The sequence below is a fragment of the Monomorium pharaonis genome, chromosome 3 (assembly GCF_013373865.1).
Source record: "Monomorium pharaonis isolate MP-MQ-018 chromosome 3, ASM1337386v2, whole genome shotgun sequence".
NCBI lineage: Eukaryota > Metazoa > Arthropoda > Insecta > Hymenoptera > Formicidae > Monomorium > Monomorium pharaonis.
The window spans coordinates 6,483,697-7,060,412 of NC_050469.1; the positions used below are offsets into that span (position 1 = coordinate 6,483,697).

At 40.1% G+C, this 576,716-nt stretch overlaps 20 protein-coding genes and 2 long non-coding RNA genes across 48 annotated transcripts; 7 read left to right on the forward strand and 15 right to left on the reverse strand.

The window, feature by feature from the left end:
- Positions 1–6,398: 6,398 nt before the first annotated feature.
- Positions 6,399–54,024, forward strand: LOC105840134 (chondroitin sulfate proteoglycan 4). Of its 7 annotated transcripts, XM_036283669.1 has the most exons (15): positions 6,399–9,873; positions 10,015–10,225; positions 13,017–13,114; positions 13,209–13,360; positions 13,415–14,148; positions 21,374–21,537; positions 28,346–28,577; positions 39,520–39,736; positions 43,793–44,387; positions 44,776–45,030; positions 46,204–46,401; positions 47,344–47,545; positions 47,752–50,466; positions 50,758–51,164; positions 51,364–54,024. In XM_036283669.1, exons 5-15 carry the CDS (start codon positions 14,049–14,051, stop codon positions 53,320–53,322), a joined length of 7,044 nt encoding a protein of 2,347 aa, XP_036139562.1. In that variant the 5' UTR covers positions 6,399–9,873; positions 10,015–10,225; positions 13,017–13,114; positions 13,209–13,360; positions 13,415–14,048; the 3' UTR covers positions 53,323–54,024. The 7 variants fall into 7 exon arrangements, with proteins under 7 accessions (XP_036139562.1, XP_036139561.1, XP_036139564.1 ...); XM_036283668.1 differs by having other exon boundaries at positions 13,017–13,360; XM_036283671.1 differs by lacking the exons at positions 13,017–13,114; positions 13,209–13,360.
- A 1,546-nt stretch (positions 54,025–55,570) lies between these two features.
- On the reverse strand, positions 55,571–58,995 carry LOC118644665. Its single transcript, XR_004962412.1, has 2 exons — positions 57,465–58,995; positions 55,571–57,274 (listed from the first exon to the last, which is right to left on the reverse strand). It is a non-coding gene; the product is annotated as an uncharacterized LOC118644665 (long non-coding RNA).
- A 98-nt stretch (positions 58,996–59,093) lies between these two features.
- On the forward strand, positions 59,094–63,228 carry LOC105840135 (neutral alpha-glucosidase AB). 3 transcript variants are annotated; one of them, XM_012686931.3, is made up of 7 exons: positions 59,094–59,190; positions 59,723–59,818; positions 59,890–60,300; positions 60,377–60,709; positions 60,789–61,038; positions 61,107–62,664; positions 62,745–63,228. In XM_012686931.3, exons 1-7 carry the CDS (start codon positions 59,174–59,176, stop codon positions 62,855–62,857), a joined length of 2,778 nt encoding a protein of 925 aa, XP_012542385.2. In that variant the 5' UTR covers positions 59,094–59,173; the 3' UTR covers positions 62,858–63,228. The 3 variants fall into 3 exon arrangements, with proteins under 3 accessions (XP_012542385.2, XP_012542384.2, XP_012542386.2); XM_012686930.3 differs by lacking the exon at positions 59,094–59,190 and adding an exon at positions 59,220–59,628; XM_012686932.3 differs by lacking the exon at positions 59,094–59,190 and adding an exon at positions 59,221–59,602.
- A 2,242-nt stretch (positions 63,229–65,470) lies between these two features.
- On the forward strand, positions 65,471–81,703 carry LOC105830323 (E3 ubiquitin-protein ligase Nedd-4). 6 transcript variants are annotated; one of them, XR_004962404.1, is made up of 17 exons: positions 71,030–71,356; positions 71,723–71,917; positions 74,788–74,985; positions 75,154–75,314; positions 75,713–75,878; positions 76,049–76,164; positions 76,252–76,378; positions 77,424–77,573; positions 78,327–78,377; positions 78,577–78,853; positions 78,947–79,005; positions 79,179–79,244; positions 79,318–79,547; positions 79,624–79,745; positions 79,884–80,523; positions 80,663–80,835; positions 81,096–81,703. XR_004962404.1 is itself a non-coding variant. In XM_036283596.1 (16 exons), exons 2-16 carry the CDS (start codon positions 71,765–71,767, stop codon positions 80,763–80,765), a joined length of 2,619 nt encoding a protein of 872 aa, XP_036139489.1. In that variant the 5' UTR covers positions 65,471–65,618; positions 71,723–71,764; the 3' UTR covers positions 80,766–81,703. The 6 variants fall into 6 exon arrangements, 5 of the variants coding, with proteins under 5 accessions (XP_036139489.1, XP_036139490.1, XP_036139488.1 ...); XM_036283596.1 differs by lacking the exon at positions 71,030–71,356 and adding an exon at positions 65,471–65,618 and having other exon boundaries at positions 80,663–81,703; XM_036283597.1 differs by having other exon boundaries at positions 71,029–71,356; positions 75,725–75,878; positions 80,663–81,703.
- LOC105837831 (Golgi pH regulator) lies at positions 65,996–68,785 on the reverse strand. Of its 2 annotated transcripts, XM_036283602.1 has the most exons (9): positions 68,462–68,785; positions 68,164–68,277; positions 67,804–67,967; positions 67,635–67,741; positions 67,123–67,533; positions 66,866–67,047; positions 66,610–66,795; positions 66,329–66,394; positions 65,996–66,223 (listed from the first exon to the last, which is right to left on the reverse strand). In XM_036283602.1, exons 3-9 carry the CDS (start codon positions 67,848–67,850, stop codon positions 66,026–66,028), a joined length of 1,197 nt encoding a protein of 398 aa, XP_036139495.1. In that variant the 5' UTR covers positions 67,851–67,967; positions 68,164–68,277; positions 68,462–68,785; the 3' UTR covers positions 65,996–66,025. The 2 variants fall into 2 exon arrangements, with proteins under 2 accessions (XP_036139495.1, XP_036139493.1); XM_036283600.1 differs by lacking the exon at positions 68,164–68,277 and having other exon boundaries at positions 68,462–68,503.
- A 2,947-nt stretch (positions 81,704–84,650) lies between the features above and the next one.
- On the forward strand, positions 84,651–339,220 carry LOC105834612 (semaphorin-1A). Of its 4 annotated transcripts, XR_004962405.1 has the most exons (11): positions 84,651–85,356; positions 136,297–137,762; positions 309,841–309,937; positions 312,049–312,458; positions 316,134–316,222; positions 320,797–320,938; positions 322,323–322,671; positions 322,992–323,605; positions 323,692–323,902; positions 323,974–324,398; positions 339,028–339,220. XR_004962405.1 is itself a non-coding variant. In XM_036283603.1 (10 exons), exons 2-10 carry the CDS (start codon positions 137,636–137,638, stop codon positions 324,275–324,277), a joined length of 2,343 nt encoding a protein of 780 aa, XP_036139496.1. In that variant the 5' UTR covers positions 84,651–85,356; positions 136,297–137,635; the 3' UTR covers positions 324,278–331,296. The 4 variants fall into 4 exon arrangements, 3 of the variants coding, with proteins under 3 accessions (XP_036139496.1, XP_036139498.1, XP_036139497.1); XM_036283603.1 differs by lacking the exon at positions 339,028–339,220 and having other exon boundaries at positions 323,974–331,296; XM_036283605.1 differs by lacking the exon at positions 339,028–339,220 and having other exon boundaries at positions 324,001–331,296.
- On the reverse strand, positions 331,245–381,792 carry LOC105834611 (tyrosine-protein kinase-like otk). The gene is made up of 9 exons (XM_012677237.3): positions 381,486–381,792; positions 371,328–371,630; positions 342,181–342,304; positions 341,032–341,465; positions 340,409–340,705; positions 339,695–340,261; positions 339,317–339,592; positions 339,009–339,194; positions 331,245–338,912 (listed from the first exon to the last, which is right to left on the reverse strand). The coding sequence occupies exons 1-9, from the start codon at positions 381,526–381,528 to the stop codon at positions 337,861–337,863; spliced, it is 3,282 nt and encodes a 1,093-aa protein (XP_012532691.1). The 5' UTR covers positions 381,529–381,792; the 3' UTR covers positions 331,245–337,860.
- Positions 381,793–387,202: 5,410 nt separating this feature from the next.
- Positions 387,203–403,065, reverse strand: LOC105833968 (homeobox protein otx5-B). Of its 5 annotated transcripts, none has more exons than XM_012676116.3 (7): positions 402,101–403,065; positions 393,030–393,351; positions 392,153–392,304; positions 388,406–388,590; positions 387,952–388,069; positions 387,569–387,772; positions 387,203–387,438 (listed from the first exon to the last, which is right to left on the reverse strand). In XM_012676116.3, exons 2-7 carry the CDS (start codon positions 393,262–393,264, stop codon positions 387,337–387,339), a joined length of 996 nt encoding a protein of 331 aa, XP_012531570.1. In that variant the 5' UTR covers positions 393,265–393,351; positions 402,101–403,065; the 3' UTR covers positions 387,203–387,336. The 5 variants fall into 5 exon arrangements, with proteins under 5 accessions (XP_012531570.1, XP_012531569.1, XP_036139499.1 ...); XM_012676115.3 differs by having other exon boundaries at positions 393,015–393,351; positions 402,101–403,058; XM_036283606.1 differs by lacking the exon at positions 402,101–403,065 and adding an exon at positions 398,194–398,819 and having other exon boundaries at positions 393,015–393,351.
- LOC118644634 lies at positions 393,399–439,274 on the forward strand. Its single transcript, XM_036283609.1, has 2 exons — positions 393,399–394,308; positions 435,534–439,274. Exon 2 carries the CDS (start codon positions 437,752–437,754, stop codon positions 438,661–438,663), a length of 912 nt encoding a protein of 303 aa, XP_036139502.1. The 5' UTR covers positions 393,399–394,308; positions 435,534–437,751; the 3' UTR covers positions 438,664–439,274.
- Positions 422,178–480,096, reverse strand: LOC105833969 (homeotic protein ocelliless). Its single transcript, XM_012676117.3, has 4 exons — positions 478,903–480,096; positions 440,512–440,956; positions 428,868–429,022; positions 422,178–423,678 (listed from the first exon to the last, which is right to left on the reverse strand). Exons 2-4 carry the CDS (start codon positions 440,732–440,734, stop codon positions 422,887–422,889), a joined length of 1,170 nt encoding a protein of 389 aa, XP_012531571.2. The 5' UTR covers positions 440,735–440,956; positions 478,903–480,096; the 3' UTR covers positions 422,178–422,886.
- A 7,155-nt stretch (positions 480,097–487,251) lies between these two features.
- LOC105833972 (sodium-coupled monocarboxylate transporter 1) lies at positions 487,252–494,598 on the reverse strand. The gene is made up of 9 exons (XM_012676123.3): positions 494,084–494,598; positions 493,414–493,650; positions 492,452–492,797; positions 490,599–490,753; positions 489,961–490,101; positions 489,577–489,685; positions 488,645–488,866; positions 487,941–488,440; positions 487,252–487,547 (listed from the first exon to the last, which is right to left on the reverse strand). Exons 2-9 carry the CDS (start codon positions 493,638–493,640, stop codon positions 487,454–487,456), a joined length of 1,794 nt encoding a protein of 597 aa, XP_012531577.1. The 5' UTR covers positions 493,641–493,650; positions 494,084–494,598; the 3' UTR covers positions 487,252–487,453.
- A 102-nt stretch (positions 494,599–494,700) lies between these two features.
- Positions 494,701–497,304, reverse strand: LOC105833970 (KICSTOR complex protein ITFG2). Its single transcript, XM_012676118.3, has 7 exons — positions 497,162–497,304; positions 497,011–497,098; positions 496,711–496,936; positions 496,352–496,638; positions 495,483–496,237; positions 495,173–495,407; positions 494,701–495,103 (listed from the first exon to the last, which is right to left on the reverse strand). Exons 1-7 carry the CDS (start codon positions 497,218–497,220, stop codon positions 494,924–494,926), a joined length of 1,830 nt encoding a protein of 609 aa, XP_012531572.1. The 5' UTR covers positions 497,221–497,304; the 3' UTR covers positions 494,701–494,923.
- Positions 497,194–498,500, reverse strand: LOC118644051 (mitochondrial inner membrane protease subunit 2). 3 transcript variants are annotated; one of them, XM_036283611.1, is made up of 3 exons: positions 498,199–498,500; positions 497,495–497,830; positions 497,194–497,380 (listed from the first exon to the last, which is right to left on the reverse strand). In XM_036283611.1, the coding sequence occupies exons 2-3, from the start codon at positions 497,819–497,821 to the stop codon at positions 497,207–497,209; spliced, it is 501 nt and encodes a 166-aa protein (XP_036139504.1). In that variant the 5' UTR covers positions 497,822–497,830; positions 498,199–498,500; the 3' UTR covers positions 497,194–497,206. The 3 variants fall into 3 exon arrangements, with proteins under 3 accessions (XP_036139504.1, XP_036139503.1, XP_036139505.1); XM_036283610.1 differs by lacking the exon at positions 498,199–498,500 and adding an exon at positions 497,970–498,147; XM_036283612.1 differs by lacking the exon at positions 498,199–498,500 and having other exon boundaries at positions 497,516–498,145.
- A 1,881-nt stretch (positions 498,501–500,381) lies between these two features.
- Positions 500,382–507,240, reverse strand: LOC105833964 (transport and Golgi organization protein 1). Its single transcript, XM_028195051.2, has 8 exons — positions 506,899–507,240; positions 506,243–506,596; positions 504,910–505,175; positions 504,650–504,836; positions 504,196–504,335; positions 502,894–503,054; positions 502,631–502,817; positions 500,382–500,870 (listed from the first exon to the last, which is right to left on the reverse strand). Exons 1-8 carry the CDS (start codon positions 507,038–507,040, stop codon positions 500,382–500,384), a joined length of 1,926 nt encoding a protein of 641 aa, XP_028050852.1. The 5' UTR covers positions 507,041–507,240.
- A 1,179-nt stretch (positions 507,241–508,419) lies between these two features.
- On the reverse strand, positions 508,420–509,384 carry LOC105833967 (28S ribosomal protein S36, mitochondrial). Of its 2 annotated transcripts, none has more exons than XM_012676109.3 (4): positions 509,232–509,384; positions 509,037–509,094; positions 508,748–508,923; positions 508,420–508,555 (listed from the first exon to the last, which is right to left on the reverse strand). In XM_012676109.3, the coding sequence occupies exons 1-4, from the start codon at positions 509,253–509,255 to the stop codon at positions 508,538–508,540; spliced, it is 276 nt and encodes a 91-aa protein (XP_012531563.1). In that variant the 5' UTR covers positions 509,256–509,384; the 3' UTR covers positions 508,420–508,537. The 2 variants fall into 2 exon arrangements, with proteins under 2 accessions (XP_012531563.1, XP_012531564.1); XM_012676110.3 differs by having other exon boundaries at positions 508,748–508,920; positions 509,232–509,383.
- A 2,793-nt stretch (positions 509,385–512,177) lies between these two features.
- On the reverse strand, positions 512,178–516,982 carry LOC118644827. The gene is made up of 3 exons (XR_004962614.1): positions 515,364–516,982; positions 513,343–515,207; positions 512,178–513,137 (listed from the first exon to the last, which is right to left on the reverse strand). It is a non-coding gene; the product is annotated as an uncharacterized LOC118644827 (long non-coding RNA).
- A 43,424-nt stretch (positions 516,983–560,406) lies between these two features.
- Positions 560,407–562,231, reverse strand: LOC105835237 (calcium and integrin-binding family member 3). The gene is made up of 4 exons (XM_012678320.2): positions 562,146–562,231; positions 561,965–562,085; positions 561,187–561,358; positions 560,407–560,732 (listed from the first exon to the last, which is right to left on the reverse strand). The coding sequence occupies exons 1-4, from the start codon at positions 562,229–562,231 to the stop codon at positions 560,515–560,517; spliced, it is 597 nt and encodes a 198-aa protein (XP_012533774.1). The 3' UTR covers positions 560,407–560,514.
- A 479-nt stretch (positions 562,232–562,710) lies between these two features.
- On the reverse strand, positions 562,711–565,973 carry LOC105835242 (protein misato). Of its 2 annotated transcripts, none has more exons than XM_012678328.3 (6): positions 565,756–565,973; positions 565,531–565,610; positions 565,362–565,442; positions 564,100–564,540; positions 563,217–564,021; positions 562,711–563,148 (listed from the first exon to the last, which is right to left on the reverse strand). In XM_012678328.3, the coding sequence occupies exons 2-6, from the start codon at positions 565,606–565,608 to the stop codon at positions 562,940–562,942; spliced, it is 1,614 nt and encodes a 537-aa protein (XP_012533782.1). In that variant the 5' UTR covers positions 565,609–565,610; positions 565,756–565,973; the 3' UTR covers positions 562,711–562,939. The 2 variants fall into 2 exon arrangements, with proteins under 2 accessions (XP_012533782.1, XP_012533781.1); XM_012678327.3 differs by having other exon boundaries at positions 565,531–565,677; positions 565,756–565,972.
- A 1,062-nt stretch (positions 565,974–567,035) lies between these two features.
- Positions 567,036–572,017, forward strand: LOC105835244 (decapping and exoribonuclease protein). 2 transcript variants are annotated; one of them, XM_012678331.3, is made up of 4 exons: positions 567,036–567,472; positions 568,802–569,025; positions 569,177–569,553; positions 569,633–572,017. In XM_012678331.3, the coding sequence occupies exons 1-4, from the start codon at positions 567,162–567,164 to the stop codon at positions 569,858–569,860; spliced, it is 1,140 nt and encodes a 379-aa protein (XP_012533785.1). In that variant the 5' UTR covers positions 567,036–567,161; the 3' UTR covers positions 569,861–572,017. The 2 variants fall into 2 exon arrangements, with proteins under 2 accessions (XP_012533785.1, XP_028046754.1); XM_028190953.2 differs by lacking the exon at positions 567,036–567,472 and adding an exon at positions 567,541–568,230.
- A 70-nt stretch (positions 572,018–572,087) lies between these two features.
- On the reverse strand, positions 572,088–572,573 carry LOC105835240 (p53 and DNA damage-regulated protein 1). The gene is made up of 2 exons (XM_028195055.1): positions 572,345–572,573; positions 572,088–572,257 (listed from the first exon to the last, which is right to left on the reverse strand). Exons 1-2 carry the CDS (start codon positions 572,571–572,573, stop codon positions 572,088–572,090), a joined length of 399 nt encoding a protein of 132 aa, XP_028050856.1.
- On the reverse strand, positions 572,444–574,672 carry LOC105835239 (G patch domain and ankyrin repeat-containing protein 1 homolog). The gene is made up of 2 exons (XM_028190948.2): positions 572,784–574,672; positions 572,444–572,573 (listed from the first exon to the last, which is right to left on the reverse strand). The coding sequence occupies exon 1, from the start codon at positions 574,030–574,032 to the stop codon at positions 572,875–572,877; it is 1,158 nt and encodes a 385-aa protein (XP_028046749.1). The 5' UTR covers positions 574,033–574,672; the 3' UTR covers positions 572,444–572,573; positions 572,784–572,874.
- A 351-nt stretch (positions 574,673–575,023) lies between these two features.
- LOC105835241 (mitochondrial import inner membrane translocase subunit Tim10) lies at positions 575,024–575,629 on the forward strand. Its single transcript, XM_012678326.2, has one exon. The coding sequence runs from the start codon at positions 575,172–575,174 to the stop codon at positions 575,445–575,447; it is 276 nt and encodes a 91-aa protein (XP_012533780.1). The 5' UTR covers positions 575,024–575,171; the 3' UTR covers positions 575,448–575,629.
- The last annotated feature ends 1,087 nt before the right edge of the window (positions 575,630–576,716 follow it).

Here is a 576,716-nt window from a genome sequence, read left to right on the forward strand (position 1 = left end):
AAAAGAAAAGAGAGGAGAGGAGAAAAAAGAACTTGGAATTATGCGTAAATTCATAATAGTCGATCTCTATAGCCCCGATTCTTTTACAGAAACTTTGTGAAACGTGATCGATCTTCTTCGACAGATTTCCTTCGAAAATTATTTTTTTAAATTATATATACGTTATCTCAAATCCGACCAAAGCGTTCTCAAGAAGATAGTGAATTCCGCACGTGTATTCTGTCACTCAGGCATTCTCAGCTCGATATAAGCCTTCGTCTGTCGATTTTAATTGTGTTTCAAAAGTTCAAAAGTTCGGAGCATTGAGAAATGACATAAGAATACGATACGATAACGTCATCCGAATACTGTCAGAACACGGCAGGTGATACGTACGCCTGGCGTACTTTGAAAAATAAGTCTAAAAAAAAAGAGGGATTTAGACGAGAAAGCAATTACGGCGTCCTCGGATTTAAAGAATCTCTCGCGCGCGCGTCACCGGTTTTTCTCCATTAATCCGATATCGCAACGTCAAGCCGCTGCTCTGCGGAAACGTCATTTAATGGCGCAGATTTCGAGCAAACAAACAGATTCTCGTCTCAATATCGTCCCTCCTGTCACCGCGCTTTTGCGCGTCACTCGCATCCGCACGTTCGTCGGTGCCTTTTCCGCTCTCTCGTACACCCGAGAGCCGACTCTGCCCGCGGCCCCATTCGCTTCCCTGCCCCCTCCCCTGTCCGCAACCCTCGCGATTGTATCGATCATCGATGGAGAGGGTGGACGCGGGTCGAAAACGGCTAGTTTACTCGAGCGAATCGCGTCGTAACATCAATGGCGAGTCACGTTCGCGATGAGATCACACCTGCATCCGCGGTCCTCGCGTGCATTTCCGCACGTGGTTACGACTGTTCGGAACTACCCCTCTACGCTCGCCGCCCCTCTGCATTCGCGAAACAGTTCGCTGCCGTCGAGAGTTGGAGCGTTCGCTTCCGTCCTTTCTACCTATTTTCCCCAATGTCGGCGCGAGTATTAAGCGCTTAATAAGTGGCGCGTAATAAGTCGCTCGAGCGGAACGATAATGGGGTGTACCTCTCTGCATACGATCGTGTTAACCCTTATCCGAACGATCGGGCTTAAGAATGCTTCCGTTTGCTTTATTTACTTCTCTAATCTTCACGAAATCTCTTCTTTTCCTCGGAGAAAGCAGCTTCTCTCGAGGATAAGAACTGGCGTTTAGTGTACAAGGAGATTAAGGAGACTTATTGACGATTACCTCTTCCTCCACTGAAAGAACGTAATGATGTATGCCGCGCGTACATTCTCCCATTAAACTATACTACCGAATTAAAAGAGTGTCTCTCTTTCTCTATTTAATGTAATATTAACGTTGGAAAAGTAATCTCGGTTACCTTTACGCGTGAGCGTTTGAATTCTTGATCGTGGAGATTATTTCCCCCCCTTTTTTTTTTGGCGTCTTCTAAGCGAACCGAGTTAAATTATTAAAACGGCATATTAACGGTAGAAATTATGCGGCTCTGATTTATTCGGAGATAAAGGACGTGCTTAAATTTTACGCGCTGCCACGGTAATATTCTTAAGAATATTAGGCGCTATTAAGAGCGCCGTGCCATGAATTACCGACATGGCATGTTAACGATGCGAATTATGTGATGTTGACTTGTCGGACAGTGAAGGGGGGGAGGAGGGGGCAAGGAGGGATAATATTTTTAAAGCTCCGTCATTTTATAATTTCCTTCAAACATACACAAATACGAGTTTTCATGCGAAGAAAGTGGAATAATTCACATACTTGCGCTATACTGTTTCAAATTGTTATTTTCCAAATTTCCTCGTAAGGAAACATTATTTCAATGGCTAATAGCTAAATGCAAATCTTGGTATTACCCCCCTTTTTATCCTCAATTAAAATGAATAGTAATAGATTCGGCGACTCATTCAAATCACCGACGTGGCATTGTATAGTGCTACTGCATTTTTTAACGTACGTAGAGAGAACTGCGCGAAGCGGAAGGACAAACTGTGTCGTTTCTCCTAGAAAAATACATCGCTCTCCGAGCTGCTTTCACTGAAAAGGGGTTCCGGCTGCGCGGCAGTGCCGTTCTCGTGTGTCGATTCGACCGAATGCGCCCGAATGGAACGCGCATTCGTGAAAAGTAATTATGCGCCGCGTGAGCGCGATTTCTTAAAACGAAATCGGATGAGCTCGCGCCCGCCGGCGCGCGGAATCGAAGCGATTTCGGGTCGTGTGCGCAAGAGAGGACCGTGTATTTACACACGACGGCACAAAGAGCCTTCCCGCGGCGCGAAACACTCGCGCGACACACAGAGGCGCGCAATATCGCGTAATTAAAGGAGCGACCGTCGCGGAATTTTTTCAAGCAGATTTCACGGTATAAAAAAAAAAAAACTTCCCGTTCCAATTTCAGGTCCAGTTATATCGCCCTTGTGCCCGCGCGCTCGCGTTTCGCAGCCGCGCCTTGCAAAAACTGTCGATTCGTTGTCGTGTCTGCCTGTGTGCGAACGTATACGTGTACGTTCCTCCGGTCGAAATTCTCTATCGACCCCTCGTGTATGGAGAGAAGAGCCTTTTAACGTGTTCCAGTATACCGCCCGGGTCGGACCGGGCGGAGCCCTTCAAACATCACTTCTAGCGCGCCAGCACGACGACGACGGCGAGGGTGAGCACGTCGGCGAAACCGCGAAATATTTATAAACTTCGTCTTTCTTCTGTTGGGAGGTCAATGTACACGACTGAGGGCGCCTGTGGGTGAAAGTGTAGAACGGGAACGTACAACGACAATGGGGATGAGATCGCCGACGGGCGAAGCTCCTTCGCGTTCACGTTAATCTTTTTTTTCCACCCAATGTAACCGCGTGTAGCTCGGAAAAAAAAGGAGATTTTTCACCGTGGACGTTTTCACGAGGGACACGTTTTTTTTTTTCGAGTCTGAAAATAGCCGGCATGAAATGAGGCAATGAAAATTTGCGGGATACTGAAATCCGAATATCGAAAATATCTCAGTTTCCTGGAAATATCATCAGTATATATTTTAATTTGAATATATTACTGCTTTTTGCATAAGATATTCAGACATCTCTCGGGAGATATGTGGAATTATAAAGAAAATCTCCCGCGTGCGATATCCTTAGAATATCTTGGCCCCACTGTGGTAAAAATATACATGTATATACTAGTAGAGATATAGGGGTGAGTGATTACATTATATGTAAGTATTCTAAAAATATATTCCACATATTCCGTGCTCCTTTATGTAGGACGTAAGATATTGTGATTTCCCAGCAAGGTATTTTGAAATGATTCTGTATATATTTTCTTTTGTAGGAGTTTATAATGTGATGCGTAACGTGTTTGGCTTCTTTGTCACAAGTGTTGCTCGATTAATGCGGATTTTATGATAATCGCAATACGCTGTAATGTACGTTGTATATTATTAATATTATTATTCAAAAATAATTTACCGTAATACAGGCATTGTTACATTCGTAGTGTCAAATTATATTCAATTTGAGTCATTTTTAACTATTTTATCGATCGCCGCTGCTCTCCTAACCAATATGTCAATTAATTTTGACAAAAACATAAAGGTTAAATTTAATAAATTAACGATATATCGAGTAGGTACTTATCCAATATTAATAGACTTTACTCAATACAAAATATCGTTAATTATCCTTGATTTAGTTAAATTAATTAAATATTAAATAAGAGCAATGGAATTAACAGTGTAGGCCACTTGTTGAAGAAATAATGAGATTAAAATGTACTTTTTATACACTAAGAAAAGTGTGTAACATTTGCAACTATAATTCCAGAGTAAAATAATTATAGACAGAAGAATATCGCTTTTACAGTAATTATTACTATAATATTGATAATAATAACCACTTGCTTATGATTATTTTATAGTACAAACTTTACTATATTAAAATCTTCATTTTGATTATGGCAATCATATCACAACTTGCACAGATCAATATTATAATTATGAGATCTTTAATACAGTTTAAACAAATAATCTATATTGAATAACTATAAAAAAATGACTGTGAATTATAGTGACGTTATGATAACGGCAATTATTTTTCTTCTCTCGGTGTGAAAAGGCGAAATATTCCACGAATGACGAAAATGAAACTAATACAATATGGCACATACCTCTCTTAAAGGTATCGATTCAGCATGTCACGAAGAACGAAGGACACTACATTTGCACCCAGTGGCGCATCAATTCGCGGTCTAACTTTATTGCGCGCACATATCCTCCGTGTCGTTACGCCCCGATTTATACGGCCGCGACGTATCCCCGGGGTGAAGTAAATATTCGCTCAAGGAAGGAAATATTGTTCGCAGATTCGATAGATTTAAGTCGGCGGAGGGTTTATAAAGGTACTTCGGCGTATGCAATCCGAGAGTTAAGGATCTCGAGCTGGGCGAGCTGTCGGTAATTTTCCAGCGTAACGAACGTATCCCTTCAGCATAACGTTTGATATCACCTTGTTCATATCGCGCCAACGTTTCCCCGAGGTAAAGTAAATTTCTAGGTGAAGTCAGGTGGTGGGAAACATCTCTCACGTCTTTTCGGAGGTGGAAAATCGCATGAAGGGTTGGCGGAAACGAGCCGTCGCATAGCCTTCGTCAAAATCGCGTTAGGCTCGCCGCGTGGATTTTGTATTAATTCTCGCGTGAAACAGCCGATTAGCCGATGCGGGCGTGCAACTGTTGGCCATTTGCGAGAAATTGCATGGAAAATTGAGTCGTGCGGGGGGGCAGGTCGATGCGGCGCGCGGGCGACGAGAGCGGCACCGTGTGAAAGTCGTATAAATAATTTTTATGTGACTTCGACTTCGCGCGCAGTTCCACTCCTACCGGTGTACCGTTTTATCTTGCCGTGCTCCTTCGACATTTCCCCGAGGACATGTAAATTTGTACGGAAAAGAGAGGACGGTCGCGTCGCGCCAATAACGCCGAACTGGCGAATAATTGGCTCGTACTTATATAAGGATGAAATCGAAAACTTGGACGACGGGAAACGTCGTAAGGAGGAAAGTTCGAGACGGGCGGTCTCTGAAAGTCGCAGGCAAGAACAATTGCTAAAGCCGTTTTCGTCATAATTCCATATTCTTTCTGGTAGGTGCGTCGCGTTATTTCGCTCTAGTTATGTTTCTGCAACATTTCCCCGGGGTGGAGTAAATTTTAGACCAAGAGAAAGAAAGTATTGTCCGCTCCGTCGACGAGGCGGCAGAGAAGCAGTTTCGGGGCGCGCAAAGGGCCCACAAAATAGATCACCCTCTGTCGTGAGCCCCCGCGGCAGGATATCGCAAACGCTCCGCTTTAAAATCCACACGCTTGTGTAACCTCTCGCCAATTTTGATCAAAACGCACGAATTATTGTTATTGATCTACTATTATCCGCCTGACTTTACTCCGCCTCCCGTCTCCCCCCCCCCCCCCCGCCATTCGGACGCCCACGGAGAATGATTAATTTCGCACGTGTGGCCCGTGAATTTAACGAAGTCCGAAGTGGGACTCGCAAACTAACAAATATTTACGATAAGTTTATTCTATGAACGAGGTGTTAATTATGCATGCTGACAAATACCGCTGACGTTTAATGGATTTCATTAACATATCGGAAAAACATATCGGTATGTAAACGCGCGTGTAAGTTCGAAACGCGATCTACTGGACTGTAAAAAGAAAGAAGTGCAATAGTAACAAATAGTCTGAATCCGGCACTTTGCCGGAAGCGGCGAATTTAATCGATTGTGACAATATACGTTTGTGCGTGCGGCACCGTCATAGCAAATTTCTAATCGCTTTGATGTCAGCGGCAGGTCACTGCAAACTGAAGCAGATAAACTTCCTTCGCACGCGCAGGCTAATACGCTCGTTTTCCGCGGTTCGCGGAAGCTTCGCTACAAACAATTTGCCTGAAATTGCCGCGTACGTGCCGCGATAACCGCCCGGGAAAACGGAAATGGCCCCCTCGAGGACGCGGGTAAGCGTCATCCTCCTCGCGGCTCACGTCTTACAAAAATTCGCCACTTGTGCCGCACGGCGCGCACTCACTCCGGGAAACTATGCAGGCGGTCGGTAAACCGTGCCCACCAGCTCACTCCCGAGATGCTTAAATTGCCATTACGTTAGCAAAACGCTCCGGGGACTGCGCCGCTTGACTTCGGCGAATTTTGCCGTTAAACTTTATGGAAGATAAAAACATGGCGCGCAAAAACCCGTGCGCCGGTTAAACTGCAAATGTTGTATCCAACTTCATTAAACTTATCGCGATCATAATTGAAGATTACAATTGAAATACTGCAGCGCTGCGGAGCACTATTAACAGTTGGAAACACCAACACCGTGTTTAACTAATGATTTGCAAAATCACTTTTATTATGCGCCCGATGTTTAAAGAGAAAGTTTCGTGCGTAACATGTAATATATGTTTAAGCTTATAGAGTAAACATGTTGTGAACATATTTTAGTTATTCCCTTTACAATTTTGTAATCTCAACGGACATAGAGAATAGTAGACATACAACCTATTGCGTCGTTGTCAAATCTTATCTTAATCTATTGTGTCTTAAATATCTACGTTCTATATTTAGTTTTTTTATTCTTGATAATCGGAATTAAACGAAAGGTCATCAAGTTTTAATAAAAAAATCTTATATATGCTACTATTTTCTTCAGTGATTTGCAGTTTCACATCTAGTGACGTTGCTGAAATATGCAAATCCGAGAAATTTTTAGATCCTAAAAATTCGTATAAATAACAGAAGCTATAATTTTATCATTTAAATAGCAAAATCGATATCTAAACGAATTATTGAAGTGGAGGAAACTTTTGTAATATTAAGCAATAGAAATGTAGATTCTTGTTGTTTCCAACGGAGATGCATAGCTACGTTTATATCTCTACTTGAAACAATTAGCAAGGCTATCGCGGCAGCTGTTTAACAGTAGCTTTTCTTCCCTTTCGATTCGTATATGTAATTATTCGATAATGACAAAAGTCATATCGATAACATTTTATTCATTAATGTCATTATCCTTCAGCAGGCACGTCTATAATTAATAAAGCTGAAAGGTAACAATATCTGTATATATCACGCAGGCTCGGCCAACAGTTATTATTACTCCTGGAACAAACAAGCTGCTTGCCTACGCTAAATGCAGAAGAGCTAATTTTATCCGGGGTAATGTTATATTACGTTATATCTCTACAAAGTTTGTATCTAATAATATTTATGTCGCGGTTGCGTATCAATGAAATTTCGACATTGATATAATCATATAATATTTGTTAAATATTATGTTCGTTTATTGTGTAACTCAAATCTTATATACTTAAATATATTTTCTATTATGTTCCACATGTTGTTTACTCTCTTACTTATTTATAACATGGAGTCACATATGTCATCGTATACTAAAGTTCATTAAATGACTTAGCACTTCCAGAATAAAAGGTTAAACATTTTCGGTCGAGCACATCGCGCTCTATCGTCAAATTTTTATCTCAGTTGGACATTTTTTGGTGAAAGATTAAATATAATAATTTATGTAATATTAAATAAATAAATAAAAATTTTTATAATTGTAATTATATATATTTAGATAACATATATTTGACCGAAAAAAATGGTTATATTAAATTAACATTTAAGTTCTTCGGCATCGATAAATCTCAATATAAAGAAACTGTAATTTCGAACGTTAATGTTCAAACGCAATGTGCAACTTGTTTTGTTCTATGTCCGTTATGCTACTCACCATAAACATATCAATCATTCTAATTACATTCACTATATTTACAAAAATTAAAGCTTTTATAAGCTTTTACAAATGACAATTGACGATAAGTATAAACACTTTTATAAATTCAAAAAATTCTTTTTTGTTATTTTAACACAAGCTATAACTTTACACATATGTACACATTTACGTAATATCAATTGTAAATGGTATTCTATCTTACTTGTTATAACAATAAAAAAATAATTAATATAATAGAACACATGCCTGTATTTTAACAACATTCTATCTCGACTTTCTATTTTAATCTTTCAATTTGCTTGGAAAGTAAAACTCGACATGTGATCAAAGAGAACTGCTAACAGTCAATAAAAGTTCTACCCGGTTTTCATTTCGCACTGGCGCAATTTTTGTTTGACGAACAAATACATGGTTCAATGTGGTTCACATAAAAAAGATTCAACTAAGTAAAATAAAGTTTCTCTTTCCTAAATGTTAATTTCGCGATCGCTGTTTAAATATACGTTTATATTCTATCGGTACGTACGGTGTATCACGATTAATTATCTAGATTAAAAAGGTTTAGATTAATTGTTCAATGAGTCGAATTAACTTATTAGCAAGGAATAACATGGTGAAATATAATCTTGATCATTTAATAATCAAGACAGTTAATTATTTACAACAAAATGCTTAATTAATCGCGATGGAGCGAGCGAACAAACAATACGACGCTTCCACGTTTAAGCGTCCCCATATCCTTGCACCATTAATATTTATAACAGCGTTATCATCAAACTTCATCATCGTTTGCCCATCAAGGGTCTAAATGCGTGGCCGTCACAAAGAGAAATCCTAAAACAACGTCCCTGTCCACCCCATAGTTCGTGTCGCCGCCACCACTGGCCGGCAAGCAAGCACAGGCAGGCTGGCAGGCTGGCAGGCAGACAGGCCAGGGGTGCAGGAACGAGCGGGGTCGACCCTGCGCGCAGCCTCCCCAGTCCACCCCGAAGATTCAGTCGTCGTGCGGCAGAGGAGGGCCGAGGAGCGCCCGGTCGAAGCGCCGAGGTCCTCTCTCCACTCTCGTCGTCTTCTATCTCCACACGCGTGTCTCTTTTTATCCGCCTCGCGTTCTCTCTTCGTCTGGACCAGACTGAAAACGACCGGCTCCCTCTATCGCTCTCACTCGCCCTTCCCCCCTCCTCTCTCCCTCTCTCTTTGTCTCCCTTTCTCTCTTTATCTCCCTCCGCGAGTCGCGAGTGAAAACGAGCCGGGCAGCGCCGCGCCGACCTTCACCATTTTGGTACACGCAGCACGCGACGTACGGCCGTAAAGCCGCACGTCCACACCACCGATCCTGACGAAGGGAATCCGCGAGAGGAGCCCTCGCCGAATTTTGCCGGAATGCGCGCGGGGCGGCCGGTCCGCTGCGTGAATTCCGTGACGAAACGACGGCGACGCCGGTCTGGGGGTTGCTAGCCTCCCTCAACTCCGCCTCTCATTCCTGTCACTCTATTCGTTTCTCGCTCGCGCTCTCTCGCTCCCTCTCTCTACTACGAAGGGTGGGTGGTGATACGCCGGTGGCAGTGGCGGCAGTACTGTGTGGATGCTTGTACCGGTGGGTGCTCTCTCTAGTGTGGTAGTAATAGTAGTGGTCCCTGGTGTTGGTGACGATGCTGATGCTGCTGCTGTTGGTGGTGGTGGTGGTGGTTTAAATTTCAGCCGCGTGCACGGGTTCACCTACGTGAGCCATTACACGGGTCCTCGGCTTTCTCGCCGACTGGGAAGGCTATATGAGCGGTCACGGTCCACGGACGCAAATTCTGACCGCCTTCGTCTACGTATTCCTTTCCTCTCATCGCAGTCGTCGTCCTCGTCTCCTCGCATACCATCCGGTGTGCTGACGTGTGTCCGACGTGTGCTCGCGCTACACGCCGAGGCTTTGCTCGCTCATCTCCGACCGAAATTTCCGGTGCGTTCGATCCCTACGTGACAGCACGGCCAACCATAATATCGTGTATGCGCGTGCTTTGTTGAAAGGATGCATCGTACCGCCGCTGCGCTGCCCTCGTCGTCTCGTACTGATTGCTGAGGTAACGTAGCAGCCAGAAAGAGAGAGAGAGAGAGAGAGAGAGAGAGAGAGAGAGAGAGAGAGAGAGAGAGAGAGAGAGAGAGAGAGAGAGAGAGAGAGAGAGAGAGAAAGATGCGATAAAAATATTATCGGCCACTCGCAGCTGCGAAATGCGAAAAGATGTCAGGATGTATCGTTGCACTTCGCAAATGCCGGATGAAAATCCCGCCGTTCTCAGCGAGATCACAGCGGATAACTGGGGGAGGAAAATGCGATAGTCGAGATAGAGGGCTATTTTTCAGGATTATTCGAACAATTTAAGAGATGGCTCGAGTATCAATGACAAGCATATAGTATCTCTATTTTAAACACAAGTTCGTATCTTTTTCAAAAATTTAAAAGTAACTTTTTTTTTTCGTCAATTCAGTCGGTCGATATCGATCGCCTAGCGTATCAAAGTACTTATCATGTCTCATCGTCAGACAAATCTCACCGATCGCAAGGGAGTCCAAGGGTTGCAGCGTGTCCGTGTTTTTAATCGCAGAACATTATTGGTTTTTACAATCTCGCACCTTCAGCGAAAGAAAAAAAGCGTCTCTTTCTTCTCCATTATGCACACCTTTCCGTATATGCGGGCGGCTCGATTTTTCTCTCACGAAACTCCGCGTGTGCAAATACGGCCGGGTGTGCGCGAAATGCCCCCCCCCCCCACACGTACACATATGCTCAAAAAAACGCGTTGGGTACGCATGTGTGTGCGTGTGTGTGTGTGTGTGTGTGCACGAGTGTTTCCATCGGACGGGAAGTATCGTATCATTGCGACAGGTCTCTCGACCAGTCGTCGTGACCCTCTTCAACGCCGTGTAAAAACAGGAAGTATGGTAAAAACATCATCCGTTCTACCGTGATAGCCGGGGAGCCCGATTAATCGGACGCCGAAGCGGAGAGTGGGAGCCGCTGGAAATTACCGAGATGTATCTCTCTCTCCCGATTATTTCATGTGAATCCGCCGCGAGATTAAGCGGCTTTCTACAAGCCCGATATATGTCCGCGTGTGCATATATCCACTCCGTGTGCACGGGTGTATGTACATACGTATGTATACGTATCTACGTATCGCGCGGGTGGTGTGGCACACCGTTTCCGTAAATTTCGCCCGACGCCCCTTCTTCCCGGCGACAATTAGACGCGGTAAAACCGTTACCGATTCCACGCGCGGCCAACCGTGGGTGAGAAAAAGAGGAGCGATATTGCACAGATATGGAAAATTCACACACACACACACACACACACACACACACACACACACACACACACACACACACACACACACACACACACACACACACACACACACACACACACACACACACACACACACACACACATACACGTACACAACAGATTCGACAAAACGACGGATCATTCCGAGCGTGTATCTTTCGAACAAAAGCGTGCAGCTTGCTACTTTGACGCGTTTCGCAAGAACGAGTTACACGGGTTGTGTTATGGATGAGCGTTCGAAGTCTCGTTCAGCGTGACGGCTGGAAATAGGGGTTGCAGTCGGGGGTGGTTTGTTTTGCCCTCGTCCGTTGAATAGGAACAATCGGCTCTCGCACCGGTGTGCGCTTTTTCCCGCGATGTAGGGTGTTGCGTCGAGACGATCGACGATGTAGAGGACGAGCGTGTGCACGGGGAGGAAGAGGCGAGGAGAGGAGAACGAGGAGGAGGAGGCGGCGGCTGCGAGAGGACGAAAAATATGGTCCGTGTGCATGTCGAGCGTGTCGACTGCCTCTTTTTGCTCGTCTTGTGCTCTCTTTTGCCTCTTCTTCTTCTTTTTTTCTTTCTCTATTTCGTCGTCGCCCGCTGCTCGAGGATCGTTGACCGTGTCGAATGTCGGTCACTGTAAATGAGATTCGCAGAGACGCTAGAGAAGTCCTCTCGAAGCTGTTTCTCTCCCTCTCTTTCTGATTTTCCATCCTTCTCTTTTTCTTTTTCACTTCTCTCTCTGTCTCTCTCTCTCTCTTTCTTTTTCTATTTCTCATGAGAAACTCCCGAAGTATACCAATGGCAGAGCGAGAGGATGGAGAGTGCCAAGTTGCGGGCTGGCGCAGGGTCGTTTAAATGTTTAGATTCGCGGTGTTAAAGTCCCTCTTTTACCCCTAAACGGGAAAAACTTCTTATCGCGCGTGGAAGCTAGCGTTCTCGCACATTTGGAATGCAGGGGGAGGCTTTCGCACCGCGGAAAAATACCGCCTTCCGGGAACGTAGCGCACGAGCGCGGCGTTTCAAGTGGTTTTAATTTCAACCACGATAATTTTCGTGGTTGCGAGAAAGAGTGCCGGCATCTCTCTCTCTCTCTCTTTCTCTCTCTCTAACGGGAAATAATTATTTTAGATGACAGCCGACGCAATGTGCGCGAAAGTCGTTCTCGCGTATGATTCGCGCGCACGCACACACACGCACGCACACACACGCACGCACACACACACGATCGACTGCAATGGAGCCTCTCTTGCTACGATTATATCGGCAGGATTATCAAGAACACGTTACTACGAAATCTCGCTCTGCCTTCCGCATTATGAGTATTCCCGAAACGAGCTGCGGTATTCCAGTGTAGCGACGGTGGGATTTATTTGTCGCGTATCGCCGGGAATAATTTTTGTTAATTATTTGAGACATTGTTTATATCCTTAGACAGCTATGCTTATCGATATTTCCGCAGATATTTTTAAAAGCCCTCTCCGCGAGTGTATTAATTCCGCCGTTAATAACAGGCTCGCAAATATTTTCGTCGAAAAATATTAGCTTTACGTTTATTGCTTTTTGCGCTAGACTCACTGAGATTATGGTGCTTTCGAACAATAGAGTCACGCGGCACGCTGATGCTTTTTCATCCTGAAAATAATTCTTCGGAAAAACTTTGGCAAGAACTCTCATAACCGTCTACATATTTACATCGTTAAAACAAATATAAATCGATGATCGCTATCTACAACCGACAGAAAATTTCGAAAAAAAAAAAGATTTTTAGACATTCCATTTAGTAGAGAAAATTTTGATGATAATATATACAGAACAAATTCTCCCGACTATTCAAAGCTCATGTCGACAGTTATCGCTAAAAATTTTATAATAAATAAATTTTTTATGAATTTAAAGTTTCAGCTTATCAGGATTACGTTGCTCGCTTTAAAGATGCAAGAAAAGTATAATTAACTGCTAATATCACTTCGGAATGTATTACAAGTTAATCGTAGGTACTAAAATTATATCTTGGTGACAAATAATCTGTCGCACTTTCGGACACTTGTGATGATATTTTTTAATAAAAGCTTTTTCCCTCTGCTGGAGAATTCCCAGAGGTGCGAGCCGCACCTGGGCTTCGCGCTCGGTGTTCAATGCTTTGACTCGAGTTTTCGCGAGAGTGCGAGAGCTTTCTGCAGCAACAAGCGTGTACGTGCCCGTAAGCTCAAAGCGGCGTGGCACGATCTCGCGAGAAATCTGTACGTTGCGCGTCGTTTTGCAGCTGCATGTGTGCACCGCTGTGTTCTTTCCAGATTCGAGCGAATCGGCGGCGGCGTCGGCGGCGGCGGCGGCAGCAGCGGTGCGGCACGAGAGACTTCCGAGGGGAATACGTGCAACGCGAGAGATGCCAGCCTTCGTACCGTTCGCGCCGCATCCTGGGAGATACGTCACGCCGCGGGAACTACGACGACTACTACGTTCGTGGGAGCACTCGGCGGTTTTACACTTTTCCACTAAATCAGCCGTTAACGTCCCTACGGATGCCCCGATCTACGATCGATAAGCGCCCGCGAGAAGCGTCTCAATTCGACCGTCGTGATTCTTTCGTTGACGTCGAACGCCTCCTCCGCGGCGGAGGAGAGCGAGAGAGAGAGAGGAAGATTCCTCGCGATGCGCGTGACGGGGAAGACATACGAGCAAGAAATGGATGGGAAAAGTACGTTCGAATCTTAGCCCGCTCTGCCCCGTAAATAGCGTTTTGTAACCCCCGTCACGTGAAATCGATATCCCTTAAGAGCCGGTCCGTGAGGTCGTTCGTCAGACCTCGGTGCTGCCTGTTTCATCCCCCCGTGCAAGTGGAAGAGAAAGAAAGAGGGGGCGCGCGCCGAGTCTGCGGGGAGTCTGCGGGTGGAGGTCTGCGACAGGAACGGGGCTGAATAAAAGAAGATGCACAGGAAAAGGCCAACCTTCCTCACCGACATGGGACTGCTAATGTTCTTAGCGGTAACGGCCTCTCTGTTGGGTTATTGCCAAACGGACGAAAAAGGTAAGACACACAGCGTCGCGACTCGCGACCTCCCTTTCGCTTATCCCTTTCTTTTCTTATCTCCCTTGCCGTCTCTTCATCTCCCTCTCCCCCCCCGGGGGGAGAGCGGCGGCGTCGAAAGAAATACGGATTTCGCTTTCCGCGTCGTCCAGAACTCGGGGGGACGCGAGGGCGAAGGGACGGCGCGCGAGTGGCGCGCCGCGTGCGCGCGAGAAAGAGCGGCGAAGATTAACTTTTATGGCCGCCGGCATGAGTAGTTCCCGCGAATTTACTTATAGCGGGAGCGGTTTAATGGTCGCCGCGCGCATACATCGCCAAGCGCTTTTAATAGTGCGCGAGACTATAGCGCGTTGCACCCGGCGCGGCGCCGCGTCCCTTCGTAAACACCCCCGCACAAACGATTATATCGCGGGAGCGCCGCGCGCGCGCGCGCAAGTCTCTTAACCCTTGATCCGCGAATAGTCGAATAGTCGAAAGTCACCGACACGCTTGACAATACTTGGGCAAGCTTGTAGAATAAAGGAAAACATTTCTCGATTTGAAACTACGATATAGCGAGAAAAGTATAAGGTAATATCTAAGGTAATATAGGTATTAATATAATAAGGCATAAAAAAAATATCTTCCGAGTTTACACCTAATTTACTTATTTTGAATATTCTCCATAGCTGAATAAATCAAGTTCCATTTTCTTTAGTAAAAATTTCAAAATTTATATTTTCAACACTAAATTTTATTTACTATTTTTTTTAAAGACAAAGAGACCTTTGGTTTTATATTCTCTTATGATTCTGGCGTTAGTATTAATTGCACGCTTCCAATTGGCTTTTCAGCTCTTACTGTTAAAAAGAGATTTACCGATATTCAATTTTTCATATTACAGCGTATCATCAAACTTGACTTTTTTGATGTTTTATAATCACTTTAAGATTAACTCGAAATATGCTGTTTCTATGCTCTTCCTCTCTTTATTATCCCGAAGTTTCGCGCATATTATTAAATATTTGCATTATGTCCTTCGTTATACCGGAGCGTGAGACATTTTGTGCGAGGAATAGTCGGTTATATGCTGGAGGCGGGGAAATATTATTTTGTAATTTTGAGAACTAAATCATTAAATTTCTTCGGCATTAACTACGTATACTTCATAAGTACTTATTAATACTTATTAATAGCGTAGATTATATGTCCATGACGCAATCAAAGTTAATAAAAGTTAAAAATTCAAGAGTTAGTAGCATAACGAAGAGTACCGCTTTTTATCGATTTTGAAGCACTAAAAATATAATTATAAGGTCAAAATTGAAAATACATTTTTTATCATTTCACAATACAATACGCTCGATGGGAAAACCGGGCAAGCGAGAAGAATGGAAGTGAAACGTTTTCAGACTCGCTAATTAAATTTGCCCAATTTGCAATAATCGAACGCGGAAATCACGTTGAAGTAATAACTTGCTACTAAATCATACGCCGTTACAATACATATCGAAGTGCACTCGTGTACGTATTACCGGCGTATTCGTTTATCGTTGCGCAATGCTCGATGTACGTGGCTTAGCCGTTTCATCCGAATAAACTGGATAATCGAAACGTGTAATCCATGCGCCATTAGTTTTTACCGGAACCGTCCTTTCCGGCAATGTACTTTAGCAGATTGAGCTGAATTTAACAAGCGGTTAGATCGCGATGCTCATGCGTACGATGCAAGTTCAAACAGAAAATTGTTCATGCTCCTATCGGGGCAAATCTAAAAAAAAAAAAAACAAAAAAAACAAAGTTTGCCGGTGTGCTTGTAACAATCGATACATACGTCGCGTCGCGTATTTCCGTGCCAATAAAATCTGTGTGCACTCGGTGCACACTCGCGTATTAATGCATATTGCAAACTTTCCAGAATTTTTGTCAGTTGTCATTACTTATATGTACGTATGTGTGCATAGTTGCGTAACCATTTAAACGAATGTTTGTTTGTATATAGTTAGACGCTAAATTCCGGTCAAACAACTCCCACGAAATGTAACAGCAAATAAACCATAATAACCATAACGGCCAAGAAGCATAATCGGCTGCATAAACCGTACGTTTATTCAACGATTAATCCAACGCGAAATTATATTTTTTTCGCGGAACGTATGCCGGAATATCCCGAAACAAAATGAGTTCGCGATACCTGCTGCTCACTAATCAGTTTCCCGTTTGCCGGATTAATCTGCGCGGCGCGTGCGAGACATCGTATCGCGCCGTGTCGCGCGTGGCATATCGCGCATTTGTTTTTACACGTTCCGACGGTTCCGACTGGATAGTGGATACATATTTTCGCGAAAAACACGCACATCGAGAAAGAAAGAGAAAGAGAGAAAGAGAGATTTACCGTTGTTACGCGGCCACGTTGCATCGACCGTGTATTTTTTGCGTGCCGGTTCATGCGGTTTATATCCCGCGAAAGTGTGTTAAAAGAGTGTGCACTATAACGCAAAATATTTTTGCAATAATAAGATAAAGACCAATAAAAATTCAAGTGCTCAATTAATACAGTATCGTGCTACGTAGTATTAAAGATATAAAAAAAAACCGTACAGTTTAATTCACTTAGGACTTGCTTCAATGACATAATAAATAATTTCGAATGGAGTGAATTTATTCTCAAATGCGCTTGCACAGAAAAAAAAGAACATTTCTATTTCCAAAATGTTAAATACTGAAGTGAGATTACGTAGCGTTTGACGGACATAATTATATTCTTGAATATATATGAAACAATGATTATCTTTCTTATATGTAATTTAATCTTTTTTAAAAAATTTTAAAAGCCAGCAAAATATTATATTTTTATCTTAATATTATAACAGTCAACTCCTATATGGGGATAATATGTGCACGGTTGAAAAATTTGTGTTAAATATAACATATCGCATGTCCCAAACGATTTACAGAAATTTTTCAGTTAATTTATTATAACATATTAAGCATATGTTAAATACAACATAAATATTATGTTATATTTTAACATAAAAATAAATTTAAATTTTATACTTTGATATAATTTTTATGTAACAATTTAATAAGAAAATTATTGTTTAACACATAACATGTTACTTTAACACTATCATAATATTAGTGTAATATATATAACGAGATCACGTCGAGAAATGATAGTTAATCTTATAAAATAAGCTCAACATTTTTTTCTGTCAATTTTAACAGATAAATTCTATCACTGATAACAAGAAACATATTTATCGTGTAGAATTAAAAATACGTACACATTGTGTCACTTTTACACTTTTTCCAGTGTTATTTTAATAATTTAACATTTCACTTGAATTAACAGCAATATGTTAAAATAACAAGCAAATGTGTCAAATTTTGTTGTGTTGATTATGTGTTAATGTGTTAAATATCTTTTTCTTAATAAAATTGTACAAAATTCTTCATGTAAGCAAGTTACGTAATCTCATTTCAATATTTAACATTTCAAAAATAAAGATAATAAAAAATTTTTTGTATAAATAAAGTCATACATGCAGTCTCGTTCATTTTATTTCGCAATTATTTTCACAATATAAGCGGATGCAATTGAGTATTGATAGCTAATTGAGATTGATCAAAATCGCTTCGCAAATTGCTAATTTTTATTTTTGCGTGCAACACTCGATATCCATTGAACGGAATCAGCAGGGAGCAGAGTATCCGATGGTTTCCATGAAACCTTACGAGGTCGTTTCCATTTGCTAGTTAGATCGTGATGTACCGCAACCACCATCACGCGTTAATGCACTGTATACTTTTTCTCGAAAGCCGCAGGCTAATTATAGTTACGGATGTAGAAAAATCTGTACGGCTCGTAAAGAAAAATACAATTACAAAAGCTGCAAAAAGTTCGTTTAAAGTGGTTGTACTTCATAATATAGCTCGAGTTTATATCCTATGCAATTATTCTATAATATGGTTTATACTGAATGCAGGTCAGTTGACGTATTTAGTGCAATTCGATGCAATTACAATACAATCAATGGGAAAACGTGGAAAATTCAATCTGAGATATATTCGTAAAATTATGGAAAATCCACTTAATTTCCAATTAATAGTACAATCATGAATGCATTAGTCTGGTACTGCAAATTACCTATTAGCTATGTCACGGATTAAAAAAAGTTTTGACAATAACAAGTTTCACTTACGCTAAAAAAATGTGCAACGCACAATTTTTCATTTCGGCTAATCCGTGTCAAATGTGCAAATGATATTTCGATGTTACGCCAGAGATAAACTATTTGTGAGATAACTACATAATACACTCTACATACGAGTTAGCAAGTTTCAATTTATTATTTAATTTTGCACTATAAAATAAATTCCTCTTTGTGACCAAAATTCATGGAAGACCGCTAGTGAATGTATTCGCATGATTAACTCGATCTCTTTTACGTAACGATCCTGCTGTTTTATACTGGAACAAAGCGGATCTCGATTTTTAGTAATTCTATAAAATAAATAACTCATCGAATAACAATCGAATGCGTATTGTCGATCCATATACAGCCACCGAGAATCGTAATTACCATGGCGAACGTATGGATGGATATGTATCGAGTGTACAATTTGAATAACAATCTACATATGGATAGTTACATCAAGTACATATCTCAAATATATTGCGCTATATACAATCGCGCGGATGTATGAAACATGTGGTCATCTTAAAGCATGAAATTTATTATACAAAGTTTATTTATTATTATGCAAAAATTACACGTCTAACGAATTGTTATAAGCACAGAATGTATATTTTTTGCTCAAAATTGTACAATTTTCTCTTTGCCTAACGCTAAATTATAATTTTTTAAAGTTAATTTAATCTGTTTAGTATATATTTAAAAGGTGGCAATTTTTGCAACATGATTATTCTGGAAAATTAAATGGAATTTATTAGAGTCAAACTTTAAAAAAATAATCTTAATTTCCGTGAGAAATTCAGTTGTGAAATTATTATTATTTAATGCCCATGTTAACATTTTTGCAAATATTAACTTGTTTTTGACCGAGAAACGCTTTTAAGGCTTTAAGTACACACTTGGTGGGCCGTGCGAGAGGATTGATGAGCGTCGACATTCCTACATCAGACCGTCCCTTTGAGCATACGCAAATATTACGATTCGTGGGTAATGCGAATTGAGTAAGCCGTGGTGCAATGAACTGCAAAACACCGAGGGCAATACCTAGGATCGATTCGCGGTCGACGTTAATGTTTCTATGCACCGAGAAAGAGACGACTGGGAGAAGAGGAAGAGATACACAGATAGAGAGAAAGGGGTGATTCTCCGTACTTAATGGTCCGTGCAGTTATTCCACGTACTTGAACGCGTTTTTAGATCATTTACGGAGGTGGGAGGGAGGAAGGGTGGGAAATAAACCCTTGGCAACTTCGTTCGTTCCTTTATATGTTTATAGACGACGCGCCGCGAGATACGGGATTTTCTTATTGCTCATTCGAGGCGTCTGAAGCCGGTCATTCATCGGCTCAATCGAAGCATCGACGCGCTTCTTTTTACGTTCGTGTGCACGTCTCAGAAACGTGCTCTTGCTAATCGAGAATATTTTACGGCCGTAATAGCCTGAGTGTCCCCCGGGAGATCTACGGGAACTTTGTGCGGACTCAACCGCGGATTGCCTATTTATCACTTTTTATTTGGTCCGCAAAAGCGATATTTGTACCGTTGTAAAACGATGTCTAAATTCGCAGGAACACCCGGGGGACTCGGGAGAACTTTGACGATCCATTCATCAACCTGCCGCCAGGTCCACTTCCACCGCTTTTGTTAATGAAGTAGCTCGAGCGAGTACTCGCTATAATAGACTTGGAAAACTTAGAATCCCGGGATAAATTTCGAAGTATTGCGATTAATAATCGCCATGTGCGTGTCTCTATAATCCCTCTGCGCTTTTAGATTGTCATCCATTTTCATTCGCTACCCGGTTACTAAACATGTCAATCTAAAGTGACACTTTTCATCTCTGCCTCGCGGTTTAAATATACCAATAAATAAAAAAGGCTTTGAACTATCCAAGAGCGCGTTTATTTGGAAATATCGTTCTTTTGTTTCGACACGATGACTGTTTTGACATATGCGAACGACAGTTGATATGAATACAGAAAAACGATTTCACGCGGAAATAAAACTTTTATTACGTCTATTAATGTCGTGAAAAAATATAATATATTATTCACATTATGAATAATATATATTTTTTACGACATACGGATTATGTGAATTTATGAAAACAAAATAATTTTCCAAGTGAAAAAAATGAAATACATTTCCCAGTTATAGAAAAATTTAAGTCCATTTTGTGCATTTGTTTTTTTTAATGTTGGCGTGTTATTTATTAAATTATTATAAATTGTCACATCCAAAGCTCTCTAATTAACTTAAATTCTCGTTAACTTCTCTCACTATGACGGGAATCGAATATAGTTGAAAAACTAACATTTGTCTTTATGAATTATTAAATGGAGTTAGAAGACTACCGCGAACTTTATAAGATTTGCAAAATCGCACTAGTTTGTTGTTTTATCTTCGTAGTCTCGTCACAGCTTATTTACTTATTTACCGCTGCTTACGGCGCGGTACGATAAATATATGAAATTTCCTGAAGAAAGCCACTTCAGCTCGCAATTCAAAAGTTATCGGAGAAACAGATGAACGAAATAAAACTTCCCGAGTGACACTTAATTTCTCTTCCTCGGTTCCCGAAGAAAAATGAGGTCTTGCCGACTTTAACGTATTCACCCTCGCTTTTTGCGTAGAAATAAAACGTTCCCGATGCTTAATCTTTTTTTTTTTCGTAAACTCATAGTTTAATTATTACTATATTAGTCGCTGAAATGCAAAAATGCAAATCGGCCGTAATAGCGACACCAGCTTCGTCGCTTATGAGAAAACTGTACAATTTTCAGAGCCGGCCTGGGATTGTCGAGAAAGAGAAAGGGAAAGAAAGAGAGAGAGAGAGAGAGAGAGAGAGAGAGAGAGAGAGAGAGAACATTTACAACGTTACGTAAATTAAAATGAAGAATTGCGCAACGTTAATAGCGCATTTTCCTATCTCTCTTTCCGCTTCTTTCCCGCTTCTCACCGGCAAACTGTCCGCCATATAATAATACGCGCATCATCGGTCTTCCACTTTGTACTACCTAAACGCATTAAATTTGTTAAACTTGCAGTGTCGTTTTACGGGGCGAGCTACATCCATCTTCCGGTTCAAGAGGCCAAGAATGCTACTGACATTAGTTTCCGGTTCCGAACTCATCTCGCCGATACTATGCTGCTATTGGCTGCTGGCAAGACGGATTACTGCCTGATCAAACTTGAGGCCGGTAGATTGAAGGTTCGTTTGCCCCTGGCGCTTACTTCTATTAATAGGCTTTCTGTTTGGTGCCGGTCGCTTTTCGTCGTCGTTTAACGGGCCGCACGTGCTACGATACGCCTGTCAGACGTTCTCTCCTCTCTTTCTCTCTCTCGTCCTCACGGAGAAATTAGACGCGCCGCGTTGTGACACGCTGAAAAAAGTCTCGCGTACGTTAAAATATTCCCCTCGCGAGGCATCGAGAAGAGAGGAGGGATTCATCGCGCAGATGTAACATTTGCGCTCGTGTCCGCGGCTCTTATTACTTTGGGATCTTTCTTATTTCTTGGCGAAAGAGATGGCACGTTTCCAACGAACACGGCGGAGAGGTCCTATTACATCCAGGAAAAGATCCTAATCATCACAACGTGGCGAATTTTGCGGTCCGCGAATTCGACGTGACACCAAATGAGAATCTCGATCCTCAATCCGTAATATTAAATATGATTTCTGTGACCGTTTATTTACATTCAATTTAAGTTGTAATACTGCGCTTTTACTCGCGAATATATGCATTTTTTGTGCGAAGAATATAAATTGACATTTGGTCAACACGCCCTCTTATTTTTCCTTTTTTTCCCCACTGACGTCAGATTTTACACTCATTCAGATTATCATGGTACTTGTCACTTGTGAAATAGAAATATGGCGAGGAGAATACTTATGTTGTTATTAAGAGAAAAATAGAAAGGCAGAAGAGCAGGTCTAAGCCGAGAAGGACAAGGAAAATGAAGGGATAGAACGAAGGCAGTGATCTGTGAAATCGTTACATATTAAGGGTTAATAAAAGAAGGCAGTAACAACGTTAAGCGTGGTTAAAGGTGAGATAAGAGTTAAGAATAGGATAATGTACTTTTATAGTACTGAAATCGATAAAGCTACAAAGCAATATTTCTTCGATCAAAGTTCTAATCCATCTCAGAGGGAGAGGAATTGTTTTCCCACATTATTTAAGAATATATAGAGAAAAGGTTTCTATTTAAAAAAACGCTATTAAAAACGCTAATTGTAAAACTGATAATATCGACAGTATCAATATACAAGAATATGCAAGCAACGCTATTTGCTGTTTTTTGTTTTTTTTTATGCCAACGCCGAAGCCGAGAGTTTCACAATACTTTACTACAATATAAATACCTTGTCACGCGCGTATACACGGGTAGAAAACCTTATGTAGAAAGGAGGCAGACACATGTACCGCAGCGGAAGAATCCAATAAATTGATTCGCCATGGGCGAGACACAAACAAACCAGCCGCCAAATTCAATTCGCCTGTAGATTTCGATATCGCGGAATATCGCATTTCGGCCGGTGGCAATTGCGTCCCGATCGCGGAGAGTTTAACCCACGCTTCTGCCACTATTCGTATTCAACTAGCCGGACAAAGTCGGCGCATCGCGGTCGAGCGAGTCACGATAAATCCGTACGTGTTTTTGCCGCCGCCGTCGCGAAAGATTTCACGACGGTTGACAAGCGGGAGTTCGACGGGGCACGCCCTTGTTATTTCGTTACAGAATCGACTACCCTTCTTTTTTAATGGCTCGATGACACAGCGCCGCGGTCGCTCCGCGCGACAAACACGCCCGACAAACAACGGGGGGAGCAAAACCGCATAATGTCTTTTCCATCGACGTTTCGCGAAATGAAATTGCGGTATGATACGCGGCGGACGGAGTCGATTCTCTCTCTCTCTCTCTCTCTTTTTTTTTTACACCCGATTTTATTGCACGTCGATACGGCGCAGATGATGTTTCGGCTCGAGGGGGTTGCTCGCGAATGTCGCATTCGTTTTTCGCTTATCGGTCAAAATTTCACGCGATCGGTCAGAACCTGTCCGCCGCGGAAGTCGGATTTTACGGTATAATGAACCTCGCGGTCCGAATGATAGAACGAATCTTTTTTTTTCGCCCCGGCGAAAAAAAAAGGAGGGTTGCGCGCAAGAATTACGCGCGAACGCAGCACAGCAATGGTAAACTCGCTCTCGTTTCCCCGGAGACGAATGGCTCCCGTTTGAATTCCCCTCTAAAGAAATAATTTATTGTTGGAGGCGGGAGTCTCGCGCGCTCTCACATTTACGCGCGATAATTAAACGCGATGTCATCCCCTCCGCGCGTTCGGTAAACAGAAAAATCGTTGCCCGCGAAGTTGCGAGATAAAACGAAGAGGAACTTTTATTAGTCCCCTTCGATCGTTCGAGGAAAAGGAGGAGGAGGAGGAGGAGAGACACACGTACACGGTTTCCACACAACGTTCGATTACGGTGGCGCAAAGATACGTCAAATACGTATCGCATTATAACAAAATTTCAATTTCATATCTGTTCGTTAGCGTCAGAAATTGAAATTCCGATTGAATACGAACGCGGAATACGAACTTTCGTGATCGATATCTATGTTATTATGACAAGCGTCAAGATTGCCACGAGCGGTGGTGAGATGAATATGGCCGCCCGCGTATATATACATATATGAGACACGTACGTAACGGAGTGTGGTACAGCGGCGGCGCGCGCGCCTATAAACAAGTTTCACGGGCCATAATGAGAAGGAGGCTGACAGAGCGATAGAGCTCGTAGCAGTAGCCATCCTGTCTCTTGATAATAACCGCTGATGAGAGCCGCGCCGCTTCTAATTATGTACAAAGAACGTCGCGCGTCGGAACGAAGTTATAACTTTCCCGCAGATTATTAATTTTCCAACGATTAATATTCTCGTGCGCACTCTCATATTTTACATGACTCATTATCGCCCTCTTTCCCCCGCCCTTTCGAACGAAACGTGCCCAGCACCCTAAACTCCCTCGCAATTGCGACAAGTGTAAGCGCGCCGGCCCGAATATTATTTTGCTGACGGGAGCAATTAGAATAATCGGTTTTCCCAGGTACAACGATTATCCGAAAGTGTTCGATACACGGTCTCTCGCAATTTCAATCGCGAAATTCCCGAGCAGCAGCATCAGCTATTGTTTTCCGCCGTTCCTTCCTTCGTCAAGAGTTTGTTTTAACCTTGAGATAATGCCGCGTAGTACAACCCCTACCTCCCAATGTAGTATTAAAATACTCTCTACTTTGAGTAGAGCATTAGCCGCGCGGAGGTGCGGTATCCTGATTACGCGCATGAATCCCGGCATGAAAACCGCGCGAATCTAATTTCGCGAAGGGTTAAGTCCGCGCGGCGGTAAAGAAGCTGCTCGCCGTCGGGGCTTAATTAAATTTGTTAAGAAGATCGTTAAGAAGGATGAAGGCAGGATAAACGGCCGGGGCAAAAAAGTGTAGCGGCAGTTCTGGGATCTCGTGTGCCTCCTCGACTGTCGCCTCCGAAGGCTTAAAAGCCCCTCTATCCCGGGGGCGATAATCCGATGATTCAAAACTTAATTGCGGCGATATATCGTGATATCGCTTGCTTTCCGGCTGGCGACGTAGTCGAGTCCCCATTCTCGTGCACAGTGCATTCAGGATTTGAAAGGCTTTCCCTTTGCCTAGCTCGTGCGAAGTTCTTAATTAGATCTGTTCCATATGCTTATAATAAGTTTTTATTTATCCTTTAAACTTCTCGCGATTCTCCCATTGCAATTATTGCATGTGAGATTAAAAAATTTCTTCAATTACGCAAACAAAAGTTGGGGGATTCCTCGTTAAAATAAAATATTTTTAATAAGCTGAGAGCGCCGAAATCGCCGTAATGAGTCTGAGATGTTAAGAACTTGATAGTAGAAAGTTAATATAATGGGCCACAATGCTTCGTAATTAGAGAAAGAGTCGTCGCATTGTACCTTTCCTCCTTCGTTAAAAGAAACCGTAATCCTAGTAATTATGAAACATCGTTACTAACAGTGCGCGACATTTTTTTCCTGACCCAAATAAATATCTTCCCGATATTATACTTGCAATTATAAGACAACGAGGAAACGAACGCCTATTACAACTAAGTGGTAAACGAGCGTTTTGTTCAATCGACGGGGGCGCATTTTGAGTGTGTGAAATGACAGTTAATCTTGAGTCTCTCGGTAATCCGGTTGATTCAAATTTTAATTACCGTGGCGTGTCGCGATATCGAAACTTTTCGCGACATTTATTGGCGGCTAACGCGAGAGGAAAATTTTCCGCGACACTCCCGCTGCGGTAAACGAACCGTCAATGGGGATGCTCTTACGCCCCAGCGTGCGTTCCTTCCTCTATTACTTTGCACCATCGCAATCTACGTTCGCGGTAAACTTGCTATATCGCAATATCTCGGCCGCAACCGCGCCACTGGATAATCCGACGATTCGGTCGCGCTGGAATGCATCGGTGGCTTCCGATATTGTTCACTTTCCTATCGTCGATGCATTCGTAATGCGACCACTCTGCGAGCTCTCTTCGGCAAACTTTATCTCTCTCTCTCTCTCTCTGTGTGTGTGTGTGTGTGTGTGTGTGTGTGTGTGTGTGTGTGTGTGTGTACAAAGGCGCGTTTACACTCTGCAAAGTGTCTCGTCTCGCGCGCTTATACATATTAATGGGTGCTGCATAGTCATCCGGCATTGCTGCATCCGCCTACTATCGTCGGCCGTGCTCGCAACTCGCGAAAGCTCCGTGCGCCTTTATTACCCCGAGGTCGATCATAAAACCGGGGAGATGCGCGCCGCTGTGCCAACCGAAAGGGTCGCCCTGTGAAGGCGACGCTGCGCCGCCACTGCGCTTTTAGTCTCGGACGATCGACTTTTCATTAAGAGGAGAACCTCAGCGGACGTTCCTCTTACACAGACGTTCGCCTCGTATATAGGATCAACCAAGTCCGCCCGAAGAATACCGTGGCGACGTCGTACCGGAATGCTATAAGTCTCGGCCGCTCGATCCGAGTCGCGATTAAACCCTCTTTATCAAGACTCTGCTACTTCACCTCTGACTAAAGCGCATCGTGTACTATCCGGTAACTCGATAATGCATTACACCGCGTTGAAACATAGGGCGCGTTTAAGCGAAGCCGCAGAAAGTAGGTACCTCGAAAAAGGCATTTATCTATACAGCGCAGCCATCCTATATTACACTTGCCGTTCTAAATTCTCGAGAAAGTTTAGTGACATTGTAAATATTTTTTATTCTGTATTTCTCTCGCATATGAATTATTTTATATTTAGGTTTTTAAATAAAATATTGGGAAAATAATAAATTAATAAAAAACACAAGATAATACGGTATAAGATTAGTGAACATAGCGGCACAACTTGGTCAAATAAATTATTTTTATACGTATAAGTTTCTGTCTATTGTTTTACGCTTTTCCCCGGAACCTTGTATATTATTGATTCCACATCAAATCATAAATATCTTAGACAATATCCATCCGGCCATAAGAAAATTTATCATCAAACAGGGCTGTGATACATAACTATTTGAGAATCCACAATGCCGAGCGACAGCGTAGCAGGCAGCGGTTGATTTAGGTGACTTCCGCGAGTCTAAATATGCACAGGGAGTTTCGAATTTATACCCCAGTGGATGTATTGTAAATCTACCACGCGTAACTAGGAATCCCCGGTGGCGCGATTACAAAGTAGCTGCAGTAACCGACGTCGACGTACGACGCGTTTTAAGGGAATAACGATGCCACGCTTCTGCCTTATGTGTTGCAATTCTCACGTGCAGATATAGAAAAAAAAAAAAATGATACGATAAAAAATGAATGAACGTCTCATCAGTGATGTCGCTAAACTGCAATCGCGGCACCCCTTTTCACATTTCTTTTATTAATCGGAGACTGGTAAAATATGGAAACGGAGCTATCGGAGGGATTCGACATTTATTTTCTGCACGAGACCGAAAGCCGTTTTCACTGTCTGTCTAGCTGTCTGCCTTCTTCATTCTCTCGGTGCGCAAACTCATTGTGCGAGTGCCTCAAGTGCAGACGGAATACACGAAACCTCGAGCTGTCGGATTCCTGTCAGCTCACGCTGTCGGAGGATTTGCAGGGCATGACTGGCGCCAGGAAACCTCGTACATCGAGTTTGGTACTCCTACTTTGGCAACCTAGACTTTTTTCAATATATTTATATCTGTTTCTCGAAAAACAACGAAGAATTGAACACATGAAATGCATTTTCGAATTTCCAGCGAATCAAATGTTTTTTTTTCTATAAAGAGAACAAAAAATTAAATCTCGTGTTGACTCGCCTGCTCGTAACGATGCCAGCATTAAAAAGCACCTATCGTTTCTGTTTCACAAGCGGCTAGAACTGTTATTTAAAATTGTTTTTACCATTCGTAGACTTCATCGGATTTTGACCTACTTTTTTTTTTCGCTCCCTCGTGCGGTTGCGATATAATTATTTCACGGCAAGTGCGGAACTTTTTGATCACACCGTCAAGACCGCAAAGAAGGTAAGCTACCTTACAGCGTTGATGTGACGGAGGTCGTTTCTCGCGGCTTTTGCGCGCAGCCGTCGGTTAGGTTCATTAAATCTCTTAAAAGTGTACGCGCATCTCTCCCCCTCCCTCCCCCGCTGTTCATCAGTGAAAATTCTTTACGCGTTTCCATAACATTTTTTTTTTTACGCGCTGGTACACGGCGCTGGGGCCGGCTGACGCGGAAGGGCATAAAGCGCACCGGTCTACGGCCGGAAACCGAAGCTCTATTTCGAGGAGGAACAACCCCGGCCTCGGGGGGAAAAAAACCGAGAAAAAATAAAACAAGAATTGCATTTGCACCGCGCGTACGTATAAAACCCATTTGCGGTGGCGGCGCGTTCACAATAACTCCGGTAAAAATGAGACTGACTTTTACGAGCGCTGCTTCCCTACTGCTTTTTGTCGCAGGTACACATTAATCTGGGCGCTGGTGAGAATGAGATGGCAAGCATCCGCGGGCTGACACTGAACGACCTTAGCTGGCACGAGGTCAATTTGACAAGACGCGAGGCCAACATCAGCCTGCAGATCGATGTGATATACACAACGCGGTCCCAGCTGCCGGGTCGCTTTTTCGAGCTGAACATACACTATGGCGTTTTCATCGGCGGGCAGGGCGACTTCAGCGAGCTATTTCTAGGTAAGACGGCAAGGCAAGCAAGGAAAAGGCAGGCAAGCTTTGGTTGTTGGTTCATACGGATAAATTGTCTCGCCACGTGACTGAACTAGATTCGATACATGGGCACAACGGCAAACGCTATATCCGTTGACGTTGCATTCGCGCCGCGGTCACGCCTGCCTCTTTTTTCTTCCGTTTCATTTTGTTAAATGGCAATCCAACCAAACTGCAGCGGAGAAGCTGGAGAGATTAAGTAATCAAGAGCTTAAGGGTCCTCGCTTAATAAATAATTAGTGTCGTGTTCGCGCGCGCTCGAGTATGCCATTTTTTATAACTGCCGTTAGAGATTTTGATGGTAAACTATTTTCAGCGAGTTACATCACATCGTATATATGCCCGAGGAATATTGATAAAATAAAAGTACGCAAATGCAAATAAATTTACAGTGAACGACGGAAATATTATATAGGATTTTTCTGGATGTTATTTTGTTACTATTACATGTAAACGAAATAGAAATGAGACGATATAACAGATCACAATAGCAATTTTTACTTTTGTTTATTAAATTTTGGCGAAAAATTGAACTAAAAATTGAACATTTTAATACTTTCTTTTCTATATCATAGAAAATAAACCGAAAAAATTATGACAAAAGAGAATTACAGTAAAAGTTTAATTTTACGAACAGTACATATGAGAATAGCACACATAAGAGAATATAAAATTAATAAATTAATAATTGTTTGTTTGGTGAAATTAATCTGCCAGATAAATTAAATTACATAAACAGTTCATCAAAAGCATTAATAATATATTAGGATAGTTACATATAAATTCTTATATTATATACATATACTTTTATTTAAAGAATCAATCAAATTGTTATAAGAATTGTAAAATTAATATGCATGTCAAGAAGTTTTCAAAAAATAATCGTAATAATCAAATTAAATAAAACTTATGCGCCGATATATTTTTACTCTGATAATTCGAAAGAGCATTTTTATTTATCAAATATTGAATATTTTACGCAAAGTATTCTATAATTGTTAATGTGTAATATTTCAATAACGAGAATATTCTAGGGATTAATTAGAATTAATTATTTCAACATGAAAATGTCAAAGTTATGATATTTTATAAGAACAAAATGGATCGGTGACATACAATTCATACGTTTTTTGATTCCACGCAATTTGTCGTCTATTGATTTTCATTTGTTTTTTACACATCAAATGCAATTTATTTTACAATTTATTACTGATTTAATTTTTCTATTCCTTATGGACAGATATACTTCATTTAATTTTAGGTACTATAAAATTACATATGTGATAAACATAGATAGAATAGACTGTGATAGATTGATCTTTTAGTGTCTTTTTATTAAACAAATTAATTGGAAATGTATGTAATCGTAAAAAGTATTTCTTTTCTCTTATCTGTACTTGTGTGCACATTACAACAAATTATTTTTGTAGTCATGTATATAATATTTATTTCTGGAAAAAGAGGCAAAACTAAAATTCTAATAAAGGTATATTTGGGAATGCAAAGAGAAGAAAAAATAAAAATAGACCTAGATTTTTAATTTTTTATAAATTTTTCATACTTTCTTTTTTTATAAAAATTTTATTCTATAAAAATTAATTTTTATTTCATGTAAATATATAAATATATAAGATATATAAACACACAATATATAACTTTTATTTTTTTTTTGTTTTAACTTTGATTTTCATTTTCCATGAGATATGAAACATGAAAGGATTTAAATATTTATTTTGCAAATGTTTGTATTTCAACGGATACAATTTTATCTTGTTACTTTCTCTTTTTTCTAATTATTCATTATTTATCTAAGCAGCAAGTTTTAAAATACTAATAATTATAATATAGTTAATACTTAGATGTTGTTCAGGAATAGTAATAATAATACCTAACAGATAATACGTCAGAGAATATTGTCCCTTTCCTGAAATTTTAATTTGAATATAGAGTGTTTTTGCAAAAAAGTGTAGTAAATAATATCTTTTTTAAATTTTGAGACAATTTTTTTTTATCAAAATCATTGTGTATCGAATTTATTTTACTCACAAAATCTTTTCTATTTTTTTTTATTTATGTCTACGAGATATAAGATATTTTCAATTAAAGTTATACAACAATTACTTTTTATTATGTAATAAAATCATATATTACATGATGTAAGCGCTACAAATTTTTTTGCATTTGCGAGTACTTTTTCGTATGCACAATAAATTAATGAATACTTTTTTCCAAGATTAAATGATTATTAAGGCCACTCTATCATAGTTCATTTAGAACAATAAATTTATGAAACGTTATATTTATATGTATTATTTATAGTTTTTTATATAATCCTCGATACAATTTTCACAAATTAATAAATGTCAAAAATTAAATAATAATTTGATATGCTACTCATAGATATGCAGCGGAGTTGTACACTACGTTGCAAACTTCATTGAACTGTGAAATATTCAAATTATTACAGCGCTCAAAATAATTAACATTTCATAAAACAATTATCGTGCACATAAAATAATTATAAATAATTAATTCTACAAACAATAAATAGTAAATAATAAATCCCATGATTACTCTGCCATTGTCCGATACTCACGCTTCTTTTTCCCCTTTTTTATTTTTCTTGGCTTCTTCATGGTAAATATTGGTCACTCATTTGTAAAAACATAATTACATATTTGCACTAATCATCAGAAATCAGTCGTGCGAAAATTTGCACTCCCGATGCGACTGATAATTAAATGCTCACGGAAAATAATTCAACATCTGTTGTCGCAATCACGTTTCAAAGAATAATACGACACAATGCGATTCACGATGTTGTTTGCTTACTCGAGTCTCGAAGGGTAGCAATCGCTTTGTGTAGAGTGTGAACAACAACAAGCTAAACGCATTGCAAAAATAAGTTATGAGTATTCTGTTGTCTCAATTCATTGTTTCCATAAATTATTTAACGCTAAATATTCAATTTTGGATTTTTTATGTTTGAATATAATTTGGATCTTTTATTCCCAAAAATATCTGTTATGATAAATAGATAACATCTCGATAATCTTACAAATCGTTAACCGTTGATATTAACTATTCGTTAATAATCTAAATATTTGTAGGAGAGGATTGTTTTGAGGGAAAATAATGCGACAATAAACGGAGCGCATAGTCTGTCAATCCGATTCTCATCGTTTGAATGTTAAGACAATTTTACAATAGCGTAAACATAATCGTAAATAGTTGTAACGTATCGTAAATGCAATTGTGTTGTCCTATCAATGTAAATAAATTTCAATCTCGGTTTTTTTATTCTTAGAGAAAGATTTAAAAAAAGTTAAACCGAGAAAGCTAATCTACATTGGTAGAAATGAACATCTCTTTCTTGACGTTTATTTGGCGCCCGTCCTCGTCTCCAAGTCGTCTCGGTTAGGCAAATGGACATACAACTGTGCCTTACGACCACTTGTGACTACATCTTGTAGAAGCCTTTAGGCGCGGCGACCTCGCGTAAACAAACAACTATGTCGTGTAGTCGCAAGAAACGAACGACTGTGTCGGTGTCGTTACGAAATATGTACCAGGAAGTTCAATAACGGTATATCACTTTGCTTTTGGATAGTACTTTCTAAACTTCTTTAACAAAAACTAAAAATAAAACTTTGGAAACATAAATGTAAACTAGAAGGTGTCTTCCATCAATGGTATAATAGTTTTTATAATATAATATAATATATTGTTTCATATTTTGTAATAATATTTTTGCAACATAATCAAAATAAAGCGTCTAAGAAATTGAGTCCCAAAACAGACATAGTAGACTATATTTTTCTTTAACATGAATTACTTGTATATACAAAATATTTTCAAGTTAATATATATGAGGATTCCTAATCTTTGTCATCGAAGTAAAAACATTTTGTCGATTATACAAATATCTTGGTTTTCCACAAAACATAACGTAGTACGATTATATATAAAAAATTAAATTAGTTGGATTCGGTTTTACTAGATTGTATATAGAAAAAAAATCCATGAATGAATGAATTATATAGGTTTTTATTTCTTTAATTATCTAAAATCATGTTTCCCAGCATTAATATAGCGCAATATTTTATTTCTGAAATAAAGGACTGTCGCTTTAAAAGTCCTATGCCAGTATTGGTGACTTTATCTATATCATAATATAAAATCTTTCTTTCTTTTTGGGTTTTAAATTAATTGTATATATCATAGCTCTTCGTTATTCGAATCATTAGTGTCAAATTACATATTATATTGCAATTGTGATATGGAAATGGTAGTTTATTTAAATCAGTGAGAGTTAAAACGCGAGACATATTTCTATCCTGTCATCATTTAACAAAACGTAGAGGATCAATGTTTGCAAATATTCCAATATTGATTTATACTTCTTCTATCTTCTCTTTTTGTATCGCTTCGATGTTTTCTTTAGTCGATATAATCAATTACAATTTCTTTCTATTGCTATTGTGAATTAACGCTTAGTTCAATAACTTATTGTATGCAAGAAATGATTTCGTACTTTTAAGTTTTGTATCTCCATCGCGTTTCTTGAGACATTAGGTATGCTTCGATACGCAGAGCGACGTCCCTTGCTATTTATTCGTTCAAGCTTTGCTTCGTGAAAGATAATGCGGCGACTTTGCGCTAGACAACAGCACGTTGTTCGCCGTAAAAACAAATACGATGGCTGTGTCAACCGACCTGCCGCTGCGAATTCACGTAATGATAACATAACTAAATATCTTATTCTTAGTATTACACATTCATTTTGACAAATTATCCCGTATTATTTTTCACATAATTTTCTATCCACTTAGAAAAGAAAATTTATCTTTATTTTAATTGAAAAAATATATTGCATAAATTAATACCATTATTAGTTTTTATCTTAGTTTTATACTTTTATTAAATTTTTATGGTCCGAGAAGAGTAAAATCAAACGAATTTAGGAATTATAATTTTAAGAGAAAATTAAATATTCGATTTATCTTTTTACTTAATTTATTATTACATATTGATAAAAACATAAAGATCAATTTTCTCTGAATGTAAAAATTTATAGAAAATAATAATTTTGCTATTTTTGTATCTTAAAATAATATGAGCTTTATTTTTTTGTACATATTAGTGTATATTTTGTATATATTAGACCTTTATATATTAGTATTATTAATTTCAATTTATATTAAGTTAAATTTATATTAGTATTAAATTTAATAATATGTTTTAGTTAAAGTAATCAATTACAATTATTCAAATTTTCATTAAAAAACATTAAATAACCGTGTAATAATTAAAATTTATAATTACTGAATGGTGTATATAGCAGTTAACCGCTACATTTATCAATCAACGTACATAATACATTAAAAATTATACATATGAAAAATCAAGAAAATTAGTTAAATTGTGAAAATTACTTTCATTTGTGGTACAAAAATCAGTAATAGACAACAAGTTGACATATGTGAATGCAATTATATAGATGTGAATGTGTAAACTTATATTTTTTATATTAAGATTTTTTATTCTAATTAATTTGAAGAATATATTATTAAAATAATACAAATGTTACGTAATTATATGATATTCCTATTCCTTGTTCATATTATATATAATAATTTAATAAGCTTAATAATTTAATAAACACTGAGAGAAAATAAAAAAATTAAGAGATAATTATTGTATAAAATATATAAAATATAAACAATGATTGCAATTTAATAATTAGAGAGCAAATTCCGTGCATTATTCATATAATATTATTAATTTCCGTTTCATGATTAATTTATTAAATTAACAGAAATGACGTAATTATTAAAACCTGGGGTATGATAATGTATATTGTGTGAATATTTGTATATATATTGTATATATTAAAATATTAAAATTACACTTATACAGATAAAACTCATAGGTGAAAATGATGCGTATACTTTGTTACGAGAGATAAGTTTAACGTAATCATGAAATCTTGATGAATTATCTCCCGGAATCGCTTATACTCAAGTCCACTTGCGGGCAACGAAATTACAACGAGAACTATGTCAACCTACATAGAACAACGACGTGTCGAGACGATATTGTTTCGGCAGATACAACTTCCGTAATGACAATTCCACGAAATAGAATAAAGACACAGTGGAAATACAAAAGATTAAACGTTGTATTGTATAAAACTTGATTGTAGTTTTTAAGAATTAAAAGTATTGGAGTATAAAAAATCAAGAGAGAAGAATCTGATGTCTGAGAAAAAATTACGATTTTAAAATAAAGTATTTCTTAAAACAATTATATAATAATGTCCGAAAATATGGAAATATTTTTTAATATCTACTTTAATGTTATTTATTTTATATTTTATGGAAATCTGTGGCGTATATTCCATAGTGTATTAGATTCAAAAGAAATTTTTAATATCTCCAAGATGACAATTTTTTAAGCAGAAACTTGATATATTTCATATATATATTTTCTAGACATATTAAAAAACTTCTCTTGCGGACTTTTCCTCCGGAATGAAAGTTATTGGTGTTTCTCTTCAGTGCAATCATATTAATGGAAACTCGACTAACTTAGAAAATGTGAAATTTAATGTGAAACACTATTAAAATGTACAGATAGAACAAATTACGTTATATACATTGAAAAAAATTTCCAAAGAATAATGATCGGATTAGCGTATCAAAAAGTAACAAACGGATATTTAGAGTAGATAGAAATCCGACTAAGTTCAATGAGAATAAAATAATCGGAATGTCCGAAAAAATGAACGGAAAATAAATACCTATCTATCACTTTTTAATCATCCGATAATTTTCTTATTAAAACGTAGTCGGATTTTTATCCAATCTAAATATCCATTTGTTATTTTACGAAAGGATAATTCGATCGGACAGTTTTCTCAGCGCAGAAACTATAAATCGGTATTAATTGAAAAGCGATAAATAGGTTTTAGAATTACAAGAAAATTATATTATATATTTTAATTATGATAATTTCCTTGACTTATATAAAATTAAATTTGTCTATATCGATCATTAAAAAGATGCCGTTAGTGCACCTTCTAGATGGTTGCCGGATAATGGGTTCTGCTATAGTAGTGAATCAATTGTTTGTCATCGTGCTGAATCGTGACAACGAGTGAAAGCAGGTGATTACAACATAGTGGCCGATATTATTATATCGAAAGTATGACATACGCGCTGTCTCGTGTTTCCGCGATAGTAGAGGGCTCAAATAATGGCGCATAGGGAGCACGCGTTGCACAAAATCGCACGGACGGGGGATGTAATTCAAACATTTGCTTTTGTTTTCGTTGTGTGAACGGCAACATAGAGCGAGACTCGTCTCGTGCATTAGAAACGGGTGTAATTACTGTTCGATGTACCGCTCGAGCAGCACTTCATCAATGCCAGTGTAACTTCGTTCAATCGTAAAATATATTCGCGAAGTCGATCGCATTTATAATCTCGTTGTCGATCCTAATTTCATTACTCCACTCGCGATTCTATTTGCACCACGAATAAATTGGAAGTCGCGATACGTCTCCCGTGAGAAACGGCGATTGGAAAATTCTCCTTCCACCTCTCGTGGCTACAACGCTCGGGTGTATTACGCCTTTGCGGCGAAATTCCGGATTATACGTTCTTCTGCTTGACAGTACACCCACTGCTACCGGGCATAGAACACTACGAGTCGGACGATCAAGAAAAGGCGGGGATATCCTTTCTATTCTCAATCTGTCGCAAAATGCGCCGAAAGCTTTATAAGAAAAAAAATTATTACTATTATTTTTCAAGTATTTTCAGTAATACGAAGATATACTGGAACATAGTGCTACGCAATTAAAATATGTTAAAAGCCAGTAATTTCGCTGGTGTTTTTCTCAAGGAAATATGAAAATGTAAAAATGTAAGGAAGCAAAATTTAAAAATTTGCGAAAGAAGATATAAAAAATTCAAGATGGTCCAGTGGTATAATTCACAGAAGTAATAATTTTCGCGTCGTGCTTAAAATTTCCTGTCATATAACTTATTGCTAGTTAGAGTAACTGGACCCTTTTATGTCGGAGTGACTGCACTCTTTGCGTTTTATACATGCCACAAGCAGCTTGATAACGACCGAGCTCTTTAATGCAGGCCCAGCGCATCAGCCGCAGCGACTGGAAATCATTTCGCCATAGTAAGACAAAAAATTCAACTCATAGGTCATTCCATTCGAATTGACGCGCACGAAATTGAATATGATCAGCACAAACAGCACACTTCTCTCTTTCTCTCTCTCTCTCTCTCTTCTGCCCTCTCTCTCTCTTTGACGCGCCCCCATCGTTATCCTGTCGGCCGTCACGCATAATACTCAGCGACCAGCTCGAAATTCAATTTACATATTCATGACAATTCATTTGTACCCCATGGCACGGTGTGGCCCACCCCTTGGAGAGAGTCTTATTAATTCCCTGGCATGTGCCTCGCTAAATTCCCGAGGAATAAAGAAAAAAAAAAAAAAAAAACCAAGCCAATTCGAAGGCGCGAGACCTATTTTCGATATATACGGATTCGTATAAAGTTTTACAGAGTGCCCGGGAAATAGCATCAACTAGTTGCGTAATTACAAAATTCTTGAGGGAATTTGCAATCGATCTCTCTACAGACAATTTAAGATCTTCTCCCTTTGCTCTCTTCAATTTTCAGTTTTCATTTTCGAGATACCAGCGATTAAACATCTAGATAATTTCTTATTGAAACATAATCCACTTTATATTAATAGAAAGATAACATTTTCAATTTCTTAACTGTAATATTTTGAAGTTTAATTTATATCCTTATTTTTTTTCAGTGTGAACGCAAAATACAAATTGTGAAAGAAGATCTTATTTGCGCTACACCGTATATAGCACACACGTACATGTTGTACCTGTGTAAGTGAGCATGCACATACGAAAGCGTACAATGCAAGGCGTACACCTATATGGTCGATTGCAAGATTCTCGGCGTGGATTTCGCTTATCGGCCGCTATTTCCTCAGCTCCGTGAAAATATATAGAGGATATTCTCACCACACGACGTATATTTGATAACCATGAGAAATCAATAAAAAATATATACATTTCGATGTGTCAATATCATAATCCTAATATCAAATCCTAATATCTATTTGCGAGAAACTCTTGCGATCTTAAAAATTATTTTATTGGCGTTCTCTCGTTCTCTCTCTCTCACACACACACACACACACACTTCTTTACGGCATCTTTCAAGATATGTAGTTCTTTTTATACGAAATATTTATTGTATTAAAATAACTTCTCCACCATTCTATATAAATAATTTTCTTATATGAATTTCAATTTTGTTGATTTATAATTCAAATCTTATTATTAGGCTTGTACTTAATCTGTATAAAATGTTAAAGTTAAAAACATGTGTAAAAATTAAGAAAGAAGAAATTCAAGAGAAAGATCTGTTACACGTTAATGAGAGAAAGAAGAGAAAGAGGTAGGTAGGTAGGGAGAGAGAGAAAGGGAGGAAGAGAGAGAGGGAGAGAGAGAGAGAGAGATCTAGCAAAAGCAATGCTTGTTGAAACCATTGCTGTCAACTCATAAGACCGCTGAAATATTATTGCCGTTACCCATGCAAATCTATCTTCCGAAAATCGTTATTTTACCCCGACATATGGCGGCAACCACGCCGGGCGAATTCACGGCGGTGTTTAGAGACGCGTAAACCACCGTGGCCGCTATCCTGCGGGCCCGATTGGCCGTGCGCCAAAACATCTTATTATACAATCAATAAAATTTTGCATTATGTAAAAAAGGTTAAAGGCTGATAATGACGTTGTTTGCGGAGCTGCCACCGCGGGCGGTATGCCGCAACGACGCTGTAAGGCAGGGCCGGCTGGTTTAACCGGCGTAGCCGCCGGTATTCCACTGCAAACTGTATTCGCGATTCCGCGGCGTGCCAATAAACGCCCATTTCGGACCGCTTATATACACATATCCCGCGGGCTATCTGCCCATGTAGCGCCGTCTCAGGGCTTCCATCGACACGCGGCAACTCGAGGGTAATCCGCGGCAGCCCGTCCGCCCGTGAGAGGGATGCGTTTGTCACACACGAAGACAATTAACTTTGCGTCGCAACAAGCCCGCCCGCGGCGTGAAACCGCCGGTTTCCCCCGAATCCGTTGCATCTGTCGCAAATATCAGGTACACGTCGCGCGCATATTATATACATGTTATTCGCGTGACAGCGTTACATCGTGGGAAAGTTTTGAATACCCGGCGAAATTGAATTTCAGAAGGAACACTTCGGCTATGTGCCGCAATTAAGCGAGATCAGACACGGGAGTCAAGCGAGCGCTGCATCGTTCGATCGTTTCTCGCTTTTCGTTGCGAAAGAATTATTGAAGTTGAAACATTTTTTAAATGGGAAAAACGCTCGGAGAAGAAAACGTATCGACTGTATTCTCTGACAGTGCGGCGATTAATAACAGATGCGCAACGATTCATCTTCTAATTAGTTTTTCTTTCGACTCGCTAATGATGTATCCATCCACCAATCGGAGAAATAAAAAGTAATAACGCTTGCCGCCGTTAAAAGCTCCCATTCGTTTCGGAATCGCAATCGCTCGCGGTTTATATTTCTACGTAGCAGTTTCAAACGCGAATCAATAACGACCTCATTAATGTAATGTTTAATGGATACCACCTGCAAAGCTCGTCGCGCTCTGTAAAACGTACATGTGTGTTTTCCAGATTTGTTGAATGCGAGCGCATCGAAAAGCCTGTATCGCCATTACGCGCATTGATCCCTTTTCAAAGTTTTACCATCCCCCGTTAATATTACGTATTGAGACTAATTCGTGAGGAATAATGTTTCGCCCATCCGATTCGCAGGTCACACGGATTATATGAGAGGATGCATGGCTGACATAATTTACAACGGCGCCAAAGTTATAGAGCACGCCAGGTCGAGGAAGGGCCAGTCGGAGGCAACAGCCGTAACGTGGGGCTGCTCGCCGGAATTCGACGCCACGAGGAGCACGGAAGTCAGCTTTGTCGAGGACGGCGCCTTCGTCGCCATTCCGCGCCCCATTCCGCGCTCCGGTTCAAGGTATATACCAAAAAGTACCGCGTTGTATAACGTATACGTCTCCGTTTATCATCGTCGCACCTACGACGCGATCGTAGAGAAACGTAATTAAATTATCGCGACGCAACTACATATCAACCACATCATCGATAACGGTTATACCGATGCAAGAAAGAATTAACGCGATGCTTTATCTCGTTAAGTTATTATTGCACCGAATCCAGCAGTATTTATTCAATCCATTATTTTAATCCATTTAATTATCTTTATCGTTGTTTACACACTACTCTACATTCAGTCGACAATTACGTAGCTTAAAAAAAAAAAAAAAAACTTCAGACACGTTGTAAAATTTACAGTTTGCAGAAATTCGAGCGAGTTTTTTTATTTTTAATTTTTTTTTTGCCAGGCGTATGACGCAACGTTTCAGTTTTAACGGCGGCTCTATCGCGTGCCATCACGTAAAAATAAATACGTTGGTTCATGAATTCAATATCTTATGGTAATATCGCGGGAAATCCGTTTCTCTGAGGTCGACGGTGGGCGGCGGGGGTTGCATAACTCGCATACTCCCGAGCATAGCTATATGTCTACATCCAGGCCGCATTCAAGTCATCGGTCAGGGAAGGCCTTTCATGTTACGCGAATCCTACCACTTTCATCCCTCGCGTAGCTTTTAACGATTAAACCCATGAGAACGTTGTTACATCCCCGAAGAGCTCGGGAACAACTGTGTTTCAATCGCGGGAGTTACGTCACTGTTAACTCTCGCAACGAGGCAGACGGACGATACCTTCGTCAACGGGACACATTTTGATCCCTCTTTTCAGTGTGGCGCGAGGACTTCGACGAGCCGGGACGGACGATTGGTTCGAAAACTTATAACGATAAAGCTACTTATTGTTAGCGTGCCAGAATTCGTTTGTGGAATTAGTACCGTTTGCGATGCAGAGTCGCGGGTCATAATTTGCACTAATGAACAAATATCGTAATATACATAATATACCATTACGTAGTAGTGCAACATAGCGTACGCGCAGGTAGAGCGTAATTTTATTGGACGATAAATTCCGTACAGTAACGATAACTTCGATATAAAATATAAATGATTATTAATAAATTTATAAAAGCATACAACTTAATTCGCGGAACATACGAATTTTTTAAAAATATAATCCTAACATTGAGATCTTAAAAGAGATATATGTATGTTACTGCAGTGGAAAGCTGGCTGACAGAATGTAACTAAAAATATACACACAGACATAATATTTTTTTTAATAAATTGGAGAGTTTTTGAGACATATAAACGTGCGTCGTTTTTTATCTTGGCGAAGTGGACATGTGCAAGCATATTGCAAGTCTCCCAGGAGCAGATTGTGTACATTGTGGTTTCGTGAATTCCCGGTATATATCTCGAAGTATCTCGGAATAGAAACGCGACCTCGAAAGCTTTTGTTTCTATAAATTAAAAGCTCAGCGGGGGACCAGGCGATGTTCACATTGAAAAATGTCCATCCATTGTGGGATTGTACATACATAATTTCCAATAATGGCTGAGATATTTCGTACTATGATTTATATTTTCATCTTTATTTCTTTTGATTATTAATCTCCCGCAAGAAGAATACGAACCCTCTCCGTTTGCGTGACTAGTGTACGAAAATGCTAAGCACGTCCGAGGAGAGTAAAAAGTTCGGTGAGCCAGATGTGTCCTCGCTGTGCTATCCAGGGAAAATTATTCGGGAGTACACTAAGAGGCGGAAAAACGCTTCATTTTCACACGAATGCGGTGTACACCGAGTAAGCGCGGTTAATACCGACCTTCACATGCAGATAGTTAAGTCCTGGTTGCACGCATGGTTCCCTGTGTCTTGTATGTCCGTAGAGAAGCTCTGGCCGTGGATATCCCCGATTCTTTTGTTGTCCCAAATTAAAACCACACTAGTTCCGAGTAGTACCTTAATTCAACACTTATCTGAGAAAATAAATGTTGGAACCTGTTGCGTTAACGCGGCGTAAAAGCGAGACAAAAGGTTGCAGTCCGTTTTTTCGCATAAATATTTGAGGGAAACCGACCTCTTTTCCCGCATCGAACTGCAGGTACATAGTGCGCACCAGCAGATCTTGTCGATAAACGGATAAGTAGATAGTCAAGAGGATTCGAATGGATGACTGGACAGTCGTAACTGTCTTCCTTCCGCGACGTTCTACGTGAAGTCGATGAACCGTGAAGATTTCGACGTGCGCTTTCTGAGTTCAATTGATCTGGAAGATTCAAGTGTCACGTGTATGCATGGCTCGTACAGACGTTCCGTATCGTCTCTATTTGAACTTGAAGTGTACTTTTCATTCACCATTTAATCGTTATTTAATTCATTGGTTTTCTCCCGACACGTATAAAACGAGGAATTGGCGTATTTAACGTAGATCATTTTTATATATCTCGTGGTTTTACTTGATTTAAACCGATGAATATTGAAGAAACTATATAGAAACGGGAGCCAAATATCCTTTAGTAATTTCGATCGCAGAAATTTTTCGAACGGATTTAATTCTAGCAAATATCGGTTGTTAGCATAAAGGACAAACTGGTTATACTGCGCTTTCAAAAGCAAAGCATTGACTGATGAGAAACGTAGAGACACAAGCGGACCGTATTAGAATCCTTAGTGCACCCCAACAGGGTAAACAACTAATTGCGTTTACAATTCGCACAGGTACATGTTTGCTTACAACCGTTGCGAATTGTATTGCACAGTAAGACATTGACTAACATATCGGGCGTTTTCATTAACTTCTGAGGTTCAGTAGAGAGAGTTAAATGATGAGCTAATCATGATTTACGTAATTAAACTTGGCTTGGAGCTTAATTACATAGATGCATTTTAGCATTACATCAAATTTTTTAAACTGCCATTAGCAAAAAATAATGAAAGTGCAGAAAATAAAAGACTATCGTGACAATTGTAACATCAATAACAAATTAACAAATATATTTAAAATATTCAATATAATAACGTGTGAGTTTTTTATGTGATATTAGTATATTGTAATACGCGCGTAATAGTATTTTCAATTCTCCAGTATACGTTGCCATCGCGTTATTGTGTATTATTGCATCCGTCTGTTATGATGATGAAAGTCTACTCCGCTTTGGTAACCACCATTGTAGCACTTCGCTGTGATGTTACTTCAAAAGCAAAGTAATGAATCCACCCGCTGAAGTAAATAATCGGCTTTCGTGTTCGCAGCAGTCGTGCTTTCCCGCACAAGACGCGAAAATCACTCGCCCCGAAGTTTCTCCGGGTAGAAGTCGACTGAGCGAAATTTGATTTGATTACAATTATAAATTCACGGAGAACAAATCTTCTTTCCTCCCGCCCTGTGCATCGTTTGCATTGCCCCGCTCGTTTAACTCGTGTTGTACGTTGTACGAATAACGTTTCACTTGTTTAATCGTGTTTTGTAGTGAACACCGTCTGAACGGTCTGAACACCGTACTGTTTCAAGAACGATGATTAAACGAAGAGCAAACTATATAATTATCTTGTAGAAGCAATATTCTCGAAAATTTAAATTATCACATCTTTAAATTATCAGGATTTTTATCGTTATTCTTCAAATCTCAATTATTCTTACAGAATTTTGCATACTTTGTAGAGACTCAGTAGACTTTGTAGAAACTCGATTTGTTTTTCTTAATAATTTTAGCTTCTCAACAAAATACAAATTCGTTCAGTGTTACGCTCGATCAGTCGATGCATTCATAAAAGTTTCTCGTACATAGTATACATATTACTTTGCTGTATTAGTACAGGGTTTATGAATCGTGCGGAGAAATCAACCATGAAATTCTAACCCAATTGCCAAAATGCATGGTAATATTAGAGTTTTTCGTTATTTCGTCGTCAACGGCTTAGGTATCAGCGGCATTATCTAGAAGAGTATTCTCTACGGTCTCATGAAGTCGTTGTGTAACGGTCGTAACATCAGACGAGTCCGATTCGGTTGCGCGGTCCTTTCTTAAGGGGCAGTAACGAAGTTTCCTGCCAATTCCGTCTTACGACTTTGCAGATGGGAATTCGAGCTGAAGACCGGCGCCGACAGTGGCCTGTTGCTCTATAACACGGGACAATCATCTTACGCCGATTATCTCGGTATCGAGCTGTTCGAGGGTAAAATTCGACTATTGATGAACAAAGGGAACGGTCCGACTGAGTTGACGCACGGTACCGTGGTGGCTGACGGTAAATGGCATAGTGTAATTGTGGATTTCAATCCGAGCGGTCTCGGCATCGCCGTCGATCATCACGAGAAAACAATGGCTCTGCCGTCCGGCGGCAATCGGTTCCTCGACCTGGCGGACACATTGTACATCGGCGGCACGGAATTGAATAAGCGCGCCCGGGCCTTAGGCAAGGGTCTTAGATCCGGCGACCTGAGTTACAAGGGATGCATACGGAACATGGTTCTCGATAACAAAGACCTCGGTTTACCGGACGTCAAGGTCAGCCAGGGTGTCGTCGTGGGCTGCGTCTGGGGATATCCCTGTATCGAGGCCGATCCTTGCGTATCCGGTGCATCGTGTATGCAACTAGGTGTCAACTCGTTCAGGTGCAACTGCGAGCAGTCACTGTGCATCAAGCCGAATTACGCCGAGGACTACAAGGTAAATCAGTTTTAATTGAGTTTCAATGATGCTCCACCCACTTGGCGAGGGTTATGTTGCGGTTGCAAGCTAATTATGTCACCGATAACTAGCGTATGGATTTACGGAGATGCATAACTAACTTAGTCAAGTTATTGCATACATATAATAGATTACTCTTTAATCAATCATCGTGATATTATGATATATAATAATGATTATGTTATGATAATTGTAACGTAAAATATTTAACTTTAACCGTATTTCTGTTGCATCGATATTTAATCAATTTTATTTATGTGCATATACGTTACACATATATAATATGCCTAGATCTATGTCGCTATATTAAAACTCTTTAAAAATCTTTTCATCCAAGGAATAACGAACTGATATAACGTCTTTGCAGATTTACTCGAATACCACCCTCCCTGTAAATTTGGAAATTCTCTCTCTGAGTCCTCTACTAGTCTCCGAGGGAGAGCACGTGTTGGTAACGAGCGAAAATATCGCAATGGTGTTGGACATCGCTAAATACGGCGTGGAAGAAACTGGTGTCACGTTTACCCTGGTGACACCGCCAACTTATGGAACGCTGGGATTAGATCTCCTAACATCTCGAAATGATCATTCTTTCACGTTGCAAGACATCAATCAGGATAAGGTAATCGCTTGATCGGCCAGTCATCAATTTACTAAATCCTCTAATTAAACGATTTCGAATCCGTTTCAAACTCGCTGCTCGATCGTAAGTCTGTGGTCGCGACGATTGCTATTAGTGTCCACCTGTCGGTTACACGCGTGACGATAAAACTCGAGATCGCCGAGGAATTTGCGGGAGCACGTGTAAGAGGCGAAACCCGGTCGGCGTGCATTTGACGTTAATTAATATCAGGTGACTAAATGCCACCCGAGCCGGCCGGCTGGCCGGCTGGGTATAGGCCGTAGAAGGCACGAAGAGTCGTGGAAAATCATGTGTTCTTCCAGTTCGTCATAGGACCATGCGCTGCTATACATAGTACGCGCCATAAGGACTAACTTTAGAATCGTTAGTGGCGGGAACACGGAGGGTCGGCCGTGCTCGGTCGTGCTCTCACTCGCTCGCTCGCTCGCCTACTCCTCCTCTGCTACCCACACTCAATTTATCTAGCGACGGTGCTCTATTTATAAACCGCTCCGCCGCCGCTCATTAATGGTTTTTCGTTAAAGATCGCGTTATCAACCGCTTTTTATCCACCCCGCGATCGTCTGTCGTTTATTGCCAATTGGTTTCTAATAGTTAAAAGAAAAAGATCGGACGAGAAAAACCCCTTGCGTCTTTCTTTCGTCTCGGCTCGGATAAGCCAGGTACGACACCTACCCGATATGTTAATCGACGACTTAACTCCTGTCGCTCTAATTAATTTTGAACCGCGGTCGATCTCGAGTGTTAGATCAAACGCTAGAAAGGATAACACGGAGCCGGGTACTCCGGCGTACTCTGCCATGATTAATTCTGATTCTGTAGCACGATGTAGTGTGTGTTTGCCGATCGAGATTCTCGTGAAACAGCGAGCTATCCCGCAAGTTAAAGTTCATACATTCCTCGTTATACAGTTGCCTTCAACCGATATTGCGATCATTGATACTCTTGCGTTTTTTGTTTTTTTTTCGTATGCAAATTTGCTCTACGAGATAGCGCGAGCATGAAAAACGTGTAGCAACAAAAGTCTTTCTGTAAATCACACCATATGTATCCAATAACTATCCAATTTTACTATACATGTAATGTTGCTATATATTACGTTAGATAGATAATGTACAGCATCGTCCTTATGATAATTGACTTCGCCAACAGATACAGTATATGCATGACGGTAGCGAAACCACAGAGGACAGCATGATTCTGGAATTGACGTTGGTGGCTGGGGCAGGCTATACGCTTCCAGGATACCTCCAAGGACGTCTAAGATTCCCTCTTCACGTTAATGTCACTCCTGTCAATGACCCGCCGTTACTCGAGATACCGACCGCAAAAGTGCTGCGTCTGGCCCAAGTAAGAGACACAAAAATAAACCGTAAGCTCGTCTTTTCTTTCATCTAATCTCCCACCGACGAGTTTATCACGATACAAGTTTTTACGTCAAGTCACCGGCGACAATGCGATAATTCGAAGCACGTTGCGTACCGGCTTGACCGAAACAACCGGCAGTTCACGCCACTCAACTAAATCAATTAAGGGAGGTCAGATAAAATAGTAGCTTATTTGTGGCTCGTGCATCTTCGGAGAACGTGGCAATTTAGCCGCAACGAAATCGATTTAACTCGCTCGCGCGCCGGTCATCGCTCTTAATTAACCGCGCCTGTAAGCTCGAGGGTATGCGCGCGCGCGTGTGTATGTGTATCATGCGTATAACTCATATTTTTTCCAATTCGGATGCAAATTCTTGGAAGAGCAATAATCTCGGAATATGAAGACGGAAATCATAATTACGATCTTTATGTTCGTTTAACCTCATGCATGCCGAGGTGAACCTAATATATCGAGTTAAGTATGTTACAGTCATTTTAATAAATATAAAAATAGGAACTAAGTTATCAGTCAATTATAGTCGATTTTATATTAACCACGATTATAACTTTAACGTTAATTATCTTTAGAGTCCTGTAAAAATATATAGACAAAAATAATTATCACGTTGACCAGTGCAAAATAATATTAAAATTTAAAAAAAGATCTTATACCTATTTTTTTCGATCTATCTTCTCCAATTATTTTTCAATAAAAAAAAAGATTGCTAAACGAATATATTGATATAAAATATTCGGTGTGTGTGTGTGTGTGTGTGTTCGCTATACCTCGCTTGATGCGTTTTACGTCAGCGAGAAAATAACAGCGCAATTTTTCGCTGAATCCTTTCATCCAAATCCCTGTGCAGCATTCGCCGAGTGATTTTAGGCAAATATTAAATGTACGAAAAAACGCTGATATTCCCAGGGTACAAGAAAAACACTGACCAAGGAGTTAATATGGGCTATAGACGCCGACACCCCGTCGGAAATGCTGATTTATACGGTTTTACGAGCAGATACTGACGCCGGGCATATCGAGAGAGTTACTCATCCGTTTCGACCTATCGACACGTTCACGCAATCCGAATTAATGCAAGGTCTCATCGCCTACGTACATCGTGGAAACGGTAACGATTAATTTATTATTTTTAATTGCAGAAAACATTTGAAGCATCTTAAATTATAGCACATTTGTTTATCTTTTTATTATGTTGCTATAATACTTTTGATTTTTAATGTACATACATATATATTACACGCGACAATAAAGAATGTATAAAGCATTATATTTTCATCGAAAGCTTTCATGTACGAAACGTATTTAATTTTTCAGCTAAACCGAACGCAATGTTGGGTTTGCAAGTGAGCGATGGCATCGAGAGTAGTCAGCCCGCGTATCTACGTGTATCAGCTTACCCGTTGCAAATCAAGCTGACACACAATACCGGCCTCATTGTGGTGCATCGTTCGTTCTCTTACTTGACACCAGCGAATCTCTCATTTGCTACAAATTCGGACGACAACACCATTGAAATTCGTTACGATGTCGTCTCGCCGCCACAATTTGGTGTTTTGCAGAAATTAAAGGACTCGAATAGCTGGATGAACGTAGACCATTTCACCAGTCGGGACGTAGAATTGCACACAGTTCGTTACCTTCATAACGTCGGCAGTCCTAATCAAGACGAATTCAAATTCCAAGCGAGCGTGCGCGAAGTGAAAACACAGCAGACCTACGACTTCCGGATTACTTTCATCGATCTCGAGTTAAAGGAGACCAGAAGAGTACCTATTAATCTCACCAATACGTCGAACATCACCATCACGAGTAACCACTTGAGGTACCAGACGAATCCGCTAGTTACGTCACCAAGTAAGATCATCTTCACTCTTATAACGGGACCAAGATACGGCAATTTATTTATATTCGAACATAAACTCGTGACGGGTCATGCCTTCACGCAGGAAGATATCGATACCGATAGACTGAGCTACCGTCTGTTCAGACGATCCTATTCCAATATCCTCGATGAAATAACGTTTAAAGTTAACGCACCTCAATGCGTCGATATATACGCCAATTTGAAAGTTCGATATTATCTTGGTAAGAACAGCAAATCGCTGGAGGGCGTGGAGAATTTGAAAGTTGACGAGGGCTCGAAGGTACCTCTGAGAATCACACATGTGAATCCAAAAGAATATGGCGTATTCTCTCTGATGTACAATCTTACCGTGGAACCGAGTCACGGCTGGCTATCTATTGCGAATAGTTCGATATCGCAGGATCAAAAAAATGTCTCATTTTTTACCTTAGAAGACGCATTGAGACAGACAGTTTATTATGTGCACGATGATTCCGAGACAAAAGAGGATTCTTTCGAGTTTGTCGCAATCTCCATGGATTCCACGGATTTTATGTATGTCGGGAAATTTCGAATCGAGATCATCATGAAAAACGATAATCCGCCAGAACGAACGGTCGCCAAAATTTTTCATGTCGTATCGAAGGGCGAAAAACTGATAACAAACAAGGATCTGGCATACGTGGACAAGGACATTGGCACTAAAGTAAGCGAGCTTATTTATACCAGAAGGGATGCTCGGAAAAGTGGATTGTACAGGATAACTAATCCCTCGGTACAAATACGTGAATTTTCGCAACAAGATATCAACGATGGCGTGATACTCTTCCGGCATCAGGGGGATGAACACGAGAAAATTGAATTCGGCATCACAGACGGTCACTTTTACAGAACTGGTGTTCTTGAAATTGAAGCCAGCCCACCGTACATCAGATTACGCGAGAGTAATGACTCGGTTGTTCAATTTAACAAGTCCGTGGTGCTCCGATCGAAAGAATTGGAGATAGAAACGAACGTGTATGTCACTGAGAAGGACATAAAGTGCAGCGTGTGGGAGAAACCGAAGTATGGTATACTGATAAAACACGGTAGAGAGACAAACAGTTTTACGGAGGATGATCTGAAGCACGGTAATGTGCTGTATAAGCATCTGGGTGGTTCCTCAACAAAAGATACTTTTAGATTTAAAGTGTTCGTTAAGGGCGCGGATACCGATGGTTTGTTCACAATCAAAATTTATCCAGAGAGCTATTGGGAATCACTGATTATTCAAAACAACAAGACGATATTTGTCGAGGAAGCCACTAGCATTCTCTTGAATCGAAAGAGCCTCGAAGTAATGCATCCTAAAATATCGCCAACCGAAATTGTCTATTTCGTACGAGAATGGCCGCAGAATGGTTATCTGGATTTGCAAATTCACGACGAGCACAGCGAGGAGACGAGGGAAGAGTACAGCGGTACCGCAGTGAAGCATTTCGAGCAGAGTCTGATAAACGATAATCGCGTCTTCTACGTTCAGTCGGTGATGAATCAGACGAACGATCGTTTCATCGTAGATATTACCAACGGTATTACGTGGTTACGCGGTCTAAGTGTGAACTTTGTAATAGTGCCGGAGAAACTCTATGTTGAAGCGAAGAGCTTCACTGTGGTGGAGGGTAAGAGCGTGATATTGAGCGAGACGAACTTCTTGGTTGTGACGCCATATTATGCCGGCAAGGTATCGGATTATAGAGTGGTAGAGAAGCCGAGGCACGGCACAATTCTCGACTCCACGAAGAACGTTCAAGTAAAGAAGTTTTCGCAGAAACATCTGAACGCTGGGGTCATATTGTACAAGCACAACGGGGACGAATTTTTGAACGATTCCTTCAAGATGATAGTCACCGCCGGTGATAAGATGAGCGAGCCCTTTAACGTACCAATTATCGTTCAGCCTGTTAATGACGAGATTCCTGTGCTAGTGAATAGAACTCAGCTAAATGTATGGCAAGGCGGATCCGTTATTTTGACGTCGACAAACTTAGCAGCTGTAGATAATGACACTGCCCCATACGATATAACATTCAACGTCACTGGAGTGAGAAATGGATACATCTCATTAATCACTTCACCTGACATGGATATTTATAATTTTACACAGAGCCAAATCAATGAATTACAAGTGGTATTTACGCATACGAGTAAGTATATTGCAATATTCAAAAATGTTAATTTAAACAGACTGGCTATCTTATAGAATTTTTAACATTTACTTACATACAAATATAATGTTATTAAATAATAAATTGTACGTAAAATATGATCGTATAACAAATTATGTATAAAATAAATAAATACGTAATAATTTTCGTTAGAATTTTTAATACAAGGTTTTTTTAGACAATTGATTTTATGCAATTGCAATATCTTTTAATTAAATAAAATTATTAATACAATTTAAGATAAAAAACTTGAAACGTACATTTTTTCAGATGGATCTGACGGCGAGTTTGTTTTCGTTTTAAGCGATGGCGTACACGCGACAAAGTCTTACACGATTTTTGTCGCCACAAAGCCAATTCAACTGAACATCGAACGCAATATGCCCCTTAATGTCTTCCCCCTTACTAGGAAATTAATATCAGACAAACTCTTATTAACGACATGTTCTGACGAAGCGAGGGAGATTAGGTATATTGTGCGAAATGGGCCCCATTTAGGCAAAGTTATAATGGAGACAAGTGAAGGGGTATGGCTTGAGGTCGAGCGATTTACTCAGAGAGATATAAACAATAGCAAAGTGATTTACGAGCACACCAAGCAGTTCATGGACCTTACGGCCAACGACTCTTTCACATTTGACGTCGAAACACACTTCACTGGAGCTTTAACAAATCAGGTATTAAATATGATTTTGAATATTTAACATCTATTATAATGTATTATCTTTTATTACACACGTCGTGTATTTTACAACATATAAAAAAACGTTACATTTTCAGTAAGTTCTAAAAGCCAACATCTTTAATATTTAAAACTAAGAATTTTTTGAAAAGCAATGTTACTTTATCTCTAACAGTCTACTTTGTGTATTGCAGATTTTCCAAATAGATATATCAGTTTCGAGCGGCGGCTTAGATAGATATATTTCCACGAGAAACGTGAGAGTCATAGAGGGTGGCTCGGCGGAGGTAATTATGAATATAAGTGGAATCGTATCGTTTTTACAAATTAACGCCGGAATCCCGAATCCTGCGGTATTGTCGAGATTGGTTCACCAACCCAGTCACGGACACGTGATGCTCCTACCGGATTTAAACGTGACCACTTTTACGCAACCGCAAATCGAGGGCGGAAAAATCGCGTATTTCCACGACCACTCGGACACTTTGGAAGACCGCATTCAATTCTCGCTGTACTTGACACCCGGCCACGTGTTACTTTGCAACACCAGTATTCCCGTCGTCATCGAGCCGATCAACGATCAGCCTTTCAAACTTATCACCAGCAATCCGTCCATCACGGTCGTGCAAAATCAAAATCAGACCATCACCCGGGAGAATCTTTTGACCATCGATCCCGACACTCCACCGGAAGAAATTATATACGACGTGATTTCAGGACCGACATTCGGCAGATTACTGCTTTTGCCGTTCGACCAAAATACTTCGGAGGTGCGACCTGTTGAAAGATTTACGCAATACGACGTGGACTCTAATCGAGTGGTATACGAACACAATGGAACACTGCAGACCGCTTCTTTCTACTTTAGGGTCTGGGACGGTGCCTACACTCCGATCTATACTGTCTTTAATGTCATTATTTCAGCTATACGATTGAACGTGACGGTACCCGGTCCGATAAATTTGCAGCAAGGCTCGAACGTGGCACTTATCTCGGAGAACGACGTTAAGCTTGACACAAATGCGCGTCAAGATCTGGTTACCTACGAGATTACAACGCATCCGAAACACGGAGTAGTATACGTACGGGATGACGCCGCGGTGACGTTCAAGCAGACCGATCTGCTGTCGAAAAGCGTGATGTTCATGCAAACCGACATGACAGTGTCGAACGATAGCTTGGAATTGTCGGCGCGATTGAGCGGCTTCGAGCAGAAGCATATACGGATAGAGATCAAGGTCGTGCCTCTCATGATCATGAACTCGATGACGGCGTTGGCGGGTGAGAGGAATCGAATAACTCTACAATATCTGGACGCGACCCCCCTAGCGAAGTTAACAACCAGCAATCCCCTTTACACCATCGTGAAAAAGCCAAAATACGCGAAGATCAAGAGGATTATCAGGAGCTCCTCGTCGTCCGGCGAGAAAAGGGGCATGCGCGAGCGGGAGGTGACGCGTTTCTCACATCAGGAAATTATTTCTGGGGTGATACATTTGGTATGCCGAAAAATACCGTCGCTAGACGGTGTCGCGGACAGTTTCAGCTTCATCCTCGCGGCGTCCATTTTTCAGCCGGCCGTGGGCGATTTCGAATTCAACATTAAGCTCGACATAGACGATGACAATATCACTTTGGGCGGTCCAATGGATCCGGTCGGCCACGAGGGCGAGATGGCGATCGCGCCGAATATGAGCAACGATTATCTGCTGATTCTCGGAATGTTGCTCGGTGTGTTCCTTCTCGGAGTGGTCGTGATTATCACGATTAGATGTCGGCACAACAAGTACAAGCACGCCGAGGAGGAGAAAGCGGAAGCTACACCCGCCATCGGGGTGATGCCGCTTCCTAGACCTCCGGATCACTTGATGCCTGCCACCCCACATCTAAAGCCCTTCGATAATGATCACAACAGCGTGACGGCCAGCACGCCTTTGCCGATGCTGCCCTCGACATTACCCCAGTGTAAAGTGATACCCTTGAGCCCTCTGGAAAGCAGCTCGGAGGTCGACATGTCCGCAAGATATCCCTACGGCGTGGCGGACGGCGATGAATGGAGTAGCTTCGACACTTCCGATCTACCCTGCCAGTCGGCTACGACTCAAAGGACCAAGAAAAACCCGTTGCTAAGGAGGGATCAATACTGGGTCTAGCAAGAGAGAAACACGTTGCGGCTCACGCGAAGAAAGCCGTAGCGTCTCTCGGCGTATTTCGTGCGTGAAATTGAAACTATCGTGGATATCATGGACTTAATGTGCCTAGGGAAAGTGAAATCTGCGATGAAGTTTGTGGAAGTCGTTTGATCGAAGCCCGAGATCGTCGCGCCGCACGTGTATCGAACAAATAGTGAAGTGACATTCGATGTTTTGGTGGAAAACTCAGCGATCGTTGGCATCCGTTCTCGATGCGCGTTCGATTTTAATTAGGAAAAGCGAAAGAACTTTTATATTACGAGGGGAAGAAATTGAATAGGATCGATGATCGATAATTCGCGATCCGAGATCGATAGTTCGCAGTGTCTCGTGTATTATTAGCTCAAAATGATATAAACAGGAAACCTAGATCTTCTTGAATGTCACGACTATCGCCGCTATCACGAGCTCAATGTGCCTAAGAAATGTCTGACTCTGCTGACATTCTTTTCATTAATCACAACGCGTCGATTTTTTCTTATGCCCACACTACGTCTCTTCCTTCCGGCGGATTAATGAAATAAACTCGATTGTTAAAAGGCAGACCGATTGTTCACTAAAGAAAGACTTTTTCATGACAAATTCAATCCTGGTCTAAGCGAAAAATCCGTCGGTTTACTGGCTCGTTTTAGAGTGCAGATTTTCAAAAAAAAAAAAAAAAAATTTATGTTCCTTTACCTCCTTCCATTTTTACACCTTTTGTAAATCTAGGATAGTAAGATCGTTATATATAAAAGTGGCATTTATCGATTTATATGATCCCTAATATCCCAATTGTCGTAAGTTCCAGAATAAAAATCGAAGCATTAAGATTTAAAAAAGGCGGAACTTTCGCATTTAAACTATAAGCAAAGGAAACATCGAGTAATCGGGATAATACAGGAACTGTGAACACTGTATTGTAAAATGATCAAATATACGCAATGTAATCGAGAATATGTATGTTCCTGTTACTTGTTACTTGCCACCAAAGAACGCAAACAAAATGCATTTATATTAACAGCTATACTCGAGTTTCGACATATCTTTTTATATCGCCGTACTGTACAAGTCAAATCTTTATTTGTCTCTGATAATAGATCTCGCATGTGATCATTTCATTGTATCGTTATTCCGACTGTATTGTTCATATTGTGAAAATAAACTGTAAATTAATAATTATCCGACAAAACGCGGAAAGAATGAGTCGCTCTGTTTACAGCAATACAATATGTATTTTAGCTTTACGTTGCGATAGGTATTGAATTATTGAAAGCTTTTATTTAAAAATATGCTACAAACAACTCCTTTTGATTATGTTATCATCTATAGAATTTATAGTAAAAGCGATTGATTGTTTTCAACAATCATTTCTTTCTTATGTTTCTTTCATGATAAATCATTACGACGTTATTTTAAACGGAATTACATAAAATCGTTTACGAAATACACAATTCTTGTTCGCTTTGTTTCTGTGCAAGCTTCAGCGAACGATAGACACTAGGCGATGCCAAATAAGATTATTTATCTGACATATTTTAAATGCGAATTAGTGGTAACAGTTAAAGTCTATAAGCTGTTTTTTACACGAGTGAGAGTAGATCTTTTCTACTACGAATCGTTGACGCGCAGCAAGTTCGTAATTCATAAGCGATGAACGGGGTTATGCGTGCGCGATTTCAGTATTATCTGAGAAAAATTTATTAATAGAGGCGTGTTAACGAGTTCGTTGATTCTTAAGAAAAATTTTACGTTATGTTACCCTTGAATTCACGGTAATCTCAGTGAATCCACTTTCGGCCAACATCGAATAAGAACAATAGTCCAAAATTTGCTTCAGTTTACAACAATAATTAATTATACAATTGTATAATTAAATCAAATTAATATTATAGACACAATTATCAAATAAAGGTTGAAATATTAATATCAACGATAAAAAAAGTGTCAATTTTAAATTTAAATATAAATTAAAATTACACCAAATAGACAATAAAAATTTATATAAATAAATAGAATTGTTCGTGTGACACGGGGGAAATATTAAAATATCTTTATACGTTAATAAAATATTATTAATAATACGTTAATAAAATAGTATTAATAATGATAATATTTGAAAAGATATTTTGTGAACTCTTATCAAAGATTTACTGGTATTCTTATACAGTAATACCTTTCTATTTTACTGCTGCTAGTTATTCAAGAGCTTCTCTTTTTCAGAAGAGAAAAAACAATTTTTTTAGACAACAGTTCAAATTACCTAAGATATAAAACTACAATGTATTAATAAAAATGAAAATCTCGTACATTTTCGCAGAAATTCAAATAAATGTCTGGCCAAAAGTGGATTAATTAATTTTCCTAAAATCTTAGAAGTGTATCTAATAAAACAGTTTAATGTGAATGTTGATTATAGCAATCATAATATATTGCATATATTATAATGCGTACAACACTTCTATGTAGAATGTACTGTTCCATGAATTCATTGCATACGCATTGATAGATTCTAATTAAAGACATTTTATCCAGAGAGTCAGAGAAAGAGAGAGAGAGAGAGAGAGAGAGAGAGAGAGAGAGAGAGAGAGAGAGAGAGAGAGAGAGAGAAAGAGAGAGAACCCGTTCGTTGATTCATGAACATATTAGAGGCGAACTGTTAGGCTTTTTTACATCCACCAAAAGTGAACTGATTCGAGTGCCAAACTTCTATAATATTATAATTACCATAGGACTTGTATTTTCCCTGCTGACTGAATGCATTACTCTTCTAATTCTAATAAATTGAATGTGCGATGTTAAGTAAATACGGTCTGATTTATTATTTACTTTACTGTATTGCGATGGTTTATTAAGTTATTATTCCATGTTATTACCTGTGTATAACTCACCTTCTGAACAAATATTCTCTAAACAAACATATTAATTTTACTTACCTTTTCTAATTTTAATTTCATTTTTATTACTGCAAACATAATCAAAAATACAACAATTTGTTTTTTAAATATTGATGCATATATTATACGCAATTAAGATTTATGGAAATGTTTTCCTTGAATTTAATGCTTTCAAATAGTGGAAAACTAATACCAATAAAATCAATATTCCTAATCATTTTTGTGACACGAATAGCTTCTATCTGTAGTTAGTTTATCTAAATAAATAAATAAAAAATAAAAATAATTGCGTGCATACATCCTACTCGTTTTTAGAAATTATTTAGAAAAGATTGAAAGAGAGAACAACGCGGAAGGTTTGTAAACAAAATAATTATTTACCTCGATATGCATTTCGTAATTTTTTTTGATGTAACGATACAATAAACTTTTAATGTCGATAAAATATAATAAATATAACTCCCAGTTTTATTCTCCAAATAATATAAACATGTATATAAACCATTGTTACATTCCCCGTCTTCGTGAATTTATTGATCGTTGTGTTTTAACATGTTCATTTCCAAACAGAGAAAAAGTCATCCATGACGATGACATTAAAATTGCGTCAAAATAGCACCAAAATTGTTAAAAGTCTTTTTTCTATCAATCATGATTTTAATATAATTTTGATACGATTTATCGAGATCTTGTTCTGCTTACCAACATAATTGCATGGTGCTCGTCGTAAATCAACACTGCATGCAACAATATTTTCTCGCAACTGATTTTTTCGTACATAATTAAAAGTAGATATGCACTGTGCTAACTGGAGCCGCTGTACCGCGGCGTAGTTTACCCGAGCGCTGCGGTTTATTTTCAAAACACACAACGAGATGAACGTATTGCACATCCGACAAATCGAGATAAAACATCTCCATGCAATGCATACAAAAAATTTATGATAAACTCACCGAACGACGGCGTCGCTCCCCAAGCTCCATCCCTATCCTTGGAATCCCCAAGCTCCATCCGATCCTCTTCGGTAACCATGAGATCTATTAAACAAAAAATATATAAATTATATATGAATTACATTGCGTATTGCGATATGATAGAGATTGCCTTGAGAAAGTGCCGGCGATTGCCGCTGCTCGTGCATTTGCCAACAAGTACAAAGTCAAATACGATTAATAATTCAAACGCAGAGTTGAGATGGACGATAATTATCCAACAACGTATACGTACTGGGCGGCGATCCTGCGCCTTCAGCTCAATTAAGGACTTCGATTCTGCACCTTCAGCTGAATTAAGGACTTCGAAGAACATCGACGACGTCGAGATCGCGGCACCGGTGGACGGCACACGTAATTAATAGACGAGGACTACTCGCGAGATCGGCACTCCTCGCCCGGGAATTTTTTACCCGTGATAAACTCCGCGAAAGACGCGGAGAGGATTCGAACCCGGCACGGTCCGGCACTTGTTAATCGTGATTCGACATGCAACATGGCGATTCTTTGAAAATAGCATTGTCACATCAACGAAGCTGCAACTTCAAGCAAGTGACTGGACCCCGCTGTTTCGCGGCACTTCACGACACTCGATGTCCGATCACACGTACACGGATACGCATACATGCCCACGCAAAAATAAATTCAAAATTATGTATTGGACTGTAATCTGCTAAAGAATGTTATTGAGAAATAAATAATACACGCCTGTAGTTTTTAAGGATATTAATGTGAGATACGAACTCGTTAATAATCATGCATTTGTCCTACTTAACCTCTAATGAAAGAGTATAGCTCTTAGAATACGCGAAGACGATTTCGATTGTCGTCGGATGTGCAGAGACGAATCGTCGATACCGAAATTTCGACATCAGCTCGTAATAGCGATCCCGTAACGAAGATCATTTCATATAGCATTCCGATTATCTTTCACGCGTGAAATCTTTAGACAACAACAATCGTGAAGAAGAAACGCGAAACGAAAGAACACAACGCGTTCGTTGACCGATCTGAAATCTGTCACGAAGTGAGTCGCGGTTTTTGAAATGTCGATATAGTAGATTGAACAGCGGCAATTCAAAATATTTTAGCGAATAAAAAAAAAAGGTGCAACCACTCGAGATTTAATAAAGAATTATTAAATATTTTAAAAAGATTTTATATGTAACTATTTATATTATATTTTTATTATTAGGCATATTGTGTTGTTTTTTATGTTTATAAATATTTTGTCCGAATATATTTGAAATACTTGAGTATAACGTAATAGAATAAGTAAACATAAAAGTAAAAAATGTGTATAACGTATTTCATATACTTTATCTTATCTTATTTCTATTACATCATACACGAGATATTTCATATAGGTCAACAATTTTAATCGTTTCAATAAATGATTTTACTATATTTATTTATATCGTTATACTATTATTTATACTATTTATACTATTATTTATACTATAACTGATAAAATTAATGTTTATCAATATTATCGAACGATAATACTGAATGACAGTTCTCATTATACACTAATAAGTGTACAAACAGATTAAAATTGTAAAAAATAATATTTTTTTAATGATAAGATAGTAGAAATTAGATATATATTATCTTTCAAATAGTGGAAAAAATATGTATATATATAAATACTTTTTATTTTGATTAATAGTGCAAAGTTCCCCTAAAAAATTTTTTTTTAATAAAAACATTTATTATATATTATGCACACTTAAAACAAAGGATTATACTTGGTAAACCTCAATGAACTTTTTTTATGAAATAAGATATAAAAATAGGCATTGGATATTTTTAAGCTCGTCCTGCCAGAAATTAAAACCGAATTATAAAATATCACGTCGCGCCATCTACAAAATCAATCGCGTACGATGCCGCGCGAATTGGCGAGAAGGCGATACGGCAGACGGCAGTAGTTCCTTGCTCAACATGGCTACGCGGGCTCGGTGAGTTTATTTTCAGCTTTTTTAATCCTCAGACGGCGAATGTACGGATCTGTCGCGGGCGTATACGAGATCGTTCGCTGACGGCGGTTGCGGCGATCCCCGGTCGACTTTCTGGCGTAAATTCTCGGCGTAGATTTTGCAGATCATTGATACGCCGCTGACGTGTCGCCTCCGCATGATGTTTTCCAATATGAACTTTTTTTTTCTCAATTAACTCGTCGCGCCGCCGGTCGCCAATCTAATCTAATCTGTCGCCGAATAACTGCGACACCGGCTGCCATACGCTCTACTACAGTGAAGTTGTACAAGTTTTTATTAGACGAACGTCTTTATATAAGTTGTTGTGCTCCCGCATTTTCCAGCAGTATTCTCTCTCGAAGTCATTACCCAATTGGATCTAGAAAAGCACGATGTAATGCTCGCCGATAAACGCGATTTGTAGATATTTTTTAAATCTACGATTTATGTAGAATGTGGCTCGTCCTATCTCAGTAAATGTTCAGTTTTTATTTTGTTCTCTCATACGTTTCAGGTTGGCTCTATTTTTAATACTACTGTGTTCCCCGTTCATTACCGATGCAGTCAACAGAGACAACTTCAAAAGATGCGATCAGAGCAGCTTCTGCCGGTAAAATTTAATTGTTACTGTAAACACTACCGTTTGAAAGGTGGTTATAATCTGTGCTTTGCTTCTTACAGACGGTGCAGAGGAGTCGAAGCTGAAAAAACGCCATATCGGCTGTTGCCGGATAAACTTGTACAGAATGAATCGATGATTATCGTAGACTTATTTAATAAAGATACGGGTATTACCTATGTGGTACAACTCACTACATTAAAAGAAAACACATTTCGATTGCACATCAATGAAAAGAATCCGCTACATGTCAGATATGAGAACGAATACGCCCTTTATGATCAACCACAAACAGTAGAGATGGATTTTGTGGAGAGCACTGCTGAAACTATAACTGTAACTAAAGGCGAAAACAAAGCCGTTTTATATATTAATCCATTTAAAGTAGAATTATATTCCCAAGGTATTTTGACAATATCGACAAATGCCCGTGGTCTTATGAGATTTGAACATTTACGTACGAAACCGGTCAAGTAAGTACACACTGCTATAATATGCTGTTACAGATAAAATTATAATTTGTATGAAATAACATTATTTGTTGTATAGACCAGAAGATGAAAATGCTGAAACAAATGTAGATGTAGTAACAAGTAATACTACATATCCTGGGGATGGTGCTGACAATGATTCTGGTGCATGGGAAGAAAACTTTAAAGAGCACCATGATTCAAAACCGTATGGACCTGAAGCTGTTGCCATGGATTTCAGTTTTCCTGGATCAGAACATGTCTATGGTATTCCAGAACATGCTGATTCGCTTGCATTGCAATCGACTAAATCTACTGATCCATACAGACTATACAATCTAGATGTATTTGAGTATGAAACGAATGAACGTATGGCTTTATATGGTTCAATTCCGGTTCTTTATGCTCACGGGTGAGAAAATAAATAAGTTGACGAATTTTACTATTCTCTTGAAAATATTCAAGCAAAATTTGTTGGTATAATATTTTAGAAGGGAAAGATCATCTGCTGTTTTCTGGCATAATACAGCAGAAACGTGGATCGACATTCTATCGAGTGCAGACAATAACGTTGTAGAGAGTATTGTTAATTTTGTATCTGGATCAACTAAGAAATCTCAGGTGGACGCTCACTTTATGTCAGAATCCGGAGTGATTGACATATTCTTTATGATGGGTCCGAAACCACTTGATGTTTTCAGACAGTACACAGTTTTAACTGGCACAGCTCCTTTGCCACAGGTATGTCTCGAATTAATATTGTAAAAAATTAAAATCTTAAGTTATGATTATATTAAAATTTGTTTTAGATGTTTGCACTTGGATATCATCAATCTCGTTGGAATTATAATGATCAGGACGATGTCGCAACCATTGCCGAAACTTTTGATACACATGATATACCATTGGAAACTATGTGGCTTGACATTGAATATACTGACAGCAAGAAATATTTTACATGGGATTCACGCAAATTTCCAAATCCTCTTGAAATGATACATAATCTCACTGCCAAAGGCAGAAAATTGGTCGTTATCATAGATCCTCATATTAAACGTGACAGTAATTATTTCTTACATAACGATGCCACTAGCCTTGGTTATTACATCAAGAACAGGGATGGAAAAGATTACGAGGGTTGGTGCTGGCCGGGAGCCTCGTCCTATTTAGACTTTTTCGATCCAAAAGTTATGGAATATTATATTGGATTGTATAGTTTAGATAAATTCCATGGTACAACTAACGACGTTTATATTTGGAATGATATGAATGAACCAAGTGTCTTTAATGGACCTGAAATAACAGCACTAAAGGATCTTATCCATCATGGAGGCTGGGAACATAGAGATGTTCACAATATTAATGGACATATGTATATTCGTTCGACATACGAAGCTTTATTCCGTCGATCGGGTGGCTCCTTGAGACCTTTCATCTTAACGAGAGCCTTTTTCGCCGGATCACAACGTTACGCGACAATGTGGACTGGGGATAATATGGCTGACTGGAATCATCTTCGAGTAAGCTATCCCATGTGTCTCTCGGTAGCTATATCTGGAATGTCATTCTGTGGTGCAGACGTTGGAGGTTTCTTCAAGAATCCAGATTCGGAATTATTCATCAGATGGTATCAAGCCGCGACATGGCTGCCTTTCTTCCGTCAGCACTCTCACATTGAGACAAAGAGGCGCGAGCCATGGACATTCAATGAAGAGACTACTCAAATAGTTCGCGAAACACTCAGACTGCGATATTCTTATCTGCCATTGTGGTATACGCTTTTTAGAGAACACGAAATAAGCGGTTATCCCGTTATACGTCCTTTATGGGCGCATTATCCAACTGAATCAGAAGCATTTACTATTGACGATCATTTGCTACTTGGTGATTCGATACTTGTACGTCCGGTATTCCAGTCCAGTGCTACCGAAGTAGCAGTTTATTTTCCAGGGGAAGGAAAAATAACTTGGTATGATATCGATACAATGCAAGCCTACCAAAAAGGAGGATATGTTAAAATACCAGTAACAATCCACAAAATTCCTGTATTCCAAAGAAGTGGTTCTATCGTCCCACGAAAAATGCGAATACGACGTAGTACAGTTGCTATGAGAAATGATCCTTACACGCTGATATTAATTGCTGATAATAATGGCAAAGCTAACGGCAATCTGTACATTGATGATGAAGTCAGCTTTGAATATCGTCACGGAAAATATTTATATTTAAGAATAACGTTGGACAGCAATAAGATAGTTTCAACTCTAATAGATAAATTAGCTTCATATGAAACACAAAGCTGGCTGGAAAGAATAGATATAGCCAATCCACCACAAGGAATTAAATCTGCCCAACTGGAATCTCACAGTAAGTAAACAGATTCGAATATGACATCTCTGGTACAATCTCTTGTACAATAAATTTATATTAATATATATTTCTTATAGGTATGGGCAAAGTAACATTGGAAACTACATATAATCCACATAACAATGTATTAACGATACGTAAACCAGCTGTAAATATGGGCGAAGAATGGACCATTGAATTATTACGCTAGGATTATGAATTTACTCATAATCAATTTACAGTATCCATAATACTATAATGCCAATTTTCTATTACTCTTCAGTTATCTGTGATCTGGGCGATTGTTTCTTAGAATAAATATGAATACAGTTTAGTTATTATAAACATGATTGCTAATTGCTTCGAGATTAATTAAGAACGCGTTCTACTTAATACTCGCGAGCGTCATTAATCTTTTTTTAACATTTGATAAATAAAAATGAAACAATTTGAAAAGCGTTGCGAGCGCTAAGTACAATGCATCCCAATAGCAGCATAATAAGCAACATAATATCAAACGAGAGATCTCTGTAATTTACAGTTCTTTACTTTGATTTAATAAAAAAAAGTATTTCAAACTAATTATATGTTTTGGTACATCACAAAAATATACGTGAAAAATATTTATGTACATCTTTAAAAAAAGTTATTACCAATGCTATATATAAAATATACATTTAAGATTTTATTTTCTGCCAAGATGAACATATTTTAACTTATCTATCGGAGAGGAACCTGAGAACGGTCATCGCGTCGTTTTAAGGTGTTTTCATCTATCAGCGCCTCTATGTGCACGTGAACTATGTAGTCAAATATCTACACAGAAAAAAATGTAATATAGCCAATAACATATATGATTGCGGGCTGCCAACTACATAATATACTCAATACAATAATATTCGCTATTAATGCAAGTACAATTGATACTGCAATAGCATATATTATTGTATTGAGTATATCTGTAATTGGCAGTCCGCAATAACATATCTTAGTGAATATATTACATTTTTCTTTCAGTGTATGAATCCCGTAGGTAATGTGCATGATTTTTTGGGTCTCTGCTATGTCCACGTTTATTTTGTTCTGTTTCATGCTATACCCGTAAATTTTACAATTATATGCATTCATATTTTAAATCTGTTTCATGCAAATGTGCATAATCGTGTTCTATAAGTGTGTAATACCACATATACATGATATAAATTCAATTAATTAAATTGATAAAAATTCACTCACTGATTGCTGTTGCTGCTCCTGCTGTTGATGCTGCTGCTGCTACTGCTACATTCCTTTTCCAGTTTTGATTCTGAAAATATGATAAATATTATTCCTAAACTCGAACACAAAAGCAGGTAAAGAAATGTATCACTTGAAAAAATAGTATATTTAATACCGAGTCACTCCATGCATGCCGCTTTTTGCTGACATCATCCTGCTATTCTCGAACCGCACATTAATAACGATCGCCCGATACTTTATTCGGCACTCCCGATATCACGGATAATATATCATACACGAGTAAAATGTAAACCGCGCGCGAGAATTTTACTTGGCGCGACCGTTACATTTGAAAAAATACGTGAAAAGTACGACTCGTCTGATTCGTACTCGCAGATAAGTGATATGATGCGTGACGTCACGAAACGAAACCCGAAAAAAGTGCCAAGAATCGTTTGAATGCGCAAGTCGAGGCACACTGAACAAAGGTAATTAAAGCAAAATTCGACGACTAGTGAAGTTTATTGGCACGACATTCTACCGCTTGAACGTGCACACGACACTTTACTTGAAACCGAAGGCAAACGCCGCGCTTTACACATGAATACCTCTGCTACGTACGATCTCACGTCCCGCGACGGCACTCTCGACAGTCTCAACATCGTAGTTGGGCACAATTCGAATTCTGAATACGCGAGACACACGCGAAACACGCACGGAGTCAACGGAACGTTCGACTACGTATGACCAGCGCTGGAGCACGAAGAAACATGGCTGCCGGCACGGCAGCGGCGGACGTGACTGTTGGTAGGTACACTCGGCGGTACTCGGCGCTAGTCGGCGCGACTCGGCGGCCGACTTGCCGAGTCGCGCCGACTAGCGCCGAGTACCGCCGAGTGTACCTACCAACGGTCACGTTCGCCGCTGCCGTGCCGGTAGTCGTGCTCCAGTGCCGGTCGGACGTGGTCGGACGTTCCGTTGACTCTGTGCGTGTCTCGCGTGTGTCTCGCGTATTCAGAATTCGAATTGTACGCAGCTACGATGTTGAGACTGTCGAGAGTGCCGTCGCGAATCAGTGAGAACCGGCATCGTGCGTTTGCCTTCGGTTTCGAGTGAAGTGTCGCGTGTGCGTTCGAGCAGTGTTTCGAAAGGGTTATGTTCGATAAAATATCGCGAATACTAATTAAGTGAAGTGCGAGAGTAGAAAATTCTCGAAACGAATTTGTCTCCGTTGTATCTCGGCGCGTATAATTTTTGTTCGAACGGTTTTCTCACCGCTTTCGTCGGCCTGCGTTTCCACGAAGTTACGTGACTTGATTTTCGTTCCGGGCAAAGTTTTCGTGTGTGCGTATTCGCTCGAGGAGGGTACGCAATCCGTTCGGTAGAATGTCGATCGTGCCAATAATAAAATTTTACTAGTCGTCGCGCAATCACACAGAAATACAAAACTCGGGGAGCGAATTGCTTTACTTCTGTTCAGTGTATCTTGACGTGCCGTACTTTTAACATATTTTTCCAAATGTAACGGTCGTGCCAAGTGAAATTCTCGCGCGCGGTTTGCGTTTTACTCGTGTGTGTGATATATTATCCGCAATATCGGGAGTGCCGAATAAAGTATCGGGCGATCGTTATTAATGTGTGGTTCGAGAATAGCAGGATGATGTCAGCAGAAAGCGGCATCCATGAAGTGACTCGAAAAAGGAATGTAGCTGTAGCAGTAGCAGCATCAGCAGCAGGAGCAGCGACAGCAATTGGTGAGTGAATTTTTATCAAATTAATTGAATTTATATCATGTATATGTGGTATTGCACATTTATAGAACACGATTATGCACATTTGCATGAAACAGATTTAAAATATGAATGCATATAATTGTAAAATTTACGGGTATAGCATGAAACAGAATCAAATAAACGTGGACATAGCAGAGACCCAAAAAGTCATGCACATTACCTACGGGATTCATAGATATTTGATTACATAGTTCAATGTGCACATTTTGTGCACATAGAGGCACTGATGAAAAAACACCTTAAAACGACGCAATGACCGCTCTCAGATTCTTCTCTGTATCTATCAAAATATCAAATGTAGGTTTTAAATAAACTATTTCATACAAATAAGGCTGAGATTTTTCTCAATAAAAAGTATTTTTATTTCGTTATATGCGTTCTGGTGCATGTTTATGGGCTAAATATAAAAACACTATTGATGATAACGCTGATACCAAGAAAATAACATCAAACCATCTATGATAAAAATTGAACTGTAATTCTCCTAACACTTGCGTTATTATAATACGATACTCTGCCGGCATATTCATCCGCATAAGAAGTACAGAAGATACAAAATACATTCCCTGAAAACAAAAGTAACAATGCAGAATTTAGAATGTGAATAAATTCTATAAAAATTGTTCGTTTTACATTATATAGATATAATTTTATATAGATTAGTCTCTTACCATTATTTGTGCAAGTATAAGTACAATAATATTTGACGACTTACTGCTCGATATGGCATAGAAAAACTACAATAAAGAATAGTGAATAATTGTTAAAATAATTGACAATGAGGCAACGAAAAATTAATATTCACGTCCTTACATATGTGTCTTGTTTTATTTACAATATTAGAAATATATATTATACAAGATCAACATATATATGTATATAGAAATTTTTATAGAAATTTAAAAAATGTATAAAATCGCTTTATAACATGTTAAATAACTATTTTACATACCTTTGTCAAAGTTAACAATAATCCACGTATGGATGTTACAACAATGCAGCCAACGAGGTAAAAAGAAATGTGTTGTGACCAAAATGTAACATCGATATTGAAACCAATCCAATGCACTGCAATCTCGATGCCTCTAGTTACAGGATCCTTTTTCCCGACTCGATCAAACACTATGTTGACTGTAGACTATAAATATGATACAATTATATATATTAATCAAAAGAAGTTATTTAAATCATTAATTAAATACACTTACAATGAATATCTTCCAAGTACAATATAAAGAGAAAAAATAACCTAGGAAATTAAAATATTTTCCTTGCCAAGTGGCAGCCCATTCCAAACGTTCTCTTGCATTTTGTATGTCGTGTGCTTCTAAAAATAATTGTCGCGATAACTCCTCTAGCGCAGTAACTTCAATTTGTAATTGCTTGATACCTGTAAAGCGATATATACTGTCATTAGGATAGATCAGCTTTATAGCTTCTATGCAATATTAAAGAGAATATATACTTTCTTGGTTTCCTTTCGTACCACCTAATGGACCCAACATTCCCCATAATCGAGATCGAGTTTCGGTTTGTCCATCAGCTTCTCCTTTTTTAGCCAATGTAATTCTTTTCTTTTTTGCGGTAATCATGTCCATAGTTTGCAGCAATCGTTTCTCTATAGATTGTACGTCCGCGTAAGAAACTGGACGCATAAAATAAGCCATCGAGGTATATGGATAATTTACAGCACCAAAACCTGACAGAAGGGCCATTACTGTGACACCTATAACACCTATTCGACTAACACCTTGCTCTATAGACAGCAATCCTTTCTTAGGACTTAGTATGGGGAAAGGATCACCCACTTTCCAGAACAAGTAAAGATAGAAAAAATATATAACAACTGTCAATGGCCGTATTAGATTCAGTCTCACTGCACAAATCAAAAGAATCGATTTAGATTTCTCATTGAAAAAAATGCTCAAAAAAGATAAACAGTAGGAATAAAATTTATAAAAGATAACAAATACATACCAAATCTGATATTACTGATAATAAAATATGCTATATAAAATGGGATCAGCACTATCACCATAAATAGAAGCATATAAAGACCAGCATTCCAATGGAAATATCTAGAACTGAGAAAAAAACAGTATGTCATATCTTGAAAAATAAAATATAATAAAGTTTATTCTTTTACCTTGAGTCGAGCACTCCTACTATTTCAAAAATAATTAATTCAAACATGGTGCATGATAACGAGAACGTTGTTGAAAAAATTAGTTGTACTAGTCTATGATGGACTTCATAATCCCTGAATAATTTTTTCACAAAGAACACCCATCCTCCTAAGAAGAAAATTACCTGAAATATATAGAAGGTAAATAAATAGTTACTATTAAACCAGATTTTATCTGTAAATCATCAAAAATATAAACATTTTTCTTTTAAAAAATATAACATTAAATCATACACATAGTTAAAAGATTCGATAATTTACTGAATAAATTGTAAGGCTTTACAATACGGAGTTTGTTGTAATATTTTAAAAAATACATACATTTTATAGTTCAGTTAGTTTCATAATTATATGTAGAAAAATCCACAGATATTAATAATCCACAAGAAATCAATGCTTATTGAGAGTATAACAAGAAACTTTTCCAAAATATAACTAAAAGATTTACATAGAGTTTATATTATGCTTTACATGAAACATTGTTAATAAAGAAACAATCATTCACATCATTCCGAGATATGTTCACGATTACGAAGCATCGTACTCTATAACCTTAATTAAACCAGAAAGTATTGATAAATCTGAATCTATTATTTTTGTAATGGAAACGAATTTCCACCTGTGTTACGAGAATCACGATAGTGTCCTCGATGAAACCCATTTTCCACTATCGCGGTTTTCACTTCGCATCGCGAAGTCTTGACCGGCGATGTCCAGCACTTGACAGGACGCAGGTGGTTCCAAACACAAAGAAAACACGACGAATATGACAATAGGGCTGTTCTTTTTAGTTGTACTGCTACACTGGTGCAACAAGTTAAAGTAAGATAAATATATTTTTTCTCATTCTAACTTACTGCACCAATGCAGCAGTGCGCCGAAAAAGAACAGACCAAATGTAAAGGCTCATAAAAATTCATTGGTCTATTCTTTCTAGCTGCACTGTTGCACTGATGCAATAAGTTAGAATGAGAAAAAATATACTTGTCTTACTTTAACTTATTGCACCAGTGTAATAGTGCAGCTAAAAAGAACAGGCCACATATGATCGCGTCGCGCCAATCGCATTGAAAAGGCGTTCCTAAAGACAACCAGAAACGTAACGCTAAACTGGACAAAGCATTAAACATGTTATTGGCCATTGGACGTATCACTCAACTCTTTTAGGCGTAGTCTACAATGAAGATTTAAGCTTTAAACCATTAGAAATTGACCAATCACAGTCAATTTTTATAAGAATACTCAATTGTAATTAGTCAATTTCTTATGATTTAAAGCTTAAGTCTTCATTGTAGACTATGCCTTAGGCCGGATCTACAATTAGGTGTAGTAAGCCTTAAGTCATAAGGAATTAACCAATTATATTCGATTATTCGTCTCATATTCGATTATAATTTCTTATGGCATAAGGCTTACTACACCTATTGTAGATCCGGCCTTAGTCTGTATTTAAGAACGCTTGTGAAGATGTTAGCGCACTTTTTTATCATTCTCCTTTTAAAGCCCATTTCTGCCAACGTAGATTAACTTTAATCTCGGATTAACTTACTCTTTATCTCTTTCTAATTTTTGAAACTAGAATGAGATAAAAGGTAAATTAAACCGAGATTAAAGTTAATCTACGTTGGTAGAAATATGCCTAAGTCTAATAAACGATAAAAATGGAATGATAAAAAAACGCGCTAATATATATTATATAAGAGCATTCTAATCTGAATACGCGCTTTTTCGAATATAGAGAGTGACTTCATTTTTGCGACGAACGTTTATTTACATCTTATCGCAAGGAATGAGACTGTTATTGCGAAAATTACCAAGTCATTGTTATTCGTCACAAATACATATGGTCATATGGTTTATGAATAAAACGAGAAGGCCAAGTATATTATTTTAAGAACTATGAGCACATTCTTTATTATCTTATTAAGATGTAGCTTGTTTGGATAAATAATTAGGGTTGCCGAGAATAAATTTTGCAAAATGTTTATTTTGTTTGCTCGTCTGCAAGACAATTAAACTTGCTGTTTGACGTACAGATCGAATTTGCCAAGCTGTCGATAGAATACTGGCAAAAATGTAGTTTGTTAATAAGATATAACGGCAGATTGATGGCAGAAACCAATGGGATCCATTAAATGGTACTTAAATAAGACAAATTGATGATAGAAACTAAACGGAAAACCTGCTTTCGACAGATCGATATGCTGTCAAGTTACATTTGCAAACTTCCACCTAGCTGTCAACAGAACATGACGATCAGCTTTATTCTTGACAAAAATAAAAATAGAATTCTATAAAACTTCTAATTAATCTTAATTGTTTTATACATAGAAAAATAAATCAGGTAGAAATAGTAAATTATAACTTAGTAATTTTGATGCAACTCTGCCGATTGAATTAATTTGAATTGTTGAAATTAATAATGAATCTGATCTGAACTAAACTGATCGAGTTAATCGGAGTTTGTATATTTATATTTGCTTCTACCAATATAAATTAATTTTAATCTGAGTTTATAATTTACTCCTTATCTTTCTTAATTCTTAGAATTAGAGTTAATCTGTATTGGCGGAAATAACATTAATAAAATATCAAACATCTTAACATATTATTACATATCAATAAATTAATGATTGCTGTATCAGTGACATTAAAGAGAAACAGACAGAAATTTAAAATATATATATGTGAGAAGCGATCACACTTGCGTTATTAATCTTCCAATATCATTTCCGTTAAATTCTACACGGAAGTCAATTGATTTTGAGTGAATTGATAAAAGACGGAAAAGAGTAAGAATAATATGTATGTGAATTGCGCGAAAACGGACGTACGAAATACGTGAAATATATATAGAAATGCGTTAAAAAGATTTGAATATATAGTAAAGCACGCGTATTTAAATAATGCATTGGCGATCGTTTGGTACATGTACCAAACAATTGCCAAAAATTGTCTAATAGCTTCAATTTTAGATGGCGCCAAAATTTGCATAAATTTGATATTGCAAAGTAAGCAAGTTGTAGCCTGAGGTACGTAGAAACGGCGACGATTACTTTGTCCACCTGTACGTAAACGCGACGCGTACATGCACACGTATGAAATTATCGCCGTACGATCGCGCGTGGTGGTGCATGTTATCTCGACGATAATTAACGATACGGCCTTATCTAAAATTTTAGCATTTACCTCGCGTTAGCGATCAAGTTAGTCTGAATACCAAAACGTTCACGCTCGTTTTCTTTTCTGTGGAGATCTGCAGTATCGAGTGCACACAGATCTGTGCCGCAATGTGACTTTATGAGTGAACTGATTGTTAAGTGGATTAGAAAATTAGACCGCATCCATATGAATGTTTCAACTTCGTTGGAGTTTCATTCAACATATAGCTATTCCTGTTTCTATAATTTCATTTCATTGATTATATAAAATTTATATATAAAATATAGACAAGACTTTACTAAAAAATTATATTTTGTGTGTTCGGCTTGTATAAGAAACTTCGTGTAATTGTGTAGGTACAATACATTAGATCTTGTGTAAATTACATTATTACATAATGAATATATATAATATACATACGTGAAAAAAAAAACGAACCACTATCTGGTTCGTTAAATAAATACAAGTTTCTTATAAAATTCTCTTGTATTGTCTTAAATTGTTACGTGCATCAATAAACATAACTGCCTTAAGATTTATGAACAATAACAAAACAATTGATGACAATTGGTAAAGATGCACTTTTTGAAGAGTCTTGACGTGCGTGCATACAAATTACATCGTAAAATATAAATATAATAGATTTTTTTCAATATAATTCGAAATTCGAGATTAATTAAAAATACGAATGTCTAAATAAGAAAACTGTAATGCACAGATTCGATGAGTTCGAGAGCAGTGAAGTTGGAAAGAACAAAAGATGCCTGGCACTCTAACGTATCCGATTTATGCTGGCGTTGATTCATTCCCGTCCAGAAGACGTGCGAATACATGGACCGCACAGCATCATTCCGCATCACGTGTAGCAGAAGTCAATGCGCAACTTAGTCGATTGTCTTTAACTGAATCAACGGTGAGATATTAATACGTATAATGGAAATAGAAAGGGAAAAAACTAAGACAATAGGAAGACATTTTTTGTTACATTGGCGATTTTTGGCGATTGTTTGATACATGATACATTCATTTTTAGTACAATTTCAAGAGTTTGTATGATCATTTTAATGGCTGGAGACCCAGATAGCACAGAGAGTTTAAAAAGATTTATAATCTGATGTAATTGCTGGCGACATGTCTTGTGCAATATAGTGCAATAAAATTCTTATGAAAATAATTCTTTTTGCATCTTAAAAAGAATTCATAATTGATGACATATAATTGTGAGTTCTTTTTGAACTCTCTGTGCTATGTGGAGATAATTTTAAAATTAATTAAGATCAAATTTAAGATATTCATAGTTTGATCTTACAGTTTGAGATTTCATCCAGCTAATAAAATGGTTATATAGCACTTTGAATTTGTCTACATGTAGTACATGGCCTATTCTTTTTAGCTGCGCTGCTGCATTGATGCAACAAGTTAAAGTAAGACAAATATATTTTTTCTCATTCTAACTTATTGGGCCAGTGAAAGCGAAAAAGAACAAGCCAGTAAGCTCGCCTTATGAATATCGTTTCTGTACGAACATTCTGTATGAACACAAGTTTGTTTTTTATTCCTGCACTGCTGCACTAGTCCAATAAGTTAGAATGAGAAAAAAATATATTTGTCATATTCTAACTTATTGCACCAGTGCAGCAGTGCAGGAATAAAAAACAAACCTTATCGTTGTTGGTACTCCTGATGAATGAATCTTCATTCATGTTTTAAGTTCATACATATTGGTAATGTATTATGACTGAAGAGGACTAAGTATAGTCGAAACGTTTCTTTAACACAGTGTTATTAATCGCGTTTATAATTATATAATGTTTATCTAATTAATTATAATGAATTAAGAAAATTTGTCTTGGCTCGATACATTGACCTGTTTATCATATTATTTTTGCTTAGCATTAACGAGCCCTTTATAATTGTTTGTATTGTTGTTAAATTACAAATATTTTGAATGTTTTTACGAAATACATGATCTATTTCATTCAAAACTTACGATAGTATCATCATAAGATTGAGTATATTAAAACATATATTTCATGCTTGAGATTTCTTTTTAAAGTTTTTATCTTTAGGTTTTTAATTCATTTTAATTTCTTTGTTATGAAAGTTCTCAAGATAAACTTTTCTTAAATTTAAATAAACGAGGATATGACATTTAAACGTTCTTAAATTCACGAAATAGTAAAAAATTATATAAAGATAAGTTATATAAAGATAAAGATATCTTTCGTCATGATTTTCGTAGTTTAATTCATGATTCATGCTATCTTCAAGATTGAATTGTGTCATAATCCTAAGATAAGAATAAATGCAATAATTTCTTTGTCTAGCGTAACGATTTTTCAGGAAATGAGTTGACAATAATGTTTAAAACGATATCTATTTTGATTTTGGTGAATTAAAAAATTTTTTTATTTAAATACACAAATATTTTTTATTCAAAATTTATATATATATATAACTATGCAATAATATTAAATTAATAATTTCAGACTATAATATAATATATATAACAAAATATATTTAATATTAAAAATATATTTAAACAATTTAAATGTGCATTTCGAGGAATTCACATCTTGTGCGTATATCCTGTCATTTTCTCACAAAATTCTTTCTAGTATATTACGCTTCTTCGCAAATAAATAATATTTTTATCGTAAAAAAGGGATTGTATATAGTAAGGATTTTAAATAAATAAATAGTAGCTTTTAAGAGATTTTGCAAATTTTCGTTGCGAAGCACCGCGATACGCGTTTGTTACTTTTTGAATATTTAAGAGGCAGCTGGCCATCTTTAAACCCGGAAGCGGGCATGTCATATCCGTCTTGGTCGCGCATAGTCGCGCGGAGGGGAGTTAGCACAAAATAGGTTTCTTGATGGCACACGAGAAACTGTGAGGCCCGTTAAATAGCAAGAGAGAGCGGTCGGCGATTAGGTACCAATCGAGCACACGTAACGTTAATGGCAGAGGAACATGTTTACGGTTACAATCCGACGGTCGGAGTCGATGGCGATTCCGTACGTAATATCACTTTGACAGTTTGACAAGTACAGGTTGGGTTTCTGGGCGACTGATAAAGGCGCAACCGATGGGACGAGTGTTACTTTCGGGCACGGCTTTATTATACACATCACAGCGTTTTTTTTTCTTCCACGAAGCGGATTTGTCATCGTCGTCGTCGTCGTTGTCGTCATCGTCGTCGTCGTCATCGTCGTTGACATACGTGGTGCACCTGCGGCGTGTATCATGATGACGATTACGGCAATTATAATTGCAACAGATAAATATTAGTTCCCGATATTAATTCCAAATTATGCTTGCAACGTTAACAGTATTTTAATGACGTCGCTAGCACGTGTCTCCGAAATGGCGCGTTAATTATCGACTATCCGTTATTCCTGTAATGAACACTTTTGGAGTAACTTTAATGTAATTGCTAGCGACATGTCTTGTGCAATATAGTGCAATATTCAAGGAAGGCCATTACGATAACAATCGGTCGAAGAATATTGTTTGATAATTTTTTTGTAGTGTCTTTACAAAAGTTATATTTTTACAATTTAGTGCTTGAAACTTAGCTGTGGAAATATTTAGTGGAAAACCATTGTAAATCTCATTTAGGTTTCAATATTTGTTACACACATACACACACACACACATTACATATATACTTACTACATTAATTATATATATTAATGCTATATTATAGTAAGAACGTACTTGTCAATAATGAAGCATAATTTCAAAATTTGATTATTTTACTTTTCAATTTGTTTATTTAGAGAGACGAAACGAGCAAGTTGAGGTTAAAAGTAATCGCTGGACACCATTTAGCGAAGAAAGACATTTTTGGTGCTAGCGATCCCTATGTACGTGTGGACTTGAATACAATAAATGGCGATCAGACAGTGGATTCTGCACTTACAAGAACTAAGAAGAAGACATTAAATCCTGTCTGGGAGGAGGAATTTATATTTAGGGTAAGTGGGGTTTAAAGAAACAAAAAGAGAATTTATGAAAAATGCAATATGCTTTTTCTTAAGATATGTTTTTGTGATCTTAAGATACAGTTTTGCTTGTTCTTTAGATACTATTTCTAACTTATGTATGTATATATTATTAACATGAATTTTTTAAATTCTTTACAGGTTAAACCAGTAGAACACAAATTGGTCTTACAAGTTTTTGATGAAAATAGATTGACAAGGGATGATTTTCTTGGTATGGTTGAGTTAACATTGATTAATTTACCAAAGGAACAAGAAGGTCGTGCTATTCCTGCCAGGAATTATGTACTTCGTCCACGTAGGTAAGTATTTTTGACGATTTTGCTTCAGGCTACATGTTTTTCAATTTAATTTTGTAAATATACATCTTGATCTAATTTATATGATTTATATCTAATTGCGATATATAAGTTTGGTATAATAAGATGTTATGACTATAATATAAAGATTATAACTTTTAACTATTTAGCACAGTGGATAAATCATGAATTATCAATTATAATTTTAGTCATTTTGATTTCAATTTTCAATAATGTTTATTATACATGTATATAAACATATCCAATTATATATACACTTACATTAAAAAATATCCAATTGTATATACACTTTACATTAATATTGTTTTGTTGAAATTTGTTTGCTTTGTACTTTTTTATTTGCAAATGCAAAATTGAATAACTTATGAGGATATGGCTAGTAATCATTCCAGTCAGCGATCACGAGTTAAGGGAACTTTGGAACTGTATCATGCATACATTTCCGACTCATCTAGTAATGAAAATGACAATGGAGACGTATCTGATTCAGGCGGATGGGAATTAGTACAGCCAGAAAATAACAGTCCAGTAGAGCAAAGTGCTGATGTATGTATAAAAATGTGCAATGGGGTTATACCAACTTTTTGTTATATTAAATTATACATTTTTTAATTCAACAAGATAATTGAATGCATTATTTTTGTGTGATAAAATAAGAATTATGTAATTTTATATTAATTTTATGAATTTTTAGAATGTTTAAAATATTTTTGCAGATTACAATGGTGAGTAGGCCATTACCACCAGGATGGGAAGAACGACAGGACGCAAATGGTCGTACATACTATGTTAATCATATAGCGCGTTTCACACAATGGGAACGACCAGAACCGTATGTAACAGCATTTGTTTGATAACATTCAAAGTTAATTTAAAATACTATTTGTATTTTTTAAAATGTATTATCTTATCATAACAGAGACACAATAGCGACAAGTGGAGTTGTTGAACAACGTAATTTGGATACAGCAGCTACTGAATTTCAACGACGATTTCACATTAGTGCTGATGATGAAGGTAGACATAGGAATTCTGTAGTAAATCAGGTAAGTTTAGCAGTGTTTTTTATTTAAATTGTAAGTTGTTACCTTTTTGTATAAATTCAATATACATATCTTACAGAAACAACATACGTTATATAAGAAATTAGATTACAAATTATACTTCTATACTAATTTTTTAAACATACGTAGGAAAACGTTAAAATATTACAATTAAATTTGCTTTATAATTACGCTTCGTTTTGAATAGTTAAGGCTATTTATATTATTGTTCCGTGTTATCAACATTTTATACTATATTTATTTATGTTTTAGAAAATTTTTCAAATTAGATTTCTTTATCTTCTCTATAGAATAAATATAAAATAATTTTAATTGTATATTCTTAAGTATATAATTACATATTTTTGCATTTTTAAAACTACATTTGCGTAATAGATAATATTCTCTGCTTTCAAATCTCCATGGTGGCAGACATTACGTTCTTTTTATTTATTCATATTCCATATAAGATACATATATTCATACGCACACACGCACAAAAATCTTAATATGTAATGAAAAATCATTATCTGTAAATATGTTGTATATGGGTTTAATGGTGCATTTGTAAAAAAAATACAAGCACTTTATTAATTTCATATTAACACTTAAATTTTATAAAATTATTTTATTATATATGATGTTTCTTTATAATATTAATAACATTTTCTTTAGACTTTTCCTAATATTTCTTTCAATAACGAGTTCGAATGTATGCAACTGTGCATAGACATGTTTGTTATTGCATATTTTTCTTAATGTAAGAATGTGTTTAGTAAATTATGTAGTGAAATAGAAAACTCCAGATCAAATTTATAGATGTATGTAATATTAGCAGTTTAGCGCAATATTAAGATTAAAGATTTAACGTAAGACTCAACTGTCAAGATGCACAGATAGCTTTTATTGACATATTCTTAAACAACATTTTTAAGCGTGTACACATTCAAAAATTTCGTAATTTAGTGTATCTATTCATACAATGTTAACGAAATCTATTCATATAATAAGCATGCAGTATGTAGAAATTTGTGCATGTGTGTGTAAGGATGGTGAAGTTCTACGCGAGGACGATGAAGATTCGGAAGCAAGAGATTGTGAGGGTGGGGATCATAGGGGAGGGGGTATTGGGGATACTTCTTCAGACTCTGGACGTTCTGTCGATCAACGTGGCTACCTTAGCGAATCTGAAGAACAGGTATTATATACATAAAGTTGTTATGTTCACTTTTAGTTGAATGTAACGCTTAATATGCATACATTTGTGTGCTTGCTGTAAAGTGAATAATAGCATATGTAAGTTTTATTTCATGCATCGATTCCATCTGATATACCCAACTTTAATACAGCTAAGTCATATGCATTAAATAAAGACATGTATATTTTAGTTTCTTTATAGTTGCTTAGTAGTAAATTTCCAAAAAACGAATATATTATTGAAAAGAATATACAAAAGCGTACAGAAATATAAATTTATATGTCTAAGAAAGTTTCAGTTGTAGCATTAGGTAGAACTTACAAACTTAGATTTTCTCTTTTTTTGTAATATTGATATCAATCTGTTGGCATTAATGATTTTTACAAAATTGTTATAAAATTTTAACTTTTTAATTTATCTTATTTATGTATTACTGCTTTACAACTTAGTAATAAATTATAGCATGCTGTTTAGAATTTTTTATTTAAAAAATTTCTTTGTAATTTTTAATTTGGCATGAATATTTCTTGTTGTATATTTGTTATAAATTATAATAAATAAAAAAATGCTGAATATCATAAAATATGATAAAGTAATAAAATTCTGTAAAAAAATTTAAAAATATGTTTTCTTAAAATTGTAATGTAATGCACTAGCTTATTATATATATTAAATACATAAAATATCATTCTCATTTTATTTTTATATATTTTATATTTTGTATTGTAATATATTAATATGTTATATTTACAGACTGATGATAATATCGACAGTCCAGCTGGTTCGAGACGTTCATCAGAGCATGTATGTTTAATTTTATTATATTAAATCTGTCTAAAATTTGGTTTGCAAGCTCTAGCATTATTTATCTTTTTTTTTGTTTACTCTGTATCTCTATATCAAGGCGACAAAGATGGAAGCGCTTGCAAATCGCGGGCTTTGGATAGGTCCATATTATATATCATTTATCTAATATTCAATTTTTTCTTTTTAAAAACTTTAGATTGAGAGTCCCAAACCTACCCTTCCTGTGTCGAATGATGAAGGATTGCCTCCTGGTTGGGGCATGCAAGTAGCACCTAATGGTAGAATATTTTTTATTGATCATAATGAGAGGGCAACAACCTGGATTGATCCCCGAACTGGAAGACCAAGTTCTATACCTAATCATATTGCACCATCAACGACATCAAGAGGTGATTTAGATCAATTAGGACCGCTCCCAGAAGGATGGGAAGAAAGAGTACACACCGATGGACGAATCTTTTTTATAGATCATAGTAAGTATATATTTTTTTGATTTTTTAAAATTTTATATATTTACTATAATATTATAATATTATAATATATCTGGAACATCTTTTTTGTTATAGATACAAGAACAACACAATGGGAAGATCCACGTATGTCGAACCCTCAAATTGCTGGCCCGGTATGATTACAAATAATTTTATATAAATTATTTTTATAGCGAAATATTATTTTGTTATATTACAGTATATGCTATATTACAATATTTTTAATATTTCCAAACAATTTCATATAAATTTTTATATGTACGTATATATATGAATTTGAAATATTGTGAACTGTTATTTTTTTCAGGCTGTACCATATTCAAGAGATTACAAGCGAAAATATGAATATTTGAAGTCACAACTGAGAAAGCCTGTATGTAGATAAGTTTTTTATTTATTCACTTTTGACATAGATATGATTGTTTTAACTATATACCTTATTACAGAATAATGTTCCTAATAAGTTTGAAATAAAGGTTGGACGGAACAATATTTTGGAAGATTCGTACCGTATTATAAGCTCTGTTAACAGAGTCGATATTCTAAAAACGAAATTATGGGTAGAATTCGAAGGAGAGGTAGGCTTAGATTATGGTGGCCTTGCAAGGGAATGGTTCTTCTTATTGTCTAAAGAAATGTTTAATCCGTATTATGGACTTTTTGAGTATTCTGCAACGTGAGTATGAAAACTGTTTTAGTGCTCAATGTATAATTACAGAAAAACAAAAATGGTACGATTTTTTATTTTATAGTGATAATTATACACTGCAAATAAATCCTTGTTCTGGTGTATGTAATGAGGAACATTTGAATTACTTTAAATTTATTGGACGTATAGCAGGAATGGCTGTTTATCACGGCAAACTTTTAGATGGTAAGTTTTAAAATGTAATAAAGTGTATAATAATGTAATAATAATAATAATAATAATAATAATAATAATAATAATAATAATAATAATAATAATAATAATAATAATAATCATATAACTATATTTGAAATATTTATTTAGCTTTCTTTATTCGACCATTTTACAAAATGATGTTGGGTAAACCAATTGATCTGAAGGATATGGAGAGCGTCGATTCTGAATATTACAACTCTCTTTTATGGATTAAAGAAAATGATCCCAGTGAATTAGAACTCACTTTCAGCCTTGACGAAGAAAACTTTGGTCATACTTCTCAAAGAGACTTAAAGCCAGATGGTGCTAATATTCCTTTGACCGATGAAAATAAGGACGAGTATATAAGTTTAGTTATACAATGGCGATTTGTATCTCGCGTACAGGAACAAATGAATGCCTTTTTGGAAGGTTTCAATGCTCTTATACCACCGACATTGGTAAAAATATTCGATGAACATGAACTGGAATTGTTAATGTGTGGTATACAGCATATTGATGTAAAAGACTGGAAACAAAATACTTTATATAAAGGAGACTATCACGCAAATCACATCGTTGTGCAATGGTTCTGGAGAGTTGTTTTGTCATTCAGTAATGAAATGCGTTCTAGATTATTACAGTTTGTAACTGGCACATCACGTGTTCCAATGAATGGATTCAAAGAACTTTATGGCAGTAATGGACCGCAATTATTTACAATTGAGAGGTGGGGCACACCAGAGAATTATCCAAGAGCTCATACTTGGTGAGTATTTTATGAAAGTAATTTTTTAATTAAAATTTTAAACAAAAATGATAAAACATGATTATTTATCAGTTTTGCTTATTAATGAAATAATTTCTTACATAAATGTGTTATACAATAATATAAATTATTATTTCAGTTTTAATCGTATCGACCTTCCTCCATATAAAAGTTATCAACAACTCAGGGATAAGCTAGTTAAAGCAATTGAAGGTTCTCAAGGCTTTGCCGGAGTCGACTAGCACGAAATACCTTTGTTCATGATGATATCTGTAATATAATGTATATATTACATATACCTACATAATAGAGGTACACAGAAAAGTTCTTATCTTAATATGATTAACTATTTAATAACTTTCTGCACTTTAATGATTTTGTTGTCTCTTAATTATGAGCGACAAAATTAAAATATATTGAAATTAATATGTTTAAAAAATTAAATTGCTTAATTTTTCTAAATAACTTTCAATAAGTTTTTCAACATATATTACGCTTTTGAAAATACTTATTATACTGAAAAATATTCGCATAATCTCTAAACTGCATAATTTAACTATTAAAATTTACAGTCGGACCTTAATTAATTCACTTTTAAAAACATGCCATATTTTTACTATTGCAACTATGGGATTTCCTGAGAGAAGTGATTTGGCTGCTATAACAATGTGATATTGATTTATTAATTGATTCTCTTCTTTGTTAATAATGTTAGAATATTGTTACAAAATGCAATTTATATAAATGTCTATATATGATTAACAAATTGTTTTAAAATGACATTGTAATCATGTAAAAATGAGATTCACTGTCATTCTATGACTTAAAAATTCTTTGCACGTAGATATCCCTTCTTTTTCCACTTTAAAATAAAAATTAATATAATTGATATAATATTCTTTGTTAATAAATTTAATTTTTGAAATTTGCACTTATATAAAATTACATTTTGTCAAAAAGATTACTTAATATTCTTTTTTTCATTAAAAGATCTTTCCTAATTTTATATAACGCATATTAGAGATAATCAAAAACGTAATTGTTGTTTTATGAAAAAGTACTTTGCTTTTTTTAATAAATCAAACTTTTCTAATGTTATAAATATAATGAATTATGTACGTTATAATTTTAATTATATTTTTATGGCACACCAAAATATACTTCTCTTTTTCAACTTTAATACTATGCAAATTTTTAATTTGTTTTTTTTACTCTTTAATATATAATGCTGTTTATGTTTTTTGTTAAAAAGCAAAGATGAAACGCTTCTTATATATATATATATATATATATTACATGCATTTTATACATACATACATATACATACATACATACATACATACATACATATATTTTATATATATATATATATATATATATATATATATATATATATGTACATGTATGTATATATGTATGTACGTATGTATGTGTGTGTGTGTATGTGTGTATAAATTAACTTATACATTTCCTTTATATATGTTGTTCCTTTTACAATCTTTTTACCATTATTAAGAGATAAAAGGTCATAGAAATTGTATTGTTCAAGAACATATACTTCTATAATGTATAGAAGAATGTAAACAATTTCATAAACAGTTATTATGTTATTAGAAGAAAGAGCAAGAAACTATAAAAACCAAAGCTAATAAAATAACCATTTTACATCAAAATTCTTATTTCGTTTTGTGCTAAATTGTACAAAATGAAATTATGTAGTTTAGAATAAATTATTGGAAGAAATTTCATATTTTATCATATTAATCTATAAAATAAGATACACAAAATTTTAAGCAAACTAATAAACTTATCTGTAAAAAGATATATTGAGTAACGAATTAACAAATTGAATTAATTTACGGCAAGTTGTATCATTAATGTTACCTTGCTTGTTCTTCTGAGTTAATATAAATGACTGAAGAATATATGTTGTATTCAGGAATTATAATTGTGTATACAATATATTAAATGAAGAAAGAAATTGATTACAACATAATTTGTCAGAAATCTAAATCATTGTGTATATTTGTCAATATCCTGGTATAACAAAACAATAGTCTCGAAAATAATTTAAGTATTACTCCTTGTTAATAATTGAAGGTCAAAAAAGAAATCAGTGTCAGATACGAATGCCTATCTTGTATTATAAAACATTTATTCACAGAATTAATATACATTCTGAAGGATACGGAGTTAATATAACATTCCATCCTATTTGTACAGCTTATTTTATTATAAAAAACTACGTCACGTTAGATAATAAATATTGTCATGACAGAAATTTTGTGGCCTTAAATTCTGGTTATGGAATTTCTTATTTAAATAAGTCTCTTATTCGTAAAATTTAGATTTGTATAATACTGACGTGCGCTAATTCGTTGAGAAATGAAAATCTTCTGATATTCCTTCATCTTCATATTAGATTTACTGAGCGGTATATAAACTTACATTTGATATGTTAGTATTTCCTAGTTTGGAGATGACAAGCTGTATTCAGTGTAATTTAATATGTTATGAAGTGCGTATAAGACCGTAAGCCCATTAATGAACAATCAGCGCGCAATATACTCTTCATAAATTACAGTTGAAATTGGATAAAGAAGAAGAATGTCATAATGTACAGAATGCAGTGTTCTTTGAGTCTGTCTTTCAACTAATATCTTTAAATTAATATTTTAAATCTATTCCTTCTGCTACAATCGACTTGTACCTTAAAACAAAGTTGGTTCATTTAATTTATTTCATATATGACAAAACATGCGCATGTGCATATACACATCGATTAATATGTATTAAATTTATGATTTGCAAATAGTATGGTGAAACAATAAACTACAAGTAATTAACGTTAGATGGACTTGTAGAACATTGTCATAATATAATGCAGATGCGATGTGAGAGACTTGTAAATTTTTGTAATCTAGTTTGAGTATGTTCTATTGCTGCTTCTTGTATTATATTCCTATATAAAAAGATCATAAATACGAAAATGTATATGAACGATAGAAGATATCTAATGAATTTAATAATCGCGTTTGTGGTATCCTATGTATCGTATAAACATTTTTACAGACAGCGTGTTAAAATTGTATTTACTTGTAAATCGACGCGATATCAAAAAGATTAAAATGTAGGTATCAGATAGATATTCTGTTTGAAAAGGATCGCAATTTATGCTTGATCTATATGGAATAGTCCTTGAAATTAAAACTTAATGCCTTACGATAATTATATCACGCATTAGAATATATCTACTTAACATTTGTATTATTATTTACTGATGAAACGATACGTTGACTCTATTATTGCGTCATATGATTATTGTTTGACAGTATACGTTTTATGTGTCTTTATCTATATATGTCTAATATTTTCACTACCAATATTTTATTTAATTTAGGACGGAAGGAGACTTAATTGTTTTAAGCTAGCTCAATGTGGTACACAACACGTTTTATTTACATATACTTACGTGCACGAACTGAAAGAAATGCGTGACTTAATTACGTTATATTCGTGTAAATATAAAAAATATATATATACGTTGTAATATATTAATAAAAAAAGAGCGCTTCTATATCGCAGTTGCAACAAGGAGTACATAAAAGATATGCTTACCGTGCTACGCTTTTGCGTTATGACCATTAATTACTAACGAAATACGGTGGAGTTTTCACAATTATGAAAAAAAAATTTAAGTATTAATATTAAATTTAATGAAATTAATATTACAAAGCAAATTATGTTCTTATATAATATATATTGTAGAAAACCATACTATATATGCAAATAAATTATATTAAAAAGTTGCACATTACGTGAGTCTCGATATTCACCATAGACAAGATGTAATAGACTTTTATATCTTTTTAGATTTTTTTACAGATTTGTCATTTGTTTTTATGAACATTATTGATATATTTTTTGAAGCATTAAAAAATAACCGATGCAGAAAGTCAAAGTTTTACTTTGTACCTTATAAGTTATTTATCTACAGTTAAATTTAAAAGAGTAACTAAAAAATTATTGTTTATGAGTTTACAAAATTACAATTACTTTATTAAATAATTAATAAAATCAATTCACGGATATTTCTTCAAGAAAATAATTTATTCGCAAATTAGAATGAAATTGAGATTAAGAAAAAATTGGATTCATAGAATATTTTATTGGCTCTGATGTATTTCTATTATAATTGTTTCGTAACTTTACATTCTTCAGAAGAAATTTAGATTCAAGGCAGTGAATCGTTGCATAATTCACTGATTAGCGCAGATTTCAAGTAAAGCCTTCGAACAATTCCAATTCTTTGTTGTCGATCGGCGGGTTCAAATTTCCCGCCGGACGCCGCGCCACCGAGTACGCCCACGTGCCACGGGATGGCGCTAGTCGCGGGCACATCCGCAGAATCAAAAAAGACAGTTGGGAAGTGTAACATCACACATCGATTCGGCGGCCTCGCGCGCGTCGAGCCCGAAATAAAAAGAAAACTTTCCTCTTCCGCGTTCCTTGGGACCTGGCCGTGTGCGGTCGCGACGAGGTCGCGCAGCCCCGACGTCTAAACGTTGACACGCGTGTGGTGCGGTGAGTACAAAGTGTCGACTCCGGAGGACGAGCGGTATAGCGCGCTGCGCCGATGGAAACGTGACTGTTCCCTCACGGGTAGTGTGCAGTGGTTCCTGTCATCACGGGTAGCGGCGACGGCGGCAGCAGCAGCAGCAGCAGCCCTCTCGGTCTCAACCCCCGTTCTTCCGAGAGCCACGTCGCCGACACCGCCGAGGGAGGGAAACTCGGCGCGCCGATAACGACCACGGCGGAGGTCACTGCATTGCGGTGAGTACGTCGAACCCTGCGTCGAACACTCTTCGGCTTTCTCGCGACGCTTTCCTTCGCGTGCGGCACGCCTCGTCGCCACGGCCGCGGTTGGCCGTGCCGTCGCTTTTTCGTCGCCCTCGGCGCGCCGGAGCGACCGGCCGTCGTCGGGGGGTTCATTTACCCCTTGCGACGACGAGTGCGTACACGGTGCGTCGTGCGGCGTCGGTCGGTGGCCGCGGCGAGCTTTCCGCCCGCCCCTGTAACGTCATATTCCGCGATCGTTCCGTGTGGTCGGGCGATTCCGCGGAGGAAAAAATCTCCGCGAAATTTTCGAATACTCCCACGACGTGAAGTTAGCTAGGGGAGAGATTACGTCACGTCGCCGCGTCTCGCGAGTGATGCCGCACACCGGTTTACACCGGGGTGCTCCTGACATTCGCCGCCGCAATCTCTCGCGATCGATTGACATTTGGAGTTTCGTCAGGGAGCAATGAGAGCAGGGAGCATGTTAAAGAGATCTTTTCGTGCGTCTCTTCGTTGTAGCAAATGTTGTAGGCGAATGCATTGTCTTGCGTAAATAATCCTTAAGCCGCAGCCATGATGTTTATACGATATTACAATGAAGCTATGTAGAAGCTGAGTAGAATATTTTAGAAAAGTAGAAGGAGAATTAATTCTTTACTTATATATATATATATATATATATATATAATCAAGTTAAGGTAATATTTATGCATTATAATTTATACATGCTAATTATAATAAATATATATTTTTTAAAGTAAATTTTTTTTAATAGTCAACTAAACACAAATAAGGTATATATATATATATATATATATATATATATATATATATATATATATTTATTTATTATAATTAGCATGTATATACATACCTTATTTGTGCAATAGCTACACGGAAAAAAGTAATATAGCCAATAACATGTAATTGCAGGCTACCAACTACATAAAATATTCAATACAATAATATTTACCGTTAATGCAAGTACAATGTTGATACTGCAATAGCATATATTATTGTATTGAGTATATCTGTAGTTGATAGCCCGCAACTACATATCTTATTGAATATATTACTTTTTTTTAGTGTATATATAATTCAAAAAATATAAAATTTTCAATTTAAATGTTTTGAATCATTCAATTTGTGTAATAGCGATATATAACTAAAAAAAATAAGTGAATAAAAATTTTTTAATCTGAATGTTTTGAATAATTCAAATTATGTAGTTTTTAAATTTGCAATTTTGTAATAACTAAGATGTTTTACAGGAATAAAAGGAAGATTTCTTTTTTCTTTGCACAACTAAACAATGACATTTTTTGAACTATGTTGTTGTTGTGAAATTAAGTAATATATATATATATATATATTTGGGTATAGGTGGATATATCTGTTTGAGTAATTAGCTGTTTAAAAATTTACCTGTATTTGCCTGACGCATTAAAGTGCTTCTCGTATTTCGTTAATAACCCGCATTAAAATTTACTCAAAAATATTACCCTCCCATATAAACTCCATGCAAAATGCTCCGTCGCATATAATTTAATTATCTGTGAATATTTTTCATGCAAATTAAAACATTGCCTGTTAAAATGGAAATATATAATATGTCGAGTGTTTTATTCTATTAACAGCAATTAATATCTTTTGCACCATTCGCGGGTGATATATAATCATTTAGGATTTGGGACGCCAAATGACATTCTATATCATATTAAAAGGGTTTAAAATTATTTTATACAACGTATCTAAAACTATAATTGTGTTACGCTATTAATGTATCATTGTTTTGTTCAACTTTTGAAATATTTATTATATTTTTAATCCACGTTGTATCACATATGATTATTATCAAAGATACGCCAATTACCCGTAGAAATAATTTTAAACAGATTAATTGTTATCACAATTAGCCGTTTCCATTACGCCGTACTCTCTCTCTCTCTCTCTCTCTCTCTCTCTCTCTCTCTCTCTCTCTCTCTCTCTCTCTCTCTCTCTCTCTCTCTCTTTCTCTCTCTCTCTATATATATATATATATATAAAGCCACATCTAACATTTTACCGCGTTTCTTAATTTGGAACGGCCCTTGTCGGCGTTTCGTCACTATGCGATATAATATCTAAGAGAAATTTGTTTTTCTTTTTTTACGTCGCCATTATGTATCACAAACGCGTCGCGCGTTGGCGTATTTATATCGCATCACTACTATACTGTCCGATACACAATGGTATCGTTTAGCAATGAACAACACCAGATACAACTCCTCGGCATTAGGCTAACACGTATTACGTAAAACCATGGAATGGTCTAATCAATTCACGGTTCTTCTCTCTATGAAGCAATAACTCTAAAACAAGAGGAACGTTAAACCTAACATCCAGCGAAGAGAGAGAGAGAGAGGAGGAGGAGGAGGGGCTCGAGTATGCCGCAGTAGTAACGGTTTTATTTGATATCGACTCGTCGCCGGCCGACGTGTATATCTGTTTTTGTTTAACTCACGTAGCCACCTTGCGAACGCACGCCGGTATATCTCTCTGGATTTCTCCTCTCCCTCTCCTCCCCCTCCTTGTTTTTTATCTCGAGGACGAAATCCCGCACGCACGCGAGCAAATATCAAGGCGTGGAGTGACGTAGAGAGCCGAGCGTTAATTAACACTCGATTAATAGCATCCTTTTACGTTTGCGAGCGGCGTGTGTCGCTTTGTCTCGCGCCATTAAAGCGCGTCAATTTGCATTATCTTCCTGTATTCCGCGCGCAGCTTAGGAGTGTCAAGTGAGCTTTTCACATTAATTAAGATATTTAATAATAATCAACCGTTCCTCGGTTGGCTGCCGGAGTACTCAAGCTTGCGATATAGACACGACTTTGTGCATCAAAGGAAAATTGCCATTATTATAGACGAAAACTAAGACCACTAGCATAAATATGTATTCCAATAGTACCAATATGCTACAATTTGTTTCGTTATTATAATTATAAGTACAGTCTTATTTTGTATTTTATTGTGCACACGTGAAAGGTTTTTGTCGACATCAATCTACAAAAATAGGCAATTGTAAAATTAAAAAAGAATGTTGCAATTGTTGCAATTCTCTTCTAGCGTCCGAGAAAATTTGTCGACGCTTGATTCACTCAAGAAAGAAGAATAAAATTTATCTGTCAAAATTTATTTGACATATATTATTTGACATAATGAGCAAGTCAAAGCTACCGGGTATGAGAGCGGACAACCGGTGCGTATTTCATTAATTACCGCGCGATTGTAATTAGCCCTTTTTTTTTCGATCGATTCGCGTTTACTCGTTCGAGTGAATGTTCAGAGCGATACGGCAGCCAACGAAAAGATGGCGTCGATGAATCGACCGGTGGGTAAATTCTCCTCCCTTTTTTTTTTGTTACATTCGAATGACTAATTGTTGCATTCATTCTGCTCTTCGCGACGACTCGGTTTTATTGCAGTCGCTTGACGATCGCACGTTTCGCACGCGTCTCTCGCGCCTGTCCCCGGCGTATTAATTAATTAATCAATGGGGGAGCCACGTTGTTTAAATACCCCCGCGAAGCTGCGCGTGTACTGGGTGCGATAAACATCACGGTATGGGTATGATACTGGAATAACGATGTTTTGGAACGCTGGCTTGCGTTTCCGACGTTCGAGTTTGCAAACTTATCTGCTCGGAGCATCTTCTCGCGGAAGGGACTATCTCTCTCGTCACACGGAGTTCCTACGAGTTTAGTTGCGGGTAATCCTTAATGGGTAAAACGTGACAATCACAACCGTGTGCTGCTGCTGCTGCTGCTGCTGCACCGTACTTGCTTCTCAAAGAAAGACAGAGACAGAGAGAGAGAGAAAGACGCACGCGCAAAAGGCGATCCTTTGATCGCGATAAAACGCGAGGAGAACGCGTTGCTCGTAAATATCCGGTGCGGTGCACATCGCAAAATTATGTCGTCGAGCGAATCACGTTCCGCAGCGCGGATGCCATCGGATGCGTCGTCGTTGTGTACGTTAGCACGACGACGGTTATACAATACACCTGGAAGAGGAGCATCCATTCATTCCCCCGTGTTCGCACCCTCGGACGCACGTTTCTGAATTTTAATCTAAATTCTTGTTTAGTTCGGCGTTTTTTTCTCTCTCTCTCTCTTTCTTTTCTTTCTTTTTTTTCTTCCTTTTATCTTCCTCTCTTCTTCCCCCACGGCGACTCGACGTCGACTTTCTCTCCTGAGGAATCTCTCGTTCTCTCTGTCATTTTCTCCCGGGGATGTTGCCCATCGAGCATTTAAGTTTCGCGGATGGTCGACACGTGTTGCAATTACGGAAATTCTCGGGGTAACCGAGACGAGACGGCGCGCATCGCACTTTGTTTTCAATCGACATCTCGAGCAATTTATTTATACGCGGGGGAGGGGGCTGGCGGCGCTAGGCGGTACATCCGCGGCAGCGCAGCTCTGACAGGTAAAAAATTTGGCTTTTTCTCGCGTAAAATGCTTTTAACGTTTTGAAAGGTGTCCTAACCGCAGAGAAATAGAGAAAAAAAAATTTTTCGGGACAAAAATTATTTGACGCCGAATATGACGACGTATACCGCTGTAAAATCGTGGTTTGACTTCTGCGGCGTTGGCGTCACCCTGTCAACTTAACAGTTCGTAGTTTTCCAAGTTTCGCATTTTTTTTTTACGCACGCATATCTTTTACGTTGGCTGATGTTTTTTTTTTTTTTGGAATATTGGAAACTAAATATCATAAATTGAAATATCGGAAATAAGCGTACGTAGGACTTCATTCTGATGCCATTATTATTAGTTTCGCTGCACCAGCGGTTCTTCAACTCTCCAATCCGTTTTGCACCCGTGACAATGCTACATACATTCGCTCTGGTCTTGATATAACGCGACACCATTAACGCGAGTAAAGTGTCTTCATTTCGTATCGCGATACCGCAATGAATGAGCGTTAAGAATGCGGCCGAATGGCCTGAGAGGACCCGGATGAAAAGGGACGAATTAACAGGCAGCTGGAGGACGTAACTGCAATGAAATGGCACGATAAACGCGTTAATATCGTCGACTCGCGCGCGCGCGCGCATTGTGGAAACCGCGGAAACTGGGAAAACCGATAGACAGAACGGACGCCACCGCCAACAAAGCCGAAAGTTATCCTAGATTACAATTTAGGTACACAAAGCGCTGACATCTCTGATCAAATGAGTTATTACGCGGCGACGTGACGATCATTCGCAAGACGGTGGCGACGACGGTGGACGACGACGCACACGCTTTTGACAATCCCCATTGTGTGCCTCGCTGTTTGTGTAATAAAGTCGCCGCCGGGAGAAGCCACCTCTCGCTTGCTTTTATCGGAAAATTAGTTTGCCACCTTATACTCGCAGCCTCATAATCGGGATTCGAACTCGAAAGTCCATTACTTACCGAAAAGTTCTTCCGCTTTGTTTTCGTTGATCTCGGGACGCGTGGAATGACGCGTGAAATTATTAAACGAACGTCGCAGATGTTGCGAACGGTTATGAAAGATAGCGAGGTAAGAAGAGAGAGGTCGATAAGAGGGAAAATATGTAGAAAAAGCGCCGTAATACGATAGGCTTGGATTTCTCATAAATTTAATTGAAAACTCGCGAGGTGCCCTCGGGTCAATAATGTTTAGGAAATTTCGCAACAGAGTAATCCACACAATTAACGGAGTTGTTATGTACAATCATTATTATTAATATAAACAGGCAGAGTATTAAAACAATTATTATAAACGAATCTCGGCATATGCAGCACGCGGTCGATTTTGCCATGGTTGACGACAAATGGATCTACTGAACCGAATTAGTTGCTATTACTTAATTCATTAATTGTTGTCTATTATATGTAACTGTTATTGTTGTTTAATCTAGTCTCACGTTGTCTGCATTAAGTATAATTTTGCAATAATTTTGCAGAAGTCTGAAAATTAATTTTCTTTAATAAACGCGAACTTCTTGTAAAATAACCAAAAAGAGAACAATATTGACGCTGAATTCCTACAAGTGCATAACTACTTTTTTATCAAGACATTCATGTTGAACATATATGAAGTATTCATGGTGTTGCCGTTAACTTTTAAGTGGGCAAATAGAGTGGTCATAGTATCCCGGGCATTTTTCTTAAATATTTCATACTTTTAAGTTAGCGACCGAGACGATTTATTATTTTCCCATTGCTGGAGTTTTTGGGTTTGTTATTTTTATATTCATTTATCTTGCAAGGGTACACCTAATGTAAGTTTAACTACGTAACATAATATACTATACTAGACCACCTACCTACTTGACGGTTAAGGGAATAACCCTGATGCCTTTGACTAAAGTTTCGCGTGTAGGGTACAATCACGGCAAGAATTTCCACCCTAAATTGGACGACAGCGGCTCGCACGGCGGTTTGGCTTATAAGAGCATTCCTAGAAACGAGCGCCGCGGCTTTCCCCGATTTTCCTCCCGGTCATTGCGAGTCTTTTCAGTGTGTAACACTAATACACGGTACGTGCTCGGGCCGAACAAAAGCGTCGTCTCATCGGGGGCGCCGACGCGACTCCTCCGTTACCCTACGATTGTCCCGGGCGCATCCACGGAATATTTATCAACGCGCCATCCACGCGTACCCTCTTGCCTCCACCCTCCTCCCCCGCCCTCCTTTTCTCCTCCCCCGTCCGATCCCAGGCCGCAGAGCGTCTTTAATAACGGGCGCCGTGCGATGCAGGGCCGTATTGATTTTGAGGCCAAGGTGCGCCGCAAGGCAGCTTCCAACTCGCCAATGTACATGTGTATACGCGCGCCCGTATGTGTGTGTGTGTGTGTGTGTGTGTGTGTGCCAATGGATATTAACCCTCGGACGTGGTTCTGTCCTAGAACGTACTCGGACTAGGTATGCTGGCGTACCGAGCTTGAAATTTGTATCGCTGTATGGAAAATGAAATTCCGGATGAGTAACAGCGTGATAGGAATCGACGCACCGCGGCGATAATTGTCCGGTTTGTCTGTGTGAATCGCCACTCTCGGTCTCTCCATCTCAGATCGTACTCTTATTAGGAAGAAAATTCACTTGATTAAACTTGGCCAACGGAACAACACGGCGGGGTACAACGTACATACACCGAGGGAAATGTTTAGCAGGCAAAGCGTTGGTTGATATGTGGAACCAACGGAACAGTATCCTTGTGTTAATTACAAAGTTTTGCCATTCTGGTAATAAAATATTTTAATTAGGCAATCACATTTTTTAATTAACGCAACGACGTTACTTCACGAATCACATATTAACCAATTTTTCTTTCGGTGTAGTCTCCTTAGAAGAACGTATTCACTTTTTTTTTCACCCTTTCGTTTTTTTGTCGCGCGCGAAACCGTCGAACTGAAGAACGGCTGATCGTTCGCGTCACGCGGGGATATTAACCACCAGTCGGCAGTATGTATTTCGCGCGCGCTTTAGAGGATTATGATGGAAACGGAATCCGCCGTGACATTCACGGAAGCCGCGATGAAAGCGCGTGTACGACACGCGGTGCGCATACGAGGGGGTATCCGCCGCGAGCGTTCGTCGTCGCGCTGAAAATTGCATAATGCAAGCGCGCCGCCGCGCGTCGCGCCGGTGAAAATGTAGCCAGGGCGCGTTTTTTTTCCCCTCTCTTTCTCGTCGCCGGCGACGGCATGTAAGTTTCACGAGCCGCGCGCGTCGGATTTGTAAGGACCGTCGTCGCGTACGCGCGTAGCTTTCGCACGATTCTGCCGCGACGCGACTTTTTCCCCATTCTCCTCCTCCTCCTCCTCCTCCTCCTGTCGTTCCATTCCGTATATTTCGCACGCCTCGCAAATATCGCATCACGTCGGCGCGGAACTTACGTATGTATACGCCGAAAATTGGAAATATCGCGCTGTTTATTATCGGGAGGATGATGTATCAGTCGTCTCTACCTTACGGAAACAGCGCTTTACCGATTTTTCAGGGGAAAATTGGATACCGTTGCTGACGCGCGACATAAATAAAATCAGATAAAATATCGCCCGCTGCCTTTCGCTCGTTCGTTTCATTTCCATCGTCCCCGCCTTGGCCCGACGACGACGACGACGACGATGACGACGAGGAGGAGGAATGGCACTCGACATTTCCGTTTCGTGATTTCTGAATAGCCCTAGTCGCACTTCGTCCGTGCTCAAACACCGCGCGCGATTCCTTTGCCTTCTTCTCCCCCCCCCCGCACACGGCGTCGATCGTATATCACAGAGAGATCTAAAAAGGACGATTATTTCATTGCCTTCGATGGTTCGATCATCCGCAACTTTCCACGTTGTAAGATAACTGAAAATTTTACAACAAATCCGGACGGATTAACGGGAGCAAATGGGACGCGGGAAAACTTTATCCTCTACACTCTTTAATCCAAAGTGAACTTGATATGTATCAGAATTTTAATCCAAGTTCTGGTTTGCAAGATATGTAATATTGAAAATTAAAAAGTTTAACGAAACGAGATGGCGGCCAATCAAACTTTCGTCGGGGAAAAATCGACTCGAAATTCGCCAACTTTTCAAGTACACTCAGTACCTACATCCGCATCCGCCGGCTCCGGGTATAAGTTTCCGGAACGACGACGACGACGACTAGCGCGAGGGTGTATCGTTGCGAATTTCCCGTGGAGCTACCCCGTGGACGTAGGCGCCGCTCGCTTTTCCATTCGCGGGGGGTGCAACTTCGGTTAAAGCGCGTAGCAAACTTTGAAACGGCCATTCACGTCGTAATCCCATGATGCATCCTTCGCATGCAGTCAGACGTTCGTCGCTGCACTCGGTCTCTCCTTCTTTGTCTCGTTCTCCCCCTCCCCCTACCCTGCCTGTCGCGTCAATACCTCTAGTCTCGATACGTTTTGCCGGTCGGTCAATCGTTATCGGTCCCTCCTTTCGCTCGGCGGGCAGGCGGGCCCTTTGTGCTCTCGCATCGGTGATTCACCGTCGCGCGCGCTGCGATAACAATATTTTGCCGGCCGATAACGCGATCTTGGCGAACAAAGAGGAGGAACGTGGGCGTTCTTTAAACCGTCCCGTCCCGTCCGTTCGTTCGTTCGCCCGTACATCCGTTTCCTCGCTCCCTTTCCGTCCGTCGCGGACCGACGACGGACCGACCTTTTTTTGATACGCAGACGGACACGTGGCTGAACCCGTCCGGCTACGTTTTTGTCGGGATTTGTAACCCCGTGTAAGTTTTGGCATCGTTGCTCGCGTTCCTCCCTCCTTCCCTCCCTTCCTCCCTCTCTCTCTCGCGCGGAAAAATATTATTATCCGTGTCCACGGAAACGGGCTCGCGAAAAATAGGTACGCGGCACTCGACTCGCTTTCTTCACTTTTTCTTAAGAAAAATTATCGGACGAGTCTTAAAGTTCAACGTCTAATTTTTCCATCTTGGATAATGAAATTTCACGTAACTTTCAAATGTTACGACGAACGCGACGCCGATCGATTTTCATCTATTAACCCGTACACGCGGGGGCGCTTAAATGGTTGAATGTATCTAGACTGGATGTTTAAAGCGTCGATTTCTGCAAAGTTTTTGTAGACGGCGGCGCGAAAGGACAGCTCAAATAATTTGTAGTTGGAAAGAAAGTAATCAGACCCGCATTCTTAAGATCTCGCGATATCCCAAGTTCGTCAGGACGCGCCTCGCTCTGTAAGTTTGTTTCTCAGTTGTGTCGCGCCGCTTCTCTCTCTCTCTCTCTCTCTCTCTCTCTCTCTCTCTCTCTCTTTCTCTCTAACGCCGTTATTGAGCTACCGTTGGAAGTTAAGGAAAACGCGCAAAGTTAGAAATTGGTATACCAGGGTCGGGGCTATCGACAGGGTTTAAATGTTGCGGCGTCTACGGCACGAACTTTCGCCGCGGCTATCGCTACCATGTTAAGGTAGAAATGGATGCTCGTCGCGCGCGGAAACGGCCGGCGATGTAGCACGTTAAGAAAAAAAAAAATAATTAGGAAAAACGACTTTATCGCGGAAATAACCCTTTTTCTACGGCCGCCATTTACGAGCGCAGTCATTTGCTTCGTTCGTAAAAACTGATTCTAGTATCTCTCTCTCTTTCTCTCTCTCTCTCTCTCTCTCTCTCTCTCTTTTTTCTTCCTTTTGCGTCTCCTCTTCCTCCCTCTTACACCGGATCATCTGGTTCATCTGTGGAAATGCCAGAGACGTTAACCAACTCTCAGAAAATTTTCTGCTATTGGAGGTGGAACTTTGTTAGCTGTAGGACTCGAGTTGTCACATCTTTAACATCGTAATCGGAGAACCGCGGAAACTTATGGAGTGTGCAAATTAGAAGTTGATGAAACGGAAAACGTCCCTGGCGTGCATAGTTTTTGAAGACTATACATACATTTATATGTATAATCAACGTCTCTCGGTATATTCTCTTTAAATTTTATCATTTTGAGCGAGTTACATTTAAAAAAACTGCTTCCAATAGTCTAAAAAAAACTGTATGTATAAATTGTTTTGTATTAAATATTTTTCAAAAACACACATAGATGTATGAACAGAGCAAACAGATAGCAATTAAAAGTGGTCGAATCAAAACTATGAATTTGTCATTTTATGAGCACCTTTTATAGCATGTTCAAAGTTCAACGGCCCTGCGAGTCTCTCTATCGTCACGCTATAGAGTTGAAAAAAAGCACACAAATGCAGCGATGTATTGCGCCCGCCGGCAAAAAAAAAACGATAGAAAAAAAACCTTATCGCAGGGGCGAACTTTTTTTCGCACCACCGCCATTTACGAGCGGAGTCATTTGCGTCGTTCATAAAAAGCGATTTGAGTTTCTCGCATTGGGTCACCTCGAACCGTCCGTGAAAATACGCGAGACGTTATCCGACTCCCAGGGAAAATACTTCTCGTCGGGAGAAAAACTTTGTTCGCCACAAAGAGTGGGAAGGGTGCAGAGGAAAAAAGAGGAGAGGAATAAGAAAGGAGAGGAAGAGAGAAAAGAGGAACGTAACGAAAATACAATCATATCGTTAAAGATGTACAAAAGCTCGCCACCTTTTTTTTTAAATCAAAATCGCGTTTATTGAATCGCAATCAAATCGATTTAATCTTGAGCTGCATAACTTATCACGTAATATTGAACGTATATATTTTTGGCGTTCATCTTTAAATTTATACTATCGAATTTTACTTTGAGTTACATAGTTTTTAACCATTTCTATAAATCGTCATTGTGTTTTTACTTATAGATTATTAATTTAACTGAGACAAAAGAGAGTTGAATAATTTAATTCAAGTGCTGTTAAATTTTACATAAGTTTAAATTGAGTTTATTATTAGGTTATTATACGTTAATATACGTTAATGGATATTTCTTACTTTGGAATTAAGCAATTCAACCGCAGAAATGAGTCGATTAGACAAAGTCAGTTTTTAACTACATGTTTTGTGTTACAATAATAAATTTTTAGACATATGGAAATTAAAAATAACAAAACATTATTTAACTCAAGGAACTAGCTTAAATTTCATTCTTTAATATTTAATAGTGTTTATTATTTATTATATATTACAAATATCGATTCTAAAAATTAATATTGTTAGTTGTCAGTTGTAATAATAGCAAATTTTTGTTGCTATGAGTTATTTTTATTTGATATCTTTGATTTATACACATTTGAAATTGTCGGACTTTAATTGCCCTTGACCGTTTAACGATCGGTTCTCAGATGCACGCCATTTCTTCCGGCCACGAACTGCATCCTCTTGCACGATTCTATTTTCGGATCACGAGTTGCGTGGGTGTTGAGCTTGAAATCGCAATGTAGAACCGCATAAGAATTTAAAGCACGAAATCACGTTTATTACAACATTGATGAGATTAAAATAATATTATTTATACGTAACTCTATTTTCTGCTAATGTATTACAAACGCGATTGATGTAAAGATGTATTTCTTATATACGAGAATAAATTAGAAATTGTTTTATGAAACATGCACATGCAGAATACGAATACCCTTATATCTCTTTACGAAAGCTACTATTTTTATTCTTATCTGACAGGTAAATGAAATATTTTTGTATATTATACATGAGATATTTAAGCCGAGTGCAATTTAAGTTGATTTTCGTATATCTATAGTCTATATTCAGATTTTCCCAGAAATTTAATACTTCGCAGAAAAGGGCTTACTCCGCTTTCAAAATAAACGGTTAACGTATCAGTCAAGATTTTACGGAACGAGATTTCAGCTTGTCGATACTGCAACGGAGAGATCTGATAATGTCGCGAAATGTCGGACGTCAAGAGAAAGGGGAGAAAGATAGAGAGAGAGAGAGAGAGAGAGAGAGAGGGGAGGGGGTGACGTCAGTTAAAGTTACTTATCCTTGAGTTTATTGATTTATCGTATCGCGGAATGAAGATCCTTACGAATTCTTGCGCTCCAGTAAGCCGCCTCGACCTGCGGCTTTGATTTTCACGGTCGCCCACTCATCCCGATAACTCGGCGCGCATACATACACACATCGTATATAACTTCGTAGCAACGTAGGCGCGGTGGTGTATATTGCTTATCTGGGAGAGGAGAGGCTGAGGTTCTCTCCCGAAAATGGATGCAATTCCAGGGACGTACCGAGCGTTCCGCTCGCGTTTATCGCCATGGTCTTCCATCGTGTATACACGTGTGCATGCATGAATCAGATCCGAATCTAATATCGTGTTTTGCCTCCTCTCGGCCACCGTTTGCTTCCTTCTCTCTCTCTCTCTCTCTCTCTCTCTTTCTCTGTCTCTTTCTCTTCATCTTCCGTTTTGTCTCAGTCACGCTATGTACATAGAACAACACGCGCTAGTAGTTATAAGCACACAAGCTTGATGTTTACCGGTTGCGGTGTAGCGGACTGCACACCAGTGTGTCAGCACGTGCCGTCGCGCGAGAATTAAAAAGCGCGTCTGACCGCAACGCGTGTACTCCACTTTGCGTGACTAATAACGTGGTTACGAACGTGGGCGATCGCGCTCTCGTAAAAACAGCTGCGTCACGTTGCTCACGAGAGGAGACGGAAGTTGCTCTTGCGTGGCGAAATTTGCGAAATGAAGTGCCCACACGGCAAAAGAATACGCATCTGATTGTGTCTTCTTTCGCGAGCGTAACTGATGGAATTGGAATGCAACGGACGCGACGTTAAATGTTTTAATTAACGTATCGCTAGTTTGCCAGCAATTTTCCGTTCGGAAATTATTTTTGCGAGATATGGCGTTTTTCGCGCCCGCCACGGACGCCGGTCACTTTCAATCAAACTAAAAGCTCGGTATAAACTCCGCGAGACTCGGACTCCCCCATTCAGATCGATGTATAGAGCATTGAGATTTAAAGGGTTCACTTTTTGCGCCGCGCGACTTTAGTAGGTGCCGGATGGTGAAAAAGCGCTGGAAAAGCCAACCGCAATGCGGACGTTTCACGGGCCTACGAGCCGTTGAAGTTCGATAAAGAGGAGAACGCCGACACACACACACACACACACACACACACACACACACACACACACACACACATACACAGCAGCGTTGCAATAAAACTCACTGATTTAAAGAACCCGGAATTTTACTTCCAGATACAACCACCGCCGATCGATCGATCGCGTCCGCGGACAGCGTGATTCGATTACGCACGAATGCGCGACGCGCGAAAACACGACGGCGCGGCGACGCGTGGCTCTGTCTCGCGACTCTCTCGCACCGTCGGTCGGTCGGTTGGTTGGCGTCGCGACGCGCGGCGTTTCGATTTTATTCCCCAACAATATTTATTACCGCACGTGAATAAACTAATTCTCGCTACCGCCCGCCGAAAACTCGCGCTAACTTTTCCCAGTTTACGTTGGACGGAAAAACATTTCCTCTCGAACGTTCCTCGGTTTCTCGAGTTCATCACTCACCCTGCGACACGTTGATGTCTCACAGCTTTTAAAAAAGCAGGATTTTTCATCCCTCTCCCTCGGCCGCGCAATTCAGAGAGGAAGAGAAAGAGAGAAAGATATATATATATATATATATATGTATATATAGTATATAAAAAGTCGGTCAGAACTTTCGGCCATAACGTCGTATCGTTTCGACTTGAAAAAGCAAATCGCATCGCAAGAGAGAAAAAGAGAGAGAGAGAGAGAGAGTGAAAGAGAAAAAAAACATTGCACGACAGTCGCGCCGTTTCCGTCCTCGTCCATTAGCTCGCTCAATTCTCCGATTCATTCTCTTTTCGCGTCTCACCCCGCTTCCATTATCGTCGCATGCCAAGAGCCCCCGCGGAAAATAGGAGTTTGATTGGAACAGAGGGAATTGCAATCGGAATCCTACGGAGGCCGCGTCTTTACAACGCGACGACGACGACGACGACGACGACGACGACGACGGCGAGGACAACGACTGGGGATGACGACGACGACGACGACGACGACGACGACGACGACGACTTTGCTCGTAAATAACATTTGCTTCCTCGCGTACGAACGAAGTTACGACCGCGGAACTTTGCACAGAGAGAAAGGGAACGGAGCTGCACGGCGCGGCGGGCGCGGAACCGAGGCCGAAGACAAGGGAAAATGCAAAGGATTGGCGCGACGCGAGGGCGGGACGGAGTGGCGGAAGAGCGACGCGCTGCAAACAGACGACGATTTACAAAGCATCGGAGGCGCTGCACCATCACCGCGGGTTTTCCTTCCCCCTTGAGAGAGTGAGAGAGATAGAGAGAGAGAGAGAGAGAGAGAGTGATGGGGGGAACGCACTCGACAGAGACAAAAAGTACGCGGCGCGGCGCGACGATTTATCGCGCCGCCACATCGTGGATCACGATGCGTATGGATTCCCAGCGTGGCGAGTAAATACTCGGACGGATAAAGGATCTCGCGTGATCTATGAAGGGACGTCGTTCTAGGTCGGATGACGAAAAACCCACGGTGTAAAGGGGGAGTGCGGGCTGGAAATGGCACGATCCAATCGGGTATTGCTCGGTAATGCAAATGACGAGTATAAAGGGAAAGAGAGAGGACCTTTTTTCTAAATTATACCTCTGCTTATAAAGCTTTGTTTTTAAAAGTTTTGCAGAAATGAAGAGCATTATTTGATGGAATTCGATAGGATTCAAAGAGAGAGAGGAGGGGGGGATAAAAAATAACAAGTATTAAAAATGAAATTAAGTAACGGAATTATAGGTCGAGTCCTTTAATCTTTGCAAAATATTTTACAGACATGTATTAATAAAATTGTAGAAATTTTTTTTAATTTTCAAATTTTTGTATAGTCATTGTAACATAGAATTAAGATTATGTAATTGACAGAATTCGACAATTTCCAAATTTGTTAATTTTTAAAGCATGACTGAAGATAATTAAATACAATTGAACTGTTTCGGTATAAATTGTAATTTAATAAACTTATTCATTTTTTATCTAATGACAATTTTGCTTTTTATGTTTATCTATTGCTTAGCAAATTCGAGCCGATACAATTTATTTATTAATATAGAATTATTTTTTCAATTATTACTGAAATTTAACAAAAAACAATAAATGACTATTAATAACCTCTCTAATAAGCTCTCTAAATATCTCTAACAATTTCTTGAAATTATATGATGCTTTTAATAGATTATATTTCATACGTTAAACATATATTAACATACATTAAAAATATACATTAACGTATATTTAATTATGCTGATTTATAATTGGGACTTATACATAAACATTTTTTAATATTTTTCGATTTATTGAATATATAATAATTTCTCTTTAAAATTATAATATTTATAACTTACGTTGACGTTAACAGCTTTTTAAATATTTATTAATTAAATTTACACAAATTAAACATGAAAATTATTTTAACTTTAAATGACTCATAAATTGAGACTGTCAATGATAAAAAGTGGGTAATTAGAAAAGATGCAAAAATGTATCATAATTAATGTAAAAGTAAGATAGATGATGAAATAAATAGAAAATGAGGAAATAAAATAAAAGTAAATAACAAAAATTCTTTGCAATTAACAAATCGTAAAAATAGTCTTGTTATAAAAATATATAATGAACAATGCTCTAATAACGAACATATATCTTGTTAATAAGGCTTGAAATTAAATTAGTTTGAGAAGATTTATGGTTTGATCGATGTTTCATATAACGGTACTTAATGGGGGAGAAAAGAGATATCGGAATAAGAACGAGTCCGAATACGGATAGGTGCGCGCAAACCAAATGATGATTTACAAAGCAACGGCGGGTGCACGAGGAATTGGCACGCGATAAAGATAGAAATAAAAAATTGGATTGCATGTAGTACGATTTATCGCGCAGTGCCATGTTGAATCGCGGATGAATTTACAGCAGTCTAAATGTTAAAATCGATAAAGTCATGGGGAAAAATACCGTCAGGATCCGGAAATATCATCGTCATCCGGAAAGATTAATCGCAGGATAAAAATGAATAGAACGAATTAAAAAAAGTGTTATGTTACATAAAGGGGGAAATATTAGTTTTATTTTAATTTTGATAAAAGTATCTTTACATTTTTTTCATACGTATATATCTTAAAGTGTAAAATTATCAAGAAATGAAAGAATTTTAATGATAATCAGACTCCTATTATTTTCATATATTTATAGGACATAATCGTAATCTCTTAAAGAAAGAGATTTCCACGTTTATTAAATGTACTACGAGAATATAGAGTTTAAAAATCGCAGTTTCGAAACTGCTTCGATATTTGGTGAAGTGGCGATTGCAAAGATGAAGAAGAAAATGGGAAAATAAAAGGAGCGCGATACGATCTTCTCACACAACAATGATACACAAAAGCATTCTTGGATGGGCCAGGCCCTCGACGCGAGGCAGGAAGTGCACGCTACTACGGGCACGATAAAAGACAGAAACGAAGTCCCGGAACACGTAATAAGATTTATCGTGTTCTTAGATCGTGGATCATGATACACGCGGATTTACAGTTCGCGGCGCGTCGCGTACGTAAACACGAAAATCGATAAAGCGAGCGGTAGGGAAGATAGAGCGAGGCAGCCGCTCGAAAATCGATAAAGGGCGCTGGGAATATCGGAAGGCACACTCGAGCGAAATATTGGGAGCGAGGTAAGGAAGCAAACGAGAAATAAAGGATATCGTAGCGGAAGGAAAGTAGCGCATTTGCTACATGCCAGAGGACGATTTTCGAAACAGTGAAAATCGGTTTTTCGTTTGTTCCTTCGCAGACCTCGAGGAAAATCTTTTTCAGCGTATAGTAAGATCACAAGTCCGATTTTTGAACGAATCGATTAAGTTTTTAGTTTAACATTTGATGCACTTTAGATCTCTTGCAAAGAAAAATATATATAATTTAATAATTATTTGAAAGTATTATATAATCAGTTGGGATTTTTCCATTTAGAAAAATAGAACTCAATAGTCTTAATACCACGTATTTTCGCGGAATTTCGTCGCGAAAGGTTAAATGGATATTAGAAGTAGATTATAAATTTTTTTTCGTTTACGAAGGAGATCGCGAAATTGGATTGCAACGGTTTGGCTATTTTCATGTAACGATTCCAACATGCACCTTATATGAGATCGTAAAAGACATTTTCGAACATGCTCCACGGAAGACGTTCGAGCATTAAGATATTATTCACAGTGTTTGAGCCCGGGTCGTGGATTACCATGTTCCCGTTTATAGGATATTCCGTGCGGGTGAATTCAAAAATCGATAAAGAGCGCCTGTAACATTGGAAGGGTGATAGCCGGCGAGATCGTGTCTTTCACGTGAAAGGGAGAAGATCTTTCTGAGGATCGCCGCGCGAAGGGAGCCGCCGTATTCGTATTTCCACAATTTGCGCACGTCGATGCAATACCAAGTTTCTACGATAGCCAATATCATTTAAATAACCTGCCCGGTGCTTCTTCCTCATCATAAACTACCGATGTGTTAGCAGGTAACAATAAGTGGGGAAGGTAAAATGTAGAAACGAAATTAATGCAATTACCAATGATTTCTTCCAGTTGCGTTAAACTAGCGTGATAACAAACGAAACGCGGGTAGAATGAGGTACATGTGAAACCGAAATTAACGCAATTATCAATAATTTCTTCTGTCCGTGTTAAGTCAGCGTGAAAATAAGACAGCCTCAATTTGGAAATTACAAGATTCGATATTAGCGCATTTACGTATCGAGAAAACGAAGCACGAATATTGACAGCAGCGCGGCAGGGACCATCGAGTGAGAATATGGAAACGTGCTGGTGGAAATGGCCGTGTCTTTCTGAGAGAATGGCAGCAGGGGTGAAGAGAAATGTAGATGAAGCGAAGAGAGAGAGAGAAAGAAAGAGAAAGAGAGGACACAGAAAAGAAAAGAGAGAAAGAGGGAAGAATGGCCAGGGGCAAGAGAATGGTGCGGAAGGGCCGAGGGAGTGGAGTGGGAGGGAGGGAGGGGGGGAAGGTAGCACGCATTTCCACCATTTATACACACGTCGGGGGAACGGTGGCGGCGGCTATCTCGTCGATATTTCGGTTTTCCCCATTCCCGGGGTCTCTACCCTCTTCCACCGATTCTCCTCTCCCCCCTCCCCCTTCCTCCCCGCTCCCTCGTCTGCCTCTGCCTGCCACCCCTGACGAAACAGCTCGACGGGCTCTCGCCGTTGTACTTTCGGACAGGGCTTAATCACCGTAGAGGGTTCCCCGCCGTATTTGCTGCTGACGAGAAAGGATCCGGTCTTTATCTCGCACGGCGCACGTTGCCGCCATTGCCGAGATTATTCCGTTCTTCCCTTCCGGCGATTCCGTTAATTCCGTTGTGGAATTACGACGACGGCGATGTGCGCGCGCGGTTGCGGAATTGGCCGAGAGAGCGACCTGCTTGACCGCTCTTGGACGTTCGGTAATTAACCCTTCGCACTTATCTGCATCTCCCTCACTTTCTATTCGCAGCGAAGGTGAAGAAGGTCGCTGTAATCATGTGCAGTTTCTAATCCGTCGCGCTTATAACCGGATAAACTCGAATACAGTCAAAATCGAGGTCTTTGCACGCCGTCCATTCGTGTTACTCCGAAGCCGAGGGATTATTTACTAAGGATAACACTCCTCTCCTCCCTCTAAGATCAACTTTTATAATTCGTTTACGTTAATTTTAAATAAAGTAACGCGCCTTCCGATTTTCGATTTTTTGAATCTACCCGAAGATTAAAAAATGTACACAACATATGTAAATGGCACGGGGCATTTGAATCTTCTTTAATCCGGCCACTGTCAGAAATCCTATATGCACGCTAATCCCATCCTATTGTAAAATTCGTTCGTGTCGGAAATTCTCGCGGTTCTTCGCAGTCTCGCGCGCAGTCTCCTCGCCGTCGAGAGTCCTGACATCCGGCGATTCGCGAGAGACGAACGTTGTGCAGCAGTGGCATGCGCATTTCCAATAGAGTCGTCCTTTTCCCCCCTCGCATGCGCGTATATATATTCTCTTCTTCCGCGGGGAGTTCCCCCTCGCGCCGTAATTATCTCTGCCCTGCCCTGCCCTGCCCTGCCCTTTATGCGAGAGAGGAGCAACGTCACGTCGACCGCCGCGACCAAAGAAGTGCACGCGTGTACGCATGTGTGTGCCCGGCGTATTTATCGCTTCCGGATGCATGCTGCCTGTGACGTTTATACACGAACACACATCGAACCCTCTACTGTCTGTAGACCCCGATCTCGCAACTCGTGTCGCTTCTTTCATCCCGTCTCCGCCGTGAGAATCTGGGGTAAAAAGTTACACCAGGCTTGATACGCGCAACGACGGGCAGTCGAGTGCAATTAGGAGGGAATATCATCAAAAGGAAACGTTACGGAGGGGAGGGGGAAATTTCACCCGTGATCTGATCGGTTTTACTGAAATTATCTGCGAGCGTATTTATGTAGATCAATATTTTACCAGTCGAATATCTCGGAGATTAATTGGGAAAAGTAAAATAGATAACAAATTTAAATGTAATATCACGAAATTTCATGAATAATGAAAATTGTAATCACTGCGAATTGAAATGATATTTACCGTGCCGCCGGTGTGCTTTTTTTCTTACGCTAGAGTTCGTGCTTTCTATTTGATTCGCTTTCGTTTGGTTTCTCTTTCATTCGCCCGGCTCTCTCGCGGTGATTTCAAACGCGATGTGCAATTCCAGCCTCGCGCTCTCACACGAATGCCGCCTTCCATTCTCTTTGTATATGGCTTAGTATTCCGCGGCTACACCAATGATTCGCTATGTGCAGAAACCTCCAGGCGGAGTCTGCTTCCTGGAATATTGCATGTGTCTCCGTTAAATTACATACTAAATGCTCCAATAGAAAGAAATTTCATTCTGCTCTCTTTCTCTCTCTCTCTCTTATGTCGCAGTACCTCGTAAAAGTAAATCGGCCTCGGAGCAACGGTATAAACCTTACGTCACATAAATAGCATAAGATAATGATGGAAAAAAAAAAAAAAGGTTTGACATGAAAAAGCCTATGCCAAAGGGAATCACGAAGCTCCATTTCGCGCGAATGAATAAAAATTTATTTGAGATCATCACACGGGTTTTAAAAGATCCAAGAGAGGGATTGCATAAAAGGGGAAGAAGAAAAAAAAAAGAAAGAGGAGCGCGAATATCTCTCGACAGACACACTCGGTCTCTGATGCATCAATCATTTCGGCTTTTTGCTCTCTCGCGAGCAATCTCCCCGCGATTTAAGCATTCCGCCGACGTGTCTGCTCTCCCTCCCCTTTCGCCTCCACCCCTCCTTCTTTCTGCTATTCGATACGTGCACGCCCGCGCGCCATTGTCGACTACTGCACATCGCCGTTTCTGTCCGATATCCGTTTCCCGAATATTTCGCTCCTTCTACGCCCACACCCCACGCTCTCTCTCTCTCTCGGGGGGTGTACGTTGTACGGGGTATCCTTCCCCGCCGATGTATTCGGTATGTACAGAAGTGCTTAGCCAGCGCCTAGGCCAGCATGGAATAGCTCGGCTGCCGCGTCGCTATGCGTTATAAGCATAAGCACACTGCGGGACCGACCGCTGAATGAGAACGTGGGTGCATAGAGCCCGCCGTTAAGGCGAATTTACGCGGCTCGCTTATGGCGATTACCATACCGGAGGTGAAGCGACCCGAATGTATTCGCTAAATAAATTTTTTTAAACGTTATCGCAACAAATGGCGCTGCTCGATGGCGACGAGAAGACATCTTGGGAAATCTGAGACACGCACGCGTCTTTTGTTCGATCAGCTAATCTATAAAATTATATTTGATTACATATTTACGGCACATGTTGTACGGATCTAGCTCTCTCTCTCTCGCCTCGTTGTTTCGCACGCATACGTGATATAAAAGAGTTACGAGTGTATAATTTTATATTTCCTTCTCATCGACTTCGGATCGGACGGTAAAAGAAGACATCATGTCCGCGTCGTATCGCATAAAATGACCCTAATAGCCGACGCATAGCGGCGTGTGCACTTGGCAGATACGTCCCGCTTATTATGTTAGCATCGATGCATCCAAGTATGCGCCGCATTCAGTGTTATTGCTCTCTCCAGACGCGTCCATATTTGCACGCTGAACGGACGATACACCTCTTAAGCGCCACGTGCATATATATATATATATATATATATATATATATATATGCGCGCGTATTGCGTTGTCGCGTGGGCACGACGTCGTCGAGACGTCTCATCCTTCACGGGATATATTAGACGGAAAGCCGTATATCGCTCACCCAGGGACTCTTAAATTTGACCTAGTCTTGGTACTTTTACTCATACGATATTCAACACAAAGTAAACACTGTATTGCTCTTAATATTATTTTATTACGCTGAAAATTGAAATACAAAGCGGTGATAATTAGAATAATTGTTTTTAATTTATTTTAAATTATATTTACATAATCTTCAAGATTACGTAAAGATAATTTAAAATAAATTAAAAACAATTATTCTAATTATCGGGGTTATTACATAATCTTGAAGATTATGTACAAATTTTCCGTAATATGTGTATGGATTCTTACTGATATCTTGAGAATTAGTACGTGAATTAAGACACGAACATCAAAGCACATCTTACTAGATAAAATTGTTCTTTTTTTTCGGGGTTAAAATTCATCAAAACGCGGATTCATAGCGCGTCGTACTTTTCTTTTTAATCATACACACACCCGGCAACTTGTAAACGATTGAAACGAGAAGGCGTAACGAGAACGAGCCTTTGATCCCGGCGGTTCCACGGCGCAGCGTAGTCGTTATCCTTAACTCGGATGTAAATGTAGGCAAATAAGGCCAGTGTTACAAGTTCCGAGGATGCACATCTTTACGAGACCGCGAGCGACCGCCCGGCGTTACGTGAGGGATCTCTTATCAGGATGGAAAAACATCGAAATGCACTTTTCTGAGGTACCATGGCAAAATTTTCTTCAATACCAAGCGACGAACGGTGAGTTATTTTAGCCTGTCATATCGTAAAAGCTACATGTATATGTATCGTGCATAAATTGTAAATATTAATCGAATTCACGTCGATATACTGCGTAGGAAAGTGCATATCTGCGTATTGCAGTTGGCAGATTGAAGTTTTAAGGGAAATATCGAAACACAATATAGAAGCTATTAGCGTGCGAATTTAAATTCGCTTCCAATTTTCGACGGGAGAGAATTTTGTGAAAAAACACGTCGTTTCTCTTTATCCTTACGGGATTTTTCCACGAGTAAAGGAAAAAAAAAAAAGAAAGAAACGTGACGAATCTGAGGCGATTTTGCATGTTTATTCCCGTCGAATTTTCCCTTTTCTGGTGTCGACGTTGATAGTATTAACCGTTTACACGAACCTCATTATGAGGCTTGATAAAACGAGCCGTGATAACGCGCTGTTAGCCGCTGATGTACGGATAAATGATAACAGATAAACAGCGACCGGCGCAGGCTCGCATGCCATGATGTAGATAAATGAAAGAGGGTAAAAACTAAATAACAATACTATTTCCATATAGATTGAGATGTCCACGGAAGCTGAAAAATCGCGGAGGGTTATTTCCGAGTTGGGTGCAATGCACAGCATTGCGGCGGCGGGCTCGGTTAGGATGCGACACGTCGAATCTGTAACTCTGTGCAAATGCGCTGCCGCATTCCTCTTTACCTATCGTTGCATATCTCTCTCTTTCTCTCTCTCTCCCTCACACACACACACACACATACATACACACACGCACATTCTCCGTCTCGCTCTTCTCTCGTCGTGAGGAAGGCGCTCGAATTTTCATCGCCGACACGCCGCTGAAAACCGAAACGACTATGCGACGCCATTATTCCTTTCCCTCTTCCGCCGACCGCGCCGAGCGCGCGTTAATCGATACTGGAAACACGGGAAGATACGCGCGCGCCTTCCTGATTAGAATTTTTAAATATTCAACGTTGCAACGTTGGCCGCGTGTCGCGAGGAAAATATGAAGCGCGCGAACACGAACCGTACCGTGCGCCGCCCGGTATTCTAATATCGGGCTATCTTTGACAATAGATTAGATTTCGACGGGCCGTTTTGCGATTAAGCCGGGGCTTTACGCGAGCCCACGCTACGACGGCAATTCTTTTTGCAACGAGCTCTCTCACGGAAAATGCGCTCTCTGGGCGGGGCAAGCCGGTGCCATTTTATAGCGTCATTGCGGCACAGTGATAAAATGCTTTATAAATAATACGTGCTCAGTTACCGCATCTATAGATTGCGGTACGCTTATAGGAATTTTATTGAGAGACATAAATCATCGTGCGATTAGACGCCAGCAATATGACAATGTTACCGAGCGCTAATCATTCGGAATTTATCGTCTCATTTCGATCTTGACGATTAACAAGTATGAACATTGAAAGCATTAAAAACGAGGAGTCTCCAAATTAATGACTTTTAAAAATATGCTGTTCTGACGTATTGGACGTCATAAGATTTAACTTCTAAAATGAAAGCTTTAGCGACAAGGATGACATTCGCTGTAGAAAAAGTATGTAAAATTACATAAATGACATGTGTAAAACTTGCACAATTGATAGTGAAATGTACAATGTTTTTTTTATATTTTTGTCTTTAATTTTGCAATTATATCTTCATATTGAAAATTATATTTGCACAGTTAGAAATAAAACTAGTACAATCTTTTTATATATTTTCACTATAAATTGCATAACTTTACAAATATTATTTTATATAACTGCATAAATTTTTTTTTGACAGTCTTTGTTACTAGTTGCTTTTGAAATATAATTTGTCATTAAGATTATAAAAGATGTATATAGTTCTTTTTGATATATATATCTCTAGAAGACAAATTACTAGCGGGACAAAGCGTTTTCGATGAGAACGCATTACGCTTTAATTATTCTCACTTTAAGGTGACTTTTAACGATAAATTAATTTTCATTAGGGATCTTTCCTCTTGCGAAGCATTCGCGCTTGATGTGACACGATATGCATTTCCTTCGATTAATGTTCTTAGCCATTCATCGTTAAGCCGTGAATGTGACGCGCGTCTCGGTATTCACACATTACTATAAATATTTTGTCGGAAAAATAATCCAGACAGCCGTGTATACAAATGTGTCTCCGGTTGTAGACTAATGCGGGGATTAAGAGCTTAACGACAGACGTTTTGAGCGCAGGGCGTTTTGCGCCGCAGAATTACAACGCGTGTCGGCTGCACTGCGCGATGTTAAAGCAAAATATACATTCGCATGTGCGATCGACAATGGTCAAGATGTCGCAATACTTAAAATCAGAGACGCGGATAAACATCAGTCTTTATCGGATAGAGCTTTGAAGCTTGTGGCGATAAATAGACGAGTTGCGCTCGCCAGCACGCAGCTTTACAATCTGTATGTAATGCGCCGAGTAAACATAAAGTTCGCGTTGCTCTTCATATTCCATATAATTTCCGTATGTTTTATCTCTCACGCTTGCACATTAACTGAAATGTGTTGCGAAATGTGTGTTTAATGAGACTAATGCATTATACGGTATTACATTTTTCTTTAAGGCCGTGTTCTATTATGTAGAATCGGATTTCGCAAATGCCTGAGACTGGCTTATTTAAATTTTAAAACTTTTTTTTTTTAAACAGTACGATCTTACCAAAAACTCAGTAACATTGACTGCTGTTATCAAAAAGATTGGCGCACACATAACATGCATTATTATAACAGTAGAATTATTTTTGAAAATATAAATTTATCTTTTAACTTAAAATCTATTTAAATTGAAGATCTAATTCAAATTTATTTAAATTATAAACATTTGTCGCTCACAATGTAACTGGTAACTGTACTGAATGTAAATGAATATTTCCATATCTAATAATTTAGATTAGCTTAATGTAAATCAAATTAAATAATTTTTGTAATAGGAGTGATTGGCAATTTTATTGTTTAAATATCTTTTTAAATCACAAGTTAAAGAATACAAATTTAAAGACTTGCATCCATGTTTAACAATCTATAATTAATATTTCTCACAAAAAATAACAACTGACTTTTAATTTACAACAAAAAAATATTAGAGTTTTGACAGAATATTATATGAAAAATTGAAACTTTAGGATTTTTGTTTGACGACTACTTCAATAGCTGAAAGAATTTTGTAATTCTCGTATCAATGGAGGTACGTATTTAATATAATTAATTAACGACTGTGTACATCGAAATTAATCTATTAATATCGATTCTTCACGAAAATCACGATGGTTTCTCACATTGTCGCCACGACGTCATCAAAAGCGCCGCCTTCTCGCCAGACGTCGAGTCGCGAGTTTTCGTTCGCGCCTATTGGAAACGCAGGTGCCGCTCGCGGGACTTCCGCCGTGTGCCAGGATTAAATCTTTAAATATTCAGCGTGGCCGCGCCGTTGTTTGAGAAACCGCACACGACGCGACGCCGCTCGTTCTCTCGCGCCGGAGTCACGCGCCGCGTTCCGCCGTGAATACTGGCGGAATACGAAATCACGCTCGCCCTGTTCGCACCGGCGACGCGGCGATCTGTTCCATCGAGCTTTTCCGCGCCGTTTCCGGAAAAAAAAAAAAGAGAAATATTTCCCGGCGAGAAAAGGACGTCTCCGCGCGAGAAGTGATCGCAGCTCGTTATGCGCGGAACGGTCCGTTTCTCCGATGGCGAAGTTTTGATGGCGGTGAGGCGCGGCGGGTGTCAAGTAACTTTATTGAAAAGTATCTAGATAAGTCCCGAAGAACAAAGGTAATACTCTGTCTGTGCCGCCTTGTCTCTCTCTTTCTCTTTCATCCCCGCCGCCGTCGTCGTCGTCTCGTTCGCATCGCAACCCTGCGATTTTCTATCTATCCATCTACTCGGCGTAACTTGCCCGCCTCTCAGCCCCCCGACGCGATCGCACGGTCCTAAAGCGGAATATTGCCTTTTCGTCGTCGCGCAAGCAAAATCCCTTCCCCGCCGCTCTGGAACACTCGCTGGAAATTGACTCTGCTTATATCGGCTTACCGGCGGCTTCTTCGCAGACTGTCGGTCGCCGCTCTCGTCCCCGTCGACGAACGCGGTTGGCGTTTTCCTTCGGTCGCGGTCCGTATGCCGGCTGTTACCTTCTTACACGAATGCTTTTGCTTTAGCGCGAGACGTCAACCGGCAAACCGTACGTACGCGTTGTTGATACTGATGATGCGGTTGGACACTGCTCTTTGCGGAAATCAAAGCGACCGTGACGAATGGAAATTCTTTGCTTCCCGGAGAACGCTCGTGCGAGATTTACCGTCTGTACGCGTGCTCCGACGGTTACGTAAAAAAACTTTTATATAATATTCGATGTTGAATGAACTCAATTTTCTTTATATCTATGTGCACTAGTACTGTGTCGCAAATTCTATTTTTAATCCTCTTCGCACAGATTACCTTGTTTTTTATTTTTTAATCAGATTAAGGGAAGTCTTTTGAGAGTACTATATATTTTTCAAAGGGTATTTGGATTCTAAAAAGTCTGAAACAATTCTGATATATGCTTTTTCAACATTTAGGAATACAGTTTGTACAGTTGTACGACCCGAAACTTTTATTACTTTATTTATATTATATATGTTTGAATTTCAGGCAAAATGCATTGTTGCCATAAAAAAATCGATAACTTTTTTATACATGCATAAAGAAAAAAGTTCTTTTAGCTTTAAAGGTCTAAGTTTAGTACTTGCAAGACAAAATAATGTAAGTAAAATATAGTGTCTGCTTTAAAAAGATATAATTATTTGGTAACCTGGTATTTAATTCTGGTTTATAGAAAAACAGAAAAAAGTTTTTATTTTTTGATATATTAGAATGCACTCGCAAGAACTTTTTTTTATAAAATCTCGGTGTATTAAATACGGATTACTTTGACGCAAAATATATAAAATTGTTGCATTTACATCTGATCTAGCAGAAAAGTAGTTTTTTTCTGTACAGAGTCTTAAATATAAATCTAAATTTTTATATCTTTATTACGATAAGAATAATAAATTTTTTACTTACTACAAGATTAGATATCGAAATAGAGGCTAAAAAGAATAAAAAATATGATGCACTTTGGGAAGAAATAATGTTGCCCGACTCGAGTCGTTGATGGCACATCAGCTCGACTTTTATTACTAAACGAAACATAATTGACAAAATACGACGTCCTTTGGCCGATAAGTTCACCGTCAACAATTTTTTAGGATAGGGAGTCGATTCCCATTTCATTTAACATTCATCAACTAATGCAAAACCAAAAAGTCATTGAGATCTTCAACACCCTTCTTCTCTTAGTTCGCGAAGGGTTACAATTTATTTTTTAAAAAGAATTTAAAAAAAGTAATAAGAGTTTCATCTCTTGTAGCATTAATAAATATAATTCTTAAATCTTTTTCTAGAATAAATAATATTTAAAGGAATTTTTCTTATATTAAAGAGAAATCGGAGCAACTTTATTTCTAGATATGAAAGCAGGATGATTACTTAAATAATTTATTCGGCGATTGATAAAGATTTTGGCGCTAAGAATAAAATTGGCTCACAACTTGTTAATTTTATAGATGTCTATGACATTGACGAAATATTAATCTAAATAAATTTAGAAAAGTCATATAAGTCATTTTTGTTCTAAATTTTAGTTTATTTTGGATCATAACTTTCCGACACGGATACTTTAATAAACGTGTGACATTACCATTTCGGAGAGTGTAAGAGTCTTTTTTTTTAAGCGAGGCGCATCTACCATATGTCGTATCCTTCTGCGCCAGTTGCCTTCCGGTGTTTCTCGACCATGAAAGCCACACGTGTTGAATTCTTCCGAAAGCTGAGACGAGACGGACATATATATATACACACATGCGTCTATCTTTACGTGGCTTATCTTCAGAGATACATACGTAAAAGACGCAGGCACCGGGAGTTCTATCGTGCAAATGTGTTTTCGCTGTAAAATATATCTGCCGCGACTTTTAAAGAGATTGAGAGCAACAAGCTTACGCGACACGGTTCACGTACCACGGAGAAATAATTATTTCCGATGCGCCCGCATGCGACCGGTCGTTAGAAATTCGGGATTTATTCGCACGAGAATATTATAATGAACGCAATAAATATCGCGCGGTGTCGTATTCGATGAACAGGTACGAATCGCGTACGCGATTACGCTCATTCCCGTGCATTAATAAACGGTACGTTGCGCCGTTGTAAATATATAACGCAACGTTAACGTATCTAGCATAGATTAGGTATACTGAAACTATGTATCGGTTTAATAATGGACGTATGCGCGTCGGTATGTTGATAGCCTTCCGTATGTTCACCGGAGCACAGTTTATCTTTGGCCAAGGAAGTTATGTGCCGGTGCAGACACCCGCGCTCGCACGTTCTAACGATATATATCGGTATAATATATAAGTATCGATATATCACCGGCGTATGTGTAAATATGTAGTATGGTGGTGCGCGTACATGCGTGGCTTGCGTATTAAGCGTGCGACTTATGTTTGAACATGACGTTCACATGCGCGAGCGCAAACCCATAAACACGTAGTCTGCATAATGCAGGTGACATACGTATGGATCCTCCACTCGTGCAGCGCGCAAGAGAAAGTCTCGGCTGATTGCCGATAGAAGACGAATATCGGAAAATTAGTCTCGCGACACGGCTTTATTATACGCGAGTTTTCGATTAACCGTAAAAAGCTTGTCAGCAATCGCGAATCACCGACTTACCGTCGAAAGTAAGAGACAACGTGATTGTTTTCAAGTTTCAAGAAACTGATGTTTTACGCCGTAATTATTTTGTCCCGCAGCGATTGAGAAAAATACGAAGCCGTCCAAATAAACCGGCGGCGATTTTATCGCTTCTTAAAACTTGTGGCGGACATTTCAGGGTATCTCCTTATGCCGGCACACGTGCTCCCTCGATGATTCACGGTCCCGTGCATGCCGCATGCACTTTTCTTATCCATGCCGAATATCTATGTCTACGTCCTTTTTTCTTCGTCGTGACTGGCTCGGCGAGCATTACTGATCGCCCATAAGAAAATCCGTGGTGTATTTTCCCCGGACGATTTGCTGTTTTCCTTGGTGCCGGCTGTCCTTTACTGCCTCACCCTTTCTCGGAGATGAAATGTAGAGATAGGATCCCGTGTAGAAACCTCTTCTCATCATTTATGTTATCCATTATTATTACCACTATGGAACCATTTCAGCTCTAAGAATTGCTAATTATCTCATTAACAGTAATATGGAATGATAGTTTCATACATTAAAATTTTATAATTTTTGTGTGTTGCGTGTAGCATGAGAAAACGTTTATGCTTTAATATCGATGCGTTTTTATATCGCAAATTCTGTTTTTGCATGAGAAATATTTTCAAACGTAAATACATCGTTTTTTTTTTTCTGGCTATCTCTCATGTTTGTTCTTTCAATATGCTTTGAGGTTCGCTTCGTTCGTTTATGTTTTCTCATGTTCTCATGTCCAGATTGTATTGATTAATTTTTCTTTTAAAACTTTTGAACGATAAAAGAATTCTACCATATTTAAAAAACGAATTAATTCTATCGTAGACTAATTAATAATCAAAATGTGAAGTGGTAATAGTAATGTGCAATAAGAATAATAATAAACTATACGTTTAATTAATTTAATTGATTTTAATCTTCTTAAATTGCAAATATTATCACTCAGGATTGCTCGAGATACCAGTGGAAATAAAATCTAATTATTCTCTCTTGCCGGAACATACCAAAATCATATGTAAACGTTAACCATCATTCCGGTCGATTTGAATTGCGACCCTTTGAATACACGGCTCCGTGTTCACATCATACATATTAGCGACAAACATAGCTATTTGATCTCGACTCTCGCTAGTGCGATTGTAAACATAAGCCAGTAAGCAAATGCTACGATGATCAGGTGATCTTGTTGTACGCTAAATAGCTGGAAATAGTCATTGCAACCGGCATGAGCTTTGAACGCTTGAGGATTTAAGCGTACAACCGTGCGCTCTTTCTGTGTTGCAAAATATTACATTTGCATTTGAATGTTTAAAAAAATTCTTGAAAAGTTGGACGTTACAATTTTTTTTTTATTTTAATAACACGAAAGACTGTGATAATCGAAAAATGTATTCTTTTACATGTGATTTTGGAATATGAGAGAGAATAATTACATTTTATTTTTGGTATTATTTCGGATAATCCCGGATGATAATATTTGCAGTTTAAGAAGATTGAAATTAATTAAATTAATTAGGTATATACAATATTTATCATCCCATTGTACGAGCTTTCAGCTTAATTAATTTTATTCTGGCGAATATAGTAGACAATCGAAAAATGCATTTGCTAGGTGGAACAGTTTTTAAAAATTCTTTAAAAATAATTTTACTTGAATTTCGAAATATACGTGTAGTTTTCGAGGAATATATTTTTTTCGAGTCGCGTTTCATGGATATTCGAGCTCTCTCTAGTTTTATGCAAACAGTATATTTTTACGAAAGTCTACTCTTTTCTCTGTTCATTAATTTACAAGACGCGACTTGAATCTCCTTTTAATTTCCTAACCGCCATGATAGCAACTAAATATTAATGACAGTCGGACGTGGAAACTTGAGGTGCGTTTTCAGGATGGAAACAGCACTATCATTGGATTGAACTACATTTCCGAGTCGTGGAATTCTTTGGGGGTATACCGAGAAAGAGAGAAGAAGAAAGGCGAAGGAGAGGGGAGTGAGAGAGAGAGAGAGAGAAGACAGAACGCGGTCGGGATTTCCTTTGCAAGTTTTTCTCTCGACTCTCGCAACATGTTTCGTTAATTCGAACGGAGTGCTCCGAAGTTTCGTAAGAGGATGTACAAGCGCAGCAAATGCGGGAAAGCGCAGTAAGAGAGCCGTTGCGCCTAACTTCTCGTACGTTTAAGTAACTTCTCGACGTGGCTTTCCTGCCGCAACGGAATGAGCTTTTTCGCATTATTGTCTTTGTTGTCCCACGGTTAGTCGGACCTTTTTTTTTTTCATCTTCAGGCGGTGCCAGTGAGAAACCGAGAGGGGGGGTGGGATCGATTATTCTAAACTGTTGTCCCGCGGCATTGTTGCTCCATCTGTTTTACATTCCGATTGAGTTATCCGCCGAGATGTTGCTGCTCCAAGATAAACCGTGGCAATTTCTCCTGCTCTTATAAACGCGCTGTTTATCCTATTCTTACTGCTTCCCTCCACAAATATGATGTTTCTACTGAATGCTTTTAATGTCAAAAGAAGACAGACTTTACCGCGCGAGAACCTTTATGCTAGAGAATGGAGGTCTTCAAGAATAAATTCCGGATATCCAATTCTTACATTTGCGTTTTTGTAATGGTTGACTCTCGTGAGGTATAAACAACAGCTGGCGTCAGAATCTGTATTCGAGTTTCTATTTTGCTACTCTCTGTCGCTGACAGTTGTTATCTTTGCAAAATTTATCAATCGAGTGTCATTTCCGAATCTCCTTATTGTCTTATCGTTGCTTGGTTGTCCTTATTATTTTTTTCGCTCTTGAGTTATTTATGAGTTCAATCGAAATTCGACACCTCGTCCAGCCATTTTTATTTTATGCTGCCAGCTCGATATAAATCTCCCACGCATTCATCAGCCCCGCGACATCTATTCGCGTAATGCATCGCGTGCATGTCGCGATTTCGTGAACGGTTTGCAAGGGTGCACGAACGCGTGTAAACCATTGCCTATGACCCACGGTTAACGCGCCCGTTCATTTAACCCCATCCCCTCTCCCCTCATGTCGGGATACACGTGTTCGACGAGTTATTCGTAATCGTCGGCGCGCGTTCAGATCATTTTTTTGTTTGTTTGAACATAGTAATATTATACTCTCTGTGAATGAATCAATTACAAATCTCTACGCTCTGATTCTACCATAGTTTTGTTTATAATGGCAGTTTTGTTACAAAGTTGTTCCGTTATTTAATTTATTTTTTGCTACATATAGCCTTTTGTGGAAATTTCTTCAGAGTTAACATTTTCCTGTTTTGCTCAATAAAAAAACTTTTTATTATCAATTATTATCATCAAAAGCTTTTTTTTACTCTTTCTGGCACTTTTTTCCCTTTTTTAAAAATTGTATTTCCTTAGAGAAAAGACTATTACAGGCTATTCTAATGAAGCACGTTCTTACCGCGGGTAGGAAGAGATTAGCTCATCTGTCACACACATGACCTAAATATCACGCAAGAAAATCGATCTACGAGCCACATGTTACTCGATGGACGGACGGGGTTAAATCAGCGAAATTCTAGTTGCCTGATGTCTGTCTTTTCTTTTTGCGTAACTCTATTTTTACACTCTGCACACGATTCGGAAACAGTTTTCTCCTTTTTCTTTCGCGGCTTTACGGGAGAGGAAAACGGTGAATCCGAGGCGTGAGTAGGAAACGAGGAACTTCGGATTCGCCGCGGGATGCCCGTAAGAATCCTCAGTGTTTATTACGTGTAAAATCCTCGCTCGTAAACAACCGCCGCACTAATCAAATATCGCGCTTCTCGGAAATCAACTCGGTAGCAATTTGCAGCATCCATTTCCTCCAGATTAACCATCCATTGTTTAACACGGCGATAAATAGAGCGACCTTCTTTTTGATGAAAACATTTTTTAGGCGGGCAACGTGTCACTGTTTCGCGACTAGTTATATTAATATCTAGTAGTCGACTTAGCTTTTTTCACGCTTTTAATCCGTTTAATCCGCGCAAGCTGTGATATTTACATCTGTTTACATTTATAAATCGTTATTGCTCCGCGTAACTCTGGTGCCTCTGAGAATTTTATTTTTATTTTTACCGGTATATGACAATGAAAAAGTCTTTCCTCCGTCTTTCGCACGAAAGTGCAAGGGGGGAGGGGGTGGAATTCAGTCGCGCAGCCGAATGTGCGACGATAAAGAAACTTCAGTGACGTAAAGTGTCGACTGGTATTTTTCGATCGCGCGTTATGCGGTTGAAAGCTTCAGAACGTTCTAGACTCATCACGGAGCGATTTTCGGGCACGTTTTTATTCGTATCGGAAAGAAATCACTCGAGAGTTATTGCGAATAAAAAAACTTACATTTCTTATTTGCAAATTTATATATCCATGTTTTTATTTTTTACGATTTACACACACACACACTGTATTTAATTTATAAATGTGAGTAAAAAGAGTCAAATATATTTTATTTTTTATATTTTAAAGCGATTTTGCGAAATATACAGTGTGGAATTAATAATCGTAAAATAATCGTTAATTATTGGATGCAAGAGTAAATTGTGCCGTAATTGAATGTTATATATTTGCGCGTGGACGTTGAAATGCGTTTAAATGTCAAACTTGAATCGAGCAAACGGTACGTTGTCAGTGCTCATTACAAGTTAGCGAAATACGCTCTGTGTGTTCGCCTTTTCTATATTCGATCGAGCACAAAGACCGAACGCGCTACTTTTTTTCACGCTAGCGAGCGACCGCGCATTCGCTACACGTAACAACGTAACATTTTTCCATATTTCCCGTTCTCGTGGAACGGATTTTTCCCTCCGGGCGGGCGTTTTATTCTCCGCTGCGCAGCACGCAACGTAATTACCGCCGAATGAAATGCAGCGCGCGCCGGTAACGTCATTTCAAGAAGCGAGTACGGAAAGCTGCGCCGTCATTGAGAAACATCGCGGATTTTTTCCGGAGAAAGTCCGTGTGCCCGCGCGCCGCCTGTTGCACTTCTTTGGCGAATCAGCTTTTCCTTTTTCTCTCCCGTCTATTTTTTTTTCACTTTTCAACGTGTTCCCTTGCTTTTGTTCTCGGACCGGTTACCCGTCCCGCCATTGTGCCCCCCGCCATAAAAGGGTTTACGCGTACAAATCGTCCTTGTTCACCCCGCGGATCGAGTTGAAACTCAATTTTTTTTCTCTACCTCCCGCGAGGGAGAGGCGAAGGAGGAGGGAGGCGTGCGGATAGGGGCAGTTTGCGCTCCCTTCCGTTCCCTCCCTCCTCCCTTCTCACCTCGGATGGAAAGTCGATCGGATACCGGAGGAAATCGAGTGGAAATCCAGGAGAGCGCGTCGTTGCAACTCGGAAGCGACGTAACGAAGTTTCGAGTCGCTGCAGCGGAAGTCGGCCGACACTTCGTTTCTTCGAGCGAGTACCGCGCGACTCGTGTGCGAGAATATCGCATATCGCGCATACAGGACGATATATTTCAGCAGCAGCGGTTCTCTTTTCAGCATTCTTTTTTCACCCTGGTCTTTCCGCCTTTCCTCCCCTCCCCTCCTCCCTCCTCCCTCCTCTCTTCTCTTGACCGGCGAAATTTTACATCGCGATTGGTACGTACCATTGTGAATTTGGTATTATCGCCAAACTCATTTTGTTGCTCGGGGCAAATTGAAATTTCTAGCCTCACTATTCTATCGTGACGTGGCTGTGCAGTTGAGAGGTATTTGGAAGTTAGTGGTACAAATCGATAACCGAAACTTGCCGACGTTGTACAGAAATACGGATTAAAAATTTAGATAACAGGTTTTTTTTTTAGGTTTCTAATTGGCACTTGCCGTGCGATTAGCACTTTAGATTAAAACTCGTACACTTTATCGTTATTTCAAAATTCTGACATGTATAATTGAGTCTCATTGATCGATAGATTTATTTATATTAACTTGTAATATAATGAATTGTGCAAAATGTATAATGCAGCACAGCATAATGAAATGTACAATTACAAATTAATTTACTTAGAAGGGAACCTCGCAAACCCGAAAATTCTGATTTTAATGAAACTTGGCATGAATTTAGAATTTTTTCGTTCTTATAAACGGTTTAAAAGATTGAAATCACCCTTTATAAATATCTCTATTTAACTACGCTATTTATTTAAAAAAAAAGTTGTTAAAAAAATTGTTTTTTAAAAATAAATAACTTAATTAGAGGTATTTATGCTGTAAAACTTTTGTATAAAACATTTTTCGATATTTTGTTTAATTTATGAGATATATCGAGAAAAGGCAAAAATGTCTTTATCTTTGAAGGGTGGTTTCATCCCTTCAAACCGTTTATAAGCCCAACCGAAGAATTTCTGGGTTCGCGGGGTTTTTTTGTTAGTATTTGAAAACGTAGCTGCGAATAATTTAATACTTTCTAAATAGATATCTTAATTTTTATTATTACATTACTCGAGAAAAATCTTCCAGTTTTATTGAATATTTTTTGCCGCTTGTACAATTCCACATGCGAAGCTTTTAGAATTATAAAAAAATCAGAAGAAGCGCAAGCTGTCGATATAACAAACCTTTCGTGGAACGTCATAAATCATTCGGCAAGACGACAGTTTGACACGCTACGTTGGAAGCTTAGCCGTAAAAATACGACTTCTTAGAAGTTGCACACGTGAAGCTACGGGCAATTGAATCTATTTTTGCTTCGTTATAATCTAGAACATCTAGAACTCTCGTAACATAAGAGGATCGTGTAAAATATACGCTGCCTCACGGAAATGAAGCCGTCATTAGTAGTAAAAGTAAGTTAAAGGACGTTCAGTCACAATTCTTTTGTGCCCCTTTCTCCCTCTCCCCCTATAATGCATTCTTGAATAATCTGAGGACGAATTGTTTGCAACTTATTCGGCTCGTGCTGCGCGTTTCTTTTCCGAAACGACGATTATCGCGTAATTCCGTAGTTCGGCGAATTCAAGTCGTCATTCTAAATGATCCCTCCTTCCCCCCGTCATTTCGTCTTATAAATCAGGAGAATCTGCCTTCGTTAACTGGTGGCGGCCTTGCGCCTTACCGACAACGAGATGGATGCGGACTGAATGGCGTAACTCCGTTCGATCCTCTCCTCGCAATAAGACAAAAAAGGGGCGGCGAAGTACCCCCGGAGGATCCTCCTCCGAAGACTCGCGAGAATCGAATTACTGCCGTCGGAAATGATTTATATTCCGCGGATTCTAGGAGCTTCCTTAACCCATTTCTTAGAATCTCAAGGTGTGTGCTTTTTTCCACCACCTCCCTCGGTAGCACCCCTATCCATCGAACCGTTTCCCCGTCCATCTCCTCTTCTTCCCGGTTGCCGACCTCCTCTCTCTCTCTCTCTCTCTCTCTCTCTCTCTCTCTCTCTCTCTCTCTCTCTTTCCTTTCCTTCCCCCTTCCTCCGTCTCGCCTCCCGTGAAACTTGCGTAGAAGTTACGCGCGCGTTACACGTTTCCGCGAAACGGAAATTGTTCTGTCTCGCAAATCATGCCCCGGCTCTCCTCTCGCGCCGCGAATCATCGCCTGCGTTACGCACACTTTCACACGTACACTTTTCCACACGACGTATGTTCAGCCGGAAACATCGATATCCGATACTCTTACTTAAGCAGTAAACAAAGAACGAGCAATCATGCTATCCGATGCAGTCCAAAAAGATCGATAGTTTATAATATCGGGGTCCTGTCGAAACTTTCTGCAAGAGTAGCCGAGCATACTCGGCGGTATAGGCGTCAATATTTTTGAAGAATGGTATCGTGTAGCGTCTTTATTCTTCATTTACCGACCAAGTCGAAGTATCGGATAAAACACCGGGTACTTACGCGTAAACAACAATAGGCGGTATCCGGTAAGCTATTCTTTCACCTGTAAGACAGCGCAGAATCTACGCGAGTCGCTTATCGGTCGTTAGAAACTCTGTCCGCCTTCCTCTTGCGTTTTTTCAGATAAAATTTTAATTTCAATCGAAATCGCTGGGAGTAGCGCACGATATTTCCAGCATCGCGATATATTTTCACATCGAAAACGTTCATATCGGCGTTAATACTGATTGCTTTTTTCTTTTTCAAAGGCTGTTAAATTTAGTGTACTTGAATTTAATAGAAAAAAAGAGAGGGAAAAGGGAGAGCATTTTAATTAAATATTATATTGAAATCATTTTGACACACATACATGATTAATGCAGTTTATAGCGGACCAAGAGCGTAATACAAGCGTCAAATGGGTAATATGTACGGAGAGACCATGTAATGATGCTGCTTTAGAGTATTCGCAATGTACACGTACACACGCGAATACGCTCTTTACGTGTTCCGTTTGCAGGAGCGTGTCGAGGATGTCGCGTATCCCGAGGCGTCGTGTCGTTTCAGATCCCTTCGCAATACACATCCGTCCGTATAGGAAATGCATCGAATTTCGGCATTCGAGGATTAATTATCTGACTGAGTAATTATTGTAAAGCGCGCGTCCACCGCGCATCATGTAGGACGGCGAGGGGAGGGGGGGAGGAGGGGTTTGCGAGGCTATTTAATTAGCGCATGTTGTATTACTAATGAATTTCCTTCGTCATCGATTTTCATCAACTAGTACCAGTGGCCGTGACGAAAATTCAATATGTCGGCTTAAACGCTAAACCTTAATCATTTTTAGTGACAGAACTATAATTATTATTATTACAATCACGAGGGGAAAATGTCATTTCTCGATCAGAGCGGATCTTGGTGCTTAATAAAATTTCAGTATCAATTATTAAATGTACAGCTATATAGTTATACAGAATTGCAAATATATATTTAATAATAATTGAGAAATGTCTCATTTTCTTCTCATGATTGTATTAATTACCTATGGAACTAATTATCGCTCAACTTATTATTATTTATAATTATTACGTTGCACTGTTACGTCAATGATTATCAAGGAAAATTTAGTAAAGCGTTGTTTGCGTTTATCAAAAAAAACGGAAACCGCTCTTATGACGCCCTTTCAAAGTAAGTAATAAATAAAGTAATATTACATAAATTTTTTATCCCCGAATCCCTTTGTCAATGATTTAAAGGAAGTGTGCGACTCTGAAGACGGTCTCACACTGGTTTACGGAAGAAAAATTTACGTGAGGTGTATTCACGATTTTTCCGAGATCGTCTCTGAGAAACGTGCGCTTACCAGCGGCAGCTCTTTTGCCGTCGACACCGAAGTGCCAGGTCGATCGATAGGCGCTGCTATCAGCGTCGTATCTCCGGCGTGTGTAATGTCTCGTCTAATTAGCGCCCGTGCTAATCTCAAGGGTCTAGGCAGGCAGACGGATTATCCTTGGGGGCCATCATTGAGCCGCGCGCATTCCTTGCAAATGCATAATCGCTACCGCCGCTGTATGTCGTGTGCCGCGCCGCACCACGCCGCCTGTGTGCTTCCATCAGTATCAAATGGAGTGGCGGATATAAATGACGGGTCTCTTGCTCGACGAATAACTACTACGGCTATTCTGAATCGCGACGCTAATATTATCTCGTCGCGTATGACGCGCATAAAGCACACCGGGGCGCGCGGTGACGACGAAATCGCGATTCGCCTGTGACAGATGAGACACACCACACCGGGATGGTTCGTTATTGAATTTCATCAAAACGCGATTTCATCCTGCCAGACGGTAGCGCACTTCTGGCGCAGCGGCACAAATATTCCCCGCCTCACCCCTTTTTTTTGCAGAAAGAATCCAAGACTTTCAGAAATTGCCAGTTACAACCGTCTTATATGAGACTACGTCCAATTACGTACGGCGGATGGTATCTTCATTGCGTTCTGCTCGCTCTTCTCCTGTATGCACGTGAACGTGATCCGACCATCGAGAAGTCGTTTAATGGGCCTGCCTTAACTCCGCGAAGAAATTTTCTTACTTTATGCAGCTATCAAAGTGCCAATCTAATTAATGAGCCTGAATAGTGAAGTGGGTTAAGTCGTTTTAATAAAAGATTCTAGTGGAAGCAGATTTCGGTTTCTACATAATATTTTATGCAAGAAATCCTTAGGTAAAACTTATTGCCCGAGCAAACAACATATTCATTATCTAATTATCATTTGCTCGTTAGAGCTTACGTATTCTAGAATTGTGTAAATTGTGTAAATTTGCACGACATGTCTAATAAGAGAAAACCCGTGTATTTTGGAAAGTTCGATAATTAAGATACACAGTTTGAGGTCATAAAACTGCATAAAAGTAATATGTAACATTTAGGAGACAATGTTTATTGGAGCTATAAGATTTTAAAGTTTGAAATGACCGCACGTGTGACAGATATTACTGCAAATGGTCGAAACTTTGAGTCAGTTTAATCGTAGTGCTATTTCTCTCACGTTTCGTTTTGCATGTTCGAGACTAATATAATATTTTTTTCCGTAATATTTTCTTTGTTCTTATGTTGTACAAGAAATTGCAGTTTATTTATCGGATACATGTATAAGAAATAATCTAACGTGTTTTCATCTCTTTAAATATTTTAATTTGTTATTAAATAATTTTAAATAAAAACAATATGTTTATGGGAAACAAAAAACAAATTAATAATAAAAAATTAAAAAAAAATTTTCTTGAAAAAAAAACCATTAATCGGTTTCAAACATCCCCAATGGAGCTCGATAGAGCACTTCGGTATTACGGTTGACTTTGTGAAGATTCGGCCATTTGCATCTGCAATCCGTGTGCAGTCACGTATTTTAAACTTTAAAGTTCTGTAACTTCAATCCAATACCCATTGGTAGCTGAATTACTTTTATTTTAATATTCAACTTTCCCAAATCTAGAATATATATATATATATTTAAATCATTGTAAGATTTGCGACGTTGTACTTTTTAGAATTCTAGACAATTTTCTTCTTGCTTTACGGAATCTGTGGATATGAGTTTCGCTTTTGAATTAATTTCTCATTGGAAGCGCGTCTGCGAAATTTGTGGACGAAACGGGCGACACATTAATGGGTGGGCGCGTCAATGAAATCGGACGATCGATCGATCGACGAGGCGAGCTCCTCGTATTATAACATCCGTTCGCTAATTAGAGCTCGCTAATCTCGGGAGAGTAGGCGGACTGGTAGTAGCATTACTCCAACACGACTATGGAGGCTTTGTCAGCGTATAATCACTCCGGTTTCCCGTGCGCGTATCCTTTTACTTCCTCCACCGGCGGCTGTAAATACGACGCGGAAATGGATTTTACTTGAAACAAAACGTACCTCTGGTTTAAAGAGATCTTATTTTTGCTATGTAACAACCGAGTTAAATGAAGCTGATTTCATTTAATAATATGTCACTTATTTACGTTAACGATAACAATTTAAAGAGCTCTTTTGTAGATTACTTTATATTCTTCCAACAATTTTTTGCCATAATTATATACGAGCTAAACTCATCTTGTTTATAAATATTGATAAACACTATTATCTTATTTCATTTCAACATGGTAAATACATTATTTGTGTGATTCGTACAACATTTGAAATTTAAAATAATATACATCCTCGCTGTAAATGTATATCTCGAAATCAGAGAATCATAACTATAATCGATTAATTGTGCTTATTAATATTGAATGATTAATCATATTATGCGGTTTAATAATCCACGAGTAATCATACAATATGTAGTGGGATGATTTAATTCCACATACAATGCGTGTGTTTATAATATATTATTGTAAATGCAGATTACTTTTACGAAGGTAAAATGTGAAATGGATCAAGGATCCGTTTAAATGTAGTAGAGGAAAGCAAAACATCGATCGAACATGCGTTCGAATTTATGAAGAAGTGTTTAAGATTAGCCTCGAACGATTAATCTATCAAATGGTAAAACGCGTTTGTATACGAGGTTAGCTTTACGTCAACGAAACTCGCGGCCGGTGGCGTGTTTACTATCTTTGTCGGTGGAACACAAGATGGAATCGTATATCCTGAACGCGTAACGTTTTGGCTAATTAGCAAACGCGCTTATCGCGAGTAACATAACTGCGGACGGATGGATTATCCGGGGTCGATCTTCTAGACCCGCGCGTTCGCGAAACGATGAGTTGAAATCAGCGTTGCATATACCTTCGCTACGCGACACGGCATTACGGCTTTACGGTCGTTTCGTATAACGTTCGTGGCGATAAGTTGCCTCGCGATACGCTAAGATCGATCGCGGCCGTGCCTGCATTAGATCGTAGGTACACGTGGAGCTTCGCAAACGTAACGTGGCATTACGGCGAAACATTGACAGAGAGACTCAATAAACCGCGGCTTCAATCCTGTTCCTTTGAGGCAAATTGTCGTTTATTGAAAATAGAGTTATTTGATTTTTATGGAAACGCATTCACAGTACAACCGGGACTTCTCATTCCGCCGCTTTTTCTCCATGAGGAAGTCGGTAGGAATCTCTCCGGCGAAATGAAAGAGGAGATTAATGCTGTTACTCTGGTTCTAAATGGATAGAAAAAGTTCACCGGAGAAGGAATAGAAAATGTATCACGGACCGAGAGGAAGAGAGAAAGAGAATGGAAACTGTGAGAATATATTCCGCGTGAAATGCTCGTGCAATCTTTCGAATTTGAGATCTTTGAACAACAGATAACATTCCTATTTAAATTACAGAAATTTAATAACAATAGAAACAAAAAGCAGAAACGTGATTTAGAAGTAAATAGAAACTGGATTGATATTAATGGTTCTGACAGATATGCAGTTCAGCTGTTGGCTGTTATTAAAACATATGCAAAATATAGTACGAAACTATTTTATTGACTTCAATTTTATATTGTTGAGCTGTTGCACATTAAAAAAAGAATTTGATAATAGTAATAAAGTCTAGATAATAATAGTTACTAAGTTTTAGTGAAATAAATTAAATATCATTAAATATTAAATTATATAATCGAATATGTAGTAATACTTACTAATCGTTCAGTAACCGACTGGTTACAATTTTTATGTTTGATTAATGTAATCACTATATATTACTAAATATTTAATTACATTAATCACACATTTAATTGAAATTATTTCATCGGAGCTTTTTTCGAGGCATCAAAAAATACAATTCTTGCACGAGCGTTGTGGACTCTCTAGAGCTATTTCGGAGCTCAACACGTTAAAGAATAAACCGAATTAACTAACTCTTTAATGCATTAAATGTCGAAGTATAAAAGTAGCAGGCGATAGTGCGCGAAGTAGCTAAGTGCTACGAGACGTACCTTTATCGCTCTTTAATAAACTGTTAATGCGAAAGATCGATCATGCTCGCGTTCGCTTGAGGAGGGAACTTTCAGTGCGCCACTAAAATTATAGATTATGATTAGCCTCTTTCAAGTTTCCTTTTCATGCATTAAAAAATATATAACACGCGGAGGGTTGTGGCAGTGATACGAGGTAACGGAAAGACGCTTCGCTGCTTGATATTTTATAACTTCATCGATCGATTGTTTGCAAGTTTGGATGTGTATACTTTGGGATTAGCGCAGCATTTCGGTGAACTGTTATATTAAAAAACAAACTTTTTTAATCCGTGCATGAATGAATGACTTAAGAGAACGAAATTTTATTCTTGATAATAATGTTTGATACTGCGTATTTATAGAAGAAATGTAGTGATATACATTTATCCGAATCTCATTGCTGTTTTCTGTAACGAAAACTTTTCTCTCACATTTTCTTATGACGTCAACTTTTTGAGCGAAGTAAAAATTGAATAGAAATCTACGAAAATTGTAATTATAATGATTTGTCGTGAAGGTTGAATTCTTCGTTACGCGTTAAACGAGTAAATAAATGGATTTATCGTTAATGCGCGTAAAATGCATCTCATGGCTACTTGGAATTAAATGAGCTTTACGGGAATTTTGGAACGTGTTTTATTTGTATCTAATCAACGCGAAGGCAGCTCTCTCGCTGGACGAACCGCTGTAAAGATATACTAATTAAGCCGTTTTAGATTAATGGCATCGTAACGATGCAATTTCTTTCTAGGTCAAAGTTGTTAGAGTTTTTAATCGTGCGCGTTTGAACGTTTCCTATTAAAACTCTGGCAGAGGAGACGTACGGAATACCCCTAGTTTCATCAGAGATGATGATACTCTACTTAATTATTATTATCGTTATTATGTTGTTTTCACTCGACGCGCTTAAACATGAAACGCGTCAGCTGCAGTTAGGCGACTGGCGGAATAGACCATTAACATAATATGATCAATCACATTTTTATCTTATTATTTCATTTTGCATCGTCAAAGATTTATTGGAATATCAATTTTGTGCTTCTGGCCACATTTTTACCTCTGCCGGACTAAAATTTTGTTATTTTATTGCGAAGCGAGCCCTGCGTGTACCGCTCACTCTAAAATCTGATATTCGTTGGTAAATTTGTCGCGCAGCAAATTTAAATGTATGAAATTGTACTGTCAGAACATGTTATTTTTCAAATGTATAATAACGCAATCCGTTCCTCTCTGTCAGTAGGTTAAAAATATTGTGCTCATGTTTCTAAATAAATTTGAAAAGGACAAACCCCGGGAATAATGCATTTGCTTGTTTCCCTACCCCTAAGGTTTCGCGGCAACTATTTAACAAAAATATACGTCAGTAATAATTGCGCTCGCATATTCCGTATTTAAACCGTTCTTTTTTTGCACGGCTAATTCCGCTTACAATTAGCCGTCGTCGCCACCTTCTCTCCTCCCCTTGGTAAAGCCGTATGTGAACAATATGCTTATAACCACGATTAATCTCAAGCGGGGGTGTGTTTGCGCGCAGAATAGCGGAGGACATAGCGGCTCGGAATTAATTAAATGTCACATAGAAAAGAATGTCTCGCGGCATTTGTCGCGATCGATCTGACATTTTTCATTTGCGGAAGAATGGCGCGAGTTCCGCTCGCGCTATCACGGACAAAAGTGGGCTATCACGTTTCTCTCTCACGGGCACTCTCGAATTTCGAGGACGATCCACCGATACCGTGCGGTTCTCTCGTCTTCGCGGCGCGTCCTTTATGTGCTTTTTGGGTCGCAGTCTCTCTCGCGTGGACCTCTGTTATCTCGCTCTTCTCCCCCCCTCTATTTTTTTATTATACTTCTTGCTTTATCTCGATACTTTTGTAGCGCGAACGTTTCAAATGGCTTTTAATCGAAGGTCGGAACCTTCGAGAGGGCGAGGGGGATGCGGGAGGCAATGGCAGCAGGGATGTCGTTGAAAAAAGCGGCGGACGGAAGGGCTCGACGCGCTCTCTCCCGGGATAACGTCGATAAAAACGCCTCCACGGGGCGAGGATTCATCAAGTATTTTACCGAAGAGCGACAGGTGACAGGAGAGATTACTTTTGCGTTTGAGCACGTACAGCCCGAGAGGGTATAGCTATTTTCCCTCTCCGCACAGTGCTGTGTATGCGAAAGGGGGAGGAGTCTCTCTCTCTCTCTCTCTCTCTTTCTCTTTCACGCTCTCAGCCTTCTCTTTCCACTCTCCTTTCATCGAGCAAATATCTTTCTTGTAGGTCAGTTATATATCACGGGCCGTGCCCGCTAAAGGATTTCAATTCCGGCCGACGTCCGCCGTTTGGCGAACGATTTTCGATAAGCGTGACACATTGAGACTCGCAAAAAGCAGATCGCGCCGTTCGCCGCCGATTGATTTCTGAATTTTTACCCGGAGTACCCGTGAGTGTGCCCTTTCAAGACGCGAACAACACTCTCGCCCCGTGACCGTGGAAGAAAAGTCGCGCGACTCGCACTTTTCCAGCGGCGACTATTTAATTCGGGTTTGAAACGGGGCTAAAGCGGCTTAAAAGGATTGGCGAGCAACTCTTTCTCTCTTGCGCGTCGGTTACGTTTCTTTCTTTTAAGGGGTGCTGGAAATATGCGAGCTTCGACATCCGTTTGTCTCGCGCGAAAATCGCTCCCTCTCCCTCCGTATTTTTGTCGCGTAAACCTTTTTAACTCCCCCTCCCTTCCTCTTCTTTTTTCGGCTTTCTTCATTTTTTTTTTTATCCGACGCCTGACGGCGGTACGCCGACGGGCATGTGTGCGATCCGCGCTCGAATGGCCTAACTCGTTTTATCCAGAAAATGTTTTTCGTGTAACGCTACCGCGAAAGTCGAAGTTCGGCGGACTTAATTGAGTTTTGTTCCACGCCCTTCGATCGCTCGACTGCCCGCGACTTTCGCTGCAACCCTCCATCGTACCGACCATCCTCCCATCCTCCCACCCTCTCTCTCTCTCTCTCTCTCCCTCGCTACGTACTCGCGTTTTCCAGCAGGATCTCTTCCCTTGTTCGACCAGCCGCTTTTTATTCTCTTTCCGTAGCCTTTCCTCCTCTCTCCTTTCCTTTTAATAAAAATCGCCGGCCGTTACGGTCCACGTCGCGTAATGCAATGAGAAGTTCGCGTCTGTAAGCGCCGAAGTTCTATAATAGCCGTGTTTATGGTGGTGTATTGGCGCAATATTTACGGCATTTTTTTTTTCACAGAATATTTCGTTTTGCTCGATTGCGTATAATCAGATTTATCGAAGGGAAGAAACACCGCACCGTTGCGGCGAGGGCCGGCCCCGATTGGTTTCCATTATTATTTCGCGAGACGGAATTGAAAGACTGCGAGAGAAACTTAAATATTGGGTGCTAATGGCTTTAATTGGTTTTAATCAGAGCTCAGCTGTCGAGCTGTCTCGGTCGTATCGGAAGAAAGAGACAGAGAAAGAGACAGAGAGAGGGAGTTTCGTATCGAATATCTTTTTCTTCTTCTATCGGAAACTTCGTCGGGAGGAAAGTTGCCGCTCTTCTCTTCCCGACACTTCGAAAACTAAAATAGGGCGATCTGGGATATCTATTATCCTTAACGCCCCTGCGCGCCACTCGTCTTCCCTTTTTTTTCCTCCTCCCTCCCGCTTCTGAGAGATCTGTCCCATGCGTACCCGGCGCAAAAATACTCTGACTTAAGTGGGCTAATTAACTTTACTCGGAAAATTCTTTTTATTTAAGATTTGACGGAAGTTGAACTTCGGCCGCACTTAATTGAGTTTTATTCCGAGCCCTTTGCCCACGTAGAGCTCGCCACAGGCACGAGCCGGTCCCGTCCGTCCCCTCGCTCCTTCCTCAGGCTCTCACTCGTTCTATCCGCAGGAATTTTCCTCGTTGCTCGTCGGTAGTTAACCATGTTTTTTTTTCTACCGACCTTACCGCGTTCCTACCGCCCGCCCTTACGAGAGATTAGTCAGACTCCGGATACCTTTATCTACGCTAATTTTTGCGCTGCCCGAGAAAGATTCCTCGCGAGATTCCACGTGTCTCCGGCCGTGAATGGAAGAGAAAGGAGGGTCGCATTGCGGCGACGACGGCGCGCAATGGCGCCCAAGAATCCGTCTTAAGCGATATAACTCATTTCATCCCGAAACACCATGTCCCCCTTCTCCGTCACGACGCACTCCGGAAGCCGAACTTGGAACTTAATCGAGTTTGGTTTCGTGTCCGCCAATAGACGCGAATTTTGTTCTCTCTTTCTCTCTCTCCCTCTTTCTCCGTCTTCCTTTCTTTCTCTCTCTCTCTCTCTTACCCTCTCTATCTCTATCTATCTTTCCCCTTCGGCAACATCAGTATCCCGCGCTTCCCGCGCGTTTTCCACCGGGATTTTCCCCGTTGTTCGGTTATCGATCCCTACTGCCCCCTCGTCCCTCTCCTCGCCTCTCCCAGCGCCCCTCAGATAACACTGCCTGCCGGCACTTTTCCGTCGTCGTTCGTGCGATGTTAAACGCGTGCGAAATCGACTCGGACGAAGTCACTCCCGCGGGACAATTTCGCGAGAGTATATTTTGCAGAGCTCTATCCCCCTCCCCCTGCCGAATCTTCTCGAGTTTTTACGCCTTTTCTCGCGCCGAAACTGCCGCGCCCATCCTCCCGCGCTTGCCCGATGAACGTCTTCACAAATCCCTTTCGATCGCTCTTGCATACTGTAGTAGTAGTAGAAGATGTCTCCAGAAAAGAGGCAAAACGTGGAATCCACTTTTCCCCGGCGAGCGCGTAATCCGAGAATCTCGTGATTTATTACGTTTCCATTCTTAATTAGTATCAAATATCTTGATTTTATTAATGAAGTCGCAAATTAAATTTTCAGAACGAAAATTTATGGGCTGCAGGTTAAATTACGTTTAAACGTCGTTAATCTTTCAACTTTGAAGATCGGATTCTAACAACAAGTTTAATATATCTTCTCCCGGTATATATGAGTGTGTATAGCTGTGCGCATCTCTTTTCCTTAGATCTGCGTGAATATCTCTTTTAAATAGAAACAGGAACACAGAGGAGGTGCCTCGCGATTACACGCCAGAGACGACGGTTCTTTTCAAGTGCTCGAATAATTCAGCGACACGTTGATCTACTGAGTTGTAATAGTGAATTTCGTAAAGCAAAACGCATTTATGCAGTACCGTTTTGAGCTCGCGACGCCTTCACATCGTGGCGCATTCAATCTCCGTTTCTTCATTTTCATTAGCAACGCTGTGTCTACAGCGTCGCTTACAGCGTTATCTCGAGGACCGGTTGAAACAGCCTTTTGACTAATCCTCTTCGGTAGTGCACGCAAAGAGCTTACGACAAGTTTAGCTACGATCGCGTTTCTCGGGATGCCAATAATATCAAGAGTATCGATAGAATTAAAAGGAGAAAAATTCAAAACGCGTTACACGTTACATTGATATTGATTACTGTCGTCATTACAATAGATTTCAACTCGATTTCAAATTGATTTTTTGAGTATGGAAAAATTACATTTCAAGTACAATAAAAACAATTGTGCCACGGATGCTCTGCAACTGCACAGAGAGAAAGATTTATTTAAATTTAATAAACCGTTTTTTGTTCGACTATTCCAAAGCATATATATTTGTTTCTAATAAATTTTATTAAATCTAAAGAAATCTGTTTTAAAATTTTTTTAAATCAAGGCCGAACAAAACTATTTATTAAATCTAAAGAAATCTTTCTCTCCGTGTGTTATACTTTAAATTGCAAGTAAACGCAAAGTCATATTATTGTTGTTACATAATATTGTTGTAACACAGCGTTATTCGATTAAAGCAGGTGTTAGATACGATGATATAAGTTACTGGTTTAAATCACTCTATAAGCGAAACGCAGTGCATGCGCTACGATTGACGGTGATATTGCGGCGCGCGTATCTTTTATGTGTCGTTTCTTCTCTCGTTATGGCCACTTATCGCTTTAGATGGCTCATACACTGTATATTCCATTATATTTCATTTGGTATGGACGCGAATGTCGAATGAACTGTACGGCCGAAACTTGAAATCATTGTTTACGAAAGAGAAATTTTTTTTTCTCATCGAAATTGAAACTAACCGTAACCATATATGTTTCAGAAAAGAATCTACGAAATACCGATAGAGAGAGATTATTTTTGCAATTGGAAGCGCGCATCGGTTCGTATCGCAAAATTGAGATATCGCCATAGTAACGTTCGTGTCGGTCGGATTCTTTTTTTATTAATATTTTACTGGCAGTTCACATCCCACGTTATTCTTCCACGTCGCTGCTCGTTCCAAGCGAATGAAACAACGTATGGTCGAATAACTCCATTTGCTCTCGGAGGTTGTACTAATTATGAAATAAACGACCGCCGTGAATATTGCGCCATGAAAATTCATATGAGGATTTAACATACGTTATATGAGTACTTCATCCCCTATCTTAATGTAGCTTTAAAGTAACAAGTCATATATTTGCATTTTATCTTTTTCCATGTTATCTTACTTATTAGCTTTGCAATTAATAAGATAAGCCAAAGATATTAGTTTTCGTTATTAATCTTAATTTCAAGAAATTTTAGAATAATCAGATTAAAGATACATATATTATTGTAACATATATTAATTACATATAAAATGATAAAGATTGCGACATGGAAAAGTCGAAAATACGTGAAACGTTGAAAGATTTCTTTGGAAGAGAAAAAGTGGATCGTTCCTTTTAATTTTCTCAAAAATTGCAAAAAGCGAGCTCGTACCGCGTGATATCGCAAATGTATCACGCCTGTTTTAGCGTATCGGGGATTAAAGGAGCGAGAATAGCGGACGCGATGCGTGTGTACGCGCGAATACGCATATCCACGCGAAATTGCGTGTACACGTCGCGGACACCCGGCGAATTCCCTCGTGCAGGCATGTCCAATCATTGGTGTAGGAATTAGAGTCTCGGTGCACACATACCTACCCCACCTTCCCCGTGGAGCTCGTCCACTCCTCCCTCGGCACACTCCCTCCCCCCCCCCACACTTGGCTCGCCAAATTAATGAACAGTGTCAACGTCGGCGGCGTCGCTACGCACCGCGCATACAGGATACGTTCATAAAATTCGCTGACGAATCAGTCGCATTTGGATAATTTCGTTATCCCGCCGCAGCCAGGACTTTCTGCGTGATGAAACCTTATTTGGGCGGCGGATCCCGCGGGACTCGCAGGCGCGTGCGTTTACGCGAAATCGAATCGTAATCGGATTTCTTCGTTCACTCTGACTCTTTGCGGTTTTCGAGCTTCCAGAAATTTCGGGGCTATGAAATCCGATTTGTTTAGGGCGCAAATAAAATTTTATGCAATAAGTTCCATCGCCGGAAGAATTTAAAGTTGATCTCTTTAATCACGATTCAGGTCTCTCGTCTCTCGAAATGTCAACTAGCTTGGTAATTAAATTTTAAGTAAAATCTTTTATTAAATTTATCTCTTTCTCTTGCTCTCTCTCTCTCTCTCTTTCTAATAAAAGTGTAATTGAAAGACAAGAACGTGAAAATTTCGATAAAGAATTGCATATTTTATTATTATATTTTATTATTGATAATTATTCAACTTGTGATTTTTTTGAAAATTTAACATGCGCTATATCTTGTCTCGAATTAAATAAAAAATGTCTAAGACAATGCGAGTATCCCAAGAAAATGCGAATTTGGCATAAAGGAAAAGAAAACAAAAAATATAATGAAAATATTGTATTATAATCTAATTAATATTTAACAATAAAGTAAGCCAAAATGTACATATATGTAAATTATAAAATACATGTAAATTAAATAAAAATATATAAAGCATTTCATCAAATATTGTCTGAAATATTGCAAAAACTGCAAATTTGAAAAATCTATTACAGGAGATATTAAAGTATTGTATAAGAAGAGGGATTAGGTGAATATTTCAGGAGTATTCTTAATTTTAAGTCTTCTTAAAGCCTCTTTAAGTATTCTCAATGCTTAAAGCTAAGTATACCTTTGAAATGAGTTTCAAGTTACATTTCATCTTTTTACACAATATTTTAATATCTCCTTTCTAATGTGAATTTTTCAAATTTTACGGCTTTTTGTGGTCAAACAATATTTGAACACATATTTAATTTTAATTTCATCGTTAGTGATGTTGGTTCTTTTCAAGTTTTTGTTGGTACTTGTAATAACGGTTTATTTATTACATCAATTACACATTTTAAATATTAATTGGTAGTACATTGCAGTGACAGTTTCGACTACGTTTCTCTTGTATTTTTCCCCACCGTGCCTCGCCGGGTTAAGGTATCCCCGACCGACCTAAATAACGATCCCCCTTTTTCTCGTTCCAGACTAGCAACTACGCTGTGGCGACTACGGTGAGATACCGACGACGAGGACACCGACGTGGAAGACGAAAACGGCGCGGTCGCGGCGGGGGGTAGTGGGAGTTGGAAAAAAAAAAAATCGGCGCTTGCTCGGTGTCTCACCCCACGGAGAGAGAGATCCACTACCCCTATATCTCTACCCCCGTTCTCTATACGCGTACCGTGCCCCGTGGAGAGAGTCTCACCGCCACATCCACGTGCGTGCACGTACGTCGCGCGTGTATCGTCGCCGGTCACGCGTAATCACGCATACGGAAACGCAGGCTCCACCGAGGAGGGTAGTGACAGAGAGTGAGGAACGCTACGCGCCTGCGCCCGCGGTAGTGCGGAGAGCAGCGCGGTGGCGCGCGCCGCTTGATGGGGGAGATCAGTGAGGAGGGCGCCACTTGGTGGGGAGCGCGCGTCACCTGCCGCGACATCAGTGTGACGGCGAGCGTCAGTGGACGCGGACGGTTGGTACGACGCGCGCGCGCGAGATCGTAGGTATAGTTTCTCTCCGAGATCTAGAGAAAGCGGGAGAAAGGGAGAGCGCGAGAGAGAGAGAGAGGAAAAGGTGTAAAAGTACACACACGTTCGCGCGTGGACGCTTGACCGCGTGAATCACCGCGCGCGAGTGTTGGCTCCTCGTTTTTTTTTTTTTTTTGGTGGTGGTTTTGTTGACACTCCAGACGGGCCGTGCGCCGCGCGCTACGTGCCCCCACCCTCGCACGCGTCCAGGGTGAATGTGCCGCTACTTGGCCGCCGCTACGTCGGGGCGGCCGACCGTCCTCCTCGGTGAGACATGCGTGCGGCGGGCCGCCGGTGGACGACCGCGGATGCAACGACCGCAACGACGACGGGGAACGACGTGGTCGTGTCGCACGTGACTGCCGCCGTCGCGGCATCGGCATCGTCCTCCTCCCGGCATCACCCGGGTGCGCAGTGAGTGTATATTCGACAGGAGAAAGTAACGCGTGTGTGCGCGCGCGCGCGCGCGCGCCTCTCGCGAGTTAACCTCGGCGCCGGGCGTTGTCGTCGCCGCCGCCGCCGCCGCCGTCGTCGTCGTCGTCGTCGTCGTCGCTGCTCCAACGCGCGCGTGGAGCGCAGCAAGTGTGACCGGTGATCGCGCGTAGTACGTACGCGCAGCGCATTTCCTTCCGTTCCGTTCCGTTCCGTTCCGTTCCGTTTTGTTCTCGCGTGGTGTGCCACCGCGGTTTTCCACGGTAGTTTTTGGTGCTCTCTCTCTCTCTCGGAGGAGACTGCGAGCCCTGGCACGTCGTCGTCGTCGTCGTCGTCGTCGTCGCTGCGACATCATCGTGAGAAGATGAGGCTCCGCGTCGCCTCCAGGATGCAACCTGGTGGATTGCTGTTCTGCTGGTGCGTCATGACGGTCACCCTCGCCCTGGCCGCTTGGCAGGAGAACGTCAGGCCGAAGATGTACGTCCAGCTAGGTGAGTGATTTGTGCATTCAGTTAAACGCGTGGTAGTGTAGTTTTATTTTTCGACTCCTCTCTGTCTTCCCCCTCCCCCCCGTTCGTTTTTCTCTCTTGTGCTTGTGATATGGCTGAACGGAGGAACCAAGCGCGAGTGCAGCACTCTCGATAGTCTCGATTGCCGTCGAATCGAGATTTCGAATTTCGAATGGTGAGATGGTGGGCTACTCGAATCTTCCGATGACCGTTGTGACTCCGATCTGACAAGTGGATTATTTATGGTAGAATTAATATTCCCGTGGGAAAGAAAGCGAAATTGGCCCGAAATTTACGCCGACCGTTGCGTCGAGCACGTTGCCGTCCATTCGCGGCCAACTTCTGCTCGGTCGACGTCGATATTGAGCACTTTGTTGATTGCATTGTAACAACAGCCGTGCCGCAGGGGTTAAAGGTCTCCCTCCGTGAAGTTCAAAGTCGCGTATTCTCGAAGGCTGAGGGATTTGCAGATCCGGACTCTGAAACAACGGGATGACCTTTCGTTGATCTGTACGGCGTGGAAGACAGAAAAATTGGAGAAAAATATCGCCGGTTCAATTATGTTAAGGCCGCGTCCATCTCTTTCACTTTCTATTTCGCGTTGACCGTATCACAAGCACACAACGCGACTTTGGAGTGGGAGATAGAGGGGAAGGGGGGAGGGGAGTGAGAGGAAACACGAGGCGAGGCAGCAGAAATTTTAACACGGTGCCGCGCGACTTTTGTTTTATTCAAATTCTCACAGCTGATTTGGAATCTAGTAATTCATCTGCCTCTCAAATAAAGGCGGAGCGGGGGAGAGGGTGGAAAGAGAGGGGGAGGGGGAAAGAGTCTCGCTCGCTCGCCGCGTTATTCATGTAGCTCGCGGCAATTTTTCACATATCCGTGATGTTCTACACCTGGAGTCGGGCGAACGTTTTCACATCGAATACATGAATATTGAATATTTGAATACTGGGCGTTTTTGCGGAATAAAATTATTATTGCGGCGAAACGAGAAAATTTTTTTTTCCCCGGAGTTATCCCGAGTTTGATTTTTCACGGGTGTGCGTTGTAGCTCTGCTCCGTTTCGACATACATAGTATTCCGATGTACTGGAATAATTACGGTACATCCTGCATCCCAAATGCAACGCTAATAATAGATTACCAGACCGAACGTTGCTAATGTAAAATAATAAGTCGGGGATGTATAATCGGAGAGGTCATATATTGTATAGTTTTACGTAATATGAAACAATGGCTAAAACGGTGGCTGTTTAAACATACGTAACAGAATATTGATTGTACCCTACATATAGCTTAAAAAAAAAGTTATTCTTATTTTAAACCGCTCAATCTCCCGCCTCACGTCTCGCTCTCCGCAAAAGTGGTTCGAACTCGTTTCTTCACAGTCAGAATTCTGTGCATGTGCTTTCATTAACTTTCAATAAGACGTTCGCTTCAGCTGAGATCATAACAGAGATTGTTATTAATATCAGTTTCTTGTGGAAGATAAACACGAGTACAACTTTACACACACACACACACACACACACACACACACACACACACACACACACACACACACACACACACACACACACACACACACACACACACACACACACACACACACACACACACACATATATATATATATGTAATATATACGCGTTGCGTTACAAACTTCTTCCTGTTTACCTCCCCCGAAATTACAAGGCTCGATAACAAGACTTGCGAATGAAATTGAAGCCAGTTTCCCCGTTAATTTCACGTGTAGCCGCGCAGTCTCTAAAAGGCCCTTTCGCGCCGTCCCCTCGGGATCTCGCTTCGTCGTTTCTTCTCGCGGCGTTTCTTCTCGCAACTTTAGAGTGGCAACGACATCGACGACGACGTTGACGATGACGCTTTTGTTGACTCTCGCGTTACCCCTCGGTAACGCAGTAACCAATTCAAATGGACACGACGACGCCGCGCCGATGGTAAATTGGTGTGCGCGTTATTGAGAGCGGTCCGGATCCAAGGGTGGCGGGGGCGGTGAGGAGGGAGGGAGCGTCGAGGGGCGAGGGGGAGGTCGCGGCGTATAAAGTGTCCTACATCCGAGGCACTCGACCTTAACGGCGCTCCGCGTGTTTCGGTACGTTTCGCGTAGAAGCGACGTACCCCAACCATCCATCACTCTTTCCGCGACGGTACGCGATATCTCGACGCGTCGGGGAAGGGAGGGGGGGGGTGGGAACGAAATAAATTGCTCCGAAGTGGCTGCCGCGCCGCTGCTGCTACCGCTCTTCAGCATCACATGCTTCCCGCCGCTGGTGTATATCCCGACGTTACGCCGCGAGCGGGCCGAAACGGGTTTGAATGATAGTCGCGGGAACCCCCGAATGTTTAAAGCTCGCTCGCTCTCGCTCTCTCTCTCTCTCTCTCTCTCTCTCTCTCTCTCTCTCTCTCTCTGTCTTTTGCTCTCCGTTTGCTCCGTTGCTGCTGCTGCTGCTGTTGTTGTTCGCCCGCCTCGCGGAGATGTGCGTTTAGGGCGCGCCTGCATTAACGCCTCCTCACACAAATAAGCGTCTCCTTTGAAGTTGACGCCCTGGGTCAACGTTTTCTTCCCGATTAAACCCGAAAGAGGAGATAAAAGGAGCGATATTCGAAAAAAAAAAAAAAAATAGAGAAGGGAAGAGTCGATTTAAATTTTATTGAAAATGGGGTCTCATTAATGAATAAATTTCACTCTAACCGCGCGCAGTTAGAAACTTAGACGTAAATAGGGTTTTATTCATGGCATTCAATAGCGATAGCGAATTTTCAACTCTCAACTCTGGAAAAGCGACGGAACTTTGTACCCAGATGGCCGAAGTTGGAGGAAACCTGCATATCTATTCCCGCTGGGCTTTGAAGATAAACATTTTTCTTTCTAAAGTGTTTGGAACATGAGCAACGGCGGCGTGTTTCTCTAACGTACCTAATGTATTAATAGATTTTTCTATGCGAACGCTCATAATTTATTTTGCGAGTTGCAACGTACGACATATTTTTTTCTTCTTTTTACAATTTTTGTTCGACGAATTTGGGTAGCGTGGGCAGCGCTGTGCTCTTGTCTCGGAAGAGCCTGCGGGGTTTCGATAGTCGGAAAAAAGACGCATTCGCCTCTCGCAGAATGCGACACAGTTTCGACGTGGTATAACGCGCGCATTATTCAACGTGCACCGGTTACGACGTGGCGTGTACAACGGGAATGGTGTTTTTCCTCGAGATTACGTGGCGCGAATTAGTTATCATTCTCAACATCGCCCGGATCTCTAATACCACGCCGGGTGCGTGCCCCGCGGCAAATTAAACGTTTATACGTTTCACGCGCCGTCATTATCACGCGCCGCGGTCGTCACGTTGTCGTTTCTCTGAAAATTTCTTAAACCGTTTCCGAATGTACCGCGTGAAATGCGGATTAATCGCGGGGGATTAAGAACCGCGCGCGCTTTACCGCCGTAATTACTTGAACCGCGAAAACAGATGGCCATTACTCTGAGGTTCTACGAATTATGTTCTCTCGTTGATCACGTTTTTGGTACAAGCCGTATTGCTCGAAACGTTTTCCCCCGTGTGTGTCGTTAGGTTGCTCTCCGTTGGCAATCCATTCTGTTAATGTCTCATTCGTAAATGAACCATTTTTCCGCGCGGTGCTACGAATTATTTCGTAATCCGTGATGAATTATCGACGCTTTGAGTTTTGACAATTTTTTTTTACGATGCAAATACTTTTAAACGACATTTAAAAATTTTCAACTTTAAAACTCTTCGAGGTTTTTTTTAACAATATATATATATATATATATATATATATATATACACATTTTTTCATTATGTACATGAGGGAATTTTATCTCGATATCGTTGTTTAAATATTTTTTTTTGCCTTAGCTTTATACATCGAGTAAAGCTCAAACGTATTTCGAAAATGATGAACTATCAACGCTTGAAATTTCCGAGACGAAAACTTTCTGTATAGGAAAGCGTGTATTAAAGAAGAAAATTTAATTTTTTTCCCTCCATTTTCTTGTCGGACTGACGATCCGTGTAAACATTATGTATATCCCTCTGCCCGCGGTTACAGGGGAACTTTATCTCGGTCGACGTCGAATAAACATCCCGGGCTCTTTGTCTATCCGCATCGACATCGGGCAGCGCAAGCTCATTACGTCGTGACGGATTTCGTTCGCTGGCGCGATGCATTAGCCGTCGAGTCTCCCGTACGTGCAATGTGCATCGGGGATATAGAGTGGCGTCGCGCCGCCGGTCGCGCGATGCACCCGGCTATTGAAGTTACGCGAAGCACGTGTCATTAATGCGCCGCCGCTGCAGCCGACGCGACGCGCCGCGCGACGGGGCGATATCGTTTTACTCGCTGAGCCAGCATTTCTGCTAATTCTACAACGAGCGAAATCATACCGTGGAACCGGAAACTGCAATCAACAGTGCTGTTATAGGACATCGTGAAGCCCGGCACGATAACGCAGCATTTTCCGCCGCGCGCGAGTGTTTGTTACACTTAGCCGCGGCCGATTTCGCGTGCTACCTTGCCTGTTATCAACATTGTTATGTGACGTTTAAAAAGGCGTCGCGGTTAACCAATTACGCCTCGATTAAATCCCCTTTATATCGTTGCGCTTTGCGAATATGATGAGGCCCTCCTGCCCCCTTCGTGTTAATGCGCGTTATCCGCGATACGCGATCTATAAATATTTACGTGACGCTCAGTTGTAATTTCCTACTGACAGCCGGCAAATCGAGACGGGACCCTCCGTTAATGATGGAGACTGCATTGCGGATCAATACGCCTGCTGGTTGATTCTCTGGCGTGTGTCATTCATTGCGGTTTTGCGTTCGCGTGATCACATATACGCGATCCCATTAAATCTCTTTCTTCTCTCTCTCTCCTCCCCCCCCTCTCTCCCTCTCTTCGACTATTTGCGATTTTATAGGGCATGTATTTCCGCACCTATGTTTCGAATGATCACCTAGCTACTGACTCGATAGAGACCGAGGAAGTTTCAAAGGAAATGACGTAACACTCGACCAGTCCTTTTTTTTCGTATTTGCTTTAATTCGATGTACAACGCGATACAGCGTTTGTTATACAACGCGAATGACGCACGCTTCTATCGTGACGTTCAAAGAGAGCTGATAACCAGTTAGCCAACTGCGTGCTGATGAAATCCTCTTTATGATTATGATTCCGCCGCGTCCATTGTCGCCAAATGTAAATTATTGTCGAGCCGTTAGCCAGGATTCAACGCGACAAAACTGCCGGGATCGACCGACGTTCTCCCCCCTCCCCCCTCTTCCCCTACAAAAGCGCCTGTACACAGGACGAGTTCCTGTAGAGGTACTTGTTGCATTTTTTTTTCCACCGCGGCGATTGATAAGTCACGTCGGTCACCAGATCCGGAATCGCGCGCGCCTCACGATCAATGCCGTCGCGCGTCCGTTAAAATATAAAAATATCCGGCCGTTTTTTTTCGATCGCCGTAAATCAACCCCCGGGGGGGGAAACGTGCCCGCCGGCTGTACATACACGCAATTTTCGCGGAGAATAATTCGCTAGTTGGCGAGCCGTGCGAGTTAAAAATTCGAAACCGTACGCCATGCAGTAGTAGCAGCAGCGGCAGCGGCGACGGCGGCGACGGCAGCAGCAGCCGAAAGCAGCGACCTCGGCGCGCCGGTGTATTACGGATAAAGGGAGATCACTGGGCTGGAACCGCGCGCACACCCCCTTTAGCATTCCGAAAGTCGCGCGCCGATCGATAACGCGGCGAGACATCGGAACCGAACACTCGCCGTAAATTTCAACGGAGCGGACTTGGCAATCGCACAACAATTTTTTTTTTAATGGCCGCGTGTGTTTCGAAAAATACGCGACTTGCCGGGGATCCGCGCTTGTCCTCGCGCCCCGATGAATTTACGCGCGCAGCGGACGTGTCAGCGGCACGCATAAAATTCTGTCAGGGGTCGAGATAGATATGACGCGATAATAAATTGCCATAAATAATGGTATGTGTATCACATTAAACGCGCGCGCGCGACGCGTTCTAGAAATATTCGGCACACGCACGCACATTTTCAGGCGACAAGCGGTGCATGGGCGGGGGAGGGAAAAAGGCAGACGTTCGCTTTCGAGATTTATGCGAACGACGGTTCTGCACCAATTTATACTAGTATTTCAATGTGCCGATTACGAGCGAGGGTGGCTCGCGCGAAAAACCTCCGAGCGGATCGTCTGTCGTGTAATTAAATTCGAACGATAAATCAAACACCGCGGCGGCCGTTCTGCTTTACGCCTCGCGGCGCGGCGCGGCGCGGCGGTACGCACGATATATCGATTACGCGTTCACGTGAATCGTCATTAAAAGACACTCGAGCAGCGCGCGGCGCGGCTGATAACAGCGCGGCCGTTACGAGTTCATTACTACATCGTGAGCCGGAGCGTGAGTGCCGGATCGGAATATGGGCTATGGCGGGGCAGTTAATCCATATTACGGTAACTTTATCTGGTAGCGAGGAATACCGCAACCGACCAATCACGGCGGCGGTTCTCTCTCCCCCCTCCTCCCGCGGTGCCCCTCGCCGACCGACGAGGATACATTATGATTAGTTTCAGCGTGCTGTGTATGCGCCGCGGCACGTATAACCTGACCTCGGCCTAACCGCCGGCTAAAATTGCTGGGAATTGTGTCAATTGACTCTGATCGCGGAATGAGAGCGTGAGCAAGATATGCGGCGAGGTATATAACGTGTGGCACAACGTCTCGTCTCTTTCCCTTCACACGGGGGGGGGGGGGTAGCGGACACTCTTCATACCCTTGACGAGAGAGAAGGGTGCACCGATAAAATTTACGTCGCCTAAGAAAAAGGCCATTTGTTACGACAGCGTAGCCGCGACCGCGTGGCCGTCCGTTACGTCGTCGTCGTCGTCGTCGTCGTCGTCGTCGTCGGAAAAAAGAGAAACTTTTTCGACGAGCTACCACGGAGAGGATAACTGATCGCTGTAGTGTCCCGGTGTCGTTGACCTCGGCAAACAAGTAGATCGATGGGACGACAGCACACTTGCTAAAGTTGTCGTTAAACATCGATAGCGTTTGTTGCGTTAATGATACGTTCTCGTCCCCGTTTTTCGCGCCGGTTCGGGTGGCGCGCGGCGTAGTTGAATTATAATTAAAATCACGATGGAAATTAATAAATAACCTTGATAATGACATTAACCGTAAATTATCGGAAGCGATGGATTTCAGACTGGAATTTATTTCGACGCTGTTCCATGAAGCAACGAAGATGCAAGATTATGAGGCCATTTGTCTTGTGGCACGGTTAAATTCCCAAGTATACGACTGCAAAATATACAGTTCTACATTGTCATTTTTATTGAATTTGTCTTGAAATTAATTTCTCGTTTTTTTTGACTCACTTGTAAAACTCTCTAAAAAGGGTGACGACAATTGATTACGATGTAAATTAGCGACCGGCAGTTGGTGGATACACTTCAGCGGGGCTGGAAATGATTGATTCGACGCGAGTGACAAGGCGAGGGGGTGCGGGGAGGAGGGGCATTCTCCTTTTTTAAGATCCCTTTCTTTGAAGATCGCTCGCGTGTACGTACCGCGTTTTTTTATGCATCTCGAGTGCGCACTCTATGGTGGAATAAGTAGCGTGCGCTGCCATTGCCGAGGGGTTTATAAATCTTTTGTCGAGAAGATCCCCCTTCTTCGTTCTCCCGTGCCCGATCCAGGATAGCAAAAGGTCAAAAGCGCCGGCGGTTGCCGGAAAGCGGCGGCCTGAGTGGTTCCTTCGTCAGGGTATTGCCGAGAGTGTCCTCTTATCGGCGGGTGTTGACTCGCCCTGGCGAGGTAGTGGACAGAAATCGTTGTAAATCGGTGTCCATAACGATAAAAGTGACACGAAAATCTTCGATATACAGCTCTCATATTTCTCGTCGGTCGTATCGCCGTAACTTAGGCTAGCCGGTATAAGTGGGGAAAATAACCATTGCAGCTTGCCCTATCGATGTTTGCTCACTGTGAATTTCTTTCGTTTTTTGTCGAATTGAATCGGCACGTTTTGATTTTGAGTCTTTTAGTTCGGGTGAGACGGTGAGAAAATCGCGCCAGAGCTCGAGAGCTTTTGCAGCAGATTTAATTCTACTTTTGAAATTTAATGCGCTCTCCAGAAATAAATCAACTACGCACTCTGCGTCTCCTCCTTCCCCAACCGACACCGACATCGAGCCGCGTCTCTTTCTGAGCCAGACGGCGACGGTTTACGTGTCCTTAACCTACAGATTAAAATATCACGTCGGAGTGTAAGTGCGAGAGAGAGAGAGAGAAAGACGCAAAGCGCCGCAACTAGATATAGGCGGATCAAGATGAGCGAGAGGGATGACGATCGTTTGCTTTCTCTCGCGCTTTAGTTTGTCGATAAAGCCGTAAAACGTGGTACGCGAAGTCGTCTATTTTCTTTCTCGGGCGTATCTTCCACGTCATTGGATCGAATGATGAAATTAAACGGCGCAGCGTCGCAGCTCGTTCGATGATCTCTCCGGTAAAGTTAACTGACCTCCCCCCTCCCCCAGTCGTCATCCCCCCGCGCGCGCGCGTGTGTCCTTGTCCCTCATTGTTCACCTTTCTCGTTTGTTCGATCCTCGCAGACCCTCCCTTTGTTCGAGGAGTATACACCGACGACGTCTTTCTTCGTTTCGTCGGCCGTTCGCGTGGCGGTCCGATCTTTTCTTCCTCGATTTGGCCGGCGCAGAAATTGGTTTATCGCCGGGCAAAGTATGAATAATTCAAGCGGGCCGATTCGCAGTCCAATCAATTTGGGACGGAAAGCAAAGTGAGTTGCCGGGGGTAGACGGGGCGGGCACGAGAAGGGTCGCCAGGCACGAGGGGGTGAAACGAAAAGCGGCATTAGCGAAGCCGTTGGGTTTAATGTGCGCGACGAGCGAGAGTAGTCGTGGTCGGGGATAGTGCCTAGACAGCCCCGATGCCACTAGAATGGGAAATGCTTTCTCAGAAGGAGGAGGGGGAGGGGGCTTGTTATGAAATTAACGCGATTGATACGTCGAATTTGCGACGATTGTTTGAAATGAATTCTATTTCACCATTTTTATCTCTCGAGAATCTACAGTATTATAATTAATATATAAAGAGTTATTGCGTTTTACAACTTCTGCTACATTAATAGTTTTTGAAGTATTTGACTTTGTTTTAATATCGTATTTTATCATGTATTTTATGGAAAAAAAAATTGTATGCCTGAAGCTGTGTGTTATTGGCATATATACTTTAACGTGTTATGCTACTACTGTTTTTCAAATGTAGTGTCGCTAAATGTGAACATCTGCACAAGAGTTTCACTAAAATCTGATATGTCTGCACGATATGTAACCACGATGTACGTATTGCAATATATGTGTGGGTTTGTGTGTGTGTGTGTGTATATGCGCACGGTGAAAATGCAATAGGGAAAGTACAGAGCTGTGGGGGAGAGGGGGAGAAAAGCTTGCGCAAAGTGTGCACAACAAACACGCCACCTGTTTATGGAGGTGATTTTTAGAGGTAGCTGTTGTGTTGCGACGACGCTGTTGTTTTAGAGCTCCGAGTCAGCGGCTGCTGGCGATATAGAGACGCGGAGAGCGTGAAGAATTGGATCTTAAAAGAAATATATACCGTGGAAATCACGGCGAAACATCGGGGCGAAATCGAATTTTCACGGGCAAGAGGATTGGAAGGGTCTTTAATAAAGATTATTTGAGCGCGGTGAGTTATTTCTTTTAATTTTCCGGGACTCGAGTCAAATAAGCAAATTCGTGCTTCAGTTGTGCTTCATCAAATCGAAGGGGAAATTAATTATTAGATGCCGTTCTTGTAATATATACATACGTTGCATATATTTGTGCATTACATAAGCGAACGCATACAAGTTTTATACCTTATACAAAATTTTGCTTAAACTGCTATTATTACAAGGAATTAGGAATAAGAATCTCGACTGAAAACACAAAGGAGATTACGTTGCAAGTTTCCTTAGACCGGACAGAGTTTGCTCGGTCGAGACATAGTCGGCTATATATATATATATTGCTGCACTCCGGCTGTAATTTGGATACAGGAAGGAGCCGTGAAATCGAAATCGTGGCACTCGCGCTGTTCCAACGAATTACGGCCGCGGAAAGCTGTCGTGAGCGCTTAGTTATACCTATGCTCCGTTTCAAATCCAAACAATTCCGCCACGTTTGTGATCGCATTCGAAGCGGGAAACGGCACTCCACGTCGGAGCAGGCAAATGTCGGTGTGCCTAACTAAAGCAATGTATAATTAATTTAGCGCGCGATGGCGAATTACAATGGCGGATAGAGACGGGCGAGAGGGAAACGCAACGAGGAGGGAAATGATCATGGATTTGCGGTAACGGAGAGAATAGAGAAGGCGGAGAGGGGGAGGGGGGGGTGCAGCGGGGTGAAAGTAAAAAAGGAATGCACATGGGCATCGCCGTGTCGCTCGGTGAACAACTTTCGCAAACTCAATTACACAGGTTTTTCTCCGTTGTTGATTTTTGCTCGCGATTTTTCCGTCGCGTAATTGCTGAGCGCAGTTCTTCGGTTGTTCACTACGTGTGCACGACCGCTTCTACACGGTGTCCAGAAAATCGCGCTCGCAGAGCGTCTCGTTACGTCGTGGTTAACCGAGTTAAATGTTGCACGCTTGATGGATTCGTGGTACAATCTTATTAAATGAAGATTTTAGTGTTCTGAATTTGCACTCGGTGATTTTCCGTTTACCTCTTTATTAGTCTTCAAAGTACCACGAGATCGGAGACCCCACAAGCTATTTAGAAATGTTTATCTTCAAGAAATGGTATATCTTTCCTAAGATTTTAAAAAAAGTTAACTTTTCTTTAAAAGAATGTCGAAAGAGTGTAAAATACGATTTTTTAGCATAGTACGATTTTTTTTTAATTTAAATAAATTACACGGAATATGAGAAAAAAAAAACGATATTATTATATGAGGATTAAATGTAACGTTAAGGAGGATTATGCTTAATGTAATATTGCATAAAATTAACGAGCTCTATAACACGAGACCAAATAATTCCCTTTATTTCGGATTGTTACGCAAGGCTTGAGGCTTTAAATGTTATCGCTTCAGTATCAGCTGATGCGAGAAATATTAAATCGCGTTATGTCGCTTACAAATTTCTCTTCCTATTTCTCATCAGTGACGATTAGTTTTCGTTTCGGTGCACACGGTGCATCCTTGTGCAAACTCTCGGATGCACGCGAGAGAACGTTGAGAGGCGGAATATCAGTTCTGTCTGTTGCCACAGCCTTTGGCCGGATCACGAAACCATTATGCCCGATGGTCTCAATATGTTGTAAGTTACTCCAATCCGTTGCAATTCGCGGCTAATCGAGCGTATCACGTGGATCAATACGAGCTCCAGGTCTGTCGCCTCCCTCCCCTCCCAGACGGTTTCTCTTTCCGTTGCATTTCTAAACTTCAACGTACAACTCTCCGTTTAGTTGCCTGCCTGGGCTCTCTCTCTCTCTCTCTCTCTCTCTTTCTCTCTTGTCGCTTTCCCCCTCTTTTTGCTCTCTCTTTTTTTTTTTAGGACGTCGGCGCTTTCGGCTGTTCACAAGTATCGTTAAGACTTTTAAAAGCTTCTCGACGAGTCTGCCCGAAAAGTTTACGCGGAATTGCGATAATTATCTCTATAGAGCGTTCTATTTGTCATTCTGTGATTACGGATCGTACAATTGAGTCTGATTTAAATTCCGGAAAAGGCGAATGAGATACGCGCTTTTGTTATCTCTAGATCGCTTTAGAAAGCAAGAGCGACCTATTTGTAAAAGTTTACGTAGAGATGCTTGTATATATTTCTTATTATCGTAACTTTTGTAGCAATACAAAAGATACGGAAGAAAAAGTAATTTAAATAATACATGATAAAATACGCTGAAAAAATTTTATATGTAATACAACCACATTGACAATTTGATTTTCAACACATTGTTGTGCCTTTATCTTATTTTGAGCTTTACTTTTTGAAATAAAAACTGTAGATGCATTCTTGCAGTTTTTTTGATAAATGTTAGTTTTTTTTTTAATCTTTCTGAAAAGGCTATTATCGGCATTATCGGGTAGTATCGAGGCAATCGTTCCACCCGATGAAGCGGCAGACGGAACTTCCTTTCGCCGTTTCCACGCGCGCAACGCTCGTTTCCGAAACATCTTCGTGAAAATCGGGTCGTCGTAAGTATCGTCCCGCTCTTCCCCGATCTTTTTCGCATCTTCGTCCCTTTTCTCAGTTAATGGCGAACGGAAACATCGGCGAGGGTTTTCGGGCGGTCAATGCTTGCGAAGCGTTGACTCGTATCCTGCGGGATCGATCGCTCTCGAGTATCCTGCAGGATGCGTCACACCGGCCGGCGCATATCCTCCCGCTCGTCCGCTGATGGGCGATTCTCGAGTGCACGATCTTTCTATGTGAACATTAGTTCCACACATGGTCATCGATTGGCCGTGTACCTTCTGCTCCAAAGTATAATCTTTGATAGTGCGTACTCGAGAGAGAGGGAGAAAGAGAGAGAGAGAGAGAGAGAGAAAGGGAGACCTTTGATATCTCTCGACAACGAGCTACAATTTGAAACGCTCTCTTTACTCAACTTCGTTTCCAGACGATGCTGGTGAATGTATCGTCCTTTATCTTCGGTTCATCCTGTTGCTTTCTCCTCTTTCCAATTTTCTCTTTCTGCCGTTTTCGATTGTCAAAGGTTATAGTGCCCTCTTCTTTTAAGTGAAGTTTTCGGTTCTTGAATTACGATACGATGATATTCAGAGCGAAAGCACCCTGCTCTGATCTCTCGATAAGAAATGCAATCCGAAGCGCCCGTATCTCTTGGCGCTGTTGCAACCGCTAACAGCAGTATCGCACGTAAATATGTTTTAATATTTAATGATACTATTCCAAGTTCTTCCTTTCCGTCCCCCTCTCTCTCTTAGGGCTTTGCGCGCAGCGCAGCTAAGTTCTCGCTTTGAATTACATCTCGCAAATTCTCAGGTGCGAGTACAAAGTCTGTGAGTAGGAATATGTAACTTGCGAGACGCGGTCGGTGCATCTTAAATTATCTGCGACAAGGAGTCACGGGTAGTTCTCCTTTCCTGCTATTTGAATCCAGCACAAACGTGCGCGTGCATATTCTTGCGTAATTAGCGTTGTATCGTGAAATGCGCAACCGAATTCAACTGTGAATGCTGACGCAATGTTAGATTGACACCACTGATATATCTATCGACGTCCCGTTGAACGATCAAACTTTCTCGGAGCTGGATTTCTCGTCTCGTGTCACGAATCAGAAGCTTTTCAATCGCTACGACTGGCATTCCGGAAGATCGATCGCTCTCCCTTCCTCCCTCTCTCTCTCCCTTTCTCGCTCTCTCTCTCTCTGTCTCTCTCTGTCTCTCTTTTTCCTTCCCCCTCTACTGTCCTGCAGGACGATGCGACAGTCGTGAGAAAGCGGCGGGCCACGGAGGACGATCGGAGGTTTAGAAGGGACAAATGGAGGGTGTCCGGAGGGTACTTTGACTCAGGCACCATTGCTCTCGGAAACGATCGTCCTCCCCTGTCCCTTTCCCTCTTTCTCCATCTCCGCCACGGTTGGCTCCTAATATCGTGGCTTAAGATGTCCGATACACGTACGATCGACCGAGCGTGTGCATCCACGGTAGGATCACAGGAACGCCCGCTGGTAGACACACGAAGAGAAAAACGACTACATGTATGAAAGGACAACGATAAAAAGAGAAGGAGAGGGAGCGGAGGGGAAGGAGATAGATAAAGAGAAAGATATCCTCCACGTGAGGCCGTGATCCTGGATTAAAAAGCTTGTACTGAACGAAGCTGAACGAAGCTTCAGCCCGTATCCAGCGGGGCGCTGGATCGTCCGATCGCAGCTATTTTCTACTACGAATTCTAGAGCATCGTGCGCGCTGTACGCTGCCGGGATATCCCCGCAATTACGCCCTCTCTTCCCCGTGTGCTCGTTCACCCCCCGCAGACCGATTTTTTCCGTATTCGACCACAAATAATCCAGACTTTTGGCGCAATACCGGTCTATCTGGCCGTGCAAATATTTAAGCCGTCTCTGAAGAGGAGAATGCAGGAAGAGATAGAGACAGAGCCGGTGGGAATGAGAGACGTCGAGAGACAGAGGGAGAGAACTGAGAGGGGGTGAAAAGACAGGAACAGAGAGAGAGAGGGGGGGGGGGGAGAGGGATTCGTGGCTGCATCATATATCCCTTGCGGTGGTCGAGTGCGCACTGACGGTCCACGGTGCATCGGTGGTGGTGTAATATCGGTGAGAGGGTGGCAAGGCCACGTGACCGCCCACGGGCGCCATGTTAAAGGCGAGAGCCGACGGAGACGCGCGAGTTTGTACGAATGCCGAGTCGCCATGTGGTCCTCGCGGGCAGAGCCGATCAATACCTAGCCGGCTGCTGGCAGAGCCAAGAGAGCACGAAGTTATGCACGCGCGACTACGACTACGGCCACCACCATTACCACCGCCACCGCCACTACCATCACTACCGTCATCATCATACATAGGCGTCGGGGAGAGCAGAACGGCGGCATTTTGGGGGTCACCGTCCTCCGGCCTCTGCGCTGTTACTACGGGGACAAGTTAAGGAAAGGGGAGCGCGAAGGAGAGAATCGGGGATATCATACCTTCTTGATTGCAATTTCTAATACCTTCACTCTGGAGGTTAATGCGGAACGCCGAGAAGTTCGGGCATCGCGGGGGGTTGTGCCCGCGCGACGCGATTCCGCGCCGACCGGAACGTAACGATGGGGGCATCATAGTTGCCCAAGTGTGGGCGCGACGTTAATGGGCTAGCGTCGTGATTAATGCTTAACGCGAAACTGACGCGAAGATACTCTGACTACTCGAATACCATTGCCCAATTCTCGCATGTTAAAACGGTGTGAATGCCATGACGATTTGAATATAAAATGTATAGTGCTCGTTATGCCACCTCTTTTATTCGATATTCACGCGATTTTGCCTGCTATCAATATCTTTTGGTACAATGTCAAATCTACCGATGCGAAAATCGTGCCTTTAACGCTTTTTTTTGCCTGATTTCTGCGGATTTTGTTTATGAATAGCTCGAATGGATGAGCTCTTGAATGGAAAGGTGCTTTGAAAAATATTATTGCTATTATAATACTGATACATTTTGTCACGTTATCAATGATTTAATAGCCAGTAGCATTTGAAAGCTATAATGTTTGCACTTTTATAAGGGCATTACTTAATGCCCGCATTCAATATCGTATTATAAGCGATTTTTATCTCAGATTTTTTTTGCTTCAAACTGCATTAATATAACTTCGGATAGAAATTTGTTTCAAACTCTCATGTACAAAATATAAGAATATTTTTTTATAATTGCAATATATTTGTTTATATAAATTAATGATGTAACATAAATACAAATTTATACAGATTATCACACACATTGAGAAATTTTTAAAAATATATTTATTAAAATTTAATTTATTTAAAATTTAAATATTTAAAATACAAAACATCTATTCTTAATTTGAGTAAATCGAAGGATTAAAATTAAAAATAACTAAAATTTATTTGAATCAAATTCTGCAAATTTAATACATTACGGTATAATATTGAAATTTAATAAATTTTTTAAATACGGAATTTAGATTTTTTCTAAATTATGAAAATAAGTTATTTATATAACGGGTAAATGATTTTTAAAACAATTTATTTTTAACAAACGTATACTTGAATAGAATTAATGTATCTGACATGACAACAAGATGAATATTTATTAAAAAAGAGAAAAGTTATACTGTGATATATATTTAAAATACTATAGATAAAATTTTTTATTTAAGTAAATAAATAAATTCAATCTCTTATTTTAAGAAAATTCGTAGTTACAAACACAATTTTTGTGCTAAACTAAAATTAGGGAAACTTTTTTTTAGCGTAGTCTCTCTCGCAAAACTTTAATACCGAATAAAGACTTCAATATTGTACAAACAAAAATTTTATCTATGTATAAAATTTTACCTATGTGTAGTTATTTAACATTAAAAGCTCTATTTTGGATGAAACCTCGTAGGTAAACAGTTCTTTTTATGGTTATGCGTTTTTCCCATCGCACGTTATTGCATTTTATCGGAATAAACATTTCTTTTTAATATATTTAGTTTTATCGTATTAGTATTTTATACGTTTCATTTAACATGTATTGCGGATGCCACTCCCTTTCTCTTTAATTCATAGAGTCTCTCATCTCGCTGGCGATCTTCGAGTCATCGATCGTCTTAGCTCGCAGGAACACATAAAACTCGTCTATCTCGCTACTTGTCTTTCTGACGGGCGCGCCCGGTTGCTTTCCTCCACTTTCAATGTTAAGAGAGCACAAAATTATGCACGACGGTCTCCGGAGCGCTGTCACTCGCCGTGTCGTCCTCGCTTCAAACGGAGATGCATCGCCGACCGGAAAAAGAGAGCATGTACACGAAAATTTCATACACATTCTATTACTACCCTCGATATCCACCCATCATCAGGGTGAATGTACCCATATACATATATTGATTTCTGCTGCCGTTTGCTTATAAATTTTCGCAGTCACGCTCTTTCCGCCGGAGGCGTCGCCACACGCGTACGTGGTCGTTAATAAATACATTGTTATTTTAACGCGCCGCGAAATCGGGTCACGCGCGCCTATTATACCCGCGCGTGCATATGCTGATGCGGTTAATTAACAGTCTCTTTCGTTGTACTATAATTCGTTGCCGTTGCTGCTCGCCCGCGTTCGCAGCAGTTCATCGAGATCCGGCCTGTTAAATCCGAGATCAAGTTATCTCTCTTTGTTCTACAAGTAGGTTATCCGTTTTATTAATCATCATTATGTGTCGCGCTTGGTTTTTGTCCGATGTAAAAGCAGCGGTGTTCACAACTGTATTTAATCTTTCGACATACATCGTTTCTCATCCAATCTCGTCAAAAGTCGTGATAGATGGATACAGTTCTAATTTTCCTTTTATATCCCGAATACTTTTTACCGATTTTTATAAAAATCTGGTTGCTTTTGTCCTTACTCCCTGCTTTCGAAAAATATTCCGAGATTATGGCGAATATCTTTAAATATAGTACGACAATGAGAGTGTTTCCACGAAAGTCGTCACCCTAGCGAAATCTGAGCGGTTGAGGAACGAAGGAAATCGGCGAGGGGACGGGGGAAGAGGGAGGAGGAGTTGACGACCGTTCTCTCCGTCATGGCTCACACAATGGTCGATTGCCATTTCCAATATCTTCCCTCGCGTGTAACCGCGCCGATGCAACGAGCGTCGATAGAATTTCGTCGCGTTTCTGTCGCTCGCGCGCCGCTTTTCTCGGTTCCCTTGATTTCCATATTTCTCCACGTAGAGTCAGTCTTACTGTTCGCCGCGTCTCCGTCCTTTCCCCTCTATCGGCGGTATCTGTCTCGCTTTAGCTCTCGCTCGTAGCTACAACAGTTACGGGAGATTATGGAAAAGCCACGCGGCGAGACGGAGATAACGGATGTATTGCCTGCGTGCGGGGTAGAGATAGACGGGGGAGGGGGGAAGTCGCATTCGCAGACGGCGATGATAGGGACGGAGAGAGAGAGAGGGAGAGAGAGAGAGACAAATGTCGGGAACGAGGGGACAGACAGATAGATCACGAGAGAGAGAGAAAGGGACACGGGAGGATGAAGTGAGAGAGGAGCTTCTCTCAGTCCGATTCGATCCAACTCCGATCCTGCTTTACTGTCTCGTCATGCAAATTCTATGACGGCGGGATAAGGCGGTTGTGGTCGTCCCCTCCGTTGTCCCACGCACTCGCCGTTCTTCTCATCCCAAACTTCTCGTGCACGCACGCACGCATGCACGCAGGCAGGCATGCACGCATGCGTTTGTTATGCGGGTAATATATCGGGCTAGCACGGGGCTCGCGCGCCGAGGGCGTAACGAGGAGAACGAACGAACGAACGAACGAACGAACGAACGAACGTTCCGTTCGAAAACAATGAGTCCCTGATTGGGGAAACGCTGGCATAGTTTTCGAGAGCTATGCGCATCGGTTCCGAGTTATCGCCGTCCTCGTACACGTGCGCCCGCGAATAGTTTGCGGATCAGTTCACCGGATTATATCCCCGATACGCCCGCGCCCGCCTTCCACCCCCTCCGCTTGATATTTTCGAGTTCGAGAATCGATCGCGTTCGAATTCGGCACGTAAGTTTCCTCTCGGTCTGACCTGCCCTCGCGCCCGGAAGAACGACCGAGGGCGCGCCGAAAGTCCTTTATACTGGATATCCAGGCGAATAATGCACCTTTCTTTATTACTTTCTTACCTACTCGCCGTTTCACGTACCACTTATTACTTTACTACTTTGCGTGGGGGTGTGTGGTTCCGCTGGAAGGATTCATTTTAAAAAGTAGTGACCTGATAATTCCATGGTTAATTTACGACGAAGTTGAGAAAGAAATTCGCGAGTAGCACTCGTTTTTTTCCGGACAAGCGCGCCGTGGAAACGCTTAAAACAAATAAAACCGCGCCCGCGAGGGGACATTGGAGCGTCCGTAAAAATACGATACTCTCGGCGCCAATCGTCGTGTCGCGCGATCCTCGAATGGCAATTAAGCGCGCGGGTAACGACACTCGTCAAATTGACCTCGCGTTATCTCGCCGTCATCAATTTTTATTAAAGCGGTCGCGTTTGGAGAACCCTCATTTTCTCTCTCTCTCTCTTTCTCTCGATCTCTCTCCAACCGGCTGTGAAGATCGATGAACCCTTTCGCGGAACACCGGCTGCGAGGATGAAGACGGCGGACCGAGACGACGAATTGTAGGACAGAGAGAGAGAGAAAGAGAGAAGGAGAGAGAAAATTCACACACATGTGCCCGGGCAGTGCGGCACAGATGCGACGTTCTTAAAGCGTTAAGTATACGGCACTATTTTCCGAGGGATTAGAGTCGGAAATGGCCGGGGAAACGTGCTGGTGAGGCGGCCGATGAGAGGGCGCGTGTAAGAGAGACGAGGGGTGACTTTACACCGACATCGTATGATCGCTGAAAACGCTCGCGTTTGCACCGTTATATTTTTATTACGACGCCAGTGGGGCTGAGTAGACTTTTCTCCACTTCATATAGAGAGCAGTTACTAATTCTTCGAACGCACGACCCAAGATCGTAATCGGGACAGACTGGGGTTTTTTTCCCCCTCTCTCCCTCTCTCCCCCGGCATTACGCGCCGTCTCGCGGAACGTCATTCGAACTTGTAAAACACGCCGTAAACCGAACGAACAGAGATACCGATTACTTTCTAACTGTCTGCATTCTTGGCACTCTGTTTACCGCCGTGGCGAAACGCACGGTCGTGGTCTAAATTCTATTGTGGTGTCGGCGTACTGCAAGAGACGGCGAATGTATGACTTTATTCGCTCTCGCGAATACTATTCAACTTCGGTAACTGGATTACGACTGCTTGCACTGTGGGAGAAAATCTTGTTCGCGATCTTCGATCGCTGATAAGCAGACGTGAGGAAAGAGCGGGTATGTGCACAGTTCTCGCTACAACTCGTCGGGTAAGGTAATTGACCTTAATTAACCCAATTAATTACATTAGTTTCATTGTTTGGAAAATTGACGACAGATCTGAATCTCGGACACGATGTTCAAATAGAATAGAGGCTATTTAAAAACTGAAACGCACATATTTTTAACACATATTTTAATTTAGTCAATGTTTTTTTTTTTTTTATTACGCCAGATTATTTAAAGTTTCAAATAAAATTGACACTAGGAAAACGTAAAAGCAGCTTGTATTAAAATACAATTTTAAATATTTTAATAGCAAGTTGTGAATAAACAACGAAATATCTAAAGTTAAGCTAGATTAGAAAAAAAATTGTGTCGAATTGTATAATATTTATTCCCCGGACATGATCCATTTTAGCTGTGATTCTTCTTGCACGGTGAAAAAAGATCAATGTATATGTAATAATATACGTGGAAATTTTATATTTGCCCGTTACTCAAATGAAAGATATTATCACATCCGAACGTGATGTAAAATCGCAAATATTGTACGCGTAATTTTTCGTATTTCCTATGTTTCTACGTGCAATTAAAATTTTGAAACGTGTGTCACTGTATAGAACGACAAGTATATTTCGTTGTTACCTTCGCGAATTTGTTCCGCAGAACATTGCCGTCGAGCTACGTTTTTTTCGGGGCTCAAAACCGGGGGGGGGGGAGGAAAAAAAAATACGCCCCTCTGACCCGTATAATGTCGGACAGATTTGACACAGAGTTGACACAGAGTTGACATATGTTCCCATGTTCGTTAAACAAGGACGCTCTTCATTGGAATTACTCGCCGTAAAAAATTTCAGCGTTGCGATGCTAAATGTAAAATCGTACATCCAATTTACCGATGGACAGAAGCAATGATTCGCAAATATCATTTGCGATACAAATATGTAATGACAATTTTCATAAATTATTTTGAATTTTTCTGCTATTTTTCCCGTTATATTTACATCATCTTTTCACGGGTGAGTAACATAATATAACGTTTGTCTATCGAGAGAATTTATTTTCTATTATCAGTCGTTTTGTAAGAAGGGAGTTAGATCGCGATTATTAGCAAGATTAATCGTGGTTAAGCAACGCGGTAGCGCTCGCGACGCCAAGTATGTTTAAAGACGAACTCAATAATTTCATTACAGACGTTTTCGGGAGGGGAGGGGGAGAAATCGGGGTGAAAAAGGAATTTCCTCGGTTTCCGTTTGCATAGACCGCGGGTCATTAGTTCTCGTCAAACAATGGCGAACGTTGCCGCAGCTGAATGGAAAAAAAAAAAAAATCCGCTCACTCGACGAAAAAATTCATCGCGGCCGGAATCGCACGAGCGGAGACCGATATCGCGACTCAATCAGTTATTCCGTCGATCGTCGGCGCGTTGTTACGAGCATACGTATTCGTTTACGTTCGTTCTATGTACAGGCCTGCGAGCACACACGCTTGCACGCTCATACACACATACGCTTATATTCGCGCGCGCGGGGACACATCCACCACCCCCCTGGTATGCTGACGCTGCGTCTGTTTTATTGGCAATTTTAGAAATTGCGTCCGAGACGCGTAAATCGTTTATTTTCTTCACCGTGCATCACCGTGCCCGTCCACAGCTAAACACAAAGTGCAAACTTGTTTCTCACCCCTATTCTCCCCCCCCTTCCCAATTTTTCTCTCCTTTCTCCTCTCTACCTCTCGTTCCTCCCGACTTTTTTTTTTTTTTCACTTTGTCTCGCCGTCTCGCCCGGCGCGCGCTCGATTTTTCGATCCGGATAGAGCCGGACACGTAAGTTTCACTTTGAATCCATCTTGACTGCAGCCATTATAGTGACTTATTGGTTCGCGATCCGTTCGGACATGCCTGCGAGGAACGAAAAAAGGTGGCGGAAGAAGCGAAGAGGAAGGAGTAAGCTCCGCGTGCGGGCTGGCAAGCTTTTCTGTCTTTCCAGTGCGATATGTTCCGCCACGGTGGCGAGAACAATCGAAAGTCGAACGAAACGAGGCCAGTACCTGCAGCACAGCGTGCCTCAGTCGCCGAATTTTCCTTCTCTCTTTCTCTCCTTTACTGTCGCTAAAACTTTGTATTGTCCAAGAGAAACCCCCCGAGGGCGAGCTTTCCGAATCGGAATCGACATTTTCTTCCACGATGTTTGCCGGCGGACCTATTCGCCTGTCAGCTTCGATGGTCGTAGCGCATGTACAGAAAAAGCTCTTGCTCTCGGCTTGGCACGGTGTTTTGAACTTGTTTTGCTAGGAAATTAGAATGATTGCCTGACAAAAGAATTCTGAGGTGCCATTATGACGTAATTGTAACAACGGTCGACCGAAGACATTACATCGCCGAGCTACGAACGTTGAGATTCGACCGACGCGATCAATTCCTTATGTGCAATTCGAGCCTTTGAATGAGATCCCTTTCCCATATTTTTAAGATTTGTCATGCTTGACGCGATATATTTCGCCTGATGTGCCGACCATGCAAATGGTCGATACGAGTGAAAAAGCTTTTACTCCAATTCCAAGCGACGAAATATGGCTGCCGATAGCGATAGGGTCGTTTTTCGAAATCAGAGGATATGGCCGCGTATATGCCCGAGCCAATGCGTGTGATTCATTTATTTACAAGCACGCCCGCTGACGTTATTCGTATATCCTTTAATACCCTTTATCTTTTATTCACGAGCTATATCCCCGCGTCGCGAAAGCCGATGTCCGAACGACGTCTCCGCTCTCGTTCTGTCGGTCTAATGTAAGTATACCTTTGCAGAATGGACATTTTCTCGTGCTTAACAAGTGAGCTTTTAGTGGAATCTGTGAAAAGTTGGCTCTACAAGACCTCTTGACGTTCGAGCGGGCTTGATATCGAGAAAAGACTTTGTTTCGTATCTAATGATCCTCTCCTCTTTTTTTCGTGCTTTCATCTTATTATTGTGATCTAAAATTACCCGCGAAAGCAAGCGGAGAAAATTTTTTTCAGCCTTTCGGGGTTTATTCCGAGTCTTATTCGCGACACTGGAAGTCGTACGAGCAAATCTGTATCTCGGGTGTGTGGTTAATGGTGGTCATGTGCTCAAAGGTCTCGCCCGTACCAGAGCGTTGCATCACCCTATGCGCATAATTATCAGTTACCGGAACAGGGCGAGTGCTAATTATAGAGTAACTTATTAGTTCACGGAACGTCAAATGCAAAGGCGTTACAACGCAAATATTTGGTAGACTAGTTTACGTTACGCAATATCATTAGTAACGTATCCCGCATTTAATGAAATTTGAATAAATTATATTAGATATGAAATTGAGAAATTATTAATTGTTAATGAGTGTGGATTAATTTACTTTTTGGTCATGAAGTTCTAGTATATTATTTAACGTATAACATATGATATTTATTGACCGTTACGTTTATAGATTTGTTCTTTCCCTTCTCTTTCTCTCTCTCTCTCTCTCTCTCTTTCTGTGCGCGCGCATACACACAATATTTAAATAAGTAAATGCTCGATATCAGAAATAGAATAAAATAGAACTTCTAGCAATATTTAATCAGCTTTGACTTAGTTCAATAAAAAATTAATATTTTAATAAAGCATAGACATGTGTTTGTGTGTGTGTACACATACATACATACATATACATACATATTGCTAGATAATTCATTCTATTTCTAAGATGCATACGTCTTCACATTTAATGAATGGATTCAAGATTTATTATATATTTTTAAGTATTAAAAACTCACAAAAACAGAGAAATGAGGCAAACATAGTTTATGAAGAAAAGTTCATCGTGAAAACTAAGTGGAGGTTATTTATGGGCTTTAATTAAAATTGCGCTTAATTAACTCAACTATGCTTAAGCTGTTAATAATAACTTCTACCGCGAGAAAAGAGAATAATTAAATTCGCAACTTATAATCAACACAATGGCGTGATAACGTATAAATCACTTAATTAGCAGCATCAATTGCATTGTAATGCGCTCCTGGGTTAAAAGAGAAAAAACATTAAAGAAACTTGGTACACTTGCTTCCTTTATCTTTCGGAACTCGGTAACTATGCGATATCTGTGCGAGCAAAAAAAAACCAGTTTGCGAAAATTAGTTAATTTCCATGCCATTTGGGTGAACGAGAGCTCGGTTGATACGAGAGTTAAGAGTATTGCGACAACGGCGAATCACAGTCTGGGTTGACTGTCTGAACGATTAAACGCACGAATACAAGTTAAATACGAATTAATTGCATTTTCACGACGACTGACCGTAATCGCGCCGCACGAAATTGTCAGTTAAATATTTGTCATTGTCAGAGTCGTTGAAATCTCTTCGCTATCTAACGAACGATTTTCAAAACGACGCGTTGCGGCATCACCTTCATCACTATCGCGAAATCATAAAATGTCATGTAATTCCGTGTCTGACGCGTCTTTGGTTTGACTACTTAAATCGATGTTAACATGCTTATCGATTCGCTTTAAACGAGCCACGTGTCACGCTGATGTTTTCTAGACCATCTGATGCGTCGTTTTGCTTTCAGCATAAGTAATTTTTTCCCGGACGTCAGATTTTTCGCGCTGCAATGAAACTTTGCTACAGCTCGTTTAAACTTGTAAGCCTGTCGTATGAGAAACCAATATTAAGCTACAAACGTTTTTGGATATAGCAAATGAAATTTCTTAAAACGTAACATAAGGTTAACGTTTTATTTGTAATTATTATACTTCGGTCTAACATTCGAAAATTAACTGCAGAATTATAGCTGTCAATGTGGTCAAAATTAACGCGAATTCCAGCACTCGAGAAAATGAGCATCAGCTCCGTCGACTTGTATCTGTGTCGCTCACGTGGAAACTGATTGAAACTTTGTATTCAATGTGTATCCCGAATAGAGTACTGTATCCCGAATTTGTCGTTAACAGCTATTTCCGATCTCATAAGCAATCTGAGTCTTACAGCAGACACTTCGAGGGCGTTCAACTGCAAATATCGGTCACGCGGGAACGCTTTATACACGTAATAACATAAAAGCTTATTGAAAACAAAATTCTCTTTTACACCTTTAGAGGCTCTTAGCGCGAGAGGTTCCATTGTCGTACTGCGAGTGCAACTGTTGTTTGAGAATAACAAATGTATATATCTTTCAACGCGTTCACGCGGATTACCGGTCATGCATTTTGTATACAGATGCGATCGAAGTTAATTAACATTTTTATCGCGACTCGCAACACTGTAGAGATATTTAACATCTCGAGGCAATCGCTATCTGCATCCGTAAAATTTTCATGCGATCTCTTTCCGCGAAGAACCCTTACCACGCTATTTCTATCGCGACTAATATCGTGACACGTGGAATCACGCGACCCATGCATTCTGAATCAGCGTTGCTGCCGCAGTCTATAGTCGTGGAAATTAATCCAGAGTAACCCGGAGTAAGGGGTAAACTCGTAAGAGGGTCACGAAACATAAAACCACGGTGTGCACGATAGTGTATTGGAGTGAAGAGGGAGGGGGGGGAGACCCCGGTAGCGTCACTTTTAAGTTATTGCCTTCAAAAAGGGGTTCGATGATCCAGCGGCGGGCTGACGTCAGGCACAGGCGATGTGAACCCTCGTAATTCATTCCGCAATTAAAATGCGTAATCTCGCTTGACCGCACCCATATTTGCGCGCGCGCGTACACAAAGTTGTTTCGGAGTTTCTGAGAAGTTTTGAAAACGAGATTCGCGCGAGAGCCACGGTACAATTTTCACGTTGAACGAACGGTAGATTACTCGCGGTCTAATTACTTGTCATTGGAAATGGGGTTGGACTGCGAATACCACGAAGTTGGATGGTTCGATGTCACGATCTATTCGTTTCACGGATATAAAGCGAAAAAGGAACTGTTATATAGTATCTACGGATATATATTCACATTTAGAAATACTCGTACAAATTCTCATATTATAATGTTAAAGTTCCGCAATGTGTCTCGGCAAATCAACGACAGTGCTTATCGAAAGCGATAGAAATTGTGATTTTAGTAATATTATGTAAAAAAATGTATTAAAATAACTTTGATAAAGTTTTACGTGATTATTACTTACATTAAATTGGAGCATGTGTTATATTGATTTTTCGAACGACATATTTTATCATATCTCCTGAATTTTATTAAAAAACGAGTTCTGTGAAAGTAAATGATTCAAAGAATATTAATATCAAAAAATGCAATATGCAGCTAGGATAAAATAAAGTGTAAAATGAAGCCTTTTAAACTAGTCGTAGTACGGTGTAATTGTACTTGTAAGTCTCGTCAACAGACGGTCAATCTCTCAACGTACGTTCGCAGAATTGTGAGAAATCGATTCCAACTTTTTGCTAGAAACATGCAAATACCGCTGCTTGCCCAATTCGTTTGCCTTCCGCTATTTTCCTCACGCTCGTTCATTTACGATATATGGCGGTTTGAAAATGTTCGAATGAAATAAAGGTACCTCTCTCGGGCAAATAAAGTTCATTTTTTATAACTCTCTTTTTTTCCTCATATCCAATCATATCGCGGTTACCACCTGTTTTTCGTCGATATGATTTTTTTAAAGGTTACACCGTGACCCGATGGTTCTCTATTTTACAGAGCTTTTCGTTCTTTTAGTCGAGACACTATCGCTTGGTATGTCGTCGTGGCTTTGAATCATAATATTTCTATCATAAAGAGGCCCTCGACTACAATATCCGTCGAAATATCTCCATTACATTTCACATTTTTCGAGATGTAACGTTACACACGTGAGGCATCTCAGATATCCTTCTGTGGCACTTTGCGGAAGCCGATTTGCTTTTATCATTCCCGATGCAGCTGCATTGCGCTGAGTTGCTGTTGTAATTTGCCTAGAAGCATAACAGTCGTTTGAATGGCATCTAAGCATTAATTTTTTAAGCAGCCATTTTAAAGCTGCATACGCAGATTACTACCACTCGTGTTTATCAGTATATGTATAAAAAAAGCACGGGAGATATTATACTTGCGCATGAACTCGGATTCATTGCTATGTTATGCGTTCTTGTTAAAACGCTACTACACTTTGGCTCTCTCTCTCTCTCCCTCTCAGATACAAATGCAAATACCGTAGTTTATCTGTTTACTTTGTGCTCCGTTTTGTGTCGCATAAAACCTTGGATAACTTCTCGTATATCTCGTCTGTTCCAAAACTCGTGTTTAAATTTTCGGCGAATAATGTTTATGAATAACTATCTGAAGCGATTAAAACGGTTTGTAGTATTTATTTTATTGCGTGAAACGCAGATGAATGTCGAAGTAAATTAAATGTAAAAGCACCGTATATTAGCTTCTCACTCTTAAATAATTTTGAAGAGCGTTCAGTTATATTATATTAATTACTAATAATTTATTAATATCAATTTTTCCAATTTGCGCATTACGTCCTAGCATGTCAGTTACAATCTTAGTTATCAGTTGTGTTATTGCATCAATAACCAATAACGTAATAGCAAGAGCGTATCAGCGGTAATGATGATAGCGCATAATGCTGTCTTTGCAAAAAGTCGAAGCGGATTTCGTCCGATCATTCTTTCCGCAGGATACGCTCTTTGTAAGCGAATAAAAGGGATTATGCGGTGGATAAACTTGACGACGATCGATCCGCGCAGCACTCGGCCAATGAATCCGTTCTGGCGAACGGACGCCGAGTCGGGGCGGTTCCTCTTTTCCTGTCTCCGCGTTCACATCCGTATGCGGATGCTTTTCAGAAGCACGAGTTGCCCCGACGGTGCGCGGCGGTCGGTCGCTCCGAAAATAACTCTAATCACGCACTCTCGACTCGGACGAGAACGGCGACAAAAGGTGCTTTCTCCGCGCATTTACATATAGACATTTTTTTCTCTGCCTTTACGAATGCGTTACGAATGCTTTTACGAGTCGCGTTGACCTGTGCCGTGTTGACTTTTCGAAATTAACGCGCAGTTTCATTAACCCTTCTCATCCCTTGGTGAAAAGTCTCTTTCTCTTTCCCATTCCCTTTTAGTTTGTTTTGTCTCTCTGTCCGCTAACGTTTCTTGCAGGTCGTGGTTTTCCAGTGTAAAAAATTGCCCGAAGAATGCCGTCGGCAGCGGTGCGTAAATTGGTGTTTAATTAACTCCATTTGAAACGAATTGTTATTGTACGACGCGGCAAACATGTCTTCGTTACAGTCGCGTGTACCCGTGTTCTTTCTGGCACAGCAACAGAATCTTACGGGTTTTCCTCCGCTGACTCAACACTCGACGCTTTATTTGAAATCAAATGATGTTATTGATCGCCGGAACAGGTAGAAAGTCAAGAAAAATATTTACTATATGGATACACATCTGAAATATAGAGGACGAGCGGATGCACATCTCTCGAAATGAAGCCACCACGGAAAAGTCCTTTTACGCGATGTTTGGTTTATGTAAGCTGTTTATCTGGAAAAATGACGTTTAAATCGAATCGCTAAAATCCCGTCAAAACAAATACCGTCACTTTTATTCGTACGATGCCGAAATTTTATTACACTTTTACGAAAATTAGTTCGCATAAAGTGGATTAGTAGCTACATCAGTTATTTATGCCGGCAGAATGCAGGTGATGGGTTTCAATACGGGCCAATGGTTTTTTGTCCCTCTCTCCCCCTACTTCCTCCCTTCCAGCTGTCGATATAACGCGCGCGATATTCCGCTACGTCGGTCGCACTCCGCGGAGAACGGTTAGCGCGCGTGTCGTCGCAATTTGATTAATAATTAAATTTACAGGATGCGTTAATTACGGGTGCTTGGTGCACGATACCGTCGCTATATTACGCAATTGATTAATTATAGGTGCGTTGAAAAATTAACGTTATGTCTACTTAGCGCGACTCCCATTGGCAGCCACTAAATGTGCCGAAAAGATTGAGCTGCATTTAATTAAAGTCACTCATTTTTTTATGCAATTAATCCGAAAAGTACGGTGCAATTCATTCTTACGTAGGAAAGATTTAAAATAAAATAAAATGCAGTATACTTTTTTTTTCACATGAAGTATAACGAGACGTTGCTATACGATCGGCCGTGATGCATTATGCGACGTTAAATTTTCGCGTAAGGAGAAATTTTATAGTACTTTTAAAAAGTTTTATGCGCAGTTGTATCGAGAACTAAGTTAACAAAGTAGAAAGTGCGAAGAAGGAAGAGAAAGAGAGAGAAAGAGAGAGGGAGAGAGAGAGAGAGGAAAGGAAGAGAGTAAATACATTTCTTAAAGTTGGGACTTTAAAAGAAAAACGCTGTCTTCTTTGGTCAGCTATTAAATTTTAATATCATTAATTTTATCGTTTCCCTAATAGAGGCGCTTCATAATTACCCGCTAATTGGAAAAAAGGTACTCTAGTAGTATTCTATAGATTCAATCATGTGAACAACGAATGAAGCACACCATGAATTGTAACCGATAATTAGCGCATATCGCGCTCCCTTTGTCGTCCGATGCACGCCTATTAGAGAAAAAGAGAGAAAGAGAGAAAGAGAGAGAGAGAGAGAGATTCATCAGTAAGTAAAAATAACTTCTCATTAAACGTGACCGCGCGAACTGTTTGGATAATGGCTCTACATTATTATTGTCTAATATTGTTATTTCCAGAATATTATCCAGAAAATTATCATAACGCAATTACAAGGGGAATCTAATTTTATCAACTGTTCAAATTTAATTTGGCTAATCGAATGTCTGCTCTTCCGCGACCGGAATTGTGGCGTGAGCACATTTTTTTTTTTTACCAGACAACGAGACAAAGTCTGCCGGGTGGCGGCCAAGTGAAATCGCGCGAATTTTATTCCATCGTAATCGAATATTACGAATATAATTGTCCCCCGGATCCATTCGAAGTCCCTCGGTATTCCGTTGTAACACCGGGGTACTTACAACGCGCGTTCTAACGTAATTGGAATAGATGGTCCGTTGGCGAATGGGATCTCACGACCGCATCCACGATAACTCGAGAAGTTACGTCGTCGTCGTCGTCGTCGTCGTCGTCGCTCACAAGGGTCCGCAATTGGAATTCAGCAATTTGCCGGAAAATTTTGCCAAGGAAATTAGTGGCGCGATCCGGCGCGGCGCTGCCTCGCCGGCGCGGCAGGAAAACTTTTCCCCTATGAAAATGAATAAATTCCTACGATGCTTTTCAGCAATCGTACGTGCGCGCGCGCGCCCTGCCGTTTCTGACGCGCCGCATCATCTCCACAGAATTTTCAAGCGAGCAGGCAGGAGAGAGAGTCGACTGGTAAATTATCCCGAATGCCCTTTTTCTCGTCCACGCGAGGGAGCGGGGGGAGGGGGAGAAATTTTTACTTCTCGTATTGGGACGAATTAAAAAGTCGAGATTACCTTCTCGCGCGCAAATTCACGGCGAAAAAGGTGAATAGAGAGGGGAAGGGGAGTTTAATGGGAGGAACGAAAGTCGAACTAGGCGCGATTTTTACGCCCGACGTTTCCCAAACTCGGAGAAGTTACGGAATTGGGTCACACAAGTTGAAGAGCACGAGGGCTCTCGCACGTGAGGGGACTCGACGCGCTCTTTCATTCCGACTCTTACTCTTTCCTCCTGTTCCTGGCGCAGCTGCGACGTATACCGTGAAGCCGTGCAGCTGCAACTGCACCCGACATATTTTCGCGTTTCTCATCTTACCGTCTTCTCCTCTCATGATTCTTCTGTCTACCGGGCGCGTTCCCTTTTTCTTCTTAAATCTCTCTTTCGCTCTCTCTCTGTTCTTCTCGTCTTTGTACGACTGAACGACGCAATCCCGCGTGATCAGAGGCGAATACGGTTCTACGCGAGACCGAAGCCTTGGAGAGGGATCATTTACTGCGAAATGCGGTCGACCTCGTATCGATGGCGCGATTTCGTTATTCGAACGATAGTGCGCGATTTGGCCCCACCGTGAACGAGAAACGCGGCCAATACTATCTACGAAATTATTTTTCTTCAATGGAAACTGTCGCGATCCGAAATACCATGAATAGCAAAGTAGATAGGGCGGGGAAGGGAGGACGACAGTCTCTCTCGCGATACGCTGAGATATTGAGATAGCGTTGCAGTTTATGTCGCTTTTCGCAATGCGATTTTAATGAAAAGTGTGTCGTGAATATTCTCGGGCGCGGCAGGATGCACCGCAGAAAACGTCACTGCGATACGTCGCATCGACCGTGGTTAAATTTACGATCGACCAATCTCCAGCTCTAAATCATAAGCGGGGACTTAACAATGTCGAGTTTCGCGCAAATGAACGAACATGCTACCGTTCCCTGCACGACGCAGGATATTACAGTTCGTATCCCGTGCGAGCTTCTTTGTACCGGTGTTACGACATCGGGTGAATTGTAAAAGCGATGATACGTGTATGAATGAAAGTAAGTGGTCTTTGACAGAACATTCGTCCTCGTGACACAATCTGTTCTTTATTCCAAAGGCTCCCCCCCCCCCCATTTCACCCTGGCGATGTTGTCCAGAAAGTGCCTGCCAATATTTTATACAAAATACGATATTTTCAAATTTAGACAATCTTTGGCTTCAACTTCGCAGTCATTGAATGACACGCGACTGTATCATATAACACAATTGTAGGAAAGAGTTATAGTATTGCCTATGATAAATTTTTATGGGACACGTTAATTATCTTTTTTCATGCTATTTTTTTAAATTTATTTTGAAATATTGTAACGATTATTTATTGATAGATTAATAAATGCGATAATCGCAAACTTATTTATTTAAAGCATAATATAATTAAGAGTATCAAATATATTAATTTAGTATTTAAAATGTATAATACATTACATATAATACATTTACAAAAATAAATTACATTATGCCTAATAATAATTATATCTTGATATATAATTAGGTATATTTTATATATTATAATATTCTTGTATATATTGAAAATAATTCTATGATAATTACTTTTAATCAAACAAATATGTTATATTAATTAATCGCCTATATTAATTATCATGTCTCTTCGATTAGACTGTAATACAATCGAATATTCATGTTTACAACCAAACTTATAATTACACAATTGCGTTATATATTATTTTATGTATACAAAAAAATTTATTAATTCTATTGTCAGGAAATTACTCAATTTTTCTTTTAGTAAGCAACGGTTACCTTTAACAGAAAAAATTATCTCTCTCCCTCTCTTTCTCTTTTGATAATTTTCTTAAAATATATTTATCACAAATTTTAGAAAACTTATTTTTATATATATTAAAAAATATACTTTTTCGAAGAATATTATGAAATTGTATTAAAAAAAATTAGGGTAAATAATAAGCGAATTGAATTTTTGTTTTAACTTAATAAACTCTTGATTGAAGTATTAAATTACTACGATTCAAAATATATATTTTGAATAAATTTGATGTTTATGAATTTGACAGAGTTGCGAATGTGCGTACGTATGAATTTATGAAATATTTGAAATAAACAATATTTAATTATACATTTTTCTTTGTGTGTGTGTGTGTGTGTGTGTACGAGTGTCTCGTTTATAAATTGGAGTACTAGTAAAAAATTAATTTATTAAAATGATATGATATATTTGCTGTATATATTCTGAATTATTTTTACGAATTTTATTCAATTAAAAGTGTATGTGTATATATCTTCTCTCATGTATGCATAAATAATATATTTGTTTCATAACTCTTATAAAAATCGTAAATTAATATGAATAGTTATCGCTTTGATATCTGCTTCAGTATGTTTTTTTGAACGTCTTCCTTTCAACGTGTGTTCTGAAGTCTCACGCATCACTTGTATTCGTATAAAAAGTATTCACAGAAACTCAGAATGAAGCAGAGCTTTGGCAATTCGAGCGTGAAACGACAACCAACTTTCCTATGCTCCTTCCGCCGCTCCTGCCTGCCCTCCGGCTTTAAACCGGACGTGCGGTTCCACCTTAATATACCGCGAGCGTGCTGGCGCGTACGGCCGTCGTGTGCATGGTCGCGGCAGCTGCCGGCGGGTTAATTTTCCGTATCTATTGTGGCAAAGTTTTCGACGTATCTCGTTATCCAAGACGCAACTCAATGGCCATGGTCACTCCTCTCTCTCTCCCTCTCTCTCTCTCTCTCTCTCTCTCTCTCTCAGACCGCAATGGTCCGCAATCAAAACGGCAGAGGTATACCGTCCGACGCGACGTGCGGGTAGTTCGGGTATGGACTAGCGCGCACTCGGAAAAGCGGTCGGCCTCACGTATCGATCGGCGTCGTGTGGTCACGACGGATGAATTTCGTATGGTCTCGGCAAATGGTAAACAGCAAACGGCGGGGCTTAACTGCACCGCAAAGTTTCCACGTGCAGCGACCCGTGTTGCCTATCTCTCTCGCCCTCTTTCTCCTAAGCGTGTGCTCATTGTTTCTATCTCTTTCTCTCTCGTACAATGCTCCTTTCTCCCTCTCTCTCTCTCTCTCTTTGTGTCTCTCTCTGGGTTCTCTCCTCTCTCGACCGCATGATGGTGCAGCGCGCGGCGGCTGCTGCGGCGTCGCGTGCGTGTGTAAATCCTGCGTACGCGAGGGTGTGGCACTTTCAGCGTCGCGTGAATATGCATGTGTGTGCGACACGCGGTGGTTACACGCGCGTACACGTATACGATGTACCGAACGAGGGGCTCGGCCCTGTTTCTGCGTTTTGTTGCCGGCCGGCTACACACGCACACATCGATAGTTTTATAGTCTTTATTGGAAATTATATATATATATATTTTTTTTTTCATGGGGTTGTACGATGCGATGTCAATACCGAGTGTTTGTTACCAAACGGTCTTTCGGCGTGAAATTGTGAGGATATATAATTTTAAATGTTAAGTATACAATAATGAAAATTTATATTATATTTTACTTATTAGATTATTATCAAGAAATGAAATCATTTTTGCGATTTAAATTATTATTAACTCACGGCTGGTCACACTAGACGTTTCTCTAACTGCCCAGGTTAATAATTCGTACAATGTACATCTCATTAACGTACATTTCAATATTGGAATTTGGCAGTGGTAAATAGTTGCAGCCAAAGTGTTGCGCTCGTTTGAAGTTAAATTCCGAAAAAGGCGATGAACCCCGGGCGTAAACTCTCCCGTTTCCGATTGTGCAAGACGATGACGTTCGACGTATGGCTGCGTTCCGAATCAACATTCGTGGCGGGAACGTGCCGCGCGTGCAACGACGCGTACAGCCGCGCGGATTCCCGAAATTAATCGACCGCCGATCGTTCCCGCTGCGCGTACCTCCGATTATTTTTAATCGGCCATACATGTGTACCGCGGGCCCCCTCCGGATTGAGTTATCGCGAGGCAGCTCGTTAAAACGCGCCCCCCTCCCCCTCTCTCCCGCCCCTTGCCGCCGCCGTTTTTCCGCGACGATTAATCGAGTTTAAATATTTCGGCCCGATTGATTTATCGGTCGAGTCGTAAAGGTAATGTTTGCCACGGCGCGGACAGCGAAAAGTTACGACGATTAAACCGATTTCGCTTTTTGCCGTGCGCCGCGCGAACGTAATTGCTGTCCGTAGACTGATTTATCGTCGTCCCGTACGAAGCGGTACACAGGGACACCGTACGCGAGGTGTGTTTCGTGTGCACCCGCTTCCCGTGTCTTAAAGATTTTACTCCGTAATGGTGTCGTAGGGGGAGGGGAAAAAAAAAGAACTTCGATTTCATCGAAACTTTTTGAACGAGAATAACCAATGCTGCCTCGTGACTCGGAAGCAGAAGTGCCCTCGTAGGATGTTTTCGTAGTTTTATATCTTAAAGTCGCCGAATGGCATTACCGGCTCTTGTGTCTAAGTATTAACATAAACCGAAAGCCAGACTTTCTTACTTCTTATGGGATTTTCAGACGAAACATATCCCCCGTACATGTACGGTAAGGCAGCGGTTATACCAGGCGGGGGCACAAGTTTGCCCATAATTGGACGGCGATTATCTCCATTTCGATCGATTTGCTAATGATCCCGTAATAATGGAAATTGATCGTAATTTGTGCCATGCGACGTAGTGAACCGTTTTAATTATTTCTCGAAGCACACAATGTACAGTGTATAGGTTTCCTGGAAGAACATTCGGCTTAACGAAGTAATTTTCGCTTGACGGCACACAGCTATAATTGGCACAAAAGAGATTGGCGAAACGTCACTCTCATTGGAGAAGCGTTTTTGTCTCTCCGTCGTTTCCGTTCCTGATGGACGCTTCTCGTTTTGTTTCTTTTCGCCCCTTCCTCCTCTCTCTCTCTCTCTCTCTTTTCTCTTGAAATAATAGTGAACGCGTTAATACGTAATTTCCGTAAGTTACTGGGTCGATAGACACGGGGAAAGTCAAATGCCAGTGCCCAGGTGCGCCGTATAATTAAGGACGTCGCCAAGTATTACGGGGTACAATTGAATTATCCAGCTTGTAGCTCGTCTGATAGCGGCTAATTAGCGTCGCCGTGCCAAGGACATTTGTAAACGTCTCGCTGTCGTTTCCGCTGCAGATAAATCGGATGACAGGTATAATTAGTTCGTTAATCGCGTCACCTACCGCGTATCGCTTTTCGCGATTTTGGTTTTCAGTTTCGAGACTAATGGAATAAACGGTTAGCGTTGTCTCGCGGCAACGTCAACGCCTATAAATCACCGTCCGTGAAATATAGCGTTTCATTTATCGCGCTAGGATTTGAAATAAATTACGACACCGTCCGTTTCTCTCTCTCTCTCTCTCTCTCTCTCTCTCTCTCTTTCTCTCTCTCTCTCTCTCTCTCTCGAATATCGTAATTAATATTTACCGCGTTTCTCAAGGATCTCATTTACATTCGTCGCCGCGTCCGAGTTGCAGGTAGCATTTTAATTCGAGTCGTCCGAGTGAAACCAAAAAAGGCCAATCGTTTTTCTACGTTCGCCTTTCCCTTCTCGTCTTCCGCTTAAGTCGTCTACCTTCCGCTACTGTCGCTCGTTACAAAAATTACAATGTGGTTACTGTTGCGCGGTCGAATCGAGGACAGTCCGCCTCTGTGGAATTGCATCGCGCCACGTTGTTCTCTCTTCAAGAAATTTCAAGACATCACGCTTAGAGGCTATCAACGCCTGACAATTTCCAGAGAGTTCAATTTGAGACCGTTTACGGCCTCGCCTGTGTTGATAAACGAACGATATTTACAGATGCGAGATGAATACGAGTCTTTGTTTCGCTTCGCTCATCTCCGGAAGTCTCGTATAGATGGGTGGGATCTATAAAAAGCCGTGTGTGATTCCCCTTTTCTCTTCCCCCCTTCCCTTCCCATTCTTTGCCGATATATTCGTGACTGTACGCGTACAATCCGATCATTGGCGTCGACGCCGGTGGAATAATCCACAAAGCGGAGAGAAAAGCTTGCAGCTCGAAAACAGAGGCGAAATGAAGCCAACTATTTAATGAGCCGGTAAACGTGCCGTGGAACGTTACGTTTAAGAACACGAAGGAGTAGCACAATTTCCATAAAATTGTACATGCAATTTACAAAGTTTAAACGATTATTATTTGGAGCGAAGAATTGCACGTGGTATATTACTACAAATGTGAATATAATTTTGTGATCGTAATCTGGAAAGGCTGAATGATCTCATTAAAGAGGTACATTGAGACCGCCTGTCGACTCGTGCAAACACGTGCGTTTACGCATCCGTGGGTATCTCTTATCGCTCGCACGCAACACTTCCTCGCAACAGCCCCCTTTCTAGCATTCCGCTTCCGCTTTCACTAGTGACCTCCATTATTTTACTTTGATGCCGTTGGAGCGAGAAGAAGCGCAAATGAAGGGCAGAGGGACGGGATTAGCGAAACAAGACACTTTAAGGATTTCTCTGCGAGAAAAGAACTGGATAAATGCAGACTTGTTTTCTTATTTTTTTTTTTGGAATGCCTCTCTGTTAATTACTTTGAGAGTCGCTGACCCCTTAAGAGAAAAAGTATAGACACTGATGAATCGTCGGTACGCGCGAGACGATATCGCGAAGAAAACTGTAGATAGGATAACGCGGCCCTATTTGTGATAACTTTTATTTCTAACGGCATATTTATGTGGACACGGTGATGTACGGTATATATAATAGTACTCTCTCTACGAGTTCTTAAAGATAGCAGATTTGGCTGAGAGATGACTTTCAAGTTTTAAAAAGTTTTATGAAGTAAAACCTCCTTCGCGCTACGGTATCTACCGAAAAAATTTATGTGGGACTGAACGTTACGTATGTATATTCTTTTTAATTATGCAATAATTTTTTTTCTTTATTTTACATATTAAGATAACGTTCCAGTGACCGGGCAGGCTTTTTTATTACAGTAAAATTTAATTGTATTTTTAATATTTAAAGATTACAATTAAAAGTTAATATTATGATAAAAAGGCATGAGATAACAGTAATACATTTTTGTCCGGATATAAGTGCATCTCGCGTCGTCACTGAGACGTTTATTTTAATGAATTTTGACATAGAAATACGCACTTTTTTTCTGGGAATATAAACAATTGATGTCTAATGATTAACTTCTATACTTAACGAATGTAGGAATTAAATTGTTGAATTCGAGTGTTGATAGGTTTGACAGACTTCCTAGTAACAATCCGACTGAAAATGCAAATGAGAAAAGTAGAGCGAAGAGAGAGAGAGAGAGGGGGATGAAGGGGTAAAGGAACTCTAGCACAAGCGCTATCGCGTTCCGAACTCGATAATCTCTCGTTACAATCTAAATCAATTAGCATCGTCCGATAAGGTGAGGCGGGTTCAGCGTTGGCGCCAGGATGTACCAAACTATGTTAAAAGTTTGCTTGCTTTATTTCGCTGTAAGCCACTCACGTTGAATGAATGGGTAAGGAAGCGAGGTCCGGAAGTGTATACATTATTCCGCGGGAGGAGCCGCGCGGCGGGTAATTTCGCGCGCGGGGTTTCACGAGCTCGCTCGCTCGCTCGTTCACTCGCTCGCCCATCCGCCCGCGCGGAAGTTTAATGATCGAGCGATACTTAAAAAGTTGCACGCTTTTTAGCTTACGGTTCAGAGGGGCGCGGCAGATGTGTTACATAACTGTAACAAGGTTGAAAACCGCGCGTGGCGTGCCCGGAATACGCTCGTAATTCGCGCACGAGGCGGATCTCAGCCGAGATTCCCGCCGCGATATATAGGTATAGGTCCGCCACTTTTTTTCCCCTTTCTCCCGCACCTGCCCTCCGCGTGAAGGATCGCGTGCAGCTGCGGAGGAGACTCCTCCTTGGCCGAGTCCTCCGCCGTCGATTTCGGGATATTATCCGATCGCGCGCCGTTATCTGAAATCGGTTTTGCGGCGCGCTGTGTAACGTTCGCGGGCTTCCGGGCGAATATTGAAACGCAACGAATTAGTTTCGCGCATCGGCGAACGCGGTGTAATCGAAAATCAAATGGGCGACCGAGCCCTCGTCCGCTCGCGCTTTTGAGCGGCCCGCGGTCCCCCCGGGCCGGGTCATCGGATGATTTGGAGGCTGTTAACGCGGGGATTTGATTGTTTTCGAAAACGGCACGCCGTAACTTCGTTCGCCACTTCTCGATGCGAACAAACGAGATCGCCGGCCAATCCGCTGTGTTGTTGCACTCGGTTTGCGCTAATACTTCGGTTGGAGAGCGTTCTCGATGACGATGGCCCCGGCGTCGTCGTCCAGCAAGCGTAACGACGTGATTTTGACAATCGTTACAGCGCGCAGATCGATAAACGCAATCTCTGGACAATTCAAACGTGTGTTGTTACGCTGATTTAACGATATCTTGAAGCGAGCAATTCTATTTTTTTTTTGCTTTGTAAAAGAAATTTTTTCCACGCGACAAACATTGTTTTATTATAATTTGGTTATTATATTTATTTATAGCAACCAAATATTTTAAACATTATCATTACTAAATGCATCTTATAAGTTTATCAAAGAGTTTTTTTTAGTGTATAATTGATAAGTTGTAATTGACTTTGCAAAATTTATTGACTGAAATAAGCCATATTAGCAGATAAAAAATGTTACATTGTTTTAATAATCACGTTACATTGAACGAACATAGACGTTCGTTTCTCTGCTTCACAGTGTGAAGATTATCTTCGTCAAATGTGCTTAATCCTTCGTGTAAAATGCGCGAGTTTTTCAATTGTCGCTTCGTCTACGTCATCGGATGAAGCTTGACGCAAAAGCGGCCAACCAAATTCGTGCTTATCTTCATTCTCGTCAATTCTTGTTAGGCTTTATATCTTCCACTAAGCGCGCAATTATGGGTGAGAGCTTTTACCTTTTGCCAAGAGCGAAGTATATTGCGACAGCATTTTCTGTCTTCATTCGCGTTTTTGGACATTGATTGATAGACGCGCGTACGATACTAAAACTTGCCGAATTTGCAAAATTATTTGTTTCTTCCTTTATATTGAACAGTCCCTTTAATTTCAGATCATTACTTTAATGAAATTGATAGTTGTATAAAATTAATTTGTAAATATTTTTTCATATTAATGTTGGGGAATGTAAATTTTCTTTTAACATTTTTCAGTTTGTAAATCGCAATAAAGCATTTCAAATACAATATATTTTCACTTTGCGATTGTGCAAATTTTATGGAAATGATACTGCACGTCATTTTTATATGTCAGCAGTGACACAACACGGGAGAATGTCCGAACGTTGCCGGTTTAATATTGTATCGAATTGAACATTAGATCACTCTCGGCTCGTGTATCGATTCCCATATATACGCTTTATCATAGTAATGTGATTAATAAAGATACAACAACGATAGTCTTCGTCGGATTAACCGTGTGATCCGCTGAAAATGTGTACAGAGTAAATATATATGTGTACGTTGTTGAAATTGTGTTCGGAGAATGAACGAACGATGGAATGCCGCGTATGCATGTATTATACGCCTACGACGAGTAAGCTCGAGCAATTACCGCTGCCGGTTATATTTAACCACCATTATCTCGTTAATGATGTTTACGTTAGCGACGCGAACGCGATGATGACGATTTCTTTTTACTTTTCCTCTTTACTTCGCGCATCGGGAGAGGAAACGCGTGCCTAATGCTTTACACTTAAAGTATATTTACCGTCAGTAATACAGGCGATACTTGCAATGGAATATTGTTGCGAGTTAGAAGTTATTTAAAATAAATTTCATTTTGTTGCACGCGCTGTGAATCCAAATGTGGGATCTGCAGTTGGACGAATGCTAAAGAGATTAGCATGCAGGAGGAAAAAAGGTTCCGCGTTTATAGTTCCTCTTTATGCTCCTTGTTAATTAGACATTTCTTTGACATTTTCCTCGGCGGTCTCTCTCCTCTTCCAGTTTTCGCCACTTAGCTTCCGTAATAACGCTTGCATTTGCTAAATGCGGAGACTCTCTCTCTCTCTCTCTCTCTCTCTCTCTCTCTCTCTCTCTCTCTCTCTGTGTGCGCGCGCGCGCGCAGAAATACTATTGATGTGCTAATATAATGGCTATACTACTTAGAACCGGTCGGAAACTAGAGTCGCACTTGGATATGCTCTCTGCATTTTCCGGAAACCCCTTTGACTGTGTAATTACGCGTTACAACTGCTGTATTTGAACTTAAGAATAAAGGTGCAACGACCATTGGCATCGGCGAAAGGACTCGGAGTGGGGATTAAAGACAAGGAACTATGACAAGGCTCACGGGACGGAGTTGGCAAGGACGCGACGGGCGTTGAAGGGATTAGAGCGTAGCGGATCGAGAGCGTGGGTGGGTTTAGAGGAGGATCAAAAGCATTCGAGGTAGAAAAACAAAATGCAACGGACATCGTAGCAGCTAGCGCTACTAGGGCTCATCAGCCGTTACGAGTAGTCGAGTACACGAATTATCCATGCGACGAGGGACTTTTCCATCCTGATATGTCCCGCTAAAAAACTTCTTCACTAAAAGTTTTATAAGGGCACGACGTCATCAGGATCGTTAAGGGAAACGTTTTGCTTTTATTGCCCGATGCGATCGTATCAGTTCCTATTCAGAAAACATTTGAGCTGAATAGAGGAGGGTCTCTAACGTCGAGTAAATTTAATCAAACTAATTCGCAATTGCCAGAGAAATTTTAACGATAACGGTATAAACATTCTAATATATTTTATTTTTAATATAACATTTATTATTAAAAAATTAAATATTTGTTTTGACCTAGGGACAGAATTTAGCAGTTCTAAGGAAAAAGAAAAATTGAAGGAAGTAAACAAATTATAAGAAAAATAATAAAAGAAATGAAATGTCTAATATACGTAAAATGTTTAAAGACGTCGCATTCTAAGCCGCTATTGGGACAACACCGGTAGTTTTCTGCAAAGAGGCGCTCTTTGCGTTTGTCGGTGTAAAACGAGTAAGTTCTTTAACTGCAATGATTTCGTTACGTATATAAGAATAAAGATACTTCGCTTGCAGCGGGCGGGGAGAGGGAGAAAAGCTTCTGAAGTAGGGATTGAAGACGGCGGGACTAGAAAGTCCGGAATGAAGCCGAAGGAGCGTTGCGGAAGTGGACGTTGAAGGGATTACCGCTGCAGCAGGTAGAATACCACGAGGAGTTTACCGTGGGGTAGAACGCTTCCAGAAAGTAAAACTAAATTCAGCCGTGTAGAATGCTAACTCCGCGATCGCTGCTCGCGCAACAATATCATGAAAATGGGAGTAGCGCAATATCCGTCATCTTGATAAATCTCATTCGAATACGTAGACGCGAATTTACATAAGGTATACATACCGTAGTATTTATGTAGTAGTAATATTACTGCTGCAGTTTTTTTGCTATAAACCTATATGGTTTATACATATAAATTTAATAAAGCAAATTAATGTTTAATCTCATGTATAAAATTTTTATTTCAAGTGAACATTTTTAGATAATTAAATAACACCCATTATAATAAAGTTTGCCATTTAAATAAAAATTTACTTTTTGAAATAAAATATTTTGGATGCAAGTTGAGGGAAATTTGGAGGAAACGTGAAAAAAATTCTGTATAAAGTATATGCAATATGTGAAAATTGAAACTAAGAGTGTTTGTTTTTATAACGATAAAGTTTATTATTAGAATGGTTCGGATACAAATAGGAGCTTGAATTCTCGAGCGTGTAAATTCGTACTACGTCGTAATGCTCTCATGCTTGTTAACGGTATAGAGTCTATATTGGCGTTGCAGTGGCACAGTGGCCATTCGGAGGGTCGTGGGTTGCCCCTGGTATAGCAAGAACGACCCCTTTAACTGCATGATTACGTTACGGCCTCTGTCCCGCATGTAGGAATAAAGACGCAGCCGTTGCTGCGGGTGGAGGGTCATAGTAGTGGGGATTGAAGACGACGAACTAGAAGGCCGAAAACGGTGACGAGGAATACGAGGAGGGAGGATTAGAGGTTGAAGGGGTTACTGGATAGCTTTCATAGAAGGAGAGAGAGAGAGAGAGAGGAGAGTTGAGAACCCAAGCAGAGAGAAGAGAGAGAGAGAGAGAGAGAGAGAGAGAGAGAGAGAGAGAGAGAGAGAGAGAGGAACGGTTTAAGGGAGGAAAAGGAGAGAAAGAGAGGAGAACCGAGACAAAACCCAGAAAGACGAGGAAGGAGGAGATCTCATTAGGAGCTCTAACGACCCGGGTGCAGTGCTCCCATCCTTATCGCGCTGAATCACCCGCGCTCCTCCCTTACCCTCGCACACATCACACATTCCCTCTCTCTACTACACGGACACCGACGTGATGCACAACGACCCTACGTAGGATTCCTACCCTCTACCCTCTCCTCTGGGTTCGTTGGCTCGCGCAACCCCAATCTGAAAGTCAAATTTCCTCGTGGCAATGGTAGATGTCGTGTTCCACTCTCTCTTTCGCTCTCCCTCGCCCTTGTCGTCCGCTGCTCCTCCTCCCGGCCCGACCGTCGCACTTTCGGCCCTTCTCTCCTCGTATCTTCCTTTCCCTCGTGCACTCTCTAATGCACCCAGCTTTCCCCCGTCCGCTCGGGTAGCAATAAAACTGATAACATCATCGGGAATGTAATTACGCGTGCGAGGACCAAACCGCGACCGAGGCGGGCAACGGGGGCAGGTGGCGAATCGAGTTAAGAACATATTGTCGCAGCTCGCTCGTTCTCTGACTTTCGGTGCCTTTACATAGCGTTTTATTAAGCTCGACGCTTTATAAACGTCGTCCGACGGCATTTTTATCGCGAACGACGGCCGCGACACGGCAATCGAGACAGAGTTACGCCCTGGGAATTGAGTGCCTCGTATAATGCTTCTCGGCACCTATAGATACGACGACCTCTTTAGCGCAGTGTCGTTGTATAATGATCGTTCTGGTACTTGCGCGACGCAAATTCGCATGATATTCGAACGTTTAATGCAGGCGAGATACACGATGCACTGAAGTGTCACTTCTCACGCGAGGAGAAGTAGTCGAGGGTATTGTAGTTCGGGGAAAATGTAAAGCGAGAGAGGGAGAGAAATAGCGGCGGGCTAAAAGACCGAGGGTGATTATGCATGGCAGGATTAAGTATACGTACTTCTGCCGTCCCTTCCGACACCATGTAAGTGTTTCCCTTGTAGCGTTATTTTGTCCCTGATATCGAAGAGAATCACATTACTTACGGTAGTGTCGCTTCGATTTGCAGCGTCGTTAATTAATTTGTTAGTACTCTCCTATCTCTATGGGTCGCTTCTGGGATTAGAGATACCGCTGTATCTCGCTGTAATCCCGAGGAAGCGATCTATAGGTAAGGAGACTAACAAATTAATTAACGGCGCTGGAAAACGAAGCGATAGAAGAAAGAGCAGGTATTCAGGCCCTCGTCGGGGGATTCGTCCTCGATTTCCGTCCCCCCTCCTCCCTTTTCCGCGTTTCACTTTAATTTCAGTATTACTCGAAACTTAAATATTTGTTGGGACATTTATCCTCCGACGAAGCGGGTACGAACAAAATGAGGAGAACTACGGCGTCCCGCTCGTTTATTCGCGCGGCAATAAGGCTGATTTTGTCGCCGCGAATGCGATTACGCGCGCGGGCGGACGCGCTGAATCGCATTAAGAAGACGTACCATCGCGGTTGGCCAACTTCTTGGTAGCACTTGTACGAAACGGTGGCGCCGGTGTAGTTGACATTGGGAGAGGTAGATTTTCAGATTCTGTCTGCGCTAGAAATAAAAGCGAAAAAAGCGATATAATTACATTGTTGTAAAGGTAGATGGAATTTTACGAGATTACATTAGATGGCGTAAAGAGGTACCGAGTTTCGCTGTTAAAATAACTTCTTATGCCAGACATTAATTACACGAAGGTACAATTACGTGAAAGCCAAAGAAAACCTAGAAGAAGAATTTAAAATTTGACTTATAGTCATACAGGCCGGCGGTTAATTATTAAGTCTTCCCTATCTCTTTGCTGGTTGAATTTTAATTCAGATCTTTGGTTCTCAAACGAATTTCACTTGACCCCATTAATACGATAACTTATGTCATTTCCTTTTTTCCGTTCGAGTTTCGAAATAAGCATACGTAGAAGTATCATCGATGTGAAATCTTTAAATCGAAAAAAAAAAACGATATTTCGATGAAATTGGAAATCGTATATCTATATCTACGCCGTAGAGTCGAAGAAAGTTGTAAAGATACGATCGCAACTCGAGCCTAATTGCACGATACGTACGTAAACTGTTTGCACAGTTATCATCTATGTAGGTTCAGTACGACAGAAAGATGGAGGAAAGAGAGAGAGAGAGAGAGAGGGGGGGGGGCAGAAAACGAAATCGATCCCGAAGAGACTTCGAGAGAGGCTGGAGGACAAGAGCGATTGGCAGGGGAGCGGCGGGAGGGACGGCAGATAAGAACTCCTCGCGCTTTCTCAAGGGAGGATCGATCTTTTTTTTTTTTTGTGTGTGTGTGCTCGTGAATCGGAGATGTTCCGAAAGAGTCCCCGTTCCTCTCCGGCAGGGTTTTCCGCGGCGGCGGCCGAATCGATGCGCTTCTAAACCTCTCGACCTCTACGCGCGACCAGAATGTACAGCGGTGCAGACAGGATTTCCCGACGTCCGAGGGGGAAAGTAGAGGCCGGTACTTTAATTGCGGCAATTAAGAATGCAGATAGATGCGGCGAGAGTACCACAGATCCGCCGTCTTCATTAACATTCGCTAAATCGTACATCCCCCGCTCGTTAGTGCGCCTCCGAATAGTCTTCCGAGGAAGTTTTTTTTTTCCCCCGCTCGTTTATCTTATACCGTCGTCTCCGCCGTCTCGCACTTTTTCCACGCGATTATTTCTTCCCGATAATCTCTTGTTTCGCTCGTTCCGCGGACTCTCAGGATTATTCCACATTATACGCATTTGAATTTTTAACAAGTCACGTTAACTTTATTTTTTGTTGCTGTAGCTACATTAAATATTCCGAAGGCAAAGGCCTCTTTCGCCGAGATTTTATCTAAGCTCATTACTCCCGTATATGCTGAATTGAAGCGCTCGAGCGCAAGATGCGAATTCGTAAGGCAATTAGCGTGCAATAATATTCCTCTCTAAGAGGCGGCCGCTTAACGCATCGATAATATTCATGGCAAGTAAGCAGACGTGCCTCTGTGTGCCCGTGTACACGCAGACGCGAGAGAGCGCGTGTCTCTCGGAAGCTATGAATTTCACAGCCCCATTCGGATGGCTCTGTGACAATCGATACTAACATTAAGCACAATAGGGCGATATTCCTGGGCCGTTCAACGAGGTGGCGGGTCCGTCCACTCGTCGTCCTTCGTTACTTAATCTGCGAGGGGCATTAAACGTACACACACACGTACACAGAGGGTGCAGGTCCTTGTTCGCCGCGAAACGGTAGCGGCGGCGTTTCTACGCGGGTAATTTGGTTAAATTGTTGTAATTGCTGCAATTGCTAGACGGAGATAGTGAGCAGCGGGGGCGAGGATCGAGGGGCGAACGAGACGTCGCAGAATGCATTCGATTTGGTAACGCGCATTCTCCGTGTATACCTGTCTGCAGTAACCCGAACACTATTAGCGTATATTAATAAACCCTAAGAGCGCGCGCGATGAACGGGCAAATACGATTACGACGGGAATTAATTACGGTGGACTTGCTGTCGGGCGATTCGCCGCGGCTACGTGCATTGCGACCATACGAAAAACGGAGATGGATAGCCAAGGGAGATCTGTAGCGAAAACGTACGATCTATATTTGCTCTATTGAGCGTTTCACAATCAAACGTATTTTCCCCCAGCTATAAACTGCTTTTGATAAAACTGGATTCCCATTGTATTCTTCAATTTTTCAAAATTTAATCGTTGGGAGAATACAAAGATTTTTATCTGGAAAATTAAAAGGACGCGGTGGTTATAGAGATGGTGAAAGCTTAAAAGATTCCGATTGGAAAAGAAATAGCGATAAGTGATCTCTGTATTTTTGCCGATATAAAAAAAAAAAATGTCAATATCAAATTCGCCTATAAATACCTACAGCTGAAAGGATTTGCGGCTGACTGGAGACAGTATTATGAAACAAACAGAGAACGTGACAGGCGTATTAAAATCCCATGGGACATAAAGCTGTCATGTCGGCCACGGTGGGATACAAGTTGACATTAAGCGTACAATAAAGTCAAGAAGAACGGGGCACGGAATATAACTGGCCAGTTAGAGTTTTACGGTTTTACGCGCAGCATTGTTTTTATTTTCCAACGACAACGGATTGCGCAGACGAAAAAAATGACGCGTCGCTCTCGGATGGGGTTATAAATAATCGTCACAAAAATTCGCCGTATTCTTCGCGGGCGTAGCGGACGATATTTTTTTCGTTTCGCAAACAGCCGCAGCCGGGTGACGTTAATTTAAAGATTGAATTTCCGGTTAACGCCTCGTTTTCTTCAATATACGCGACTGTGTACGTCGATTTCGTTCGTGATCGTAAACCTCCGGTCATGCAATTACAGGTTCGTTCTGGTAGTATCGCGCGAGCGGACAAATCACCGCCGCGGCAAAAAGAGGATTTCTGCCCCTTTGTGCCGCCATGTAACGCTTTACAATGTTTTCATTTTTCGACACAATTTTCATTTTGCAAACTTGCGTAATACCATTTAAATCGAAAACTCATGTTTCGTTACTTTTACCCTCTAGTTTTTTCGCTTGCTGTTTATATTGCCCCTTCAATATTTTCCTTTTAAGAGGTTTTCAACGAAACGCTTTATCTTTGTACTGCTTTTTTTTATTTATTAATTCTAATTCCTGTGCACAATGCACAATAAATAGCATCGACATATCGAACAGCAGTATCGACACATTGTAATTATAAATGTGTCAACGTAGTGTACACTTTCATGAAAAGACTATTGATAGCACAATCGTTATTTACGTTATTGCTATTCTATTAAATTATGCATTTTAGATAGATTTTTAATGTTATACTATCAATTACTAATAAGTCTCCTGATACTGATATCTTTAAAATGCTGTAACATTAAGAAATATTACAAATTTTAATTCGCCAACGAATAATAATTTTATCTTTATTGTGTAATTCTTTGAGATACGTAATTATTGTCGACGCATATATAATTTAATTTTATTATACAGGTTGTGCAAATGTAAATAAGTGTCAAATATTCTAGAGATATATTTCAAAAAATATAGTGAAACAGTAAGATATGGATGGTAAAAATAAAACAAACATTTTTATGTAAGAGTATATAAATGCAGCCACAATTAAAATAAATAAAAAGTAAAAAAGATACGTCGTTTTGACGAATGCAGCTAAGCGTCGAATATCATGCGAACTCGCAAACTTTCATCTCTGCAATCTCTTGTGAGTGCTTACTGACATTGACAGGAACGTCTTGTGAATGAATTTTTCTTTACGGTCGCCTTAGCAGCTGTACCATTTCTTTCGTCGACGGGACGAGGGTGTCTAAATATAACAACACGTAAATGCCACGAGCCGAACACCCTTCTACGCGCGATTCCATCTCGCGCTCTATTTTAAGGCGTTATTGCGTGCGAACAAAAATAATTGTATCCGTGTGGAAGAAAGTGCAGAGCGTGCCGTGATAAGCGTATATAAGTCAGCCCGCTCAAAACGTCCATCTCGAACGAAATACCGGCTATACTTTGTCGTAGATTTACGCGCGAGCTGTTCACGCTGACGTGGGACGATGTTACATCGTGAAATATTTCAACGATATTTTTTTTACGTCACCGAGATAACGAGCTTCTAATCTAAATTTATTCAGTTCGGTTTGTCAATATACTGTTTTACGTGTATGTAATCAAGAACTCTCGCTAAGTGAATGCCTTGTTTTAATACGATGACGTTTTAATATTGAGAATTACGTAGAAATTGTATTTTATTCTTCTCTTGCTCTTTATTTCCTTTAGTTTCTCGTATCATATATATATAACGAAGAGAATCGTGCAGCTTAAATAATTTTATATTATTTCGAGAATTAGCACGAAGATATTCGGGTATCCGCCATTTTATGGGCCATCTTCTATGTACATACGATTACGAACATCAGCTATGTATGTGTATTACGTGCTCCGTTCCCGAGGTTCAATCCCTCCGACGTTATTCGTAGAACACTAGGTACGGTACAGGTGGGACAGGAATATATCGGTTTCATGCGATTTGAATATATATAAAGCGTATACGTATATAAAGTCCAGGGTTTATAGCACGTTCGATCTCTATGCGACGCCCGTATTCAACGGCATATAATACTCAGAGATACACGTTTCTAACGAGACTCGTTTAATCTAAACTAATCCATCGTCCAAATGTTTGACGTAATTTCTCGCTGATCGAATTGAACTTTGCGCGGCGATAATACATTAATTCCCTATATCAGGAATGGAGATGACAAAGATTCCGCGATATTGACAAATCTTCACGGGGGCGGTAGATAAGACTCGCGGTTTTTGCGCTGTATCATCTCTACGAATTAAATTGTTCATAGCGGCGGAAAATATCGAGTGAAGTCGTCGCATATTACACCGGCACGTGGGTTAATAATTAATTTAAGTACGTTAATTACATTACGCGAGCTAATGGTTATACGGCTCTGATGTTAGGGCTTAACTTCCTCGTTAAAACGGCCCGGGAAAAAATGACTCGTTCTAATCCGCGGAAATATCGTTCATTGAAAATTCGCATTAATTATCGGACTTTGCCGGATTGTTAAACGATCGTAAATTTCAATCCACCCGACGAGGTCTTTGTCCGGAAAGTTCCACCGCGGTAATAAAACGTCGAATGCGAATCGAAAGGTTTCGATTATAATGTCAGGTGCAATCAGGACGTACGACAGCCATCCTCGAAGTCTGTCCAGCGAGATTGCTTGCGGTTGGTCACGATGCTATCTTAATAGGTATTGTTGTATCCGACTTAGACTCTTCTCCTTCGCCTTGCTTTCTCTCTCTCTCTCTCTCTCTTCCACCCACCCCTGTGCGGTCGACTAACCCCTACTCCGTTACTTATCTCGTAATAGAAAGCGAATCGATTTTCATTTACGAAGATTGCCGTGGGATGGGCGATGGCACGGTTGTCCGTTCGATAAAATTAATTGATTCGTCAAACACAAGTTTCGCCGCGTCGCGTCGGGCGTCGACCACCAATGGTGGGATCGTCTCTCAATTTTGCTCTGTGTATGTAAAAGCGCGCGATATATTATCTTTTATGATATAACAATCAACGGTGTTGCGGTGATATTGTTACTTCAATTGTCATCTTTTAACTTTGTTTTGTAAAAAGTAACATAATATATTCGTATGTAACATAATATATCCACCGTGTGTAATGTCATATCGAATATAAAAAAGACATAAAGACTGATAAACAGAGAGGATATTTTCATATAACAAAAGTAATTTTGTCGTCATACTTTTGTTACATGTGAATTAACGAGACAATGCGTACAATTTATCAATCTTTATTATCGTCTTTGTATTCAGCGTGACGTTGTACACGCATATATTATGTTACATCCACGTTTTCTTTACAAAATCGTTTTTTTTTTATCACTTTATCAACGCGAATTGTACGAAAGCCAGGGTAAAATTAAAACGCTTTCGCGAGGCACGCATTTATATTGACTGCAATAGGGAAATTTAGTTTCAGTTCGCATTTCGTAAGTTCTTTCGCCGAGACGAGATAACCCGTGCGCAAACCCGCGTGATAAAGGCGTTCGCGATTTCTTATCCTCTCGTTTCCATGCGATTTAACTCTTTAATGTCACTGCTAACTAGCGCGCGTATTTTTATCCGGTATGAGAAGCGTGGAGAGAGACAAGAACGATGAGATACGCTCGCTTAAACCCGCGCGTCGACTTTCCAATTTCTGTTCGTTACCATGCAATTTTCGATCGTCACGTTTTTTTTTCATTCCTTTTTTTTTTACCCCGTCGCATCTCTTCGAAGGCGGGAACATTTCCGTTCGAGCGAAGTGCATCGAAAATTGATTCGCTCCAGTAGCTCTTTTTTTTCATTCGCTGGTACTACGAGCCTCGCCTGTAATCCAATTTAATTTTTGTCATCTAGCGCGTTACTCCGCGCGGTTTAACTTAACGGTTAAATAGTCGCGCACGGATTTTTACAGGGTTCAATATTTACAACATTATTATTCGCATAAGCAACATCAGCTCAGATTGTGCGGAGAGAAATTCTTTTTTAGAACGTAATAAATTTAAGGACCATCGGAGCGAAATAATGAAGAAGTTGAAGAAGTGTACGATAATTGAATTTCCAGAAAGATAAATTAAATTAGTAACGAATTCACGGAAATACAGCTAATTCTGTAATATAAATACGTGTAATTTATAACCGCAAATTTAGCTTGACCTCACGCGATTTCGATGACAATAGCCAAGATCCCAAGAGATTTTATTATAGGGAGAGGAGAGAGAGAGAGAGAGAGAGAGAGAGAGAGAGAGAGAGAGAGAGAGAGAGAGAGAGAGAGAGAGAGAGAGAGAGAGAGCTATTTTAGAGAGAGCATGAAATTGCACTGTGTCGAGGCGTGAGCTGCGTTTCATTTTCAGAAACAGTATCCGGGCACTTAAATACCCGAGTAACAAATAGGCTTTGTCATGGTAGCGGCGCGTTGCGCGCGTTGGTAATAAATTCTCATCTCCTTAATGGCAGGTATCCTCCGATTTTTGTCTCGGATGTCACAAAGCCATTCCTCGGGTTTTCGGCTTGTCGCGCGATTATTCTCAACTCCACCATGCTTTTAGCCATAACAATCGCTATCCAATGCCAATTGAGGGGAAGGAGTGGGCTAAAGGGGGAAGAGGATATCATCGTAATTTCAAAGATGGCGGGAGTCCTAAAGGACGAACGAGGACAGAATGAGCGCGGACGAAAATGCGAATGCCAGCGTCTAAAATATTGGACGTCGTGACACGTTTTCGCGGACAGAGAGAGAAGTGAACAAAAGAGAGAGAGAGAGAGAGGGAGAGAGAGAGAGAGAGAGAGAGAGAGAGAGAGAGAGAGAGAGAGAGAGAGAGAGAGAGAGAGAGAGAGAGAGAGAGAGAGAGAGAGAGAGAGAGAGAGAGAGAGAGAGAGAGAGAGAGAGAGAGAGAGAGAGAGAGGTTAAAGGATTCGGTAGTCTTTATCAAGACGAGGGCTTACAAACGTTTCTCTCTTGAGAGTAAGCGAAATGTAATTCGACGCTTAACCCTTTGTCGCACGATGGCGCTTTGAAGTGCCATTACCTCTTGCAGCATGTAGAATCACTTTATGCGGTTACATGCGGTTTTCCGCCTGTTGATGATCCGGTACACTTGGCTTAATTTGATACCCCGTTTCTGTTTTTAGATCAGCTGATCGTCTGTGGCAGTGGATTATCCGCGATATTTCCGAGCATCGAGACCGTAACCCGAATCAGCTTGATCTCGTAGCGCGATATCTATTTCAATTTTAGAAACACGTACATACATATCTGTTGTGCAAAATTCGACATTTCAACAATTACCCATATAAGGATGCGTGAACTGTGACGCCGGTAATTGTTCACAATGCGATGGGCATTGACGAAAATGCCTCGCCATCGACACCGGATCAGTTGCTTGTTAACGGGATTAATATACTGTTAATTACCTCTCGGGGGATCCCGCTGCTTCGTATCGCATCTCGATTTCTGCTGCAATTTGACGAGCAGTATAGGAAGAGAGTGAGAGAGAGAGGGGGGGGGGGGAGAACTCGACGTGCACGTTTTGTACATGCACGCGCGCAACCGTCTGCGGCCTACCATGAATGACAATCCGTTACTCGTTTCCGGCGCGAATTACAGCCGGTTTTACGGCCGCCAAAAGAGCCACGCACTATACGCGGCCGAATGCGTTTAATTTAATTATGGGATTATATAATTAACGGTTCTCATTACTGTCGCGATTGCACCGCTGCCGCCGCTCCCTGTTTTGCCGCCTACCTATCGTCTCTCTCTCTTTCTCTCTTTCTCTTTTTCTCTCTCTCTTTCTCTCTCTGTCTCACTCACTCTCACTCTCACTCTTTCTTTCCTTTGTTTACCGCTCTTTCTGTTTGTACCCTATGGCGCATTTCTCAACCTTCGAGCTGCGCGCCGTTCCTCCTTCGTGCTTCTGCCAGTAGTATTTGCCGCTCATTGTGGCAGCCCCATGCGACAGTAAAACGCAAGACGACATTAAGCTTTATGCCGACTCGCTAATATCGCGCTTTCCCGGCTTTTCTAGCTTTTCCCGCTCCGGTGCCGCCGTAAGCACCGGACGGCGCTCTTTCTCAGTGGGATTTACAAAATACAACGTGACTAGATAAAGCACAGTCGTTGGAACGCAATTTTGTCCTTGCAGCGCGATTATTTTGCTGACTTCATTTTGACAAGGCGAAAATAAAGCGAACACAGCACAAACAGCAAACAGTTATTTATTTATTTATTTATTTAGCTCTGGTTAAAAAAATGTGTGCACGATATTTCTGCATTTCACTGCGCCTAATTCTTTTGCGCACGAAACATTGACAGAAATAACTGCATTAAATACTTGTGCTATAACGAACAGTGTGAACGTTGTACTTGATGTTGATTGGAATAACAACGGGATTTTTTTTTCTTCCATGGAGAATGTTTCATGCACAAATGCAGTTAATTATAACAAATTGGAAAAACTGTTACGTTTTCATGGAAGCTTAAACGCGCTTATGTAATAGATGTACTTTCGTTAAAAGCATTCGAGCGATGAGCTTGGCAACTCTGTCCTCGCGAATTATTAAATTTTTTAGCTAACGTACGCGACACGGGCTAAGAAAGCCAAATTGAATCTTGTTTTTTTTTTTAACAATATTAATTACAATCTTGATAATAAAGGCCGAAAGGCGCTTGTATATGCGGGCTGTTTAAACCGCCTCGTGGTACATGATAATTAATAGCGATGTGTTAGGTATGATAGCGACATTAATTTCACTAGTTTTACCGAACGAGTGACAGCGTTCCGACCGCGGCGGTTTGATTGACGCGAAAATTGTATTAAACATCATCGACCGTGATATCGCGTTCGCTAATGCCGCTAGTATCATGCTAATGTCCCCCTTTTAGGATACTTCAATTTTGTATTGGCGTTATTACATGTTTACCGTGTAACGTATTCAATTTACAGAGTAAGCTACTTTGATGGTTCGACAAAGCGTTTATTTAGATATTGACAAGAGACTGTGTCTACATAAAGTTTAAGGAGTTCTACGTAAGGAATTTAACGTTGATTGAATTGATGATTGAAATATTAAAGGAAGATCGCTGATTTCGACATAGCGTACCTTGCTTTTAAATTATAATTTTTAAACCAAAACTTTAATGTATTTTTATAAACAAAAACTAAAACTAAAACTTTAAAAATAAATACAAACTGTAGAGCGTCTTTTATCAAATAATATATATAGCAGTTTCTATTTTTATAATTGTTTTGAATTTTATACAATAAAGTTTTTTGTAAGATAAACAAAAGTGAACGTCTGATAAAATGAAAAACACAAAACCGACAGGAGGTAGTAATGTTACTTTTTTTTCTTTCATATGGACTATTTGTACAAAATACAAGTTATAAAAATCTTTAGAAGTTTTTTCCTTTGATTTAAAACGAATTTTTGTCAATTTATACAAATACCTTATACTATTCTGCATTTTACAAATGTGCCAAAGTATATAAAGATTAAGGGCCGGTTGTTCCAACTTCTTGGTAAATTTACCTACCAGGTAAGCATGTGTCTATCTTCATTTCTTTCTTAAATAAATAAAGACGAACATATATTTATTTGATAAGTAAGTTTACCAAGAAGTTGGAACAACCGATCCTAAATAAGGTTACTAACTTAAAGCTAGATCACATAATACTGTGATTTTTATTGTGTGCTACATTATTTTTATATCTTATAGTTTTATTGTACGTGTTGTATATCAGTTTATGCCTCATCTCGATTTTATGTTTTAAAACCGCATTTTTAAATGATATATTAGTAAATTTATTAATAATATGATGATATCAATTATAGTTAATTTTTCAATTATTACTTTTATAAGTTTAATTTGTAAAAGAAAGTTATAAGAATATTATTTATGCACTTGAAAAATTTGTTTTTAGCTAATTTCATATTGAAACAAGCCCCGTATAAATTATAGGTTATTCTTTAATTAAATAAGTAGATCATGTTTTTATCACTATTAATAAAATTCAATATTTAGTTTTCGAGGGAGAAAGAAAGAGAGAGAGAGAGAGAGAGAGAGAGAGAGAGAGAGAGAGAGAGAGAGAGAGAGAGAGAGAGAGAGAGAGAGAGAGAGAGAGAGAGAGAAGGAGAGTATTGTTTTAGGGCATCTATTAGTGGTATTAGTAAACTTTTACTCTCTCTATTTGCATCCGTGAAGCTATAACTGTCAGAATTGCTTAATATATTAAACTTCATACAGGGCATCGATTATGACCGTAATGGTTATTGACATTTCGCTGAAGTGTAGAATGCAGTTAACGCTATTTCGAAAGTTATATGTGTCGATCGTAAAAGAACATATTTGTCAAAAATTGTATTTATTTGCTGTAACGCGTGTTGTATGTAATTTAATTGACCTCGTGTTAAGTGAATCAAAATTTACAATATTTATATAGTTCTAAATATACAAATGTTGATATTTGGTTGCCATTGGTAACTTGAAAGTGATTTACATGTTTTTAAGACGGACGAAACGACATGATTAAAACCGGACAAAAAATTGATCTCGTTTGAGATACCTGTACGTTATGTCAGCCGGTCCTCGCGCTAATATCCACAGGAGCGTGCTCCCGTGCGCGTTTTCAACATACGTCCGAGTCGAACGTAATAACGCGCGGCAGCTGCAGTCTCGTTCGTACAATAATTTTCCTCTGTGGAGCATTACGTTAACTCGTTTTTAAGCGTCGTTCGCGCGAACAGCATATTTCCATTCCGTGCGTCCTTTCCGCCGTGTCGGTCTCCTCTACATCCCGCTCTCCGCTCCGCTCCCTTATGCTTTTTCGCGTCCCTTTCACGATGCGTCCGCGTGGGGACGTTTCACGCGTCGTCGCGGCGACCGGAATTATCGCGAATATTGCGTTAGCGCGAATTTTCGCGCTTTTCCACCGGGCGATCGCGATTTAAAAAGGTTGCACTCCAGTGCAACTTATCGCCCCGTTGCGCAAGGATTATTTTTAGCATTTTAACCAGCTTTTTAACCGGCGGACGCCTAATATCATTTACATGTGATATATTTCGTGTAATTGGCGGATGCGTATCGGGACTTAACGATCGTATTAACGAGAGGCACGCGCCACGCCGGTTTACTTTTACTTTCACAATATAAAAAACACGGTGCGATCGTACCAGCAATTTGCAATCGTCGATAAATCAATAACCAACAATCATAAAAACGATAAAGGGTAATAATATCGTTGGACTATTATTTTATACGCTTTTCCTTCAAAGTTCACCGTCTAGACGCTTTCATTCAATTTCACTTCATTCTTAAGCGCGTCTCTTCATCATAGCTGTTGGCGAGAGAAAAAAAATTGGTTCCGGCAGTAACGAGCGTTATTTCATCCAACGTTATTTGCAGAGCGCGAAGCGAATGCATCAGCTCATTCGACATTCCCTTTTTTCCCGAGGCTTGCAAACGTTTATCGCTACCGCACGCGTAATTTTTTCGCGTCCGTCCGTGAAACGCGAGTTTTACGCCGGACGAACGGGCAAGCACTTTACCCAGTCGATCCTCAAAGCGATTGTGCTTTTGTTATTCGTCCGAGCAATTTCATTGGGTCATTGCCGTCTGTTCGATCGATTGCTGCTCCGTCGACCGATCGATTGATCTATCAATTGATCGGTTGGTCAATCGAACGACCGCAATTAGCGTCCCGGTCAGATTTTTCACTCCGTGCCGTTTTCGTTTTTTTCCGCCTGGATCGAGCTTTCTTCCTCGGTTGTTTTCGATCAACCGTGTCTTTGTGCTTTTTCCCCTGCTCATTCCTGGTTTCTACGTCCCTCGGCTTCTTTCTCTCTTTCTCTCTCTCTCTCTTTCTCTCTTTCTCTTTCTCTCTTCCTCTGTTTTTTTCCGTATCCGCCGCCAGCTACTTCATTGTCGGTTTTTATCGAAATTTTGTTTGCGCGAAAACCAACCACGCGCTATTCGCAATTTCTGAATATCAAAGCGTTTGTAAGTCTATTGAAAGAACCTTTGTCCATTCGGTCATTCTGTAGTCTCATGTTTCTATATTTATCTAATACGAGAGAAAGAAGGTACATTGGCCGTTTTAATCTTGTTGAATTGAAGAACAACAGATTGCATTGTGCCAAGAGGCGTTCCCTAATAGTCTCTTTCAGTTTTTTTTTTACGCATCCCCCTCGTATATACTTATGTATAATGTAACATCGCCAGCGATATCGATATGTCGCAAATATCGTATCGGAAATACATTTGATTAAAGTTTACATTTTTCAATGCGCACGGCGTGTGTTTGCAAAAGCGGTTATATCTCGCTGCGGCGCGACCCGTGATAGCTTTCTATGAAAAATAGTTCGCAACACCGCGGGGGTCTAGCGATTCCCGCGAATCCGGGTCATCCCTGGAGGAAAAATCGGACCCGCGCCGAGACTATTTCCAGAGACTTGTCGTTCCTCCTATTCCTTCGCCTCCCCGAGATTCCGATCAAACTGGCGCGCTATTTACGGCTAAACTTTTCGCGCAAGTTCGAAAAAGCGGTAAAATTCCTATTGGGTGCACCCGCCGCTCGCGGCACTCGCTCATTTGTATTCCTCGCGGCACGTGAATAGTCCGACGTATTGAAGCTACTGGCGTAAAGTCTTCGCGGAGGTCTCCGCGAAATCTCCAGCCGTTATACTTCGCCCGGATAATTTGGCGCGGGCCTATCCGGTGTTTGAAAATAATGTCGGTAGATCGACCTTTTGTGAAATCCGCTGACTTAGTCCGCCAATCTATTAGTTTTCTCCACATAATACGCGTTGTCTGGCTCTCGCTCTGATCCAGCGTGTGGGGAGAAGTTTTTCGCACACTTTTTGTTAGACTTGAGAGACGGAGAACGACGAAGAAGACGTCCCCGAGCGGCCATTTGATCGACGCCAATGTTTTTTTTTTTTTCCCGGAAACGAACGGTTTTCTCGGTTCTATCGGTTTTTCGGTAGGTATCAATTCGGTCTAACAAAGCGCATCGGACGTCTCGGGATAGCCGGGGAGAGTGGAACGACGAAAAGTAGATTAAATATCGGGGATGACTCGTCAGGCAGGAAGAATAATATCACCTCTCCCCTTCCGAAGAGCTTTCAGAGCTCTTAATATCCCGGCTCCTCTTTCAGGGATATACTTCTCAGCTATTAATTCTATCTAATAACTTATTTCATTATTCAGCAGCCACCCGTTAAATCTTTCTTTCCAAGCGGAGTGGCCGATGCTCGCGTTAAAGCCGGCTCTTCACTTTTTGCTCGCCTGCTTTTCTCCCCCTCTGCCCCCCCCGTGCTCCCCGCGCGTCTTTTTTCGCGAAACTTTTTATTTATTTACTCTCTTCATTATACATACTCCGCGATCATCATTGCGAATGCGCAACTCGGCCCGAGGCGGACGGATCGCCCGCTCTTCATCATGATGGGACAAGAGCTTCTCTCTCTCTGGGAAGGGAAGCAGGTTTGCGAAATATAGAGCGTCACGGGAAGAGACGGGAGCGTATTATACCGTCGCGTCAAAGGAACCGGATATAGGGACAGGTCATGGACGGCGAACAGAGACGCAATGGCGATAACAACAGCGTCGGCTATAGCGGCGGCAGCCTCGCGCTGGTATTCAGCTTTCCTATGGCGGTTTTGGTTCCGCGGCGGGTCTTCCCGTGCTGCTGATTGTCAGCCTTGGTTTACCGAGGTATCCCGAGTTGTATGAGCCGAACCCGGCCTCACAATTCACCATCATCGCTGGTTTCGCGATCCATAATCTGGAGTACCGCCTTCCTTGTTCGCTCCTTTGCCCTCGAGGTTTTCGCCCTATCTCGTCTGCTTACGTCGCTAACGGGGCGCTCTGAAAGCATGTACATCGTCGTAACATGCACTTTTGATATTTTATCAGAAGGGATGGATAATCAAAAGAGATAAACAAGTTAATCAAAAGAGAAAGATTTTCAACAAAGGTAATTTGCAATTGTTACGTTCGAATTTTGATTCGAACAGGTCAATTATTTTAATTGCTTATTTGTACAATTGAAAAAAAAAAAAGAATATCGGCGAAATAAAAGCTGACTGTACTGCCGGCGTTTGTATCATCCGAATTTAAATATAATGGCAGTGGTGTACACAGATTATCGTCGAAGTCTGCGTTTGATATATTTCTAGCGACGGGTAATCAGAGAGGCTACAGGTTGTTGCGCGAGCTGAACAAGTTTGCAAACAAACTCGAGCATTTCGCGCGATGGTACGACTGTTATTATAGTCGACGTTGAGAAGTCTGAAAATTTACAACCGACGAAAAGTCGACAGGCGGCGGTAGGAGCGCCGCGCGAGTTCGAAATGCGACCACTTTTAGCTCAAGTTCCTTCGCGGTTATAATGCCTAATAAATTCTCGCGTTACGGCACGGTTGTAAAGCACACCGTTTCGCGCGCGCGCACGCTGCAGCCCATTCAGATCGGAATCCTCCTCGGGCGAGTGGTACATTCCGGAAGCCTCGAGATGATGCAGGTGTTCCCGCGAGAGAGCCCCGCGCACCAGAAGAGAACGGGAGAGGAAAGAGAAAGAGGGAGAGATTGGTGAGACGGTCGTAAATCATTTTTGCGTGTCCCGTGTGTGTGTGTGTGTGTGTGTGTGTGTGTGTGTGTGTGTGTGTGTGTGTGTGTGTGTGTGAGGTGGGATTGCGAAGCGTCTGAGGCAGGCCCGAAGAGGATAGCCGGAAAGGTGAAAAGGATTGAGAGGCGAGGGTTGAAGTGTACAGGTGGCAACAGGCGAGGGAGGGGGTTGAGGAGACACACGGGACAATAACTTCACAATATCTCGCAGATGAAAGCAGCGTTTATTACCTTCTGGAACAAACGCGAGACCGCTGTTGCGCGCACCCCCCGCCGCAATGGCTTGCGGGATAGCGTTTAATAAAATTAATTCTATCTCTCCTCTTTCGCCGCGTTTCTCCCCCGTCGTCGTCGTCGTTTCCCGCATTCATGTCCTAGACGCGAACGTGGCCCGCCTTATTTCACGATGTCTTCTTTTTCACGCGGCGTTTCTTTATTAGTCGCGCGTGGTATTTTGCGCGCGACACCTTTGTTATTTCAGCGTTTCGCGTTATTGTGCCCGTAGGCAGCGTTTTACATGCGAGCGACCGGCTCCTTCAGTTTACGATGTTGTCGTAAACGTCATATTTTCTGGGTGGTCGCGTCGAAATGCGGAAAATCATGGCCGCGTGTAGCAAGTGGGTATTAATCATTTTACGCGACGCGAGTGGAGCGGAGAAGTTGATGATGATACGTGAGGGGAAATACGAACGCAGAGAGTAAGGGATGTAGGAGAATAGGACACAAGTCGTATATAAATAACAGTAAAGCTTAATGGTTACGAAAGATTCATCTTTATTTCAGAAATAAGAATTATTACATGATCAATGTCGGTAATCTCTCATCGAAGGAAAATGGAGACATTTGTCAAACAATGCTTAGACAAGACAATATTCTTGTTGATATAATGACTTAATAATTAGATAGTATTGTGCAGTGCTGTTATTAATTACTATTATTTCTCTTTGTTGCAGGTAAGCTCTCACCCCTAACTATCACAAGCAGAATTTCGTTAAGTAAGTAAAAGAACATTTAAATGTAATATAAAACTGTACACATTGCAAGAGACATAATTTGGGCGAAGAACAATAGTTATAAAACAAGCAACGTTTAGAGGGGGGGAGAGGGGGAGAGAGAGAAAAAGGTCTCTTTTAAAATCGCGAATGAGAAACGTTTGCATTTAAGAAACTTGCGCCGCGCAGTGTGTCTTAGCGAGGACAAATAATTTCCTCCATAAATCCCGCGGTAAATGTGGGCGGAGCTTATCGTAATTCTCGTTAATGTAAATAGCATAAGACGCATTGTCGCATTCAGCATCGGGAATACCGAGCCATTCTTCGGAGTTACAAACGTAGCGGCTCATTATGGGACTAATACGCAGGAGTTGTCGCTCATGTCTATAGTATATGCGCAGCGAGTCAGGTACTTTCTGAAAATTAGCTACACGGATCAGCCTAGTCTGTCGGAGTTTAGAAACTCGAGCTTCACGTTCCCGTGGAATGACATCGGTGCTACGTAATACTGTCACCTGTTATCACACTTGCCGTACTTTCCACCACGTTACGCCAAATGAACGGGTATCAGTCAATCAAACATTGCCAAACTAGCGTATTACAATGATACATTTCGTCAAGGACTTAATGCGATTACGTGTTACACCATCTTTAGCCGTTATTCACCACGATATACTTTGCCTTGAAACTTTGTAATTTCAAGCGACATTATGTATCAAGCATAGAGACCTAACTCGTATAAGCATAAAGTATTAATGCAATTAAATATCTTAACTAATTGTAATTTAAACTCTTGCTACATAAACCTTTACATTGTGAAGCTATCGTTACGTTCCTGAACCATTTCCGTGCATTCCTTGGATCGATCGTTTCTATACGTTTTTATATGAACAAGGTTTAAAAGGCGGATGATACCGTTTGCGAAGAAGATTCGCCAGCTCGAAGTTTTGTACTTAATTAGTGGCGGGTCGCCCGTCTCCTTTCATGTCTCCCCCTATCTAAAGCCTTAGACGACCGTGGAAACTTAGCCTCTATGTGGGTCTCGGTTAATCACGAAAGGATAGAGCGGAGGGAGAAAGAGACGGAGAGTTTCGCGCGCAGATAGGTGGCTGCTAATTATCAAGGTCTCTCTCTCTATCGTCGGCAAAGTTGGCCTGGGAGAAACCGATTACGCCGCTACAGGAGTATGTATAAGTAACCGTGGCCGTTATTGCCGTAGAACGACGAGTCTCCCGCGCCTATCAGCGCGCTCAACTCCGCCATCGCAGTCTATTCGCGGAGGCTTCCGTCGAAATGAGTTAGCCCCCCACAATAGCGTGAATAAATATCGCGATACGCCGGGTAAGTGCCTTCGGCTGCCGGCCCCTTTAAGTTCCGTATTTTAAATGAGGAACACGGAGAAAGGAAAAGAGGGAATCACATCGTGCTCGCAGATAACCGACTCGTCCGCGGGGACGAGGGTCTGGAAGTACGCGCGCGTCTGCGAGAAATAAGTAGATTTGATCGCCTCATATTTAAAATTTATATTGTGTATCGCGGTATATAAGGAAAATTCTTTCTCTTTCTCTTTCTCATTCAAAGAAGCTCCCGCAGTAGCTCGGATAATTGCGTTTGCCGAGTAAATATATTTACTTCGCTCGTGCACACTTTCCCGCGCTCGATCAAAATACACTTGAATGTACACGTCATGCACTCGCTATGCATTCGAACCGTATTATGAAAAGAATCGCATACGATACCTATACTAACGACGAGGCCGTCAACCGAAGAAAGAGACTTCTGCATTATTCGCGAATTTATGGCCGAGCTGTAAAGCCGCCGCGTTTACGATCGATATTTTCCGTCTCAACAGTATTATTTTTGAACTGATATTTTAACCGCTAATGCGCTACTTAAGGCGTAATGATCGATAACTGTTGCTATTGTAGCTGTTGACAATAATTTTATTTACTGCTAATATATACCAAACAGAATTTGTAGAATAATGATGATGGAATTTGGAATTTATACACAGTAAAAAAAAGTGTTAAATTTCTAATAATATTTTACATATTCCCAAGCATATTTCTTTAGTAAAATTAACATTGTTGACATATTTTATTCACTCAACTTAGAAAAATAATTATTAATTTAACGCAAAATATTCAAATAACACAATAAGCTTATGTTAAATTAACACTCGAAAATGTTAAAAGATGGACACAAAAGTTTTAACAAGAACCGATTTTAACACAAATGCAAAAAACATTTTTTTACTGTATAATACCGTGATAGAATACCGTATTTCTGATTTCGCGAAACTTTCGCACCGTCTGCCCTATGATTTATAAAATACGATGTGCGATTATCTTTTCATACTTGGGATTATTCGAAACGTTTTCGGGTGAACCCTCGCAGAGGAAATTCCGCGCCATCCCTCCGTTTTATTACGGCTAACGGAGGCACGAAACGCCGGTACTCCCTATCTTTCTGTCGAGGCACGTCGGCTCGCCTGTCGAATTCCGAATTTTCGCCCATAACGTCGAAGCGCAGCGTCCGTGGGAGGGGGCAGGATAGTGGCGGAGATCACGGGCTGTTTAGAATGCAGCTGCGGTTTGCGTCAGTCCCATCGGCCCAGTGCGGCGGTGTAGCCGGCGCTTTACACACATGGACGGCGTGGTGCTTCTGACGCAGCCGTCCGTCGGAAGAGAGGACGAGAGCTTATCGTCGCTAATTGATTGGTACGCCTCCGTCGCCGCGACGGAGCGCCGCCGGTCCTTTTCCCCTCCGCATATACATGCATATACATATTTAGTACATCCTTGGCGATTGGTCGGCAGCTTATTACCATTGAAATAGGCTTCGCGTGCCGTCGCCGTCGCCGTCGCCGTCGCTACATCTTCGACTTGCGTGACAGGCTCCGCCACGCTGCTGCTACTGCTGCTTGGGCTTCGATGCGCATAATAAAGTTCACTGTCATACTTACCCGACTCGACTGCGAGACGGCAGTAGCAGGGTGAGTGAACGGATTTTCGGGCGGCCGCGGTACCGGCGTCTCGTGTTTCACGGTGTAGTCTCGTACTTTCCTCTTAATTCCGTTTCGACTATTCGCGCACGAACATCGCCGGAACTCGATTTATTTCCGAAGTTCGTTCGCCGCCTTCCGTGGCTTCCCGCTCAGATTTCGCATCAAAATCCAACGATCCGTTCCCCCGTTCCACGACTTATGACGATTAAGTACAATTCTTCTATGATTTTAATTAGCGGAATTTTACATTTTATTTTTAGCGCGCATACGAATGTGTTCATTTAATTCTGTAGTTAAATGTTGAAATTTTATTTAATCATTTTCTCGTTGTTGAATGTTGGATATTAACGTTTAATTTAGCAAAATGTGGTGCATGTATGCGCGCGCGCGCGCGTACTATATGGTTTATACTTGTACAAATACGCTGTGTAATATAATTTTAAAATTTTATAACTAATATCGTGTTCATTTAGCTTTATATGATGCCGACCGCGCAGCTGTATACTCATTGTCGAATGCGAAAGCCTTCAGTTTTTTTTATAATTCGCCTAATTCGTTTTAATCGCGAAAGAAATTCGAGAAGCTCGTACTCCCTCTCTTTCTCTCTCTCTCTCTCTCTCTCTCTCTCTCTCTCTCTCTCTCTCTCTCTCTCTTTCTCTCTCTCTCCCGAAACCTCGATTTCGCGTTAATCCGCGCGGTAACGCAATACAAACGAATGTGCGCGAGGAAAACCGCCTTTCGTATCTCGCCGTGTTTCGAGAGCGGAGAGCTTTTAATTAGAACTTTATGTACCGCTCGGCTGCCTTAATATTTACGTTTAATCCATTTCAAGTGTAACCCGGGAGTAGCCGCGGATTTTCGCGGTGGTATCTCGCAATCGCGATTCAAAATGCATCTCAATCTGGCCGGGGGTCGGCGTTCGAAATAGGAAATAGAGCGAGGGTAGGCGGGCAGAGCATAAAGGGGAGAGAGAGAGAGAGAGGAGGGGAGGGACTCGTCGTTTTTAATCTATCTTGTCTGCCGCTATAATTATTTCATTTAGTGGGATATCATGATTTAGCGAGATATTCCGCCGACGCGGGAAATCAGAAGAGACGTCGTGTTCGGCGGCGCCGCCGTCCGAAGCCGCGCCGCCGCCGAACGGGGAAAAAAAAAAACGAAAGAGCGCGGCGACGATAGACAGGCGGAGATCCCGGATTACGAAACGTTTTCATCGCTGACGCGAATTTCCTTCGTTTATCGGAAGCTCGTTAAAGAGGATCAGCGGGGTAAATCGCATTCGGGCTTGACGCGGGTTGGGGGAGGGAGGGGGGCAAGGGACGAACGACAGGGGTAGACAGGCTCGACCGTCGAGAATTTGTCCGAAGAGCATGTCGCCGCACGAAAACCGTCAGCGCGGTGGCCCGTTATTCTATTTTTTTTCTCTTTCCCTCTTTTTTTTTCTGTTTTGTTTTTCGTTGGCCTTTAATAAATTACGCTCGAGCACGGCGGTACTGTATGTCATCCATATATTTTCGTGCGAAACGCGCTCTGGCGTTTCACGGCGGAGAGACCGCCGCGCCGCCGCCGTGTTCCGTTCGCGAGACGACAACGACAGCGCGACGCGGATGCTACGCGAAATAACGTGCAAAACCCTAATGCGCTTACGTTTTCGTAAATTGGATTCCGCGAGACGAAAGAGAATTCCGGCCGCGACCGTGTCGATCGTTCTACATTTTTCAGCGCTGGATAATCCGTTTTTTTTTTCCGAAGAGCACTGTATGTTTAAGACTCCCAAACATCCGTGTAGCAAACTCTCTTTTACCATTGATGCATTATTTTTTTTCTGGGTTTACTGTGTGTCATGCGAGAGACATAAAAAGAGGGGAGAATTGTGAACTGTGAGTGAATTGAACGCGCGCGACATTTTACGAGACGTGCTTTTCATGCAACGTAAAAAAAGGGGGGGAATTTGTGATATCTTCTACATTACACTCCCGTTCACTCCGGTCTTCTTCTATCTTTGATTTTATTCAACTTTCATTTTCCGCAATACGGCAAGCTGTCCTCGTTCAGCTTACCTGCGTTTATCTTCTCGCGGCGGTCAAATCTCGGGGTGGAATTCGTACGCGCGATTTAAGCTTTCACCAGGAGATGGTGAGTCGCTCGATTGATTGATTGATTGATTGATTGATTGAAGTTTATTTAGCTTTCTCAGCTATTATGTTTTACATAGATTTATATGCTTTTTTAACATCCGTTTAAATACATCAATTCTTTCACAACTTCTAATTTCTGCTGGCAAGGTATTGCATAATTTTACGCCCTCGTAACACACGCTTTTTTGCGCACTTTTAGTTCTAACGAATTTTATTGCGATAGTCTCTTTCTGTGCCTTGTTTTTCTTAAAAAAAAAAATAAATAAAAATATACAAATATGTATATATAAATATACATACCATTATAGTGTAGTCTGTTTTATAGACATAAATTGCAACGCTTGTAACATGTGTTCTATTTTGGTGTATCTATTACATTGTAATATCACTTGCATAGCCCGATTCTGCGCTACTTGCAATTTATTCAATTGCGTTTCTCTCATATCTACCAGTAGAGACCAGGAGAGACCGGGAGAGATCCGGAGAGACGGGTAGAGATCGGGAGAGACGGGGAGAGACCGGGAGAGACGGGGAGAGACCGGTAGAGACCGGGAGAGACGGGGAGAGACCGGGAGAGACGGGGAGAGACCGGGAGAGACGGGGAGAGATCGGGAGAGACGGGGAGAGACCGGGAGAGACGGGGAGAGACCGGGAGAGACGAGGAGAGATGGGGAGAGACCGGGAGAGACGAGGAGAGACGGGGAGAGACCGGGAGAGACGAGGAGAGACCGGGAGAGACGAGGAGAGACCGGGAGAGACGAGGAGAGACGGGGAGAGACCGGAAGAGACGGGGAGAGACCGGGAGAGACGAGGAGAGACGGGGAGAGACCGGGAGAGACGGGGAGAGACCGGTAGAAACCGGGAGAGACGGAGAGTCTGCCGTCGATATCCTGCCGCATCGTTCGAGGCTGTGACACGTCTCCGTCATTATCCGATGGATGCAGTAAAACGTGAGTTAACGACCGGTCCGTCTCTTCTCCCCCTTCTAGTTGCACGGCCTTATAATGTACGTTCGCGGCGCGAATAAACGCACGAGTGGCATTCAGCCGAGTCATCTCTTGCCGCTGGGCGAAGCTGCCATACGAACTTGACGCTGTCGTTTATGGCCCCGGCTCTATAGAATAGACCGTTTCAGCGTTAACTCTGCCGTCGGAGTTCATCCCTTCGCATCCCTTTCTCTCGCCCTCTCTCCCCCCTTTTTTCTGTGTTTCCTTTTTGTTTCCACTTCGCAGTGCGGAAGACGATTTGCGCCGCGCGAAGCGGAATCGCGCTGAATATCTCGCGACAACGTTGACAAATTGTTCGAGCATTGTGGCTTTGGCTATACTGGGCTTCGTCCAATTGAAATATTCCGGTGATAGTAAGCTATTCACGTAAACTAAACCTGTTTAGTTTACGTTTAGATTTACAGAGGTATACATCGCATGTACACGTGGGAAAACGCGTAATTTGAGGTCCGATTATTATTGAAAGCGGGAGATCGCGCCGTTCGTGAACATCCCGCAGACAATCTGGTTACATTCTACATTTGTTACGTATTCCGTAGACGCGTGCACGATGTCGTCGCGCGAGTGGCGTCCGTCGCGGATCAATACAATTACACCATGCACGAAAACCGGTTGCTGCCGTACATACAGACGAGAGGGAGAGAGGGAGAGAGAGAGAGAGAGAGAGAGAGAGAGAGAGAGAGAGAGAGAGAGAGAGAGAGAGAGAGAGAGAGACCGGAAACTACCAGGGGAGGTTGCTTGCCGTCCGTCCTTACTCCGCCTCCGGCGTTTCAGTTTCCGCTTCGCGGCGCGGAAGACGATCCGCCTTGATCGGACTCCGAATGGGAAACGACGTCGGCTGTCGTCGGCGCGATGTAATACACTCACGCATCGAATCGCGGTATGCAACACGACCGTGTGTCCTTCCCGGCTCTCTCTTTCTCTCTCTCTCTCTCTCGGCGCTTCCTCTTTCAAGTCCTCTCCGGACGTATGCGGTGAGATAAGAAGAAGAGTGCTTTGCCATTCGGGTCAAACTGCGCCGCTCCGTGCGCGCCCCGTTGCTCTCGTACCTCGTGCATATGTATGTACGTGAGGGTGTATGTATATGACAGGAGGGTGACCGGGTTGCGCGACACGAGAGAGAGAGAGAGAGAGAGAGAGAGCGGTTGGTGCGCCGTGGCGCAGCAACGAGGTCGGGGACTCGAGCAACATCATCACGGTACTTTTCTCCGCGATGCTTTAGACACGAGAAGACCGTGGGCTTGGGATGCTCCGGCTGTGAAACTTTTAAGCCGCCCGATAAAATTACCGCGGATGCAACGTGGAAGTTTCTCCACGCGGGCGTGGATGCTCATGGCTGCCAGGCGAGGCATGTTACGTCGTGTAATTTAAGAATGCATTCTCCCGCCGGCTCTCGACGGACATCATCGCAAATGCGGTCGTAATCGAGCCGCAATTGACACTTCTCCCTCTACGTGCGACCCCTCGGTGTTCTACAGAATTCTCCATGCGTGCCTTCTACGTCGCAAGGTATAGCAATCATGCGTTCCGGGATTTGTGGATTTAACGTGAAGTCCGTTATACGAAGAAGTTGGCGAAACGCAAAGGCCTTTCCGATATCGGAACAACGCGAAACGCCGCAAGAGGATTCTCGCTTCTTGTTTGTTCATTTTTCATGTTTAATCAAGTAGATTCCTCGTCCCATGCCGGAACGTAGAAATTTATGGCGCCCGCGCGTCCTGCGTCGGTTGGGGAAAAAAGGAAGGTAGCGAGTCGGGGCGAGAGAGATAGAGAGAGAGAGAGAGAGAGAGAAAATGAATGAAAAAATGATTATAACTCGGGAGCAAACTCGGGCTGGCGCGGCCGAAATTCGATAACGGATGCTCTGCTACTGCTGCTGGCTCCGATCCCTCACCGAGCGACGATCCTCCCCCGCCCCCTCCCACCCCCGCGAAAACAAGCGTATCTGGGCCAATGATTCGCGTACTGCGTTCCACTTCCTGGCACCAGCCACCCGACATACCGTATTAACGATTTATCTTCGCACCACTCGCACAGCGATAACAATTCATATGGCGATGACGCGAGCCATGTATTCGTTAACGCTCCAACCACCGCGCCGCCGACGACGCCGCCGAAGTGTATTTCACGCTAAAGGATGTCGACGACTTTCATCCGCGCGATATGGCGCCAGTGGATTAACACGTCTCTGTGTTTCACATTTGTTTGTTATTTATTATCATCATCGCGAACATATTGCGATATTTCCTCTGATACTGTTATTACTTCAATTACGAGAATCATGATAGAAAGAGTATTTTTGCCTGTAACTTAATTTTATAGATAATTTAGATTCTCTACAATATTAAGTTGTACAATTATAACGCGATACTTTAATATCGTATTTTGATGATTAATTAGAATCGGGAATCTTAAAAATTCTATGAAAATATCGAGATTACAATATTTCCCAAGTTATTATAAATAAAATTAAAATTAGCTCAATTTTTTTTGGCTCAATTGGATAATCTGTATATAATATATATTTTTTAATAGATACTATTTGTCGTCCATTAAATAATTCTCCGCGGCTTCATTTCATGTAGTAATCGTAATAATTGAAAACAACGATTAGAAATTGTTTCGTTATATTTATCGACAACGATTACCTTCTCAACAACGCTCTAAACGTGTTTCGTGTGATTTATTCTAATTTTCGCCCGTCATTGTATTCCGTTATCGGATTTAGAGCGCGAAATAATTTATGAGTAATTATTATGTCATGCGATTCACATAATCTATGTTATACCGACCATTCATGAATAATCGATTCCAAACACGAGGAAGAGAGAATATTTGGTTCGCAATTATTTTATAATAAAGCATAAAAAGCTTCGGAGCAGCATATAGCACTCGGCGTTTATTCATTGTTCACGTTGCCACGTGTTACGTATACTGTTTACATAAGGCCGCCACCATATCATTTGCTCGACATGACTCGAGTCGGTAGGCAGCGACGCGAACCGCTTCTCATATCGTCGCATTGTTATCCCTCGAAACACGATTCATTACGAATAATTAGTGATTATTATCTTGTAAGTCTAACACGATAAATGACTCGTGAGCACGCATTGAGATGACGCAGAGTATCGTGCGATTGTAACCGTGAGAGTGTGTGTGTATGAAGGAACAAGAAATTACAAGATGAGGAGACTTGGGGAGGAATTGGACAAGGACAGAGCAATTAAATTATTCGCCATTTGTTATCCGTCGAATCGCTTGTTTTTGTTTTACGCGCGCAACAATTACTCTTTGACACATAGATTATTTTGTACATTGCTTTAATTTGAGTACATTTTTACTTATTTTAGTTCAACGGAGTAAAAACTTCTTTGTTGTATCGTATTGGTGAATGATAAAATGTATTTCCTTTTAATGTGAGGTAATAGAAATTACGTATTAAATTAAAAGCATAAATATAATATTTTTGAAATTTATCTTTTTTTTAAAGATGGATAAACTAAAACAAATTGGCAATAATATTTAATTTTGAAATATATATAATTTTTTGTTGATTTATGACCATACACATACACAAAGTTTTTCAAGTTTGTTATGTCATGATAATTTAGCCGTTACATTCTTTCTTATACGACAAAATATCAATTATTATCTAAAGGTTATATGGCAAATTTATAAGTATATAATAATGGAAAATATTTCATAAAATAAACTTGGTAAAAGTAATAAACGATAACAGAATTTTCATAAAAAAGAAAATATATCCAAATTTAGTAGAATATTATCGATTCTCATACTTTTTATTATTTATTATATATATGCAGATTAAATTTTTGTGTAATGCACAGTAAAAAAAGCAATATATCCATGAGAATATATTAATAGCATATATGATATGCTATTAGTAATAAGTACATTATATTTGATTAAAGTTTTATGAATTTATTAATAAAATAATAAAATATATGGAATAAAAGACAAAATACGATTACGATAAAAAAAATATTGATCACTTTTTAGATATAAAAGTTTTTATGTTCTATCATGATTCATATCTCATGGATAGTATAGAAAAAAGTACAAGATACTTATATATCTTATAGATCTTTAGATATATGTGAAAAGTAAATTATTAATTATAAAATGCATTGAAAAAATTGTTAATATTTAGATGTATTATTTTATACTTTTCCTCTTTTTTGTTTTATTAAAATATATTTTTAATTTAAAATCTACGTTTGATGTATCACATAATATTCTTGGTGTTGTGTGACGTCAGAATTAAATATTATACAAATTGATAAAAATGTAATACGTATATACAGAAACTTTTTAAATATGCAAAATATTACTTAAATAAAGAAAAGGCAAAAATATTTTTTAGTTGTATATGGCGTATTTGAAAGAATTTATTTAATAATTGTATCAATGATTACAATTATAAACTGCATATTTTTATACACGCCAATGTTTGTTTAAATTTTTCGTAGCTCATTCATCCACATTTTATTAATTTGATTTGATTTTTTACTTAAGTAGTAAAAGCAATTTATTATGTAACAAATTTATGTAAAATATGTTTTTAAAAATATGCAGAAATTTAAAAAAAGATGAATTTTACCGTGTTATATATACATATATACATGAAGCTGTTAAAGCGGCAAGTAGCTGCGTTGAATTGAAAAGAAAGAGAGAAAAGAAAAAAAAAGAAAGGGGTCCCGGCGTGCGGACAAAGGAAAACAAGACAAAATCACCTCGAGATAAAAAAAGAGAAAACTATATTTAAATTATTTAACAGACAATAAAATGAATTTGGCGATACAATTACAATTGAAAAGTGTGATACAGCTTAGTGTTTTTTTTTTGTTGAAAGGCGACGGCTTAATTCTAAAGGCGAATCGATCTTTAAAGAAGGCCTTAGACGGTAATGATTCTTATGTTCGTTGAATTACAATTTATGGTTCTCCGTTTGAAAAGCGAAATCTTAATTCTAAAGGCGAATCGGTCTTAGAGAGGGCCTTAGAATGTAACGATTCTGATGTTCTTTGAGTTACACTTCACGGTTCTCCGGATCATAAGAAGTAAAACTGTTATGTGACAGTTGCTATCTTTGGTTTGCAAGATCTGGTCCTGAAGGCGAATCGTTCTAAAAGAGGGCCTTAGAACGCTGAGTATCTCGGATCTGCAAACGCCCGATAGCCTTACTTGTTTTTCAGCAGAGAGAACTTGGTATGACCAAGACCTGAGTTTTGGTGGCTTGAGTTCTTAGATTGGAAATGAGTGACACGTAGCAAATACGCTTTCGAGGTTCCTTGGGATAGAGCGTGTGAATGGCCGGAGACTCCCCACACAGCCCGACAGGGTGACACGTCCGCAGGTCCGCGGCTGGTCGTCTGAATGGCCCGAACTGCGCGTTGTTCAACGTTGAGCGGCTGAGTTGATGAAATCTCCACACTTGTATAATCACACTTAGTTCGCTAATTGTACTCAAGATTTGGTTTTTTTTTTTTTACATATAAACTCGCGTTATCGCTTTCGATGGAAATCGAAGTTGCGCTCACACTTGTGTAGAATCGCAGAGAGAAAAGTCGAACAGTAGTTACATCTAAACTATCTCAAAGCATTCGGCAGACTACCTAATGAATGTCGAACGTGTCTTTTCGAACGCGGTCCCCACTCTGACCGTATTGCGTAGCTTTTCTTCCGATATTTTATTGGTTTAAGGAGATGTCGAGTGATTTGACGCGTGCCAATGAAAGTCAGAAGGGCAGTGGAAACTTAGGTAGTAGCGGTGGGGAAAGTCCTTTGCGAAGCGAGGGGGGCGGCCCCGCACCGGTTTTTGTGACAGTAACCTGAGGTCAGCCGTTTGCAATTATGCATGTTTGAACATGAACGTGCCGGAAGAGACAGACGTGTGAAATTCGGAAAGAAATGACGCATGAGTCTGAAAAGGGTCGGTCGAAAACATGTGTTTGTAGGTCGCTTGAAACGGTTTAGAGATCTTTCTTTGTAATAACCTAATTTCTTAACAGAAGCATAAAATAATTTGCGATTATTAGTTAAAAGTTATTATTAATAAAGGCTCAATAAAAAAAGGTAACCGCTTGAATTTCACGCCTTGATTAACTTTGAACCCTTGAGTTCAAAAACCACTATGAACTCGATATTTTTGTATTTTTAGCCTTCTCTACTTTAATTAATTTCCAGAGTACTCTACAAAGTGTAATATGGTAATTGATACAGCCTATATTTTTATATAAAATGTACAGACTTCCTTTATTTTAGACATCTTTATCGTGTTATCGAAGCTTGTTCGTAAAAAATATCGTATTTTATATTAAGTAATTTAATTGCGTTTAGATTTAATTTCCTTTACGTCTGATAAGGTTACCCCAGCATTTCGTGCGAGACCCTTTATACTTTCGATAAAGTGCTTTTACATCACGGTTGCATTAGCCATGCCGGTTGACGTTGCACATTTCGATCGTTTATATCCGGTGATCGTTATCGACACGCGCAATATTGGCCGAATACCGCGTTCTAACGCTAATCTCGTGACCGAGATCAATCGCGACGGATATATCATCGGCGCTCGAGTTGTACGAGCGGCGAATGCAAAAATGCAATGGTCATGTCGCATTGAATTATAAAAGCCAAATTCAATTTTCGATTATTATACCGAAATAGCATAGGTATGCGCGTTTTTTTCCTCCCGTTTTATACGACCACGCGTCTGTTTTTATTTCGCAAATAAATGCTACGAACGCGATACACGAGAATTCTGTTGAAAATACAACTCACGGTTTACAATGCGCGAGTTTTTTTTTAATACGGTGAGTTGTTAAGTCAAGTTAATTATATACGTCAAAGTCGCTGACGTCGTTTGCGAAACGGATTGTCAGATAGCTCGCTTAAATCTGATATTCTGACAGCTAAAGCTACGCGATCATTATTACATAGAATTCAATCTGTTTATACAAAAATTAATTTATGGTGATCAATTTTAATAAAACGCGGCTCGCGTTCTCTGATAAATACGCGGTACAAGCACCGATATGCACCGTTATCGTTTGTAACAATTGTAATTATTGATATACCACCGTGCACCACGAAAAAATGTTGCTCACGCTCTGGAATAACAAAAAAAAAAAAAAAAAACGCACAAAGTCTATACGCGCGCTCGCACAATTAATATTCATGTAATCAGTGTTCCGCATTGCTAATTGCACTGTTCTTTGATATCAATTTCATTTTTGAGCTTTGTTTCCGTTTCTAAAGATGAATTTATCGAACGAATATGTCTTTTCCTGGCTTTCTCGCATTTTTTTATATTAAAGACAGATAATTGAAAGGGTTTTTTGGGGAAATCCGGAGAGACGCCTTTACCGTCCATACATTCTAACTGATGAATCCCGTTGCGATGTTATCGCCGAAATAGTTGGCCTAGATTCAACTCGGTCTACGTTCGCTCGACTCGGTGGATTATTAATTTTTCTCTGGTCGGGCTAAAAGGATTTGGCTCTTCATCTCCCTTTCCTCTCTTTCCTCTTCTTTTCCTCTTTTCTTTCTCTCTTTCTTTCTCTTTCTCTTTCACGCTTCGATCTTCTCATTCTTTTCTTTTCCCAAGTGCTTTCACCCTTTCTGTGTACACCGTCCGGCTCGCGATGTCTATTTGATTTCCCGAAATGTTCGGTAAAAGAGGACTCTGTGTGTGTGTGTGTGTGTGTGTGTGAGAGAGAGAGAGAGAAGTACCATTTGTAAGATATTACATCGGGGATTCCAATTTAGGGATAATGTTGTTATATAAAAGCGACAGAAAGCTGCCAGATTTTTTGCTCGTACCGCAATATCCGACTGAAAATTCGGTCAAAAAATTGTCAGATGTTTTATTTCACGAGCCGGGAATACAATTTCTGTAGATATGTTCGCTCAGATAGATACGTGCGCACTTTACACAGAAAAGTAATTAAATTACATGCGATTTAAAGATGGATCATGAAAGGCAATATTTTTTTCTTATCAGTGTTTCGTGTTTAGGATGTATATAAATTAGCAGTTTATACATGGAAAAAAATTTTACACTAAAAATTACTATAAACAGTAAGCGCGAGTTTTAGTAACGAAGAAATTATAACAATTTTTACTATGTTTTTTATTAATTTATTATAGTAATTATGTGTTATTTATGGTACATAATTCTCTAAAATTTTTTATGGTCCGTAGCGACTATCGTTCATAGTAATTTTTAATATAAAATTTTTTTTGTGTACTTATTTTCCTTAGTAAATATTGATGCTCGAATAGATGCTCATTAATCAAAAATGAAGGTGAAAATAAGAAAGGAATACTTATTATGTTTTTCATATGAAACGTGATTATCTCTCTTTCTCTTTATATATATATATATATATATATATATATATATATATATATATATATACACACACAGTTGCGCTAATAATTTTTCTGACACAAAAGAGATTTACGTGCGACTAAATAGCGTCATAAATGTCGATAAGCTTTCTATTACGACGAAGAATGCCCCGTTATTTGTCGGCGTTCTTTATTTTGGTGCCATACTTCTCACGATATTACAAAAGTTTTATAATATTGCCGTAGGTTTTTGAATGATTACACATCGTGCAATGATTATCTGAATACTATTTTAACTTTACTATATTTTATTTTATAAGTTGTTACTTAAATATTTTGTACTACAATTTTAGAATTATTCCTTTTATCAACGTTTAATAAAAGTAAATTTATTTTTTCATTTTCAATTTTTAATTCTAATTATATTTCAGTAATTAAAAAAATAAGAATTTTGTTAAATTTCATTTTTCCGAAGATTCAGGATTAATTTGCATTCTTGAACGTATAACGTTATTTTTAGAAATTGAATATTTAAATAATTATTAGTATTATTTAAATAAATATTATTTAATCGATGTTATTTTGATGAATGAATATTCTATGATATCTGTTTTAAATAGAGATGGTAAACATGTAAGATACCTAATAAAAATAAAAATAACACTTAGCTCGCTTCATCACATATCTCTATGGAAACGAAAATATTTAGATTAAGACCGACTCCCACAGCTTTATGAAAGTGTATTTTGCCGTACGGTTATAAAATCGTGCGGCAATGCAGTGAGGTAAATGGAGCGCGGATTAAGCGTTGTTATTAAACCACGTATAAGACAATCGTGACGTTTAACCCAATTGCGCCCGCGCGAGTAGCGTAGCCCGAACAATTAATAGCGACTAATTAAGAAGGGGCGGCACCCTCCCGACAGCTCTAACCAATAGCCATGGGGTTAATCAAGGGCTTGTTATAAATAGTTGACTGCTGGCTTCTAATGGCGAATATATTCACCATTTTCCTCATTGTGCAAGCAGTATCTATCGATCCATATCCATCTATCAATCTTCGTATGTTATCCGTAATTAACACGCATATATAATCAGTATCGGTCATCTACTAAGCAATTCTTAATTAGTCTCGATTATATCACAATTTATTTTCGAATTGATACGAAGATATTTATTCATGATTTTTATGATAAACCTCTCCTAAATGTGTTACGTACTCTGACATAATTTTTCTGTAGAATTAGCACATAATTAGCACATATTTTACGCATATTAATAATAAATCGACACCATCTCTCGGTGACGTTAGTTATTTAAAACGATTATTTAATTAACACACTTGGATTGCATGTAAAACTTTGTTGAACTAAATGGATCTCGAGTTAATCGCAAGCACGATAAACTTGACAGCTACATATCTACACGTTAATTCCAACGTTGATCCGCTATCCCTTTTATCCCATTTTACTTCCTTGTTTAGGAGAAACTTAATGTCAACTCGCAGAAAATCGCCCTCTCGAGACTTTATATTGCCGACCCCGTTTCTCAGCCAACCCCCTTTTCGCGCGTTTGATCGCCCCCTCGTTCGCTCTCCCGGAGACAGAGGGCAATCACGGAAACCGCTACAAAGGGCTAATTTGCTTGGGCGCTAACGATATTATCGTGGAAACGAGATGCGCGATGGTGAGGCATACCGCTGTATAGTCGCGAGTCTCTACCGTAATTTTGTCTGTTGTTGCGAATTGATGCAACTCCCTTTTCTCTAGGTCGTCTTGTAATCGTTCTGGGTATTCTTATCGATCGTTCCGGTCAATAAATTTTTTCTAAGCAATTTGTTCGTAAATATTGTTTGCTATTAAAATCTCAGTATTTAAACATTCATTTGCTGCTACTCAAATTATATGTCATGTAATTAATCGAATTTTTTGAAAAAATAAATAGCGTTAAAGCATAGTTAAGCAGAGTTTAGCCGTTTTTTTTTTGTCAATTCTAAGATGTAAAATATTATGCATTTAATTTAGCATACTAAAAAAAAAGTTTAAACAAAAGCTGTTTAATTGGGGCATTTTTTAAAATAACCAATAATTTTTTGTACAACAAAAAATTTAATTACTTTTGCGAAATACATGTAAATAAAAAAATTTATTTATACTAACTAATTTTGTTCGGTAAAAAGTATTTAAAACAAAACTTTTATTAATATAAACAAAAGTTTTTTATTTACATGTATTTTGCAGAAGTTGTTAAATTTTTAACTGAATTTTTTGTTGTATAAAATGAAATATTTGGTTGTTAAAAAATCCTCAACTTTTGTAGGCAAAATTTTTTTCCTAGTGTGATATTTATATCCTTTTTGTCTTCATATTCTACTTATTTGTATAATCATCGTTATTTACTTATTCATGATAAACTCAATGTTTACTCATCGCTTTACGCATCAATTATTTCACAGTTTTCACTAGGATTTTATACAATTAATTTTTCTTACCATCATTGTGTAAATTATTTATTATATTAAATATTTATTATTATTATTTTGAGGGGTATACTACAATCTTAGAAAACGATATATTTTTTACTTTATTCTTCTAAATTCTACTTTAACGGTTCTTTGAGAGAAGATACTCAAAAAGGAGTATTGTACGCCTTGTAATTATAGAGATGTATAGGGCTTTTGTGCGAGAGTTTAAAAATATTCCGCCACGTGCTTGGCTGCGTTTACGGAAGAAACGAAAAGCGGAACGCTTTGCCGGCGGGTGCTCCTTAACAGCTGATCTCTGCGCACGATAACACACGTGGAAAAAGTACATTTCACAAAGCAACGCGATATTCTCCCGGCCCTTTGTGCCGCGCACGTAGTACCTGATAGTCGCCAAGTGCTTCGCCCAAACGCGATAGCGCCCCCGCCGCAACCGCAGTCACGGCCGTGATAACAAATATTACATGCCGGTGCGGGATAAGACTGATCGATACATAACGTTCGTCGTCGATAGTCGCACGCTCCATGTGACGCTACGTATTTTCTCGACACGTTCAATGGGCAAGATGACGCAAATGCGGAAGACACGCATGTAAATACGATATTTTGAATACATCTAGTCTATATCTGAATAACTTGAGATGAAATGTTTTAATAACAATGAGCGAATAAACTTGGATGGATCTTAAATTAAAAATTTGTTTATATTTGCGCGTCACTACTTTTTTCTGAAATTTTAATAGAGAAGAAGATGGTATTATAGCTCTTGTAGCTAGCACAACTCTACAACTTTTAATGGTGTCTTATTTCTGGAAGTTGAATATTACAACAGAAAGATCACAAATTTAGGAAAAAAACCTTTGTCATTTTCAGACTACAGATTGATGTTAAAGGATTAAACTAAAAAAAATTTTTTTCTTTTAATTTGAAGAGGATTTTTAATCATGTTGCTTTATTTAGAACACTGAAAAGAGAATTTAGTAATAATAATTGAGCTTTGGCATATTAATTTCAATTTAATGTTTAATTAATATAATCATATATTTAGTTATTATATTAATAGTAACATTATAATTTCAATTATTATAATAGTAACATTATAATTTCAATAATAGTAACCATCTACCGATTACACTAAACAGTTATCAAATGGAGTAAATATTTAGTAAATATTTGGTTTTATTAACCGAACACTTAATTGGAAACTGTTTCACCAAAATTGAGTAATTATCATCTAGATTTGATATTATTATTATCAAACTTTTTTTAACGAAAAAATATAGATATTTGATATTAGAGACTGAAAAGTTTTAATTAAAATAACCGAGTAATTTTTAAATGAAAAGCTTATTGATGCATTTAAGTAAAAATAATATTTTTGATAATAAATATATTCAGTTTTTTTTAGAGAAATCTTATAGATGCTTTTGACCATTAATATTATTAAATTGCTTATTAATTTAATTTGTGAAATTACGCATTCTGACTTCATGTAGGGCTTTTCAAGACCGACAAAAATGCGGCGCACAGTTTATATGAGATCGAGACAGTAAAAATCATATAAAAATTATTCAACGTCAAGATTTTCTGTCGACCGATACTGGATATCGAGCGATATTATCTTTTTCTTTAGTCTATATTTAAAAATAATCGACTAATTTTTCAACTATACATAAATTGAGCTCGATTAAATAACAATATTCTAGGAGGAATGTTTTGTATTGCATTCCTACATAATTAAACGAACCGAAAGTAGTGTGATGCAAATCTGAATTGGTATGCAATCTTGCCTGAAATTGCAGTCAAGGCACGATCCTACCGATGTCTCAGAGGAAACGGGTTGAATAGCATTGAGCAGTTCTCAATGGCTCTCCCTCTCTCGCCCCGGTGCAATACGACGGTAATTATGCGTCGAGGTGCAGTTTCGTGCTATAATCGCCACCAAAATTAGGGCATTCTCCGTTCCGCGGGTGACGCCCCCGCGTCTTCAAAAACATCTGAGCACGGAGGAAGTTTCCATTATCAGCAGCTCGCTTGTTCGAGATCGCTCCCTCACGCGCTAATCTAATCGGCCGATCCCTCGCGTAATTGCGCGCTTAAACCGACCGTAAGGACGAGCGTACGTTCTTTCTCGCTCTCCGGCGGGATAATTTTCCGCGAAAACAGTCGATTGCCGCGCCCTGGTCACGCGCGCAAACCATGGAATTTGTTTTCGCGGAGCGGTAAAAGCCCGAGTGGAAAAATTGCCCCCTGAAAATTAGCATATTTATCGTGCTATTATCCCCGGGGCCGCGCTATCACCACCACCACCGCCACCGGTGGAAAGTGGAATTCCGTGGCGTGGGCGACGACGCAGCGCGCCCTTTTAGCGATTCAGAGTTTTCATTGTCAATTTTCGGATCGCGCATCCCAGATTCTCTCCGGCGCGCGACCGACTCTCCCTCCCCGCGCCGTTCGAATTATTAATTCGACTGTTGACGAACTCGATTACAAGTTCGGCCGTTATCGCGCGCCCGGGCGCAAATGGGTCGGGGCGATTTTCTCGTCCCGGGATCTCGATTAAGATTGCATGCCCCGCGCATTACGCGCCTTCGAGGGTGCATTAGCTGCCGACCTGCTGATAAACGCGGAGGCGCGCTAGCGTTTATCACGCGAGATATTTATTAGATCCTTTATTGAACGATCGGAGAACGTTGAGACGCATTTCCAACGATCGTTAACTCTCTTCCCTCACCCTCTCCGCTACCGCGAGCATACGGGATTCGTCGAAACTGCTGCGCGCACGGTCGTTATTAATGTGTTCGCTGAACTGCAAGTTACATCATTCCGGGTCTCCTTGGATGTGTGCGAGCGAAACGTGGCGAAGGCTATTAGTTCATTCGGCAATTATGCATTTCAGGAACGTCTTTTCCGGTGCGATGATATAGGGGATGCGCTACTTGGAAAGTAATAATAGAGCGAAGTAATAAGTAATCATCTTTAAATGCACATGTATATAAGCGCTTATCACGCTGCTCATTCGTAGACGATTATCTTGCACGCCGTTCCGTGAAAATTCGAAATTCCGATCCTAATCTCGTAATATCCTGTTCATATATCTGCGCCATTAATCTAATCGCATCATTTCACCGAGAAATAAAGTGGGTCGGGGCAATTGTCTAAGTGGCGGCACGTTCGTGGCGGATTTCTTCCAGTATGAATAGATGAAGAGTGGAACCTCGCGGTTTCCCGGCTCTCAAATTAGAATGTACCGAATAGGCCGCGTTTTAATTCGGCGGAAATATTCCAGGCTCGGCTTTTCATCGAGCAAATCGCGAGCGAAAGGGCAATCTTACCACTAACTTTTTCTTCTTAATCAATTAACGACGAGAAAATATTTCCCCAAATCGGAAAAATGTAAATTTCTGCCCGTTGAAGCGCATTTGACGTGTGTGTGCTGTCTACCGTTCCACGGTGACTTCATACAAATCGCGGCAATCAATCTTCATCTTTCGGCCGATTACTGATCCATCGGGGGATTCTGCCGCATTTCGTCGCACCACGCGTTGTCCGTCGAATTAGGTCGATACGTCGTTCGATTTTCCCGCGGCTTTCATTTGCATCTGATGTCAAAGGTCATGCACCTACGAAATTTGTTTTTCGGGGACGCGATAAAAATACAGGCCACAGAAAGATACACAGCGGTGGAAAATTGCGTTCGGTTAAAGGGTTGAAGTACTACCACCTCGTTCGGTATCGTCGTATCCTGCTCTCGCGCCCCCCCATGACGATCGTCCCTCTCCGTACGTTCATCATGGGCGCTCAAAGCCAGCAGATTGGACATTTCTGTCGACTCGTTGTTCCACACCACCGGGGCAATGAAACGAGAAACAATTCGATGGGCTACCGTACCCTCTCTTTCTCTTTCTCCTTCTTCTCCCCCCTTTGCCTCCATTTTATCGGCCCCTGACTCTTCGCATCGTGTAAAAAAAATTATCGTTTATATCGACGTATCGCACTTCTCTTTCTCTCTCTCTCTCTCTCTCTCTCTCTCTCTCTCTCTCTCTCTCTCTCTTTCTCACGTGCGAATCTGATCTCTCTTCGCGGAGTGGTCCGTCGAACGTTTTATGAAGTATCCGTTATTGAATATTTGTAACCGGCGAGGCAACATCGAATTTCGAAGGCAAACGCGTGTCGGGTATGCATGTGTATATGTGCTACATCCAGGCTGCAAGTCCGCGTGCTCGATATTTCGATGTCCCGATGTAGATTGAGAAAAATTAATCGCTGCGTTTATATCTTCATCTGAAAGTTGGTTTTTTACTTTGGTATATATTTCAAATTGAAAGGGGAAGGAAATAAGAATTAAACTTTGTATATTAAGAGTTCTTTTATTTCTATGAAGCCTATCAAACTTTTCTTGGTTAATATTATTGTTTTGTAATTGTAATAATGTACATTTGCGATTGTGGGCCTTTAAAATAAATACTTGAATACAAATATTAAAATTAATTTTACAGTTATATATACGTGCGTAATCAATTTTTATAATAAATGCCAATAAATGTCACAAATGTCAGATATTCCGCTACGTTGGATAGTTTAAACGGATCGTTAAATAATGTCATAAAATCTTGGCGGAAGTATTTGTTTATCCCCAATGCAGCGATAGAAATCGATCGAACGTCACGTAGAGTATCCAATCTCACGTAAAACTCTCGAAAAACTCGACTCGACGGGGAAATGGGATCGTTTAACGCAAACGAGAAAACGTCTGGCACTCGAAGCGGAGTGCGCCTCGTTCAGGTACAGAAGAGAGTGGGCGGAGTACGAGTATAAGAACGATCGTATCTCCTTGACAGTTGCAGTTCATTGCCGTCACGTAAACAACCAAGCCACCGGCACGAAGCCGGGGACGGGGCTTGCATGTCCGCGCGAAATTATCGTAAGAATCGCATGACCGACCGAACAGCCGTGTGCTGTAAGCAAAGCTCACGATACACCCGGCTACGGGATTTTTATAACGATGTTACGGGTACCGCATCGGCCAATTCTGTTACGGTACACCGATACGGTGCACGGCGATTGAAGAAATCGGATCGAAGCCCGACTTGCTAATTTTTTTATGAACTTGCTGGAGTTCTCTCGACGTGAACACCGTAATTCGCAATCAAGACTCGGATCTAATTTTCATCGCAAACACTTGAAAAATTTATTTGGTTGTCGAATTATTAATTCAATTAATTACGAAGTGAAAGGTAATTCGGCTTACAAAGAGCTACAGGGCAATCGTTATCATACGTGTATGTGTGTAACAATTTATTTTGAAATATAACACTTTACTAATAATTTGTTATCAAGATAGAAAATTTTAATTATAGTTAAGATCAATGTATAATTTTTTTCAATATTGACGGCTACGGCGGGTCGTGCGAAAATTGAGTCTCGCAGATGTAGGAACGGAGAAAAGAAGAAGACTCGTGCATCGCGGAGGAGAAGTTGCAAACGCGCGTAACGCAGCACCGCGATTCGCTGACGATTCAGCTCGTCTTGCTCGCCTAACAGGTTAAACGTTCTCTAATTTCCGCAAGTTTGTCCCTCGGCGGAGGCGAGCGCGTTTTGCACCGGGAGGAAGTCCCTCCGCAGAACGTGAGCGCGGTTGAAGATTGAATTTTCAGAGGTGGTTATTTACATCTTGAAGAGTTACAGAACTTGAGTAATTCCACTTTGCATAATACAGCGGGGGGAACACAGGCGGTTAATATATCTGCGGTGCAAAGGATGGTCGTGGGGAGAAGGGCGGGGATCGCGAGCAACGGGAAAAAAAAAGCAAGGAGGAAAAAAGAAATAGGGAAAGCAGCGCGGATGAGAGCTCGAAAATCGCGGCGCTGGGTGCTGCTGCTGCTGCTGCTGCTGGCAGCGCTGCGAAACGAAGTAGGAACGGGGAACAGCCGGGCCGACCGTCTCGCCATTCCTCCTAAGAATGTAAAAAGTTTTAATTGCGATGTTACATTCCTGTTAGGAAGTCAGAATGAGTAAAACTCCGTTATCACGCCGCGCAAACCTAATGGCGCGGGCCGACGCGGCGCGGCGGCGACGACGATTCGTCGTTAAGTACACGAGATCGCGGACGATAAAGAGACGGAGGATATAACCTGGGTCACATACGTACTCTCGCATCGACTAATTGAACGATTATAATTGTATCAATCACCTCCCGGTGCGCGATACGGCATTAATGAAGTTATAATTAATAGCGGCTAAATTGCAAAATGATATTACGAGGCTATGCCGGACACAAGATCGTAATTAATTGTAATATCATCAATAATGCGGGCGATTGTGTTGTGAACATAAGTTGTATTTACACGGGCGTAGAGGTGCATTAGCGGCAGAAACGAAGCGGGGCGTTTATCGTTGAATTAAATTTCGCAGTCTCCACCTCCGCCGGCGTTCGTTTCCCCGCTGTGATTCACGGGGAATCGCGATTTCCCGATGCGAGAATCGATAATCGACAGAGAGGTCCGGTCGCTGAGTGATAAACGCCGAAGCGCGGCGCGACGCGGCGAGATAAATTTTCACATGTGCGCGCCCATTAAATATTTCTAATTGAGCTGTTGCGCGAGAACGAACGCGTCTCCTCTTTCCGAGTGCTGCTTGCGTGTAAACGAGCTTAACAAAGCTGGATAGGAGTAACTAATGATAATACCACGCAGTTACGCTGTTCCGGCAGATTTATGCCAAAGCGAAATAAAAAGCTGCGGCGAATTATTTCGCGATGTTGTTTTTGCGTTTTACGTGCGCCGCGCCTTTTGTCGTGGCTCGCGTTAATTACAATATCTCCTTCTGTTGTTGGGAAAATTCGCCGGCATTTGAAACCATTTATAAAGCGATTTAAAATAGAGTAGACAAACACAAAACTATGACCGCGTAAAAGATAACAGAATAAACTGCAATGAACTGGATTTACGTAATATAACTTTAAATTAACATTTTTTAACCAATCGTTTTTTCGATAACATTTTTTGAAATTTGCGCAATTCTTTTTATCGCTGCTGCGTTTACATCGAATTTAACACAATTATCCACGCACTATATAAGTACGTTATGAAAAGGTAATGGGATGTACAAAAGATAAAATTGCCATAAATTTCAAAATAAACTAAACGCAACCCAACTCTCTGATTGTGTTTGGATTGCATGGACGGAAAGTTATCAAATAATAACAAAGCACGGTTACATAAAGTGCTGTTGGCAAATGTTTCGAGTAAATGTAAATTTTACTCGTATTCGTTAATCAACGAAATTCAGCCCACAAAACAAATATAATAATAAAATTACGCTTTTTGATCTACAATTTCAAAACATTTAATTATTTTTATTAAAATGCTGCTTTTCATATATCCTGAATTTTTTTCACATTTTATTAAAAAATTTTATACCGCTTTTTCGATCTGTAACGTGTAATATTTTTGTATTTTTATTTCTTTCATTATTTTATTTTTATTTTTTTTTATCCCTTTATATATACTTTGCATTTTTAGGGGGAAAAAAAGGAAAAGGAATTGGCTTAAAGATTCCGTAACTTTGCCGTGATACTTTTTTGTAACTTATTTCTTTAATACTTTCCACATCGTGATTTTAAAGCTAAAAATTGTATATCTGCGATGCTTCCACGATTTTTCGCTTCTTCGCCTGCACGAATCGACGAGGCTCGTTTAGGAATTCATTGACGATCCCCCCCGTACGGAGAGACGTCGTCACGGACGTGAGCACCGCCGTGCTCTGTATTCCGGAAACGTTTCCTCTGCACGGCGACGGAACGTCCCTTGGGAGAACACGCGGATGCTCCTTTATCGGGCCCGATATTATCCCTAGCGGAACTTCGCTTTCCCCACACACGTGCGCTTATACGCACATACACACACGAACGTCGTGCATACATGTATGCCGAAGGGCTTATACGTAGAGCGTATAGATAAGGGAACGCGTTTCCTTCCAGGCATAAAGGAAGTCCAGTAATTTAGTATCGCGTTAAGTATTAATAACGGGAGATACACAGAATCGCTAGAATTAAACGTACAAATACGTATACGTATGATACGAGAGAAAACGTAAGAGTCACGCGCTTCGGTAGCTCGCGCACGGTTGTTATGCAAGGATCGTATTCTTCAGGATCCTTGTATGCCACTCGGTATCGCATTTATGATTTACGAGGGTGACATGCTTATTTTCTGTAACTCTTGTGAGATCTTTCTAGGATGCAAGGTTCTCCTCGACATTCTTTTATATTCCGCCGGCGACCTCTATTTTTAATACAGTGGATGTCGATATTCGTATGATTGGCGGAAATGATATTTCGTACGAAAGTTACGATACTATGGCAACATTTGCGAAAAGATCACGAGCCCCGGTGGCGGGACTTGAACACAGCCGTAGAAAGAAGCTTTCATGCGCGCGAAGGATATATTGAAGCGTATGTACCAACGTATAGCGCGCATCAAGATACGCGGCAGCGATATTGACAAACATGAAGTAGTCAAACGCGCATTCGGAGCATATAGGGAGCTTTGCGAGAGCGTAACGTACGCTTAACAAGTAGGTACTCACGTGCTCGTATGAATCGTCAGGGGGGGTTGTACACGTGGGGGCGCACACGGATACGCGGAGGTATATGCATTTGCGTGAATAGTACGTTTATTTATATAAATGTAGCGCGTCTCTCCGTATGCACGTATGCGCGCGAGCGAGAGAGAGAGAGAGAGAGAGAGAGAGAGAGAGAGAGAGAGAGAGAGAGAGCATACGAATGACGGTGCGCTATTGCATGCGGCATGCACTAAAGTGGAGACATCGCGCGCACGTACTGCTGCAGAACACGTACACGGGCCACGATGAGAGTGTGATAGTTTTACAAACTTCAGCCGCTAGTCCTCCACCCATTCGTGAAAACTTGCCCGAGACTTCGCGCGGCGCTTCCCCTATCCGATTTTACGTGAGTCACGTGTAAACAGACGAGATTCGCTCCGAAACTTCATTTTAGGCCTGCTCACCTAGTACTACTTGCTGCACGCGCGTAAAAATTCTTTCGGCGTGCTGCACTTAGTCGGTTTCGATTAGCTTATACCTGTTACGAGAGAAAGAGAGAGAAAGTTGTTCTTTAAAAGGTATTCGTCGGGCTTCCCCTCAAATATAATGGCCAACGAAAGCAAAAGCGTTTTCGCGCGGTATTATTATCTTTTTTAAGAGTCTTAGTACAATGAAAACTCGGCACAAGATAAACGAATTATATAAAGACTAATGGAAAAGTGAGCTTTACTTGTTTACTAAAACCTTGACATTAATTTCATGAGATCCTTTAATATCTAATACGACATAATTTGCTAAGACCGGATTTAAATTCTTCGTTTAGACCGTTCAATGCCGGGTAGCTGGAAAAGGTCTTGTGGAATATCAGGGGGTTGAATGTCAAAAGACGTCACTTAACTCAGCACCGGTCGCCTTTAAATCGAGTGACTAAATGGCCTAATTCTCCGAACGAACCGTGTCGCGATGACGAAGGTAATCTGCGCGAGCTTTTCTTTTTTTAAATCGAAATTTCCAGAATTTTGGGCAGGAAAGTAGGGTAACGAACATTGTACGCGTCCTCGTTTGCCGCCCGTTCTCAGGGCCTTAATTAGTGAGCTTGACGCGGGGTCAAAGTGACCCTTAAAAACCGTCGAGAGACCCTTAAAAAACGTCGCGTTTGAAAATGGGACACATTCTTTTTCCAGGACTCTCTTCGCCCTGCAGTCTGCCTGCAGTCGAGTGAAGAAGGGCCGACACAACCTCGACTTACATTCCGCGTTTCCTACATATTATATTCTTTCCTCTTACAACGGGGCGCAGTATTTTTATCAATATCGACAGAGTCTTTTTTATTTAATCTGATTCGAAATATTATGTTACTTCTCGCTACGTCGAAATGATATTTCTCTTCGTCCGATGCCTTCTCGGTTTAATCGCTTTATCTTATTAAAGCTCGTGATATCTCATCAGTCTATTTTTTGCTCGCAACGTTATGTAAAAAATTAATAATTGAATTTCCGAAAAATTTATTCAGCCTTTTATTAAGTTTTATGAGCTTGCTGATATAACTGGCAAACGGTCTGTATCGTGGCGAGTGTACGCTGGTATTCATCGACAATCTCGCGCTTATAGAAGTAGAGAAAAAAGAAATTTTTATCGAGGAGTAGAAATAATATTTTTCTCCTGTAAGTAGGTTCGCTCTTTTCCCTTTGCCTGTTCGCGAAGCCAAAGTTGGATCTCCAATATATACTTGGAATGTGCCCGGGGTGCTTCCAACTCCCGCAACTTGGTCCTTTCGCGATAATATTCATCGCGCGACGCGAGCGTATTTCGCGTTACGTATCGAACGAGCGAGTAGAATTTCGCGTGCAGGCACAATAAAAAATTCAAGCGCATTATTTATATCGTTCCATAAACAGCGTCTGTGTATACATCCTCCGCGTATCTCCCCGTTCGCATGAAATATTCGGTTTTTCCGTCTTGTAATACACAGTGCGTGTCATCAATATGCCGAGATCGTATTTCTTCGCGATAGAATCCTCCCCCCCCCCCCCCGAATCTGTTCTTTCACCAGTAAATTTCGAAGGCAAGCGGGATATCGATCGCGCCGATCAAACAGATGTTTGTTTTATTTTATGCCGCTCGCACTTTGAGATTCACGTAACGGCGATCTTTACTTGGGTGCGACCAATGGTGGCTGATACGCGATATATGTCGAGGGCAACACGGTCTCTTTAAAGTGAATCACGACGGTGTAAACGTCTTTATGGCGCGCCTTTCCTAGCGTACCTATGCGTGTATCGATGGCCCCGTCTCAGCTCCTTTCGCGTCTTTTGCCTTTTTATCTTCTTGATCGTATACGATTGCGCTCTTTTGATTCCGATTTAACAGTTAAATATTTATATCTTCCATAATTCATTAATTTTGTTAATCCGTTATTCGCGCAATATACAAATTATTCTGAAATTTGTGAAGTCGTGAAAATATTATAATAAGAAAGTTCTCGATAAATTGAGTAAAATTATTATTTTTCGTAATTTTTTACTTTATAAAATATTTTGCGGTTAGCCAGTTTTAGACCTTTACATCTCAAAAACTGTTTTTCAAAGTAAAAAATCTACTAATAGCTATTTTACTTAATTTTTCGAAAATTTCTTTACTATAATATTTTGATTGGCAAACTCTGTAATATAAACCAGCAGCAGTAGCATACGATTCTTTTAATGTATGATTTTTATCTTTGATTTTCATAAAATGAAAATTAAAGTAAATTTTCTCCACTTTTCTTTGTAAAGGAACATATTTGTCACATCTTGAATGCTCTACTTTTGATACCTACTCAGATAAGAGTTATCGGTTCTCTGACCTGAGTACACGCGTCACGAAACAAGCTGTGTTTTAAATTAAAGCGAATACAGGCGCTGAGAACGAAAACTAGATAAGTGATACTTGGAAGAAATTCTAAATTAAGCGCCATGGAAATCAAACTTCTTTTGAAGAGGACTTTATTTTGTACAAATTTATCTATGTCTTCTTTCACATGTCTGTTCTTTATACTTTATACACGGAGGAAATTTTATATCAAAATTACCGTGTACAATTGTAATCCTGGACCATAAGAAATTTCAGAGAATTATACCGTAGTATAAATACTACGGCAATTTGATGAAAAATATAGTAAGAATTTTTATAATTGCTTCCTTGTTTCATTCTTATGGCTTATCATAATAATTTTTACTATAAAATTTTCTCCGTGTATAATGAACACGCATTACATTTGCCGTCAGTAAAATTTATAATAAGAGTGAGAATTATCTTATTTATATTATTATTTATCTATCTATTTATTATATCGTCGCTTTAAAAAAAAAAAGGGAATTATCTTTAATCGCGGCATTAATGTTCATTTAACGATTAATGTTTTGGGATTGGAGATCGAACTCGGCCCGCGATATCCACTCGTCTGACGAATGACACACTGTCACACCGCGTCCGGCAGGCAATAAAAGTCCACCCGGGCTTTGTGGCCCGGTCGTCGTTCGATCGAAGTTCCGATCCCGTCCGAGCGAGCGTATCCGCCGGCGAGGAGTTATGATTTCGACGCCGCGAGAAACGTTATTTTGCATGGATGAATGCGCGAGAGCTTTCCGCGAGAAATTCCCGCTTTCCGGCGCCGTTTTATAGCCGGAGTCGAGCCGCGAATCGCACGATCAGACGCGCGTTTCCCGTTCGCTTACAGGTAACGCCTCGGTGTAATCTCGGAGGAGTTGGTAAGTAAGCCGCCGGTACTTACGCGGCGATCGCGTGACGCGATTTTTATAAACTTTCGATTTATCGCGAGACTCCATCTCGCGCACCCGGGAAAAACTTCGCGCTCGGTTGCGCACCGCCGGGACGATGAAATGTGGGTCAACGCGGTGAGCGAATACACGCGCGAAAAATAGTATTTCATCCCCCTTTCCTTTGTCGCGAAGGGAAGCTTATCTCCGTCCGGCTCTCTCCCCTCGCTCTTAAAACTCGTCCACTCGTATAATATTTATTTTCGCCGTCCCGACTCGGCTCGCGACACTCGTTCAGCGACCTCGAAAAAGCCCCCCTCGCGATCTTCGCCACGCTCGTTTTAATGGCGCTCGTATGTGCGGGTTTTTCCCGTCGCAGACTCGCCTTTTTGTCCCGTCGCTCTGCGTAAAGTCTCGTTTGAGCACGTAACGCTAATCCTCCTTATTCGCTTCGTCCGTTTAATCGCCAGAGGAATAATGGCGCGATTGTAACAAAGTTACCGTGCGCAAAGGCGAAAACGCAACAGATCACTCCGCGAATGAACTTCTGGGCAGATATTTGAACACGGTACAGTTCGCGCTTTACTTTGTCTGTATTTCGCTGATGCTTACAGTTTGTTCTATCCGGGTGAAACGTACCACTTGACACGAATAGTGGACAAGAGCAATTAAACGCGCGGCGGTAAAATAGTTGCGTAATCGGCGGTCGGGGAGTAGGAAAATATTTAGTATTGAGCACGAATTCGGTGCGCTGCGGTGGGTTTTGGTTTGGTTAAGCTCGTCGAGCGCAGTGTCCAGTTTCAAGAGTTTAAAGCGACGACGACGAGTGTGGATTCAGCCCGAGAAGCTCAACATCGCAACTTACACTGGGGAGAAGAAGGTCAGTTTTCACGTCTCTCTTATTTCACGTCGGGCGACTTTGCGTAAAGCGAAAGCTCGATTCGCCGTTGATTCGCCGCGAATGAGTTCTCTCGAAATTCTCCCGTCATCAAATACGAAATACGACGTTTCACGGGACCCGGCTACGAAAATTTGGCTAATTCGATTTCAATGATGTAGTCGAGCGTGTGCTGCGCGTTGTCGCGAGGAAAAGAAATCGCGCGCGCGCGCGCTCGCGCTATTTCCCGCGCGAACGTCTCGAACTTGCACGAGCTTTACAATTCGAACGCGGGGGTCTGTAAGTATGAAATGCCGTTATCGAGAAGTGGCATTGACATTTTTCCAGAATTCCGTCGAAAAATCAGTAAAACGTTTTCTTTAGAAAATTCTGCGACTGCTTCTCGCGCGCACGCATTGAAAGTCATAACTCGTGTATTTCTTTCCCTTTGAAAGGAGCAAAATTGCTTTCATCAAATTGCAAAGTTGCAGGAATTAACTAAAGTAAATTATGTGCAACTGCAATCTATAGAAAACAATTTAATATGCCTTGTTGCATGAACCACCGTAATTCTTTTTTATATCGTATAAATCTTATTTACAAAATGATTTGTTATAAACAATTTATACGATATTTTCTTATAAAATAGCACATCATTAAAAAAATTTATCTAATTTTAAACACTTATAAATTGAAAAATAGTAGTTAATTTAACTAAATTTTTTAATTCGGTCAAATTTTTCCAATACAAGTTTTTTATGCACTTAATTTACATGCATAAAATATTTGAACTTTAGTTCGAGTATTTACATATTTAACTGAAATGCATAAATAGTTGAACTGAAAATATTTAATCAAATTGAAAATTTAGTCAAATTGACAACTTGTCGTTTCAATATAGCTCAAATTAAAAGATTACAAATATATATTTAATTTTTTATCCGATACGTCGTTATAGGGGTTTTTTTTACAACGTACACGGAAAGGCTTATTTAAATTTAATGAACAGTTTTGTCTGACTATTCCAAAGTAATTTTTTAAAAATAATTTTGGATTTTTAATAAATTTTATTAAATCTAAAGAAACGCGTATAAAACTCATTAAAAACAACGAAATATATTCTGGAACAATCGAACAAAACTATTTATTAGAGATATGAAGAAATTTTTCTCCGTGTGTATAATCTCGATTATTATTTTTATCGATTTTTTGAAATGAATGTTATACAACGTATTTCACATGATATGAAAATACATGACAGTGTGCTTGCTTGAGCGGAGAGAATGCGGATCGTAGCGCGAGCGCGCGTCAGCCAGATATAAATACGCTTCCAAGATTTTTTTATCTGGCGCAACGAGCGAATTTCTTCGGAGCGTGAAACCAATAAATTTTACCCAGGCGGCACTGGAGCGGGTTAAGAGTTTCGCGGAGAGACTTATCGGAGCCCGAGCGAGTAGTCCATCAGTGTTTACGTCGCAGCGTTTGCGTGACGTTTCTCCAGCTTTGCGGCAATTTCGATTGGATTCGCGCTCGCCTTGATTCGATTAGCTCGCCGGATAACGAGGTTGCAGTTACGGTTACGGCGAGCTAATAATCCCTCAGCGCCGCGTCGTGAATTTTTCCTCTCTCGCCCGGTGATGAAGATTGATCGCAAACAGTGACAGCCGGCCGGCCGGCCGTGATCGGCCATTTATACACACGATCGTCGTAAGGTATCGTTTAATCGCGAATCTACTTGCCCGACACGGTCGTCATCGTCGCGCCTCTCGTGCGGCAATGCGATTGAATTACCTCCTTAACTTGTTACAGCTAGTTAAGGTTTCGAGTAACTCGATACTTGTCGCACGGCGAGCGCGTGAACGTGCGCAGGTACGCGATCGCCGCACGTCGAATTGAAATTATAATCTTGTGTCGCCTCTCTCGTTAATAGGAAAAAAATCGCGCTTAACCGTTTACTATTAGCGACCCGTGCGATCTCTATCTCTCCTCGTTCTTTTCCCTTTCGTTCCCTATTTCCCCATCTCTTAATTCCACTGTTCAAGTAACCCAGGATCTTTTATTGGATACGATTAAATTTGCGTTGATACTGTTCGCGAAGTTACAGAAGCAGCTCGCAATCTCATGGAGCACGCGGAACGATAACTCATGAAAGAAGAAGTCGGGAGATCTCGACGGAAAGTCTCATTCTTATTCCAGACGAAAGAATCTTCGCTCCGGAGTATTCTCGCCGTTTCTTCTTCCCAAGGACACGGAGCGCGGAACTTTAAACTTACTCCGCTCGCTCTCGGGGAGGGAGGTCGGGCTGTGTAACGTTAACGCGATTACCCGGAACGAGAAGAAGACGACGAATGCGCAGCAGCACGATAAGGCATTATCGCGCGTCGCGACGCGAACCGCTGGAACGTACGTGCTCCCCCACCCCCTCTCACTCTCCCTCTTCCTCCCCCACGGCGGACCGAAAAGTCCGAAAACTTGATTCGTCTAATTTGCAATTTCGTCGCGGCCGACGGTCCTGCAAATTACATACACGTCGCGCGAAATTAACCCTCTGGCCGAGGTTCAAATTAGAAGTGGGACTAAAAGGCACCGGCCCGGGGCACCCGTGGGAGGGACGTTTAATCCGAGTCTACATTCGGTACGTAATATCCAGCCGTACGTAATTATGTGGTAATTATGCAAGACGGATTATCCGCTTTGCGTCGTCTCGGGGGCGGCTCGAGATAACCCGCGCCGGTTTCTGATAGAAATTCGCCGCGGCGAATGATGGCGGCGCGCTACCTACTTTCCGCGGGCGAATTTTTTTCCGCGACTCGCGGGCACCCTTCGCGATTTTTTCTCCGTCTTCGTCGCCGCGTCTCCTCCCGTTGCTCGCCTTGTTTTGCTTATTTGCGTCATCTATCAACTTCTCCGCCGTCGTGGCGGAGGTAAAAAAAAAAAAAAAAAAATAACAGTGGAAATGAGAGGTAGGAAAAGAGATATGACGTTGAAGTCGGAGAGCGAGGGAGGTAGGACGAGAGGGTAGAGAAGAAAGACAAGAGAGGAGGGAAGGTACGGGGTGAGCGAGGAGGGGGGGGGGAGAGGATAACCGAGGAACGGACGCGAAGAGAGACGCTTGCATCTCATCGGTCGCCGTCGGAAAAACGACGCAAAGGAACCTTTTTGCGACGTGTGGCGGTCGAGGCCAACCATGGACTTTACAGCGACCGTCCTTGCTCCGCTCTATTTCACCCCGCCCGCCTCTCCCCTCTGGAACATTAATAGAACTCGGTACTCTCGGGGCGGTACGTGTACGCGCGCCCCGCTGGAACCTAATTTAATGAACGCACGGCTACGCGAATCCGCGAACTCGCGCGGAGCACTTTTTTCGACCGTAACGTCGTCGTTTTTCGTCGCCGGAAAAATGTCCCGACCTCGTTTCCAGACGATCGCCATTTCCCGGTTTTGAGCCCTGCTCTGCCAAGGGTTCTCGCCGACTTCGCCGCGGCCACCCCGATAAAATGTAAACGCGAGGAATTGAGACGTGTGCGGCACCGCCTCGTAATTTATACGAGTCGTTACACGTTCTTTTCGAGCGCCTCGTTGCGCCTCCTCGGGTTTGCATAGTCTTATTCTCGTTCCTCCTCCTACCCTCGCTTGTTCTTCTTTTCACGACGCTACATGTCGTGCTCGGGGCATTAATTGAACCGAGAGAGAATCGAATGTCTGTGTCAGAGAAACCAATTTAGCGAACACCAGCGCGAGCGCCTTTGTTTGAAGGCGAAAACTTTGCCCTCGTCTACTCGCCGTACCCCGTCCCATTTGCTCTCGCCGCGCATTTCTTTTTATCTTTTATTTATTTAGCGCATGAAATATTGCTCGAGTAAACGCGGAAGAGGAAGCAGCGCGCCGCCGGTCGCCTCACGCGATTTAATCGAATGAACAACGATGGGACGAAAAACGGTCGTTGAAATTAATCGCGGCCGCGTATCGTGTGTGAATATTAAATAGCACTTTAATTTAATTGAGCGTCTCCGGTCGATTTCGCAATTAAAACGACACGACAGATCGAGCCGCAAAATAAGGTAATAATGCGCGTTTTCCGTGTCCGCGGATTGTGCGCGCTTTTCGCTCCCGGCCGCCCCGCAATTACGTTTTTTTTTTTTTTTTTTTCGATCAATCACGCTGACGTGCCATTTACATCACCGCCGAAATAATGCGCGCTTCCGAATCCGCCTGGTAATTACAGTTTTTAATCAATTCTATGTCCCTCGCCCGCTCGTGCTGTCACGCTCGTCTCTCGCCTTCCTTCGAGACAACGAGAAATAGGATCGTAACGCGGCGTGCCGATCCGGGGCCGCGAATCTCGGTGTAAATGCATTTTCGGTAGTCGCGAATGAGGAAATCGCGTGACTTCTTGATAGCGCTGAACGGGTTTTTTTCCCTTTTTTTTTTTTTTTTTTGAGGTCAAAGTCCGCGCGCGGCTGAGTTTGCGTTCGCACAAACTTGAACGGCGAATCGAAGGTCCCGTCGGGTTGGAGAAACTCGTTTCTTTCCCGACAAATGACTCATACACGGAAATCGGACACGTCAACGCGTGATGTAATGGGGGAGATAAAAAGAGGGAAACAATTGCTCACCACTTTGCGACCGCACTCGCGAATACCAACGCGAAATCCTAGACGGAGGTCTAGTTTCGCATCGCAATTAAAATCGCCGCTTGACAAAAGGGAGATGGGAAAGTAATTTGAACGTTCCAAAACTTGATAGGCTGGAACGGGGGGGGGGGGTAGGAAAATCAATGTTAACGTTTCCCTGTTTTTGAAATTAATTTTTCGAAATAGAAATGGACATTTAACGTATTTTGCGGATCCGTCTGACTTTTACATTCGGGCTTCCGGATTTTATTTGCCACGCCACTTCACCGCGGGCGAATGTCACCTTTCACGGTGTGCTCTACGCCAATGCCGAAACACGAACTGCGCGGAGTGCACTTCGTATTGATCTTTTCTTGCAGTCGTGTTATATGGTTTTACACACACACACACACACACAATATGTATATGTATATATATATATATATATATATATATATATATATATATATTTGTGTGTGTGTGTGTGTGTGTGTGTGTGTGTGTGTGTGTGTGCGTGCGTGCGTGCGTGCGTGCGTGCGTGTGTGTGTGTGTGTGTGTGTGTGTGTGTGTGTGTGTGTGTGTGTGTGTGTGTGTGTAATATATATATAGTTGTATGTACTGGCAGACGTGTGTTGCCTATTAGACGACGCTCTGTAGCACGTTGGATATCGATATACGCGCTATTAAACATTACGATTAAGCTCGCGAGTCATTATCCGAAATTCTATTTATTAGCGTAACGATCGGCGTCTCCTGCTAATAAATTTCGGGCCGATGCACGGCAATCAATAACAACCCCCCCCCCCCCCGGCCCCCCTGCGCTGCGATTCCCACGTTGCGCAATGTGGCAATGGTAGCGCGAACAGAACGTATATGCGTTTATCAATAATTCGCAGCAGCATTATCTATGTTATGCGCATCGGTTTGGCTTCGTACGGCAACGGGATTAAAATCGAAGCGCGCTGATCCAGGCGTTACGGCGCATCTCCGCCGCTGCGGGCGAGGCTTTCGCCGAACGTGTGAGTGTATACGATGGAAAACATAGCTACAATAAATATTTATCCGCCTAGAATACAGGATAAACACGGAAGAGCGGAGAAGCTCGGGAAGGGGCTGGAAAATCTGTGTCGCGTTCGCATCATAAATGCACGGCGGAGATATATAAATATAATATTTTCGTTCGCCGGTGGAAACAAAAGTGCATTAACATTGTTTGCCATTGTGCGAGATGTATTGAATTATATGCGCATTAAGGCAATAGGATAACGTGTATCGCGCGACAATACTTCTGATGATTTCATCACCGCGTTTAATTTGAATAATTTATCGGGCAACAAAGGGACTTGCGATTATTATTCTTGCGATGTATTTCACGGTTGCTGAATTCGCGGACAATTAAATTAGATTTTTACGCGATCGCTCTCGGAGCGTGAACTCCGAAGGAAATAGTGAAGCTTACTGCATGCTTAATTGTACTCAATTTATATACAATACTGTATCTCGATATAAATGACTATTATTATATTACTCACTCGTCAATTGATTTTAAATTAACGTCAACCATATATTCCCGGACATTTGAACGAGTTCAGCCGCAAGTAAATTAGCTTTAAATAAATCATGACGTTTTACTCGTCAATTTTGCTTTAAATGGACAATTTTAAATTATATAAATCTCTACTATACCTCCCTTTTCAAGTAAATCCTTTCGAGATTAATTTTCGTGTTTATCTTAAAATTAAATTTGCAAATATATTAAATGTACTAAATTTAGGTGCATAGATATGCTAAAGTTGAGTTTACAAATGTTATAAGAATTAGTAAGATAATTTTAATTTAATTCCTTTGAACAAAAGTGAGCTGCAAATTTATCTCGAAAACGACCTGGACGTTGCCGCTGAGGTGAATTCTAACTATCGGGTTATAATAATTTTCATGAAGCTGTCACGCTATATTCCACGTCCACCGTTCGTTATATTTCATGCGCCTGACTAATGGCGGAAGTACGACAACGAAATTAAAGTCGGCGCCGGATTTTTTTTTGCGTTTTCATCGTATCATGGCTTCCCTAACGTATCTGCGAACTTGATTTAACAAATGGTCAGGAACATTTTCGAGGTTTTAAGAGCAAATGTTTCTTCCCGCTAGGACGTTCAACTCTCCCACACTCTTCGTTTTATGTTATCGTCTTCGGCCCCGGGGCGATTGGAAAAACTTTTTCCTGCCGGAAGGCAAATCACAGAGCGAGGGCGGAAGCGCGACCGGCCGGTTTCCGGCGAGATATAGTCAGTGACGGGATAAAAGAGCGGCGAAAATCCCGCAGATGATTTTATCCCAAGCCAAGTATCTTGTGCGACCAAGACCGCAGGCATTGCTGGAACGACGAAGAGAATATCGGCGGAAAAAAGCTTCTATAAGGAGAAACATAAGACTCTCTTGCATCTTATCTCCATGATTAAATTCGTTTGCTTCTTTATGTACATATTTCGCTGTATTTATTATTAATACCGACAGTAGACATTTATTTGAAAATGCACGGAAATTATTATGTCTCATAATGAATATTTTTATGTTTTTAATTGGAAGATTGCTTAACACGTTGACAAAGAGTTATTTTTCAAGAAATTAGAGATGCATAGTGCCTTTTAAATGCTGTTTTTTTTTTTCATAAAATGTATTAAAAACAGCTATTAAATCATATCGTTTCAATTTTATCGTGCCCGTATTGTTCTTTAGATTAGTTTTTATTTTGACATCAATTGGTACCCTATACTCAATGAAACGATGTGCCCCGCGAGCAAATATTTTCCAATAACTGTTAATTAAAATAGAAAATGCGAGCGGACACGTGAAAATATATCGTTTGTTCCACAGTTTCATGTTTCGTGTTCGAAGATGATTTCCGGAGCAATTCACACTATACATGATTTTTCGTTTGTCGTCTGTAGAAGGCCGGCGGTTGTAGACCAAGCGATAGAGACTTATTTGACGTAGATAAAATTGCTACCGAATAACCGCGCGAGAACTTTGATTTTATGATTTATTTATTATTATTATTTTTTTAAAGTTCTCTCTTTGTTTCGGTTATTAATTAATAGAGCAATAAAGTTATTTCGCTAGAAGCGAAAGTCTGAGTCATGGGATTTTCTACTGCTGACGGTAGAAAGCATGACAAATGTGCAAAACGAACAAACAAAAGTATCAACGTGGTCGGTGGCTCCTCTCGAATCTTTCTCTTGCCCGGCTGATGAAAGAAAAGTGTGCTCGCTTCTTATCTTACATCCTCATAAATTAATTTTCAAAGCAACCAGAAGTATTTGCTTCGCTTGCTGCGGGAGCCCTCCGTCGTTCGTTCTACCCTCGACGGATGGGGACTTGAAGCGAAAGGAAAAGTACAAAGCGCTGCGCAAAGATTTTAACGGAGGTCTCTCGGGGGGTTTCCTCCTTCCACTCCGCGCGGAGGACGAAGAAGTGCCTCTCCCTCCCTCTAACCCTTGTCTCTCTCGCTTGGAGCCTTTCAAATCGGTTCATAAAGCAATGGAATCATGCTACAAATAAATGACGTTATTCCGCTAAAGTGGAAGCTTCTCCTTGAGGGCGATGTTTTATCCATAACGACAACGACAACGAAAACGCGGGCGCGTGCACCCGAAAAGAAAAACGGGATTCGAAATGTCAACCGGGCAAACTCGTCTTTATTGTAGAATGCTGCGCCGGTGCGGCAGCCTTCCACATCATTCGCGAGGATTTCTTTCGAAGAAAATGCTCCCTCGCTCTTCTCGCTCGCTCGCCGGCGAACCCGTCCGCGGATTCTCTTCTGTTGTACTCCCGGCATTCCTGAAATGCATGAGGTGCCCGCGAAGGTTTTCTTCCGACCTTTTCTTCGGGGTTAGACGCGACGAAGGGCTTCCCTGGTCTTTCCTGCGGAATAAAGAAGAGGTTTCTCGGTCTTCCCGCGGGACCGCGCTAGCCATCTCAAATTAATTCTTTAAGCGGCGGGATTATTTTTCCAAAGTGGCCGTTTATCAAGGGTGGGGAGGGGGGGGGGGAGGAAAGAAGGCAGCTCGCCGGTTGTTGAAAAACGGAAATTGTCGGTCCCGCGAATTTCCCGACGGAGGTCACCGACGTCGATAATCCAAAGACGGTTTTGCTGCCATTTTTGTTACCGCGGCTTTTAATTAAACGAAGCTGCCACGGAAATGTATAACGTTATCTATCGAATTAATGCCAAATTTGATTATCGCCGTCCGCCACCGGACATTTATTAACTTTAACGCGAGCATATTTTATGATCCACCGCCGTGCAATCGCGCACGATAAACAATCGATTCGCGCACAAATCATTCTTGCCGGTGAAAATCCCCGATTATCGTCATTACCACGCCGACGCTCGGATTTAACGGCTCGTTATTTACCAATGGATTATCGAAAGCTGGCGCGCTGATCTCACCGTCAGGGAAAAAAGGAAAAAAAAAGCACGCACACACACACACGACGACAATTCTGTGAGTTGCGATAATTTCCAGCTTGCGTTTCGAAATCGGATAAATCGCCGTTCGTGCGAGTCGAATTACATTTTAATCGGGATTTCATCGCAGTTCCGTGTCTTGATGACGCACACTGCTTTCATCTATCGTAATTACCCCGTATACACGTTCACCGCTTGTTACGGGGGTTATATAATATAGTTATACCGGACCGAGTTGAAGCTGAGTGCACTTGGAGATGTAGGCCATCCGTCGTCTAATGATAACAGTTTCCATACAGAGGAGAAGCACGGCCCACTATCAACAGATTTCATTACACGTTGCTATGTTGATCGCGAGTTTAGTGTTGTAAAATTAGCAGTTGTAATTTTCACCCGTTTTCGTTTATACGGAGGAGATGAAATTCACAGGTCAAAGTGAAACTACGAATATAATTGGTAATTTTGACGATTATGCTTTAATCCAAACGTTACATTTATCAGAGATTTGGATACCTTAAGAAAATTAATTGAACAATCGTTTGAGTAAGAAAATGTACAAAATTTTAACGGAACTCGAGGGATTTAATTCGATATTAAGCTAAGAGAATTTGTTACAGTTGTAGGGCAATTTTTGGAAGTTGCTCTTTATTTATACACAGGCAATGTTTCCTCACATTTAATTACGACAACGTGATTATGATTTATCATCTGTTCCCGGGGGAACGTCAACTTTGTTCTTCGTATGCGGGTTTTCACATGTTGTCGTCTTTGTGCCGGCGGCGTATACCGTATACGTATCTCTTTACATTCCCACATAAAATTTGCCAACAAATTCGCGATGACTGTCCTTTACAGGGTCGACGCGGCTGTATCAAGTTAATCCGGAAAGACAAAGGAGAGCAACGAACCGAAAGCCGGGGCGGTTCGCTTCGTGCCGCACGCTGAAATAAATGAGTAATACTCTTTGCAGTTTGCACGAGGCTTTTGTTACGGATGTCGGCTGGAAATGAAAACGCATCCGACAGGATTTAAAATACTGCCGTATTAGCGATGCCTGCCAATTAATTAGCGAAAAACAAGAGTCTTCGCCATTAGTACAAAGTGCTCTGTCTTTTCCTTGCAGCTCTAAATTTTTTCTTGTTTATTCGAACTTCTTTTAACAACTTAAAAATGTGATTTGTCAAAAGGAGGAAAAACACACATACAGTTTTAACCAGACGATTTAATAATATTTTATATATAATATACATGTATAATATAAATATTTAATAGAAATATTTAATATTAATATTACATGTATATATATTGAATATATGCTATTTATATAATAATGGAATTGCACAATCTGATTTGTAGCAAAACAAAAGGACGAAAGCGAACGTATTAATGGCCCGATGGTAGAATCTGAGCGAAGAGCTGGACGGAGTTTAACTTAATGGTGAACGTAGCGGTACGAAAGTTCGAAGTTTATCGGACAGGTACTAAATGACGTGACTTATCTCGCGTACAGGTATGTGTGCCATGCGGAAATTGATCCTTATCTCATTACGATTTGACTCGCGAGCGCTCGTTTGTCTTTGTCGGACGTGATTAAGCGAACCATTATCAATAAGTTTCGCGAAAGCCCCGAAGGGGTAGTGGCCCTACCGGCTGCCTTTCGGGGCTTGTTCGAAAGTTTGGTTACCGCTGCTCAAACCGCCGTTCTCCAAGATCAATCCTCTTTCGTGAAGATCCTTTTTTCTAGGTCGATTCGCTTCTCCCTATCTTTTCGCTTCTCTATACTCTATACTCTTTTTCCGCCTCCCTCCCGTTTCCATTTTTACTTCAATTTGACTTTTTTTTTTCTTCTTCGTCTTCCAGATCGCAGAGCAAAGTAGTCGGTGAATCAAATGTTCTTTAACAATGTTGTTCAATGCGCAATGTCCTTTTCGATTTTTTTGCCATCATTGCTCTTTTCCACTTCTTCCTTTCAGTGCGATTCAGGATATAGCTAGCGAGTCTTTTGTCGCAATCAAGAATCAGAAAAGAAATATCTATCACTTACTCTGCACGGTCATTTGTTTTGTTTTCTTGCACCTTTCTTTTCAAGTCCACCTTGACTATTGCGAATCGGGATGTTGCAAAGCGGGTCGGCGATTAATTCTATTGGGACGCGCTAAGTCGCGCGTCCAAGTGGAATTTTCATTTCCCGTCTCTCGTCAGCTCTCTTCGAAATGGAATGGATCTTCTTCTCATGGTACTGTGTAGATAAGTCTCTCATTATGTCAGCTACCTGCCTTTTTCGCGAATCCTTACTGTCTCAACGTTTGCTACACCTTGACGCAATCGTAATATCGCCTTACAAAAAATCGCTCTTGTAAAGACTGGCGGTGTAATATAATACTTCTTTTAAATATAGTTATTTGTCCGAGCGCACAGAAACTCATACGCGTTATGATCTTAACTGTTTTTAATATCTTATTTTACATAGAAAAATATTCGTATTAATTCAACAATTATTTTCTCACATATAAAACCTTTTTTAAAGAGTTTGGTAATCTTAAATTTCAACAAAGTATTATGATTTTATTTTAATTTTATAATAATGTCATCTAAAGAACACAAGGTAATAAATGAATGTTTTAAAAGTACAGTTTTAATAAAAATAAAAATAGTATTAAAAAATCTATTTCTTTGTTTGAAGATATTGTAATTATTCTGATATTTTTCTCTCTTTATTTATGACAATTATTTTTGAATAAAGACAAAAATGTTTTTAAATAAACATTTTTCTCGTTGAAACTACACAAATTTTTTTTCATGTGAGCAAGTTATGTTTGTTTAAGATCATTAAATTATATAAAGATAAAGATTTTATATTCTTGCTCATATATGAGACAATGATTTGAGATTATTTTTTTTATACGCACATTTTTTAATAGTACTCCTAATATAATCTTTTCTTTCGATTGAATTTATCAAAACATGTTGAGGGAGATTTAGGAGAATCGTGGAACCGGAAATCAGATATTTCCGATAGATATATGGAAACGCTTCTATTCTTCTTGTTACATTTCGATGTTAGCTTTATTTTTTAAGGTCCTTTTTTCATTATCTTCTAATTGAGACGAATAAGTGAATTTTCGCGTTAATAATATTTATTTAATATTTTAATTTTATTTTTGTACACGTTTCAGTTGTATGAAATTACTGTTTTCTTCAATCTGCTTCTACGTGGGAAACTGACAAAACTTTAATTTAATTCGTCGCACCATTGGGATTCGTACTTGGCAAACGTAAATCGTGAAAATGAGGAATTGAATATTGATCGTATAAATTTAAATCTTTAATTCACGTCCGTCACGGTGTGATTCTGCTAACTGCTAACGCTCCGATATTCATAAAGAATTCAATTGAATTCAATGTTATTTTTTGTAATTAACTCGATTAATGAATTTATCTTCGAGGCTAGACAGTTTATTTTAGGAATCGATCATTTTCAATGGATTCGTGAAACAGTTTTTTAATCATTGTTATTGAGCGTGATCCAATGGAATTTTATATAATCCATTTTCAAGTAGCGTATAACGTACATTGCGAATGAAAGAGTCTCGTAATACGGTTCGATTTCATTGCAATATGCTTGCCGATAAATACTACAAGGTTGCGGAGATTAATAAGCGCATTAATTTTTGTTACAAAGGCCTTCGATCACTATGTAATGTGACGGGAGTTAACCAGGAATTATTAAATTTTGCTCATTGGCAGCGGCAGCCGTCCCCATTAATCATAGTGACACGCCTGTTCAAGAGCTACCATGCTAAACCATGTGTGTTAGCCCGCGAATGTGTTCCTGGTACGTTGCCAATTATTAACGAAGGCCATACGCGAAGTTTCACGCCTGTTGAATTATTTTCTTGTCGCAAGTGTTAATCGCCTTAATTGTCGCGCTGAAACTTCCATTCAGGAATAATTTGTTTGCCGATAGTGGGAGAGTCTCGTCGAGCGGAATGGAAGCATCGCATTTCGCGGTCGTCTGAACATCGAGGAACAAGAAGGCTCGGAGATCCATCGGATCGTGTTTTCCGATCGAAAAATCGCAAGGTATCCGCGGTATCTCAAAGGTTAATGCCAACAATGAGTTCGCGTGCCGGGCACGCGAATACCGACCTTCTTCGCACGGTATCGTGCGTTCGAATCGAAGGTCAGGTTCGAATTTTGCATTACGTACAAACACCGGTGTGTTTGCATTACTTATATTAGGCACTCGAGTTTGTTCCGTGAATTAAATCGTTTACGACCGGAGGTGTACATTACGTCTTTACGATCGGCTTACGTGTTATACTTACATAAACTTTTATCTCATCTGTGTCATTATAGTCGGGCATACGCGATAACGAGTTATTGGCACATTTGTCGGACGAATTTATGTATGGTGATTTTGTTTGCCATGCGATTTGCATAATTACAGGTTATCGCCCGTGCCAGCGGAATAACGTTGTAAACCAATTTTTTTTTTTCCGCAAAAAGCCTCATTAGAGGCACCGAACGGAACGAGCGCGCGAGAATAAATTATTGATCGATAATTCCAGGTAGGCGGCGGAGATTTATTTAAAGCGCGTCTCGCGGCGGCTCTTACGAATTCATCTCGGGCACAAATCACCGCGGCGACTCGCCAAATAAGAACCCAGTTCGATACAAACTTGAGGAATAAAAAGTTTCCGCTTGAGGAGGAGGAGGAGGAGGAGGAGGAGGGACGGGAGATTTTACCGCTCACCCCGGCCGGGGTGTGTTTATCCGATCGTCGTTTTCATCGTACATTACGCATTCCGTTCGCGTGAGGAAAATCTCTTTGAGAAGTGCAGTGGAAATTGGAAAAATCTCTTTGCCGGAAGTTTCTCGCCGCTGCTATCGGCGCGACGGGGACGAACGAGGGTGGAGGGGGAGTTGGAAGCTTCTTGGGAATCGATGTGCCCCTGCTCGCCCCTTTCCCTCCCCCTTCCTCCCCCGTTGACATCGCGGAAACTTCCTTATTTGGAATTTTCGTAAGCCCGCGTTCGCGCGCGCACCCGCGGGAGACGACGTAAATTTTCAAGGGGGGCAAGGGGGGAGGGAGGGACGGTGACGCGCTCGGGAACGACGACGATACCGAATAACCGAGTAACCTGGGTCATGCCGTTTGATCTTCCGGAAATTCGAAGATAATTCCCAGCAGCAACGCCGTGGAACACCGCGACGCATTCCGGAGAATCTCAACGAGAAACAGTATTTTCCCTCGGGTCTTGTAACTATGATACGTCAGGAAGATACGCCGTTACAAGGTTTCCCCGTCCCTGTCCTAGATACATCCGAAAAGATGGCTGCGGTTTCAGCTGCTGAAAGATTGAAATTGCGAGACGGAAATGTTTCCGCGGCGCCGTCGTGAATCGCGTCGTGACGACCCCTGTGAATTTCGCACGTAAGGTGATAATAAACGTATATATTCTCGGCACTCTGCGGGATGACCGAGAACCGAGATATCAAGAACGCTATTTGCGCTCGCAAATGACGAGATGATACGAATTGTTAAAGTTGATTTCTCTATAATAATTCGCTGCGCTATCCTGACAGCGATTTAATTTGTCAAAGGAACAAGAGGAAATTGCAGACGGCATTTACGCTTCAGCGTAATGATGAATGTGACGATTAACTTCCCGGTGTACCGGTGCTTTTTGCACGAGATATTAAGCTTATATTATTTTATGCCAAACAGGATGGAAACAAATCCGATAAGGCAATTAATGTTCTTCCGAATGAATGGTCTGTATTACCGTTATATAATTTTACAATTTATGAAACGTTTAAGCCCTGTGATATTAATAATGTAATTAACGTTCGCGTTAAGTATTAATACGGCATTACAATTTTGTGTGACGCATTGACATGGCTTTGTACGATGTACAAATTGGGCTCATCGGATTTACATTCCGGTTAAAATAGCAAACCATAGAAAAGTAGATCTGGCGGAGGAATGGAACGAAAAGAGCGTTCGATTAAGTGCGACCTCGATAACTCTCTCTAATTACTTGACTTCGCTTGTAGGTCGCGTATGTATTCCAGGTTCGCGTGCTTCCCACGTATTCCACCGCGATGAGTATACATTTCCGAGATCTCCGATGGGACCGTAGAAGCCATACCGCGCGAACAAATAACCTCATCATGCCGTTCGATTGCTGGAAATTGCTAGAGCATTCCGTACATCATGTCGCCGCCCACGTAGACGATGCTATGTTTCTTTATGTAACGTGGAAATCGATCTCTCTGTTTCTTTCTTTCTTTCGCGAAGAAATCTTATTACGTTAAAGCGACTGGCACGTTCACAGGAAGAATGAGTAAGATTGAAGACTGTATGTAGTTAATTTTAAAGGACGGAATTAATATAACGGATAGTTTTATATTTCAAAAGGAAATGCAAAGAAACCATGAAAAGAAGAGAGAAAATAGTAAATTATGAGCAACTGCTTCCTTGACAATCGAGAATTAGTATTTAGGATTAGCAACTTAAAGACACGGCGGCGAAAATTTTGGAGGTGTGTATTTTTAATTAAAAATTCGATTAGTTTTACTAGTTTTAATTACGTCTGTGAATTATAAAATTCGTCGGGACTCGCGGCAGGTTATTTTTGAGAATATTCTTGGATGCATAGGTGCGCACTCGATAATCTTCTCGCTGATTAAAGCGCAAAATTAGTCTGGAAATTATTGCAGACGTTATGAACGTTGGAGCTTGCTGGATCGGAGATAGTTACTTCCGTTTAATACTTATTACATAGTGCTTCGAGTAGTACGCGGCGAATGTACACCGAGTAACCCGATCGTTGCCGTTTGATTTCCTGGAAGTCGAAGTTAATACCCTGCAACAGTTGTTGCAGCGTATCTCTGAAAGTAATAGGCGCTATCATTTATAACAAAATGATAATGGATCGTTTAACAATTGTCTTTGATGTCTTGAACGCGAGAGTATTGTAGAATTCATCAAATCAGCCGGGGATTATTGGTTGATCGAGCGATAGCATCATCAATAATATATTCAATGTTTTATTGATATCTTTGAAATATATCAAGCGAACGTTTCGAAAAAAAAAAAAAAAATCGGAATAGGTTAATTGCAAATTAAATCAGACTTATATCGAATTTATCGCGAATAACTATGTTGCGCCCTTGCGAGAATAAAAATAGATTCGCGGACGCGTGCGTGCGGGGTCTAGAAATATATGCGGTATAAATAGCTGTTCGCGAATACGAACCGTAGGCGACAAAATTATAGATCGTAGCTGGTATGCCACATAACCTTGGGCGAGAACTTCCAAAGGCCGCGTGGTTACGCAAAGCTGGTAACCAAATAATACCGTTACGCCGTCTGATCTCGGGAAATTCAAGCACACAATTCCGCTAAAAGCGCCTGTTGCTGAGCATTATAAGGATGCGATAACGGCAGTCACGTATCCTTTGACGTTTGCAATTGTGGCGTTCTTATTAGACGAACAGTGATACCATTAACATAATTTATTCGGCGACGAAAGCCTGTTGAACGTTCACAGAATGTGTGATCTCTACGGGATTAAAATTGAAAACAATTGATATCGACTTATTAGTTTCAAACTGATTAATTTGATTCGTAATTTAATTAAATCATTTGTATATGCCATCGTAAGTAATTAATATCAATTGATAAAGTTGTTAGGATTACTCTAATAAAGTTCCCCGCGTGTAATTAATTTAAAAAAAAAAAAACGTATCTAGAAAAAAATAATACGTGATAGAAACGTTATTATTACAAAATTTTCGTTGTACTATTATACAGCAATATTATTGTTAATATTTTACCATTGATTTGATTTGTAAAACGGAAGGTTGCAACGGCAATACGTGGATTATTATTTGCGACGGCGTTATCACAGGGTAAAAATGACCCTTCAGCGAACAACGTAGCTTTTGAAACAAGCGGCATAAAGGACTGCAGAAACAACCGTTGTCGAAATCATAGAGTGTACTGTCTCACACACGAGCGCCCGCGCGCGCATATTCCCAAAGACCCGGATGGACACGGGGGGCAGTTACCAAACAACCGGGTCCGGCTGTTTGATCTGCAGAAATTCGAAGATAACTCCCCAGTCCGGACAAAGCAGAATTTACCCTCGAGTCTTACGGGAATATGGCTTCGGTATTCTCACACACAATGTGTTTGGTAATCCTATGGTATCGTATTGCTAATTACATATGAAATGTCCTACGGCATATTGACGATTTTAAAAAATTGTTCACAATATTAAATTGCATTTAATATTTTGACCGTACGAAACGCTGTGCTGATATTTGAACAGCGGGAGCACATCTACAAATTAATATGTATTTTCTAACAAAAAATATTTTTAGTAGACAATTTGATAAATTAGAAATAAACAGTACAGTCTAAAAATAATCATCTGCCGTTATCTGCGACGATTGCATTTCATTTCGCGAATTCATATAATACGTAAATGGAAAGTATTTTGCGAGTAGCTCGTTGAGAATCCGGGACTTTTACGTGGCGGACACGGCCGAGTGTCATTTTGTTCCTTTGGCATTGAAGCTGCTATTCGTTAAGGAATTTCAAAGCCTTAAAAAGGTCGGCGGCTGGGACGACTGGCCATTGAAACAGCTCGGCGTTAATAATACTTATAATCATTACGGGGGTTGCACACAGAAAGAAACGCGTTTATTAAAGATTTGTTCGCTTGTCTTAATGAATGCGCACGATGTTATACCCTTCTATTCATAACTCGTCTTCGAAAATGACGCATCGCATTCCGGCATGACGTTCATCCATATAAATGATGCAAACGTGCATTTTAATGTTAAAAAACGTGAATATTACATTTAATGCAGATGCGAGATATTCAAAGAATACGTCGAATTGTAAATAAATTTTTAGCGCATGAAAAGAACAACTTTATTGCAGTATTTAAAAATTTGGCTATATACAGATAGGAAAATAATTTTATATTGGACCATCAAAATAATTATGTAGGGCGCTCTTGCATGATAATATTGCTACAAAAAATTTTAACATTTTTAGGACAAGCAATTAAAGGGAACTGGAGAATCAGATTCCTCGAAAATCAGACTTGTTTTTAACAATTTTTTGTAATCTGAATAAATGTACAAAAGTGAAGTTTTGATGAACATTTATATAAATTAAAAGGTGGAAAAAAATATTTTTTGTTAACAAATATTTATATAAATCTATGGTACCCAAATATAGTTGAAATATATACTGTTTCTTTTATTTTATATTAATATTTCGTCAGTAAGCTGAAAAAAAAGAAATTGAGAATATTTGAGCTACACAAATGTTTATTAAGAAAAAAATATTTATTACTCTCTTTATAAATATCTCTTAAAGCTTCATTTTTTGTACATTTATTTAACTTGTCATAAAATTGTCAAAGATTTTTCGAGCAATCTGATCCTCCCAATTTCTTTAAGCGTCCTATATAAATATTTGAATTTGGTTCAGCATGATTATTTTTATATCTGTGTATTTCAACAAAATCTTTTCCTGATTGAAATACGATTGATTGTTATTTTATCAAGTTTCCAATAAATTTTCAAGATTACATATTGCACGCGCGCGCATGTGTGTGTATGTGTGTGTGTGAGAGAAAACTATTATTATTAGTACTAATAATATAAATACTATTAATTTAAAATTTAATTGATTTAAATTAATGAACATAATAGAAGAATTAAATTCTTATTACTAGCAAAATTATTTAATTTACAATAAAATTTATAATTATTTTTTAATTTTTTTTTACGCTTTTTATAAAATAACAAAGGTCGATGAGAGACATGTACGATATACCGTAATCACATTGCATAGCAACGTGAATAGCTCCGCCATCGTTACATGTTCTGTTTTTATGAACGCAAAATCGAACACTTCGATAGTTTGCCTTCGATCCTTGTGACTACCATTTGCCGCCGTAATTCAGTAATCGGCTTTCTTCATTTTTATCGCAATCGCCACGATACGGCCGTTCTATTTATTTGCGGTAAGTCGTTTAAATCCGCGCAAAAGGTTCCGCCTTTATATACATGACCCCGGCCGATCGATGGTGGATATCTCTCGCGGGCAGAATAGCGGTTTTCGCCGAGAGAAGGCGGCGGAGAGGCGGGGGAGGGCAAGAGTGGTTGGAAGATTTTATCGGTGGCGTTAACGCCTCGCCTGCTCGTATTTTAATTAAGTCTAATTCAAGACTGCGGAAGCTCGCGACTGGGTCGACTGTAAAGTGAAATAATGTCGGGCGCACCCGCACCCCCGCCCTCGCGCCCTCTGCATCGTTCTTTCGCTACCTTTCCTCTCGACGCCGCGCCGCTGCAAAACGCGCCGAATTCATATTACGACAGCGCACACGATGACAGTAGCCGTCACGAAAGTAATGTATATTCATTTACACGTTTCCTCGACGCGACGGGATAATTCCTCTCGACCCTCGTCTCTCTCTCTCTCTCTCTCTCTCTCTCTTTCTCTCTGCATCGCTGCACCGCGATCTCGCCGGATTCCGCGTTGTAAATCGTTGTAATGCAAACAGTTTGTAACAATTTGGACCGATCCACAATTTTCAAATTGCCCATGACCGGGGCTGTTCGAATAAAAAGAATATACAGGATGATTGATGATCTCGATGATCGTAGTAATTACCCGAGGGAAGTTTGATGCAATCGAGAAGATGTACGAGGTGTTCCTAACTATCTCCTTCGTAATAAAAGTTTGCACAACAAAATCTCAGAGAAAAAGTAATTTCGCTAAATTTAACTCAAATATTGTTTCAAGATAAATATAATAATAAATATTTTTTAATTACACGAACGAAATAAGATTGAAGGTATCGAACTAGAATATTTTTAAAATATCCCACTAATTTTAAACGTTAAAAAATAAGTTATAGAAATTTTATTTCAATTTTATATCAAAATAGAAGCAATGCGATAATTCTGGAAGATAATAAATATATTTTATTTTAACAATATGTGTTAACGAGACTATATTTAGATAACAAGAGACACTCTCAGTGCCTTTTGAATTGAATTCTCTCTAATGACCGTTTTTTCACGTTCGAGAGATGTAGGACGCGATTTAGATCAAGCATTCGGTTTTAGGTTGACAATGACGGTAGATAATTAAAAGATTTGACCTATATCTTTCATTTCTGAGGGACAGATTTTGGATGTATGCCAGAGTGGATTGTCTCTCGATGCAATGGCGGTTCCGCGCCAGAAACACGTTGCAATCGTTTATGAACAATTTCAAATCTCCTGCAACTTTCAGCGTGCTCGTGACACCGCCCGTCGTCTGCCCGTTAAAATTTCCGTAGCAGTTACCGCGCACACAAAATAGTTTCGATATTACTCGACTGCGGAAGACGAGAATATCATCGAAACTCATTCGCGGATAGTAATATACTATATACCTGAAAAAAAGAAACCGAAGTTTATCTATATGTATAAGAGCACCGCGTTCAAGTTAGGTGTCTATCTTTTAGTTTTTGTCACATTGATTTTTGTTATTAGACGTTATCAGCATAAATGCAATATTTCTTTACCAATGTAATCTTTTTATTTCTTGTGACGATTTCTCTCCGGCTTGGCGACAATTTAATATCCCTTTTGTGAAATCTGACAGGCCGACAAAGAGGAAACAATTAGTTTTCCGATGAAAATATTGTTATTTATGTTCAAGCTCAGCGGAGAGCCTCATCTTTTATTGTCGCAGATAATTCTTTATGCCGCCGGCATCTCTCTCTCTCTCTCTCTCTCTCTCTCTCTCTCTCTCTCTCTCTCTCTCTCTCTCTCTCTCTCTCTCTCTCTCTCTCTCTCTCTCTCTCTCTCTCTCTCTCTCTCTCCTCGGTTTTGTAAAGGTATCCCGCGCGGAAAACGCGTATGTGCGAACTCTCGGCTCGCTTTAATTCCTTCAAGGCACTACATAAAAGCAGTCGGATGACGCTAAATGTGATTTACGTAGCTCGTTAGCTTGATTGTTCGAGAAAGGAAACAACGGCCGTTGAGATACACCTCGGCGAAATCTCCCCATGTCCGGGCAATCTGACACACACACACACACACTCTCTTTCTCTCTCTCGCGATTTACAATCTAGCGCGGAAAATCATTTGCAATTTTCGGCACGACGCGACCTTGCCGGGCCGGCCACAAATATCGGGCGATGATTCGGGGGAGATCCCTCGCAAATTGCGTTCTGCAACTTTACTCGCAGCTCGCGCGGAGTTTCCAAGTTCGCTCGCCGCGCGCGTGACACAGGGGGATAACACGCGGGACGGAGGGGAGGGAGGGATGTATATCGTGCGTGCCGTGCGTGCCGATTATTTACAGCGATGCTTAACGCCCACGCGACGACAATCGTCGCGCTCGCCGCCTCGGCGAGAAAATGACTTGATCACGCCGCGATCCGGCGCGGCGGCACCGCGCATTGCGTGCCGCTCGTGTTTCGCGGTCGGTATTAAATGTGGAAAATGCGCGGTTCGGTGGCTCGCGTTATTGCGTTAACGAATTTTCCGCATCGTCGATGGACGTCCCCGGCAGACGCTGGCGATGGGGCGTCGATATCCTCGTGCGCGCGGACGAGGCATCGGATACTTCTATCATATAGTTTGTCGGAGTCTTTTGTGAATTATCGTGGCTCGGAAGATATCGTTTCTCCGAGACAGCGTGTCAAACCGTTGCGGGAATAAAAAAAATCGATAAAGTATCAAACCTGTCGCGCGAGACGGTTCCGCACAGGAACGTGTGCACGTTCTGTTATTCTATTATGGATTGCTACTCTCCGCTCCGTGTTTTTGAGAGGCACGTAAGAATATCTAACGCAGTTATCTAAAAATAAATGACTAATATTCCCCGCGATACAATCGTAGTTATTTATAGCGTTTTTCTTTTCACATCAATAATTCGTTAGCATTGCGCCCTTCTCCGCACACAATGTCTTAATAATAATCTCTCGCGGCGGTTTATATTATCTTCAATGTGTAACCTGGTCGTTCTCCCTTAAGGCTATATTGACAGAATAAATTATTTTATCTCTTCCATTACGCGCACCGACATTTTTCGTGCCGGTCGCCACGATTATTGATTGCGTCGTCGTTTGGACAATTAAAATCGAATTTCGGCGGGCTCCTCGAGACGACGATTCGTTTATTCAGATCCACGATTCCTGAAGTAATATCGTCTTATGACTGCCAATCAAGAACGTGATCGCGGTAGGAAACCCCCCTTCCCCCGAATGGGGTTGGTATATACACGTACATACGTGGAGACCAGCAGCAGCAGCAGCTGTACGTGTGGCTATAGGAGCAATTCAGAGGGGGTGGCAACGACTGCAGCGCCGCTCTGCGGAGGGTTATTGATCGGCGTGTGCCCTCTCCTCCCGCCCCGTTCCCGTTTGCCACCCCCTTCGTTGCTTTCGAACCTGTCTGCCTGCCTTCCTTCGTGTGCCGCCGCTGCCGCCACGGCGCTCAGGACCGGCCCTAAGGGTCGCACCACCACCGGTTTATTCCGTACCCGTAACAAGGGTCTCCGCACCCCCTGCACTCCCGTGGCGCCGATGGATGCGCGCTCTTGTTCCCCCTATTATTTCCGCCGTGCCCTCTCTCATCTCGTAGTTCTTTTTGTCTATTGTCTTGTTCTTTTGTGCGCGTCTACTACTCTCCGTTCTACGCTCTGATATAAAAATTCTCTCGTTCCGCGTTATTAAAGCCTCCTCCCCCTCCCCCGCTGCCGCGCGCGCGCGCGCGCGCGCGTGCACGAGCGCGTGCAGCGTGTAAACTCGCGGCGCGGGTGTGTTCCAGCGCATACATCAACTTTTTCAGCATGGATTTCCCCTAGTATTTTCCGGTACGTCGAGCTACAAATATTTCATATGTACGTACTCTAACCCCCGTGTTTGTCCGAGGATTATTCAATATCGATCGAGCCGTTGCAAAATTGATTCTACCTACTTCCGCATATACGCGATGTCAACGACTCCGCGCTTCGGGCGACGATAATCGTAACATCGCAATGTATTTTCTTGTAGAAAATATACAGACGTAATTATTGCGTTTACGTTCTATTTCCGCTTCTTCTTCTTTTCTCTTATAATCTGATTAGAGATATTATTTTTGAATTGCACGAGAACTTTTCTGCTGATTTTCGTTGTGAGATACTATTTATTTAAGAAACAACATTTTTCTTACTTTATGTAACTGCACCTCTTGTTTTTCTCATTGTATTTATATAGATGGCATAATTTACTGAGGAAAACGATATTTTCTGTATATATTCTTCTCCTTTTTTCAATGGGTAACATTTTAACATTGAAAATGTTGGCTTTTGTTAAAGGAGAAGGAGACAACCTAGTTGGACTTCCTTGGTTTCTCTTGAGATTTACATAATATTTTAATTTTTACGGTAATAAATTACTAGTCTATTGCCTTTGTGGAGAATAAAGCATGTATGTCACATAGACTATATGTACATACTTTTTTAAATAGAGAATGCATAAGATAAAATTTCTTGAATTAGATTCTTTATCGATGTAAATGAGAAAAATAAAAAGAAAACTGGATTGCCAGATAATGAAGAGTGACAAATAAATAATTAACTTGAAACTTATTTAACATTTTTAAACGAAATGCATCAAAAACTTTTTATAAAGATTATTTTAATTGAGAACTCTTTGATTCTTAATTCTTGGTAAATTAATGTTTTTCGTTTATCTCTTTTTTTCAATTTTTATAAATTTCCACTTATTTTAAAAATTTGTAAAAATACAACGTGAAAAGTGTATCGTGATAAAATCATAGTTTGCGGTAGGTAAGATATTTTATTGGTAAAGACGAGATCGAATTTCAATTATTCTAGAGTAAATCGCTTAGCCAATGTATTTTGACACATACCCACGTTTTGTTAACTTCATTCTTTGTGAAGCCATCCGGGCTACGGACGACCTTATTGGCGTACGTGATCCTGATGTGGAAGCCGAGGCACATTCTGTCGCACTTCCTGAAGTTCTCCTGCGATCCAATTTACGAATTGGGACGAGACGGTACACTTGGCTATTCCGCTCCTTCGGTTCTCTTGTCGCACATCCACGAGAGGACCACCGAGCTTTTTTTTTTTCTCAAATCTACACGTTTACCTCGAGCGCTTTGATGTACGTCCCACACTTCAGGATGACGCGTGAGATCTCGCTCGGGACTTCCGAGATCGAACGCGATTACTTTGATCGCATTCTTCGGAACAGCATTTTAATTCAAGGGGATCCTTGAAAATACGCTGCAAATCGGCAAGACACGCTTTCGCCAGCCTTTGCTTTCGTCAGCCCTCCTTTTCTGCTTTTGTGCCTTCTCCGCGAATATATCTCATGGCTTAAGAATCGTCCCGGAATCTCTAAATCCATGAATGTAAGAATCTTGAAAAGCCTTGAAAACTCCGTGAATATCAAACCGTAGGTATCTTGAAATCGAGAAGTCGGCGCTCGAATATAAGATTGGCTGCATTATGGAACGTTATAATCTCAACAAAAAAAAAAAAAAAAAAGAAAAAAAAGTGAGTTAATAGAGGATAAAAGAATGGCTCATCTTTTTCTAGAATCTAATTCCCCTGTCGGTGAAGCCACACAAGTTTAGGGAGAAATATATGAATCGCGTTTCCGTACGAGCAATTTTACTTTCGAAACTAAGTTTTCCCAACTAAAATCGTTATACAGTTAGGAGAGCTTCTAAGCAATTTGAAACTTGCAAAAGTTGAAACCGTAAAAAAAAAACACACAGGAAAAAAACTTAAACAAAAGGAATAAAGGCTCGAGAATTCTCGAACGCAGCAGATCCCGGAGCCCATGATTGTCGCGGAATCGCGCGACAGTCTATACCGCGCTCTGTCGTCAGAATTCAAGGATTGCACTTCACGAGATTCCCCACGGTCCAATTTACAAATTGGCGCGATGAGATCCGCAGCAGCGATCTCGTCGATGTTGGTGGTCGGTGCTACCTTCGCCTTTCCCCTTTTGACGTGCGCTCCGCGGCGGCCGATGCGCTGTCGGACGTGCGCCGGATAAAAAATTCTAGCCGCGAGTCGTGCGCGGTTAGTTGCTTTAATAGAATTAAACTTTAATTCGTTTAAGTTACGGCGGCGGAATTAATGCCGCGTTTTCGCCCCGGTACGCTTCGACCCCGCCGCCGCCGCCGCCGCCGCACCTCTCGCGCGGGGCGCGTCTTCCTCTTTCGCGAGATTTTGTTCGCGCGCTCGCGCATGTTTATCTCAATCTCGCCGGATTACTTTAATGAAGTAATTAACGTTTGTTCGGTTTCTCCATCGCGATCCGGTAATCCGGATATTCGAGTTTATTAGCTCTCTAAGTACTAACCCATCTGGCGCCGCCTACGCTCTCGAAGCGCGGAACAGCGACTCCGATTCTTCTTCCGTATCCAATTTACAAATTGTTGAGCCCGTTCACCTCCTTCTCTCCTCTCATTCTTATATCGCTCTTCTTCAATTTGCAACAACGCACCTTGAGGATACGCAGAGCAAGGCGGAATGAGACACTCGGGAAGGAACAAAATTCGATGACGCCCTTGGTACTCTCAGCCTCGGTCTCGTTTTACTTTGCGGAATATTTTATTGAATGTGCAAAAGCTCTTCCATAGTTGCAATTTCTTCGTACCGATAAAATGAAATATATATCCTCGGCTTTCCGTTACTTGCAGCTCTCATCGGATTAATCCAGACGTTAATTCAAATATTATGTTAAATGATATTTTGGAGGAATAGTATTACAGCTAATCTCATTTCACTAATCCCATGCATTTATTATGATTTACAATTAGTATTTTGCCGTCCGGTACGTGTCCTGTTTCGTAACGCTGGATTACGGATGATCTTAGCTATTTCTGATTACGCAAAATGTACTAGGGACACGTTAAGCGAGCAATGTTTTTATTTATTGTTCCGTATTATTGTTTTTTTACGTAGAGCGAGCTGGAGCCGCGAAAAAAAAAAGGGAGGGGATCGAGTTTGTAGTAACGGCGAAAATAATAGAATATTTCATTTCCCGCGGTTGCTCCGAGAATTGTAGCGCGGAATATGAGCGAGCGGAACGTTTTTTGCCCCGTGTAATAATCACGTTGATTTTTATACGTGCTTTACACAGGTGTGTAACCGGATACGCATGAATTTCGTGGCGGTCGCCGGTGTTGTTTTGCATATTCTATTGTTATTTCGGTATTAACGAATTTAAAACTGAAGCGACGCGCGTGCGGCCTTCCTGCTTTGGATTTCAGCGCGCGCGGGGGAGAGATGGAAAGGGCGATCCCTTTTAGAGAGAGCGAATGGCGGACTCCCCAGCGTAACACGAACTCCACCGTGAAACGTAGAGTTTCGTGTTACACTGGGTAACGGAAAATACAGAAAAATATTCGGGGTGAATCGCGCCAGTAATATCCACGATTCCGAGCTCACCTCCCGGCGTAACTTTCTCATCGCTGCCTCGTCGTAATGTGTGCCAATTACAATTATCGTTAAGTGCAAATAGGACGAGAGGCGAAGGAGAAACTCCATTGTTCTCTCAATTCGAGCGAACTCCTTTTAAAAGATTTCAAGTAAAAAGTGTGACGGAGCGATTAATTATTTATCGCGTAAGAATGCAGTTGAAAGGATGCAGATGAAATGACAATTGAAGAGATGATTTTGCGTTCTGCCTTAGTTTCTCTCTCTCTCTCTCTCTCTCTCTCTCTCTCTCTCTCTCTCTCTCTCTCTTTCTCTCTCTCTCTTTCTCTTTCTCTCTTTCAGTTGAATTGTGCTTTACAATTTTGCCATTTGCTTTACGACTATAACTTCCATTTTTTAATATGCTCTTCTCTCAATTTTCTACGTACATACATATACATACACCCTATTTACGTTTACGCTCTGACAACACAGCACCGGAGTATCGATAATTACATTTCGCTTTCTTTCTTCCTTTCCTTTCGTTCTCTCTCCTCTCTCCCCGTCCTCCGTATATTCCCTCGTCCTTTTTAACTCTGTTGATGCACAATGGGATTACTAGTATCAAGTATCGTGATGGTTTCGATTCGCGGCCGGAGACAGTCGACTCCCCCGGCGACGATGGATCGCCCTCGGTTGTCGTCGGCGGGATGGATTATCGGGCCGCGGATAAATTATAGGAGGAATTTCGCGCTAGCGAGCGCCGGCCGGGGGACACGAAATTTTTACGGCGCTCGGGCGTCGTAAAGAGCATCTCGTAAAGTATTATTGCGTCTCGGATGAAATGCAGTTAACTTTTACGCGCGCCACCCGGCCGCGCGATACAGCGGGCGGCCGCGGAAACGGGGAATCGACCGTGTCCGATGCGAGGGAGGGTCGTTATTTGCATAATTATCTCGCGCGGTTGTTATTCGCGCTCTCGCCGGTGCAACGATAATGCCGTCGTAGCAGCATCGGTTTACGGTGTAATTATCATTGCCGAAGTTTTACGCTCGGCATTTTGTTTCGCGCTAGTTAATGCTAAATAAATTTCTCGCCCGGAATTCAGAAAGTAAAAGTCCAAACGTCAGTCTTGACGACGAGTGAAAAGCCATCTTTGTCCCCCGCGAAAGACAGTTGGACTCTTTTTTTTTTTCTTTTTGATCCGCGCTAGATCGATTAATGGTAATTCAATCGTTGTAATTTATAGCTTTCATCTTCGACAACAATCGCGTTAAATTAAGCGTCGCTGGGTAGATCAGTGCGATCAGTGTTAAATCGCCGGTTGCAGGAAACGCAATGGACTGTGAAACAAAAAAAAAGGGGGGGGGATTGCGATACACTCTCGCGAAAACGAAGCGCCAATCGCTTACGTCAATTACGGGAATCGACGATGCTTACCGGGCGAGTTGTTACATTAACGCGGAAATATTGCCTCCGTTTGCGAGCGATACGCGCTGCACCGGGCTTTCATTTATTTTTCCGAACCTCTTTCCGGTTGCAGCAGCCCTGCACGCGCACGCGCGCGCGCACACACACATACACACACACACCACCCCCATTGTGTGTCCCTTTCTTATTTTTCTTTTTAATAATCCCGTTCGCTCATGCGCAACATCCGTTTATTCGCTAATTAATGGTACGTCCGCGCTAGTATCCGGAAACTACATCGTGCTGGCGTACATATATATGCGCCAATGTAGTAATAGTAATTATACTCTACTCCCCCTCTCTCTCTCTCTATCTCTTTCTCTCTCCCTCTCTCTCGGAGTTAAAAGCGAGGAGAACTCGAGGGCACATTTTCCTATATTTTCAGTCGGTTCGTAACAAAATTACAGGATAAAATCGCGCGGCTTTGTTTGCAACCAGATAACCGTCTTCATAGATTCAATTATATATCTCGCGCTTGATTTCAGGAATTATCTTTTCGCAAGGGAAAGAAAAAGGATTATACAATTCCCCGACGGAGATCGCGGGTATTATTCTCGCCTTGTTTCCCGAAAATCGACAATATTATTTCGACTCGTGCGTAATCGCTCGCGAGAATCTTTTGGCGTGCCGCTTTTAAGCGATATAAATGTTAATTCGCCGCGATTCATTTTCGCGCCCTTATTCCGTCTTAAGCAGTTAATCGTCGGCTAATGACTCCTGCCGGAGCTGTCCTTTCACCGCCCGCCGTCTCCGATAGTATTAAACTAAACCGTCGCGCATAATTCGTGACGATTACTCGATTTCGCCGCTCGACCCGCGGGGGCGTTTATTCCTGCGGCCGATAAAGCGGCAAAAGTAGATAGCGACAAATTGGAGATAACATTTCTGCATAAACTTTGCATTGGGATTAAACGAACGCCAATTCGCCCGATAGATTTTATCTCTCGAGAGACGGAAAACGCGAGCGGGGAGGGATCGGGAGGGGGGAGGGGGGAGGACGGAAGGAAGGAAGAGGCGATATCAAAATGGACTTATAGGTTGAATTAACCGGATTCGCGCGATAAATTAGCCGGTAGATCGGAAGGCAGGAATGACGAGAGGGAATTAAAGTGCAGAAAACGAAATAATGTAGTACCGGTTACTACGGTTCGCCGACCCCCGGATGAGATTCCGATCGAGTAAAGTCTATTTATTTTCCGTCGAATGTCGGGGGCGGCTATCGTAGCGAGACGTTAGCTCCGCAGTTATCGGACGACCGACGAGGCGAGGGACGTTTAAACGGGATATCAGAACTGATGCGCGCCTCCGTAAATTGGCGACGTAATTATTATTGTTAGCGCGAACGGACCAACTCCTCGAGAGCTCATAATGCAATCCGCATTCTCTCGAAGCGCGTTTGCTCACGCCGCTGCTCAAGAAAATTGCATTTGTCGCAACCGTAGCAAACGGGAGCGATTGCGCCCCCGTACCCCCACGTTTCGCTCGCCATGTTATACCAATAAACAGAGACGACGCTGCTAACAAAGCTAATGCAACGGAATTATCCAATAGTTAGTTAACGTAATGTAGTAATAATATAATTACTGTTTCTGTGCGTGTGTGTGTGTATGTGTGTGTGCGTGCGCGTAAATGTCTACGTTTGCCGCCGCGCAAATCGCGATGTTTTATTACACGATATCTCTTCACCTGTCGCGGAATATATGTATTATTTCCAGAGTAATATAAATTATTCTCTCTCTCTCTCTCTTTCCCTCTTTCTCTCTTTTTTTTTTACCGTCGTTTTTCATTATTATTATTATTATTATTATTATCGTTACGTTATTGCATGAAATCGACGGGAAATAATACTGCGTCGCGGTTGAATTAATTGTTCGCGTGTCATTAAAATATCACGGGATACCTTTTTTTTTTCCCCTCTCCGCTTCCCGTCGCGGTATTTCGATATTTTCGTTGTGTAAGCCGATTCCGATTCGCGTTTTCGGTGCCGCGCGCGGAGCCTCGCGGGTCTCGCTTTCGGCGCTGTCGATATCGATTTACGCGTGCCGCGCCGCACGGATTTGATCGGTTGCTACGCACGTCGAATCTGCCCGCTTCCGACAACGGCGCGCGGGCCGACAATGGCCGATGGGAAAACGTTCGGGGCTCGTCCCTCCCTCCCTCCCTCCCTTCCGTGTGAAAGAGTTAAAGCGAGCGTTGTAAAGTCATCCGCTTAACCGGCGCGAATGAAATCCGTTCGGCGGGATTTTATCGCACGGGAAAAGGAACGGCACCCCGGGATGACGGAATACTTCCACGAGATTACCCGCCACCAGCCCATTCGATTGTTCCGCCACCGGAGCAGTCGATTTAATTGCGCTCCCCGTCGTTTTTCCTCCCTCCTCCGCGTTTCTCCCCTCCCCCCCTTTCGCTGACGAATCCGCTGATTTCCGGCGCGTCCGCCGTTTCCTTTCTCTTCGCGCGACGATCTCGCAACGAGGAGCAGAGGGAAACCGAGAACCGCCGCCTTCCCCTCGAGCGAGCGACTCGAAGCGAGAGACGCCTCGATCGATTCCACTGCTACACAACTCGTGAGAGAGAAAACACGATATATTAGCTCATCCATTACTCTGTAATAAATCATATCGTTGACTACTTCGTTCCATGGTTTAACGTTCCAGGTTCTCGTTGCGTCGGTGGTCTCGAAAAGCGAATTTACACTTTCGTTCAATTGATAGTATTATTTAGCTGCATAATTATTTTACTTATTGAAAAAAAAAAATTATCTTTAGAATTTCTCTCCGGCGTGAGAAAGAGAAATCTTGATCGCGCGAGCAATGTCTTCAAACAATGCTTTTAAAACACAATGGGGATTATATTTTCAAGAATGCATCGTGATCGAAGAGATGCTCTTAAGGAGGGATGAATCATTTACGAGATGGATAAAGAAAAAGAGAGAGAGAAAAGAGGAGAGAGAGGTCATACACAAGAAAAAAAAGTGTGATATTTGCGACTGTAATTATATGGTAAAATAATTAGAGTCAGGAATATTATTTTTATAGTACTATAATATTGGTAATAATAACGATATTTTTCTAGTGGTTATTTTATGGTACAACTTACTATATTACAATCTCCATTTTGGTTATGGCAACCATATCACAAGTTGCATAGACTAATATTACGACTATGACAACTTCAATTCAGTTTAAACAAACTACAATCTGTGTTGTTGAATAAATATAAAAATATGGCTGGGTCGAAAAACGATTACAAATTATAATGATATTACGGTAACTGCAACTTTTTTCTCTCTCTCGGCGTAACGCACACAAGAGAAAAGTGTTTGACGGAAATCTCAGCCGCGTGCGCAAGATTTCCAGGGGTGGGGGAGAAGAGGGGAACGTCCTCGGCGATACTCCAAGATTTCCGTCGTGCTGTAAACACGTGAGATTTTTTTTTCCTGCCGCCCTCCATAACTGTCACACGTATACAAGAACGACGTGACAGGGGGTGGAGGAGGGGTGCAGCTCGCGACGCGTATACGAAACGTGTGCGCGGAGGGTCCGCGAACGACCGCGTGAACAAACGACCCGTGTCTTATCACCGCGGGGCTGCATTTTATTATCTAAATGGCTTTCAGCGAGCCACGCCGGGTAGTCGTAACACTGGAACGTCGCTTTACGAGTCGACGGACTTTGGAAGAAATTCCCTCGCGCGCCGCCCCCTTTCTCCCTTCGCGACTTTTTCGTGATACTTTAAGGGTATTCGCCCGAGCGAATCCACTCTGTCCTCGCCGGAAATGCTTCTTCCCGTTTCCCCTGGCAAACTGCGAACTTTACCGAATTTTTTTCCTTACCGGATCGCCATTATCGTATTTGTTTAGTATTGGTTAAAAATTGTTAAACAGACGTTAATGTAATTTCATGTTTTATCGCAACGCGATATTTTTGTTTCGTCTGAAACTGATGAGCCATACAAGAGACCTCCATTATTTGATGTTGTATGTAATTTATTTGGGTGAGCAAACTTATTCGCGCAACATTATTTGCATTATTACTGATAAGCTATTATATCACGCTGTAATTCCGATATCCATTATCAGTAATTAACGGGTATAATATTATCGATGTATTATTTTGCGTGCAGGGCCCATTGGCTGAAATTGCTTGCTTGCAGTGACGGGCGCGTTTCGTATTATAGTAGCTTCGTCCATGAGTTTGTTACTCTTTGCGACTTGCTGACCAGTAAATAAAAGAGTGAGATACAGCACGGGGGATGCTACGCGTACGCTTAATGGCCTACAAAGTATGATTGCAAAATTCATAAGTACCGTGACGAGTCAAACTGTTATTATACACGTAGCTTTTATACTACGAGTTTCGCGCTGCTCGCGATGAAATTTTGACTCTCTAACTCCGCACCGCAGCGCTAACATTATTTCTTGAGGGAAGGAAACACTTCGTGCCCTGCTGAATATTTCTCTTGCGACGACTGTGTGTCGAGTTTGGGCTCTAAATTTTTCTCCGAAATTTGCAACGGAAATATTTAATAAATTTCATAAAACCGATGTAAATATGACGAATAATAAATTCGCGGTTTTGACCACTCCACTGCTACCCTGTTGACCAAATTCGTTATATATTGTGGTTCGCCCTATGCATTTATTTCCAACTGCTGAATTAATGACGGAATATCGATCTGCTCGTAAAAAAAAATTGCATTGACTTTCGAAACGTTCAAGCCGGAAATAACGCAGAGCCGTTTCATCGATCGTCTGTCATAAAACGCTTTGTGTTGCAGATCGATAGGGGGGGGGGGGTGGACAACGAATGCTTCGTTATGTATAACGGAGCGTTTAGAAATCGATACAATACGGAAACTGTCTCTCGACATCTATTCGACATATATATCGTCTTTCGAGACCTGTCGATATCAATGACTCATTAAGTCGAGGTAATGACCGGGCGAAAACAGACTCCTTGTCACGGAATATCGCCATTACAAGACGAAGAGGGAAGAAAGTGGCGCAAACAGAAGTATCAAGAGATTAACGATCACCGGTGCAATGAAATCGCGTTTCCTCTTGGGATGATACAATAATATCTTGAGTATCCGTTTGCGAAAACGTTTCTATCGCTCGTTATCAGAACCACGTTATAAGACTGCACAGCGCACATCCAATTAATGTTGGATGCATTTTAAGCAACTATATATATATTATATATTACGTAAGCATATCATTTGTCTATCAAATTCATCAGATTTATACGCTACGTGAACGACGTGAAAATCTAGATATAATTTTTTTTTCATATGTATATAATTACCAACTCGGTTTAAAATTGAATACACAATGAGAGAATTGATGTAAAAGAATTTATTTAACAAAGGGCGCAAAATTCGCAACAGTTACAAATTCCTTTTACGGTACAATGCGGATGGATAAAAGAGATGAAGAAAAAAAGAGATTGCTTAACAAGACACGAGACGTCGACGGCGTTCCGATATCCTTCGTTGCAGCTCGTCGTCGTCGTGAGGCAGATAGCATTTCGCGCTATTAACACTTGCGGCGAAAAGTTTTAATTAACAGTATCGAGCGAGCGTTCCCATTCCAATCGGCTTTCGAAGTTCAGACCGGTTACTTGTACTCTACAAAAGAAATTTTATTTAATTCGGGCTTAGTCCTCGCGCTCGTTAGGAATAGATATTGCGACTGAGGATCGCTGACTTCACCAATCTCCGTTTACGATAATCGATAGTGCGTGATCGCAACTAGAACGAATTTTGCACTTGAATTTTATCCCGAAGCTAAAACACGCCTTTACACTCGATGAGAGATTTTCCTTTGCGTTCTGATTTTGTAGCTTTGATGTAAGTACTCGAGAACTTCGTTGAAATCCGAGAAAACATTTAAAAGAAAATCCCGTAATTAGCAACTCAATTAATTTTTCCTTTAATACTTTTATTTTAAATATGATTCTCACATGTATTAATCACTAAATTACATTGAGAGAAAAAAGGCTTTGGTATTTCTGACTATAATTGCATAACGAAATAATTATAATTAAAAGCTTTATTTTTATAATTATTACTGCTATAGTGTTCGTAATAATAACATTAAATTTACAGTTTTATCAATTATGAAAAAATTTTATTACACATTATGATAATTTAGAAAACATAAAAAGATCAAAATATATATGGTGAAAATAAAATAAACATTTTTATATAGTAAATGTAATGACAATTATACTGAATATAATTATTTCTTTACATTTACTTACCCTCCATTTACGCAGTAATAATTAATAGCTATAATTTGCATGGTTAAAACAACTATAAATAATTGATATCGAATATGACTATGGAATATAATTAGATTATGATAACTGACAATTTTTTTCTTTGAGCAAACTAAAAAATTTTTTATTTATCAGGAACGTCATTTAAATAAGCATACATGAATTTGATAAATATGACTAAATTCTTTGAAATATATATTTTCATTTTGATTGTTTTGATTAAATAAATCAATTTTATTGTGTTAAGTTAAATAACTCTGCCTATGATGGATCATGCCGTGTCATACGGAATGATTATAAAATTTGATATATTAGCTTTTCTTGCTGCATTCTTCCTTACAGCGGTGTTTTCCCTAAGGAGAGTTACATGTAAATGCAAAAATGCATTATTTAAGTCTAACAGGATCAGCATTGCGCTCATGCTGACGCAATGGACTAAAAGGGATTACAAAATTGCACACGTAGCAGAATAAAATTTTCAAGTCTTTTTTATTTAATTAATATTACAAAAACGTTTTTGATAATACAAGCGATGTGAATTTATAAAGGCTTTATAATGCAGCAAATGGAAAAAGTAATTCTGTAATAAAATGTTAATATCAAATGTTTGAAATCATAATAAGCGTTGGAAATGGAAAATATTCAACATTTTCCTCCCGCTGCTCATTTCGCATTTCCGTCGTCGCTAGGATATATATATTCCCTACGTAAATGTGAAAAAATCGTATCAATCGATGTTACCAGGCGCGCGAAAGTCAACGCCACGCTATTTCCGACGCGGATTCACCGGATTTGTACGTGAGGCATGTACATACCGAGGCATGCTGTGCGGATGTGTGGATGGGTATTCTGCTGTCTTCTTTTTCTGTGTCTCCGATGAGGTTCAGTGGAGAAAAATGGACGGGGCGCGGCAACGTGCACGACGAGGCCGCGATTACCGAGGGACATGCAGTCTGCGAGCAGCGATAGAAACCATGTTTCCCGATTTCGCACTTGGTGTTGCAATCGTACCCAATATAGGTACGCGCAGGCCACGCGTATCGATTTCAACAAACGAGCACGAAGAATAGCCGAGTGCGTTCGTGCGTGCGTGCGTGCGTACGTATACGTTTTTTTTTTAACGCAAAATGCGCATCGGGATCGAACGCACATGCTGCCTATGGGGTGACTGGGCAATTTTTGTTCTACAAAATGTTCTTTTTTTTTCGATCGGACGCACACGTGAAATACTTGGCAAAAGACACGTGCAGTATTCGTGCGAAACACTTTTTATCGCATTAAAAGCGCAGTAGTACGCTCCGAGTTTATACATCGAGATATTTTGATTATCGTGGAAATGTTTAGATTATTTCGGAGTAGCGCACGGTGTAAGGCAAATATATTTTAAAACTCGGAATATAAATCTATTTTGCCTCTCGTATTTTCCAACGAACGTGTAAACAATTTCAAATCGATGGTAGTCACCGGCTAATGATTCCCATACGTATGTTCTATACAGTAATAGGCAAGGGTAATATATTTTCAATACCTATCGCACATGTATTCGTATATTTGTGTAACAAAATCGTTCGGAATATGCATCGCAATGCGCAACATTTTCAGAATTTCTATCGTGTATTTACTACAGTGATCATGCACGCGCGCGCATATGTGTGTGCGTGCTTGGTTAATGCTTTAATTCAATGGCCGCGCGCGCGGATTCGAGAGGAGAGAAGAGAGGGAATACCCGCGCGCATGGTCACTGTGTATGTGTGTGTCCGGTCTACAACAACTTAATGAATTGGCATGCAACTTTTTTAATCCCCATCGGACCGACGACGGTGTAATCAGCAGCTGCCGCAATTACGAGCGCCGTCGACGACGCAGCCGCGAAACTCGGATATTATGCATGCGCGTGTATAACTTTACGACCGCGTTTCGTCGCGCTGCCAGGGCGAAGTTGCGCGGTGATTTCGTTACGGCCGGCGAATAAAGGATGTGCGTTTAGGGCGCACATTGTGTGTTTGCCGCGCGCGCGCGATGGAATTCTCCGTGATATAGTAAGCGTCGTATCTGACAAACACACAGCCGCCGCCCGCCCACCGAAAAATGCTAATTTAAACGGGCACGGGAATTTCTCGCTATTACGGGGATAGCGGTTGTGTCCGAACAATAGCCCGGGGAGAACCGCGGGCAGAAATAAGAAATCCAGATTAATGCTCCGTGCGCGTTTACCCTGAGATGTTATTGCAGCTTTACTGCGGCCGGGTGTAATCAAGACGCGATAAAAGTCGAAAAGTCTAAGAGCATCTATTTGCCGTAGCCCCCTCGGTTTCTCAGAAGTACCTCTCGGTTTTTATTAAGTATGCAAAAGTAGAGAAATGTAAGATTACCATCCCGCTTCTCTCCGCGTTGTGCACGCGTAGGAAATTATATGTACCGTGCGCCGAAATAATATACAACCGCGCGCGGTGTGTGTGTATGTGTGTGTGTGTGTGTGTGTATGTGTGTGTATCGTCTAATGATGTATACTGTACGAAGGTAAGAAGCTGCAGCGTGCACGGTGTACCTGCTTGCACGTCGTTCATCCAGTTACATTCCAAGCTGCGGAGATCTTTCATCTCTCTGATAAATTTCGCATGCACACACTCACACACTACATACACACACACATTACACACACGCGCGCGCGCGCGCGCGCCCCCTGATTCTTTTATTTCGATTTCGCCGGGCAAAGCTACGTATCCCATTTCATACCTGAAATAGGACGCCATCGGGCTTCCTCCAAAATTCCGTACGTGCCTGAAAACGGTCCGGCGGTATAAATATTTCCCGCGGTGCTGCCGCTTGTAGATAGTTCCGCCAACATGGAATAATACAATGAAGGAGGCGCATCTTCGGAAGCTGCAAACTGAACGGATAGTATAGCATCGAGCGGGGGGGGGGGGGATCGACCATTTCGGGATAACGTCTTCTCTCCTCGAAATTCCCCGGGCGTCTTTCTAAGGTGCGCGCCCTTATTGGGACAAGATACGGCGCGTTATTCCCGATCCCTTTACCGGCGGGACGTGTGTCGTTTCACCGTTATCTCCCATCTCATCCTTCCCGAACGATCGAATTAAACGTCGGGAAAAGGAGCCTTCGGGTGATTCCGAAAAAACGACCACCAAGGATACATATATACATATATATTCGGGAACGACGCGGTTCCCGAATCGCGGTTAATTAAACCCCATTTGAAAGGAGCGCGCGCGCGCGCGCGCACGTACACGCTTGCGTGGGCGAGGCGCTCGATTAAATGAACTATTGGAAATGCACTCGCGGGGTAAATTACGGCTGACGTCGTAAGTTCGAAAGTTCTGCCTGTCGCATTAAAGTCGAGCGATTCTCGCATCTCGTCGTACGGAGGTAAAGTCGCCAGAGAAGGTGATGTGATTTTTCTCGGGAAGTCTTGCCGCGCGACGAGCCGTGTTAAATCGTAGATCGATTATGGCCGGGGACGACGACTTTTAGGGCACGCGACATTCTCTCGCCAGAGGTGGCGCAGGGGTGGGGGGGGGGGAGGAGACGCGGGGGTTGCGGGACAAGGAAAGCGCGGAATCGGGGGAGAATTATGCGGCCCTCGTTGCTAAAGTTCTACTTTCTGGCGGCGCAGGCAGAGAAACGCCCTTTTCGTCCAATTTCCTGCCCCTAATTTCCAAAAGCGAGCGAGAGCAGGTTGCCGAAGTGACGCGATTTTCGCGAAAAACTTTCCTCGGGGAAACTCCGATTTCTCGCGTCTCTTACTCTCTCCGCCTTCTTTCTTCCGTCGGTCCTTTCTCAGCCGGCGGCGGCGCGGCGAGCGACGGAATGATTTACCGCGACGACAGACCGCGTCGGAAAGTTTGTCGCTGCAGCCGACGCATTCGTCCTGGCAGACGGATTCTCCTCACCTGTTCCAGTCGCTTCTCGGGACGCCTGCCAAGGATACCACCCCACGGATCGATGCGACGGCCCGCCTCGGCTAATGCCAGTCAAAACGTCGTTCATACGAACTCGCTTGCACCAACGAGTAGGAAAGAAAGAGAGAAAGAGAGACACAGGGGAGAGACAAACGGGGGGGGGGACAGCAGGAGACAGGGGGATGAAAGAGGCATAGAAGACGCGGAGAGAAAAAGAGAGACGGAGGAACAATCCTGTCGGAGGACCTCCAGGGAGGCAACGAAAATTCGTAGGGGCCCCACCCCCAACCCGCGCTGCAATCTTCCAGCCAATCTAATCAGTCGGTACGCCTGTACAAATCTGCAGGAATTTAGGACCGTCCTTCCGTTATCTAGATTATTTAGTGTCTGCCCGAGCTGTCTCTTCCACTTCTCTCCCCGTGGCCAACCCTATCTTCGCTCTGTCTCTCTGCTCCCGTTTCCCCCCTTTCTCTCGTGCCCTCTCGCTCTCTCTACTTTGTCGCAGCGGAAGTAGATATACGCCAGGAACGGATTTCGAGGGTGCATGCGCAATGTGGCTGCACCACCTCCCCCCGTCTCGTCCCTTTGGAATCCCCTTCGTGCTTCAGTTGCCATGCTTCCTCCCTTTCTGCCCCTTCCCTCACCCTCCGGGGTCTGTCTCCGGTTCTTTCCGCCGCGACGAATTCGCGGATCAGGAAACCGACGACAAATGGTTTTTCGTGCTGTCGGGCCGTGCGGTCACAGGCCGCAGGTTACATAATTGGAGGACTGTAACACGTGCTACGGACGTAACGTGAGTTTTCTCGCCGCGGAGAGAGGTAAATCTCGGGGAGAGCAGAGATCGAGAGGGAGGGATGGGAGGGGGGGGGGGAGGGAGGATGAGACTGCGGTATAAAGGGGCCAGCAACTGATCGCGCCATGATCGCGGCCCCCGGCTTAATTACCCCGGTGCTTCTTGCCGGTAATCAGAATTTTGCACGCAAGCCGGAGGCGGGAATGTACACCGGTAGTGTAATATGCCGCAATTAAGGATGAATTGTGGCGTGCCTCCGCCGCGAAACGCTTGTTTATTACGATACGTATCTTTTTCAGCGGGATTTCGAGACGGGAGAAATAATCAACGGGGCATGTTTTCGTCCTTCGGCGATGCCGAGCCGGGAGAGGAGCCCTCTTCGTTCGTCGACGCCATTAATATCCGTGGCAATTAATTTTGCTTCTCCTTCGCTATTCGAAATCGAGAGGCGGCGAACCGGGTGGTACGACTAATCAATCGGTCTTCTCGCGCTAACGATTTGCGCGATCAATTATTTTAGGTCCGAATTATAACAACGTGCTGCGCGCTGTGTGCGCGTCGGCAATTGTGGTGCACTTCTAAACCGCATAAAGGCAGTAAACAACGCTCAAATAACTTAAACAGCGTAGCGGCCCTTACGCGCGTATTACGCGTTGGACGACAAATGAAATCCATATACCGTATGTATAAATAACAAATGTAAAATATACCGAAGTGCAAACCATTGCGCGGTGGTTCGTTACGCGCGGTAATAACTAATTAATACGCGATAATTTGCGAATCTGTCCACCGCAGCTAATTCATCGGTCCGCTCTGCTGCTGCAGCGGATAAATTTCACGGAAAAGATTAATTATCGTTACCAACGCATCTTTTTATTATTTATTATTGCGCGCGCGAGATGGACAATTGCTTATCCAAAAATCAGCGTCAAATACTTCTTTTTTCTTTTTTACCATCGCTTGTGCATAATCGCTCGCGCTTGTAACACGTGTTGCCGACGCGACGGCCGTCCGGTCGGAGTGAAATTTACGACGGTGAAAAAAAAAAAAGGAAAAGAATGGTCGCGCGCGCGGTTGCAGGCACGAGTGAGCGATCGAGCCTCGATTGTGCCTCGCGTTTAAGCGTGCGGCCGCCTAATTATCCACCGCTTCCCGCGCGTAATCGCAATTTCGCACGCGACGATGTGCGAGGCGGCACATAAACAACCCGGCGCTGCCCGGTCGGGAAGAAGAACGTTCCTATCGCCCCGTTGCGTCTGAAGAACGTACGTTGTCCATAAATAATAAAAAACCTACCGTAGTTGCGAAAGTCCATAAATAGAGCACGAGGAGAATCAGTCTCATTATTGGATTTATTAGCGCGCAAGCTCCTACGGATGAGGCGTTTCACACTTTCTTTCCCCCCCATATGTCACGCAATTTCGTACAAATATCGGCCCGCAAGGCTGCTCCTCTTTGTCACTTCTATTACAAGACTGCACGACACTTTTTTTTCCTCCCCCTTCTTCTCCCTTTTTTTTAACGTGACGTTGATCGAGTGACCGCACATGACTCTTTGACCGTTCACCGTTATTTATTATTCCAACATTTTCTCGGGCGCAACGAGCTTACAAATGGCGGCGAATAGTAGCGGCTCCGATAAAAGTTTCGCCGGAAACCGACGGACCTACGGTGAAGCACACGCGTGCAGGCAGCAAGCTCCGTTTGCCAACGTGATCAGATTTTCGGAGCCGCATGATGTACGGCCGCGAAACGACGACGGCGCGGCGCGGCGGTCCCGAAATCGAACAGGATTTACCGTTGGTTTTTCGTGCATCAGCTGGACGCGTGTGGCGGCCTAGCAGCGGCGCATAATCGACGAGCGTTATACCGCGTGAACTTTGCCGCCACGTGTTATTGACGCCGCCGCCGCCCGCGCCGCCGGCGTTGGATTTACGGAGATCAATCTTGCTCCCTCTTTTTTTTTTTCCGAGCCGCCCGGTAATGCGCCGAACTTGGCCGTAAATTACAGCGGGGCTTTCTCCGCGCGGCGCAACGTTTCTCCCCCATGCTTAAGTATTCCACCGTCGGCCCACTTATGCCACCGATGCATTTTTATGCGGCCGATTAACCCTTTCCACCCTCTCACGCCCGCGCAAAATTTTCTGTTATCCGAGCCCCTCTCTCTTTCTCTCCCGCGCGCGCGCGCGCGCGCGGGCCACGGCATCATTATCCATGGCACAAATCGAGGAGGTAGACCGTTCCGCGGATATATTTATTGCGTTATTATCTGCTCTTACACCTCTCGTTTTATTTACGGCACCACTTCTATCGCGCCTTCTTCCCACTTTGCTACTTTAATGAGTGCCGCGAACGAGAACTTCGGTAGCTCGGGACGGGCGAAGTATAAAATCGTGTCGGCGATCGAAATTTCTCAGCTCACTGAACCGAAATTTGAATAATAAGTGAGACGATCCCCGCGAAAACTCCAGCCCGAGTAAAGAAATTACGTCCGGTAGAAGTCAGGGCTGAATTTAGCACGCCGGTGCTAAATTTGATATTTGACACCACGTGTGATAAGAAATGTAACGCGTTTTAATTAAGATTATATATATCGGCATCAGGTATGACAGATGCTTTTGTTTACGTCTATTATATGAAAAAGACCCAAATCAGTATCGAATTATTTGGCTTATTGAATATCAGCGTATCTTATATGTAATTTTAATTTTAAGAATAAAGTTATGTACAAGGTTCAAAATATTCTACATCCTAAATCTCGAGTACACTTGCTAGATTCAGTAACCAAAATCCGATAATAATTACATAAACAAAAAATTATGTTAAATTAAATTTGCTTATTTTTAATAAAATTAAACCCTTTTTATAAAAATTATTTAATTTTGTGTTTTTGTTCGACGTGCAAAAGGGCTGAAATAAAATAAAATCGGATTTGGTAAGAAATTACCAACTTTCTACTCGGAAATATTCTTCTCATTCAGCTTTATTTTTCACGAGTACTACTCGAAACGATTACGATCGAAGTTTACTTCTCACACTATCTGAACAAATTTTGACATCGATTAGAATGACTTAATTTTTATTATACATCAATAAATCTTTTATACAATTTAAAAAAAGTAAAGCTAATACTTAAGATCGTTGCGCAGAATATTTGTCCATTTCCAAGTCCATTCGTTACGAATCGATCGATCGCAAATATTTTGCAGATGCAAATCGCATTGTCCCAGCGTATTGTCGAGTCATATCGTGACGAGGCGTCGCGACAGCGGCTTAAAATGCCATCCTGCTTGCGCGCGTCACCTAAATTAGACGACAAAGGCCGCCGAATGACATAAACACCGCGTGGAGGCCGCGTCATTTTAGTGCGAGTTAACGGTCGGAAATGCCATCGGTCGTTAACCACTTTCGACGGATCTCACGAACACGCGCGCTCCTTTGTGCACACAGACGGCAGATAACGCGCTCGAGCTCGCGCGCTCGCGCGCGCGAGCGGTTTTACGACTCTGCCGCCGGCTATAGATTACGCTCCGCGAAGATGCGTTTATTGGACGTCGGCCGAGCGTTTCGCGCGGGCTTTTATTGGCCGGCTGATAATTCCGCGAATCCCGAAGCTTATAATCAAGCGTCGACGTATAGCGGCACGTAGATAGTAGGGTATACGGCGAGTCGTAAATAAAAATTAAAAATTTTTTTATCACGCGCCGAGCGCGCGAGTCTCTCGCGTATTGGTAGCTTTTGCGAATTGTTCCGCCTCGGCGCGACTAAACTGCTCATCGTCGAGTTTAACGCCGACGTCTCGTTACTTCGGTGGCAACTGCGGCTATTCGATTAGGCTGAAAACTCTATCACGGTCGATCGACCGAGGGATAACTTCCTTTTAAATCTTTGGGTCTCGAGTTTGCTCGAGTTAATAAAACTACGGAAATGCGAAATGCGCTCGATTTTTTAATTTTAGTCCGGGTATAACCGCGAGCGATGCATCCTCACTTGTTTTGCCGTCACGCATCCCTCGGCTGCCGTTTCTAAATAACTCGATGTCCGCACTTAATGGTGGCCAATTTCACGTCGCTTTTGCCGAGAACACACGCGAGCAGAAGGGTCCTGAACAGCACGCGGACGTCGATACGTGCCGCGCTTGACTCCCATTTTGCGTGAACCTCTACGGTAAATTGCGAATCGCGCTGAGAGCACAGATACGGCACGGGGGTGAAGGGAGGAAGGGAGGATGAGACGGAAGGGTCGTAACGAGGACTCGGCCGGATTTTCCGCCTCGGGATAAAAAGCGGGATCACGGCGACGCTCCGCGCTCGTGTTCGTCGCTACATCAACGGAATACCAATTTTTCCGGTAAACGCATCCACGTCCCGGTACTTAGAAGCTCAGAGGCAGTCTCGCAATTGCTCTGAATGCGCATCTCATAGGGAGGGAGGGGGAGAAAGAAAGAGAGAGAGAGTGAGAGAGAGAGAGAGAGAAGTTTCAGAGCAGTTTTCGCAACGGATTAATTCCACTCGAATAAAAGAAGAAGTGGCATTTTCACGAGCGCATACGCAACGACAACCGTGTCTTAGGTTTTCCTCCCTTTCTTCTACTGAATTCAACATCCGAGAACCCTTACTCGATTGTGATTGCATAAAACTGAAAGAACTCTCCATTGAAAAAAGAATGGAGATATTTGTCAAATATAGTATTGACTTTAAGCAATCTTTTTTAATATAATGTAGTGATAGTAAATTAATTTTCCGATTGATAAATGTTGTTTTTAAACATATAGATAAAGTTAAGATCGTCCATTTGGCGATGTAATGAATTGATAATTAATTATCGATAATTAGATAGCGCTATGGCACTGTTATTAATTACTATTGTTTCTCTTTGTTGCAGGTAAGCTTTCACTTGTATAACTGCCACAAGTAGAATTGGGATAAGTAAGTAAAAAGAAATTTAAATGTAATATGAAACTGTACAAACATTTTGCAAGAGGCATAAGGTGAAAAATATTAAAGTATTATAAAACAAACCTTCGTTTAAGTAAAAAGAATTTTACTGAACTGGTTAATGAAATTTTTGTCAAAACTTATATCGCGACGTTACCTTTCGTGAAAAAGCTATGTTTCAATTTCTTCTCGGCAATCATGTTTAAATTTCTCATTAAATTGAATTTATCATTGAAACTTATAGTTCGTTCGCACTATATTTCATCGTTACGTACAATTTGAGCTACAGCGAACGATATTTCAGTGTCTTGTGTAATTTTGTTTATCACATCCGTGTTTTTCGATGCGATTCAAAGCTATCGCAACTTTCTTTCTGAAAAAAAGGGGGAGAAAAAGAAGAAATGTTACGTATCCTTTCATGTGGCAACCTTGAAAGATACACGCACGCGTTACATCCGCTGCACCCGTTCATAAACAAAGCCCCTTAGAAGCCTCGCTGAAAGCGCTGGGGCGCTCGAAGTGAAACTTTCTCATCCGGTTGGGAAAGGAAGTTACTAGCCGCCCGCCCGCCGCGGGGAACGTCATTTCTTCGAAAGCTTCGCAGACAGAAGACGCTTTAGTGTAAAGGTATTTCCACCTCGTTCGCGAGTGGTGAAGAAACGTTCTATTTCACGATGAAGATAGCGCGAAAGGATGAAATGGATAATGCCGAACACATAGAGAATTATCAATCAACAGTAAACCGTTACAAAAATTTGTTACACTTGTTTGTTTTATTATTTTTATACATATATACTTTTTTTACACGAGATGACAAATAATTTTGGGTGTCGTGTGTACTAAGCCAAGAAACCCGAGAGTTCGAAATTCAGCTAGTGAAAACATATATACTTAAACGTTTATTTCACGCGGCGTTTCCTCCGAGGCATATTACACGGTCCGCGAGCTGCGCGTGCGAAACGTCACGTCAAGAGGTACACTATGGACGTATATGAATCGTATACGAACACACGCGGTTATCGTGTCGGTCGTCCCGCGAATATTGAACGCTTGCAGAAATCCGCGAAAGCGAATTGGATACTGTATTGCGTTCGAGCCGAGTACTAATTGCTCGATAATTACGATTTCACGTCCGCACACCGGACACGCAGTGCCAGGGTGGTCTCCTGGGACAGAGAGCGGCGACGGGAGGGAGGGGGGGGAGGGGAGGCGATGCCGGAAGCAAATTGAAATTCAACAGTTCGGGGGCAAGGAACCTATCGGAGGGTGCTGCTGCACACACGGTATTCGGGGGTACGCTTACCCGAATGCTGTGCGCGCGGCGTCGCCGAGGCTGAGATGTGGCGTGTGGATACGCGCGACAATTGAGCACCGAGATGAAGGTCACACAATATTGGGGGAGGACATTGCCACAGCGCAATTGACGTCGGCATCTCGCCGGTTTGCCCGATTGTCACCGTCGTAATTCTACACGGAGAGAGAGAGAGAGAGAGACTATTGCGCGACGTGTACCCGGCAAATTTCGCTTGGCTCTCGGGACCACTTGGAATCGATTTTCTTTTCAGCGCGGACGCTGAAACGCGAATAGTTTTTTAATTAGAAAATTAAAGGATACGAATCGACAATTAAATTTTATTTAACTTCAGCGAAGTTTTCTTTAATTGAATTTCGAAATTGGGTAGGACTCGACGGGGCATTGGATATTAAATAACGTTTGGAAATTCGCTTCGGGTTTTCCGTGAAGAATACATTGAAATTGTCTACCATTCACGGAACATCCCGTGCAATTTTTTTTTTTTGTACGCGTGAACAAAGCACGGTGTCACGTGTACTGCTTATTGTCGAGCCCCATTGTGCGCGAGGATGTCTGTTGGCACGTGGTATGCCCTCTTATAACGCGAGAGAGAACGGTTGCGGGAGCGACCGGCATATGCCTAATTGAAACTACGCTCTCTAGTTGGCGTCTCGAGAAAGAAGATCTCGAAGGGAGCGCGAAAGCCCTTCAGGAAATAACGAGGAGGGCGAACGGGTTATCCCGCCGGTGCGTACCGGCGAACTCGGGGTGGTAATTTAATACTCATAGAAAATTACCTACCCCGCGAGCAAATATTTGATTCGGCGTTAATTTATTTAAAAAATTCGAATACTCCGCGAACGAGTCGATAAATTACACGGAGTTTGAAGGTTGAACGCGCCAATAGGTGCAGCGGAACGGCGCGGGCGGCGGGTGCGGTGATTGAAGCCGATTTTAATTATAAAAGCGGCGCGTAATAGGAATTACGAATTCAGGAACAAGGTCACGTGGATCAACAGTTAATTAACTCTCCTCGTGTTAATTCGAAATACGGCACAGTCGTGCGGCTTGGCCGTCGCAGCGCGCGTCCTCTCACGCATCCTCTTACTCGACAGAGCAGAAAGAAAGAGGAGGCGGAGGAGGAGAAAGAGAGAGAGGAGAGAGAGAGAGAGAGAGAGAGAGAGAGAGAGAGAGAGAGAGAGAGAGAGAGCACGCAGCTGCTGGCAGCTCCCACGAGAAAAATAAATTACGTAATCTCAGAGTCGCGCGATTCGCCCGCCGGCTTGCCCGGAACGTTTTATTGGAGTCCGTCGGGCTGGGCCCCCGACGAAGTAGGGAATATACCGCAGTAAAAATATCGCGCCCGCTCGATATAACGCTCGGCCAAGACGGCAGACGCGCGCAACACACGAGAAGACCGGCGATATTCAGATTCGGTGGCGCACGCGAGGAGAAGGCACACGGAGGCACATAAAATTCGCTGTTTTATTCGCATATTCCTTTTTTACACCGACCGGAAATAATTGCGAATCTCACCTTTTACCTTCTTTTATTATATGGTAATATGCACCCGTGATACACCGTCACTGTAATACACTCGGTACGAAAGGATGTAATTATTGGTAGTAGTAGACTGTATTTTCTAAAGGTCCTTTATGAGTCATGTCAAGTACTGGGTAATTACTAGATAAATTTTTATGAAATAATATAATCTCAATCTGAATGTATCGATCAATTTAAAAATGCTAGCAGCCAGATAGTAACTATGTTATATATTTTAGAAAAGGCAGCGCCATGTACTACAGTTATTTTGTCTAGCGTCTAGCATTTGAATAATAAAAATTGGTTAATATTATACACCCGATAATTAATAAGTGAGCAACTAGAAACTTAATCTGAGAAATACTGTCTAGTCTAGCTACTAAATTCTAAATCAGATCGACTAGATACATTTCTACTTCGGATGATACGATCGAAAATAATGAATGAACTTTATTTTTCTCTCTTTCTCTGCCGAGTCTTTGAAACAAACTGAAATAGTAACAATGTCTTAAAACAGGTTGAAATCGATGGCCGCTTTACGGCTACAATATGTTCAAGATACCTATGTAGAAATTTGGAGGAACGTATGCCGGAGGAAAATAACGCCTCCCCAAGATTTCTCTCGTTGGATCCCCGGTGTCGCGCGGGTTCGCTTTATGCTCCGTATTTCGTGATGTTTTATGGATTCCGGTAGCGAGTGATAACATAAAGTTGCCGTATAAAGGTTGTCTTCTCTCGGTAGCACGTGACCCCCACGGGGATGCGACCGAGGGGCGCGCGACGGAACACGGGGGGGGGAGAGGGGGAGAGTCTCCCCCGTGCGCTCGCGGGAGTGTCTTGACAGAAACGAGCACTTCGAGAGAAATGTTCCTCCAATTACGGCTGTCCCTCTCCGCGCCGCGAGAAGAGAACGAACCTTCCCGGGAGAGCCATCCGCCTCTTCCTCCTCCGCGTAAAAATTCCCGGTGATTCCGCTTTAATTTAACGGCGCCTGTCCACCGCACCGCCGCCGCCGCCGCCGCCACCGCGTACCACTCCGAGGCGAAATACAAATGCAAATGATACCTACCTCGTATGTGCAGCGTGTACACGATACATATATTCCACGAAAGAAATGCAATTCACTCCGTACTCCTCGCCCGGGGTTACCTTCCAGGAAACATAGGATAAACTGCACTCTTATGCAGATGCAATCGAGCGTGCGCGCGCGCGCGCGCGTGCTCAAGAAGCCGATCCCGGTTCGCGGAAAACACATCGACGAGGGTGCGTTTCGACGCCGCTTGGGAAGAAAAAAAAAAGGAATCCTTGCCGTCCTCAGTTTGTGTCCGAGCTGGCCACTGACCGCTCTCTTGCTCTCGAAATATTCTCGGATCGCGAGGATCTCTTATCTTTTACACCGGCGGAGATTTTTCCGAGCAAACTACGAATTTTTACGACGGCGCCAATCGCCGTAGGACTCTCGTCTCGCAGGATCGCTCGCTCGCTCGCTCGCTCGCTCGAGGTGTTGCGAAACTTTGCCCGAAGCTCCGTTTATCGGACGAAAAGTATAAAAGTATAATCGAACGGAGGTATGACGGGGAGGGGTGGGGGACATACTTCGAGAGATGCGCGCTCGTTACGCTCGCACGATCGAAAGTCCCGAAAGTTTGGCGAACGAGAGTTCCAGGCGGGCGATGGCACTCGATAAAGGTTTTCGCGCGATTCAGGTTTTCGAGGATCGATATCACAGGGATTCACCGCTCCCGGCAACACGGGTGGAATACGGATAATCTTTTCCCGGGGGCTACCCGCGCGACGATCAAACGTCGCTCCCCGAGCAGTTAGCAGACCAAACAAGCGAGGCACGTCATTGTTTGCGCCGCGCTACGATGTAATGCAATTCGGCAACGGGTATTCCACCTGGATACGGACGACGGTCCAGAATAACGTTCCGTTGCATCGTAAGATATATATCCTATCCAGGAGGAAGAGTGAGAGAGAGAGAGAGAGAGAAGGAGAATGAGGGAGAGAGAGAGCTGGTGAATGCGATGTGGTCTCCAACGTTGATTTAACGTGTCTACCACATCGTGTGTCACCGCGGTGGTTGGCAATTCGATGCAGCGCAGTGTTGCAGTGTGGGTGCGCGAGAAAGGCAGAGATCGAGGGAGAAAGAGGGAGAGAGAGAGAGAGAGGGATACGCTGGCGGTAATAGATACGGCAATGAGCTCCGGAGCGAAGGTCGTAGCACGCGTCGCACCATTGTGGTCCCCATTGACACCCATAGACCGTCTAATTGTCCTCCATCTGCATCCTTTGAGACTATCAGCGTATGCGTGTGTGCATCAGGTATTTTTATCTCATCGAGATGTACGCGTGCGTCAATCTTTCTTTCTTCCGTGCGTAAAAAATTAAATACTTGCGTCAGGTTGACTAAGTTGATCTATTAGTTCAACTAAATTTGTTTTTTATTTTATTTTTACATTAATTAATGCAATGGAAATTTGACCTAATATAACTTATATACTATTTACCTTGTATTACGTTCTTTAGATTCTAATAAACATATGCGTGTATTCGAAAAAGGTGTATCGTGCGCATGCGGGCTGGAAAACATTGAAGATCCATCTTTGTCTCTACGTACATTTTTTTTCCCAGCATTTCCTCGAGGCTTTTTGCCATTTATCTATTAAACGTTATCACGGGTCATGGCACGTCCCGGTAATATTTACCCACGTATCTATACCGCATTCATTCGTTGTGGCTTGCACGTCCTTTCTACAAGTTCCCGTGAAACCGTCGCTGGTAATCTTACGGCGAGAGCGAAATTGTCGGAGTTGTACGATGTAAATCACTGTCGCGATGATTTGAAATAGATCCAGCTGTGAATATGAAATTTCACTATTACCGAATCACTTCCTGCGAATAGATCGTGGGATATTACAGATGGGCATAAATTAATATCACGCGAAGTGATCGATCGCTGTCGCTTGGGAATGAGGCTCGGCCGAGCTTCAGGTCAATTCAGGCGCGATCGACTCCTACATATTGTACGTTCACTTAAATTATACGTTTGTGCTCGTGTTGTGTGGCTCTTCGTGCTTAGTATGCGTCCAATTGAATTTGCAGTAAATCGTTAAGATGACGCTGTTACAATTTCCCCCTCTCCCCTCCGCCCCGTGGTAAGCGCGTGCGTCGTCACAATCGGTAAGTTATAAAATATACACGCAGGCCATACATGTGTGTACGCAGTCCAGACAATGGGACCGAGCATAATCTAACAGCATTACATGTACACTGGTCGTGTCACAATGGTGGAGACCTTCTGTCCGAGGGCAGGAGGAAGGTACGCATTGATATACGCAGACCGCTTAATTACCATCCCTCTTCTCTCCGTGTATTCGACACGAGAGTTGTGGAATATCTGCCGCCAGACACTTTGATGTCGCGCATCAAGAGAGCACGATATATTAATATATATATTGTATATTTGCAACATATTTTCTACGCGATTAACTCTGTTTCCATCTGTATTCTCGGTATTAATTAAAGTAATTGCTACGTAATGCGGGTATCATACATCTCTCTATTATGAAGCTGCACAGCGACGTCGATAATCCATCTAATTGTCCTTTGTCCTTGTGTATCCTCTGGAAATCGCCTCCCTCCCCCCCACACACACACACACACACATACACACACGTATATACACGCGCACACGTTTCCGCGTAGAGGCAGGAACGGGCTCGTAGAGAGAGAGATCCATCTCCTTTTTTGTCGTTAACGGAGACATTTTCGTTCACAAGGGAGAGAAGAAATGGTAGAAAAGGGACTCGCGCGCGTTTGTGTTCGTACGATATTAACGATCAGCTCGTGTTCGTATTTGTTTTAACGTTCGCCGGTTATGCGCCCTGTAGGCCGTACATTGTTCCCCCGTATTGGTCCCCAGCCAGTCATCGAGCATCCCACTGTTAATTTAACGCTGTTAGTAAATTATGCGGCGGCTTTCAGACTGCGCGCCGCGCGATATCGCTTTTGCCACCGGCCATCCGCGCGCTATTTAGAACAATAATAATTCTTGTCATTAATTTATAGCATCGAGCGCCGATATACTTCCGTGGCTGGTTACGCGTCACCGGTGGTACGACATTTTCGCTGTAAATAAATTCGAAGCCGCCAGCCACCGCCGTTGCCGGCGCCGTCGCTTCATGAAACAGTCCATTCGCACCACTCCATTAAGCTTTGGCTCAGCATTGACCTGAAACGCTGACACGTTCGTTATCGATTTGAAATATTAAGCCCCGTTGTTTTTCCATCTTCATCAAAATTTATCCGAACTTCAACGGAACGAAGAATGATATTGTATACGTGTTGCTCAAACGTATTATTTTTAATTCCGCGACATGTCTTGAAACGTACCATTTTTTTTATGGATGACAGAAAGAGACTCGTCAACTCGATGCCACGGGTTTCATCTCAATGAGTAAAAATCACACACGTACGCGCGATGCAATTTTATTCAATTTAGAAATATGTGGCGTACAATTTTAAGAATGTTTTGACTCTACCATGCTATAGCCACACAGTTATCGATATTTAAAAAGACTTTTTATGCTTATTCTCTTTTCTTCCTATTTTCTTTCTTTAATAACAGAAAAATTTTGATTGTAAATATCCAAATTTTGGCTCTGAAATCTGCAAAGAAGAAAGCAATAAAAAATAATAGTTTGTACTGAGAAAAATAAGATGTTAATTTTACTAAATTTTTCAACTTAATCAAATTTGTTTAATTGAAATATTATATACTTCAGTCAAATATATAAAGATTTGATTTAAGATTTAAATATTTTATGTATTTTAGTTACCTAAATAAATAAATACGTGAACTGAAAGAAATTTAATCGAGTTGAAAAATTTTGTAAAATTAACATTTTTTTCTCAGTTTAATAACTTAGTATAAGTGACTTTATTTTATTGCAGATTAATAACTTTTTAACGAGTAAATTCAAGTGAACTTTTGCATAAATATCTATTAGAATTTTATTTAAAAAGTTTAACCTATAGGTCAAAGTATTTTATTTAAAAGTATAATATTGTTTTTCAATTTAATATCGTTCTTCATTACAGTACAATTTTCTTATGTCGATACTGACGTACTCCGTAATAATAAGATTGTAATAATAAGATTGCTCCTTAACAGGCCATAACTATCGCAAACTATCTTCCAACACGATCCGACGTTGGATCTAAAATCCGATGTATTAAGCTGTTCATGCCTGTCTATTTTCCCCTTATCATTCCTCGAGTTTCTTAGCGGTGCAACGTCGCGAGCAAGGTAAGCCAAGCCAAACCGAGCGTCTCGGGTTTGCGCTCCGACGCGTGGCGACCCTTAAACCACGCGGAAAGTGCAATCGCCCCGAGCGAGATACACGGGAACCTGCCCCGGAGGAGCAGCGCGCGATCGCGCGCGTGCGGTCGATCGTCTGGTTCGTTTGCGCCGCGGCGATCGATCGTCAGCGGCCAAACGGTCTTCCTGCTATCGTGCAGTGCGGACCTATGCCGGCTATAAATATTCGATAACTCTATTGAGAAGAGCAAGTATAGCTCTGCTTATCGAATACTGGAAACGCCGCGGTTACCTGGAAGCGAGAATGCCGGAAGAGATACGTGCGTTATAGTCCCCGACGAAGTAGGTCACGCTCCGCGTCGTTCCGCGCCGCTCGACAGGACGCGCGATGGTAATGGTTAGGATGGCTGATAATACTCAACAATGGAGCGCGACACAACGAGTAACGAGACGTAATTGCGAACTGCCGTTTGTGTGTGTGTGTGTTATCACCGATACCACCGGTCGTCCGGAGGGAGAACATAATTAATTCTTCGCATTATTAAAAATTCCATTTTGCCATTATTCATCGCTGCAAGCGCGAACAAATGTACAGCCGCGAGCGACGTGGCAATTGATCTTCGGCTTGTAATATTTTGTCTTATTTATCGCGCTAATTACATCCACGGAATTTTCTACAGCCGACGGTTTTCTAACCGGTCCAATCGAAGCGGTTGACGTTACAACGTAGACTTTGCAATCGCAAATCACCGGTGCCTTTACGCACACAATAGCGGCACTCTGTCTGATGAAGTGCATATCCCCCGCTTGAAATTGGGTGAAGCTTCAGAACACGGAGCCGCAACGGCGCGAACGTCATCTTCGAATATTAGCCGAGATCTCGCGTAAGTGCGTATACGCGCCGAATGGAAACGCCCGCGGGTGCCGGCGTATAATTTCGAGTCACTCGTCGTATGTACACGTCGTAATTAAGTGGAAGAGGTATGTATAGGGCGCGCCGTGGCGCGGAGCGGTCCCTTCTATGCACCTATGTATGTATGCACGCGAAAGGGGTGAGCTCGCGCGTCGCGCAGCTTTCGAAGTGTGACTCGCTCCCCCGACGACTCGCTTTCCCAACACCATCGATTGCGTCAAACAGTAATGTGGACTAATGCACGCCCGGTAGTGCGCGCACGCTAATGTACGAGGGTGGGTTAAATTAAGGAGTTGATAAGCCTTATCGACCGACCCACGTACATCGACACGGGCTCGCGTGTCGGTGCAATCCGTTCGAGTAGATTGTGATATATAGAGGGAGTCTTTTCCAAGTGAGCGTGCACGCCGTTTGGTCCGATGCTATCCAAGGGTCTTAACGAGATCGGATGTGAGGTGAGAGATTCGGGAGATTCTTGTATGAATGCCGGAAAATGACAGCCGAGAGTTGCAATGTATCGTTTGACGTGGCGTTTGAAGTTATAAATATTTTTTTTTAGATTGCAAAATTTATTTTTTGGGGGAGAGCCACTTTGCCGTGTCAACCAATCAATAAAGTTTTATTGAATTTTTTTATCAGATCCAACGCCACGACGCACGATATTGGATTGTTAAAATGCAATTATATTTTTGATAATCAAATATTATATTCCATGTATTTAAAAGTGGCATGGGTTTTTTTTTATGGAAGCGCGCATCAATTCTTGTGAAAATTCGTGTAAAGTATTTGTTATTTTACAAAATTGAGAAATTTGTAACTTTGACTTTATGAGTCTAAAATTGTTTAAATGAAACACGAATAAAAAAAGTTTATGATTTAAAATTAAAAAACAATTACAAGTTTCCCTCTACTTATGACTACAATGAACAAATAGTTTATTACGAAATTGACAAATGAATGACTCATTAATCAGTGACTGAATTAAATAATTTTATAATACTGAATATTAAAATTGTTATTTTTAAAAAAGAATAATATTGTTTTGAATCACCTCGTTGAAGTTGATCGGTGTTTAAGCTAAAAAATTAGCTAAATATTAATTTTATAACAGCAAATATTATGATAAGAATTATAATTTAAAAATTAAATTTGTTTTGCTATTTCCTAAATACACAGAGAAGAACATTCTTGTTTTAAGAATAATTTTTTATCTTCAAAGTATTAAACATTAAAATGAGATTACATAGCGCGTTAAACAGACATAATTTGTTTACGGGAAGAATGTTATATAGTACATTCCATCAAGAAAATACATATAATTTTATAATAATTTTTAGTATATCGATAAGTTACAAGGAAAAATATTAAATTGAAAATAATATTTTGATGACAATAACTTCTGGAATTAAAATCTTTTATTATTATTAAAACAATCATTATACTCTTTAGATGAATATTATAATATTATAATATTGTAACAACAACATGATATTTTGCTAAAATATGAAATTATCAAATGCTTTCAAAAATATTAAATTATTTATATGAATAATATTATCATTGTTTTATATAAAAGCAAAAATATAAAATTTCTTGTTTATATATGACACGATTATTGTTAAATATATTTACAGAGTATATTTGCTTTCTGATACTAAAGTTTGATACTGCCTTTTTCTATGTAGAGGTCTTTTGCTGTGTTCTGCCAGTTTTTTAGTAATAATTATTTTGCATATATAAATAATGTTTTATTTATATAAAATATAAATAATTATATATATATATATATTATTAAAATTTATAAAAAGTATAATATAAATACTATTCGATTTACGATCAATACGATTTACGGCCAAAGTCTAGGAACGTAACCTTGTCGTAAAATAGAAGAATACCTGTATTAACATATAAAATTTAATTTATTAGTTTTATTTATTACATATTATATAATTTTATATTACATACAAAATACATGCACTTTGTGCTTTACGTGAACCTATCTAAAGGAATTGCATTTTAGCGTGCCGTTCTCGTAAAATCAGACAAGAGGAGCGACAAAATGGCGATTGCGTATCTCGTTCGACTTTCAAGAGCATGAAGCGGCTCACGACTGAAAAATCTAACGGAACGTTTTATTCGGTGAATCCCTTAACCCGGAGAGAGCCATCCGGCGGCATTCTCGATTACAAGGGAGCAACTTTTTCTTCGCAGGCGACGACACGTCAAATTGTCGACGTGGATAATCGACGGATACGATCGGGATGGAGGGATGAAGAGGGGAGAGGGGGAGAAGGAAGAGGAAGGAGGGAGAAAGGGGAGGTCTCCCTTTCGCGTGGTACACGCCATCACTCTCGGGACGAGCTCGGCTCATCAATCACCGTCGTTCGCCAAAGAAACGATACGACGGTCGCTCGTAGCTTCGATAGAGAGTTAATTCCAGCCGAGTGCGCAGCACCGAACTGCTCTTCGCTTTTCGAGTCGTCAAACCGTGCCCTTCTATTCCTCGATGAACTTATCGCGCGGGTGTGTCGCGCCCGGCGCGAGTAAATTCGCCCCCGTCGCTAACGGGGAAACTAATACCTTCCGTTTCATCGTTCGTGAACGTCATCCGCGTGACTAAAGGCAAACGCGCGCGGGGGGTGGTTGACCGTCCCGCTTCTTCTCAGGCGGACGAACAACAGGCGCGTCTGCCAACGCGGATGCGTCACGTATACTTGTATGCTTTCGCGTCTCGCCGAGAGCGACGTATACGTTTAATTCGACGCTCGCGCTTAAAATGATTACACACGCGCCTTTTTCCATCCCCGGGAAACGTCCTGGCGCGCAAAGAGTTTCAGCGTTAATTAATATGGGAGAGCGGACGGACAAGCGCGCGCGCGGACAGCATTAATTTAATCAAACGCGAGACATCAATTTATTCCGACCTTCGTTTCGCTTTCGCGCATTATTGCGCATGCACGTGCGAGGTCCAGTTATTTCGAGTTCGTCAATCTCTCTCCGCGCGACGTTTGGTAGGGAGGAGGGGGGGCGGAGAGAAAAATTGTCCCCCTTTTTTTTTTCGGAACATCCATCCCCGAGTGATTCGGCTGCGGCCATCGTAACTCGACGAATATTCGATCGAGCGGTGGCACACTCGGCGGTCCTTGTCGTCCACCGCACCGATTACTTCGGAACAATAAAGCTCCACCGGCGGTTTATCTGACGGCCAATAGCGGGGAACGCAACAATCGTGCAGGCGTACGAATTTCGCGGTGACGAAATGGCGCATCCCGATCGATCGGCAATGGTCCCCTTTGTTACGACGCGTCGGATTGTTTTCCTGCTATTTTGGGGGATAATGTCGGGACACGAACGAGACTTTAAGCGACGCGGATAAAAGTCGATTGTAACACGCGCAACAATCGGCGATTTATTTCGGACGTGAGAGCGAACGGGAGAAAGGGAGAGCCGTCCCGATTTTCCGCGCTGGTTTACACGCGTTTGCACGGGGGGGGGGGCGATAAATCACGATCGAGACTCAAGCGCCGTAAATGCAAATAACACGATGATACTAAGCGTTACTGAACGACGATGAAATTTTGATGCAACTTGCGCGTCGCGAGTTTTCGAATTTTCGATATTTTATTGCGCGATTGTTTGTAAATGTAATAGAAATGTTGGCGATTCGGATAATACGCATGCAGATAATTCGATGCCGCGTTGATTTCACGCAAACAACAACATTTAATGGCACACGTACACACAGCCGCGCTCCCTCTCTCTGGTGTACTGTGACGATTTACAAATGATAATTTCTCTCGGAGCGGAACAACACGGGCGACGTTTTCATTTAATCATCCGACAACAGGCTATTTGTACACGATAATAAAATACAATTTTGCAAAGTTGTTTTGCAAACATTACTGTACAGTATGTGACGTACGGAGTTGATTAAAGCGAATCCAAGTCGAGTTAACGTCTGCCAATCTACCGCGGTCCAATCCGTCGCTCCAGCGATCATTATAATTAAATCTTATCTTTCGATGAATCTTTTACGAGGAGTCCCGTGGCAAATCGTAACCCTGGGCTTCATGGTCGTTTCTCCGACGGTCAGTTCATCGTGAAAGTTCTCACCCCCCTCCCTTCCTCTCTCTCTCTCTCTCTCTCTCCCTGTCAGCTTTAAAATCGACGTCGTATTCCACGCTCGTACATCTCACACGAGATATCACTTCCACGATCAGCGAAGCGAACGAGGACACGTCGCGGCCGAGTTCGCTCTCTGTCTTCTCTGTCTCTCGTCTCTTCACGTTGGCGATTACTTCGGGACAATAACGCTTTCCCGCGGTTTATCTGACACCGACGGCGCAACAATTCCACGGCAAACTTTACGAGCCGGGAATGGCGACCCGGAATCATTCCCCGGTCGTCCCGCGCCGTGACAACGTATACGTGTGATCTTCATCGGAGCGTTAGAACTTAGAGAAGGCGAGAGACGCGAATGGGATCGACGGTAAAGGGGCGAAGAAGTAACGTGAAAAACGAAGGGCGGAAAAAATGAACGGGAAGGAAAGACGCGAGAGCGCCGCAGGCTTTTTCAAAGCGGTTGCCTAACCGCTTTCTCATATTATACTTGTGTCAAATCACGCCAGCCAGAGATGTTCTTCTTTCGGCGGCTGTGTATGCGTGGGTGTGTGTGTGTGTACCACTCTTTCTTCTGTACTTTACTTTTTATAAAAGTGGTATGTCGCTCGCTGTTTTACGTGATTGTTTGACGAATTTTATTTTTAAGATTTGTCCTCCTCCGTTGCAAGAGATTTTCTGAACCTAAAGACTTTTGCAAACATTAAATATAATTGTATACACTGAGAGAAAAAAATAGTTGCATTAACCATAATTTATAGTTATTTTTACAATATTTTTATAGTTAAATTAACAGCATAAGTTTATTAAGTTAAATTAACAACATAAGTATAGTTAACTTAACACTATATTATTGTTACAATAGCTATAGCATTTGTTCGTACAACCATATGTACGGTTAAACGTGCCATGATTGTGATTCATGTAGAATATTTATGATAGAATATTTATGGTAGAAATTATTATAATTCATAGTAAACTTTTTAGTTCATAGTAAAATTTTTATTCTGTTTGGCACAACTATACATATATAGTTATTTACATTATATCAATAATAACTATAAAAATGATATTTGCAACTATAATTATTTTACTATGCAATTATAGTTGCAAATACTAGGCACTTTTCTCTCAGTGTAATGTTTAAATTTAAAAAAAAGATATGAGAAAGATAACGGTATTTTATTTATCATCTACTTTGTATCTTCAGTGCGATCTATTATACGCGTTGCGAAGAGGAGCGACGACGTTTCCCCGACTTAGGCGCGACGACGTTGCATCGGTGCAACCAGCGTCGAGTTGAGGAAGTTATGCATTGCGAACAACACGGTTTTGCATTATCGATATAGATTGCCTTACAAAACGGGACGCGACTCGCGTTCGCAGCAGGGGATGCCGCCTGCCGACTTTTGGTCCCCGACTTCAAACTCGTCCGAAGTGAATCTCGCGGAAGTTTCGAATTACACGGCGGAGCGAGATTCGTTAAACAAATGCTCGGGGCAATTTTGCAGGCTCACGCGGATACTGATTAATTTCAGCTAACCCCCGTAAGCGTGAAACCGCCCGATGTTATTCGCTACCGGTTGAAAACGCTTCCGTCGTGCAAGTTTTTAGTGGTATTACAGCGAAACTGGGGGGCGGGGGAAGGAGAGTTTCGGTGGTGCAGCCGGGTGATATGCGTAGATAACCTACTTCATAGATATGTGCGAACGCGAGTGCAATTATGCGAGTGGCATAATTGACAGCGGTAACGCTGCGTGCAGTCCGACTAGCGGGAGAGCGAGAGAAAGAGAGAGAGAGAGGGGGGGGAGAGGGAGAATGGTTGGAGAGAGTGTGACCACACGATTATGAGTGTCCGAAGTTTAATGCCGCACCTCGGACGAATTTATTCACCTTCCACAATAACGGGCTTTAGCGTAAATATAGCGCCGCCGACAACTGTTCGCTGTTTCAAATAACGCCAGGTTGCAATCAGATGCGCAATTACGATCTCGATCTTGATCTCTCTCTCTCTCTCTCTCTCTCTCTCTCTCTCTCTCTCTCTCTCTCTCTCAAACAAACAAACGAACCGATAACCATCTTGATCAAGTAGTTGATATTATTTGTTTTACGCATGTGGCATATTCTGCTTTTTATACGACTCTAGATTTATTTATGAAAGTTGTATTTATAAATGTTGCATCTCAAAATAGAAAAAAAAGAATATTCCTATTTTAAGAATATTTTTATTTCGAAATCATAAGAGGAAGGTTGAAAGGAAATAATCTTGGGTAGAAATTAACCATCAATTTAACATCATTATTATTAAAACAATTAATATACAATTTTTTTCTTTATACAACTTAATCTTCTTTAAAGAATTTGATAATTGTCAATTTCAGTAAAATATTACACTTTTATTTCAATATTATCAATATTATAATAATCATTAAAAAGCACAACATATAATAATATATGGTAATAAAACTATTAAAAGATTATTAGTTGTGTTTTTGAAAATGTTAATTTTTTTACACAATTTTTTTCTTCAATTCAATGAAAATTATAATTGAATAACGAGAAGATATTTTTCTTAATAAATAAATTGTAGATTTGAGACTAATTTTTTGCGCAATGATCTAGAATAGAGCGGTATGGCATGTCGCGCGTGTGCTATATTTTTAACTTCGCTCGATATTTGACTCGTTAGATATTTGATTGAGATAATTACGATGTGTGATTCTCTGCGTCGTTTCACAATGGCATAAAAATATGAATGCTGTATTTATCAGATACGTCAAAAATGATATATGAATCGCTTATTTTAACTCCAGGACATTCGCGATGAAACGACTTTCAATTAGCATAAAACTTATAGTACCAGAATTGCTTAATCGTCCCGTTTCTGGTGTTTGGATTTTCCAGTGTCATCGCTGACACGGCATTATCTCAGAAAAACATATTTGTGAAATAAATTCGATTTAATTCACGTCATTTTCAAGAGCATCGGCAACACACATTTCAATATCTACATTTGCACAATGTCGCCGACAATTCGCGCGTATATTAGCTTACCTTTTTGTCACGGGGGACACTAATCGAATCGCCGATACCGTCCGGCTAAAAAAAGCGCGAAACGGCACGGTCGAAGGCACCGGGAATAAATACACCGAAAATCGTAACGGCACATGGGGCGATATATGCACGGCGAAATATCAATTATCGAATCCACGCAGCACGCTAACGCGTTGTCGCCGCTGCGCGGTCTCTCGATACGTATGTGCGTATACGCGCGGCGATCGCGTGCATCCATCCGTCAACCGGAGCCAGCCGGCGCCGCCGCCGCCGACGCGCGTGTTTTTCTGCCAATAACCGTGTGTCAACGACAGAACGCGTCTAAACACACGACGTATTAGTCGGGCAAATATCGCGTCGCGACGCCGTGCCGCCCCGACGTTCCTTCCTCTCCCCGCGAGATGCCCACGGAAACGGTTACGGGCAAGAGCGGAAAAAGCACCTCCGCCGCGCAAAGAAACGGCGTTCGGCCGGCAGAGGATAATTACCGCGGGCCGATGTAAAACGCGCGTCGGGCGCGCATAATTCCCGCGCGGCAAAATGTGGCGTGTGTCTCATTTTTTTTTTTTTAACGGCGAGCGCGCGTCGCCGCGAGAATAATAAATGCACTCGTACGCGCGGCGCTTCGGCGCTCGTCCCCGCGCGGTTACGATTATCTTGATTATTCGCCCTGCGTAATAATAACGCGGAGGGTGAATAAGAAGTTTTTGAATTATGCGCGCACTTCCGTTATTGCCGGGCCGCGAATGATTAAGCGCTACCGCGCGACACGTATATCGCTTGGTTTTTTTTTTTTTTTTTGCTATTTTCTTCCCTTTTTTTCCCCCTTTGTCGGCAGGACGAGGACAAATGTGAACTGTCCAACTTCCGCGTTAGCGTTTTAGATTATATTTCCGACCTCCCACGCGTAACGCGCCTTAAACGTACGCATCTCGCCTGACGGAAATGAAATTTTATTAATTAATTTTTCTTCAGCTTGTCGACCGTGTCGAGGCTAAGAAATGAAGCTTCTCGGGGAATTAGCGTTTGTATCGCTTTTCCGGCGATTCAGCGTTTCGCGCGGCGAATAATTCTTCATCGAATCAAAACGCGAACAGAGCCACGTCGATAATTGCCACGTCGTGTCGTGACGTAAGTGTTTATTGTAGAGGGGGTGGGAAAAAAATGGTATGAAAGAAAAATCGCGGTTGTGTCGTGCGCGCCGGGAATGAAACCAGCGCGCTTCATTAAATGGCCGGAGGGGAAGAAAAGTCCGTGCCACTTTTCCCGAGCGACATCTAAAAAGCTAACGGCGATGACGGTCGCCGGTAATTAATTATCGATAGCCCCGGTCGACTTCGCGCAGAGTAATACGGCTCGTTATGCAAACACAAGGGGGGGGAGAAAAATGCCAGCGCGGCTCCGCGATCATTATATACCTCGATTAATCGATTCCGCTCGTTTTCGAACGTGAGTAGATCCCGGGTGGCTGTTAACATCATCGATTTAAGTGCCGCTCTCTAATTTTAAAACAGCCACCACTCGCGCGCACGAGCGAGAGATCTCCGCCGGTGCAAATGGACGTGAAATGCAAATCGCCGTCGTAGAGCTCAAAAATAAGTCGCGCGAAGGGGGTGAATCCCCCCCGTTCTCTGCTTATCAACCGCCACAGTATATCCGGCGGACTTCTCTCTCGGCTTTCCGCAAGCGGATTAAAATCGCCCGATGAAAGTCTCGGCGCGGCTAAACTTTAACTCCGTTAGCGAGCCGACGACGCGCCGCAGTGCTGTCAAAGACGACTTATTGATTTCGCGATTCTTGGTGTAATATCTTAATGCGAGGCTCGAGTCGTTGTGGCAAGTAACGGAATGCCATTTCGATTCTCGCGATCATTATTCACGCGATATTCAATTTCGCGCGATTTGATTACACACGAATTATCATCGCGCTATTTAAAAAAAAAATGGAGGAATCGCGATTTTTTTTTTTTAATGATTGGTTAATCTGGTGGCGATAGCGTTACTGGGAGAGTCGATCAATCCGCGGATCGAAAGGGGACATGAATTTAATTCAATATGAAAGATGAATAGGATGGATTTTGCTGAAGCGTGATTTTTGATAGTGCTGATAGCCCTGGGTGATATAACGATATCGATTGACGTGTAACATTTAATAGGTCCATGGATCTGATTTGAGTGTATTTTTATCATCTACACATCTGTATATATCGTGTCGCAACAAGATATGCCGTGGCACATCATATCTAGTAAGAAATACGATAAATTTGGAAAGGTTACGTGAAAATAGTAACGGCATTATTTATGAAAATCTAGGACAACCGCGCCCCAGAGAGATAAAACGGAATAAAACAATGAAGTAGGCAATACGCAAATATATTGTAAGATATCGAATAGTAGGATACGATTGTGACGTGAAATGAATAGTAAACTTATGTAGAGATATATGCGACGTGAAATGAAGAGTAAACTTGCGTAGTGGAAATATCTGCAGTTTTGAATGTACACAGAGAAAATTTTATAATAAAAGTTCTTATGGTAAGTAATGAACCAATGAAAAAATTGTGAAAATTTTTGCTGTTTTCATCAAATTATTATAGTATTTACACTACTTATAACTCTTTAAAATTTAAAATGTCTTCTCCTGTCTCCTACGTACGTAGTAATTTTTCCTGTAAAATTTTCTTCGTGTGGAAAACAAGAGTTGTCCCAAACTATTATTACGCACACGTTAAAAATTTCTCTTAATATGTTACAAGGGTGATTCGTAGGTTATTGAATTACGTGCAACTTCGGCGGCGGCGTGGAGCTGATTTAATTATCTATCATTGTAGCATCATCCACCGGTATTTGAAGTTGTCGACTTCGAGTTGATCCAAACCACGCCCGGATCGAGGTCGAATTTACCTGATTAAGTTCGGACCAAACTCGAGCGACCTGATAATTTACGGGAACTCGGCAATATCGGATAACCCATTAACTTTTCATCGGTTCGGGTTGTCCGTACAAAATGTAGATCACTCGTCCTCCCTGTGCCGCGCCTTCACCTGACACGTCATCGTTCATGCTGCTTCACAGACGCAAACGCGTTTGCACATTGAAAAGAATAAATGGATTAAAAAAAATATACGCGCGACAGTTTTCTTACAGCGCAATCGTCATATCGCGTGCACCTTCATTTTCTCTCTCTCGGGTTTATTTTATGTCCGACCGGATAAAGTGACGTATCGGGGGCGCATTGATAAACGATCGCGAACGATCGCGTTTGTGTGTACGCTGGAATATTTAATAAAATAGGACTACCGCGCGCGCGTAACGTACAGAAATGGCAGTATCGCTTTCGCACGCGTCATTTTCTGGTTTTCGCGACACGTTTGCGGATATCAGCGGATCGAAGAACGCGCGTCGAAAGTGGGTATCGATGGCGGGGCGCACACCAGATACGCCTGCCATATTGTGTGCCCGGGATCGATTACAAGCTATGGGGAAGGCATAGGTGACTGGTACGTGCGCAGCTATCGCAGCGGCCGGCGATAACCATCAACGGTGCTCGCGTGCGTTCGCCCGTCATGAAAGTATCGGCATCGGGCCCGGCCCTTTGTGCGCGCCGCCCCGCGAATCAACTGTCCCTCGCATGCCACTTGTTGATGCGAACAAGCGCGAGCGAACGATTCAAGCGCGTTGCTAGTTAAACGCGCACGCAACCGCGCCTGCATCCTCTACCCGGAGTGCAAAAGTCCTCCCGGCACAGACGACGATCCCAGAGGCCGATTTCGCGACCGATCGTCGGCGAGCCGTGGAATTGAACGACACGTCGCATCGCCACGTATTTGTCCGGAAGTCTCAGAAGTTGAACTTCAAGGTACATTTTTTTTTAAATAAATGAACCTAGAATAGATTATATAGTTATTTGGCGGGAATTTAAAGATGTTTTGGTTCTACAATATCACAGCTGAAAGTTGTCAAAATTTAAAAATTGGAAACGTCATAAGTTTATTTTTTTCCTGATTAGCGTATCAAAAAAAATTTTGATACCAAAGTAGCTGTAAAAGAAAAACAAACAATGAAAAATTCAACTTGTAATAGTTTATAGAACAGTTTCGGAAATTTTTATAAGTTTTCGATAATGCTTTGAGACGTGAGACATGCATCCTACAACGCTGGAAATAGAATTACGAGCCCAATATAAAGTAGTGCATTTTCGAATCGTCTATCCAGAAAATGCAATGATATCGCACGTCAACTGCATTGCGGCAATCCAGGCGAATCCCGTCAATCTTACACATACACACACAATTTACCGTATCTAAACGAATCTCGCGTGCCGCGACATATGGCTTTTATATCACAAATTGGACGGATTTTTAAAGCGCTCGGTCCCTCTCGTTCAATATTGTCGTTTGGACGAGCCATTCAACGGCATTTCTTCCCGCTCTCGTCATCTCGGGGAAAGGACGGTCGGACATCGAGGCGTCCTGAGAGATCTCGGCGTCACACAAAAAAAAAAAGACCGCCACAAATATACTCGCGCCGTTCGTGGAAGAAGTGGCCGTCAACATTTTTGACGTGTCTACAACACATCGCCCGCGCGCAAAAGAACGGGGACCACTTTCGCGAGAGACGAGAGATTCGTAAACGGAGTCGACGCGACGACAACGCGACGGGTCGATCGTTACACGTGCACACGTACGTGACCGCACGCATCGCACGGGAGACAAAGGCCCACATCCTCGCGGCGTATTTAGGGGGTTAAACAGGGGCTGTCTGCTTCGCATTCCGTGTTGACGCTCGACGTAAGTCTTTGCGTTAGACAAATAGGAAACGGTGCGGAGCAGCCTCGCTTTGCCGCAATTGAAGTGTACGTTAAGCGGTGAAATTGCTCGGCGGGAGCGCCCTACAAATTCGGGGGCTTTGCGATTAGCGATCGCACATTCGGTGACGGGTTAGACTGAGGATTGCTCCTGCCTAATTCCCCGACCCGTCGTATCCCTGTCCAACTTCTCACGTCTCTCACCGACGCGCAAGGACCTGCATCTCGAACACCTACGCGATATCGCATACGCATTTTGTTGAGGCGACTCGATTGGATTGAGTTTTGTCTACCGTGCGGTTATTGGTTGATCATAATAGAGAGACGACTCTGTATTCCAATGAAAAGCACCGCACGTATACATTACATGTCGGATACGACGTAGACGCGCTTGTAAACGATTCGTAGATCCGACTAATGCACATCTCTTTGTTAATGGACCGGTTCTTTCGGGGATGTGTGTGTCTGCATGTGTATGTGTGTGTGTTGCAACGTGTCACCGAAACAACGGGTTCCACGTGAATTATGAAACGGCGATCGATAGTCCGCGACAGGACGTCTTTCCGCGAAATCCGGCTTCTCCGGTATCGACGTGTCAAGAGACAAAGAGAGAGAGAGAGAGAGAGACGGAGAGACAGAGGAAGAGGAAGCTCGATTGATTCGAACACTGAAAACGATAATGCCTCGCATAATAAATGCGAGAGGGAGGAAGGAGGAGGGAAGGGGCGGCGGGGCAAACTCCCGGCGACATACGCGATTGATTTATTAGATCCGGCGATGTGTGTTACGCGCATTAAGGACCGACAAACACCGGCCTCTAATCCAATTAATCTGACCGTGACGATCGTGATTTCACGTATGGCTGCGCCCGCGCCCGTGTCTGCTCGCGCGCGCACGCATAAGTGCACGTTACACCGTGTCGCGCCGCGCGTAATTAGTTTCATTAGCGCGCTATACGCGTGTATCGACGATGCGGCCACTTCGGTTAAATAAGCCCAGACCCATGTTTCGGTCGCAATGGCCGCGATCACGGTCGCGAACACGTCGTAAAAACTGCGAAATCTCTTGCGGACCCGATCGCGACTGTTTGCGCTAATTGCGCATTAATTATAAGTTTTCACAGCGTAAAATAATGAAGTGAGGCCAGGGTGATAAAGATAAACTTGCGCGTTCGATGCAGTTTCGATGCAGAACTATTCAGAGTTAATCGAAGCTGCAACGCTCAGAGAAAAATTTTATAGTCGTTATTCGTAGAATTATTACACATAATTTAATCAATTATTGCAACTACATATCTTCAGTTTAACAATAATTATAAAAATAGTTTATATCACCACGGGCAACATTATTATGTAATTATTAATATTTAAAAATAATAAGATAAACAGATCAATCTGTCGAGCTAATACCAATTTTCACAATATAATATAATTTATTAAATAAAAAATATATCATTATAAACGCTATGAAAAACAACTGTGTTAAAATTGTTAAACAAATTTCGAAACGCTTTGATTATACAAATTACCAATATTTATGAAATTAAACATGAGTAAAATAACGCAAACGAAAATATAATTAACCATTTAGAAAATGATGCCGATTGAATATCTGTAAAAACAATACATATAGTCTATAAAAATGTGTCATAATAATTAAAGCGTGAACGAATGAATAATACAATCAAAAATAGTCCAAAATTATGGTTAAATATCTTGTCGAGAAATGTAAAAGATCAAAACCGATGGAAAACGTGTAATTTATGAACAATATAAATCGATATGCGTATTGTAAAAAAACCATAAACTACATATGTTGATTTCAGATAATATTAACACAAGCAAAAAAAGTCAACAGTTTCTACAAAGCGTTAAAAAAGACAGTCGTTTTTAACGCTTTGTAGAAACTGTTGGCTTTTTTTGCTTGTGTTAATATTGTCTGAAATCAACATATGTAGTTTATAATTATTCTACAATACGCATATCGATTTATATTGTTCATAAATTACATGTTTTTGGTTTTGATCTTTTACATTTCTCGACAAGATATTTGATCATAATTTTGGACTGTTTTTGATTGTATTATTTATTTGTTCACGCTTTAATTACTATAACATATTTTTATAGACGATATGTGTTGTTTTTATGGATATTCAACCGGCATCATTTTTTAAATGGTTAATTATATTTTCGTTTGCGTTATTTTTCTCATGTTTAATTTCATAAATATTGGTAATTTGGCACGACTGAAGAGGACTATAGTATAGTCGAAACGTTTCGAAATTTGTTTAACAATTTTAACACAGTTGTTTTTAATAGCGTTTATAATAATATATTTTTTATTTAATATAAATTATATTATATTGTGAAAATTGGTATTAGCTCGACAGATTGACCTGTTTATCTTATTATTTTTGCTTAGCATTAACGAGCTTTTTATATTTCATTTATTTTTTATTAATATTTAGTTAAAGACCTCAACTATAATACACAGTTATACAGAGAAAAAATGTAATATATTCAACAAGATATGTAGTTGCGGGCTGCCAACTACAAATATACTCAATGCAATAATATATGCTATTGCAATATCAACAACGTGTAAATAAAAATAGTGTAAATATTGCATGCAAAGCAAGCTATAGTGTAACACTGTCATGATAATTATCATAGGACACAGGTTGTACATAGAGGGAAATTATATTATCTCATATACGTCACTCAAGACTAACATTAATTTCGTTTAGTTTTTGCGATTGGAAATTCAGTTGCGTATAATATGCACCAATGTGTACGTGTATAGGACGGCATGCGAATTTCGTTATATTTCAACGAATCCTCGATGCGTTTGCAATGTGACTCGTGTCGAGTGATCGTTAACCGATAAATATGCAACTCGGTATGTGAATCCCGATCGCGAGTACTCGGAGAGCAAATTGATTGACATTGCAACTTCGTTAAAGGCAATAGCCGAGCGGCGCTGACTGTTCCCGATAGATTATTTTAAAAAATAGACATGGAGAGTCGATAAGAGCTGCACCGACGCATAAAACCACTTTGTTTCGCGTCGACAAATACCGGTCGCGTATCTGCTGGCGCGCGCGCGCGCGCGCGCACGATGTAAAATTCGTGTCTCACTGACCTGAAAACTGCGCCCGGTCGGTTTGATATTGCGTTATGCGTTATCATAACTTCATTCCGCGCGAAAATCAGATTATACCGCGTGTCGCGATACCCGCCCCTCTCCGAGATCGATATACCTCGCATTCTGTTTCGCGTCGACCGACGTAAACGGGCGGTGCGGTATGGCCGTCCCATAAAATTTCATCGCTGTTCGATCGCCGAAGTTTTCGCTAATTATGCCGCGGACGCGCTAATCAGGTTCGCCCGCTCATTTGCCGATGAATTAACTTTGCTAGAAAATTACCGACACGTCCGCTTTATCGCTACGCGCCTACGCGCACGTTACGGCGGGCCTGTAAATTTTACCGTACAATTTCCATAAATTATTACTATGCCGATCGGATTAGCTTGTTGGTTCGTAATCACATTCAGATTTATTCATCGGCAGTCTGATACATTCGCTTTGTCAAGTGGCGCTTTAAAATCTCGCCCAGAAATTTGCGTCCACTGCGTTAATCTGACCCGAGTTAGACCGGCTATTTTTTTACGAATATGTAATATGTAATATCGCGCACTCGATGAACTAGATGTGACATGTATGATATATAACTAGCCTGATTGCTTCATTACACATTGTATGTTATATTGACTTCATAAATGGACAGAGATAAAACTACCATTTTACATTGTTTTAATTAATACAGCATATATATTTACGTTTGTGCCTTTACATCGCGTCTAATTTTCCTACAACAAAACATTTTATATGATTTATAGATTATTAATGTTTGTCCTGTGGTAATTCTAATTTTAGATTTAAATAGTAATTCTAAGTCTATTCAGTATTTCTAATGTCTATTAATGTGCGATTGTTTATTCAATCGTCGGTACATTTCAATTAACCTTGCCAACTACTCCTTCTGACGATGAATATTCTCGATGAATATTATCCTATTTGAATGATTAATTCAACATTAACGTTAATCTGCACTCTGATCGAACGGATACAGTTTCACGAACAATTGATAGCTTGCGGCCAATTGTCAGTTAAACGAGGCTTATCGAACACGAGGTACGTGAAAAATTATACGTTAGAATTACATGCCGCGCGAAATAAAATAATTTTATTTCTGTTGCAAATGTCGAAACTGATAAAAAAAATTATTATTCATCGCGTTCCCGCGATAAAGCACTTTTATCGAAGAATTATATTGATAGCGATACAAATGTGTAATACATTGACTCATATTCTCATTTGCGCGTTAAATATGTCTGTTTGGGTTTCATTTTCGATGTCGAATTGCGAAATCTCATATTTAGGCAAACCGTATTCGGCATCAAACGACCGCATTAAGCGTTAAATGCGCGATGAATAACGATCGATGTTACATAACGTAACGTTAATGTAAACTCATGCTGTCCATTATATCGTCGTGTCTCCGTGTTTCAAGTTTCGCTAATTTCGTGACTCATGTCGCCGGGCGATGATGTAACTGTTACACACGCGGCATCCGAGCGTGTCACTGCGAAAAGAAATGCGAGATTTTTCCTACCCCACGTAGGTACTTAGCGAAATGGGGGCAACAAGGGCGCGGAATTCTACGGGGGTTGCATCGGACGTGCGCGTTACGCCGACATAATTTTTTTTACAGCAACCCGAGAAATCCCAGCTTTTGCACGGAAAGGGGAAGGGAGGGCGCACGCGCGACTGATACACTAGATGGCTCAATTTGGCTTGGCTCTTTCCGTCAGCTAACACGGGGGAAGTGCAATGCTATGTAACGCGAATGTATCGATGCGAGAAATCCACTTACCTAACTCGATACGCGATTCGGTACCTCAACGTATATCGAGTGACGCCCGTATATCGTTCGACGACTTACGCAAGGTTCGCTTTTGCATTACCTAAAATATATATATATATATATATATATATATATATATATATATATACCGGAGATCCCGGATATCAGACTCGCTCGATCATGCAATTGATTTTGTTAGTGCAACGCCAAACCGCACTTGGCCTTTTGATTTTTTAGCAAGTTAGCGAGAGTAAACATCATTTCTTGTGATAATTATCGTTTTATAGCAAAATCGATGTAATTTAATTAGTTTGATGAAAAAATAAGCTATGTATAATGTATGATATTTTTATCATGTATTTTAAAAGAAGGGAATAGTACATTTAAATTTCGATGTTTTTATTATGTTTTGCATTATTGTTATGATCATTATTCGGAATTTCTACATATCTACGGTCATCTTTCATTAAATAATTAAAACCGGGTTTGGGAATAACAAAATATGTATAAATATTTTGTTATTCCCAAACCATACGGTTGATGATATAAATTAATGAATACTATTTAATTTCATAATGTTTATTAAATATATGAAAGACGTAGAAAACAAATTAATTTTAAATCTACAATCATTGCCTCACGTGTAATCAAGAATATAAAATCTTTAAAGAATTTGTTACTCTTGGATGGACATAGTTTACGTGAAAAATTGTATAATTTTATCAAGAAAGAATTTTTTATTGAACCGAGAAGAAAACATATTAAATAAAAAACAAGATCTTTAAACAAAAAATGAAAACTTTTAATTCTGTTATTATCAAAACAATCATATTCTCGTATTCTTTTTAGATGATTGTTATAACATTGAAATAAAAATGACATTTTGCAAAAATTTAAGATCAAACTCATTAAAGGCGATTTTGTGTTCTTACTTTTATATAAAACAACGATTGTTGAATTTAACACTAACTTTTCGGTGTATATAAGAAATCTGTTTTCTAGTCGCGATAAAAATTAAAGACCGATGAAATTAAGAGTAAAACTGACGCGAACAAATAGCTTAAACTATTTAGTCTTAAAGCGTGGAAGTGTGGCGGACGTTCTGCAATCTCTCTTTCTCTGTTCTTTCTCCCGGATGTTACGAACGATATATTACACCTGCGCGGTAAATGAATGAGGCAGAAAAAATATTCTCTCGTTTCAGCGCAGCGGCGCAAATGAGACGCCGGCATATTTCACAGCGCGGCGCCGTTAAACAGGGTTATTACACGGAGTGGGGCTTTGAGGGAAGGATCTTGACGGTTTCCTCCTTCCCTTTCTCCCCCTCCCCCCCCTACCCCGGATTGCCCCGCACGGTTTACCCGCTGTTTGCGAGTCATTTTTCAACGGAGACTCCGTTAAAATTTCTGCACTTCCGTTGCTGACCGGCGGACGCGCCGCGGCACACTCTACTTTCCATCGCGGCACGGCGGCGGCGGCGGCGGCGCACCGTTTGTACATTATCCCGGGGAACTTCGTCAGTTATGAATGACGCTCCGCCAAGTTTCCTAAAGACACGGCGAGGCGAGTCTCGTCCGAAGAAAGAGCGATCATAAAGATAGAAACAGAGACAGAGATAAAGACGGCTGAGCTAAATACAGACCGCGAAATAACTCCGCCGCGTCGAGAAACACAACCCCCTGCAAAAGAGGCCGTGATAAATAATTCGTTTCCCCTTCTCTTCCTCCCCTCGCCTCTTTGTCGCGCACTTTTTTCCCCCATTGGAAAATCCAGCTCATTTCTCGTCATTTTCACGGAATTTAACGCGCACGCGGTGTATTAATGCAACGCATTTCCCGCGCATACATATTCCCCAGGAGAGCAATGCGCGGAGCCGGCGGAAAAACGTATTGAAAAATAAGCGCGCGGTATAACAAGCAGCGAGCGCTAAATTATTTAGCTTCTACGCGCGTGCTTTATTCACCGAAGAGCGATTCCATCCGCGGATAAATATATCGAAATCAAATTACGTCATTAATAATGCACGTTCCGTTCTTCGCGACCGCGGGGCGAGTTCGCATTTACCTCCGGCGAGTGCCCTCGATTATGCCAAGCGCATTTGAAAACGTTTGCCGACCTGACCCAGAATTGGCTCGATTAATATTTGATTATTTAAATAGAATCTTGATCTGGCTTCCCGGTGATGTCCATTCCAGATTATTGCTGCTCTAGCAGTATCTACGATCGTATATACGAATGTAGAGAGCGAGAGAGGAGGAAAAAAAAGAGAAATTTATAAAGATGAGCGCGCCAATATACTGGTCTGCGACGGATCTTGGTGCCTAATAATCATTTTTGTGCGAATTTTTACGATCTTCAGCTCATGCAAACTACTCGCCGCATATTCGTCAGTCTTGAAATACAGTCTTTGCATAAAAAAAATATTGCTGAGGAAAGCGGTTACTTAAATTACTTTTTTTTTAGTAACTTTAACAAAGAATATTTTCTTTCCTTATCTCAAAATATATTCGTCACAAATTTTAAAAGAACTCTCTGTAATATACTTAAGAAAAAAAACTTGTACTTTTTCGATGAATATTATAAAATTTATATTGACAAAAGTCAGATTAATAAGCAAATTAAATTTTTGTTTTAATTTAATATTTTAAATTAAAGTATGAAATTTTCAGAATTCAAGTATATATTTTCCGTGTATACATTATTTTTTTAAGGAAATATTACTGAATATATTTCAAGACAATTATCAAGAAGGTATTCTTTGTAAAGATAATCGTTACTTAAAAGAAGAAAACTAAAAATCGAGTAATTATTTTCCTTAGCATGAAAATCATATTTTTCTGTGTATACACGGATACCATAATATCACAACTTAAATTGACAAGCAGTTTAATATCGTACTGTTTAAGCACATAATAAGATTTCTCTTCTCCGTAAAAAAGAATATATTATGAAAAATAACATTCTTTACCAGGACGAGAGAAATTTTATTTTCTCCTGTTATTTTCCTGAACTATTTCTTTCGTCATTTATGTGGTTGGCGCGATAAATACCGTGGTTTGGCTCCTTCACACTGCTGCGCTACACGTTTTTAGAGATGTTCCCCGGCGCGGTATCGTCTACGCTTCTTCTGGCAATAAACTTCATCCTCCGTGGCGCCGCGTTTCTCCTCCCCCTCCTCTCTTCTCCGGGCATTCGCGTAGAACATCATATAACGGGGAAATATAGTCCAAAGTGTAAATCTTACGTGTGCGTGAACGCGCAATGGTAGCATTCCGAGAGAGGCAAATAGCATGCTCGTAAGAAACGTGTATAGACCTTCTTAACGTTCCGTGATTCCACTCGTTATAGTCCCACGCGGTATCGTTCCGGGGAATTAAGACGAGCCTTCGAAGCCCCGGAGAAATCAGTCGGTGGAATACGGATCTTTTTGCGCTTTTGGGCCGATCGAACGGTGCGCCATTAAATCCCCCGTTATTATTATTTGTTAACAGTGAGAGTTGAGAGTTTCTACAACGTTCTAATCCAATGTAATTATCTGGGGAGGTTCCGCGGGTCGATGCATTCTACGTTCGATTGCGCTCGAGAGCGAATCGTATATATACGCCGGCCATTGCACGCGTATCGACGATGCATTCCAATTCCGACGAGAGTAATCTCTTATTGAAAAGATCGACGTGATTACGGTCGCGTGTTTAATTTAGGAGCGATTCAGATTGCTTTTGAGATTTGCTCTCTCCGATGCGCGACGCGCATCCCCCGGCCGTCTTTTCTTCTCACATTCTTTTCCCGCTTCAACGCTCGCTGCATCCGCTGGCACACGCGGTCGTTCCGGGCACGAGACGGCGCGTTATCGAGCGTGTAATTCTCTCCGTGTAAACGCGACATTATCGGAAACGATCTGACTCGCGATAACGTCACACCGATGTCCATCGAAGACATACGATCCGTTCATCAGTGATGGCAAGAATATTCGAATTTAGTCCTCCGAGTATTCGTTTTGTTTGAAACCCTCAAGGATTTACAGGTCGTATCTCAAAGCATTATCTAAAATATAAAAATTATCATAGATTATTTTATTATTATTATTATTATTATTTCAAAGTTATTTAATTTCTTATTTATTCTTGATTCTTATGTAAAATCGCGTTTTATAGTACTTTCTAAGGCAATAAAAGAAAAATTACTATATTTTATGCACAATTTTATTTAAACAAATGGATCAATTTATAAAAAAAATTAGGATAAACTTTCTAATTACGTACAGTAAAATATTTATGAAAAAGCAATTGCACCCACATTCCTACACACAACAATAATTTCTAACGAATCTTCTATATAGAAATTCTATATAAAAATTAATTTTTTTTCCCGTGCATATTAATAAAAAGAATAAGAATCTATAAAAAATGTTTTAATAGATTCTTAAAGGCTCCGTCTGACTCTCCCGTCAGACAATAGCTGCAGAGTTCGTCCACGTTGTTCCGCCGTCGTATTCTTTTCTCCCCTAGTTTACATCGCTAACGAGAGACACAATCGAGAGATACTTCTGCTCCTCGGCCCCGGCTATACGGACGTGTCGCGAATCCGTCATTATTCGCGAAATCCCTCTCGGACAAGGAAATATTATCTCCTTCCGCGCCCTGTCTCGCCCAATCGTTCGTTACGCGGCCTCTCAGAATTCGGGGCCGGGAGAAGATACTTTTTCCTTCGTTAGTTTCCCTCGCGCCGCGAATAATTATTTCCCCGAGACGCGGGTGCTATCGATCTCGCTAGTTTCTCGCGAAAAAGCTCGAGATTGTGCATCTTCGCGTGCTTCGCGTCTGCCCGAGGTTCTTCGCGACGTTTCTTCCAACGGAGAGAGAAATCCTCCGTTTTTGCGGCGCATTCTACAGTGGCGAATAACTCAGGATCAATTATATCGTACCTGGTTTTAAATTAATTACCGTCTTCGGGAATCCGAAGACGTTTAACGTTGCGGCGGATTGAGTTTCGCAATTGGTAAACTTCGTTTTACACGTAAAGAAAAAAAAAAAAACATTTGATCTGAATGTATAATTACGAGCGAGAAGCCGCGGGGACTCGACTCTTCCCGCTTCCTCCGAAGGGCCCTTCGTACATCCGTTCTGAGATTCGTCGTATTGGCGCCTCCATCCGGATTACCTTGTCTCGGAAAATCACTTTTAGCCGATTTGAATTTTTCATTTGCTTATTTTTCAGCCGCGCACACTGCCCCGTGCACTCCGTATGCTTTTTCCATCCGGCTTTCCTCTTTTCCGCGCGAGCTCCCGTGGGATTATCTCGCCCAGAAGAAGAAGCCACCACGTGTTGTCCCAACGAAATTGAAGTGCACCCGGCAGGCTCGGCTAACACGACGTATACCGCGCGTAAAGGGACATTCGCGTAGCGGTCCGAGAGCTGCAGTAAGAGTTCCACCGGCTGGAGGTTATTCCTCGCAAAGCCCCGCTCCGCCCAGGACGTCCCATCGCGCGCGTTTCCCCGATGTAAATCGAGACGTGTTGAACATACGCGAAATGTCCCGCTTTTAATTTAATAAGGGAAGAAACGTTCCTCACGTTATCAAATATAAGAAGACGTGCAAGATTTAACGTACATGTCTGGAGGATGAGGGGTTACTATTCATACATTAAATTAATTTGTTAAATTTAACCAAGGGACCCGAAGGCTACAGAATCGGGATGCCTTTAAAAAAGATATCGATCAATAATACGTTACTTTTATCCATTGGCTCAAGTTTGCTTAATTTCGGAATCTCTGTTTAATTATTATTGTCCCTCCTGCGCCGTGAGTGACGACACACTTGAAGTTCGTTTGGCCATAAATTTCCTAAGCTTTTGGCGACCGTGTCGTCTCTCACGGGTGAAATTGTTACGGCGATTCCGACGAATTGGAGCGAGATCTGAAATATTTACTACGTCCGACCGTTTCCGCGGCGCTTGAAACAGTTATAAACCTAATGTTCTCGGAAGTAAGACCTCTGTCCAATTCGAGCGAGTTTTCACGACGCTCTCTCAAGTTGATTCGCCGCGCTCTTCTACCGGCGCTGGTGGGAGCTTAATCGCGAATGTTACGGTCCAAAAGTGCGACTTAAGCCGCGCTTTTTGCCGGCGTCTAGCTGCAATAAAGCTGGGTTGACACTGTCGTTCATTAGTCACAGTTGAACTCGTGTCTCGAAGTCCCGAGTGTTTTCACTTACGCGCGCGCGCGCGCGTGTGTGTGTGTGTATGTGTGTATACGCGTGCGCCAAACGGGAATCAACGGAGGGAAGCCGTTAAAAAATAATGGCCGGGTTGGGGCTCGCAACCCCGACGTCACGGCACCCCAGGCACGTGCGAAACTTTAATGACTCTCGATCGGAGATCGAGCCCGCGCTGAAAGGGGCCTTACCACCGGGGCCCTCCTCTCCCCCGTCCGCGTGGTCCACTTGTGTGGCGTACCGCGCGAGATAATCCGCACTTCCGAGGGCGAGAGAGGAAAGAGAGTTAATGGCCGCCAATCGTCGCTATCGCGGCGGCTGGCACGCCGCTCGGGGAGACCGGAAATTAGGTCTCCCGCATCGTCGCGTGTGGCACACGTGCGTGCGCTGACGTGCGTTCGGGGGCAGCACGTGACAGAATGCGACTCGTACTGACTGACTGCGTGTCAATAAGCGGTACGTTTCTTAATCGAGGTTGAAGTGACACCGCCGCGCGGTTAACGTCCCCGCGTTTCAGATATCACGATATGATATTGTAATAGCGCACATTTCACATACATGCCGCACGATTATTAGAGTGAATCGCGTCTTTTTCCGCAATATCAGAGTGATTTTATCGAGACACGCAAGAAGAGTGACTTTGCTAAAATCTAAAAATTTATTTCAAACAGTGTTGAAGGAGCCATGAGAGCCACGCGAGGAAACGTTTTTTATAGACGTTTCGATCTCATCATCTTCAATATATCATTGATATATGACAAATGGTATATATTATTAATGTAATAAAATTAATTATATGTTGTCGTTGCACGTTAAATGTTACAAATGTCATAAAATATTCAAAGTGGATTATTAAACAAGTCCTGGAAGTGATTAATATAAGACATTATATTATAGAAAGAGAGTGATTAATTAATATGTTAAATGACATGATTATGAATCATATTCAGAATTTACCTGAAATTACCGGTAAAATTAATTATCAGAGCGACGAGATGTTGATTGGTTGTTTGATTTTATCAATACTTTTAAGTAAGATTTCGAATATGACTCTATTACACTAATTGGTCATTTAATTACGTAGCTCTCATAGTTTTTTTAACCTCGTTTGAATTTTCATTCCTGTGAGCTTTTATTCTCTTTTTCGATTCTGAAAATTTTATTGGATTATCAAAGTAAATATGTAGGAAGCTCAAGTTAGTTACTGAAATATTATTTCTGAAATAGTATTTTTTGCTCTTGCTTGGGTGTCCTACATAATTATTTGGATAATCGAACAAAAAATTAATTTCAGATCAGTAATCTAAACAAATTTTTTAATACTTTAGCCGAAAGACATTCCTTTTGTTTGACATAACAAACGTTAAACTTCCATTTTAAGAAAATTTCGATAAATATCTAATTTCAAAATTTACCTCGTAAATTTAATTAGTTCAATTTCGATCTCCGAATTAGTGATAATTTAATAAAGATGTCGGTCAGTCGGTATTTTCATCAGTTCTGTTTCTTCTATTGCATATCTAATACAAGTGACTTTATCGCCTCGGTATGTTCGTTACACTCGTGACAGCTTGTAATAAACAGTGAATCGATAATCCATGACTTCTCCGTCGCTGATGGCTACGTCGATCCGAATGCAACCGCCAATCTTGAGTGCATCAGATTGCCTCGGCCCGTCATATCATTTAGCCATGGCGCGTACACCGTTTCGCGTCAGTCGAATTAACTGACGGAAGATGCGCGGGCGTCCACTGTGATCGACGTCGACACGCAGGAGTGGCTCGGTCTTAACGCAGGGACGATCGTGCGTTTAATTGCCATTTCACGAGTCGTTTCGTCTTTCTTGATAAGCAATCCGCCCACCAGTCACGGACATTCGCACGCCATCGTTTACCCCGTAAAACAGCCAGGGTTCGTCTTTCTCTTTCTCTCTCCCTTCTCTTTCAGAACACGTGATAAATATGCCTCTCTTCCTCTCTTCATCTCTCTCTCTCTCTCTCTCTCTCTCTCTCTCTCTTTCTCTCTCCCTCAGTCTGCCGTTGTTCCTGCCTCCACCTCGCACGGGGCGAAAGCGCTTTCCGGAGAACTTCGATCTGCGAAGTTTGACGGGCGAGTCGTAACTTTGGACACGTTCAATATTTTCGAATCGCGGCACTTGCCGGGCGGCCCCGTGGAACTTATATTTGTGATTTGTAGAGGTGGTTCCGGAGGGGGGTAGACGGATAAATCGACTTTGGTCAATTTTTTAGCATTCGAGGAACAATCGCAGCTCCCGGGGAGCGGTTCCGATTGTATCTCTCGGTTCGATTCCTTGCTGAAATATTCTCTCAGTTATCGATTCTATGGAGGATGGTTATTAAATTTGTAAGATGATATCGTCGCTGCGTGTATTTATGAAAACTTTCTGCAGCTGTGTTGAGAGAATTCTTAACAAATTCACTCTTTGTTCTATTTCTTTGCAGAAATAATTTTTAATATAATAAAAATAATTACTTGTGAAGCGAGGCATCATCTCGTGGCGATGAATTTTCCCGTCGGTGTACATATCCAGTGTAGTACAAGTTTTTGTGCTTCGCTGGCAGCAGCGTGAAAGCCGATACATGTCCGCGGCTTGTATTTTGTATCGGCTTTCACGAATATCAGAGCGCCTCTCGTTGCTCGAAACTTGACGTTAACCGCAAATGGCTGGCAGATGCGAAGTTCCACTATTCGCCGACGGGACGGCGGAACAAAAGGAACGACGGAGAAAAGGGCGAGGAACGAGGACGAATTTCCTACGGTAATGGGGCTCGTATTGCGTGTCCTTTCAATCGAAGGTTTTCACTGATCGTATCGAAGAACGACGTTTCTAAAGAACCACGGTTTCTATAGATATACTACGATCTTTGAAAATGTATCAAGAGAAATATTTATCATTTACAATTCTTTTACTTAAGTAAAAATATCTCCGGAGTAAAATTTCACGCGTGTTGTCAATATATCATATATATTCCAAGCGCCTAGTTAATATATCAAGAATATGCAAAAGTATTAACACAAATTGACGAATAAATAGAAAACAAGAAGAAATAATTGGCCGTGATATAATTAATATCACTAAGAGAGAATCTAAAGTTACATTTAATTACTGATATCCACTTTGAATAATATCTCGTTGGACGGTCTTACAGATTTCTTTCGACGTGGTCAATTATTTATCCGTTCGTCCATTTCCGATCCGTGTAACGGACAGGTGAGGCGAGACGTCGAAATTCCATTTTAGCTCCGAGTTGCCCTTCTTCTACAACCTTGCGCGCCACGCGGCTGAAATCAAACGGCTAATTTTGGAAAGCGATAACCGAGAGGGAACTCCGGAGTTGATGGGAGTTACGAGACACACACACCCGGCTCGTTTAATTTCGAAGGCAATCAGAGAAAGAGGATAGGCGGTGGACGCCTCTATCTAGCTATCCGTCGATCCATCGCGCGTCCCGTCCTCTCGCTCTCTTCCTCTGTACACGTCACCCTCGCCTCGGCCTCTCCATATCAGTTAGATACTCATCCATCTGACTTCTTCTCTCTCGGACCTTGCCACGGTCAAGCGGCACGCCCGGCAACATGACGTTAATTCGTTTCTACGGCAAGACGTATGATGCTTTCGATAATAGCCTGCTTCGGCATTGCATCCGTTCATTGGCAGTGCCTCTGTTGCCTTGTCCATATCTGACCCAAATTGCATGCGCTGGATATGCGGGGGCGCGCCTTCTCACCAGTCATTGAAATCGATTGGCATTGATGTGCCCGATGATAACCGATCGTCAGGTTTGAAAGATTTTAATACACCCGTCCGGAAAGTACATAGAAAATGTTTCCTATACAACATTCTGTGTACGTGTAAATGTTTTCATGGGATATATATTATATTTGCGTGCATATAACACGTATAGATAACGATTAAAAATGTCAACTACAAATGTTTGTTAAATAACGTTTGCAATGGTCGATTAGCTTACTTCGAATATTATTTAACAAACATTTATGACTATAGTTAGTAAAGTGATTATTTTCAACGCGCGCGCGTGTGTGTGTGTGTGTGTGCACATATCTAGAATTACATAAATCAGGTAGAGGGTGGTACAGTGGTTGACATTGAATGGCAGTTGAATGTGCAAAGCCCGGAATAATTATCATACGCATTCCAATAAGTGAGGTTCGAATGCGGATGTTTAATTACATTTAAATATGGCGCAATTAGCTAGATTATATAACCATTTATGTTTGTGTTGCAGCGCTTTTCAAATTGTAGTGTAATCGGAACTCTGTCTCGGTTGGCCGACAAACGATTTAAATAAGTACGCTGCGTATTAAATTTCCCTGCATAATAATGAAGACCTTTTTTGTCAGGTTCCGATAATAAAACTGCAAATAACTTGTTTTGTACAATAGCAATTAATACGATGTAAATAGAAAGCCAAAAAGTGAACTGAACCATTTAATTGTCCTCATTCCTTGTTGCTGTTGATGATTCGATGTACCCCTATCTTTAGTCTGAATCACAGTCACTGGATGCAAAAATCTGACCATCTACATTGAGTGATATCAGGATATGGGATCGTTTGACAATTACTCTTTTAATTATACCGTTCCCGCATTAATTGAGCGATGACACTGGAATCTCACGGTCGAAGAGGACTTTCAGTTGATATTTGTAGAATAAATGATTGTTATCCGTCTGTGTTCAAGCACAAAGACAGCATCGGAGATCGATAATCCTGATGCCTTCGACGGTAGAAAATTTAGAGTAGCAAATGAAAAGTTTTGTGCCATTTTGACAGATTTCTTGTGAGCGATGAGAAATTAAAAGAGGCATTGAAAAGTGCGTTGAATGAATATTCATAATGTGATCTATTTATTGCTATCGTGTATAATGTTATTGAGAACCATATTTCTTTTCGCGTGTCACATGGTGGTGCACTAATATTTAATAAGCTCATATTGCTCCCTCGCATGCCGCATATGCTGCACATCGTGAGTGTGGCAATGCAATTTATGCATATGTCCCGAATTGCATGCACCGTATCCGAGATTGCTGCGATCGGCATTGATTGCTCCGGAAATTTCTGCTTATTACACTCGTGGACCCAGTGAGGCGTTCATTAACGTTTCGCTTCGCAGATGTTGAACATGACTATTTCGTTCGCCGAAAGAACGTTTCGTACGGTCAAAAGAACGTTATGGGAAATTCAGATTTAAATGTAAAGCATGACGAAACTGCGATACGTGTCACTGCGTCAATTCCGTGTTACGCTCGAGTTCAACAATCGAATTCGATTTTAATGTACACTGAGAAAAACCAGCAAAATACCAACCTCGCGAATTATAATCGACGAATAATTAACGGATAATAGAGATGTCTTCTTTTTTTAGCTGGTGAAGTTAAGGAAAACTGTGTTCACAGTTGGTTCGCTAATGATCGATCAAGCATTGTTCATTGGGTCCGCGGTCAAAAGGAAGCTTATTACGCTTATTAAAACCGGCTTCCGGCCCTTCGCGGTAATAGGGTGGGAAGGTCGGGCGGGGGTTACGGGAGGGAGAGCAGAAACCGTCGTCGATTGTCACAAAAGAGCAACGTCGATGGCCGTCGACGGCTAATTAGATAGAATAAGGTAATTCCACTTTTCCAGCGATAGAACAAAAACTAATCCGAAACCCTTCCTCTGCTTTTCTTTTCCAGGTGCGGAGGATGTGTTCAGGTTTACGGGAAACGAGACGCACACAGACTACTTTCGGCTGGTGCTCAGGGACGGGAACTATCTTCTAGTCGGCGGAAGGTAAATAGAGGATTCATTTGGAGCTAGTGCTTTAATTAAAGGGCCGCTGCTTCTTCTTCTTCCACTTCTTCTTATTCCTTTTCTTCCCTCGTGTTTCTCTCTCTCTCTCTCTCTCTCTCTCTCTCCATGCCTCCCGGTCTCCCCTTCCACCTATCCATCTTCCGACGTATCATTGCCTCGCTGTCTGCACGAACGCCGGAGATCGACGGTGATCACGAGGTGTGGATCGAAAATCGTGTAATTTCTTCTGTATATTACTACTGTAAACTCGTTTTAACGCGTAAATTAAATACTCGTTTACGAGTATATTTTTAAATTCAATCCCCAGTGCGACTTCTCTCTCGATCAAAGTCGGTCTGGAATTCAGCCGACGCACTTTGACAACGGCGATAAACATACGATAAACATTCGCGAGATCTCCGCTTGTTCTAGAGTGCGAATTTTTAATTTTGATTATCAAATTACGCATTGATCGTGAACGGATGCGTTATCACGGAATGTATGGACTTTGGTAACAGAGATAATGATCATTTTAATCGTAGAAATTAATTATGTGTGCATCGCTATGAGCCCGACGGAATATCGTTAAATAATTATGAATTTCCTGTTTGACAATGATACTGCTAATCGTATCACAGCCGTACACAACCTTCAAAATGCATTATTAATCAACATTGTATCCTACTCCAAGTTGTATTATAATTTCATTCTGTAATATTCATTGTGGTGAAGTATCAAAACAGATATTTTCGCCCAAACAAATACTCGACAATCTCAAAAAATCTCTTTAATATGGTATAACACGTTGCAATTTATACGTTCTGTTCATTAAAGGCTAATAAACAATCAATTTCGTTGAATATACGTAAACAAAAATTATTATGTAGCACTATATTCCGTAATGAGATAATTAATCATGTCAAACGCAACAAAAGATATTATAGTCATATTACCGCGACTGTTGGGCCATATTCAATTGATTACTCATGTGTGAATTAAACTCTAATCCTTATTGTTCGTAAGATCTGAAATTTATTTTCTAATTCCGTAAATAATAATCTTTATTAAAAAATTTTTTTACAAGTGCATACATAAGGTGTATTCAGAAGGGACGCAAACATCTGCAATTTAAGATCTGCCGGATACAATGTGAAATAATTACGAACGCAAGTTGCAATATATAAATTGCGTGTCTATTTAAATGCGGGCTTTGAATTCGTCATTAGGAGACGTATTCAAACAATTGCGTGCCCGCGGCCGGTCGATTAGCGTGTGTCCCTCTTTCTTTTTTCCTCCCCCCGCCCTCTCCCTCAGATTCTCGGGCGTGCACGCGGATTAATCTATTCATCATTTCGCGTGCGCTCAATGCGCGCTTTTCCAACGCTGAAATCAGTCGGCAGAAGCGGCGATAATCAGGCCGTACGCGGATTAAACGCATTGTGCGTGAATGAACTCTGATATATATCCAGACTCGTTCGGATTATTGATCGGATTATACTAATTGCTCGGCCGATTTGGCCGAGCGCCGTCACCGCCGCGTGCTGCAACACCGTCGATGATGCACCGTGGAGAATTTGTTTCTTCTGCTCATTACGCCGGGCTTGTAATACGAAGATGTTCGCGATTATTTCGCGGTCGGTGAAATCCGCGATCGGCGCGAGCGCGGAGGGATTCTTCCCCTTTAAAGTGCTTCTAAGCACACGGCGGAGCGCTTAATGAGGAAGAGTTAACGATCGACTGCCGAAACTTCACAAACGCCGCTTCCTCAGCTAAACCCGCGCTAACCAGGCGTCCTTGCTTCGCCCCGTTGATGTCTACCTTAGGCATCTAACTTTGCAACTTGGCAAACTCTTTTCACCGTTCCGTGTACATTAGGCTCCTTTTGTTCCCTCGGCATCCGTTGTAACGATACGAGAGATACCGAGTAACAGTGGCCATATCAGTTTAAAGAGATTTTTTTGAGACGGCACTTCTTTTCACAAGAATTTGTTGCGTTTCGGATTTTTGTCGCAAAATCTAACCGTAACAGTTCTCTATCCCGCATGAAGCAAGAAATGTTGCTTTTAAAAAAAAAAAATGATTTCTTAAAATCATATAATTTTGTTTCGCAGAAACCTCGTGCATAATCTCAGTCTGACCGACCTGACGGAGCAGCAGAGGTTGACCTGGTACTCGACGGAGAACGACGTGAAGATGTGCGTCGTCAAGGGCACCCCCGAGGAGAACTGCCAGAACTACATTCGCATCCTGGTGAAGACCGGGTCGAACAACCTCTTCGTGTGCGCCACCAACGCCTTCAAGCCCATGTGCCGTGATTACACGGTGCACGCGGGCAACTACACGATCGTGAAGGAGAAGGGCGGCCAGGCGAGGTGCCCGTACGACCCGCAGCACAACAGCACCTTCGTTTACGTCGACGGTGAACTCTACACCGGCACGGTCGCCGATTTCGCGGGCATGGACCCGATAATCTACAGGGAGCCGCTGCAGACCGAGCAGTACGACTCGATGAGTCTGAACGGTGAGTGAGAGACGGCTAATTCAATCGTCAGGTTCTCGCGTCGGGTGATTGATGACGCTTAATGATCGCGTTCTGCTGATTTACATTGAAAGTCGGCGGTTAACTCCGATCGCAACTCCGGGAATATCAATTTTCATTTTCGCGGCGCGCTTTTGCCATTAATTCGACACGGCGACAAGTGTGGTTTGAAGTCGGTAGTTAATGATCGAAACTCCGAATATTAATTTTCATCGCGGCGAGCGGTAGATTATCATTAACGCGGCCAAGCTGTGTAGATTATCAGGCGCATGGGGGGGGGGGGGTGGCGGTATCGGAAACATATACAGATGTTACATATTTTGAAAGGCATTTAATAATATTCCGACGTTATTTTGTTTAAACGACGAGTTTGCTCTTAATCACGAGACTAAATATTTGTTCTGGAAACGCCTGAATTAGGTCGTTTCAGTTGTTTATCGTTCCTAGCTCCTTCGAGGTGGTATCGAGAACGATTTCTCTGCAAACACCGATTCTAAGAGTCACGAGAGATCGGATCGCAATTAGACTGAGCTAATTGGATGCGACAGATAGCTTATAACCCCGAGATCCGATTAATTTGATCGTTACTTTCTAATTGCGAGGAATTGTAGCGAGAAACCCCGTTATTTGTATCTCTCGAAAGTTTGCATTTCCGTTGTATCGGAATTTGCCATCCCGCCGCTTTGTGAACTCCGCGTTTCTTAACAATAAGACAATAGTCGCATTTATCGAAAGTATCTGCGGAAGTTTATGGAAGAAAGTTTACCGGGATTCACATTATCCGGAGAGAATCGAATAAGAAAAGTTGAGAATGGAGGTGGACCGTGATGATCCGATATTAAATAAAAATGATCAATAAGCCGATGGACGGAAGGGTGAGGGATGGGGGGGGGGGGAGAAGCGAAGGGAATTCCCGAATGAACGGAGAATTGCGTGGAAACTTTTCGCGTTGTGGCTTATATTTCACGTGGCTCGTCCAGGGGTTGCCATCGGGGTCGCCATTATCGCTCTCATGCGCAACTTTAATCACGTCGTTTTACCGCGCGTTTACAAACTTCTGAAATTATCCTATTAATATTCCAACGCGACATAATTATTGTCCATTATCGACCTCGTTACACCGTCGCCGTGTCAAACCGTCACATCGGACCTCGGTCAACCGCGCCGCGCTAGGATAAACACGCGTGTGTCTGAATGTTTGAAAATCGCGCGGCGCAGTTCCCGCATAATACACAGATTCCATTAAAGTTCAACCGCGCGAGTTCGATTCAATATTTGCACGCCAAGTTTCCGGCCGGGGTCGACTTTGAAAATCCAGGACGCGCGCGCGCGCGCGCGCTCCTCCCTTTCGGGAAAATTATTCGCGGAAATATCGCGTGATCGGAGTCGCGCGTCCCTCCCTCTTCCTCCCTTTCCCCGGTGCCTCTAATCCACACGGTGTAATTCCAGGATTAACCATGCGTGTACGTGGTTCCCTAAGCTCTCTCTCTCTCTCTCTCTCTCTCTCTCTCTCTCTCTCTCTCTCTCGTCGTGTCTTGTGCTCCAAGATTATTCCACGGATCTTCCGGGCTCGTGTAACGACGGAGCAGCGGCTCGAAATTTGCCCCGGAGATTGTAATGCGACCCTTCGTAGCGTTGTAATACAGACACCGCGATATTGTACGCACGGCAGTCCGCTGTGATTTTTAATTGATGAAATGTCGTTATTGTTTAAATCATCATGTTCGACCAAATGGGATTCTGTTCCATTTTCGGTGTCCAGAAATTTTACGCGATTTCGTGTATTTTTTTTTTATTTGATGTACATTCGAAACATGCGAAAATACAGCGCACCGCGTTTTTTTTTCCTTCCATTTAACGAAATTTAAAAACGATTTTAATTAACGCTGCAGATATAACCGATTTTTATCGCGCTTTTCACCAAGCGCGTGTTGATACACGCTACGATTTCCATAGGTTATCGATGGGTTCTTTGTTCGCCGAACATTGCCGCTTATACGTCGCGCGTGGCCCTTTTGTGGATTTAATAAATTAAAAACTGATTTTCTCGACGTATATACTACGGTGCATTATACGAAACTTCAAAGTACTGTCGTCGCCGTCGTCGTCGTCATCGTCGTCGCGGCGTTAAAATTGATACGTCACTTTGCTCGAGGCGGAGACGGCGGCAGCGGGGCCGCCCGGTCCACCCGGGGTATTTTAATTGAACGGTGTACGAGAGCGCTAATGAAGTTTCTCCGCCCGTTGGACAATATTGATTTTCTCTCCGCCCGTCGAAAATTCAATTCCATTCCGCTCCGTCGTCGTAGTGCCGCTCCCTCGGCAAATCGCGAATCGAAAATCTCCCGGACCGAACGATTCCCGACGAGGCGCGGAAGACGAACGAACCGGTGTCGACTGGGGAGAAGCATTTTTCTCTAATCGGTCGCGACGGGAGGTCGGAGGGTAAGGGCGGGAGAGGAAAGTGAGAGACTCGCGGAGCGACGGAAGTGTTTCCCTTTCGGGAAAAAGGGCTTCACCGCGAATTTTCCGCGGCACTTTGTCTCGGCGGTGGTGCAGTTAAACGCGACATGGGACGCGAGGTGGAAAGAAAGCGAGGAAGGAAGGAAGGAAGGAAGCGAGCCGGCGACGACAGGCAAAGAGAGAGAGAGAGAGAGAGAGAGAGAGAGAAGCTAGGGAGGCTGGAGAAGCTCTCTTGCTAAGGGGTTGGGTAAAACGAGGAGAATTTATAGGGCGGAGAGCGACGGGTCGTTCGGATATACCTACGTGGCACGGCGAGATTAATATTACTTTATGAATCCTAAGAAGCTTATGAAAACCCTGTCAAGTTAATAAATCGATAAAGTTTTCCCACTTTATCGGGCGGTCGACCGGAACGGGCGGAACCGCGACGGTGGCGGCGGTGGTAGCGACGACCGTCGTTTTACCGGGCGACGGCGTTGAAATAACCGAGAGAAAATAAAAGAAAGGTAAAACTCTTACACGTAGCCGGCTTATTGGTAATAGGAGGTTGTACGGAATATACGCGCGTGTATCCGTAGTTAAACTTTCGCGTCCGCCTCTCGCGCAAAAGCCGCCGCGGTCTGATTTCCAGACTTTCGGCGACGAGTCCTGCCGCTCGTTTAATTTTACCGCTGATGGGACGACGACCGTCAACACGGCCAAGTCCTACGTAATAATTTTCGAGCGTTAATAATCGGGCCTAATGCGCCGTTTGTCAACGTGAGTGTCTTGATGCGCTTAATCGCCGGTAATTACGCTCAATTAATTACCGGGTTTGTCGAAATTAATGGCACAATTAAGGGGAACGTTTGTTAGCGTAAATAACCGTACTCTCGGTTGCTGTACCCCTAACTTTTTGAACCGCTCCTCTCGCGAACGCGCGCGAAATTAATGTTCGTCGCGCGCCGTCGCGAGCGGAAATGGAAGTTTTTAAATAAATCGCGTCGAGATTTTTCCCCCGCCCCTCTTATTTTCTCGGGCCACTGTATGTGCGTTGTCTGCTTTATTACACACCATCGATTGCGTTCCAGTAGGTGGTTATTACGCTCATTTATTTATAAGGGGAATTTATGGCGCCATTTACTATCGCCGCGCGCGCACGCGCGCGCGGTGGCAATAGCAGTTAGTAATAATGGCTACATATTCTAATTGCAGCACCGAACTTCGTGAGCTCCATGTCCCAGGGAGACTTCGTCTACTTCTTCTTCAGGGAGACCGCTGTAGAATATATCAATTGCGGCAAGGTAAGGAATCGTCGGCAATTAATCGTCCCTATACGCCCTATCAGCCAACGTAGATTTTAAGAGAGAGAGAGAGAGAGAGAGAGAGAAATCGCTCGCGGTGCGCTCGCGTAATTACACTTGGCAAGGATACTCAATCCCTTTTTATGTCACGTGTATAAATAATCACTTTTGATGTATTTTTGTTTGTTAAACACGAATTTATTGTTTAAATTTAGGGAACAACTCACAATTTTAAGGGAAATTGCGTCAAAATTAACGATTTTGAGTATTTATAATATTTGTAATACCTGTAACAATTTTTGTCTAAATTTTAATAATTCACGCAAAATTATCAACTTTTACCATTAAGAGAGTTCTAGTGTTTAGTGAAATATAAGGCAGTGCTATAATAGTTTAATATAAATATAAAATTTGAAAGTTAATTATACCAACAATGTTTAGAAAAAACTTCAATAACTTCTATCATACCATTTTCAAGCTATTTTATTTAAATTTTTTAAAGTATAGCATTTTATATTACAAATATGTTATAAATGTAGCTAAAGCTAGCAGCCAAAGGCAGCAGCCAAACGTCGAGCGGCCAGTACCGAACGTCATATAGACGTTTCCAGGGGGTACCATTCAATCAAACGTTAAAAATTCTCTCGTTATGAAATTTTAACAAACTTTGAAAAGTTTGCATAGAGTTTAGTCATTATAATACATAATCGATTATTTGCGACAAGACTTGTAATTTACCAATTGTTATAAAATTTTTAACTAATTTTTATCGTTTTCAGCGCCTCACGCCTAAATGCAAAATTAGATTTCCTTCAAATTTGGTTGGAAATATCTTTCCGTAACGTACAATTGACTGATCAATCATTCGCGAAAGCACGTGCATTTTCCCAATTGTTATAAATATTTAAAAATCTAATTTTTATCGTTTTATGCGATTCACGCCTAAACGCAATATACGATTTTTTCCAAATTTGGCTGGAATTATCTTTCCGTAACGTACAATTGACTAATTGATCAGTTGCGAGAGGACGTACATTTTTCTAATTGTTATAAACATTAAAAAAATTAATTTTTATCGTTTTTTGCACCTTACGTCTAAACGCAATGTACGATTTTTTCCAAATTTGGCTGGAAATATCTCTCCGTAACGCACAATTGACTGATTGATCATTCACGGGAGGACGTGCATTTTTTTAATTGTAATAAATATGTTTTAAATTAATTTTTATTGTTTGGAGTTGTCAAACCGCTACGTCCTCGTCGTTGGCTCTGGGTGCAGCAAAAAGCGGTAATGTACTTTACAAAAAAAATCGTTGCATTATCCTGGTAATCAACTATGTTTTGCAAAAACGCATTTTCATAAAAATTTTTCATTTACGGTTAATTAGGTCGTTCCAGACTTCAAAAAATATTTTTGTAGAAATTTGAAGACAGCGTTCCTTGTATTTATCTGACTAACGTAATTAACAATTTAAAAAACCACTAAACAATTATTCACAATCGCGAATGAAAATCTCATAACCAGGGAATTTTTAACGTTTGATTGAATGGTGTTTCGTGGAAACGCCTATATGACTTTCGTTTGGCTGCTGTTTTTGGCTGCTAGCTTCAGCTACATATGTTATATATATTTCATAGACATTTTTTCCTAATTTGTATATAAAGCAGAAAATTATTTTAATTACAAAGGAAACATTTAAGTTTTTTTTTTTTTTTTGTAAAGTTACATCTAAATTAACTGTACAGGTTAAAAGTTAAATTTATATTTTTCGATGAAGGAGGGCAAGAATATTTGTCAAGAATAGACGTGTGTAGTGACATAGCAACGTTATAGCTATCAGTTAACTGTCAAATTTAAAATGCTTACAATATGATACAATATTAATTTTTTATGAAAATAAAACGTTTTAAAATAATTGGATTTATAATTTTTATAAAAAATGTACGCGAGATGCATTTATTTATTCATATTTTGTCATGTTCATTATTTTGAGAGCAAAAGACTCGTATGACATATAATCTAAGAAGATTAAACCTATTATTTTCTGTTTCTTAATTCAACATGAACTATAAGTCGAGAGAGATACATTTATATTAAATAAAAATATTATAAATTTATAATGGAGGATACCTATTTATACTTTTTTTTCCGATTATTTTTTATTTATCACATTTTAAGAGCCGATAGTAAATAAGTGTCCTGTTCATATTTTGTTATCTACTGATACACCAAATAAGTGTCTTATAATATTTCTCATTTTAAAAATATTTAATAACATTGTTAATTGATTATATATGTAGTGATTAACGAATTAGACATCTTTATAATAATTTTATATTATTATTATAAATGTTTTAATTTTAGGAATAACCGGTTTATTGATTAAAAAGTAGTGTTGGAATCTTCTTAAAATCAAATGCACTTTTGTTTGTATTTTTTGTTTTAGATATAGGGAGGTTTATATTCAGATAAACGTGAATAATAATAAGCCGATAAGAGCCAGCACACGATATGTGTGTGCGAATTAATTTTTATTTATTGTTAAAGATGTTTAAATGCGTTACAACGCGATCTACTAATACATTAATATAATGCGCAGACGTTTCTATCGACTGACAATTATCATGACAAGTCTACCTTTGCAAAAGAAATTTATATTCAGAACATATAAAACTTTTATGTTATTTCTGGTGTTACATTTAATGAAAAATAAAAATGGAATAACCGAAGCGTATTAAAATTTGTTGAAAATATTTGAAAACAACAGATTTATTGAGGAAAAATTTAGATACCAATCTGAAAATAATTTTATTAAACTATTAAAATAATTATATCGAACGCTGATCTTTATATTGTCAAACTTGTTTGCTGCATTGCTTCAGGTTGCTTGAGTATTCTGTTATTTGATAGTCGAGCAAAATTAATTCAGTTCCGTATCTAGATATATTTTTAAGTACACCAGCAAAACAGTATTTTTCATGTAGCAATTTTAAAATAATTTGTATCTGTCTTTTCTAAATTAAAGCTAATATTATTTCCTAGCTACATATAATTTATTTACCCCAGGTAAATGAAAAATTGAAAAATAAAGTTCTTTCGAAATTGTTAATAAAAACTAGAGTTAAAAGTCCATTTTTATTTGCATATTTGTTATCAGAACCACAACATTAATAAGAATTGACTGTTTTAATGTATATAGGATACATTTTTATTATTGACAAGTGTTATTGGATAATTGCAAATAGAAATGTCCGCGCATTTTGAAAATATCTCGCGGAACACAAGTTTACCCATGTTGGATCCAGACTATAAAAATCGGTCGTGCAACTAAAGGACACTCGCTTAAAGTATTAGTCCCGCCGTTAACTTTTGCCATCGGCATTCTCACCGCGTAAGATTTAATACTCCGCCGCTTTTACACGGCGGATCGAAAATTTGCACGATAAAGGCCGGCTCGCTATAAAAGTCCCGTCACAATATTTTGCCCCGTGCAAATTAGCGCGCGGGGTCAATGGATAACAATGGAGTGGAAGAATCGCGTCGGATGAAATTAAGTTTCGCGTCGGACGCGGATAATACGCGCGAGAGTCTCGCGAAAGTTCGTAGCGCCGCGCGCGATTACTTCCCCCCTCGGACGTTTTTTTCTCTTTTCTCTTTTTTTTTATATCTCGACGAGTAAAGCGATTTCTTTCACTCGCCGTCGTTTCGCATTCGAAGATCAAACTCGTCGCTTTCTCTCCACGTATAGACGAGTGTCCCCGCGCCGTGGCAGCGAAAGCCGCGAGCCTCGGACTCGGATTGTAAACGGGGGCCTCAAGTCGAAGCTCGACTTATTGTCAAAGGCGGGGCCGAGCTTTCCGCGCTCTCTGATAATGACGCATAATTTTACGGCGAGTGAAGGCTAAATCGCGAACGATGGAAAAAAGTTGGGACGCCGCGGGTATTGCGCGGATAGAGATTGCGGGGGGGAGGCTTCCCTCCGCGGTCGGACGTCGCAAAGAAAATTTTATGCGACCCGGAATAAATTTATAATCTCGGCGGGGGCCACAATAAATCATTCCGAGATCTTCGGAATCGCGCGAGCGCGCTCCGCTCGTTCCGTTTTCTCCCTACATTTTTACATTCGTTTACGTGCGCCCGAGGACACGCTCGCGCGCGACTTCTAATTTTAATTACAGGTCACGATAAAATCGCCTCTCTAAATCACCCCCGCGCCCAATTTTATTTGCTCTTTACGCGCGCTATATTCACACGGTATAATACACGGTGTATTTTTGCGAATCGCATATTTTTTTTGTCCTCTGGAAGTCACGGTACGGTAGCACTCCGTGCTGCTGGCTTCGCGCATGCAGGAAGTTTTGCGCAATCTTTATGCGGCGCTTTGTACCGTCCGGAAACGCGCGTGTCACTTTAATAGCGCGCGTAAAAGCTGAAACTAGATTTCCTCATTCATTTGCCGCGTCCCTTTTCCCATGGCGCATTTTCGGAGGGGCGAGGAAGGGAGAGATAAAATTTTCTCGCCTTACGCTTTCTCCACAGTGAAATTTACAGGACGTAATTTTCGCGTTCGCAGGCCGTCTACTCTCGCGTGGCGCGAGTCTGTAAATACGACCGGGGCGGACCGCATCGTTTCCGTAACAGGTGGACGTCCTTCTTGAAGTCGCGTCTCAATTGCTCCGTCACCGGAGACTTCCCATTCTACTTTAACGAGATACGTAAGTAGACGGATGTCGCGTGTGCTCGCACACGGCGCGACCATACGTGCGCTCTGCTACCTGCCTGCTGTCTGATTATACCGGGCTCGCATCTGTTTCCCCAAACTGCCTTTATGACAGAAGAAGTCGAATCTTTTTTTCTGACGTTTTGTGTATTGTATTGACGAGGACGTGTGTACTCTCACGAATCACCGGATGCCTTTTCGTTTGGATAACTGTCCTCTCAGGAAAGATTTCTGATACCAGGTAAAAAATATTCTTGACATACTCAATCTTTTTACAACCTCATGTAGTATAAAAACAAACCAAGATTGAGATTAAATAAAAAATTTCTATCTTTACATCGGTCTCTTCTTAAATCTAGAATATCACAAGGTGGTCACAAATTTACTAAATTATTCTGAGGAAATTAATAAAGTAGCATAGAAAGTTATTTTATTCTTAGATTTAAGAACTTTCCATTTAAAAATAAACTATTCTTTCTTTGATAATAAATATGATTGGCGCTATATCGATCTTATTTTATGATAGATTGAAGAGTTATAGCATTAGGTCCAGAAATCTTTTCTATGGGTTTGGATGACTCGATCTCTTTCCTTCTTTTCCCGGTTAAGTCCCGCTTGATTAAAACTAATTTTGAAACGAGAAGACTCTCTTTAATGTTTTTTAATAATAATTTATAACTTAAAGCATTTAAATTAGAATTTAAAATGGTCATCTTGATATTTCGATATAAGAATTTTTGTAAGTCTTTAAATTTTTAAAATCGGTACAAATTATTTAACAAGGAGAGATCCAAATATGTATCTTGCGAATTTTGTTCAATATTAACTCTTTTAATGAGATCTCAAAATTTATGTATGTACGTATAAAGGCTTCCTTTATGACTAAATTCAAATAATGCTAAAATTTAAAACTTTAAAATGGCAGATTTAAGATAGCGCTTAATTCGTAATAAATTAAGTTGTATTAATTTATTATTATTTCACGCATCTCTTTGTTTAATAAATTAGAGATTAATTTGATAAATAAAGATGAATTCAATACGGTAGAAGATTTTATAAAATTCTTAATAAATCGTCGACATTAATTTTTTTCGTGCATACTTAACATATAGAGCTTAATGTGTCATAAAAGTAATATGTAATATTCAGATGCCAATGGATTACAAGATTGTCGCAAAATTTTGAATTTGGAATGCTTACAGACGTAACAGATATTACAATAAACAGCTGAAATATCACAGAATCAGTTCTTATTAAACAGTGTACGATAAACACTGCTAGAAACAGATACGAGTCCACGATAGATGCAGAACCAATCTGTATCACTGCGTTTTCGAGGATACATTTTTCGACCAATTTAAGAGATATCTCGATTGCAGAGTCAACGACCGAGCTGATATCGGGTCAATACGGCGGCACATCTGCCCAGCTCATCTATGGCACCTTCACGACGCCGGTGAACAGCATAAGCGGCTCGGCGGTGTGCGCGTTCTCGTTGCAGGACATCGCCGATACCTTCGCCGGCAATTTCAAGGAGCAAAGCGCCCTGAACTCCAACTGGCTGCCGGTGCAGGACACGAAGGTGCCGGACCCACGGCCAGGCCAATGCACCAACGACTCGCGCACACTGCCGGACCTGACGCTCAACTTTATTAACACGCACTCGCTGATGGACGAGTCGGTGCCGAGCTTTTTCGGCCAGCCGATCGTTATACGCACCAGTTTCCAGTAAGTGAAAATCGCTCGAGAGCCAGGAGATTTCGGCCGCGAGCCGAAATCCAAATTGAACGCACACTATGCGCGGAGCCATGCTTTCGAGCTTTCATCGCGCATCGCCGCGTCGCGTATTTTGCATCGATGCGAGCGTGGTTTACTGTATACGTTACTGTGTACGTTGATAGACGCTTTTTTTATTTTCCCTGCGGATCCTTTTTTTCATAAAGCGAAACGCAGCGAGTGAATCATAACATGTAAATTGGTCACCTCGCGCGTTTAGTTGTTGACATTGTAAGTTGAAATCTCGATAACGGTGGTGATACGATGTTCAGTTACAGATTCACTCAGATCGCCGTGGATCCTCAAGTGAAGACTCCGGGCGGCAAGACCTATGACGTCCTTTTCATCGGCACGGACAACGGCAAGGTGATCAAGGCGGTGAACGCCGAGTCTGCTGATTCCCATCAGAAAGTCAGTCCCGTCGTGATCGAAGAGATACAGGCATTTCCACCAACAGTGCCAGTGCGCGGCATCAAGGTTGTCCGAGCCTCGCAGGCGGGCGACGGCCTCGAGGATGGTCGACTGGTTGTCATCGCCGACAGTCAGGTGCAGGCGCTGAGACTCCATCGCTGTTACAGCGATAGGATACTATCGTGCAGCGAGTGCGTGGCCCTGCAAGATCCGTACTGCGCCTGGGACAAGGTGGAGAACAAGTGCCGGGCGTTGGTCGGCCCGGCGGCGACGGACGCCAGCAGGTTTCTGCAGAGTGTCGCAACCGGCGTTCATGCGTCCTGTCCGGCGAGCAAGAGCCTTAATAAGGACGCCGGCAGCGTCGGCGCTATTTCCGCCAATCAAAACAAGTTTCCGCAGGACTCTCTCCCGAATAAGGACAACCCCGGCGGCGAAATTATCAATATCATGCAGGACGAAGAACAGAACAACTCAGGTGAGCAGCCAGTAACGACGTAAACCGAAAGTTGTTTTGCACGTTATCGCGAAATATAATTGAATTGACATTTCTGTTATTTGCAGGTCCGGCAGTAGCCGCGGCTGATACGCCTACACCACAGTATTCGGTGGAGACCCTGGTGATGGCTGTGGTAGCTGGTGCACTAGCCGCATTGTTTGTTGGCTTTGTAGCCGGTTACTTATGCGGCAGGAAGTGCAGGAAAGACGAGGACGACAATCTACCTTATCCCGACACGGAGTACGAATATTTCGAGCAACGCCAAAATGTGAACAGGTAAGATGTTTTGTTTCAACGGACGAACGAACTTGGCGGAGGAATAATTTATTTCCATTTGCCGCTCTTAGTAATGTCTGCTTATCCACATTCAGCAGGCTGGCGCCCGAGCCAAAACTGCTACCGCAGGAGGAGGTGACCTATGCGGAGCCGGTGTTGGTTCCGCAACCACCGAAGCTCCAGTCCCCGAAGGGTACCATGAGGAAACCACCGCCAACGCCCACGGAGACCCTCTTTCAGTTCCCGGACGGCTACGGTTTCCGCGGAGGTGCCCGCGGCGACAACTTCGGCACCCTTCGCTCCCATCAGGGCGATGCGTATCGCCGCAACGATGGCTTTGCGACCACACGCAGCGTCAAGAAAGTTTATCTCTGAGAAACGAGCGAGGAGGGGGGTGGCCGTCACCGGAGCTTAGGACGGCCAGCGCGCAATCGCCACAACGCGACGTCGGCCAGCAGGAGTAGTCGCGCTGTGACGTCTGGGGGACAGTCAAATCGTGAGCTCGCCGGCCCAAGGGCACTGGAATCGCCCTCGCCATCGTCGAGCGTGTCATCGAGTTCCCCGTCCCCTCCCTCCTCGTCACCCTCGCCCACCCTCGTACCGATCGCCATGAGCGGCCAGCAGCCACCGCCGCCGCCAACGCCACCCTGCAGTTTCATCTATCGATCATAGTTGTCACCTTCGTCATCGTCGTCGCCATCATCGTCATCGTCATCGTCATCGTCATCATTGTCATCGCTGTCGCCGTCACGATCGCTGTCGTACTTTACTTTTGGCTCAGCGACGCGAGGGGATGAGAGAGTGACAGAAGGAGCGCGCTCTACAGTTCTAGCGCGTTATTCCCAAATGTATACAGCGACTAATCGAGAGAAGAGTCCAGGCCAGAGATCTCGCAGTACTTCGATGGATGCCGCGATGCTTTTCTTTCTTGCCTTCAATCCTGAATACTCTTATTTCGCGCGTGGCTTTCGTTTCGACTAATGTCGCTTCGGCCGCAATGAAAAATTAGGATAACAGATTTTTACGTCGATCGAATCTAGATGTTATCATTTGTTTGCATAACGGAAAGGAATTTTCCAAATCGCGAAATCGCTTGTCCATCACGAGCATTGGGAAACGTCGAGTCAAGTAGCTGTGCGTAGAGCAGTTTGTTTGCAGGTTGCCTATTCGCGAATCATCGCAGCGTTATAATGTAGCATTTCGTAATCCTTATAGGAACGACATTCCAGCCAGAAGTGTTTCGATGGTTGTTACGATGATCATTATTAGCTCATTTACATATGCATATTGGAATAAATAAGGTGAACGCAAACATTTTAGCGTAGCGATTGTCGATTATCGTAGATCTTTAGCTCTAATCCGCAAAAGAATGAGCATATAGAATACAAAAAGACGAGAGATTCTACGATTATCGATGCTCGGACTGTAAACTCGAGTGAACTTTGGTGATTAGGCTTGATTGACAAAATAGTGCGAACGTTACGCGATGGTTCGCAACAAAATGTCGTAATCTCCACTATTTTATTAATTGACAATTAGTATCGAGGTTGGTATATTGTAAAGCTAATACAGCATAGTATTACGACAAAGCTTTTTTCATAAAGTCAATTAAAGGAGACTATCCGCAAACTCGAAACACGCAATTTTTCTAACGTTGTAATATTTAATACGAGTGATTGATAGTGCCATTATAGACCACGTAACATTGCTGCGTGCCTCGAAATTGAAGACGATCATGATGATCGACATTGTTGGCCGGATGTTTTTCGCGATTGACCAAATGGATCATGTAAAATGCATTTTTAATTAAGTGTACATAATAACGTCTTTGTGTCCTTATTTTTATTTATTTCGTCTTTTCTTGTAATTTTATTTTTATCTTTTAAATATATTATTACAAGTTGTATAGAATGTTCATTTACACCACGTGAAGATTGTTAGATTCAAAGAGTTACTTGCACGATGGTAAAATATTAAAAAATTTTATTGTAAAATAAAGTTGCCCGCAATTTAATATAATTTACACATTTTTATGTGTTTTTGATGAAAGATGAATTAAGCCAGTGATATTTGTTATACAAAAATTTAAATTATGCATAAAATCGTGGAGATTGCTATATTGCATGATTTAGGAATGCGTTAATTGATGTATCCACGCAGCGGTCAACTAACAGCGAGATTACGCTGATGCTGTATAGGATACGTTAAAATACTCGTTTGAGACGATATTACTTTCTAGTTTCTTGAATGTCGGTTCTAGTTCTGTGTACGCTTCGGAGACGCGCGTTCTCGACGCCTGCACATATACGTAATAAAGAGTGAAGAAAGCGAGAAAGAGAGAGCGGGAGAAAAATGTGAGATGCACTGCGCTTATATGTACATAATACATATATACAAAAAAATACATATACATCAATTAGGGGTTATAAAGACAGGAAGATTGGAAACGAAGAAACGAGAATCAGTCCATCTAATCTGGGCCCGATGGTGTATGTAGACATCTATCTTAAAGTGCTTCTTATTTCAGTGTGTTTAGAGAAGTAAACATGTATGTGATATATTCTATATGACGAGAGATGCTCTCTGAGCGTCGGGAGGGGACAAGAGAAACGTGGGGAGGGCTTTATTCACTCATCGGGTTCTCTCAGCGGATCTGAAATACGAAACGGACGCACGTGGTGATGGAATCTCATGGTCTTTTGTTCACAAGAATTCGTCGTTACGCTTTGTAAATATCCTTTTGTACGGTTTTTTGTACCCATTTTACAGTCACGTGTCACGCGACGCATTATGCGGCGCATTATTAATTTCTGACATCTCTGTCTCCCACAATTCTACGGTGTCGCGAAAACAGCTACATTCCAGCAGATTGTCTTTCACCGATCGCGGAATTTTCGTGAACAATCGAACCTGAACTCTTTAACACGCATACAAGTACACGGATACATACTACAGGTTGTAAATTTTTATAGATTCTATTACTGCTTCTTTATTTTTATTAATCGTTAACTCGTTCAACTTGTTTACTCTGTGCTAAAATACACATCCTAGGAGCTCGCCGAAAAATTATTCCTCAAACGGTAAGACTGAAAGGATCCCCTAAGGACGAGCATTTATTTTTTCTTAGTTTTTTCTAGAAAAAGTTTTTACAATTGTTGTGGATGAAAAATATCTTTTTTTACAAAAATTTGGATCACAAATTTTTCTATTACTCTATTTAAGTGATTACCGTTCCAAGCACAAATTATTCTTTATTACACATTTCGTCAGAGAACTAATGAAAGTTCATCGAAGCGAATTGTTAACTCTATTAGTAGCATAATCGAATAGTCCTCGTGAATCAGCAAATTTTTAAGAAAAAGAAAACGACGATGTCAACATACCTACAGACATTTCATTGACTATCAAACACGTGAAAATTATCCAAACTGCCACGCGGCGTAGGCTTTAAGGTAAAATTGATATTTTGTGCTTGAAACAAGTAGCGATATCAGGAATCATTTCCCGTGGTTGTATTTTCCACGGTGGTTTGAAGCTGCCATATAATCAATTCGACATTCCTTGTCGCATGTACACTTAATTGTCCCTCCCGGGAGTTAAGTAGCGTTTCTAATTGCTTGTTTCGCGTCGCGCGAAGAACGAATCTTTTTCTAAGTTTGATACGACAAACGGCGTCGCGCACCCGTACCCGAACAAGGTCCTATAAATAATTGTTTAGTGATTTTTTTTGTAAACGGAAGACTCAGGCATGATACCAAAGATATTAATTGTAAACTAGGCATCGTTGGACATTGTGATGGTTAATCGTTAGAAGACGCGCACAAAACGGTATTCATTAACAATAGGAAGGTGGCCCCCCTTGCACACAGACTCGGACACGGTCATACACAAACACGTGCGTGCATATGGGACACGCGAGGAAAGGACAGAGGGCAAGACGTGTAAGGATGTTCACCTTGTTAGCGAGTTTTAATAATCATGTTGACGACACACACTAGTTGGAAGATACTCGCGATATTAAGATCGTAGAATTGTACGTAAACGTTGGAATCAAGTAATGCATGAAAGAAAAAAAAAAACAGGGCAATCGTGCACCACGAAATATTTTTCAAGAGAGAACGAGGAAAGGCAAGAAAGGAGAAAGAATGAGAGATAGAGAAAGAGAAAAAAAAAGAATATATGCGTGTGTGCGTGTGTGCGTAAATGTGGGAGCAAGGAGAGCGAAAGAGAGGGAGAGAACGAGAGTGAGAGGTATAGCGATAGCTCGGTGTTCAAAAAAAATCAGAAGTCTATAAGCTTACAATATTATTATCGAGCGTTGATACTTTAATAAATGGAAAATAAGTAAAAAAAAGACGAAGATTTGTATAAACGTGTTCAAGGAGCTCGTAACGTTCATGTTGTTTAAGCCAATAAGGAACGGATTCCATCCAAGACAATGACGCGATCGAGTGTGATCGATTAGAGCGACTTTCGACTCGGTATAAATGAATTCGTTTGTCCGGCATTGTTATAAACGGGAGTCGCGTGTGAGAAGCGTTGTTCGATTTATAGGCTTCGCGTGATTTTTTGCGTTGTTTGACGTGTTTCGCGGGAGACGTAACGATATTTCATGCATTATTTCATTTCAATCCCTCGAAAAAAAAAATCCCGAGATTATTTGTCTGTACATTTAACAAGAGAGGAGTTTAGCCAGTTACTTATAAATTGCAACTGAAATGAACCTAGGAATACATAAAAAATTGATCTCCTCGCATCGAGAGGGGAATCGAATAGAAGTTAAAGTTTGTATGAGATGCGATTCGCGAGGATGTGGAAGCTTAGAGATAAGTAGAAGATTAGTAATGATACATACGTATATAAATATAAATATATAAATATATAAATATATATATAAATAAATAAATGAATATATATATAAATACATATATATAGAACGCTTGAAACGTATATTAATATATGATATATATTATAACTTTTTATAAATATATTTTTCCGTCGAAGTCTAGCCTAGTTGATACATACACAGTTACGACTATTAATTTATCCGATCTGATTATTATCGAGATCTAGCGTTAATTCGGACATCTTAGACGTCATAGTTTTACATGATAGGCGAGTTGTACGAATTGTAAGTCACTTAACGAGAGAGAAGAAGAGAATTAGTACCTAATGTTAAACAAATTTACTACTAGCGTTGAAATATCCGAAACGAGAGTCTTTTTCTCTTCGCTACCATCCCTTGCAACCCCTAAGTCCCTAGCCGTCGGGGGATTTCGCCGATCGGACGTTCCGTTTAAAGTGTGGCATACCAAGCAAAGAGTATATATATATAATATATATAAATATGTGTATATGTACAAGAGAGATGAGAAGAATAGAGAGAGAGAAAGAAAGAGAAAAAAAGAGAGAACATTGTATTTTTCGAAATTCGCGTTTCAACGAAAACTCCATTGCCACGACGGCTAGAATCTCGCGACTGTTAATCATTAAAAAAAAAAAAAAAACGTGACGAACGACCGCGGAAGAACGAGACTCCCGTTTCGCGCTTTGTAATTAAGTGAAAGAAGACTCGGCGAAAAGTAAGAGGAAAAAAAAAATGAGCGGCGGGACGAGTATCGGCGTTTTCCCGCCCTCCCCGGCATGCGTTCATAGTCTGACGTGCGTGAGAAAAACGGTGTCGGTGGTGTTTTTTCTTTTTTTCTTTCCAACGGGGATTGCTGGCCGCGCGACGGGCCTCCCCCGCGCGGCGTTGTAAAATGAGCAAACACTAATAATAATATTAATAATAATAACGATAACAATATGATAATTAACACTTAAGAATAATCATAATAATGTAACGCATTGCGATACCAGAAGATTTTTAAAGGGAAAAAAAAAACACTATAGCATTTATCAACGATAAAATAACGAGAATGTAACATGTATTTTGCTTCTTCCTAATACAGTGCCGTTTACGCTATTTTTTACTCTAACTAACTAGAAGCTCGGCGAAGTGTGCGTCCCGACGGAGGCGGCCGCCCGGCAGCATGCGCTACTTTAAAAATGCCGGTCTGTATATTTAGTCGGCCATATGTATCCTTTAAAAAAAAAAAGGGAAAGAATTAACTATTCACGAAAAAAAAAAAAAGAAAAATACGCCCAAATGTGACTCTGGCATACATTCGTCGCCGTTGTCGCCGCCGTCGTCGTCGTCATCCTCGGTGGTTTCGGAACAAGCAAAGAGGCGACAGGATTCTTTAACCCCAAGTGGGAAGAAGCATCGTAAATGCATGATGCGTGCGTGCGTGCGTGCGTGGATCCCATTTGGATTAGTCAGATCACTCGCCTCGTATCCTCGTGGTTTCGCCTCGTTAAAAGATCAAAGCATTATTCGACGACCATTTTTGTCGTTCGCCTCGCGTTGACTGAAACCGAGGGAAATTCCGCTCCAAGTTCGACAGGGCGCGAGAGATTTACCGCCGCGAATTTGTTTGTTTTTTTTTTTTTTTAATCACCACGATCGTATATTCCTCTCGGCCTGGCGAACGCTCGACAAATCGCAGTGCAGACTCTCGCGAGCGTCACGATCGCGTGTTCGCCGCACGCTACTCGTTATCACGATCGCATGTTATTATACATGTTATTATACTCTTGTATTACTCGTTACAGACGCGCTCGTACCGTGCCGTTCGCGAGATAACGCGCGGATCCGGTATCTCTCCCTTCTCGGACGACGCGAGAGGAGCAGCGACGGAAGACGCAGACTGTACATTAAACGATTTCTAGCGTTTAAGGATTTCTAATTAAGTCACCGCAGTCAAGTCGCTCTGGACACGTAACACACACATACACATAAACGTACACAAGCAAGACTCGTCAATTGATCCGATTTCTGCGTCTCGCTCGTCGGATGTAGGGATCACCTTGTATCTTGCGGTGTAAAACGACGACGGTGGAGACGGCGGATTGCAATTTCGCGGCGAACGAGCGCGTTGTCACGTGGTCATGTAACGAAACAATTAGACGCGAAAGAAACGACGTTGCACCCTTTCCGTTTTTCTTTCTAAATTTTTTCTTATCAAGAATATCGAGATCTCGACATCGACGGACGGCAAGCTCACATTGATCTCGTCAAGAGATAGAGCCGCAGGGCCAGAGTCGCAATTTGGGGTGGTCCTTCGACTTAATTAATTGGGCAGGTTTGTGTGTTGTGTGTGCGTCTCCGCCGTGTGTATTTGTAAATCGCATCCCGGCGCAACACGCCGAACATCGGTAAATCGGAGCAACCATCATCAATCGATCGCAGACATCCATTCTGTGTGGCACAGGGCAGCGTGACGATTCATCCATTCGTTCGTTCGTACACTCGCGCGATTCACGGTAGCGTTTGAACGAAAAAAAAAAAAAAATTAACCCGGTCTATCAAGAAGGAAAGGAAAAAAAGAAAGAGCAAGGAAGAGAGAGCGAAAGACAGAGCGATACTAATAATAACGATAATGCATTAATTACTGAAGGTATATTATTGCCGATTATTATATTGTAACACACGAAAGATTGAGGATATTAATACAATACTATTTATAAACTGCGAGAGAGAGAGAGAGAGAGAGAGAGAGAGAGAGAGAGAGAGAGAGAAAGAGCGAGAGAGAAGAGAAATGAGTGTGGAATGACCCGGCGAGGGGAGGAAGCGCGGCACGAGCGAGAGGAAGTTTGAGGAAGAAGAGATCGGTTGAAAGAGAGAAAGGGTGAGAAAGGAGGCTGAAGCGAGGAGGATAGGTAGTTTGGCAGTAGGCTGATGGTAGAGACACGGCACGTTTAATATTAACAAACAAAAAAAAATAATTAAAAAAAGTAAAGTATAAAATATCATAAACGCGAAAAAGGTACAGTAGTGGTTTACTATTGGCTGATACGTAGTGTGAATGCTGACATAGGAGGAGCATGCTGGCGAAGGGGAGCTTTTGTCGATTTTTCTGTGACGGGTTCGGATGCGAAGGGACACGAGGGATGGTGCGTCGCGCGATTTTCGCGGGACATCCGGGGAAGGGGGTGAGTTTTGGGAGCGCGTGCACGTGTTAAATCGGCTTGTCCGGGATATGCTGGGTACAGGGAAAACGAAGATAGGGCTTTCTTTCCGCGCTATTTTGCCCGTTACACGTCGGTTAATCCCCCGGTTCGTTCGACATAGATGCGGATATTGCGATTTTCACGAGCTCGATATTTTTCTCGTTTCTTCGCAGCTCGGTGCAACGGGGTTCCTTTTCCGTTCATTCTACCGTTAATATCTGTCATCGCGGTTACACCGTTGCGCAACCGTTGTCTTTCGTTAAGCGTTGCGTTCTTTTTTTTTTTTTTTAATCCTCGGAGTGACGTGGCCTGACGCGGCACGTTTTGCGTTTTTCCGTCTAAAAGTTCATGCTCGCGCGAGGGTAAGAATAGAAATGCACAGCCGGGATTTATTAGTAAACTAGTCGACAGGAAAACGTTACGGCGGGGTCGACGAAGGGTAAGGAGAAAATGCGAGAGAGACAGGCTACCAAAGAGAGAGAGAGAGAAACGGAACCAGAGAGCGGGGGAACGGGAGTTAAAGAGAACGGGGTCGAACTTTTGTGTGCGGGAGGATTAGGCGGGGGTGCGACAGGGCGAGAAAGGGGAATTTAATCGAGTGAGAGAGAACGAGAAAGAAGAGAGAATGCGGAGGAACGATTGTAGATTCGGAAAGTCACTTAGCCAGCAGACTGCTGTTCATAGTGCCCTGTTATAGTGGGTTCCCTAGGCAGAGTGGCAGAGACGCGGTTTAAAAAAAATGAAAAAAAAAGTGAAAAAAAAAGGAGAGCTAGAACAGAAATGTGAAAGTCAGGTAGGAAGGAAGAGAAAGGAACAACTTAGGCGGGTGTAGTTTGATCTTGTTATCGGAAAAGCACCTGGAAGATGCGACGATATACTTGTACGGGTCTTCGATCGACGAGATACGCGTCGAAAGTCAGAAAGTCGCGGAAGATTCGTTATAAATCATCGAGACTATGGCCTTTGGTCGTCAAACTATGTCAAACGTTCGTTGAGACTATTCGAGAGTCTTCTCGATTGTCTTCGGAACATCCAATTCGTGTAACGACTCATGTAATGATTCGAAGCCATTACAGGTGTGCTTCTAGCGATGAAACAGCGATCTATCTTCCCGATTATGTCTTTTACTGTCACGTAAAAAGCGGATGGCGAAACCGTTGTGCGAAATGCAGTTCAATATCGCCAGGATTCCCAGCGCGATTCTTCGTGGCTACTTCGAGTTCTTGCGGCGCAATTAGACATAGACGAGAAGAACCGTACGGGCTTTGCGAGCACCCGAGACTTGCGATCGTTCTTGAGATCCTCGTCCAATTTAGGTTCCGGGCACCCGTGGAGAATATTAAGGCACGACGGGCAACGTGAAAGAAAGAGAAGTTAAGCGAAACGGAGAGAAAATTGTTCGGAAGAGAAAAGAGGCACTCCGCCCTCTGCCCACGGGACCCTAATCTATTTTTCAGAATACGCTATTGTGATTATTACTATATGATAACAATTTAAAAAAACTAAAACGACAAAAATACCTTGTATCATTGTTTATTATACGAATTCCGACGATTATATTATTTATAATGTTAATAATCTATATTAACGATATAATTATCGCATTATACCATTATTATATTTAGTACTATTAGAGAGTGAGGCTGCTACGCTTCTGTATTAATGAATTAAGTACTAAAGAATTAAGTGACTCATCCTCTCACCTTTTTTAGACTTTACATATAAATATATAAACACACTTAAAAGACTAAACGCACTTCTCACGTTACTGCGTTCGCATCGATGATTTATACGTTTTATTTTCGGATGTTTCGATCGCCTTTCTTTCCTGGGCGCTACTCAGTCGACGTTTCTGCTTTCGTTGAACCTGTTTGCATTCGACGACTACGTTATTTTATATATCATAATAGGTATAGACTGTACCATGAAATATTAAGTAAAAATAAATTTGATTAGGTAATACGCCATCCCTTTTTTTAGCACTTACATTCCACCCAGCATACATCCTTTTTTTAATTTTTTCGTCATTGACGCTTCTTAAACATATGCGAAAGCGTATGTAAGGATCGATTATTTTGTTTCAGCAAGTCTTTGTATTTTTAAAAATACTTTTATTCACTGGAGTGTTTAACTACGTACATTCAAATAATGATTTTGATTCACATTAAGTCGACTTTTATTTCAAATCGATTTAAAATAAAAAGTTTCTATAATAATTTGTATAATTATAAAAGATATAATCATCGAATATATATAAGATTTAAGTCAAAACCGTAAAAGATTGAGTAAATCATCCATTTTTTATCGTTCAACATAAGGATAAGGTTCTAGTAGGTTTCGATGAGGATACGGGTTGAAATACAATCATGATACGCATTATGTACTTGGTTTCTCATCTTTATTTAATTATAGCACATACTATTCCAAAAATTCATAAGTACGACGTAGATAAAAAAGTACAAATATTTACAAAATACTGTAAAAAAGAAATAGATTTGGAACGCCTAAGGATATGAACGTCATTTAAATGAGCTTCCCGTACGCTGTTCTTACTTTGTCATCGTATATATGACTAGACATATTGGACATAATAGGTAGCCCTCACGAAACTCGCCGGCACAGCGATCGGTGTGCCTTGTTGCTTTCTTTATGGCAGTGGTGGTCGTTAACATCTGAGCGAATGATATGAGCACATAGGACTTGGATATAATTGATCTTAACTTTACATACTCGTAATTACGGGTTAGAGATCGCTGTAATGTATATTCCTAGTGTAGTTTATGTTACAAACAGTGGCTCGTACTTAGGGTGTTTCTTTAGCCCCGATAGGCTCTTGTCATAACATGAAATTAATGAAGCTATGATGACCTTAAATATTTAGGATCAAAAATAGAAAAAAATATTACACGCTGTACGAATACTTCTTTACATTTCGACATGACTGTCTCACGTACTTTGCAAGTGTAATTTTATTATTTTTTTTCATTCAGACGCAAATTTTAGATAAGGATTCCTATTCAACAAAACTATCGAATTCATATTACTTTATTACTTTAAACACATTTCTGATCTCCGTCAATGTTTCTATCTGAGTAACTTTGCTCTCCTATCTATCGAATTTCTTTTTGAAATTAAATGACAAGTATGCCACGGATTTCGCACTACTAAGTATGCTATCAATTGTTCACAAGGATATTTCTTGACGTATATAGCAAACATTTAGAAAGCATTGTAAAAGTAGACCCGTAAACACTACGAGCTTGGATGATCTGATACCTTGAAAGATTATTTACTTTTTGTGCTTTTACATATCATTAATTGGAACACCCACGAGTACACGACACAAGCAAAGTGTCTTCGTGGTATTGCCTCACGCTTTTTTCAGCATAACAAGAGTGCTTCAAATTAGAGAACAGTCATATTTATTATTGGCAGTGTTATATGTCAGTGCTTGGTATATCTAATATGCGTATATGATACATCATATTTATATTAGCATGCACAGAGCCGGAATTCACTCGTAATTGCTCCTCGGAAGAAACATTTAATTTTTTCGAGAAGTAGAAATTTTCAAAAGAATCTTGGATAGAATGCCAATAACGAATAGATACATGAAAGCAATCTCGTTGTGTTAAAATCTGCCGCTTTTTTAATTATTTCTTCCCATTGATTTCGCATTTAATTTTTTCTACTACCGGTGACACATATATATTTAATTAAATCAAGCTGCGTGATTGCTTTTAATTCACAGTTCGGTAAATCGTTATTTTTTAATAAAAATATTACTCTGTTAAAATTCATCTTGATTAAATTTGACATTGACGAACGACTGACAAGTCTGTCGGCAATATATCAATTACTCTTCGCTTTTCAAAATCCATCTCGTATACACATTCACATGTGAAGTTCTATCAAACCGCATTGCCGATCGATACGGAGCTAAACTAATTTTGCGCGCATTAATCTTCCGAAAATTGTTAAAATCGATCGTAATACGTAAATACAACGCAAACCAAATTATAGCAACACACGATTATTTCTCTATTGACATTTCTAACGCTGTCTATTCCGTACGACTAAAAGCTGTTACCTTTACTGGTAGTTCTTTTTTTTTATAACTCTGCAAACACTTGGCTTACGAAGCATCAACGGAAGCCTTGCATGAAATGGAAGAAGCAAACGTGCGCACCGTAATTGCCTCGCGAGTTCTTTTTCTTTACAGTCTCTTACAGTATAATTAAATGCAAAAATAGGATCAATATTAAAACTTACATATCGTTAAAGTATAAACGTTGATATTCGTTGTATAAATCGGATAAAGAGTCAAATATATATTCAGCACATTCCTCTTATTGGACCATCGCGTCAAATAGATTGTTCGCGCTTCTACTTATCAAACCGTCACAGACCTCCTGAATGCAAAAATATCGCGAGCGATACTTTACCTCTGGATCGATCGATTCTAATTTCCGCGTGTAAAAATAGGTTTTTTCAAATGTCATTCTGTATATGCTGTTTTATCTTTATCATTTCTCTGCGTGCCAGCATCAAGCCGCACGCGACACGATTCTTTTACTTCTCTGACATTAATACATACGAAATTCTTTGATAAAAAAATCATCGAGGATTCGGGTGATTATATTAATAAAAATGAACACGATGATTCACGCTAAGTCTTTCGCGCTAAAAAAGAAAACAAAAAAACTACTACATGTTTACCATCGGTATATGTACAAGGCCGTCTTTTTCGTCAAATACGAGTGGTCGATTGCGATTCTTATCACACATAAATATATATATACGTTATAAATAATATACGTTATAAAGTTTTTTTTTTTACGTCTTAGCGGTGTAGAAGTAAATAGGCGGAGATAAGATTTCATTCGTATTTGATATGGTCGTGATACTTTCTTAATATGCATGTCATTGCAGCGCCGAGTCCGATTACCGATGTTCAATCGAGACCGTTCGCGTAATCTCGAATGAACATTTCCGTTATCAGTTTTCGGGCTCGGCTCACCTAACAATTAACGTATCTTACGAGTATTCGATGTGTGGTGATGATAGCTATTATTATATCAATACTGTATACTAAGTATTGCATTAATTGCGTAATAACATGTAATGGGCCCATACAGATCGTTTCTTAGTCAGACGATAGAAGAACAGTCATTGGAGCGGAGAAATGCTATTCGAAATAAATATTATTTCCTTATCGAACTAGTGGACGCGACAAAATACTGTAATATGAATAATTATTGCGGAACTAATGGATTTTATCGCCTTATCTGATAATCTATAACAGGGAAGTAGTAGAGATTAAGATATAACGTTCAATGATCGCACAGCATGGGAGATAGCTCGCGCGATTTTGAAAACGATGTTCGTGTAACGATAGAAAAATTCATGATTGCTCAAAACACGATGACGATAATTGAATCTCTGAAGCGAGCGCGCTTCATATATAAAATATATCAAAACTCTCGTATAAGATGTTACTCACTCAATTATATGCAACGACGTGTTGTTAAATGACACGCACGATGCGAAAAGTTGAATTTCGCGTAAAATCTATATATCACGTGGCGTCACCAAGCACGTAATCTTTGCGCATTCAATGATTAATGAGCAAGCATTTTCCTTTTACAAAAGAGTAAGGTTGTCTATAATTCATTATGCGTATATAATCAATACGAAGCGTTTAATATGAAAGCCGGTTAATTATTTTTTTGCGCGTGAAATTGCGGCGTTCTCGGATTCCTCTTCCTCGCACGGGAGGAATCACCACCGCGTGATCATCGGCGCTCATCAGCCTTACCTCTCGACGCACAGCTCCGCACAATCATTACCCCTATTGCAGTATTTCCGATATTCAAAGCCTTGTACAATTAGATCGCGGTACTAACTTACAGGCAACTGTCGACCACAATTTCGCCTATTTTCAACACAACTTCGTCAAAGGTCGGTCTCTCGCGCGGATCGTTTGCCCAGCATTGAGCTTGTAGTTCTTGAAGGGCTGGCGGTGCCGCCTTGTGCGGCTTCCACGTGAGCGTTTGTGTTTTGAGCTGAGCCAATACGGACTCATCGTTCAATTTGATGAACGGCAATTCGCCTTGGTGGAACATCTCCCAGACCAGGCATGAGAACGAATACACGTCACTTTTGGTGGAGTACTCGTCCTCATATACAGCCTCATAGGGTAGCCATCTCAGCGGAATTACCTGATTTCGATGCTTCATGTACTCTTGCTGATATGGTTCTTTGGTCATACATGGCAGCGAGATCTTGATCGTCAAATTGCTGGCGATCAAACAATTGCGCGCTGCTATGTCCTTGTGAACTAATCGATTATCAGCTAAGTGTTTTAGGCCCTTCGCAGCCTGATTCGACAGCGACAGTATTTGCGCCACCGACAGCTGAGGCGCACGCGGTGGTTTCGATTCGTGTGTTGGGCTAGGATTGTTATCTTTTCGTGAAGCAATCAAGAACTGTTTTAAGTCGCCCCAGTCAGTATGTTCTAAAATCATATAATCGGGTTCTTCCTCTCGACAAAGACCAATCAACTTGACGACGTTCTCATGATTAAGCTTATGGAAAAGATCCAGTTGTCGTTTAAATTCCTGCAGAGCAATCTCGTCTTTCGTATTCGTCAGACTCTTGACCATGACCAAGGATTCCTTGTCACCATCGATCTGATATTTCGTACTATAAATCTCACCAAATTCACCCCGACCAAGAGGCTTCAATTCTTTTAAGCTGCTTCGCGAAACGGCGATTTTGTCATAATTCGACTTGGATTTCTTAGATTGATTGCTACTCTGACTGTGAGCCGTATCCGCGCCGTCACTTTTGTTATGGGAATCGCGGTTTTCTTTCTTCTTATTCGTTGAATTCATTTTATTCCCGGTTTCCTTCAACTCTGTCTGTTCCTCTTGTAATTCGCCGTTCTCCATTTTTTCTATAATTCATAGACATACACATATATTTAAATGTGTATATGCTACATCAAATTATTACACACATTAATTTAATATTAATAACATTGACAATATACCTTCCGTTTGTTCCTGCAGGTATTGCTGTTTCCTACGGCGACGGCGATAACGACAATATAACATAAGACCAACGACAAGCACCATATACCCTGCGGCTGCACTGAGAGTGATCGTTACAGTCTTGGTCATCATTGTACCATCATCAGTGGCCTCTAGATCCATATCTGCTCTATAATTATCTCCAGCTGAAATAATAATTATTCTATTATCATAAAATGAATCCCATTAATTTCCAATTAATTTAAAATAGCGATTTCGAGAAATTATATGTTACAATAATATATACAATAGTGAATAATGCAAGTACCTTTTACATTTAATTGAACTTCCTCTCGCTTTAGTCCACCGCTATTGCCAGCAGTACATCCGTATTTTCCCTCGTCACTAAGATACACCTCTTTAATGTACAAGCTTCCATTACTTAATACTTCGAATCGAGGATTATCTAGATTGTTCATGCGAGAATCTTTATCCCACTGGATAGTTGGTTTAGGATCACCTTCGGCAGCACAGTGTAACATCACCGGATATCCCTCAATTGCCTCCGTTGGATTTTGCGGCTGTACCGTAAATTTTGGTGCGACTATGAACGAGAGAGCACATTAATTTATTATATTAAATTTATTTATTTATTATATTAATTTAATGTTTGTTCAACATTCATCGTATAGGCACTGATACGTACTAACTACATCAATACTAATCGTGTGATTGATGGATCCCTGAGCGTTGCTGGCGACACAAGTGTATCGACCTTTGTCCTCCTCCAATACACCATTAAAGTGTAAAGTGCCGTTAATATCCTGAACGTGTTTGGGAAATTCCTCGTTCTCACCCTCCTTCATCCATTTTACCGTAGGGTTTGTGGCGCCCTGGGCCTTGCATGATACTTTCGCCGTGGAGCCAAGTTCCAAGCGTTTATTGACAGGTTGTGGTGAAAATTTAAGTTTCTCTTCAACCGTAAGAACGGCTGGGTTCGAAAACAAAGATGCAAAACCCGTGGTAAATACTTCACACATGTAGTGCCCTTTATCGGACAGGTCAACGTTCTTGAAATGTAGCGTAACATTGCCGTGGTTATCGGTCACGCGGTATCTTGTTGGCCCGCCTGATTCCTTCAGCTTCGTCCCGTCCTTCAACCAGTGCACGTGTGTCACCGGCGGTTCCATTCCAGAATATGAACAAGTCAGCATTACGGAATCACCCTCCATCACGCTGAGCGACTCTGGGGAGCTTATTATACTTGGTGGGGCTAAAAATAAAAATAACAGAATATTTGTAATTTTTCTGAATCGTTATAGGAATTACGCAATAGAAATTATAGTTTCAAATCAACCATATTCATAAAAAATACATAAATTACGCCTATAATTTTCTACCGAAAAAATTGTATACCTACTTGATATAACTATTTGGACGGATATATCCGTATCACCAGCGAGATTCTCGGCTATACAAGTATAATTGCCGTCGTCCTCGCCCATTCGTGCCCTCGCGATAATGAGCGTGTTATCTTGAACGCGCACGGGACCGGTATCGCTTATAATATGTCCCGTGGGATCTCTCCAAAAAACTTTGGGCGGAGGCAGCCCTAAGGGCTCTAGGCAACTTATTTGAAATTCTTGATCTTCGCCGACAATCGCCAACTGAGTTTGAAGTTTTGGTTCAAAGGCGGCCATCGAAAAGTTCAATAAATCTACAAGTTTTATTTATGTTTTCAAGAAATATAATAATAAAAAGTTAACTAATTAATATAATTAATAATAATTATTTCAATAGTAAAAATAATTATTTCTACTATTTCTCAATTTATCGTTTAAAAGCAATAGCATTCGAATCGATTAATATTATAACAATTGAGACTTTTATGATCGAAATGTATTTTAATTCCATTATTAATTCTATTATTAATGACCTATTATTATTTGATTTTATTGTCTCTTATTATTATTTCATTATCTCTTGTCTACTCTATATTTAATTTTATTATCGGCAGGCTATCCAAAATCTACTGGTGCTTACAGGCAATTTGTAATTCGACCGTATAACTGATCGTGGTCTCGTCCCTTATTCCATGGCAGGAGTAAAATCCCTGGTCCCTTTGATCGGCGAAGTGTATCATGAGTGTACTGTTATCGAAGATCATCCGCTCCTCGTCGGAATCCAGCGGGCCGATTTCCTTAAAGAACCACTGCACCTCGTCGGCGTCTTCGAAGACGCAATGAAAAATGGCCGGTTCGCCGCGCTTTACGATCAGGTTTCTCGGAACGACCTTAATCGTCGCAGTTTCATTTCCGGAAACGATTAACGGGTAGCTCTCGGTCACCGGCGAAGATCCCGCCTCGTTCTTAGCCTGACAGGTATACATGCCGCTGTCCTCGGGGATCGCTCTGTGTATATGTAATTTCTTCTTCTTGATCTCGACACGATCGCTTCGTGCCACGCTCATTGTATTCCTGTAAAACAGTCGACTCGTATTATCTTCGCGCGAGACATACAAATTATCTTACAAACGTGCGAAAATTTTGCGTTAATTATACCGCTAATTACATTGCTGTTACTTGTAAGCATCAATACTACAATCCTTCTTTCGCGCGCTCTTCTGTCCAAAATATTTCGTACGGAAGATCGGTAAACTGTGTAAAAATGATTTCGCGAGACAACGACTTCATTGTTGTCCTTAATTATCCCTCAAAAAGTGACAGAATGGTTAAAAAATATATCGAAGGAAAAGTTTTTCCCAACACGTGTGATATTTTTAACACGTCTCGCAACTGACGTCATTAAACTTTGCCGAATCCCTTATGTGTTCCGCAAGAGGAGGGGGGAAGGGCTGTGCGCAGTTTTACGACAAGGGGGATGATTCGAGGTGACGGCGGAGGTGAAACTAACTCTCGATGGCGCAAGCTACCGCGCCGGGGCGAGGGAGTGCCACTTCATAATTCACCGGCCCGGTCCGTAAACGTCGGGTGTCAGTTACACTAGGAACTTAGTAGTTCGCCCCCTTCGTTCCGGTCTCACCACCCTCCCTTCTTCCCTCCCTGCAGCACCCATTGCGCGTTTCACTGACTTTTCCGGAATTAGTTGCCCTCTCCTCACTCCGGTTTTCGCGCGCGAGACGCTCAGGTAAATGGACAAAGTTAGAACATATGAACATATAAAGCAACCAACTTGAACCACTCGTATTTCATGTCGCCGGAGCCATCGACGTGACACCGGAGCTCGACCTCGCTGTCCACGCGAATCGCGGACGGCAATTTCGGCTGCTGCAGTTGCACGCTCGCCTCGCTGATCCCTGAAACAGAAATCAATAGTGCCCGGTTACACAGTGATCAGCTATTAACAAGGTAAACGTTTGCGGTATACGATGTATTATATTGTTACACGCGAGCATTGTTGCACTGGAAACAGAGAGCAAAACAAAGTTTAATGGAAGGTTAACCACATTACTATGTGCTTATTGTCGGTTACGCTACTCATATTTTTTTGACGTTAACATTGTTCTGAGTGAAAATCGGATGTTTGCGAATCATTAAATTCGAATCGAATCGAATCAATCACCTGTTTTTTTATTGTTTCATTTGTATTTCCTGCGCGACCAATTTTGTGTCAACGCGTACCAATTCTCGTGATTATTTATTAATTTCCAAAATTGTTTTATTTTTAGGTCTTACAAACAAATCATAAATTTATGTTATACACAATGATAGACAATCGTTTTTGTAAATTTACTTCAACATCCACAGGCTTAGAGACGGGGAGAGACGGGGAGAGACCGGGAGAGACCGGGAGAGACGGGGAGAGACGGGGAGAGACCGGGAGAGACGGATAGAGACCGTGAGAGACGGGGAGAGACCGGGAGAGACGGGGAGAGACCGGGAGAGACGGGGAGAGACCGGGAGAGATGGGGAGAGACGGGGAGAGACGGGGAGAGACCAAGAGAGACAGATAGAGACGGGGAGAGACCGGGAGAGACGGGGAGAGACCGGGAGAGACGGGGAGAGACCGGGAGAGACGAGGAGAGACGGGGAGAGACGGGGAGAGACCGGGAGAGACGGGGAGAGACCGGGAGAGACGGGGAGAGACCAGGAGAGACGGGAAGAGACCGGGAAAGACGGGGAAAGACCGGGAGAGATCGGGAGAGGCGAAGAATGTTTCTATTGTGTTTAAATTAAGGTAATAAGAAAAATAAAGATGACTGTTATTTTATTGGGGGAAAAAAAACTTATTTAAAACAGTCTTTTGAATGGATTTCTAAATCCATGGCAGCTTTTAGAAAAACAAGTTAGAAGTACGTGAATAAATGAATATTAGATTTATTAAAGATAGATAAATGCTTATTCAAAAATAAAATAAAAAGAGCAACAGTAAAGCAAGGCTCTTGAAAGTTAAACAACGAAAGCAAAGAAAATTTGAAAAAAACGTAGCATAAGAAGAGAGCCATAGCAACGCGTGGCAGGGCATAGCTAGTTAATTTATAAAAATAAACTCATTCGCAAACAAAATATTTAAAAAAACGTATATGCTAATGTTATTGCAAAAAAACTATAATATTCACCCAGTCTTGAAATCACAAGTCATAAAGGACGTAGCAAATCTGATATTGTCTATAGACATACTAAAGAGGAGAATAGATGGAACCGCAAGTTCCTGAGGCTATTTAATAAAAAATATTTAAAGTAGCCTCTGAGTTGGAACTCACCTACAGTAGCACTCTCAGAGTCGAAACTACATTGTACATGTTACAAAATGTTAAAACAATTAGAAAAAATATTTGAAAAAAATAAAAACAGTCAAAACAATATTAGTCTCCGGTCCCTTAACAATCCGGTGTGTGTGTGTGTGTATGTGTCGATTAATTATTAATAAACAACGCAAGTTGTCATTCGCATGGTACGCCTCGTAAACTCTACGCCACCGCAATTACGGCGCACGTGCGTACGACGGTATGGAAGGACGGAAGTGAAGGAAGAAAAAACCGTAAGCTATTAAGTATCGCGGATATTAGACGCGGCGAATTCACGACGCTAATAACTTCGAGATTATACGCGATATTGCGAGCGGCGAGGCAAGCGCGCGTAATTACGCGCGCGGTGCGCGCCGAGCGATTTTTTTTTTCTAGCGGCATTCCGTCCCTTCGGCGAGATTCCTTCGTGCTACGCAGATCGACAAAGAAAATTGGGATAGAGAGCGACGACGGCGGCGTTCTCGGACGAACGGATAGGAGGAGAGACAAACGATCTCCTCCGCCTCCAATTTCTTCACGTTCGACGCCGTCCGTCGTCGTTGAGGACGCCCGGAGGAAGGGCGCGTCGACGCCGAGAGCGGCGACGAATAACCGCGCGGATATCGCGGCAGACCTGCTGGAATGGGAAAGAAGAAGCGCCCGCGCAGGCAGGACAATGGGAGGGAAAGCAATTCTCCGTAGAGATAGAAGAAGTCGGCGAGAGAACGAGGGATAGACGGAAGGAAGGGGGGGAAGGGAGAGAGAGAGAGAGAGAGAGAGAGAGAGAGAGAGAGAGAGAGAGAGGCAAAGGGGTCAGGAGGGTGGAGGAGAGGAGTGCTCGGTTCCTGAGAATGTCAGGTCGATTCCTCCCATCGCCGCGTTCCCCGTTTTTGTGCCCGCCACCCGAGGATCAAACCCGCCGTTGTCGGCCGTCTGAAAACGAGAGCGCCGAGAGAAAGAGGGAAAGAGAGAGAGAGAGAGAGAGAAAGAGAGCGAGCGGGGCTCCACTTGACGAATTTAATCGAGTCAAATAAAACGCCGACTTAGAAGAACGCGTTCCATTCCGTTTCCGCGGCTGTTCGCCTGTCGTGTCGCGAGCGAGCTCGTCAAAGCCCGTGGTGGCCCGTGCGAAGGACGCGTCTCTCTCCATGTATTATTCGTGAGGGACAGACAGAACTCGAAGGAAGAAGGGCCGGAGGGCCGCCCTGCCCTCGCGTCGGATACTACTACTCATCCCTCACTTTTTTCCCCAACTTATCTGGACTTTGTGGCAGGAGTTGTCTGAGGTTTCAGTGAGTTCGAGGGTGCGGCGAACCCGTATCGATTCGGGATGCCCGCCGCATCACGACGGAATTGTTTATAAATTCAACTAAGGCTTAGTAAAGTTTCACTCCTAGTGAAAAAAAAAATTGAAAATTCTATAAAAAGTAGAAATAATAATGATGATGACGTTAACAGCGATGAATCATAGTGACATTGACTGAATGTTACTCCGATTGCGTAGGTGAATAATAGCCGATAAATCTTGGCGGGCTTTCTTAATGAAGAAAACCAGAGTCAAGCCCCGATAGTATGCGGTGAGGGAAATAACACCGGTTAAGCGAAGGACGAGAAGGGCGCGTCGTAACTCACAGGGCAACAGTTACCGAAGACCGTGTGGACGATAAGGCTTCGTTCATTAATTTTATTCATTAGTCTACGCCACGAAATTGATCGGTCGCGCCGGCACTCTCGACGGATAAAATGAAATGTAATTACGCGCGCCTGGGGCCTCGTTAAAAAAAATACGCCAATAGTTGAAAGAAAAATTGCGCGTTGTTAGCGCGCGGGGGGAGGGCGTAGAAGGGGGATTGTATTCGGACGAATGTCGCAAATTGCGTGCGCGTTTACGCACAACGTCGGAGTCTGCAAGCACGCGATAATTTACTCTCGTTCCCGCGAACGTTAACGATTCGCACCTCTACAAAAGCGCGCGAGTAATTTGTTACGACGATCGCCGGCCGAGCCGCAAGAACGGCTTTGATCTACGTCTTAATTAGTGGACGTCGATTCGTAAAATAAAATCCTAATCGCGCGGATCGAAAATCTCTGATTTCGCGCACTAGTCTGCAAATGCAAGGTTGTTCTAATGAGACGACACGACAAATTTTTTTTTGCAATATATGTTAAATCACGATATTTATCTCCCTTCAATTATGTTGTCACGTAATAAATTTTAAAAACGTTTTAAAGCCCTGACGTGAAGTTAAATAATTTCAATTAACGAGTAAAGTTGGAATCAGCGAAATAGTTTTGTAATTTCGGCACAAATGTACGCTGACCGTCGATGAGACCGCACTTTCGAGTTTCCCGAGGCGGCATTATTAACACCTCAGTCGGTTCGATCTTTTTACCTTTAAGAGGCGAGCTCCTGTCGTCGGCACTCTCTCTCTCTCTCTCTCTCTCTCTCTCTCTCTCTCTTTCTCTCTCGCTCTCGTTGGCAGACCTGCAGACTGCAAACTTGGCGGCGCATCGAGAGACGGGAGCTTCATCAACGAGCGGTGCACGTGAACGCGATTACTTCGAAAATGAATCCTCCACGCGGACTGCGTAATAACTTCCCCTAGGGTTGGTGTGTGCGTGTGCGTGTACGTGTTGCATCGCGGCGCGAGTGTATTGCAAACAATTATCTTTTTGCCGTTGCGCGTCTGGCATACGCTATCCTTTATAGACCGTAAATCTAATGCGCAGGACGCGTGTGTGTGTGTATATATATATATATATATATATATATATATATATATATATATATATTCGTCATAAATCCATTTTTTTTAATTGAGTTGAAATGCAAATGTCAACGAAAGAATGATTTAGCGGTCGATGAAATCAATTGAATCGTTGCTGTGCGCTTACCCGGCGATCATCGAGAGGGCGAGATGCGTTTTCAATGTCACCGTACGTGGGAATGAACTTTGAAATAGTCACATGTTCACGTGACAGTCCCTCTCCGCTCTTCCAGAGCCTGATCATTGATCGACCTACCACTCCACGGACCGTCTGGCTCGAATTGTTGCGCGAAATTAGCGGTGAAAATTTCCGCGAGCGATTCGCAATCGGTCCCCCACCGTCTCCCGGTACTCGACGAATCCGGGATGAAACGAGAGGCGGAATCGTTTGATTGTTATTTCTTCTTCCTTTCTCTCTTCTCCTTCCCTTCCATCCCCTACCCTCCGCGATGCGGTGTTAAACGTGCTCGTTTTGGTGAACAGGCGAGCAGTCTAAAAGGGCTTGCGTCGAAAACTCGACTGCGCTCCTCCATTGTAAGTCCATTAAAGCGCATTAATCTCGAACAGTTATCATCGAGGAAGTGGATTTTAAAGGTGCAATTGTCGGTACAAAGCTGCGACAAAGAGTCAGGAAGCTCGGGAGAAGATGCGTATTAGCGTGGTCGCACAAGGAAGAAAAAGGAAGAAGAGGAAGAAAAAGAGACGCAAAGAAAGGACCCTCGAATTTTGGGAGGGAAATTGAAGGTTGAAGGACACTCGTTTGCAATGACGAAAGTCTCAGTTTACCTTTCGTAGGTCTAAATGAGATTTCACCATGGCACTCGAGCCATTTTTCCTCTCTCATTGCAAACTTTCCCCCTCCCTCTCTCTCTCTCTCTCTCTCTCTCTCTCTCTCTCTCTCATTCAATTCTCTCCACCATTCTTTCCCCTTTCTCCTTTTCGATCTCTGCACCCCTTTCTCGTTTTGTTTCCCTCTGCCGGTGTACTCGCTCTTCGCTCCGTCTCTTTCCGTTCGTCGCCTCTCGTTCGTTGCTCCACACTCTGCATCTAGGCGACTCGTGTTTAAATGCACAAACGAAGCGACAGATCAAAGGAACCGCCGGCAGGGTACGCACGGCGCGAGAGTAAAGGGTAAAACGAAACGGAGGAAGACAGAGAGAGAGAGAGAGAGAGAGACGGTAGAGCAAAGGGAGTGGGTAACATTTATTATTATCATCGTACGAGCCCGTGTGGCCCTTCCTCGTAACCGTACCTCCTTCAGCATCTCGCACAGTCGAGATTAACTTTCGTGCAAACAGAAACCGTCGCCACTATCGGTGTGCGCGCACGCGTCGTAGCACGCGTGCACACGTCGCGAAAGTGGTATCCTCGTCGGTTTACAACTCTTCCCAATCACCTGCGCATGAAGTACTTACGCACGCGGAGTTTTTAATTCAATCGAGATCCCGGATATTTATCCGACTCGTGTTAACGAGGGAAAATGGGTAAGATGAAAAATCATAAAAGATGATGTGTCGATTTCCCTTAATTTCTGCGAGGACGTTAAAATGTTGATGCATTTAGACATAAATAAAAAAAAAAAATAAAAAATATATAAAGACATTATTAAGGATTATTTAGTTTTATTTTTTATGCAATTAACAAATACCAACTTATAATCTCTGCATGTCTAAATGCATCACGCATGACGTTCATTATTCGCTGTCACCATTTTTACTCATTTATTTAATAAAAATGTTACAATGCCAGGAAATTAATAAAACATATTAGTACGTTATTGTACACGTTTTTACTATCGCTGTTCTTCCTTATTAACAAACATAAAAAAATTAAATATGAGTATATATTCAAAACACATATCTTATTATATTGTCTACCCTCATGGATAGATTGAAGTCAAATTATAAAAAATTACTTATTGTTATTTTAAGTCTCTAACAAATCGAGCATCATTATCTGTTGTTACTTTAGAAAAATTAGCAATTTATCTTACCCTCGATTCCCCTACTACGAAAAAAAAATACTTAAAAATTTTTTTACTTATTTCTCTTTGTCTTTCTTTGTTACGTAAGCAATCTTGAACAGAGATGGCCGACCCTGTTATCTTCAACGACCCTTCTGATCGGTTGCTCGCAACATAGATTAGGATTTTAATTGGTCCGTCCGACAAGAAGCGGTACTCGAATATCGATTACGTCGCGAAATATATACATACATGCAATAAGTTTCAGACATTAGTTACGAGTACTGAATATTTGATAGGACAAACTTAAGAGATTTCTCATGCAATCAGCGTGCGTTAGATCAAGATCTTGGCCTTTTTGAAGATACACCGCGAGCGATTTGTCGGTTAAAACAAAACTGACAGTTAAGACGCACTACGTCCGCCATATGGACGGGCTCTAATAAGTCGCGTCGCGGTAAGGGGCAGTAGAATTCTTTTTTTTTTTTCCTTAAAGGCGATCATCGACGAAATGAGAACACGTCGACAGATGCGTGTCATCATCCTTTGGGGAAGTCGCGCGCGGCGCAATGCGGACCACCCAGATGTCCGCAAGTCCGGGTCGGTTTATCGTCAGACATAACAGTGCCAAATAACGCGCGTTGAGTCTTCTGTTGACGTACGCGTATCCAGATGTAGCCGCAATCATCGTGCATTCCGTGCAATACAGTCAAATACAACAGATTCAAATCGTAAAAAAAAGATCTTCGGTAGTTAAAACTTTCCCTCGTTCAAACGACAGGCACAAGTGTGCTCGTAGCGCTCTCATTTCGTTTCACGAAAGATGACAAATGGCGCGGTCGCGTACTCACTCTTTGAAGAATCCTCACAGCATTGGAGTTTATCAGTTAATGAGTTAATGAAGTACTGAATGGAAGCCATTAGGAGCCAGTCAGGCGAGAAAGTATCGTTCGAAAGTTCGGGGGTATAAAAAGAAAAAGGAATTCTGCGGCACGGAAAAAGATGGATAAAAGGCACAAGGGTGTGCTCGGCGAAGAACTTGTTGATGATAAAATCGATTCACGAAATCAATACGCGAGTCCTTTCGAACCGCAGGACTATCGAAGTACCAGCTGCTTTCGCGAAAGTATTTCAAGAAGCGAGTGCTGCCGTAAGACCTCGTCTCGTTATTAAAGTTTTAATATCGACGTAAAAATGCGCCGAAGTCTGGATGTAAGAACTTCGAGGATAGCCGGTGAAAGAACGAATAGTACTTTCTCATCTTCGCGATATTATCGATAAACATTGAAAAGTCCAAGACTCCCTCTGAGAAAATAACTTCGGTTTGTGATTCAGGTATTCATTTCACATAGCAAACAAAACCTGTTGACCCATAATGCGTTTTTAATAAAAAAATAAGGTTGAAAAAGCGGCGCTGCATTCAATATTATTATACATTTTTTAATAAAATATTTTTATATAAATTTATTTTTGGCAAAATGTTTAATCCGGCGTTGCAAAGATAACAATAGGTAGCATGACTGTGTTTTATTAAATCCCAGTTAATCTAAGAGCTTAAATCGCAATATGCGTATAAAAGATAAAAATTTCAGAATATTTTAAATGTTTGTTCTTGGACTAAAATTATACTAATTAGTGTAATTAAAAAATTTTAAAACATTTTCTACCATGACAGAGCAGTTGTAAAATTAACAATAGGTTACACGTATGGCACTTGGAACACTCCTCCTTAATTCCATTTTTACAATATATAATAACCAGAAGGTTGAAATTAATTATAATTTGAAAGTTAACCAATATACACTCTTTCATAAACTTATAGTTAGATAAAATAAACTACAGATTAAGTGTAAAAACACGCGTAATTTTTAATTTATTTAACCATAAGTTTATGAAAGTATAAATTAATTGTTAAGTTATAATTAACCTTTTTAACCATATATTGCACAAATAAATTTTAATAATACCAAGTCAACTATCAAGTTATTAATTTATTTATGTTTCAATTTTTTTCTGTTATAAAAATCTACGTTTTTCTGTATACTATACTTTACTGTAATTTAAATCATAAATATTTAACAACAAAAACATTTTTATTAAAAAAATGTTACCTCTCCTCCACTCATGTTAATACAATGTGTATAATATTCAATTATCGAGAACGCTGTTTATTTTATATAAAAGTCAAAAAGAATAAATAAAATTAAAGTTTCAATCACATTTCATCGCCACGATCACAAAGTAATGTGAAATAATTTCATATTTTGCAGTATTTTGTTAATACCGGGCAGTCATCCATATACATTTTATTATTTATTACCGCATCATTCATTATCGGTGCCATTACTCTAATATTCATAATTACGAGTCTCGAGTGGTCGCAGACAACAGTGGTACATTCGTTTTATCTTGATTGTCGTTTATCGTTCATAGTTAATTTAGCTAATATAACGTTCCACAAATAACTCACATCTTCGCTCCAACAAAAGAGGTTGAGACAAAAGACGGATCCTCGAACAGGACGTTGAGACGGTAGCCCGGTGAAAGGTATTCAAAACGATTTATATCCCGGTCTGCTTTTCTCATTCTCCCGTTTCTCTCTCAAAGGCGTTTACCTTGTAAACGCAACGCCCGGGAGAAAACGGGTCTTCCAAACAGAACGAGACTTGAAAGAAGGCCGCCAAAAAGGACGGAACGCGGTAACGGGTGGCAGGAAAAACGGTACCGCCGTCTTCATTCCCTCTTTGACGAGTTTTCAAGAACTTGGATATTCGATAATCCCGAACTTTCTGGTACAATGCCTATCGCCGACTGCAGTTTACTTTTCGAACTGCAAGTAATTCGCAGACGTTGCTAAGCGAAAAGCCAAGTTCAACAGTACGAAAGAAAAGTATTTGAATTCCCTTATATATTTTAATATTATGAAAATACGTCAAAAATATGCTAGACTATGTTACATCAGATTCGAATGCGTTTCGAATAAAAGATATTTAACAAAAAAAAAAAAAAAAAAAAAATTGCTTTTAAACATCATTAATATTAAATATGACGATATAATTGCTAAATTAAGAACGTGCACGTCTCGTATACAAGAGAACGTCATTTAATTTTGCACGTTCAATGCACATTTAATTACCAGAAAAAAACGCCTTTTAATTACATCGGTATTCGTTGCCCGAAAGCCATTAGAGCATAACGCTCTCCTATCAAAGGTTCGAGATGCACGTCTTGCTTCTACCTGTAACGGGTGCGCTAGCTACCGTCAATGCCTCTGCCCCCTTTAATTTGAAGCCCTGACGACTTCAAAAAGATGCGGAAGCCCGGCGGATCGTTTTTCCTTTCACGTATACCGTAAACCAGTCGATTACACTGTAAACGGAATTTCCTAAGAAGACAAGTTCTCTCGAGATCAAATGTGAACGCTAATATTATTTGTATTCAAAAGAGTTGAAAACAAAAACCGCTCGATCTTCAAATATTGGGTATTGGATATTTAAATTTATAAAACGCAAGTTACGGGTATGGACTGAAATTAAAGCAATTGTCCGTTAATCTTGAAGAGAAAAATTTCCTTTCATCGCGAGAGATCGTTCGAGTGATACGTTAACCCGCTAGAAGCACACAAATGAGAAATATCCTTCCCTGTACGTGATTTAGATTTCGCCCTCTTGTAGCTGCCGCGTGTAAGAGCACGGATAGAGGAGAGACGCGCGCGTGTTTCCACGAGTGAGCTATTTATTCTGGACGAATAAACAAACGGCGGTTTTCTCTCGACAACCTCTCGTCGAAGGAGAAAAGCAAGAGAGAGGAACGCGCGCGCGTATGGCCGCACGAATCGCGTCTAGCCTTGTACGAATTATTAGTGGATTATGTCGTGCCGAGAATGCCTCTTTGTCCTTTTTCTTTCAGCTAACAGCAAACATTAGCTTCGTCTCGTTTGCGACGAAAAAGAGAGAAACGTGGTCCATGGGGCACGTGGGACAGAAAATGGAACTAGAAAGGGAAAGGGGAAAAAAAAAGATGAAAAGCGTGACGAGCTAATTCGTCGCTGAGAAACAGTCGGGAGACGGTGAAAACGCTTAATGCGATATAACGATGTAGAGATGCGTAGGACACAATGAAGCGACGCGAGTACGAATACTGGATATAAAAGGGTTCAGTTATTTTAGCTACTACCGGTTCTGAAGGGTGGGCGAGCGAGACCGTGGTAAACGCGGCTGATTACGCAGTAGGATTCGTTTCTAATTGTATGCTCCGATGCTAAAAATTCAAATGTGCGACGCGGACTAGCTAGAGAAGGAAAGATAAACGGGAGGGTGCAACGAGGGAATAGAGATAAGGAGAGAATTCGTGCGATAGACAGAGAATATCTGTGCGTTAGACGTTGCCGTGAGAGAAAGAGAGAGAGACAAGTTTATGTCTGCGCGAGAGCAAGAAGAAGATGGCAAAACCCACGCGTTGAAAGGGAGTGAGACAGAGGAGAAGGCAGAGCGTGTGTACGTGCGTACGTGGCAGAAGGAGAAACGAGCAGAGGGTGAGAGAACGAGAAGGATGCAGGGTAGCTCCGTTCGGGGGTCGGTCGTTGCTATGGGGATAGGCGGTGAGGGGTATGGCGGGACTGGAGAGGAAAGGGTCGGTCGATGCAAACGTACCATAAAGTTTTATGGCTCTCCAGAACTGTACCTATCCAGCATGCGCCCTCGTCTGTCGAGTCTGAGCCGATGGTTTCTCTCTACGATGGAGCAGGAAGCTACAAGCAGCCTCGATAAATACTCTTCTTTTTTTTTTAGTCGTTTAATGAAGGGGCGAATAGATAATCATTAATTTTGCAGATGGAATGTATGCGATAGATATTGAAAAATCGATAATTGAGCGCCGGAAGCGCGAAAAGTCAAACGAATAAAACTTCTTGAGAAGTTTTTTTTTTTGTTTCAATCACTCGCAGAACGCGTAGCAAGAAGTACTGACGAGCCTGAGTCTCCATATCTGGAAAACTTTTACAATGTATTTTTCTTTTTATATCTCATATTAACATAATGGAATCATAAAATAATCATAAAATGACATTGGTACCAATGCTCCTGAGATTCGACGTCGAAACGAGAAAAATATGAAAGAAGATACTTCATCAAATATTCCCTTCTCGTTTTTGCTAAGTCGTATGAAAAGCATATAGTATTACACGAGTAAAATGAATAGTTCCAGCTGATCTTTTCTATTCAAAATCTAAAACTATGACTATTATAGTTATATATTTAAAAAATCAAGCGCACACCAGATTATATATCAGAAATAGCTAGGAGCTAATGGGATCGCTCATTTACACGGCTGGCTCGCAGTGCCTCGTACTACGATTACAGCGTAGAGAAGGAGATACATGTAATACTAATGAATATCGAAGCGAGCGCGTAAAGCAATTATTTAAAAAAGATTTTTGATCCGATCTCTCGCGGAGAGCAGAGGCGCGAGAAATACAGGGGAACGGAATAACAATTAGGGAAGAGATAATCACCGCGAGAGAGAGAGAGAGAGAGAGAGATAATCACCGGGAATTACTCGCGCGAGGCGATTTTCTCACGCGAAAAAGAAAACACACGAAAGTCAGTATAATCTCGTTAACTGCGGAAATCCAGTTTTCGAATAGCTGCAGCAGAAACGGAATGTGGTATTAATCTCGTTAATGAAGAAAGAGATTAAAGCGGCACCGTTCTCCTTACAAGTTAATTCCGGGAAGAATTTATTTCTTTTTTTTCCCTCCTAAATAACGTTCACGTATCGTAATTACTGCGTCTCAGATTTCAGAAGTGGATGTATCTACGTGGCGTAAGGCGCGAGAGAGAATGCAACCGAGAGCCGCTATCAGGATCGCGCGGATCACGTTTCAGAATGAGATCTCGTCCTCGCAGAGGCTCCGCTGTCCCGCGGTCACCGTAGGACGGTTACGCTCGTGTGCGTTTTGCAAATGCGCGAAAATATGTATCTACATTTGACTTTAAGCGCGCCGGATAAATCGCGCTCTGAACAAATCCACCGGGGGACTGGCCATCCGAGCACGTTCGCGTATTCCACGTAGCTCACGCTCTATCTCCGGAAAGCAGCGCGACATGGTATCGTTCGCAAGAGCAGCGAAAAGGGAGATTATGAGTGAAATAACGAGCGGCGACACGCGATATTCCTTCAGGATGATCCAATTCCCGAGCCCTCGAGCGACGAAACGCGCAGCGCCGTGCGAGGAACACGCGTTCCGAATTATCTAATTCATCGTTAGGCGAATGGAGAGACAAGCGGCGTGACAACCGCGGGGAGGACCCGAGTGTATTGCGAACGTGTCCCGAGTGCCAATCCTTGAAATAGCGCCACCCTTTTCACGCCACTACGTAGAATACAAAAATCAACGCGGAGGCAAACTCGACGCGAGCGAGGAAGCACGGTAATTATTTTCGAGCCTACCCCTCGGTCAAAGTAGGGCGAATCCGTTCTTATTCAGAAGTCAAGGGTTGTTTCTCTGAATAATACTTGAACCTTAGAGGATATGCGTACGAGACGATACATCGCGTGGGTTGTGAAGTACTTACCTTGTTGCCCTTGCGTGCGCGCTTGAAAAACAGTCCCGATATGCATTCCCGATTAATTAGGGTAAAGTGTAATGTAACAAGTGATGAGGCAGCAGATCACGATTAGAATAGTAATAGTACACCGAGATAAGAAAATAGTTACAGTAATCGTAATATTACTATAATTTCTTGTCATTTTTAGATCCAATTATATTTTCATAATTGTTCAACAATATGAATTACAGTTTGCATAACTGTATTATTTAAACTATATTAAAGTTTTCATAATCATAATACTGGTCTATACAACTTATGGAGGTATAGTTACTATAAAATGGAGATTTTGATATAAGTCGTACTATAAAACAATCACTCTAAACGTCACTATACATATATTACAATTATTATCAATAAATTATGGTTTTAATTACTACAACAATGATATTCCTGACTATAATCATCTTACTATGCAATTATAGTCGCAAATATCACATTTTTTCTCAGCGTAAATTTCGCTAAAAAATGTTGCAATGCACAAAAAGAAAACAACAAGAATGTGGTCAAGGAAATTTAATTCTTATTACTACAGAATTACAATAAAGTTTCAAATTTATTATTGTTATAAAAAATTACATAATTTCTTTTTGTCTCGAAAACTTAAGTATATTAAATTCTTAAGTAAAGATTTGCCCTGTAAGTAGAAAAGCCAAATTCTGTACATCAAATTTAATATATGCATGTACTTCCACGAAAATATCGGCAAAAAGGCTTTTAACGAGGCAGCGCATCGAGGTGAGCTCTTAATATCGTTTGAAATCTGCAGAGATTTGCTCAGCGCGCGGAAATCACTGTAACTGAGAAACGGACAATTTGGAACAAGATGAGGAAACGTCGGATAAAGAGATCGCAGAAACGATTCGCGGAAAGGAAATATAAGAGCGAAAAGATATAAACGCGTTTATATAAAATTAAAGTAAAAAAAAAAAAGAAAATAGAAAACGTGTACGCTTTATTCTTTTTTAAACGAATTAATTATAACAAAGCCCCACGATTTTATCGTTGCTAATTCGATCTTATAGGGAGATATTTTTTTTTATTCGCGAGAGAGTAATTCCCCGAGACCATCAATGCTTGTTTTTCGTCACGTCCGCCCGGCGCAGGCGGTCGGAAGTAGTCGCCTGCAATCGTTAAACGAAATCCCGGCACACCGGGTTGTATTGCAATTACGTAGAGGATCTCGCTCTCGTGGGATGTACGAGCGAAAAAAAAAAAAAACGGAAAAAAACAGGCTAAAAGAATAAAGCCCGATAGAAGGCCCCGTTCCAAAGTAACACTCGCGCGCCGCTGCTGGTATCGCTGCGTTCGTCCTTCCGCAACCCGAAAGGCAGCTCGGGGAGCCGATAAAATTGCTGAAAATAGTGTCGCCTATCTGCGAATACAGCAGATACATGCCTGCACCCACGGATACGCGGAGACAGCGAGGTTCGGAAGATAAATCATTGTTCCCTTTGATACGGCCTGTATAAGCGAGAGATAAAAGTACGAAGACTTCGCGCGCGTACAGAAAAATGGTTTCAACGTTGCGTATCGACGGCACACGGAATGTCAAAGTCCTTTGAAACATATAATTTTCGTGAAACATTATTTTCTTATAAAAGTTTCATTGTAAACGTTTTAGTATTCTAACCACTGCTATTTTATTAATATTAGATTAATCATATACAGCTTTTCGAAACTCCGAAAAAAGAAGAAACAAAAAAATAAATCAATTTCCTTCGCACACCCTTGAATTGTAGATTGTTGAATTACTTCGAGTTACGTGTCATTTTGTTCGAAGTTGATTCACTTGTATCTTCGTTCGGTCAAACCGCAATTTATTTGTTCCCGCTGGCGTTCGCTATTAGCGTCGAAAAAGGGGAGCGAGAGGAAAAAAAAAAACGTTTCATCTCGCGGTCTACCGCTGCGCTTCTAGCGTAATACCAGAGGTGAAAGATGACTTGGCCTCTGTATTCCCATCCTGCTGTAACTGCACCGGCTTACACGCACCGGAGGTGGCGGCGATGCCGAGAGGGAAACAGAAACGGGCGAGAAGAATATCGAAACGGACGAAGAAGCGCGCGGCGCTTTGTGGTCGCGATAACATTGGCGGCCACGCTTCGCGATTTATGAAAGTATACGGTCGATTCAGGTTTCATCGAACTCCCGCCGATCCGATTTTCTCCTCTTCGTGCACGCAACGGATACGGAATAGACGACGGATACGAGATAGTCAGACGATAGGTCCGACGGTCGAACAAAAAGCGAACGCGGATCGACGTCGATTGCGATAATCTCTTCCGTTCCTCGTCATCATTACGCGCACGAATGCGTGAAATTGGTCCCGAACGAACCGCGCGCGGTTTAATGAACGCTGCACAATGCTTTCTTTTATCGGGGGTGACGATATGAATTGCGGCGCTACGACCACGATGATTGTTCATTTCATAAAATAAGCCGCTGAAAAAGTACCCTCTAAAATTATATATTGTTCTATTGTTTAAAAAATTTATATCTCATATTTTTTTCTCTTCATAAAATATACTTATTTATGTGAGTAAGAAAATAAATTAAGACGTAAAGAAAAAACATCTTTTATCCTTGAGAAATATATAAAAAACATGCTTGAGATGCTTAACGATGGTGCAGTACACGCCCCATACATTTTATCTCTGTGAGATTTTATCGCTGTGAGAGAAGGAGAGAGGGAGAGAAAGGGAAAAGCGTTGTTATTTTACATCCATCAGATATTAACGGGTGGACCAAGCAGAATCGGCACAGGCAAATGGACGACTTCTTCTCCGACAGCGCGGTCGTTTTATTCTCCGTCGGACGGTTGCATTGCGCGGTCCACGCATTTAAGTGCGCTCGCGTAGATGTCGATAAGGTACGCCTGCGTGGCCAAACGAACAGCAACGTAAATGCATCGTCCTCGTTTGTAAACCGTCGAGGGACCGTCGAGCGAGTAAAGAGGTAGGCGGAAGTGCATAAACGCCGGCCGCGCGTGACAGATCATCGTGCATATGCAACCTGAGATCCACGACCATCGCGTGCGATCCATCAGCGTTCGACGTCGTCTACCGGTGAACGTGCAGAAGAAATTAATGGAACGGCCCGTGGATGCCTCGTCCGTCCGTCCGTCTGAAGGAACCTTTGTTATTCGACTCGCATCATTTGGACGCGTTGCATCGCGAGATTCGCGAGTTGTTTGTTGAAAAGTTAGGCAAATCTGTTAGATGAGCTACCCGTATTACGTTGAAAATCTTCTCTTTAATCTGTATTCTACATTATAAATAAGGTGACGGTCTCATAGATCGAATTCTAATTACAGATAAAATTGGCAAAATTGAATATTTTACATACATACGTGTATCAATAAAATGCTGAAAATTTTTTTAATTTTCCATTTTTTTTGTAGTTTAATATGTAAAATCACTTTATCGTTGCTGATATTTGGAAAAAAACGGAAAATTTCCATTAATGACATCTCTAATAAGTTCTATAAATATCTCTTTAATAATTTTTTTTAATTATGATTTTCTTAATAAAATATATTTAATACACTAAATATATAATAATTTAACAATTTACATTAACGTGTAATACATTTAATTACGCTCACCTATAATTGGAATCTAAATATTTTTTAATTTTTTCTCAAAATTCATAATTAGCTTATTAAATATATAATTTCTCTTTAAGATTATAATATTTAATGCTTACGTTGACATTAACAATTTCTTTAAATGTTTGTTCGTTAGATTTACATAAATTAATAAAAATTATTTTAATTTTAAATAATTGGGACCCTTATATATGAGGGCATTAAACATGATTTATGACACAAAGCGAGTCTTTTATAATTCTTGTTTCTAAATGCACACGGAGATTACGGTCCGATAATACGAATACGTGATAAGAAAATATAACGCACAGTGGAGAACGTTATTAAGATCTCAAAAGCACAGCAACAAGAAATGTACAATTCAGAGCGCCCATTTTTTCGCAGCTTTGCTAGCTCGCGCAACTTTTCTCTTGTACTCGTAGTTTCTCGCGAGAGAAAATTAAAACATCACCACGAGACGATGTGGCGGCACGTGAACCCACCAAAGAGCAACTCGTTATCGTTGCAAAACGTCGTAATATGAAAAAATATATTTCCGGACTTGCGCGAAATAACCAATTCCACTGTCGACGACGTTGCCTCTCGCCGCATTTTTTATCGCAGCTTTTCCAGTTTGTCGACTATCTAAAAAAAAAAGGAAGGAAAGGAGAGAAAAAAAAGGGAGAAAATTGCGCCCCGATTTGACTGGAAACCGAGCATTTCCCGTATCGTTTACATCGAAAACCGCCGCCGCGGGCAGCAAAATAGAACGAGGAAACTCGGCAGTTTTAACGGGCGCGGACGTACTCTCTTTTTTTCGATCGCCTCGTCGTTCATGGTGCATGCAATGCGAAATTGTTCGCCGGTGCATCGCGCATCCGATCATCGATGTCCTTGTTAATGTAGATATACGTTAGATATACACAGAAAATTCGTTTTTGATCCTCGGAACGAGTCAGCAAATTCCGTTGTTACTCCGCGAATCTCACGAGGTGCAGCTTCTCTCGCGCGCGTTTTACGCGAGAGCGGAACTTTTTTCCATGCAGTCGCGTAACTAATTAGCAAAAGCGCGCAAAGTTAATTAGCGACGAGCAAAATTAATGACGAGTTGAGCCTTCCGCATTCAATAGTCGGATCTTCGCATCGAGAAACTCCCGTGCCTTTTTACTTGTGTCCTTCGTCCTCTCTCTCTCTCTCTCTCTCTTTCTCTGTCTCCTTCTCCGTGATCTTTTTCCTTGGTCCCTTTCGCTTTTTTATCGTTTTTATGCGCGCATAAAAACGTACATCCTTTCGTCCGCTATTATAGTCGCATTCGTATACTGCTTAATACACATCAAGACGGTATATGCTTGCTGCCAGTTATTTGTTTCGATGATGAAACTTATTAATTAAAAAACAAATACGTTGGCCAAACATTCGTGTGTTAAATATTGCTGTTTCACATTCACACACAATTTTATATATTTTTATAAAAATTCCTTTGTATCAATTTTGTATCGTAAAATTATCGCAACACAATACGAAGGTTTCCTTTGTAAATTAAGAATTACGGAAAGAATTTTGGAATTCTCAACATGAGATCCATAATTTTCTTGTATATTATAATTTGTCAAGTACCTCGCATCTACCAATATTATAAAATATTTCGTTAAAATTTTTTATACGAAAGAAAATAATTTTTAAAACTAAAATTATTTAAATAATTTTAATTTTATTTGTCGTACAAGTGAAAATGTCTAACAAAGCTGAATTTTAAAATCCAAGTGCATTTTATCAAATTAATATTTTATCCCTAGCGGTATCAATTACCGTCGGAATATTCAGAATTTCTACGAAGATACTTCGCGTATACCGGATTTATTGGAACAAATTGCGCGCTTTTATTTTGCAAAATATAATACTGACAGATTCCGCTCGACTCGGCAACAAACATAAAGAATACGCAAGCGCTAAAGAAGTAAGAAGCTTAAATGCGCTGCAGACTGCCACGCAAACTCAATTTGCAATAATGAAGTGGAAACGTATTTTTTATACAGGGACCGCAAGTTGTTAAAATCCCCAAGTGCATCGCGCCGGGAATTCTCCTGATGGATTCATGCAATCTCATCGCTTCGGGGTGGAACTAATCCCGACGAACAAAAACGCGGGCGAAGGAAGCACGGGTAAGTCTTCATGTGCAAGAAAATCTGCGATATTTCTTACTCGATTCTTCCCCGTTCGCAATATTCCAGGTTCGCTTATTCTAAGATCTAAGACTATAAAAAAAAAAGTCACACGTTTAAATAACTGTGGACAACAATCTTGTTTTGCATAGCACCATGTGTAGCATTGTAATTTATTTCTAGTCCACGAATTTCCCGACTTGTACGCAAGGAAAGGATAACCGTTGCACCGCGGGCGGAGAACGGCGCGTCACTTTGTCGATGCGCAATTCTCGCGCTTCCATTTACGCTTCGGCTAATCAGACCCGGCGCACCTGTTATAGCGATTACGTTTCCGTTGCACCTCGCCGGGCCGGAGAGAAGTACAGGGGAAAATAGACATCACACGGAGAGGCATGATTTACGGCGTTAACGCGTTTTCTAGTGCCTCGTTCTGAGGCCGCTATAGAGTGCAGCAAAACCCGGTAGCCGCGCCGTATACGGGCGTGAAGCGTTTGCACACACGCCCGCAATTCAATCTATACAATTCAATGATAAAAAGAGATGGAGAAGGAGAAGAAGAGGATACGACAAAGAGAGAGGCAGAGCCAACATAGAAGAAGAGGCAGTAAAAATGGACGAGAAGATCAAGCGTAACAAGTTGGTGATCGTCATACAGACGGTGGCGTTTTCAAAAATGCAGACGCACTTTTGCGCATGAGCAATGATTATAGTGTACTATGGTACTTCTTCGTTTCCTATTTTTCATTTCGCTCTTTCGTCCTCTCTCGAGACATCGTCGACGTCAATGTCAACGGCAACCGCGACGGGCGACAGCGGTGACGACGACAACGACGACGGTGATGAGCAGCCGCACACAGAGGCGAGACAATGAAAATGCAAGCAAACCCTCCCTCAATTGACTTCTTCGGTCGCACAAGCGAAGGGGATCGGGGAACAGACGGACATGGCGAAAAGGAGAAAAGAGGAGAGCTATGGTTGGGTCTTGACTCGAGAATGCGTAGATTTCTTCCTTTAAAGGGGATATTATTGCCAAGCAGATATATCTCTTCATTTTCGTGAAATGAACGCAGGCGCCCTTAAAACCAAGAGACAATGTTCCGATCGGGTGTAGGAAACTCCAAAAATATACCCGGAGCAACACGGCTGAATAGTAATGCTGTAGCATTATCTAGTGTAATAAAAGAAGATATAATCCATGTAAAATTGCAGAGATCAATTGACACGCGTGAGAAACTGTTACGAAATGCTAAGCTTATTTTTATGTCCGTAAATTTTAATTTATCTACAAACACAAGGTTTACAAATATCACCTGCGGTTTCCTTGCACGAAGGTAAAGTGTAGGTGTGTTTTTTAAATCTTTTAATATTTTATAATTGGAGTAGGCTCGCGTGCGGAAGAGCTTCTGCACGACAAACTTCACGACATATTCGCGAAGTACTGCTTTCCTGCAATCGGAGAAGAGGATGCACGCACTTCGCTCAACAAGCAATGAAAAAAGAAGTCATTGTTGCCGAGCACAATACATGAGGCCTAATTGTCGTTTGATCCAGCGCATTATACAGGAAGACTGCGCGTAATAATGCAGGTATATCCGTCGACGCACAGTTATGTACAAAACTCATATATATAAAAACATTTATGAGATGCATAAAATACCGCGCAATCTGCAAGTTGGATATAATAATCTTGAAATTACTAATGATAGCGATAGAGAGAACTGTTATTATTAGCAAACGGCTAATGATGCGCATAAAAAGATCAATTTAAGATATATAAAAAAGAATATTCTTTTCACGGAGCATATAACGTAAATATATAAAATTATACATACAAATTATACAGTTATATATGATAAAAAGATAACAAGATGAGTATACGCTGTACAAAGATCATGAAGCGCATTAATTAACGTCGCAGGATATTTTCGAAGAAAAGTAACCATAAATACAATAAATACAAATATAAATTTTTTTGTTTAAGAATGGAAAAATACATTCTTAGCCCTCGCGAGTTATTTAAAGAAAAAATGGCCCTCTCATCGGAGCTTACGAAACGCGAAGAATGCGAGGAGGAAACGTTATAAATCGCGTCATCCGACAGGTCTAATCGTCTCATTGCATTAGGGCGACGATCGAGAACGAACGGTGAACGTAGATATTCGGTGGTTAAATCAGAAACAGTAGCTTCTTTCTCGCTCTGATCGTAATTCTCAGGCACGCAATCGTTAGTCACGAGCCTCTCGCCACTTATACTTGGATCGGAAGAAGGCGAAGACGAGATTTTTCTGCCTGACTGCACGCACTTCGGATCTTATCGTCGCTGGCACTTCGCGTTGCGTTAATAGCCACGTAATGCGCTTCTTCAAGAGTTTTCTTCGTCGTATTAACGTCTGCGTCGCCGCGGGCTGATGGCGGCCAATTAGCCGCTCGCGGAATGATGAATAGCCGAGCGCTTTATCACTTTATGCGCGGCAAAGGCACTGCTTTGCAATGAGAGACGATAAAGGGACATCTACATTAATATTACATTATCAATATTAGGAGAAATGAACGGCCTTATGAGAAATAAATTAAGACCGCAATGTATATTGCATAACGTAATTAAATATCTGAGTTTCTAACAATTTAAAGTTTCAGCAATTTGTAATTACGAGATAACGTGATTTATTCCAAGATTGTTTCTCTCGCATAAAAATTGATTTCTCAACAATTTGTACTTAAGTTTGGATTAAGAATTTTATATTTTTTTTCCTATTAATATATGAATATAAACCAACAAATGACACAAACTCGGGTAATGTTAATTGTACAAATAGGTAATCCACTATTTTTTCGTACATGCTCAACTTTATATAGCGAGACTAATTCAAGATATATTATTGTAATTTGATTGGGATAGTTTATCGTATCCATTTTATGAATTCCTTATAGAAGTGAAGTATTATCGATGCAATCGATGTTATAGACAGTTTTAATCTTTTAATTATCGGAAATATCGGTATTTTTACAACTATCAATAGTAGTATCTTCAGATTATTTTTTTCCGTTCGATGCGATTTTGTCTGACAAAAAATTTTAAATTGTCAAAGAAATAAAAAAATGGCTTGATGATTTCGTCTAGTAAAAACTAATCTTTCGAGCTAGAATCTATAACTGAAAGGTAAAAAGAAAAGCAAAAAATTAAAATTACTTTTATGATTAAATTATTTTAATATTTTATAATAAATACTGGATTTTATTTAAAAATGCAGATTACTTATTTGTACAGATAATATTGTCAAGAATTATATTTGAAGGAATTCAATCAACAATCTTTTTGCTCGGAATAATTGTTCTAATAATCAAAGTAAACGGTAAAATGTTGTAAAAAAAATATATAAATCTATAAAAATATATAAATAATAAAATATATAGTTGAGTCTACAGAGCACGAACAAATGTTATCTATCCGTTTCAGTTTCATTTTATTTGTACATTTTGTTATTATGCATAAAAGTAAAAGCGGTTAAGCAATAACGAAAATAACGGCACGAGAATCCAGACGTTCGCTGACAATAATCCAGTAAACATAACAGTTTGCGAAATATCTTAATGCAAGGTGTCGAGGTGGAGCACAGTCGAATTTGTGTTCGCGTCGCATAAATCAGATACGATCTTCCGGAACGTCAACGCGACGCACGGTTGACTCTTCCACGCCTCCCCTCCTCGCGCGTTTCTAACAATCTAAACTTTTCCACCCTTGCCAGAGACCGAAACGACTTCGCACTCATTGTTACGACACGCAGCATCTTTTAGTCGTCGCAGCGAGATGTTATTTTTTTTTTATTTGAACAAAGGATCTTCCTTTGCCATGTGTTATTACTCTTCTTCCCGCTTGTCTCGCTCTTCACCCCATTCGCCAGTGCAAAGGGGTTGAAAATTAAAGAGGGGAATAGACGCAGAGTGCGGAATGATGACCGGCCGCGGTCATATGTTCGAGAGATTATTCCTCAAACGCTTTACTTTTCCATGATAAAAGTTAATGCATAACGCGCAAATTTAATATTCAATTTATCTTCGAAAAATATCATAATAGATCAACAAAATAATCTGAATACATGTATTTATGTTCTCTTTAAAATATTAGCTTTGTTTTAAAAGCAGCATTAACGAGAAGGGTCACAATGATTTAATACAATCCCATTCTGATTTACAATTAGTCTCTTCGAATAATATATAGCGAGACCCATATAGTGACTCTCCCTAATAACGCACCGAAATAAAAGAGAATTATTGCACTTTTAATTAATAAACATAAAGTCGCATATTCAATCTATTGGCTGTACTTCGCATATTATATGTATGTATATATATTAAACAGTACTATTTAATTTTAATACAATTCGTTTCAGTTTATATTATCGCTCAGCAGATACACACATAACAATATTGCGTCGCAACAATGCAAAATATTTCAATAGAATAATTTTTAATAAAACATCTATAAAATTATTTAAAAGAATTTCTATCTTTATGCGCTATTTCTAATTTGGGTGTGAAAATAATTCAAAGAAGTATGTGTCCAATCATTGTTCAACTGTACCATATCGCCCCCATTGTCTTTTAATTATAATTTTACATCAAAGATTCCGATCTCCCCCCCCCCTCTCTCTCTCTCTCTCTTGGAAACAGAATATATACCATTTAATTCATACAATTAATTGCGTATTGTATTAGATAAAGCTGCGAGTATCATTGTGAGCGGTAATTAACGATTATTTAGTATCCCGTTGCGATTGTCGGAATTTCAACCGTATGAAAATCAACGAATGCGTGTACTCAGCTTCATCAGCGTTGTTGTTAACGCATAGCTGAATATTAATGAGAAACGTTAACCGGGGGTACGTTCCGGACCTAATTAAAGGTTATTATACTTGCAAATAAATTGGTCGAGATAAATTCATTCGACATATTCATTCGCCGTACGACTCGACGTTTGCCGCGACGCTAATTGATTTAAGTAATTATTATCCATAGCCACACAGCTATCAATCTGCCGTTCGATACTTCGTTCCGGGTTTTTTAGATGTAATTTACCTCGTTTCGCATCCAATATTCTGGCGATGTGTTTATCGATCAATCGCCCGGACGGCTGTCTAATTGATTTCGTCGCGGCTCACGGTAAAAGTAGCACCGAGAAGTAACAACGATTTGTCTAGACGTTAAACTGTTTAAAATTGTAGCTTCATCGTCTGGTAACTCCTGAAACGCAAATTACTGTCCAGAGAAGGATTCGTCGCCGGATACACCGAAATATGGTCGGTCATTAAATTTAATGAAACGAAAATACGGGACGTGGGAGAAAGTGCCACTCGTGCATACATACACACCGTCACTCTCCCTCCGTGCTGAAGAGATTTAGGTATTAAACCGTGGTTTAAGGGATTGACTAAAATGGTCGTTTCGTAACGAACGCTTTGGGAGTGTATGCTTGCGCGCGGTTAACTGCACGTGCATGCTACAGTATAAATACACGTGCGCGTTGCAGTACTATTTTACTTCTGAATCCTTTCAATGCCACTGTGCCACATTATACCATGTCACCGTGCTGCAACGTGTTGTTTCTCTTCTTTCATAATGAAATCAAAAAACCGCTAACAATAATTAAATGATTATTATTATGGAGACTAATTATTTTTTATTATTTTGTATTTAGTACGTCATGTAGCTTTTCATGTTTCTAATATTATCTTTCTAATATCATATATTATATTCTGTTAGTTTTTATCTCAATATAATATTATAACATAATTATATATGTTATAAATTATATTAACAAGAAAAAATTTGCAAATAAAATCTAAACAGGCATCGCAAATCAAAAGTGTTGTAATAATAAATGAAATCGTTTTCTTCATAAAATTTTTTGTGTAAATATTCATATTCCACGGGCAATTCGGTTAAATGAAGCTTATAATTTCTGCGAGAATATCACAGACAGTTAATAATAGACAGGGACTAATTAGCTATTTGATATGCCATCAATGTCATCGTGAAACTAAATTCAACTCCTCACGGATGCAGAAGAATTAAAAACTTTTGCATATAATTTTCATCGATACGTTGGTTTATTATTATCCCGGCAAACAAATTTCCGATTTTTCACAGAATTGAACTTCTTTCGTGCATCGACGACGCGTTGACGTTGCATTCGTGCGCGAATTATTTCATTTGAAATTGTTGAAACGTTATACTTTTCGACGAGATTAAAATAATCAAATATAGATTAAAATCTCAAACAATAGAAACGCTTCATCTGCTCATACAATGCTCCAAAATGATATTTGTTTTCCCCCAATTTTAAATCGATATTAAAACAGGTAGAAAATAACGCGACGCGTTAAGAAAGAAAAAGTTCCACTGATTAGACGGAATTCTCGAAGCGACGTGGTCTAAAGATGCATTGCGAGAAACGCGACGTCGTCGTTATCGCTGCCACGTTTATTGTAATTACTAAATGCAATCGGCGCGCCATGTTAAGCGCCCGCTAAATGCGCTCGCATCCGTCCGGTGCTCTTTACTTCGTCACCAAGCTTGGCAGCTTGGCAGCTGCGTGTAATAATAATTACGAAGCGATACACGATAACGAGCCGCCATCGGTACGCTAACGACGCACCCGCACTCGTTACCTTCTCGTTTTTGTTCCTTCCCCTGTCCGTCTCCTCCCTCACATCGTCCTCTTTAGCGATCTAATAATATGTACTTTCCTGCAAAGTTCTTCATTACTCATTCATCCTCGCGCGTCGACGGCGTATATCTCCGTTTTATCCGTTTTTTTCCCCGAGTTTTCACATTCCATCACTTCGTTCCTGCGTTTCTGACGCGCATAAAAATAGTTACACAGACAGACGACTTGCCGTACACGTAAACGCTTTCCGCTTGGTCGCTGATGCTCCTCTCTCTCTCTCTCTCTCTCTCTCCATCTGTCTCTCTTAACATCCGCGGAATTATATTTCCAGCTAGAGAGCGAAACCTCGGGCGTACATGAATCATTAAAATGTGAACGCGAGAACGGCAGGTTCTGCTGGTGGACGCCATATCGGGCAGCGCGCGGTTCAAGAGCAAATTATCTTGCTTAATTAATGTCGCGCGGGCGAATAATTGGAGAGGGTGTGGGAAGAAGGGGAGGGGGGGGGGGCAGGGGAAAGGCCGTAACTCGAACCATCACGAATCGATTTCTGCCTTCCTGTGCGGCTCGCATCCCCGCGGAACTCCCCTACGGTTTCTCTCCTCCCGTTCCCTCTCAAACCTGACTCCTTCCATCGGAGCTCCTCTGTTTCACTCTGCTCGGCCCCGTGTAATTTCTGCACACGAGGCGTTTGATCTACGCTTTTGCGTAGACGGGACGATTAAAAAGTGCCGTGGCGATGATGCTGATTCGGCGGCCGACGAGACCCTCTTCTACCCTCTCTTGAATCCCCCGGGGCGACGATGACGAGGTCCACCGTCGCCTCGCGTCCCTTTGTTGACTAAGCAACGATGCCGGCTGAACGACGGATTATTATCGGTTTATCAAACCGGTGCAGTCACATCATTGAATAGTGAGTACATACTTTATATATGAGGGTCGCGCGCCGCTATACTCTACTCGCCGATTTTCATCTCTCGCATCTCGGAAACCCTCGAGAGAAATGTTCAATTCGTACGTTTCCGCGCGAATGGTAGAGCACAACGCGCACACGAGTAAGTAATAAAGCCCCATTAATGCTCGTTAATACCGAGACATCCGGTAATAACGTGCGACTAATTTTCGACGTTCGACAGCCAAACAGTACTTGATATATGAACGCGACTATATCAGATTAACTTATGCAAACCTATAATTGCAGCATTTTTGACGGAGGTAAGAAGAAAATTACGAGGTGCCCAACAATTTGTTTAAAAAAAGGTTTCGGTTTAATAAATATATCAATTAGTAGATGATTCGAAAATGTTATATTTGCAATCGCGATTTAATTAAAGAAATTACAAAGTTTATCTTAAGATAGTTGGAGTTTTGTTTTAAAAAGAGAACGATATTATGTAAAAAATCAGAGTTGAAGGCCAAATCTAAATTTTATCTTTCAAATAATAGATTTAACAATTATTTTTAAATAAAATAATTAACGATTATTTAAATTATGTATATCAACTAAATTAAAGCCAATTTGTTTGTCAGGTATGATGCAAATAATTATTTTCATTGTAACACGCTTTCTCAATTAAACAGAATTAATCATCTCAATGAATGCTAATAAATCCACGAAACAAAATCCAAAAGATAACGGCTAATTTTTCGAAATTAGATGGGTAATGTTAAATATTTTATCACCATATGATATTGATAATATTTTAAATATTTCGTGGCAAAAGTATTCGTATAATCTTTTTCGTTTTAATACCGTACAGGTTGTGTAAACCACTGTGTTGTCATTCGCATGGCGTGACTCGAACGAGCAGGTGACACAGGCCACATGTTGTCTTTGTTTTTATTATCCCTCACGTCCTATTAACGTGGTCGTGATAAATATTAAAAGATACAAATGTTATCACGATTATCAGCATGCGTGAATATTAAAACTCGAGAATTACGATTATTTCGCGGAATAATAAATTTTTGAAAGCGTATAATTTCATGCAATTTAGAATAGAATTATGTACGAAACAAAATTATGAATTATTTCACAATGTTTACCGAGAAATAATTATCTTATATAATTATAATTATTAACGACGCTAACATTCGAATATCATCGGAGTTTGAACTTTTAAATTAAATAAAGTAAAAATGAAATTTGGTTGACTAGCGTTTTGATAATGCAAAATAATATGTCGATGATTTGGATCACTTAAATAACGAGAAGCTATATTTCTTATTATTACACGGAGAAAATTTTATAGTAAAAATTACTATGTACGATAATAGCTACAGACCATAAGAAAAAATTTAAGAAAATTATACAAGTAGTATAAATACTATGATAATTTGATGAAAAACATAGTAAAAATTTTCATAATTTCTTCCTTGGTCCACGGTTACTATTTGCCACAGTAATTTTTACTATAAAATTTTCTCCGTATAGTTATTTAATTTGAAATAGAAAAAACGAAATAGTTAGCGTACCTTTGTTTCATTAGGTTAAATATTTCATGGCAATGAGATTTGATCTTAGTGTTTGCTTTCAACGAAGCGTTTATGTGTACACAAAGTTGCCGCCCTATTGTTCGCGTAGCGAACTCGAGACTCAAGTTGACAGGTAGCATAATTTCCTTAATGACACATAGATTCGAGCATGCCTCGGATTGCGCGCTTTAAATCTTGCAATCTCTGATTTAAACGTAACTCGTTCATTATTTTCGAACTGAGAGAGCACAGACGAATTGCGCAGACAAATTGACTTTAGTTATTAAATATTTAGAAAAGTAAAATTATTTTTGGTTTTAACAAAATATTTAATTGACATTAATTCACTCAACATTTGATATCTATTATCACTTTTTCAATGTATATTTATTAACAATATTACGTATTTTTCATTGGTCTTAGATTTTATTCATACTAATTAATGAGATTCGTGGACGTTAGGAAACAAGAGTAAAATGCACCTTACGTGCAATTAGTTGAAAGTGTTTTACAAAGTACCGTATGAGTACCGTGTGATTATCCTATTCTAGTAATTAGTACGCGTTGTAAATTATCTTATAAGTTGTAATTTTTTAATACAAATGTATCTAAAAGGAGGAAGAGATCTAAAGCGACAGTGAAACAACAATAGAGTAAAATAATTGTTTCTTATTTTTTATCTATTACTTAAATTATTTATCACACTAGTACGCTATTTTTAGATCATCAGAGTTTACTTTAAAATAATCGTCCCGTTTCTCACACACAGACATTGTAATTCTTAATTGAGCTTTCATCAAAATATAATTATTGAATTGTGTGTCTAAATATAAAATTTTATTCTCGTAGAATGATATCTGTAATTTTTCTAAGTCATGTGACAATTATAAATACGGATCTAAAGTTGAATTCGAGCATTTGTCGTCAGAGACACATTTATATAGATGTTTGTTTTTCATCATCTCAATTTACGTTTTTTTTTTTTTTTTGCAACGACATGTCAGCCTTGGATTAATTTATACACTCTCCTGTTGCAGCGCATTTAATGGAAACTAATGCCATTAAAACTCATCCATAGAACATTTCAAACAGATAAACATCTGTCTAAATAATATTCTGTGTAAATATAAGTTATATATACAAATTAATGGTAATCGTAATTAATAATATGAAAATCAATGATGATACGAGTGAAATGTATATATCAAATTTCAAACTTGTGTGTACGAAGTTATAACAAACGAAATAAAATACTTGAAACACACGTATGAAAAAAATATAATTACGAAATCCAAAGCCGACAGCGCATATTTATGAGTCTCAAACGTACGGCTGATATAATCCAAGTGATAAGACTTACATTGAATGTCAATCTTTGCAGGCGAGCTCTCGATCGAATAGCCGGTTTCTTCGTGTGTGGCCACGCAAACGAAGTTCCCGCTGTCTAAGATTCGATTGACTCGAGTGATATAAAGATCGCCTTCAACCTGATGCCTTCGCGGGCTAGGAGCAAGCGGCTGTCCGTCTATCTTCCACATATATTTAATATGCGAGCTTGGCTGAGCCTCGCATCTCAAGCGAACCGGAAGTCCTTCCACAACCGAATGCTCCGCGGGGCTCACCGAAAAGTAAAGATCACCATCTTGGCCGTGGGCAGGTGCCGCTGTACAAAAAAAAAAAGAAATATTGTCTTGCTAATAAAATCAATAATATCGTATATATCGAAAATCATCGATCAACATTTAACATTGTTATCATGAGGCATAAAATTACTACTTTAAATAAAGTTAAGTTTGCGTGATGTGATTTTCTTTCGAAGATAACGCTTAAATGGCAAAAAATTGCGATAATTGAACCGCAATCATTCGTGCGGGATCGTCAGTGAAAAAGAGCACACTTATGTGTCCGTTGGTTTCGTCGATCGCACAGCGAGTGTGACAAAGAGACGGTCGAATGTATCGAAACGAGCGAAGCACATCGAGCACAAGCGGTGCAAAAGCAAAACGCCCGCAACGAGAATCAAGCGTTCAAGCGGTATTTCTGTACGTCGAGTGTCAAAAGAGGGAGATGAGGAGAAAAAAATGCTGGTATAAATGTACAGTATGACACACGTAGGAGATTCGCGCGCGCGGATTCGCCGGTTCTCTAACGGCGAACGTACGCTGCACGCCGGATATTTTGCATACACACAATGGCCGCATCGGTGTGGATTAAATCCCTCGCTGTGTACCGGGGCGAAAATCGATCGGTGTGTTTCTCTACGCGCCGCGGCCGGCCGGTCGGCAACACGTTGTGTGCACGTTGCAGCAGGGTAGTGCAGCGCGCACGCTGACTGCACCGCGTGCCGCGCGCGTTCTCGCTGTCTCTCTCTCTCTCTCTCTCTCTCTCTCGTGCACCATCGATCTTTCGTGCACACGCAACGCTACCGCGTCTGTGGATGTGTCTGGGAATAATTAATCCGTTGCGGTCGCGATCGCCAAATAAATATTATATATCGCGTCCGTTACTGCGATACACCACATCGCGCGCTCAACTCTCGCGGATTACGCGCGGATGGCTTCTACCGTTCGATAGTGAACGGATAGATTGGTGACTCTATGGAAGAATAACGCGAGAATAACGTCGACGAGAATGACAAAAAGCGTTCGAATCACCCGAGTTTCTTATTTATGTCGCGTTTGACACATTTAAATTTAATATTCGCGGTTATACCGAGGACTGTCCCAACGCGCTCCCAAATGTCGCCTCTCACTGGACGTTATAAAGTGCAATAATGGATGTATTCTCTAACGTTCGGCGTGTAATTTATTCCGGTTAGTAACAAATGCCCCATGGCGATCCCGAACACTATACATATAGTTTAACCGTCGTACCGCGTGCGCCGGGAAACCATAATGCACGGTCATAAATCTATCAGAGAGCGCGGGACCCCTCTTTTATTTGTCTTCGCGCGGACCGTGCCAGTCTCGCCCTGTCTATAATTGTGGATCCAGGTATTTCCCTTTGGTCTTGTACCGCCGCGGTGTGTGTTCTATTATTTTAAGTTTCATAACTGCCGAAAAGCGAAGCGGCCACGTATTACAAGAAAATCTTTAATTTAATAACGTGAATATCTCGCGAATGTTTGAACGAAGTAGATGCACAATAAGAAATAGGATTTAATGAACATTGAATGAGAAAAATTTTGTGTAACAATTATGTGTTTAATATGAACGATATTAACCCTTAATTTTTTTGGAGCGTAAACTATTTATTCTATAGTTTATTTAAGATAATTACGTATAAAAATTTATACTTAATATATGGTTTTTTTAAATAAGAAGAAATGAAAAAATAGATACGGTTTCTTGATCAGTAGTAAAAACTACTGCAGACTAGGATACTTTTTCTTGTTGTTAGGGTGTAAAAAGGTAATTATTCTTGAGTTAGCAATTATTGATAGTATTACAAGTATACTGTATGCTGTAATTATACGCAAATTATATCCGTTAATATTTAATCAAATAATAATCCAATATAATAACAAATAGATGTATATCTGGTAAAAGTTAATATATCCGATGAGAAATCAAATCAGACATGTTTATTTTTCATGGAGTAATATATTTACCGATAAGGTTCATCGATAACAAAATAAACAATCGGATACACTATTCGATTAGTAAATCCACTCGGAAACTTTTCTCAGTGCAAAGAAATCATTAGGTTTGTTTTCTATTGCTGCACAGGACTGTACCAGAATTTCTTATCTCGCTCTTCGGCAGAATTTTAAACATGTACTTATTTCACTTTAAATACACAATAATTTTTTACTTTTACAAGATCAATTAAAAGACCTCGTGATTCCAAGAAACTGCGTCTTGGCGAAATGCGAGCTGCCGCTGTTTTCCGGTCGAAAAAAAAATAGAAAATAAATATCCCTGAAAATATTGTCGAGCTTATCACTTGGTTCCCAGTCAGGCAAGTTTCAGTTAATGCGGGCAGGCTTTACGACAGTATGGAGTCTTTTCAACGCGATCATTAGGCGGTATCTCCGAATGTGAGGTTCGATGTCAATCTTTATCAGCGAGAGGGAGAAAGTCGGGGGGGAGGGGAGGGGGAAAGAGTCGCATTGCATTCTAAAAAAGGAATGCGCGTTTACGCCAGTCGTCTTGGTTGCCGGTCGTGAAACCTCCCCGAGGGGTAAACACGACCGCTTTTACGATCTACTCTCGAGATTGGCTTCCTCCCCGAGCTAAACATCTCCTTCTCCTTTCTCTCGCTCTTCCGACGCCGACGACAGCTGCTGCCGCGCCGCTTTATAACGTTTACACAAGCGGTCCGATTTTTCGACTGCAATGCTCGATGCTGAGTGCTTGCGCACGTCCGACGTCTACACACGGTAACACGTCGAATCAACGGGTAGGGCAGTTGACGTAACATGACGCATTTCAAAAGAGGTAAGAAGACCTTAAAGTCTCGTAAACACTAGAAATTTGTCTGAGTGCCCGTTTTGCTTAGTTGGTTTGCCATCAAATCGCATTTAGCTGGTAATTAAATAAAATTATAATAATTTTTAGTAGAAATAATAAAAGCCAATAATTAGTAAAGAAAAACGAAATACCATCATTGCATTTTGTATCTACGGCCATTTTTTACAATGTCTGCAACTTGCAAATTCAAATAAGAGTAGATAGATAAAATACAAACAACATTGTTTTGTAACGTGTAAAAAATCCGGAATTGATAAACAAAAGGATTAACACCAGGAAGACGAGATATTTCTGATTTTAATTCCTTAATAACTCTAAGGACGTCATGAGATAATGATGAAACGCTTTTTCTCTTATGCGATTCTTTTTTCCGGTGAATCGAAAGCGACGAGGAAGTAACTCGTCTCGGGGTGAATGCAAGGGGTTGCTTTCTCATAGCCGTCTGGGGTAGCATCACGAGTACGAGTCCCTCTCACCGGAGCACTTCTTGATTATTATTCGTGGTACACGGCGCACGGTATCCCTCTTCCGAGATGTCATAGATCTGGAAGGGAAGAGAGAAAGTTCGTGTCGGGGATAAGGAGGAGGGAGAGGGTAGAAGCGGAACTTGGCTCGTTATGCTACGGAATCTTGCTCCCGATGTGTACACGCGACCTCGGTAACGACACTCTTTAAATCGAAAGATTGCTTTTGGCGCCGTTAAAAAGTTTTCGCATTTCCATAAAATTATCCGTTAGTAAGTTTAAATCAGATAAAATGACGATTCGACCCGAGTGCATCCCGTCCTACGATTAAAATCTTAATAACCATCAATCTTTCAATAGAACAATATCAAGCTCGTCAATATGTCATAAGATATTGTATATCTTCATAAGTACATGTTTAAAAAGTAGTACATGTAATGAAGTAAGTACATGTTTAAAATTTTGCCGAAGAGCGAGATAAGAAATTCTGGTACAGTCCTGTGCAGCAATAGAAAACAAACCTAATGATTTCTTTGCACTGAGAAAAGTTTCCGATGGATTTACTAATCGAATAATGTATCCGATTGTTTTGTTATCGATGAACCTTTATCGGTAAATATATTACACCATACAGATTGGATGATTCTTTCTGTTAAACAAATATGCTAAAATGTCAAGTGATTTTAAACTCGATAAAGACTAACAATTATATATTACATTATTATTGTTATTGCGAATATATCTTGGACGAATTTTTTACTATTGTAAATACACGTTGATGCAGAATACTAAAAGCAATATTTATATATCGAGCTTTTCTAATTTCCCAAAAGGCTCTCGCAACGCTTCTCTCCCTCACATGCTGCGGAAACTTCCTGTATCAATTAGAACCGGCTCCCAGCGCGGATATATGTAACGCACGCGAATGCATAATTCATTGCGTGCACGTAGAACGCGCACTTTATCACATGGCTCGCAACCAGCCGGTAAACCACGCGGACATGAATTATACGCGGGCCATCATTTACGACGAAACGCGCGCGCGCGCGCGGGCGTGTAAAGAAAAAAAATTTCATCCCCCGTGTTCGCGTATATACCTCGACCGATCCTTCAACATCTACCCCTCGCGTCTTCCGCCGTTGCGTTTTCACGGGGGATGCAGAGTATCTGACGCACATGTGTCACGGTCTTTAGACGTGAAACGTACGCTATTGGGTGCAAATAATTGCGATGTTCACCGCCTCCTAGATATTCCGAGTACCGTAAAAAGTTGACGCTCTCAGCAACGCAGGAGGCTAATCCTGAGGACCGCCGCTGCTGCTCCCGAGAAAGAGAGAGAGAGAGAGAGAGAGAGAGAAGCTGTACACCGGGAAACAGGACGCGTGTACATAAGACGCGTTTATTAAGAGAGAAAAAAAAACAGGAAGTACAGAGGGATAAGAAAAAGCAAAGGCGAGGAGCAGAGGCGAGGAGTGAACGCGAGAGCCCCGGCGAACACTGACGCCCTTTTAGCAAGGGTAAAGTGCAAACGCTCGCCTCTCGCCCCAGGGAAGCGCGCGGATAAGAGCGAGAGGGAAGAGGTAAAATGCGACGGACGATGAGACGACGACGTGCTCCGAAACGATGAAGACAACTGCGACGTGCACTGTTGTTTTCTGTTTTCAAGAGCCCGCTGTTTGAAGCTCGGGTAGACGTCGTCTCACCGCTGCGGATCAAGTACAAAACTTTATTTTTAACTCGCGGCAGACGCGACAGATAGTATAGCTAGAAAAATAAGCAATTGCGCGCCCCTCTAAAAAGAAACAAGAAAGATAGCCTTCATCATTTTTCTCTGAAGTTTAATTAATTGCTTTCCGTTACTTTATTAATTGATGTAACGATTTTCAATTTCATTTCATTTCATTTATTCGCTTTAATATGTTAAAAGTTTTAATACTGCGTTCTTTCTGTTCGCTTATCCGAGCTGTCCGCTGGCCAAACGAATCTCGAAAGCGATCGGGAACAAAGTTACCGCGCCGCTGCAAAGTTCCACAACTGCGGCGACGGACGAAAGGAAAGAAAAAAAAAAAGATGCAAGAAAGAAAGGGAACTCGGAGATCCGTTCGCGATTTCCATTCACGGGAACCGGTCAAAGGGAGAACATTCGCTCGATAGGGAAGAGGGAGGAGAGAGATTCGATGCGAGTGCCATTTTCAGAGTATACGCATAATGACAACGTGAGCGAACGAATTTCAAAGAACGGCCGCGTCTATTGGGCGCCTCGCACTCTCTTTCTCCCATTGCTCGTTCTCCGAAATATATATCCGCGCTTTCCGGACGCTATCGCGGAGGTCATCAAACGGCTGTGCACTTGCGGCTTTCGGTCGGCGTAAAACCCGGGAAACGGGTGCGGAGAAGGGGGGAAATGAGGGGGTACGAGGGGCCCAGACGAAAGACGTGCTGCTTCCTGCCGAAAGACGAGCCCGAATTTCGGTATCTCCGACGATAGAAAGTTTATCTTACGATTCCACGTGCCCGACGGGACAACAAACGCCGGATGAGGGAGTTCTGTTTCCGAGAAAATTGCGGCCCCCGCGACGGGCGGTGCATCCCCCAGATAACATCGATTCGAGATATCTCAAGTCCGCGCCCCGTCAGACCGTGCATGCTCGTTAGCAATTCGTTATCTGTGCGTTTGTGTAATGTCTTCTTTCGCTCTGAAAGACGTACTTTTAACGAGATACTTTGGTAAGAATAAACAAAAGCCTCGAGAAAATGAAGTTTCAGCGGCAAATCTAAAATCCATATTTAATTTTTCATTCCGAGACCCAATTTGTACAATGAAAACAAATTCCACTTATATTTATAGTATCAATTTATTAAAACTAAGGTGTGGAAAACACCTCAGATGAGTTTATGCTATGAAATCAATCAAATATGGTAAAAATTTATATTGTAAAATCGAAACAGTAATGTAAGTTTGAATCAGATTTGAGTTAAAAAGCACTATAAATTATAAATATATTTTTATATAGTACAAAAAGTTTATCATGATTTTCTCTATGAATACTTATTTTTATACAATTTTCCTATCTATATAATATAATAAATATAATAAAAATAATCTTTAATTTTTAATTCTGCAAGAACAAATGTAATATAGATAACTTTATACGATAATAATTTTATTTTATTTTTAATCGTTATAAATGGATATTATATAATATTTCGTTTTCTTTTAATAACTTCTTTAAATATACAATTCTGCAAGGAAGACGCAATATAAAAACATTTCATTAATTAATTTCTTAATTTTTTTAGAAATACCGTTTTAGTTCTTAGTTTTTCAAAAATACTGATTAATGTCATATTAATGTACATATTAATGTCCGTGGAAATTAATAAGTTAAAAACAATAATATACAAAATGTAGTCTACAATAATAACTTTCGATCGGGACGCAAAAATCACGTTACGTGATCGTTTAAACATGCAAAAAAAAAATAGGGCGATTATTCTCGGGTTAAAAGTGCGTATATATTGAATGTAATTATCCTCGTCAACTACGTGCGAAGGACATATTGCGGCAAGAACCTAGGATGTTCAGAGAAACAGGTAGATAGATTGAAGTTGCACGTGAAGTACACGCTCTCCCGATGTGTGTGCATCCGCATCGCAACTGCAGTCGCAAGAACAGTCGCAACACGTCCGAGGTACGTGCGCGTGTCGTGACCGACGACGGCGTCTCCAAAAAAAGAACGGCGGTTCTTGTTCTTTATACGTGTTACGCGCCACCCGCGTCTTTATTAGCCTCTCCGTCTCTCTTTGTTTCATTCCGGAGTCGTTTCAGCAGCCCAAGGGATCAAAGGGCTAATATGATTTCTCTCTTTCTCTCTCCCCTTTTTTCTCCTTTTCGCCGCTCCCCGCAGCGAGACACGCGTACGCTGCGACGTCACGCAACGTCTGAACGAGCGGAGAGAAAGAAAGAAAGAAAGAAAGAAAGAAAGAACGAGCGAGCGAGAGCGAGCCGGCTAATAACCCGCGAGAGCGGGAAGAAACACGAAGTAATCGCGCGGTGCGCTGAATAACATTCGGCGGTACAAAATAAACGCGCGCGCCGCGCCGGCCGCGTACAAAGGACCCTTAGTGGCGGACGGTGTAAAAAAACCCGTCATCCGCGGTGGTGGGAGAGGGAGACGAGAAACCGAGACCCCCGGGAGAAGAGCGTAAGAGAGCCCCATGCGCGAACACCACCGCGGACAAGAAGAGGACGATGATCGCGCGCGAGCGGGCGACGCGGGGGGCCTCCGTGTTCCTCCGGCGTGCCCTTTCCTCCCCCTCCCTCCCCCCCATCCAGACTTCTTTTCAGAGGCGCGTATCTCGAGCTCCCGCGGTCCTGGTTCTCGTCCGTAACTCGAGACGTGTAATTAGGAGCACTGGACCAAGATGAATGGCCAAGTGGTGCCGGTGAGTGGCGCAGCCTGGATGGAGAACGGGTGAAAGAGAACACAGAGAGAAAGATGAAGGGATGCGAGACAGGGGGGAGGAAGGGGGATGGCTGTCCATCGAAGGGTAGCAGCCACTATGGGGGTACCAAAGCTCGCTCGAGGGTTATCTCGTACATTGTATGTTTCACCCCCCCCCTCCCCCTTCTGTTTCCACCCGCTTTCCACCCCCTTAACTTCGGTAGTGGCCGATATTGGGTACAGATGTATATATCTACGTAATACCGCACCACCTTCTCCTCCTCCTCCTCTCCCCCCCTCGATGTGCACCGAGTCTGCGTACACTCGTCGCTTCTCCTCGTGTAGGTGTGCGCGGCTATCGAACCGGTTCCTCCTCTTTGAGAGGAGAGCCACCGTCATGGTGGAGAGTGGCAGGCAGCATCCTTTCTTCACCACTTGGAACTCGTCCCGTCGCGCCGTCGAGTCCTCGTGAGAGCCGAGGGAGGAGAATTTGCAAGGAGGGCGCAAATTGGCCAGCTCCGATTTAGATAAAAGAACATGTCTCTCTCTCTCTCTCTCTTTCTCTGTTCTGTTTCTTTTTCCTCGCAACTCTTCAATTTGCATTGAGAGAAGAAAGGTATAATGAAAAGAAAGTTGTGATCTTCCCTTGAGTTCTATTTCTTTCTTCACTTTCTTTTGCATTGTCGCGCGATACTCGAGACAATTGAATAGAAAATGATAGTAGCGTAACAGGTTTCTAATAAATTCACAGCCTAGAATATGAAATGACATCTGATCCCATTCGTTAGTTAAGCGAGAGAGAATGGGAGATTTCACGAGGAAAATAGGAAATGTGCAAAATGAAAGACGGTTAATGTCACTTTAATCCTGATTTAAAAAAAAGCTTATCCTTTATCTCTTCGTAATTCTTACATCTGGAATGAGATGAAGTAAGTTAAACCGAGATTAAAGTTAATCTACATAGTTAGAAAAGTAGAAAAGGCCATAAGCCAGAGAGGCCGGATTTGCGTTACCTTTACGGAATGCGAATTCGCCGTAAATCACACGCAAGCATTCATGACTTGCGTAGAATTCAACTCTACAAATCGTGTTAAAGGACGATTATTTGCAGAGTGCCGATGTACGCGCAAAATAACACATCAACGTCTTCGACCGAACAAATCGCCAATCCCGTCGGAATGAAGATTAATGAAGATTAACGCGAGAGTAATAAGCGAATATGGCCCGTTTCTATTAACGTGGATTAACCTTGATCTCGGTTTAACCTACTTGTGGTCTCATTTTTAAAAAAAGTTAGTTTCCCAAAATGAGAAAAATTACGTCGGACAGGTCCCGCGGGGACATTCTCTCTCGAAATCTCTTTATGCATCACTCGAGAGCGGTGATGTTAATCGGGCTGCTCAAAAAGCCCGGCTAACGACGAAATATTTCAACTCCGGCGAGTTACGCGATTTTATCGGGGGAATAACAGCGGTGCAACGAGCGTGTAACAATGCTCTCGGCGTAACGCTCGCCGTATCGCGCCGATGCGCTCGCCGAGATATATCCCCCCGCGCGCGGTTTCTCGCGCGCGAAATGATACCCTTTCCGCCCCCTCGCGATATCCGGCCGCGTAACTTGAAAATCAACGGGGTATCTGTCTGAATCAATAGCGTCGTAAAATCTCTCCGACGATCGCACGAGGAGGGAGGAGGAAGAGGGGGAGGGGAAAGGAGGAGGGCGAAGGGACGGCTTCGCGCGCTCCGAAGAGCGCTCGCGAATTTTTGTCTTCCCTTTTTTTCTTTCTTCCTTTTGCCAAAAGGGGCCCGAATCGGCCGGTCGGCCGAAGGCGCCGCGATTCGGACTCAATTAGCCGTAATTACAACGTCGGGCGGGCGAGGAAAAGGGGGGGAGGAGAAAGGGGGAGAGCGCGCGCGGCAACCGGTCGGAGCAGGCTGGAATCGCGAGACGCGATCACCGCAGGATTCACCCGAGAGGCGAGGGAAGAGAGGAGACGACGCGCCGGAAATTTCGATCGGAAATCTCTCATCTGCCCTCCGCGTGATTCACCCTGTAAAACGGGGGGCAGAGACGGAATCCGCGCGACGGGAAGGGAGGGATGTGCTGCGCACACCGTTCGGCAAGCGGGTTTACTTACAAACGCAGGCGAGCAGGGCCAGCAGAGCCGCGACGCGCCGCATCCTCCTGGATTTGCGGCTGGATCAGCCGGGAACAACGTGGTGCACAAATCGGTATCTCTCACGCGCGCGCGACAGAGAGAAAGATATACCTAGAGAAGAACACCCCGTGACCGCGCCGCGGAATTCACATCACGGTCATTCTCGTATCTGCGGGGTTCACGGTAACGTTTGCGTACGGCGTACACGCGAGATAAGACTAAACAGGAAGCAACCGGCGCGAGGAGACGCGCGATACTGCGGCAACGAACCCACGCCGGCGCGAAGCGACCTCTGTGCACGCGCTCGGTTCGCCCGGTTGATCAGCGCGGTTGTCCGCGTCGCCGCCGGAGGGCGCAACCTGTCGGTTTGTAATTTACAATCTCCCCCGAGGAGATAATACATAAAATATGTCCACAAGTTACCCTTTGTATTTCGATCAGAGTTGGGTAAGTTGATATTTTTTTTAACTAAGTTAAGTTAAAGTTAAGGATTTGTTGAACCAAGTTAGTTATGTTAGTATAAAAAAAAATCTAACTCAATTCTAAATCAGAAAGTTATAATTTTTGAAGTTACATTACTCAAAACAATTATAGTATGGATCAAATAAATTTAATATTTTATTTGTATTTTAAATTTTTGTAAAATTTTAAGTATTGTTTTTTTATGAAAATAGTATTTTTTTTATAATTATTTTTTAAAATTGCAATTTACATTAATTGCTCAAATTATTTCAAATTACTGAAATATTTCGCGTTGTGTGTCTATCTTGTTAAATAATTTTTGCGGTTAGTTTGTCTTTTTTTTTCTAATTATTATAATATTTTAATGTTATTTTTAATATTAAAAAAAGTTATGTATATTTAACGAATAAAGGCCATTACACATACACTTTCGTAATCGTAACCGCAAGAATAATCATTCGACCAATCATATTGCTCAAATCAGCCGTAACCGACTGAATTAACCAATCGTATTGGTCAATTTTTTATGGTATGGCCTATTTCTATCAACGGAGATTAATTTTTAATTTGGATTAACTTACTCTTTATCTCTTTTTCATTTTTGGAACTAGAATAAGATAACAAGTAAATTAAACCGAGATTAAAGTTAATCTACGTTGATAGAAACAGGCCATAACGGTTACAAAAATGTATACGTGCAATGGCCTTTACTGTTATATTTAACTACTGCATAAAACTAATCCCGTGTCGGTTTCAATGAATTGAGAATCGCAATTCACTCATCGTGAATTCTTAGGCCTGTTCTTTTTAGCTGCACTGCTACACTGGTCCAACAAATTAAAGTAAGATAAATATATTTTTTCTCATTTTAACTTACTGCATCAGTGCAGCAGTGCACCGAAAAAGAACAAACCATTTGCCTAAGTATTTCAAATTATCACACATCGAAACGTCCCGCGCAAACTAACCGCCATGACAGTTTTATCGGGCGCGTTGGTTCAGAGTGCGGAGCGCGTACTCGTTTCGCAATTAATTATCAATTTTAGTCGTTCGTAGCGAATAATTAGCGCGAGTTTTCGTCGGGAGTGCCGGTTTGAGTGACAGGAAATCGTCAGAAAGTGTCGGTCAACGCGAACCTTCACGATCGGCGCCGCATCGCTGATTGTGCTTGTCGTTGCGTTGTGGTTAAACCGTTGCCAGTTTTGGTGAGTACAATTTTCAGTGTCTATGCCGTGGTCCCTGCTTCTTTGACAGAGATAAGAGATTCGAAGTCCAAAAATCACTTCGTTTTCGACATATTTCCTATTAGATATGACATCAAATCATAATTTTTTAGGGTTCGGTTGCTGCTCGTTCGTCGGGATCGTCATGAACACGAGCGCCGATCTAGGTACGTATCTAGTGATGGAATTACTCGGAATTATTTCGTTTTTTCTAGTGAACACTAGAATTCCAGGAAATAATCGAATAGTGCCGATTCGGGATTCGCTTCTAGAAGTAGTTCCATAATACGTGCTGCACTGTGTTCACGCGACCACTCTGTCTTGTCGTAAACGACAAGTAATTAATCATTGCAATGATGTCTGCTGCATATGCATGTAATGCATGAAAACTCTGTCAATGAACAAGGTGTATTGTCGCGGATACGTTATCGGTGAGTTTTGTCAAGTAAACTTCGTACGATGTTAATTCGTGGCGGATTCTCTGTAAATTGATATACAGATCGTATTGACGGGTCATTAAAAGTTGTAATTACGATATGTATAGAATTTTGATTAAACTACAACTTTGTTCTCTTTTATTCTTTCTCAAGTAAATGCTGCGATTATTAAAAAAGAAACGATTTGTACTTGAAAGATAGTATTTTATTCTTGGAAGTTTTTAAAAGAATTATTCATTATTCAAATCATTCTATTTTTAATTGAAAAAAATGTCATTGTACAGTGGACATTGGCCGAAAATGTTCTCGCCGACGAAACAATATTGTATGGTCTAATATTCTATTTCTAATCCTAAGCTGTTACGTCGTTACGAAAATCCATTGTGCACTAACGCCCTCTTAGCGAATACGCGACGAACGTAAGAAACGATTAGCCGAAACAAAGCGTAGATGGTAACAGGAAAAATACAGTTACCTACGGGAAATATCGGGTTAGATATAAATCGCAAAAATCAATTATTAATGTATTCTCGCATAACATTTTATATTTTGTATTGTTATAAATTTCATATAATCCTTGGATATATTTTAAAACGTCAGAAATATGATTCGCGAATGAAAAACGGATTAAATAATATTTTTGGTATTTGTTTATATCAAATTATTTCTTTAAAACATTTTTTAAAGAAAAATTATATAATTAATAAAATATTACTTTAATGCCACAACCGAGGAAGTTGTGTGAAAGAGTTTTAAATGGAGAAAAGCTTAAACATTTTAAAGATATTAAATGTGTGACATGAAATTTAACATATAAACATGCAAAAAAAGAAGGAAAAATTTTAAAAATATCTAGTGTTGTGTGTTGTTAGACGTAGATAGTTTTAGAAATACTTGAAATTATTAATATAAATTTTTGAAATTCTTAAAGATCTTGAATCCTGAGACATAAAAAAAACGACAAATGTAATAATTTTAAAAGCAATAACTTTTTATGAAAACGTAAATTATTATATAAAAGATAATACTATTATGCATTATATGTAGAGATATTGCAGTATAACGTAATTTTCGTGATAAAAACGATTGGATGTAATATAGTTTTACTATAATATAAAAAATTAATATGAATAGAGAATAATGCTTAGCATTCAAAAGAGGAAACTTTAATAGGATAATGAAATTTTCAAAAATTGTAGATGGAAAGTAAGTAAGAAGATACAATTCAAATTTGTTATATTATCTTCATACATCTTCAGACATGTACGTCGTTGTTTTTCGTGTCGATCGTTTTATAAGTATTGATAATATTTATAATAACAATCTAAACAGTCACATACTTATATTTCTATAGATTTCTTAAACCTTTTTTTACTTTACATACCAATCTTTATTTTTTTATCTATCCTAAAATCAATCAATGTTCACCACACATCGGTGTGGAGAAAAGTTGGCATCCAGTTTAATTTTTTTTTATTATAAAGTTACATTGTTGAAGATCTTTTTTCCAAAATATTGATAATAATTTTTTACAATATAACACATTTTTATAACACATATTGTCCAGTTAATTTTGAAACGTTTTTCGCACGTAAGTAATAGATAGGTTTACCTATATAAAATACACAAAAATTTAATCAATTGATCTAAACCCTAGTAAGGTACATAATACGTGACGGAGATTACCTGTAAAATATTTTATATCTCGTGTTAAAAAGAAGGGCGATAAGAATAATAAATGGTATATATTTTTAATTTTCGGATATTGGTTTGAAGAAATTTGCTTAATACAATAATTGATTTTTCAAAGATAACAAGATGTGGTAGTACATCGGATAAATCTTTGCGCAAAAAGAATTCAAGCATGTAAAATAAGATTTTTTTTAACAAATTGCTACGAGAAAAATCTGTTTTAAAAATTGAGGAATTAACGATGAATATATTTTAAACGGGTTTTTTTAATAGTCTTACCCTTTTTGTGTACAAAGATAACATCGGAAGATAATGCGAATTTTCTATGAGCGGGACGATGTTATGCTATTTATTAAATTTATAAAAGGTAAAGTATTTTATTTTGCGTGCGAAATAAGAATCTTAAAAAAAGACGATCAACAACTTCGATGTCATAACGAGTTCATTTCGATTTTCATTCAGGTAGTGTATTTCTACACGAAGAATGTTACATATGTACACAGAGAGACTTGCACAATATATATGCTTTTATATATAATTTATGTACATATGTCTTGTGTACCTATACATACGCATGTACCTCTTCTTGAAAAATTTTTTTTTATACTGAGAACTAAATCGTTTGAAAGTATATTCCACTATCTTTTTAACACGTGTGAATCTAAGTTAATTTCCTTGAATATCGTAAAAGTCTATATATATTATGTACACAATATAATTATTTGTCCCGGAGATCACATGGACCGGTTATAGTACACCATTTAAAAAATCATTCTTGATAATAAAAGATGTAAAATCATTATCCGAATAATTTAGTAACATTGTTATAAAATCGGGTATAATGAATAAAGTAGATTTATGCCAAGAAAGGGTATAATTACATTGTTCCTTTTATGTTGACGTTTTTAATACATCAACTTCTCAATCTTTATTTCATTAACGTGACTAGCTTATATATTTATTAATTTTGCACTATCCAAAAATTTTGAAACAATTATCAAAATACGAAACATCTTTTTTTAACATTACCATCATTTCCATCAATTTGAGATCTTTATGTAATCTTAAACAATTATATTATTTAATAATAATAATTTGATACGGATCTCGAGATGTAAATAAAACAAATTATGTGATAGTTAAAACTATCTCGCATACACATTGTAATACGTTTCAGAAAGTTCGCGTGGATTGAAATATTTTAAAGAATATTATATAATTGCGTTATGTTTCGACAATAAAAAAAAACAATTATGATACAGGATGTCCTATTCAGCCTTATCATCTAAAATGCTTCTAAAACATAATGTATGCAACGTAAAAGTAAAACAAATTTAATGAAAATTACATAGTATAAAAAAGAACATTACGTGGTAATAACTTTTTTGTAAATAAAGATGCTTATTTGTATAGAATTTTTTTTTTAAGATAGAAGTAATTTTTTTTAGATAAATTGATTCTTTCGTCTATGCATAAAAATACTGAAATAAATATAAAAAAATATTAAAATAATATTATTTTTGAAAACAGTGCCTTATTATAAGATAATATTCTTTACTTTACAAAATATTTTATACCAGATATATTTATTAACATACATTTTTTTGTGAAATATCAAATCTTGTGTGAACATTAATTTTAAGCGCAATGATATAGAAATAAATGAAATAATTTTTTGTAAAAGAATTTTTTAAAGATTCTGATATGAAAGTCAATCTTCTGTGTAGATAATAAAATTAGTAGGTATGCATAGGACATCCTGTATATTTAAATTATGCTGCATTAATAAATGCAGAAAGATACATATGGCACTCTCGATCGGCTTGTACATTCCACAGCGCCCGAATGCTAGCCGAGTCATTAAAGATATGTTTAGTCTGTATCGACATTTATCGGAAGTAGAACTTCCTCGTTTTATTTGGCATCGCGTTACAATAAACTTCGATTCAAGCCGTATAACTTCACTATTGTCGATGATATGTACTCAGGCTTCTTCGTTCTTCGATCCTCGTAGGTTCACTTACGTTCGCCCCATCCGGCGCTATTGTAAAACCAAGATGAAGTACCTTCGTCTCTCGTTTTGCTCCATGAATTATCAAGGCCGCTACCTCCGTTGTCCTAACAATCCGATATTAATTCTTTCGTTTATTATTAGTGGCACTATGCTGTTCGAACATTCGTTTTCATTCCGCGCACATTTTAGTGGCTGCGTTTATTATATAAACACGTTTACAGAAAAAGTACCTACCACGTTTAACTGATGCGAGGCGGGCGAGAGGTAATCCATATTGGTATAGTAGGACGAATAATTTTGGTAGCATTGCTGCTGGGAAGGGGTTGTCGTCCACGTTAACCTTTGATGGTCACCTGGAAATGCTCCGCCACTTTCCGTTACCGCTGGACTCCAGATGCTACTGCTACCACCGCCGCTGCTGTACACTGTGCCGCCTAACTGTTGAGTAACATATTTTTTTTTTTATAAAATCGATAAAAATATTCTATGTAAAAAGAATGTTCTTTAATACGAGATTCCTCGCGCTAAAACGTTAACGGGCTAGAATATAAACCGACCTATTATATGCGAATAAACATTATATGCCTCGAAAGTACTGCTATAATCCATCCACTTACGCTTGGTGGAGTCGTGCTAGCTGCTAACAGCAAACTAGCATTTCCCGCAGGCTTATACTGCGGCGAGTCCCTTAAAAGCGCCGGCGAACTTGCCGCTGAGCCACCAGTGCCTCCGCTCCTGCGTACAGAAAAGCAGCTATAACAAACATACACAAACATCTAAATTTCTACGGTTTATATAATTGCGATACGATCGATCGCGCGCCGGGCAATTAGCGTTATAGACGCTTTGCGCGCTCCAAGTCCGAATGTTAAGGAAGCGTATCTCGCGCGCGCAATACGTATCTTAATATCTGGCACGTGTAGCGGCAGTTAGAATACTAATTATCAAGCTAATTAAGTTGCCGATTATCTCTCTCTCACACGGATACGTTTCCATCCCGAGATAAAAGTCGTTAGAACGATTACGGACACATACCGAAGATAAGCGCTCATTAAGATAAGTGATATTTACAAGGGCGTAGTAGCAGGTACTGCGGCGGCGGGCGTAGGCGGAGTGGTAATTGAAGGGCTTTTTCCAGGAGGTGGATTATTAGCCGGGCTCCCCGAGGGCTTTTTTGATCTCGGCGCCTTATCTTGTTGTTGTTGCTGCTGCTTCTGCTGCTGTCGGCATTTAGCTCTCCGATTTTTGAACCATACCTGTAGATATATGCAAAAATTATTCGCGGTATTACACGGTTACGCAATCAGACCCCGGTGTAGCTGTGCTACCGTTAAAAATGAAAAAAAAAAATAATAATAACAATAATGTTAATAATAATAAGTCGCCCATCTGTCGCGAAATGAATCAAGCGATATTTTCACGTACCAGCGGTGCGTGACACAAATGTGATTCAGAACGAATCCGGAGAGCCGCGCAGAGCTCTCGCAAAGCTGGCGTAATAGCCAATTATAAGGGAATGCCGGACTGGCACGACTATCAATTACCAATCAAGCTGACTGCAGCAGCGCGAACGAAAACGCGCACGCATATCGGGACGCGCTCGCTACCAGGCTGCCGTTAATGCAACAGAATTACGAAAACCGATCGGAGTATAGGTCGTCCCATACACCGAGAGCAACTTCTCTGAATAGAATAAGCCGATTTCGCGTACCAACGGGCTCGCTCCGGTTTGCGTTCAAAGTGTCCACTGGTTTTGCACGAACACCTTGTAATGAAGCTGCTAATTATACTTATGCGGATACTAACTAAAAAGCGTTCTTCTCCCTGCCGGCGATACGAATGATATCGATTACATTTGCGTATGTCACGCCGAGCGTTTCGATGACATTTATTTTACCAGCAGACGTTATTTGCTTCTCACCCGGCAAAGGATATATCTTTAAATTAAGACTTGGAAATGTAATCCAAGTTCGATTCTCAATTCTCAATTATTGCACACGACACATGATACATGAAAAATGTTGCGACGCCTCTTGTTTGCCCTTAGAAACGGTACATTGGAGCGATAAGGAGATGTAGGGAGGGACGAAGCGAATGGAAAGAGGGAGAGGGAGAAGTGCGTCAGGAGGAGAGAGAGAGAGTGGAACTTCGGAGAAGCCTCGCGCGATCGATGTTAGAGAGGTGAGCTTGGGTTTCTACGGATTTTCTGGGGGACGATACTAAAACAGCTCGCGTTCTTCCGTCGAAGAAGTCCGGTGTATGTGCCGCCATGACACGAATTCTTTGCTTTCAATAGAACGTCGCTAAAAAGTATTTCATCACCACGCGTACTGAATTGCGTTCTCTATCCTGACATCGAGAAATATTGACAAGATATCAATGTTAGCGTGTCTATCCAGAATTCCATAAGTACGTTTATCATGTCAATTTTTCTTTACATGGTATTATAGATAATGGGCTTGGCACGTGTCTGTATTTAATCTGATTCGTCCTCTTTTTTTTTTCTTGACACGATGTATTTTAATGCCTCAATTTATTATTTATAAGACAGTCAGGTAAATGCAAATGTTGTAGTATTAAAGAATTTAGCATGTGCAGGATTTTTCTTTATCTTGCTAAGAGAGCATGTCTGTTTATGAAAAATTAATTTTAAAATATATTTATATTAATCGTGAAAGGACATCGTATTGATCAAGGAGGAAACTTGCTTTAGCGAAGGCACAATAGAAACGAAACCGTCTGCAGTCGAAAAGTCATGAAGAGGGGTTTGAAAATGTCGATGAGTAGAGCAGTCATCTCTGGTTTTGCAGTCGTCCGACGAACGTGCAGAAGACTATGGCCCATGCCAGGGCCATTCATTCCGTTTACATGGCCATAGCCAGGTGTGTTGGACAACGATCGCGGATGCGGTGCGTCCTTTCCGGCCTTGATGAGGGTGGAATATGCGCGAACACGTTTTTCGGACCCCATGGACGTCGAACTCGACACGAGCAAACGACACGGTGTCAGCTGAGCAATACGAAAATGTTGATTCCAAGAATGTCATCATCTTTCATGTAGGTTTTCGCGGTATTGTTGTACAGAAAAATTCCTTCAACTTTCTGCTATTGACTAAGAATATCAATAGGGGGAAAACGTCGTTTGCGATTTTATATGGCCGTAGTGAATGTATTTCATCCTTTTTGAGCTCGTGAGAATCGAAACGGGGCCTTTCGTATTTTTTAATTTACACTTGTCATATATATAATTGTGCATATGTATAATAAATGCAATTGCACTTTTATTATGTGATTAGATACAACTTTTATTCAATTTTTATTTATTATTACGATCAATGTTGCATTTAAATAACTTAAAATTATATAGATAGAGATAAGATCTAGACAGAGATAAGATAAAGTACAAGTAAAGTATAAACGTATGTTAAATAAAGATAATGAGATTTAATATTTTAAATTTATCTAGATAAAATATAAAATTGTATGTTATAAAAATATACATATTTTATTTAGATAAAATCTAGATATTGTTTTATATAGATAATTTTAACATATTGTTAATTAAATAACTTAAGATATAAAAATATAATATTTTTATTCATATAATTTTTTCCTGGAAACAAGAATTCTTTAAATAATTCTGATAAATTTGATTAAAAAATTCCTCTTTTGGTTTAAATCAATATACAAATAGAAATAAAAAATTAAAAATATTAAGGGAATATATAAATTAGATTATAATGACTGACAAAGTTCTTTAAACAGTTTTCCATTTATAGTTTCGAGATGATTTTTTGGTACATTGCGCTACTGGTAGCAATTTGTTGTTACCACTTCAAATAAATTTTTCTTAGAAAATTAGAATAGTAATTTGAAAATTGAAATTAAAGGCAATACTTCATACTTATTACTATTCACGTTAACTTTGATAATTTGAAAAACTAACACTGCTTTAATCTAAAATTATATAAAATAAATTATACCAATTTAAATAAAGGTACGACAAAATTATTTATTCATCTAGATAGTTATTTTGATAATTTTATGTAAACATCAGCAAAGACTAATTATGATTTTATGTAGTTATATTAAATAACGTTAAAACACATCGTTATACTATTATTATTCCTCATATATAACATATGCTGTATTCTGTAATCTGTATTAAATAGAACTTTGTATTATAAACTTTGCGTTATACATAAATATGAAATTTTCAATTTCTATTAAATTTATCTTTTATCATAATTGCAATATTAAAGTTAGACCAAAGAATGTATGAGTACTGATATATGTATAAGGCGATCGATCAATTTAGTTAACTTTAACAAAAGACATATGAGAAAAAATCAATGTTATCCACACTTGTTTACGTGCCGATAGTACTTACCCCTCGGTAATCAGACACCTACGTGCCCCTTACGGAGTGAGATACATTGAATTTTTTTACTGCAATACGGAAATGCTTACGGAAATATTTTTAAAAGTTACGCGTTAAAGTTACATATTTTTTATAGTAGTAAATATTACACAAAAAAGTAATATAGCCAATAACATGTAATTGCGGGCTACCAACTATATAAAATACTCGATGCAATAATATTTGCTATTAATGCAAGTACAATGTTGATACTGCAATAGCATATATTATTGCATTGAGTATATCTGTAGTTGGCAGCAACTACATATCTTATTGAATATATTACTTTTTTTTTCAGTGTACGAACAAAACGATAATAAATTATCACAGTATACGTGTAATAGTTATTTAAAAGAAAATACTTTTCTGAGAAGCATCAGATTGTTATCAACGACTTACCTGCACTCTTGATTCCGGTAAATTGATTTTCATAGCCACTTCCTCACGCATAAAAATGTCAGGGTATTTTGTTCTTGAAAAAAGTCCCTCTAGTACATCCAATTGCGATCGTGTGAATGTTGTCCTCTCCCGCCGTTGCTTTCTTGGATTACCTTTAATATAGAATTTTTAATGTAATTGAATATTATAGATTTATTTTCAATCTGTTATATCTGTTTATAATTTTTCTTTTAAATATTCATGAATAACATTAATATTAATATTTAATTAATGCGCTTTTAAAGATTTAAAAAGAGATTAAGGAATGAATTCTTTTTAATCAATTTAAATCAATAAGAAAAAAATCTTTTGGTTCTCTATAATTTTTATAATTATATTATTTTTTATGATTATGCGCGGTATATCAACAATAGCAAATGAATTTCATTAACTGTACAGGTCAACTACATTTAATAACTAATCGATAACGATTAATAAAATAAATAGAATAAATGAACCAGTTATTAATGACTAAATTAATAGCAGTAATAATATTTTCACGAGTTGGAAGCAACTTCGGTGTACATAATGCGAAAGCTTTTACATTAACACGATTAATGAATAATTTTGTATTGTATCATTATTAGCATTTCTGCGCTTTATCAATGTGCCTTCTCCAATTACAACGTTACAACATTATTTATTATAACAATTTTCTGGCATTTTTGCGAGAATTATACTAAATATTATATGGCTGATACAACAGCAATATTTTGTATTTCATTTATGTTGATAATCTCAAAATATACAAAATATATAATTCAAGAAGATAAAGTTCCTCCCGACTCGGTTAAATGAAAATTAATAAAAAATGGGCACTCACAGTAGACGGACTCACCGGCGGAGGTACAACCGGGATAACCGATGGTGGAATGTAACGCATCGATCGGCATGCTGAGACCCATGTAGGGCGCTGTCTTGAGAGCGCCATAGGGCCCAGCGGCGGACGCGCCGAAAGCCGCAGGCCCAAAGAGTTCGGAGGCCGAGGTGGTGGAGGCGGCGAGGCCCCCGAGATCGGCGGCGCCGGCGCCCCCGCTGCAGCCGGAAGTACCTCCAAGGCTGTTCGGCCACATCACCACCCCCTCGGCCCCCAGCACGACCACCCTCCCGCCGCGGTCTCCCTAAAGAGACGTCCTCGACGTCCAAATTATACGTTTTATCTGAAAAACGACAAAAAAATAAAATTATATAAAAATTATTGAATTAATAATCTACAGGTTAAAATATGTACCTGCTTTATACAAATAATAAAATACTTATTATTTGAATAAATTATAAGACATTTAAAAATCACAAATAATATAAATTATACAGAATAAATTGAACTTGGGTATTATACTAGAGATGTCGAATCATAAGATACAAGTACAAATCGTCTTCCTATTAGAGAATTACAAATATTATTTATTAAAAGTATACATATATTAAAGTAAAAGAAAACAAATACAAATTTCTTTCCTTCTTATTAATAATTTTACCTGTTTCGATTATTTTTTACAGAAAAGTGTACGGAAAATGAGAATCGACCCTAAACCTTGCAGACCTGTTCAAAACGGAAAATTCTTCCGTCGGTTATCAGGTAAACTGGCTCGCATCATCAAAGAGAGAACAGAAGGTAGTTTAAACAAACACAAGCCGATTGCGTTGTCCGGCATGGAAATAAGAATGACGCGGTTAGCAGCTGCATGGGAGATAATCCAATGAAGGTGCAACAGGACTCCGTGGTATTCTCAGGGGAGCCACAACTCGCAACCTAATTCCGAAAATGCATCGTCGGTCCGAAAACTGAGAACAGAAACGTCGAAGGAGATTCGACTCTGGATACGCGCAACACGGCTCGCAGCCTTTCCTCTTAGCCGCTGACTTAAGTCGCGTTTTATCCTCTCCAATTACAAAGGCAGGAACGACTATCGCCCAGAAACGACCCTTCCCCTTTCTCCCTGCATCATCGTGGACGATCCATCTTTTCCGGTGATGGCAACTTATTAATTTGTTTGCCACAACGTTTATTACGTCTGCGCACATCTGCGATATGCCGAACGACGGACGAAACACGCATTGTTTCCTGTCTCCCGGACGTCGCCATCCACATGTTTCGGATTAAGGGATACTAATCGGTAAGTAATTAATGCACACACAGTGAGAAACAGTCGATCGAATGACGACAGTGTCACAAACGTCACGACGCGAGTATTTATTGAATATAAAATGCAGAATATTCTGGCGATATGTTGGCCGGTTTTAAATATTCTTTGCCATGCTACCAATTATTTTTCAATGATGATTGTCGTCATTTAGCAATTTAATTAAAAATAATAGTCCTGACACGAATACTTAACGGATTTTCCACGGGTTATTCGAACTCGTCGTTAAGTTTTATCACTTTTTTTTACAAAATTTACTAAGTTTTATAGTTCTAGTAAATATTTATTCCGTTGTTAATTATCGTTATAAAGAACAAATTATATAGCGCGTTTATTAAATTACATTTAGATAAATCAAAGATGATATTTTCAATAAAGATTTTAATGGTTATAATATGTCTCATACGGAAAGATTTCTATTTACGAAAATGCAAACTCGTTTAGATATAAATATGAACGTGAACTGATTCGAAATAAGAAATTTTACACTAAACCGTTTTTAATAACGTATTGTTCCGTTTCATCTCTTAACTACATGCTATATTGAAACCAGATTTGAATAGAATTTCCTCATATATATAAGAGGCCTCTTCAGAATACTATTAGAGCTGCCGCAGCGTGAGTCTTTTCGCGCAAATATAGATGAAACACTCACCCTCGTATCTCGTAGCATGTGTACTTGTGTACATTGCATCCTGTTGCGTCCGCAATTGAAATTCGTGTCCGAATACTACTGTTGAAATTTGTTCTACTGCAATTTAACTACCGGACGCGTAATATGTACGATAAGTGGCTTTATGACATACCTATCAGGTCGACACACTCCGACGAGCTAAATATAATTTCACGATTTCCCTCGTAAACAAGTGCCGCGAGTTTACGTAGCAAAAGAAAGTTCAATCTTGCAAATTAAAATGTTTAATTTATCAGTAAAAAATTAAAATTATTTACTTTATGCAATTGGATACGATCCGCATAGCAATTTGCATTCTGAAAGGGACGAATTTTTATACCGATGAAATAACGTTTTTTTTTTTTGTTTTGTTTTTTTTACTCGAGTATATAAAAGGACGAGCGCTCAATGAAATTATATAAACGTCGCTCAATGAAATTATATACTTAATATCATAAACGTAAAAGATGAGCTCGCACCGTATTGCATTTCTAATATTACGTCTCATTACTCTCGTGTGGAAATTTTCTGCGATTTTCTCGGGACTGGAATAAAGTTGCTCGTTGAAAAAGAATCCATAGAGTATACACTACCCCGTGACGCCGCTTCTCGTCTCGGTTATATTAAAATTTTGCTCGCTGAAAGGAAGGGCGAAGGACGAAGAAAGGCGGAGTATTCTCCCGAGTCCTCCTGAAATCAGTCAAGCGCGAATCTCCACTTTTGTGCACTTATGTGCCTCGCGCCAGCCACAAAGCACTTGTTACATACCACCCAGCAGGGCGAAAAAGCCGAAAACAACTGTCACTTTCAAAAAATTTTTAACGATGACTGCACTGCACGCCCTCAAGCATTGTTACACACGCTGTCAACTCGCACTCACTCTCTCTTTCTCTTATTCTTCTTTCAATAACAAATAACAATTTTTTTTCTTAATGACATCATTGACTCGTTGTTAATGTGTCGCTGCACAAAAACTGCAAGACTCGGATTATATCTTCATCGTTTGAGACTAATTAAATTTTTTTTATTAAAAAATTCTGACTATCGCGTCGAAGATAAAAGCACTGCCTACGAGTGTATCGTCGACAAGCGACAGATTTACTTGCACTTTGTTATATTAAAATGGCATTACTAGAAAAAAGAAGAACAAAAATAGAAATAGAAGGTGAGCGAAAGAGCGAGAAGGCGGGTCCTCTCACTGCAGTAGCCAGAAGTCTCTTTATCTTTGTGCACTTTGGTGCACGGGACAATGCACTTGTTACAGACCGCCAAGTGTGGACAAAATGCCCAAGCCGCCACTCGATTGGCCCTCGAGGGCACTCGAGTAGTCTACGACCCTGCGGAGGGAAACGGTCGAACTAGAGCAAGATAGCTAGGGTGCCTTTTACACCCGCGCGTACTTTTCCGACCCTCCTTTCCGAAAATCGATCTCCCGCTGCAACGAGTTACCCCCACCCCCCCGGCCCTTCGACAGTTCGGCCCTAGTGCAAACACTTTGCGTTACCAATCGACAGATATATACCGGCATGCCGTCCCTAATGACTGTTAAATCCCCATTATTACGTCCCGGAGCGTGTATGCTGCACGGGAGGCAAAGAGAGATAGAGGTTTACTCTCTCGTCAAAGAATACGATTTACGGATACGTCCGGTAGATCGTATCTGTGCGGATCAGTTAAGCTAACAAGCTGCACGTGCGCGTATGAGTTGCATTTTAAATTCGTTGACAAATTCCTATGGAAAGTCCGACAGTTCCCGTTCCGAATTCCCTCTGTCGTCTCTCTGACATTGTTTTTAGACGAGTGTAATTTTTCTTACCCGAGTAACACTTACCTGAGTAAGTGATTCCGACTTTCGTAAGTTTCGTCGAGATCGCCGAATACTTTTTTCTCGTTCTCGCGGTAATAATTCGCGAGAGGGAATTATAACGTAAAGAGCGAACTCGCGCGCGGAGTGCGCGGTCCCGACCGAAGACGGCGCACATCGGAAACAAGTCGCAGCATTCGGATTCATCGCGGGGGATGCAAACGTCGTTTCTGCATTAGGTAGCGCGGTTTGCGGCTTCGGTACATCCAGCGGTACATGAAGAACGACACACTGCCGTAGCTATCCCAGAAAGTTAAGTCGCGGCCGCATTGTTTCCCGGAGTATTTGCACACAACCGCATTGTTCGTGAAGAGCCCGCCCCGTGCAGTCCCACAATGAACGTACATACATACGTACATACGTACGTACGTTGCGTGAAGTACCGCGCGAGGAAAGCCAGAAGGTAGGTACTTGTGAAACAAGCGAGGTATTAGCTGATTTCATGGACGATTTTTCGAGATTACCGCCGCCGGTGCTCGAAGACTTTGGGCGTAAATGCGCAAACGTACTCTCGTCCCCGATAGGTTTGCAATAATATCCTTACAGTGTCGTACATTTCTATTCTATTATTTCAAAATACGCAATTTAAATATTCCGGATATTAACCGTTGTAAAAAAATATATATGTATAAAATTCATACTCGACATTGCAGACTGCATTACAGCGAATGGTTACATGATTTTCCCCGGTTTTAAACGAAAACATTCATGAGACTTAGTTTACCCGATGCACGGAACACGAGAAACTTTCTCATTATGTATTGTTTAATAAAATCATAATTAATTTGAATTACCTAACGATAGCAACACTCCGTACGCTCACGGCTGCGCCGTGAATTTCAACTTTTTCTCGAGTAGGAGGCGGTTTTACGGTCGCGGAGTCGCACGCCTTGTGTACCCTGGATTGTATTCGGATACCTCTCTCAAGGGGCCGCATGCACGTAACCATGCGCACCAAGTCGTGCACTCGGGGGAAGCGTCTCTACGGTGAGGAAAGGAATCGCGTTGAATGCAATCTTAGCCCCGTAGGGTATATACGGCGTTTTGTTGCGCGTTCATTGAGCGTAAAACTTAATTCCCGTAGAAATTTCACGAGGTATACACGACGAGGTATACCTTCGCCGGGGGCTTGTTCTCCGGTAGTTAGTCTTTATTCTCGACCGGCAAAAAAGGAGATGCCGATGGGGGCTGCAGCCCGCCACCGACGGGGATGAGCCTTCTTCCTTTCGCCTCCGTCCCTCTCCTCCCTCTCTCGCCTCCACCTGCCTCCATTCCGCTTCGTGCTCCTTTATGTTCCGCCTTGACGGACGGTGGAACTTACTGATTTCTCGGAGCCAATTTCGAGAAGGTTTTGTTCCCTCGGGCCGACGTTCACGGTTCTATGGTGGCCACGTCAATCCTCCCGTCGAAGGCACGGCGCGACATTGGGACCCGTTCGCACGTGATAACATCGACCAGGGATTCCGAAAGACTTGATGCTTCGATGCCGAACCCGAGTTTCAATTCGTAGACCGGGAACGGGGACTACCTTTACGGGGGCGTTTCTTTAAGATCTTCACTTTTAAAGGAATGGTCTTAGAGTTGATACAATATATTCCCTCTTGTGCGTGAGTTTATATTACGAGCCTATTAAAATTAAATTAGAAGCTTACATATTTATTTTAACATACTCTATCACCCGATTGCACTTTTACGCTAATAACGTAAAATCTTATTGCGGAAAGAGTAAATCGCGTTGTTAGAAAATAAACTCCGTTATTGCATGCAGACTGTTCATCGTAGAAGCCTTGCAAAAACTTTGTTGTTCGGCTTCCGTATCTTCTTCAGCATTGAAGTTATCGTACACTTGAAAAGTGCGTATTGTAAACTACGTAATTTTTGGAAATTATTTTTGATCGTATAAAACTAATATCAAATAATTAAAAATAATTTTTCTGCTACAAAACTATTTATTAGAAAGGCGCGAATAAATAAATAATTAATGAATTATTTCAAATACGAATTATTCAAAATTTTTAGAATTGTCCTTCATTCGAGATTATAATTCATTATTATAACAATGTGTCATCTTCTTCGGATATTTTTATAAACATCGTTCACAACATATTTATCGCGAAATTTCAACGACTGCGTTTCGACATAATCTGTGTATGAATTTTTAAATGCACGATAATCGTAACTTTTTCTTTGCCCATCCAACAGTCAACGCGACATTTTTAAGCTGCCAGACAGCTGCATATCCAGAGGGCAATATTACATTTGTATACCAGACGACACTTTTATCGCTTTTTTATTACGGCACAATTTACAGACGGTAAACAGATAAGATTCTTTTTAAACGAAAACCAAATATCTCTGCAATGCCTCTTCATTCGGAATTCCCCCGCATTTTTTCACTTCAAATGCAGACTAGACCAAAACTGTTTTAGCATTATGCGATGTGACGTCATCTTTTTTCGTTGATCACTCTCGTGTATCAACAAGTCTTGACACGTTAACCAGTCGTCATTGCATAACGCTTTTCACGATAACGTGCACGAAAATCCAACGCGACGCGCAAGATCGCAAGGCACATAGCAGCACTCTTTGTTCTTCACTTAAGAAACACGCGTTTCCTTTCGCGTTCGATATCACACGGGGGAGTAGTCGCTCGCGACAGAGTTCGCGGCATTAGACGCGAGGATCGGGCACCGACTAGGATCCGAAATGTCCTGTGCGTTACCGCGGAGGACGCGCCAGCGTGTGTATAGACTGACGACGATGACGACAAGGAGACGAAGGACCTCCTCGTGGAAGGCGGACCTTAACCGGGAGGGAGGCAAGCCAAGAAGATTACCGTAAGCAGATTATTTCCGTGGAAATCCCGCTGGCCAACTCTCTCGGCATGCTACTACCACGCCGGGGCATTTCGGGATCGAAACTTCCCGCGAAACTGCAGGCGCGAACGGAAGTAGTCGAAGCTCGGCGCAGCGCGTTACAAGATCTGCTCTGACAGCAGCCGTCGGACATCGTAGATAAGATTATTGAAGGATCAAGAGCGTCGCACTCGATGTAAAATAGATCCTGACGAGCACTGTCGCGCAGCGTCATCGCAGAATCATCCGCCCTTTGCGGGGGTTGCTCCTCCGCACGAACTCATACAAGGTCGTTAGTGTATTTCCAGTTAATTGTTGTCATTTTAATGATTAACCATGTTGATCGTTAGAATTAATAAATAAACTTTTTGTCGATTATACTAATTTAATATTGATATGTTGATAGTGAGGTTTCCAACGTAAATATAAAGATTTAATTTTTGCGCAATATTTTCCGGTAAGCGCCTGATAACGTTCGATCCATTTTAACGTGATAAATTATTGATAAAATCGTGTTCATTGAGTCAATTATTTATGCACGCGAAACACCCGCGACAAACTGTCGCAAGCAAAGAGGAGAACGCGTGGATTTCAATCTCGGTGATGTATTGTACTTTGAAAAAGTTGGGATTTTTATCGGCTTCCACCGTTTCCGGAGCAACAAATATTTCTCATTTTTCACGAAAAAAAAAAAAAAACCCCGCAACGCCGTGATTGGTACAGAATTATTAATCGTGCAATGCGAGATAGCGGAATTTTCAGCTGGCGGCTGAATCTTTTTGGGGTATTATATATTGTCTAATAATTCGCCTACATGCGGGCTCGATTAATAGCCCCCCGCGGCAAATACGGTGTGCTTCTTTTACCGCGTAAATGTTAACGCCGCGTATTTCCTGGGGCCACGCACACTCTTTCCTCCCCTTCCCCCCTCTACCGTCACTCGCGAAATTTCCCTCGCTCTGCGGAATTTCGCACGGTTATTTCGAAACAAGTTCGCCCACGAATTTATACATTCTCTCTTTGGCCGGATGAAAGCTTCCATGTACGCCTCGCCGATTAAATGTCGGCGTTTTCGAGGTATTCGCGCACCGCAGCGCCCGAATTCGGTTGATTCGCTCGGCTGGGATTCTCTCTGTCTCTTTTTTTTCTCGTTTACCGCGGGAAGTAATCGCAGAGGATATCCGCAATCCGCAGAAATCATAAAAACCACGGTGCACGCGGTCGAATTCTGTTCCGCGAGGCAGCCGATGCTCCGTTGGAGTGGGGAGGAGGGGAAGGAATGGTTACTAATCATTAGTTTACTAAACACGATGACATTTTAACTCAATTTCAAGCCCCTTATCGTTGTGTATAGCTATGTATTGTTATTCATATAAATTCGAGTTTGTTATTATAAATTCATGTTGTACAATCAATGTAGATTTTCAATGGAGATTTTTTTTTCCAAGCGCACTTTTCTCGAGTAAAATGTGAATTATTTTGAAAATTTATACGGAAGGGCAGGACTCGGCATCATAACCCTTGCAAATCACTAACGAATAATTGAAACTAATTATCAAGATTCCCGACGTACGTAGAGGAAACTTTGTGGCTGTTACGAAACGTATCGTTAGTTCGATAGAAATCTCATCGTGATTTGCGATGGACCTACTTGAGCAGCGATAAACGGCATACTCGATCGTTATCTATACATAGAAACTTATTATCTGACGATTATTTAGGAGAGATTCATACGCAGTTGTATCACTCTAATGCTATTTTAACGTATCACAAAACTCACAATTCTGGCAATACACAAAACAACGCACATTATAGCGATACTAAGGCAAAAATGGGAATTAAATCAATGCGAACTCGGGAGTTAAAGTGCTGCTTTCTAAAATTAGATACTTTATTGAGGAGAAGCTAATCTAGCTAAGACAATCTAAAAATACTACCAGTGTTATCATGTTTCACCAAACGCACGCTTATCAAAACCCACGACAACAGAATTAGGTCAACCTCTCTCAGTCAGCCAACTGAAAGACGCGGACCTATTGATCAGCCTCGAGCAATCGGAGCATCAGGTTGTGCGAATAGACGAACAATATCTCGTACATCTACGAACACGTGGACCTATGTAGGTCAATAAATTGCCAGGACGACGGATAATCGCGAAGATCACTGTGACACACCGTGGGAGACGGGGGGCAATCGGAAGATGCGAGACGGACAAATCTTAGAAAACGGGATTGGACGGCACCCCGCGCATGAATCCTTCGATCGGTGCACCCTTTGACCCTGATCACACCACTGATCCCCGGCGGAAGTACCGCGGCACAACGACATCTCCGCCGACGACGTCTCGGAAAATAGCGAGAGGACGCTACTCACCCGCGAGCACTTGTAATTACCGGCACCCGCTGCTCCCGCGTCGATATTCCTCGTCTTGAGCCCGATAATCCAGGCGAAGCCCCCGAATTCGCACTCCAACACACACCGTGGCCCGGCGCGTAATACTCTCGCCGGCGCGCTCCCAATGTCAGAAAAGAGACGGGCTAGGTCGTTCGATCTCTCGACACCGCGCACACCACTGAAACCGGCGCTTCGCCACGGCGTTTCGCCACTCCACCGACGACCGACTCACCGAACGAGCGCGACCGATAGCTCGTAGAATACGGATGTATACACGATAATGACTATTCTATTCCCTAATCCACCGGAGTCGTCCACCGGCGTGGCTCTTCTCTTTCTCCCTCCGTCTCGTTCCCTCGCGCTTGCCCTGTCTTGCTCCCTCTTTCCTTTCTCCTTCTCTCTTTCTCACACACATATATATACACACACACACTCTCTCTCTTTCTCTCTTTCCCTCTGTCCCTCTCTCTCTCTTTCTCCCTCTCTCTCTCTCTCTGTCTCTCTCCCTCTCCCGCTCCCTCCCTTTATCCGCGTATGTCTGTCCCGCTCCTTCTCTCTCTTTACTTGACGGAATGTGGGACAGATGGACAGAGACGGGAGCAGCGCGAGAGACGACGACGATGGTCGGTAGAGAGACCAGCGCGAGCGGCTATTATAGCAGGAGGGCGTAGGAGAGCGCCCGGCTCAACTTTTCACGAGAACTTTAGTTGTTACAGATCGCTCTCTTGGTCGAGGGGTTATGCGCGAGGGGGATGTTCGTTCGCCAGCTCCTGGCGGGGGAGGGACGTTGACGTCGAGCGCATGGAGAGGGAATGGGATGCGCGACGCGGTCGCGAAACGACAGAGAAACAGCCACAATGGTACGAGAAAGGCTAATGTGGAAGCGAGAGAAGGTGTGCGGGACTGAAGGTGCTCCGAAAAGAGGGAGAGATGCGCATCCCGAGAGAGAGAGAGAGGAGGGGATAAGGAAGATGGAGAGGGGCGGAAGGAACGGGCGAGAGGGAGAGAGAGCGTGACAGAGGAAAACAAAGGAGACGAAAGAAAAAGAGACGGCGATCGATTCGGTGCCACTGTACGAAGCGAGAAGGAGCAACATGCGCCGTCGAACCGCGTCGACTCGTTCCAGAATTGGCGTGGCAGGGGCTGCACCAACGTTGTTGTCGCCGCATAGTGGGGCACCAATGGCAGCCCGGGGGTAACGCCGACCTCACCAACCGCGATGGCAACGCCGTGTGACAACGGCGTTAGGTACAGTCTGTCTCTAAAAATATACTCAAACCCGGAGTCCCTCTTCTCCCGCTTTTCCCGTCCCTTTTTCGCTTCTCGCAACGCAGACTTCTCTCACCCTCATCCGCAATGTATCTTTCCCGCTCGAAGGTGTACGAATAGATTACGAGAAAATGGGTAAGAGTCGCTGGCCATTACTTTGCGACGTTAAGAGCAAGCATGTTGGTACTTCGTATGGCGGACGCGAAAGAGCAATTGACCCTTATATATTCGTGGTTATTCGCGTTGGATTAAAGTTTTTAAGATAAACGAAAGATAAACACGTTGACGAGCGAATTTTGCATTTATTACATTTACCTTCGTAAGTTACATCCGAGCTCTAAATGAGAGGGAAGGAATTTTATTGAAAGAAATCTCTCGGTAGTATCATTAAAATGTTAATATCAGACGGATTAATTATTCTTTTACTTTTACGCATTTGGCAAGTACAAACTTGGATATTATCACGCTGTACCCAATGAACTTTGTTAATTTATTTACTCGCGCATCTCCACACCTCAGTTATATAAATAAGTTATAAATTTTAATAATCGACAAGGAAGCTATATATATTGAGCCTTTATCGGAATAGATAAGGATTTAACAGATTAAACAAAATATTCCATAAAATATGTCATTACGTAAACTTGCGAATTACTTTATGTGTTGTTGCAAGAGGCACAGGAAGATATATACAGTAATCACACGCGATAATTTCCCGCGATCGTCCACCGTAATATTAAACGCGCCGACGGAGTATAGATCACGCCTTATTAGCACGTTATCGAAAATCACGTTACAGCCTGTCTCAAAACCTGACGGCACGCGCGAAAATAATCCCACCGGCTATGGGATCCTCGACGTTCGCTCGCACGCTGGGCCTGAATGCCTCTAATCTCGTTACCGCTTCAAGACGCCAGTGCGAATAATTTTTCTCCCCGCCGATGGGTCTCGCCCTCCCGATTCGTCGGCGATCCTCCACCCTTTCTTTTGACGCGCTCTGTAGCCAGGTGATAGCTACATACCCGCGGTATACCCGCAACATAGCAATTTAACTTGCTCACGTGCGAGCGGTTAATGCTCTTACGGGATTTCGAAAAGATCAGCCAGCATTACTATGCTATTAGCGTAGCTAAAACCGGCTTGCTTCCATAAACCTATACTAACGCGCGGCCACTTTATTCACCGCCAGGGCCCATTCATGCGCTCTTACGCCAATTTTCCTCATTGACGGATCGGGACTACGCCATGCGAGACATATCGCGATTAGGCGCCGGGATCGTCGGTTCCGCATCTGCGCGCGATGGCCACCGACTTCACGGCGACGACGATAACGACGATGACGACGACGACGACGACGACGCGCGACGGGACGGATGAATCCTCGCACGGCACGTCCGTTTTGACAGACAGGTGAAATATCGGCGAGACACGGCCGTCACGCTCTTGCTCACTGTCTCTCGCTCGCAACTCGTGGGAATTAGCGATTCCGAACGCACGTGGCGCCGGTTGGCTAACGTAAATAGTGTCGTGTGCATGGAGGAGTAGTTCACCGCAGAATGTGTTTGGTCTGTTCTCTTGAATTCTGTTGTGGAAAGATGCGAATGGGGAAAAATAAAGCGACATATACGTATGTACAAATTAAGCATTTATATATTTTTTTTTTATTATAGCAGCGAGTCAGAAATTGGTAGAAGAAAAGTTTTGTTTTAGAGATGTGTAAAATTTTTGAATCTTTAGTCAATACTTTGAAAAATGTATTATATGCACAGAGAGAAAGATTTCTTTGATTTTAATAAACAATTTTATTCGACTATACCAAAGCATATATTTCTTTGTTTCTAATAAATTTTATTAAATCTAAAGAAATGTGTATAAAATTAAAACCAAAGAAATATATGCTTTAGAATAGTCGAACAAAACTGTTTATTAAATCTAAAAAAATCTCTCTCTGTGTGTCCTTAATATTTATCTTACATATTTAGAAGTTTAATTTGTTTGTTCATCTGAAAAGAACAACATTGTTTAAATTTTTAAATAAGTATTAAGCTTAGTTGACTATAAATATATAGGGTAACTTTCTTAAGCTTAAAATGTGAACAAAACAGAATAATTTAAAATTATTTATTTTTTAATAAAGCGCTATAGAACTCTTTGCATACAACGGGATAATACACATAGAAAGATTACAGATTTATTGCCGGTTTTAGCTCAAATTGCGCGATAAGGCGCATAAAACGCTCGCAGTTTTTGAACCGTAATCTACTCTGGTGGCATTAAGAGATCTGCATCAAATCGATAGTGGTATTACAGGTATTACATGGCATTAAAGTAAGAACCACCGATCCCAGTTTGACACGATTAATTAATTAACCAACGCCAATTTTACCGACGCTTTTTATCCGTGAAATTTTACGGACTTGTAACATTTGCGGCAACATTAAGGTTCGCGTGAACATGTCATTGTAATTCGTCGTAAAAATTATTTTCCAGACATCACGCGTTACAATTCTGACGAATGTTATCGTTATTTAGTTATCATCTAAAATTGGCCTGCTACTTATTTATATATTCAATGTAGCTTATCCTGCTCGTAATGCCAAAACAGACAGGCGTTTGCACCTCTGTTATCTTGTGCACTCGCTACGCTGATTTCAATTAACGTAAGACGGCACTTAAAGATTATTATCCTCGTCACTGAACGAGACAAATGCCCGCAGCTGCGGATTATTCTCATTGAATTCCATTCGTGACTGCTGTCGTGAATTCTGCCGGTAGATTTACGGAATGAACATTTTCGGCCTCTTCCAAAATACAATACACATATCTAGTTACAAATCAAGAGTTTTTTTACGTTGTTTGTGCCAATTAAACATTGTTATAGGTCTATTGTTTCATACATTAGATTAAAATACATTTTTTTTTGAAAATTTAGATAATTAAATTTAATATATACAATATAGCATAAATAGATTTATGTAAGTAAATAGATAAATTAGATGGTGGATTTAATTTGGAATAGTGAAAAAAATGGAAATATGTGCTCAAAGAAACTAATACATGCTAGTTGGAGTGAATTAAATAAAGTGGTGACAGACCTCTCGACACGAAATTAAGTCGCGAATTATGACCTCGGTGCGCTCGTGCAATCTTCCCGAGACCGCGACGGAGGAGATCAGCCCCGGATACTCGGGAGGTCATCCCCTTTCTGTGGGCGCCAAAGTCGTTCCCGAAATCTCTTCTTGCACAGACGCTTAAGGACGACTCTCGTTAAACGATCGATGCGCGCGAAAGCGCATTCGTGCTTCGGCGCTTGAAACGCTCCCGGATTTTATATAGAATGTAGTTCATGCTCATCATCCCGAAGATCAGCCGGCTGAGCCGTTCGACAAACTGTTCGAACAAAAAGCACTGAAAAAAGACAACTCGGTGCAAATAACCTTTTGCTACGTTCCGCCCCATCGTTTCCCCCTTTATCCGCGTCTTCTGTCTCTCTCCCGCTCGCCTTCTTTTCTCTTTTGCCCCAGCAGCGTTATGTCCTTTGCCTAGGATTTGTCCGTCTCTTTTCTGTCCCGGCGAAGGCCTCCCTCCGCCGCGACGAGGACTCTCCTTGTTGCGCTCGCGCGATGCAGGGCTCATTGACGAGGAGAGAACGGAATTTGAAACTGAGGCAAGCCGCTTATGAAGCTTTCGCGTAAATCACCGGTGAAAGTCACCGAGTTACCAAGTCAATGAATTACCCACCTCACCGTACTCGACGGGGTCACGCGCGCCTTGGGGTTAGTGAGAATGATAAGTGTCTTCCGGTTTTAATAGGATACATAAACCTCGCGTCACGTTACATGCCTGACATTGATTATATATAATTCTTTAAGTTATCATCGACGTTGAAAATATGTTTAGATTGGTATGCGTGACAGAACTTGAAGAAATTTACATGAATTCTTTCCTGATCAGTTGATGATTATAAAATAATTAAAAATAATATTAAACATAATAATACATAATATAATTAACGTAAGTTAATTGTCTTTTTTTATTACATACTATATAAGCAAATAAAAATCATTACGCCGGAAAATTGAGCACGCGTTTTAACCACTTCAATATCAACCGATTCAAATGTTGACTTTTATTCGGTAATCTTCTTATCGTACATCTCGCGAGATTTACTTTCGTCGTATGACTACCGTTCGATCCGGCACCGTAATGTAAATTCGATTGACTCCATCGACACGATGGATTTCATTACACGTATTGTGCTCGGAATGTCCACCCACCGTCTCGTTCGGCGAATACTACCCGGAGTGACAACGAACGCCATTGATAATGATTGATCACGCGAGTTCAGATAGAATCACGGGAGAAAAGTGGACTTTAGATGCTCCACGGGTTTCGAGTGGATTTCGTTGCGGATGCATTGGTCTATTCTTTTCTAAGACAGTTTTGCTGGTCATCTCGGTCGTCCCAGCGTTTTCAGCGTCATGATCCTAACTTTACAGGTGTTTCATGTAGCTGTCGCTTCCATACGAAAATATTTTTCACAAAGAAATGAAAAGACGATATTTTGAGAAACTGCACAGAGAAAAGTGCTTTGGTTTTACTAACAACAAATAAACATATAGAATTCATTCTAGTTGTACTAATTAAAATTTCAGAATTGTGATAAAATGTGTCTGTTTATCTCGATGTCTTATAATTAGAATTTAATAGATTTAACACAGTAAGAACTTGCTTTGTTAATTAGATATATCTAATTACCTTTCTAATTGAAGATAGTAGATTTTTAATTTATGTGCAACTGAATTTTTTCCCATGATTACATCAAGATTGTATTGTATTTATTTGTTCTTCAAAAACCGTGAAACTGAAATATTTTTATATTATAAATTTTGACGATATTTAATTGATTAAAGTAAATTACGAAAAAAATGAAAGATTTAACATAAAATATGAAAAAATGTAATACCAAACTAATTGTTCAGTGAGAAGTAAAGTAATAAAGGTAGTTGCTATTACTTTTACATATATTCTCATAACTTTATATGTAGAGTTATTATGTAGGATCACTAAGTAATCTAAAAAATATAATTTTTTACGCTAATTTAAGATAAAAACGTATAAGCATATGTCGGAAACGGCTCAGTTTCAAAGATACAGAGTACTAAAGTTGGAGGAAAAATTTCTTTTTTTCAATAATTTTGAAATCCTCGGATGTTATTTTAAAAGAACTTTGTGTATGTTTGAAATAATTTTTTCGAAAAAAATTGTTTGAAATTTTACTTAGAATATCTTTGAGACAAAGACTCTCGGACATATGGTCACATGGAGTTTTTTAATTTAAATTGGTGAAAAATTATCTCTTAAAATCTATCAGAGTACTTAATGACTTTTAATGATTACCTTGTATATATTATTCTAGCTAAATATATGATAAAATAGCGATGTTTTTATAAGAATAAGATTTAAACGGATTAAAAGAATTTAATATGAGCAAGTTTTCTCGCGTCAGGTTGAGATCGTCAGGCACTAACTCCCGATACACTCGCAGATAATTTGATTGTGCCAGCCAATAGCGACTTTCTAAGCGGTACCCCGCGGAGGGCCCAATCCCACGGCCCATTCACGTAATTCTGCAGCGTAATACTCGCGGGACGCGAGATACCGATCACGTACGACCAATAAGAAATTGATTCCACGCAGTCACCAACCTCAGCGTCATCGCCCTACTACGAATTTCTGCCAGTGTCAAAATATAGGTACAACCAGTACTATAATACGTCTGCCCAGCGACCGTAGAGATTTTTCCTAAGTCAAGATCTAATAGTTGTGGTAAACGTAATTTTTTGAAACAAAAAAGTTATGTTTCTTGCAATTTCTATTTTCAATTTAATTACATAATACATGTTTGCATTTCAATTGATTGTTAATCTGCGAAATAGACACATCTTTTTTCAGTTTTTTATAGTGAGATCAGCGAGAGAGAAAAAATTTAGATCATAAAACTTTTATGGGACAGAAAGTCAATGCCCGTCACCGATCTCAATAATAGCGATTCTGTTACAATCGAGAGCGATAGGTCGCGTAACACGAGTAGCATGATGAACGATAGAATCTCGGGCAGCAGGAATGGACGTCTTTGATAGCAGTTCGTGTTCCCACATTTATTATCCTGCAAGTCGGACCGGGACTAACGAGTTTTTGATCATTCGATGCGTCGGTGCGAAGTCCATTCAGACGATTCCTCTTTGCACCGATCGGGGCCATTCGAGGCTACCTGCTACATCGACTCCTCATTCACCGCCCATCATTGTATAAGAAATCCGGCGTTGCGCCGGACGTAAAAGATTTCCTTGTGCGAAGGAAGGAAATCGGGGTACCTTCGTTCTTTCTTCCTACTCCTTCCTGCGGCGTGAATCATTTTTAGGGTGACGCATCCGCATATGTATGTGCTACACACGTGGCTAAAGTGAGCTTACACCGCGATTCGTTAAATGTCGCAATGCGACGTGTAAGGCAAGCTTCCGGAAGCGATCAATATACTTATTGGGTGGAACGATTCTTTATCCAGGAAGCGAATTCTGTTTGATGTAATCTGTCTTCTGTAATAACAAGTACTACAGTTCTCTCTATTCTAAATTATTTCTGCAAATTACAACGTTGTAAAAAATATGATGTCTGCCATTATTGTTAGGTCATTATCTGTATAATTTATTTACATTGAATTATTTTTTGAAAACGATTATACAAACACGTCGATTATAACTTAAGGAAAAAATCATAAGTTATAAAAGAAAGAAAACTGTATATGGTGATAACATATGGTAATATTTCCTTTCTCTTTCTCTCTTTTACTTTTTTTTAATGTTTCAGAAAATTGGATGATAAAATTTACAATAAAGTTTGATAGATTGTTGTATCACTTCTTAGAAGATGCTTCTATTGCTTATTCGAGTTTCTTTAAAGAGAGAACTATTAATTTTTGGTACGCTATGATTTTAACTACGCGATGCTGAAAATAACGAACAAAAAGTCTGTCAAGCTCTCGCGATGCATAATGATCTTGTCGTCGCTTAAATGTTAGGAACATACGATACATGTATATCTCGACGCTCAATGAGATCCACATTATGAGAGATTACCAACGACGATAGTTTTCACAGTCTTTCTGCGGTAATTTCGAGGTCGTCGCGAAAGAGTAAAAGGAAAAAGAGCAGGATCACCGAGAGGGTCGAACGCGATAGATCGGATCCATTTTGCAGGGTACCATCCAGATTTCCCAAGGGAATCTCTCGCGGCGAAGGGATGAAAGGGAAGGAGACACGGCCGTGACGCGCACGGAGGGTGAAGAAGACGGGGCTTCAGCTATTAGCGATCACAAATAGGCTATTACGGACCCATTAATAGAGCGCGGCCATGAGACGTGCGCCGGCCGACACGGGAATCGCGGGTACCAGACATCCATCAAGCCCGACCACGTCTCCTTCCACCCTCTCCCTCTCCCTCTTCCCCGCTTGTCCCCCCCCCCTCTCTCTCTCTCTCTCTCTCTCTCTCTCTCTCTCTGTCTCGTTTGCTTCCTCAGTCTCCCTCGTTCTCGTCGACGTCACGTCTCGCTTCAGCTATGAGCGACGGTATAGGGTTTCCGGGAGCCCCAGGGACCAGTAATCCGAGATTCACTTTGTGCATAAGGACCCGTGCGCACGTAGAACACGCGGCCGTTCCGTGATGTACGCGTTGCGTCACTAACGCGCGCTCGCCACGCACTGCATTCGGATCGAATACGCAACGGGCCGGTGTGACTTCACACATATATACACCGTTAACGCTTCGATTTCGCTGCCATACTGACAATGAGTCGCGAATCCCTCGATGTCGCTATCCTTCGCGTTCCTTGTGACGCGAAGATCATATCGGATTACCGCAGTTCGAATTTTCTTCGTCGTGGATTTTTATTTGAGTTTTACGTATATTTAACGATACGTACAAACAGTACGTATTTTATAAATACACATATATGTGCAAAAGATATAAATGGTTTATTATGAAATTATTCAAAGACGTAAAGAGTTTTATTGTATCGATGATACCTTTACGCCTTTGAACTTTGATCATAAAATAATATTGTGCATTCAAATGTTTCAACAATCTCGTAAAAAAATAAGTAATCTGTTATGCACGGAATGCTATATATGATATATAAAATTATGTGTCACGAAATAAAAAAAAATACTCGGTTTGAAAGCCTCAAAAGGGCGGCAGAAAAGAGATCTTCGAAACGAGCATCGAATACGATCGTTGCTCGTAAATAAGCATAAGCTTGGCTAATCGAATAGCCAGAGCAACTGGAGCCACGTGCCGATCGACGCAACGCCGGTGGCAAATACCACTGCGTTGTTAGCCCAGTTAGTCAACATCGGCGCCTCGGATGTTAAGCCGGCCCGTTGTAACAGTGACTAACCCCCTCCCCCCGTGCCATCCCCTTTTCCTGTCGATCATGCACACGGACCACCCGTCCGGCGGTACGTCGCCGATTGTTTCCCGTCCAAAGATAACAGAATGCGAAACTGAAATAACTTTCTTGCTTACGATATAAAATTAAAATAGAACGATAACACCTAAGTATAAAAGTATCTAAATATTTCCCCTTATATTTTAATTTTAATATTAATATAAATTAATTAACGTCATGTAATGAAAATCATACAAGATGGTTACTGTTGTTTTTTATTCAAATTTTATAATAACAAAGTGAAATGTTTTTATTTATATACATAATATTTTATTTACAATATTATATATATTTACACGTTATTTATTTATGTACGTTAATATTTTGTTTATTTTATAAACGCATACACATATGACATATTTAATTAATAAAGATCTTCATACAATGTTACAACAAAATACTCAACTGTATTTCTGTTAAATTACTGTACTACGTGTTGTAATCGGAAATGTAACTTTTCGATGGCGACATATACATCCCTCCGGGAAACCTACATCCCCGGTCAAGTCATGTCGGCCGTTTGATTTCTCATCGATTTCCAATCTCGATAACGAGCTAGTTTTTCTCAGTCGCAAGCTCCAGCTCGCAATGAATAATGTCATTCATCTCCGGCTTAACATTTCCCGCTCGTCAATCTCATGGTATACAGTAGATCGGACTTTTGACGTGCTATCGATCGCGGATCTCGGTAACCGAACAGCAGCGTCAGACGATTAGGGACTTCGCGACAAACTCCGGCAGTTGTCCACGGGTTAACAATCGGCAACGGTAATCTAGTTTAAACGTTCGAGTAGCACACTCTTAACTTTCGACTTGTTTCTAAAAGGCTTTTGACAATCGTTGTTGGCGTTAAGCGCTTCGAATAATTAAACGGCGTCTCCACGGAACTGCCGGAATTCGAAGTTTTACTATCAGATATTATAATTTGCAAACTACTGATTGCAGTTGTATTTTTTAAATAAGATTCTACCATTAGAAATAGAGTTGTTTTTATTTATGATTATATCAGTAATTTTGAAAAATGATAGATAAAATTATAAGATAATATTTTGAGTAATATTGAAGTCGTTACTTTTAACGAATCCAGACAATGCCGACATATTCAGATTACAGTAAAACCTCCATCATATTCGCGGAGATAATATTTTGCAAAATATCACGAATATATGTGCAAATATTGAAAAGGGAAATAAACAGAAAGATTAAGTTTTAGTAAAAAATATATAAATACCCAAACTAACATATATATTTTTTACTTTATAAAAACATATTTGGAAAGGCTGTATGGAAAAAATATTTCTTTTTTTTTTTTTTTTGCGAAAAATCTTTTTACTTGTCTTCGCGATTGAGATTTATATCAAAGCTTGACACGTGACCCACTCATTATCGACAATTAATGAACCGATCTTCCCGGTTTGATAACTGCACCTCAACGCAAACCATTCCCCTGTCGCTCTTTTCATTCCCCTATGTCCAACGCTTCCGTAGATACATCCACGTCTTTACGGTCGCGTAACGGTGGGCTCTTTCCTATCTCTGGTGCCAGGAGCCCTCAGTGGTGTGCGTAGAGATCGCTCGTAGGGAGCTGAAGAGCGATCGTGGCTGGCGAGTTCCGCCAGCAGAGAGAAGGCAGAGGAGCCGGACGAGAGGGTGTAGCGGCGAGGGTAGTTGCTGGTCGCGAGGGGCAGCAATCGCGGGCGGTGCAGGATCGGGGGAATGGCGGGTGGCTCGTGGAGGAACGAGCGGGAAGCGGCGGGAGGTGGAGAAGAGTGGAAGCGGGGGTTGTAAGCCGCTTACGCCCGCCGAGCGGAGAGCGACTCCTCGCTAATTATTTATAGGACCCTCTCTCGGCTCTCTCTTCTTGTACGAGAGATCCTTCGTGGAGACGAGCTCGCTTCTGCCTCCCTTTTTGCCCCCTCCCCCTCCCTTTCCCCCCGTCTCATCTTCCCTCTCTTCTCTCCGTTCTCTCTCTCTCTACCGTCGTCTACCACCAACCTCGCTCAACGTCCTCTTTTCGTTTCTCTTTTTACTCTTACGTCCGCGGTCTCCTGTCCCCCTATCCGACCGGTCCGCTATATACTTTTATTCTGTGTGCAGAACTTATAACTGCACGCTACTCTTTTACCCTGACAGTGAGTGTTCCCTAAAATGGAAAAGGTTTTTGGAGTCGTAGCAGCGAAGAGTATGGAACCTCACGTTGATATAGAGATGGAACGAAGTGGATGGCTTAACTTGAAACGCGGCTCTAAGAACGATAAGGATGCAATTTGGGATTTGCAAAGTGATATTCGATATCGATGACGCTGGCACGTCAGTGAAATTTCGTTTATTTCATGAGGTTGTTAGCAGAAAACTTTACGACAGCACATGGTTTACATTTTTTATCACATATTACATTATGTAAATATGCATGTGCAAATATGATACTCTATAAAAACTATGTGTACACGACGCGATAAAAAAGCACGTTGTATACGTAAATTTGTGTTGTAATTTAATGCCACGGCGATGAAAAACGTGATAAGGTTGGAACGTGGCGGATAATGATGTTATATTTAACATATCGCTCGTACAAATTGGAAGTTCTAGCCACAATTTATTATGAATGTTAAACAGTCTTTAGATTAACATTGTTAATAGCTTTATGCTGTTTACAATACTTTACCGTGCCCGTTAATGTGCGACTAAAACATCGCTGTGCAAATATCACAGAGTTAGGCACGATATGATTATTCCATTAACCGCGCGAACTCGCGGGAGGAAAAATCGCGTAAAAGTCCGAACGGCAACGGTGCAGTAATAACGCATTCGGCGGGCACCGTCGGATAATCGTGATGCGCAATGCAATTGTCCACGCGTTAATCATGAGCCCGTGATTTCGACGCACCCGTGATTCCGCGCACATTACGCACGTTTAATCGGTCGCGCCGCGAAAATTGCTGCTCGCTTTCCGCCGTTTCCACGATTATCGTCAATGAACTCTTTCGCCCTGCATCCTATCCACTCCCAGGAGTGTGTTACCCTCCGAATGACCCTCCGATCCCCAGCGATGATGCGCTCGTATGCGTTGTATTGTAACATCGCGTTGCGCGCAAGCGGATGTACGCGCGCAGCCGAAGGAATTTCCCCGCGGCGGAAGCCGACGGTCCATTTTTTAGGATTACCTGCTTTTCCTCTGGGGCCGATGTGAGGCTCGAGGGAGGGCAATGAAAACGAACGGGGGAAACCGACGGGACGGAAGAGGGGCGGGGATATAGGTGCGTTGATCGCTTGCTGGGCGAGTCGAATGTTTGGACAGAGGGAGCTGAACAATGCGCTCATGTCCCCCTTGACTTCCTGGCGGAGCGTCTGATCTTCCTGGCCGCCGCCGCCGGTTAAGGCACGAAATTGGGTCGAGCGTGGGCGGACGGGGGCAAAAAATTGCTCCCGAGAGCGATTTCTCGATCGAATGCGCGATCGGTTTTTGCGCACCATTGTACAGACGCCCTAACTGTCCGTTATCCTCCGCCGTCGGAACTGTAAACCAGCGGAGGCATCCTCGGCGAAACTGCTGCAAGCTGCGAGCCTCGCGAGGACGCTAATCCGCCGGGATGAGACCTGTCGATAATATTGTGCTGATTAAATGAGGCGGCGCGCGTCTATCTACGGCGAAGAATCGAATGTATTTTTTCTTTCTCGCGCGCGCGTGACGGCTGAAGCGAGCGCACCGCGCGCGCTTTTCGCCTCGCCGCGAAGCCCCGTCGATTATCGAGCGATTCAATGCGGACGAGCGGAGGTCCTTTCAAGCGCGGCGATGTTGAATTTTTAATAACTCCCTACTTCCCGTTTGCGCGCTACGTGAGTAACTATTTTATACTACTTCGATCCACTTCGGAACCTCAGAAATTCTGCACGGTTTAGAGCGAGAAATTATTAACGTCGCCGGAATCATTTTAGCGCGCGCACAATCGCCTCGATTTCTTTCTTGCATTGAAGTTTTCGTCAACTGATTCTGTCAATTTAAAAATTAACTCAGCCGTCGGCTAACTCTGTTAACCGTCGTTATTTCGCGCAGATTCACTCCACGTCGCCGTTTCTTATCGTCGGCGTTCTAATTAGTTAACAACGACACGGATTTGTGATCGAATTTGCCCCGCAAAAATTGCTTGCTGCTCGGATCGACCCGACCGTGCGGAAATACGAGTGGAGAAACGCCATGGACAAAGAGAGGAGCGAGAAAGATCAAAGGGTACAGCGTCAACGTGCAAGGCAAGGACGTGTTCTCGCTGGCGTCTCGATCCGCACTGACTAGCGACTTTTTCAATTGAATTTGCGGCACGGCGCGATTCCGATTCCTTCCTGATTCGATTTTCTCGAGTTTAAAACGGCCGCTTATAGAGCATTAAGCGATCCTCAAAGTGGGAACGGGAAATCTAGTTACGGCTGCACGAGCTGGCCTCTTTGATCCTGCCGATTTACTCCTCCCCGTCTCACCCGTCCTCGAGTCCACGCTCATTCTTTGCTCCTACCAATCCCCCTCCCCCCCCGCGTCTCAGCGCGGGTCCCTTCCTCTCGTTAGGGATATTGCCAATCGAGAAAGAATTCCCTTCTGGACTTTACGGACCTCCGAGATTGCGTGAAAATTTCATTCGCCCTTTATCCTCTCCGTCCTGCTTCCGCAGATCGCACTTTGTCTTCTCTTTCCGTTTCTCTCTCTCTCTCTCTCTCTCCTCTTTTTTTCCATCTCTTCCGGCATAAATTAATCTTCCGTATGGCGGCTACCGTTAATTTTCCGCGTGGAAATATATAAGTCGCGGAATAATCGCGCGCTCGCGCGCCATGGTGCGATTTAATTATTTAACCACCGGTCGAATTATCAAACCAGCGCGCTGCGGGGTTTCATTATTTATACTGTTTGCTCGTGGAAATTGTTCGCGCGATTGAGCGAATTATTAGAAATCTGCTGCGAAATAGAGTCCAGCGACGATTCCGCCGTAGAGACTTTTTGTGAACGCATATACATAATAATTTATCAAATCCGCCGCGTTCGAAACGTAGGGCACAGGTGAAAAGTGTCATGCACGTAAACATAGTGGAATACGAATCGACGCAGGTCGTCCTGCAAAACTCATTTTCACCTGTGACCCCATCAGCGGTAGGAAAAACAAAATATAGGTTAAACGAATACCGGAGATACATCGTCGGTAAATCGCGTTTTATAATCAATCCTCTTACGGTATACTTTAAATATATGGAAACGCTAACGTTACTTTATAGAGATATGAATAATAAATAAGTGGGAAAGGATTTTTTTTTATGTTTTTCTCAGGTGCGATAAATTACGTTGCAACGATTCGTTTCTAGCTTTTCCAAGGGATATTAAATCTTTAGTAAAGGTACCATCTGTTTAAGAAAAAGAAAAATTTGTTATACTTAAAATGACTATTCATATATTCCGTAGCGATCAAAAAATTGTCGACCACTCGCTAACGACAAAGAAGATTGTTGATTGTTGACTGACTTATGGAATAGTCTAATTATCCGCCAATGGCGGACACCTATTGATCTTATCGAAAGACAAGCCGCTATCTGTCCGACGAAGTTTTGGGTAGGTGGGAAGGAAAGAGGGATAATGCAAGTATTAAACCAGCATAGACAGGGAGGCCGCTACAGGAAAAGGGGTAAGAGAACCGTTTACGAGGATATAGGTAGGTAAGTCGGGGCTTAGCCCGGTGACACAGTAAGCGGAACCGTGGCATGAAGCTTACCGGCGACTCTCCCGTAGTTGTTATAATGGGATCCGGCTAAACGCAAGCCGATTTTAACTCTTCGGTACGACACTCGGCCAAGTTCAAGGCCATTGTCTTCGCCGCAAGAATGAAACGCCGGTGGCCTCTGCGACTCGACGTCGCGGCGAGAATCAACGGCAACCCAACGTCGTAAAGCTCCGATAAACAGGATGACGTCAAATGACGTCTCTAACATCATTGAAATGCCGTTGAATAATTTGACGTTACCCTGATGTTATACTGCTAGAGTGTTGCATCACTTGCTTCCTTCCTAGGGCCTTTTGTTTCTCGAAATACTGGATTTTTTTACGAATATATGTCTCGACCGTTCCGAGATCCGTCCTGAAATTTAAATCCTCTTTGTGTGTCTTGATATTTAGGTCTTAAAAAAAAATCATTTGTAAACTTTAATGTTTCCAAAACTTTTCATCAGGTACAATTAAAACAGTTAATTTAGTTGTTTTCCTCACGCTTTTCAGAATTAATGAATCAGAAAACTCCTGTACGATTCTGTGAAGGCGATTATTTCTTATTCGTTGTTATGATGTAAGGATCCGGCTATTGTCAAGACTACTTAAAACGAACGTAAAATGACGCAAATCCAGTGTGGAGATTGAATCGATTATGCTCTCGAGTGTCTTTCATGAGGTAGATATCCTCTTTAAAGAGAAAGTCGCGGAGGATTTGCGAAAGGGTCATCAAAGCGCACGCGGGCAACAAGCGATTCGTTATAGCTCGTTAATTTGATGAGTTAGAAAGGATGCCGGATTACGTCGTCAAAAGGTAGACAGGTACGCGATCTGTCCAATTAGCTGGGCATAGGGGCGGCTTTCCTTTATATGCTTGCATGGGGTCCTTTGTATTGTGATGTTTTTGGGCCATTTAGAAATGCGCTACTGGTAGACATATCTTCCCCTATCGTCGTATTTAGTACGTATCTACCACAGAATCCATAACACCTGTGATTTCCTAATGGACCAAGCGCGGAAGATGAGTTTAGCAATCGAGATTATGATCGATGCATTTTCCCTCCTCCGTATTTGTAAGCGTCACGCTCACGTGGATCACTGAATAGTTCGTTATCTTTCTATCGGATAAATTATTAATACTTACGTTTCTTTACGTGCGTGTATGTAAATAATTAAATTAATTGCGTGACAGCTATATATACATTTTAGATTTAGAGATGTCACATACGCTGCATTGTAGATTTTTCAATTTGAGAAATTAAGTTGCCTTTATATCTGTTACGCGATGCATCATCGTATGTATTTTGCGTGACAGAAAAATTAGACGCCAGGGAGTACGCAGCAGCGACGCAGTTGCATCGCGATTACCTCGTGCAACCGCGAGTTTGTAATTAATATAGGCTTAATGGTTCAAGATCGATATATATACGCGGCCGCTCAAATAACGAAGTGCGGTCGCTTTGACGTTAATTAATTTCAAATGCATTAGCAGAATTGCAGCCCGCGGCGGTAGGGTCTTGCGAACATCAGTGTGATTAATAAGAACCGCGCTCGCGATCTATAAAGCTGCCAGGCCAAAATGGAAAGAGGGATTGCGTATCGCGTGCTGGGAATTTTGTCACAGATATACAATTCGAAACGTAATCCGCACATCAGGGCACATACGCGAGAAGCGATAGAATTTCGATTTAAAAGAATCGGACAATGCCCTCGATCGATAGAAATATCGGTAGGGAGATCAAAGGGGAAAAGTAATTGACACCACTTATTAATAATATGCGATATTTTTTTCTGATGTAGGAAGATCCCTTTTCGCACATGATAGAACAATCATGTATCTTACAAGAGATATATACGTTTTATGTACATTTGCATCGTATTATTACAAAGTAGCTTAGATCTACGCGTGTTCATAATATTCATCATGATTTTCGCCTTTCTATCATTAATCTTAATGATAATTTTTTTTATTCTTTAATTATACATCGTCTAACGTAATGTTACAGGATAATATACATTAGATAGTATACACGAAATATACACTCACGATTAAGTAGGCATTCTCGCATATACTTCTGTCTTTTAACAGAAAACACATTATGATAATTAAGTTATCGCGCGAAAGGTGCAATGGGTATTTTTACAAAGTTAAATTCCCTCGAACAGACGAAGAGTACCATAGAAAGAAACGACTATATAACAAGACTTTATAGAATGAGACTATTCTCACATCATTTTCTCTCTTTTTTTTGTCACACACACGCACACACACTCTTTTTCTCCTTTTTCTTTCTAATATATAGAGGTATCCTCGAGATCTCGTGATAGAACTCTAAACTCTGTTTTTATTCTCTCTTTCTCTCTCTCTCTCTCTCCCTCTCTTTCTCATTCACGCACGATCATATATTCATTATTACTATTTACAAGAATTTCATGGCTACTGTGGCCGTTGATATGGATAATTATCTATGTTAATTGTAATAATAAGGATAATACCAATGATAAAGACGGCAGTGATGAGATACTCGTCTTTCAATCTCTAAAAATGCAAAAGATATCATAGATTAGATCTTAAAACAAATTCCGATGTGTGACGCATACAAGCTTTTTATATAGAAAACTTGACAATTTCCATGAATACAGCCTTTTATTTTTATTTACAAGCACAAATTTACTTTCTCGGTCTTTTTCCTATCTTTCGAAAATAAAATTCGATTATCCCATGAACTGACATCGGTCGTTTATCAAGTTGCACATTCGTAATTTACATTTATTACCAAATCCGCTTATCTCATTCAAATATATAAAATATTTGTCCTCAAAGTTTATATTATTTAGATAAAGCTCAAATTCAGACAATCTAGAGCTCAGCATTAAATATTAACTACGAATGTGGATTTTATTTTCGACAGAATTGTGACGAAAATATGGCGAAAAAACAATAATTTTCGCAATTTAAAGTGCAGTTTGGTAAAAATCTTTTTTCACAGTAATTGCGAATTAGCTTCTTGTGGATTGTCTGTATTCGATTCTTATACAGAAAAAACATTTTTTTTATATCTAAAAATTTAATTAGATATAGATCTGAAAACATTTTTGTTTTAGACTTAAAACAATTATTTTTAAAAATGTTTTACCATAATACCGCGATAAATTTGGATATTTTAATAACTAGTTTGAGCATCTTACGCACGCAATCAATTTGATTTTGGCGCACAAAATTATTTTAGTATCTATATCTCGCTAATTTTTTAGATACTTAAGCAAAATGTCTTTCCTCGTTCTTTCTTTGTGCACGCGCGTTTAGAATCTCTTTAAAGATCCTAAAATAATAAAACTTGTTTTATTATTAATAATTCAAAGTAATAAACATTTATAACATAGTTTTTGTTCAGTATTGTTAATAAAAATATTATATTAAAGATATTTGTAAAGTCTGCTTTTCATAACTTTTTTTCAATAGTTTAGATTTTAGATATATTGTCGGGCATTGATTTTATTTAAGGAGGTGAAAAGTGCAACGTAAAAATATAACTTTTCGCTATCTTGTAATGAAAAATTCTAGAAAAAAGAAAAGCAAAAAAATCAAAGTGAAATACTGTTATTACCGGACTAAATTATGAAACATTTGCATGTCGATAATTAATACATTTGTGAATTTATACAAAAATTACATCAAAGAAGAAAATAAAAAACATATTCGATATATCAAAATGAATATGGAATATGTAAATTTTCTTTTTTCTGTAATAAAATTAAAATCATGACTAAAGAGAAAATTTCACTTTTTTTTCCAAAATAAATTTATACATGAATTTATGTGTGATTTATTAATGAAAAGTATTTTTTATTATAAAATTCTCTAACAAATTTTAATAATAAAATTTTTGTTATAATGTTTTTATTGTAAAATATATAAAAACATTATTAACAAAAAGCTGTTACTTTTTATTAATAAATTTACATAATGAGAAACGTAAAAATTAAAAATCGAATGACGTTTAATTGTCTATAAAGTTATTTTTTCACGTGTACTATGATGTTGCAGAACGAAATTATATACTCAGATTTAAATACAAAACATTTCGTAAATTATTAACTTCTTTATTAATTTCATCAACTTTTGTATATGAAAGTGCTTCTACTAAAAAAATATTATAGAAAATAATTTATATAAAAAGAATATATATTTCTACTTAGAAGACAATATAATTGCGTCTTGGCGCATCACTGTCATAGGCAAACAAGACATTGCGTATGCACCTCGTTCAAAGCTTGCATGATTCATCTTGTACATTTGAAAAATTTGTGTTAAATTTAATATTTACTGCATGTCTTAACCGAAATGCGGTCAACCGAAATTTTTGTGTTAATTTGACATAGGATAAATATGTTAAGAAATATATATATTAGAGAAAATGTGTTACAAACATTATATAGAAACAACACAAAACATTTTAATATAATGTGAAAACAAATTGTGCAAATATATTTTTTTCAGTAAAATTCAAACTTATAATTTAGGTAAATAAATAAACAACATGTTGATACGTATATTTTATTGCTGTAACTTAGAAATAACATTTCAAAACTACATAATTTTTATGTTGTTTATTTACTTATAAATTATGTTTAATTTATGTTTTAACGCAAAGAAATGTCAAATACATATTTAAATAACATTATCACATGTTAAATTAACACTAATGCTAAAAACTCAAAAATTGTAATTTTAATTTTAACGAGGATCAGTTCTGATATAAGTATAATTCAAATTATAATTCAAATTATAATTCAAATGTTTTTCATTGTGTATTTTCATAGGTTTGTTTTCGATTTTATTCGCAGGTGCATGCGCATTGTTTGGGAAAATTTTTACAATAACTGTAAAATAATATCGAATTAAAATTAAGTTGTCATTATTGTTTCTTTTTGTTTTAAGCTTAGTGAGGGATATATATACGCGATTGCTGCGGTATTGGCTAAATCTGTCGTCACAGTCATTTCGAATACAGAACGTTCGTATAATTGATTCGCGCACTGATTCGAATTATCATACCCATCAAGTCTGGAGCACGTCTAGCGAATTGTTTTAGCGAAATCCCCGGACGATCAGTTGTCGTCGGAGTCCAGATTGCCATTGATTTCATGACAAATCGCCGTGTTCAATCGCCAATGGTAGGGCATTGAGGTACCGGCCGTGCTCGCGGTCTCCTGGCCCCGTTGAAAGATCCCGGAGGACCTGCTGGACCGCTATACTAACGGCGGATACTTCTGTTCAGGCAGCACGTAACCGGTGGCTTCGTCGCTCGACGCGGCGGCAGCAGCGGCGGCAGCAGCAGCAACCGCTATATCGTTGCTGGTAGCTTGCGTCTGACTAGTCACCGGATTCAGATGATGACTGGTCAAATGTGACATGGACGGGGTGAGCGTCATATTAGGATGATACTGCGGGTGATGGTAGTTAGCCTGCGGGCTATGGTGCATGTGGGGAATCTGAGCTTGATAATAATCGCCACCGTACACGCCCGGGGTTTGGGCGTAAGCGTTATAACCTTGGCCGGCGTATTGACTGTGGTTCACAGAGGCAGATCCCGCCGAGCTCCAGCCGAAGCTGTAAGTCTCACCGTGATGAATCTGATTCATCGCGCTCGGATAGGACGACGGCTGCAATTGGTTGGAGCTCGGTGTCAACGGCGGCGACGGGGTTGTCAGATTGCTGTTGGCCCCGCTGCCGCCAGTTGGTGTCGTTCCAACCCGAGGATACGTCGACTGTGTCGATAGGAGTGGAGTCGATAGCGGAGAATTTCCTGCTACTGGTGCTTCCCTACCTTGCGCTGGCGAATCCGGCGAGGATCGCCTGCTGGGCGTCGTCGATGAGCTCGTCGATATCCTGCTGCCGGTGCTGCTATTGCTGTGATTCTGATTCGATCTGGGCGAACCCTTTGACGGAGGGGTCTGCTGTTGTTGCTGTTGCTGCTGTTGCTGTTGTTGATGTTGTTGCAATTGCTGTCTGCACTTGGCTCGACGATTCTTAAACCAAACCTGGAACAGAGAAGAACAGTCGATGTGTTATGAGATTGTGAACAAATCTATAGGACAGGCCCAATTATCAGTAATTACAAGATAATTAATACATCTCTTTTTACAATATAATATTATTCCATTGACACGAAAATCATGTGCTTTAAAAATCAATCAAACTCCCCCTGATAGGCATCATACGATATCGGCATACCTTTCAACGAGGTACAAAAGTAGAAGCCGTAGCCCCAGGGATCGTCAGGGAGAAAAGATGTCCCACTGTCCCGCCACGAGAGACGAGACCGACCGAATGGGGAGTTAATCGGTGCAATGGGAAAGTAATCGCGGGCGAGCGGGCGTAACATTTCATTAAATCGCAACAATAACAAGGACCTGAAGGGAGGAGCCGTACGGGGGGAGGGGAAGAGAGGGAGCAACGTCCCGACGACACGCGTGTATTGGAGCATCCCCTGGGATCCTCGGTGGCTACGGTGTTCGTCGGCACGCATGCGCGAATCAGAGCTCGTCATAGGGTTGTTTTCACCCCTGAGATCGAATAGTTGATTTCGCCTGTACGTGTGCGAATAGTGCGCGTGTATCTTGTGCATGAATACGCGTAGGGCAACGCACACACGTAGGTTCTTCCTTCGGCAGCTACAGTTATGGCAAACACGTACGTGCACACAACTATTGGAAAGATACGCACACCTACGTGAGTTTTTCTCCCCGAAAAAGGAACGACAGGCGGGACGACGGGGTGAGGGGGACAAAAAGCAACCCCTCGTAGGCCGCAAGCTCGCGAGTGCGTTGTGATTGCCCCTTCTTCCCTCCTTCTTTTTCGTTCTTCGTAATACTCCCCCTCATGCATCCCCCGATAATCCCACCGGGGCACAATGTGGCTAGGGGTGCGATCCTATGAATCTATGCCCGCGCCTTTAAAAGCGGGACCCGTCGTCGTTGTTGTTATTATCGGCGGCATTGTAACAGTTGTTACGGAGAGCGCGAATCGCCGAAGCGTACGAGAGATTTCGAGTTGTTCGGCCGTGCGCACATTCTCCGACCGAGACAGAAGCCACGCGCAATCCTTTCGCCTTTTGTCTCGAAACGTGTCGAAAGAATAGACGGGAATTGTAATCGCTCATTGAGCCGATCTCAGGAATTATCTTCGTTTTATATTGGAAAAAAAAAACATTTATGTAACTAAATAGATATTAGAAAAATATTAGATAATTAAGAAATTGGGGTCGAAATATATTTGTCAAGTATAAGTAAATCTTTACGAATATATAAATTTGGAAAATGTTATTTCTATGAAATATAGGTTATTTTTTAATGTGTCACATTTAAACAATTAGAATAAAATTATACATCTTTCCAATATCTCAAAGTCGAAAAGTGCGCAAGTCACTTCTGAGACTGTAATCGCTCTTCGCCGCAAGTCGCGTTTCCCGTTTGTTTGACTTCTGCGCGATGTCGCGATAGGCAGATCCTCATTTCGCAAAAGTCATTCTCGGCGCCGCGCGCCGTGCAATAGGGTGCTGAAATCTGTTGGGCGCGACGTACGCGGATATTGCGTATCAGCGCGGGCGAAACGAGCTCCTGAGAGGACGAGGAAGACGGCTCTATGCCGAGGTTGGCGCGGCAGACAGAGAACGATCCCATTATAGCGGCATGTTTGCACAACGACACCCCCTTCAGAAGCGGTAGGCGAGAAGGGAAAGAGAGAGAGAGAGAGAGAGAGAGAGAGAGAGAGCGCTACCCCCCAAAAACCAACCAAACAGACCGCGATGGCATCCGGGAACCCCCGGGGGCAACCACCGACGGGTTTCACGCCCGTACACACGAGAGACCGACGGCGAGGCCGAGGTGCAAATTGCGCCACCATCTGGTTTACATCCAGCGAACGGAAAACCACCCCAATGGCCAGGGGGAGGCGGCGCAGCTGCGTTGACACTCTGTTATGACAAATATATTTTCTTATTTGTACTATTAATACGACCCCACTGACGATACCCATTCGGGAAACGTGTCATCGTCCAGCACGCAGGATTGATGGAGAGCACGCGAAAGCCGCGGACGTTGTTTGCTAATGCGTACGTGATGAACGTTTTACTCGTGCTGTGCCGTTAATGTTTACTCATTTTACAACACTGTGAAAAAATATCGCTTATAAATATCCAAAAATGAAGCGAGAAAGATTAGAATAGAACCGTTATTTATTATGCGTCCTGGAACAATGGCCGTGTAGATTTGAAGCAGAAAATATAACAGTAATAATTAATAAAAAGAGAAAGTAAGATAGCATTAAAAAATATTTATTATATATATTAAATATTTGTATTTATTCTTTCATATTTATATCTTAAAAATTATAGCGATAAACCATTCAAATATTATCAAAGAGATAAACGGTAAATATAATATAAATTGCTTTAAAGCTTCAATTTTATCATCATTAAGAAGTAAAATAGAAGATTTCTAATATGTAAAGGATTAATGTTCTCTATTCAGTATATTCTGTATTGCAGATTTCCGATTGTGGAATTCTACAAGGCAAAAAATCTTGTGCAGTAAACGGAAAGTTTCGCGATAGTTTTAGCCGTCGTCGTGTGCGACCGGATTCTCTTGCCTCGCTTTTTTTTTCGCCATCGACGAAACAACATTTTTCGATTCGCCCCCCGAGTCGTAAGTAATGATCGAACGAACGCGATGACGAACGGCGGCGAACGCGGATGAACCTCATTCGGCGGCGAGTTGCATCGCATCGGTCGCGTCGCACGCAGCTGCGTGGTTCTCTCGACGAGAGGAGCGCGCATAGAAGCTCTCGCGAGCGAGACAGAGGCCAGGGGGCTATAATCCAGGAACAAATCAACGATATGTTGTACCTCGCACGCCGCGCTACCATGTGTATCTCTCTAGCCGTACACACACCTATGGCCCAACATCAGATCTCTGTTCCCTTCATCCCTTCCCCTCCATCCCAGCCGTCTTCCACCTCGAACTTCCCCTGCCTTTAAAACTTTCAGAGATAGCATCCCTCCTCCAGATATATTATTCGTTCGCACAGATACGCTACGTACACAGCCGTTCTACGGTGTATACGGCATCATTATACGTCCCGCGTATACGCCGATTGCATTCCCTTTGCTGTGCGCCAGTGTGTCAGCGTAGGTACATAGGTGTGTGTGTGTGTGTGTGTGTGTATTATGTGTGCAGTGTACACCCTTTTGCAGTTGCGTCGCCATTCACGGCAGCTTAACCTGACGCGGAAACTTCACTTCCCGGGGCTGAATTTTCACGCTTCTGTCCTACATATTTTACGATTCCGAGAATGCTAGATTTGATGCTAGGAATATCTACGGGAGCTGTCGATGACCCAAACAGACTTAACTAACAGGCAAACGTGCTGGGTTACGCGCTTGGTGTATATACGTATACATGTGTATGCGGTACACCCTTTTGCAGTTGCGTCGCCATTCACGACGGCTTAACTTCACGCGGAAACTTCACTTACCGGAGCTGAATTTCCAAGCTTCTGTCCTACATATTTCATGATTCCGGTAGAACGCCACTTACGATACTACAATGTTTGCGCGATATTGTCGGTGGACCCTAATAAACTTAAATGACAATGGACAGGCAAAACGCGCTGGATTACTCATAGATATACATATATGTACGTAGAAGAAATATTAAGCAATCAAAGAATCTAATACGAGTCTATTAATACACTTTCTAAATTACAATCAGTGCATTTTCACTGATTTGCAGTGGTATACTTATAACTGTGATAATTGGTGATTATTCATTGACTTTTAGTGATTTTTACTCGAGAATTAGTGTACAATCATTGAAGAATCAGTGCATTTATTTCACTGATTGACAAGTTATAAATATACCACTGAAATCAGTGTATTTTCACTGATTTCAATAATTTTTCACTGATTATAATTTAGAGAGCAGAAATGTACCGTTCTCTCTAAATCGGAATTGGTATTATTCCCTAATTTATAGTTCTATACTTACAACTGTAATCACCAGTGACTATTCGTTGTCTTTTGGTAATTTTTTGATTCCGATTAAAAGAGGAGAGGGTCTGATCGAAATCAATGTATTATCACTGAAAGTCCATAAACCGTTGATAGATATAGTTGTAATCCTAAGATACTATCTAGATGCTCCATGTTCAACTGATCTCCATGAAAGTTTCTCGATTCAAAGGTAATTAAATTATACTATAGTTTTTTTCTCTCAAATGAAGTACTGGTATTTGTTCTCAAAAACTGAAACTGTGTTCATGAATTTTTGGCGAGTTTTTTTAATCACTTTAAATACTGATACTTTAAATACTTTCGTATTATAATAATGAAAAGGTGAAGGTCCCTCGAAACCAAAACATTCTTGACCAAGAAGGTATCATCAAGACCATAATTTTTCATACAACACTTTGAAGAATAAGCACTGAAATCAATAAAATTTTACTGACTATAAAGTGATATCAAGTCTAAATAAATGTTCAATTTTTTTCAAACTTCCGGAGAAGTAACTGCACCTTTCTACTCGCGAGAATTCTCCCCAGGAGAATTGTTGTATGTAAATGGCAGGGGGTTGGACGCAATTGAGGCTCGGTATTCGACGCACGAGCTCCGCGCGATCGTGACTCGGTAACGCCCCGCCGCGAAATAAAGATGTCACGGAACCGCAATAAAAGCATCAACGAGCTCGTCGGCACATCTATCAAATGTACGAGACGCGGGGCTGGGACAATGGCGAAATGGAACGACGTGGGGCGCGAACGTCGCGCGCTGTGTAAATATCTTAAATCTCGCCCGCGATTGCCGAAGCACGAAACGCGCTCCCGCGTTCGCCTCTCTCTCTCTCTCTTTCTCTTTCTCGCTCGCTCCCTGCTTTTCCGCTCTCATTTTTCGTCGTGTATCCAGAGCTCGTGACGTTTTACATCGTGCAATTTGATGCCCAAAGAATGTAATAAACTTTAAACGTTTAAGTTATACGTATACGCGAAATCGACGATGGCAATCTCGGATTATTCGCGAGGAGCGCAATTTACCACGCCGAAAGTTCGGAGGGTCCTTTCCGTCCTCTGCCTCCATTATTATTTCTATATCGTTGACAGCGATATTTTAGAAGCTATAAAATCTCGCGAGCAGGGCGAGAGCAGGGAGGGGGAAAAACGAAAAAAAAAAAATTACCTGGACTCGCGACTCTGGCAGGTTGATCTTAAGAGCAACCTCCTCTCGCATAAAGATGTCCGGATATCTCGTTTTAGAGAATAGCCCTTCCAGCACATCCAGCTGAGCTCTGGTGAAGGTCGTCCTCTCGCGACGTTGCTTACGTTGATTCATTCCTGCAACATGAGGGAAGGGAGCGCTCGTTATTAATTATTACGTTTCATAAATCTTAGGTTTTCTTTCGTCGCGTACTGCGATCCGCCTTACTGCGTTACACCTTGAAAATTAATCTGCGTAGTATTCGAAAGAAATAATTGAAAAAATTTATTATCGCATCAATTATTGAGTCAATTTTAATCCATTGACCTGATCGGTAATTCTGTAAACACGCGAACAGGTTTACATTTCTTCGTGAAATGCGGCAATTGAAAGAAAAAAGAAACGAAGGTTGTAACCGCCCGAGAACTATACAGTTATATCGCGAAACAGACTTCAACATTGAGACACAATACGTTCGCGTGGAACAACCGTCGATGTCTTCAAATATGGAACGCCTGCGACATCGCTGTCTTGCACGAAGACGGGGGTTGTTGCCTGGCTGCCGCGCACAGGGCGGCGAAGGGGGATTGACGAGGAGGGGTGTGAGCGTTGCGAGGTCGCGATAGCGTAATTTTGAACAGCTCCCCCCTACCCCACGCTACCTTCCTCGTGCCATCGAGCCTCGCTTGGCTCGTTTCGGGACCCACGTAATCCGCTTATGAGGGGGTCACGGGGGTGACGGCGAGGGGGGCAGAGGGAGGGAGGGAGGGAATACACCCCGGAATACACGAGCATCCAGAGGACCGAAGTCGCGGTTCGCTCCCAGCTGCCGCTGAAAACGACGATGCTTGGCCCTCGGCGGGCATGCCGGCGTGTATACGGCGCGTCCTCGTCGCGAACCAATAAAAAGGAGCGACTGGAAAACTGCGCCTCGCTAGTGTCTCCGGGTTGGAAGCGGGATCGTAAAGTCGCAGGCGGAATGGTGGAATCCCGGGGACTCGCCGGGCCGCCGGCCACGAGGTATTTTTATACGCCGAATTTTCGTGTTGTCGTTCCGCGCGACAAACTCGCGATGTTAATGAGGAAAAAAGAATCAGAAGACGAAAGGCCAAAGTACGTCGATCAAGACGTGTTTTCTAATCTGCACGGGTCTGCGAATGTTTTTTTCCAAGATAAAAGTTTCATCCGATTTCACAGCTGCGAAATGACGGTCATACGAGTTGAATAATTGAACGAATAGGGTCATTCACGAGAGATTGGTGAAGCCCCGCCTCGTAAAGTGGGTACACGTCTATAATCTTCCCGTTAAGACCTGGAAGACACGCGGGGCAGCTGTTTACGAGACGATCGATGCTTTCTCTTTCTCCTTTTCCATTCCTTTCAACCACATACTCGAAGGCCCTCCACTCATCGAACACACAATAAAGAAAAAGAGTCACACCGTCGAGATGCAAAAAGGAGAAAGTTCGCGTCAGCAAGGGAAGATATATAGTAATGCAGAACAAAAAGCAGAACAGCGACTTAAAGACGCGGAGTATACCCCAAAGAAAAGAAATGGCTCCTGAAGTAACCTCTCTAGAAACTGCGTATAAACTGCATATGACAAACCGTGACAAACGCAAATAATAACCGTGACACATCGTAGAGAAAGAGGTTGCCGATACTGGCATAGGCCTCCTCAAGCCAAATTATCCCTTTATTTCACAAAAATTAAACGTTGCCCTCTATTAATACCGACAGAAACATTATCTGATTGGAAAATTAAAGAAATAAGAACCAACTAGGAATTTCCATGTGCATTAATTTAAAGCAAGAAATTTAATTAACTATTATGTAGTAATTAGAAAAATGAAGTCAACCTTAATCTCTTTATATCCAGCATACATTAAGAAAAATTATTTGTTACAACCTCTATTTTCTATTGCGTACATAGCGTTTTCAATATATATATATATATATATGATTGTAAAATAATATTTAAAGAGAAGAACGATTTAACGAGTCGACTGTCAAATAAATACGTATACATCCACACAGCTTAAGACTCGATCGAAAGCGATTTGACATGAGACGATAGTTTACCAATGCAATGACAAAAGCGGAGTAACAGAAGCCCTGAGGGAAGGAGCGGCCCAGAAGAAGGAAACAACGTCGTATCAATCGTATCTCTCGTGGGTGCTCTTCTCGTATTCGAAGAGAGTCCGGGATGAGGAGGATGACGACGAACGAGGACGACGACGGCGGCGAGGGTACCTGCGTGATTGGCTAACGAACTGGTCGAGTGGGCTACCAGTATGGCACCGGAGTAGATCCTCGGAACAGATTGCGTCGAGCTCACAATGTACAAACTCCACGGTGGTCGGTATTACCGCCATCGCTTCGTGTGACGGACGCGACACACCCGCGATCGTTCGATCTATGATACATATCTCGCCGCCTCCGGCACGGATCCGTTATTGATTATGGAGATTCTGGAATGAAACAATCTCGCTGTCATTCTCGAAATAGCGTAGTTATCTGGTGCAGTCAAGAAAATGCTCGTGCGCTTTGTTTATCTGTAATTATTTTATTTATATTATCAAAATTTTGTCAATAAGGTGACTCGTCAACTTAAAGTTGAAATAATTTTTATTAATTTGTGTAAATTTAACGAACAAACATTTAAAAGAGTTGTTGACGTTAATATAAGTATATATTATAATTTTAAAGAGAAATTATTGTATATTTAATAAATCAATTGTAAATTTTGAAAAAAAAATTTGAAAAATGTATATATTTCAGTCAATTATATATTAGTATAATTAATGTATGTATGTATGATATACATTTATCTATTAAGAGTGTTATAATTTCAAGAAATTAAAGAGATTTAGGAAGAGCTTGTTAGAGAGATTATTAATAATTACTTGCTGCTTTTTTCCTAAATATCAGCAATGATTAAAAAAGTTATTTTATATTATTTATAATTACAATAATTACAAAAAAAATGTTGAATGTTAAAAAAATTTCTGCAATTTTATTAATACATGTAATGTCTGTAAAATATTTAATTTTGCAAACTTGACTTATAATTAAAACTCGACCCATACGAACTCACGCGACTGTCACCTTATTATACAATCATTATACAAAAGTTGATAAATAAATTTCCATTTATTTTTATTAATAATTTGTTTCATTCTGACTCCGGGTTTATTATCACATTCGGGAAACATATATTCGTTTATATTCAAGCTTCCTATATACAGCGGCTTTACGCAAGTTGAATTATTCGTTAAACAAATCCCATTTGATTGGGAATCTTTTCGTGTCCATAGTCGCTGGATCCGCCGCCGTGGCGGTGCATGAAGAATAGCTTTAAGAGGACGCTCTGATTGTCGAGTGGGCGTCGGTGCTACTGTTAACGACGGCCTTTGCCATTGGTCTGGTGCGAGTCAGGCACTTCTACACAGCCAAGACAATGACTCCCCGATTAAGACTCTCTGTTCGCTTCCTTAACACGCAAGGCGCCATCGAGCACGTTGTTCAAAGCCGTATTTTGTACACTTTACCTGGCGCTTGAATATCTTAAGCACGACATTGCGAATCTAAATTGCGATTAAAAGCAAATCTAGAATTCTCGCTAAAAAAATGTGTTCCATCACTCGCTACATTTAAAACGATAACGTTAAAATATATATTTTCAATGGAAATTTCAGCTATATTACTTTTCTTTTTAAATCACAAATTTAATTCTGAAAAATTATCAAAAGTTTTACATTATTTTTAAAAGTTTTACTTTATTTAATAACCCCAGCCAAAGACTGTTTTAGAAATTCATTTCGATAGATTTAAACGCGTGAACAAAAAATCTTGACAACCGTATCGTGTTTTAAGGAGAGACAGTCAGCTAAGCGACCCTAATGGATCGGCAAACACCCGCTGACTCCCGGAGTATGATTCGATTTATTATCGTCAGTGAGACGCGATACCGGGAGGGTTGATATAAGGGTTGCTTCGCCTCATTGGCCTGCAACGAGATCAGACGCGACCCTAATAGCAAATTCGTTTTGCGTTTATTGGATTCTTCCGCACCCGCCACGTTTCGCCGTTTCGTCGTGATCTGCGTAAGTCGATGAACCACTAACAAAATTTTACCGTGATCTCTCTTTCATGCACAATCCGATGGTACAATCCGCCGGTACTCTCCACGTGTGTCCGAAATTTAAATCGCGTTGGATAAATCTTTCCCATCGTAATAGAAAACAAAAATATTTTTATATTAATTATTGCTAATTATTTGGATTTATGCTATAATATTTAATACTTGTAATGTTTAATGTTATAATTTGTAACTTTAATATTAAAAAAAAATATTTAAAGCTAATTAAGAATATTTTAGCTATACAATATAATGCTGAAAGTTATCGAAATTTAGAAACTGTAAGCTCTTTAGATGTTTTTTTTTTTTTAATTAATGACCAAAAAATTTGTCCGTAAATGGATTTTGGTCCTTGAGATCAGCTGTAAAGAACAAGGCAACGAGAAATTTGACTCGTAGTGATGGCTTATGCAGCTACGGTCAACTTAATTAATGTCAGTGAAGTGTTTAATTAACAGTGCGCGACAAAGTACCCAGCGACGTGAAAATAATTAACGGTTGTTGACACGTTAGTACTTATTGTCCCTCGATGTATCTAAACTTTCACGGAAAAACGCAGTAAATTAATATAAATAAAATGCATGTCCGATAGAGATAACGTCGAAAAGCTCATTACTACTGAAATACGGCGTCGGAAATTTATCTCGGGTGCAACATATCACTGATACGCCAGAATCTGACAGTAATTAATCGCAATTACGTATATAATCGACTGAATAATAAACGCACCGGTGTCGATAAAGTTTCCATCGCGGTTTTGCCTGCAGCGTTTCGGTAAAGAAAAAAAAATGTGTATGTGTGAAGCAGACACATCGTACAATGTGTAACTCGACACTATTTTCCCTCGTGGTTTTGCGCAGATTGACCCTTAAACCGCCAAGCTGGTTTTTGTCATACACCTTCGTATCTGACAAAAATACATGATTATGTCTTGATTTTAACGATTTTGCAACTGTTTTTCTAACAGATGGTTTAATGATAAAATTTTTTTAAATTACTTAAAGCAGCAATTTTATAAACGGTTGAAATTTTGATCGTTGACGATGTAATGAAACTATAGAAACCTCTAAAACAATAGGTTGATAAATCGTAAACAAAGAACGAAAAGCGTCGAGGATCCATGAAATGGCGGGTTCGTCGCAGAACCGGATGACTACTTTGATATTCATAGAAGCGAAACGTGGCGGATGGAGAAGGAAGACAGTGGAAGGCGGGGCACGCTCTCGGGCACACAGAATCGAAAATTAATTAAAAGCTAAAACGCGAATAGGCTGCTACATGACAGTGCCAGGGGCGGAGGGCTGGATTATTGGGAGGAGAGGGGGGGGGGGACCGTGGGATGACAGCACGTGGCGGACGGTGACAGAAGAGGGAATTCTAAAAGGCCATCAGCTACGAAAACATTTGGCCGACTTTGCGTTTACAACGTGACCACCATGTGATCGCAATGCCGAAGACTCAAGACGAGAAATTGAACTGACGCGTTATTTCCACCAACTTTTTTGTCGACAAATATTCCAATTATGGACATCCAGTTCACGCAATAATTCGTCCCGCAAAATCTTTAATGATTTTAATAATAATATAACGTATCTCTCATGATTTATTTATTTGCTTTTGTTTTCAAAAAACCCAGATTACATAAAAATTCTAGATGCAACTCTGCGTTAAAGACAACAATTTCATGTTTCTTGTAAAGAAAATTGATTCTGTTCATAATATTTATTCCGTCAAATTTATTCTTTGTTTTTTTATATAATTAAAAGTAATATATATTTGCGATAGAAGCAAAATATGAATTTTATTCTGTATATAAATAATATTCTCATTCTTTAAATCATTTACAGATCACACAATACGTAAAATTATAAACAGCATTCTATCTTGTGTGAATTTTATTGCAATAAGTTATAAATAGTCCACATATATTCATTTTATCAATTTTAATGTCCACCCATGTAGTGATTTCAGAAATTTTTAAAATTTTTCCCTCAGCATAGCCATAAACACCATCACCATTATCATTATATAATTTTCTTCAAAATCATACCTTCGCGCATGTAGTACGGATGGTATCTCTGTGTCCTGTATTTAAACTCGTCGCCAAATTGGTGGTAATTCATTTGTTGATTTGGTACGTAAGAAATTTGCTGATTTGCTGTGAACGGAATCAATAATATCGCAGATGATGGAAACATTTTTTTTAAATCCTTACATTGTTTCAAAAAATGCAAAAAAACTATTTTTACAATAACTTTAGACATCTATAATTTATAACAGAATACAGGAAACAGAGTTATAATTTTTATACCGCAATACATGTGTGTATCATGGTATACATATTGTCCATATTCTGATTTTTATTAGATAAACCATAAAACTGTAAATGGAATTATGACCCAAAATCCGTTCTGAATTATAGATCGTCTAAAGTGAATGTAAACTCGATTCTTTTGATATTGCAATTTATTTATTAATCTAAAACGCTTTTGTTAAAAATGTTCCAGCTGCCAAATGCTGCATCTACGTTGGAAGAAACCGAAAGAAGTCGTAATTTACAAGGAAGTTCCGCAGCAGGAAGAGATGCAAAGTACGTGTGGCCGTGGCAGATAGTCGTTCTCATGCGATAATCTAACGGATATGAACGTAAGTACGTAACAAAATACTAACATGCGTCAGGGACGGGCAAGTAAGCGGATAAGTTTCACGTTGCAATGCTCCAAGCGACGTCCACTCTCGTCGAAAAGTTATTTGGCGCTTATTAAGTAACGATGGCGAGTATAAATTACTAATTTTCGGGAAGCTCGGGGCAGAAATGCCCGGAGATGAGGACTTTACGTGCTTTACGCATCAATTTCCCACGTGGCAACGAAATCCGCGTGTAAAGTCGTCAAAATTTTCGCAAGCAACAATGTTGGCGTAAGGGAATTCCTTCCAGGGTGAAACCTGGGTAAACGCGGCGGGTCTCTCGCGCCGTATCAATAACAGAAGACACATAATTCCGACAGGACATCGCGAAAGAAAAACGACAAACGAGGAACGGGGATAGTGGGGGTGAGATTTCCGAGAGCGAGTGTCGATGTCCCGCCGTACGCGACATTTCACTCAGCCTCAAGTGTTTGTCTTGCAATTAGGTTTGGATTTGTGTTTGGCCTCTCCACACACCCGCCTACTCAATTTAGCCGTGACACGCGCCGCCACGGAAACGACTCTATCTCTCTCTCTGTGTCGTTGCGCTTCGCGGCCACTTGGTAGCTTACGAGCGTGTGTAGCACGTGTCCGCGCCACGTGCCGCCCTTAACCTGACGCCTAATTGAGTGATTGAAATCGTACCGAATTGACAAGCGAGAAAGGCGAGCTGGCCTTTAGCGGTGGCAAGCGTCGCTGCGTTCATCTGCCATCTTCGAAAAGACCGAATTCACAAATTACATCTCGGGGAGGCGGCTTTAAATGTTCGGATCGAATGCGCAACCGTGAATTTCCGAAAGAGCTTTGAAAACGATCAAGTAAACCGGCAGATAAGCCGTGGTATCTCTCTCTCTCTCTCTCGGCAAGCGTGTTCAAGTGAAACATTTAGGGCGGAAATTATTCCGCCGCGAGCTCCTCTGCACAATGACACGGCGTATCGAATATAGACGTTACACGACAGATACATTACGTACTCGCGGCTTCGCGGGATGAGGCGCATGTATCGCGCACGAGAGCCCGGGATCAAAATCACTTGTTCCCCTTCGGTTGGACGATCGACGGGGAGGAGGAAATCGTCTCGACAACGGTGTCTTTATTCATACGCCGCCGTCGCGCCGCGCGACGAACGGGAGGAAGTTAAGTGGACGGGCAATTTCTCTGCAACAACAAATAGTAGCTCGGATGGGGAAAGGGCGGCGGCCACATGACGCGATTCCCACGTATCTCTCGTCGGCTGCATGCCACGAGTCGTCCTGGGGAGAAACGTCCTACTACGTTTGCACACCCCATCTCGGCAAACGCCTTTCGCCCCGAAGCCATCGCTCCTCCGCCGCCGATCAGGCGCGAGGAGGATGTGCCAACCGTCAGACGGTGTGCCTTCGCCCGCACGATTGCATAACAAAATATAAACACCGACGCGCGGCTGTAAATTAACGCCTCTCGTGCGTGCGACACGAAAATGCCCTTTTCGTTCCACGCGTTGTCGCTTGACAAAAACACCAACCGTGAATTAATTCGCGAGAAGAGTGTCTTACGAGTAGCTCCGCGATCTACCTACATTATCAGTCCTCGCACGGAGGAAAGAGATCGAGACACCTCGATGCCCGTGTTATATCAACGAGGAGAACGCAAACCTCGCGGAATTATCCTCGCGGATAATCGTGAGAGAGCGCGAGGGGAGCGAATCGCGGCCTCGTGACCGTGGCTAATAAACGAGGCGTTTGCTTCACGAGCGACTGTAAAAGGGCTATAAAAGCGAAGACGCTTTCGAAAGTCGGCACGAGTCGTCGCGCCCTGTGTCTCTCTCTCTCTCTCTCTCTCTCTCTCTCTCCGTTCCGCCCGTGTTCTTTGTTTCTATTTCCGTCTACAGACTACCCGCGCGCCGTCCTCCAACCCCCGGCGGCGTTTCGTCCTTGCGCGTCGTTGTCCCTCTCGCGTTCGGCGGCTTTTCGTGTAGCGCGGATACACGCCTACAACGGATAGAGGCAGCCGCTGGACGTAGGTACGTAGGGACCTAACGGACAGATCCGTGTTTCCATGGAAACCTACCTATCTGCGTCGGTTGGACCTATACTGCCTGCTGCCACCCTGATAAGCGGCTTACTCTCATGGTTCTCTCCACTCTTCTTCGCCGAAGCATCCCCCGACCCTCCCCCCCCCCTCTTCCCTCCGACCGCTCCATCTCCTCGCTACACTTTGCCCCTGGCACCCCGTCTCTCCCGCCGCCGGGTCCCCTTTCGAGCGGCGAGTGAAAGAGAGCGAAACGGCGAAAGACGAAAGGGGGAGAAAGAGAGAGAGAGAGAGAGAGAGAGAAAGGAGAGAGATGATGCTGCTTTCCGCCGAATCGTGCTGCTAAAGGAAAGCGACGCGAAAGCGCTATCTCGTCTCCTCTCCTCTTTTCTCTCTCTATACCTCGTTTCACTCTACTTTATACTCTACTCGCGCTCTCTTTCTCTGTTCCTTTCCTCCTCCCTCTTTCAGCGTACTGTCACATTTCCGCCCTCCTTCCGATCTCTTTTCCGTCTACGCGCACTCTCTGTGGCACACTGGAAAATTTATGCAGTCAATTACCGAGACCCGGCAACACGACCTTTGAGAGTGGAAACGCGGACACGGAGGGAATTCTCCCCGAAACCGTTCCGTTTCTTTGTCCTCCTGTTTGGAGTGCCGCGACCGAGCTTCCGGTTTTCCGTTCGCCAGGTGCCTTGGAAAAACGTCGGTTCTCTGCAGGGGGGGACATTCCACGTTTCGCTCGAACGCGAAGAGCGTAATGGCCGGGATTGTTCTTTCTATCGAGGCTACCTCGAACCTCGTGCCGATGTCGCGAAAAATGTTCCGCGTTTTCTTGAGAACTGTCCATCGCGAGAACAACGTCAAAACGCGCTTCTCGCAACAAACGATTGTTTCAACACGGATCCGTATGCGGATGCAATCGTCTGTGTAACATAAAAAATTTACTTTTCATATTCATTTGAAAACTTGAGGCTCACGAGAAAGGTGCACTTTTGTGCGTGTTTTTCCACCAACTTGCGACGAAAGCTATAGTTAAGAAGCCCCGAGATTGCTCGACACTCGTACGGCTTCAGTCGATGCATCGATTTGCATGGCAATCAATAACGGCAAATGCCACGTGAAATATTCTTACAGCGACGGCTGTGTAGCAACGTGTTACAATGTTAAATTAACTTAACGCATTGACAAATTATAGATATAATTCGCATGTGAACTAATAATGATAATTTTTAATCTGCGCACAATGCAATGAGAAGAGAAAAGGGGCTGCAAATTGAGCAATTCTAGGGGCGTGACATAGGATGTAAGGGAGACACAACATAAAAAAAGGGGATTGATTTTGTATGCGTGTATGTGTGTGTGTACACAATAGATTTCGAAAGCTTTCCCTGCGTAGAATACCAAATTGTTGCAGCAATCTGCAGCACTTTTTTCAACTTTGAAATATTTACTTTCAAGCATTGAACACCGATCTAATAAAATTGGCACGTAGACTCGATAAAAGATTTAAGAGAGATTCAAGGAAATAAAAAAAATTGCTCCAAAAATAAAAACAAAATTATAAAATAGTCTGTGCTTATCAAAAGTAGCATAACAAACATATTCAAACTTTGATATTCGCAATTGATTGCGACAATTTCGTTAAATATAATTTTTTTAATACTTACAGTTTAAAAACTTACATTGCACACGAGTTGAAATTTAACATGGCAGTTAATACTTTACGTGCGTATAAAAATGATCGAAAAATATTAAATTATTCCATTAGGAAGCGGAAAAGTTACGATTTCCAGTGGTGCCCCCTACCCTTAAGCGCGAAGAGATTATTCGGCGACGTTTGTTGAATGTGTACAATGCGAAATCTGTCACACTGTCGTAACGCCGAGTTGCAGAGATTAAACACTCGTCTTTTATTTCGATGGATTAGCCGGCTGGATCGATCACCATCGGAAATCTCGCTCATCTTTTCTCCGTTTCCCGGTATTTCACGGTTCATGTAACGCTCTCCGTCACCGCGGAGCGTTTTCGGAACCGTATTAAACGATGCGGCTAATAAACACGGATCTACACCGAGAACGGTACCGCTGTCGCCACCTCACGATTACGTGAAAACTTTGCCGTGCATGCACAATATCGAACCGCGTGAATCCCTTGCTATTACGAATATTCCGAGTAATACGTACACTTGAAGTCCCGGTATTTTCCAGTAACCGAGTCTATCGTTATTCTCGAGCAGAAACGTGCAGAGGCAATTCTATTTTTCATTTTTCCAACATCAAGTAATTGATAACCCGCAAGTAGGACATTGAGCATTTGCATTAATTACTACAATCGGTTTGTTAAAAACTCGATTCGCTTTGTTCGCTCTTAACTCTGTCCTATTTGTGATTATTCCGCTGTCAATCTCAACCTTAAACAATTTAGCATGCGGTATAGCTTTTTAATCGGCTGCATAAAATCTCATGCTAAATACTTTTATGCAGTGATCAATTTCAATGAATTCAATTTTTGTCATAGATACCCAATCAAAAAACAAATGGTTGTATCGTCATTTGATAAACTTGGCTCTAACTAAAAGGAACTTTAACCAAAGCTTAACTTTTTGTTGACAATTATTAAGTTTGTAAGATAGAAAGTAAAAATTTACTAGGTAAAAATTTCGTAGTCAGAACCTTCTTAGCGAATAAGGTGAACAAATTTTACGATTAGATTTATCGTGTCTAAGCGGAAAAGTTTCAACTAGTTTTGGGGAAGAAAAGGATAGAACAAAGAATAGAGATTTACCCTGTGGAAACGCAGCCGCCAGTCCGTGTTCGAGCGCATGATGCGTATGGGCGTGCGAGGTGAGGGCGAAGTGCGACGGCAAACCGGGATGCGCGCCGGGATGCGGATGTGAGTGAGGGTGCGGATGAGTGCCGACTCCCATCGGGTGACCGTGTGGGTGGTATTGATGAGGGTTTCCGGTCGAGGCGCAGGTTGCCCCCGCTGCCTTCAGGTAACCCGCCATATTCAGGCAGCCCGCGAAGCGAGAAACCAGTTCACCCGCCACGACGGCGTTGTTATCACGCTCCCTTATCGCGTGACTCCCACCCTCTTGATCGCGCGGCCACCAGCTGTTCTCCAGCCGATGAACAGCGCTGTTCGCGTGAAATGGCCGAAACGCGCTGTCCTTCGTTAGCCTTGGCGTGTATTCTTCCGGCAATGCGCTGCCGTCGTGACACTCTTCCACCTATAAAAGAATCAGCGTTTAGTAAAACCTTACGTGATTATCGCCTCCGCAATTACAATATTCATAAGTGGCACTTGACTGAAATTTTCTGTGAAAATCACGCATAAAGAAGAGCTCTAACAATTATTTTTAACGCTTGAAAATAAATATAAGTAAGAAAGTAAAAGTAAAAGAAAGTTTGTCGTTTCACATTTTAACACCAAGTTTCCACACAAATTGGCAAGGAAAAATCGAAAATTACAAAACTATTCGAAATCTTCTAACGCTGAAGAAAATTTTAATTTTTAAAATACCATCGAGTAATCTTTTAGGCATATTTTTTAAATTTCAAATTAGAAGAAGTTGTGTTGATTTTGGAACAAGGGTAAAATAAAACAGAAGTTACAGTAATAAATAATAATTATCGTAAATTAACGTCTCAGCTTGAAAATTTTAATGATTTTCTACATAACAGGCATTTTATAGATTAAATATTTTATAAGAGACCCGAATTTTTACAAATCTACTGGACTATGTGGACCATGTGTACCAATAACGAATAAACGAATTGTTAAAGTAAAAAAATTTCAAATTTGATTATCTGTTTAATTATTTGTTTATCTAAAGGGAAATTTGATAAAGGGAAATGGTCATTCTAATGTCCATTTGTAATCACACAACGTTAACCTACCTTGTAAGTTCGATGGTACATGATATTTTAATACAATAAGAGTGTCGACATATTATTTTTCAGGGAACAATTTATTTCGCAGCTGCACGTTAGAGCTCTCGTCACCAATTTTCTTTCTTTTTACCGCTTAAAATATGTGACAGCAGGTATTTTTGGGGAGATATAAGAAAGGTGTTGCCAGCAATTCAAAAAAGAGAAAGAGTCTAACAATAAGATGATTTCAGGTAATGCTGACCAGTCGAAGAACATTATCACGTGAACATTAATTTCGGTTATTGATAAATCGTACCAATGTTCCGTTTAGCAAATTCACAATAATGATTACGATTTTTAATATTAATCACTATATGCCGAAAGTGCACATCACAGCCGATCTTAACAGAAACACTGCACTACAGCTACTGATGCCACTCTCAGAATTCGTATTCGTGAATCTCTCGTTTCTTGATTCTACTGTCTCTGTCACTTTTTTTCTACCTGATTTCTACAAGATTTTCCCGTTTTCTTTAAAAACAGGATGAAAGAACCAGTAGGGAACGAGAAGGCCCCAACTAAAGCTATAAATAGCCATAGTTGGATTCTTTTCCGAAATATTCCCAAATGCAAATATCGTGCCCTTTCGGGGATGTCTTCCTTTATTGAAGAATGTCAATTAAACCTTTACTTTTTGAAACAGGTGTATAAATCATACATGACAATGTAATTAAAAAAAATAATAACAAATACATTAAATAAACTACAAAAATATGCTATTGAATAAAAATATGACGTTACAACTGTTTCATTTATATATATAGTTTTAATATTTATTTTTGAATATTGACACGTGTTCAATTTCAAATTTCTAGGGATACGGGTGATGATACACAATTGACATTGATTAACACGTATTAACACGGTTACCATATGCGATAATGAAAATATGACTGTTGACTCGGGCTCTTAATCGTTCCTTCCACGTTGCGGCACGTGAAACGCGGAAAAGTATGCGCAAGTTGGATTAAAAAAAAAGGTGGCTGCGGAAACGACGGTCAGCGTGCGGGCGTCACGCGCTAAACCGGAAGTGTTTGATAGAGGGGATAAGAGGGGGAGCGTGCCGAAAAGTCGGCTTAGGCACGTGAAACTTAACTCGATGGTTAAATAAACTTCGAGACGCGTTTTTATCCGGGATGGAAAAGGGAGATACACGACGGGGAAAGGAGCCAAGAAGAGAGAGAGAGAGAGAGAGAGAGAGGCGGACGCGCCACGAAGGTAGGTATGTTTACACGGGGGCATTATGGCGGATAATGTTTGTTATAGGCGTCTATGCCGCGCGCAGCCGCGAGAGGCGAGACTATCCGACGTTAAAAGGCCAGCTTGGCCGATCCGCTTACGGCGGATGAGGCTTAAATTGAGTGAGAGATAGTGAACTCTCCCGCGTGCAACGACGAGTACGACGCGCGAATGGCGCGCGTGCGGCTCTATCCGGTGCGCCGCGGCTGCCTGCTGTCGCACATGATGCTACTGTCGTTGCGCATCGTGGGCCCGTACGTAATCTAAGCGACAGCCCTCCGCGATAATTCCGCGGATACTCGCTGAGCAACCGAGCGTTGCGACGTACGATAAGGAAACTCCCCGTTCGGAGCCGTATCCCCCCCCCGGCACTTCTGTCGTGGTATGATGGGGGTGCGTCTCATCCGCGTTGTTCCGCGAGCGAAAATAACGCGTAACTTTGTGGCTTCAATTTCCTGTGAATAGTAGGGGGGAAGGTGAACGTTGCCGCTTCGATTTGTCGTAGTACAGTTTGGGTGTTAAATTCAAGTTATTATTTTAGCGATTCGAAGAAACGCAATTGCGATGTTTAATTGTGTTACTGATTATGTTGCAGTCGTGTTATCATTAGACATTGAAAACTCGGGACCGTCGTTAATACACTCGACTGTGTATCATTTATTATCGAAATCAAAATTGCTTTACTGGGATAATGAATTATTCATTGCGACGATTTTTTTACTCAGTTTTGCGAACATATGCTATTAAAATTTATTTTTTTTACATTATGTATGCAAATATACTTATTTTACGTTAATCTTATATCGTATCTGGGACGAAATTATAATAAGCGCAAGTATTTTCTAACGCTGAGGTGTTGCGGCGCGAGAAATAAGATCGTCACGAGAGGGAGATCTAAGGAATCGCGATTCGATTTAACATTCCGTTCTAAAATATGTATATGCGAATTCTAAAAAGTGTACGCAGCGCTTATCGCGCGATTGCACAAGCCTCTCAATTCCCATACACGATTGGTGCGTATCTAGATACCTATGTAATAGACAAATACTAACTTGATCAATAAAATAACTTTCATAAATTTTGGTTTACGGATTAATATACGGAGAAAATTTTATGATAAAAATTATTATAGTAAGCACAGATTAAAAAGGAAATTTTTATAAAAATTTTTACTATGCTTTTTATCAAATTGTAGTATTTGCACTACTTATAGTATAATTCTCTGGAATTTTTTTTTATAGGTAGTTACTATCATATATAGCAATTTTTGATATTTTATTTAAAATCTTCTCCATGATATTATATGATGGCCATAGTGTATAATCTTTTATTGTTCTAATAATTAAAATGCCGAGAAGCATTAGATACGCACCTTGCAATAATCCTTCCTACAATGTCAAAAAGGCAGACAATATTTTGACAATGCGCTCTTTATCCATTTTTCTCTTTGAATGTTGAAAGATCGTAAGAAATTCTTTCAAGTGCCTTCGTATAATTATGCGGCCCTACAGTCTCCTTAGGGAAATCGTTCCTAGGGGACAGTTGAGACTTCTCAACATAACTTCCATTTTCAAAGAAGCTACATCCCTTATAGAAACACGAAAAAGAAAAAGTGAGTCACTACGAAATATTGCAGTCAGAGTTATTAATATAAATGAAAATATATTCTTTTATTGTGAGAGCGATATTTTTTTGCGTAAAACGCACGACAAGGTACGATTGAGCTAAACTGAGTACATTAATGTTTTATTTTAATAAACAAAATACCACTGTGCTCGCTATGCTGGAACATTTGTGCAACGTCATATGCTTTAGGTAAAGTTTCGATCGCACGAAAACTCGAGATTGATAGCTTTTTTTTGTACAGAATCTTGCGATTCGACGGCACAATCGATATTTGATCTCGCTGGTTTATCGGTGTTACTTCCGCGAAAATCGCACCGGTGACGTTAAACACCTCAAAGCTCGCGAAAGCCGATTAGCGTCGTCGCCGTCGGGACGATTTCGGTGAAACGCGAATACTACCGGAAAAACTTTGATATCCCTTCCCACGAAGGGGGTGAAAGTACGAGCGCGATTGTCCAGCGATTAAACGACATTGAGGACGATTTCGCATTCTTTAGAAGCGCTCGAGTAGTTACGCTCGTTTATGGGTTAATCCTTTCGCTGTAAAGGACGATCGTGGTACGCTAATATGTCGCCGGTGTTTCCAAAATAATCCTCTCACGTTAATTGGATTGAAAAGAGCTGACGGCTATGATTTCAGCAACCTTCCTCAAGGTAGATGTAACATTAATCTCTGACGTAAACGTAGTTTTTATTTTATTCCAACGCAACGGCTGTTGACGAATATTTACTCTTTATTTTCCAATTAAGAATGAACTGCCCGTTCACTTAATAGCATTTGTTAGCGAGGGCGATAAATGATTTTCGCACAATAAATCCTATATTTTAGAATTAATCCATTCATATGGCCTGTTTAATTATTTATTATATAAACACTACATATGTGAAATAATTTTTTCAATCACATTGATTGAAAAAAATAAATATGATAATTTCACATTAATGTACAGCAAAAGGTTTACATGAAAATTAATGAAACCTTTACAGTTTTTACAACTTTAAATATTAAGTGTATGACTGCGCTATATATTTTTTTAATACTCTTATTGTAATTTTATGAGTTGATTTTGTTCTTTCTTTACAAATTAGAACTTTGTAATTAATAATATGAATATGAAGACGTGCTTTTCAAGTCTCACTTTAAGTTTGAGTATTCAAGTCTGATAAATGTAAATGCCCGAGACGCCATTCCCGCGCACACGTGTATATATTTTGACTCTTCTAACAATAAGAGCATCGAAAGTTAATCAATTCGCGGATTAAGAGGCTTGCGCCGGGGGTTAAAAACCCGCGTGTGACTCACAGAGAGCGAGCAGTCTCCGTTTCATACACGGAGTAGCCGTCACGGCCGCCATTGCGTGGCACGAGCGTGACTCGTTACCGTGCTGGAAGGGGCCCGATAAATTGAGAGGAAAGAGGAGCCAACAAAGAAACTTCCTACGGGCGATAACCGGTTCGAGGGAAGTCAAGGCGGAACGGGCAGCAAAACGATCGCGGAAAGTCGCGCGAGCTTCGATTTGCACACCGTAAGTCGCCATTATTAAAGCGTCTTCGCTTCCGCTGCTGCCCCCGGGTTATTTGTTGAATATCTCAGTGCAACCTTATGCATATATGTATGTTGTGGCCATTCAATCTGAACAATACAGTAAATATATAATGTGTGTGAGTACATAAACTATATTGCACATGGAGGAGCAAAGATTAGATTGACAGATAAGCCAAAATTTTTTTTAATAAAATGTATAATGCACATATCATAACAATGTTTTTTGACTTGGAATTGATTTATCTCTTTTATGAAATTACAAAATATTAAAAGATTTGTTCAATTTAATTCAGTATTTCATCTAATATATTTTTAATAATTCTTCAATAATGCCAATAATCTTACCCGACGTTCGACAGAGCTTATAATAAAATATGAATATAGTTTTACGATTATGAAAAAATAAGAATTATAAACATAGAAAAGATAGACTGTAAAACGATCTGGAGATCATGTAGAAAGATGCGAAAGGTAATTGTCGCAAAAAAAGAAACAGCAGTTGTGTAAATAAAAGTGAGAAAGAGAGGTTTACATTGTCTCACAATTACCACGATGTTCAGGGTAATTTTTAAGAGAAATTTCTCTCCGTGTATAGCAATTACTTTCTTTTTTTTCTATTTGATTTTCACTATCGAACCCATTATTGACACTAACAATAAGATACGTTTGATATTGACGCGCCTACTTTTTAATATGGAAATAATGTCTTTCGAAAACCGATGACAGATTATGAGTTGAAAAGCGAATTTGAAGAGAGTCACGATACAACAACAAGGAACAATTCAAGAAAAGCGGAGCAACTGAAGAACTTGATGATGACCACTTTTAACGGAGTAGAAATAGACGAGACATTAAAACCGCTGAATTGTAGGGAAGAAAAAACACTCATGAGGGCAAGGAAAAATAAAAAGAGAAAAAGGAGACGAAGGGTGAGAGAGCGAGAAGAAATGAGGAGGGCTCGTGCAGCAAGTTTGCGCAAGGCTCTCGACGAATGAGAGGAAGAAGGGCCGCGCGCGGCTAAAAAAATCCATATAAAAGTGAAAAGAGGAAAACCGGATGGGGTGACTCGTTCGAAGGGGCAGGCGGCGGAAAGGGAAGGGGAGGAAAGACAAGAGGAAGAAGGACGACAGCGAGGGAGAAAGAGAGGAGCTCGTTGCGAGTTTGCGCGTTTTATTCCTCCTCCCGGTGTTCAGGCTCCGCCCTGATGTTTTCCCTCCTCCGGGGCTTTCCTATCCGCCCTTCGATTTCTCCTGTACCGTCGGGATCGCACTTTGTCGGCATCTCGACTCGCAATCCTGCCGTCTAAACAACAGACACAGCGAAACGTGCGCGTCGTGTATACTGAGGGAATAGAAAATTACACGAGTAATAATTTTCATAACTTATGCTAAGTTTGAGCCCAGTGACGATTATCACTTTTTTTTTAACTATTACTTTCCAGGTAATAAATATCATCTCCAGTGCTAGTAGTGTTAAGAAATATGTCGCCGACCGTAAACTTTTTTTTCAAGTCCTTGATTAGAATAGCAATAAAGTTGTCGTTTCTTAATTAACTATAATACATCGAGACAAGCGTTTTCTCTTTATTACTCTCTTGACAAATTGGCAAAAATTTGCCACAAATTGGTATCTAAGAGGCTCTGTACATTTTTCTAGATAGATTAGATGTCAAGAATAGAATGCTTTGCGCAGTTTAAAAAAAAATAGATTAGATGTTAGAAATAAAGAAATTGGGATTTTTTTATCACTTTCCTCACACACGCAATAAACATTAAGTATAATAAATACAAATAAGATGTAAGGCATGAAATGTGTTATACAAGGCACAACATAATTTATCTACACGGAAAAAATTTTATAGTAGATTATAGTAAAAATGATTATAGTAAGTAGTAAGCACAGACTAAAGAAGAAATTATAAAATAGTATGTATTTACACTACTTATAATTCTCTGAAATATCTTATGATCTATGACTACTAGCGTACATAATAATTTTTGATATAAAATTTTCTCCGTGTATGTATAGTGTTCATTGAGAAAACTGATTCCAAAATTTTAATTTTTATTCCAAATATATAATTTTTTTCATCGTGTGTGCGAGACTTAAAATTAAAGTTTGATTAAGATCCTGCGCATAATAGAAAAATATTAGATATTGGGATTATTATGTTCCGACACTTTCCCTCAGAAGAAATTTTTAATAAAACGCTAAAAAGTTATGGATGTTATAAGTTTTTAATAAAATTTTCCTCTAGAAGGATATTTCGAAACCAGGCCTAGAAATAAGAGTTAGAATTATAGAGTCCAGTTTCCTCAATAAACATTAAACGTAACGCACAATGGATATGAGTAAAATCTAAAGCACAAATATGTCGTACAAGATACTACAATATTATTATTTATCTTTAGTTTAATGAAGAAACTGATTCTAAAATTGTAATTACCTAATATCTAATATTCATTGTGCATAGGGCCTTAGAAGATTAATCATCTCGCTAACGGATCTTTGAAGCGAACATAAAATTATCTTAGTGTTAACATCATTTATAGTTTATGCATCACGCTTAGATTTTGATAATTTATTTTGTAACATCGATAATGAATCAGTAAGCAAATTAATATTTTATTCAGCAATAAATCACAAAATCAAATACATATTAATATTCTCGGGCATTTGAAATTTATAAAATTTAGCCTTAGAGTGACAATTATTTGGCAATTTGTCAAACTTAGAAATTTCAGTGAAGCAAAACATGAACGCAATATCGGGATTAACGCCGCCGCCGGTGAGATGATTGCGATACGTCGACCAGGAAATTAAAAAAAAAAAAATTTATTAACAGCGAATCTTCTCGGAGGGCAGGCATTTTTGCGAATCGTCCCACAATCATTTTCGCGTCGTTTATCTCATCGGCTTCATTACTTTCACTCGAATTCCAATGCGCAACCGGTTTACGGGCGCACGCATTTTTTTCTCCCATCGTTCGCTCCACCTCCAATTCCAAATTCCTGAGGTATCGGTCCAACTACTTTGCAAGTTAGGTATTTGTGAACAGAAATTCCCCGTTGATGTCGCGACGCGGTGGAACATTATCCCGTTCCCTCGTGGAACGTGTTTTAGTCCGTCGTGCGAGTTATACCACCCGACGTAGTATTCGCCGTTGGCTTGAAGTAGCACGACATCGCTCGTCACGAGAAACTTCGTACCCACTGCGGACGCGTAAAGGCGAGGGACGCCGGATTATTTATCGAAATTATCAGCGACAGCTCGCCATGTACGATGTGCCGGACATCGTTGGCGGGCGGCAATTTCACGGGAATACAATCGCGGGAATGGAATACGCGGAGTGAATCATAACGCTGACACTTTTATACTCAGCGCGACCGCGCGCGCGTCTACGCGAGACATTCCATCCGTTGTAACTCACGATTCGCGTAAGTGCTCGTTAAATTCTAGCGCCGCGTATATACGCGCCTCTCCTCCGCCCTCCGCGTGTTAAAATCTTCGGAGTCGCGTCCTCGCGAACGCGTCGTTTTACGACCGTCGCGATCCGCTCGACGATCGATCGACGATCGAGAGAGACGAGGGAGCAAAAATGAAAACGCCGATAGACATTTCGAACAATGTTTTCTCAGCTGGCGCGTTATAAAAAAAAAAAAAACACGCGAGTCTCACGGTCGTCTTTGTCACGTATCTCCTGGTTCCCCGGTTAGCGCGGAACCACGGGTTCGTCCTAAAGAGCGCGATCCCGCTCTTCTTTTTCTCTCGTAGGATCATTCTCCTTCTCATCCTCCCGCTCCCAATGTCTTCGCGGGAGCGGCGGTCGATAATAAACGATACGCGTCACACTGGCCCGCGAAATATTAAATACAGTCGCGCATTTATGACGGCTCCGGTGGGAAAGAGGGGGCCGGTGTGAGGCCTGATCGTTGGGGCCCTCGGACAGCTCGGATGTGGAGAGAAAAAGATCAAGAAGGACGCGCGAGAGCGGGCGGGAGAAGAAAGGACGAGCGTGCGAAGGAAGCGGGTGTTCCCCCCCCCCCCGCTCGTCGACGAATTTATAGAGGAGAAATTAGGAGGTTTATAGAAGCTGTGCGCGGTAGCTAACCGTAGATCATCATTAGAGGCCCAACTGGGCTGCTATGTGCGGATACATATGTGCCGCGCGGGTTCTCCTGGCCACATATTTACCTGGCCAGGGCGGCCGACAGGTATGCGGCGAGCAGAGCACACGCGTGTTATAGAGGCGCGGCCCTCACGTGCGTGTGCCTCGAGAGTGCGTTTAGAACTTCCACGGCGCGAGGAATATTTTTCTCCGACGCGTTTTGCGTCGCCGTTGCCGCCGCCTGCGGATAAGTTCGCGAGTGAAGAAAGGCTCGCATAAATTAACCGGCCATCGAAAAATTGCCAACCCAATCAGATTGGAGAAAAATATGGTATAAATATTATTCTACAGGTGTGAAAATATCCCTCGGTATGAAAGAAAAGAGGTGAGAGGAAAGAAGTGAAATTTTGAAAGAAATGAAGTGGAACGTTTTCAGGAATTGTACATAAGTAAACAAATTAATATTCAATATAATAAAAAAAAAAAAGTTTAACGAACATAAGTCCAGAAATCAATATTTGCGGAAACCTTTGTTGTTGTTTTCACAATAAGTATTTAGTATTCAGTCTTTCAGTGTTTCAAACATGCATACTGCAGTATCACATGTTTCAAAGTCTATCAACATATTCATGAGAAATTTAAGACTTTTCGAAAGATTGACATATATTGATTTTTTATTTATGTATTTAAAGCTTTTTTCACAAGTTATTTTAACAAATTCTGTTATATTTATTGTCAGAGTCTGTAATCCTTTTTTTAACATCTTCTATTTACGAGTATATATAATATATATAGAATATTTAAGAAATAAATGGTCAAACTGTAAAAGCATATTTTACTCATAAGAGACATGTCATAACTGTTCGTAATCAATTTGATTTTCCTTGAAATATGTTGTTAAATACAAAAATCTAAAAGTATTTTGTTATACATGCAGAATTTCATGTTTAGGGGGTGAAATTTCTTTAGAAAAAAACATGGTTTTTTCTCTTTTAGAGCGAATATCGTCGAAACAATAAGATACGTAAAAAATGTTGAAAGTAATTTTTTATAATTTTCTACGTGTTTTATAATTGTATATATATTTGGATTTAGATTTTCTAAAAATATAATATACCGAAAGAAATCGTTTTTAGCAATTCTTTTAATGAAAACTCTAATTCAAGTCAGTATATTATTTACTAAAAACTCTTTGGCGGTCTGATTTTAATGCTATACTACTAACTACATCAATTAGTGATATGCACTGTCTTTCAGTAACAATACACTAATTCTAGTCAGTGAGAGTATTCCCCTCTTATTTGAAATCACTGAAAGAGTCACTAAAAAAAATCACAATTGTAAGTATAGCATTGCAAATAAAAATTTCACTGATTCAAGTTTAAAGAAAATGTTCCTACAGAAGCTACTTGTATATTTATCGGGAGAGAAGTATTTCCGGATCCACATATCATATGACTTTTCTAGCGAGTAAAACATCCTTTTAATGTATAATCACAATATATTTGTAAAACACAAGTGTTATTACATGTTGAAGAGCGAGTTCAACTTCGGACAGGTAGCTTTACTCTACTGTTTAATTAGGGCAGAAGTGAAACTCGCATTAATTGCGAACGAGGTAATTTTTCCCCCCTTTTAAAACGCTCATCGTAAATTACGTGCGCGATATTTATCTGCGATATCCAGCGAGCTCGTCTCTTTGTGAGCGCGCGAGCGCACGAGCCCGTCGTATTTTTCTTCGTTGCGTGCCACTGTCATTACGACGTGAAATAAATGCTCGTGCATGTATAAAGCGCATATATGAAGGTACATATAGTTATTAACGGTGCACGCTGCGAGATCCACGTTGCACCGAGCTCTCCCCGTGAAAGCCGCGAGAGGAAGAGGAGAAAGCGTGAGAGGAGGGGGTGGGCTTTCAATTCCGCGAATTTCGAGGAAACTTATTGCACGTGGATGGATGGATGTATATAAAATGCACAAAGGTTCTCTGGGCACGGCAACGAGGATGCTTTGTGAAAGCCCTATTGGACGCTGGGTAATGATGTCGACGAAAGATTGCGTCTCTATCGCCTTGGTGCTGTATCTGAAATTTTACGCCGGAAATTTCGCTCTTTTAACAATATGACTCGCTTGAGCGCCTGGCGATTTTGCCGAACATACCGTCAAGTTGATAAAGTATCACGTTGTACGATAGGACAAAGTGTCATCAATTATTTGTCCAATCTCACCACAAGTCGATAGTAACACACGACTTACGCTATGATTTATCACATTTTAGTATTGCAAAGGACGCACATTAATTTGACAGTCCGTAAATTATTCAATTCTAAAGTAACATTGATTTATTAGTCAGTCAGTTTGAGCCGATAAATTAAATAATTACAGAGATTTTTAGCATTATCCCTCGCGCCGGCCGCGGTTAACGTTACCCGCATGTTCACGTTGCGCATGAGGCCACGCTTCCTCGCGCGTGAAGCGTCTACGAGTACTTAATCAAAATGTTGTAATCGTGGCATTAAGAAAAAAATGTCCGAGATCTCCCAACCCCGTGCGCGATGTGTGGACATTCGAAGTATGACTTGCGCGTAACGGTGCGACTAACAATCGGCAATAAAGGACAATCGGTAGGTCTTTCACGGAATAGCGGTATATTTTTACGGCCAAGTAAGTAACGTACCCTTGCCTCGGGAGAGAAGAAGAAGAAGAGGAATCTCGCCGGAAAGAAGTGAAAGGATGAACGCACGCGGGTACCCACGGATCCCGGCCATTAGATACGGTCCGGCACCATTACGAAATGTTCGTAACATAACGAATTATCGGTATCTGTCCGTGCGTCATCGTCGCCATTATAATTCTTCCAGGTCTTCAATTAACCTCGCCGATGCCTTTCGTCGGACGGCCGTCCGTGGTTGATGTATTCCGTTATCACTCGCGCTAATACGGAACGTGCGTACTTTCTGTACGTGCTAATCCACTCGGTCATAACTCGAACGAATCGAAACCGTGCGACTTTAAAATACTGCCTGTTTGACAGCTCTCATTAGTTGTTGCGATAACCCTATACGATTCTCTATTATGTGAGAAAAGTGACAGATATTGTAGTCATGTCAGCGGTCACGGCAAGACTATTTTAGGGTCTCAAGAAAAGCTTCAGGCTAAATAGTGGAACTCCGCCCACAAACCCTTAGATCCTTCGTTTCTGTTCGAAACGGATTCTTAAAGATACGAAAGTTCAGTACGAAACATACCGAAGAGCTAACATCAACGTCGTAATGCTAAAAGACACATATATATGTTACACAGACTTATTCAATCTTGAAAGTTGAACGCGACAGTTTTACTGAACACAATATGTCTAAAAATAAATACTGTGTTTTCGAATTTTATTAAACAGCCACGTTCTCGCTTCGCGATCTCTCTCAGTTGTTTCAAGAATACTTCAAGCCTGGGGATAGTGCACGATGATACATGGTACGCCCGATGATATATGAAGCGGCAGTTAGCGGCGGCCAACAGTTTGGCCAAGCGACGGAAAAGCGCCTGTCGTGCTTCCGCAGAGCAGCGCGCGTACCTCTACCTGGCCCGGAGGGGCATGGCGCGGTCCAAGGCCGGTCTGCCGCAGAAACTGCTAAATCTCCCGTAGTGGTGGTAAACACCATCAGTGTAAGCCGCAAATCCTGGCTTAACCCGAGCCTATGAATTGGTTAAAGGTCGCGTTAACTGGGTTCTCCCTGTGTCACCGGCGAGAAGAGGCGCCGCTCTTTCTCCCTTAGGTATTACATACTTTCGTCCCTTCATACCGATCTCGTTCTTCGTGCTCTTTTTCGAATTCTTCTTCTGAGAGAGGAGAGCCTAATTGGCGAAAGATTTTCTGAGCTCTCGGATTATCATCGATAGTTATATATATATATCTATATATATATATATATACACACTTATTTGCTTCCGAATACCGGGCTAAAATATTGTTCGGTCAAAACGCGCCCCGGGAAAAAGAACCGTGTAACCTTCCGGTAAGGGTTGAAGGCTCGTTGACGATTCTTTAAGTATCGAGAATTGAATGCGAATAGCGCGGTCCTTTGATCGCCAGGTATGCTGTGCGCCCACATTTCTACAATATAAAGCTCGTTACCAAACTCCCGGCTTTGACCGGATGCTGCGATCGAATAACGAGCGACTCGGCCAAAGGCGCAAGTAGTAAATCTCATTATTTACCGAATACGCATGTATCGCTACGGTGAATGAATGATTCTTATGTAGTCATTTTTCGCATGTTTCCGCCCGCTCACTTTCTTTTATATCCATTCATTCATTCGATCGGTATTGAAAATCGATTTATCGAACGAAACTATTTTGAAGTAAACGAAAATACCATTTCTGTTGTATTCTGTTTGGAAAATAACATTTCTATTATGCTGTTTTCCTCTGCAGTCAGATCTGCATTAGAAATGCGTGAGAATGTGCTTTCCCGAAATCTCTCTATGAAAATGACAATGTCAATTTATGTAATTGCTCGAGGACCATTCGAGAAACAATAAGATGATGTTTCGAGTAATAAGATTTTCCGCATTGGTAACTGGTTCCTCGGTAAAGGGATCGATTGGCATTCGCAAAGTGTCAGACACATGCTTCGGGTCATTGCCGGGAGCTAAAACTGAGATTACGTATCGATTAACGGGTTTCCGTTTAATCCTACGGTAGTGTCGCGTAAGTACGGTGGTGTCCCATACTTTGAGAACAGAAATCAGATCTCAAAGGAATCTTTATCCCCCATCCCCACAATTATCATTCATCGCATGTATGACAGAATATCATCATCTTCGTGGTCGACGAATTTAATTTTTAACACAAGTGTTTGCATTCTATAGGTTTTGTTTTTGACATTTTACAAATGTATTTTTGTATGCAATAAATGTAACAAATGAAGATAAACAAGATTCTGAGAATTCTCAAGAAAATTTGTAATTTACAGATAAAACTTGAAAAATTGGCAGAGAAAACTTTTTATTTTTTACAGAAATCAGACAAAAATGTCAATATGACATTTGGGAAGTGAATTCTGTAATATAGAATACATAAATTTTCAATTATAATCTATAGTTTTGGTACCATGAGCATACTGAGAGAAAAGAATTTAATACAACATGTCGATGAAAGAAAACGAAGAAATGTTTCTTTTTCCTGAGACTGCGCGATTCATGCTTGGAAATCGAATTTGCCGAGGTGGTTTCCGCCATCAGGATCCGTAACGCATATAAGCGCGCAAGACGCGCGTCCAGAGAATGGGACGCGATCGCGTTCTCAACGCTGCGAGCGTCCAACAATGGGCGGGCTTCGATCTCTGTATTCGGGAGTCGCGCACAATGCGGCGTGCTGACGTGTTTATATAGCTGCGCGCGGAGGGCGACGAAACGGGACGGGTACAGCGTGTAATTTAGTTATAGATCAGTTTGTTACAATTTGGCGTTTCGTTTGTGCGGGCCCTGTAAACGCTGTTTACCCAGGCTCCCGATGATCGACGAGTAAACGCGGTCTGTTTAAAGATGACGCGGGCCCCGTCATGGGTCCTCCCTTCCCCCCTTTCACCCTCGTTTTCTTCCTTTCTATATTATACTACGAGTTTCTTCAGAAATGCATTTCGAAAGAGAAATATTTCTCCCCCGAAAAGTTTGTATGTAATTTTAAATCTACAGTCGTTAGAGAATGGTTGAGGTGTCTCTTATTTATAGTAACTAACGTAATAGCTATTACATTAAGATTAAAATATTAATTAAACGGACACAGATATCCAAATGTAAAGTGCTGCAGTCTAATAGATCCAGCTCTAATTATCTTGACTTTGGCAACACATCCAGATCAAGAAATAAGTCCGTTTTTGTCAATATTTATATAATAATATTTGTGTTTATTTATACAAATATTTTATTTACAAATATGACATATAAATCCACTTGTAATTTTTTATATTGCACAAAATATTAAAGTATTCTAGGAAATTTCGAAAAATTTATTACTTGACCTGTCGACTGTTGTTACATGGCTTTCAAAGCATGTGATAGGATCAGAAGATTTTCAAAACTTCCCATTGGGACGTCGATGGAATATACAATAATTAATTTTTTTTTTTTAAGACATTTTTTGACAGATATCCAATTTCCATAAAAGAATATGTGACAATATTTTTCGCAGAATCGTCCGATTCACTTTGCAGATCCTCTGTCTATTATATTTGGAACCTTCGGGGATTTAAAATCCCAGTACATTATAAAATGCAGGAAAAGAAAAAGAGGAGTTAGGCTATTGACATATTGAATAGTGGAGATATAGCACAAACTTTGTGCACAAATTAATGAAACAGAAATAGCAAAATTCTCAGGAGATCCTTGGATAATGATTTGACGATATCTTAAACATAACAAGATCTTTTCAAAAAGATCGTGCTGTGTTTAAGATATTGCCATTTTTAACAGTTTTGTTTCAAAGATTATTATATCTAAGTTATCTATTTAACATTAATTATTAATTAATTTTAACTATGGAAGAAAAATTCTCACGTACAATTATTTTTATGAAGAAACTTTTAATGGTATAATATTTAAAATTGAAAAGTATTATTTTCTCTTCTTTCTCTTTAATTAATCTTTTTATAGTCAATACATAAATAAAAATTCTCTAAGAAGTAAATAAAAATAGTAAATAATCATTAATCATTATCCTTTTAATATAAAAATAATGTGTTATATTTTGAAGATTATGTCATTTTTTATTTATATTTACAACTTTTTCTAGAAGAATACAGGAAAACTCTAAATATCAAAGAAATTTTTCTTTTATATCTTATCAAGTCTTAAATGTGTTACATAACTCAGATCTAAAGGAAGGATAAATAAAACACGAAAACACTAAGATAAAAATTGATGAAAGATGACGTGGAGATTTCAAGACAATAGACATTATTGTAGCTTGACACATGATGTAATAAGACCAAGTGAATCATTGCGTATGCAACAGTGGGGAATAAAGCAACCAATCACATTTAATAAAAATGCATCTAAGAATTAAATACAGAAATAATTTTATATGTTAATATGTATCCGTCTATATATATGTATATGTATATCATTTTGTTTTTTAGTATTTTGACCCAAATGTGTGATCGGTTGCTACTGCGCATTCTTGGGAATGAATCACCTTTCTTTTTACATCATAGCTTGACACAATTGTGTCCAGAATTCACTTGTCAGAGGAATCAAAGGGAAGGAGATTCAGGTATATAGATCCTGACAGAAAAATAACTTGCCTTTAACAAACTTAATATTCAATGGATAGATTCGATATTTCTGTAGATCTTCAATTACAGGCTCGGTAGCGTCGGACATCAGTACGTTCAGTAAGGCTTAAACGCCCATCGTCTTTTAAAACTAAAAAAAGAATATGAAAAATATTTCTTCCATAGTCGACAAGTTAACAGAAAGAGGTAGCAATTGCAAAAGAAGTCATGATAACAGTCACAAGTGCGTCAGAGGGAAGGAGGAGGGAGCGATTCTCTCGCGTACAAAGTCCTCAGAGAAATTTGGATGACGCCGGACGTAGGACGCTATAGACGTTGCGATACACAGGTCGGGCGTGTCTCGGGGCCTTTTAACCGTTTGACATCGGCGACACGTAGAATACCATTCTGCGGGCGTCCCTTGTAAGGCGCAGATTCCATCTCACGCGTCAACCTGTCCTGTCCGGTCGCCTCATTTCTCGAAAGCTGACCGGGACAAGCACGCGGACATGCTCGAATATTCAAGGCGGGCGGACGATTCCTTTTGAACTGCTTCTCGATCCGCCGACGGGAACCGTTCTATTTTTTTTCTTCCTTTCTTTTGGTTCAAAATGGGAATGAAGATACAACAGCGTGCAACAGATACGAAATCGATCGTGCACAAGGCGGTTTCGAGTGCTGACTGAGTCTTCCTACAACAGGTTGCACTTTCCCGTCTGTCACGTCGCGCAAGCACAGTATTTGATGTCACCTTTGACACTACGGTCGTCTCAATCGAAATTTTAAAGGTTTATTCTAGGTAGCTACAGTACACTGATGCAATAAGTTAGAATGAGAAAAAATATATTTGTCTTATTCTAACTTATTGCAACAGCGTAGCGACAAAGAATAGGCCTATAATATAATCTCCTCAATTTTTCCAAGCGTTTCATATCACAGTAACAATATCCTGTAATCATTCTTTGTAGAGCCACTTTTGTAAGATAAAAAATTATCAAAAGTTATTTAAAAAATTTTAAATAGTAAATGGCTCTCTACATTTTTAGATTACAGTCTAATTTATCTTGTGTCTAATTTTTCTCCGAGTTTCTTTAAAATGGAAAGCTAGACAAGATCAAACATGAGTTATATTTTAAAAGATAGTTTAAGGACAAGATTAAAGGCTGACTATTCTTTATCTCCAGAAAAACCATGAGATAATTTATCTAATATTTATCACTAAAATGCTGTGTTTTATTGATCGAGTAAAGTCTACATTCCCCCAAAAATATTAGTTTTGTGTTATTTTATATAATATTATAATGCATAGCGACATAGTAAAATAGATTTTACATTATTTGTTTGTTGCCGATGTCTTGGATATAATTTCTATTGATGAAAGTGAAAGATATGATTATGCCATAGAAATCACTTATAGAAATTCGTTTGATGGCGACAAATTAGTGGCTATGAAAAATGGCGATAGGGCGAGCCCGAGGGCTGACATATCGTTCGGCCTATTTTCACGGTCGGTGGCGCGATACGCGCTATTGTTGCTGTACGTCGTAGGGTTTATGAGGTTTTGGAAGAGTGGGAGGGGAACGTCCTGCGCGCAAAGATTAGCACTCCCAATGGGATTAAACCGCCCTTTTCTCTGTGACGCGTATTGCGCCACGTGTGCATTATAACGTGCGAGAAGAACAGCGAATATCGACAGGAAACGGCTTACCATTCTAACAGACTGCGGATAGACTAGAGACTTCACGGATGTTCCCCATGACTGCCTCTCCAGGGATTTCTCTATCTCCCGACGTAGTTAATTACCGACAAACGACTCGTTTATTGGTACAGAGATGACTAAGATCTCCACTCGAATCGGCAATAGTATGCTGAGATTTTATCTGCGAATCGAGGCGGGAAAGAGATTCCCTTGACGCGATAATAATTCTGTAGCTTATGCAATTTGTTTTTCACCTGTTTTTTTTTTTTTACCTTTGGATCGATCTTTTTATGAAAATCGAGGCTAACGCGTAGACAGACGCAATAAGAAATGTTAAAGAAATTTAATTACGTTGAAGAACAACTAAATATTTTAATGCACAGCTAAACTCTTTCTTTATCTAAAACTTCAAATGTATTTGTAAAATTTCTGTAGCTTATGCAATTTGTTTTTCACCTGTTTTTTTTTTTACCTTTGGATCGATCTTTTTATGAAAATCGAGGCTAACGCGTAGACAGACGCAATAAGAAATGTTAAAGAAATTTAATTACGTTGAAGAACAACTAAATATTTTAATGCACAGCTAAACTCTTTCTTTATCTAAAACTTCAAATGTATTTGTAAAATTTGTAAACTTTAAAAAATATTTTGTACAGATGTTATCGTTTAGAAATATTAATATTAACTTACGTTATTCGCTTCAGACTATAAATAAGCGTGTGGTCCGTATTATTATTATTATTATTATACTTTGTAGTCGAATGCGTTATATTTTATCGCCGTAGCAAGTGCGCGAAGGATTATATAGATACGCGAGAAAAGTGCCCATACGTCCGGTTCTCACGAAGGGATCGTCGAACTGGACAATGAATCTGAGAACGTACGATTTATAGTCCTGCTAGAACGAATGAATGGAGCCCTGAATGGATGCCCACCCTCTACTACGTCACGACTTTCGCCCCTTAAAACGCTCCGAATTAATTTATATTTCCTGCTCGAGGTGTCATAGTGCCCTTCACGATCAGGTGATTCAGCTAAGTCGCGCTAAGGGATTTCGTTAAAAGGCGTTATCGAGATGCGGGAGAATCTAAGTCACTTATCTTGGATCATTCAGTGGATTCGCTCGTAGATTCGAATTTCATTCATAGGCGTTAGCGTGACTAGCTCTAAGTGAGGTCCACTCTAGCGAAATCTCTATATCAATCTAGAAAGATGAAGATTGATGTCTCTCCTGTTGATTTGATTCAGTAAATATAAATAAAAGCAATAAAATGTTTCAGTAATACGATAAATACAAATGTGAATTGTCAAAATTATTTTATTCAAGGCATACTAATTTGTCGATTCATATATTATAAGAATGTAAATATTAGATATATTTCTCTATCTTCAACGTTTTTTAATGTATTATTAAAAATAAATGATGATCTCAATATGGGTCGAGGTCCTAATTACAGATTAAATTAAATTTGCAAAATTAAATGTTTTTCAGACATATGTATGTTAATAAAATTGCAGAATTTTTTCAATTTTTAATTTTTTTTGTAATTATTGTAATATAAAGTCGCTCTAAATTCTTAACCATTGCTGAATTTAGGGAAAAAGTAGAAAGTTATTCCATGATGCCATCTCTAACAAGTTTTCTAAATACTTCTTTAATAACTTGTTGGAATTGTGATATTTTTAGTAAATTGTATTTTGTACACTAAATACACAATTTATATGCAAATCTATATTTAAAAAGAAACATTTAATCATACTGATTCATAGCTGGCACTTATACATAAACATTAAAAAATTTTTTTAATTCATAATTGACTTATTAAATATCTAATAATTTTTCTTTTAAATTATAATTTATTATAATATATTTACTTACATTAACGTTACAACAACGTATAAATAATTAAGATAATTAGGACTCACAGACAACTTATAGACAAAAAATAAAATCACAAAGCGATATGTTCTATCTGATAAAATTAAGACATTTTTAGTTTACATTTATGTTTTCAAAGTTTTATTTTTAACTTTTGTTTAAGAAATGCTATGCAAAAACAAAGTAGTATGCCAGTATTGAAATGATTTTTTTTTCTAGTGTATACTTGTGGTTATATTAATCGTGTATAAATAAGCAAAACAAAAATTAATCACCTAAATATGTAATATAAAAAAAATATTACGGACAATTCTTAAAGAAATCGTTTAAAAGCATTCATCTCTACATATATTATAGATTTATTTTTAATTTCTTTACATTGTTAAACTTTTTCTTACGCGTGTTTGCACTTTCTCATTAAATGCATAGAAATCTTTCTCTCAAAAAAGCTATAACGGTAACGAAGTAACGGTACCTGGGATTTGGCAGGTAACAATCCCTTTTGAATAGGCAATGATGTAGGCTGTCGTGTGTCAGAGGACATGGGTATTTCTGCAAAGTTTCAAACGAAGGCGCCAAGCACGTTACAGGCGAATTAAAAGGAATTCGATTCGTGCTTTCCGACCAAGCGTTTTTCGGTTGAAAGCCATACGACCGAGTTACAAGAACGCAAATGATGGCGCTCGCTGGCGACCAGTCTGGTGAACATATGTCGTACATTGGAAACAATGTTACGTACATTGCCAGAATAAACGCGTCCATGTACAATGTAATAGCATTGTTAGCTAGCTCTTATCCTGATATTCAATTATCGGTGGCTCTCGCTAAATCAACTAGAACGATTCCTCACGCCGACTCCTGAATCCACAGGATCGCTTTAGCGACGGGGTTCGTTGCCGCTCAGATTTACAGTGGAATAATTGACCAGGCGTCTTACACGCGTCTTATGGCGAGCTCGAAATCAAACCGGTTTCCATCTGAACAACCGCGACGCTGTTATCGTCGTCGTCGTCGTCGTCGTCGTCGTTGTCAGCAACAGCAACGAATCGGCTCGCGATTTGCGATTGGCCATGAAGTGTTCGTCGATTTGCATGATTCTTAACATATTTCCTTGTCACGTCGAAAACTGGTCGGAGCTAATGAAGAACATTTAGTGATAAATAATGTGTAAAAACATTTGCTGCGATATAAAATATAAATCTGCATCCGCTTTTCAGTATTAATAGTTGATGCTTTGAATATAAATGTTTTTTTTATTAGCTAATGTTCAATAATAGACTATCAGTGGACGTGAGAATGTGTGTATGTGTGTGTGTGTAAAACAAATTATTAGAAATTATTTTTTAAATATCTTTACTTATAAAATTCAGAAAGAAAGGGAGAGAAAATTTTAACTAATTTTTTAATACGTTTGCTACGGTCGTGCGTTGGAAAACCAGCTATCACAGACATGAAATCTTTACTTTTAAAAAGGATACGCAATACGTTGCACATTATTATTTATACGCCCATCATAGGCAAACTGAAATCGTTACATAATATATCAGCCACGTGTGAAGTTGGACGTCCATGAAAATTATTTTAATGACAAAATAATTAAACGTAAATAAGATCTTTACAATGTCATGGTAGCGAACATTAATTTTCTTTTTGTTAGCAATTTTCCACGTTTATAGCACAACCGGAAATTTAGGTAGCGTTCAGGGAAAAAAGACATTTTGTCGGATGGAGCAGTCGTTGGAACCCAGCTGAGATTATTGACATTTTTGCGGTTCCTTTAGCGGGAAAACGATGTAAACTCTCCAAGGGCGATCCAATCTTTGGCAGCCTCACGACCCTTGACGACCGACGCCTGCGGTGCGAGGCGGCTACTTAACATGTCTCGTCCGAGTTCTCCCGCCCTTTTGAAGAGCATGCTGTTCTAGCTCTCGTTTCCTGAATGAACCTTTTTGTACCTTGCATCACTTAACGGTTCGACGAGCGCTTTCATAGGTTCATAGGTACTTTCAGCGAAAATAGTAGCGGTAGCAGAAAGGACGAACTGACGAGATAGGGCGTGTTGCAAGCATACACCCTCCAAAAGAGGGCAAACCGAGGATAAATTTCGGACATCTTGTCGAAGATAAGATCTTTGAAATACATGAAATTTTTGCGCTCGAACTTTGCTTTGTCCGAACTCGAAGGAAAAAGGGTACACAATTTTCCATAAGTAGAATCGCTTTATATAACTGTAGCAATAATTCTATAATCAATATTATAAACTAAATAATCGAAAAGACTTAGAATACATTTTTAATTGCGTGTTATGTCTTGCATTCTTTTTAATTTAATATTCATAGTTTTTTATTGCAAGCCACTGATTTTATGTAGAGATAGTCAAGCGAAAAGAGTATATAACATAATATATGTTATTAATAATTTAACGCAAACTAAGAGAATGTAGACAAAGAAAGTATAAACCAGGGATCTTCAAAAACGCGAATGGAAACTTAAAAAAAAATTTACCGACACGCTGATAAAAAGCGGCCATATAAATATTTAATTCAAATATCTCGTTTTGTCTAATATAGCAGTCCAAGTTAAATTTAGAATATGTTGACATATACAAAACGATTCTCCGCGGTGTACGGAACATCACCACAAGCCATCCGGGCACACGCCGCAATTTTTCACCGCGCCTCTTTCGTGCCGCAGCCAACCCTCCTCAAAATCGTCACCGCGGGTGCGATCTTTGAACGTTTCACGCCCGGGCGAGCCGAAAACCGACGAGCGTAATAAAGCCACCCCTTCGGTAAACCATCACTACGCGGCATATCCGCCCATCCATTCATCCGTCCGTCCGACAGCCATGGGTGGCGGCGGCGTCGCGCGGTAATGGTCGGGGCGCGTCGTGCCGCGTTTCCTCTCCTCTCCTCTCCTCTCCTCTCCTACCGAGATCGTGCCGTGAGTGCGAGAGGGGACGAGGGAGATGAGGACTTCTCGATTCTCCCTGGACACGCCTCGGCAAATTACTTTACAATGCTTCCGCACGCTATTTCCTCCCTCCTTCTACCTCTCGTTTCTTCGAATTCCGCTTTCACTTCGCTCCCCCCCCCCGTCCCCCCGAAGCCGCGCGCGCTAATGCTTCTCGTATTTTCTCTCGTCCGAACCACCCTTACCTCGCCCCCGCGTGCCCTCGCGTCGGAGGATGCTTTTAGAAGGCATTAGACGGGGCGCTCACGGTTCGTCGCCCGTAGTCGCTCCGCATTAAGGATCCACGCTCGGTGTGCTCGACACGATCTTCCTTCTCGCTCGATCCGATCTCGAGCGAGTACTGACTGGCTGACTGGTGCGTGGGCGATGGGTAAGCGATTCGCATGCTGATATAATTCGATGATTCGAATCACGGGACCCGTTGACGGAGGTACGCGCCGCGCGCTCCGTGGAGCATCAGGAATCAGAAGAGATGCATCCTAATCATGCTATAATCCGTCCAATTTACATTCCGCGCGTATATGGTTATTTTATTTAGGAAGCTATATGCAAAGACGTTTCTCTTTTTTTTTCCTCTTTCTACCTCTTTGCATAACAATAGTTTAATATCACGTGAGAGTTAAATTTTACAATTTAAACAAATCACATGTTATTAACTTTTAGAACCAAGTTTCCAAGTTTAAACTGCCGACGTTGTATTTAACTTACTAATATAAAGTCGCCAATAAACTATTTCGAAACCTTCAGCCACGATTTTACAAGCGAACATCCACGTGATCACCTAGACAAATAATCATAAGCAACTATCCCTCTATTGTCGAGTAAAGGTTGGAGTAGACTGTTCTCCGATCCGTTCTCCAGCCTACGTTTCGTCGCACGCGGGTCGAAGGGAGGTCAAGGTTGCCAGCACCATCGCGGCGTGAAGAAGAGACGTATCCACGTAAGGGACGGCACATCGGTGGCACAATCCTTAATTAAGGGATGAGGCACCCGGTGGCTCGGGTCACAAACTACGCTCGTAAATTCTTCGGCAAACGTATGCAAAAGGTAAAAGTCCGAAGGAGCGCGGGGAAGAAGAGCAATCGAAATAGAAAGGAAGGCGGGGGAAGACGGGGGAGGAGGGGGGAAGGACGGAGATGCCGCTGCCGGCGATGACTCCGACAAACGTACAGTCTTCGTAGGAAATTGCGTCCACCACGAGGATCTTCGTCGAAGACTATATTGTATACCCGTACCTGTTAACGCAACATATATGTCGTCTGTCTTCTTCAGCAAATTATCGCGTTTACCCTACATTTACAGGCGCATTGGCGTTCCTTGCGCGATCATATGTTTCACTGTCCTTGACACAACGTGATCTTGGTATTACGTTAACAAAACTTGGTATTGGTTTAACGCCAAACGTATATACGTATACGAATAGGGACGAATAAAGTATTAGTCTTTGATTCGTTTCTAATCTCTAAGATACGATACTGGAACTTAATAAATAGAGCTTAATAAAAAGAAAAATGCTAGTCGGATCAAACGTTGACTCTTGATGCCGCGTACTTTTTACGTCACAGTCAAACTTATGAGTTGCTTGTTGCAGAAGTTGTCAATATGGCAACGGTAAACATGAAAGTAACTGCTGGAATTAACCTTGCCCAGTATACTGATTAGCATGTCCGACTAGTTCTCTGGTCCGTGCTGTTTCTCGGCTTACATAGTAATGCGATTACATAATCGTTCCCAGGCTGATTGGCTTCGGTATGCCGAAAATAAACACGCGTAATACACGAAATTAGCGTACCGCGAATAGATCTTTAAGTAATAGCAATTTGCACCTAATTAATCTTGTATATTTATTGCGCCGGATTAACAATGAGTTGACGGACTCCGCGCGCCAAGTTGCGTCTCGTAGGACTCTATTAATTTTACTCATTTCGAATCTCCCACGCGCGTCTCTAAATTTACATCTATCATAACAAGTAGAAAATTGATCGGCTTGGGAATAATTCAAAGTGAACTCATCCTCCCATGCGTTTATCGCGACATGTTTATATTAGCGTCGTAAGGAAGGGATTAGATCGCGAGGGAAGTCCGAAGGTCTACGTAAAGTCTCTCGCGGTCAGAAATCAAGCGGTATTACACCGTCATCGGTCCGGTTTCTTTCAATCGTTCCAAACGATTCAACGCCCACGATTTCTATCCCGGGTGAGAGAGCTGTATCGCATCTAACTCGGAGGATTTTTCAATCGAAATGCTATGCGAAAATGCTTTCGACGTCGAGCGCGAAGTGCCACGGCCAAAGCCAACGCTCTTCCTCAGGGAGCCATCCTTATGATGCTGGCTGTACCCCGTACACGACACCCCGCGTCTATATATAGATGTGGGACAAACGCGCACACCTATAAAGGATATCCAACGTGAGCGTGGAACGAGCCTTGAGCATATCATGGTAGGAACGGAATATGGGATGGCACCGGAGATGACACATGGTCCAGCCGCCGGCTTGCGCATCCCGCGCTGAAGACTCCGCGACGGGAACGGAGAGATACCCGAGAGAAGACGTCGGTAGGAACGGGACGGAGCAGTATGGTCCGACGAAGGAGTGAGAGGAAGAAGAGGCGAGGAGGAGGGAACGAGAGGAGGGAAAAGAGGGAGGTCGGTTAGCTCTCTGCCGCAAGCCGCCGGCGCGAGAGCACAGTAGCGGCAAATACCCATAAATATAAAATATGTCCCTCCTTTTCACCCTTTTGCACGCACACCGACGCGCCCCTGTCCTCCCCCCCCCCCTGTGCTCCCTGTTCTTCCCTCCCCCCCGTAATATATCGATAACCGTACACACGCATCTCTCCGCCGATGAAGCGAGCTTCTCCGACCCTTACCCCGCTCTTTCTCTCTCTCTTTCTCTCGCTCCTATCGGAGAGACTCGCGCTCGTTCTCTCCCGCACGCACCTTTTTTCCAGCGGCTTTTACTTCGGCTCTCTTGCTCTCTCGCTGCTATCCAGCCTCAACACCTTTGTGTACGACATTCCTTGCTCCTTCCCTCTTCTCGCTCTCGCTCCGTACTCTCATCTCTCCCCGGCTTCTTTATTTTCCCACCACATCTCTCTCTTTCTGACCAATTTCGCCGACGCCTTGTTATCTTCGTAGAAAAGAGGACATATCTTTTCCCTTTTTCGCTTGCTATTATTATTTGCGGTTCACAATTTATACAAGGAAAGAGAGGGAGAAAGAGTGAGAAATAAGATGCAGAGGAGGAGAGGATACACTTCTTTCCCCCCCCCCTCTCTCTCTCTCTCTCTCTCTCTCGGAAGTCTCTGTGCTTTTGCAAACGTCCGCCGATTGTGGGAAGCTGCGAATGCCTCCGTATACGCATGCGACGTCGCCTTCGACGTTGATTAATCGGGTAATTAATTGATGGGGAGCTCCTGAGAAGCCGCTGCTTCTCCTGAGAAAGCGCGGATAAAAAGGAGAACTCTCCGAACTGGTTCTCCGTTCTATCGAAAATGTCGCGCGTACGAAACTTAATGAGACGATTCATTATTTCGCATTTATGGCAAGTCCGTAGTTTTTCAAAATGCGACAACTACACTATAATACAAACTTGTACAAAACAGTGATTTCGGCGTTACTTTTTCAATCAGGATTATATTGACAATGTATAAAAAATGTAGTGTAAATGTCCATAACCTTTTTTCAGTTATGTACATCGCAGATTAGAAACGATGATAACAGAATGTTCTGGACTTAATAACATGTTAATAACATGTTATTAACACGTTACAGATAAATGGGATCGAGGCTCAGATAAAACTGTGAAATCTTTGCGGTTTAAAGAAAGTACGTTAATTAAACATGGAAGTAATCGAACGAGTAAAATTCAAACTAGTTTAGAAAGGAATGAATGATTATTTTCTTCAATAGCCACTTCGCCTTTTGCTCACACGCACAATATTAAGTATAATTGACGCAACGTCCGCTGTTGCGAACAAAAGAAAACAGCAGGATAAACTTCGCGATAGACTTGAAAAGCGAAGTATTTTTCATTTCTAGCATTATATCGAGTTGCAGTGGATGAGTACACACGTAGGATGCGACACAGAATCCTGCGCTCGCAAGAAAATCCAATTGCACCAAGGCTAATCCCTCTGAACTAATATTTCATTCGTCGCGCTACGAGTTTGCCGGACGTATCGATTGTCTATCTGCCGAAGAATTTCTAGAGAGAAAGAGACTCTTCGAGAGAAGTTTTTTTCCCCCCTAGTACTTGAAAATTTTCTCGTCCGATAGCTAATCAGTATGTATAATCTGACAATCTTATCGTACGTGACAAATAAAATGTTAATCTTACAACTGTGCATCGGGATACAGATGTATCACTATGCAGATAAACAGCTGCGTCTAATTAGCTATTCCAGCATCAAACGCGACATCCGACTTTCAAGGACTTCGAAACACAATCTAGATGCACTTTTTGTTTTAGCTGACTGTATCTAATCGCTTCTAATCCGTGCACCTTTCGCACGTCCACTGCGAAACACATGTTTCTTTCATCTTACGAAAGATTGATATTCGTTGAATAAACAGTTATCTGTACTGTACATCGCTTATTTGCTACGACATAACTGAAAAAAAAAATTGTCCATAATTGTTTTAAATTTAAATCGTTCAAGTTTTGTAAAATTATTTTTAGTGTTATGATTTTGTTTATTAATTGTAGAAGAATGAAAGTATCATTAACTCGTCACGCATAGTATCAAATTTTTATCAGAATTATCTTTTTCTTGCAACTCACTCTCTAAATTACAATCAATGAAAAATCAATGAAAATATACTGATTTCAATGGTGTGCTTATAAGTTGTCAATCAATGAAATAAATACACCTAATTTTCAGTGACTATACACTACTTTTGGAGTAACACAAAAGTCAATGGATACTAACTAATTATTACAGTTATAAACATACCACTGCAAATCTGTGTGTTATCAGTGTGAATATTCACTGATTTTTATCATCTTTTTTGTCATCAGAATTAATGTATAATCACTGAAAAATTAGTGTATTTGTGATTGATGACAAGTTATAAGTATGCCACTGAAATTCAGTGTGTCTTCACCGATTTCCCTGATTTTTCATTGATCGTAATTTAGAGAGGAGATTCTTTTCGTATTGCCTGATGAAAATGCGGTACAAATAGCGTCACAGACATCGCACAATCTCGATGCAGCTCGATACAGCTGGACGCAGCGATTTTCATTCGAGGCAAAATTTGTTTACATTTCAAATCCTCTTTTACTGTCTTTTTATCTAACAAACAAGATTAAGGCATTGAAGAGAAACGAGCGCGGTCACTGCGCGGTCGGCATCCGTATGCGCGATACTAGCAACGAAAAAGAAAGCGAGGAGGGAAATCGCCAAGCGTCGGCAACCCGTCCGCGGAGCGAAGACAGATCTCGCTGCTGTTGCATCCGACTCTTACACTGACGCTGCGGTTACGAGACAGTTCGCACGGCGGGCAGCTCGAGGATGCGTTAGCAGGTGCGGCGTCCGCACCACGGGCGTTCAATAACCGGCGGCGGATCGATTCGCGCGAGTCAGAGGGACGTGGCGAGGTGGCGGTAATTTAGCAGGCGCAATGACACGCGGTCCGGTTTCGTTGTTGTCACCGTATAACGTCGAGCGTACGTATACGCGCATCCGCAGGATCATCTCGCGCGAGGGCGAGGGCGAGGGTTGCGGCGGGAACCGGGAGGCAAAAGCCACGGGGGGAGGACGGGGAGGAGAAAGCGGAGAGGAGCGAGTCTCGTCGCGCCGCGAGAGAAGAAGTCCCGTGAGCCGAGGCCGAAGGACGAGAAGCGGAGAAGCGGAACGACGACGAAACCCGTTCTCATTATTATATTCATATTCAGGCACGATGGGGCGAACCCTCCCCCTCATTCCGCGCTCTGCGCTCCGCTCCTCTCGCTTCCTCCCGCGGCTTCGTGCGGGGAGATTCTCTCTTTCTCTCTCTTTCTCTCTCCCGCACGCAACCGCGCGTAGAGAGACGGTATAGATATAGCGGTATAAAAATCTCTATAAAAAGTTGAAAAGTGCCGCCGCCGGAGTTGAGGGGCGACAATGGATGAAATATGCCGCTCCGTTCGACCCTACTGGAAGCCTTAAGGTGCCGGACACCTCCTTACACCTGCGCGCGCGCGCGCGCGCGCGCGAGCGCGAGAGAAAGAGAGAAAGAGAGAGAGATATATATATGCCTCGGCGTGTTATAGCGCCTTATTATAAACCGAGCCGGCGGCCTCAGCATCTCTCGCCACGGATGGGACGCCTATCCACGAAATCGATGCGGCCTTCCACCTTGAATTATTCCCGCTGCCGCGCGAGACTGCGAGGCGGTCGCGGCGATTCCGTGAAATTCGGAGTTCTCTCGCGTCTCTTCCCCCCCGAACGACCCTCCATCCGTCCACCATATCGTTTTCTCTTCCCCGTTTTGTGCGTGAATAGACGCTTCTTTATGTCCCGGTATGATATAGGGTAAATAGGTAGATGAGGATTCCAATGATTGTGGTCATCGAAAGATGATAACGTCGCGACTTGCGGTCACGTCGTGTTAAAAAGAAAAAAAAAAGAACGAAGCAGACGTCATGAATTTTAGACGATTGTGCAGACGGGGATGAACACGTTAATTGTTACTCGATTAGAAATACCGAGTATTTTTTTCCTTTACATATGATTTTTCCGAGCCATAATCCTTTGCTGATTATGCTGATGCGCGTAGTAATTATCAATTCTTTCCGAACAATAAATTTAACAAATCGAATAAATCGTCCGAGAATTCGTTTTTGAGGACACGACGATCGTTGGAATTTTATCACGCGACGCTACCGAATGATTTACGTGAAGCACATGGGAGAGCGGTGCATCGATTTAGACGCAATAGCATCTGTTTACTGAGGCATGACGGATAATTTAGGACCTAAAATTAGCATTTAAACGGGTTTGAATTTTACGCTCTCGTTAATTACGCAATGCCGCTTATTACATTTTATCGGATATAATAAGTTTATCGACGCGTAGCAAAATGTGCAACAGTAAAACGTGGCTACCGGAATATAATAACACGGTATACGCTATAGAAGTATAATATTGTGATTCGCGCGAATCGTGACGAGCGCAGACCGCAGGTTAGATCAAAGCAGCTTAATAAAGCTCCGCCGCTTGCGATATTTCACGAAACGTACAACGGCTGTCGCGCCGTAGCAGTCGTTAATAATGATTTGTGCTCATCGCGTCCCCCAATCCGCAAAAACGTCGGTAGTCCTACTTTCGATTTGTCCAGGAATAGAACGATCTTTTTTTTCTCCCCTTTTCTGTTCCCCCCCCCCCTTTTTTTAAGTGACCTACCGATCCTTCTACTCAGGCAGCTACGGAAACGCGAGGTATTAGCCGTCATCGCTGTTCAGATTAGTACGAACGACTTTTAAATGAATCTGAGATCTTTCTTAGATTCGCAAAATGCATTTTACTTGTCGCGTTCTGATAATTTCTAGCCTTAATAATTGAGTTTCAACTGTAATTATACAAATCTCATTAAAATATTAGTCTAGAACGTTTTAAATACCTCATATTTAAGAAGCAAATAAAATAGAAAGATAATTGGAAGTATCGGAAGCTCTGACATCGTTTTGACGGAATCGGTATGTAAATTAAAAAACTCACAATTGTTACAAATATTCCATTCTCTTCTCTATCAAATGACAAATTGTCTTTGGGAGCAGCCAGATATTATTTAAAGTCTATCATTATTTTCTATTCACATAAAATCAGAAATAGCGCAAACATAGGCAGACGCAGATCTTAGTTTGATAATAAACTGGAAACTGTATCTGTTGAATCGAAGTATTCGTGTTATCCGACAACTAGGTGTTTACATTTCACACTTGCGACAGTTCCTTAGTACGGATAGCCTTACCTGAACTACCGACACGTTTCACCGAATCTAACTAGCCAATGAAAGAAAAAGAAAAGAGAAAGATCACGGCGAAAAATGTGGAAACTCCTGAGTTGTTGAAACCGTTCACCGAAACATTTCGAAAAAATAATGGTCATTTTAAAAGGGCGACAGTAAGGGAGATCATTATTCAACCTAGGGGGTCTTTATTGTGGTTTCGGGTCTAAAAAGAAGGGCTGCGTATCCTTTTGTGATTCCGTTATGCTACGTGCGAACGTAGTCCAGACTTGTAAATAGAGACTGTAGTCTGAGTCACACGCCACAACCAAAAATAATCGTCGTTTCAGCTTGCCTGCAGCGACGACTTCTCATCAATTCGCAACTATTTCCACGCCTCTCGACTGAGGAGATCAGGTGTTCACTTCTTGAAACAGGTTTAGTCGAGGATTTTAAGTAAAAGACTCAACTGGTACAGAAAATTCTGCCTTTCTTTCCCGTATTCGTTTTTTCTTTTCATATTATCAGTGGTATGAAGCATGAAACCGCGCATATTTGCACTCGGCATTCACCGGCACGTGGACGTATACTTATAGTCGCACATTGCAAAGTTTGTATTAAGCATTACTAATGTTTTAACGATTATACAGAATACTCACTGATCTAAATTTTAATACTTTATCAAAGTTAATATTACATCACTTATGTTAACTTACCACACTCTGAGTGGGTGGTTTCAATATTAGTTAATCACTTATATTGTATCACATTATAACTAGTGCCAAATTAAGCTAGAATTTTGAAACGTAATGGCATTAAAGTATTTTCAATAATAATAATTTGACCAACGAATTTTGAAAAATTCTCGGCTGAATGTAATACGCGACGAAAAGTTCAAATCACATTGATGATCACAAGGATATATCTCATGAACCGGTATGTTTTTATCGCGAAATAAATTATTACGGTTGTAGAGAGCAAGCGTATCTTACGGGGCACAAGCGTATTTCGCGAATTCATGAAGTCTTGCTGGAAATTAAAATGACCGCTGATTAAAAGTGCGATTCTCTTTCCCCCACTTGATGTTTCATATGCTTCGAAGCATTTGATTGACCAATTAGAACAAAGAATTTAATAAATTGACCAATCAAGGAATGTTTTGAAGCGTTTGTAGCGTCAAGTGGATCACTCTAAGTAAGTGAGTTTTGTTCTTTTTTACCTAAGGCTAGCGGGACCGTTGTAAAACTCCTATGAGTCGTTATGTCATAGAAATGACAGCTGATAAACAAGAATATCAGGTTTTCTGGGCGTACACGACGAAGATACGTTGTCGCTTGTAAATCACGGGACATGGATCAATCGGCGCGAGACTTAATTTACGGCAGCATTACGAGTCAACGAAGCGCTGAAATGGCGCTTCGCCATTCATTGTCCGCCGCACGAAGCTCGAGCTTAAATTGCGTAAGATTTATACCTCGCCTCTCTTTCCCTCTCCCCCCTCACCGACATTAATCGTTGCATCCCGTCGAGGTCGTCGTTGAATTTTCGAAAAAATTTGACAGATTCTACTTCATATTCCGAGACAAACAGATGTTCCTAACAGGAATCGCTAACTGATAGTTAAACATACGAAAACACACTTTGTTTAATGAATATTTGTTACATCCGATTATAAACGGCTGATGTATCTCGAACATTTTATAGTGAATATCACAAATCATCAGAAAGCTCTAAACTTTATTATTATTATTTTCAGATGAATGATTTATTGCATAATTTTGTTTAAGAAATATGACAGTAATTTTCCTCTTTATAACCTGTGATTTTTAGTCATTAATGATTTATTTTATGTTTATACAAGAGGAATTTTCTCATAATGTCTCCGTTGTGTTTTACTTTCAAGCTAGTTTCAGAGCTGAAATTTCAATATTTATGACTAAAATTTTTTATCATTGATTTGGAAAAAAATAAACTTGAGAAGCCTACAATTCTTAAATTGTGATAACTTTCAGCTGGTATCGTACAACGAAAACATACTTAAGCACTTAAAAGGACCAGATTCCAGGAGATCTATTCAGAAACTCGTAATAACAGTTTGGTAAAAACATTTGGTATCGTTAAAAAGTTACAATAGGCCTACCGGTAAAAAATACGTCTTTCTGACTATCTGATTGTCAGCTGACACCTTAAATCACATATAGATTTCGAGTATATTAACGTGTGAACTCGACGATAGAAGGTTTCCTCGAAAGGAATTTTTTTCTCGAGGACGTTCCGAAGCGACGGCACGAACTCGCACCGACGACGCTGACTCACTCGAGAGAACGCAGCGACGATGCGAAGCCAGCCCAGGAACGGTCAGATCGGACCTGACCCCGTGTCCTGGCTGTTACCGTTTCTGAGTGACGTCTTCATGTCTGGCTCTGCGGGGCATTCCTCGTTCTTATTGTGCGTTTGTCCGTCAGCTCGTTCGGTCGGGTCCGGACCGCGAGACGTACACAACCACCGCCAACCCCCCGTCGTCGGCCACTTCTCGCCGTGAAAACTGCGCGGCACCTACGGAGATGACTCGTGAAAAAAAGGGCACCGCGAGTCACCGCGGGCCGACGATGACGCTGGGTACCAGGAACCTTGCGGGAACCGAGTGCGAGCGGGATCGGAGTGAAAGTGAAGCGGAGGCAACGATGCCTGACGTCGTTGAAAGATATCAACAAACGAAATCGATTACGTTTTTCATTATTCCGGCGTTCAAATCGAAGCCCAAACTGAATACAGACTAGCTCTGCGAAATTATGTTCGTTGGAGAAATTACCTTTGTACGATATCGCGAAAAAAAAAAAAGAATTCGTTTCTGGCATGTGTAATAACCGATGGACTCCCAAATCTCATCGGGCTTTTGTGTGCACTGATCGAATTTATTTAATTCACGACTGTGAATGACTTTTATTTTGCAATCAAATAAAATCCATCGTTTCTTCTTGCATTTTACACGTTGCAGTTGCTCTAAACTTTTCAATGCTGCATCGATTAAAATATCATGTGCCTAGTAATATTTTTAGTCTGCCTAAAAAAATCGGTCTCTGTAAAAGTAATTCTTTAAAAGGCGATGGAATAATAATTTAAAATTCCTTCGCGTGTATCCTTGATTCTTGTGTACGTATATGCGCTCTTAGCAAATAAAACTAGCTGGATAAAACAGGAAAGATACGATGCTTTACTGATCGCGTTATAAACATCTAGAGAAACTGGTTGATCAATTGGACCTCTTGCAAATCGACTATAACTGTAATTAGCCTAAGAGTTAGAGCAACGATTATTAACCCATTAAACGTAATTTGATGTATCTTAAGCTTTATTAATTTCTAATTGATATTCATTGTTCCGTTTAAATTGCGATAAAATATTTCATTAGCAATATCGTAAATCTCGACTTTAAAATACTTGCGAGCGGAAACTTTTCTACCGGCTCTCAGTTTCTCGATTCGAATGTATCAATCTCAGCAATTAAAATTACATACATTCATTTACTCAATAAGCGCTTAATTATTTTATACTTGTTAAAATTTTAAATGAACGACGATTCAAGTCGGGGAGTACATTCATTAGCGACGCTGCGAGTGGTTTTTAAAAATTCTTGTAATGAACCTTAATTTTAAAATGAAGAAAGTACACTGAAAAATATGCCGTGTTTGTGACTATAACTGCATAGTAAAATAATTGTAATCAAAAATATCGTTTGTATCATTACTATAACATTAGTAATAATACTTATATGGCATATTTTAAAACTGTGTAATTTATAGTACAATTTTTTTCATGGTTGACATCACTATGTATGGTTATTATATGTTATTATATGTATGGTTATAGTTACTATAAAAATGATATTCCTGACTATAATTATTTTACTATTGCAATTACGGCCGTAAATACCACGTAGTTTTTAATCAGCGTAAGCTGGCGAATGTTGAGAAAATCTCTCTCGAGGTGCTCCTTCGCCTAGGCGCTTCTCACGCGAGGAGAAGGCGAATGTCCGCTAACGAGCGGCGATTTTGGTGCCGGAACCCCGACGCGATAGGTAACTAAACTCGTATTACTGATTCCATCGCGCGGGTCGGCGCGGCGCGGCGCGGCGGCTAGGACGGCCGCGCGGCCAAAGAAATCGGTACAAAGATTGATGCTCGCGCGGCGGCGCGTTTCACTCTCTCGCGCGGTCGGTAGCGGTCTTTATCGAGAGGACGCGTCGTATAAACGCAGCGTACGATTTCGTGACGATTAGCGGGGATGACGCGGCGTTATGCCGACAAAAGCGCGAACGATGGTTTACCGCTGCTCGCCGGGGTGTACGAGTACGGCGGAGAGAAAAGACGGCGGCGAGCCTGAATAGAGCCGATAAGGAGGATGGCACGGCAAAAGGCAAGGTGAGACGCCGCGCCGACGAGAGGTGTACCTCGTTAATTGGCGACAATTAACAGGACGAGCATGCGACTGGCTACCGGAGCCACTCACGCGCGTGATACGCGCGAAAAGGCGCCGGGTCTCTTTATTCGCGCGGGTCTTACGCAAGAAGCCGCTCCATCCGCTGCCGCCGCCGCCGCCGCCGCCGCCGCCGCTTTCTTTCGTCGGCGCGCGGCCGTCCGATTTCCGCGACTTCATTTATCAGAGGAAGCCCGATCGCGAGGATTCATAAGGCGCGAAAAAAGACCGTACGCGGAAAAGAGAACTCCACGCACACCGGCGACCGTTACGCCAATTTCAGTCGCGCGGGTAATATAACGATCGGCGCGGCATTCGGTATAATGCGGCGCACACTCTGCGGTTTCTTTCACGCGGTTTGACGAACGAGTCGCGGTCTTTGAGGTTTTAAGCCGGTCTATTTACCGGTCCCCGTATACCGGTCGTTCATCTGACTTTATTGCTTGAGATTATTTCATCTTCGTTATTCCAAATAGATTTCTCTTCCTCCCTTTTTACATCAATTTATTATACGTGTGCTAATGCCATTATTATCGACGTGAATCAATAATGTTAACAGTAATAGCATTGTGTGATATCTCGTAAAAAAATATATACATACAGAATTATAGATATAGAATCGTATATTTTATTCCGTCACATCCTCCATTCGCGCATCGCGGGAAAATAAACGGCGCAACGAGAATTCGTAGAGTGCAATATTTTCAGATTTCAATATTTTGATCATATATTGCGTAATTATAACGTAACACGAGAAGTCGGGAGCTGTCACGAATACGTACGTCGACTTCCTTTAGAAAAGATTTATAATCTCTAGGTAAGTGTCAGGAATCACACAGGATTTTCGTCTCGCTTCAACTCGAAGGAGGGATCCCCGAGGGCTTCCCCGTGAACGGCCGGAGGGCGTGTCGGGATAATCGTTATCGTGTTTCAGCCAAAATCTAATCCGACAACAACCTACTAATTTTTAAGTGGTTTTTCCAGTTATTCTCTATCGCGGCGATAATTTCTGTACCCTTGTTCTCCGGACTTCAATTTAAGACGTCGTTAAGGTGCAATTATGCGAGACCCTTAGCGTATTATTGGAAAACACGGTTACGAACAGTTTATGGCGAGATTCATATTAATCGAAAGTACATCACAGAGAGCAAGACAATTCAGCAGAAAATCTCAATGAGTCGAAGGCCTCGAGTAATTATTAAATCAATTTGCGAATCGCGTGATAAGCGAGCGACATGTTCGATCCCCGAATAAGGGTGTAATATTCGGGATGTTTGTGCGGAGAGTAGGTACACGCTAAAAAAAAAAAAACGCACAACCGTGCGGTATCGATCACTTCAACGTATTCATTGGTGCATTAAAAAGAGACGTCGCGATCTCCGAGAGGATGCTGTTGAGAATTTATAATGCGACGGCTCTGCGACAGTTACATGTGAGAAACGATTCTTACTCTCTTTCTCAAAACGTGACGCAGATTTGCTTTTCTCGCATATTAATACATTGAACTGTATATTCTGTGTTATAGACTCTCGAATATAGCATCTCGAATGCGCGTACAAGACCGGATTCGTATGACGCTGTTGTTAAACATAAGCTGCCCTCCAACTTTCGTTATTTGTATGGATGTTTACGAGGTTTCCCGTCATTGCGTATCATTGCTGAGTCACTAGTGAAATTCTGCCGAAATCGTCCGAGAGCTTGCTTCGTATTTAACACGCGTGAAAGCAATTTAAATAAATCTAAAAAATTTTGCGTGATTCCTGTCTCGGTTGAGAAAAAAAAAAAATACGTCGCTCAAAGTACAGCAGGCCTGTTTTAAGAAAAGATAACAGCTTATTGAAGTTTAAGATTTCGTGAAAATTTAAACCTACCGATTTCTCTTTATGCATAATTAAAATATAATAACTGTGTCGCTCCTATACAGATTCTTCTTACATGAAACGAAATGTAGTTTTTGTTTCTATTTACGACTCATATATTTAAGTTTATATCATGTTACCATCTTAGCATCTCGGTATTTACCGGAAGCAACTGCGACAAAGTAAAGACACTACCTCGAAATGACGTAACAATAACGCGCCGACACACCGGAGTAGCGCGAAGGTTTCACGCTCGTTTCGAATCGCGCATAAAAGGATGTTAGGGCCCGTGTTCGACACGGAGAGAAAACGACGAGCGAAGGGACGAACAGAAGGAGTCAAACTCGTCGCGTGTCCTGTCCCCGTGCTCCATAGAGCTACCTCGTAAATTGACAGTCACGTCGCGCTGTCCTCTCGTCGGGAGCGTACAATCGCGACAGAGGCGGGGGGGGAGGGGAGGAGGGGGAGGGGAAGAAAGAGAGAGGTCCCCGGAAGATTTGCAGCCCTTTCGCCACGGGGTGGCGAGGCGAGACTTCTCTCGGTCGCCCCTCCTCTCCCTCTACCCTGTGTTTACATAACATCCCGTGTAGCCACGGTCACCAGATCTCTGACACATCTTTGAGCTCTCTCGCTTACCTTTTTCGACTCGTCCTTGGGGTGCTCTCGCTGCCTCTCCGTGCCGACCGAGGACGGTATCCCTGGCAGCAACTGTCAGTGATGCTTCTCGAGAATGTTCTCACGCACGTGGCCCCTCGAGCGTTCCCTCTTCTTCCGCCTCCTCTTCTTCCTGCTTCCGGTTCGCTCCTCGTCGTACGTCCTCACTCGCGAATCTTGATCATCCCGAACGGCGAACGGCGCGTCACACCGGAAGCGTCGGAGGAGTACGAGTACGCGGCTCGCGCGACATACGCGCGTGACGGAACGGATCTCGTTGCCGTCCGACGCGGATGATCGGGGGTGGAGCGGGGAAAATTCGCGGTCCTAGGACGTCGCGGGAAACCGCTACCAGCGGAAAGACGACGACGACGACGACGACGATGATTACTCACTCGTTGGTGGTTCGAAGGTCCGTTCTTCCTTCCGGCGTGTGGTCCGCGCGTCGGAAACGTGCGTGGGGCTACTACTCACTTCGCCGCATATCGTCCGTCTCGCGCGCGCGCGAGCGAGCGTTACCTCCCGGATGATGCTGCTGCTGCTGCTGCTGCTGCTGGTTCCCTCAACGCCGACGACGGTGGCAGGGCGACGACGCGACGACGACGACGACGACGACGACAACGACAACGACAACGACAGCGACAGCGACGGCGCGCGCGCGCGCGCTTCGTGGTACCGCCGTTTGGCGGTGCTGAAAACGCGTGCCCTGCTGCTGCTGCTGAATCGCACGACCTCCCCCTCTTATCCTCCACCCCGTTTTCACCACGTTCCCCGCGCTGCTGTCATCCGCGAGCCTCCGAACTGACCTGCCTGCGTATCCCCGTGGAACCCGCACGCTCCGCTCCGGGGACGGCTGCCGTGGCGCGTCTGCCTGTGTCCGTGTTGATGCCGGGAGATACACGGTGGTGTCGCGGACCAACCGTTGGGAGAAGGGAGGGGAGGGGCAGGGGGCGGATAACGGCGGCGGGGTGAAGAAGAAGTAGAGGAGAAGGGAGAGAGAGAGGCAGCTGATGGAAGCGAGAATGCGCGCGTTGGATATGGAGGACGGGCCCACGGCGATCGCTCGTATGCGTGAGTATGTGGTGCCTCGTGAGAGAGGAAGGGGAGCGAGGCGCTCTCTCTCGCTTCTGGGACACACGGCGGCTCGTGATTCTCTCGTACGTGCGCGCGTGTGCGTGGGGGTGTGTGTGTGTGTGTGCGCGCGCGCGCGCGCGCGCGAGTTGGTTGTCCTGCCTTCGATGCAGCGACTCCCTCCCGTCACGGCGAACGGCCTGCCTCCATTCGCGCGACACGCTACATGGAGGACGGGCCCCCGTGTGTGTGTGTGTGTGTGTGTGTGTGTGCCTCGACGAGTCCGTCGTATGTGTGACAGGGGAGGGGAGGTCGTGCCACCAACACCATCAACGTGCACGGCGAAGAATCGCTCGGGTGAACGGGGGGATATATTCGCGATCCGTTGCGCGAGTACGTGCGCCCTCCACACATACACACACACACACACACACGTGCACAAGCGCGGAGGTCCCGGCTCGTCCTGCCCTTCCGATGGACTCCCCGATTACCAACCACCTCTCCGGGAGGACACCCCACCATCATCACCATCGTTCGCCGGAATATACGAACGAAACGTGGGGGGCGAGCGGAGGCTCGAGCCAGGGTAGTTCGGGGTAGTGTCTTTCCCTCCCCTTCTTTCCTCCGCGCTCTGCCTCGACGGTGAGTACGTACACGCGCACCGAACCGCACGAGAGCTAGAGAGAGTAACGGAACTGCGCAATCTCCCCGCGCAATTCTCCTATCGTCCCTTTCCCTGCCTGGACTCCCTGTCCGCGGGAGCACATCCGCGTCATCGTGAACGCGCGAATATCCTACGTACGTGAACGAAGAAACGTGTTCGACGCACGAGGGAGAGGAAGAGCGCGCTGATGGAAGCGGACAGCGAGCGCACGGGTTCTTAACTTGTTCTCTCTTCCTGCCAACCCCCGTTCGTCGTTGGTTGCTGCAGCTATTTGCGCGTAAAGCAACACGCGCGACGGGAAAACGCGAGAGAGTCTCCTCTTTCACGTTTGCCGTGAGAAAAAATACATCAAGGCAATGTATCTGTTATTATTTTTCAAGAAATCGTAAAGTCTCTCTTTCTACTTCTTTTGCCCTCCTTATATAGAACATTGTATTACACATATAAATTATTTTCGACAACGATTTGACGTGTCGAAACCATCCCGGTTTCTTGAAACATCAGCGATGCCCGCGAGTGAGGGATGCGGTGGCTTTCTCGCGCGTCTCCCGTTCTCTAATGGGAAAATACTCCGTCTCGATGAGCAAAAGCGTGTATGTGTGCGCGCGAGCGCGCCTACGACGCGCACACACGCGTGCACAAGGCGTACACACAGACACGTACGGTTACGAGTGTACACATCCGCGAGGCTACACCCTCCGCGGTACGCGGCTCGCCGCAAAGGCAAAGGGAGGAGAAGGATGGTGCACGTGCGCGCAGCATCCGTATGGACCAAAATGGCTGGCGGCCCACGTGCCGATTGGCCAAGCGGAGATGGCGGAGGCGTGGAGAACGCGCGCTCGGCGGCCGTTAATCGGTCGACGATCAAAATAAAGATCTCTCATCGTAGCAAACGGCTGGTGAGAGAAAGCGAGAGAGAGAGAAAGAGAGAGACAGAGGGGCAGAGGTAGGTGTAGTGCGAGAGTGGGGTGCGCACGTTGCGTTGGTGTGCGCTTTTGGTAGGGCGAGATCGCGATAGCGAGAGGGGGAGACCAACCGCGGTCGGTGGGGGCAAAGGATTTTTTTATGGATCTCACGCTGTCTTCGTCTCTCGTTCGCTCCCTGCGCATACGCGTACGTATGCGTGTGTATCGGCGGGCGAGTGTCACGCGAGCGCGCGTGCACGCTCGGCGATCGTCATTAAGGGAGATGCTAATTGGTGGCAAAGCGAGGTCAGGCCAAAAGCCCGCGCACCGTGTCCAGGGACTTTGCGTGTTTTTGTTCCGCTCTCTGTCGTCCGATGTGTGTGTGTGTGTGTGTGTGTATGTGTGCGCGCGTGCGTTTGCGCTCGCGCGACCGTGTTTGACGGAAGTCCCGGAAATTCCAGATCTCGCGAACGCTTGATTTTGCGCATCCGCTATTGACATCGATGGTCGAGTAGAAGTAGAATAATTGGGGTTTGTGGAAAGAGGGAGAATACGTATCAGTCTGTCAGAGGTTCCAGAGATAGCGATATATTAGGAGAAAAAATCACAAAACTAAGAAATTGAATCGTAAAATTTAATTAACTCTTTCTCCTTTATATTAGCATTATTTTCTTTTATATTTCAAGAAGAGTTAAATTGCCAAGTTCTTTATTTCCGCTCTTAATTATATTTCTCTTATTAATGTATTTCAGGTCGTATAATTTTTTAATACCGCAATAAACTTCAGTAACAAAATAAGTAATCTATATCTTACCTTTTTTCTAAATTTTATTTATTTTATACTCTCTTTTGAAAGAGAAATTAAACATCTTATTTCTCAATGAATTACAGGATGCTGATTGTGAATTCTTTTTTTTTCTACTAAACTATTAGTTCTAATATTCTTGCGAATGTATGTTTAGGACATCCATTGTGAAGAACTTTTTAAAAAATCTACGTGTTTTGTAAACGACAATGTCTTTTCTAATAATGTAATTTGGGATGTTTGCACAAAATTGTTTCCTATTTCTCTGCGTATTAATTGATAAGTACAGAATAGCTACCATAAGAAAAAATTTACATTAATCTCTTTTTGCACGTTTTGCACTGTTTTACAGTTGAACGCCTAAACATTTAAATTCCAGATTGCTCTTTTGTTAACATAAAGATTATTCAAAGTTAAATAATACTTTATTACTTATTTAAATCTAAAAAATTCAATTTTTCTATTATTTGTGAGAAGACAGCTGGCATGCAAACATTGAAGGAAAACATTTTTCTTAACTTGTCTTTCAGTAGCTGTATTCGGAAAAGTATATGTTTTTGGGACAACTCGCGTAGATGTTTTACATGAGAATAAACACGACTCTTTCTGCGCGACGCGACGGTCCGAAACCAGCAGGCAGTGCATATCGTAACCTTCTTTGCACGATCTACCCCGCTACTGAAATAGATTTAACTCTTTTCTTTCGCATGTACAGGACTATGACAACAAGATATCATATATATTATGACAGGTTAGAAAAACGGAGGTGTTCATTTCTCATCTCGTCTGAATAATATTATGTTTTACCGGCTAATTAGAAAATAGCACAAGGACAGATAAATGAAAATACTTGAGGGATGCATTCTATCTGAGAAAATTAAAGATATTTTTAATGTTAATATGAATATTAAATTTATTTTAGGAAAAGAAATTATATTCAATTATATACGAGATGGTCATTAAATACTTTACAAGATTAAAAAAAATTAATTCATACACTAATTCAAAACAAAATTTTATGTGTCATTTGTTTCATTTAGTTTTGAAGGTACAATCACAGTTGAAGGAAAAAGTTAGTTTTTTTCAAAAATTAATGGAAAAATACTCATCTTTTGCCATATCTTTTCGAAAAAAAATTTTTTTTACTTTAATTTTAGCATTCTGTATATTTGAAATTAAATCGAACAAATGGTCATATGAAATTTTCGTCTTGAATTAATGTAAGGAGTCATCTCTTAGAACCTTTCAGAGTACTTAACGATCCCTTTGTGTATAAGATGTCCGATAAAAGAGAATTTTCTAACACAGCAAGCTATTTTCAGAATTTGAAAATTAATACTGCTTTTGTCTTCATTCATTAGCGAGTTAGGCTGCTAAAGACATAATGTCACGTATGTTTGAAATAGGTTTTTAACTCAATTATTTAAAATTAATTAACAATAAGTTAAAAATTATTAACTTGTTAATTTTATTAATTTAATTAACTTTTAATTTGTTAATATTAGTTTCTACCCAATCCTGACACACACACGCACAAATTTTCTTCTCAAAAAGGTGTTTGGATATTCTGCTAGTATACATAGTCCATAAACTTCTAAGGTCGTACAATGCATTCAAAGAAGAACATTTAGCTTTATGGCCGAACACGTTATTTTTTTGTGAATTAGGAACGGGAGGTAATAAAAAAAACAATAACGCAAAAATTGCACGTTTTCGAAGAGAAAAATTGAGATTTGATCTATAAATATACTTTACGGTTGGAAGTATAGGTTTAAAAATTCTTTAAAGGAGAAATATTTTTTACTTCTAATTGATCCCAAAGTGGGATTTTAATTAAGTTACTTATTAGTAACGACAATTTTTTTTCTAAAATAATTTTACTTAATTATATTTATTGACTTTAGATTCGTCGATCCCGTAATATTATAAAAGTATAAAGCTGAATGTGTTTTATTTGAAATAAGATTCCCGATGCTGGATCTTCAAGATAATAAAAGGTTGACTTTTCGACACAAATTTCCAAGTATGAACCCGAAGGATCACGTTGAAACTACCGGTTGTGTGATCGTTCCTATATTACATACGATATACCTTCTGTTCACCCGTCTCGTGGGCAGAAACGGAGGCCAATTGTTGTTTGTTTGTATTTACTAGAGAGCACCCCGGCTGAGCCTAGAGAAGCTGCATCGACGCTATGAAAAGGGGGAAGTTGGGGATGCACGGGCATATCGTATTCTCTCCATTCTCTGGCGTATACAGTGCGTGCGGTTGGGGGCACGAGACGTTACCAGCCTGGAAATTGAATGTCACTCGGAAAAGAAACGTCACAATATTCCGCGTGTTGGCTGGCAGAAGCTGTTTTGTAGCTTCTCGTCTCGTTCCTCGTTTCGCTTCTCGAAGCCATTGTGCGCGCTTCGTCGCGCGACAGTTTTCACAACGAAAACAGTAATAGCGATCAAAGACGGAAAATTTGAGATCCTTTCGAGTAAGCCGATCTTTCAATTTTATTTTTTGCACTCTTATTTTTTGCACTCATGATCGTGTATATCGTAACGTGTCTCGCGATAAAGTTCCGATAATCACGCTCGTTAACATTTAAGTTTACGTTTATGTAAAAAGAAATTTACTTATTTATCTAAATGTAATAATTTTAATTAAATTTATATAAAAAAAATAAAAAAATTTTACAATAAAATTGTAATTAAAAAAAAAATAGTTTTATAGTTTCAACTGCATTTCTTCTTCTTTTAATCTTGTATTTTAATTGACTTTTGCATATTGCCGCATTTAATAATTATTAATATTATTTCATACAAAAACATATTGAATTGACTATTTAAGAACTGAACCTCAAGCGTATACAACTTTGTCTAATAATATCGACGACAGGGCAGATCGGCGTGCATCTCATTGACCGAGAAATCCTTTCGGCATCTGCCAAAGAGGATCGCGATTGGCGTGTCCTTTCCGAAAAAGCGTGTCCCGTATAAATCCAACGCTTGAATGTTTGACAGAATAATTTTCACGTTAGGGGGGTGTATTATGCGTCTTTATGCTAGCGCCTGACCGTGCGCATTGTCGCCGAAATAAGCCGTATCCCACACGACAGCTCCCTGGCCTTTTATGATCGCGTTTCGCATGTATACAGCGGGGCTCCCCAGAAACCTCGTATAGTAGCTACGATCGTATAGTAGCTACGACCTAAAGCTGGAAATTTGTCTTCGGCCTATGTGCAGACTCAAAAGTCTGGCGGAGTTGGCAAGATGCGCAGGACTTCTCAAGGATGAACAGCTTCTTAAAACCGTAAAAAATGTAATATAAAAGAACTGTAAAATAGAAAGTCATCAAAATCATATAATAATATTTCTGGAAGCTATACAAATCGTAATTGAGCTTGAAATATGATGGCTGAACTTTAAGCATGCACACGCACACGCGCGCGTCAGAGAAAAGTTTAGAGCAAAAGGAAGAGAATTAAAATAATAAATTGTAATAAATTAAGTTTTAAAAATAATGAAAGTATGAAAGAAATTGAGATTGAGGAAGTTAAATTGAGCGTCGCTTATATTTACAATGCGTGAAACATTAATCTTCGATTAATTTTTCGAGCAATAGATTAATGCCACTTAATATTTTTAATTTTTGCAACTTTATTATTTGACACTGTAGTTTTAGGTTTAATGCTCTTTGCGTACTTGGTGTAGACTTGTTTTCTCTTTTTTGACTTTTTTTTCTTCAATCGCTCTGTTCTAATTTTATAATATAAACGTAAAAATAATAATTGGTATGAAGGATTACCGGGGCGGAGCACAATCAAGCATCGCTTTCGAGAGATACTTGGTGTAAAGAGGGGCGACACGACAACGTCAACCACGAGGAGGCTGCACGATCGGGCCTCTCAGGTCTGTCACTCGACACCAAATCAGACAGAATCTGTCAAAAATCTGTCACCCGGCCCACAATGCGAGCCGGGTCCACAGTTCGGGATTTTACTCACACCGTTGAAATCAGACCGGATAGAAAGGGGAACGGCGACGAGGGGGCAGGCGGGGATGGTTCCCCGAAACTCGCGCATCGGTATGTAAGTAGATGGGTCCCCGCCGCCTATATTTGACACCTTTCAGTCCAATAAAATAAAACCGCTCCGCGGTGGAATGTGGTCGCCGCTTCTCCATGGCAGAAGCGTTGCTTCTCCGCTGGAGACGTGGAATGTTCAGACCGCGGAACAGTCCATCGGGGTTTCCTTCGTCTGCGAGTAAGCGATCGCTGATAAGGGTCCTTCCTTTCGTCGTCCTGGATTTGAAACGATAAGTTCCCTCCCTCTCGCCTCTGCCACCTCCGTGAATCGAGCCTCGCGGTGGCCTCGTGCGTCTCGAGAGACGAGAAAAGTCTTCGAAATTTCGAAGTCACGAGTCCGCTGCGCGACGGCGTGGCACGCTCTGGCACCGATCGATCCATCGCGGATTTTAAAGAGAGACTCGACGAATGACTCGACAAAAAAAAAACTCCCGCGGCATTTACATTCGGCCCTAATCCGATAGGCATCGTTCCTTCCAGATGTTTCAGATGGCAGGGACTTGTTTGTATTGAGATGCGTGGGGCAGATATATAATCTAGTCAATTTGACACCCTCATCGACGTTCTAATGGGTGCTTTCAACTCCGGACGAGCCAGTTAGATGCAGTTATCTCGCGGCAAATGCGTCCGCTTGTCTGTCGATTGCTGTCCCCGTACAATTTATGCCGTTAAGGATTTATTGATTGAAGCTTTATTCCTCGGACGGTTTACGGAAATCTCTCTCTAAACATCTTTATATCAATGTTGATATATTGAATGTTTGATCTATATATAAATTTATTCGGCGGAAGGTAGATCTTTCAGTGGAATTTTTTTTAACATATTAATATATATATTCAGTATATAGAGTATGTAATATTATTACAGAGATCATAGAATTTGTAATCAAACAATTTTCCAAAAGCGCATTAATTATTGTGTTTGTGTATGTGGGTGTGTATTTTAATGTAATAAAGTCTTGTTAAGGTCACGGACAAGAGATACGGTTAGAAACAAAAAATAAAATATGTTTCAAGATTTCAGTTCTTCTTTCTCTGGATTAGTTACCAATGCTGTCGGCAACGCATGCAATGACACTTCCATATATTTCTTCGGCAGTAAAAGTCTGCAGAAATGATAAAAAATTATGAATTAGTTTATGAGAGCAAAGAAAATTACATTGCGCAAATTATCAAACACGATGAAAATATTCAAAAAGAAGTTGATTCCGATTGATCTGTCAAACTTAAATGTTTGATGCAATGATACAATAATTTGATTACTATGCGCCAAAAATAATTAGAATTGGAAAAGATAAATTTTCTTGGTGAAAACATGTATATGTATTTTCTTTTTGTTAATTTTTTAAAAATACAATACGTGCCATAAATAAATAAAATACATTCACTTATAAATTTTGAGGCCAAAAATTAAAACAAAGTATCTTTGTCATTTTAAATATTTTTTAAATGTATCCAATGAAAATTTATACTTTGTGTCGAAGTGCATGAATACGTACCTGGCTATGAACGGTGGGAAGTGATCTGGATTAATGTCCCTTAAATCAGGAGCGCCGCAGATGAAGCTGACTATCGTGCCGATCACCATCACGATTAGGGCCCCCAATAGCGTATAGTACATGAAGGATATCCTGTACATGACGAAAGGCTCGTCCACGGCTGGCATTGGATTCTGCGTGGTCGTCGTATGATTAAACAGACCGGGTACGTTCAGGCAACCCTCCGTCGTGGAGGGAAGAGGTTCGTAGGAGAGACTGCGATTGGCCATATGCCATTGCGCGCCGACGATGATCCAGATCATCGTCACCATCGAGACAAGTCCGCCGACCACCGCCCCCTTGGTTGTCGCCCAGGGCACCAGCATCCCCAGCGAGAACAGACCCAACATAGCACCGGCGGTGATACCGGTCACGGTCAGGGATAATTGAAAGATATCACCGAGACGGTCCACGAGGAACACCATGCCCACGCACAGAATGCCTAGGACTACCACCGTGACCTGAGGATGATATAAACCGTTCTGGAATTGCGGACGTGTTTAAAATTTCGCAATTGACCCGTAAAAGATTTTTTTTACTTGATTAGCAAATATCTCCTGCTTAACGATATTGCTTACCGGGGAACGGAGGCAATTGGAAAGATCGAGTATTTTTATTATTTTTCTTACGGTTTCGCATCTCGTAATATATTCGGTCCTTTGTACCTTCATAATGTTGGCGGCTCTAGTCTCTTTGTCGTTGCTCTTTGGCAGCCAGGGATCGATGAAATCTTCATAAATCGTGCCGGCGACTGTGTTCAGTCCGGCGCTCATCGTCGAGAGACCGGCGCTTACCAGACCGGCGAGAAAGAGGCCAGGAAGTCCTGGAACGTTCGCGGCTACGTCCAGCACGTAATACGGCAATATCTTGTCGCTCCTTGCCACCACCTAAAAACAAGCTAATCCTCTTCACTAGGATCTTCACGAGAGGCGATTCGTTTAATCCTAGATTGCTCGACTTTTTAATCTTACTTTAATTACACGATTTACTATATTTTTTATGATATGAGTATCGTTAAAGTTAAAAGATAAAAGGGGAGCTTTAGAAAAGGGTTTGATGATACAGTAAATCTAATTAAGAAAGTTTTAAATAAAGAAACTTTAGAATAAAGAAAGATGGGTAAGACAATCGATTTTGACTTCCAAAGCGACAAGTAAAAATAATGTTTCTTTGTAGTTTTTAAACTGCTGAACTTAAAAAGTTTTAATTTGTTGAAAAATTAAAATCAGCGTAAAAAGAAAGAATAATTACAAAAAAAAAATGTGGTTAACATAGTTAATTTACTCTTTAGAAACAAACAAACAATTCCTTCTTTAAATTTTTATATTATCAAAAAAGCAGTGAAGAGGTTGCTTAACTTAAGTAGGATATTTTAAACTATATCTAATTAAACTAAAAATAAAATTGTATATGTGTGCGATCTTTTGATGATTCTAGTATGGCCATCGGCTTATATTTCTCTAACTTTAGCCTAATATACTTAGAATATATTCGCTATTCTTTCAAAACTTTATTTCATATCTCGCAAGCCTTTACGCATTTAACGTGTAGCTTAGAATACGAACACAAACTAATAAACGATGGAACGAAAACTTACGTGTGCAGTTATGGGATCGCACTTGTGATATCTGGCGTACATCGTAAGACCGGTGAAAACGGAAATCAGTTTTACGACTACTAGGCCTACAGCCAGGAACCATATCGACCTACGAAGATTCGTGCGTGAAACAATGCTGTTTATTCTTATTCTTTTTATTCAGATTTCTAAAACGTAGTATCGCGATTTACTCTCTCATTTATTTCAGTGTAACTTTCATCTTTAATCACTTTTATCGCAATGGACTATTTTTTATTCAAAATATTTTATATTATTCGCGGGATAATAAGACTCGTTTTACATTTGAAAGACCATTAAGCTATTCGAAATCTCAACAATGCCACGTATATCAAGCGATTCAAGAAAAGGATATTTCGCACTTACTTCTGTGCTTCTTTTATAGTAGGTACTGCCAGAAATCTTTGCATAGAAACCTGGCTGATGCCCAGTGATGCTAGCCATGTCATTCCCATTCCCACTGTCATGCCCCAAAATGAATTTCTAACGAAAGGACTGGGATCCATACTGTGTGAAAGAGAATTAAGACTATTAGTCAGTTTATTGAATAAAATATCAATAGTTAGAACATCAATTTATAATTACATTAGCATATTAAATCAAAAATGAATTGTAATATATCGCGATATTAACGTTAGAGAGGATATTGAAATCACAATTAAGTTTTGAGCACAATCATGATATATTAATAGTTTATATACTTTATTTAAATAAACCTGCTATATATGTTAATTGCGATAAGTCTAATGCGTGTTAAATTGAATATTTACACAAAACATTTGATATTTAAGAGGTTGAAATGCAATTTAATATCTACAAAAAGAAAACGCACGCATTAGAAGCATTTCTCGAAATCGATTGCAATTGGTGCACCTCGATTAAATGTATTATAGATTTATCATGAAATAACAATATTCCTTAATTCAATTTTAACAAATGATCTCTCTCTCTCTCTCTCTCTCTTATTAATAAGTTATAACGTAAAAAATACACTTGTTTCTTACTTCCAAAACACAATTCTACCACCCTCCCCGGCTATTCTCCAGATCTCACCGACGCCGCCCACGGCAATCGTTCCCAAGATCAAAACGGCAATGAGACTTCCGACAGTCACCGTCATTTGAACCGTATCCGCCCATACGACAGCCTTCAGACCTCCCTGTGTACAAGATATAATATATATATTTTTTTTTTTCAAAGAGAGATTACTCGCATACAATAAAGGTATCAGTGTCAGTCACGGCGCGACGTGCACAGAATCAAACGGTCGGGGAGTCGGTGAAACGTAAACCCGGGGGAGAGATCGTGACAATTGCATAATGATGTTACAATAGCAATGTTACGATACATATATTTTATAAATCGTTATCATAAATTTTATCGTATATCAAAAGATCCAGACAATCCATGCCAGTGCAGTATTAATATTTTAATAATAATGTTGATTTTTGCAGTAGTCGCGCTGTAAATTGGTTAAACGATAATTACGATAATTATTCGAGCTAGTTAAGTCTGTGTATTCTATAAAAAAGTAATTGTCAGCAAATGTTAATGTTATCGCGTATAATAAGAGTAATAAACCTTCAAGAAGCGTTTGCTCTTCTTTATCGCCAATCTGTAGAGATATCGAAGTTATCTCTGCAAAGCAGAGCGATGCACGACCTATGCACATTTTGAACATACATTATCATCCAGCGTACTATTGTCCAAACAAGTGCAAGACGAAGTCAAATAATGCCTAATTTCGTCATCATTTTTGTGTATTTTATTGGGGGTGGCGTGGCAATGCAGCCATTGCCTTGTTGGTGCGATACCGCATCGTAAATAATCTAGCAACTTGCGAAACTGATAAGATCGTGTTCAAATTTAAATAATTCCTCTCTAAATAACCGTTTATTCAGTAGCCATTGCGTAGTTGTATGTTTCATCTAACTAGACTATGATTATTCTCCGATAACGTCACGGTTTCAAGATGACGTGTGCAAACACACATTCCGTCTTGATGGTTTCATGGCCTTTTAATTAACGAAACGTGATTCCATACCTCAAGAAATTCTATTTTAATATACCGCACGTGCAAACGTCAATATATGATAAATATGGATGAAATCTAGTACATATTCTTTATTCGAATAGAGGTCATCAGGAATATTTTAAGAAACATGTAAATTGCAAAAATTGATTAATTTAAAACAATTTAAGGAACAGGATTGGGTAAATTAATATTTGTTTCAATTAAATTAAAATTAACGGCTTATAAAACTAATTTAGTTATGTGAAAAAAAGCTCGGTTAAAAATTACATTAAGATTAAATTAAGGTAAATTAAAGATTAAATAAAGCAAAGCTAAAAGTTAATTTTGAAAAGCATTATTTATATTAAATCAGAAAGTCGTAATTTGTTAAAGTTAGGTAATTAAAATTTTTTATTATAATATATGGAGCATCAAATAAATTTGATATTTTACTTGTAAATTAAATTAATATGAAATAATAAAGATATTTATTATTATTTATCATTAATAACATAATTGATATAAAAAATAAAAGCATTGTTTTATACCGGAATTTTTCTTTTATAATTTTTTTTACGCGGATAAATTTTTAACTTAGAAAAAGTTGATAAATTAAAGTTTATGTGTTTTAAAAATAACAAGTTTAAGTTAAAAATTAAATTATTTAAAATTAATCAAGTTATGTTAAAAAAGTGATAAGTTTTTTAAATATTATTATTTAACTTTTAACTTTTTGACTAGTTATACTCAACCTTGTCAAAGAGCAAATTTTATGATTTTTAATAGATCCTAGATGTTTATTATAATAATTTGAAAATTATAATTAAAATCGAAATCACTTACGATGGTCGTGTAGAAGATGCACACCATGCATATCACTGGCGCGACATAATGCAGATTCATCCCGGTCGCTTGCGAAAAGGCTAACGCCGGCACGTAGATTATTAACGGCACATAGACTACCAAGGAGAGGGTATAGAGAAAGGACGCTAATTGCCGGACTGGCCTGGCGAATCTAATTTCCAGATACTCGAAAGTGCTTGTCAGCTGCAGCTTGTAAAATACCGGCAGGTATACGCATACGATTATGAAACAGCTGATGAAAGATGTGAAAATGCATGCGGCATATTGAGTTCCGTACTGGTATACCTCGGAAGGCACGCCGAGCAAAGACACTCCCGATATGTGACTGCAATAAATTTGTGATTTTATTTCCATTAGAAAATAGATCATTCTCTCCATATTATTAACGATTAAATATAGTATGGATTGTTTTAACATATGTGAAATATTTTAATCTACACACAAGACAATTTGTATAACTTTTACTTCTAATGAGTATATAATAAATATAATATTGGAAAGGAATGGTGCCTCAAGACCCCATGTACTTTATATGTATATTTTATCGGAAGTGTCTGTTGTACAAATTATCTTGTTAGTAGATTTTTTTTAAGTCAATACTGCCTATGAGAGCTTGTGTATTTTTTATAGAGAGATATATTTTTCTGTGTAATAAATTTCTTATTTTAAACTAAAATAAAAAATCTTGCATTTAAAAATATATTTAATAACTTTTAAGACATTTAAATACATTTTAATAATTTTAATAAAATATACATAAAGTGAATTTAAACTAGTTGTTATTTTTGTTATACATGGCTCAATTTCAAAGTAAATTTTAAATTGTTTAATAAAAAAATAATCGGTCAGAGATTACTTGTTTAAATAAACAATTAAGAAATAAAAATTGAATTTTTTAAATCGAGAACAGTGATAAGATGCATGGAAATGTGTTATATTACCTTGCTATCAGACTCATGCTAATTGGAAGAAAAGACATAGTCTTGCCGCCGAGTAAGTATTCGGTAGTATTGTCCTGTTTCGTGCTGAAGAAACCAAAGTAGATACCGATGAGGACGCTGACACCCAGCAACCCGCCGAATAAAGTATAATCGGTCCATCCGAAAGTGAGTTCCTTCAGTTCGTGACCCGCGAAAAACGGTTCCGTGCCAGTCAAATTAGCAATCATCTTGAATTCACTAACTCAAAAGATCCGCGTTAATGGACTATTTTAAATATCCATATTTCAGGGTCAGTTACACACGTACAAATATAGTCGCTCGTTTATCTCGCAGTTAAAGTGTCATGTGAAGAACTCGTTACAGAGATAGAGGGTGCGAAGTTATATATTATTGCCCCCTTCCTCCTTGTATATAAACGCTGATTAAGTCGACAATGAGTTATTAGACTGAGATATTGGGAATATTCCCAATAGTATGTTAACGTACCTTATTAATAATCATTAATAATATTACTTTTTTAATTGTTAGTTTACAAAAATTCTTAATTTATTTTTCGATTGTTGAAATAAATTATCTCACTATTTTTTAATGGAAATATAAACTTGGAACATCCTATCTTAAGTTTCGCGCGTCTTCAAATCTCTCGCGGATTGTTGTCAGTTATACGTACATATTTCGATTATTTTCTTTTCACTGTACAGCGACCGGAATTCGGCATTAGTATCTGAATTAATGCACTGCGTCGGCAATAAGGCGACTGAATTTCAGAAAACTGTCGCGTCCACGATCTAATCATGTATGTATCTAATAAAAACAATCTCGTTGGAATTTGGAAAAGTACCAAACGAAATCTGCATGCCTACTGACAATGACGTGTAATGCAATGCTACATGTCGGGTCGACATTCTGCGTGGTGTCAGCCTAATTTACAGCATCAGATAAAACGTTGCGAATCGCAAATAAACGAGATTTCTAAAAAGATGTCTTTATGCTCCATTTTATACCAAAATTAATTTCATCGCCGATATCGTTGGTTGCTTGTTTGCCAAAAATTTATACGGACTTTCGGTCGTATATCCTTCGTGATAACACAAGTGACGTATTCCATAGAACGATGCTATCAAATGTAAGATTCCAAAAGTAGAACTGTAATTTGCTATTGTTTCACGATTAGAATCGAACATTTTTGTTAAGAAATACTATCAATTTGTATTATAGTCGCCTCCAAATACATATTTTTTACCGATTTTTATATAAATTAAAAAACCGAGAATAATTTAACACTTGTAACAGAATATACAGGTTTTATTGTAAATTTTTGCCTATACAGGGCGATTCTTAAAATATATGTATATTGTTACATAAGAACCACATCGTATATATAATCCCAAGTCGCGTACTCGCGTAAAGACACGGTGCAGTCTCGCGCTGCGCGTTTACTTGGCGCGAGACACTATCGTGTCTTTTGATTATAATAACGTTTGCCATATATTAACGTTTGTTATATATTTTAATCTATGCCATACAGCAACCATTCAGTTAACTGCTGTATCTTTTGCTGTTTCTCATTTGTATTACACTCGCCCAGTAATTTATCTAAGGCTTGCATTTCATCAGATTCAAAGTCCTTCGTGGGATTCAAAGGAGTGATCGTCATGCTCGGCAAAATAACGTCATAGTAAAGAAAAATCTAGATAAAAAATAAAATTGTTACAATCGTGAATGATATTAATTCATACATAATTATAGAAATAGAAACCTTGTTGTTGAAAGTATTGTACACCAAACTTGGACTAGACGTTCCTGGAATTACATTGTAATTTCCTGTGCAAAAAGCTCTGACCGATTCCTCAAATTGAAAGCGTACGCTATGTCGTTGTTGATCCAAGATATAGGTCTGTCCATCCCAAGCACAAGCTATTATCTCATCAGAATTATCACCTGTGACGTCCAGTCGACACAGGGCAAATATCTGATGATCTACTTGCATAGCCCTGTAAGAAAAAAACAATGTGCTATGTTCGTAAATATTCAGATGTATTTAAATATCGCTATTCGTGATTGCTTACCATAAAATGACTTCATCCTGTACCAGCATAATAGTTCCATCAAGCGTTGCCAAAGCATAAGGTTTTCCCTTCGGAGCATTCTCATTGATGACTTCATTGTTTGAATCCGTGTCTTCTTTTATAATTCCTTGCTGATTCGATTTACTGATATTGTTGGTATTATTATTATTATTATTACTATTATTCTCATTATTATTATGTGAAATTTTTTTAAAAGATGGTACCAATGTATCTTTTACAGTTCTGTTATCGTATTTCCCGAGAATAACGTTGCCACCGATAAAGTTGCCATCTAGTTCATCAGTACTTGAAGACTCGACAGGACTATAAAATCTAACTGGTCCTGAATTTTCTATTGTAAAGTCTCTGCCATACTCACCAGCCATATCTAGGCTATTTTTTCGAAACGCCGGTTGCGAGTAATTCCTTTTGAACTCGAGAGAAGCAGGTTTGAAAGTCTTCATGTCTATTTGACTGTCGTCTGTGAAACTTTGCTTTGATAATTTATCTTTAGGCATGTAACTAGACATCTTAGGTTCGATCGTCGAAATAAATGGCATTATTCCCGGCTCTAAATTTCCGATAATCTCCGTTGAAATATTTTGATTGCGCATTCTAGATATCCCTAAGGTCTGATAATCTACAGCCTCGCAGGAACTATTCTTTGATTGACAATCTTCAGAGTTGCACTTAATCCGCATGAATGTACCACCAGGCTGTGCTACTAGCAGAGTTGGCGTACCATCACTAGTATGCTAAACAAAATGTATCAATATCGTTTAATGTCTATATGTACAATAACTATTATATATTGTATAGATAGATTGTATTAATACATAATGAAGAATTTAGGTTTTGATATAACATACTTGCAATGTAACCGTTCCTATTTGATTAGTGCACTCCCACTTATTTAGGCCAACTAATTTTCCTTTTTCCAAATCAGCATTACTTGACCATCTGTAAGATCTCACAACACGATCTGTCAGACCAAGGATCATCTCATTAGCACCATCTTTATCGACATCGGCTATCAGCACTATTTTCGTATTAGTTGGGATCCTTTGTACATGTACACATTCCATTTTTCCAGAGAGTTCATTGATTTCATTGGTATTGTCAACATGTGTCTCGGTATTTTGGGAATTTCCTATATCTGTACATACATATTCTTTGTAAGTTAAATTTTTTATTTTATAAAATATATCTTTCTAAAATTCTGACTTACCAGTATTTGCTTTAAAGATATCCTGTTCATTTGTATCTTTGCTGATATGTTGGCCTGCCAGCATGTTAGAGTTGTTAGGATTAACAGATTTGGGACTATAAAATATATGTGTCCATCCATCGCAGCAAATAACAACAAGTGCATTGCGTCCATAATTAAATATATCTCCGATCGCTACGCTAGTTATAAGGCCAAGGCCAATAATCTTCTGCCATAACTCTGAACCCTGTTACACAAAAATGAGTGTTATTTATAATTTCAAAAAGTATAATTTTATTTAGCAGTTATTAATAGATTTACCTTGAAGATATAAAGTTCTCCTTCGGTAGTGCCAACAACCAATTCATTATCACCGTCATTATCAACATCACCTATGGTTAAGCCATGCCTGCGCATAATAATTTCTATCCTTAAGTATCTTTTGAGCTTTAAAAGCAGTAATTAAGCTTACCTGCATACAGTACCCGGTAATTCCCATTGTAATTTTTTTACAAAGCTAACAGCTCTCATAGTTGGGTTTTGTAGCCTGTAACTGTTGCCATCGACTCGGTGGCCAAACTATATGAGTAGCTTTTGCTGTTACCAAACCTAGAGATATTGGCCCAAAGGTATTAGAGTCCATAGAATGTCCAATATGGTCTCCTTGTAACCAGCAGTGCCCTTCTGGTACCTGTATTTTTAAAAACTGGAGTTATTTGGCAAATAAAAAATACTATAACTGAATCAGTGACAGTCTGTTATGGTTCAAGCATTATTATGCACATATTACATAGCTAATAATTACTTCTACATATCGTTTCCATACTTGAACGGCACTGATCTTGTATCCATGTGTTCCTATGATGTCACCGGGTAGTCCCACAACTCTCTTGATGAGCGTCTGATTCGGCACCTTAGGAGACACGATGCACACTATGTCGCCGCGTTGTACGTTTCGATTTCGGATGGCCCAACGATTCAGGAACACGTAGTCGGGATACCGTAGGTCTGGATTTAGCGCAGGCTGCATAGATATTCCATCCACCCTCGCGACATATCCGACAGTATCGCAGAAAGCAATCCCAATCGGAATGCCTATCAAGACATTACGGAAAAAACGTGGGATTCTCATCTATCGAACCTTTAAAGGGAGAAACATGCGGGGTGCTTTTCTGAGTTCCGAGTACGTTCGGTTCAGCAGCGAGCGATCATCACTCACGTCGCTCATGCAACTGATCCGATTCTAAATATCTTAAATGTCAACACAATTATCACATTACATTCGGCTGAATGATAATGATGCAAGAAGAAATTTTTCGTATAGGTTATATAAATATCCCGTAAATATTGGATCAATCATGTATTGTGTCAAAAAAATATTCAAAATTTAAATCACAATATTTTATGTAGGAAAGCCCGTTTCCTTTTTTTTTTTGTTAAATTAGAAGTAAAATGAGAAGAGAGAAAAATAAGGCGAAACAGGTGAAATATTTGTATACACTGTTTTACCTGCGTGGCTGCGTGGTATGGTAGCAGCTGAGATCGAGAAAGACTAACGGAATCAAATCAAATATAAAATGAAAGAAGTTAATTTTAATTTTATAATTTAAGTACTTTATATTTGACTATAAAATTTGATAAATCCAGTCTACAAGCAAATTTATGATTCAGAAAATAGAAAATTATCCTATATTTTAAACCGTAAGAAAGAATATTGCCTAACAAGTTATCATATACAATTAAAATCTAATTAAATTCCTACATATATTCTTGAAGAAAAAATTTATTTTAATATATTCTTTTTCTGTAAGAAAAATTAGCCATATGTATTTTTTGCATAAAAATTTTGATAAAATCAAGAAAACAGCCTGTTTCATTATATTTTTTTTATTAATTTCACTCTATTATATTCTTTTCTCTTCCTTGTTATTGGCAGTTTTGTATGATAGAAATATAAAATTTTTATTATACATAATATATGTGAAAAAACATAATAACACTTAGCATGCAAATAATGCAATAAGATTTTTTAAAAATATTAAATCACATGTATTCATTTGTTAAATAACAATATTTAATCACTACAAATTAAAGATAATTAATAGTATTTGTATTTAAACAACTTTATTACATGAACAAGTACCTCTATAATTTTTAATAAAAATCAGTATAACAACTACTATTATTTAATAAGTTATCTCTTATTTGCACTCGAAACAATTTATTCATCATATGGATTGCTTTGTCACTAGAACTCACCTATCTACATATAGCGCTTTCTGATATAAATAATATTAGTCTCATTATTTTGCATAAATATTTCTACTTACAATATTTTCACTGATATGAATGTAAGCCAAAAAGGGTCTAATTGATCATCATATTTCTAAGTAATATTGAATTTAAAAAAAATTAATATTAGAAATTGAAGAATAGAATATTAAAGATTATATCCTGCTTTGTTTAATTGTTTCAATATTGTTCATGCTCTTAACAAGTGATTACACATTATTATGAAAAAGAATAACATAATTTTTATGCAATGTAAAATATAATTGTATCAAGAATGTTGCTGATTTTATATAATAGTAATAATACTAATTTGTCTATATTGTATAATATTGATCAATTATGTTTATAACAAATAATTTATAATAAATTTCTTAATTTTTTTTTATTTACGTCGTTTTTTCATTATTTTATCGCATTATTTTTTACATAAAAGGAATTAAAGATAATAAAATTACAAACTTATTTGACATTATAAATTATAAATTATTCTAAGATAAAAATATATATACGGTAAAATAAATATCTAATAAAACTTATTTTTAATAAATAAAATAAATTTTCTGTATTTTAAATAAATATATTTGAATTTACATTTACAAATTAAAGCCAGAAAAATATAGAAATGATAAAGCATTCTATGTTTTGATAATAAATACAGAAATCAGAAAGTATTTATATTAGAGGAAATAAAAATTAAAAATGAGAGACAAAATGCAATATGATATAAAATTAAACATTTATAGAACAATGATTAGTATGTGAAGCAACAAAATGAATTTTATCTATGTAGTACAAAAAAGAAAAGATCTTTGGCTGTCATGAAAGTTGTATCAGTGCTTGCCAATCACTGGATTTGATGCATGTCATATACTACGATTGGACAGATTACAGGACTTTTTCTATTATTCTTATCTATCAGGCATTTCTTAAAACAGATTTTATAAATTGCTATCTATGGAATAATAATTTGTAACGAGTAATAATTATAAATTGAAGTATCAATGCCATCATAGCATTGTAACATGGCACAAACAGCACTGCCTCTTTCTTTTGGCCCCTATGTGATTAATAAATTTACGATTCTATAAAATGTCAAATATATTAATTTAAAAAAAGAACAGAAATATGATGCATGTAACATTTTAGGTATTTGGCAGTGCTTAATCAACGAGTTCATCTTTATATTGTGAAAATATTACGTTAGCTTTCTTATATATATTATGGTAATCATAATTATTTTTATTATAATAAAACGACTTATTAAAGATTGGTAAACACTGATCCATTTAAAAAAAAAACAATTAATTTTAAAGTCTTTTCACTCTTAGCTGGTTTCTTTTACTTTTATCTCTCTCTTTCTTATCTCTTCTAAAATTTTTTAATTCGGTTCATCATCTGTTTTATTTTTCTTTATCCATATTGTATCCATCTTCCTCCTCCTCTTCTTCCTCTTCCTCCTCTTCTTCCTCTTCCTCCTCCTCTTCTTCCTCTTCCTCCTCCTCTTCTTCCTCTTCGTCTTCCTCCTCTTTTTCATCCTCTTCTTCCTCCTCTTCGCTCTTTTCTTCCTCTTCTTCCTCTTCCTCTTCCTCTTCCTCCTCTTCCTCTTCTTCCTCCTCTTCTTCTTTCTCTTCCTCCTCTTCCTCTTCTTTCTCTTCCTCCTCTTCATATTCCTCTTTCTTTTTTCTTTCTTTGTCTTCTACTTCTTTCATCTTTTGTTTTATTCCCTCTTCGTCTTCATCCTCTTCTTCGTCTTCTTCATATTCCTCTTCTTCCATTTCTTTATCTTCTTTTTGCAATATCTTGTATTCTTTATCTTTTACTTCCTTATTTTCCATTTCGGTATGCAAGACATTTGTTCTCTTACTATCTGGTTCTTCAATCTCCGAATCCTACATATTAAATATTATTATTTATAAAAGTGTATTTTAAATTACAAGGCAAAAAACGAGATTATTTATTAAATAAAAAAAGGATGAGTCACAGTTTTTCAATTTTTGATTCTATTTTAAATCTATTTTAAACTTGATAATAACAAAATAATTAAACGTTTTAATTTTTTAAACTTTTGGGCACAATAAAGTTTCAATTACAAAAAACTTTTTAAATTAATCTATATTATATACAATGTTAAAATATTCAAGTGCAAGTATACAACGAGATAACTAAAATTATACAATTTGTATAAGGATAAAATAATCATATACAAATTTAATTACGAGAAGTGTATTGATCGATTATTTATTTAAAATAATAATACTTAATAAATATTATTTGTGAAATACAATACCATTCTGACACGTTTCAAACTTTTTTGATAATTTCCGTTTAAAGCCAGTTTTAAATTTTTCTTTATAATTTTTGAAGCCATCAAGCCTGTTACTAACTGATTTAGGCTGCGTTCTGAAATTCACTGCCAGTACTGAAAGTACGCAGCCTAAATGTCGATATTTTAAGGTCGTTCAGATTCGCATATATAAACACAGTACTCAGTTTACTTTATCAATAAACATTTCAATATGTAAGGTAAATATTTGTATTGAACAGTTCCAATTAAGTATAAGTAACTGAAATGTTTCGCAAAAAAATTTTTTTGACAGTTTTATCCTTAAATACTTTTTTGTATATTAAATAATACTGAGAAATAATATTTTATATAAAATAAACTTCTAGTTTTATTTAAAAAAATGTAATTGCATTTTATACATATATTATTGCATCTATAAAAAATATAAAAAATTAGGCATTAGATTAATATTTTCCTCTCTTTTTTACTATTGTTAATTGCAATTATACATATATATATATATATATATATATATATATATATAATTTCGATTAAAATATGTGACTCATTTGATGTAATCATTAAATTTTTAACTTTAATATTAAATGTCAAGAATAACAATATATAATATATGTTGAATGTAATAAAATATATCATTACTTGTATAGTTGCATAGTTGGTTAATATTAATGTAAAATGTAAGTATAGGTAATTAATGTTATGTTGTTTTTTTTACAAAAGGCAATTTGTATAACATATTATCTCATTAGCACTATATAATTAAGTATAAGAATTTATAAAAACTTAAATTATATCAAAATTATAAAAATAAAATTAAAAACAAATTCACTCGGTTTAGTCATAATTTGTGTACACGCGAACATAAACAATATTAAATAAACGTAAATTACATGATCTTTTAAATAAAATATAAATTATCTCCAAATAGATCGCCAGTTGCAGAGTATGCTCAAGTTAGCAATCTATTTCAGAGGCATTTGGTGTTCTTTGATACAACTTAAATTTGTATTAACAAGCCAGAGTGTATCTTATATTAAAATTAAGAGATTAGTAAAACATAAGAAGTACAAGGCATAGTTATTAATATTTCGAACAAATCACAGAGAATAATTGGGATAAAAATAGTAACGATGAAACCAGCGCATTACTCATACCCATATATGTAATAGCCAAGTAACCATTCTTTGCACTTAGTTCTGCATTTAGTTCCTGTGATTTGTGATCTCTATATTAAGTAACCTATACAGAAGTTAGGCAAACAATTAAATGAATGAAAGAATCACCAAATAAAACAAGGCTCCGCAGATTCATTTGATTCTGTTGGTAATTCTAATATTTCCTTACAGCTGGAATCTGGTCGAGGCTGATGAGAGAGAGAGTCATTTTGCCTGAGAGAACAACTGGAGCGTCGTCATCGTCCTCTGATTTTTCAGCTTGAGTTTCTGAATCGGTCACTAGTAATTCACACTGCGGTGGAAGCGCACCCTCTAAATATATAGGTGTCGGTGGCGTTTTTTCTCTTTCAACATTACTGAAACAGAAATAACAATATTTAATGAAGTCAAGAAATACTAATAAGATTTTTTTTTAACCAAGATAACATGTACCTTGGTGTAGGAATAATTGGAGTAGTGGGTCTGCTACATTTCTGTCCACCTTCACAACTAGCTGTCATTTCCATACCCATAACTTTAACTGTTGGTGACTGCTCTACTGCATCTAACTCTTCACTTTCCCTACTATGTGAGGCCTGGTCTGCAGTGTCCTCCTATAAATTAAATTCTTAATATGCTGATCCTTTATTATGTGCTTCTCATATATTGATTTTTTTACATATCTTTTAAACAAAAAAAATATTATATTATAAGATATATTATAATAACGTATGTAGTAATTTTAAAACCATTTTGCCGATTAATTTGATAAGAGCTATATTATATATATACAATCTTTAATATAACAAGAACAAAAACCATTTAAAATTAAGAAAAAATACGCCTTATTAACGATTCTATATCTATTTAAAAAAACAATATAAATTATAATTATATAACTATATGAATCATGAGCGCAAAAGATGTCATATAAATCCATGTATGTAATATATAAAATTTTCTGACATATTATATACATTTTGCAATACATCAATAAGATATAAAAAAAGCGAATATCATGCAAGGCACACAATTAGTACTTGTAATTGAGAAGCTATTTGGAGGAGCAACTACTATGTTTCGCTAACTTACATTTCAACAATATTTAGCGTTGAGAAAAATCATGTATGTCTTTACTTGTGTAAAAGATGAAATGATAACAGCATTCTGCACTTAAAAAATACTGAAATGTTACTCTAGAATCATGTCATAATGAAACTCTATCATATAAGACGTATAAGTCTAAGAAACATTTAATGTGATAAATTCATTCGTGGCACTAGTGTACTAGAAATAGAAAATGTTTCACAAACTCTTGGTTATTCTTGTTAGAAATAATTTTCTGAGGCAAGGGATATACCTTAGAGCCGCGATCGAACCCTGCCAGACCATTGGACTTTGGAGACCCATCTACTACTCAAAATGTAAAATATACAATGTGAATTCTATCATTGAACGCATATTCTGATTTAAATCGTAATCGAATATCGCACTCGAGTAGTACATCAGTAATGAATCTCATATAAACGTTTAAACCAACAATTTGTAATATCGCAACAGTTATCCGCAAGCATCGATATTTGAAAAAGCCAAATATTGAAGATAAGGTCTTGTATTATACTAAATGTACAACATGTTTAATGTACATTGGATGGGCGTTCAAGCTTTTAACGCAATCAGAACACAGCAACGTGCATATTTCTAACGACTAATAAACTGAAATTGTGAAATGGCGTCAAAATTAATCTCATAAACCTTGATTTCTGGCTGTGAGCTCGAGTTATGCATTACTGAACGTGATATGTTGCCCATCTGGACAACGATTCTTTCCATGGCTGCTTCCGTCTCGACCAATCGTTGTCTCAGTTGATCTATCTCTATGTCTCCTGCCGCTTCTTGTGTTCCAGCATGTAGAACATTACCAAACGTGTTCAGAATATAAGTACGAATACTTGCAATATGCACATTTTTATTCAGAATCTTGCAATGTATAACCCGCGTGTACGAATACGTGTGTGTTCTAATTGTGCAAACCTTGCATCACATGCAACACCATTTAAAAATCTTTTTAAATACTCAAGAGAAAACATGTATCTTGATTCTAAATATTTCTCCGAAAGAAATAGCTCCTCGTAAAAACATTGCGTTGATGATAATGTAAATGAAATATATAGTTTAAAACAGTAAAGATATTCGCAGAAGCACTTACGATCGTTTAATTCCTCAATAGTTGGAGCAGGTCTGTGCGGTGATCTTTCTCTTGGATAATGTAGGGTACCTCCAGTCATCGCAGTAGCAAGAGCTTCTGGACTGAATACCATTTTTCGAAATTCTTTCTCGGCAGCTGCTCCTGGGTATTCCGAAATAATCTCGCTGTCGGAATTTTTTTTCAAAACCTATTAACGTAAATCTTAAGATCATCCAAATTCTTGTTAAAATTATTCACATTCACAGATTTATATGCATTACCTTCATAATGGTGTATAAGAAAAACAAGACTATTCCTATTGTATACATAGGCATGATAATCCCCATTGTGCCATTTCCTTTCGTTGCTGGAACAACATGACCGGCACCACCAAGGGGTGGCCTCATTTTTGGCATGACTTGGTCAGATGTCCTGTCCATTACTTTTGGTACAATATGAGATGTTGGTATGGCTCTTCCCCTCTCTCTCAGTGCAGGATGCAATCCTCCTGCATGAGGAGGAACACGACGTTCTTGTGGTATAGTATCTGTATACATAAAAAAAATTTTACTCGTAAAATATGTCTGTTTATCTCAAATCACACAATCATATTTATTATATGTATATTAACGTCCTAGAGAGATTAGTAAGATCTCATGTTAATTGCTACCCTATATAATTAATATTTTATTAATTTAGCAATTGGAAAAATTATAAATGTATTAGGCTAGATAATTTTGTCTAATCTTAATAAAATTTAATATACATAGAGAAGAACATTCTTGTTTTTAGTGATTTATTTTCGAAATATATTAAATATTGAAATAAAATTATAGAACATTGTTTAACATACATAATTTTTGCTTACATGTAGAAGTTTTATATAGTTTCACTATATATATATATTTTTTTTCGATATTGAATAATAATTATCACGAGTTGAGCAGAAAAAGTATTAGAAAATAACAATATTTTCAAATAAAAAAAAAAGATAATTATTGCTTCACAAGCAAGAAATTATATACTAGTATCAAATTAAAACTAACACATTCTATTTAATGATAATTTTTTCATATGTAAATTATATACAAAAAAACAATGATTGTTAAATATATATCGGTTTTAATTTGTGCTAATGTTTGATACTGTTTCTTCTACATGTTGGAAAAACTAAAATAAGAAGAATAATAATGGATCATTACTATGAACGTATTTGAAACTGACTACAGGCCAGCTCTCTTGTCTGCCAAACGTCATGCTTACTTTTTTGGCACTCGGCCAAAACAAAATGGACAACTCAAGTCCATTTTCCATATATATACTTGATGATGCATTAAGGATATAATTCTCCAAGTTTATTCGGTTATATAAGCAATTTACAAGTCATGTGGTTACCATATGTGTGATCAAAGTATATCAATACGAAATTGATCTATTTCAACTAACAAAGCGACATATCAAACTGTTTTACAAATCCACATACTTCAAGAATATATTAGGGAAGCGATTGCAGAAAATTAATTAGTTAATTGGGTATCTATGTGTTATGGCAAAGTTCAATTAATTCGCGACTAATGGATTTGCCTAATTCTCACATATCCTTGCAATTCTTACTGTGTGGCATCAAGATATGATATCTGATAAGATGAGGTATCCCTAATTGTGACAGTGGCACACCAAAATTCATTTTGAGGCAAAGGGAGCTATTGAATGATCTGATTTCCTCCAACACTTGTTTATAGGTTTTCCCCAGACTCTCCCTCTCCGCGAGAAAGGCAGACAGGTCTATGCCACATCTGGCTAGAACCTCCTCTCTACACAGACTCGCGGTCTGAGGGGTCAGCTTGCTGAGCTTTAGCACGTCCCTCACACGTGGGTCAATCGGATGGTGTCTCAATATATTCTGACACATCTCCTGCATGATGTCCACGGCGGTGACATCGCTTTCGAATATCACCTCGCAGCACACTGTGCAAACATGAATCATAAAGTACTTCTGCGATGGATTTTAACATTTGAGTCAATCAACGAACAATAATTTTACAAAAAGCAGCATAAAAATACTCATTTCCAAAGCATTATATATATATATATATATATATATATATATATATATATAAAGGTATATAGGTATATATAGTCTAGTCTCTTCTATGGCAAAATTCAAGTTGTTTATATGTATGGGAAGACATAAATAACATTTTCCATGATAATGTGGCGCCTCATTCTAACGTCAACAACCTTGAGGCGTAGAAACTTGCAAGTCTTACCCGAGCTATCCGAGTGATGTGGAGTGACAATTCCTATGAACATAGGGTGCAGAATTTTCGGCCACAGCACCGTGAAGCAGCCGAACACGATCGCAAGTATAAAAAACGTCTTTCTCGGTCCGAACTCCGTTATCTCGGCCATTTTCGCAGTAAGTCCGCGTCGTTCGTCGTAAAAATTTCGCGCTTCGAGAGAAAACTTCGATAAAATTGTATGAACACGGATCGCCTCCTCTCCGCGCACACACGTATTATGTGCGTACAGATACCGCGAGGAGGTGGGACGACAGCTGCCGCAGCCGCAGCACACCGTCGTCTGCTATTTTCGTTGCGGCAGGGCTGTGTCGAGGCGCCGTTGCCCGAAATCGTTCGAGTTTTAAAGGCGGCTCAAAATTATTGACACTCTGATTTTGTCTCGAACAAAGACAATCATCAAGATCGAGCGCTTAAAGACGGTGCTTTAAACCTTGAGCACTAAATTCCGTTTTCGTTCCTAAAAAAATTATACTATATTACTAGTAGCTAGTAGCAAATAAACATTCTTAAGACTTTTCAAAAAATCGAGATGAATTAAGGCAAACAAGCTTTTATAAAAATCTTTTTATTACACATTGTTTTTAAAATTTATTCAATTCTGTATTAATATAAATTTTAATTTTGATGTATATAACTCATTTCCCCCCTTTTTTACTAGTTCTTAGAATTAAAGAAAAAGATTACACTATTAGTGATAAATTTTCTTAAAACTTTCAAAAAATTGAGATGCACTAAAGCTAACAAGTTTTTATAAAAATCCTGTTTTTAATATATTGTTGATTCGTCCACTTAATAAAGCGATTTAATAATTATCTATTTCTTACATCAAAAAACTTTATTTATTCTTAATCTTTGAGTCAGTGAAAACTTTTCTGGCATTTTTTTATCTAAAAGAAACCCATTTTCAAAATTTGAACTAAATTGGAGCATGAACATTTTTAGAAATTTTGTCAATCCTTGTATTACATAATATTATTTCTGAAAATGCACTAATAATACTATTCTTTGTAAGTTAATTTTAATTTTGATTTAATTTTCTCCTTATCTTTTCTTAAAAATTAAAAACCGAATTTAAAGTTACCTATATTGGTAGAAATAGACATGAAAAATGTAAAAATACCTTCACTCGTAAATCGCAGACTTGTTGGCTACTATTGCACACTCCTGTTAACAGTGATTAATCAAAGACAATTGGGGGACTAGAGTAATTTATTTTAGATCCGAAACAGTATTTATATTTATCGAAATTACTATATAATTGGGGAATTGAAAAATAATCTCTCCTTGCTTCTAACTATGAGAAACACTAGCAAATTGTAATAGATGAAATATTTCATTAGAATCTCATTGTAGATCCAGGGATTAATAGGCATCGGCTGTTATTGGAATGAGCTGAAAGTTGTGCCAGAAATAGCAAGGCCCTGGCAATGTCACAAGAGACCTTGCCCGATAGGTGGCTGGTATAAATATGAAATAATACTCGCAGCGTGTGGGGTTCTCTCTGCCATGTCCATTTATTTTAACAACACATTGCACCGAGTCGGTCAATAACAAAATTAAGTAAATATATGGAGCTTATGATGTCCTAAATGCTAGCACTGCAAATTCACTCTGGTCCACCACGCTGAAACACACAAACAAGTATATATGTACAAAAGATTAAAATATGAAAATTTTTAGATATTTAAAATGATAAGATGTTTTTATATATACATTATATAACGTCAAAACTGCATTATTGTAAAAGTATTTTTTTATACAAGTAAAAATAAACTTCCAAGATATTAATAATATAAAATGTAATCATCAAACTTACATTGATATATTCCATTTCCTTTTGATCTATCGGTCGTCTCTGATACCGCGGCGGCAAGTGAATGTGTTCTATCGTCGGCAGCACGATCACCTGGGGGCCCGTCGCTCTGCCCGCGCTCTGCTGCATCTGCACCGACCCTGGCCGTGCAGATGGCGTGGCCGTCATACCCGCAACTGCTAACCAATATCACGGAGATCATGGATTCGTCGTCGGCGAGGAAGTAACTATTCTTTCGCTCGATCGGAGGAACGATCACCCATGCTGACTTTTTACTTTACGTCTACGTTACCTGCGCGATCAAGGCCGCCCTTGCGGAATTTGATCATCGGCACGTGCGGTTGGACCACCTGCGAGAAAAGACGCTGTCAGTAACCGTGGACGTGCTGCATCCGCGGGAATAAGTGTCGTCGCCTTCCACGGATTGTTACCTCGCAGAAGCGAGATTCCGTTGATGCGAATTACAGCGAGAATCCGCAGTACTGACCTTCCAAGCCTTGCTTGCCATCATAATTTTTCTCTGTAAGGATCAGCTGCGCGATACCCCACGACTAATTCTGTCCGTAGCAGGGCTCCTCAGCCTCCTCGCTGTTCTTACGACTTACGACGCATCGCGGCATCGCATGCGGTGTGTAGATGGCGTTTTAGCTAGTTTTAGCACACCTTTCTAGCAATTAATGTTTGGCAACGATAGTGAGCGCACGGCAAAGAGGAATGGAACGAGAACACTTTTACACTACTGGCAGGGATTGGGAAGTAATTATATAAAAAGTTAAAAGTTAAGTAATACAGTTAAACAGTTAATGTATAATTTATCTCAATTAATTGTAGATGATTTAATTTCTTTAACTTTAAAAACCAATCAGCATCGCAAAAAAAGGCTTTATCACGTGCCTTTTTAAGAGATAAAATATTAACTTTCAACGTAAATCTTTAATTTTTAACGTAAAAATGTTATTTCTAGGTTGTCCTTTTTCTCTTTCTCTCTTTTTCTCCATAGGTAATTTAAATTTGAAATTGCAAGCCCCAAAATAGATTTTTGGACTCATTTTACACCATATTTATTACACCGGTTTATATTATTTTTGCGGTTTCCTAACCTTTTTCTTATGTTAATTCCTTTCTAAAAAGAGGCATGGCATTGATACTCGCATCTCTCAAAGTATTGTTGTCGCTTTTCCGCGATGCCGATCATTGCGATTGAATTTTGACAGCTGTCAAATTTGTATAAATGATTATCTATACCGGAAGAGACGGGGAAAGACCGGGAGAGACGGGGAGAGACCGGGAGAGACGGGGAGAGACGGGGAGAGACCGGGAAAGACGGGAAGAGATCGGGAGAGATCGGGAGAGACGGGCAGAGACGGAGAGAGACCGGGAAAGACCGGGAGAGACGGGGAGAGACCGGGAGGGACGGGAGAGACGGGGAGAGACCGGGAGAGACCGGGAAAGACGGGAAGAGATCGGGAGAGACCGGGAGAGACGGAGAGAGACCGGGAAAGACCGGGAGAGACGGGGAGAGACCGGGAGGGACGGGGAGAGACGGAGAGAGACCGGGAGAGACGGGGAGAGACGGGGAAAGACCGGGAGAGTCTCTTATTATTATATATTATTTTTAATTCTGATTTTATCTTCAACGAAACGGTGGTTGGATTTTTGTCCATCTAAATGATCATACATCTGTTTGTTACTTTTCGAAAAGATAATTTAATGTGCGGACACTTAGTGTGAGGGCGAAGATAATTATTTTATAATATATATGGCACATATAAGGCCAAAAATATTATATTGTTAATAAATCCAGCAATAAGAACTGTTTTACATTAAAGAAAGAATAACGTACGTATGTCTACATTTGACTGACCTTTGTTTTCCATTCGTTAAATTCGAGATACAGCGTTGCTTAGCTTCTATCTAGAACTTATTTGTAGTGATTTGAATTATATTTAATATGTTGGCTGAGATAATACTTTTTACAACAAATTCTTTAATATTTTGAGACGGGCGATACTTATCTTATTGTTAGTTAAATTGATATTTAATATTGTGGTATTAATAATCTAATCTTATTTTAAGTGGCTGCATTTAAGTCTGATAGTAATAATGCATAGTTTGAATGAGTTGGAAAATGTATAAGTCACACAAGAAATACTAAGATCCGCTATTCGCTTATTCTTGAATTGTGTTATATTCAAATATATAGTTGAATAGATGTAAAAGTTATATTAATTGAATATATGAAATATGTTAAATACACATAAATTTATGTTTATATGTTATACGAACTGTAGACCTTAACGAGAATTCGTTAAAGATTTTCACAATTCACAATTTTTAAAATGAATAGTGATGAGAATTAAAATTATTTTAATATATATTATTGTTTAATTTTAACAAAGTTTTATTTTATACATTTTTATTTGCTATTTCCGAAGACCTAAATGCCATTTAGGCACACTTGAAATATAAAACTTGAGAAATTTGTTGTATTAATAATATCATAACATCGCAATTTACAAAATATTCGCAAGATATTGACAAAATAATGTAAATAATTTAGCAGTTGTTTGATTTACAACATTAACATCAAATATGTGTTGTGTATTATATTGTATCTGTGCGAAAAATCAATTTAGTTATATTCCTAAAAGTCTACGTAGTTAAGTACTTTAGATGTGCGAGGTATTTGCATTGTAATAATCACAAACATTAAAATTGCCGTAACGAACTGAAAGAATTCAAATTGATTAAATTTTATTGTAGATAATAGTTTTGACAATGCATAAACAAAAATAGTATTTTAACTCGATTTTTTGTATATTGATTTATCAATACTTAATTTAAACAAGTAGTAAAATTTGATAACATATTTTATAATTTAATGTAAGATTTGAAAATATTTAAGATAAACATTTAAGAAGATGCTGAAGACAGGTCTGTTTTACCAATAAAATGCAATAATTTTTATAAAATTAATTGTAAAAAATAATTTCTGCAATAGGCTGACAATTGCAGAAACTATCGAGTTTTTACAATACACAGAGCATTGTAAAAACTAGTTTCTGCAATAGGCTGACAATTGCAGAAACTATCGAGTTTTTACAATACACAGAGCATTGTAAAGATTATTTTCTGCAATAGGCTGACAATTGCAAAAAATATTGAATTTTTACAATACTCTGACAAGGGAACCTCGCGAGAACCCGTAAATTCTGATTTTAATGAAACTTGGCATAAATGTAGAGGAGGGTGAATACATGAATTTAGAAATTTTTAGTTGGTGCCCAAAAACGGTTTGAAGGGGTAAAACCACCTTCAAAGTTGAGATGATTTTTGCGGTTTTTCGATATGTCGTAAATTAAACAAAATATAAAAAAATGTTTTTTATGAAAGTTTTACAGTATAAATACCTTTATTTAACTATGCTATTTAATAAAAAAAAAATTATATATATATATATGTATATATATATTTTTTTTTTTTTAATGAATAGCGTTGATGTCTAATTGAGACGAAATCGTATAAAATTTTGGGCGTATGTGCGCGTGAAAAGTTGATAAATAAAGCAACAAAAAGTTTTTTTTTTGTTCTCGATATGAAGTCCAATTTACAAACTAATATCAATACATGTACTTTAATTGTGGGAAGAATTTCCAAATGTATAAAAAAAATATATATGAAATCTTATTAATGATATGCACTAATAACTCTACATTATCAATCTTGATCAAGTTGACCGTTACTCCAGCATCATCTTAATAGAATAAATATGGATACATACATTTTGAAGGAAGTTATAGCCAAAATAGAAGAGACCTAATCCAGAAAACTTCAATGGATGATATATTATATATAATGTAAACTGGTAAATCTGCACAAAATGATTGATATATTTAAATAATCATTATATCTAAACAATTTACTTCAGCATTCTTTAATTATTGAAATTTACCATACCTCGTCACGAATATCAGTATATTGAAGAAAATTTGTTAATCGTTGAATTATTGTTTTCATTTCGTTAGTCTAAAATCAATAATTTCCAATAAATATAAACAATAAATGTAAATAAAAACATAAATTTTGCATGTGTATGTGTACATACGCGCCAGTATGTATGTGTATATAATAAATTTTGTGGGAATTTACCTTAGCGCTAATACTCTCGCAAATATAATTTAAGCAGAAAAGTTTAATTACATATAAAGATAGCCATAAGTAAACTTCAATCCAATATATTGGCGATATTATTAAATCATCTATCATGTGTAGAAAAATGTAATAAAATATTCTTGTTAGATACATCAAACAAGCCAACATTTCTACAGTCATCTGCGTTTCAAACATTACGTTTAATTCGCGAGCAAGTTTACACAATTCCAAATAGAGATGCCTATCGAAAAATAAAAACTGCTAATAAGAGCTTAAAAAAATAATGAAAAACATTATTATTAAATTTATTTAACCTAACGGATATAAATTTATATTTATTTTTATATAAAGAAATTAATTTTTTGCGAAATTCTAAGTGTAATACTTTTATGTTAGATAAGACTGAAATTAATAATCTATTTAAATACATTTGTGTAACAATTTACATTATGGTCCACCAAATATGCTTATAATTGTTAACACACATGATGTATCGATGAGTGGTCCATACTGTTTTTTTCTGTGTATATTTTATATTGTATTCTTCTCTTAACGATAAACTTTTCATGTGTTCATTTAATTTGTCAAATCTGGTGCCAATATACCTGGAAAGGAGAATAAGCTGTAGTAGATATAGAACTTTAAAAACTTACATAGTCCTGTTACTTAAATTTTAAACAAAAATAATTTATTAACATTTGTCAAAATGTTATATTAAACACCAACTAATTTTAACATTATTATATATGGAGTATTAAAATAATTAAGCAATATGCGCACACAATGTTAGCAAATTAGCAATAGATTTTCTCGAAACTTGATAGCAAATCTGTTATTTCAGCAATAGTTTATTGCAGATTCTGCTCACAAAATTTGATAGCAAAAATCGAGTAGAAAATCGCAAATTTTACTCGATTGCTGCTGTTAATCTGTTAACATGATCAGCAAGCTTTGTCATATTTGATGGCAATTTTCTGATATTACAGATTCTTTGTGCAATTTGTAGCCTTTTTGCTGACAATAATTGATAGACACTTTGCATGCTCCGCTTTTAATAAACTTAACTATCTGAAACGTTTATCATTAGAGCAAGTTTGACCCTTTTTTTTCTCGGAAACTGATTATGGCACTGTATTAATACACGAAAAAAAAATTAGTTGCAGTTAGTTGCAACAAAAAAAATTTGTATGCAATAGTTAAATATGTTGTACACCGAAATTTAGCTACATACAAATTCTTGTTGCTGCATTTATTTTTTTTTCATGTAGGTATTGACAAAAACATGATCTGTTTTTTTTTTAATATAAAAATGCAATACTGGGCAGTATTAAATTGACTAGTAATTATTATTTATTTTAAGGAGTGAGAATACTAACAACAGTGGTTTTAATACTTAAAATAAATATTATTAGCCAATTTAACTCCAAATTACTGTTCAGTATTAAATAAGGGCTAGATAATTAAGGAAATAAAAAACCCTTAGATTATACATTTAGATATTTTTAAATAGAAATTTATATATAATTGTACTACATTGCGAAACAGTATAAGCCATAAAGTTTTTGTACAATTCACAAAAAACGTTTTACATCGAAATGAAAGGCTTCTAAGAATACTTAAACATTAACTTGTAAATATTTTGTACAAATATTTTGACTCATGTTAAAGGAAAAGAAAAAGAAAGTACTTATAGGCAGTTATTATATTAATTTTAGGATCTAAATTCTCAGATATAAATTGTGATTGTTGCGAAAACATTAATTATCAGAAAATATGAAACATTATTATAAAAAGTGGTATACTATTTAACATTTTCTAATTTATGTTTTTAAAGTTATACTTTTAACATTTGTTTAAAAAATATTATTCAAAAACAAAGTGATATGTATGTAAGAATCGGTAACCTTTTTCTAAATTATTTTGATTAAAAAAGTATGAAATTCTCTCAAAAGTATTACGTGCTGCATACGTTAACAAATTTTTTAAAGTATATATTGATTAAAATGTTGTGCAATATACATAAATATCTCAATTAATATACAAACCATAGATAAGTAGTAAACACTAAATCCACAAACAAGTTGATATATGAAAAACAGTTCATAACATAAGGTAAAATTATGCACCAAAGATCGTTTGTAGTTTCAAACCACCACATCATATCACCTATACTGATTATTAGACTATATACAAGCCATCCTATTAATATTCTTTTTATATATACATGTAATTTTTGATATACTTTAGGAGTACCTAAGTCTTCCAATGTATCATCCACTGTAGCAAGTCTTTTTATGAACATTCGCAATCTCTGGATAACATTCGACAAAAATACAATTTGTTTAATGCAATTGTATTTGTGTAAAATTATTCAGATAATTATATTTTTGTTAGGTCTTATAATAAACTATTTGAATTTTATAAATTAATTTGCGCAACGAATATGTGTATGTACATACACATGTACCTTGTATTGATATAAACTTATAATCATGGATATAATACTCATGAGAACGTTAATCGCATTGTTGAGTAGAATAGGAGTTATTAGATCCCAGTATTCTTGTTGAAATATAATCATAACATAATGGTAAAGATAAGTGCAAGTGCTCCACAATGTCACATTATAAAAAATATTTAAATAAAGTTTTTCCGGTGTATGAACACCTAGACCGAGAATGTTAGAAGTTAGAAAAAAGGGACGTATAGCTTGTTCTATTGTAGTCACTATACTCATTATTATTGTAGTTCCTATTGCAAACTGACAGTTTGTCTGTTGAATTTTATTCAGTTGAAATAGTTATTCGTTAAAATGATAAAATAATCGATATATAAATACAATAGCGCTTTATCATAATCGATTTGTGTCATCTAACACTATTAGTAGTAATAATAGAGCAGAAGGTGGTATTATGGCCACTGTAGACAATATGGACACTCGTATTATCTCCGTTATTAGCTGACGAATTGTAGTAATTATTTATGCCACTTATAGAATTATTTGTTTAGCAGTCTGCTTGGCGTTAATATGGCAATACAATACCCAACGTCTGTTATATTAGCATTTCGAAATATTTTTAAGGTACATTTTAACATTTAATTATATATACTTCCTCATTTTTTATAAACTTAAACGCGTTATCACACAAATGTATGTACATTAGAGTATTTTTTGGTTAGTTAACTTTTTATTCGACTGTACACATTACGAGTTATACAAAGTTAAACAACGACATAGGATTTTGTTAATACAGCCACCTAAGCCATGCTGCTAATATGATCACTTTCGATTGTCTCTATATCGAAAAAATTCCGTGATATATCGATTGTCGCTCTATTGCTAATCAATAATTCGTGACATATATAATACCTGTATGTATGTTTAGACGATGGTAAAATTAACAAAATTAGATACGTTTATTTAGACGATATTGGTAAGATAAATAATACCCGAGTTAAGCGTCTATTTAAACGGTACTGATAAAATTAATAATTCCCGATGCGTCTATTCAAACGGTACTAGTATAATTATTTATATTTGATGCGTTTATTTAAACGACATTGGTAATATTAGTATCCCCTTAAATAAAGAGTACTTTCTCTATGTGTATATAAAAAATATATAAATAAATATACACTTATACATATGTAAATATACATATATATTTTGTCTTACATATGAATAATAATGTGAATAAAAATAAAAATAAGTTAATATTCTTTACCTTAAAAAAAAACAATTATAGTGATTATGATTTAAATTAGTTGGTTTTTGATTACGAAATATGAAAATTAACATCAATTGTTAAATAGTGACAAGGAACTATTTTTGTAGCATTTCTCATTTTTTAATTACAAGAACATATAATGATAAAGGGATAACGTACAGACGTCGTGTCAAATTTGAAAAATATATACAGTAAATGTAAATAATATTCGTAAAGAGGAAATTTTTTTTACAAAATCTTTCGTGAGAAAATAAATATTAATTAAGAATAATTTATTAACAATAAACAGAATATCAGTCAATGAATTCGTCAATCAATAAATTAATTTGTGAAAATCTCTTACTTTATTTATTGTAAGAATATGATAATTTAATTTTTTTATCTTTTTACTTTATAGTTTTAAAATACTTAATTTTTTAAAATACTTTAAAAAATATATAATTTATTTTTTGTTATTAATTAATTGCTAATTATTTACTTTTTAAAAGCAAAATACTTTTTAGTTCTGTAAGTTTCCGTGTAAATTAAGCATACATAGATAGCTTTTTAATTATTAATATTAACCTTTGTTACAATTTTATTTTATATTTTAATTATAGTTCTCTGTAAAGTTTTAACTCTATTTGAAGTAAAAGAAAAAAGTATTATTTACATATTGGTTTGAACATATTATATGTATAATTAATATATAACATATTTTTCTCGTGACTTATCAATCTTGTGAATTATCTCGCGAATTATCAATATTATATTTTATTATAATTATTATATTATTATCATTATTATAATTATCGTATATCATTTATGAAAGTAAGTGCGATAAAAGAAAAAGGAAAATGTTTTATTGGCATTCTGCACGCCTTCAGACATTCTATATTTTATAGAGAATCAACACAGATTTTCATGGTTGTTTCAATTTCTATGTACAATTTAAACAAAGCCAGTAGTTTTTCATGCAGTATCACGCCGGACGTGTTCGTTCCTGTGGTCGCATATACATATGTATAATTGGTAAACATATCCTGGCTTCTTTATTGTGGGAACCATCGTCGTCACGCACCGTGTCGGCACACACTTAAAATGTAACGTTTCATAGGCACAGCGTGTGTTTAATGAAACAACTCGTTCCATTCTCGAGTCATGCCTTCGTTGCGTTAATGCTGTACATGAATCTTTGCACTTCTGGAAAAACTTGAATGGCATCGAAATAAATCCGTCACATGACACCGGCACTCGCCCTTACATCTGCAATAATAACGATAGACAAGCATTAATAGCAGAAATACCATTAACAACTTGATGTATTCTCGCAGTTACGAGTAAATATAACCATTTGAGGGAAAGTACCACACTTCGAAACTAATGACATTTCGAAGATAGAACTTTATTTCGCAGCAAACGCGAAGCGTCGTTCGAAAAACCATAAGTTTCATAATCGCGGATCGTTCGGCAAATTTAAAATCGGTTTCCCTCTTGCCGAAATATCAAACTTTAAATCTCGAAATATTCGAGACGTCCCATCCCCATTTTGCGATCGGTCCCGATGCGAAAATCTGACTTTCCCCGAAGCGGTCGCCGTGCCTGCAGAAATTGTCCTCAGCCGCATGATGACCGCGTGATGTAGGTGCGAAATAACGCGGGTCTCTGATAAGTGTCCACCTCCTCCCCGCCTCCGTCTCTCGACAGGCCGGTCACGAGCAACCGAGCACTAACGACAATTACAAATGCCCAGCTCGTAGTTTCGCCGTAGAGCGCGAGGGGAATATAGAGAGCCAAGACACAGCTAGACGACATTCGCATTCGCGCGTTGCGGGACCGGCGGCGGTGCGCTTACCTCTTTATGGATCCGTGAGTTCTCATATCCCCAGAACACTCGATTCATTGTAAAGGGAGTCCAACGAGGGCCCGCGACCTCGACAACGCTATATAGGTCCTTTCTATTCAAGAAACGTATACGGAGAGAGGAATGATTTCGGGAAACGTATGCTGCCTTTATTCGACGCGAAAAAAATCGGCGGCGAGGGAGTAACACCCCGCCTTCGTGATCATCTCAACGTACATACAAATTACCATCGAATCACATCGCTGCTGAAGATGTTAACGTTTATCGCAAACTTGAATCTTTTCTCTCCCCGATAGCGCCTTTTGTTACTCCGATAAGTCGATGCGCGTCCGCGACGACGTCCAGGACACGTCGGGTGTAACAGTATTCGGGGTCTCGGTGCTTCATTTTCGCTGAAGCGTACACTGAGAAAAATGGTTTTATTATAATAATAAAACGGTTCTGGTTGAGCGTATTCTTATTAAACGAAACAGAATTTCTGGTTATCATAACAAGATTTTACAGCTTATAACTACACCGTTTGGTTAACTGTACTATAAGGATTTGATTAAGTTTTTCTTGTTGGATCTACAAAACTTCTTGTTGAATCTACAAAATAATACAAAACTTCTTGTTATATTTACAAAAATAGTGATAATGCTGGCGCCTTCGTTCTCGCAGCGCAAGTCGGTGCATGCCAATCTCGCGCAAACCAACGCGGTATCGATGCGATACTAATATCACGCGGTACCCATAAGGTAGCTTTTATATTTGTTTCGTGTATCTTACAATCGTGTATTTATATTATTCTGTTCAACGGCATGGCGGACGAAAAAATGTCTTCTCTTCTGCGCGAATGGAATTTCGACAGCTATATAGAGATTTTTAGAGGTTAGTAAAATATATGTAAAATATATGCAGTGTACTTTAAACCAAGATATATTGTTATTATTTTAAAAACTCTATCCAAACTCGTTTTTTAACCAAAAAATTGTGTTAACCTAATAAAACAATATAATAAGATTAACAAGAAATTTTTGTAGAGTTTTGTAAACCTAACAAAACGATGTAGTAAGATTAACAAGAAATTCTGGTAGATTCAAACAGAATGGAATTAACCAGAATCCTCTGGTAATTCCAACTACAAAATTTGTATCGTTCATTTTCGAACAAACGGACAGGTTGAATCAACCAAAATTTCTCATAAAACAACAAAACTTTTTTTCCAGTGTAGAAAACGCATAAGGGGAAGATCGCTGGAGTTGATATGGCGAGGAGCTTAACTCCGGTAACCTAGCTTTATGATGTCGGATAAAACTCATACAGCTAGATAACCAAAGAGAATGTCCGCGCCAAGTCCTCTTGAGTAGAACAGGCGAGATTTTTCCTCCGACCGCGGCGCTTACTCTTGATGCCAGAATAAATGTGTTGATATATCCTTCAACTTATTGCGCTGAATCCTCCCTCCAAAGTGTTCCAGGCATTAATTCATCATGATTTTTTGACACTCTCTTGTTAGTGTACGATTCGACAATTTTGTCCTGTGAACGTCTTTTTTTTTTTCTAGAAGCGCTGTAATTAGTTGTACATTTATATACAATTTGTTTCCTAATAAACAATCGTACAAATACTTTCTAGACATGCTAAAGCATACATAAGAGCTATACAGAAAGAAAGATTTCTTTAAATTTAATAAACCGTTTTATTCGACTAATCCGAAGCATATATTTCTTTGTTTCTAATAAATTTTATTAAATCTAAAGAAATCTTTCTTTTTGTGTACTGAAAATTTTTTCAATACTTATAAAAGTAACGAAAATTAGTTCAGAACGCGTGTAGAGAAGACATCGAAAGCCACGTGTGTACAAGAAATTTTAATAACACACTGTAAAAAATTTAAATGTAATTTGCAATATTTTTAAGCACAATACGGTAAAATGGTTTCTCGTCAAGAAGTACTTCGCAAATTGCTCTTTTCTCCGATAACTTTTGCACGTTATAAGAATATCGATACGAATCGTATATACGAGACGCAAGCTGGATCGAGAGTTTCTCCTTTCCCAGTCGGGGGATCGCGTTTTAGTCTCTCTCCGCTTCCCTCCCTCCCTCCCTCCCTTCCGCCACGAATCGCGGTCGTCGTACGCACGCGGCCGTCCCGTATCTACCACCTGAAACAGATACAGAGAGAGAAATCGTAAATCGCTTTACAACAGTCGTCCCTTTGTTGTGCGTAATCGGATTGATCGACACACCGGCGCACCGGTGGGGGGCTGAAAAGTGAAACAGCAATTGACATTTCAGAGTGAAAGTCGCGTAACTCGGGACCGCGGATACATATATAATGTCCCGATGACTAAACACATACATCTGAAAACTCTTGTAAAAGACACTCGTGCCGCGAGAGAACCGGCCTTTTCTCGTCGCGAGACCTCCGATTTAAAAAAAAAAAATAGGGGAAAAAGAGAAAAAGGGGACGTTGCAATGAAAGCGATTCGTTGATTCGATATCTGCTCGGCAGAAACTCCGGTGAAAATATAAATCGGAGTTTAAGTTTAATGTAAGAGGAGAGTAATAGAAGCGAAACTTTTTTTATGAAGTGTAAATTGAAACAACGAAACGTAAAACGTTAAACGCTTTTACATTTTGCTATTTTAATTTGCGCTTCATAGAAGTTTACACTTCCGTCACTTTTCTTATTTTCAGTCAGGATTCTTTTCCAATAATCTAAAAATCCTGAGACCAAACGAACAGCATTTATGGCATGCATGTCGTGCGACACATTTTTCAAGTGTGTTGATTGTTGTCTGTATTCCACGGCGTGTTAACACTTAAAAAAATTTATCGATAAATGTAATATCAGCCGAGAGACATGTTTTGCATTAGCAAGCAAAATTTGACTGATATACGAGTAATGAAATCGTTGTGTGTAACTTAAAATACTTGTATAATCAAAGTATTTTATTAAAATGGCAAAACCATTTTTAATTAACAAAACGATATTAAATTTCATGATTTATATGCCAAGTTTTGCTCGCCAATACAAAAACATCTCTTTCAATAATGCATTCGACATCAATGAGGATATACCATTGTTGCGCCATGTGCTAGGTCGCACTGCGTGCACTCTGTTACGTCATAATCGCTCGCATGGTCGCCCGCGCCGACACGTCACTGAAACCACGCGGATTTCGATTTAATGAGAATCCTCCCATCGGGCGATTCGATTAATTCGCGGAACGACATGAGTAAGACGCGCGCCGTGTTTTTCCGCGTGTTATATGGACACAGTCCGGATCTCTTTCTCTCTCTCTCTCTCTCTCTCTTTCTCTTTCCGCTCCGTCATGTCGCATCTCAGTACGAGGATCAAGGATCGCATAAACATCAACCGGCGCAATAACGTCGATTCGACTCTTTGCTCACCACCGGTTATCACTTAAACGGGACGATTTACAAGCACGTGTTGCGCGAGAGGCCGCAATTAAAAACGGCGGGCGCGCGATTTACGCGCGTTCTTACACGCTCGCGAATACTATCGCGATACCTATATCGAATCTTTATTCTCTCCCGGTGCACACGTGGAGATATTATCCGCATACTCTTTCCGTTACGCACGCTGCCGATATTAAAGGCTCGCCACACTTTTCATTCCCAGAGCAGCCGGCAACACGTGAGCGCCTCACGTGTGTGCGTATGGCGCGGACCGGTACAAAGTTTCGTAAGAACCACGGAGAACTGTTCGGAGAAAGTTATGATCTTGCCATATTGCCCGCGCGTGTCTGGATTCGATTTTATTTTCAAACCTTCTCCTCGCTCTTTCTCTCTCTTTCCCTCCGATTTTTATCTCCCTCCGGTCAAGCGGCAAAACTTTCTGCTCTTAAAATAAATCTCTGCTTTCAAAAAGAAATCGGAGCCGGCTTTATCACGGAGTTGATGTCCGTGGCGACTTTTTAAAAAATAAATTATACGTCGCGCCGCAAGAAGAGACGGTCACGTTATCGTTCCGCGTTAACGAACGCGCTTATCACAGCTGCGATATTACGTGCAATCTCGACGCGCTCGGCGATAAAAAAAAAAAGGATGAAAACGTGAAAACGGATAAACTTGCATAGTTCACAAGTTGCGAAATAACGGCGGAATGTAAAACTCGAGCGAGGAGAGGTAGGCCTCGGGAAAACTGGCTAGGGTTCGTTTCAATGTAGATTAATTTTAATCTCGATCTAACTCGCACACTTTCCAGCTTTTTCTAGTTCCAAGAAAAAGATGCACTGAAAGAAAGAAAAATTGTTAATTTGACTAAATTCTTCAATTCAAGTATTTATGCATTTAACTTAAATATTAAAATACTCGAACATTAATATATTCGAAATGCATAAATACGTTAATGCATAAATGCATTAATATATCACACTGGAAGTATATACATAAACTGAAGAAATTTAATTAAATTGAAGAATATCGTCGAAGCAATAATTTTTCTTACCTCAGTGTAAAAAGTAAGTTGAACCGGGAATTAAAATTAATGCAGTAGAAACGGACTCGGGAGAGAAATTAAGGTGACACCGTAAAATGTCAATTACCTTGCAGCAGCTTTCGGGGAGCCTCTACATGTGTCGGGCCAGGTTCAGTGACACACCGATCGATCGCGGGGATGTCCCGACGAGGCGGTTCGGCCGATCCTTCGGTTCGGATACCGGCGGCACTTCGCACTCGGTTGAGAACAGCTTAATTTCATTATCACGCAATCACAACGCGCGCAAAATGTCAAGGACGGATTCCGACGTCGCGGCAAAACGACACACGCACACACACACACACACACACACACGCACACAATTTTTCTCTCTTGTTGGATATCTGACGCGAATAAATTCGGCGCCGAACGCGGGCGTTTTTTGATTCCATCCGTGGATTCCCTTCTCCGTGTCGCGCGTGACTACGGTAAACTATACTACGGCAAAATAATCGCGTTCCCAGCGCCTGTGATAAGCCGGCCTTCGATTTCCCCGTTCGTCCCGTCGTTGCTGCAACCCGGCTGCTCGTCGATCGCCCATTATCGCACCTTTCGAGAGAGAGATATACATTTTCGCAACACCGACGAGCGGCAGTGGCACACGCGTCGAGCCAAAGACACGCGCGCGCTCGCTGATAAGAGCGGCCAAGTTGTTTGCGAGATCAATGAACGGCCGTGAGCTCGTCGCTAATTTGATACGCGATCGGAGCGTGTGGTACTTGAAGTAATTCAAGGGCAAATTTTTCGATATCGCTAATGAAGACTTCAGAATTTTTGCCCGACGAGCGGCTCCCACCGAACGGCAGTTCTTCGAACCGAGTGGCTGAGCGGAGGCTTTAATCTTCGATATCGACGATATCGTGGTCGAATGAGATTTAAAAAAAAATTGCAACGCTATAAGCGCGAACGTCAAAGACACCGGGCGACGGAATTGCGGTGTACGTTGGAAGCAACGCTTCTCCGAGACGATTGAAACCGGAAAGTTTGAGAAACGCGTTAAATGCCGAATTAACCTTTTTTTAAAAATTGAATTATTTATGCGACGCGTGATTATCGTATATTAATGTCAGAAGGAGCCAGCGCAATCGTAAATGATAGATCGACCATTAAAACGCTTATGAGTCACTCTCATGAATATTTATATATATATATATTTTTTGCAAATTATATCGTAAAAAGCTTATTTGCATTTTTTGCATATATAAGCTTTGAATAAATGTCATTTATTTGAGGCCGTAAACAATCGTTTTATTACTGAACACATTTCAAAGTTACTCAATCTCGACGAAGTAAAAAATAAGAACTCATGAAGTGCCTGATTGTATCACAAGAAAATCTACTATGTTGCTTTAATGTTTCAGCGCGTTTGTTTCTATAATTCGATTTCGATTCGCGATTTTTCCGGATGACTTTGGTCTCCGGAATTACTTCTCAACTCGAAACGGCCTAGTGTCCTCGCTTAGTGACGTCGCTTTGCCGAACTAATTAACGGCTTCGCCGTTCGACTCAGCAGTTACAAAGTCTCCGTAGCGATACGGCCTGTTGACCATACCTGTTATCTCGCCAAATTCGCGTAAGCGTTTCGTAATAAGCCGGAGCTGTTCCGCGCGACACGAGTATACTCAAAAAATCGCAAGTCTCCTCGATCGAGGCGATCCGGTTATTCTCGGTTTTGCGACGGCCGGATAGATTCGAATTCTAACGAGCCCGGTTTTTCAGTGCAGGGGTTTTCAATCGTTTTACGCAAACACAGCTGCGCGAATGCTCGAGATTGCTGCCGCGGGGATCACTATCATTATCACCATGCGACCACGCTTATCAGGCTCTCGATTCAATTTCCCCGCCCCGCGTGCACGATGTAAGTGCAAGAAAGAAAGGCGAGAAACGCGTCCAAGTGTGAGAAAAATAATCCTCTGTCACTAGAAATGATATCTCCCCTTACAAAATGACAGTCTCAAAGATAATTTAAAGCACATTAATTATAAATAAAATTATTCTTAAAAAAGGAATTTATAAAGTTAACTGGATAATATATAAATTTTACAGAAAACTGGATAATTTACGTCCAAATTTGCTTATATTTTTAAAGTTTTCAAGTTAAATAAAATTAAAAAATATAAATTTTTTAGATTAACTTATGTAATATATGATAAGTAATAATTTAGATTAAATTATAATAATTAAAATATTAAATTTAATTTTTATACCGTGTTTATAGGAATGACTCTGTTGCGAAAATAATGCATTTGTATTTGACAGATATTGAATTCGATTTTGACTGTCATTCCACATATTTCTTCCGTTTAATAATTCGAAAATAAAATAATTCGAAAAGTTATGAACAGTTTGTGAACAGATGAACAGTAAATTCTTTCGGAAAGGATTTTATCTTAAATTTTATTTTATTTAGTCATAATTACCTTCTTCACGTTTATCAATATAGATAATAGAAGTTTCTCAGTTATTCAATTATTAAACGTCGAAAATATAAAATGTAATTAAAAATCAGACATGTTCAAAAGAGATTTGTATTCTTATCGTCGATTCGCGAAGAGCCATCGAAACTGATTAGAAAATAATCTTTCAATGTGTAAATATTTACACGTCATCGATCGAGCTAAGACGAGGATAATAATGATAAATTATTCGAAATTTTTTGCCGTAATTGGTAAAGTAATAATAAGACGGACAAAACGATTTTTAACGTGGAATATCGCCAGATCCTGTGACATTTTTATCTTTCAATCTACGAAATGAAATCTAAAGAGATAGAGCATATATCAGTTAAATGACAATAAATATATAAATTTAGAGAGGACAATTATTGCAATTTATAAAAAAAATTCAAATGAATAAATATGAAATGAAATAAATATTTTATCGAAATGTATAACACAGACAATCTGGACTATTTTATTAAAAATTTGACGCTTTTCATTTGAAATTTTCTGCGGCCGGCATTCTTGAAACGATTTTACATTAATTAGCTTTGGTCTAGATCGTTTCGCCGTTTCCGGCGCGCGGCGATCTCCGAACGAAAATTTGCGGAACGCGCACGTACGTATATGCAGAACGAGCAGATGCGGTGTGTTTGCATTTTGCCTCTCGGACGCTCGCTCTACCGTGCCGATCTCAGACGTGTTCGCCGACGCAATGAAGATCGCACGCGATATAGGCTTCCGCGCGGCAATAATACCGGTTGCGGTGAACGTGCGCGCCACGCAAAGACGACTTCTTGCCGGAGTATCGAACCGATTATCATCAGCGAAGAAAACCCGAAAATTTTTTACAAATTGAAACGATAGAAGAGCATTATAATTACAAATAAATACGCGCATAACAAAGAGGGATTACATTAAATTATATATACATATAAAAAAAACGGAAGTTTATATGTCGTTCAAATAATGTTGCTCTTTGCCGCGAAAGACGGTCCGTCGTTGATGTTGCGTGCAAATTTGTGCACATAATACGCACGTGTGCCTCAACAAGGACCGGTAGCGGTAGTGCGTGTTACACGGTGTAAACGAATAATCAATGATGCTGAAATTTTAACGCGCCAACGTGAGATACGACGTTGTAAATTATCATCACTCCTGTGGTTGTGTCTTATCGATGTGAGCAAACGTGTTGTACTTACTTTCCAGATAGTACGCAAGACTCATAAGATATCTAAAATCGCACGTTAAAAATTCGTGAAAAAGAGACATAATTACTTTAGAGAGAAATTAGAGAGGAACTCTCAAATTGGTGAAAGGACTATCTAAGTATTACGGAAAATTTTTATTGTTTGTAATATATCATATCATAAATGTCACAAAAAAAGTTGTGTACTTTTATTTATGGATATGTTATAACATATTACGTAGTTTCTTTGAAAAATTGCATACCTAGATGACTATGTATTTGCTATATTTGTTTCGCGCGGACGAGTTAAATAACTTATTATGAAATATACGAAATATATACGAATAATTATCGTGTGCGTCACGGTGTAATAAATTTCTACAAAATTTGTAAAGTAAGAATTCGATTACGTCGTTTGCAAGGAGATATTTATTATTCGATTTAAATTAAATTTATATTATGTAATTAAATTATAAATTTCAATTTAAACTAGAGTCGAATAGTTTTTTTTATGATCTTGTTTAAGAAGTGAGCACTAGATTGATTTAAATAAGATCAAGTCGAAAAATATCTGCAATTAATGACAAAGTAAAATGAGAAATTTATTTCATCATTGACTCTTGCCGAAAAATGTATAAATATAAATAATAAATATTGATTAATTATTCGACTATCGAAAAGGATTTTCTTTGTGTCAAATTTTGGATCCTACTTTGAGAAATAACACGAACAATCGAAAAAAGGCTCTCGTTACAAGTTTGAATTCTTGCAAATTCGGAATTTGCATATCATGCAATTTTCTTCGTACACTCACATACCGTATTCGTGGAAAAGAATCTGCTTAAGCGAAATATCAACGATCTCGTGTGAAATAGCTATACTCGATTACGAGCCACGCGGCAGACGACGAAAATAATGTGACGGAGATTGTCGAGCGACAAGCAGGAGACTTGCTTGAGTTACATCGCAACGAGCGAGAACGGGCTCGCGCGGCTCCGCTTTTCCACGGCAGGTGTGTGTGCGTAACTTGTTGCTAAGAGGCCCGCGTAAATTCGCACGCGAAACGGTGCGAATCGTCGACGATGAGGATGTGCACACGAGCGAATGCGGAACCAGCGATCGGGGTATTCCAGAAGGTGGTAAAATAAAACGTACAAAACGAAAACTACAAAGATCGAGAAACTATGCAGAGTATGTCACCCAAAAAAAAAATTTACGAAACCACGGAATATTAAGAAATATATGCTGTGTGTAAGTTACCTTAATAATTAACGGTAAATAATAAGAAGATTCGACTATTAGCCGAAGTAACCCCACCAGATGTCTCGCAACATCAATTTCTCATTTAATAACGTGAGAACGTAGCTTGATTAATACAGCTTCCTTGACTTTCGCATGATCGATTACGTCAGTAGAAACTAATGGTTTCTATATTACGCACTCGACATTATCCTGTATCTTCGAGCAAGATTTCTTCAACGCTTCTTTGCTAAAACAATGTATAAAGTTTTTTCGTCCATCGATAATCACGTTAAGCTCCGATGCCTGTTATTTCTTTCACGGATTCCTTTTACTAGCAGAAACTGTTTCCCTTTCATATTTTTATTAATTTTCTAATCGATTTATTAATTCAAATTTATATTGAAATGTACGAATATGAAGAAATAATTTTTATATAGAAAAATTAAAACTACTTTCTTTAATCTAAAGAATGGAAAGAAAATTAGAAATTTAATAATTTAATAATTTCCTATTCGTCTTATTCATAGTGCAAAACAATTTCCGCGACTTGCCACGAGAACGTAAATAGTTCTCGTAATGAATGATCTATTTGAACTTGCTGAGTAATTAACCGACCAAAGCATCTGACGATCCTGACGTTTCAGCCTTGAAGAAGTTCTCTGATGTCTTGTGGCATCGAGGTACGCGAACTTATTATCCTCGTGCTTTCTCATTTCTTATCTCGTTTCCGTTCGATTACGTTCGTTACGTCATTATTTGACGCATCCTCTTTAAACAAGAATGCTAATTTTTAGTGTGAACATTGCAGAATCTTAATTATTCCGCGAAAGAATGGACCAAGAATTCCAAGATTAACGTTCTACAAGTAGTTCTTGATATTATCGAATGTTCACGAAATAATGTTGGCAGCACAGAAAAATATTTTTTAGAATATTGAAACATACAAATTGATTTTATTTAAAAAAATTAGTGCAAATATTATAAAAGAACAAATAATACGATTCAATAATGAACTTAAATCGCGTACATAATTAATTGATTTAAAAAGGTATGAGGACAAAGATTATTAATACTAATTAATCGTATGCGAAATTTGGTAATTCAACGAGTAGAAAACGAATACTGTGTTCGCAAAGTTAATTGTAAAAATTTTGAAGGTTTCGAGACTTGTTTCAATATTAACAAAATCACGTTATAAATTCGTGATTCGAAGTAAACAAGTTTTGAAGTTAGTATTCCTCTTCTCTGTTTAGAATACTGTATTCAATATGACCGTTCGACCGTTCAACTAAATCTTGAATGTAAATAAAGTTCTTGTGGTAACAACTCAGCTATTAGGCACGAAAATCAAGGTATTCCACGCTTCGGTACTTTCAAAACTGTATATTTCGACTAATGTATATCGTGTCGACCGCGGTGAGTGGCTTACATCAAGAATAATGTAAGTTTATTTCTGAAACACTACAAATTTCCATAAAATTATGCGGGTGGAAAAATGCCCCTGCATTTATATCAACTCTCCGATAGAGCAAAGATTAAAAAAAAATTAGCTTTATATCATTCTCAAGATAAGCAATTAGTAAAAAAGACATATAACAATAATCTTTTACTGTTTTCGTAATCTTCAAAAAAAGGTTTCTTCATCTACTAGCCACTGATTATCTCAAAAATGAAATAAGTAATTAGAGAAGTCTAAATGACTATATCAATATGTGTTCAAAATTACAATTTCAAAATGTTATCCCATCATCCTAAATGCCTGATTATATATTGCTTATACGATCATCACCGCAAAATAACTTTATGTAAAAATGTATGAAAAAATTCGGAATTTTTAATAGAAATTTTTCATAGAAATTATTTCTATAATTATGATATTTCTCCGTGAAAATTTATTAATTTATTGCCTTATTTTCTAATTCCAACAAGTCAATTATTGGGAATGTTAGATTACAATGTTAAAGCTGTTTATCAAGTAAAAGATCTAGATTCGATTTCCGGACTTGTTATCTGATATACGATATTCGGAACTTTTAATGCGAAAATATTCCATTCTGATACAAATGAAGCATACTAAACATTTTAATCTCAAGATAACTAGAAATAAGAAGAAGAAATATCTACTGTGTAATACTAAATTATCCTTTGAAAAACAAAAATTTTAAAACAGTCATAATAAATAATTTAAAAAATAAAAAAATTAGTTCTTTAGAATAAATATTGGTTGATTATTCTTTTCCATCAAAATTGCAATTTTTTGTAAACGTGGTTGTGATGCAATAAAACAAAACTAATTATTTATGATAATATAATTTAATCATCTATATTACATATATTTTATATTATTTTTAATTGTTATTTAACACAACTGATGAAACGAATATTATTATTATAACGGTCTCTTTCACACATAATTCTCTGAATATGCAATTTTTCAAATAAACTGAATAATTTTCGATTTAATACATTATAATATACATACTTTTATCATTAAGAATTGTCATTAGCAAAAAATAATTTTAATTCTTTTAATTTCCTGATTCTCTCTCTTAATATCAGCGCAATTATTAGATATATATTAATTTTCTAGCGATAAATTCTTAATTTATTTTTTCAATATTGAATATTTCTCTTCTATATCCCGCAATTTTTTCAAAAATCTTTAGAATTACGTGTAATATTTTGTCATTTACATATCGAAATAATTTTATGGTTCCATTATGTATGCGCAAGATGTTTCCTTAACCTTGGAAAAGGTAATTGCTTCGTAATCTCTCTAGACGTTCGAAATTATTTCTCTTTTGTAGAAATATAGGAAAGAATAGATACTCGGTAATTCATAATTTAAATTCATATCTATTTTAACTAACTAATTCTTACTCCTGCTTGTGATTCGCGATTTCGGACTTTACTTGGAGTACAAAATACAATCGATAATTTTCAAGTTGGAGTACCACTATGGAGTAAGTGCGTTCTCCAATCTGCGTATCAGCGCGGATTTTATTAATCTATGCATGGAGGACCATACCTGACTCGGGAAAAATGTACTTGACGGCGCAAAATGAAGAAGTTTCCCAAAGTTTAGTCCTTCACTGTCTCCGTCGTACCAAGGGACACACAGAGACCGGGAAAGAGAAGACACCTAGTACAATACCAGACGATGAGACATAGTTGTCTCTCCGCACTCACTGTACAACTGGTCTGTGGGTGTTAACTCTCAAGCTAACCGACGCACCTTTTGCGCCCCACCATCATTTTGATTCCCCTACATCGATGTTCTTTAGCTCAGATTCCCCCCAACATATATGTGACCGGTGAACAAGACTGCGAGTGGCGATTGGCCCGTTCAAAACCATATTGTGAGTCAAACCGTCGCAGCATTGCGCTAAGACGAGAATATGAGAGAGAGAGAGAGAGAGAGAGAGAGAGAGAGAGAGAGAGAGGGAGAGAGAGAGAGAGAGAGAGAGAGAGAGCGTATAGCGGAGAGAGGAGAGAGGTGCCCCTTGCCTACCTGGGGAAAAAGAGAGGGAGAGGGAAGAAAGAGGACCGAGGACCGGTTCGCTCCATCCTCATTTCCCTTGGCGAACCATACCTTGTCCTTCTACCTACATTTTCTACCGGTCGGATCGTCGGGACCATCCGTTCGCCGTTCGTCGGTTCGTCTCGGTTCCATTCGGATCCCCTCTGCGAGTTTCGCTTCCATCACCCGGCAGATCCGTTCTTAAGCGAAACATCGGAAGTCTCTCCTTCCTTACTCTTCCTTTCTCTCCTTCTCCCTCTTTTTCCCCGTGCCGATCTCTCTCGCTCTCGCCGGTTCTCGCCGGTTCCGTGCCGGTCCCGCTCTTCGGCGTCCTTCGCTTTATTCTTGCGTCGGTCTTTGAGGATAATCGGTCCGATCTTCCTTTTTCTTCTTCTTCTTTTTTTTTTTTAAATTGAACCGCGATCGCAAGTTCATCCGCGGCGAGTGCCGATAGACGGCGACGTCGACGAACGTCCCCGCGGTCGAAGTCGAACGCCTTCGCGAGCCTTCTTGTTCTCGAGCTTGTTCTTTGCGGTGTTCTCCGGACATCGTTCGCCTCCTCCGCATCCATCGCGCAGTTATTCTCACATTTTAAAAGTGGTACTCCTGTCCTAGTCTAATCCTGCAAACATTTAACTTTATATCCCGATAACCTATTCACATATTATAAAACATTGTAAAATTGTAAGACATATATTGTATCTTAAATCTTAATGCTACCAGGTCAAGTTTTTACACTTCACTTTGATTTTAAATACTCATTTTATGCGAATTGGAATTAAATAATTAAATGTAATAATTAAATATCTGATATATAAATAGGATTAATAAAAAGGTATAATGTTAATAAAATTTTTGAATAAATTAACATAGTTTCTCTTTTTTATTAATCATTGATTATTTAACTCTCACTGTACACGTGAGGTCCGGCGGATCCAACAAAATTCAAATCCAAATTTTCGCTAAGGTATTCAAAACTGACGAAATTTTTTTGATATCACAAATATTACGTGAGATATGATTTTTTTTAATTGAAAAAGGTATTTTTGCGTTTTTTTCTTTTATGAATTTTTTTTTATTAAATGCATGTGCGGCTGAAAATTGATTTCTAACATTGTCCTTTCGTACTGAGCTGGTCGAACATAGATAATTAGATACGTAATTTTCTCAACCTTGCATAATTATGAGAACCTGACAATTTGTATTAAATATACAATTTAATACAAATTATTATAATTAGTTATTTATAAAGAATATAGATTTCTTCTTTAATTTGTCCTCAATATTTTTAATACAAATTTTATACTTATTATACAATGAACATATCCATTCATAAAATTTTGAGATTATTTTTAGTCACATTTTTTTAAGTTAAATTCAAAATTTATTGATAAATTCAAAATGTTGTGGCGCAAGCTATTACTAAATTAAATAGTACATCTTCAGAGAAACAAATTTGTTATACATGCCGATTTTCATCTATTGTTTTAATTCTTTACGGTTTAAATTATTTTTTTCAAATAAGCAAAGAATATTTTATCCTCGATTATTAATCGATTTAATAAATCAAAGAATTTTTACAACTTGGGAAAATTTATAGAGAAAATTATGTTATCGCAGGGCATTATATTGAATCCAATTTTATATAATGAGCAGATGAACGATAGTGAATGTACATTGTTCTTATCCAAAACTTTCCGCTTTGACTCTCGTGTCAGTAGCGTTTTTCTCCATTCCTCCGTTGCTTGTTCCTCCGTTTTTCCTCCTCCATTGGATCTCCGCTGTTACAAGTCCTTGGTCTCGTCTCGCGCATCTTCCTCTTCCTCGGCTCGAACTTTCACAATTTTTTTACGTTAGCCGACTCTTCTCTTCTCAATCTATCGCTCGTCCGTCGATGATCATCGATTTGCCTTCTGATCGCCTTTTTTATCTCGCAGTCCCATTATTTCTCCTTCTGTCGGCTGTCCCTCCTGACTCCTCGCTTACACCCTCGCCACCCTGTTAGCCCAATCTCTCCTCCTTTCTTCTCTCTATGGCGGTCGATCTGAGTTTTTCTCTCCTTCCAACGCGTCGTCATTCTCTCCTCTTCGTTTGCTTACACAGCTCACCCTTTCTCTCTCTCTCTCTCTCTCTCTCGCTCTCGCTCTCGCTCTCGCTCTTGCTCTCTCACTCTCATTCTCCTTAGATCGAACTCGATCCTCCTTCGGTTGCTGGCCGGCAGGATTGCCCACAAGAGGTTCACCGCCGTCGTTGCCGCCGTCGTTGCCACTACTACCACCACCGCCACCGCCACCGCCGCCGCCACCGCCGTCGCCGCTGTACGGAGGGAGAGTGGTTCGCCAGGTAGACGAGGGAGACACAAAAAGGAAAAATGAACACATTCCAACGGCTGTAGTTGGTCCATAACGATTCCCATACGTTGAGCGTGCAACGAACAAGCGGTGACCCCTCTTACCGATCTCTCGCGCCTTCCTTCGCTCTCTCCCTCGTTTCACTCTCCTTTCTCCTCTCTCGTCGCGCTCTCGCTCTCCACCGAATCCTTCCCCGTCGCGCTCGCTCTTGCACGCGGCTTGCACGCGGCTCTGCAGGCTCCACGTATCCGCAGCCTCTCTGCCTTCTCTCGCCCGCTGGGTTTTCTTTCTTCCTCCCTTTCTCACTCTTTCCCCTCTTGCTCTCGCTCTCGCACGCAAGAGCCTCATATGTATATACTGGGTGATCGAGGTGAAGGCTCGACCTCGTATGTACCTAGATAGACACGGCTCTCGCGAGGATCTCTCGACGAAGATCTACCGACGTCACGATCACGTCGGCGCGCGGGGCCTCGGCGTTCTCTCGAGCGCTTTCGAGACGACGACGACGACGCGTCGATATACCTCGAGATGAATCTCCCCCATCGGGGGATCCCGGGGTGAATGAATTTTCGACACGCTTTCCGTCTCGTGATCGAAGGTACGAGAAGAAGTATATATGTATTAAGAAATGCAAATTTCTCCCCGCTGAATGGTCCAAAGGCGCGCGCGCGCGCGCGCGCGCCGTTGCGGCTCTCCGGCTCCTCGAAAAGGATATCGTTGCTGCAACAGCAGCAGCAGCAGCAGCGGCGAGGGGTCGGATCTCTTCGCGCGTTCCCCCTTTATCTCCCGGCGACCCTTGCCGAATGCACCCGTGCCGTTCTACCCGCCGTCCCGGCGTACCTTTGCGTGGGAATTTCTGGCGCGTATGCAACGGGGGGGTTCCCCGAGACTTTTACGTACCTCCCCGAATTTTGTATCCGCGCGATTGATTTCCCTCGTCTGTCCCCGCGCGGAATTCGGCGCGCGGGAGATGAATTCGCTCGGCGCAGTGCCGGCGCTCCTCTCGCGTCGGATAATAATAATCAGCCGGCGCAATACGTTGCGGAATGTAATTGCGGCTCGGCGAGCGCGATACTTTGACCCGGATGCATCGCTCTGACCGCAGAAAGAGAGAAAGAGAGAGAGAGAGAGAGAGAGACGGGGTGAGCGGCGGGGGAAGAGAAAAATTGCGACACGCGACTCTCCACGTCCGCACGCTTCTCGCTCATTAATCGGCGGGCTGTGCGTGACGCGGAAAGCAATCTGCGTTCACTAAACTCGAAAACGGCTCTCCGCTGAAACCGCGGGGAAACTCGCCCGGCTTTCCGGATCTACTCCTCCGCGCGCGTGGACGGTCCGCGTTCACGGGAATTTCTATCCTCCGCAGCGAGGGCACGAGCCATGTAAAAGCCGCGTCTCGTATCTTCCATTACAAACGGCGGCTACATATTCCGCGGATATATCGCGGTGGTCGCTATATTAGCAAAAGAAGAAAAAAAAACCGTCCCCGACGTGGCGTTTAACGTAAATTCCCGCCGAATGGTTTCTATCGCGCTGCGCGGGCTTCGTTAATTTTTCGTCGTGGCGGGACACCACCGAGGACGCCGCGGCGCGCTATACGCTGGCAGCATGGAAATTGACGACGTCGCTTTGAATACAAATGGTTTTTCGAACAAAGCGACGCGCGTAATAGCGTTTCGCGCGACCGCTTTCCTTCGACTCGAAAGAAAGAGGAAGCTTAGCGGGGAAGCTATACTCTGTCCCCCCTCCCCCTCCCTTCCGCACCCCTCTCCGTCACGCCGTCTCAAATGCGCCAGCCGGGTTGACGTCCACTTTGACATGACGTTCCGTTTTTCCACTTTGTGGGAAAGGCGGCGCCGTGTGACGGCGGAAGGTATGCCGCGGAATGCACAAGCGTAATTTCAACGTGGGTAGAGTTCATAATGAGGGTGTAATCTGCGCGCGATGATCGACGCGCACGAGTTTTCTCATCGGGCGATTCGAGACGACGTATTCCCGATCTTCTGAAATCTTATCGATATTTTATGCGCGAACTTCTTTAGCGAACAGCGCGTGACGAAAGAAATGTATGTGTATAAGGAATCGAAGTTAAGTCTCGGATAATCTTTATGGTTATAATATGGTTATAATATCAATGTTTCGCGTCCGCTCTGTGTCCTAGCTTGACTCCAACCGAACTCGATCTTCGCTCTCGCTAAATCCTCTGACAAGGCTGTAACTTTCTCCCTCTGTAAATATTTTTCTCGCTCGCGTTCCTACCTTACTTTATATTTCACGTTTGTTTCGAAATTTTATTTTATCTTACACAGCCTATTACCGCTATTTGGGTGGCTGTATAATCGCCATCACTTCTGTAGAACTTCTGCCGTATTAGCTTCGGAGCAAGAGCAAATTTTTACTTGCGTTGCAATTACAAATGAAAATAAGAAATAAGAATTATGAATCGTTTACTTCCACGTGTCGCAGGTAATGTTTGGTGTGTCCGCGAAAAAAAGAAATACGAAAGCGATATTTAGCGACGAGCCACGAGGTGTGAAAATACATATACAATCGCGTTGTGCACGTACTTCGAAGTATCGCCCGGTCTTCTCTCCACGGTGTCCGATTTCCTCTCTCCGCACACGATAATTAATTTTAACGATTTAAGATTATATCCACCCGGTAATCTTATACGTCGTCGAGACCGTAGGATACGTTTCGTGACCTTGCAGGCATATGCTATTCGGTTTCTTCGGGGTCCTGAAAATCCCCGAATAAAAAAAAAGTACGTTATTATTTATCTTTCGCCATTAGGCACATAATCGCCAGCACCGGTGAACTCTTCTACTAGGAAGACTTACCTCTGCTATATGCTAGATTCCAAATGTAAAAATACAATTGTTTAACCCGAGCGAACGTTGTAAGATACAGCAAGCAATTGAATATCAAAAAGATAATTAGCGCATTATCAATAATTATAAACATCTGTAGCATAAAATCTTATGATAAGATCATATTGTAAATGTTTCATGATCATTAATAATGCTACTTATCTTTTGCCTGCAAGGTTACGAAACGTACCTACGTTTACATATGTTTTATGTTATTATGTAATAATATGGGTTATTATCAAACAGCGAAATGTTGGGTCTCAGTTATACGAGAGAAGTATAATTTAAATTTAATTCAATCTTCTTCTTCCTCGTGTAATAGGCTTAAAAACCTGTTTTTTTTTCCTCTGTTACGTATATATATATTTATGATGCGCATGTAGATTGTATGTACATAGGCATACGGAACCTACCAGTTTAACGCCGGTTCCGAATGGTTCCTAAGATAGAGAGATCTATGGTCATAGAATGATGGGCCTGCCATTCCATCGAAGAGGAGAACGAGCGTATAACAACAGAATCCCGGTTTTGGCCGGGATCGAACCCGAGACCTTCGGCACTATCTTCTACACCACACGCTCGCCTCTACCGAATCTCTACCTTCTTAATAGAGAATAGGCTGATAAGCTTACTATCTCTCTACGATAGGCGCGAGCACAATGAACGTCTCAGATGTAATCGGGAAGTTACGAATTGCACGCAGCAGTTTCGGAGAAACAAGAACGTGAGAAAATAAAATATCGCGGCCGCGCGGCTTCGATCTATTCCGCAGGCGCGGTCTTTAATTTGATTCTCGATTGCTCCTCGAGAGAATCGGTGGTAGTCCCAAGTTTGGCGCTGTTTGCGCAAGATTACGTCTCCGATACGCGGCGTAATTTCGCTCTTCCGTTGTCCGACTCAATGGCCGTAAACGATGATTAAGTATCGACGATTCGCCTTACGCGGCGTGTAATCCGCCTTCGTCTTGCCGATTGTGAATAGAAGACGGATCTCGCCGTGAGACTGCCCGATTAGGGGCCGCGACGCGATGCTAAATGTAAAAAAAAAATGTAAAACGTAACAAATGAGAAATAATAAAGCGCAACGTTACCGGTATGAAATTAAATATTAACCGTAAGAGAATAATCAATTGGAAAACAAGTGTGATGAAAGGATGAGAAATCGATAATGATAAAAACTTTCTCTCTTTCTCTCGGGCAATCTTGAAGTAAAAAATTCTGAGGACGTAAAAGCCGTTTGTACACACATTTAAATCAGCTTTGTCGTCTGATTGTGCCAACTCTCATGTAATTCAATTTATTATAAATTATTATTAAAGAATTATTGACGTCTCGAATATTCTTAATTACACTGAAAATAAAAAGCGTAGTGTTTGTGACTATAATTGCATAGTAAAATTAATGTAGTCAGAAATATCACTTTTGTAATAAGCGTTCCTATAATATCGATAATAATAACCATGTGCCTGTAGTGAATACTTATAGTAATTGTTTTATGATACTACGTATCTTAAAATCTCCATTTTAATTATGGCAACCATGTTATAAGTTGTATAGACCAGTATTACGATTATGATTATAACTATAATTTTTATTGTTGGATAACTAAAAAAGTATGGTTGGGTTCAAAAATGACTATAAATTACAGCGACATTATGGTTACTGTAACTTTTTTTTTTTCTTCGGTATACAAAAAAGTGCAGATTAGTCAAGGAAATGATGGGAACTGAGTAAAGGGAATTCCGAGAGATATTGAAATATTCAATTCCTGTTCTCCATTTTAATATTTCATCGTTTCAAGTGCTCGGGCCGACCAAGAAACCACGGACGGAGTCCGCCGTCCGAACCTTGCGAAACGGAGTCTCGATCGCGACCTGTTCCCGGAATGTTATTGCTAACGCTCAGACGTGTACGTGACACTTACGTGAATGAAATTTCGCATGCGTATCGGCAGGAGAACGAGGCAGAACCCCGAAGGTCGCAGTCGACGTCGCGGCTGCCTTCATGAGTCACGCGAAAAATTTGCCCGGGCGAATACGCGCGGCGTATTCGTCCCACCTTCTATTTCTCTCTCTCTCTCTTTTTTTTCTTTCTCTCTTCTCCTCTCTTTTGCTTTTCGCACGACGACGGCGACCGTACCAGCGCGAACAGTACGTCGCTAAAACGTGAATTTCGAGGAGTTCGCGCGGTATTCGCGACGTACGTGACAAGTAATAACGAAGACAGTGTAACGCGTTCTCGAGCAAAGGCGCGTAATTAAATTAATTGATTCTCGATCTTGGATGTACCGGCATTAAAATCTCAGTTCGTAATTAGCGATTTTATCCCCACCCTCCCCTCTCCGGCCCTCCCTCCGAGGCTCTCATCCCGGGAGGATGAATGTTAAGGTCGTCTCGCGTATCGATAGCGTGTTATTAATTTCGCGTTCGCGAACCCGCGCCGTGTTATTCCCCTAATTCGTCCGTATTGCCAATTACGCGTGCCCGCGTATAATGCGTAACGCGGCGTGCGTTATACTGCGCGCGAGATTGCACTAATGGCCGGGTGAGATTAATCCGGCATGGAGATTATCGGCCGGGTTGTTCAGCTTCGCTGAACCCTGGTGAAATTCCGTATTTCATCGTAGATCCTTACACAATACGGACGTATACACGTTCACGCATACGCACGTCATATACATGTCACTAAAGAAAAAAAAAGATCTTGCAATTTCAACAAAAATTATGTGTGTAAAAATTAGCTCAGATAGATAAATAATTAGCAAATACTGTAATACGTATATGTATTGCACCTAATTAGTCTGGCTGATGGAAATAGAATTTTCAGATTCTATACGTGACAGCCAAAATTCTAGCAGATACAAAAATTGGCGATATATTTTGGTTGTGATATCAAGAAATCTGTATATATTAGCAAAACATTTTTGGGGTGTATACTTAAATATTTCTGAATTGAAAGAGAAAATTTTTTAATATTGCCGAGCTGTCAATATAGTGAATAGAATATATTCATTGTATCTGGAAAATAAAGAAAGAAGAATTTGTTTCGAAATTGCTCTTTTGGTTTATTCTAAAGTGCAAGATTTAGAAATCGATACTGAATTGTGTAAGTTATTAGTCATGGACATTCTTCGTCTTTGAAAAATACCTGAAATACCTGCACAACGTTCATTCGAACTGATGCCCTTTGGCTTCCGCCGGATATGCATTGTCCTTGTTTTCCTCCTGCTTTTCTTGTATGCATGTGATTTTTTTTTTTTTTAATGATTTCATATAACCTTCGATAAACAGTCTATCTCGCGTCTTGTATCTCACGTCTGTGCCATGTACAACAGGTATATGGCACACGAGACACTCGTTGACCTTGTTCTGTTTTTCATTTCAGGAGCATTCAAGAAAAGTTTTGTTGGAAGATTTGATTCTACGATTCCTGCACGGTAAAAAATGTCATGTTATATTTTATCACATTTTACATGTCCCAAATGGTCTACCCAATATGTTTATAATAATTCACGACTTAAAAATTTGCTTTATCCGATCAAAGAAAAATATCCTATTTTATTCTGCAAAATAAAAATAGGCAAGTATCGAGAGAAGTATCGGGGCCTGGAGGTTGTGTATCATAGAACTGTGAGATTGCGTATCATATAACTTTATGAAAGTTACAAAAGCGAGGGAATTTTGCTAGAAAATTTTTAATTGTCCAATATCTAGTGAATTTACTCATTAATTTTCACTATATTGGTATTATATATATGCAATTCACCTCCTGGATAGGACTATTGTACATTGGAGTATAAAAATGAGTTCTTTTTTTCGTATATAGTATAAATAGGTATAGAAGTACGTAGGTAAGTAGGTCGTAGGCAACGATCATCTCAATAGGTAGAGCGTTTATTTTTGCACCCTAATGTATGCAGCGGGTTTTAGTGGCAGCTCCCCTTTCTAAACTATATTTCTATATTATATTTAGGTAGAAATAAATATGTTAAAAAATAACATAAATATTATTTAAAAAAAAGTAATAGAGAAAATATTTTAAACATAGTTTAAAAACAAATAGTGAACGTATATATCTTCAGTAAAATTAATATTTATAATATAGTATGTTAAATTAACAAATACGTTTTATTCAATAAATATGTTATGCTACGTCATAAATTATGGTTAGAAATTCCATTTTTATAACGATTTTATAACATCAGTAATAATAATCTTGTATTTATAGTAAATATAATATAACCCTTTTTAACATTCTTTCATTATTTATACAGTAATGATAAACAGCTATAATTTGCATAATTAAAAAATTGTAGTTGGCGTCGAAAATAATTATAAATTATAGTTAGAATGCAACTTTTACTTCCTCAAAGTGATATATGTATAGGTGTCACTTAGTAAAAGTACACTTTGTAAAGCGAGAAATTCTCATTTTTATTCGTCCCGATTACGCGGAAGGCGGTAGGTGATTTGCGTAATAGAAACGCGTGAAGTGCGGAAGAAAGTAATTCGCGTAGATGTGACGATGTGAATCGATTAAGCGCACAGTATGCTAATGTAAGAGGCGTAGCAGAAAGCAATCGCGTATAAATGGAATTTAATACCTTAGGTTTGTAGTTTTTTAGCTCGACCTTTTCTCAGAAACAAAAATTAAAAGAATGTTATTTTTTTCACTTATTTGACGATTCAATGTACTTTGCAATAAACGTAATATCTGTAATCACTAATCAAAATCATTTTGTAAGTTTAAATAGACAAGAGAGTTTAAAGATTAAGATCGCAATTACGAAAGTTTTATTTTATAGTAAAAAAAAAAAAACATTTATTTATCCTCTTAACTGCAATAATAAGTGGAAGGATTATTAATCTCGATATAATTATCTGCATCTCGCTTCGATCGATTTGGCGCAGTAATTATACATTTCAATATAGATTTTATTTTGTTTTGCGGATAGTGTGATTCGACTCGTCAAGATACTAAGAAACGGCTACATCGTTGACGGTTAGACGTTATGGATTCTAGGTATACACTATAGAAATGTTCATGTTAGCACCTGCTTGGCCAGGTAGAAGGAAGACTTTCTTTGATATTCAACGTCAGCTTATAAAGGACCTTGCCCTCGAAATTCCTTGTTCTGTAGTACCTAAAGGCCACATCCTGCTTTAGAGGGGTACACAGAGGTAGCACCGAGGGGTAGTTTTGTCCCAAAACGTAGGTTGATTTTTTTCATGACAATCATTATCCCATGTCTTTACAACAAACCTGAAATTTTCCATTGGTTTTCACATTTTATTGGATAAATAAATGTTACCTGTTGACAGGTTTGTAAAAGTGATTTTTTTTTAACTCGTTATCGTTACTCATTATCGAGTCTAAACATACTAGTTGCCGTTACTACACTGAGAAAAAAAAATGTTAATTTGACTAAACCTTTCAACTTGATTAAATTTCTTCAATTCAAGTATTTATGTATTTCAGTCAAATATATAAATATTTAAATTGAAGTATTTTATGTACTTAAATTAAATGCATATATACTTGAACTGAAGAAATTTAATGAAGTTGAAAAATTCAGTCAAATTAACATTTTTTAGTGCAATGACTAATTCTAAAAAGTAACTCGTTATCATTGCTTAAAAAGTATTGATTCGCTACTTTTTTCATTACTTGTAAACGTACAATATACATTATCTGAAAAGTAAACCACGCTAACTAAATCTCCTCCTTAATTCTAGAGATATGCAATATAAATTTATAAACAGTATTAAGTAGACTCTTTACAACAGGTTCTATTATTCAACTCAATTACAAGATTATATGATTTTCAAATAATAGAAGAAGAAAAAATTGCACGGTTTAAATAAAAATTTTTTAAAAAGGAAAAAACCTTCATTTTGTACATCTCTGGTCATACTAGATCTATAGAATATACTGACCAACATGATCGAAGACATGATCTGTTTTCTACTTTACTATTGTACGTCCACAAAACAGACATACAAAGTACTTGAAGCGTAAAGTACCCTTATATCCGAGGTATAAAGCTTGAGAGACGAATTCCCATATTCAAATAATAGATCAAAGCATTACACTTTTCTATAGTTCTCTTTATAAACGTTTATAACATACATCTTTTCTATAATTAATATACATAAGATAGGAAGGTAAGAAAGATTTTCCAGGTAAAAGATCGGCTCATTCGAAAAGTTTTTCAGGAATTCTTTTACATGGAGATCAATTCATAGATTCAGGTAGAATTTTCCACGGATCTTCAGAAACTAGTAAAATTATGAAAAGAATTTGTTTATTTTATTTTACTTTGAAATATATTGAATATTATTTCCAGTTAAATGTTTTTTGCTTATTCTCACGTCAAATCTTTCTTAAAACATTTTTTGTAAAACTGTTACTTAGTTAACATGTCTCAAATTATTTTGTAATCTTCATCTTTGCTGTCTTGTATTATTCATGTTTTTTTTATTACTAATCTTAAAATAAAAGAGAAAAGAAAATCAGGCTTGCATAGTAATTAGTTAGCCGAATTGTTCAAGTGCGATTGATCAATTTTCTTTTTGTTCGAGACTTTGGACTGATTGTGTATCACATAACTTAGTGTAGAAATTATAAAAATGAATAAATTTATCATTTTATTAGTCAACATCTAGTAAATGTGTTCGCTTTATATAATAATAAGGATAAGAAGTACATAATACTATTAAGTGATAAAAAAATATTATATTTTCAAAGAATAAAAATAAAGAATGTTATATAACATTCTTTATTCTTTATTCTTATCAGTATTTATTTCCCACATGCATGTTCATGAATAATATAAACATGAATAATACAAGTAGCAGAAAAAAAGGTGCATAAGAAGGAAGGAAATATATGGTGGAATCATTATAGATATTTTTAATACAATACGAGTATCCCATGGGATACTCACGATATCTTGTATTGTTCTTGTGCATTTTTTTCTGCTACTCATTTTGCGATAATTATGTATTGTTTAATTTATTGCTGCAATCAGCAAAAGAAGCAACTTTAACTTTTCAATGATTCGTTAATATGAGACTGACTTTCTTTTTTTCAATTCCTCGCTGGATATAAGTGAGATCTATCATATAAACCAATTATTAAGAAAATTATTAAGCACTTATTAGGTCGTTTTTTCTGCTAAATGTAGTCACTTTTTTCACTTTTAAGTTACGGCTTTGATTTTACTGATTAAATAATATCAATGCGTATATAAAATATTTCACACTTTTTCAAATAATTAATAAAGAGACATTAAAGCCATTTAAATTAAATTTTCATATTTGTTCTCACATTTCTTATCTTACCTTTCCTGTTCTAACATTTCTTTTCTAAACCAGTTAATATGATTTATCGTACTGGTTGACGGTATCGACGATGTTGCGTGGATTCACCGAGAATGCGACATTGCGGCTGCGGTCGCGCGGGCATTGAAGTCTCCGCGTAAATAGATAAGTAACGATGACCAGCAGCGAGGACGTTGCACGAACGCAATTACAATGCGGTTTCACCAACACTATTGCACTTGGTTAGTCATGTAGCACTTGAAATAAAGATTTCTGCGAGTAAGGGTCATGGCACACGGAAAAATTTAAGCAGTAAAACTTAAACAGTAAGCGAATATCCAATCGCAATCAAGAACTTAGGACAGTAATGTATGCAGTAACAAACCCAAACTGTTAAGTTTCTTATTGCTTACATCTTGGTCCTAAATTCTTTATATTCCTACAGTTTCTGCCTTTGAGAAAAGTTTATGCATTAACGATACATAAATCATGAACAGAAGAGACGTATTTTTTTTATCATGCAGATTTTTACGATTACATGATGCTCAAACGGCCGATCCATAATTGAATTCTTAAGAAACATTTCTGTTTTAATTCTATAATTATTTTAATCATTTAAGGTAATATGTATAAATCAAATTATAATTTCAGTTTTTTTAACAGAGATGTAGAAAGTTTTTGAAACATTTTATTTCAACTTTTAAAATAATATTCAAAGTTGTATTTGTTGGTTTATCTATTTAGAAACAAAAGATTTATTAATTATTTATTAATTATAGAATAATTAATTAATTTAGTGTCTATAAAAGATTATAAATTTTATTGAAATTTTTATTAAAATTAAAAATCCAACATAAGCAAATGTAATTAAAACAGAAATAAAGAAAATCCAGCCTATAAAGAGGTAAAAATAAAGATTATTTATTATTCTTAAATTATCACAAATATATTTTTATCGTGTAAGTAGGACGTTAGCCATTAATCATACAAGCTATAAATGCAAAAAGGATGAAGATTGATCTCTCAAGCTAACTGTCGCTCGCAGCAGAATATCTCCTAGATACTGATATACAATATTCGTTGCTTACAAGATCACTTTTTTGTTCTCCTTTTTTTTTTATTTCACTTAGAAGATCACGAGATATCTCCGCTGTTTCTAAACGGATCCTCGGACAAGTTGTCGAGTTTTATCTGTTTGGTCGAAATCCAAAATAGCTGATTTTATGAAACGTCGCTCTATCTCACTCTCATTCACGTCACATTCTCGTTCTCGGCGAATTGCCGAGGTAGTTCCTGGATAAACAGGTTTGCACCCTGGCTACAAGATCACGACCGAATGGTGATTCTGTAACCGAGAAATAACCTAGACGTTTGGTCGAAGTCATCCGGTTTTCCGGATCACGCGTTTGTGTTTGATCTAGCGAACGGAAGCTGTGGAAAAAGTCAAGCTCGAAGAAAGATCCAGCATAAGAGAGGGATACAATAAAAGAGAGAGAGAGAGAGAACTTTTCCTGGGAGAATGACTCGAGAGAGGCAAAGAGCTCTGATGATGTCATCGGTCGTCGAGTACTCGCGCCTACGCTTTTTCTCTCTCTTCTCGCCGGTTTCTTCGGGACCGCGTGCGTCTCTTCTCCACTACGTGCGCAATATAAAGAAAGAGAGAGAGAGAGAGAGAGAGGGGGGGGGGGGGGAGAGAGGGAGAGAGAGCGCGCAGCGCAGCCTCCTCTTGCCGAACTGTCATTTTCCTCCAACTCCTTCTTCCAGTATCTTCCATCGTCTCATTCCCGGCCTCCCACCCTTCCGCCCTCCGTCTCTCTCGAGAGATCTTCAGCCAGACTCTGCCATCGCGCGAGTCGAGCGATATAACGTACCGAGGACACGCTCGGGCAGAAGCCTTCATGCCGGGCCACGCTGCCGGTATATACCGGTTATGCAGATGGAGCCCAGTCTGGAGCCCGGTCCTCCTCGGCAATCCCGCCGCGAGAGACCGCGCCATCTTCTTCCTCCGCCTCTTGTTCCCTCGCTCGTACCTCGCCTCGTCTTCTTCCTCTCCATCCCTTGCTTTTCTTCTTCTTCTTTCACATATCATCCTCCGCCTTCTCTTCTCTTCTTATTCTTCTTCTTTTTCGTGGTCGTCGCCGTGTGGCTACTCTCCTGTCTCCGGTTCTTCGCAGCCGGCAATCGCCGCTGCTTTAGTTTTACGCGCGGTTATCCGGATGTTCGTACGTGAGCCCGTCTCTCTCTCCACGTCATCCTCTCCTCGCCGTCTCCTCCGCCATCTCCTGCTCGTTTTTTTCGTTCTCTCCTCTTCCTCCTCGTCGTCGTCGTCGTCGTCGTCACGTGGCCGTTAGAACGGTTAGGAGTTCTTCCATCGTGCGGCTGGCCGAGCTAAGACCGAGCTATTTGCAGAGAAGATGCCTTTTTGCGCTCGGCGACGCGAGCTGCCGCCACCGGTTCAAGGGATGACGAAGGGCGACGAGACGTCGACTCGTCTCGCCGATCGATCTCGTTATACGACAACGTGAATCGAAGCTCCCGTTTTACTCCGGGATCACATGCTATTAGACTCCTTTTCGTTTTGCTAGAAATCACGTTTTCTTATTTCCTTCACTCTACAGATTCTCTTAACAGTTTTCCTTACTTATCTGTCTATGAAATCGATAACTTAAGCTACTTAGTCTTAGCGATGTGTTAATTCTATATGCTTCATAAATAAATGTAAAAAAAAAGACGTACGCGAGTGATTTGTTGGAGAACATTTTATATCTTTATCAGAATAATTCCCCTCTCCCCTTCTCTATGATTTTCAGATGCGCCGAATCGGCTTCTTTTCGCGATTCGTCTCATTGAAGGCGAACCGCCTAATAAAGTACAATGCCGAAAGCCAGATTGTGGAAGGCATTGTGGCGATCCGAGGTGAGACGATAGACGACGCGAGGCGGCGAGCAACAGGCGCAAATGCGACCTAGCAGCAACCGAGCACAATCGGGAGATTTACTCTCACCGAACGGAATGTGTCTCGCCGACTCGAATTTAATCACGCCGATCGGCGTCGTCGTATACGATAACGTCGATCGGGAATGCGATCCGAGCTAACGGTAGCGTTCGCTCTGCCCCGCGATATCCCGCTCGCGGAGGAAAAGGATATGAAACTTCGGCCATCCCGAGCCGGCGGCACTCGATGAAGCAGCCGGCGATTCGATTAAATCGCCGCCATCAACTCGTCACTCGACTTAGTTGCAACCGTTGCACTCAACGGTTGTCTCGTTAAATCGGCGCAAATGGCCCCGTTTCTCTCTCGTAAGAGATCTCGACTCTTCAATTTCCGTGTACCCGCCATTCCGCGGAATAATTAACGATTTCCGTCGTCGAGAGAATTATCTCGTCCGTTTTGTTCCCTCTCTCTCTCTCTCAAATAAGAAGAAGAAGAGGAGCGTCGGTCCCCGGGAAAATCATTCGCGCTCGAGTCGACTTGCCGCAAACGTGACTCACGTGAAGACAGATCGGACGATGATTTTACGCGGACGCGACGTCGGATTGATCGATAGTTAAATTGCCGACAATTTATTCGTCCGGCGACGCGCTTCTAACGAGACTAACTTTCTCTCATCCTTTGGTTACAAATGTTACTCGCGCGGTAAAGTAAATCTTTGTGTGATTGGTAACGGTTCGACATGGTGAACGCGAGGAAAGCGAGAAACAATTTTTTCCCCCCCCCTCGCGGAAGTCCGGCTGCTGTTAGATTCAGTTGGATTACAATTTTTCCTACCGAACTCGTTTCGAGACGGCCGAAAAAAAAACATTGTGTCCCGAGCGATTCGCATCGTCACGTAGACGTCATTTTCGCGCGCCTGTGTCGCACGGAAATCCGTGGCTGTCTGAGATTAAGCCGATTTCGATCTGAAGCCACAGCTCGACGATCGAGATAATCCCGCGCGTATCGCGTCCGTTCCCGACGTCGAGATTGACATCGCGCGGCAAATCGACGAGGCTGCTCGCCCGCTTCTCGTACGGCTCGTGAGAGGACAATTTATGCATGCCGCCCGATGACTAGTTTTTTGCAGTCCGGTAATAATAGCGCCACGTCGTATTCGGAACGCGCTCGCATTAATCAGCGTCTCTGTTTACGGCAGCGCGTATTATCCACCTCCTGCAACAATATCATGCGGCCCCGTGAGCGCCACGATGGTGGCCGCGGTTAAGTAGATCCCTCATCGTGACCTAAGTAGCCACGCCGGTAATTCATTGCCTTCCATTTTACTACCGCGAAAAGAAATACACCGGCCCGCGAGCCGCGACGAAACGGCGTGCCTATTTTCCGCCCGAAGACTTTGATTTACGTCATCGTCATTGTTGTCGTCGTCGTCGTCGTTTGCGGTGCGCCTACCCGAGCGGACCAGAAACTTTCCGGATCATCGATTTCTACCGGTTCTCAATTTTCAAGATAAAACAAGCGCCTAGTCGTGGGGGAAGCATTAAGTGCATTACGGAAAGGTTACCTCAGCTTAAAAGAATGTAGATCGTGATATGAAAAAGTCAAAGTTTGTTGTAATTTTCTACACCGTTTAAAGAAAAAGAGCGTATCAATTTCGTCATTTAACTACCCTAGAACGGTATCGTAAATTTTACAATGCAACCCCTGTATATTCTGTTTCTTTCACCCATCTTAATATCATCTAGTGAGTACTTAAAATTGTTTCTGAAAGATAAACTATGTCTAGTTATGTTAATTAATATATAAATTTTATCTTAGCAGAAAGTCCAACTTTGCTACGTGAAAATTAATAATATTTAGATTATGTGCATGTATAAAGAAGAAAATATAAATATTGTATTGGTCATAAAAGTTTAAACCATCAAAAATTTTTGTAGAATTTTTATATTGATTAAAACACTTTTCAGAAATATACTCAGAAAATCTATATCTTTTATTAAAATTTTTATACATGTAAATTTTGAAACAGTTTAAGATACGTATAAATAATCTCTCAAACATTTTTTTTATATTATTACATTTAAAATTATACAAAAAATCTGAAATTTATACAAAAATTCTCAAAAGTTATATGAAATATTCTGAAAAAAGATATAGATTTTCTCAGTTTTTTTTTCTGAAAAGTACAAATTCTGAGAAAAATTCTTATCAAGCAAATAGGTATATAAAAATTCGTGTTACATAGCCTATTTCCTTAAACCTTAGCGTTATCATTCTATTAGCATTTTATAGTTAAAGTTTGTCAGAGCATTTTCCATTGATTATTATTAAGACCTCGAAAGTTTCCAAAATCTTTATCCAAAATCCGCGTAAGAAGGTCAATCGCTTTGACATTTTTTTTCGTCCACGAGAACCGTCAAAGAGAAAGAAAAGAAACGATGACGTCTGCGCGTGGTGCACGTAGGTTATTTGTTGGCCACGAGAACGTGAGTTGTTGTGCAAATAATTGGTACGGTTGTCCGCATTTGTCACGCTTGTTCATGAGGCTCGCTGTTCGTTGAGTCGCAAGACAATAGCTCGCGTTCCAACACAAAAACCAGCGAAACGATGGTGGCAAACGGAAATATTGATTTTCCAAATCGGCCTTTGAGCATTTCGTTCGTTACCGGATTACATTGCACCTTATACTTATCCGACCAAATGTCGCTTTATGTCCGCTACGTAAATCTTAAATTGTCCAACATGTATTTGTACAATTAGCGACGTAATTCAATTTTTACATTAAAGTGGATGCTTTTTGTTCTTTATTAACACAGTATTAAAAGAAATATATATATAAAATTAATGTATGGTGTATGTTACCTTTTACGTATCCATGTTAGTACAGCTGCACAGAGACGCGATGAACGAGATTATTTTTATCTTTTCAAAAGAAATTGTTATACATATGTGCAAAAGATAACAAAAACGAAATGAACATTGAAGTTCTCGATGCGACTGAAACTATCTGTTTTGAAAAATAAGCTAAATTAAGAAGACAACTACTTTATACAGCTTATTAAAAATAGAATATATATCTTTTTATTTTATTTAATTACGTTTTTATTTGACCATCCTTGTTTAATTTGATTTTAATAAATCCTCGCATCTCATTGTACGAAATAACACATGCAGGTGATACATTTTGAATACTGATGGCCAGCAGTTATTGTTATCATTCTGTGTACGCTGCATACGCTATCATACTAGAGAACTAGTCTCGCGTTAACTGCAAATGCTTGCCGAAAACGTGGAAATCACGTAATATTCCGCGGACGACATGGTGCCTTTCGAATGCAGAGAACGCCTGCGGAATAATTTTAGGCGGTGCTCGAGCAGAAAGCTGATCCGTCAGCCGCGACCAGTTGCGAAACTTCTTTGAATACCGACGAAGTTGTATTCAAAGTACTTATACCCGTAATAAGCAAATCGTTTTATTATAAGAGAAAGATAGACAGAAGAGGGGAGGTATCACACGGAAAAATTTTAAATTAATCTCTGCTCAATTTACATAGACGTTGATTATAGATCGATATTTCAAATTTCCATTTTATGTAAATCGACGATAATAATAGGCCGTTAATTTAATTGTCATTCTTGTAAAAAAAAAAAAGAAAGAAGAACACCTCAGATTATCTTTATCGCGCAAACGGGCAAATTCTGGATAAACATCTAGAGATTATGCAAATCGCCGGATTTCCTCGGACGTGTGTAGCCTTGCATATTCCATATCGTTCGAAGCGCTCGCGCGAGCGAAGACGAACGGCGAACCGGTCGTAACTGTTGACATAATTCCGGCGCGAGTGTATCCTCACTATACGTATCTGCGGTTTCCTAGAATATTATAGCGATCTCGCGATGATTTTCTTTGTACGATCCTGACGACATGCGTGCGTACATACGTGCGTGCGTGCGTGCGTGCGGGCGCACGAGAAAAAACGTTTCCGTGCGACCGGCGCAGAAAGCGCGGACTATTGTGAAAGTGTCAGTCGTGCATCTCCTTTGATTAAGTCTCTCGCGTCAGCGACGGACAGCCTCATAGGTCACTGCCATTTTCGTTCTTGTCTCGTGCGTATCGAGAGATAATGCGTCTACGAAGGCGATGCAACACCAGCGGCACTCCGCGGGATACAACATACAACGTCGCCCGCCGCCGCCGAGACGAGGGAATCTTCTTCCCACGATAATATATATTCTGCATCGGCCGCGCGCTCAATGGATTCTCAATTAAAGTCCTGCTCGTTTGCAGGCTGAAAAATGTACGCGGTAAAAAAAATCTTTATTAACGCCCGCTTATTGCAGAAATTCTTTAACTCCGTTAAATCACGCGGCCTACACTCCCCCGCCGATACCACGGCCAGATAAAAGGCGATATAAAATTATCGCCGTAGAATCTGCGTAGGAGATACAGAGGAGAGACACGCGCTTTTTATCAATACCTCTCTTCTGCAGGTACATCGCTCCGCGCGATCGTTATCTCCGCTGAATTTGCATACATTCGACAGTACCCTCGCTGGTAATGTCAGATCTCCAGAGAGGAGAGGACGAAGCTTACAGATTCGTAGAAGTTTCCTTTTAAAGATTTCGAATTTATTTGCTGTAACGTTTTCCGAAATCCATTCCGAGGGAGATCGTCACGTAAGTGGAGAAGAGACGTGCATTTTCTCGATAGAATAGCCATAATTCAAACTGAAGATAAAACCTGTCTTTTACGTTTTTGTAAGAAAGGAAGAGTTCAAAGTTTCATATATTACTTTTAAAGCTAAAAGAAATCACGTGATGTCGTCTGAGTCTGGTCAATTTTTTTGCCCCTCCACCAACAATAAGAAGCCCTAAGGACCACCATTTTGCGGCTATCTTAAAAGATTTCCCAATTGTCAGCTCTCTGTATCCGTGGATATCTCTCGCAAACAATTCGGGAGTAACAGGTACCTTGGTGAACATTGAAAAAAAGAGAGCGTTTCGTGCATGGCGGATTACGAATCTTCCCGAGAAGATGTCCGCGATAGTAGAGGAATATTCGTGCACCCCAATGGAGCCCATTAGGATCCAAAGGCGGTTGGTCCAGTCTTCTTCTCTTCCCCTCTCGCTCTGCCTCTCTCTCTCTCTCTCTCTCTCTCTCTCTCTCTCTCTCTCTCTCTCTCTCTCTCTCTCTCTCTTCTCTCCCGTTTCTCTCTCCGAGAAGGTGGATCGGATGCTGGAGAGGAAAGGCAGGAGATGGTCGGCTGGTCAAGCAACATTCCGACCCTTCCTCCCCCTCTTTGGTAGATGGTTCTCTATATACAAGACCTCGCTTCTTTATGAGCCACAACCGATATGTGACCACGAAAGCGCCAATATTATTTCGACTACGCGCGCTTCACGTAACCTTGCCGAAGTTGTTGCATGGACATCACCATCGAATGTCCGTGTTCTTCGTCGTGGCACCTCATAGACGGTACGCTGCATCGCACCGTGAATCTTGCGAGCGATCACACGGGCAAATAATAATCGGACGCTCTGTATGCGCCTCGATCGCCTCTGTTCGGTGAACTTTACGCATCTTGTAACAAAGTATTCCCAATCTCTCCGTAACGTGTGAATTTATTGACAAGTACAGTATTGTAGAGTTATATTCTGTAATTTTTACCATACCGAGATGTAAATACGAGACACTAATGCGTTTCTGCAGTTTCGACAGCCAACTTTGCTTTCGCGTACGAATTCGTTGGCGAGCAGGAGAGATAATCGTATGGAGTAATAAATTATCATCATCATCATCATCATCATCATCACGTTTCCCAATTGCGTGTTCGTTTGCGAGTTTCCCTCGCGAGACGCACTTTTCGTCCCCGCTTTTCCTCTCCTTTTCCCGCCATTACCAGAATACCTTTCGCAACCGCTGAGATAAAGCAACGGATATGATTTTTCCACGATATATCTGACTTATTCTGAATGTGAAAAGACCGGCTCCACGAATAGCAGACCGGTATGGAGGAGAAGGTGAGGCGGGCAAGAAAGAGAGGCAGAAGGAGAATAAGAGAAAGAGTAAGAGAAGATATCTAGGTCCGGTTTCGGGAGGTTCAAGATCCTCGCGGATACACCTTAAAAAGTTTAAGGATCGTCAAGAACAATTTTACATTAACGAAACATCGCTTAAAGGCTCGGCATCGATTTTTGGCTGCAATTTGCGCGGCGGGTCTAATGGCAAATCGAGCTTAATTAACGTCGGTGCGCCGTTACCTCGCATGGTGCACACATGCGATGTGCAACTAACGCGAGCACTTATGTAATTATTGCCAAGGCGTTGATCGCGATGAACTCTCGCATTACAATGTCGATTGATGATGGTAAAAAATTCACGCTCGTACGAGTTTCCCTTAACGGCACGTGAGCAATAATACATTCGGCGTAAAGCGGCTGCGACTAATGTGCGTCTACGTAGCAATACAGTTAACGTAATTAGCAGATACCATCAAGAGACACGACCGTATCTCACGCTTAGTTTGCGCGCGCACGCGTGAGAGGGAGAGAGAGAGAGCGTCATTATTTCCGAGCATTTAATATTATCTCTGAATAATATTACCGCGAAACGGTAGTCCGCGATGACTACACACATAGGTCGCCTTTCAAGGCCGTGGAATCACGCACAACTTATTCTAGTTAGGTGGCTGGTTAGATGTGTATTTTACAAGAGACCTCTCGTAATGCAAGTTAAATTAACCATACTTAAAAAAAAAATGTCATCATACGCATTGCTGATGGCATCAAATAATGTATATTGATAATTACTACCTGCCTAATCAGTAGATATAATTTTTCGGCACAAATGAGTCATTATCGTCTCGACTTCTTCATGCAGATGCATGAACATACAGGGAATTACAATCTTTACAAACTCTTTTTGAACTTTTTCAGGGTGTATACTCAAATTGTGTAAAAAAAATCCCTGAAATCTCCGGGATTTTCCAGGTATTTTTGTTAAAAATTTTAAGTAAAATTAAAATATTTTTAAATGCAATTTTTAAATAAGCTTATTTATTTTAGCGTATTGTTTTTTACATAAATAAAAAACATGTTTTAAGCAGATTTTATATAGACATAAACAAAAAATATATTTTTAAGCAGATTTTAAACTTAAAATATTTTATATTTTTCATAAATATATTTTAAAATGAATACTACTTTATGTTAAATAAAATATGTGAATAAAATATAGAACTTAATAACTTTTGATACTGGCTGAATAAAATCTAATATTTTATATAACTTATATAAATATAAGAATACTCATATTTTTTAAGCTATTAAAAATTTTTGAATCAGAGTTTAAATGTTAAAGTTGTATAACATAAATGCTTAATTTAATTTAAAACATTATTTGTATTCTAAAAAATAAAATAATAGTTAAATAATAGAGAAATATTAATGGATATATATGAAAAATATATGACTATTCTTGAAAAAATGTTTCAGTAAGATATATGTATATCATATAAGATAAAAAAAATATATATTGTATATTATATAAATTTATTTTTTTAAAGCTTGCATCTCTGTTCTTCAATTACATTTGCCTCTTTTTGAACGCTTTCTAAAATTCTTATGCGTTCGGCGTCCAATTCTTTTGCTTCTAAAGTTTTCCTCCTTTTTATAATTGTTTCTATCTAACTTCTAAAAGCGGACCATGATTGCCGACTCGACACATAATACTTCACTAGAATGTGATGAAGATTCCGTAGTGACAAAAAGGCGACTTACAATATAAAAATAAAATGATCAAAGAAGCCTTTTTTTAATTCCCTGAATTCTAACAAAATTTCATGAGAATTTCATGCTTTTTCAAGGTATAATAAAATTCCCTGAGAATATCAGGTTTTCCAGGTTTTTCCTGGAAACTATACACCCTGTCTTTTGATGTATCTCAACTGATTTATCTAACTTTAAAATAGACTCTAAGCAATCGATCTAATTACTGTTAACTACTTGTTTGCCTGTATTTATTTATACCGCATCTAGTAACAAAATTTAAGAAAATGATATTTCAACAAAATTTGCAGAAAATGCTGAAAATTGATTGAAATCAAAATGTTTTTTTTTTCCAGTAAAAATAATAAAAACTTGTTGAAATTAAACTGAAATTTCTCTAAAAATTTAATTAATTAAATTTTTCCAATATTTTTACTTAAAAAAATGGTTTTGAGTGAAAATTTGATCTATTTGTTGAAAATATGTTCCTGTAAAATAAAATTAAAATTTTTCTAAAAATTATTTTGAAAATATAATAATATTTGTTGAAAATATGTTGAAATTTCTCTGACATTTCACTAAAAGTATTGCAAAATTACTGACATTACGCAGAAATTGAAAGTCGCGGAAGTCGCTCAACCTCGAGGAGTACGTGACATCGTAGCTACGACACGGTTGTTCTGTATTTCTCGTACATAAAAAAACTGGAATAAAATAAAAAGGATAGAATGTTAATTAAATTTGATAAAAATATTCGTAAAAACATGCAATTTTGTTTCAAATTCAATAAAATCTCGTTAATATTATGTTCAAACTTTACAAAAATTCTACTAGAAGAGTGTTCAAAAACGTGGAAAATTTCAGAAAATTTTCAGTGAAATTTCAACGAATTTTTCAGGAATTTTTCTACCAATTATCTGTATTCATTTATGTCGCTGTCGCTTTAATCGACGGAAAGTTGAAAGTTGTAGAATTTAATGTTATTATTTGTCTAAATACTTTGTTATCTTTTCTAAGAAATCAATTTGATTTTTTTCAATTACTTTTGAGATTAAGTGCACATTTAAAATACTTGTATCATATTAGGTTCGCTTGACATTGACGACAACTCGAAAAAAAGCTATTCTTCTGTTTTATGGTTACGCTATTTGCTTAGAGATCTACTCGAGATTATTCAAGACATTTTTCTTTTTATAGTGACACTTTAAGGAACAATAACCAGAGAGAGAATCTCTTGTTACTTCACACCATTATTTATCCAAAATTAACTTGTCAGATAATGGCGGCTACTTGGTAAAATTTCTCAGCCTCGGAGATGCCAAGGTATAACGTCGCTGTTCTCGGTGCCTCGCGAGAACAAAACGTTAATAATTTTCAAGGGACATCTTCCGGCCTTCAGAGTGTCGCTCGGCAACGAAATATATACCTACCGAATCGCCCACGCGGCTCGGTAATCTTCCCGCGATCGCCACCGAAAAGTCTCCATCCAAATAGTGTCACAGTTGAACCTTCGGGTTGAGACACCGAAGAAAGTTCCAGAGATCTCGCATGTGTGCGCGCGCGCGAGCGCTCGCCCACGCCAGGGCGCCATAAAAGTTGAGTCCTGCCCTCCTCAACCATCGCACCACCACCGGCTTCACCACCGGTGTGCGTTCTCCTCCCTCCCTCCTTTCCTCTACCTACGCTCCCGGCTAGCACTGCTTATTTCTTCTGCTTCTTCTTCTTCTTCTTCGTCTTCATCTCCTCCTCCTCCTCCTCCTCCTCCTCCTCCTCTTTCTCCTCATCCTGCTCGTCTACCTCAACCATTTCTTTCTTCTCCTCCTCGTCGCCGTACACCCGCGATCTTTGCTTTCTCATTCCTCTTCTCCGACTTCTCTCGTCTCGCCTCCGCTCGAGGGGTAGGAGGAGAGGGTGAGGAGGGAGGCTACGTCTCTCCGCACGGACCCGTCGCGACAAGCTGCGTCGAGGAGGTCCAAGAATGCACGGACGTCGTGGCATGGAAGGCGGTTGGCTGTGGGCCCCGCCGCGAAGGGGAAGCCTCTCGAGAGAAGCTGGGCTTCCTCGACGAAGAACGGCGGAGGACCTGCCGTCGAGGGGGAGGCGGGAGAGAAAGCCTTCACGGGGCCTCGAGGGCCACTCCGCGACTCGCCGGGAGGATGAGAGACGTTGGAACGGCGGGGGCCTAAAGTAGGGGCCGGGAAGTGACCGGATGGCCTTGGTCCCGAGACTTGGTTAGTTACCGACTACGGCCGACTATAGGCCGCGCGGTAACTGGCCGTGCCACAGGGCGGTATCTCCGATTTCGACCGCTTTTTAAAACGACCGGACCAGGTCCCGGTCGGTCAGGCGATAGAAAGGGGGGCCCGCCCGCCCGCCCGGCTCGACACAGGGGAAGTCCGAAGGGGACACGACGTGCCGGCGAATGCGCGCGCATCGTTTCGACAAGGTGGCTGAGAATGAAGCAGCTCTCCTGGACGAACGGTGAGATTTTCGCGAGGGGCTTTTCTTTCTGCCAACACGAGGAAAACGTGCCGATGAGGTTGGCGATGATGACGGGACGCTCTCTACCTCCCTCGCCCCGCCATTTTTATTCTATTTCTATGAATACCTTATTTAGATTAATTATTTTCCGAAGAGAATTGATTTCACGAATGTAAATTCTTACTCGATGTGCGTTACGGGAAAGTAATAACTGTACCAGGGAACGACTTGCGACAGGAAGCAATTATTAGGCTACTCAATCTCGCGGACTTGATTGCGTTACGCGTGCGGCGAGCGCATTATACGTTGCGCGAAACGAAATCTTTGGCGCGGGCTTGGCTGCAACTCACGCTCGTACGGTGTACCGCAAAAACCGATTTAACAGCTTAATCGCAATTAACCGAAAAAAAAAAGAGAGAGAGAGAGAGATCGGCATGCTTCTCACGCGCGGTATTCCATTATTCGAGCGCCGAGCGCGCGCGCGCGCGCGCAGTATTCCACGCGCGACCCATTCGAATAACTCCGCGAGTAACCTTTGGTTCGACAGGTACGATTGCGTAAACGCCGCTGACATGGTTTGCCGGCCACGCGGATGCGAAATAATGGGGAACGAGACGCAACGTGTTACACACGCGCGGCGCGCTCCGCGGCTCATCCTCGATCTCGCGGAGGGAAACGCTCGGAGCAGACGTTTCACCCCCCTCGTATTATAAATTAACGCGGTCGTGAAATCGCACTCGCGGTTCTCCCCTCGCGTCGCCGGGAGGGACTCCTGTCCGGGGCAAGAATGAATAGCCCGGTTTACTTGCTCGTTCCATCGTTCATTATTGTTCAACAGGGGCAACTTATGTGCGAGAGCGCAAGAAAGTGTATCTGCGACGTGTACAAAGCGTTACATAGCGTTTCAAAGGTAACGTACCTTTCTCTCGAACCACGGGTAGTCGAAATTCAACCGCAAGTGGATTGCACGATGATTTTTTTTCCAAGGTTTGAAGAATGCGCCGAAGAGCAATCCTACAAGCAGAAGACATTAAAATAATATTAAAAAATGCTGATTTATAAATGTTTTAAAATAATATTGTATAAATAATGTTTTAAAAATTATTTGACATATGGTTTTTTCCGAAACATTGTTAAAATGTTTTAAACACACTGTCTCCAAGTCATAGTCCAAATTTGTTCATATTGATATTGTATACAATGTTAAATGAGACATGTGCCTAGATAAATTAGTATTATGTAGATAAAAATAAGACAAATTACATATAAATGTACTTTGAATGAAATAAAGATAATTTAATTTATTTAATTTAAGTTAAGAATTTATGATTGTATTGTAAATTTTATTGTAAGTTTAAGAAAAATAAAATTGTACATTTTAAGAAGCTAATTTTAAGATAATATTCCTGTTAAAACAATTTTAGTATATAAAAACATATTCTTATTTTATATAAATATTAATTTCTTAAAGACAAGAATTTTTCAAATAATCTGACAAAAAATGTTTCTCACTAGATTTGGATCAAATAAAAACTGAAGTTAAAAAGTGTAAAGGGAACACATAGCTTACATTATAATGACTGACAAAATTCCTTCTAAAGAAATTGTCTTTTCTACCATAGTTTTGATGTTTATATTACACTACTATTTTCTAATCTATGTAATCTATTATCGTTTCAAAAAATTCTCATAGCAGGAAAATAGTAATTTGGAAGCTAAAGTTAAGGACAATACTTTACTCATATCAATTTAGATAATTTACATAATTAGAAAAAAATATCACCTCTTGTAAGATGAAAATAGAAATGTATGTACATTCTAATAATTTATATAAAAATCAGAAGAACATTTCATCATCTAAATAAATTTAAATATTTTAAATGAATAACGACAAACATTGAACAAGGTATTTGAAATTATGCTTATTGAAGAGATTATAAATACCATTGATCGGAGAAAAAGAACAATAAACGTCGTGGAGAAATATGACTTTTGATACGTCCAATATATCGGCGCCGTAGTCGAACGTCTATCAAACTAATAATTACCTCGGTGAGTTTGCGAAAGTTTCATCCGCGGTATTTCACGAAGAATCCCCGGGCGATTTTCGACTATCGTTATGCACCTCGCGGATCGAATGTCGTCGCAGGAAACATCGTTATTATATGGAAAGAACGATTTTGCTAAAGTATCTAAAGATTTAACTGGATACAGATCTGGAAATAGTTTTGTTAGGCCATTAAAGTAATGATTTAGGACGTTCAAACTGGTTGCTAGAATGTCGAAACGTTTTGCAGCGTTACTCATTATTATACTCGAGTGTCCCTCGTTTCGCCGAGAGTTGCAGACGCGCTGCCAATTTGTAGCCGAGCAGTTTCGCATTATTAAAACTTCTCGTCCAGCTTCCGCGCGTCTCCAAGGTGCGACGATTCGCGAACAGTCCGGAAGATTCACACGTCGTCTGCATAAGTGGCGCATTAAGAGTACCTTGCCAGAGACTCGACGAGTGCCCGAGCAACGATATTTTTTCCGCGAGTCCGCAATCAGTGGGCGACTAATGACGAAGGATATTAACTTCGTCACGTATGTGGTCCATAGGCGCATCCGCGGACTTCGCGATTTTATGCAGATTGCCTCTTCTCGATCTTACCTCGTACCACGGCGATATAAATTAACGTTCACGCAGAAACACGTCGCGGGTCAAGAAACTGTTATGGGCTCCGACGCGTTTGTTCGCGATGCGTTATTATTTAGGCGTTACTGTTCCTTTCCGCCTCGGGCAACCTTCGACCATATATACCCTCCTCGTTCTTTCTCTCTCTCTCTCTCTCTCTCTCTCTCTCTCTCTCTCTCTCTCTCTCTCTCTCTCTCTCTCTCTCTCTCTCTCTCTCTCTCTCTCTTTCTCTCTCTCTTTCTCTCTACGACTATGGACGTAAACTCGACATATTGAAAGGCACACGGCTAAAAAGCCGACAATCTTCATTAAAGTAGAACAAAAATGAGCAAATAAACGTTAATTATATCGCATGAAGCGTGAACTGAAGTGAAATGAAGAGGAGAGATAATTTTCGTGCTCATAATCTCCCAGGTATTTGTTAATCCTCTGTTGCATGGTGTAATTTTCAAATCACACACCGGTTTTCTCTTTTTATCATGCAGCCTGTTTTTTATATCTCACTTCATTTGCCAATTATTACAACTTTGAAGGCATAGTAAAAATTCATCTCTCTCCACTTCGTTCTTAGAGAAGTACATAACTCGTCATTTCACTCAATTTTCTCATTATATATCGAGCATTTCTTAATTAAATTACTATTGAACGAACAATTTGGAAGATTAATATTCACAATAATTTATATTCGATTATTAATAATTTGAACGTGTATTCATTAAATACACATATAATTGTTAATTTCAATTTGATCGATTGTATGATTGTACAATTCATATTCTTATGTGAAAAGTCGCCATAAAATCGGAGGATCTTGTTACAACGTGCTCAAACTCGAGATAAGACAGAGCCCCATCGCCGTCTATGTCGCTCTCCTCCAGAATTTTTCGACACACGGTAGCCACCTCTTCGGCACTTAGCCCACCTCGAGTTAGCTGCCGACAGGTGCGCTCCAAATCGCTCAGACCCAACACCCCGTCCTCGTCGAAATCTGTTCGTGGAAGATTACAAATTGATAGATGCGGTACAAGAAAAGTCGAAGTACTGTACAAAGCGAAGCTAAATGGATTTCGCGGCGATTTTTCTCTGTATTGAGAAGAAGTGCTTTTTCACTTAAACCTAATCGTAAAATATTTATGAAAATAAAAAGTAACGAGTAACGAGATAAAGAACGCATAATCTATCGTGAAGGAAAAACAGCCCCGTTCGGACGGGTATAATTATGACGCTGCATCGCGGCAAAATCGATCGATCGTTCCGTGCAAATATTCTCGTGCATCGTGAATGTCGTGTCTGAACGCCGTATGTACTCCTCATCCCATGGAACAACTATAAGTACAGCGAGGTCGACCTCCAAGCTCTCTCACGGCTCTCGCCCTGTCTCGCCCGTCTGTATGCCCGGCCGTCCGTCTATCCGTTCGTCTGGTTCACCTGGTGGTCCGTACCGTAAATTTTGAAGGCGTAAAACACTTTCAAATCCCGTGGTGCTTGTTCAGAGAACACGGACAACATCTCGAGAAATTCCTCGAAACAAATTCCTTCGGAGAGGGACGTTGATTGTCCTGAATCCTGATGTTGCGTAAAAACTTCCGAGATTCGTTCTCTAAATGGATTTTCCTGAAAACAAAAAGTGTCTCTCGTTAGAAAAATGGAAAACTAAATTTTAAAACATATTTAACTTGGGCTAAAATAAACTAGGTGACATAAGTTTACATAATGTTATAATTAATTATAACCGATAAGATACTTTACACAGAAAAGTAAAGCGGACATAATAATAAATGTCCTAAGATGTATATTAAGTGCTGAAAATTTTTGCTCTTTCTTTCTCTCCCTCTCTCTCCCCCCCTCTCTTTCTTTAACATAATGATATATTCATTTGCAACAGACAAAGTATTCTAAAGAAAGTATAAATATATTGTTATAGATTCATAATAGATAATTAAAATTCCATAAATATAATGTATGTTTAAAATAATCGAACGTATGTAATTTGAAGTAAAATAAAAATACTATACTAGACATACATGTTAATTTAAAATAATTATAATATAAACTTAAAATAATTGTGTATGTGTGAAATTATACTTTTGTAAAAATTAGAAAAGTCTATAAATAAAATATAGTTTTTTACAGCATACATATAAAGCTTATATCGAATTTTTATTGTGTACAAAATTATTTTAATATTTAAAATTTTAAAAATATTAAAAACAAATTAACCTTTAGTTCAGGAATACGAGCCAAATATGACAAAGGCAAACGAAGAGACGATGCCTCTTGTGGTGTCATAGTACGTGGTATCATTCCAGGATCTCCTATTTCTCGAAATCTCTTAAATATTCTGAAAAAAATTGAAGAAATTTTGATAAAATAAAATAATTTATGCAAATTAAGATACTACCTTAAGATTTCTTTGCGTGTAAAAAAAGTGCAATCTTGGTAATCTTCGAGTTGTTCTTCAGTGAATGTTGCCACTTTATTTCCCATCACTTTCTTATTAATTCTTTCTTTTATGTATATTGCTATAAAGATGTAAATTTTAAAATATTATCTTTCATTTGAAAGAGTCTTTGTTATTTTTATTAAAAATAAAAACTAGGTGAAAAAATTTAATTTGGATAGAAATGAAACAACTCTTTAAATCGGATTAAGACTGTTATATTTGCGAAAGAACAGCGAGAACTGAGTTTTCCCATCCCTGATGTTCGATACGAAATCGTGCAATCTAATAACCAGGGTGTGTCTCGCCACTCCCATCAGGGACGTTTCAATCTTAAATTTACGAGGAACTATGACCTACTTATATGCTTTGTTGTTAATTGTACAATAATAATTCTTATCTAATAAGAATGTAAACTCTACAAACTCTTTATTAAACTCTATATTATTAAATCTTTTTCTTATAAAAAAATTATACAAACAATAAATTAAACAAATAATTATTGATTAAATAATTAAGACTTAAAGAATGTAGACAAATCAGTATATTTTCAAGTGCAGCAATTGTAAAAAAATTTAATATCGATTGTATACATACAATTGTAAAAGAATGTTACATTTCAATCTTGAATCGTACAAATTAAATCTATAAGCGTTTGAAAATCTATTACAATCCTGTTATATATAAAGATATTATTAATATAATAGCAAATTGCAACATTAGAATCATTGAACTATTTACAATTCAGTAATTTTTTAGATACAATAATCTTCATACGCCTCTTTACAATCAGTTAAATTATGAACACATTCCGTAAATTCGTCTTCCTCGAGTCCGGAATCCGTAAAAGCATGGAATTTCTTTATACTTCTTATCCTTTTGGTTTGTTTAATTAGAGATTCGTACATTGTTGCAACATTACTGCCATTGTGCATTCCAGCCATTACTGCAACTGAATTTACATCTGAAAGAAAAAATACAATTTATTTATTACCATTTAATTTGTTTTTCGTACTAAAAAAACACACATACTAGTTCCTACGGGCCAGCCGGCGATATTTCCGTCCTCAGTTACGTTATTATTGAAAATCTTTGGATAGGGTAATGCAATTTTCAGTGGTGCTTCAATGTTGGTTAAATATGTAGCCGACGCATGACACGTACATGCCAGATACAGTGTCATCATTTCGTGTACGCTGGAGCATCTATATGCTGGCTTGGACATTTGTTTGCTAGCTTCATGAATAGGTCGCTTTATTCTATCCTCGGAAATTCCTCGTAACGCTATACTTTGCATATTATTATCCATTGGTATATCGCAACTTGGTGTCAGGCTTGTCCACAGAGGTCCTTCGAATTCATCCAGCACATCTATCAAATCCATCTTCATTTTCATCGGAAATGGCAGGCTCAGACTAGTCGCCGCGGCCTTGCGACCCAACTTGTTCAAATCGGCACACAAATCAGATAAGCTGGCACCTGGATACTTTTTAGTTCTATATCTTAAACTCAATGTGTCTAATGCGGTCGCTAATATCGCGCTACTGTGGTACTTTAATTCTGGACTGTACGTTATATTCTCGAATTTACATGGATCGGCCGCGAATGGCCAACCGACTTGTCCACAAGAGAGCGGACTATAAAGTGAGGAATGCTCTCCGATATGTTGCCAGCATAATGCTGTATTGACGATCTTGACCAAGTCCGACGCACTAGGTTCGGCATTATTAAAGTCAAGACATGGAAATGCTAAGATGCTTTTTCCGTACTCATCATGTAGATGCTGAACGCAAGATGCTCCAAGGCCGGCAAAACCATCGGTAGAATCCATAAGCACCTTTTTTTTTAGATATTACATTAGCAATGACACAATTGTTTCACACAATTTTAAAAAATGTGTAAAATAAACATGTACCTGAAATCCTTGCATTAAATCACATTCTTCTACATAAGATCGTATTCTATCCGTAAAATTATCGGAGAATTGTTCCGTGGTCCATAAATCGCTGCCATACGTGAATATATCGAATGGCCGCTGCGTACAATTGTGTGAATATGGTTTAATAACTGTTACCGTTCTTGGATGAAATAATGGTAAAAGATAGTCGACCCATGATTTCACGTCGCTTTCAAAGTTATAAGTTTCTATATTCACAGCTTTATCAGGTTTATTTAAATTCTGAACAAAAGGTGTTTTTGGACTAGGCTCGGCGCTCGTAATTTCTAATTTTGTGCTATCCCATAGCAACTGATTATCTGAAGATTCTGTGTCATACAAAGAACCTTGTTCACTCAGATAGCCCTGTGATCCTTTTAAATCTGCTATTAATAATCTTGGAGTGAACGTAACTTGTTTCTAAAACACAACTGTCCAGTAGTAATTACCATTTTATGATATTAGAACATGCATAATTATAGCTTTTGAATATATAATTACATGAACTTTCTATTACATTTCAAATAATTTATATAAAATTATATCAATTTATTAGAGAATATAAAATATAATGCCTTTATCACAGATTATATATATATATTTTTAATCTATTATATCTATTTTTAAAAATATAAAAAACTATGTGTTTTATTTATTCAGAAAACTGCTTTTTTATTATATTAACTGCAATAATAGTATATTTTGTAAAGAGTGCAGTGAGTCCAGCTATTGCCTGTTAGTGCAGGAAATGGATGCACGAGCCAAAGATAAATGGGCAATAGCCGATTCACAGATGTTGCACACAATATTCTACGTTACCTGTGTATTAAAGTGTGGTACTGAATTGTAAATTAACAGGTGAAAAAAGGACCTTCAATGCACAGGTAATTGAAAATTGAAAAATATTGTATAAATATATTTTCGAGAAAAAAATATTTTAAGACATTTGTTATTTGATCAATTTGCATATTAAAAATTATCATATTCCAAAAAAGCTATGAAATTTATGACCATATATTAACTTAAATATTATTCTGAATTTTTGTACAATTTTAATCTTTAAAATAAAATTTTACAAACAAATTTCCCATAAAACTACTGTCATGTTTACTGTCAACACTATTACTGACATATACCTCTATAAATTGTTGGAACAGCAATATATATATATATATATATATATATATATATATATATATATATATTCAAATCTTTATTTTTATAATTGTAATTACACTTACTCGCATATTTTCGCCTTCTTTATACAATACATCATGGTTTACTTCAGATGGATTTTTTGGATCATATGTAAAGTTAGACTCCTGCAAAATAAAAATTTTCAGATGTATTACAATGATCTATACAGAAACATGTTAAGAGTCATCAACAAAACATTGTAGCGATCAATACCTGTAGATTCCACCAATGCGCACCGATAAAATTCGAGTAATGACCCAATTGAATGGTCAAGATCTCCCTTGTTGTCATCTCTGTCAAAATGATATTTTGCTCTTTACAGAGTGATATGATATTCAATTAAGAGGTGTTGTTGTTTGCCTGTTTTCCACCGTTTAGTAAATTATGATACCTTCAACTTATCCGTAAAGTGTACAATGATTTTAGTTTGCTTCTTACCGGTAGTAAAGGCTAAGCTTTCAATTTAATCGTATTATTACATAAATTCTCATGGTATGATTAGCATATAAATTCTTATATCAAGCGTAAAAAATTTCCGTACGTATGTCTTCAATTCTGATCCGGAATTATAACATAATACACTTTTTCAAAAAGTAAGTTGTAAAACTGTTTTGAGGTTATTTCCAATGTGTGTCAATTAATACACAAACGACAAACCTCATTTCCAAGAATATTTGAAATTCCCTAGTTTTGGGGGAAGTTTATGAAAGTGTTGACGGGGATTGGTTATTGGATAGAGAATTTATAGAGACTCTTTGGGAGCGTTTCCACCGAGCGCGTCACGCGTCGCGTTATCTTTCGCGTCCAATCAAAACATCCCATTTTATTATGATAAAGAGTGTGTTCGAGGAGACGCTATTAGCGCTATCAGCATCAGTTTATCCTTGTTCTACTTTTAATGAGTAATGAAGATGGACTGATGCTGGTAGCGCTAATAGCGTCTCCCCGAACGCACCCAAAATATAATAGACGTTTTGATTGGACGCGAAGGACGATGCAACGCGTGACGCGCTCGGTGGGAACGCTCCCTAAAATGGTTTTCAAGGCTTTAAACATTCTCTAAGGGTGCGTTTTTAAATTCACAACGGATGCACTGGAGTGTTTTTCTATCTTTGTTCAACTTTCCGTAAGTAACAAAGATGGAATGACATTCTGGTGTATCTGGCTGCATCCGTTGCGAATTTAAGAACGCACCCTAACTGATAACCAATAAGAGTTTATCTGGTAAATTTGAATAAAGAACCGCGCAACGTGATATTTGAATTTTGACATATCGTATTCGACGTCAAATGGAAGACAATTTTGATAAAATTCAATTAACTTAATTGACGTTTAAATCAATTAACAGAATTATTAAAATTTCTAATATAATTTATTGTCTTTAAACAGAACAATTATTATTTATTATTTATTATTATTTATTATTTATCAAAAATCTAGCTAGAACAAAAGTATACAAAACAGTCTCATATATTTAAATCTGTTAGTATTTTTGTCTTACAAAAATTGCCTGCAAAAAAGAGCCAATCATCTTCAATTGTTACTTAGCCGCTCAGTGAGTGGTTGCGCTGGATGCACTCAATTTTTGCTACTAGAGGGTACTGCCTGGGAAATCCCCTTTAAAGGGTGCATTCGGGGAGACGCTATTAGCGCTACCAGCATCAGTCCATCTTCATTACTCATTAAAAGTAGAACAAGGATAAACTGATGCTGATAGCGGTAATAGCGTCTCCCCGAACGCACCCATAGACGGAAAGGAAGCTACAGTGGCATCACCTAAGCAATCGACTTCTATTAAAGACAATTTTGTTTCATTGTAAAATCAGTGTTGAATTTGTGCTACTATGGAAATAGGAAGTATCATGTCGTTTAAAATTGATTTTGAAAATTTTTCCCAACAAATGATTCCAACATTAACGACTGAATTGATCGGACACTTCAGTATCGATGGTGATTCGCAATATCATGATAATTTATCACAACTAAAGTATTATATTCCTCCTTCCGATCCTGACAATGTAAATTTCGATCTCGACAAAAATTACGTGTCTACTCGTCACAAATCTAATTCGCACATCAAATTAGATAACATATTAAAATGGATTTCTGATAATTTTTTTCGACTTGAAAAATCATTAGCAGAAGAAGACTGTTGGTATGTTATTCATTATCTTTTAAATATGAAGTTTAGATAATATATTATTTAAATATATAACTTATATTATTTAATTAACAAAGTAACAGAGATAGTTAAAATATGATACAGTGATGTTTAACGGACAACTATGATTATAAACATCATTATGTCATCTACGTCACAAAGGCCTTTGTTCATAGTTGTTCCTTAATTCTCAAGATCGGTTTATTTTTGTCTCGCGTATGGTAAAACGCAGTAGACGAGACAATGACAGACTAATCCCGAGAAATGAGGAACGACTTTGAATACGGGTCTTTGTTACTTGAATATATACGAATACATATAAGGTGAGTTTTAATTCATCGATTGATCAATCGCATTATGCGCAGATGCAACTTTGCTCTATAAAAACTTTATTTGCGTACCGTGCGATTGAGTAATCGATGAATTAAAAAACTCATCTATATATTGAATACGTTACGCGCGCGTTTTTAATATATAAGGCTATCAACATAGTTTCCGTAAGATAAACACATCCGTAAGATAAACACATCCGTAAGATTTAACACATTGGATTGGGCGACCGTAACCGTAACCAACTGAATCGAGTACATGATTGGTCAAAAGCTTATACTGTTTACGTTTTACAGCAAGTGTGTGTGATAACCCGCATTTGTTATGCGTTTGCGAAAGAAGAAAAAGACACAGTATACTTATACTGTGGAAAAGAGAAAGAGGAAAAGCACTTACTATATATACAGGGTGTCCCAAAACATGTGGGTTAAAGCTCGTAAAAAGATAAAAGGGATCGAGATGAACATAAAACTCCAATATTGTCTTGGATTAGGTTCACTAATGATCGAGATATTAATGTATGGATTCTGCAATTAATCTAATTAATTTCTATCGTAATTGTGAACAGTAAATTAATGAAAGCTTATCATATGTTCACGATAGATTTTTTCTTTCGTGTTATGGCTTGAGCAGATCGAGCTCTTCCCTCGGCGCGCTCTCATTCATATAATTTGAAAAATTAATACCTCAATTATTGGTGGACCTAACCCAAGACCTAACCCAGGACAATATAGTACTTTTATGTTCATCACAAGCCCTTCTCGATCGTTGACCTACATGTTTTGGGACATCCTGTATGAAAGTTCTATCAAAAATACAATAATTGTACTAAATAATTATACCAAATGCTTTTTTTATTTCCCACAATATGTTAATTTCTCACGTTATGCTTAGCTGTTCAAAGTAATATGCATTTACATACATATAGTCTTGAAAAATAATTTTTGAAATTTTGTAATATACCTTATTATAATTGTAAATAATATTGGTTAGGTTGGGTGTTGATTTTATTTGCTCTCGTGGTGCAATAAAAACAATATTAAGTAGTCCATATAAAGAACGTGATGAATGGATTATTTGTGCCAGTAAATACCATGGTACAATATATTTATGCGAATTTTATACAGATGAAAAAGAACATAGTTATGCCAACAGAACAATGTTGAAAAAACGATATAATTCATGGGGATATAAATTTGAACAATATATGGTAGCAGGTATTTCATATATTAAAATAAGTATATGAAAATTTAGTCATGTATTGCCTTTGTGCATATATAAGAAATATATAAGATATATAAGAAATAATACTTTGCATTTTTAAATTTATATATAATTAATTTAATTAAATAATATATATTTTTTTAGATCATCCAGCACATAAACCAGATCCATCAAGAGCTCTTAATGAGTGCGAAGAATTTCATTGCATGTTTAAAGCAAAATTTGACAACCATTCATTATTGTACGCGGCAGAAATAGATGGTATTTTTTCACAACAATTTATAAAGGATACACTTATTGGGAATACTTTTGAAATAATCGAACTTAAAACAATTGTAATATCTGATAAACATGGAAATGGAAACATGTATGGCAAAGTTCACCATGAACTAGTGTCAAGCTGGTGGAGCCAGAACTATCTCTTGGAACTAAATAGAATTATATGTGGATTAAGAGACAGAAATGGAACAGTGACAATGATAAAAGAATATAATTTGCATAATTTACCCAAGCTTTCAAATGTAAATAATTGTGTTTATCAAATTATCCAATAAGAGAGTTAAGGAAAATTTTATTGATATGAAATTACTTTTATTGCAGTCGCCTTATAATGTGGACAAATGTAAAATATTCTTAAAGATATTCTTAAACGAAATAAAAAAAATTGTCATTAAAGATTATAATAAGTGCATGTACAAATTTCACTGGAAGCCGTCTACTAAAAATGTTATAAATTATAGTGAAGAAGCTCCTGACAATGAAAAGTATGACTTCTTGAAGCCATGGTATATTGATAAAGTAGAGCAGTACAGAAAGCAGCCTCAGTGAATATTAAAATTTCATCATTTTTATTAATTTTATAGCTGTAAATGACTTTATTAATAAGCAAATTACAATACTGAAAATTATACATAAACTTGAATTATTGTGTTACTGAACTTATTATAATACTAAAATTGTATCGCCACAATTAGCAATTAGTAATTGTACTTTTATTGTTTACATTTAAATTGTATGTTTATTCATTTAAAATGTATATTGTACAAGAAATGTTGAGCATTAAGATCTTACTAGATAATTGTTCATTGAGTTTCTCTTTAAGATTTTAATCATGTTATGAATATCATGCTCTTATCTAAATTATTGTATTCCTTATTTACATTATGATATGCAAGGGCAAATTATTTTTATTATTTTTATAGCATGTAGTAATGCTTCCAAAAAGGATGAAACATTTTTGAAAATTGATTCGTAATTAAAGTTATTGTTTCGATTGAAGTGTTAGAATGAAAGATATGAAAGTGTTTGGTATTAAAAATGCTTTGTAGGAAGTCTAAAATATTGATACCATATTATTTTAAATGTTTAGAAGTTAAGGAATATATGTCCATTTTTATAAGAATAACTTATGAAATTATAAATTGTTATGTATTGCATTTAAAATTAATAAAGAATTTAGTAATAATTTTCTACATGGATAAATTATTTTAATAAAAACAATGTGCTCTATAATATGCCTACATAACACAGAACGCACGTGTAATAACGTTCTGAACTTAACAGCTGGGATAGAAATCAGATAGAAATTTCGGAAGAATATGCGTGTTTAGCATTCAATTTTCTTCTGATTGCTTTTCGCCACATGATGTGTTCAAGGTAAAATAAAGTTGCGTGTATATAATTGCATGCTTGCAATACATAAATTTAGAAATTTTACATTCCTATCATACTTTCGAAAAATTCGCGTTCTATTCCACATTTAATTACAAAAACAAACTGCATCTACGAGATCTTACAATGTAAACTCCACCGGTTAACGATGGCATAGTAAAATTTTAACACTGAATATCGAAATTGATTTCAATATTCAGTTAAGATTGTATATTATTTTTGAGTTTATTGATATTTGTCTGATCGATGTTATTGCTTTCAATGACAATAAATTTAGAGTATTATCTATAAGTTCAATATAAATTATTGGAGATGTATCTCTTAGATCTTAATTTTAATAATAGATCTTTGACACATATATATATATATATATATAAAAATCTTAGGTTTTTCCTTTCATTAATGCTTAAAAATTTTTTAATTCCGTGATCTTGATAAATAAAAGGGAGATATAGTTGTTTTACAAAATATTTTTTTTAATAAGATTTTTTGCATTTTTTTTTCCTAAATGTAATATCCGATATAACACATCACTTTTTCCTACAATAATTTTGTACGTTTTAACATTGTAATTATAGACATTGCATTGTTAATTTATTATACTTTGTTCTTTAGTGATCATACAGTGCTTACTTGAAATCTTTAATGGACTTACACGCAAATAATGAGAAGGACTTTCTTCCAATTTGTTAACCCCAACATTTTCTCGGTACCTTGCTTTCCTTAAATTAATAGCTGATCGATTACATTATGCGCAGAAGCAACTTTGCTCTGTAAAAACTATTTACTTTATTTATCAATTGAGCAATTGATGAATTAAAAAATTCGTTTTTTTTATTTCGCGAAAATAAAAAAAAGAAAGTATTCGTATAGAAAAAAAAACGGAAAAATGATGTTCCTCTTGTACTATACTGAGAAAGCGTTTCTTGAAAATAAGAATCAAATTTGTTGTACCCCACTGGAATTCAATATTGCATTTGCGTTATCAATGATGTAATTTGATTATATAATATATATAGTTATGTACACGTATTTTATATAACTTTTTTCTTTAAACTTTTAAATTTTGTATTTGAGTCACATGACATTTATAGAATATTAACATTGATATAGTACATTGATATAATATATGTACATTGATTTTGCTAGAAGTAATAAAATTAAAAAATCTTAAAAAAGAAACCTACACGTGTGATGTGTGTGTGTGTAATTTTACTTCTCGTTCTCTGATGTGACAAATATGATTTATTAGTTTTGAAATGCATATACGAGAGATAATAACTTTGTATATAGTGATATTTTATACAAAAGTTTGTAATCAAACTTAAATATTTTAAGCTCATACATTTACTCTAATTCTAATTATATTGCTGGACAAAAACTATCAGACACTTTGACCTAAAATTTGTCCGATTGCGTCCATCTCTCGGTGAGACATAGGTTCCAACATTAATCCAGGTACTGGTGGCATCAATTCTAAATCACGTAGTTCATTTACTTTTACCTTTAAGTCGCTGCGTAGCTTGTTAATGGCAGTACCACATTCTCTCTGATCTATAATATAACAATACAGGGCATAAACATTACAAAATGTAAATTAAATTTCTTGCGCTGTTTCCTATTCATTGATTCAAAAGTAACCTTTCTCGAGTAGTTCTTCAGCTGTTTTAGATGGCATCTTTAAGAGTAACGGTCCCACCGTTATCCATGTTTTATCATGCGACTGTTTTTTAAGTGCCCTCATTCCAACACGACTATCATTTCTCCTCTTGTCCAGAGCAACTATTTCCTCGCGATCAGTGAGAATTTCACCAGCTTTGTTTTCAACTGTTTCTAAGTGTTCCAATAATCTTTGCTCATCATTCGCCATCTGTAATTTTTTTGTCTGTTATTAATATATTTATTTATATATGTATTAAAAGGTTCTCGTTCATATTACATTATTTTAATGAAATAAACTGATTGTTTCTATGCATTTCTTAAGACTTTTATTGATATAATTAGCATAAGAGATTAATAATATTACAGAAAAGTAAAAAAAAATTAATGTCAACTATTTTATAATGAAGGATAAACTTACAAGCATAAGTATATAAGAACTGTAAAAGTTATTTTCATTACAATCAATCTTGAAACAAATGTCACATTCAAAATTAGAATTATTTTTATATTTAAGATAATGCTATACGCAAAGCTCTTTCTTTCCTAGCCTCTCTGTGGAGTAGCCTTTCTCTGTCCCTTTTTTTAAAAGGTTTTGGCTTAGATTTAGAGCTATTAATGGCAGTTGTGTCGCCTGATTTGAAATGAGTAATCTTATATTCATTCTCTACCAACTGTCCCAATCCTTTGCGATCCATTTTCAAACAGGTTTTGATTGGATATTTTATTCCTTTCCCAGAGGGACCAAGACCAGCTTCCTCATCCCATCCTGTATTCAAGAGCATTCTATAACCCTTATTTTGCCTCGATATTCCATACATTGTGTATTTCAATTTTGGCTTGGTGTTAAAGATATGTAAGGTGGAGGTCTCATGTTTTTGCAGGGTTGTCTCTTGAAAGGTTGCTTTACAGATTTCACAATAGAATGTTGCATTCTGCTTGAGTCGTATCTTCTCTTCCATAGCATTGTTATGTTCTTTGTTATGTTCCATTGGAGATTCCATAGGCATTGATCTCACAGTTAATGCATTTATATTATTAACACTTGGAATATTTGTGGACAACTGATTGACGCCGTTTATCATCTCAGATTTCTTCTTCAGCAGCGCGACTATGCTCAGATAATTCTTCTTTAACGCCAACTGGGCTGCGGTAAGACCGGACTTGTCCCTGGTTCTTTTGTTAGCCCCGAGATTCAGGAGAAACTGCACAATTTCCAAATGACCGCAGTACGCAGCAGACATCAGTGGAGTCCAACCGAAGTCATCGGACACATTCACGTTTTCCGTTGTCATGTGTTTCTGCAGGAACTTTAAGTCCTTTTGCTCCACTGCCTTCAACAGCGTGTTGATTGTCACTTTTGCTGGACTATCGTCGGAAGGCGTGATCTTCTTCGGCTGTGCGACGGAAGCTGAACTCGTGCCGGAGTTGCCTTGGCTCGCGGCGTGTTTCGACCTCGAATACTTTAATCTTGCGATTGGTGGCGTGTTAGTGTTGCTGGACTGGTGAACGATCTCTTCGTAGGCAGCCCTCGCCTCGTCGCCTTGGAAAGCTAATTGACAAATACATTTCTCCGGAGACTTCTCCTTTACGTTGGACGATTCCCTGACAAAAATCTTCCATACTGTGTCAATGTTATGTCGTATGTGCATCCACTGTTGCAAAGACATATTTGCATCTACGTTGCACGTCGTCTCGTACCAAGTTAAATCTGCTCGGAATCGTTACGTTATCCTGTCTTTCCAGTCCATACTCATCTTTTCAGGAGTTACACGTCGCGGGCGTTACACATTGCGAGCGACGAGATTGCTTCGCGTCTCATTATTATTGTCACAATAAGTTTTGTTGCAGAATAAAACAAAATGTGCCTCAAAACGCTTGTCCGCAGAGATATTATGTTATTGAGATACGTCGGCAAAATTTACCTTTACTAGCTTGCTTCGACGCGTTCAGTAGCACTCATCGAGATTTATGAGATACGAATGATACGATCGTCCGCAATTGTAAAATGTTCACAATTAGGTTATATGTGTCAAAAGCGATCTCGTACACATACACACACACACACACACACATATACAGCAGTACACACATATTCTATTCCCTAGCCCTAGATAGCGCGCAGTGTGGGGAAATTCATGTTTGGCTTGCACGAATCCGTGACGTGTGGTTGGCTCGTTGGCTCGTTGGCTCGTAACCCGTTGGCAATCACTGGTTGTTGGCCGAGTGAGGTTAGAAATCATTGCCGGTGGTCGCATGGTGTACACGTTCAGGTAGATGAAATTTTTTAACTTGTAAATGGAATATCGTTACGATTAAATAAGAGCATGGCTTTGCCAACGTGGGCAAAAGTAGGAATTGGATGGTAGGTGGTTCATAGCATCTTGAAAAGAGTTTCTGCGGATCGTTTCTCTGATTTTTTCGTTTTACGTTAGCATTAACCTAAAAATCAAATTCAACAATTATCGTGTTGATAAGGATACAACGAATGTTTGTACTTAATAATTCTGTAGCCTGACGATCTGAGATTTCGCTCGCTCTTTTACTAGAAAATCATTTTCATTTGTGTGTGTTTTATTGTAATGGTAAATTACGTTTTGTAGGTCTGTAGCCACTGTCTTCGGAATTTATGCATTTGTGTTGTCCAAGCAAAGCATTCATAACAGGAGATATGAGATTATGAAAGCTAAACAACGATTGCGTGACACCAACGTTATAGACTAACTTATTGTTGGGGAATAAAATAAGGATTCTGAGAAAGAGAGAAAAAAGAAAGCGTAGAGAAATTGAAGAGTACAAAGTTGAAAAGATGGCGACATTACCACAATTGGAAGAAGATAAGTTGAAGTTAGTGCAGGATTTAGAAATAGAAATGATGTCGGACATGTATAACCGCATGACAGCTGCCTGTTTCAGGAAGTGTATAGCACCAAAGTATACAGAACCTGAACTAGGCAAAGGGGAATCGATATGTCTAGATCGTTGTATTGCTAAATATTTAGAAGTTAATGAACGTATTGGTAAGAAATTATCACAGTTGTCGATGCAAGAAGCAACACTCACAGAGCAGCCAAAGACAAGTTGAATCTATTATCAATAATTACATTTGATAGTATCTTATCAAATGATTTATAGTCTGTTGTTTTCAATCTTCAGTTACAACTGTTTACAAGGATCAGTAACCTAAATTAAAATTAATAACTCTGTAGTATCATTTTGTATTTAAGTTTGTGAATAAATTGAATATTGACATGTTATAAATTTTAAGTATTTTTAAATATTTAATTGCAGCACTTCCTCTCCTAATAGATTAAAATATTGTCAGTGCTGTCAGAGAGGAACCTGAGAGCGGTCATCGCGTCGTTTCAAGGTGTTTTCATCCATCAGTGCCTCTATGTGCACAAAATGTGCACATTGAACTACGTAGTCAAATATCTATGAATCCCGTAGGTAATATGCATGACTTTTTGGGTCTTTTCTATGCTATGTCCACGTTTATTTGATTTTGTTTCTTGCTATACCGTAAATTTTACAATTATACACATTCATATTTTAAGTTTTATGCAAATGTGCATAATCGTGTTCTATAAATGTGCAATACATATACATGATATAAATTCAAATAACATTTGATAAAAATTCACTCACCGATTGCTGTCGCTGCTCCTGCTGCTGATGCTGCTGCTACATTCCTTTTCCAGAATACCGAGTTGTTCCATGGATGCCGCTTTCTGCTGACATCATCCTGCTATCCTCGAACTGCACATTAATAACGATCGCCCGATTCTTTATTCGGCACTCCCGATATTACAGATGATATATCACACACACATCACACACGAGTAAAACGTAAACCGCACGCGAGAATTTCACTTGGCGCGACCGTTACATTTGGAAAAAATACGTTAAAAGTACGACACGTCAAGACACACTGAACAGAAGTAAATCAATTCGCTCCCAGAGTTTCGTATCTCTGTATGATTGCGCGACGACTAGTAAAGTTTAAAGTTTCATTATTGGCACGATCGACATTCTACCGAACGGATTGCGTACGACACTCCTCGAGCGAATACGCGCACACGAAAACTTTGCTCGGAACGAAAATCAACACGGCACGAAAGTGGCGTGACGTTTCCACGTAACTTCGTGGAAACGCAGGCTGAGCAAAACCGTTTGAATGAAAATTGCACGCCGAGATACAACAAACGGAGACAAATTCAATTCGAGAATTTCGTATGCTCGCACGACGATCGACTAGTAGCACTTCACTTAATTGGCACTCGCGATGTTTTACCGAACGTATCCCCTTCGAGCAAACACTTTGCTCGAACGCACACGCGAACACTTCACTCGA

Coding starts and splice junctions, on each gene's coding strand:
- LOC105834611 (XM_012677237.3), bottom strand. CDS start 381,528: ATGCGGCGCGTCGCGGCTCTGCTGGCCCTGCTCGCCTGCGTTT. Junction 340,262..340,408: donor CGTCCAAATAGTTATATCAA/GTAGGTATACAA, acceptor TTTTATTTTTAG/CCCCACCAAGTATAATAAGC. Junction 338,913..339,008: donor CCTGCAGGAACAAACGGAAG/GTATATTGTCAA, acceptor TATGAATTATAG/AAAAAATGGAGAACGGCGAA.
- LOC105830323 (XM_036283596.1), top strand. CDS start 71,765: ATGCCTGGCACTCTAACGTATCCGATTTATGCTGGCGTTGATTCATTC. Junction 74,986..75,153: donor AGGAGGAATTTATATTTAGG/GTAAGTGGGGTT, acceptor AATTCTTTACAG/GTTAAACCAGTAGAACACAA. Junction 76,165..76,251: donor CAATGGGAACGACCAGAACC/GTATGTAACAGC, acceptor TTATCATAACAG/AGACACAATAGCGACAAGTG.
- LOC105833967 (XM_012676109.3), bottom strand. CDS start 509,255: ATGATGGCAAGCAAGGCTTGGAAG. Junction 509,095..509,231: donor TGGCAAGCAAGGCTTGGAAG/GTCAGTACTGCG, acceptor CTTTTCTCGCAG/GTGGTCCAACCGCACGTGCC. Junction 508,924..509,036: donor GGGCGGCCTTGATCGCGCAG/GTAACGTAGACG, acceptor GATATTGGTTAG/CAGTTGCGGGTATGACGGCC.
- LOC105833964 (XM_028195051.2), bottom strand. CDS start 507,040: ATGGCCGAGATAACGGAGTTCGGACCGAGAAAGACGTTTTTTATACTT. Junction 505,176..506,242: donor TCATATCTTGATGCCACACA/GTAAGAATTGCA, acceptor TTATGTATACAG/ATACTATACCACAAGAACGT. Junction 500,871..502,630: donor GCCTCGACCAGATTCCAGCT/GTAAGGAAATAT, acceptor TTTAATATGTAG/GATTCGGAGATTGAAGAACC.
- LOC105835241 (XM_012678326.2), top strand. CDS start 575,172: ATGGCGACATTACCACAATTGGAAGAAGATAAGTTGAAGTTAGTGCAG.
- LOC118644634 (XM_036283609.1), top strand. CDS start 437,752: ATGGAAACCTACCTATCTGCGTCGGTTGGACCTATACTGCCTGCTGCC.
- LOC105833968 (XM_012676115.3), bottom strand. CDS start 393,264: ATGTGGCCGAACAGCCTTGGAGGTACTTCCGGCTGCAGCGGGGGCGCC. Junction 388,591..392,152: donor TACCGGAATCAAGAGTGCAG/GTAAGTCGTTGA, acceptor ATATATCTACAG/GTATGGTTCAAAAATCGGAG. Junction 387,439..387,568: donor CCTCGCATCAGTTAAACGTG/GTAGGTACTTTT, acceptor TCGGATTGTTAG/GACAACGGAGGTAGCGGCCT.
- LOC105835244 (XM_012678331.3), top strand. CDS start 567,162: ATGGAAATAGGAAGTATCATGTCGTTTAAAATTGATTTTGAAAATTTT. Junction 567,473..568,801: donor TTAGCAGAAGAAGACTGTTG/GTATGTTATTCA, acceptor AATATTGGTTAG/GTTGGGTGTTGATTTTATTT. Junction 569,554..569,632: donor ATTTACCCAAGCTTTCAAAT/GTAAATAATTGT, acceptor CTTTTATTGCAG/TCGCCTTATAATGTGGACAA.
- LOC105833970 (XM_012676118.3), bottom strand. CDS start 497,220: ATGAGAGCTGTTAGCTTTGTAAAAAAATTACAATGGGAATTACCGGGT. Junction 497,099..497,161: donor TTACCGGGTACTGTATGCAG/GTAAGCTTAATT, acceptor TATTATGCGCAG/GCATGGCTTAACCATAGGTG. Junction 496,937..497,010: donor GAGAACTTTATATCTTCAAG/GTAAATCTATTA, acceptor TTTGTGTAACAG/GGTTCAGAGTTATGGCAGAA.
- LOC105837831 (XM_036283600.1), bottom strand. CDS start 68,503: ATGGGTTTCATCGAGGACACTATCGTGATTCTCGTAACACAG. Junction 67,048..67,122: donor TACGAAAGGAAACCAAGAAA/GTATATATTCTC, acceptor ATCGCTTTACAG/GTATCAAGCAATTACAAATT. Junction 66,796..66,865: donor GTACTTGGAAGATATTCATT/GTAAGTGTATTT, acceptor TCATATTTATAG/TCTACAGTCAACATAGTGTT.
- LOC105840134 (XM_036283668.1), top strand. CDS start 14,049: ATGCACAGGAAAAGGCCAACCTTCCTCACCGACATGGGACTGCTAATG. Junction 44,388..44,775: donor ATTACGCCGAGGACTACAAG/GTAAATCAGTTT, acceptor ACGTCTTTGCAG/ATTTACTCGAATACCACCCT. Junction 45,031..46,203: donor AAGACATCAATCAGGATAAG/GTAATCGCTTGA, acceptor CTTCGCCAACAG/ATACAGTATATGCATGACGG.
- LOC105834612 (XM_036283603.1), top strand. CDS start 137,636: ATGAGGCTCCGCGTCGCCTCCAGGATGCAACCTGGTGGATTGCTGTTC. Junction 312,459..316,133: donor CGACTCGATGAGTCTGAACG/GTGAGTGAGAGA, acceptor TTCTAATTGCAG/CACCGAACTTCGTGAGCTCC. Junction 323,903..323,973: donor CAACGCCAAAATGTGAACAG/GTAAGATGTTTT, acceptor TGCCGCTCTTAG/TAATGTCTGCTTATCCACAT.
- LOC105833972 (XM_012676123.3), bottom strand. CDS start 493,640: ATGATTGCTAATTTGACTGGCACGGAACCGTTTTTCGCGGGTCACGAA. Junction 489,686..489,960: donor ACTATAAAAGAAGCACAGAA/GTAAGTGCGAAA, acceptor GAATCTTCGTAG/GTCGATATGGTTCCTGGCTG. Junction 488,867..489,576: donor GCGATCCCATAACTGCACAC/GTAAGTTTTCGT, acceptor GCTTGTTTTTAG/GTGGTGGCAAGGAGCGACAA.
- LOC105835239 (XM_028190948.2), bottom strand. CDS start 574,032: ATGTCTTTGCAACAGTGGATGCACATACGACATAACATTGACACAGTA.
- LOC105835240 (XM_028195055.1), bottom strand. CDS start 572,573: ATGGCGAATGATGAGCAAAGATTATTGGAACACTTAGAAACAGTTGAA. Junction 572,258..572,344: donor TGAAGAACTACTCGAGAAAG/GTTACTTTTGAA, acceptor GTTATATTATAG/ATCAGAGAGAATGTGGTACT.
- LOC105835237 (XM_012678320.2), bottom strand. CDS start 562,231: ATGGGAAATAAAGTGGCAACATTCACTGAAGAACAACTCGAAGATTAC. Junction 562,086..562,145: donor ACACGCAAAGAAATCTTAAG/GTAGTATCTTAA, acceptor AATTTTTTTCAG/AATATTTAAGAGATTTCGAG. Junction 560,733..561,186: donor TTACGCCTTCAAAATTTACG/GTACGGACCACC, acceptor TTCCACGAACAG/ATTTCGACGAGGACGGGGTG.
- LOC118644051 (XM_036283611.1), bottom strand. CDS start 497,821: ATGAGAATCCCACGTTTTTTCCGTAATGTCTTGATAGGCATTCCGATT. Junction 497,381..497,494: donor TATGGAAACGATATGTAGAA/GTAATTATTAGC, acceptor TTAAAAATACAG/GTACCAGAAGGGCACTGCTG.
- LOC105840135 (XM_012686930.3), top strand. CDS start 59,606: ATGCTCGCCGATAAACGCGATTT. Junction 59,629..59,722: donor CTCGCCGATAAACGCGATTT/GTAGATATTTTT, acceptor CATACGTTTCAG/GTTGGCTCTATTTTTAATAC. Junction 60,301..60,376: donor TTACGTACGAAACCGGTCAA/GTAAGTACACAC, acceptor TTTGTTGTATAG/ACCAGAAGATGAAAATGCTG.
- LOC105835242 (XM_012678328.3), bottom strand. CDS start 565,608: ATGACAACAAGGGAGATCTTGACCATTCAATTGGGTCATTACTCGAAT. Junction 565,443..565,530: donor CGCATTGGTGGAATCTACAG/GTATTGATCGCT, acceptor TTTATTTTGCAG/GAGTCTAACTTTACATATGA. Junction 564,022..564,099: donor ATTTAATGCAAGGATTTCAG/GTACATGTTTAT, acceptor CTAAAAAAAAAG/GTGCTTATGGATTCTACCGA.
- LOC105833969 (XM_012676117.3), bottom strand. CDS start 440,734: ATGGCGGGTTACCTGAAGGCAGCGGGGGCAACCTGCGCCTCGACCGGA. Junction 429,023..440,511: donor GGCGGCTGCGTTTCCACAGG/GTAAATCTCTAT, acceptor CTCATGTTGCAG/GAATGAATCAACGTAAGCAA. Junction 423,679..428,867: donor TGCCAGAGTCGCGAGTCCAG/GTAATTTTTTTT, acceptor TCTCTGTTCCAG/GTTTGGTTTAAGAATCGTCG.